We start from the raw sequence: 576,716 nt of genomic DNA, 5'->3' as shown, positions 1-576,716 counted from the left end.
CACACACACACACACACACACACACACACACACACACACACACACACACACACAAATTACACAAAAGGAAGCCCATCTAAGGACCCTTCAGATGTTTTGCATTCTGACAATATTTCCATGACAATAAACACATTTTCCTCCAGAATCCTCATTACTGTGATACATAGTGTTTTTATAGTTCTCAGCTATTTTAATTAGATCCTTGTTACTGTAAAAAGATCTTTAATATAATGATATTTTAAATTTAACATGTGATTCATGAATGCTTTATAAAGGTTGGCCTCTTTTTTAGGGAAGTGAAAGCACTTAAAAAATGAAAGTGGAAAAAAGTTATGGAAGTTTACTTTACTGTTTTGAGTTTTTAATTTTGAGTGTTTATGCTTTTATATGATTACTAATTTAAGATGATTACTAAAAGTGCAATAAATAAAGCGTGCAAAAATGACACTGAAGTTAACAGGCTATATCGCATTTTCAATTTTACACTTTTTTTCTGTTATTTCCAGTGGCGCTGAGTATCATGATGGTTCTTTGCATCGTTCTGTTTGTTGCCTCATAATGCAGTTTCAGCACTCGGCTAGACACTTTATATCTCTTTCTGTGTGTGTGTGTGTGTGTGTGTGTAGGCTGTACTCTCTGCCCTGTCTGCAGCATCTGGACGTGTCCTATAATCTCCTCAGATCCCTCAGCAGTGACGTCAGACACCTCAGGTCAACCTTCATTATTAACAATCACGTAATACTAAAAAATAACCAATAAATACTACTATAATGATAACGAACAATAACTATAATGATAACGATAGCAATAACTGTAGCAGTATCTGTGGTGATAACTATAATAAATGTAACAATAACTATAGCAATAAATGTAATTAATAAAAAAATATAGCTATGATGATAACCATAACTATAAATGTAACAATAACTATAGCGATAACTATAATGAAAACTATAGCTATAACTATAGCAATAGCTATAGCAATAACTATAACGATAACTAACAAAAACTATAGCTACCACTACAACGATAACTATAATGATAAATGTAACAATAACTGTAGCGAAAACTATAGCGATAACTATAGTGATAACTGTAATGATAAATATAACAATAACTATAGCAATAACTAACGAAAACAATAGCTATAACTATAGCATTAACTATAGCGATGACTATAATGATAACTAACGAAAATGATAGCTGTAACTTTAGCAATAACTACAACGATAAGTAACAAAAATTATAGCTATAACTATAGTGTTAACTATAACAATAACTAACGAAAACTATCGCTATAACTATAGCTATAACTAACGAAAACAATAGCTATAACTATAGCTATAACTAACGAAAACAATAGCTATAACTATAGCATTAACTATAGCGATGACTATAATGATAACTAACGAAAATTATAGCTGTAACTTTAGCAATAACTACAACGATAAGTAACAAAAATTATAGCTATAACTATAGTGTTAACTATAACAATAACTAACGAAAACTATCGCTATAACTATAGCTATAACTAACGAAAACAATAGCTATAACTATAGCTATAACTAACGAAAACAATAGCTATAACTATAGTGTTAACTATAACAATAACTAACGAAAACTATCGCTATAACTATAGCTATAACTAATGAAAACTATCGCCATAACTATAGCTATAACTAACGAAAACAATAGCTATAACTATAGTGTTAACTATAACAATAACTAACGAAAACAATCACTATAGCTATAACTATAGTGTTAACTATAACAATAACTAACGAAAACTATCGCTATAACTATAGCTATAACTAATGAAAACAATAGCTATAACTATAGTGTTAACTATAACAATAACTAATGAAAACTATCGCCATAACTATAGCTATAACTAATGAAAACAATAGCTATAACTATAGTGTTAACTATAACAATAACTAACGAAAACTATCGCTATAACTATAGCTATAACTAATGAAAACAATAGCTATAACTATAGCTATAACTAATGAAAACAATAGCTATAACTATAGTGTTAACTATAACAATAACTAATGAAAACTATCGCTATAACTATAGCTATAACTAATGAAAACAATAGCTATAACTAGTGTTAACTATAACAATAACTAACAAAAACTATCGCTATAACTATAGCTATAACTAATGAAAACAATAGCTATAACTATAGTGTTAACTATAACAATAACTAATGAAAACTATCGCTATAACTATAGCTATAACTAACGAAAACAATAGCTATAACTATAGCTATAACTAACGAAAACAATAGCTATAACTATAGCTATAACTAACGAAAACAATAGCTATAACTATAGTGTTAACTATAACAATAACTAACGAAAACTATCGCTGTAACTATAGCTATAACTAATGAAAACTATCGCCATAACTATAGCTATAACTAACGAAAACAATAGCTATAACTATAGTGTTAACTATAACAATAACTAACGAAAACAATCACTATAGCTATAACTATAGTGTTAACTATAACAATAACTAACGAAAACTATCGCTATAACTATAGCTATAACTAACGAAAACAATAGCTATAACTATAGTGTTAACTATAACAATAACTAACGAAAACTATCACTATAACTATAGCTATAACTAACAAAAACAATAGCTATAACTATAGCTATAACTAACGAAAACAATAGCTATAACTATAGCTATAACTAACGAAAACAATAGCTATAACTATAGTGTTAACTATAACAATAACTAACGAAAACTATCGCTATAACTATAGCTATAACTAATGAAAACTATCGGCATAACTATAGCTATAACTAACGAAAACAATAGCTATAACTATAGTGTTAACTATAACAATAACTAACGAAAACAATCACTATAGCTATAACTATAGTGTTAACTATAACAATAACTAACGAAAACTATCGCTATAACTATAGCTATAACTAACGAAAACAATAGCTATAACTATAGTGTTAACTATAACAATAACTAACGAAAACAATCGTTATAACTATAGCTATAACTAATGAAAACAATAGCTATAACTATAGTGTTAACTATAACAATAACTAACGAAAACTATCGCTATAACTATAGCTATAACTAATGAAAACTATCACCATAACTATAGCTATAACTAACTAAAACAATAGCTATAACTATAGTGTTAACTATAACAATAACTAACGAAAACAAACGCTATAGCTATAACTATAGTGTTAACTATAACAATAACTAACGAAAACTATCGCTATAACTATAGCTATAACTAACGAAAACAATAGCTATAACTATAGCTATAACTAACGAAAACAATAGCTATAACTATAGTGTTAACTATAACAATAACTAACGAAAACAATCGCTATAACTATAGCTATAACTAACGAAAACAATAGCTATAACTATAGCTATAACTAACGAAAACAATAGCTATAACTATAGCTATAACTAACGAAAACAATAGCTATAACTATAGTGTTAACTATAACAATAACTAACGAAAACTATCGCTATAACTATAGTTATAACTAATGAAAACAATAGCTATAACTATAGTGTTAACTATAACAATAACTAATGAAAACTATCGCTATAACTATAGCTATAACTAATGAAAACAATAGCTATAACTATAGCTATAACTAACGAAAACAATAGCTATAACTATAGCTATAACTAATGAAAACAATAGCTATAACTATAGTGTTAACTATAACAATAACTAACAAAAACTATCGCTATAACTATAGCTATAACTAATGAAAACAATAGCTATAACTATAGCTATAACTAATGAAAACAATAGCTATAACTATAGTGTTAACTATAACAATAACTAACAAAAACTATCGCTATAACTATAGCTATAACTAATGAAAACAATAGCTATAACTATAGTGTTAACTATAACAATAACTAACAAAAACTATCGCTATAACTATAGCTATAACTAACGAAAACAATAGCTATAACTATAGTGTTAACTATAACAATAACTAATGAAAACTATCGCTATAACTATAGCTATAACTAACGAAAACAATAGCTATAACTATAGCTATAACTAACGAAAACAATAGCTATAACTATAGTGTTAACTATAACAATAACTAACGAAAACAGTCGCTATAACTATAGCTATAACTAACGAAAACAATCGCTATAGCTATAACTATAGCAATAACTAACGAAAACTATCGCTATAACTATAGCTATAACTAACGAAAACAATAGCTATAACTATAGTGTTAACTATAACAATAACTAACGAAAACAGTCGCTATAACTATAGCTATAACTAACGAAAACAGTCGCTATAACTATAGCTATAACTAATGAAAACAATCGATATAGCTATAACTATAGCTATAACTAATGAAAACTATCACTATAACTATAGCTATAACTAACGAAAACAATAGCTATAACTATAGTGTTTACTATAACAATAACTAACGAAAACTATCGCTATAACTATAGCTATAACTAACGAAAACAATAGCTATAACTATAGTGTTAACTATAACAATAACTAACGAAAACAGTCGCTATAACTATAGCTATAACTAATGAAAACAATAGCTATAACTATAGCTATAACTAACGAAAACAATAGCTATAACTATAGCTATAACTAACGAAAACAGTCGCTATAACTATAGCTATAACTAATGAAAACAATCGCTATAGCTATAACTATAGCAATAACTAATGAAAACTATCACTATAACTATAGCTATAACTAACGAAAACAATAGCTATAACTATAGTGTTAACTATAACAATAACTAACGAAAACAATAGCTATAACTATAGCTATAACTAACGAAAACAATAGCTATAACTATAGTGTTAACTATAACAATAACTAACGAAAACAATAGCTATAGCTATAACTATAGCAATAACTACCAAAAATAGCGATAACTATAGTGACAAATTTAACTATAGCAATAAGTATTATGGTAACTATAACGACACCAGCGGACAATATTGTTGTTTATTTTAAGCGCGCTGCAGTTTTGTCTGTCTATTTAAACACTCAAGCTCTTTAAGCAGGATGGATTCTGATTGGCTGTCAATGTTTTTATCGTTCATCAGCTGGAAAAAATCGTTCTGAAAGTGATTCCAACAATATTGTTCCTCCGTGTCATTATCATTATAGTTGTGGTGTGAACTCTGCTACTCTCATAGCATTACAACGATTATTAAAGTGTTATCGTTATAGTTATCATCCTCGATGTGAACAGACCTTATTAATAGAATTCACTCAGTATTCTATAAAAGTGCAGTTTGTGGTTGTGTTCATTCAGTGTGTGTGTGTGTGTGTGTGTGTGTGTGTTCAGGTCTCTGAGGTCTCTGAACGTTGAAGGGAATCAGTTAGCGGCTCTTCCCGCCGGTCTGCTGCGTGTGTCCGTGTCGGAGCTCCGGCTGTCTGGGAATTACACACACGCATTACTGTGGAGCGAGAACAGCTGTAACTCTCCTCAGACGCTGCTGCACACGGCCGCACACACACTCGCACACACACTCACCTGCACACACCTGCCGCCCGCCGCACAACTCGTCCTGCGCAGGTAATCTTTTTTTTATTACTTGATAGGATAACTATTTTAAGCCTGTTGAACTGCAGATATTGAGCAGCACAAGAACCTGCTTCATACTTGTGTAAAGTTTGTGATCTAGTCTGACTTGTTGGAAGAAGGTACTATATAATGCTTGTGTGTGTGTTCTCAGAGCTGGTGTGTGTGACGCTTGTTCGGGACCCATGTTCGGCCCGGGTCTCAAGCTCATCCGTCCCGTTCACGGTGCGTTTGGCCTTCAGTTCGTCCCCGTCATGTTCCTGTGCTGTTCTCCTGCGTGTCTCCACAGCTTCAGGAATCACATCAACGAACAACCAGCGAGTGTGTGATCGGACAAGAATGAATTTCTTCTTCTGTTGATGCTGATGGAGCTGCTGCAGCTTCACACTTCTCTAAAACACTTTCAAAAACATGTTTCGCTAACACTTTCTATGAAGACCATGCTTATAATGATTTATAGCCACATTTATACTTATTTATAAGTATTACTATTCTATAAAGACTCATTAAGACCTATACTGCATTATAAGAGCAGTTATAGATACATTTATATTATAAGCCATGCGTTTGCTTTTTCAGTGTGCATGATCATAATTCATTATACACTGATTTATAAATGATCACAAAATAGTTCCAGAGACACTTGTTTGCTGTTTCAGCTAGTCATTATGTCTTTAATGATTAAAGTTTGCATTAGAGGTCATGAATGGTCATTTTGATTTGTTAAACTCAATATCTCCTCAGCCATTTGCATGGTATTGTTTATAGCAGTTTGGAATTATACTTTAAAAATATTGTTGCAGTGTTTTGCTAGTATGTAACATTAAAAAAATATACTTTTTTCAACTGTTTGTATAAACGATTTCCGTTTTTTTTATTTCATTACAGAAATTGTTGTTCATTAGTTACATTTACAAGTAAGCTTAAAATGTACACTGAGCACATATTTGTGATTTCTTAACATTTGATTTAGGAAATCCTGTGTTTTCACTTTACTCAATGTATTTATAGAGATTAGTAACTATTATTACTCACAATAAGTATTTATAAGAACACAAAATGGCTATTAATAACAATATATTCACTAATTTGACAAATAAATCTCAATAAAAGTCATTTTAACTATAATGTAACATTATAGCAATGCAAGCTGCATCTTTATAAATACATTCATGGAACCATATGACGGACTAATTAATACTTATAAATCAGTGTATAATGAATTATGAACATGCATTGAAAAGGAAAATGCATGACTTATAAGTAATTATAAAAATAATATAAATGTATCTTTAACTGTTCTTATAATGCAATATAGGTCTTAATAATTCTTTATAAATATGTTTATAAAATAGTAATGAATAAGTATAAATGGAGCTATAATTCATTATAAGCATGCTCTTCATAGAAAGTGTTACCATACTTTCATTTTGATTGTTTTGAACTTCTTGAGGCCAAATACTGTATACTTTAATATTCGTCAATGTATTAATCTAGTGTTTATAGAATACATTATTGCACAGCAACTTTACAGTGACTGACTCATATGACACTCCCTCTGACTGGAGAAAAATATCCTTTAATTATATGCTTTCTGTTTACTGTAAGCTAGATTCAAAATGTTTTATGTAAGAAGTAAAATACAGTAAAAAATATCTAGTTTGAATAATCAAGCACTCATGATTTCTTCACTAAATGAACACATGAATCATATTTAGTCATTTTCATTTATATTCACCAATATAACACAGTCATGAACAGCAGTTTCAATTTCAGTGAACATTTATGAGTGATGATGTGAATGAACATGTTCATGAATCAATTTCAGTGAATCAAACCCACTTCAGTAGTTTTTTCCTTCTGAAGTTTAAATGAGAAACATCTGTCTGAACAACACAAATCTGAAGCAGCACAACATTTCAACATTGATAATAATCATAAATGTTTCTTGAGCAGCAAATCATCATATCAGAATGATTTCTGAAGGATCATGTGACACTGAAGACTGGAGTAATGATGCTGAAAATTCAGCTTTGATCACAGGAATAAATTACACTTTACTAGATATTCACATAGAAAACAGCTATTTTACATTGTATGCTATACTAAATACTCATAATGACTAAGTAAGCCATAATTATGATATTATGATATGCCATAATTATGATTGTCATAATTTGGACGTTTTATATCATAATTATGACATTAGAGTCAAAATTATGACATACAAAATTGAAATTGTGACATAAAAGGCTGAAATCGTGACTTAAAAAGTCAAAATTATGACAGAAATACTTTTTAATCCCATAATGATTAAGTATGCCATAATTATGACTGTCATTATTTCAATTTTTTTGTCATAATTGACATAAAAAGTCAAAATTATGACTTAGTATGTGATACTTTGAATTTTGTGGCATAATTTTGATTTTTATCTCATAATTGGCATTACAGTTTTTTGTAATAATTTTGACTTTTATCTCACAATTGATCAAATGTCAAAATTATGACTTATCTAATATTTTGGTTTTATGTCATAATTTGGACTTTTATCACATAAACACAACTTTTTAATCCCATAAGGACTAAGTATGCCATAATTCTGTCATAATTTTCAGTCAAAATGTCATATTTTATAATCTATGTAATATTTTGACTTTTATGTCATAATTTTCGACTTTCATGACATTTTCAACATTGCTAATAATCAGAAATGTTTCTTGAGCAGCAAATCATCATATCAGAATGATTTCTGAAGGATCATGTGACACTGAAGACATAAAAAGGCTTTTTAAATCTCATAATTATGACATTACGATTTTTTGTAATAATTTTGGCTTTTATTTCATAACTGACCAAATGTCAAAATTATGACTATGTAATATTTTGACTTTTATCTCATAAATGACTTTTTAATCTCATAAATGACTAAGTATGCCATAATTATGATTGTCATAATTTTGACTTTTTGTCATAATTTACATAAAAAGTCAAAATTATGACTTAGTATGTGATACTTTGAATTTTGTGGCATAATTTTGATTTTTATCTCATAATTGGCATTACGATTTTTTTGTAATCATTTTGACTTTTATCTCACAATTGATCAAATGTCAAAATTATGACTTATCTAATATTTTGGTTTTATGTCATAATTTGGACATTTATCACATAAACACAACTTTTTAATCCCATAAGGACTAAGTATGCCATAATTCTGTCATAATTTTCAGTCAAAATGTCATATTTTATAATATCTATGATGTAATATTTTGACTTTTATGTCATAATTTTGACTTTCATGACATTTTCAACATTGATAATAATCATAAATGTTTCTTGAGCATCAAATCATCATATGAGAATGATTTCTGAAGGATCATGTGACACTGAAGACTGGAGTAATGATGCTGAAAATTCAGCTTTGATCACAGGATATAAATTACACTTTACTGTATATTCACATAGAAAACAGCTGTTTTAAATGGTAATAATATTTCATGATTTTTGCTGTTTTTACTGTATTTGTGCTCAAATAAATGCAGCCTAGGTGAGCAGAAAAAGCAATAAAATAATTTGATTATTCCAGACTTTTGAGCGGTAGTGTGTGAATATAAAAACATTCAAGAGGCACTGCTGTTAAAAGCTAAACTGTTAAAAGCTTGCTCTCACTTAGACACACATGAATGAGGAACAAAAGAAGAAAAGAAAATCCCTTCATTCTGCTGTGTTTTTCTGGTGATCATCATGTGCAGTAAAAGGCAGTTGAAACACACTCTCGTCAGTCACTTCCTCCCGTGTTTCCTGTGTCGGTCCATCCGCACGCGTCGGCTCGTCCTCCTGTGTGATGATGAGGAGGTTCCTCATGGAGTCGGACACCTCCTCTCTCAGCTCGTCCTCCGACTCCTCAAAGTTCCTGATGGGAAGCAGACGTCAGTCACGGCGTCTCAAACGTCTCGGCTCTCTGCGTGTCTCACTTACGTGTCCTCGTCATCTGATCGAGGCTCCAGACGCTCTTCGTCACACTCGTCTTCTTCACGCTCTTCCTCTGCCAGGCGCTTCTCATCTGATGACATCAGCGTCTCTGAGTGATCAACACACACACATTTCAGCCTCAGAGATTCCTGTTGGTTCTTCATGTGATAATATCAGTGATAATATCAGCTGTCCTCATCCAATGGTTTATAATTAAGAAATAAATTAAAAATGTTAATGTCACATTAGGTGACATTAGAAAAGTCATATGATGCATGTACTTTGTACTTTTAAGAGTACATCAAATTCCAATGAGTAAAAACTATTATTTTTAAAATAATAAATGCACAGGTTTCTCAGTATCAGCAGAACTCAAGTAAAGTCCAGATTCCTCAAATGAACACTGGAGTACGGTAGTGACGTAGAGTCACCTGTGCTGCAGTCGGTGAGCTGTGCTTGAGCCAGAGCGTTCAGGAGCGTCTCCGGCAGACGCTTCGTCCAGTGTTTTCTGTTTCCTTCCTCCGGCTCCTCTGAAACTACAGCAACATCAAACCATCACCATCAGATCATGATCAGCATTCAGCTGGATGTGTAACAACATGATGGTTTTTGGCTAAATCAGCAAGCTGAAAAAGCTTTAAATCTGTACAAATCAAAAGAAACAGACTATTTGAGTTCATTCAACACAAATCCAATAGGATTTTTCCGTTGGCTTTAGGATTAAGCCACAGTTTGACCACAGTAACTTTAGTGAATGGAGATGTTTTTATTTTCTGCTCTTCAGCTGCTGATGGAAGAAACAATGGTGGACACTGATATATTTTACAGTATGTTATAATCTAAATATATTAATAAAAAGTTTGTTTAAAAAACATTTGTACATTCTGTATACATTATATATATAAATGTATATTTTAATATATGTAAAACATCAATTTTTATTAATATATTTATGTTATAATATATACTTTTTAAAATATTTATTATTTTAATATATTTAAATTATTATTTTAATATATTTATATTAATATTCTTTATTATATATTATATTTTAATATATTAAAAAATAACATATTTTATTAATATATTTATGTTAATATTTTTTTAATTATATATTATTCTATATATCCTAATTATTGTTAATGTAATTCATTTTTCCAGGAGCTCATTGCTTCTACCTTCAGTTAATCTGCTAACAGTGATTGTAAATTAATTGCCTAAATTATTACATTATTTGCTAACTGCATTCTTTAAATTTTTATGTTGACATGCATTCTCTGTAAAGCTGCTTTGAAATATGTATCATGAAAAGCGCTATACAAATAAATGTGAATTGAATTGAATTATTTTAATATATGTAAAAAATAAAAACATCTGTTTTTATTAATATATTTGTTAATATATATATTTTAAATTATATATTATATTTTCAATATATTTTAAAAATAAAAACATCTATTTTTATTAATATACTTAAAAAATATATTATATTTTAATATATGTAAAAAATAAAAACATCTGTTTTTATTAATATATTTGTTAATATATATATTTTAAATTATATATTATATTTTTAATATATTTTAAAAATAAAAACATCTATTTTATTAATGTATTTAAAAAATAAAAACATCTGTTTTTATTAATATATTTATGTTAATATTTTTGTTATTTATATATTATATTTTAATATTTGTAAAAATAAAAACATAAATTTGTATTAATATATTTATGTTAACATTTCTTTTAATTATATATTATATTTTAATATATGTAAAAAATAAAAACATCTATTTTTAATATATTTATGTTAATATATATTTAACAAAATATATATTGTATTTTAATATATGTAAAAAATAAAAACATCTATTTTTATTAATATATTTATGTTAATATATATTTAAAAAATATATATATTGTATTTTAATATATTTAAAAAATAAAAACATCTATTTTATTAATATATTTATGTTAATATTTTTTAAAATTATATATTAATAAAAATAGATGTTTTACATATTAAATATAACTACATTATTATTTTATATATTAACATAAATACATTAATATTTTTTAAAATCATATTGCATAAAATAAACTCTGTGACCAACAAAAGATTATGATTCTTGCGAGTTTTATCCTTCATGATAATCTGAAGGGAGAAGTAAAAAGCTAAAAGCTGTGTGTGTGTGTGTGTGTGTGTGTGTGTGTGTGTATGTGTGTGTGTGTGTGTGTGTGTGTGTGTGTGTGTGTGTGTGTGTGTGTGTGTGTGTGTGTGTGTGTGTGTGTGTGTGTGTGTGTGTGTGTGTGTGTGTGTGTGTGTGTGTCACCCGTCTGAGCGTCAGCGATGCTCTCCGTCGTCACATCCATGTGCTCCAGAGCGTTCAGTAAGGTCTCTCCAGCGTCTCGACACCATTCGCCTCTCTTCACCCGATCCTCTTCCTCTGAGCCGTGTGGACGCTTGCGGAGGTTTTCTCCTTGTGCAAACGTCAGTGTGTCGTTCAGGGGATCGTCCTGTCACACACACACACACACACACACACACACACACACACACAGACCAATCCTCAGCCAGGTGTGGAAAAGTAACACAAAAGTAAGTTTCCCTAACATTTCCTGATCACTTCACCTCTGACTCCTCGTCTTCCTCATCAGTCTTCATCTCTTTATCACTCAGCTTGATCTCGAACATGATTCCTCTCTGTAAACACATGCGGCCATGTGTCGGATCAGTCAAACGTGAGTGTGTGTCAGGTCATCATGTCTTTGTGTGTGTGTGTTTGTACCTGCTGCTCTTTTCCACGTGTGTGTGTGTGTCTGTTCTTCTTCAGTAAGTCTGCTCCTCTGTCCTGAGAACATCATCACACTCATCAGGTCATCTTCACACATGAGGATGTCACGGCCTCTCAGCATCTCCAGCTGGGATTTTATTATCGCATGCATCTCAAATGTTCATGTTTTTTTGGTAATTTAATTTCTGTATAAATAATCCCTGATTTTATGAACTGGTTTGAAAGTGGCTTTGTGGAAATCTAAATTGTTGTTGAGTGGCTGTAAAAAACTACTTTTGTGCTTAAAAAACTCATTTAAACACAGACAACAGCAGCTGATCACATGAGGGGTTTTGTCATTTTTGACCACAGTAACTTTAGTGAATGGAGATGTTTGAGACATTTGCTCTTCAGCTGCTGATGGGAGAAACAACGGTGGACACTGATATATTTTACAGTATGTTATAATCTAAATATATTCATGAAAATACGTTTTTTTAAATCATTTATACATTCTGTATAAATCTATATATTTATATTTGAATATATGTAAAAAATAAAAACACTTATTTTTATTAATATATTTATGTTAATATATTTTTTAAAAATATATACATTTTAATATATTTTAAAAATAAAAGCATTTATTTTATTAATATATTTGTTTGTTAATATATTTTTTTAATTATATATTATATTTTAATATATGTAAAAAATAAAAACATCTATTTTTATTAATATATTTATGTTAATATATATATTTTTTAAATTATATGTTATATTTTAATATATATATATATATATTTTTAATCTATTTTATTAATATATTTATGATAATATATTTTTTAAATTATATATTATATTTTAATATATGTAAAAAATAAAAACATTTATTTTTATTAATATATTTATGTTAATATATATATTTTTTAAATTATATGTTATATTTTAATATATATATATATTTTTTTTAAATCTATTTTATAAATATATTTATGCTAATATATTTTTTAAATTATATATTATATTTTAATATATGTAAAAAATAAAAATCTATTTTTATGAATAGATTTATGTTAATATATATATATATTTTAAATTATATATTATATTGTATATATATTTAAAAAATAAAAACATATTTTATTAATATTTTTGTTATTTGTTTTTGAATTATATCTTAATAAAAATAGATGTTTTATATATTAAATATAAATACATTCATATTTTATATATTAACAAATACATTAATATATTTTTAAATCATATATACATTTATACATTTTATTTCTATATTATATATACACACACAGACACAAATATATATATATATATACTGTGTATATATATATATATATATATATATATATATATATATATATATATATATATATATATATATTAAGAAAAATTGTTTTTTTTTAAATCATGCATAAATTTATATAATCTGTGTGTGTGTGTGTGTGTGTGTGTGTATATATATATATATATATATATATATTTTTTTTTTTTTTACACAAAAATATATTAATAAAAACAGAAGGTAATTTTAAATCATATATATATTTATACATTTTGTATATATTTCAGATATATTAAAATATAAATATATTATTTTTTATATATTAACAAATATATTAATAAAAATAATTTTTAATTAATAAAAATATCATATATATATTTATACGTTCTGAAGTAGGTGATCATCAGTCACCTCCCATTAACCGTTCCATTTATTTCCATTAATAACATCCAGTCTGAACTCTAAATATGTTTCAGTTCATCAATAACTGCACACTGTTCTTAATGGGCGTCTGACATCATCAGCCACTAACGTTTATTCCAGCTGTACAGCACTAGATAGTGCACACTCACTCGTGTCTGATTCACAGTGAACAGAAGCTCACATCAACATCCAGAACCAAAGACACGTACCTCGACCTCTGCTCTCATTCTCATCTCTCTGACATCATGATGATACTGCTCTCTGATTCGCTGGAGCTGCTTCAGATACTCCTGCAACACACACACACACACCTTCAGCTCAATGAGGTGTCGTTATCTAACGATCACGAAACGGAGTGTGATGACAGTCACCTCCTGTCCCTGTAGTTTCCCTCTCTGAGACGGTCTGCTCCCATGATGCTCTTGTGCGTTGGCCGGCTGACAGCCTTCAGCATCTGCTGTGGACGGTCTGATACCCTGAACACCAGAAATGATCAATGATTTCACACAGTCTGCGCTGTAGATTAACACACACCGCTTCAGCTCAGAGTACAGCAGATATATTCAATATCATTAAATCACTCATTTAGAGCAAATACATAAATATGAGATAAATACACCTGTAAATAACAATATATGTGCACAGGGCTTCACACTAATACACAGTCACTCCTACTAGCCACATAATATATAAATGTTTCAATTGTAGTCTTTTAAAAAGGCATCTGAAATAATAAACTAGGTGCAAAAATATCAAATTTTTGATACTGTTTTTAGGAGGAAAATGTTCTATAAATGGGGCGACTGATACAGTGCACAGCATAAATGAGTAAACCCCCTCTGAACAAATACAAAATATGTATTTTCTTTATGATCACAATGGAAAGATGGCAAAACTGAAATATATTAAACATATACATAATAAAAACAGAGAAATATATGTCATTAATAGCCAATTTTGTTTAAATTAAGGATTGCAGAAATGAGTACACCCTAGATTTAATTAAACAAATGTATAATATTCTATTTCTTAGTATTTCCTCCATCATTTTGAATATACTGCTCTGACCCTTCTTGGCACAGAGTGAACAAGTTCATGACAAATCGTCACATCTGTCCTGTTTAACTCCTGGATGATGAGCTCCTGAAATGCCCTGATCTTTAATGGGGAGTGTTGCTCAACTCGTCTCTACAGAATCCCTCACAGGCGCTCAAGAGTGTTAAGATAGGATGCAATACGTGTCCACAGAAGGTTTTTCACCTTGGGTGAATGCATATCCTCTTTGTCATGTTGAAAAAATGCCAACAATGCAGGGAATGAGGAAAGGGTAACATCTTCTGTTTCAAGTTTGTGGATTAAATCACACAGTGGGAATTCATGACAGCATTGATAAAGCACACACCTTCAGCACTCATACATCCCTATATAAGAGCTTTACTACCTCTGAACTTTACTGTGGGAACCAGGCACTTCTCACTGTACTCCAGAACATTCTGGATGCTGTTAGATCCAAAATGATTGATTTGGTCTCATGAGACCAGAGTATTGATATATTTTTGTAAATATGGGCTCTGCATCTTACTCTGTGAGATAAACAGTCACTCTTTCACAGCTTTTGCTGGCTCTGAGACACTCGCTTGGTATTTATCCTGCTCTTTTATAGCAAAAAAATCCCTAATCCCTAAACGAAAGCTTAAAAATGAAGGTCTGGTTATTGTCACAATTCCATTGTTTTTGAATTTCTGTGTTACTTTTGCTATATTTTCACACTTAAAACAATGATTTGGTAATCCTCTTGTCCTCTTTTGTGCCTGATGATTCTCTCCCAATTGTTGTCAGTATTACGTCTGAGAATGATTCAGTGGGCTATATAACACTTTTAATTGTCAAGAAATTACTTCTCTTTAAATATTTTGGTTCAACATACATACCTGTTGATCAAACATCGCCTTAAACCTACACCAGAAAATTTTTATTTCATTTTATTTAGTAACTTTTAGGAGGGTGTACTCATTTTTGCTACACAATATTTTATCACCTTGATAAGAAAATCTTATTTTCCTGAATAATTTTGACATGCTTCTTTGGTAATTGATTAAGAAGAACATTATATCTCTAAAGATGCTGTCCACTGTATATGAACAAACCTTCAGAATATAGAAATGAATAAGTTTGGTGAATGTAAAGCTGCTAAAGTAGAGATTTCTGACTCAAACCTACAGATGCAAATAGATAAAGTTCAATGAAATAAAGACTTGAAAGTGTATCTTGGATGCTTTCTTTCCGCTAGTCTGACATGTTATGGAAGCAAAATAGACCAAAACTGACCAGCGCATTAAAAATCAATGGTTTTGTGTTCAGTGACACTCACCAGCTGTTTCTGAGCTCTGAGTTTGTACTGATGGGCTTCACGTCTCCTCTGCAGATACTCGTCTCTCGCTGCTGCGACACTGAACACACACACACACACATCTGATCAATATTAGCCTACATTCATACATAAGCATCCAGCTCTCCATCCTGTGATATAAGTGTGTGGGACTCCAGGAATCAAATGATTTCAGCAGTTAATCAGATGTTTCTTAGATGAATAAGAGGGATTGATGGACATTGTTTCAGAGAATATAAAGACATGTTTCTTTTCTTTAGAGTAAGGCCACTGATGGATTGACATGAGCAGGAACACGAGCTCAAGTAAAAGGTTTTGTGTGTCTCACAGTTTGTAGGGCTCCAAGCGCAGCGGGTCTGTGTGCGTCATGATCCGCAGGTTCGTTCGGCTCGGCCGGACCGTTCCACCGCCGCTCATGATCAACACGTGGTTTGAGTGAATCGGGTTTTCAAGCACAGCAGGAAAATGAGGCTTTATTTGCTGAGAGAGGGAGGAGAAAGACAAAAACAGTCACATTTGTGGCAATTATTTTCATCTAATCTAATATCATTTATCTTAAAGCTCAAAGATCAGACAATGAAGACTCACTTGTGCGTTTGCTCTTGTGCGTCTCTGCTCGGGTCTCTGTGGCGGTTTGTTGACAGGAGGCCTCAGGACGGGTTTGTATCCCACTGGATCTTTGGATCTTTAGAAATGCCGAAGAAATCCAGATAAACAAGGTAACTTTCACACGATACACGTCAGGAGGCCAGATAACATCATTTACTGTATGCCGTAGTCCACACACACACTTCACACACACACTCACACTCACCTGTGTTGTTTGTGGCTTTAGGTGCCGCTGGTGTGTGTCCGTGAAGAACTGTGTGACTGAACTCATCCTCTAGCAACTGAGAGAAAATGGAAAAGAAAGTTGAAGTTTTATATCATTTTTCATATTTTAGTAAATATCTATAGATCAGTATTGCAGTTCATGTATTGTAATATTGGTGCATATGAATGAAAATGATTAAATATGAAATATTGGGGCATATAAATTAATATGATTAAACAAATATTTAATGATGAATAAAAACAATAAATGAAATATGACACAACGGACATATTTAATGATTAATTAAAGAAATTAAATCATTAATTAAAATGATTAATAAAAACATTATCAAATTTGACATTGGTGCATATACATGAAAATTATTAAAAATGAAATATTTAATGAGTAATTTAAATTATTAATGAAAAAAACATTAAATATTGATGCATATAAATGAAAATGATTAAATATAATTATTTAATGATGAATTGAAACAATAAATGAACAAATTAATTAATATGAAATATTGGTGCATATGAATGAAAATGATTAAATATGAAATATTGGGGCATATAAATTAATATGATTAAATATTAATATTTAATGATGAATAAAAACAATACATGAAATATGACACAACGGACATATTTAATGATTAATTAAACAAATTAAATCATTAATTAAAATGATTAATAAAAACATGATCAAATTTGACATTGGTGCATATACATGAAAATTATTAAAAATGAAATATTTAATAAGTAATTTAAATTATTAATGAAAAAAGCATTAAATATTGGTGCATTGGTGCATATGAATGAAAATGATTAAATATGAAGTATTTAAATTATTAATGAAAAAAGCATTAAATATTGGTGCATATAAATGAAAGTGATTAAATATGAAATATTGGGGCATATATATTAATATGATTAAATATAAATATTTAATGATGAATAAAAACAATACATGAAATATGACACAACGGACATATTTAATGATTAATTAAACAAATTAAATCATTAATTAAAATGATTAATAAAAACATGATCAAATTTGACATTGGTGAATATACATGAAAATTATTAAAAATGAAGTATTTAATGAGTAATTTAAATTATTAATGAAAAAAACATTAAATATTGATGCATATAAATGAAAATGATTAAATATAATATTTAATGATGAATTGAAACAATAAATGAACAAATTAATTAATATGAAATATTGGTGCATATGAATGAAAATGATTAAATATGAAGTATTTAATGATTATTTTAACCCTTTACTTGCCCTCAAGCAATGGAAAGTTTTCTTAAGCCCTGTGTTTAATAAATTTTTCTATACATAATTACAACCAATTATAAAGGTTGAGAAAGTACCAAAGGACAGTCCAGTAAGGTGTGGGAGTCACTATCAAGCACCATTAAGAGGTGGGACGTCCTGTTCTGACACATGGTCACAGGAGCACATGGTGTGAGGAGAAGGCAAGATTATTTGCTTTAGTTATCTTAATTTAAACAACATGAACTGTACATAAAAAAAAATGTGTCTGTGTATGAAGGTGTAGAGAAGCCTTTTGTCAGGTTTTATGAAGTTTTTTTTATTTTGCATGTTCAGAAATTCTGGGGGGTTTTTTGTCGTTGGCAACGTTGTGCGATAAGGGGAACTTTTCGGGGATTTTTGGACAATACCTCACATTGGCAATAATGTGTTATGAGAAGGGAAGATGCAGGGTTCCTGTGTGCGCAGAGACACCCAAAGTGATGTGCAAAAGTGTAAGTGTAACAGAGAAGAACTGCTTTTTTAAGTTTCATATGGAGTGAAATCTGGAGGTCATATGACATGACACACTACATGATACAAAACCGTGCATGTATCAAATTCAATACATCAATGTGTTTCAAGTGTTTTTCCCTTTTTACTCAATGATTTCTTTACATTTCTTTTTAAAACAAAAAAGTGATTTTGATGATAATTTTCTCTATGATTCTGTACCACTGTCGCACAACGTTGCTGAGGCAACGGAAAAAAATATTTTGGGACATTCCAAAAAAATTTGTATCAATAAAATGTTCCCAAATGAACCAAAAAATTATGTGGATTTTTTTTTTTTTCATGTGCCATCAACGTGTGCAGTAGAGGGTTAAATGATTAATGAAAATATGATTAAATATGAAATATTGGTGTATATAAATGATAAAGATTAAAATAAATATTTAATGATGAATTGAAACAATAAATGAAAAATTTAATAAATATGAAATATTGGTGAATGATTAAATATGAAATATTTAATGATTAATTTAAATGATTAATGAAAATATGATTAAATATGAAATACTGGTGTATATAAATGATAATGATTAAAATAAATATTTAATGATGAATTGAAACAATAAATGAAAAAATTATTAAATATGAAATATTGGTGAATGATTAAATATGAAATATTTAATGATTAATTTAAATGATTAATGAAAATATGATTAAATTTAAATACTGGTGAATATAAATTAAAACGATTAAATATACATATTTAAGGATGAATTGAAACAATAAATAAAAACTTTAAATTTAACTTTGAATTATTGGTGCATATAAATGAGAATGATTAAATATAATTTAATGATTAATGAAAATATGATTAAATATGAAACATTGGTGCATATAAATAAAAATGATTAAATGTGATTCTTCCTTGTGTTCATTTAGTGAAAAACATTGTGAAATTGATTATTTGAACAAGATTTTACTGTATTTTACTGATTGATGCTTCCTCTCATATATTGAATGTTGTCATAAGGAAGACAAATACTGAGATGTTTATATCTGTATCTTTTTATATCAAGTCTTTTTGGCTTTAAGTGATCTAGCAGGTGACGTCCTACCTGTGTGTCCAGATGTCTGCTGATCAGAGGCTGTAGTAAAGGTCGTTTGAGCAGCGAGTTAGCCGACGGCCGGTCACGTGGACTGACCTTGAACAGCTGGTTGAGCAGCAGTCGTAGTTCATTACTGTAGCGCTGAGACACTGGACTGTAGCGCCCCCTACAGATCTTCAGCACCAGCTGCTTTAAATTACTGCTTTCAAACTGTGCCACACAAACACACTCATCAACTCAAAACATCTTTTTTCATCAATATAGTTTTTTGTGCATTTTTATTTTAATTTGTTTGTTTTGTTTTTATTTTGACATTTTCTTTTAATCTAGGAAATTTTTCATCGACTTCAGCTCCTTTATCATGTGGGGTCCCTCAGGGCTCAGTTTTAGGAACCATAGTATTTTCCGTGTATATGCTTCTTCTGGGCTTAATCTTCAGAGATATGGCTTGTGGAACAGCAGAAATGCAGCGGTTACCCCGGAAACCCCATTAACAAAGCAGCTTCAAACAACCATTCATATATTTTTTTATATGAATATGCTGTTCTTATCATTGTTATGTTATAGTAGACTAGGCATGTGACGGTATCAAATTTTCATGTTGCGATAATTGCTGAAGCGTTTATCACGGTATACGGTATTATCATGATATTGAAATAAGTTGCAAAAAAAGTGTTGTCAGTATAACAGGTTTAAGAACTCTTTTTCTTATAACAAAAAAACCTGAACATTTAAATGCAATAACGCAGTACACAAATTATAAAGTAAAATGTTTCAAACAGATTAACGTGCAAAAGAATTATAACAGGTAACACTTTATAATAATGTCTCATTATTTAACGTTAGTTAATGCATTAACTAAGATTAAGAATGAGCAATAGCTACATTTGTTACAGAAGGTATTATTTTTTGTTAATATCAGTTAAAAAATACAACTGATCATTGTTAGTTTTAGGTCCATTAAATAATAATTACGACTTTTGACTTTAGTAATGTTAATAAACATTAACTAGAAATTAACATGAATAAATGCTATTTTAAATGCTAATAAATGCTATAAAAGTATATATTTTTCAGTTTGTTAATAATGAATTAACATGTCAACTAATGAAGCCTTAGGTCATCAAGTTTTACTGAACAATAACAAATAATCACAACATTTTCAATCATTATAGGGCATGTTGTAGTCCATATTAAATTATAAAAATGTTTAAGTTTGAAAATAATTAGCCTATTAAGTCTTTAAGTATTAAGTATTTGGTGCTGTGATGAACAACATTGCGAATAAAAAAAAAAAAGAATGGCTGTTCGAAGCATTTTAAATACTGTTCAGTAGTGCAACTGCTTTGTTAATGGGGTTTCCGGGGTAACCGCTGCATTTCGGCTGTTCCATCAGCGCCCTCTGCTGTCAGAGAGTGAATGTGCACTTTCATTCAGCGCGTCTCTTTCACTTGTTCTGCCGTGTGCTTCTCGTGCACGTTGGGTTTGTTTACATGGTGTGCGTGCCTCTGACGCTGAATACAACGAATACGACTCCAAAACTAAATTAGGAACCTTTAACATAGCATAATAATGTTTGTGTGAGAGCTCAGAGTCCATGAGAGATGTGTGCTGAAGTACTCACCGGATGTCTCAGTGTGCAGAGCTCGTACAGGACACAGCCCAGAGACCAGATGTCCCTACAGGACACATGAGTTCAGAATGACGACACACGGCAGTCAGACGAGCAGCTGAAGACACAGACGCTCTACGTACGTTTTGTTGTTGTAAGGCCTGTTCTCGCAGATCTCCGGAGACAGATAGTACGGCGTCCCAACGCAGGTTCTGGCGAGCTCCATGGTGCTGCCCGACACAAACAACCAGACGAACATCATAGCAGGAGAAGAATTACACAAAATATCAAAGACATAAACACATTCAGACTCACTTGTTCAACATTCTTGCGATGCCAAAATCTCCCAGTTTGACTTTCAGTCCTCCTTGAGTGAGAAAGATGTTCTGGAGCACAGAATCAAACACATGAGGCGCGAGATACCGGATTCACATCAGATGGTCACGTGCGTCTAACCGTACCTGAGATTTAATGTCTCTGTGCAGGACCTTCCTGTCATGAATGTGCTTCAGCCCGAGACAGATCTGAACGAACCAGTCGACAATCTGAAACACCGACACACTAACGCTCAAATGAAATTTCCTATTGTAACATATCCGAGTGAAATTATAATACGAATATTTATTTTAAATGATTTATCCATTTAAATTCATGTTCCTCATAATCTTGAATCAGAATATCTTCTCCTCCCTCTTACAGCATCTCTTCTCTTCTCTGATGACGAGGGCGGGGCAACCTGTCACTCACATGAGATCCACCAATAGCAATCCACAACCATCCAATCAATTCCTCTCAGACAAAAACAAGCCCCGCCCTACATTTGTTCTTGTTTGCAAAGCATTTCTCTCAGACATACGGCAAAATAGGGAATAAAAGACGAATGTAACTTCCGTTTCATGCCAACTTTAAATAATCTCTGTCTGAACACTCTCATGCACACAAAACACGAGATCATGAAACTCGCCTCATTTATTTTCTCTCACTGGTAAATAAACCCATGTCTCTTTGTGTGGTTCACCTGCTGCTCTGTGAAGGGTTTTCCTCTTTGCATCTTGATTCTGTTCATCAGATCACCGGCGTCACAGTATTCCATCAGGATGTAGAGGTTATTCCTGTCTGGATAGTGCGCACACATATCACAGCACATTAGTGTGTGTTCAAATCCTACAGGAATTTAAATTGTAATATCCCAGCTAAAAAAATATGTTTTGTTAACATTCCCGAAAAATGATTTCTGAATGTTCAAAACATCCAGTTTTTTAATGTTTTAAAGGATTAGTTCACTTTAGAATTAAAATTTCTTGATAATTTACTCACCCCCATGTCATCCAAGATGTTCATGTCTTTCTTTCTTCAGTCGAAAAGAAATGAAGGAAAACATTCCAGGATTTTTCTCCATATAGTGGACTTCACTGGGGTTCAACGGGTTGAAGGTCCAAAGTCAGTTTCAGTGCAGCTTCAAAGAGCTCTACATGATCCCAGACGAGGAATAAGAGTCTAATCTAGAGAAACCATTGGTCATTTTCTAAAAAAAATAAACATTATATACTTTTAACCACAAATGCTCATCTTGCACTGCTCTGCGATGCTCCACACATGACGTAATCATGTTGGAAAGGTCATGCGTGATATTCACGGAAGTACCGATCCAGTGTTTACAAAGCGAACGTCAAAGACTAAGTCAAACGGCCTTTACAAAAAAAGGTAAAACAACGATGTCGGACGATTTTGAAGTTGGAGGAGAAAATAAGTTTTTCACCCTATCGCGGTACTTCCACCTACGTCACGTGACCTTTCAAACGTGATTACGTAATGCGTGGCGCATCACAAAGCAGTGCAAGACGAGCATTTGTGGTTAAAAGGTAGGGCTGGGTATTCACAATTTTCACACTTCGATTCGATTACTATTCACATGCTTGTGATTCGATTTGATTACGATTTTGATTTGATTCGATATTGATTATTTTGGATGTAGTATTTCAGTTACAGTACATGGCAAATTTTCTAGAGGAAAAAATCTAACGCTGTAAACTACACTTGTCAGTTGGTACTACTATAATAAAGGTTAAATTAACTTATTTACATACAAACACTTAAATTACACTCAATGATGTTTTTATTATAAATAAAGTTTAGAATTACATAATCATATTTCTACTCCAATTCAGGTTTTTTTTAAATATAAACAGTTAAATTGCGGCTGTCATAACTGATTTATTCAAACATGCATTAAATATTGAAGAACATTAAAAAATTATAATGAACATGTAATGGTGCATAGCTATATTTATCAGAATGCTGCTTTCTAGAGTTCACTTTTCTAGCTGACTAATGAGTGACACTGAAGCTGTTTTATTGATGTCTTTCCGAGGTTGAAGCGATTACACGAGACATGATAGGGATTTCAGTAAGTTGTACTGTATATTTTAACATACCTTCAGATGTTCATGTTTATTTCGCGCTGTAACTGGAATTAAAGCAGAGGGGAGGATGTTCACATGCTTCTCTTTAACTGAGCTGCTAAAGCGATCTGTCACGCCACATTAAACAGCGCCAAAACGGTATTTATTTTTTGAATCTCATAATAAGATGGACGTCATTTGAAATGTGAGACTTTGCTTCATATCAAAAGTAACAAAGCACAAAGATTATTGCGATTTATTGGATGGGAGGCGCTACGAATTCTGCTCATTCATCAACTGAAAACAGACTAATCGATTCTTGGGATTTAAGAATCGATATCGGTTCATAAAAATGAGAATCGATTAAAATCGAGGAATCAATATTTTTTTTATTTAAAAGTATATATTTTTATTTATTTTTTTAGAAAATGGCTGATGGTTTCTCTAGATAAGACTCTTATTCCTCGTCTGGGATCATGTAGAGCTCTTTGAAGCTGCACTGAAACTGACATTTGGACCTTCAACCCGTTGAACCCCAGTGAAGTCCACTATATGGAGAAAAATCCTGGAATGTTTTCCTCAAAAACCTTCATTTCTTTTCAACTGAAGAAAGAAAGACATGAACGGATGCTACAGGTTCATAACTTTGAGAGAAAATGTTCATTCCCTGTTAGCTATTTTTATATACTATCTTAAACGAATCTATATCACACACAACACAAAATCAGGTGCAGCACACTGACCGTAAAATGATTTATAAAATGCCACAATGTTTGGATGTCTCATTTTGGACAGCAGAGTCACTTCCTTCCTGGAGGCGTCCTTATCCCGAGCGGACAACTGTGACGGAGACAGACAGACAGTTTCTCTTGTTCTCTATTCCTAGATCCCATATCCTATAAATCCAATGCTCATCCCACATGAATGGATCAGAGACGCCACGACTGCAGCAGCACATCAGATAGCAGGATGATTTTAAAACAGTCATTCTAGTTTCAAAAGATACATTATAACAGCTTTAAAGTGTTAGTTCACCCAAAAATTAAATTTCCCTTTAAAAATTAAAAACCCTTTAAATGTTTTGTTTGTTCCAGCTGTCATTGCCAAACTGAATATTTGAACATTTTAATTCAGAATCAGTCTATTTATTTTATAGCCTGTTAACTGTGAGCGGGACTCTTGGCGTATTTTTATTTATTGCCTTTTTCACCATCACATATTTTAGTAATAATCATAAACTAGGCATCATTCAAACTCTTAAACACTCAAAAATCATCCTGTTTTGAAATGAAAACTTTCATTTTCTGAAATGCTTTCATCAATAATCTGTCTTCTTTCAAAAGAAACTAACCTTAGGTCCAAAACATTCATGAATTACAACCATTTCAGTTCAGATTTATGCTCAAAAAGGGGTTAATGGTTAACAGGTTAATTCAAACTCAATTGACAGCTATAGCTGACTTCTTGCATCACCTCAATTTTTTTCTCCTGATCATAAATGACAAAAAAAACTTAATCTCAGCACTTTTGATGAATGGCTATGCTGTGTTTAATTGTGTCGTTTCACCCGAATATCAACGTTTGTGAGATTTAGACAGCAGAAAAGTTTTGTGTCTCTGGAAAATAGTGATCTATTACACGGGATTATGTTGAATATCAACGTTTTTTGTGTGTCAGTTTGTTAATGGGACACATTTCATATTTGTGGAGTAAAAAAAATTAGACCCTTGGGGTATGATGGGCCACCCAGAACTGGCACAGAACGAGTAAAGTCAAAGACTACAGAATAACACAAGACGTGTCACTCGTATTGTTTTGAATGGGAGATGCGCAATATGGCGGAATAAGTCCCGCCTTCTAAATAAGAGCCAATCGCCGACTGGTAAAGTCATCGCGTCACTTCAGTGGCCGTTAGAATCACCGGTTTTTTTAGAAACAGTCAGACGCGCGCCTCAGAAGAGACGCGCATTTAGGTGTGCGCATGCGCATTAGCTTGATCCAGCCTGAAAAATACAGTTTTTTTGTCATGATTCGAGCGTTTAGAAACTAAATTTATGAGCCGGTTGTTGTTAGATTTCATTGGTGATTTCAAATATGAAATTTAATCGTAAGGTTGGCGAACAGTTTTGGAGAATTTGATGTTTCCCCATTCAAAGAGATAGGAGCTGCATGATGCCCTGGATGCCCGAGAGGCGTTTCAAAGATGGCCGCCGAGTGAAATGACTTGTCTTAAAGGGACTTTGGTAAAGTGTGTCACCGTTGGTTGCAGCAAAGGATTAGAAAGGATCTAAAAGCAGCCGTACTTTTATTTTAACAAAATCCAAAACAGAAACTACAGGAGCAGAACACAGCGATCTATAACACAACGACGAACTGACAGGGAACAGAAGGAAACACAGGGTTTACACAGTGAACTGAAGATCTAACGAGACTAAATAACAAGACACAGGTGAACTCAAACACTAATCAAATCAGTAACCAAGGATGCAAACAAGTGGCGGGAAACTGAGAACAAAGGAGAACATGTGACTAATGAAAAACAAACTCTAAACATGAACTACTAAACAGAAATCAACATGTGACAAAGTGTTGTTTATTGTAAATTTAATAATTAATGGGGTTATTATTCAGTATTTCCATGAATTCGATGTACATTTCAAGACAGGTTATTTGAGTGAAATCATTAAATTTGCATTCATAGTGTTGCTATTATGACATATCTTCAATTAAAATATAGGTAATTAAATATGCAAATATTCATATACCTGTATAAAAGTCGTAGAATAATTTTACCTTTCAGATTAATCTTTTACATCGGTTATTCAATTATTATCAACTAAATTGCCAAAACGGAATTTTAAATAGCTGATTTAGTATTTTACATTAATGACACTTTAAAAATATATGTAAATATTAATAAGAATTATATCAAACGTCATTCAGTAAAAGTTTATCCATGTGGGGGGCTTCTTAAACCTCTTTTAATATTTGATATTTTGTGCTGTAACAACTAAAATACCAAATGCTTCTATTTATTTCCTATATTAATAACACATGATGCATCATCATCATCATACTGCACATGCTAAACTTATATCTAAATATGTTAATGTTATAAGTAAATCCACATTGTTTGCTCTTAAGGGGGGCATCTTCTCCCACCCTACCCTACTTATGCATTTAGCAAAGCAAACTTTTTTTTTTCCAAAATATGAAAAATACCACATGGATGATGAACAGGGTCATAATCGGATTCACTTAGAGTGTATTTTTATCTACAGCGCTTTTCACTATACATATCGTTTATATAAAATCCCCAGCACACACAGTAATGAACAAATGATGAAATGACATTTTTATTATGTCTCTCTCACCCGTCTCAGGTTGATCTCTTTGATGACGTAGAGCAGCGGATCGTCCCCGTGTCGGTGTTTGACCAGAAGCGCGCTCCCGAACGCGCCCTGCCCGACCCGCCGGATCACCTCATAATGATCCATAAACCCTGAGGATGAGGAGGAGGATGATGATGATGATCTTCGGCAGGTTCAGCAGACTTCTGAACATGAGCGGCGCGTCACCATGGCAACACGTCAACAACAGCGTCACTCAATCCGTGTGGAAATATTCCCACCAAACATAAATGAAGAACAGCAAAAGTTTGCTCGACTCTTGTGTGAGGAGGAACACTTCATACAAATGGATTTCGTTACAAAAATTAAACAATTGCAAGGACAGGCTCGCGACCAAGTGAAGCATTCTGGGATTTCTGGCGCCATCGAATATTTATTCGCCTTTTCTCACTGTGGAATTTTCTCACGAACTGTGAGATATAAACATTGATCTATACTGCATTTATATATATTTATATATGTAAATCTCAATTGTGAGGAAAAAGTCAGAATTGTGATATTATATTATATTATTTTATATTCCGTGGCGTAAAAGTCTTTCCAAGTTGTACACATTGTATTTTCCTAGCTTTATGTGGGTCAAATAAAGGTTTATGTTTTGAAATATGAACGATCACGTCGTATTAACATTTGTGGAACTTCATTTATGACCATTGTACGTTTTTCTTAATTAAAAAAAGAAAATCTTAAAAATAAGCTTACCAGGGTTGCCATGTCCACGGTTTTCCAGCGGAATTGACCCTTCGCCTGGAGTTTGACTGACAAGCGATCTAACCAATCATAACTCCGAATCCGCCATTTTGTCCAACAAAGCAGTCAGGAGTTAGAAGATTCAACTTGGAATTGAAAAATGGTGTGTATTGACGTCTTTCCGCATTTGAAACAACATTCCTTCTGATGTTCATTCATGTTTATTTGATGCTATAAATGAACTAGTTGGAAGAGATGATCGGTTCACGAGCCGCTTGAGCTGAGGAGCTACAGCGATCTGTCACGACACATTAAAGAGCCACAAAACGACTTTTTATTGTTCGAATTTCTTAAAAAAATTACACAATTTGAAAGCTGGGACTTTGGTTAATATCATAAGTAACCTGCTCTGTCTTGTCTGTCGACGTGTTGTCAGTGTCCTCTTTGCTCCGCGATGTATTTTTCACTCTGTGTGGCGTGACAGCGCCATGGCTTGTCGGACATAGCAACAGTAACTAAGGGGGGCGGGTCTTTGCGAAGGGTCAATTAAGCTATTTTAAACAGTCCCTCCAGGATTTCGTGGGACTTTTTTCTGATTTCTGCAGCCTAAAATGCCTAATTTTGCAGCGGCTTTTCTCAAAATTTGCGGCAATATTTGCGATATAGCAATATAGTTTTTCAATAAAAATACACTAGAGTGTAGGCTATACTAGTGTATACTTTTATGAGTTCAAGAACCACTGGGCTTTGTAATTTTTAAAAGGAGAACACTGGTAATAACTTAAAATATATTTGAAACATTTCATTTCATATGTAGCACCAAATAAAACAATTTATATATATATATATATATATATATATATATATATATATATATATATATATATATTGTTTTATTTGGTGCTACATATGAAATGAAATGTGGGAAACACGATTTTGTGAAAGGGTTGTCAGGTACTCTAGGTAGGGGGGTCTGGGGATATATGCTTCCCCTTTAGAAAGGTTTGTATATTTTATCAATCAATTTTGTATATTTTATGTATCAAATATGATACAACAGGCTTTCACATTTATTTGTTCATCTCTCAATCATCATTGTATGCCTATTGCATTGCATTGTGTTTTGCCCCCCACAATAAAAATTAAAGCTTTCATCATAAAACTAAGCATATCTTCTTACCAAGACATTTTATTAGGAGATATAGAGTGACAAATTATATTTATATGCATTTTATGTAAGTAGTCTGCTGTACTGTTATAAAGATCTCATTGATTTACATTATTGGTCATATAAATAACAACTGCAGAAAACTGCAAGTTTTGACCTCTGAATAAAATTAAGCTGTTTTTTCCCCTCCATATTGTAAATCCTGGTGTATCAAATATATGACAAAACATAAAACGCATGCAAACTTTTTCTTTTATATTTTGTCTAAAGGTAAAATTTAAATATTTTCATTTTGTATAACAGTTACTTTGTTAAATATGAAGGCTATTTTAGGTTTGAACTAAATCATCTTTGAACTTGAATACTGACACTGATGTCTGTTTAGAGCAGCAGAATTTAAATTAGTTTGCATCGTTGATTCTGTTATTTTCCTGTTTACTGCGCAGCTGCTTTGAAAATCATTGAATAGCATTACATTTAGAACAGTGAAATATTAAGAAAAAACAGAAAAAGACCAAACTGCATGGAGCCTCAAATTTCCCACTTTTCTTTACCAATCTACTGTTTGTTGTTCTCAGTCACTATGAAATTAGAACTGACAATTCTTATTTATCATGGAATATTGCAATATTTCATATAAATGGAAATAAAATTTGATTTCATGGTGACTTCATTTGTACAATCCAGTTGTGTGAAGGAGTTCGACCACTATTCTGTCATTCCTGATGACAACACTAGATGGCGCTGCACACCAACACTTATCCACTCAGTCGTGTCCTGATGAGACCTGGGCTGTATCCGAATTCACCCCTCATTCACTATTCCCTACATTAATACTATATAGTCAACTGAATGGGTGGATGAAAACTATCAAATATCATCCTTATATTGTAATCATTACATTATACTGAGGTGCATTATGGTATTGAATGAGTGCACTTGATAATGTCCACTATGGTTTTGGACACCAAATGGCTGTCCTCAATAGTGCGCTACACAAGAGTATAGGAGGTGATTTCGGAAACAGTCCTGAACAACCACAAAGAGTCCAGGTGTGAACCATTCTCACCTCCTCCTGAGACAGATGTTCTTACCAACACATTACCTTCTATATGTCCCAGCTGGTGATCATAACATCATTAATCTGTTTTTATGTTGCTCTTACAAGCTTAAATGCAGGGCTGCGAATAACATTCTCTATTTAAACAAGACAAAAACAAAGGTTGTTGTTTTCAGGACCTCTAGTTCTATTTACTGGAATTTCAAATGACTTTTCCTTTGATTTATCCCGTGTCCTTGAAAGCACATTCGGCCTGTTTACACTGGATGACCCTGGACAGACATTAACACCAGATCACAAGTCAGTAATCAGCTGATTGAAACACTGGAAAAGCACGAACATGTACAGACTTCACCTTCAGTTTACAGAGGAGGATCAGTCACTTTTGGATAAAAGCATCTGCTAAATGAATGAATCTGAAGCACATCTGCTGACTGAAATCTTTTAATATTCAGCTCTAAACACACTTGTGGTGAGATTAAAACTCAGTTCTATCATGACAACTCTCTGAAGATTTTAGCATGGTAATGGATACGACAATGTTAATGTATTTGGTTTTGGCGGAATAGATGTGCTACGCTGCTGCTGATTATTGCTGTTGTTTTAGATTATTGCTGCTGATTTTTGTTGTAGATTATTGCTGCTGCTGATTATTTTTGCTGCTGCTGTTGATTATTGCTGTTATAGATTGCTTCTGATTATTGCTGCTGTACTTATTGCTGCTGCTGATTATTATTGTTGATGCTGCTGATTATTTACATTTACATTTACATTTATGCATTTGGCAGACGCTTTTATCCAAAGCGACTTACATTGCATTATACTATACATTTGTATCCGAGTATGTGCAATCCCTGGGATCAAACCCATGACCGTGGCATTGCTAGTGCCATGCTCTAACCACTGAAAAGCTGTAGCTGTTGCTGTTGATTATTGCTGTTGGAGATTATTGCTGCTGCTGATGATTATTATTGCTGCTGCTGATGATTATTGCGGTTGTAATTATTGCTGCTGCTATTTATTATTGTTGGAGATTATTGCTGTTGTAGATTACTGCTATATCTGATTATTGCTGTTATTATAGATTATTGCTGCTGATTTTTATTATTGCTACTGCAGATTATTGCTGCTGCTGATTGCTGTTGTTGTAATTATTGCTGCTGCTGATTATTGCTACTGTTGTAATTATTATTGCTGCTGCTGCCATTTATTATTGTTGTAGATTACCGCTGCTGATTGTTGTTGTTATTAGATTATTCCTGCTGATTTTTATTATTGCTACTGCAGATTATTGCTGCTGCTGATTGCTGCAGTTGTTGTAATTATTACTGCTGCTGATTATTGCTGTTGTAGATTATGGTTGCTGATGATTATTACTGTTTTAGATTATTGCTGCTGTTGATTATTGTTGCTGCTGATTATTATTGTTGCTGTTGTAGATTATTGCTGCTGATTATTTTTGCTGCTGCTGTTGATTATTGCTGTTATAGATTGCTTCTGATTATTGCTACTGCAGATTATTGCTGCTGCTGATTGCTGTTGTAATTATTGCTGCTGCTGATTATAATTGTTGATGCTGCTGATTATTTACATTTACATTTATGCACGCTTTTATCCAAAGCGACTTACATTGCATTATACTATACATTTGTATCTGAGTATGTGCAATCCCTGGGATCAAACCCATGACCGTGTTATAGCATTGCTAGTGCCATGCTGATTTTTATTAACCTACTGAAAAGCTGTAGCTGTTGCTGTTGATTATTGCTGTTGGTAGATTATTGCTGCTGCTGATTATTATTGTTGTAGATTATTGCTGCTGATTATTGTTGTAGATTACTGCTGCTGCTGATTATTACTGTTATTATAGATTATTGCTGCTGCTGCTGATTATTATTGCTGATGCTGTTGATTATTGCAGTTGTAGATTATTGCTGCTGATTATGCTGATTATTGCTGTTATTATAGATTATTGCTGCTGATTGCTGTTGATGTAGATTATTGCTGCTGCTGATTATTGCTGTTATTATAGATTATTGCTGCTGATTTTTATTATTGCTACTGCAGATTATTGCTGCTGTTGATTATTGCTGTTGTAGATTATTGCTGCTGATTATTTTTGCTGCTGCTGCTGTTTATTATTGTTGTAGATTATTGCTGCTGCTGATTATTGTTGTAGATTATGCTGCTGCTGCTGTTGATTATTGCTGTTGGAGATTATTGCTGCTGCTGCTGATTATTATTGCTGATGCTGTTGATTATTGCAGTTGTAGATTATTGCTGCTGCTGATTATTGCTGTTATTAAATTATTGCAGCTGATCTTTATTATTGCTACTGCAGATTATTGCTGCTGTTGATTATCGCGGCTGTTGTAGATTATTGCTGCTGATTATTTTTGCTGCTGCTGCTGTTTATTATTGTTGTAGATTATTGCTGCTGCTGATTGCTGTTATTGTAATTATTGCTGCTGCTGCTGTTGATTATTGCTGTTGGGAGATTATTGCTGCTACAGAGCAAGTACAGGAACTTGCTATTGCCAATATATATGCTGCACAAATAGCATACATATAAATTACTCATAGCAAATCTATACAGGTGAAGCTGGAGGGTTTCACAGGAACTCTGAAAACACCCTGCAAACTATAGTGAATGTTAACCAGCCATTTAAATGTTGAACAGCAAGCTCATTGGCTGCAGATGCACCATCCAATCAACCAATCAACTTGTGCCAAGTAGTTAACACAGAGAATATCATCAGTTTGCATTAAGAACCCATCACCCTGCGCCATCTAGAGTTTCATGACAGAACCTGGCATGCATGTTTTAACGTGCAGCGAGTTCCACAATACCTGGAGTTTTCTATACGTTAACTGATCTGCCTTTCAAGAATTATCTGTCTGGACAAACAACTATGAAATATTAGTGATTTAAATGTTGCTTGGAAGTATTTTGTTTTTAGGCACGCATCATGTCTGCAGATAAAACATTAGATCCTAACAAATTTCTAATTCATCCTCAGACTCATTGGTCTTTGATTTCATGTAATTCCAGTTTTGCGTATCATGACCGTTTTCACATTTCTGACACTCTCAGAAGTAGTCATAGTTGGGTAAACTTCTTTAGTGTTGAAAGCGTTTCTATGACTTTCTAAAGAGGAAGAAATATTAAGAGATTGATTTTGTTGGTCTGAAGAAAAATGTCAAATTTGCCATCACTCCCTCAGCTGTTGTATTAGAAACACAGCAGCGTGACCTAGTTCTTATTAATTCAATGCAAGTTAATGTAAGAAAGTATAGTTTAAAAATACACGTTAATCATTCCAGTATGTAAAAAGGGTCCATTATCTGGTCAGTTGTTTTCAGTGTCCTTTAGCCATGTATTTATGAAGCACAATATTACACTGACTTCAATGTTTTTATATAAAAATACTGCATTGCACACTTTCCCAGCAGAGGAATGGAAGAGGACCGGATGGTGGAACATTCCATCATGCCACGAGGAAACTGGAGGCTTTCTGATAAAAACATCAATTACTGCTGAATAAACAGAAGCTCAAAGCCGAGAGAGATTGTGCCTTTATGAGGAAGCCTCGTCCTCAGCGCCTCTCACACGGCTGAGCTCTCCAGATGTTGATTTAATTACACGTTAATAATCTCGCCGGCACAGAGCCAATTGGCACACCCTTACCGGACAGAAAAGAGGGTTGTTCATATGAAGGCAGCGCAGAAGATAAAGCCATCCATTATGGATTCCAGCTCCTCCAACTCCCTCAGGCTCAATAAGAACACCGGCAGGTGGGGGATTTTTCTTTTGCCAAATTACTTTGACGTTATTGGAGGAGGAAAATACAGAGAAAGGTCTAGATGAACTGTGGGGCGGTTGAACAGATGAGGTGAGCGGCAGGTTAATGTAGCAGACAAATGACCCAATAAAAGCAGAATTGAGATGAACGACACCGTCCATCGGCTGAGATGCCTCAACCCATCGGCTCCTTACTGAAAAATAAATCGTGATAAATGACAAAGAGCCAACGCCAGAGCATCGATACATATATAAAAACGACAAACTGATTCATGGCAAAGGACGTCAGTGTTTGATAAAGTAGATCATTTGGTGTAAACATTTATTGGTTCTCAAAACTGAAATAAAAATGGACTTGCACCAGTAAACATTAAACAGCCTTTCAGACTTCCACACGTATTTTCATAAGAAAAAAATAGATTTTTCTGTATATATATTGAGTTTGTATAAATGTGCAACTTTTTGTCGTTTTTCTCTTTTTATTTTTCCCCGGTAAGAATATATTAAAAGACGCGTGTGAAAACAAGAAACACAACCGTTCAACTTATTAAAAATGATCTGCTGAGATGCCGTATGATTGGTTTTAAATGTCTTAAATTAAAAAACAAGGGAAATAAACAACAACAACAACAACATAAAAAATGCTGCTGTCGCTCTTACTGGCGTCTATTCCCACAATTCAGAGGAAACTGAATTATACAGCTACGTCATAAATTATTTACACAAAAGCAGGGTGTTTGACATGAGACGTCTTTGTTCGTCTGACCGAAGGCACACCACGACACCCGCGTGCGAACGCGTCACACTGAGAGCCGATGGCTGGTGAAGAAATACAAATGCGAACGACTGGAAACCAAACCAAAAAAAGTCCATCTGACGTGTTTTAATACTAGAATATTCAAATAAAAAACAAACAAACCAATAAATGCAGATAAAAAAATAAAGAACAACACAGTTCCGGCTGCATTTTGATATGTTCCAGTCAACTGTCCAATGAGAGAGCAGAACACTTTCAGTTCGGATTGTTTTCTAGAGCTCAAACTCCCGCCGGCTGTCTGTTTGTCAGTCAGTCAGAGCGCCCTCGTGTGGAAGGGTGACGGCGTCGTTGGGAGTCTGAAGCGGGCGAGCTGTAGGTCCTGTGCGGCGTGTGCGAGCAGGACGGTTTAGAGGCCGCGGGGTCAGCGCTGGAGGAGGGAGATTTGGCGAGAGAAATCCTGAAGCTCCTGTCCTGCACAGGCCTCCGTACGACTGATGCCCGCGGCGCACGGACGATCACTGGAGGAGACACAGACCGTCACAAAACACACTGACTCTCATAACAAACTCAGTACACATACTGTCAAAAATACACAGTCCTGCTGTGCAAGACAGATTCAGATTCAGTATTTTTGTGACACACACACACACACGACTCGTGTGCACAGAAAGACGTGCTGCAGAATCGAGTTTAAGTATCGAGATCAGTCTAAAATTAGTTAAATAACATCTTTAAATGAACTTAAAGAGTTCAATGAGATGAGAAAACGTCATGTTCGGCAGCTCTTAAAGTGACAGCAGCCTAATAAACCAGTTGCTGCAATGTTTGTCAAAGAACAAAGGGAACAGAGAAAATTGTAGCTTTAATAAGAATTAATCTATATTTAATTTATAATTCATGCAATTTCTCTATATTTCCTACCTGTTAGACAGGTAAATGACATTTATTATAATGGGTTCATCTGAAGATTGTTTTAAAGCCTAACAAATGTTGAAATTGATAGCTTCTAGTTATACTATAATGTTGAATGTCTATAATTAATGTTAAAAAAAATCTATTTAATAGGTTCATCAGTAGCAGTATTAGCATCAGTGATACTGGCCTTCATTCATAAAAAGATGACATTAAACAAATATTTATAATATACTGTCTTTAAGTTGTTTCTACATTAATTTGGAGAGTAACTGTGAAATTGTTACAATATAAAAATATTAAACTCCAATGTTTTTAATCGCGATTACAGAAAAAATTTGCGCTTAATTACTTTACTTTATGCTGATACTTTACTTTATGCACTTTAATTACTAAAGTGATAACGTGTGCTTACATGATAAAAAGAAACCTAAAACGCTTTATAACTTAGGCTGAAAAAATAGTTTTTGCCCTCCAAAAAATATTTTTGTTATCGAATAGTTGTGTAATCTCATACAACCTATTTTTTTAGGGCCTGCAATACTGCGGTTTGACCAGTGGGGGCGCTGTAGCGAAACTGTAATATAATAATCGACCAAACATACTGATTAATCAGTGAAATTATCGGCGATTAGTTGATTAATCAGTCTACTAATGGTCAGATTATCAAAATAATCATTTGTTGCAGCCCTATTTACACCTCTGACATCAATTTGACACCGTAATGTGTTGCTGGTTTTTGATTGATTTCATTCAGTCATGTTTGACAATCACTAAACGATCACTAAACTTTTGCCATGAAATCACTCTGATTGTATGATAGATTTATTTTATTTTTTTTAAAATGCAGTTTATCGCGTTTTGGAACCAAACTCTTATTTATTTATATATATTTTCTCATATTTTGATGGATTAATCGAACTTGTAGGGTCACCTACACTGAGATCTGTAGAAAGCGCTTTCCTGTGTGGCTTCCTGCCTCGACCAGCGTGTCGAATCCCTACAGAAGCCTAAACAGAAAATGAACAAAAATTAATTTTGACAAAAGTGGCTAATCAGGATTCACTGTAAAGCTTGTTAAGTACATGTTAATGTGATCTGAAATGTGATTGGTGGGCTGACCTGACTGGACATCATGGGCGGGGCCTGAAGTAAGGGAGGGCGAATCTGAGGGCTGTACTGGAGCGTCTGGCCCAGCAGAGGATAGCGAACGTCACCTGACACAACAACACACCTGATGATCCTCACAACAACTTCAGCGCTTTAATAAACACCATACAGAACAAGAGGACTCACCTTGTCCGGAAACGAAGGATCTAGAGAAGTGAGGCATGATGGGAACAGTGTTGAGGCTGGGACGGATGTTCTTTACAGTAGTGAGGTGTGCAGGTGTGGGCGACTGGGCCGGCGAGATGGACGGGCTGCCGATCTGTGGACTGCTCTGCGCAAAGAAAGTTAAACATCTAAATGATGCTGCATTCATCACATGGCAGAATCACGTCTAACATCAACAAAGATGTGTTTTACAAGCTCCCACTAAACAACTACATTTTATGAACTCATTAACAGTTAAACTTTACACAAGAGCATATTGATGTGCATAAAAGTGAGTTTGTTGTGGTCAAATCTGCACATGGATCCATTTTGAACACAAAATAAACAAATGTCATGTGTTTATTTCTGTCAGAGATCTGAAGTGATGACTTACTCGTGACGTGTCCAGACAGCAGATCTCGCTGGGCTTCTGTGTGCGCGTGTGCTCAGAGCTGTAGTATTTGTTGGGTTTCCACTGCGGGGGTGAATGCGACTGAAGCTGCTGCGACGCAGGTAACGCCAGGTGCATCATCACCATACCACCTGATGGGGGCGGAGCACCTGTCAATACACACACATTGGATTTTAACTGTATATTCTTATCCTCTAACCATAAACCTACCCATCACAGAAAACTTTCTGTATTTTTACATTTTTAAAAAACATCACTTAGTGTGATTTATAAGCTGTTTTCCTCATGGAGACCAAAAAATGCCAAGGATTTCAGATATTTGTGAGGACAATTTGTCCCCATAACGTAGGTTTTTTTTTTTGCTATTGGAGTACATGGTTGTAGTTTCCGTTCACCACTTTAACAGTTTAAAGTGTGGTCACACTGCACTTTTCATGCCATTGACTTCCATTCATACGCATGTGAATGGGTCAGACCTGAAACGCAAGCTCAAACAAAAAGTTTTGCATTTCGCTGCGTTCCAAAGTTCAAGTTTGTTGAACTCTGACCTGCGAATTTGCATCACGTGAAGACATGCGACCAGTAGAAGATCGATTCAGTGCGGCATGGCTTCTTGGCTGAATTAAAATAATTATATTTTTGCATTTTGAATGTATTACTAAAAGTTATATATTGAATTCACTTCATAAAAAAAGATGCTGTAGTCTGTGACATCAAATCACAACCATTGCAGCATCTGATGAAACTTCGCATGTTCAAAGTTCAAAGTTTGATAGTGGCTTTACCAAACTATAGCCAAGTTTCCATTACAGAGTTACAGTGTTTCCGTTAACTCATGTTATACAACTAAAACGTAATTTTGTCCATCAGCTAAATTCACTGTTAGATTAGATCAATTACACTAGCTATTCACTCGAAAGAAGCATACTTACAACTTACGAAGAAAATGTAACGCCTCTCACAGTTCAACACACTTACGTTACGTCCTACGCCTTCCGTATTCAACTTACGAAAGAGTAACGCCTCTCACAGTTCAAAACAATTACGTTACGTCCTACGCCTTCCGTATTCAACTTACGAAGAAAATGTAAAACTCGCAGTTCAAAACGCTTGTTACGTCCTACGCCTTCCGTATTCAGCTGAAGAAAATGTAACGCCTCTCACAGTTCAAAACGCTTACGTTACATCCTACTCCTTCCGAATTCAACTTACGAAGAAAATGTAAAACTCACAGTTCAAACTGCTTACATTACGTCCTACGCCTTCTGTATTCAACATACGAAGAAAGTGTAACGTCTCTCACAGTTCAAAACGCTAACGCTATGTCCCACGCCTTCCGTATTCAACTTACGAAGAAAATGTAACGCCTCTCACAGTTCAAAGCACTTACGTTACATCCTACGCCTTCCGTATTCAACGTACGAAGAAAATGTAAAACTCGCAGTTCAAAACGCTTGTTACGTCCTACGCCTTCCGTATTCAGCTGAAGAAAATGTAACGTCTCTCACAGTTCAAAACGATAACGCTATGTCCCACGCCTTCCGTATTCAACTTACGAAGAAAGTGTAACGCCTCTCGCAGTTCAAAGCACTTACGTTACGTCCTACGCCTTCTGTATTCAACTTACAAAGAAAGTTTAATGCCTCTCGCAGTTCAAAATGCTTACGTTACATCCTACGCCTTCTGTATTCAACTTACGAAGAAAATGTAAAACTCTCGCAGTTCAAAACACTTACGTTACGTCCTACGCCTTCTGTATTCAACTTACGAAGAAAGTGTAACGCCTCTCACAGTTCAAAGTGCTTACGTTACATCCTACGCCTTCTGTATTCAACTTACGAAGAAAATGTAAAACTCTCGCAGTTCAAAATGCTTACGTTACGTCCTACGCCTTCTGTATTCAACTTACGAAGAAAGTGTAACGCCTCTCACAGTTCAAAGTGCTTACGTTACGTCCTACGCCTTCTGTATTCAACTTACGAAGAAAGTGTAACGCCTCTCACAGTTCAAAGTGCTTACGTTACGTCCTACGCCTTCTGTATTCAACTTACGAAGAAAATGTAAAACTCTCGCAGTTCAAAACACTTACGTTACGTCCTACGCCTTCTGTATTCAACTTACGAAGAAAATGTAAAACTCTCGCAGTTCAAAACACTTACGTTACGTCCTACGCCTTCTGTATTCAACTTACAAAGAAAGTTTAATGCCTCTCGCAGTTCAAAATGCTTACGTTACATCCTACGCCTTCTGTATTCAACTTACGAAGAAAATGTAAAACTCTCGCAGTTCAAAACACTTACGTTACGTCCTACGCCTTCTGTATTCAACTTACGAAGAAAGTGTAACGCCTCTCACAGTTCAAAGTGCTTACGTTACATCCTACGCCTTCTGTATTCAACTTACGAAGAAAATGTAAAACTCTCGCAGTTCAAAATGCTTACGTTACGTCCTACGCCTTCTGTATTCAACTTACGAAGAAAGTGTAACGCCTCTCACAGTTCAAAGTGCTTACGTTACATCCTACGCCTTCTGTATTCAACTTACGAAGAAAATGTAAAACTCTCGCAGTTCAAAATGCTTACGTTACGTCCTAAGCCTTCCGTATTCAACTTACGAAGAAAGTGTAACGCCTCTCACAGTTCAAAGTGCTTACGTTACATCCTACGCCTTCTGTATTCAACTTACGAAGAAAATGTAAAACTCTCGCAGTTCAAAACACTTACGTTACGTCCTACGCCTTCCGTATTCAACTTACGAAGAAAGTGTAACGCCTCTCACAGTTCAAAATGCTTACGTTACGTCCTAAGCCTTCCGTATTCAACTTACGAAGAAAGTGTAACGCCTCTCACAGTTCAAAAGGCTTACGTTACGTCCTACGCCTTCCGTATTCAACTTACGAAGAAAGTGTAACGCCTCTCACAGTTCAAAGTGCTTACGTTACATCCTACGCCTTCCGTATTCAACTTACGAAGAAAGTGTAACGCCTCTCACAGTTCAAAGTGCTTACGTTACATCCTACGCCTTCCGTATTCAACTTACGAAGAAAATGTAACGCCTCTCACAGTTCAAAAGGCTTACGTTACGTCCTACGCCTTCCGTATTCAACTTACGAAGAAAGTGTAACGCCTCTCACAGTTCAAAAGGCTTACGTTACGTCCTACGCCTTCCGTATTCAACTTACGAAGAAAGTGTAACGCCTCTCACAGTTCAAAGTGCTTACGTTACATCCTACGCCTTCCGTATTCAACTTACGAAGAAAGTGTAACGCCTCTCACAGTTCAAAACGCTTACGTTACGTCCTACGCCTTCCGTATTCAACTTACGAAGAAAGTGTAACGCCTCTCACAGTTCAAAGTGCTTACGTTACATCCTACGCCTTCCGTATTCAACTTACGAAGAAAGTGTAACGCCTCTCACAGTTCAAAACACTTACGTTACATCCTACGCCTTCCGTATTCAACTTACGAAGAAAGTGTAACGCCTCTCACAGTTCAAAGTGCTTACGTTACATCCTACGCCTTCCGTATTCAACTTACGAAGAAAATGTAACGCCTCTCACAGTTCAAAAGGCTTACGTTACGTCCTACGCCTTCCGTATTCAACTTACGAAGAAAGTGTAACGCCTCTCACAGTTCAAAAGGCTTACGTTACGTCCTACGCCTTCCGTATTCAACTTACGAAGAAAGTGTAACGCCTCTCACAGTTCAAAGTGCTTACGTTACATCCTACGCCTTCCGTATTCAACTTACGAAGAAAGTGTAACGCCTCTCACAGTTCAAAACGCTTATGTTACGTCCTACGCCTTCCGTATTCAACTTTTTTGCAGTTTTGCAAAATATTCCTTTTTCGAATTGCCTGAAAATCCACCTCATGTGAGCATAAAAACATACATGTGTGCAATCTATATGGGAGTTTTTGCGAAATTGACATGTTTCCATTGGGCATATTTGCAATTTGAAGGACAATGGAAACGCAGCTTATGGCTTGGAAAGAACCCTTGAAATGTGAAAAGTAGGCGATATATGCAATGTAATTTCACTAAGTAACTTCTGATTAAATGGTTACAACAGCGGCACAATAAGTCAAAATACTCCATTGGAAAAGAAATGGATATCCAGAGGTCTCATTGTGTCAACACTGAATCAAGAGCCATTCAACACACTGCAGAAGAGCCACAACAGGTTTAAAAGGACGTTCTTTCTTTTACTGCTTAATCAAATTAAACCACAAGACGCTTGTGAAGGGGAAGAGAATCTAATTTGAGCATTTGAGGAGCCCTTCTTGCCTCCTCTTTTAATTAGTTATTAAAGACGAGCGATGGAGAGACGCCACAGAGCGATCAGAGTGGCTCGCCGCGAGAAGCCATTCACATTAATGGAGGACACATCAACTGGAAATGAGAATTATAGCAGCCGTGAAGGCCTTCTTTAAGATAGCCATAACCGTGAACAAAGCAGCACAGGAATTACTTTTTAATTACCAGCCCATATCTGTTCAATAATGGGATTGTTGGGAGCAGAGAGTGTCATTTCAATTAGCACCTTTATGCCTCGCAGGAAACGACACGAGGCTGAAGGTCACGACAATGAGCTGCATATGGGCGTCTCTGAATTATAAGCCGTTCTGCTCGCTCGTGTTCTCCACACATCCTTTGTGGAGACACACAATCTAATTCCAGGGTCTGAAGAAAGGACGAGTCTGACTGTATTGTGCTGCGATCAGTGCTGAGAATCAAGGAGGCCAAAAGACAAAGAGGAATAATGTGGATCTGAGAAACTAATGTCAGAATTAATGGCAGCATAAAGCATAAACGCTTTGTTTTAAAGGAGTGGGTGATTATGATTTCAGCATAGAGCATAAACAACATCTGCAAAGTTACGACTTGACATTAACATGACGGCACACGCTAGTCGATGAGTTAAATCAACTCCACAGTGCTTCTTAATATTTTTATTTTTTTATATAACCTGTGATATTTTTTCAGGATTCTTTGATAAATAAAAAGTTAAAAAAGAACAGCATTTATTTAAAATAGAAATCTTTTGTAACAATATACACTACCGTTTAAAAGTTTGGGGTCTGTAATTTTTTTTTTTTTTTTTTTGAAAGAAAATAATACTTTTATTCAGCAAGGATGTGTTAAATTGATAAAAACTGATAGTAAAGACTTTTATTTTGAATAAATGCTGTTCTTTTTAACTTTTTATTAATCAATAAATCCTGTAAAATCATCACAGGTCCAAAAAAAACACAACTGTTTCCTACATTGATATTAAATCATCATATTAGAATGATTTCTGAAGGATCATGTGACACTGAAGAGTGGAATAATGATGCTGAAAATCCAGCTTTGCATCACAGAAATAAATTATAATTTAAAAGTATATTAAAATGGAAAGCCATTATTTTCAATTGTAATAATATTTCTGTATTTTTGATCAAATAAATGCCACCTTGATGAGACTTCTTTCAAATACATTAAAAATAGTAATGTGTTCAAACTTTTGACCAGTACTGTACATGAAAAATGAAATACTGCTTTCTTATAGTTATTTTGCAATAAATGTTATTTTGTAATAACTTGAGAAATATACTTAGTTTTAACGTTAACGTAAAAAACATACAAAAGAGAATTCTGTTGTTTGTTGTTTCCTTGATAGTGTAAATAATGTTTTTGTTAACACTTTACAATAATGTGCCATCAGTTAACGTTAGTTAACGCATTAAAAAACAATAAGCAATACAAAAATGTATTAGTAAATTTTAAAATTAACATGAGCTAAGATTAATAAATTAATTTTCTTCATTGTTAGTTGTCATGCTAACTAATGAAGCTTTTTGTTGTAAAGTGTTACCAAAAACATCTAGTTTTTCTTGTGTTTTGTTGAAATCCTTCTATAAATCACACAAGAACCATTTAAGGTTGTTTCCAAATTATGATAAAAATCCTATCTCTGTGTCTGATAAATATTTAAATGGATTTTAGTGAAAAATAATGAACAAATGAGCAAGTTAATCAATAAATAATTGACTTTGTATCACTGCTATCCAAGTGTAGCTGGAACATGAAATCAGCAGAAAACAAACCAGCTGATGCATTATTTGATTTTATGGTAATATAATGCATTATGCATCTTTGCATAAATAATTATAACAAATGTTAAAATGCAGTATAATATTTGCAGATTCCTTGTTGCATCTGAAATTGGCTGTTTGTCACATGTTTTGATGCTATACACTTCCTAACAATGAATAGATCAGTATTATAACTGTGGTTTCGAAGAGGTAGTGCAAAGAGGAAGAGGACGAACAGCCTTATGGGTCACCGCGGGGTCCGTACCTGAGCACTGCTGGGCGGGAATCTGTTGCGAGCTGCAGGGAGGCGAGGTGCGGTGGAACGGCATCTGCTCTGCTCCTGGAGGAGGCAAGAACCCCACGGAGGAGCTGCGGAGACAAACACAAGCAAACACGTTCGCTTACGATGCCAAAACCACGTCACCCACATTCGGCTCTGATCAGTGTGACACCTGATCAACGTACAGGTGTAGGAGAGAAGAGCGCCAGCTCAACATAGCCAATGAGCAGATCATCAGTATTCGCAGCGCTGGATCGTCTCGAGCGGTTTAATAAGGACATGAGCCATGTGACGCAGCTGCGAGGAGCCGTTCGCCCATCTGTGAGCCGCTTCACATGAAGGATGTGCTGCAGCGAGATCGCTCTCCTCACGGGACACGCCGCGTTATATTAAGACCAGCTGCATTTCTGGACTTATAAATCATCTTGAACGTGGCCTACTAAAGTCAAGGTCCCAAGAGACGACAAAAGCGAGCGAGCGACCTCTTCCTTACAGCTCTGCACACCCATTTTACACCAGACTGAAAGCCTTTTCATTTCTGGTTTCATCTCTGTTTGTAGCAGATTAAATGAGCCTGAATATATTATTCTGAAGAAAATTCATCAACGGACATTTAAAATCGTTACTGAATTCACCAGATTTTTACAACAGCTGTCTGTTCATCATAAGTTTTCTGTGCTTTTATTGTAATTATGACACACTCCAGATCTTGTTTCTGATTAGCACACATAAATGTTTAATTTTTTTTTACTCTCCAGCCCTGAACGTCACTGAAACGCTCACAGCTATTATTAACATTGACATTTAAGCATTGAACAGATGCTTTTATCCAAAGCCACTTAGTGCACATTTTATCAGTCCACACATTCCCTGCGAATCAAACCCGTGACCTTGGTGTTGCAAGCGCCATGATCTACTGTTTGAGCAACAGGGATGCAGACAATTGGCTAATTTTGCTAGTGGGACTGACTGTCTATAATCCTACAAAATTTGTTTGAAGAAAAGGTATAATGTTTTATTTAGCAAGCCTGTAACCTTCTCAATCACAGATGGAAAATACCATTTACAGCCAATATAGGCAATTTAATATAGGAAATATATGGTTTATAAAACTTTTTAACAGTTATAAAGGTTGAGCCAAAAACCTAGGACTAGTTCGCCAAAGTTGGTTTTTGAAATAATCTCCAATATTTAACGAACGATTCAAGAAGCAAAGTTGCTCAGAATGAGGAGTTCTACCATGTGGTATGAATGTCGTGGGCGTGTGCGAAAAATTGCGCTACACACAATCCTTTAAGAACGTGAAAAACATGAAGGCGCCGATTTATTTTTAATTTCTCACATGCCTCTAGGGTAGTGAGTCAAACAGGCCCAGCGAGATTCGTTCCTCGTTCCGATTCGCTGCTCAAAATTCATTGGCCGATGGCAGACATGTTTTTTGACATACGTCAATGTCCTCACAAACAGTCGTGGCCCCTCGGATGAAGACACTGCATGCCAATTTCCAAGTCATTTGGCCTAACGGTGAAGTAGTTATAGCTGTTTTCAGGGGTTTTTTTTATGTTATAGCACCACCAAGTGGCCAGTTGCAGCGTCCTTTTTCACTCGGACCACAGAATTCGTTTTTACATAGATGTGCCAATTTTGGTGAAAATATCTCATTCCGTTCACAAGTTATAGCCATTTTAGTAAAAGTGGCTCCGCCCACTTTGAATGTTTTGGCGGCCCTTAGAGACCGCGAATCGAAATTTCTTCTTTTTTTCTTTGATAATTACTAACAATCCGACTCTGGAGAATCTCACTGCACTGGTTTGTTTCCCATCAGGCCAAAAACCTATGACTAGTTTGCAAAAGTACGTTTTTCAAAAAAATCCATATTTTTCACTGCTGTAGCGCCCCCGTCAGGCCAATCGGGGCGAGCCTTGGTGAGCCTCGTCAATTAGCCTTGGCTAATTGACGTTGTAGACGGTTTGAGTACCACTAGCTCTCAACATAGCAGACGTAGAAGATATTTTTTTTGCACCTATGTGCACTGTAGCATATTATAAAATATTAATTCAGTGTATATTTATTTAAAATTAACGCCTCTCCGAGCATGCGATGGGAAAAGAAAGAAGAAAGAGGAAGATTCAAACTCGGTCGTGTCAAAAGCTAACATAACAGACCTTACTCTCCACGCCACTGCATCAGTTACTAGCAAGATTTCTTTTGTAATTTTGTCTGGTTTAATTAGTCAATAGTGGGCGGAGTTAGTGTAAATAGCCTCTGCCAACAAGGCAGGATATTTGCACTTGGTGATTTGATAATGCACTAAGCCATATCGCGTTTATTTCGATTAATCATACAAAGAGATCTGAATGCATCAATGCTTTTGGAAAACAAATAAATTCATTTTGCAAATTGAATACAGCTGTCAGTGTAATCCGTACCTGACGGCGTTCTGTTGGTGAGGAGGTACGATGCTGTAGTAGACCTGAATGCTGGACCCAGGCACGGGCGCATGGCTGACGACGGGCTGCTGATACGTCTGCTGCGGCACAGCCGGGGCTCCTTGAGGCACAGACACCTGACACAGAAGATGCCTTTACTGTACGTTCTCATCAACACATTTCACTGACAGAAATTAAACCGCTCATGCGACAGCTCTATGATCACTACTGTGTTATAATGAACAGCTCTGTGATGGAGTCCATTACATGTTCCCAGAATGCAGCATTCACCTGATAAGATGGCATTGACAGATACTGGACCATCATGCCTTGCATCTGACTTCCCATATTGCTGTGTTGGCTGCTGACCAGCGTCTGATTCTGTGGCGGCTGGATGACGTTCTGGTAGTTCTGCTGCTGATTTGGCATCACAGTTTGGTAACCTGAAGGAACGTACAGAAACGATTGAAACAATGCAAGCGCTTCAACAGCATATAAACGTGTAGTGAAACTGAACAAAAGTGGCAGAAATAACCATTTACTGTCCACTTGCAAAACAAAATCACCCTTTCAATGAACAATAAACAGTCTCTGTTTATTCAAATTATTATTTATTTATGTGTATAGCACTTTTCATACATAAAATGCAGCTCGATGTTCTTCGCAAGGTAAAATACAAACATAAATTTTATTACGAACTATGAACATATTTTGACCAGTGCCAAGTTATGCAGTACTTTATAAATAATTTGTTGAACTGGAAACCAGTATAGATCCATTAAAACTGCTGTAATAGACCATTTGGGTCTTTTTGGGTCATTTCGAGTTACATTGCAAAATTGTTTTAAAGTGTTGTCTTGAAGTGTGTATGCTGCCTTCAATTTTTAAGTTTAGTCAACTCGAATATCCAAGTTGTAATTTAGTACAACATCAAATTTTAAGTTGTTGAAACAATTACGTGTTTATATCTCTCAATTCTGAGAGGTAAAATCAGAATTGTAAGACTTAAATTTGATATTTTGCCTTTTTTTCCTCAGAATTGTGAGTTTATATCCAAATCCAAAGATATATGACGTCCAAATTGAGAGATATAAACTCGCAATTGCAAGAAAAAAAGTCACAATTGTGAGATAAACTATTATAGGTTTAAATGTTATCTATGTAAGATGTAACAGGTTTAAATATTTCAAGCTGTAACTATAAGACTTACATTATGCTCCCTATGAACTGCATATGAATATTATCTATCGTTTACATCAAATGCATGCTTTAATAACAGACTAATCATTCTGATTCTGACATCTAGCACAAGGCGACATTTCCTCCTCTTATTCCATGGATCTTGCCTGTTCTCCTCCACTTGTTACCACTGTTTTTCTGCCAACACAATGTGCACGCAAATGCACATTCGTAACTGTGACGTCTGCTTCCTAAATGGTATATACGCTCTCTATTTTATTAGCACTCTGGCTGCTGCGTTTTGTATCAACAGGGTTCGTACAGACACTGTAATATGACTTTTCAAGCACTACTTTTTTGGTTTTCAAGGACTACAATAAGAGATACTATGAAAAAGAGATCGCTTTCCTTATACAAACTGATTTTTACCTCATGAATATATGATTTATCTGAAAAATGAAAGCTGTATCATAAACTTGGATATTTATATAAGCAATATCACACATATAGCCATGCGAAATGGCTCTATATCTATTTAAGATGAGCTGCAGTATTGATTTTGTGTGAAAAGATTGTTTTATTAATCAAATTAAACACTAATTTCATATATATTGTCTTTCAATAATTCAAGCACTTTTCAAGTACCTTTTCATAAAAATGTCTGTTTTCAGGACTTAAAATTTCAAAAGGTACTTCAAAGCACTTTAAGCTCCTTGTACGAACCCTGAGCTTAGATAAACAATCGAAATGAGAAAAGATAAAAGCATTAATTATTTAATTTATCATCCAAAGCTAAAAGGACGAATCCCGGCAATATTTCCTAGTCACTATTTATATGAGACTTAAAGGATTAGTTCACTTCAGAATTAAAATTTCCTGATATTTTACTCACCCCCATGTCATCCAAGATGCTCATGTCTTTCTTTCTTCAGTCGAAAAGGAATTTCGTGACCTTTCCAACATGATTACGTAATGCGTGGCTCATCTCAGAGCAGTGCAAGATGAGCATTTGTGGTTAAAAAGTATATCGTTTTTATTTATTTTAGAAAGTGAGCGATGGTTTCTCTAGATAAGACTCTTATTCCTCGTCTGGGATCATGTAGAGCTCTTTGAAGCTGCACTGAAACTGACCTTCAACCCGTTGAACCCCAGTGAAGTCCACTATATGGAGAAAAATCCTGGAATGTTTTCATCAAAAACCTTCATTTCTTTTCGACTGAAGAAAGAAAGACATAAACATCTTGGATGACATGGAGGAGAGTAAATGATCAAGAAATTTCAATTCTGAAGTGAACTAATCCTTTAAAACTCAAAACAACACCCAGGTTCTTCACTTCGTTCTTAAATATTTAGTAAGAAAAGAACACAAGGGTCTGTAGATGCCAACGAGGATGATAATCATCAGAGCTAGACGCGCCATCAGCTCTCAAACTCACATAATGCATGTTTGTTTCACTGCAGTATTGAGCTCAAATCTCTGAATTCAGATTCATGTCGTCATAAAGCTTGTCAATTAAAGCAGAGCAAGCTAATGATACCCTTACTATCTAAACGCTTTAAATCACTGATGATCTCGCCAAACCGGCGGCATTAAATTGCCTCTTATTATCCGCGCGCGCACGCACTCCCAAAATGACAATAGCTTACATAATAGCTGCCCACGTTATGCCTTTAAAAGCTTCAACGTGTAAGATGGTAATTTACACGTACGGCGAGCAGAAAACGGCCCATTATGAGGCAGGATAATTTGCATTGGTGTCAAGGTTATTGGGGGGAGCGTGTAACTCCGTGACGCTATCAAACACGCTCTCCCTGCGGGAGGAGGGCGTTTTCAATTTCTGCTGGCTTTTGGCCAAAGGGACGGCAATCAATTTAGCCCAGAAGTGGGACAAAAGAAACGGACGGCCCGCGGCGAGGAGATGGTGAACGTGAGCTATTTTTAGCTCTATTCTCTCACCTCCACTTAGAAGCAGGGCATGATGGGAATATAATATTAAACACTCTGGGTTCTGGCTGAGCGAGCAGGTACAGAAGAGGAGAAAATGTTTTTCATGCAATTCTGCCGCACGCGGCGGTTTTCAGTCTCAGATCTCAGCGCTGCAGCGTCAGGAACATCTGAAGGGTTTGATTTCTAATCATTTTCATCTCAACCTCTTCACACAGGATTCAGACATTATTCCTTTCTGATGCAAATTAAATGTTCAACTAGAAATACACAGAGATGAGCTGCAAATGTTAGGAAATCTCCTGACTTTAAACCCAACAGGATTCAGAATTCATCTGATGTGTGTAAATCAGCTTCACATGTGTCTCATCCAATCAGAATCAGAGTCTGAACTCTGGTTTCATGAAGCCGTTTTTACACGGATTCATGCATTTGATACAAAACGTTTGATTTAATAAACACATATAGAAAATCTAAATGAAGCAGCTATAAAAACAGACATTATGACATGACCACTGAAACATTTTATCATTTAATTTCCTGAAAAAACAAAAAAAACAACAAATATAATGTGATTTCACATGATCCTTCAGAAATTACTCTAATATGCAGATTTGCTGCTCAAGAAACAGTTATGCTGCTTCATATTTTTGTGGAAACTACCATTCAAAAGTTTACAAAATTTAAGATTAAAAGAAAAAAATGAAATTAATACATTTATTCAGCAATGATGCATTAAATTGATCAAAAGTGAGTTCTTTTGAACTTTCTATTAATCAAAGAATCCTGAAAAATAAAGATGCACAAAAATACGAGGCTAAACAACAGTTGTCAACATTGATAATAATGAGGAATGATTTCTGAAGGATCATGCGACACTGATGCTGAAAGTTCAGCTTTGATCACAGGAATAAATTACATTTTACAATATATTCACATAGAAAACAGCTGTTTGAAACTGAAATAATATTTCACAATTTTACTGTATTTTTGAACAAATTAATGCAGACTTGGTAAGCAGTAGAGACTTCTTTCAAAATGGTTCAAAATGTTTGATTGATCATTAATTACCAGCAACTGACCCAAAATAGGAAACATGTTCAACATTTTATGCAAACAACACCGGATTTGAAGGCTGTGACAGTCAACCCGATCACATGACCTTGCAGACGGAAGATTAAAGCGACTCAAACGCAGCTTGATCCGATGTTCGAGGAGGAGTGAGGGGCTGGAAAAGAGACCGGTTCACTGTGAGAATCGTAGGGCGTCTCAGACAGTGCCTCGGCCCCGCATTCAGCCGCTCCGACAGAACTCGCCGATGACACGAAAACACTGCAAAGCTCCAGAACGTACCGCCGAGTTCCTCTCACGGTTCTCAAAGGATCCGTTTTCAGACATTCAAAGCATGAGGGATGTTTTGTTTTAAGCGGGAAGCTTTTCCAATTCATCCAGTAAAACATCTGTCACCACACACAGGACGCAGAATAGCGCTGAAGTGAACAATACGATGAAATCAAAACTCTTTGTGTCTGTTCAAAGGGCCAAATGCCAACAATCTTTGTGTGTGTGAAACACAGAGAGACAGAGAGAGTGTAGATAAAGAACAAGTGCAACGAGCCGCCCAGTTATTAACACAAACTAAAATCAACATGAGCTCAAAGAAATGGAAGGAAAACAGCCTCCTGTGAACTGATGCAGTGACGGATGAGAGCGAGTGTTATTGTGCTGATAACAGTAAACACACACGATCCTGAGCTAAAGTCACATTAGATGCTTGGCAGAAACAACTTTTTTAAAATGACTGTTTCTGACTTTTGCTTGAAGCCCCCGATATACTCACGGCAAAGATCATCGTTCTTCGCTTAGTGGCAAAAAGATACTGTTAATAGGGGTGTAACGATATATCGCAGTACGATATTTGCGATGCAAAAATGTTACGATATGTATCAAAGAGTGATGTCGATACTTTTACGATATGACGGCAGTCTAATCTTATTGGTTGAGCTGCCGACGTGAACTACTCTGCAACATGGAGGCGGCAGTGAGAGAAGCCGGGTTGTCACCGCATATTAAGGGTGTGTCTCAATCAGCTCTCTAGTTCAGTAAGTGTTTCGCGCACACATCGAATCTTGCAAGCAGGTTTAAACGTTACTCGTGTCAGTCTCGTGCTTGGTCACGTGAGAAAAGTCGCGGCTTTCTTTCACCGCAGTGCCACAGCAACAGCTGTGCTCACAAAAGATGCTAGCGATGCTTTGCTTTAAGAAGTTAGGGGACGTTCACATATTGCGTCTTTTCCGAGTGCAAGTCAGTTATTTCAAATGTAGTCATGCGGCAGGCGCGCTCATAATGGAAGCAACGCAGTTGCGACGTGCATGCGGTGCGTTTTCCAGGCGCATCGAGATGAAAAAATTTTCAACTTTTCAGAATGCCGCAAGCGCACCGCAGGACATGTGACAAGAACCAACTGATCAGCTTCGGCCTTTTCGTGACAAAACATCAAAACCTCAGCTGAACAGCTGATCATAGCTGGACAGGGTGGTTTTTATATCTATCTCCATAAATATATCTAGTAGTATAGCTAATGCAAGGGCTAGAAATCAATTTATCCTTTGCTGAAACTTCCTCTTGGCAAACGCAGTTCATGGTTGCATAGCAACAACAGACACCACGAGAGCGCAAGCGCTTTGGAAAGGAGAAGCGGTGCAGCCACACCTTCCACGCGTTTTTAGACGCGATATGAGAACGGTCCCTTAGGATTCTTAATTCTAAGTTCTTGTTAAATTTAACGTTTTTTCAGTGACAGACAGACCTATTCAGCTGTTAATTTGAATACAGAAGGTTTTTATTAAACCTGAAATGTGATCTTGTTTATACAACAAGGAAAAGTATTGAAATTTGTTAATGTTTTTAAAATAAATGAAAAATTAAAATAAGATTTTGTTCAAAATATCGTGATGCGTATCGTATCGTGACCTGAGCGTATCGTTACACCCCTAACTGTTAACGAACATCCTTACGCCGTTCACGCTGCTGAGAGCGACATTTAGATAAATATGTAAGTATGTGCTGCACGCTTTCCTTTCAATAACAAAATAAACAACAAAAATGACAGAGGTGAGAAAACAGCCGTTCAGAAAGCATCTGATCATTGTGATGTGGATATCACCAGCTAGTAAAGTCACGTTTATTTAGAACACTTTATGCAATAGCTTTACAGTATTAAAAACAGTGTCAGTGTCTCTTTCAATGAGAATTACAAGTTCAGTTTCTACTATAAAGCGGCTCTCTAATGTGCTCATGTTTTTACTCACATCTGACCTTGACGGACTAAACAGAAGAAAAAAAAAAAGAAGGTGGGGCCTCAGAGCCACACCTACCTATCACATCACCACCACAGACCAGCCGGAGCGAACTTTTCTGGAAAAGTCGTTACAGACTCCTGAATTGAATTTCGTTTTGGCCTGATTTTGTTTGAATTGATGTCATATCAGTTTGTTCTTCGATTTTGCTCAAAGTATATCAGTGTGGCAATAGGAGATATCAGTTCTAGATTTCCAAATCCAGTGAGATTTTTTGATGAACCAGGAGAAACAGAGATCACCATCATTGAGTTCATCTGGGATCACATAAAGAAACTACTGAGATTAAACCCTAAATACATAGAAGAACTGTGGAAACATCTCAAAGATGCTTGGAGAAACTGACCTGCAAAATTACACCTAAATATTGTTGACGAAATCGAGAATCCATGTGATCAGGAGTTTCACATGATTTCGCTCATGTTCAAGTCGGTCACGTGAATTCGCTGCGTTCAGCAACGGAAATCTGCTTGGTTTGGCTTCTGTGTGAGCTGTGCTTCATGTATCGTCACTACTGACAATGGAAAAGCACTTGTGAAACTTATAATGAATCGAATTTATCAATAAACTTATTTTAACTGAATCAAATCAATATCTGATTTGACAACTCTTTGCATTTAAACTGCTTTTGTACAAGTTTTTAAGTTGCTTTTTGGAGTAATCGCATTTTACCAGTATTGACAATAACCATGATATACTACACATATGATAACATCGCAAATAATGGTTGACACTCCAACTTAGTAGGCAACGATTTTGCACCTCAATGCTAGTTGAAATGCTAAGTGCGATCCTTTTATGTTGTTATATTGAACTACTTCAGCCACAATAATCGAGTAGTGAACGTCTGATATCATGACAGCCCTTTGCAGGTAGCGTTTGGTTGGTGGAAATAGTTTAAATTAACTAAAAGGACGGTAATATATAGTGTGTTGGCTGCTAAAGCTCTTGCAAGCGTGTAGTTACCTGTCGGCTGCGCGGGTGCAGGGGGCATCTGACTCGGAGGGCCGCTGTACGGCACCGAGCCCATAGGCCGGTACGGCTGTCCAGACACGGGGTACTGGCTGGGTGAACAGTAACACGGCGGCATCTGTGATAAGAATGACATGAACTTCAGTGACGTATCTGCTGCGTCACACAAAACGCATGAAATGACCGTGAGACACTTAGCGTGTCTTCATGCACACTTGGGCTGAATACAGTAAATACGGCATGTAAGACAAGTGGTCGAATGCAAAGACCTCAAGTGTGTGTATTGGGACAGAACTCATGTGTTGACATTTGTTGATGCTGGTGAGCGTTCAGCTCTGATTCAGGCAGATTGTGTCTCACACCTGCTGCTGGATGAAGCTCTGCTGCTGCTGCTGCTGCTGGTTGATGGTGGCCGTGTGCGGCGCAGGGAATGCAGGTGTGGGCATATTCTGTCCTGGCGAGGGCATCATGTATCCGGCCTGATGCGGCGGGGGAGGCGCAGGGGTCTGGAGCGACACAGGCGACGGGTAAATGGCTGTGTGAGTGTCACGGGCGTCTGCCGAGGCCTGCCGGACCATCATCATGTGACTGAACTGGGCGCTCAGATTATCCTGCTGACAGAAGATTTTGTATCATAATTAATGAATTTTTGCTACATTGACAGTTTTTGAATTGAACAGAATCAACATTGAACTGAATTATAATGAATGAAGCCCCGCAAATGACGTAGGAAAAAAATTGTCTAATTCATTCCCTTGGTTTAATAAATTGTTTGCACAATTTAATTAGTTCCCTCAGTTTAATAAATCATGCGCGCGATTTACTAATTTGTTTCCTGGATTTAGAAATCGTGCATGTGATTTAATAAATCGTTCCCTCGACTCACTGAAGCGTGCGCGATTTACTAATTAGTTTCCTCGATTTAGAAATCGTGCATGTGATTTACTAATTTGTTCCCTCGACTCACTAAAGCGTGCGCGATTTACTAATTCATTTCCTCAATTTGCTAAAACGTACATGTGATTTGCTAATTCATTTCCTCGATTTGCTAAAGCGTGCACATGATTTACTAATTCATTTCCTCAATTTGCTAAAACGTACATGTGATTTGCTAATTCATTTCCTCGATTTGCTAAAGCGTGCGCGATTTACTAATTCATTTCCTCAATTTGCTAAAACGTACATGTGATTTACTAATTCATTTCCTTGATTTGCTAAAGCGTGCATGTGATTTACTAATTTGTTCCCTCGATTTAAAAATTGTCCATGTGATTTACTAATTCATTGCCTCGACTTGCTAAAGCATGCGCAATTTACTAATTTGTTTCCTTGATTTGCTTAAGCGTGAGCAAGATTTACTATTTCATTCCCTTGATTTGCTAAAACGTGCGCAAGATTTACTAATTAGTTTCCTCGATTTAGAAATTGTCCACGTGATTTACTAATTAATTTCCTCGATTTGCTAAAGCGTGCGCAAGATTTACTAATTTGTTTCCTGGATTTAGAAATCGTGCATGTGATTTACTAATTCGTTCCCTTGATTTGCTAAAACGTGCACATGATTTACTAATTAATTTCCTCGATTTGCTAAAACGTGCGCAAGATTTACTAATTAGTTTCCTCGATTTAGAAATTGTCCACGTGATTTACTAATTAATTTCCTCGATTTGCTAAAACGTGCGCAAGATTTACTAATTAGTTTCCTCGATTTAGAAATTGTCCACGTGATTTACTAATTAATTTCCTCGATTTGCTAAAGCGTGCGCAAGATTTACTAATTTGTTTCCTGGATTTAGAAATCGTGCATGTGATTTACTAATTCGTTCCCTCGATTTGCTAAAACGTGCACATGATTTACTAATTAATTTCCTCGATTTAGAAATTGTCCACGTGATTTACTAATTAATTTCCTCGATTTGCTAAAACGTGCGCGATTACTAATTCGTTCCCTCGATTTGCTAAAGCGTGCGCAAGATTTACTAATTAGTTTCCTCGATTTAGAAATTGTCCACGTGATTTACTAATTAATTTCCTTGATTTGCTAAAACGTGCGCGATTACTAATTCGTTCCCTCGATTTGCTAAAGCGTGCGCAAGATTTACTAATTAGTTTCCTCGATTTAGAAATTGTCCACGTGATTTACTAATTAATTTCCTCGATTTGCTAAAACGTGCGCGATTACTAATTCGTTCCCTCGATTTGCTAAAGCGTGCGCAAGATTTACTAATTGTTTCCTCGATTTAGAAATTGTCCACGTGATTTACTAATTAATTTCCTCGATTTGCTAAAACGTGCGCGATTACTAATTCGTTCCCTCGATTTGCTAAAGCGTGCGCAAGATTTACTAATTGTTTCCTCGATTTAGAAATTGTCCACGTGATTTACTAATTAATTTCCTCGATTTGCTAAAACGTGCGCGATTACTAATTCGTTCCCTCGATTTGCTAAAGCGTGCGCAAGATTTACTAATTGTTTCCTCGATTTAGAAATTGTCCACGTGATTTACTAATTAATTTCCTCGATTTGCTAAAACGTGCGCGATTACTAATTCGTTCCCTCGATTTGCTAAAGCGTGCGCAAGATTTACTAATTGTTTCCTCGATTTAGAAATTGTCCACGTGATTTACTAATTAATTTCCTCGATTTGCTAAAACGTGCGCGATTACTAATTCGTTCCCTCGATTTGCTAAAGCGTGCGCAAGATTTACTAATTGTTTCCTCGATTTAGAAATTGTCCACGTGATTTACTAATTCATTTCCTCGATTTGCTAAAGTGTGCACAATTTACTAATTCATACCCTCAATTTGCTAAAGCGTGCGCACAATTTAATAATTTGTTTCCCCGATTTGCTAAAGCGTGCGCGACATTTACTAATTTGTTTCCTGGATTTAGAAATTGTGCACGTGATTTACAAATTCGTTCCCTCGATTTGCTAAAGCGTGCGTGAGATTTACTAATTCCTTTCCTCAATCGTGCAAATCGATCGATTTAGCAAATAGAGGGAACGAAATAGTAAATCTTGTGCACAATTTACTTTTTTTTTTTTTGCATGCCATGTGCAGGGCTCCGTAATAATGATACTTTAGATGCCCTATTTATTGCGATTAAAACCAGCAAATACCACACTTTACTACGATTATGGCTGCTACGATCATGAGCTTAATTGCATCAAAGATTAAACGCAATATTGCCTAACTATAATTGCATTATGAGGGTGCATGTAAACAGTCATTGATTCGGCTGTTTTCCTGTTTATTACTGTGAAGCTGCTTTAAACAAGTATGCTAGTTAGTTCAACTGTTGACATGTTACTAGCTAGACGGCCAAAGCACAGATGACATGCTCTTACTGTAACTATCAGCCTGTGTGAATTTGCTTTTTGTGCCCCATTAGAAATGGGAAGAGACGAGACGCTTTTCTATTCATAGAATATTAATTCCAGCATCTGCTCCTCCATTAATTATTCAAAGCATCTCCCACTCTTTTAATTAGTCATTAAGGGATGTTTACTGGCTGAGGGAGGTCAAGAAAAAGAGGTTATCGTGCGTGTCCGAGTGAGTTTGAACACGTTCCTTAAAATACTGAATCCTGCAGCTTTATTATGTGCTACTGATGACAGACTGTTTATTATAACAGGGGATTGTGGGATTAACAGCAGTAAAGAGTGAAAGATGACGGAGTCAAGTTGAGAAATGCACGACTATGGAAATGAGATGCACAAAGCGGTCATGAGTGGATCTCTTCAACATCAGCAGACACAGCGCAAACATAACGAATGGCAGAGAGAGGAAGTTAAAAGAGAGCGAGAGAGCTGTAGGTACCACAGTGAGCTGCTGGTTAGGAGACATTGTGAGGATCGGTGGGTAAGACACCGTGGAGTGCTGGACGGGCAGAGCGGACGGCTGGACAGACCAGAGAGGCTGAAGACACCAAACAGGAAGAGGAAATATACACACAGAGGAAGGAAATGGATTTAGTTCCAGCTGTACAGGATGGAAAAAGTCACAGCATCAAGAAAGAGCATGCTCATTCAGTGTTAGTTTACAGCACAAATAACGTACATCGATAAACTCTACAAGTGAAGATGGTTTATAAAGTCAGTCAATGACACTGATAAACAGATTCATTTTCCAACCCTTAAAAATAAACTCATTGATTCTCTGAAGAACCTTTAACATCCACAGAACTTTTCCACTCCACAAAATGTTCTTTATAGTGGAAAAAAGTTCTTTACTTTAGGGTTTTCAGACCACAGACCCCCATGTGAAGAACCCAATCCTAAGGCATCTATAAATGATTATGTATAAAGATCTAATTTATACTGTAAAAAATAAATATGTCGAAAATATTATTTGGAAAATATTTAGCTTAACGTTTTTTCACAAATGTACTGTACTGTGTATGATTTGTTTATTTTAATCTAATTTGTATGTTTTATTTTAACCTATTTTTAATTTAAATTCTATAACAATTTTATAATATATTTTGAATTATTGTATTAATTTATTAATATTAAACTATTTATATTAAATTTGTATTGTAATCTATTTTATTCATTTTAATCTTTTTATTATTTATTTATTTATTTCAATGCATTTATTTATTTTAATCCTATTATTTACTTTTTTTTTACACTGTTTAACAACTTATTTTTAACTTTTATAACAGTTTTATAATTATTTAATCATTTGAGTATTTTTTTATTATTTATTTAATGTATTTATTTATTTTAATGTATTTATTTATTTTTTACTTTAAAAAAAAAAAATATATATATATATATATATATATATATATATATATATATATATATATATATATATATATATATATATATATATATATATATATATATAAATATATATATAAAATATATATAGACATTAAAATTTTACTAATTCAATAAAAAAATAAAATCCATAAAATTTCAACAGAAAGTAAACAGAAACTAAAACGTATTTCATAGGGCCCTAAAAATGTAAACTGATGTTTTCTGATTTATTAATTTTGTATTAAATTATAAATAAATTTATTTTAATCTTATTATTTATTTATCACTTCCTTGTGGCCCTCTGAAAACTTGCTTTATATTATTAAAATGTTCTTCACACTAAGAAAATAAATTATCCTTTTAATAACTGATCACTGAAAGGTCCTTTGGGGAACCATAAATGGTTCTCTTACGGCATCACTGCGATAAACCCTCTCTGGAACCTTTATTTTTTAAGAACATTAATATGGCTTCGAGAAAATCTCTCTAAAAAAATGAATAAAATTAATCATTCATATCAGGACAAGCATCAAATACATCCCATAATCCATCACATCTAACCTAAAGACTGCTTCTAAACACCAATCAAACCACTGGATTAATTTGTAAACATCAGCAATACTAAACTCACCTGTGACATGACGTGATTGGTGGGCTGGTGCTGCTGGTGAGCGGCTGGAGGCGGAGCTACAGATGATTGACATCTGGAGGCCTGTGAGGTCACACTGGGGTTGTAGACTACAGCACTGCTGTCAGGGTTCAGGAAAGGCTGACCTGTGATCAGTCAAGAGGATTGCAGATTGTATTAATTTGTTTCTTTGTTTGAATAATTATTTTAAGCATCAACACTGAACTGAATTGCTTTACAAATAAATTAACTTGACTTAAAGCTAATGTCCAGTAGTGGCTCATTTGTTCACACAGCACTAGATTACGAACAACGGTGCAAATGAGCTAAAGTTTGAATATAAACCTGTAAATGATGACAAATGTGGCACATAAGAAGGCAGTGAGCTCCAGAACACAACCACACATCCCAGAGGCCTCGACAGAAGTAAGAAATTTCCCATTTCCAAACTCCTTAAAAGAGGTCAATAAGCAATTACACACCGGTGCTGCCTGGTGTAAATGCATTAGCGCTGGCGATATAACGTGTCCTAGCAGCCGCATGCATATTTTAAGGTCTCCGACGAGACACAATGTTTTACACGTCCGTCTGGCCCCGGACACATCACAAATTGCTTCATTAGAAGTTTCCCAGCAGGACACTTTGGATGTATTTGCTGAATGAAGTTGAAAGTGGCGTTTATAACACAGTTTCTTCACGATCACTATGAAGAGGAGACTTTAGGGCCCTATTATTTCCGTATTTTATGATTTAATAATTGTGCATTAAATCATAAATCCAGAAATAATAAATACACAATTTCAGAATTTTCTGAAAATAAATAAATAAATAAATCATAGGGCCCTATAATTGTTAGTAAAAATTAGGTTGTTAAAGTTTTATGAATTCAATTGATTAGACGTGCTTTTTAATTATTAAAATGTAATTAAAAATTAAAATAAAACTATTTCTGGATTTTCTGAAAAAAAAATTATATACATATAATAATATATACATATTAATATATATACATACACACACATATAAAAAAGGTAGTTACAATTTTATGAATTCAACTGATTACACATGCTTTTTGATTACTAAAATTGAATTAAACAATTAAAATAAAATCCATAAAAATGAAACGGAAAGTAAATGGAAACTAAAATGTATTTCATAGGGCCCTAAAAATGTAAACTGATGTTTTCTGATTTAATAATTTTGTATTAAATCATAAATTCTGAAACATTTAAAAAAAAAATCAGAATTTTTCTGAAAATAAATAAATAAATAAATAAAAATCACAGGGCTCTATTATTGTAAAAAAAAAATAAAATATAAAAAAAAAAAAAAATAATAATAATAATAATAATATTAATAAATTAATTAATTAATAAAATAAGGTAGTTAAAATATTATGAATTCAATTGATTACACATGCTATTTGATTATTAAAATTTAATTAAACAATTAAAATAAAATCCATAAAAATTAAACGGAAGGTAAATGGAAACTAAAACGTATTTTATAGGGCCCTAAAAATGTAAACTGATATTTTCTGATTTAATAATTTTGTATTAAATCATAAATCCTGGATTTTTTTTTTTTTTTTAAATCTGAATTTTTCTGAAAATAAATAAATAAATAAAAATCACAGGGCTCTATTTTTGTAAAAAAAAAAAAAAAAAAAAAAAAAAATAATAATAATAATAATAATAATATATTAATTAAGAAATAAGGTAGTTAAAATATTATGAATTCAATTGATTACACATGCTATTTGATTATTAAAATTTAATTAAACAATTAAAATAAAATCCATAAAAATTAAACGGAAGGTAAATGGAAACTAAAACGTATTTTATAGGGCCCTAAAAATGTAAACTGATATTTTCTGATTTAATAATTTTGTATTAAATCATAAATCTGGATTTTTTTTTTTTTTTTAAATCTGAATTTTTCTGAAAATAAATAAATAAATAAATAAAAATCACAGGGCTCTATTTTTGTAAAAAAAAAAAAAATAAATAATAATAATAACAATAATAATAATAATAATAATAAATTAATTAAGAAAATAAGGTAGTTAAAATATTATTGAATTCAATTGATTACACATGCTATTTGATTATTAAAATTTAATTAAACAATTAAAATAAAATCCATAAAAATTAAACGGAAGGTAAATGGAAACTAAAACGTATTTCATAGGGCCCTAAAAATGTAAACTGATATTTTATGATTTAATAATTTTGTATTAAATCATAAATCCATAAATCATTCACACAATTTCTGAATTTCTAAAAACAAAACAAAAAATTATAGGGCCCTACTATTGTTGGGGGGAAAAAGTTGCTAAAGTTTTATTAATTCAATTGATTAGACGTGCTTTTTGATTAAATTTAAAATTTAATTAAAAAATTAAAATAAAATTCAGAAAAATTACAAAGGAAAGCTTGGGATTTGTGAAGAAAAAAAAAGAATTTAAGACAAAATAACATGTATTTCACGGGGCCCTAAAAATTAATTTTTGTTAAACTTTTAAAATAATATCATTAAATTGCCCAAGGTCCATGATTTCAATTAATTACACATGCTTTCTGAATACTAAAATTTATTTTAACCTTTAAAACAGATTTCATGAATGGAAAAAACTGAATTCAGGAAAAAATAAATAAAAGGACCCTAAGACTTACAGAGCATCTATTTAAGACTTTGACCTTTCAGAAGAAAATAAAATCCTCATTATAGGTCTGAACAGTAATGTACCGTAAAACCCCACCATCAGTGTTTATGAAACGACAGTCTGAGACACACAGTTAAGATCAGGGTTAGTGGAGGATGTAAAGACATGCATATCGAGAGAAGTCAGCTGCACAGCGTTTACCAACCTGTATGCGGGTTGACCAGGACACTTCCGGCCGGTATCCCCGCAGCTTCCAGGGGAAGCAAATAGTAGCTAGGGCTAGCCGTAGACGCCGGCGGCTCATAGGAAACGCCGCTGCTAGCGCTGACAGCAGGGTAGGCCATCGACTGCGATAGAGCCGCGGCGGCAGAGGGAGGCTGGGATCGAGAGAGCGAACCGGTGGACGAACCTACGCTACTACAAGAGTCAGAACCTAGAGAGGGAGCAACGACATGAGCCTTAAGATAGCAGCGATGAGAGCGTGAATTCACTGGGGATCGTGAAACATATCAGCAAAGGTGACCGACGGAGCGCTGCAGCTATTAAAACACTCCAGAATACGGAAGTATAGAAAGCAAGGTCAGACAGATTTCAACAAGATGCTCAATTCAATTTCATTTCTAATTACCTCGGGGACCGAAGCAATGGAAGAAGAGAATAATTGTATTAGCTTAGAATGACATGTTAATTAATTTCTGATTAATGTCTCGGCTCATTTAGCAATTTACATGTTTCTTGTCTCTTCTCTCAAATATTTAAGGTTTTTTTTGTATTTGAAATGAAAAGCACTGTCAAAGGTCAAACAGGACGGTAATTTACATGAGTGCTACATACACTAACGTTCAACAGTTTGGTTATGTTTCTGAAAGAAGTCTCACCAAGGCTGGATTTATTTGATCAAAAATACAGTAAAAATTGTGAAATATTATTACAATTTAAAATCATTGATTTTTATTTGAATATATTTTAAAATGTAATTTATTCCCGTGATCAAAAGCTGAATTTTCAGCATCGTTACTCCAGTTTTCAGCGTCATATGATCCTTCAGAAATCATTTTAATGTGTTAATAAATTAATTAATATTAATAAAGCACGGTGTCAAATGTATTGTTCATTATTAATGCATTCACGACTGGGACCTTATTGTAAAGTGTCATTGAAAAAAAAAAAAAAAAAAAAATTTCCCAACCCCAAACTTTTAAAGGGTAAAGCATAAACGATCACCAATGAATTCAGAGGATTTGAACAAATAGTGTTAATAGAAGTGAATTTCATGCAGTCGGAATAAAGCATGCTGTTACAAGCAAGAATGGAGACTGAGAAGAAAAGAGCATGAAATCAGCAGAGGAAGAGGAAGAGTGTCAACAATCTCAGGGCTCAACGCTAAGGTCAGGCCAGAGGTTCACATTTTCACTGGCCCCACCACAAAAAAGTAATAAATAAATAAAATACCTTCCCTTTTCGATACCACAGCAAAAACTACTAGTCTAACTAATTTCAAAAATTATTGAAAGACAAGTAAACAGTAAGTAATAAAATAAGAACAAATAACCAAATTACAAGCAATGGCACAGATAGAACAATAATACAAATGAAATAAACGGTGCTTTTCAGGTAGGTCTAACTGTAGTTTTCAGGTACAGAAAAAGTAATCAAAATACTGCAAAAAAATAGATTAATTATTAAAGCTAAGAAAGTTATTCAGACAAAAGTCTTTTATTGTTTGATTAACATTAATGACAGACAGCAGACGGTTTATTAGGCTGCTGTCACTTTAATACAGATGCTGATAGTGTTTTCTTTCTCTGTTTACATGCACTTAAGACATAACCGACTGTTTACTTGGATACTCGCCAAGATGGGTATTTTGACACAATTTTGTGTGTATTTATCCGTTCAAGCGCAAGACGACGTGAGAGAGAACTCAATTTCAGTATTCACGCACTGTCTGAGACGCTTTCAAAGCGCGCGAGCACCAAATTAAGTTCTTTCGTGTCCTCTTCTGCTTGAATGTTTAAATTTGGATTAGTTCACTTCAGAATTAAAATTTCCTGATAATTTAATCACCTTCATGTCATCCAAGATGTTCATGTCTTTCTTTCTTCAGTGGAAAAGAAATTAAGAGGAAAACATTCCAGGATTTTTCTCCATATAGTGGACTTCACTGGGGTTCAACGGGTTGAAGGTCCAAATGTCAGTTTCAGTGCAGCTTCAAAGAGCTCTACATGATCCCAGACGAGGAATAAGAGTCTTATCTAGAGAAACCATCGGCCATCTTCTAAAAAAAACTAAAAAATTTTATACTTTTTAACCATAAATGCTCATCTTGCACTGCTCTGATGAGCCACGCATTACGTAATCATGTTGGAAAGGTCACATGTGATGTAGACGGAAGTACCGAGCAAGTGTTTACAAAGTGAACGTGCAAAGACTAAGTCAAACGGCCTTTACAAATAAAAGATAAAACAACGATGGAGCTTTTTGCCCTACCGCGGTTCTTCCGTCTACGTCACGCATGACCTTTCCAACATAATTACGTAATGTGTGGCACATCAGAGCAGTGCAAGACGAGCATTTGTGGTTAAAAAGTATATAATTTTTTATTTTTTTAGAAAATGGCCAATGGTTTCTCTAGATTAGACTCTTATTCCTCGTCTGGGATCATGTAGAGCTCTTTGAAGCTGCACTGAAACTGACATTTGGACCTTCAAACCGTTGAACCCCAGTGAAGTCCAGTGCATAAACATCTTGGATGACATGGGATGACAAGGGGGAAGTGAACAAATTCTTTAAAACAGGTCCAAATCAACAAATAAACCTAATATTCTCCTGCTTTCTTGTGGTGTCACTCACCTGTCTTTGAGAGCCGGCCCACACTCTTACTGCTGCTGGAGCTGTCGCCGCGGATCAGAACCGGGATACCGCTGAAGCTGCTGGCTTTGGTCATGGCAGGCTTCAGGTTGCGGTTGGAACTGTCCGAATCCGTGCTGCTCCACGGACGCGGCTCTGAATACTTGGCCTCGTTCTCAGAGCTGCTTTGTCGGCTGTTTGCCGACCGGCCGTCTTTCAGTCTGCGTGAGGACATCAGACCGCTTTACAGATGAACAGCTTCATTTCACTCGCAGGTCATAAGAACATGATGAATATTACCTGAAGATCTGCCGTCTCTGCTGTATGTTGTTACACATCTCGTCCTCTTGAATCCTGGAAAACATGTCGCTTATTACTTAAGTCAGCTTTATTTCTATAGCGCTTTATACAATACAGATTGTCTTAAAGCAGTAATAAACAGGAAAATAACAGAATCAACGATGCAAACGTCATCAAATATGAGACAAATTCAGCTATAAGCAAAAGACAAAAGTGTCATTATTCAGTTCAATTTAGTTCAATGTTGATTCAATGTCAGTGTTATAAAGCTTAGCAGTTATGAAATTAATTCAATTCAGCTGTAAAGCAGCTCTACAGAGAACAGTCAATTCAGTTCAAGTTTTGTTCTCATCTATAAATAAAATAAAAAAATAAAAAATAATTGCGACTTTTCTCTCACATTTTTTAATTTTTTCTCGCAATTGAGAGTTTTTATCATGCAATTCTAACTTTATACCACGCAATTCTGACTTTATAACTCATAATTGTGGGTTTATATTTCGCAATTCTGAGAAAAAAAAAGTACCTTTTTTATTTTTTATATCATGGCGGAAACAAGCTTCCACAGTTAAATCAATAATATTACTTAATATTAAGTGTAATATTAAGTTTACAGTCACATCAAACACTGTCTGGCACTTATTTACTGCCATAATGCGAGAATAATATGCATGATATTTAATAAGAACAAAAACTCTGGGGGCGGGACTTGATTTTCCCCATGTTTTCTATTTCTCCTAATCTAGTCATCTAATAAACCTGGCATTGTGTATCACAAATGCTGTTGGCTCATTAACAAATTGCTTTTGTTCCTGTTTTGTAAGTCGCTTACTAAATGAATAAATGTAGGGATGCACCGATTTTTGGCCGATACCGATAACCGATAACCGATAATTATTTATATTTGAAAGCTGATAACCGATATATTGGCCGATAAATCTAAATCCAAATTTTTATATCATTTTTGAGAGCCCGATTACAAAGACAATAGTTTCACCATTAAAAGCCATGTCCCAAACACACGTTTATAATGTACTTATTATAATATTATTTAGCCTATATGACAGACTTGCGCTGTGCATGTTGAACTTTGATATATCGGCCAAATTTTCTTATCGGGCCGATAACGATAACATTAAAAATGAACAATGCCAATATATCATGCATCCCTACATAAATGTAAATATTTAGTTAAGTGCATGAAACGCCCATCATTTGGCATTTATGCATTTGGCAGAAGCTTTAATCCAAAGAGACTAACTTACACTTCAGTTCACAAATTCCCTGGGAATCGAACCCATGACCTAGCGTCATGCTCTACATGTGTTTCCCTCTAGTATTCAACACTGCCGGTCTGTCTTACATGTCTCAAATACATCATTCAGATGTATTTCATCTTACACTTACCTTTGATCCAACGGGAAGGTGTCTAAACCCTGCAAAAGAGATTCAAGGCTGTTAAAGTTGCATTTCAAAAGACCCATAAGCACGTGATAATGTAGCAGTTAATGTATCTCACATCAGCAAAGATCCTTTCTCGCACTTTCTGATATTCCTCCTCACGCTCCTCGATTGACTTGCTTCTCCTGTCGTCTTTTAGTTTCATTCGCATCTGAAACATAAAACGCTCTTTGAACTTTCCCTGCTGTATATGAAGTATTTCATTACATTATGCCACCAATATGCGAGTTAATAGCCTGTTTGATGTTGGCTTCATTAGCAGCTCTCCACCTACCATGTTGTCGTCTTTGTCAACGCTGGAGTTGTCCCGTTTTAAGATGTAGCGCTTCTGGAAATCATCCGTCTTGTCGTCTTTGATGTGTTCGGAAAACTTCTGATCTGGTCTGCACACGTCGAGAAACGGAGAGAGAGATCCAAATGAGACACGTTCCAGGAAAAGCGCTGCGTTTATGGCCGCTTTATTCCGTCACATAGACAATCCTATCTTAAATCCCTCATAATTACGTTTCTACTCTACGGGATCAAATGCATAAGACGTCGCAGTTGTTCTGCACTCAAGGAACAGAGCGAGGTCACTCACATTCGTGTATTGCTGGTTTTGTTGATGATGACACATTTCCCGGTTTGGTCGACGTTGTGGTCTAAGCCAAAGTAAGCAGCGACTCGGTGCAGGAGCATTCGGTGATAGGAGGTCATGGGCGGAAACCTTCTCCTCTGACTCCTGGAACAAACAGCAACTACATCAATAACTTGTCATTTAATCATTCTAATAAATCATTAAATTGTTAAAGAATGAATTCAATTATTCATTTTTTGATTATTAAAATTTAATAACCATTAAAACTGAATATAAATATATTAAAATGGATTTTTGAATTTTGGAAAATGGAATTTGTGAAAAAATTAATGGATTTCATAGGGCCCTAAAACTGTTGTTAAATTGTATTAATTTCATTATTTCAATTTATTTGACATGCTTTTTGATTTCTAACAATTTAACACACACACAAAAAAAAAAAAAAAAAAAAAAAAATTCTCCCCCATAGAAAACCGCTATAAAGAAAACACTTAAAATAGACTAAGACAGTGATATTCAAAGACCAAATTCAGTACACACCTTATTAATAAAGCATACTATGTACAGACAAGCTGAAGAGCCCAGAATATAAATGCAAAGTTTCACATTATGCGTTTTTCTCCCATTAATTCATAATTAATCTGTGTTAAAGCTACAAAAGTGATTTTTCTCTGTCTTTTGTTGTTTGATTAACATTCATGACACAGAAAGCAGCAGGAATATTAGGCTGCTGTCACTTTAAGACTGAATGCGCAGATCCTAAATACTGTTACACATCCATTTTCTTCTCTCAATTGTTTAACTTCATTTAAGCCATAAGCAAATGTGTTTACGATACTTGCAGAGACGTGCATTTTGACAATTTTTGTGTGCATGTTTCCATTCAGGCGCAAATAGATGCTGAAGAATTGGGTGTTCACGTGCATCTGCACAGATGTGTGTGTGTGTGTGTGTGTGTAACGACCCCTATACTAGACATCGCACGTCCTGCAATGTGACTATCACAGATGCACACATCGCGATATCGATGCTAAACCGATATATCGTACAGCCTTAAAGTGTTTTCCTCCCATTGAAAACTATTATAAAGAAAACACTTAATGCATTAAGACAGTAGCGTAATATATTCAAAGATCAAATTCACTACACGTTTCACGTTATGCGTTTTCATCCCATAATTCATAAAGATGACATACAGCTGCAATGAAGGACTTGCACAGTATTACCAATAAAAAAGTCAGTTTTGTAGGGCTGCCCCCTAATAGTTGACTAACTAACATGTTACTGCATGACAGCTAACATGGCACTTAAACTACTCCGTAATTTTTGGCCATACAGATAAGAGTAATACATCTTTTAAATCTGTGAAGAGTCAACTTTTATTTGTGTGCACTCACAATAACAACAAAACATAATGAAAGCAAACTTGTTGCACTTTCTGTGAACTTGAGTGCACCAAAAAGAACCGAAACTCCATATAAACTTGCCTCACAGACATGAAAAATATATCGATAGAAAGCGAAATGTTTACTTCTAAATTAACCAATTCAAATGGAAAACAAATATTCCGATTATGTAATCCATATGAAATGTATACGCGCGCCCACTACTGCAGAGATGACGATCGTCAACTTCATCACTGCAGTCGAAAAATACAACAAACACTAGTTTATCAATTAAAATGTTAACGCAATGTTTTTCCACAACGTATTCATAAACATTACTTCTGCCGGTGCACTGTGGCAAGCTTTATGTGAGCGCTTGAACGCTGATTATGTAGGCATTAAAGGCTCATTATTATGACTTATACGGTTTATTAATAAAAGTGTGATTAATCGACTAATCACTTAAAATTTGAACGACTACTAGTCGACCAGAAAAGTCGAGGGCAGCTTTAAAGGGTTAGTTCACCCAAAAATGAAAATAATGTCATTTATTACTCACGCTCATGTCGTTCCACACCCGTAAGACCTTCGTTCATCTTCGGAACACAAATTAAGATATTTTTGATGAAATCCGATGGCTCAGTGAGGCCTGCATAGCCAGCAATGACATTTCCTCTCTCAAGATCCATTAATGTACTAAAAACATATTTAAATCAGTTCATGTGAGTACAGTGGTTCAATATTAATATTATAAAGCCACGAGAATATTTTTGGTGCACCAAAAAACCCCAAAATAACGACTTATTTAGTGATGGCCGATTTCAAAACACTGCTTCAGGAAGCTTCGGAGCATAATGAATCAGCGTGTCGAATCAGCTGCTCGGAGCGCCAAAGTCACGTGATTTCAGCAGTTTGGCAGTTTGACGTGATCCGAATCATGATTCGATACGCTGATTCATTTGTGCTCCGAAGCTTCCTGAAGCAGTGTTTTGAAATCGACCATCACTATATTTAGTCGATATTTTGTTTTTTTGGCGCACCAAAAATATTCTCATTGCTTTATAATATTAATATTGAACCACTGTACTCACATGAACTGATTTAAATATGTTTTTAGTACATTAATGGATCTTGAGAGAGGAAATGTCATTGCTGGCTATGCAGGCCTCACTGAGCCATCGGATTTCATCAAAAATATCTTAATTTGTGTTCTGAAGATGAACGAAGGTCTTACGGGATGTGGAACGGACATGAGGGTGAGTAATTAATGACAGAATTTTCATTTTTGGGTGAACTAAATTTTTGTTAAACTTTTAATAAGTTTACTTATTTCAATTGATTAGACATGCTTTTTGATTATTAAAATTTAATTTAACAATGGAATCAAATCAAATGGAAAAAATAAAACAGATTTTATAGGATAACATACAGCTGTAATAAAGGACTTACTCATTATTACTGATGAAGTCGAGGATGTCCTGTTCCAGCTTCAGCAGCATCATTCGGTCCCTGTCGATGAACGTCTACATTTAGCCATTCAATACATAATGACTCAAAGCAGGAATAAATAATAGTAATATAACCAATGACCACCTCTGGAGGTCAAATGAAATATGCATCATTGGTTGTGGACAGTGACTCCAGTGTGCTCACAGAGGTCAAAGGTGTCTAACCTGGGGTTGTTCTTCAGTGTGTTCACCAAGAACTCGTGCAGGTCGATGCCAGTGGAGTCCGTGTATTCCTGACTGGAATCTTCACAGAAATGCGAACATGTTAATGGCGTGCATTGTTTTCCGTTAAAATCTCATCACACAACACAACGCACCTCTGGACAGCATCTTGTGTGGCATTTTCTCCAGTTTCTCAAGCTTGTTGGCACTTTTGTCTTTATCATCCTCGTTGGCAGTAAGAGGCAATTCATCTTTGTCAAACGTCTGGGGGAGTTTAATATGATCTCCATCCTGTGGGGTGAAGATAAACACAACGCTAATGGAACAGAACAACAACACTACACCAATATCTCAATGAAAATAAAGACTTGCATTTTAAAATCACAGTTCTGGCTAATCATATTTTTAATTAAACCACCCATAATGCAACTGAGATAAAAGGAATTGATGACTTGCATCAATTAAAGATAAGCAATGTCTGTTACGCCATAAATAATAATAATAAAATGGCAATATTGACAAGAAATTACATTAATATTTAACTTTTCAAAGAGATAAATTAGTTAGCTATATCATAATAAGTATTTGATCGACTGAACTCCATGAAACGTTTTCTTTCGGGAACAAACACGTCACAATATTCCTCATTTAAATAATTTCATATGCAGAATAAAGGGGCGGGGCCTGGTTGAGTTAGTTAGTAGTGTGTTGAAACTGGCGGTTATGGTAAGGGGCGGGACATTTCCCAAACACCAATCACAATACACTGCTCCAGCCGACCAATCAGAGCACATTGTGCTTTTCAGAAGGAGGGGCTTCATAGAGACAGGAACTAAACAGAGCGTTACTGACAGACTGGGAAGAGAGGAGCTGCAACAATGGAGAATATGAGGAGAATAATCAACATTCAAGCAGGAAAACCTGCTCTAGTAGAGCCAAAAAACAAAATAAAGACTTCGTAAATAGACTTCGGGATAAAAATAAATAATAAAGGTCCCCTTTAAGTCCAAAAACACCCAAACTTCCACACTGAAAGCTAAAATGCTGTGACAAATCACAACCTATCAGAACATACAACAATCAAACGACTGAATCACTTAGTGCTTGTTTTGGTTAATCTATCGCTATGATGAGGCTGTTTGAGTGCGCTTTTCACACCAATGGATTTATTATGCAGTTCAATTGACCCAAGTACTTAATATTTTACCATAAATATAAAATGATATATCGGCCGATGCCGATATGGTGGCCGATATATTGTTATATATTTGCACTGAACTGAATGTTTACATTTATGTATGGATGCACGATATATCGGTCACCTTATCGGTATCAGCCGATATATGTTAATTTTTAAAGTTATCATTAACGGCACAATAAGAAAATGTGGCCGATATATTAAAGCCGATAAAATAATGGATTATTTCCTTAAGCTGAGACACTTCAGATGCACAATGTTCACCATGATGGTTTTGAATTGCTTGAAAAATGATTAAATCACTTCAAAAAGGAAAATATAGTTAAGTGTAACGTGCAACGCAAGTCTGTCATATAAAATTTGGCTTTAGATTTATCAGCCAATATATCGGTTATCGGCTTTCAAATATAAAGAATTATTGGTCAAAATTTTAATATCGGTGCACCCCTAAAATAAATAAGATATTAGTATCATGAATTATTATTATTATAATCACATGATGAAACATGATAAACAATCCTGTAATAAACATCAACTGAATCATCACTTCTTTGTTAAAAAGAGGACGAAAGTGTGTTGAGTAGCACATCATGAGCTGGACAGCAGTGACCCTAGCGGATGTTTACCTGGTGGTCTTGAGGAAGTTGTGTGGTAATTGTGGAAGGAGAAGGTTCTTCACAAATGGCCAGGCTCCGAACTAACTTTAACTTTGTGTTAGACTGGAGAAGAGTATGGGTGAAGGTTACACAGAGTCATTGATTTTCACAAGCAGAAGTGCATGAACGCATGGCAAAACGAACCCCTGATAACAGGGATCAAATATATGTATATATAAAACAAAAATCCCATGCAAACATAACAAACATGGGTCATAGGTGATGAAACGGCCTCATCAAACTGAACGTCAGCAGATCGTACAGATGTGTGATCCTCGTGAGAATCGTGCAGAGAACTGAACAAAATCATGACGGCGGAACATGGTGACGACACGGAACTATTCAGAACACACAAGCCGGCCATTCCAAAGAACACTGGGACTGAACAAACACACGGTGACCGACAGCAAACACTGAACCGTCTGATGGATGGAAGCAGCAAACACACGTGCTCATGCCTCTGGACACGGTACCTTGGATCTTTTAGTGCCTTGTCCGGGTATTTGCCGCTGTATGGTGGGCAATGAGACAAAATGAAGCATGTGAATCTCACCGACATTAATGTTTCTAAATCACAAACTACAAAAAGCTCAAATCGGCACGAGATGCTACAGGGAAACGGACAAAAGGCCACATTCATCCGATCACAATTTTCCTGTATCATGTGCAGGTGAACAAATGCATCACTTCCTAATGATTAAACATCACATGAGTGAACCAGCAAATGCTTTTCTTTTCTTCATGGATTGTGTTTCACTAAGAAAAATTAGACTTTGTTTCTGAAATCAACCACGGGAATATTATTCCTCTGGAACAAAAAATAAATAAAATAAATATATATTCAACACTAAACCAGTCCTGCGATTTTATGAAATCCTTTCATTCCAATATCTCGGACACCGATTAGATTAATAAAGGCAGGAGTGTCAATCAAAAGCCATCATTAGATTTGCTGCCATCTTCCCTTATTGGACACGAGAACAAAGAGTGCCACGCTCTTGAAATGTTCTTTCAGGATACCTTTGAGGTTTCTTGCTAATATAATATAATGGAAATATGATCCCTCAGGATGAAAACCCATTACAGAATCACTCTCAATACACTGAAAAAAAAAGTATATATATAATAAAATAAATATATAAAAAATTATATGGTAACACTTTAGACTAGGGAACACATATTCACTATTATCTAGTTGCTTATTAGCATGCATATTACTAGGATTTGCTGTTTATTAGTACTTATAAAGCAGATTTTAATGCGTTATTCTGCATGATCCCTTAATCCTACCAATACCTAAACTTAACTACCTTACTAACTATTAATAAACATTAATTAGGAGTTTATTGAGGGAAAACTCCTAGTTAACAGTGAATATGTTGTTCCGTAATCTAAAGTGTTGCCAATTATACATTTTTTTTTTTACATTATGTAATAGACAGAATGGCCAATTGCTAAAATATCTAATATCTAATATCTAATACATATCTAATACAAACACACACTCACATGCATTTTATATATACTTGATATATTTTTGTAATTTTGTAAATAACAGCTAAAATGCTTTATTGTAAATAAGCTAAAATATCGATAATTTAAATACAAATATTATAGTTTTTAATATTATGCATATAATATAAAAATTTAAAAATATCTATAATTTAAATATAAATATTATTTTATATATTTTATATTTTTTTTTATTTTGTAAATAACAGCTAAAATGCTTTATTTTAAATAAGCTAATATATCTTTAATTTAAATATAAATATTATAATTTTTAATATTATACATAAAATATAAAAAAATTAAAATATCTATAATATAAATATAAATATTTTATATATTTATTTTAATTTTTTTTATTTTGTAAATAACAGCTAAAATGCTGCGAGATATAACACACACACAATATTATAAATATCTATAATTTAAAAATAAATATTGAATATTAAAAAAATAAATATTATACATAAAAATTAAGAATATATAATGTAAATATAAATATTATATATTTTTTATATATATTAAATAATTATATTTAAATTATAATTAGTATATACAATTTAAATATATTATATATTTATTTATTATATTAAATAAATAATTATATTTAAATTATATATACTTTTAATTTTATTATCTCTCTCTCTCTCTCTCTGTGTAGTTACATATACTATTATTTATACACACACACACACACACACACACACACACACACACACACACACAGTGATCCACCGCATCATTTGTTCACGTGTCTTTTGTCCCGGTTGTTCTCTCAGCCTCAACAGACAGAAGTGGCCGATTGTTAATAAGCACAGGGTGTCTTTACTGAATAATGACGGATGGTTATTCAGCTTTAATTGGCTATTGAACATAATGTATTCCCCAAGAGGCTGAATCTGGCATAAGGCCACACAGAGCCTCAATGACAACTGATGCTGGAAGGATCCGTATAACGTGGCCGTCTGCGCTCACTGTAAAACACACAGGTAGCGCTGCATTGTGAGCAGGAGCTGCCAAGATCGGCAAAAGAGCCAGATGGCCATAAAGACCCTCGCTGTGTCCCTTCGGGCAACATGCGGGACGTTCACGGCTGTTGACTCGGTCATCCGCTTTCTTTTTCACAAGCGTTTTCCAAGGATGGGAAAGGGAATTTATGAAATTAAATGAAAAAAAAGAGGAAAATGTCACCGTATCAGAGAGAAACACTTCTGTCAAATAAAGACGCACTGCCGCAACCTTCCGCATCTGAAGACGGCTGAGAGTTTGTCCATGTCTGCCGCTTCTCATAACACAATTACCCGGCGATTGATCGCTCGACTCCTGTGGGCTTCTGTGGCCGCGCGAAACAGAACAATCGCTTCAGTCGTTTGTTTTGCTGACCCTTGTTCTCCGTATAAACAAAGGCACAATCAGTTTCTAAAGCACACAGCTAACTATAATGATCAATATGTGCAAAGAACAATGCCTGCATTTCCAGAGTGCAGGTCATCGCACCAAACGGCCTGTAGGGGGTTAACGATCAATTAAAAACCAATCAATAAGGCAATCACTTTGTCTCATTTTTGATTATGCAGAGGAGTGCGTGACCGTGTAAAATGGTAATAATATTGTTTTATTATTAGCCTTCATCTCATTTGAGTGTTCACAAACACTTTTTGATGAAAAATAAATGACTTTATCTGTTTCTTTTGTGATTGTTGTTCTTTAGGCTAGGAAAATTTTCAACTGAAATGAAAAGCTCTGAAGGAGAGCGAGTCGCTTTTGTCCTGACATCACATTACCTGCGTCTCTCTGTCGTCGCTGCAGTTTTCATGGTGGTGTTGGTTTTGCGGCCGGCTCTGTGACGTGTTGAGGTCGTGGTCGGCTGCGCTCGAGGTGTTCTCGTCCAGAGCTCTCATAGTCTCACTGACAGTATCAGACATCCTCATCAGACACGGCTACTTGGAGCGTCTACCAAGAGCCTGGAACCTGAAACACATGCTTGAATTATTTTTTCATACACATCAAAATTAAACCATCATGTTTCAGTGCATACAGTCAGATGACGAATACAGTCGGTCACACTCCAATCCAGAAGGGGGCGCACACGGTAATGCAACACTGTAGCGCAAAGACGACTTGTAGACTTGTTTAATTGAAATCTCTCAACCAGTGTTTAAACCGCAAAAAGACATCAATAAAACAGCTTGACAAATAATATCTCACGTAGCATTACATTTACCTCAGGCAAGTCATTCAGTGTCGCTCATGTGACGGTATCAAATTTTCATGTTGCGATAATTGCTGAAGCTTTTATCACGATGTACGGTATTATCACGATATTTAAATAAGTTGCAAAAAAAAAAGTGTTATACTATAACAGGTTTAAGAACTCTTTTTGTTATATAAAAAAAAAACTCTGAATGTTTAAATATAATAACGCAGTACACAAAATATAAAGTAAAATTTTTCAAAAAGATTAACGTGTAAAAGAATTACAGGTAACACTTTACAATAAGGTCTCGTTATTTAACGTTAGTTAATGCATTAACTAAGATTAAGAATGAGCAATAGCTACATTTGTTACAAAAGATATTTTTGGTTAATGTTAGTTAAGAAATACAACTGATCATTGTTAGTTTTAGCTCAGGTCCATTAAATAAGTTACAACTTTTGATTTTAGTAATTAGTATTATACAGTAAGAAAATAACATTAAGATTAATAAATGCTTTATAAGTATTTTTCATTGTCAGTTTGGTAATAATGAATTAACATGTTAACTAATAGAAGCTATGTCACTTAGTGTTACTGAACAATAACAAATAATCAGAACATTTTCAATCATTAGGGCATGTTGTATCCAGATTAAATTATAAAAATGTTTAAGTTTGAAAATAATTAGCCTATTAAGTCTTTAAGTATTACGTATTTGGTGCTGTGATGAACAACATTGCGAATACAAAAAAACTGAATGGTTGTTTGAAGCTTTTTAAATACTGTTCAGTAGCGCAGCTGCTTTGTTTATGGGGTTTCCGGGGTAACCGCTGCATTTCTGCTGTTTCATCAGCACCTTCTGCTGTCAGAGAGTGAACGCGCACTTTCATTCAATGCATATTCTTCACTCGTTCCGCCACGTGCTTCTCGTACATCAGTGCGCGTGTCCCTTTGACGCAGCATACAGCGGTGTTGTGCTTTTTATACGGTTGATGGGGAAAGTATTCTTAAAATGCATTATAAAAATTAATAATTCGTAATAAATAATTATTCACTGTATTTTGACGTGACCGCGATAACAATATTGTGCATATTCATTATCGTGATATAAAGTATTACAGAATATCGACACATCTCTATTGTCCACTAGAGGGCAGCATTTAACTAAATATATGCACTATATTGGCTTATAAATTTATTATATTTACTTTACCTGTTAGTAAAGTCTTAATTATTTAATATATGTTTAAATAAATTTGTCATGAAAACAAGTTATGACAGTAACTGCGTAAATGATTATATTTCAAAAATGAACTGGAGTACTAATAAAGAAGTTAATGTAAAACTTGCCTTATGTGCAATTTACATTTTTTTTATTTGGTTGTTGATTATTATATCTAAAAATAAATAGCAACTCTGTTGTTAATTGTAACCTTTAATATTATTGTAATGTTTAAGGGCTCCCTGTATACTTTACAGCATTAGTGGAGATAGAGTTTTTTTTTTTATTCTTAAAAAAATGTTAATTATAATTGAATTCATTTAAAGAGAGAGACAAAAGAGAAGAAAAAAAGTTATTTTATGTTTAGTTTTCTCCCCCCTGCTGTACAGAACACTGACTTCAATACCGTCATGTTTGTGTACCATTACACCACTAATCAAAATATTTACAAATGCTTTTCTTAAAAAAACAACCTCTAATATCATCTGTAGCTGATTTGGTTGCTTCTAAAGTGCATCAAACACATATAAATCTCAAACTTTTGTGCTTTTTCACGATATAACTACAAACACGGCAGGTATTTGCGGCCAATCTGTCCTTAAAAAGCATTAATTTATATAAAACATGCAGGACGTCTTCAATGACGTAGCTGAGTTCTCTAGGGAGACGGTATGCATGAGCGCTGTTACCCAAACCAATTAACCTCCAACAATTATGAGCCGAGTGTCTTGCACAAGAATCTGAAGAGCAAAATGAGTTAATGAGAATTACACCAATCTAAGACTTTCATTAACACGTTAGCGCAGAGTGAGATTTCTAACACGCGTGACGGTCCAGATCCCCACCGAGAAGCGGGGAGAGACGACACCTCATCCAGATGGTTGTGAAACCTGTGAATGCAGTCAGCGCTAGCGTCAAACTGCACTCGAAACCATCTACCTAAAGAGTGCTTGAATCAAAATGACTTTTAATAAAATACTTATTAAATTTTCATGATTTGTTTTCAAGACATTTGTGGTTCAGATAACATAATATTTTGAGTTTCTGTTGATTAAACCAATCGCCAAATTGTATTAACTCAAATTTTTAATTTCAATCAACTCAAAATTAAGGCAACCAGGTAACTTACTTCTTTAAGTTAAACCAACAATTCTTTTTTACATTGTACTTATTACTTTTTAATAAAAAATGACAGCAGAAAGCCATTTCTCTTCGTCACACTACATCCTGGCATTTTAAAACACACAATTTTGCCCTCAGAAAAGCTTCTTTTAAGTAAGAAAATGTCATTAAATATAAAATTTCATTAAGTATGAATTATTTGTATGTTTTGAGGAATTGCTTAAATATGCATGTTGCCTAAAAGCAACACTGTGCACCAGTGGAATAATATTTTTTCTTTTCTATAATCCATTACTACAGTATTTTTAGTACTTATCAAACAAGTAAAATTCAAAGACACATTAAGGATTCATTTCACGTCTGTCATGCAGTTAGTTTTTTCATTGTCACACAAGGACCAGCTCAAATATTAGTGTTTGATTGCAGTAATGAAACTTCGTTTGAAGGAAAACTGGTGTTTTTTTTTCAGCTTCTGTGTCCATTTTCATGGCAAGGAAACTATATCAGGTTTTTAAAATCAATTTTTGCTGAAAGCTCACAAAGAATATCTGGTTTAACTTCAATAAAAGTTTCTTTCAAAGAATAAAAATGGGGTTAAACCCAGAACAATATGCTTTAGGTGTTGGTGGATCAGTTCTTAACACTAAAAACTTGTGCTTTTTCGTCAAGGTTACCCGATGGCGGCCTGTTGACGTCGCCCTGGCGTGAAGACCGAACCCTCGTCCGTTTCAGTGGCGCTGTGGAGCGTGTTGTGGCATGAGTTGAGACGGCGGCCCATGTCCCCTTCACCAGCACCGCAGCCAGATCACAACAGCTCTGGCCGCCAACAAGGCGCTCATGTCCTTCAGGAACCTGCAAACACAGAAAAAAAACGATGAACGCAGGAAAAAAACCCTCAAGTTTGAGGCTTTAATGATTGCAAACTTGAATCAAAACTTGCCCCGTTGAGTGATTTCTGAACGAGCACTAATGCAGAACGGATCATTGAACAAGGGCTTTGAATATTTCACCGCGATGCACTTTGACCTTTGACGCTGCGGAGGCCAGAGATGAAAGCGACGTGTGTGGAACGGAGGATGCAGCACCGAGTGCCGACAACGAAACGCATTTATCAGCCTAATGCGAGCGTGGCGGCCGCTGCTGCATTATTTAAGAGGCTGATGGCCGCGGCTGATTGATATTCATGAGATCTGTAGCCTCAGGGTGTGCGTGTGTGTGTGTGTGTGTTGTCATCGCACTCACACACACACACACTGACAATCAGGTTGCACAAGGTAGCTGTCAAATCACTGCAGCCGCATGTGGGAGTGACGGCGCGCAAACATCCTTCAAAATGAATTCTGCAAACTCCCATATTCCCTCTAATCGCAGCACTCGAACAGCGTTTGGGCCGCGAAGCAGAGAGAAACAGCTTGCTCTCTTATCCGCACCGGACGCCAGCCTCGACAGGGGACAAAGAGGAGTGCCAGGATCTGGTGACACCATACGCTCGCACGGACACATACGACGGCACCTTCAAACGAGGACAGAGAGCACAAACACGGCATGAAATTGAGCAACAGAATTTGTCACACTGAATGTAAAATGCACAAAAACAGTGTTAAAAAACATGACTGCGTGTTTGTGATTTTCCATAAAACGGCATTTTTCCTCGAGCATCCGAAGATGGAGTTCACATTCGGCGCTAATAGGCCCGTGTGTAGCAGACAGAAACGATGTTTGAATGAGACGTCTCGAGCATCACGGCCGAGTGCGCCGGGAACTGCTGACAGGAGGATTGGGGAAAATGAAACAGGAAAGAGAAATACACAGTTTGATGGCACCATCAATCCACGCACGTCTAAATGAGACATAGGTGTTGCTGTCAGACGAGCGCCACGCATGTATTGATTTTGTCAGCGTAGACAAATAAGCTGTTTGTTCTGCATGCCGTTTGTGAAATGAGACGAGCGCTGCTGTTGGTTACGCCAGTCTGTTCGACATAGACGGGTGCCAATATAAGCCTCAAACCCTGAAAAACTGAGGAAAAAATTCATTCTAAAAACACAAAATGAACAGTAAATAACCACAGCAGTGCATTTATATACATTTTTGCAGATTAGAGCTAGAAAATTCACAATTTGATTCGGTTTCTATTCACAAGCTTGCAATTCGATTAGATTTCAGATTCAATATCGATTATTTTGTAAGATACATGGCAAATTTTCTCAAGGAAAAAAGTCATTTATAATTTATTAGCCTATAAAATTGAAGGCTAAAATGAACTGATTTGTATAGAAACATTTACATTATACACAAAAAGTTACAATACTATCTTTACATAACTATGTTTTATGTAAACATTTAAACAATGCCTATTTATTCAAACATACATTAAATATTGAAGAACAATAAACATTACAATGAATGTGTGATATGGTGCATACATTTAACAAAATTCTCCTCTCCAGAGTTCATTTTTCTTGCTTACTAATGAGTTTATGCTCACTGATTATGGTTTTTCTGAGGTAAATGTGACAAGCTGTTTTCGATGTCTTCGAAACGCGGTTGAAGCACTGATTAAGCGATAACATGAGACAGTAAATTGTCCTGCATCTATTTACATACATTTTTGTATTCATTCACGTTTATTTCGCACTGTAGCCCGTAACTGGTATTGAAGATCGACGAAGAGATGATCCGTTCACGTGCGCTGCGTGATCTGTCAGCAGATAAAAGAGCGCCAAAACGCTATTTCTTGTTTGAATTTCATAATAAGAAGGACAGAATTTTAAATCTAAGACTTTGTCGCTTATTAAAAGTAACGAAGAACAAAGCTTATTGCGATTTAATGGATGAGAGGTGAGCTAAAATGTTTTATGATGTTTTGGGATATACGAATCGATATCGGTTTGTAAAAATGAGAATCGATTAAAATCGCGACATCGATATTTGCTTTCAGACATGTTATCAGGCGTAATCTATGCTCTTAATTAATGATTGCATATAATAAATATAACAGGTTTCCTTCATAAACGCGATTAATACGAGCCCCATCTGCTTTATTTTAGTCAATTATGTTCAGATGATTGACAGCTGCCTAAAAAAACACTTTATTACTAAACAAAGAGACAAATTTAAGAGGGAGTCAAAGTGAGTTTAATTCTAATTCGAAGTCTAAGTCATCTCTTTATACAATACAGATCGTTTCAAAGAAGCTTCACAGGAAAATAACAGAATCAATGATGCAAACTTCATCAATGAAGAGACAAATTCAGCCCTAAAAAGACTAAATATCACCATTATTCCACTCAGTGTTGATGCAGTTCAAATTTTCAGGTAAAAAAAAAACTGAAAGTAGCAATTGCACAAACTAAATGCATTTATAAATCTGATTTCACAAACGCCAACGCTGAGAGAACGAGGACACTCGGATACGGTTCATAAGACGCTTGTGTGATCAAACGCCTTCATCTGCTCAATGAAACACACTGAACAAAACCAAAATCTCCTCAGACAGAGGAAATCACACACAAAAGCCAAACTTCATATTGAAACACAACAAGTCAGCATGAATGATCAACTGTTACAGTAAACGGCAGCGCTCATACATTAATAAATCGCACCAGCGCACGAATGTCCTCACCTCACCCGACACACAACCAGCTCAGCACTACCACAACGGATTAGAGAACGTCTCCATCTCAATGCATCGAGCTCGGATGAAACGTTTCAGAGACTGTCGAGATCTCAGCAGCACATTCACCTCCTCTGAAACGGCACGAGCCCCACGACGGCACATTTACAGTCACGAAAAAGAGGACCAACATTCACCCCGAAACAAACTGTTTGCAATGCCCTGCCTTGAGCAAAGTTCTGACAACTCATTTCTAAAGTCCCTCTGCATCAAACACTCACCTGACACATGTTCGCGGTCATTATTTCCATCGGTCAGAGGGTTAGTTTCCATAGTACCAGAGGCTGCATCGGCTCCCCAAAGCGCCTCCTCCTCCTCCTCATCCACCTCCTCCTCCTCTCTGTGGCTCAGTCTGCAGCGAGAGCTCCTCCGTCTGCGTCTAACTGCCGGAGCCCATGGCTGAGACTCTCGCCCGAAGCCTCAGAGACAGCGGCAAATCAACGGCTGGCCAACGTGATGTCAGCAGCGCTCAGCCAGTCAGAGCGCGCGGCTGCGCTCGCGGCACGTCACTGGCTAAATTGAGCTCTTCATTAGCCAAACAGCCAAGCCCGAGGTGTCAGGGGGGAGACGTGGGTGGTTTACCTTCACCCCCAACCCCAAAAATACACCGGGAGCGCGTTGTTGGGAGGGTTAGTGGTCTACAGAGGCTGGGTCACATGCCAGCTCGATTTCAAGAGGGTTTAATCAATAATTGTAGGGCGCTTTTCAATTGCCGCTTGCATATGGAGTCATTACGATTAACGGCGTTCAATGAAATGGGCCACAAATGCCACCAAATATTACAAATGTACAAATGAGTGTTGAATTGAATGTCAAGCCGTTTTCAGATAAAACACTCCCAACAACCAACAAGTCAACTCACCTTTATTTCTATAGTGCGTTATACAATACATAGTGTTTCAGAGCAGCTATAAACAGGAAAATAACAAATTTAATGATGCAAACTTCATCAAATATGAGACGAATTCAAATTCTACAATTCTGCAGATTATAGTGTCATTATTCAGATCAATTCAGTTCAAGTTTTGTTCTTCTCTGATAGTGTCAATGCAGTCAAAGATATTACTGAATATTAATTGCTTTTTAATCAATTATTAATTCCACAAACTAAAACAAAACAGTGGCAGCAGACAGCTGTTAATATAACATAAAGACATGTATTCTAACAGAGAGTTTGCTGTTAATTTGATTTTAGACCTAACTACACTAAAAAAAATGCTGGGTTAAAAATAACCCAAGTTGGGTTGAAAATGGACAAACCCAGCGATTGTGTTGTTTTAACCCAACGGTTGGATTGCTTTTACCCAGCGATTGGGTTGCTTTTACCCAGCGATTGGGTTGCTTTTACCCAGCGGTTGGGTTGCTTTAACCCAGCGGTTGGGTTGCTTTTACCCAGCGATTGGATTGTTTTTACCCAGCGATTGGATTGTTTTTACCCAGCGGTTGGGTTGCTTTTATCCAGCGATTGGGTTGCTTTTACCCAGCGATTGGGTTGTTTTAACCCTGCGGTTGGGTTGTTTTAACCCAATGGTTGGATTGCTTTTACCCAGCGATTGGGTTGCTTTTACCCAGCGATTGGGTTGCTTTTACCCAGCGATTGGATTGTTTTTACCCAGCGATTGGATTGCTTTTACCCAGCGATTGGATTGTTTTTACACAGCGATTGGGTTGCTTTTACCCAGCGGTTGGGTTGCTTTTACCCAGCGATTGGATTGTTTTTACCCAGCGGTTGGATTGTTTTAACCCAGCGGTTGGGTTGCTTTTATCCAGCGATTGGGTTGCTTTTACCCAGCGATTGGGTTGTTTTAACCCTGCGGTTGGGTTGTTTTAACCCAACGGTTGGATTGCTTTTACCCAGCGATTGGGTTGCTTTTACTCAGCGGTTGGGTTGCTTTTACCCAGCGGTTGGATTGCTTTAACCCAGCGGTTGGGTTGTTTTAACCCTGCGATTGGGTTGCTTTTACCCAGCGATTGGGTTGCTTTTACTCAGCGGTTGGGTTGCTTTTACCCAGCGGTTGGGTTGCTTTTACCCAGCGGTTGGGTTGCTTTAACCCAGCGGTTGGGTTGTTTTAACCCAGCGGTTGGGTTGTTTTAACCCAGCGATTGGGTTGCTTTTACCCAGCGATTGGGTTGTTTTAACCCTGCGGTTGGGTTGTTTTAACCCAACGGTTGGATTGCTTTTACCCAGCGGTTGGGTTGCTTTTACCCAGCGGTTGGGTTGCTTTAACCCAGCGATTGGGTTGCTTTTACCCAGCGATTGGGTTGCTTTAACCCAGCGATTGGGTTGTTTTAACCCTGCGGTTGGGTTGTTTTAACCCATCGGTTGGATTGCTTTTACCCAGCGACTGGGTTGCTTTTACCCAGCGGTTGGGTTGCTTTTACCCAGCGATTGGGTTGCTTTTACCCAGCGGTTGGGTTGCTTTTACCCAGCGGTTGGGTTGCTTTTACACAGCAATTGGATTGTTTTAACCCAGCGATTGGATTGTTTTAACCCAGCGGTTGGGTTGCTTTTACCCAGCGGCTGGGTTGCTTTTACCCAGCGGTTGGGTTGTTTTAACCCTGTGATTGGGTTGGTTTTACCCAGCGATTGGATTGCTTTTACCCAGCGATTGGGTTAAATGTTTGACCCAACCTGCTGAGTAGTTTTATTTAACTCAACTATTGTTACTATAAAAAATTATTATACTGCTCACTTAAAATGAACCAAAACTAGGTTGGAAATTGACATTAATATATTTAATAAATGAACATTTATTAATAAGTTTAATGAATAATAATTAAATAATAAACATTTACTAAATTGCTTATTAATAAATGTTCACCTTTTGATTATTACTGTTGCCTCTAGTAATCATGTGTCTGATTTTTAATTTCCAACCTATTTTGGGTTCATTTTAAGCCAGTCATTTTTAATCAATAGTTGAGTTTAATAAAACTGCCCAGCAGGTTGGGTCAAACATTTAACCCAATTGCTGGTTTTGCCCATATTTAACTCAACTTGTTTTTTACCCTGCATTTTTAAGAGTGTACTAAGGCAATTTAAATATAACTGATGAATATGCATCATGCAACTTTTTAAAGAAGGTAATAACACCTCTAAAAATGGGTCCAACACCACCCTGGTTCTATCATCTGAAGAAAACTCACAGTAATTTACATACAATTAAACCGAAATTCTCATTTAGTTGGGCTCACATCTTTACACGTCCACTGCTCGGAAATAATTGCACCGCTGATAAACTGCACGCAGGAATCTCACCCCATAATCAATTTATTTCAATTGTGTGTGTGTGAACTATTACTCAAGGAGAGGAGATGAAGGTTTGCTCCCGAACGGACACACGCGTGTCTCTCAGACAATTACTGCAGCTGCAGCATCACATGGATGCACTAATATCTATTTGCAATGAAGCACCACAGAGCTGCGATGCAGGAAAGCGTGCGTTCACCGAATGCTGTTACATTAGTCCTCAGAAAACTAGGGACTGCGATGAGTAATAATGCAGTAGCACATAATATCCTAATAATGAGAAGATGATGAGAAACATTATGCGAGCTGTATTTGTGCTCCGTTTTATTGACAAACGTGAGCAAATAGCCGCAAGTCTCGCATTAAAATCGTCTGTGACGTGTTAATATTTGATGATTTCTCCCGAAAGCGCACACGCTCCATCTTCGTGTATCTGTAATTGCTCAAAGGAACAATGAGGTGCTGAAAACACGACCCAAACTGACACGCGTGTCATTGAGCTGCCGCGCAAGTTTATTACCCGTGTTCAGGTGGTGAAGTCAGATTGACAGGCGGAGGTGCGAGCGATGCACGAGTGGGCGAGAAGCGTCAACACATCAGGGCGCACGGGTGGAGCTGCTGCCAACAACTGTGGTGTGACCTTCCCAAAAAACCCTGAGCCAACATCACAGCATGACGAGCACGCCGCTCTCTCTTCGCTTTAACACGTGAGCGCCAGTGACTTCAAGACTGACGAGGGCTCATGTCACTAAACAGGACGTTTCTCAACACATTAGCCTACAAGATTGGGCAGTTAAAAAGGAGGAACGTCACCACGTGCTGGTGAGATTCACAGCAACGCTACACCGAGAGGATAATGGGAAACACACACTCGATGGCACTGCACCTGCAGCAGCCTCACTGCAACACCTGTGCGCAGTCAGAGAGCAGACCATCATCATGCGGCGATGGGAAACGATTCCCCTTAATTGCCCTTGACTGCTGCCTACAGAAGTGATCACTTCACAAAGAAAGAACACAGCACAGCTGATCGTTAGTCGAAGGTGTTCAATGCAGATATCAAGAGAGAAGGGCAATCAATGGCCTGTATGTAGGTCAATACGGACGCTTTTCACATTTCTGAGATTCTCAGAAGTCATCATAGTTGGGTAAACTTCTATAAGTGTTAGGCCGCATGCCCACCAAAGCATTTTTAGCCAGCTGAAAACACTAGCTGTGAGCGCTTGAGAGCGCTTTGGCAGCGCAGCGTTTGTTTCGGTTGAGACGCTATGATACAGAATATCCGCGGAAGTGTTATTAGTATCTCACTTCATTGTTTGTTTCTGTACTGTTTCTATATAAAAATGTCGACACAATATAAAGTATTTGCTCTGGCTCATTTGGAATGATTTTGTGCCGTTATTATTAGTGGTTCACAAAAAAAATAATAATTAGGGGTTGGGGGATAACTTAACTTTGCATTTATTACTTAGCCCACTTTAACAACTCTGATACCACAGCAGAAACTACTAGCCTAACTAATACATTATTAAAGGCAAGTGAACAGACTGTAAAAAGAACAAATACTGTACACCAATTACAAGCATAGATAAATGCAACAAAGTTACAAATAAAGGTCTAACTGTAGTATTAATTTTCATGTACAGAAATGTAATAATTAAATATAAAATGAAACTGTTCACTGTGTAAATGTAATATAGATTAATCTTTGTTAAAGCTGTTGTTTGATTTACATGACAGACAACAGCAGGTATTTATAGGTTGCTGTCACTTTAAGAGTAATCCTCATGCACGCGATACACATCCGAATTCTCACCTCGTTCACTTAAAGGATTAGTCCACTTTTAAATAAACTTTTCCTGATAATTTACTCACCCCCATGTCATCCAAGATGTTCATGTCTTTCTTTCTTCAGTCAAAAAGAAATTAAAGTTTTTGATGAAAACATTCCAGGATTTTTCTCCATATAGTGGACTTCAATGGGCACCAAACAGTTGAAGGTCATAATTAGTTTCACTGCAGCTTCAAATTGTTCAACATGATCCCAGATGAGAGATAAGGGTCTTATCTAGTGAAACCATCGCTCATTTTCTGAAAAAATTGAAAATTATATAAGTTTTAACCATAAATGCTCATCTTGAACTAGCTCTCTTCTTCTTCTCTATTAGAATTCCAGCAGTGTAGATGCTGCTAAGTGTATTACTGCCCTCCACAGGCCAAAGTTTGAACTAATTGTTATATACTTGCACTAGCATATTGCATATAAAAATGAGTTCAAACTTTGACTAGATAAGACCCTTATCTCTCATCTGGGATCGTGTTGAACAATTTGAAGCTGCAGTGAAACTAATTTTGACCTTCAACTGTTTGGTGCCCATTGAAGTCCACTATTTGGAGAAAAATCCTGGAATGTTTTCATAAAAAAAAAACTTTAATTTCTTTTCAACTGAAGAAAGAAAGACATGGACATCTTGGATGACATGGGGGTGAGTAAATTATCAGGAAAAGTTTATTTAAAAGTGAACTAATCCTTTAAGACATAACCCAATGTGTTTACGAGAATACTTGCCGAGAGGGGTATTTTGACTGACATAATGCGTGTATGTGTCCATCCAAGTGCATTGAGGACGCGAAAGAGAAATCAATTTAGAGTTTGCGAGCTATCTGGAACGCGCTCTCTCTCTCTCTGTGCGCACCGGTAACAGCGCTGCGTTAGGGCTGGGCGATATATCGTATGCAATTGTCACGCGCATTTCGTCAGTAAAGCCGGTTCCCTGATTACCACTAAATTGCCATCACCTGCTTTCAAATGGAGCGGCATTTAATAGACAGAACCGTAGATCACTGACAAGCTACGCAATATCGCGTTCATTATCGAAGGCGATTCATCTGCGATAATCAGGGAACCGGCTTTACTGACGAAATGCGCGTGAAAATCACATGCGATATATCGCCCAGCCCTACGCTGCGTTCGATACCGAACTAAATCCTCTTTTGCCTCTTCTAGCGCTGTAATGGTTTTATATCTATTTAATGTGTAAACTAGCAAGACAAAACGCGTTCAAATGATAACCTGTTCACTCTATTGCGGTGAAACTTGCAAATGATCCGTGAATCACATGCGTCCCGAAACGTGGGGCTTGATCCGAATGGATCAACAACGATCCGTTTAACCACTAGTTATTATGCTTGTTGTCATCTGTTGACATTGTACAAGCAGAATGTGCAGGTTGGTCAGTGTTGTATTTGTCCTGCCCCTCCTCCACTGATTGGATGGCTGGGTACAAAGTGACAGTGATGAGCACTGCGTTTTACCCAAAGTTGAACATTCTTCAAATGAAGCCGACCGGTAAAAAAAAAAACGGAGAGCTTGGCGCTTCAGCGTGAAATAGAAGCTCAAGCGCCTCGTTACGCTCATGACGTTTTAAAAACGTGGCGCTCCCATTAAAAACAACTGGAAAAATACGCTAGCCTTGGAAAAAACGCTTTGGTGGACACAGGACCTTAGCGCTGTGACAGTCAATTTGACAACTGCCCCACCGCGGTGGTAGAGCGCCACCAGTGGTGGTCCTCCAAAACACATTAGTTGCGTCCGAAATCGAATACTTCTTTACTATATAGTATGCGAAAAACAGTATGCGAAAAGAGTAGTATGTCCAAATTCAAAGTATTCGAAAAACAGTAGGCGAAAAGAGTAGTATGTCCAAATTCATAGTATTCGAAAAACAGTAGGCGAAAAGAGTAGTATGTCCAAATTCATAGTATTCGAAAAACAGTAGGCGAAAAGAGTAGTATGTCCAAATTCATAGTATTCGAAAAACAGTAGGCGAAAAGAGTAGTATGTCCAAATTCATAGTATTCGAAAAACAGTAGGCGAAAAGAGTAGTATGTCCAAATTCATAGTATTCGAAAAACAGTAGGCGAAAAGAGTAGTATGTCCAAATTCAAAGTATTCGAAAAACAGTAGGCGAAAAGAGTAGTATGTCCAAATTCATAGTATTCGAAAAACAGTAGGCGAAAAGTACCTGGATGACTTACTACTTCCGAAGAGATTCTGAAGTCCGCATTCGATGGACACTTTACTATCCCATGAGGCCACGGGAGAGGATTTGTGAATGGAGTTGAAAGGACAACATGGTGGATGTAGTATGTCCAAATTCATAGTATTCGAAAAACAGTAGGCGAAAAGAGTAGTATGTCCAAATTCATAGTATTCGAAAAACAGTAGGCGAAAAGAGTAGTATGTCCAAATTCAAAGTATTCGAAAAACAGTAGGCGAAAAGAGTAGTATGTCCAAATTCATAGTATTCGAAAAACAGTAGGCGAAAAGTACCTGGATGACTTACTACTTCCGAAGAGATTCTGAAGTCCGCATTCGATGGACACTTTACTATCCCATGAGGCCACGGGAGAGGATTTGTGAATGGAGTTGAAAGGACAACATGGTGGATGTAGTATGTCCGAATTTATTCATACTACACGCATTTGTACTATATAGAACATACTTTTTTAACGGTCGTGAAGTAAATTTAAAGTCAAATGTAGTACCTATTCAACAGTACGCGATTTCGGACGCAGCTACTTTTTTTTTGTATGTGAATGATGTTTTACGTGAATATTACGACACAAGTGAAGCACAAAGCTTTGTTTACAAAATAAATAATAGGTTAGCAATTAAATGTTACATTGCAACCATGGAAACATTTGTATTTGTGCCGAATAAGAGAGGTAGCCTACATGAGCCCATAATTTTACGCCATTTATTGGCTTTATATTCTGTTTTGCGATCTGGTCATCAGATTTTCCAAGAATTTAACAATATTCCACAAGTTATTGCACTGAACATTGTATTCTCATGCCTCATCAATTTTCACAGGGGATTATTTACGTTTCTTTCTTTCGTTCACTTTTAATTACTAGCCTATATTCACATCCTTTCCTGTGGTTAAGTAAAAAAAACGCTGTTTACTTGCATATTAAATTTTATTTAACACAGTTTGTGCTTGTTGGACTTGGAAAGGAACATTGTTTATTTGTACTGTGCATTTCACACACGCCGGTAATTTAGTTTTGCTTTCTCTGGCAGTGCAACATCAAATATGACCTAAATATCTTGAACATAAAATTTTCTCTTCCGACCTTTTACAACAATTGCTTTTGAACATCAGGAGAAGACATGAAGATATTAGCCAAGAGATGGTCTCGTGTCCGACATCCCTCTCAAAGCACAGAGCGGTACCTATATATCATGATGCATTTATCGTTGAGGAAATATAATCAAACTTGGCTTAGTTCCAAAATTTGTGGTAAAAAACTGTGATCGTCACAATGGTGAACGGAAACTACTACAAATATAATTTCTGCGTTACCATTTGCTCCAAAAGCAAAAGAAAAAAAATGCATGTTGGCATTTCCGACTTTCCAAATGAGGAAAAAACCATTGCAATATTTATTAAGTTGGTCAGAAGAGAGAAAGATGTCAAATTTGTCATCACTCCATTAGACGTTTAAATTAGAAACACTCACACTGCAGCGTTAACTAGTTTACTGTAATTTAATGCCAAGGTGATATAACACAAAGTATAGTGTTATAGATGTATTCATTTTAAAAAAAGTGGAAAGAAAAACCTTTGCTAGATTTACGATGCAATAACTGTGGAAATGCAATATTGCAGTCTGTGAAAGGAGTAAATTAAATAAAAGGAACTTATTTTACACAATATTTACTCTCATATTTTTCCAAAACATACTTGAAAATATAGTAGTCAACATATGCAGTAGATCAAAACCTTTCATCAAAGTTGTCCTAAAACCTTCTTCTTAGGACAACTTTGATGAACTTTTTTTGATCCACTTCAAATGTTGACTACTGTAGTTTTGTCAAAAGATTTTGGAAGTGACAGGAGGAGGAACTTCTGTTCTTCATATATACCAATTTAATGGTCAAATATCAGCCAAAGTCTTGCGGAAAAGTGGATCTATGAAGTGGAAACTGAAGGGTTCATATCTTAAACACGAACAAATGATTTAATCTCATATTGTTTATCAGCATTTCAATACTGAAAACAATGACACGACGGACAGGTGACGCTGAATCTGATCGGGTGACACAACTCAAGATTCAAGCCAGATTTACAGGACAAAGAGAGAGACGGCAAAAGTTCCTCCGAAATAAATCAACTCAAGCCCAGGATGGACCGCGGCCTCGTCCTCCTCAGTCACTGTCAATTTCCAAGTCATAATCCTTCCCAGATCTCCCTCATCATCATCCCTCGCTCGTGCTGCCGGTGAGGACGGTGGGAGCAGGTGGGCAAGATTAACATTCCACATTTCCTCTCATAAAACCTGCCGCTAAGGGGGAAGACTTATAGATTTTCAATATTAATCAAGCGCTAACCCCTCGGGAGACGCACCCACCCCGTTCCAGGCATTACTGTTCAAACTCCTGGATTTCCAGGAATCAAGTTCTCGGGAAGAGGAGAGACGAGAGAATAAGAGAATCCCGACGCTTGACAGCCACCACATTCGGAAAATCATCAACCCCTTTCTGAGCCTCGGCCGCAACAAAGGAAATCAAAGTAGCGTCGTCACTCACAGCGCTAAAGCTGCGGATCGGAGGGGAGGGGAAAAAAAATCATCTGTCAAATAATTATAGCTCGTCCTACGATTTCACAGTACAGTTGTCTTTTTCTTTAGCGCGAGGATGAAAAAAGCACCGCCAGCATTCAGCCAGAAAACACCTGGCACAAAGCTTGCGAGACAACAGTTCCAAGTGCTCGGCCGCTTCATTTACATTATAAAGAACGCATAATGGCAGTGCTTACTAATTAAGCCTCGCAATGCAATTTCTCTTCCTGGAAAAAGCAAAATAGGAGGGAGCTAAGTGACAAACGCGTTTATTTACATTTTTCCCTAAGGACGATGTGATTCCTGCACGGAGACGGTGGGAAAAAAAGCCTAATGAGGTCCCCGGAGGCCGAGCAGGAGAGGAGCCTTCATCGGTACGTGACAGCGCTCGGCGGACACTGTTCCATCCTCATTAGAGCAGGGGAAAGATGCCGCTCTGGTTTAGGATGTGTCAGCGAGCAGCGACAGTGTTCCTCTTCACCGTGACATCCTGCTTCTGTGGCACAGGACAGGTGGGGACAGGAAACGGCTGGCGATGTGACGCTTAATGCGCACTTACTGCCATGCACCCGCTCGCCGCTCCTTCCCGCATCTGTCCTCGGGTCACGCGACAATTACAGCCCGAGAAGTTTCCGATTGCATGAAGCCGAGGGCGGCCTTCGGCACTTACTCTATCCAGGCTAATTCTGCTTCATTTGATGCAACTGATTCACATTAGCTCAGAAGCTCAAGCTCATGTACGCGACCAAACGTTGTGAATTGAACTTGTTGAAAATACTGCTGTCTCATGAACAGGTCCAGATGCAAACTATGGACTTTTTTTTGCATCTTCTGCAAATGTGTGTGGAATGGATTTAAAGGGTTAGTTCAACCAAAAATGAATCATTTACTTATCCTCAATGTCATTCCAAACCCATAACACTTTCATTCATCTTCAAAACTAGGGCTGCCCCTCTAATAGTTGCCCAAACGTTATTCAACTAGAAGCATGGCCGTAACCACCATAGGCATTGAGGGGGACAAATCCCCCCAATAATTAGAAATGGCCAAATTGCAGTTTTGCATTTTGCAGTGAAAGAGTGCATGTGGGGTAAATAGCTAAACATTCGACAACTGTTTTACGATGTCTAACGACCCACAGTAACATATAGTGATGCAAACTACTCAGCTTTTTTTATGGAATTTTTCCATTTTGAATTGAAAACATGCTATCATTGAAATTATGCAGTGCTTCCCACACATAGACTTTACTTGGGCGGGCCGCCCACGTATAATAACGGCCGCCCAAGTATATTTGGAGACACATTTTTGCTTTTATTATTTTTATGCTCTTATACTTTCATATCCGCGCAAGATAATGAAACCATCCGCGATCGATAAACTAGTCGTTTCATACCTGCTCGTTACATGTGCGTCAGAACTGTTTACTCCCGCTAACATTCCCACAGGCGCTGCATTTTGCGAAGTCACAAGGCGGCGCTGTTGCGCGTTCTACAAGCTCACGCGACAGCGCTTCAGTCTGCTTCAAAGTGATTCTCAATCAATGAAAAGCACAGAATTACGCCAAGCGATTGATAATGAACTCAAGTTGATGAATTATTACAATGTCTACTTTATGGCCTTTATATAAAATGTTTTAGACGATTGTAAGAATCTGAAGGATCAGCCTGCAATAGTACAGACATTTCAAAATAAGAGTACCTGTGTATTTTGGGCTTGTTTATAATTAAAAGTCACACGCTAAGTTTTTTTCTTTTTCTTTTGGGCATTATTGGTATTTTGGTTACACAATAAATTGTATTTAATTTGATTTCCATTTAATTCATAGTAAATTATTGTAGTCTCCCCCACAGGAAGAAAAGACTAAGAACATTATTTGACACATAATTATTCATTTTATAAATTTTACTAGTAAAATCTGTGTCCCATTCACTGAGAGAGACACTATATGACAGCAAGGAGAACATAGGAAAAGGTGAACCATTTAAATGCTGTAATTTTGCATAACTTACAATGCATAATCATGCATAATATTAGTATGTAATTAAACGTAATATGCTATGTAATTAAAATTAATTTCAATAAATAAAAATACTGTTAAAAATCACACATTATTTGTTTGTCACATGTAGTAGACCATTTTTGTGCCGTGGGTAATAGGAGGATTTTTTTCGCCCGGCTACCACCGCAAGTATATTTCAAACCTGTGGGAAGCACTGTTATGTCATCCATAACGAATGTGACGAGACTTTTGTCCATGACGGACAGATAGTATCACGGCTAGTCTATGTGGTATGTCGGGCAGGAAATCCAAACGTTCACCTATCATTCATCGGCTTAACTATGACTTATTTGACACATGCAAGTAGTAGCCTAACTAGTAGTAGCCTAACCTACACAGATACACATGGGAGCATTTGAAAGCAGGCGTCTATCAGCGGATCCGTGTATCGGCGGATATAGTAGGGATTCGCTGACCGATGCATGCTTTTAAATGCTCTCATGTGTATCTGTGTAAGTGCTTGGTGAAGAGCGTCAAAGATGTCCATTTATAACATGTTTTTGTAGCGTTGATCATTGTATTTACACTAGACTTTGAACGTGCAAAATTTCTTCGGATGCTGTAACGATCGTGATATGACGTAACGGTCATGAATTCAACACATAACTTAAAGTAATACATTCAAAATTTAAAAATATAGAACCTACTCGACTTTACTGCAAAAATATCATTCTTTTAATTCAGCCAAGAGGTCATTCTAAAATTAACCTGGATAAATGTGCGCCATTATCGCAACATATCCAAGTGTTCCCGGAGGTGCCGACGTGATCATTTTTTTTCTGATAACAGTGGAAAGAACTTCAAATTCTTGCAAAATGCAAGACAACATTCGAAACTGTAAAGGGTCTACTTTGTGTACACTCACAATAACAACAAAACGTTGTGCTTTTGTAAAATAAAGAAAACAAACAGGGTGCACTTTCTGCCGTCCTGGTCACAGTGTACTGTAGCGCGTCACAAAAATTAACCGAAACTCAGCGTATACTTGCCTCACAGACATTATTGAAAAGTATACTTGTAAATGAACCAATTAAAATCGAAAACATTCGATTTTAATCTGTATGAAATGCCCATTTCTCACAATAGGCACGTCCACTATACTGAGGAGATCTTTGCAGCCGACACTGACTCAGAAATCACTAGTTTATTAATAAACTATTAAAAAGTTCAGACAGTCTCCTTTCAGTTTTTTCTTTCTTGACGCATTCATAATCATTACTTTTGCCAGTGTGCTTCCGCAAGCATTATGCGCACCCTTGAGCACTTAATTTATATTTTAAAGGCTCAATATTATGGTTTGCTATTTCTCTGTCATATAGAACAATGTTAGAAATGTTACATATAATATTCCTTCTCATCCCTGAAACTCAAACCATTTTCCGATGCCACCCCCCAGTAGGGCTGCACGATTATGTCAAAAATCATAATTGTCGATTATTCTCTTGAAATTGTAATTGTGAATATTAATTACGATTATCAGAATTACATTTAATGATGTTTTGAATACCTTTATATCATTGTTTGAAGCAACTGCATGCCATATATTTATGCAAAATAAAAAAACAAGCTGAAAACACTCTTCCTGAATTTTTTTTATTGCTTTTCTATTGCATTAAGCCTCAAACGTCAACTATACATTGGTTTGGTTTCTTCTTTAAATAAGATAAAAGTAAACATATGCATGTAATAATAATAGGGGCTTTTGCACCATGTTGTTCTAGGAAATAGCCACCAGGGTGATTCCCAGAGAACTAATATTCCACTATGGTCATTTTCACCACCAGTAGGAACTTTAAACTGTGCACGGCTTTTTAAAAATGGCAGATGCTGGTGTTTCGCGTTCGTTCGACCAGTCAGTGTACACTTGTGTCAATGGTAGTTCCTTTTATGCTGGGTTAGACCTTTTACACTCTGAAGTAGTCGTGATTTGCCTCTCACAATTGAACATGCCTCTTAAGCACGCAGAATAATGTAAGTGGATTTTTTTAACGTAATTGCACCTTTGCACGGTTACGAAATCGTGGCATCCGAAATTGTTATCGCGATTAGAAATTCAATTAATTGTGCAGCCCTACCCCCCAGTATTTAAGTAGGGTTGCAAAGGGGCGAAACTTTCCGGAAACTTTCCACAGCAACTTAACCTGGGGAATTTTGGAAATATTCCAATTTGGAAACTTAACAGGAATTTATGGGAATTTACGGGAATTTATGGGAAATTTATACAGATTTATATAAAATGTATCATATAAAACAAATATAAACATTTTGTTTGGTCATAACATGAAATAAGTTATTTATTTGTTGCATTCAATTAATTCTAATTTAGTAAATATGTAAATTAAATATATTTTTATTGCAGCAATTGTTATGTGTTATTTATTTCAGTGTCACATGATCCTTCAGAAATCAGTCTAGATTTGCTGATTTGATACTTATTTGTTATTATCATTGTTGGAAAAAGGTGTGTTAGCATGTAAGAATGATATCTGAAGGATCATGTGACTGAAATAATGCTGAAAATTCAGCTTTGATCACAGAAATAAATGATATGTAAATGTATATCAATTATTATACCATTATTTTAAATTGTAGTATTGTTTCACAATATTACAGTTTTTTCTGTATTTTTGATCAAATGTGGATGTTATAGACTGGGGGAATGCACAGTGCATGCAAGGGGTGTGGCCTCAATAGCCCTGCAGTAAGTAGTGTGCTGTGTGAGGAATGTGCAGGGTAAAAATTAAACTAAAATTGCATTAAATATGTTTTTTTTTAACCAAAATTATGTTGCAAGATGTTTTTTTCAACTACATTTAAGTACCATGTCATAGGCTAACCTGCAATTTTGCAAATTCCCTGTTTATTCCCATTAATTCCCATATATTCCCATTAATTCCCATGGAAAGTTTCCAGCTTTGAAAATTCCCAGAACTTTGCAACCCTATATTTAAGTAATTAAATATCATAAATGTGCGATTAGTTGACTATTGGCTTAAATGAATGACTAGAAAAAAACTTTAGTTAGGGGCAGCCCTTTTCGAAACACATTTTTAATGAAATCTGAGAGTCCATGCAACTTTGACAACCCAAAAAGGTCATAAAAGCAGTATAAAATGAATATGAATCGAGTGGTTTAAACCAACTCTTTTGAAGAGAAGTAATCACTTTATATGATGAACAGACACACATAGAGCACATGCAATATGGGAAAGACGGAAGCTCAAACGTGCATTTGTTACTCTAGAACAAACATCATTGGTTCTCAAGCATCACAAGCACGATTGAGCTCAGGTTTCATTAAAAACATCTCATTTTGTGTTTCAGAGATGAATGAACGTCTTATGGGTTTAGAACAACATGAGGGTGACTAAATGACATTTCATTTTTGTGTGAACCAACCCTTTAAATGGAGCTAAAAGGACTGATGAAATATTAGTACCTGCAAAGCATGATGATATAAGACAAATTATTTAAGAAACAGAGAGGTGTAGAACTTTGTGAATGAAGGTTCAAGTTCAAGGTCAATTTTATTTGTATAGCACATTTCCAACAGGATTGCAAGCTTAACGATTAATTGTGCAGCTCTTCTTGAAAGTGTCCCATCATGATCTGAGGGGGTAAAAATAATAAAGATCATTTGAATAAAACAAGCACATGGGTCATTCCCTCTTAAGTGCTCCACTATTTACAATTTTTGGAGATGGAATGACCCATATAGAACAAAAATATTCTCAACGTCATTGACCTTTGCTAGGAAAACTCAATGCAAAACTCAAAACAGGAAGATCTGACAGTGTTGCATCATTTAACCTCTTACACACCAGCTCTCATTCAACTGCAAATGCAAATATCTACAGAAAGCGACCCTAAGAGAGAAAGAAATGTCACTTCAATCACTTGAGAGACACCCGCAGCAATTAAAGAAAGAGAATCAACTCTTAAGCTGCAGAGATTGTGAGCGGTACAATCCACACTAACACATGGCGATGAAGGGCACCGCTGCACCACGGGACGGGATCCAGCGTTCTGCAGGCACACACTCTAATTAGGTCAACCGTGCGCTACACGTCGACCTCTACCTGGATCTGAGGGAACCTGGACAATCACATGGGATATGCTTCCCTCTCATGGGAACATCCTGACTGCGGTTATTCGGTTAGAGCGCGCCGTCGCTCCTCAGAGCTCGTGCCAATTTCACAAATCTGAAACCGGCAGGTTTTTCGTTTGTGCAACAGCAGAATATTACAGACCTCCAACTTTGTTGGAGAACTGAGCCGGTGAACCGCACAAGACGCCTTTCTCTGCGAAGTGCAGAGGCGAAACTGTAATGTTGTGGAAACTTAATTGACTCGATGACCCGCTGCATTGATGGATGGCGCTAGATACCCAGAGCATTCAAAAGACAAGAAAGACTGATGGGTGAGCCGGTAATGGCGTTAAACCTGCACAGAGGTGGATGGAAACGGCCACCCGCTGTGTCAAAGCAAGAGCTCAACAAATGTCTGGTGTCAGACGCTTCATATAGAGACGGGAAATGAATGTCTCTAATGGGTGATGGAGGAAAAGATGCAGAAAAAGCACGGATCCAGTTCCTTTAACACGGAAAATCCGTCAGGAACATTTCCATAGCAAAAGGCCAGAAGAGAGGGGCACAAAAATTGATAATAAAATGCTAAAAGGTTATAAGAGCGAGCGTGGAGGGCTTTTACGTGCAACACCGGAGGGACGGGCTCTCTGCAGCGCGACACATGATGATACAGTCAAGAGAGATGCAGCGTATGCAGCGACAGGCACATCAACACTCTAATGGAGGCTGCGTCTATTATGCTTTGTAAGAAAGCTGCGAGTTGCCATTCATGGACCTGTGCTCGATTCAGGTCAGGCAATTACCGCACACGCTCTGAGAGCACGGCTTAATGTCTCAAACTGCACAACTGCTCTTAACGCAACACCAGTGAAAGACGACACTCTGAACCGGGGTGGAGGAGTTCAAAGCCGCTCTATACTGCCATCGATTGAATAACATGCTAAATGTTCTTTAAAGCAACAGATCTTGTCTGATATATCGCAGATGAAGTTAAAACCGATGTAGCGTCACACTGGAGGGATGGACATTACGGTACACTGTAAAAAATGCTGGGTTAAAAACAACCCAGGTTGGGATGAAAATGGACAAACCCAGAAATTGGGTTGTTTTGACCCAGCAAATGGGTTGTTTTAGCCCAACGAATGGGCTGTTTTGACCCAGCGGTTGGGTTAAATGCTCAACATGCTGGGCAGTTTTATTTAACTCAGTTATTGTTTAAAAATGACTATATGGCTTGCTTAAAATGAACCCAAAATATGTTGGAAATTAAAAATCAGACACATAATTACTAGAGGCAACAATAATAATCAAAAGGTGAACATTTATTAATGAGCAATTTAATAAATGTTCATCATTTAATTACACTCTAAAAAATGCTGGGTTAAAAACAACCCAAGTTGGGTTGAAAATGGACAAACCCAGCGGTTGGGTTAAATGTTTGCCCAACCTGCTGGGTAGTTTTATTTAAACCAACTATTGTTTAAAAATTGCTATATGGCTAGCTTAAAATGAACCCAACATAGTTGGGAAATTAAAAACCAGATGCAATTAGAGGCAACAATAATAGACAAAAGGTGAATGTTTATTAATAAGCTTTAATATTTTATTAATATAAATTTAATAGTTTAATAGTTTATTAATATAAATTTATTAATAAGCAATTTAATAAATGTTTATTGTTTAATAATTATTCATTGAACATTAATACATGTTCATTTCCAACATACTTTGGGTTAATTTTAATTAAGCAATACAGTCATTTTTAAACAATAGTTGAGTTAAATAAAACTACCCAGCAGGTTGGGCAAACATTTAACCCAACTGCTGGGTTAAAACAACCCAATTGCTGGGTTTGTCCATTATCAACCCAACTTGGGTTGTTTTTAACCCAGCATTTTTTAGAGTGTATTATTAATTAAACTTAATAAATGTTAATTTATTAAACATATTAATACATTTTTCATTTCCAACATATTTTGGGTTCATTTTAAGCAAGCAATACAGATTTTTTTTTTTTTTTTTTAAATAGTTGAGTTAAAGGGGTACTTCACCCCTGGAAAGATGAATGTGTATTTAAAATTGGTCATTTATGTAGTAGAAATGTGAAATTATTTTTGAATTTGGAGCTTTCTAGACTGAGAAAAGGCAGAAAATGCATTTTTCACTAATGTGGATGAAAGACAACAACTCCCAGAATGCACTTGTTTTGCTGCCCTTGCGAGGCCACGCCCAAACCACGCCTATCGGTTCCAGGCGGCATTACCAGGAAAATTCAAACAACTAGGCTTGCTTTGTTACATATTAATTCTATAAATCATGAGTTAGTTCATACATTTACAGCGAAATGGTGCTAAATTGCTTTGTACCTGGATGTACACCCAAAACCAGGAAAGGACAAGTAAGTTTCCATCATTTTCCGATTAAGTTAAAGATTTGGAGCGATGTAAACAGAGGCTGCGGGCCATCAAACACCCGAAGTTTGGAGATGACACCGTTATAGAAAACCTAAAAAACCCAGAATATGTAGTCTCCATTTCAAGCACGAGGACTACGAACCAAATATCCTTGCAATGAAGAGAACCATTCTGAAGGACACCGCGATACCATCGATATTCACTTTCCCAGAGGACGAACAGCCTGGGCCATCTGGTACTAAGCGTATTCGCCTAGAGGTAAGACTCGCTGATACTAGACTGATAACACAGTAGCCTATATGTAGTGTTGTAGGTAGCAGTAAAACTGCAAACTTAGCAAAGTAACGTTAGATAGACAATTACATATAAGTTGCATATAAAAGTTGACTGTTATCAAAGTAAAGCCACTGTTCTGTAAAACTGAGTTAGTCTATTTATCTATTTATGCTAACGTTACCACAAAAGCCTGTTGCTGTATTGGTTGAGATGACTGCAGAGACCGATAAATTAGCGAGATGAACCACTGATGTAGTGCAGACTATAACAAAATAATGTTAATTACTGTAAGCTTAAAAATATAATTGACACCCACTTTTGATAAAATCTTTGATCTATGTCCGTGAGTAACCTCAAACGCGCATATGTATGGGCGTGGTGAAAAAAACGCGGAACTACCTGCTATTACTGGCTGTAGTTTTAAGCCTCTGGCCAAAAAAGCCTCCGATGACGCAAAATGACGATTTTTGCATCATCGGAGGCTTTTTTACAGAATAAAAAGCATAAATCTCTCATCTCGGGCTGATATGAAGGGGGAAAGCACGGTAATTCGAAAATACTAGTGGTATTCTACTAATACAAAGCTTAATGCTAAATCCTGAAGTAACCCTTTAAATAAAACTAACCCGGCAGGTTGGATTAAACTCAATCGCCTGGTTTGTCCATTTTCAACCCAACTTGGGTTGTTTTAGACGCCTAAAGATGCCTACTCAGTTACAACAGGGTCTTTGTAAAATCGACTATTAAACTGCTCATAGTTAAGGCTTAAACTAAGGCTGCAACTAACAATTATTTTGATAATCGAGTAATCTGATGATTATGTCTTAGATTAAACCAAATTTTATTTAAAAAATAAAATAATTAATTACATCCTGCTCAATGTTGACCTCCAAATAGTGTGCAAACATGAATAATGTGTCAACTGGGAGTGCAACAGCTCACAAAACCCATGTTTCAGATCATATTACAGTCACTGATTGGATCATTCTTTTGGGATGTTGAAACAAATTTAACTTTGCTTTCCATTTCCGCATTTATAGGCATTTATAGGCTGCTGTCACTAAGAGCTAATGCACGGATCCAATATTGACACACATCAGTTTGCATTCACTTAGGATGCGTTTATGAGAACACCTGCTGAGACTGGCATTTAGAGATAGCTCTGTGTGTATGTGTCTGTTCAAGCGCAACGAAGCGCGAAAGAGGACTCAATTCTATGTTCGCGTGCGAGTATCAAATTAAGTTCTCTTTCACCGTTTCCTGTGCTTGAATAGTTTAAAACTGCTTTAATGTTTCAATTGACAAGACTTAGAAACACATGCAAATCACATGCCATGTATTACCGTGTGGCGTGGTCCGTACAGATGATGGACGATCCGTTACACACCTAGTATATAAACTATATGCTGCTATACAAAAAAAGTTAAAGGAAAGCCCAGATTGAACCTACACATTCACTTATATAGTAAGTATATTATATTTATACCTCATTACAAGGCCTTTACATTTACTGCTCTCATAAAAATAATATGTAGCAGCATTTTAGACATACATTTAACGTCCAACAAAATGCATATTTTTTTGCGCTCCTATTGTAATCTGTTTGATGCACAGCCAGCGCACCCATGTGTTACAGATAAGGATGCAAGTTACAAATGAATGCAAGTTATGCACATTAATGCTTTAAACAGCACACGCATCTGCCAGGGCACCTGACAGTAGTACACTACAGTACACACATCTTTATGCATATGAGTTTGTTTGAAGTGCCGAATATAAAGCACTCTCATGTTTAGGATAACCTAAAGCAGTTCATTCGTGCTATATTTCAGAATTAATTTGTCCATAGAAATGTGTTATTCACTCCTGTAAATTGACAGGATGAGCAGATGTTTTCCATGCACAGCATGCAGGCATTATTAATCATTAATCAAATTCAATTATCGATTAATTGTTGCAGCCCTAGTTTAATTAAATCCTTAACACCATGTATGAAACTTCCCAGTTGAACTCTGACCCAGAACTGCTCGACTATATATAATATGAGGGAAATTTTGCACGGCCAAGCCACATTTTCTTCTGTAAATGTAAAATCAAATTGTAATATCATTCCATCACACCTCCTGAACGTTGTGGCACCAGAAACACATTTCATTATTATGCAAACATGAAAGTAATATCCCCATGCAGCACTGCAAAAGCAACACTAATTCTGCTGATTACAGATGAGAAGCAATATCAGTACTCTCCACAACCACTGAAAAACTCCTCTATCACCCTGTTTAATTGATAAACTGTTTTTAATGGTTTTGAATTAAAGGTTTGGCATTAATGCCATTTTTATTTGACTTATTTGAGAGGCACCAGAACTGTGAATGTTACTGTGACAAAAGGCATCCAGATTGCTACTTATTTTGAGACGGACTTACTGCATCACATCACAGCAGTAAATCTCAGGCTATGTCCACATTCGTCCAGATGCAACTGAAAAAGCATCCTTTCCCTCTATATTTTGACCTTTCGTCCATGCTTTTTGAAGACACTTTCTCAAGTGGAAGAATTTGAAAACGCAGTTATGTTGTAGTTTGGACTGTGCAAATGGAGGTATTCGAAATTATGACACATTTAGCTATGTAACGCATATTGTATCCATATACATCTATGGATGCACTGGCGTTGTTGTGCCGGCCTCATTTTCACAAAATTTACTCTCAATTGCTGCGGCAAAACAAATGCAGTGATGTTTTAGACCCAGTTACGACAAGTCCGTGGTTTTCCCATGGAAATGGGCTACTTTAACACTTGTCACAGGTTGTTTGTCATGTCCGTGGGTTGAAGCGACCCCAAATAAAATGCTATTTAGTCCCTGGAATGCGAATTTTACCAGGGAAACCCTACCAAAAATGCGGATTTTAGCCCCGGAACGCAATTTTTACCAGGGGACCCACCCTGAAACGCAATTAGACTGGTTTTGAACTAGATTTGATTAGGCGGGTTTTGTTGTTTTGTCCAAACATAGAATGGCAAATGAGTGTGACCTGGATGCACCAGTAAGTGGTGAGATATTTTGCTAATAAAATGATCATGCCATAAGAATAGCTTGAGGATTTTATTATATCTGGTCTCAGGCTGTGTCCGAAATCGCCCCCTACACCCTTAAATAGGGCACTATTTGAGGACACAGCCATGTGTAGTGGTGTCCAAAACCATATTTTGGGGGGGGGGGGGGGGGGAGATGCTATTTCATGCATTCATACTTATTTACACTGTTGAAGGGTTAAATTTGCATTCTCATGCTAAACATGGCCAAAGTTTTAAAACACGAGTTGGACGTATGACGGAGTATTTCTGTGCCAAATCCACTACTTCCGGTTTCGGTACAGGTTTCAGAGAGTTTTTTTTCAAGTGTGTCCTGTATGACGTCAAAAGAGAGCGGAATTCCTTGTATAGGCACTAGGGCTGCACGATTTATCTCAATATTATCGCACACGATTTGGCAAAGGCTGTGATTATTTTATGCGCAGCTTGTCAGAGCTGTACGGCTCTGTGAGCAGCAGTAAATGTTTCTTTATCTGAAAGCCAGAGGGCGCTCTTGTGCAGAAACTGCAAATATGCCCTGCTCCCGAAGTAGAACACGCGTCATTCCAGGAAATCCCATACTATCACTGTAGCTGAATAAACAGAAGATTGAAACGTTTTGATTAATTAAACATGACTGAAACGTTTTGATAATAAACACACGACTGCCTTACTCTGTGTAAGAAGCCACATCATCTCACAGAAGGACGCTCAACTGTCATTATGAAGTGAGTTTGGAGTAAAAACATGTTATTAAATGTTGTCTTTTGTTGGACAAGATGTTAATAAATGCTTCTCATGTCTGGAAAGATGTTTTGACACATTGGTTTTTTTTTGTCAAACACATTATAAGCGATTCAAACTCTCAGTGCTTTCAAATGGTTTAGCATTTGGAGCCATAGTTCATTGATAAACCGTGCATAAATAAAATAATAAATAATAATAATAAAAAATAATAAATCGCTGCTTTACGATTTCATAATCGCACAAAGCCAAATCGTTTAAGTGCGATTTTAATGTTTTTTTTCTAATCGTCCAATTAATCGTGCAGCCCTAATTGGCACTTCTCCCTGATAATCGTACACACACACACACATCACCCAAAGCAAGAGCAAGATCACGCCCATCAACGCACTTCGTTCGGAATACGGAAGCCGAGAGATTTTTCAACAATGGCTGTGTCCCAATTCAGGGGCTGCACCCTTTGAAGGCTGCGTACATCATCGGTCTCATTTAAGAAAAATGACAGTATTTTACACCTCACAATGAATATCAGTCAACTTTATTATGGTTACTTTTCTTAAATATGACATCCTTGATGACGTATGCAGCCTTCAAATGCGACCCCCGGAGGACGCAGCCTCCGAAATGAGATGCAGCTCCTGTAAACAAAGAAATGCGTTTTAGTTGTGAGGGAAAGATTACCCTTTTAAGCTTCCCAAAGAACCCAGCGTTAAGGGATGAGGATGGAGGATGGAGGATGAAGTCTGTTTTTCCGGGGCAGCAACGGAGTTGTGCATGTATGTTTGTTCCCGGGAATTCGGTGATGAATACTTTGTAAACAAGTCCCAGTTCAGCGATGGATTTGCAGATCTCGTCTTTTTTCGGAAAGACTCGGTTTAGTGTATCCATCTTTTAGAAATATGACAAAACTAAAAACTTTTCGGAGATATGAAGGATGCATTGTTACTCGATATGTACTCAAGATTAACAACTGTGTGTGATACCACCCCTTTAAGTGCACTCATTCAATCCCACAATGCACCACAAAAACAGGTGTACAACTCATGTATGCTCAACGGTTAGAGAATACCCATAATGCACTATGAGAGTTGTGCCGAATGAATTCCCAGATGGCGCCCGCAGCTGAATCATCTACCCATCCATTTTCCAAACAGCGCTGGTCCAATGTGGGTACAGCATAATGTCAAACAGGTATAAATTCATTTTTAATTGATTATTAAGTTGTTTCATTAAGGTTTATACATAGTTTCCATGACAGAGTTCAATATAAATATTTTCATCTTACTAATGGAGTTACCAGTTTGCTAAGTTTCAAATAACTATTAAACAGCAAACACAAACTATGCAAAAACGTCGCATTCAGTGTCCAAAGTCACTCACTCGTTTTCATTCACTCCCTCAAGTGAACTATATAACTAATGTAGAGAATAGCGAACGAGGGTATAAGGGTCAATTTCAGACACAGCCGCAGTGCGTTTCAGTGTGAACGAGAAACTTTTGGAAGACGCTAGTGTGGACGTAACCTCAAATCACAGCGTTTGCTGCATGTGACGATAGATACGAACCTGCTGATTAAAACAGTTCAGGCTCGGGATTTTTCTGAACGGATTCAGGAAGGCCGCTCACGGCTCTCAGGTGAGTTGGTCCCGTGGGGTGAATGATGTGCACTACAGTACATGTGTTCAGTAGAGCTCATATATCACCAGCACACTATTAATATCAGCTGCTGACAGATACAGGCCATAGAGGAACACCGCCGAACAATACTGCTGATAAGAGCACTTATAATGTGATAAGACGCCGCAGCAACATCACACACATGCATCGGGACTAAAAACTACCAAATGATAAATATATTTTCAACCAAAATGTCACCACCACTTGTTTCAACACCTTGTGATTGAAGGCAGATTTGCAAATCGGCTTTCAGTCGATGTGTGTCCTGATGCATTAGCATACAACACTGTGCTATGTCACTGCTAAGTGCACTTGACAGCTACATCCTTGATGCATCCCTTATTTAACACACCTAGTTCAACTCATCCGCTCATTACAAAACAAGCACACAGTGCATCTTCAGTCGCAGCAATGAAAGTCAATGCAATAAAGCCAACGCTATCATATTGGATGCATGCATTTCTAAGGCTTCTAAAAAGTCAACATGATCAAAACTTTGCTGAACACAAAATCTATTACATGCCTTCTGTCGTCTGATTGATTGTTAATACTTTTTAGCAGGTAAAAGGCTTTTAGTATCGCTGTAAAAAGTCCAATTTCAGGTCATAGTTCATGTGTCTTTTTGCTGTTTTATAAAGTTAACAGAAGAATAACTTATAATATTGCAAGAGAAGCATACTGACTGAAGCAACTTGGGTTTACTTAAAGGTGCAATATGTAGGATTTATGTCCGCTAGAGGTCTATTCAAAACAAAGGCGTAGCTTGATGGCGGCAAGTTTGAACGCGGAATCTTGGGACATGTGGTCTTCACATCATCACAGCCAGTGGAAACAATCGGGATCGGACTCGGGAAGAAATCATGTTCATGGATGCGATTATTAACGTTACTGTAGTATGAAGCAGAGAAGGAGCGAGTGTTGTGGAGCTGAACGAGGAGCTGGAGCGATTGATCAACACACGCCTCACGAGCAGCGGGACTTTTATTATGACACAGTCGCCGGCGCCGCTTCCGCTTTTCCGGTCATGAGTATGAGGTAACGCAGCTCTGTTTATCATATTAGATACATTTGAGTGTGTTGAAAATGATGTTATAATGTTACTCTGTGCATTCGCTCGGCGGCTGCTGTGAGACACTGTTACACACTGCAGTAAGATAGATCGATTTTACAATATCATATTAAATGCTGGATGGCTTGTGTTGATAAATGACATGCAATTAATTCTTTAAAAAAAAAAAAGAGAAAAGTCTGTATTACTGTTACTAAAAATAAAGCTGCATCTGATTATGCTATGTTAGCTACTTCACAAAATAGTGTTTTTCTCTGAGGCATGGTAAAGCATGAGACTCACAAAAAATCAAGAAAATTAGATTTAAACAATAAGAAAAGCGTTGAGCTATATAACAATAATTAGTTTTCTGTCTATAAATATATCAAAACAGTTGTTCCCTTGTCTATTAAAACATGTAAATATTAAAGAGTCTTTGGTGTTTCCATGGTTTTCTACTAAATAAAACTGGAAACCGAGGGTATGACGCGATTGACAGGCGACTCCATCACACGTCCCGGAGCCTTGGTTAAAATTGCAAATTTCTTACGATTTACAAATAGCTGCAAACATTTGGGATATTGTAAGTACTCAAGTGAACAAAATATATAACACTGGCCTAGTGGTTTTTGGATATTTTACTGCAAAAAAAATCTTACATATTGCACCTTTAATTATCCATACATAATTTTTTGACCACATAAAAGCACTCAAACTCACTTATTAGCTGTTTGATATAAATCTCATCTCAAATCATCTCATAAACATGACTGATTTAGTGTCATAATTATTATATTTACCAAAGCACAATTTTTTTCTTTTATGCAAGAAATGGGCTTCCATAGTATAAGGCCAATCAGATGCAGAATAAACAATTGTGACTATACAGAGATCATATTTAACCATATCTAAGTACATACTGCATTGCTAACATCTTCTGATAGCCGTGTCATTCAATCTGACTGAATCTCTCATTGACAACAGTTAGCATATTAGCTCTGCTGCTAAAAGACAGTCAATAATAAGATACACATTTGGCAGCAAATTGACATTTATGAGACATTCATGTAATCTCAAAGTAAAATCTATTAATGAAGATCAGTTGATATTAAAAGTGAATGTATTCGTGTGACATGTCAATCACTTAAAATCACAGGCCTGTAGAGTTCAGTCACAGCAACCGGCGCCTGTTTCAATGAAACACATGGCGCACTTATTTACAGTGGCAGTGAAACCACAACATGAACTAACCGAGCTCTTCAGACGACATACAGAACAACTATAGTCAGGTTATTTTTTAAATCGAGCTGTTTTAACTAACCAGCTAATGCAGATACCGCGTTAGCAGACTCGCTAATCAGCCGCTCGTGCAGCCGTTAGGCATATTCTCAACATCAATAAACAAGTATAAACATATTCTTACCGGTTCCGTTAAAGTGTGTCGTTTATGGACGGTAATGATAATATTTTGGAAGCGTTTGTTGTTATTTAATGTGGAAAAATAAGTAAGCGACCGCTGAAGAGAGCGGCGTGGAACACGTTGACGGACAGCTCGTTCGATCCAATCAGAGTAGTCTATTTGCGATCGAGAGCCAATCACTTCACAGTGTTGAGCTGAGAGGCGGGTGTAAGCGCAAGGGCTCTATAAATATCAGCAGTCGCACATGAGTGAGTGGAGATTGAGCGAGTGTTGGACGTATTCATGTTTATAATAATATTTGTGATTTTTCCTGTGGGTAATTTTGAGGTAGATGACTACAGCACTCTTGTTGTAATCCTTATTTGTCAAGTTAAACTCTCTACACAATACAGATTGTTTCAAAGCAGCTTCACACAAATAAACAGGAAAATAAAAGAATCAATGATGCATATATTTAATCAAATATAAGCAGTAAAGCAGCCCTAAAAAGACATTAAAGGGTTAGTTCAACCAAAAATTAAAATTACTCACCCTCATGCCGTTTTACAACCGTAAGACCTTCGGAACACAAATTAAGATATTTTTGATGAAATCCGATGGCTCAGTGAGGCCTGCATAGCCAGCAATGACATTTCCTCTCTCAAGATCCATTAATGTACTAAAAACATATTTAAATCAGTTCATGTGAGTACAGTGGTTCAATATTAATAAAGCGACGAGAATATTTTTGGTGCACAAAAAAACAAAATAATGACTTATATAGTGATGGCCGATTTCATGAAGCCTCGGAGCGTTATGAATCAGTGTATCGAATCAGCGGTTCGGAGTGCCAAAGTCACGTGATTTCAGCAGTTTGACACGCGATCCGAATCATGATTCGACACAAAAGATTCATAACGCTCCGAAGCTTCCTGAAGCAGTGTTTTGAAATCGGCCATCACTAAATAAGTCGTTAATTTGTTTTTTTGGTGCACCAAAAATATTCTTGTCGCTTTATAATATTAATATTGAACCACTGTACTCACATGAACTGATTTAAATATGTTTTTCGTACATTAATGGATCTTGAGAGAGGAAATGTCATTGCTGGCTATGCAGGCCTCACTGAGCCATCGGATTTCATCAAAAATATCTTAATTTGTGTTCTGAAGATGAACGAAGGTCTTACGGGTGTGGAACGGCATGAGGGTGAGTAATAAATGACAGAATTTTCATTTTTGGGTGAACTAACCCTTTAATGTCATTATAAAGCTCAAAATTCAGTTCAGTGTTGATTCAGATCAGTTCAATAACTGTGTAAAGTTCATCAGTTATGAAACAAGTTCAAGTCATTATTCAGCTCAATTCAGTTCAAGTTTTGTTCTCATCTGATAGTGTTAGTGCAAATAAATGTAGTATTTTCACTTTTAAATGCAAATTTTGTATTGTAACATTGCACTCAAAAGTTAAAACTCTAAATTCATTCACCTTTTTCTTGTTTGATAAGATTGCATTTACATTTATGCATTTGGCTGACGCTTTTATCCAAAGTGCATTGCATTCAATGCATGAATTTACATTTTATCAGTTCTTGCTTTTTCCTGGGAATCAAACCCAGCCGAGTCGCACCCTCTGAAAAATATATTTTGGCATTTTAGTTACATTAATGCATTTGGCAGACACTTTTATCCAAAGCGACTTACATTGCATTGAAGGTACACGTTTTATCAGTTCATGCATTCCCTAGGAATTGAACCCATGACCTTGGTGTTGCAAACGCCATGCTCTACACTCTTGAAAATAAAGGTTCTTTACTGGCATCACTGGTTCCATGAAGAACCTTTAACATTTTTTAAATGTTCTTCACACTTATAAGAAAACATGGTTCTTTTAAGAAGGTTCTTTGGGGAACCAAATATGGTTCTTCTATTGCATCGCTGCAAAAACCCTCTTCTGGAACCTTTATTAGTCATTTCAGTCAAAAATACGAAATCGCTTATCCTCAAAACAGACAAACTGGATGCCTTGGAATCGCTCATCGATCTGGCGAAATTTTCAGGTATTTTGGATTTTTTGAAAAACCTACTTTTGCGAACTAGTCCAAGGTTTTTGACACGATCTGAACCAAACCCTTGCAGCGAGATTCTCCGGAGTTTGATTGTCAATAATTATCAAAAAAAGTTGAAATTCCAATTGACGGTCCGTCAAAATGTTCGAAGTGGGCGGAGCCACTTTTACTAAAATGGCTATAACTCGTGAACGGAATGAGATATCTTCACCAAACTTGGCACACCTATGTAAGAGCTCGTTCTGTGGTTGCTTGAAAAAGGACGGAGCAACTGACCACTTGGTGGCACTATAACATGAAAAAAATCATGAAAATGGCTATAACTACTTCACCGTTAGTCTAATCGGCTTGAAACTTAGCATGCAGTGTCTTTGTCCAAGGTGCCATGATTGTCTATGAGGACGTTGACGCATCTCAAGAAACATGTCTGCCATCAAACACTGAAATTTGAGCAGCTATCAGACAAGGTAAACCAAGGCCGATTGGAACGAAACTCACTGGGGTTGTTTGACTCAAGGCCCTGAAGGCCTGTGAGAAAATCAAAAGAAATCAGCCACCGGGGGGCACCTTCGCAGAATCGTGTATAGCACGATTTTTCAACACACGCCTACGACATCTAAACCACATGGTAAGACCGCGACTGTACATTGAATCGTTCATTAAAAATATTGAAGATTATTTCAAAAACCAACTTTGATGAACTCGTCCTAGATTTTTGGTTCAACCTTGACAACTGTTAAAAAGCTTTAAAAAACATTTCCTATGGTCTGTATTGGCTGTAAATGGTCTTTTCCATCAATGATCGAGATGGTTGCAGACTTGCTAAATAAAACAAAAAAGTCTTTTTACACATGTGCTTAAAGGCCTTAAAGCGCATGAACCCCGATAATTGCTGCTCGCAGCTATATTTTTTAAGAGTGTCTGTTTGGCTACAAGTAGGCTCTAAATCATTGTTTGTTTTTGCCCTCCCTCCATTTACAGGAGGATCTTCAGATCCGACAGTCTAACCCTAACTGCACAAAATAGCCTTGATCTGTGGAAACGCTTTCAGAGCCTCTTTCCCCTGTCGAGTTGCACCAAATCCATTTGCTTTTCACTGTTTAACATGGTCCGAAGCCGACCATCAGCACGACTGTAGCAAAGAGCACTTCCAGACGATCCCGCGCCCTCATATAGGCACCGCAAAAGAAAGGCGTAATTCAGCAAGGGCAGCCTCTGCTTCCCGGCCTTCTCTCTAAATTGATTGATACCTTTGAGAAGTCACTTGCTGACGTTCATACTCCTGTGAAGAGACGCTGTTAGTTTTATATAACGCTGTGTGGGAGGCCGGTGACGATCGCAGCCCATCCAGTGCATACGGCTCTGCTGGGTGATGTGTGGGCAGCCGCTTTTAACAAATGGATACTGGCTCACACTCAGGTTATGGGGGAGTACAGGAATAAAATTATGTAAATACCCTCCAAAGTAGTGACACACACACACACACACACACACGCTCAAACGGAGCTTGAAATATCTATTGATTTGTGTATTTGCTGAATATTGTGTGTGTGTGTGTGTGGGTCTGCTCTTAATTTGGAATGGCAAATCCAGAAAATGAAGCTGAATTTAAACTCGAGATCAAATAAGAGTCGCTTCCACTTGAATATTTAGTTCAGACAGCAGCATTTCATTGGTTTCCAGAGTATTGGCTACTAAAGACAACAGTAGTTCAAAAGCTGATCATACAGACACAAGTATTGGCTGAGGGAATCTGCTGTGGTTCATCGCCTATAAATCTGACCAAATCAATCACCTGCTACACTTTACTTTACCTGCCTATTTATACCTTTTGGTACTATTTATTGTCCGTATTTACTGTTGTCTGCGACATGTGTCACTGCTGTTTCCTGGAGGAACCGTATAACTGAATTGAGCTGAATAATATTGTTTTTTTAGAGCTGATTTAAAGTTGAATCAAATTTGGTTCATATCTGATGAATTTTGCAACATCGAAACTGAAATGAACTGAATAATCACACTATTGTTTTCTGTAGAGCAGCTGCTTTGTATCTGAAATTGAATTTGTTTCTTAATTGATTAACTTTACACAAAAAACATGATGGAAACATGTTATCTCTACTGATTGAATGAAGTTATTTGGACATGTCTAGGGATGGTTGAGTTCAAACAGTTAAGTTTAGTTCATTCTACATGTTTCCATCATGTGCATGATTGAATAAATTTCAGATAAAGAGATAAAAATGGCTTTTTTAATGTTATTTTATACATGTTAAGTTTTGGCAACCAGAAGATGGTACTGGTTACATCCATGACAGTTGCTTTTTTTTTTAATTAAATGGTAACTTCCCAACAAAGTCTCTCCATTTTCTCATCTTTCCAAAAATGCACTAAATAACACTTTATTTCAACATTTACTCTCCCTATCAAGCCCCATGCAAACTTGAAAATCCTATTTTCTATATATACTTGATTCAAACATGTTCTTTCAACATGAAAACATTGAGTTAAGCCAAAGAGTAATCGTTTCAAGTCAGTGTAACATGATGCAATCGTGTTTAAATGAGAAACACAATGATAAAGCAAAATGAATTATTTAAATTATGTATGATTGTGTACAAAAACACACAAAAATATAGCTGCGAGCAGCAATTTACGGGGTCTTTAAGCACATGTATATAAAGGTTTTAATTAGCAAGCCTGTAACCATCTCAATCATAGATGGAAAAGACCATTTACAGACAATTCAAGCATTTTTCCAAAAGAAATATATGGTTTTTAAAGCTTTTTAACAGTTATCAAGGTTGAGCCAAAAGCCTAGGTCTAGTTCGCCAAAGTTAATTTTGAAATAACCTCCAATATTTAACGAATGATTTGATGTACAGTGGTGGTACTAGAGGCAAAGTTGCTCAGAATGAGGAGTTCTACCATGTGGTATGAATGTCGTAGGCATGTGTGAAAAATCAACACTTGATGGAGGGCGTGTCTGAAGCTTGTGTTGACGCGACCATTATAAGGATAACAGCCAATTACATTACTTTCCAGTGTTGCATGAATGCAATTGGCTAGCGATTGCTCTAGAGTGTTTGCATAAGGCAAACCGATTGGCTGATGCCTGCGTTGGCGCTTGAAAAGTTGAGAAATCTTCAACTTCTGCCGCAAACAATGCAAGCGAAGTGATGCGACGGAACCCACAATTCAGTTCAGCAACACATGATGTCACCCATTCAAAGTAAATGAGAAGCATTAAAGGGTTAGTTCACCCAAAAATGAAAATTCTGTCATTTATTACTTACCCTCATGCCGTTCCACACCCGTAAGACCTTTGTTAATCTTCAGAACACAAATTAAGATATTTTTGTTGAAATCCGATGGCTCCGTGAGGCCTGCATAGCCAGCAATGACATTTCCTCTCTCAAGATCTATTAATGTACTAAAAACATGTTTAAATCAGTTCATGTGAGTACAGTGGTTCAATATTAATATTGTAAAGCGACAAGAATATTTTTGGTGTGCCAAAAAAACTAAATAACGGCTTATATAGTGATGGCCGATTTCAAAACACTGCTTCAGGAAGCTTCGGAGCACAAATGAATCAGTGTGTCGAATCAGCGGTTCGGAGCGCCAAAGTCACGTGATTTCAGCAGTTTGGCAGTTTGACACGCGATCCAAATCATGATTCGATACACTGATTCATAACGCTCTGAAGCTTCCTGAAGCAGTGTTTTGAAATCGGCCATCACTATATAAGCCGTTATTTTGTTTTTTTTGCTGGCTATGGAGGCCTCACTGAGCCATCGGATTTCATCAAAAATATCTTAATTTGTGTTCCGAAGATTAACGAAGGTCTTACGGGTGTGGAACGGCATGAGGGTGAGTAATAAATGACACTATTTTAATTTTTGGGTGAACATACCCTTTAACGCCGACGCCCTGTGTGAATGCAGCATTAACTTAATGCTTTAAGAGTTATAAGCCATTTTGTACTTGTAGCGCCCCCGTCAGGCCAATTGGGGCAAGCCTTGGTGGCGTTGTAGATGGTGTGAGTACTACCAGCCTTCAAAGTTTCAAGTCTCTATGATTTACAGTTTGGTCTGCCCATCACTTTTAGGGGAGAATGCTGATCCTTGGAAATTTGACAATTACAATAGAGTTTCAGCGCTACGCACTTGAACTCCTAATAACACTCAATTTCAACATTCATTCTCCTTATGCAATCTGATGCATGAGAACTAGAACTGCTGCACTCATTCATCTTAAGTTCAGCTTAATATAATCAGTTTTTGAGTTCACTTTTAACTTTTTCTATGAAGTACAATGAACTTTCAGTAATATTTGAGTGAAATAAGCTCAATTTTACTGTTTGTTTTACAGTCACATTTTAACCACTCTTCTCATGTTTCAACATTTTTTAAAGGCAAAAAAAAAATGCATGGTGGGGTGATGAAATGAAATCACCTGTGCATGGTGTTTCTTTAGTCAAACAGTCTGTACATTTAAAAGCTGTGCTCTCAGACGAAATGATTCACTGCCAGTAAACACCATGAGAGGATTTCTGGATATGTGTAATGTGGCTTGATCCTCTACAGAGAGCATCAGCTTCAGAATTATAATCAGGTATTCTCTTGCATTCAGCCGCTTGAACTGCAGCCATTCAAGAAAGCAGAACAATACAGCCATCAGCACGACGTGACAGCGCTTGGCTTATCTGTCCGAACCACGCAGGTCAGCCAGCCAGCTTTACGACCCCGTCCAGACCGTGAGTGCACGTACGCGCCACTATTTCCCCTGATCCTCCAATGACAGCGCAAATCCTCATAGTGTTTCATGATCCCAGGACTTTCCGTTCTGATATATGATCAGCTCTGGAGGCTCGACTGTGCGTGTGTGAAGATACACAACATACTGCGGACAGACAGTCCCCCTCCAGACAGGTTATTTATCTGTAAATTGATCGGCAGGACTTCAAGGGAGGAGGCCGCCACTTGTCTCCTGGTGAAATTGGGAGGGCAGCTTGCGCTCGCACATTCAGCACAGCTTTAGCGCTTCATAATGGAGCAATCTAGCTCCCCTCACATTCCCCAGATGGCTTTTTCCCTGTATTATTCATCCCGCAAAATGTTTTCCAAGTTTATTGGTCCCCTGCAGCCATATTTTACTGGCCAGTTGACCTACGTCATTCATATTCATTTGCCCGTCCTAGTGAATATCGTCACCTCAGGGGGTTTGTCTTCACACTGACCCGAGCGCTTGTGTTGGATTTCCGAGCCGTTTCATTTAGGAGTGATTGAAGCGCGCGCTTGCAAGAGCTCAGTGGAAACGAATGGAAGGATTTGTGGATTCTACGGCACACTTTACAAATGTAATCGTCACGGCCAATCTGCAGGATAGATCTAATCACATTGTGGCCGAGTATAACAGATTTCATAGATGTGGACGTATGCAAAGAACCAGAAAGAGTGCTATAATGTGCAGAAGCTACTCAAAACTATACATTCATTCATCTGCCCTTTAGAAAAGCAGAAAGCAAAATGCATGCTAGCTATAAATGTTCAATACCGGTGCACAAGGTGCAATACTTCTAAAGCATTAGTTAATCTCAACATTTACAACTATGATGTAACAAGATGTAATATAAGTCTCTGGTGTCTCCAGAATGTGTCTGTGAAGTTTCAGCTCAAAATCCCCCACAGATCATTTATTAAAGCTTGTCAAATTTGCCCCTATTTGTGTGTGAGCAAAAACACGCCGTTTGTGTGTGTGTCCCTTTAAATGTAAATGAGCTCCGCTTTCCAGAAGAGGGCGGAGCTTTAACAGCTCAACAACAAAGCTGGAGAATCTCACGCAGCCAAAATGACGAAAGTGTTCAGCCTTACATTGTTCAAACCGGAGTCGACACTGATGGAGAGACTCAGGAAGAAGTTACAACTTTTAGACGTTTCTGAATGATTAGTGGATAAATTGATGTAGTTGCTGTGGAGTTGATTCAACTCATCCACTAGCATGTGCCGTCATGTTCATCTTTTGTGTTGAATTGACCCTCATTTATGAAGCAGTCCGGCGTAAAATGACGGCATGACAACAACACTCTACTACAACAACTCTTCCTCTTCTCTAAAGCAGCCCAACATGGCCACACCCCCCTTTGTTGTGTGTTCTCGGGGGCGGGGTTTATGTAAATGTCAGGGTTAGTGATGTCACCAACCCGGGAAGAAGCTTGTTGTAGTCCCTACCAGCCATAGTCCTTAAAAAGCGATTTCTGTAAAAGAAAATATCTCCTTTGCATTGAACTTTGAGCGTCGTAACTTTGCAGATGTTGTTTGTGATCAAACAGCAACATTACACACTAACTAAAGTTAAAAAAGTGAAATCATGATCAACCACCCCTTTAAATGAGAAAAATGTTTTTGAACCAGCTCATTTAAATGGACTGTACAAACCAACAGTTTCACTAAAATGAATCATGCCATTTCAGAGAAAATTCCTAGTGGAGCGTTAGATTTGTGTTTCAGCTCTTCACTGCAAGGCCGTGTGCAAAATATAATGAGACATAAAACCAGCTATGTAATCTTTGTAATGCTACTAGAGAAACTAGCTTGTTGCTTGAAAAGTAACACTATTACTGACATGCTACTGGAAAAGATTTAAATTAGCAGTATTTCTACTTTTAGAGAGTCACTCTCCAACACTGTAGCAGAACGACAGCATTACTGTCATTAATGAACTGTATTGCCATCTGCCTTTAGGCTTCTTTCTATAGAATGTGAGAGTGCTGCGGGCGAGAGAGAGAGAGAGAGACTCACGATGACCCGGATCCACCCATGACCCACTCTGTATTCTCTCTGTACAACAACTATCGACTCATTTGGGTCTATTTGTATTTCTCTCAAGGAATTGGTTGTCAGAATAATTCTGTAAAAATGCAATAAAAATTTAAAAATATTTATACAGAACAACCTGTACATTTTACAATTTAAAACTAATTTACAAAAATTAAACTACATTTTACACTGGTAAATCCAAGAGTCTGTTGCAAGGCAATGCTGCTATTAAAACCCATTTTGATCCTTTCACATTTACTGACATCCAAATAACACTGCTGAGAAAGAGAAAGACATATACATTCATCACAAGATTGAGGTAAATACTAATATATAGATTGGAAGATGCACAGTGTCATGCACACAAATACAAAACATCATCATACTGTAGTAACACACAACACTAAAACAATGCAATAAAGAAGAAGAAACATACTTATTAAAATGAAAAAACATAAAACGTGAGCTGTTATAAAGGGAATTCTAGGAATGGATTTTCAGCTATTTTCAGATATTGTAACTATTCATTAGGATGAATAGGGGGTGGGGTTAAATAAGTTCGTCTTCTTCCCACTCCTTTTCGAGCTATATTATATATAAACTGTGAACATCTCTGAAATATATTATAGATACTATTATTTCAATTATTTTCTTTTGTTGTTGTTGTTTTTTTTTTTCCTTTACCCAATGTGGGTATAATGTATAATACTGTACAATATATTCATCTTTCTGTGTACAATATTTTTATTTCTATGGCTCGAAATAAAGTAATCAATCAATCAATGGATTTTCACTGTAAATTATAAGGGGATTTGTACTTTTTTATTTCCAAAAATGGTACATTTAACAGCATTAAAGTGAACCTATTAAGTCTTGATTTTGTTTTCAGGCTCTGCTAGAACAGGTTTTCATGCTTGAATGTTTAAAAACACATTATTTTCCCCATATTCTCCATTGTTTCAGCTCCTCTCATCCCAGTCTGGGGTGTGTTTCTCAAAAGCATCCGATAGCTAACTACCAAAGACTTTATATAGAGAAAGAGGGCGCACTTGGCGGAATAAGTCCCGCCTTCTAAATAAGAGCCAATCGCCGATTGGTAAAGTCATGGCATCACTGCAGCGGCCGTTAGAAGCTCCGGTTCCTATAGAAACAGTCAGACCCGCGCTTCTGATTGAAACACGCATTTAGGACTGCGCATTAGCTTGATCCAGCCTGAAAAATTCCGTTTTGTGTCATGATTTGAGCGTTTAGAAACAAAATTTATGAGACAGTTGTTGTCGGATTTCATAGGTGACTACAAATATGAAATTTAATCGAAAGCTTGGCAAACAGCTTTGGAGAATTTGATGTTTCCCCATTCAAAGAGATATGAGCTGCACTTGCATCCCCGAGAGACGTTTCAAAGATGAGTGAAATGACTTGTCTTAAAGGGACTTTGCTAACTATGGTCATTATCAGCATAGTTTAATGAGTCAGTACTTCTCGAAACCAACGTTCCAACAAACATTCGCTAATGCATCACAAACTTGTGTGGTTGGAACAACAGCTCTCGACTTGTGGTTAGAAGCAGAGTTTCTTGTTTGCATGACGTGGGCTTGATAAATCCTTATCTTGAGCAAAATAAGCAAGCTGACATTTCGTATAATCTCTTTTAGTTTCGAATATATACAAATGTCATTACGTCTTTTAGATTGTCAAGAGATTTAAAGCACCGTTTTTGAAGAGTGCGTATATGTGCTCTAGTATGTCAGACTGAATCTGAAAATAAAGCAAAATAACTGAGAATTAGTCCTCAGATGCCATGTCTGTAATTTATAGCAAAAAATCTAGCATTAATTCAATCTCAAACGGATTCATTACTCCACCACCTGCGTGACGTCATTCACCAACGTTGTTGAACGACAGGTTTGCGAAAATATGGTTTCGGGAAACAGTCGTGACTAGCTAGTTGATTTCTTCAACGATGCATCGTACTATGGTAGTGAAGCAGCGAGTTATGTCGTTGTACGGAAATGCACCACTGTTTAGTTCCTGTTTCTATGAAGCCCCTCCTTCTGAAAAGCACAATGTGCTCTGATTGGTCGACTGGAGCAGTGTGTTGTGATTGGTCAAGCGCTTTGAGTGTGTTTGGGAAATGTCCCGCCCCTTATCATAACCGCCAGTTTCAACACACTACTAACTAACTCAACCAGGCCCCGCCCCTTTATTATGCGAATGAATTATTTAAATGAGGAATACTGTGACGTGTTCGTTCCCGGAAGAAAACTCAAGACTATAGACCTTCCCTGCGTTCCAATGTCCATACTATCCATCCTAAATAGTATGTGAGATTAAAATAAGTGTGTCCCAAAGCATAGTATGTTGAAAAGAGTATGCCAAAAGTCCCCGGATGGTCTACTATTTCCTGTAGATTTTCAAAGTGTGGATCCGTGCACACTATAAAGGCTAATATTGCCCACAACCCACTGCGCATTGGACGAGGATTCAGCTCAGAACTACAAACACGAGTAAAAAGTGTTAAAAAACTACAAAACATGGCGGATACGCGCGATCGACGCTGAGAGGTTTGAGTGACTAATAATCAGTTTAACCTGATAGAAAATATATATTTAATGTTATCCGTGTTATTTTTCATCTGCAAATACCAATGTGGACTTTTATAAAGATCCGATTGGCCATTAACTTTTAAATGTATCATTATGCATTAATATGAGGAGAGTTCTCAACATGAAAGACCCGCGACTGCAGATCAACGTGCTGCATTTCTCTCCGATACGGTATGAAATGAACTAAATGAAATCTGGAGGATGTAAGATGATTGACAGGCCAGTTTACGGTGACAGGATGCGACAGAGAGAAAAGACGCGATTGTATGACGTGTTAGTATGTCCCAAAGCTTGTCTACTCTTTTGCTACACACTCAAAAGTAAGTACTTTTGGTTCACAGAAAGAGTACATACTTTTAGGGCGTAGTATAAGTAGGCGAATTGGAACGCAGCTCTTATTTTCCAGAAAAACATGCGCGCCGCCATCTTTAGAATATTGTCTTTGAACTTCCGTTTTCGCGGTAGCCCTGTATATTTCTATGGCATCGCTGTTGAAGAATAATTAGCTGGTGAAGTGGATTTACGTGATGTAGAGTTAACAAAAGTTATCATGAGCATTAATGTTTAAAGCGGGTGTCTTAACAAATGCCAGTAGAACGGGAAGATTTTAAAATGAGCAGTTCATTCATAAATACATACGATCGCTGTGGAAATACAAGCCGGAAGTCAAAAGACAACGAGCGCAGCGCTGAAAAGGGGCGGGGCTACATAAGGTCTATAATGGAGGCGTTTCAGAGAGTTCAGAAACACTGACACTGATATATAGAGAAGAACTGGAACTTTACAGAAATGTTTCATGCTCAAACAGCAACATTACACACTAAAGAAAGATGAACATGAATAAAAGTATAGGCTACATCTTCAAGTGAAACGTCAGTTTCTGTTGATATATAAAGTACGATTTCAAGAAATGCTTTGGAATGGATTAGATGAAGACAGATTAAAATGCTTCACTGAGGAAAAGCAAAAAATAAATGGCTAATAATATTCTGTTCAGAAACGGATGAATAGCAAACACGGCCACACGGCTCAGCCTCTCCACGGGTTCAATGCTACTGAACTGATGATAACGTAGAATAATGAGAACGGGAGCGCGCACACAGCTGCGTTCTGAGCGCGCCTGCGAAGGCCAGAAAGACCCACAGAGCAATAATTATGAATCAAGCACAAACTCTAAATGCATCAGCAGGTGAATATCAATAGAGTCTGGATGTGTGCTGACACGATCCTGCGGGTCTGCGTCAAAAGCACGAATCCGCGGGGTCGCCGACAATTAAGAGAGATAATTGTCCTGTGTCGCTAGCGTGGCATCGCTGGCCGTCTTTGTCACGGGGCTAATGAATTGTCACAGCTCACGTTAAGATGTCAGAACGAGTTCATAATGCTATCTGACAGAAATCATCCTGTGTCAAATTGTTTGTTTATCTCGTCTGCGTGAGGTTTAGAGAGTCAAAAGATTTCTCACCTGATGCATGTTGAATGTCGGCCTTCACATCTTACTACAGGACGGGACTAGAACAAAACTTGAACTGAACTGAGCTGAATAATGACACTATTGTCTTCTGTTGAGCTGCTGATTTGAACTTGTTTCGTAATTTGTGAACTTTACACAGTTATTGAACTGATCTGAATCAACATTGAAATGAACAATGATGATTTGCATCATTGATTCTGCTTTGAAACGATCTGTATTTTAGAGTTTAAATTTTTCCAGACATATTTCAATTGAACATTTTTGTGTTTTTCCCCCAGAAAAAAATGACAAATGAAATGTCCTCTGAGAAATCAAATCCCATCCAGACAGATTGTGAATATTCCCATTTCTCCTCATTTATTCCGAGCTTCATTGAATACTTTAACTAAAGTCCACATTGTGCTGCCGAATACACCTTCATTATGGATTTTTGCCAACTTTCTGGGTAAAATAACAGTTGGTGGACAGCCAGCTATCATCATTCCCTTAATTAATTCACCAATAATAAATGTGCACACATCCAGAGAACAGGACCTCCTGTAACACCCACATCCAGAGATCTCCATCAATACGCTAATAACTGTATTTTCATTTAGAGAAGCAATTCTGGCCAATCAGTGCTTAAAAATAAAGGTTCTTTATTCGCATCTATGATTTTAAAGAGGTCATAAACTGAGAAATCTAATTTTCCTTGAGCTTTTGACATGTAAGAGGTCATCGTACTATAAGAATATCCTGTAAACGTCCTTATTAGTCCAAAAACAGCTTTTATTGTAACCAAGCCCAGATAACGTCTTTATTACATAATAGTGTGACAAAACCCCGCCTCCGCAGAAGAAATCAACACCTACTTCATTATTGCTACGTTAGCCCCGCCCACTGGTGTGTTAGTGAGATGAGGAGGAGAGAAGAGCGATACAGGACTAAAATAACATTACCTTTCAAAGGATCCTAATGCTAGGAATATTGTCAACAATGTGAATGTCTCAGTTGAGCTTTATTTATTTGTGTTCGGTACATTTCACTGAGGATTCGTTGGCAAATCAATCGCATTTCGGCGCAGGTTTTGCAAACAGACTTTTACGATATGGACTCGACAGTAATGCAACAACATGTCAGTAACTGTGTTCATTCTAATGCCTGATCTGATATTAATGATTCATGTACAGTCAGATGATCTTTGTCTGTGTGTCAGTAAATCAAACCAGTGACTAAACGCTCAAATTCACGTTGTTTCTCTTAGTAGGATGAAAATAATCTGTTATTTAAAATATACTGTAAAGCAATCAAAGAACGCTCCCTTTACAATCGCAGGAGCTGTCAATCAAAGAGCGCGAGTTTATCAGTGACTGAGTTCTGGAAAAAGTCCTGTTATAAACAAATCTCTTATTTAGAAAAATTCTCATTGTCAGAGCACTGTTAGTTATGATGAAAACATTCGCTAGTGTGCAGAAATTGAGTTGCAATGACGAGATCACTGCTTTCATGAGCTCAACAAGTCAACCTTTCATGCCACGATCTAAATATAAATGCCATAGATCTAAATGTAATGCTATAATCAACACTTTTCACAAATCTTGAGAGCTGTAAAAAACGTGCTAAAAGTTTTTGAGAGAGTAATACTTATTTCATATGCAAAGATGTCAGCCAATCACAGCAGTGGGCGTTTACACTGAAGTCTCACAGCAGACACGCCCCTTAAAACAGAGCGTTCAAATCAGAGGATAAAATCAGGGTAGGAAAAATGCCTTTTATTTCTAAATTATGACAGTTTTTGATAAGTGCACTGCAGGAAACATTATAAAACAATAAAATGCAGTCCATGACCCCTTTAAAATATGTTCTAAGAATGTTTTGCTAATGTTCCCATTAAGTTAGGAAAATGTTATTTCTGAATGTTCTCAGAACATTCAAAACGTCCATTTTTTTTTTTTTTTTAAATTGATGTTCTTCTTGGTTATACAAATGTTAAGGAAACATTCCATTTAATCATTTTGCACACGTTAATGGAATGTTACTTTTGAATGTTTTCTGAACATTCCGTAGTAGTTACATTTAAAAAATGTTAGACAAACAAAACATTTCAGAAAATAAGTTCACTGAACGACGTATATGTTTTTGTGTTTAATAATGTTTGAGAACATTATTAAAGACCAGATAACTCTGAATGAACGTTCTATTAACATTACTGGAAGAACATTTGGTTATAACTTTGAGAGAACCTTGCCAGAATGTTCCCTGGAAGCTGAATTAACATCCACGGAATCTTTCCATTGCACAAAATGTTCTTTATTGTGATGCAAAATGTTCTTCACACTAAAAAATATTTAAGAAATGTTCAACCAAAAATGGTTCTCGCTGTGAAAACCCCATTTCGCAGCTTATAGATCACAGTGTTTCTGTACTGCAAACATACAGTATGAAAGGCTTGTGCTGAATCAATAGGCAAATTACAAGTGAGTTATAATTTGCTCCTCGCTGGGGTGCAGAGATTATGGGGTCGAGCTGGAGAGGTTGGTGTCAGCAGAAGGGATTCTCTGCTGTCAGGTGGCCGGTGTGTTGGTGAGATAACATTTGGATGTCCTGCGCTCTGTTGTCAAGCAACCGACCCCAGATACGTCTGTCTGCAAGGCTCCCGCAGACAGACATGATTAATGCACGGCGAGGCTGCCCGACATCGGTCTGAGACTCTATTGTGTGCGCCGGGTCCGGCGGGGGGAAGGAATCGGAGCAATTAAAAAGGGAACACCGCTGGCGAGCATCACATTACTCAAACGCCTTCAGCGCAGAGCCGAAGAGGGCTGTTTATATCACGCTGATCCTGAGCCGTCGTAAAGGCACAAACACGGCCAGTCTCAACGATCAGAATGAAAACGGCCAATGAGAGCCAATAAAACCTTCAGCTTTGATTTGCAGCTTCCAGTCAGAATGAGAAACGGGCTGACGGACGTTCATGTCCGCTGCTGTCAAAAACACTGTCAGTTGACCGTAGAAAAAACATGGATGTTTAGATTAGTCTTGAGGGAAGTTATTTCTGCTAAATACGACCCAGTGACTGTTTAGGAGTGTTTCTAGCCTTTTTTAAAAACATTTTGGGGTTTAAAAGACACTTAATATTCAGTTATTGATTTGACTGCTCTAAACAACTGATAGAAACATGCATGACCTGATTGATGAAATATTATCAGGGGAAATGATTATCAGTAATATTCCACTGGTAAAAGTAAAGGCCTAGTAAAAATGGCCTTGACCATAAAAACATGAGATTTTAATGTGAAACACACAATGGCATCAATGTTGCTGTTCTAGATGAGATAAAAGTTGAAATTATGACATACTAAATCATAATTATGAAAAAAAAAAATTTTTAATTAAAGTAAAAAATTATGATAAAAAATTAAGACATACTAAGTCATAATCATAAGATAAAAGTTGAAATTACAACATAAAAAGTCATAATTATGACTGTCATAATAATGAGATTTTAAAAAAATCAAAATGGACATATACAAAATCATAATCATGAGAAAAAATGTTGAAATTATGAGATAAAAAGTCAAAATTATGATACACCAAGTTATAATTATGACATACTAAGTCATCATTGAGATAAAAGTTGAAATTATGACATACTAAGTCATAATTATCAGATACAAAAAAATAGTAATTGACATACTAAATCATAATGAGAAAAAAATGTTTCAATTATGATTTAAAATGCCGAAAATTATGATATAAAAAGTAAAATGATGGCATACTAAGTCATAATTATGAGATAAAAGTTTAAATTATGACATATTAAGTCATAATTATCAGATAAATAATCAAAATTGACAATCAATTATGAGAAAAAAATGTTTAAATTATGACAAAGTTGAACATTATGAGATAAAAAGTAAAAATTATGACATACTGTCATAATTATGAGATAAAAGTTGAAATTATGACATAAGTCATAATTATCAGATTTAAGAATCAAAATTGACACACTAAATCATAATTAAAAAAAAATCAAAATTATGACATACCAAGTTATAATTATGACTTTCTAAGTCATAATTGAGATAAAAGTTGAAATTATGACATACTAATTCATAACTGTGAGCTAAATAATCAAAATTGACATACTAAATCAATTATGAGAAAAAAATGTTTAAATTATGACAAAGTCGAACATTATGAGATAAAAAGTAAAAAGTTATGACATACTGTCATAATTATGAGATAAAAGTTGAAATTATGACATATGACATATTAAGTCATAATTATCAGATTTAAAAATCAAAATTGACATACTAAATCATAATTATGAGAAAAAAATTAAATTATGAGATAAAAAGTAAAAATTATGACATACTAAGTCAATTATGAGATAAAAGTTGAAATTATGACATACAAGGTTGTAATTATGACTGTCACAATCATGAGATTTAAAAAAAAAAATCTAAATGGACATACGAAATCATGAGAAAAAATGCTGAAATTATGACTAGAGTCAAAAATTATCAGATAAAAAAAAAATCAAAATTATGACATACCAAGTTATAATTATGACTTTCTAAGTCATAATTGAGATAAAAGTTGAAATTATGACATACTAAGTCATAATTATCAGATTTAAAAAGAGCGAAATTTACATACCTAAATCATGATGAGAAAAAATTATGAGATAAGTAAAAATTACGACATACTAAGTCATAATTATGAGATAAATAATCAAAATTGACATTCTAAATCATAATTATGTGGAAAAATGTTTAAATTATGATTTAAAAGTCAAAAATGATGAGATAAAAGGTAAAAATGATGACATACTAAACATGAGACTTGAATGTGAAGCACAATGACATCAGTGTTGCTGTTCTAGGTGGTTCTTGCTGTCACCAGAGTCTGAATAATAAAAATACTCTCATGCACACACAGCAAACTGAATTCATGTCATTGTTTGTGAGAAAGCCAGAGCTGACTGTCAATCATCTGTCAGTCTTTTGTCCTGCTGTTGTTTATGTTGCAGTAATCGTGGGGGTGTTTGGAGAAGGTCTTGTGTCCGTTAAACGACACTTGCTAATGCAGACTTGTGAAATCTGTTCGCCGTCCAAACCGATTAATGGCAGCGCACTAGATGTGTGGCTTCTCTTCCCTCCGGCGATGATGTTAAATCATTCATAACACTCACTCCCCGTCATAATTCATCTGCCGTTCAGAACCTTCTACTTTGATTAGTGTACACGATCACGGCCAGTGCGGTTTAATAACACCAACAATAACGTCCTGCACACGCTGGTGTGTTTTATATGGAGCAGAAACACAGAGATTAATGAGCAAACAAAAAAGGATCATTTTGTTCTTTTCTATGACTTGATTCTGAGAGGATACAATATGAAACCCATTTACACCACACAGTCATTTATGAGATGAAAAGTCGAAATTATGACAGTCATAATTATGAGATAACAGTTGAAATGATGACATACCAAGTCATAATTATGGCTGTCATAATTATGAGATAAAAAAAAAAATCGAAATTAACACTAAATCATAATTGAGAAAAAAGTCAAAGTTATGACATTCATAAAAAGTTTATAATTAAAAAGTTATAATTAGAACTTAAATGACTTGTTATAATCATAACATAAAAAATCAAACATCAAAATCATGATTTAAAAAGTCAATTATGACATACTAAGTTATAATTATTATATTTAAAAATATCAAAATTGACTAAATCATAATTATGTGAAAAAAGTTGAAATTATGATTTTAAAAGTCATAATTATGAGATATAATTTGAAATGACATACTGGAATAATTATGACTGAATCATAATTATGATCGAAAAATCGAAATTGACTACATCATAGAGAAAAAAGTCAAATCTGAAATACTAAGTAAAAATTATGACATAAGTCGACATTAAAAGTCATAATTATGACATAAGTTAAAATTATGACATACTTAGACATAATTATGAGTAGGTATGTGACGGTATCAAATTTTCATGTTGCGATACTTGCTTAAACTTTTATCACGGTATACGGTATTATCATGATATTGAAATAAGTTGCAAAAAAAGTGTTGTCAGTATAACAGGTTTAAGAACTCTTTTTCTTATAACAAAAAGAACTCTAAACATTTAAATACAATAACGCAGTACACAAATTATAAAGTAAAATGTTTCAAACAGATTAAAGTGCAAAAGAATTATAAAGAACAACGAACAGGTATAACTTTACAATAAGGTCTCATTATTTAACGTTAGTTAATGCATTAACTAAGATTAAGATTGAGCAATAGCTACATTTGTTACAGAAGGTATTATTTTTGTTAATGTTAGTTAAAAAATACAATTGATCATTGTTAGTTTTAGGTCCATTAAATAATAATTACAACTTTTTATTTTGGTTATGTTAATAAACATTAACTAAAAAATTAACATGTTAACTAATGAAGCCTTAGGGCACTAAGTGTTACTGAACAATAACAAATAGCCTAATCAGAACATTTTCTCATTATAGGGCATGTTGTAGTCCATATTAAAATCTAAAAATGTTTAAGTTTGAAAATAAATAGCCTATTAAGTCTTTAAGTATTAAGTATTTGGTGCTGTGATGAACAACATTGTGAATACAAAAAACTGAATGGCTGTTTGAAGCATTTTAATTACTGTTCAGTAATGCAGCTGCTTTGTTAATGGGGTTTCCGGGGTAACCGCTGCATTTCTGCTGTTCCATCAGCGCCCTCTGCTGTCAGAGAGTGAATGTGCACTTTCATTCAGCGCGTCTCTTTCACTCGTTCTGCCGTGTGCTTCTCGTGCACGTTGGGTTTGTTTACATGGTGTGCGTGCCTCTTTGACGCCGCATACAGCGGTGTCGTGGATTTTATACGGTTGATGGGTAAAAGTATTCCTAAATTGGAATATAAAAATTGGAATAATTCGTAATAAATAATTATTCACAGTATTTTGAAGTGCCCACTGTAACAATATCGTGCATGTTCATTATCGTGATATATCGTATTACCGAATATCGGCACATGTCTAATTATAAGATTAAAAATTGAAATTATGAGACACTAAATCATAATTATGAGAAAAAAATGTCAAAATTATGATTTAAAGTTAATGAGATAAAAGTTAAATTATGCCATACTAAGTCATAATTATGAGATAAAAACTGAAATGATGACATATTAAGTCATAATTATGAGATAAAAGTTGAAATTATGACATTGGCATAATTATGAGATAAAAGTTGAAATTATGACATTGGCATAATTATGAGATAAAAGTTGAAATTATGACATTGGCATAATTATGAGATAAAAGTTGAAATTATGACATTGGCATAATTATGAGATAAAAGTTGAAATTATGACATTGGCATAATTATGAGATAAAACTTGAAATTATGACATTGGCATAATTATGAGATAAAAGTTGAAATTATGACATACTAAGTCAATTATGAGATACAAAATGGAAATGATGACATATAAAGTCATAATTATGAGATAAAAGTTGAAATTATGACATACTAAGTCATAATTATGAGATACAAAATGGAAATGATGACATTAAGTCATAATTATGAGATACAAAATGGAAATGATGACATTAAGTCATAATTATGAGATAAAAGTTGAAATTATGACTGTCATAATTATGAGATAAAAGTTGAAATTATGACATTAATTCATAATTATGAGATAAAAGTTGAAATTATGACATATAAAGTCATAATTATTAGATTAAAAATCGAAATTATGAGATCATAATTATGAGATAAATTAAAATTATGAACAGTCGTAATTATTAGATTAAAAATTATGAGACACTAAATCATAATTATAAGAAAAAATGTCAAAATTATTATTTAAAATCATAATTATGAGATAAAAGATGAAATTGACATACTAAGTCTTAATTATGAGATAAATTGAAATTATGACATACCAAGTCATGAGTATTAGATTAAAAATCAAAATTATGCTACACTAAATCATAATTATGAGATAAAAGATGAAATTGTGACACTAAATCATAATTATGAGATTAAAAAATTTAAATTGACATACTAAATCATAATTATGATGAGAAAGAAATGTTGAAATTATGACACGTCAAAAAAGATGAGATAAAAAGTCAAAATGATGACATACAAAGTCATAATTATGAGATAACAAAAAAATCTAAATTATGACACTAAATCATAATTATGGGGAAAAAAAATGAAATTATGGCAGTTATAAAATGTCAAAATTATGACAAAAAGTTGAAATTATGATTTAAAAAGTCATAATTATGATTTAAAAAACTTAAAAGTCATAATCTTGACTTTTTAATAGCTTTTTCTTATGTGGTGGAAACAGGTTTCCATATCAAAGCGTCTGTATTCTACTGTGAGTGTTAAAGTGTGTTTGACCCTTATTGTAGCAGATAAACAAGAGCTCCAGGCCTCAGAGATCTGCTGAATGCAGCTCATATCCTCTAGCTGGCAATATCTGCCCTGAAATATCACACACACAACATCATATTCAGCGGCTGCTGTGATTAAACACACTTTCCGGCTTAACTTTGTGTGTTTGCTTTAAGCAGAGCTTGAGGAAGGAGTGATTTTCATTAATGAGTGTGTGAAGTATTGCGGTGACATTTATTCTGTGACTGCGGTTTTGATCACCGAGACATGCGGCCGTTCTTGACACAGACTTTCTCTCGCTGTCATTTAATTAACCCGCCGCCGATTAAAATGTTATCCACCTTTATCTCAGACCGGCTTTTTGATTGTTGAGATATATGGAAGTAAACTATTCAGCGTTTGTTATTGCGTTGTTAAGACTATGCAATATTTACAGGAGTCGCTCTAAACCTTTCTTTCTTCAGTAAATGAAGATATTTTGAAGAAAACTGTGAACCAAACAACACTGGACCCCATTGACTTTCATTATAATGGGACATTTCTCAAAATATCTTCTTTTATGTTCAACAGAAGAAAGAAAGTCAAACAGGTTTGGAGCGACATGAGGGAGAGAAAATGATGACAGAATGATGCATTTACTTAAGAAGAAACTTTTCTGAGATATTAAGTCTTGTTTTCTGAAAAATTAATTAAAATGAGTCATCAAAGTGATCAATGCTTAAATCAAAGTGAGTTTATGCTTAAAGCAAGAAAAACATATCTGCCAATGGGGTCAGAAAATTCAACTATTTTTTTGTTTTTTTTTACTTCACTGGCAGATATTTTTTTCTTGTTTTAAGCACAAACTCACTTAATTTTCATACTTTTTCAGAAAACAAGACTTAATATCTTCAGTCATTTTGCTTCTCCAGTAAATGTATCTTGATTTAAGAATGTTTAGATATATATGTACAAAATATATTTGACAAAAATACTGAGGAAGAACATCATTTTTTGAAGGTATACTATTAATTAATTTCTTGTAAATTTTAAATTTCACATTAATATTTGTTGTGTCTAGAATCTTTATATTTTTACTGCCCTCCACAGGTCAAAGTTTGAAGTAAGTTATCAAATACAATATGCTAGTGCAAGTATATAACAATTAGTTCAAACGTTGACCTGTAGAGGGCAGTAATACACTTAGCAGCGTCTACACTGCCGGAATTCTAATAGAGAAGAAGAAGAGAGGTAGTTCAAGATGAGCATTTATGTTTAAAATGTATATAATTTTAAATTTTTTTTAAAAAAATGAGCGATGGTTTCTCTAGATAAGACCCTTATTCCTCGTCTGGGATCATGTAGAGCTCTTTGGAGCTGCACTGAAACTGACATTTGGACCTTCAACCGTTTGGAGGCCATTGAAGTTTTGAGGAGAAAATGTGGCTGTCAGTCAACACACCAGTGGATACTGTACTTCTGAATCACATGATGTAGTCTTGGAAGTATGACCAAAATAAGAATTTTCACCGGAAAATGTCATCTGAACAACATCTGACCAACGGAAGCATTGCAATAAATTGCGCTGCCAATGGTAATTAAATCTAACGATCGCTTATATCACATCAAACCATGCAAAAAATTATTATTATTGTTATACTTTGTTCTCAAATTGTTAATGTTAACAACATCAGCATTGCATAACTATGTGTATTTAGTGTGTATTAGTGTTAGCTCCTGTAGATTTCAATTTCTGTACAGTCTAATCTCTAATTTACGGAAGAGGATTAGAAAAATAAAACCATCTCAAGATTAAAGTTGTTAAATTTTAAGAAAAAATTTGTTAAATTTCGAGAAAAAAGTCAAAATAAAATGTTGAGAATAAACTCATTAAATTACAAGAAAAAACTCGTTAAATTTCAAGAAAAAAGTTGAGATAAAATGTTGAGAATACAGTCATTAAATTACGAGAAAAAAGTCGTTAAATTACGAGAACAAATTTGTTATATTATGAGAAAAATGTTGTTAAATTTCGAGAAAAAAAGTCGAGATAAAATGTTGAGAATAAAGTCATTAAATTATGAGGATAAAGTCATTAAATTACAAGAAAAAAGTCATTAAATTACGAGAACAAATTTGTTAAATTATGAGAAAAATGTTGTTAAATTTCGAGAAAAAAGTCAAAATAAAATGTTGAGAATAAACTCATTAAATTACAAGAAAAAACTCGTTAAATTTCAAGAAAAAAGTCGAGATAAAATGTTGAGAATAAACTCGTTAAATTACGAGTAAAAAAAGTAGTTAAATTTCGAGAACAAATTTGTTAAATTATGAGAAAAATTTTGTTAAATTTCGAGAAAAAAAGTTGAGATAAAATGTTGAGCATAAACTCGTTAAATTAAGAGAAAAAAGTCGTTAAATTTCGAGAACAAATTTGTTAAATTATGAGAAAAAATTTGTTAAATTATGTTGAAAAATTTCGAGAAAATTTCGAGATAAAATGTTGAGAATAAAGTCATTAAATTACGAGAAAAAACTCGTTAAATTACGAGAACAAAGTCATTAAATTACGAGAACAAATTTGTTAAATTATGAGAAAAATTTTGTTAAATTTCGAGAAAAAAAGTCGAGATAAAATGTTGAGAATAAAGTCATTAAATTATGAGGATAAAGTCATTAAATTACGAGAAAAAACTCGTTAAATTACGAGAACAAAGTCATTAAATTACGAGAACAAATTTGTTAAATTATGAGAAAAATTTTGTTAAATTTAGAGAAAAAAAGTTCGAGATAAAATGTTGAGAATAAAGTCATTAAATTACGAGAAAAAACTCGTTAAATTACGAGAACAAAGTCATTAAATTACGAGAACAAATTTGTTAAATTATGAGAAAAATTTTGTTAAATTTAGAGAAAAAAAGTCGAGATAAAATGTTGAGAATAAAGTCATTAAATTATGAGGATAAAGTCATTAAATTACGAGAAAAAACTCGTTAAATTACGAGAACAAAGTCATTAAATTACGAGAACAAATTTGTTAAATTATGAGAAAAATTTTGTTAAATTTAGAGAAAAAAAGTTGAGATAAAATGTTGAGAATAAAGTCATTAAATTATGAGGATAAAGTCATTCAATTACGAGGATAAAGTCATTAAATTACGAGAAAAAAGTTGTTAAATTATGGGAACAAATTCGTAATTTAACGAGTTTATTCTCAACATTTTATCTCGACTTTTTTCGCGAAATTTAACACGTTTTTTCTTGAAATTTAACAACTTTAATCTCGAGATGGTTTTATTTTTTTATTATTGTTTGGCCCTAATCCTCTTCCGTACTAATTCGTCATACAATCCACCATCAAAATGATAAGTTTAATTGTTCCAACTGCTGTTAGAAAAGACTATAAATGATCCGCCATCCTCACATATTATATCCTACTAGCTGGGATTCGTTCTTTATGTAAACAGACGTGACGTAGACGAACAGCGACATGCTCGAATTTCCCGCGCAAACCCACCAGTACCATTGAATTTGAAAACATTACAACAAGCTTACCGTTGTGAATCGGGATAAGGTAAAGAGATAGTTTTGAACACTGGCTGGTTATGTACTTGCTCAAAAATTGATTTTGGATCATTTTTAACCAAAAAAAGTTACGGACTGCAGCTTTAAAAAATTAATCTTGGTTAATGTGGATTTATAAATAAAAAATAATTATTTTTTTCACACTGAAAATAATTATTTTCTGTCTAACAAGACAAAAATACTAAACATTCTTAAATCAAGATACATTTACTTGAGAAGCAAATGGTTAAATATGGTTAAAATAAGAAAAAAATATCTGTCAATGGAGCATATATATATATATGAGCATAAACATTCATTTTGATCTTCAGTCATTTCAACCCGACCTCATGGCAATGTGTACGTATTTTACGAAGTGGCTAATTCGACCTCACTCATACAAATTTGTATATTTTTTGCTAAATCGTATGTATTTAATGCATTGCGAAATCCGTATGAATTCGTACGAATGACCAACCTCTAACCCCGCCCCTAAACCTACCCGTCACTGGGGTTTAGACAAATCAAAGTTGTACGAGGGAGATCATACAAATTCGAACAAATTAGCCACCTCGTAAAATCCGTGCAAATTGGTCGTGAGATAGCGCTGGATATTTCGCTTCTCCAGTAAATGCATCTTGACTTAAGAACGTTTAGCTATTTGTACTGGAAAACGACAAAAATACTAATTTTTTTGCAGCGTATTCACACCGTCTGGTCTACAATCACAGTGACTTACACATGATTATGTAACAGCCACACAGAATAATGCTGAACACATTCTTACAGCAACTTCATAAGCTCATCGCACAACTTTTGTTATTTCTCAGGTGGTTATTTCTTTTCCTTTGCCCTTTTTTTTTTTTTGCTTATGCCCAACATTCTCTATTATTAAGCAGAAGTCTTGGGTGAATTGTCTTTAGCAGCATCTGCTGACCACGGTCTCGGGGAGGATGTGCTCACCTGGAGGCGCTGCATACAGACGGCCAGATGCTGCGTAAGCGAGAACGGGACATCTATCATCTGTGGCTTTCAGAGGAGCGCGCGGCATCTGGGGCCGGAGCGCAGCAGCGGCAGACGGACGCCATCACACACCTAGGAAGATGTGGTCACCTCTGACCCCCAAGAGTCACAGTTACCCTTAATATCACACACGTCACATATGCAAACTTTGTTCAGTTTTGAAAGTACTTGTCCAACGTTAGTTTTAGTCATATCAGTGGTTTATGATATTAGATTAATGTGGTGAAATCTCACATGTGCATTTCTTTAAACTGCAAAAAAGATTGTTCTTCTGACCCCACTGGCAGATATTTGTTCTTGTTTTAAGCATAAACTCGCTTCATTTTGATACATATTTCATTAAATAAGACTTAATATCTTCAGTCATTTTGCATCTCCAGTAAAAATATCTTGATTTAAGAATGTTTAGAAATCCGATCAAGGTTATTATAAATAAAAACTAATACCATAAAAGAGTTATGTTTTGTACTTGAAATAAAATAAACATTAACTGACTTTCAAAACGTTTTATTTCAGCAGATGCCCACTGTGTAACTTGACGTACTAAAATTACAAACTAAATTAATAAAACTATAAAGTCGGCATAAAATGGAAGTTGCGATCGTCTTTTTTCCCATGTTGTGACGTATATATCCGAGTGAAATGGTGTCGTGACAAATCAGGTCCCCCCAAACTGTCAGTTAATGATTATCCTAAGTATATACAAATGATATTAATTCAAAAATACCCATATAACTTACTATATAATGCATAAGAAAACAAATTAGTGCATAATAAATATATTATGTTAAATAATATTAAATAATAATTATATTAGCCTATTAAGTGAATAATTGAATATCATTAATTTGTGAAATATTTGGACATTTAACACTTAATTTAACAATTACATTAAAGATGTAAGTGCAAATGCATGTATAAACTAAGCTATCAGGCTAATCGGGTATCTGTATGCTATGCTAGTACATAAGCTAACTAATACAGACATAAATGGTCATTGTAACGTAGATGAAACGGCATTTATCATAACATTTTTTTTGTAGGAATTGCAAACAGGCGCTAAAGAGAGTACCTATTAAAAGCAATTTGAACCAATTGGATCGCGTAATCTCCTACCTGATTTCGAGAGGGCGGACCCAATTTGTCACTACAATGGCTTCTCAAACAAGAACAAATGTAGGGCGGGGCTTGATTTTGTCTGTGGGGAATTGATTGGATGGTTGTGGATTGCTATTGGTGGATCTCATGTGAGTGACAGGTTGCCCCGCCCTCGTCATCAGAGAAGAGAAGAGATGCTGCAAGAGGGAGGAGAAGATATTCTGATTCAAGATTATGATGAACATGAAATTAAATGGATTTATAATAAACAATGCTATATTACATTAAAAAAAAAAAAAAAAAACAAGAATTGCCCATTTTGATGCCATGGTGACGTTAACTAAAATTAAAACAGAAAAAAATAAAATAAAAAAATAGTACTAAAGTAACACATATTCTGATTTATCACATCATGACATACTGCTGTGTGACACCATACTGACAATCAAAAGGACAGGCAGCTCGACACATGAGCTTCACACACAACATACACCTGAAAAGAAAGCAGAGATCTCAGCCTCTCATGTACCTCATCATTCCCTGGCCGCCCGTCCTCCTCCGCACCCATGATGCCAATAATCTGCCACAAAACCAGTGTCTGAAAACTGCTGACAGGCCACATATGACAGACTGATGCGCTCGGCCTCGTCTCGCTGTGTTTGTGCTGTGAGACTGTGAGCGTCGCAGGTACATACGGCTGCTGACCAGCTCAATATAAAAACAATATAACATATATTATATACAAAATAACACCAGGATTCCTGTGAACAAAGTGTAAATTAATGAATGAATCTGTAAATCTTAAAACTCACCGCACATCTACAGAGTGCTTTCTGGGCGGTTGCAAGGATGTTGCTATGCAGCAGGGTTATTAGGGACTTTAAGCAACAGCTACTGATGGAACGGCAACAGCGACCAGAAGTAAACTGTTAACTGCTGTGGCCAAAGATCGCAAAAATCACTAAGCAACAATACAGAGGTTGGCGTAATGCAAAGTACAAAAAATGTATTTTAAAGGGGACCTATAATGCCCCTTTTCACAAGATGTAATATCAGTCTCTGGTGTCTCCAGAATGTGTCTGTGAAGTTTCAGCTCAAAATACCCCACAGATCATTTATTATAGCTTGTCAAATTTGCCCATATTTGGGTGTGAAGCTGTTTTTGTGTGTGTCCCTTTAAATGCAAATGAGCTGCTGCTCCCGGCCCCCTTTCCAGAAGAGGGCGGAGCTTTAACAGCTCAACAACAACAAAGCTGGAGAATCTCACGCAGCCAAAATGACGACGGTGTTCAGCCTTACATTGTTCAAACCGGAGTCGACACTGATGGAGAGACTCAGGAAGAAGTTACAACTTTTAGGACGTTTCTGAATGGTTAGTGGATAAATTGATGTAGTTGCTGTGGAGTTGATTCAACTCATCCACTAGCATGTGCCGTCATGTTCATCTTTTGTGTTGAATTGAGCCTCGTTTGTGAAGCAGTCCAGCGTAAAATGACGGCATGGCAACAACACTCGACTACAACAACTCTTCCTCTTCTCTAAAGCAGCCCAACATGGCCCCGCCCCCTTTGTTGTGTGTTCTCGGGGGCGGGGTTTATGTAAATTTTAGGGTTAGTGATGTCACCAACCCGGGAAGAAGCTCATTGTAGTTCCTACCAGCCGTTTGTTGTAGTCCTTAAAAAAGCAATTGCTGTAAAAGAAAATATCTCCCTTTGCACTGAACTTTGAGTAACTTCACAGATGTTGTTTATGATCAAACAGCAACATTACACATTAACTAAAGTTAAAAAAAAGTGAAATCATAATCAACAACCCCTTTAAACAAAAAGCAAGAGAAGGTAATGCTTTTGGTTAAAGGTGCCGTAGAACGTGTTTTCACAAGATGTAATATAAGTCTAAGGTGTCCCCTGAATGTGTCTGTGAAGTTTCAGCTCAAAATACCCCATAGATTTTTTTTAATTCATTTTTTTAACTGCCTATTTTGGGGAATCATTAAATATGCGCCGATTCAGCGCGCGGCCCCTTTAAATTCTCGTGCTCCCCGCCCCCGAGATCGCGACTGCCTTAAACAACATAAACAAAGTTCACACAGCTAATATAACCCTCAAAATGGATCTTTACAAAGTGTTCGTCATGCAGCATGTCTAATCGCGTAAGTACAGTATTTATTTGGATGTTTACATTTGATTCTGAATGAATTTGAGGCTGTGCTCCGTGGCTAAAGCTAACAATACACACTGTTGGAGAGATTTATAAAGAATGAAGTTGTGTTTATGAATTATACAGACTGCAAGTGTTTAAAAATGAAAATAACGACAGTCTTGTCTCGGTGAATACAGTAAGAAACGATGGTAACTTTAACCACAATTAACAGTACATTAGCAACATGCTAACGAAACATTTAGAAAGACAATTTACAAATATCACTAAAAATATCATGATATCATGGATCATGTCAGTTATTATTGCTCCATCTGCCATTTTTCGCTATTGTTCTTGCTTGCTTACCTAGTCTGATGATTCAGCTGTGCACAGATCCAGATGTTAATACTGGCTGCCCTTGTGTAATGCCTTGAACATGAGCTGGCATATGCAAATATTGAGGGCGTACATATTAATGATCCCGACTGTTACGTAACAGTTGGTGTTATGTTGAGATTCGCCTGTTTTTCGGAGGTCTTTTAAACAAATTAGATTTATATAAGAAGTTTGAGACTCACTGTATGTCATTTCCATGTACTGAACTCTTGTTATTCAACTATGCCGAGGTAAATAAAATTTTTAATTCTAGTGCACCTTTAATGCTTTTGGCATTAAATGATAAACAGATATAATTAAATGCCACATAACCATAAAATATAACATTTACTTTTCTAATCTGTCACGTATTAACAACTAGGGCAAAATGGCTATTCTCCAGTATGAGACGGTTACAGTAGAATGTCACAAAGTCGTGCATGAGCAATAGTACGCCGTTACCGCTCCATCAGCAGCTGTTGCTTGAAGTCTTTATGAGTGTTGGGGAAAAAGTTACTTTTAAATGTAATGTGTTACAATAGTGTGTTATTTCCTATAAAAGTAACTAATTGTGTTACTAAGTTTCTTTTTATGGAAAGTAATGCATTGTTACTTTTGCGTTACTTTTTCTCACCTGGGCTGGACTTGCTTGTTTGTTTTTTAATCACAACAAAAAAGTTCTATTTTTGGCAAATGTTAAAACCCTTTCACACCAAAAGTGCATATTTACACCTGTACAGTAGAGGGCGCAGCTCAAACAAACCGTTTTGTTGTAAATTTAAAAGTAATGTGTTACTTTACTAGTTACTTTACTAAAAGGTAATCTGATTATGTAACTCGCATTACTTGTAATGCGTTATCTCCAAAACTGGTTATTATCGTTAACTAAAACTATTTAAAGCATTTCTTGTAATTGAAATAAAGTTGAAATAAAATATAAATATTAGTTGAAAAACTTAAAATGTTGCAATGGCAATAAACTGAATTTTAAGGTGAAGCAACGCTATTTCATGACCAATTCGTACGTATTTTACAAGGTGGCTAATTCGTAAAAATTAGTACGATTTGGTAGATTTAGGGGCAGATAATTTGTACGAATTCATACGAATTGGGCAACTCATAAAATACGTATGATTTAGCAAAAATCGTACAAATTTGTGAGATCGGGTTGGTTGAAGCACTAAAATTAATAATTGGAAATAAAAAAAAAAAAAAAAAATTTAATTAAACCTAAATCGCAATATGAACTGAATCAACACTGAACTGAACTGACCTGAATAATGACACTATTGTCTTTTTAGAGCTGCTTTACAGCTGAAATGTGCTTGTTGATTCTGTTATTTTCCTGTTTATTACTGTGAAGCTATTTCGAAACAATTTATATTGTATAAAGCGCTATAGAAATAAAGCACACTGACCTTTCATTTAAGTTATATATGTTATCAGTTTATGCATTCCCTGGGAAAACCACTTAGTAAAGCTGGATGTGTTTTGTTTCATATATACTGTACAGCTGCTCATTTCTGGATATATATCTCTGAATAAACGAGCCTCGCTGCAAATTAAGAAGCACAGTGTTATTCAATGAAAACCATTATTCACAGATGTAAAATTAGTCCAAATGAAACAGAGAAAGTTTGTTAATGAAACACATTGTACTTCTTGAAACAGGCATGTCTAAAGAAGGAATCAAACTAGTCCTTCTTGTTATTGTCGAGTTCCTCCCCGAGTATTTCAGCGAGGCAGAGATGACCCGTCTGTCGCTGCCATGGTAACGTCAGAATAAATCCTGCATGTTGCTCGCCAAGCACTGATATTTATAACCATCCTGAGCTTCATGTTAGATTGTTAACCTCTCACCACAACAGGATGTTATTAAATTCATGTAAAATTCCAGAGCCTCTCATTTCCGAGCACGTTACGGACGTTTATTCAAGGGTAAATCTGTTCCCTACAGGAACACGCACATCAGATTGTTCATGTCAAAGCCGGTGTGTGAAGTGTGTTCATACACACACGCTGCTTCATGACAACATGACAGCTGACAGCACGACAGAAGCTCATCGAGTTGATTCAAGTTTGATTAAAAACATCTACAATCTGATTAAACTGCTGAGAAAACTTGCATGTTTATGAGGCCAGTGAGGAACTTTATTTTCCTTCTGGATTTCTTATAGTTATGTTCTATTTTAGCACAGGTAGCCAGGTAGATTTTTCTACCTTAATTGAAATTGATACGACTGTAACGAGTTTAGCAAATTAATAATCAAGAACATCATAATTGGAAGATAAAACGCTTTGGGTTTAGCAAACATCACCATACTTGTTACTGAAAAAAACCATTTGAAACATGCAAACAAGGGAATGTTCTCAGAACGTTGTGTCAAGGTTCTCTCAAAGTCATGAACAAACATTTTCCATGGAAAGTGGACATTAATAGAATGCAGTAACATTAATAGAATGTTCGTTTAAAAGTTATCTGGTCTTTATTAATGTTCTCAAAATGTTATTATACATCATTCATGGAATTTTTCTTTCTGAAATGTTTTAGTTTGACGTACGTTTATAAAACAAACGTGTTTCAGAGTGTTCAGAGAACAGTCAAAAGTAACATTCCCATAATGTTTGCAAAATGATAAAATAGAATGTTCCCATAATTTTTTCTGGACATTTTAAACATTCAGAACTTAAAGTGCCTCTATTATGCTTTTTCAAATATTACCCCTCATGCAATGTGTAATGTAGCTGTCTATGAATGTAAACAATCTGCAAAGTTGTAAAGCTGAAAGTGCATGATAAATAAAGTTATTGTCTCTCGAAAGAAAGAATTGACTCTGAAGAGCCTAAACGAGTCATTAGGAATTCAAATCCCATTTCTGTGACAGCTACATGTCACAAAGTAACACATTTGCCCAATGCCCGCCCAGAGCTGGGTAGTAACGGATTACATGTAATCTGGATTATGTAATCAGATTCCAAAAATCAAGTACAAACCTGATTCCAAAACAGTTGGGACACTGTACAAATTGTGAATAAAAAAGGAATGCAATAATTTACAAATCTCATAAACTTATATTTTATTCACAATAGGATATAGATAACATATCAAATGTTGAAAGTGAGACATTTTGAAATGTCATGCCAAATATTGGCTCATTTTGGATTTCATGAGAGCTACACATTTCAAAAAAGTTGGTAGCAATAAGAGGCCGGAAAAGTTAAATGTACATATAAGGAACAGCTGGAGGACCAATTTGCAACTTATTAGGTCAATTGGCAATATGATTGGGTATAAAAAGAGCCTCTCAGAGTGGCAGTGTCTCTCAGAAGTCAAGATGGGCAGAGGATCACCAATTCCCCCAATGCTGCGGCGAAAAATAGTGGAGCAATATCAGAAAGGAGTTTCTCAGAGAAAAATTGTAAAGAGTTTGAAGTTATCATCATCTACAGTGCATAACATCATCCAAAGATTCAGAGAATCTGGAACAATCTCTGTGCGTAAGGGTCAAGGCCGGAAAACCATACTGGATGCCCGTGATCTTCGGGCCCTTAGACGGCACTGCATCACATACAGGAATGCTACTGTAATGGAAATCACAACATGAGCTCAGGAATACTTCCAGAAAACAATGTCGGTGAACACAATCCACCGTGCCGTTCGCCGTTGCCATATAAGCCATATCTAAACATGATCCAGAAGCGCAGGCATTTTCTCTGGGCCAAGGCTCATTTAAAATAGACTGTGGCAAAGTGGAAAACTGTTCTGTGGTCAGACGAATCAAAATTTGAAGTTCTTTTTGGAAAACTGGGACGCCATGTCATCCAGACTAAAGAGGACAAGGACAACCCAAGTTGTTATCAGCGCTCAGTTCAGAAGCCTGCATCTCTGATGGTATGGGGTTGCGTGAGTGCGTGTGGCATGGGCAGCTTACACATCTGGAAAGGCACCATCAATGCTGAAAGGTATATCCAAGTTCTAGAACAACATATGCTCCCATCCAGACGTCGTCTCTTTCAGGGAAGACCTTGCATTTTCCAACATGACAATGCCAGACCACATACTGCATCAATTACAACATCATGGCTGCGTAGAAGAAGGATCCGGGTACTGAAATGGCCAGCCTGCAGTCCAGATCTTTCACCCATAGAAAACATTTGGCGCATCATAAAGAGGAAGATGCGACAAAGAAGACCTAAGACAGTTGAGCAACTAGAAGCCTGTATTAGACAAGAATGGGACAACATTCCTATTCCTAAACTTGAGCAGCTTGTCTCCTCAGTCTCCAGACGTTTGCAGACTGTTATAAAAAGAAGAGGGGATGCCACACAGTGGTAAACATGGCCTTGTCCCAACTTTTTTGAGATGTGTTGATGCCATGAAATTTAAAATCAACTTATTTTTCCCTTAAAATGATACATTTTCTCAGTTTAAACATTTGATATGTCGTCTATGTTGTATTCTGAATAAAATATTGAAATTTGAAACTTCCACATCATTGCATTCTGTTTTTCTTCACAATTTGTACAGTGTCCCAACTTTTTTGGAATCAGGTTTGTAAATGTATATGCTTTAAATAAACAAATGATCACCTTGCACGTGTTTCCGCCAAAACCGCACTTGCGTATTCTTCAAAAAGCTTACGCTGAATGTCCTACGCCTTCCCTATTCTACTTACAGAAAAAATGGAACTGGCGCCGCGTTCGTTCCATAAGTAGAGAGGGGTTTAGAGAGACTAAAGCATCAGACGAGTCGTTTGAGAATCACTGAAGAATGTGGTGATGTGCAATGTATATTATGAGAAAAAGAAAGCGTTTTTTGATCTTTGATGCATGTAAACATTGTAGGAGACCTCCTAAACAGAATTAAGAACCTTTAAAATAGCATAGTAGGGGCACTTTAAATGAGCCAATGTAGAATTCAGAAACTTTTGTTATTAGCGACACCGGTGGTCATTAAGTGAACTGCAGCCAGAAACTTTTTGCTTGTGCAAGAGACAGAACATGATTTATACTCACATCGAAGTTCTTTTTTGTTCTTCTCTTGGAAGTAAATGTTGGAAATACTATTGCAGTGATATACTGTTAACGAACATCCCAACGCCGTCCTGAGAGCGACGTTTAGATGAATATGTAAATGTGCTGCGTGCTTTCCTCTCAGTGACAAAATAAACACACAACAAAAATGCAAAAACAGCTGTTAAAGCACCTGATCATAGTGATATGGATATGTCTGCAGCAGCTCTGACAGATGAGGTAAATAAATTACACATGATAGTTTGATAATAAAGTATATTTAAGACTATATAGATCTATGTGAGAATATAGTTTGAATGAAACCCTATTCTTTGCATGACACACTGACAGTACAGTACAGAACGGCTCTTTCTGCATTATCCTGAACATTGAGTGCACATAACTGTCACATCATCATGATTTTCTCTGCAAAACTTCCCACGTGCTTCATGTAAAAATCAGTCTACTGGCTTTCTTAGACAACCTAGGAAGGCTTCGTTTGTTACGTTTCATATATATATATATATATATATATGCATGCATTTTTAATCATTTTGTTATTAAATAATGAGTCAGAGAAAGATTTGACAAATTTCAGGTTCACGCTAGAAATAAAATGTCAAATTGAGTGCATTGCATTACGGGATACAATACTCAGTGCAGTGTTGAACATGTTGGCAAATGTAATGTAAGGTCATGCAAACAGAGACTGTTCATTCTGTGCTGGAATACATGCTGGAGACACATAGGAAGAGCATGTTCACAATGGCATGGAAGCTTGTTTGTGCCACGGAATAAAAAAATATAAAAAATAATAGTGACATTTTATCTCACAATTCTGAGATTTTTTCTCGCAAATTCAGACTTGTGCATTTATATTTGACAATTCTGAGAAATAAAGTCAGAATTGCAAGATGCAAACTTGCAATTGTGAAAAAGAGTCAGAATTGTGAGTCATTTTTATTTTTTATTCCACGGCGAAACAAGCTTCCATACAATGGCTTTTGTTCAAAGCAGCTTCACAGAGAACAATCACAGTAAAAATCTCTCAAATGCTGTAATGTCCTCATTTAGCAGTTCAATTAAAATAAAAAATGCCTTAATAGCTGTGTCTATAGTAAGAGTATGGTAGTAAGGTATTCTTTAATTAAATCATTTTGAAGTCACGACTTGATTTCTTCCACTGTTTTTCTCTTTCATTATAAATTGCCTTTTTTCCTCATTAACAAACACATTCGCTCATTAACAGTGAATGTGCAGCTCCGTTAATTACACCGGAACTCTTTAAGAGCACAAACTTAATACTTTGACGCGAGGAACAAAAGATTTCATGAATCAAATGATAATGCTGAAGTCAAACATCTCTGTGACTTCAGCTCAGCCTCCTGAAATATAATCTACACATCAGCAGCAGATGCATTAATGCGTTTGATCTTTCCTAATGCCTCCGTCTTACAGTGGATCTCAATGGAGCAGGACGTCACGCTGCTACAGAAAACAGCAGCCTCTCTCAGATGTGTCCCTCTAAATTGTTTGCCGTGACATTTGGGGCCAAAGCAATCCATGCCTCATTTTCTCAGCCTCAAAGACCAGCAGTCCATTAGATCGATAGCGCAGAGATTTCCTGTCCCCGCGCGAGCGTAAATATCACGCGCGCGCGCGCCGCTCTTGGCAAGAACGAGACACGCTGTCAGTTTGCTGCGCGTCACCGGGAGATTTGATGAGAGCAATCGGGCCTTTCCGTAATGCACGTGGGCAGCACAAAAGAAGCTTTACTGTAATTGTGAGTTATTAAAACCGGTAATCACCCCCCGAGCGCAATGAGGTGTAATGAACTTCACTGCTGGAACATCGTACAGATAAGAAGTTCTCACAGAGGCAGAAACTGATACGGCTCGTGTTTGTTGCGGCACTCGTGAGAGAAAGTCATCAGCTGTAACCCCAGAAGTGCGTTTTCCCCGATCGGCACTCAAAGGGAATCAAAACAGCATCGAGTTGAAAAGCTCATGCGCTGCCGCCCACCCCCGCGCACCCACGCGCGTCCACCCACGAAGCCTCTCAAACCCCACAATGCAATGTTTCCAGCAGTGGAGCGCGCAGGGACTGTGCTGAAGTGCTCGAACGGAAAAACAGCGGGTCATCACTATATGGAAGCTTATTTCCGACACATTTCCGATTATATATCACAATTCCTGGTTATACACTACCGGTCAAAAGTTTGGAAACATTAGCATTTTTAATGTTTTTGAAGGAAGTCTCTAATGCTCATTAAGGCTGCATTTATTTCATAATATTGTGAAATATTTTTTACAATTTAAAATTATGGTTTTCTATTTTAATATACTTTAAAATATAATTTATTTCTCTGATCAAAGCTGGATTTTCAGCATCATTACTCCAGTCTTCAGTGTCACATGATCCTTCAGAAATCATTCTGATATGATGATTTATTTTCAGTGTTGTGCTGCTTAATATTATTTTATAACCTGTGATACTTTTTCAGGATTCTTTGATGAATAAAAAGTTTAAAAAAAAAATATCAGCATTTATTTCAAATAGAAATCTTCTGTAACAATATACACTACCGTTCAAAAGTTTGGGGTCAGTAATTTTTTTTCTTTCTTTTTTTGAAAGAAATTAATGCTTTTATTCAGCACGGATGTGTTAAATTGATAAAAAGTGATAGTAAAGATTTATATTGTTAGAAAAGATTTATATTTTGAATAAATGCTGTTCTTTTTAACTTTTTATTCATCAATGAATCCTGGAAATAATATTAAGCAACACAACTGTTTCCAACATTGATAATAAATCATCGTATTAGAATGATTTCTGAAGGATCATGTGACACTGAAGACTGGAGTAATGATGCTGAAAATTCAGCTTTGCATCACAGAAATAAATTATATTTTAAAGTATATTAAAATAGAAAACATAATTTTAAATTGTAATAATATTTCACAATATTATTGTTTTTTCTGTATTTTTTATGAAATAAATGCAGCCTTAATGAGCATCAGAGACTTAATTCAAAAACATAAAAAATAGTAATGTTTCCAAACTTTTGACCGGTAGCGTAAACTAGTAAACATATCGCAATTCTGAATTTTTTTCTCAGAATTCTGAGTTGCAGTCTTGCGATTTGTTTCTGCACTACGGAATGCAAAAAAAATGATTGCAACTTTTTATCTGACAATTCTGACTTCTTTTTCTTGCAATTGCGCAATTCTCACAAATTCGGAATTTTGACATTTTTCAAAAATTTTCGAGCTGATGAACGATAAAAACATTGACAGCCAATCAGAATCCATCCTGCTTGAGCATTTAAAGCAACAGACAACAAAACCGCAGCGTCCTTATAAGTGGAGCAAAGAAGAAACTGACAACACGTCGACAGATAAGACAGAGCAGGTTACTTATGATATTAAACAAAGTCCCAGCTTTCAAACTGTGTAATATTTTAAGAAATTCAAACAATAAAAACCATTTTGTGGCTCTTTAATGTGTCGTGACAGATCGCTGTAGCTCCTCAGCTCAAGCGGCTCGTGAACTGATCATCTCTTCCAACTAGTTCATTTATAGCATCAAATAAACATGAATGAACATCAGAAGGAATGTTGTTTCAAACGCGGAAAGATGTCGGTACACACTATTTTTCAAGTTCAAGTCCACCGAGGTTAATCTTCAAACTCCTGACTGCTTTGTCGGACAAAATGGCGGATTCGTCGTTATGATTGGTTAGATCGCTTGTCAATCAAACTCCCGGTGAAGGGTCAATTATGGCCTGTTCACACAGAGGATGATAGCTATAACAATAATGATAAAGATCGTGAGTCCCAAAAACAACTATAACGATAACGACACAAATCGGAATCACTTTCAGAATGTTTTTTTTTTTTTCAAGCTGAAGAACAATAAAATCATTGACAGCCAACCAGAATCCATCGTTCTCTAAAGAGCATTTAAAGCAACAGACGACAAAACTAGCATGCGCTTATAACAAACAGAACAATATTGTCTGGTGTGGATGCTGATAGAGTTATCGTTCTTGGTGTGAACAGGCCTTTAGCTTTATTTTTTATTTTGTGGCAGAAACATGCTTCCACAGATCATCGAGGGGGCAGAGGTCAATAATCAAAGGTGCTCACACGGCCGCCAGCTCACTATTAATGAACGTGATTCGTCATTTATGATTTAATTGGGACCATCTTTATTCATCAGCAAATTTCTGCTGGAGTATTAGAGGGCTCGAGAGGGATTGAGCCGTTTTAATTGCGAGTGAGCTGGCAACACAACACGAAACCATGCGGCGTGGGGGAAATGCAGCCAATATTTCATACATGCATCAGCATTTTACACTATTTCTATGTATTGATAATTAAAAAAGCTGATGACACCAAAACTTGTTTGGTACAATATTAGCATATATTTAATATGTTCCCACATTGCATGATAGCTATTCTCACTATGGTCCTTCATGCAAATTAATGCATTAATTAATTCATTGATTAAAAAGTCACATTTATTTATTTCTATTGCGCTTTACACAATACAGATTGTTTCAAACACAGTAATAAACGGAAATAACAGAATCATTCATGCAAACTTCATCAAATATGAAACAAATTCAGCTGTAAATCAGCTCTAAAAAGACAAAAGCGTCATTATTCAGATCGATTCAGTTCAGTGTGAACTGAAACACACTATTACAAAAACAAAAGATGTCTGCACTCTAAACAAGTAATACATTTCAGCTGAAAGCCTTCTTCAGTGTGATTATGAAACATCAACATCTTATTGAAATAGTTGCTGATGTCAACACACACCAGCAGAGCACGAACGCAGAGAAACCGCTTTTGAAATGTTAATGCGCACTGGAACAGAATGGAAATGATACGCGCTCTGTTTTGAACAGAAGCTGTAAGGAGTCTTTTTTTCCCGAACGGATCTCTGAATGGCGTCACTGGGGAGCGTTTGAAAAGCTATACACCTGTATTCATTGACAGGCAATTTGCACGAGCTTGAGGCGCGTTCAGATTTACAACGGGTCACGCGTCCCGTGTGAATAAGCGTCGTGGGATCTTATATTTTAGTGGTCGGTTTGTTCAACTCGTATCCATTAGGAGTTTTCTGACCATTAGCTTCCTGTGCTCACTCTCTCTCTCTTTCTTTGTGGAAGAAAAATAGGCGGCAGGGGTTGGAAAGACAGAGGCGCCAAAAATAGAAGCCATTACTCCATTATTACAGCCTATCGTCTGTTGCTAGGCAATGGTATCAGATTAACACTAATTATCATTTTATCACACTTTCTTCTCTCCGACGTTCCCTCTTTCCTTGGCTCTCCGCTTCATTCCTCTGCAGAGCCGAATCGCAAATAGGATCCTATGCATTGAAGTGCTGTCGAAAACCTCTGAATCCATTAATCAACATATCTCGGTTCCGAGGCTTTTCATTCGCTGCCGTTATTACATGAGACTTAATGAATATTGGAGAAGTCAAACCCCGGCTAACAGGGAACGTTCTCAGAATGTTCTGGCAAGGTTCTTTCAAAGTTATGAACAAATGCTACACACTCTTAAAAAATGCTGGGTTAAAAACAACCCAAGTTGGGTTAAATATGGACAAACATATTGATAAATGTTAATTTCCAACCTATTTTAAGTGAGCAATATAGTAATTTTGAAACAATAGTTGGGTTAAATGAAACTGCCCAGCAGGTTGGGTCAAACATTTAACCCAACCGCTGGGTTAAAACAACCCAATTGCTGGGTTTGTCCATTTTTAACCCAACTTGGGTCATTTTTAACCCAGCATTTTTAGAGTGCATGTTGGGGTCAAATACAAACCCAATTTAATTTTTTCAGCTGTTGGGTTTCAATTTTTAATTTACATTTTTAAACCCAACAGCTGGGTTTGTCCATATTTGACCCATTTCGTAGAGTGTACCAGTAACGTTAATAGAATGTTCGTTCAAAGTCTTTAATAATGTTCTCAAAACATTAGCACAAAAATGTTATTTATGCTTTGGTCATGAAATGTTTTAGTTGGACGTTCATCTAACGTTTTGTAAATGTTACAACTTACTACACTCTATGAAATGCTGGGTTAAAAACAACCCAAGTTTTGTTGAAAATGGACAATCCCAGTGATTGGGTTGTTTTACCCCAGGGAATGGGTTGTTTTAACCCAAGAAATGGGTTGTTTTAACCCAGCGACTGGGTTGTTTGGGTTGAATGGGTTAAATGTTTGCCCAACCTGCTGGGTAGTTTTATTTAACTCAACTATTGTTTAAAAATTACTGTACTGCTTGCTTAAAATGAACCCAAAGTATGTTGGAAATTAACATTTATTATTGTTTAATAAATGAACATTTATTAACAAGTTTAATGATAAATAATTAAACAACATTTATTAAATTGCTTATTAATAAATGTTCACCTTTTGATTATTATTGTTGCCTCCAGTAATTATGTGTCTGATTTTTAATTTCCAACCTATTTTGGGTTCAATTTAAACAAGCCATACAGTCATTTTTCAACAATAGTTGAGTTAAATAAAACTGCCCAGCAGGTTGGGTCAATCATTTAACCCAACTGCTGGGTTAAAACAACCCAATTGCTGGGTTTGTCCATTTTTAACCTAACTTGGGTTCTTTTTAACCCAGCATTTTTAGAGTGCATGTTGGGATCAAATATAAACCCAACCATTGGTTTCAATTTTTTAATTAAATTTTTAAACCCAACAGCTGGGTTTGTCCATATTTGACCCATTTCGTAGAGTGTACCAGTAACGTTAATAGAATGTTCGTTCAAAGTCTTTAATAATGTTCTCAAAACGTTAGCACAAACATGTTATTTATGCATTGGTCATGAAATGTTTTAGTTGGACGTTCATCTAACGTTTTGTAAACGTTAATACTTACTACACTTACTTGAAAATGGACAAACCCAGGGAATGGGTTGTTTTACCCCAGGGAATGGGGTTAACCCAAGAAATGGGTTCTTTTAACCCAGGAAATGGGTTCTTTTAACCCAGCGATTGGGTTGTTTGGGTTGAATGGGTTAAATGTTTGCCCAACCTGCTGGGTAGTTTTATTTAACTCAACTATTGTTTAAAAATTACTGTATTGCTTGCTTAAAATGAGCCCAAAATATGTTGGAAATTAACATTTATTATTGTTTAATAAATGAACATTTATTAACAAGGTTAATGATTAATAATTAAACAACATTTATTAAATTGCTCATTAATAAATGTTCACCTTTTGATTATTATTGTTGCCTCCAGTAATTATGTGTCTGATTTTTCATTTCCAACCTATTGTAGATTCAATTTAAACAAGCCATACAGTAATTTTTAAACAATAGTTGGGTTAAATAAAACTGCCCGGCAAACATTTAACCCAAATGCTGGGTCAAAACAAACAATTGCTGCGTTTGTCCATTTTCAACCCAACTTGGGTTGTTTTTAACCCAGCATTTTTTAGAGTGTTGGGTCAACCACAACCGTTAAAATAGTAAAAACCCAATGGTTGGCTTTGTCTATATTTGACCCAAACTTGGGTTGAAACAACCCAGCATTTTATAGGGTGTACTTGTTTCAAAACATTCAACATGCAAAACTACACTCTAAAAAATGCTGGGTTAAAAACAACCCAAGTTGGCTTGAAAATGGACAAACCCAGCAATTGGGTTGTTTTAACCCAGCGGTAGGGTTAAATGTTTGCCCAACCTGCTGGGTAGTTTTATTTAACCCAACTATTGTTTAAAAATTACTGTATTGCTTAATTAAAATTAACCCAAAGTATGTTGGAAATGAACATTTATTAATGTTCAATGAATAATTCTTAAACAATAAACATTTATTAAATTGCTTATTAATACATTTATATTAATAAACTATTAAACTATTAAATTTATATTAATAAAATATTAAAGCTTATTAATAAACATTCACCTTTTGTCTATTATTGTTGCCTCTAATTGCATCTGGTTTTTAATTTCCCAACTATTTTGGGTTCATTTTAAGCTAGCCATATAGCCAGGGGCGTAGTTTGTGGGGGGGATGGGGGGGAGGTAACCCCCCCAATATTCAAATCCATCAGTTACAACCCCCCCCAATACAATACAACCATACCAACGTGCAACCCCCCAAAAGTTGAAACCAAATCTACGCCCTTGCATATAGCAATTTTTAAACAATAGTTGGTTTAAATAAAACTACCCAGCAGGTTGGGCAAACATTTAACCCAACCGCTGGGTTAAAACAACCCAATCGCTGGGTTTGTCCATTTTCAACCCAACTTGGGTTGTTTTTAACCCAGCATTTTTTAGAGTGTAACGTTCCAATAATGCTTGTAAAATTATAAAATGGAATGTTTCTTTTGGAACATTCCCATAAATTTGGAACATTCTCATAGATTTTAAAACATTTAAAAAACATTCTGAGAACATTCAGAAATAACGTGTCCATAACTTCATGGGAATTTTATCAAAATGTTCTTAGAACATATTTAGTTAGCTGGGCCGGCCGAACGCACCTTTATGTTCTCGAACTTGGAACGCAGACGGAAACGCACCATCTGGAAAAGGAAAGTTATAAAAACACAGCCAAATCCAACAATCCTGTACGCACATATGAAGACTTCCAGCTTTTTTTAATCAGACTTGTGCACATGACTGACAATCACTTTCTTCGTCTCTTGGCAAAAGTACAGCGAACGCCGTTTTGTTCTTTGAGAACAGATTTCGCTGCTAATTAACAGACACATGGAGGTGGTGTTTAGGAAGCGCCCTACATTGAGCCGGTGACGGCGTCTGAAAACACCTTCCTCTCAGTTTCTGCTGTGATTTATTCCTGTGGATCTCTGGCGCTCGTGTAGGCCGCAGCTCGAGGGCACGAGCGCATTGTTCCAAACCTGCCCATTGTTTCTGAGCTCAGGGCCAGTAATGAGGGACCGTGGAGGAGCCGAGCGCTGCGCTGCTGTCAGAGTGAAGAATGCAGCCGCGCAGCACACACACACACACACATATAAATGAGAGCATATATGTCTGTTTAATTAGAGGTACTGACCCAGTGTTGCTTTAATACACGTCCTCCATTAGTCAGAGTAAATTATTCATACTATTGAACATTAAACCGGTTTAACCTGTGATACATAGCAGGGTTTCTCTTTCTCACAGCAAAACATTGTTCATCTTTCATAGTTCTTTGTCTTGTTCATTTGGGGTTTAAAAGATATAGATATATATGTATTTATAAATATATACACAGTACAGGTAAAAGTTTGGACATTACTATTTTTAATGTTTTTGAAAGAAGTCTCTTCTGCTCATTAAGGCTGCATTTATATGATAAAAAAAACAGTAATATTGTGAAATATTATTACAATTTAAAATAATGGCTTTCCATTTTAATATACTTTAAAATGTAATTTATTCCTGTGATCAAAGCTGAATTTTCAGCATCATTATTACTCCAGTCTTCAGTGTCACATGATCCTTCACAAATCATTCTAATATTCCCAATTATTATTGGCGCTCTATTATTAATAATGGTTCATTGGGTTCTTTCATTAGTTCAAAAGTTCTTTGTAACATTATAAGTCTTTACTGTCACTTTTGATCAATTTAAAGCATTATTACTAAATAAAAGTATTAATTTAAATAATTAAATTAAAGTTTGAATCCATTTTCAACAGTTATAATAATCAGAAATGTTTCAAATCAGTATGTCACAGTTCGTTCATCCTCATTTTCAAAGCTCTGCTTATCACAATTTTGCATTTACACATCTGAAACAACGTGCAGGTGTGTTTTGATTACTGAAAGATGAGCCGCATTTATGTTTCCAGTATGATTCCTGCACTAAGCGCCTGTGCTCCAGTTCCCACAAATTCCTGACTCTTCAACTTCCTCAACATCTCACCTTGAAAATGAGCCATCCCGCTTTGATTTATAGCATCGGAGGGAAGAGTTTCCATCTTCACCCCCCGAGTTGTCACAGCCATTCTATAATTGGATGAGCCGCGTGACCGACCTAGCCGGCGCTTTTCGGGAGGCCATCTTTGGGAATTTTCCTACGTATTGCACTGAATCGGAGGCAAAAAGTAGGACGTCGTTCATGTTGTCATTAATTGTGCTTCCGTATCTGGAAAAAAAAGCCACTTCATTGTCCTCTAAGAGTAAAAGCAGAGAGGGAGAATCTTTCCTCAACAACCATCACTGACCTCAAAGTGTCACCTGACCACATGACTCGTTTCATCCTCGCTGCCTCATTGTGTCATCGCTCTGTTCCAGCAACCGTCCTTCCCATCCAGCATGTGAGAATCGACCTCAGGACACCAGGATCCAGTCGAGGATGGATTCGTGACCTTCTGTAACTCTTACACGGATCTAAAGGTGTTCCTGAAGTCATCAGAGTATCGACGTTACGCACGTACAGCCGGTTTCAGAGCTGTTCAATCTGCTTTGGGTCACTGCAGAACATCTCTCCTGAGGATAGAAATCCAATTAGCTGCTGAAAAAACATCATGTATTTCACGCTAATTACTCTTGCTGTGTGTGATACACTATTTCTGAGACTTCACTTCTTTACAGAAGCATATTTGTTTTTTTAGGTCTGTATCATGTTCACTGCATGAGAACCACTAGAGTCACTTTTCAGCTCTAATAAGCGCGTGTTTACAGTGATTTTGTTCACAGATGATCATCGACATGACGTGGAGTGCCTAAAACCCACAGTAACGCAGCCTCTCATACATTGTTGCTGTTAAAAATCATATTCAAAATAATAGTTCTGTATATTCCAGCTAACACACATGCACACACACACTTGTGGGTATATATATATATATATATATATATATATATACAGTGCTTAGCGTAAATGAGTACACCCCCTTACAATATCTCAAAGAACACAAAAACAATTTACAAAATGTTGACAAGACTAAGTTTAATATAACATCTGTTTAAATTATAACATGAAAGTAAGGTTAATAACATAACTAGAAAAATTTTTTTTCAGTTTTACTCAAATTAGGGTGATGCAAAAATGAGTACACCCCACTGAAAGTCTCTGGAGCAAAGCTACATTTTAGACTACAAATGTCTAATTTAACAAGAATTCAACCACAGGAGAGACTAATAATTCATTACACAGGTGTCCAGCAGATAGATGACTATAAAAGGGTGTTAAAACCCCATTTCTTACTGTCAGCAATGGCACCACTGGAAGAGAAATGTCACAAGACCTGAGAAAGAAAATGATTTCTTTACACCAGAAAGGTGAAGAAGATCAGCAAAGCTTTACTTATCAGTCAGAATACTGTAGCAAAGGTGGTACAAAAATTAAAAAAATATGGAACTGCAACCATCTCACAGAGACGTCCAGGTCGTCCACGGAAGTTAACACCTCGACAGGAGCGTCTTCTGATGAGAAGGGTTGAAGAAAATCGGCATGCAAGTTCACTGCAGTTATCTAAAGAAGTAGAAAGCCAAACTATGGTGACCATTTCCCGTGACACAATACGGCGTACACTGCAGAGGAATGGCATGCATGGGTGCCGTCCACGAAAGAAGCCTCTCCTAAAGCCCAGGCACAAAAAAGCCCACCTAGAGTTTGCAAGGGTCCATGCTGACAAAGATGAAGACTACTGGGACTCTCTACTCTGGAGTGATGAGACCAAGATAAATGTTTTTGAACTGATGGCTTCAAAACTGTATGGCGTCGCAAAGGTGAGGAATTCAAAGAAAAATGCATGGTGCCTACAGTGAGACATGGTGGTGTCAGTGTGCTTATGTGGGGCTGCAGGAGTGCTGCTGGTGTCGAGCTGCAGTTCATTGATGCATCATGAATTCACAGATGTACTGCTGTATACTGAAAGAGAAGATGACACCATCACTCCGTGCCCTTTTCCAACATGACGATGATCCTAAACACACATCGAAGGCCACTGTTGGATTTCTGAAGAAGAACAGGGTGAAAGTGATTCAGTGGCTCCTGATCTGAACCCAATTGAACACCAATGGGGAATTCTGAAGAAACAAGTTGAGCATCACTCTCCATCCAGCATCCAGTCTCTAAAAGAGCTCATTCTTGAAGAATGGAAAAAGATAGATGTTGCAAAGTGTCGCCAACTTGTTCATTCCTTGGTGCTGTCATTAAAAATCATGGAGGCCATACAAAGATGTAGTAGTTTTTGTTGTGGGGTGTACTCATTTTTGCATCACCCTAATTTGAGTAAAACTGAAAATGTGTAATCTAAGTTATATTATTAACCTTATTTTCATGTTATAAGTTAAACAGATGTTATATTAAACTTTGTCTTGTCAACATTTTGGAAATTGTTTTTGTGTTCATTGAGATATTGTTTAAAATGTTACTTTTCAAAGGGGGTGTACTCATTTACGCTGAGCACTGTATACTGTATATATATATATATATATATATATATATATATATATATATATATATACACAAAGTATATACTGTATATACACATGTATACATACATTATATATATACGTATACGTGTGTGTACATGGTATGCATGTATGCATGTATATACACACACACTTGTATGTATATATATATATATATATATATATATATATATATATATGTGTGTGTGTATAATATATATATACATTTTCCCATCTACTGACAGGCCTAGTCTTTATGACTTGTTTCATACATCCTACAGCTGCTGAACTCTTGTTATGTGAATCTGCTCACCTGCCCTCTGAACACTTTAATTCAAAACGCTTCTTGTTCAACCTTTTCTTCTGCATCTCACTGAGCCTCTGCATCTCTCTCTCTCTCTCTCTCTCTCTCGGAAACAGTTGTCATGGCAACCCGCAGAGAAGAACTTTCTTCACTATGCCACTTTTAGAAACAAAGTTAGCAGAATTCCTCCAGGGTTCAGAGGAAGAGGAGAGAAGATGGATCTACAGGTACCGCAAAATCACGCTCAACGACCTCAAACGAGGCCTAATGGAGAAAACGCAGTGAATTAACCATGTTTTACCTGCATCCTGGGATGATGTGCAATGCAAGACAAACCTGACAAACCACCAAAGTCTGGTTTAAGTTAGTCCCCATTCACTTTCTTCATCAAGCGCAGGCGCAAATCACATCTCACGCTCAAGCAGATGCACACAGCGTCAAATTGTCTCCCTCGTCGGCTGTCAGCGCGAGCGATCGTGTCAAGACACACATGTAATTTTACCTCAGCAACAGCTGCCTGTAATTACTCCCCGCATGCGCCGCTCTTGAAAACAGCTTGATTTTTGGTTGAAGCGGTTCGGCGCTCAAAAGGTTCTGCGAATACACATAAAGGCTGCAGAGCTCGTGCTTGTAAACAGTGATGCACAATCAGAAATGTCATCATGTGGGTGAATACTGAAATAATACTCAAATGAACGAGGAAATCAAATATGTGATTACAGCAACAGGCTTTCCTAGACATCCACACTGACTAAATGTTTTAGTCAATATTATAGTCAGTTATGTCCCATTCACACTGCAGTTAAATTCAGTGTCACTCCTAATCTAAGGGTTTTCTTCTGGTTTTGAAAAATCAATGAATCAACCATCTATCTATCTATCTATCTATCTATCTATCCGGCAAGCAGATGAATCCATATAGTTTTTCCATACAAAACCATTATAAAGAAAACGCTTAACCATTTAGCGCATTTTGTTCATATTCTAGGCTCATCAATAAGGTGTATATGGAATATGATCTTTTAATACCACCGTTTTAGTACATTAATGCACTTTAAGGGCATTTTCAGACCTGTGGATTTTTTACTTTCTTCTGAAACAGGGGCTTAATTTGTTACAATATAGCATTTTCTCCTTGGTTCGGTTCGCTTTCACAAGGAAACATTTCAAAGCGTACCAAAATGTGTTTATGTAAGTCACATGTGAGTAAAGCTGTCCTCTTATTGGTCAAAGTTTTCTCTCCGTCATCCATCAAGATGGCTGAACAGGTTCACTCCGGCAGCTTATTGTGGCTTTATTTCTCTCCCTTTCATCTGTCTGACAGCAAGTTGACACACAAACCCACGTGAGATTACAAGTATTGTGCATAATTTTACTCACACCCAAAGTGCACACAGATAAAGCCACCTTTCAGTACTAAATTGAATTGTTTTTCACTGCTTATTGCGCTTAAACAGTCAAATACACACAAAATAATGTCAAAATGCCGGTCTTGGTGAGTATTAACATAAACACAGTCAGTTATGTTTTAAGCGAACGTAAACAGTTGAGAAAGAAAACACATGTGTAACAGTATACTGGATCCGTGCATCGGGTCTTAAAGTGACAGCAGCCTAATATACCTGTTGCCAAATTATGAGATAATATTAAAAATATCTATATGGCAGTTTTCCCCCATGGTATCAATGTCAAAATTGTGGCCAGTGAAAATGCTGAGTGGTTAGTAACTTTGGAAAACCACTAGCCATAGTGGCTGATGAGCAAAAAAGTTAATATCAAGTCCTGGTGATAATTAATGTACTCACTCACAGAATCAGACACTGCTTCTTTTTATATAAGACTTATTAAAAGAATTATAATAGAGCTTGGTTTGTTGGGTCGGATTGCTTTCTCATTTTTATGAAGTATTGCAATTGTGGTATTTATTTTGAATGATTTCAATTGGAATTGTCCATTTTGATTTCATGGTGACTTTAACTCGTCCGCTGCAGCACGTGACGCTTTGGCTTTCAAGCGCCTCAGAGGAGTGCAGATATACCAGGCTTCAAACTCCTGTGTGAGCCGCTGACAAGAGAACGACCACAGATGGCATCATCGCTTTTCATTAATTTACACCTTTTGAGGCAGATGCACGGTTATTTTTATAAAGGTGTAAGTCTGGGCGCCATCTCTCGCTCATGCCGCTACAGCGAGTTCAACGTCAGACATGATTGTGTGATATTTATACAATCACAGTCTGCATCAGAAAGAAAGTCAAAGTAATTTTTGAGAACTTTAGAGCAAATTAGAAAGAGTTTCAGTGTTTTTACCCAGCTGAAAAAAAGCTGGTCTACAGCTGGTTTAAACTAGTCTCCCAGCTTGACCAGCCAAGATCAGCCTGGCCAGCTAAAAAAAGTGTCCAAAACCCCTCTAAAACAGCCTGGGAGAACTGGTTGGCTGGTTTTACAAATATCTAAACGTTCTTAAATCAAGATATATTTGCTGGGGAGGCAAAATGACTGAGGGTATTAAGAAAAATAATCAAAGTGAAGTAAGTTTATGCTAACAACAAGTATCTGCCAGTTAAGCCAGAAAAAATAAACTAAATTCATAGTGGCAAACAAGGTTTTCTTACCACAATGGCAGGTATTTTTACTGTACTTGTTTTAAGCATAAACTCACTTTCATTTGATTATTTTTCAGAAAACAAGACTGCGATCAGCAGTTATCGAGGTTCAAGACCTTTAAGGCCTTTAAGCACATGCGTAAAAAGATATGTTTTAACTAGCAAGCCCCATAGATTTTTACAGCCAATTTACTGTAGGAAATATATGGTTTATAAAGCTTTTTAACAGTTATTGAGGTTGAGCCAAAAACCTAGGACTAGTTTGCCAGAGTGTTTTTTGAAATAATCATAACGAATGAATTTGATGGACAGCGTCAGTCCTAGAGGCAAAGTTGCTCAGAATGAGGAGTTTTACCATGTGGTATGAATGTGTGCGAAAAATCGCGCAATACAGGATCCTTTATGCACATTAAAAACGCGAAGGTGCCCCCTGATGGCTGACTTCTTTTGAATTTCTCACAGGCCTCTAGGGCCATGAGTCAAACAGGCCCACCGAGTTTCATTCTGATTGGCCTCCATTAACCTTGTCTAATAGCAGCTCAAATTTCATTGGCTGATGGCGGCCTTGTTTTTTGAGATGCGTTTGTGTCCTCACTGACAATCATGGCTCGCTGGACAAACACACGACATGCCAGTTTTCAAGTCAACTGGACTAACAGTGAAGTAGTTATAGCGGTTTTCATGTTTTGTTTTTTTTCTGTTATAGCGCCACCAAGTGGCCAGTCGCTGCGTCCTTCTTCATGCGACCACACCATTTTATTTAAAAGTGGCTCTGCCCACTTAAAACATTTTGGCACATCAAGCTTAAGGACCGTGAATTGAAATTTCAACTTTTTTTGTTAATTATGTTAATCAGACTCCACAGAATCTTGCTACACTAGTTTGGTTCCGATCTGGTCAAAAGCCTAGGACTAGTTTGCAAAATGTGTTTTTAAAAAAATCCAAAAAACCCGAAAATTTTGTGTGAGTACTACCAGCCCTCAAAGTTTCAAGTCTCTGTGACTTACGGTTTGGTCTGCCTGATCACTTTTATGGGAGAATGCTGATCCCTGGAATATTTAACAATTATAATAGGGATTCAGAGCTACACCCTTCAGTTATTTTGCTTCTCCAGTAAATGTATCTTGATGTAAGAATGTTTCGATATTTGTACTGGAAAACAAGACAGAAACACTGAGGAAGAACATCATTTTCTGCAGTGCAAGCTGGGTGAAGACCAGCAAACCACTGAGGCTGCTTTGATGTTTTTTCAACTCAATAAGAATCACACAACAATTCAAAGTGTTCAAATCAAATGTGTGAACGTTTCCACTGCTCCGTGATTAATATTAAAGTGGCAGTTGAGAAGAAAAAGTAAAATGACACTTTTACTTTTACTGATGCTTGAACAAAAGTTGGAAGGCAGTCACACGCATTTAACGAAGCAGAGGAAAAACTGCGTTCACAATACACAAAAACAAAGGGAAAAATAATTATTAGAAAATCAGTGCATGCAAAGAGAGACAGGCAAACTCCACCCACAAGCCTTCAGAGATCACAGCTACATGTGTGGAAACTTGCATGAAACGGTAAATTCACAGATCAAATGCGTTATGCATGACCTGTAGAAACACTTCTGGGAGGTGAGCGGACCTCTACCTGCCGCTGCGGCCGCCTGCAGCAATCACCGCCGTCTGCAATTACTGCCACCCGCAATTACTGCCACCTTGCCGGTGTCACGGACTCTCCGGCTCGCTGATTAACTGCGCCCGGGGCGGAGGGTTCTGCCTCGCTTGGCCAATGCTTGTCAAGTATGTCTAAACCCTCTTCAGCTCTCAATAAAGTCAGCCAGCAATTGCAACTTAGTTGAAGACGGCGAGAGCAGGACCAGCGTGAAGCTCTCGCTTTAAATAACAAGCTCTCACACAGAGACTGACTGTCCTTTATTTAAACACAACACAAAAGCCATTAAAACCAGGAGGAGCTCATGTCTCAATCACACTACAGTCAAAATCAAATTAAAAATGTGCTCTTGGACACACTATTCCACACTGATGCCGTTGACCACAAATGAGATCAGTGAAAATGAGTGAATAACGGCTTCAATTTCAGTCTGTTTGCATAAAAAACATCATATGACTTACATGACAGTAGCAGCGGCCTAGGAAAATTGACATCTTCACCCTTTATTGAGATATTATTCAAAGGCTATGGCAAAGGCTGCGGGCAAATCAGATATTTTCTCAAATCAGATCTTTTCATGCACACTATTAATTGCAAGTTAGATTTATGTGTCCAGACTTAACCTGACTGCATGGTTTGCTTTGATAACGACGTTGGCGTACCCACATAACGAGGGTTTCAAAACAGATGCAGGAAAAATGGATGTGCATCATCTCACTCTTCACACAGGAAAATGCAGATATTTTTCGGACATACCATTTGAACACTGTATGAATACTTCTGGCATTTCAATCAACAGTTATGACCTTATCTTTGTGTGGTACATTAAGACCGATGCAAAAGACATTAGATTTGAGCATCCAGTGTCCAGACTGAGACCAGGGTTGTCAGGTTTTCAAAACAAAACCCGCCCAATTGCTACTCAAAACTAGCCCAAGTTTTTTTTTTTTTTTTTTTTTTTTTACCAGGAGAACCCCACCAAAAGCATGGATTTTACCCCTCGGAACGATTTCCCCAGTAAAAAACGCGTTCCGAAGGGGTAAAATCCAAATTTTTGGTGGGCTTTTCCTGGTAAAATTCGCTTTATTGGGGCTAAATGTCATGGTTTTTTTTGGGGTTGCTTCAAACCCGGACATTATTGAAACAACCCGCGACAAGTGTTAAAGTAGCCCAATTCCGCGGGAGAACACTGACTGAGACGCATCTGTAAAAATCTGATTGGAGTCGCATTTCAAACCACCTTTATTTGTGATTTGAATCAGACTTGGAAAAAAAAAAGATTTCATGTGGGGGTTTTTTTTGCTGTCCAGACTTTCAAAAACCCATCTGGATAAAATCTGGATATGCAAAAAGTCTGTCGCAACTAAATAAAATTAAAAAGGTAACTGTGACTTTTTATCTCACATTTGTTAGTTTATATCTTGCAATTCTGACTTTATAAACACACAATTGCAGGTAAAGTCAGAATTGAGAGATATAAACTCGCAATTTTGAGAAAAAAGTAATTCTTTTTTTACTCAGAATTAGACTTTATAACTCAATTACGAGTTTATAACTCACAATTCTTATATCTCGAAATTCCGAGAAAAGAAGTCAGAATTACGAATTGTATTTACGAAGTCAGAATTGTGAGATAAAAAGTCGAAATTACCTTTTTTATTTTTTAATTAGTGACGGAAACAAGCTTCCACAGATTTTTGCTGGCAGTCTAAACATTGCCAAAATGGTGTGAAATATTTTGTAGTCATATTGCGTATTTGTGTGGGGAGGTTGATTGTTTTATTTGTGATGATAATGCACTGAAACATGCCAAGTTGTGCCAACATCATTTTTATCCAGGCCTACAAAGAAATTATGAACACATGCAAAAACAAGAGAGAACCAAAGAAATATCAATAACTGATTATGTTGTAGTCGTTGTATGCTTTATTTTTCTATGCATTTTTTGCATAGTAAAATAAAACCTATAAAATAATGTCAGATATATACCTTCAATACATATAAAAATGGTTTCTAGTTTACAAAAAAAAAAAAATTAATAACATTCATACTAAACAGACATAATAAAGCTGTTCTCCGCTATGTTTCTGATATTTAAAATATAATTTTTATAACAAAATATCAATGTTTAAAGTTCTCTAAAATGCAAGTCAAATGCAAATGCAAAAGAATTACAAATAGTATGCAAATGGTATTTGTTTCAAGTAATCATTGCTGTAAAACATTCTTAGCTTGACAGCAAAATTCAAAAGACTAAATATCAAAAGCCATTTTGCTTCTCAGGTAAATGTATCTTGATTTAAGGATGTTTAGATATTTCCACTGACAAACAAGACAAACATACCAAGTAAGAACTCGTGTGTTTGTCAATCTTTTCCTTAAATCAGCACACTCGGGGCTTCAAACAGAAGGAAACGAGGTTTGTTGTAACGTGCGCGAGCATCCCTCCACGCGACCGCTTTCCTCAACTCAGGAAACTAATCTCCTCGGCACGCCGTTAATGGCATGCCAGGAAGGTGTAAAAAAAAAGAGGGAAGAGAAAAGAGTGTCTGCAATCTCACCTCCCCTCACGAACATTGTCACACACTTGCATTCCTCACCTCCAATTAGCAAGAAGAGGGCCTAAATATAGCAGCCATCACACTCCAATCAGATCACGGCGAGAGACTCTGGAGAACTTGATTATCTGATGATGCGTGTGTGGAACAATGGAGGAAAGGTTGGAGAGTTAGTTGGCCGGATCGTCTCATCGGTGGCCTGTCCGATCGATCACTTCCTAAGATGGCATTGCGGATGAATCGATGGAGGTAAATTGTCACTGTGATTATCAATTGTGTCATTGATCGAGTCTGAAAGCCTGCGCTTTTGACTGACACCCACTGTTCGTCTTCAAGTGAGGCCTAATGTGAGCATCACTTAATACGAACATCTAAAGCACCGGTGAGAAAATCATACACTCCAGATGACAGCAGAGCTGCCAGCCAACGATTCAGAAGAACTGCAAAAAAATTCTTTCTTAGATATCTGTAGGTTACTGGGAAAAGAGGACAAAATACATAAGTTATTCGTCCTTGTAAAGGACATTAAAATCACCATGAAATCAAAATGGACGATAACCTGTTTGCACATGACGTCACGTCACTGCGTTAACGTGGCGCGAAATGCAGATGGAGGGCAGGAAGTGATTTTTTACATAGAAACTCATGGTGTGTCCAAGTCATGTCGGAAATATCGTGTTTACGAGCTGAACGCACATGAACGCCACCACAATGTCGTAAATAGCAGTGGGGAGCTGGGGATTTTCTTTAAGCCCCGATCTGAACGAGTTGGGGGTGTGTCAGTGAGAAATATGGCGAAATACCACAATACTTAGGTAATACAATAAGTATTTAGCAGTGAAATTGTCAGGCTTTTCTATTTACACCAAAGTAAACTGATTCCCAACAAAAAATACGATAGCATCATAATATAACAATATAATATGTAACGATAAAGTTTACAATGGCTTCATAAAAAAGCAACATACAACCAATGCACATTCTTTGGTCTACATTTTCTAGAAGTAGAAGTTTTATTATTTTGTGTAATTAATTTAGAGAAGGCACACCGTCATCATACTCCGACGAAAGTGACTTGAAATCACCTACTGTTGTAAACACGACTTCCCACCTCATAAATTCAAACTTCCCAAGAGGACTTGAACGCACCATCAAAATGCCTATGTTTTGCGTCATTTATGGTTGCTCAACTCGATCAACCCAAGAAACCACAAGGATCTTTTTCCCAAAAGTTGTTGTTCATAAGGAGGAAAAATGCAAGAAATTGAATGAAAAACGGAGGAAAAAGTGGTTTCAAATAGAGATCACAATTCTTCCACGATTCTGAATATACACCATGTAATTTAAAATAACATGTAATTTACTAGAGGTTTTGATAAAATATTAATTGCTGGAAAAATGTTTAATTAATTTGAATGGATTATTATTATCTTTTTTAAATGGTTTTGAATGAATAACTCATTAATAAATACTTGTTTCATTACTGGACAAGTCTGTGTTTTTCAACTAATCTTTTGAATTAATGATTTAATGACAAATATATATTTTAACAGTCACTTGTCGCCGATATGTTGTATTGATACAACCGTTATTTGAAGCACCAAGTTAGTTTTTACGGAGCCCCGGACATGACATGCAGGCAAAAAATAGTAGGCTAAATCGTGCGCACGATTTATTAATTCCCTCGATATACTAAAATGTGCAAACAATTTACTATTTTGTTCCCTCGATTTATAAATCAAGCATATGAATTAATAAATCGAGGGAACAAAATAATAAATCATGCGCATGATTAAGTGAAATCGAGGGAATGAATTAATAAGTCATGCATTATTTAATTATTTTTCTTGCATGTCATGTGCGGAGCTCCGTAAGTTTTAAAAGGTGGTTTGCGCTATTTTGATCGCTATCGTGTTTATATCCTAACTTTAAACATTTATCTCTGATAATTGAATCATTTGTAACACAGAAATAACTACTGTGTGGTTCAAAACTGCTCTCTCTGGCTCAGCACAGCAGCACAAACACAGATGTTTTCGGTATGATTTTGTCAAAGGTAGACAATGGCGAATCATTGTCATTAATAAAATAAGATCGCGTGGGTGTTTGAATCAAGATCTCAATCTTTTTACAGTTAGTTGTGCAGATCTACTCATAATCTTTAATCAAAATAACTTCCCCTCCCTCTTGCAGCGTCATCTCTTCTCTGATGATGAGTTTAGTGGCGCGAGGGCGGGGCAACCAGTCAATCACATCAGATCCACCAACAGCAAACCACAACCATCTAACTAACATATCCAAAACCCACTAAAGCACACTCACAAATTTCAGAAGCATTTGATTCTGGAACCAGGCCTGATTTCAAACCACCTCTCACTGCAACTGAACCACTTCATCAGTCAAAGTCTCAACGGCAGATTGCTCAAAGTCTCAGTGCTTCAACTTGCACTATTTCTGAACACTTCTAACTGTGTTCTTTGCATGTGCACAGAGGTAATTAAAAGGTGGGCAATGTCCCAAACCCCCAGAAGCTCATATGCGGCTTGTCAATGGTGTTTGGTGAGACGCAGAGCTAGTGGACCCTGAAGGTGCAAACGCCCTTACCGTTCACACTCAGTCAGTGCGGGACTCTCAAGGAGACATATGTAGGTTTGTCCTCAGTGGTCCTGACATCACATGAAGCCTTTGGAGGTTGTTGAGGAGACGCATAATGAAACAAATGAGCTAAATTCGAACAAACGGCTAAATTCTTCTGGTAAAAGAGCTGAAAAGCCCTTTCTGGCATTTCTCTGAGTCTTTCTGTGCTTCATTCACTGATATCAAACAGGATCTGAGGGGCATTTGCTCAGCTTGAGCCTTTCAAACCTGTGAAGCTTCATTATCTTCCAACTCTATATTATGCCTACTTTCTAAAGAGCTAGTGTCTTAAAATGATCATTTACAGGTCATCAGTTATTCATGTTGTTCCAAACTGTATGACTTTATTTCTACTGTGGAACAAAAATGAAGATATTTCGAAGAACATTGGACTTTTATGGACAAAAACGCTGAGAGATTTCTCAAAATGTCTTCTAAAGCTGTGCTCAGAGTTGTAGTCCGATTTATACCCATTTTACCCCTCTGGACAATCTGAGAAAAAATCTTGAACTGGGGTGCATTTCCCAAAGCCGTATGGTCGCAAGTTCTGTCGTTACCAATAGAGTTCAATGGTAAGTTGATGAAATAACTGCATATTTTTGACATTTTGACACCTTAGCTGACCTATCATGAATCTACTTAGTAGTTAATAGTGGTATTTTATATTATTCAGCAGCTTTGCTGTACATTAAACTGTTTTATTGCACACCTTCCAGCCATTAAGAATCGAGTATTCAAACAGGTATAAACATATATATATCAAAAACTAATAAAAATTATAAAAACACACAACAAAATTACAAAAAGTTTAACTAAAATCAAAGTATAAAGGATACTGCGAGCAGCAATTATCGGGGTTCAAGTGCTTTAAGGCCTTTAAGCATTAAAAGGTATTATGTTTTAGTTAGCAAGCCTGTAACCATCTCGATCATAGATGGAAAAGACGGATGGAAATGTTTGTTTTTTAAAGCTTTTTAACAGTTATCGAGGTGGAGCCCAAAACCTAGGACTAGTTTGCAAAAGTTGTTTTTTGAAATAATCACCAATATTTAACAAATGATTCGATGGACAGTGGAGGTCCTAGAGGCAAAGTTGCTCAGAATGAGGAGTTCTACCATGTGGTATGAATGTCGTAGGCGTGTGTGCGAAAAATTGCACGATACACAATTCTTTGGACACTTACACGAAGGCGCCCCCCCCGATGTCCATTAAAGTTTCCACGCTTCTTCCGAATCACGTGACAGATGTGCACACCCAATTTCAAGAAGTTCTACACTAATCAGGCAGGAAGAGGACCACTTGCAGCCATTTTATGGGATTTGGCATAGAAATACATTGTTTTTACACCTTTTTAAAAGTTATAGCCCCACCTATGGGTCGATCTCCATAAAAGTATGCATGCTTCTTTAGAATCATGTGTCACATGTGCTCACGTAATGATGCGAAGTTCTGAGTTTTCGTTTAGGAATGATTGGCATTTTTTTGATAACTATTGACCTAGAGAGTCCAGAGAATTGTGCCCCAGTGGTTTTATCGAGATTGAGCCAGGACTAGTTCACCAAAATTGTTTTTTGAAATAATCTCCAATATTTAACAAACAATTTGATTGACAGCGACGGTCCCAGAGGCAAAGTTGATCAGAATGAGGAGTTTTACCATGTACAAATGTTGTGGGTGTGTGCAAGTGAAAAATGTGAATTTCTCACATGCCTCTAGGGCCGTGAGTCAAACAGGCCCAGCAAGTTTCATTCCGATCGGCCTCCGTTAACCTTGTCTGATAGCTTCTCAGATTTCATTGGCTGATGGCGGACATGTTTTTTGAGATGCGTCAACGTCCTCATAGACAATCATGGCTCGTTGGACGAAGACACTGCATGCCAATTTTCAAGTCAATCAGACTAACGGTGAAGTAGTTATAGCCATTTTCATGTCTTCCTGTTCTGTTTCCTGTTATAGCGCCACCAAGTGACCAGTCGCCATGTCCTTTTTCACATAGCCACAGAATGAGCTCTTACACACGTGTTCCAAGTTTGGTGAAAATATCTCATTCCGTTCACGGGTTACAGACATTTTTGTAAAAGTGGCTCCGCCCACTTTGAACATTTTGGCGGCCCTTAGGAACCGTGAATTGAAATTTCAACTTTTTTTGATAATTATTGACAATCAGACTCCAGAGAATCTTGCTGCACTGGTTTGCTTCCAATTGGACCAAAAACCTAGGAATATTTCGCAAAAGTAGGTTTTTCAAAAAATCTAAAATACCCAAAAATTTCGCAACGCACTTGAACCCCTAAAAATGAAATCCAATTCAATATCCCAACCCATACTAATATGACACTAGTAGAAGATGCGAGTGAACAAAAAAAGATGATCTTGGCTTCTCTGTTTGTGTTCATCATGACGTCACTGTAACAAACCCAACAGACACGAACACTTTCAAGTACAAGTGGAAACATCCTGAGTGTCAGAGAGGGAGGACGTACCGCATATGTCCTCGTCCGCCGTGTCTGCCAGTGTCCCGTGGTAAAGGGTCATTCTGTCGCCCGTCCTGCCATGGCGAGGGGACATCTGTTAGCATCGGCGGTCGTCAGGCTGTGTGCCAGCGGCTGCCATGATGACCAGACCATGACCCTGAACACACACACACACACACACACACACCTGCTCCTCAAACATACAGCAGGAGAGTCGCTTTCATTATTCACATTCTCTGTGGGCAAAGATTCATCTCACAGTCTCTGATGTGAATGTTCATTAGAGCAGGTCAGCAGGATGAACTACCCGGATTTAAAACACATTTCCATTATGCATCTCCAGATCTTTCTTTGTGACGTTCTGAGGATCAAAATATCTGAATAAAGAATCTGGTGTTTTCAAACTGGGCTTCAGGGATGCAAAGCATCATAAATATAAGAAGATTAAACTAACTTTTGAAATGAATTACATCTTTACACTGCAAAAAAAAATTATGTTTTTCCTCAGTGTTTCTGTCTTGTTTTCCAGTACAAATATCTAAACATGCTTAAATCAAGATACATTTACTGGAGAAGAGAAATGACTGAAGATATAAAGTCTTGTTTACTGAAAAAATCTTTAAAATTAAGTGAGTTTATGCTTAAAACAAGAAGAAAAAAAGGCCAATGGAGTCAGAAAAATAATCTTGTTTTCCTTTTGAATTAAGTTTATTTTTCTGACCCCATTGGCAGATTTTCTTGTTTTAAGCATAAACTCACTTAATTTTGATTCATTTTTCATTATCTTCAGCCATTTTGCTGCTCCAGTAAATGTATGTTGATTTAAAATGACGAAAATAACATCAGTGTAACTAAGCTTAAATGCTGCAGAAGTATTGTTCATTTTTAGTTCATGCTAATAAAATGTACTACTACATTTTTTTTTTTAAATCAAAAGTGATGCAGAAACAATTTTCACTCAAAAACTTCATGTTTAGTTCAATGTTTTACTTGCCGTTTCTTTGCAATTATTAGTGGAATTTACTCACAATTTCTAAGTAGAAAGACTGAAATAGTATTTTCTTGAAAATCATACTCCAATAATCTTTGTTTTATTTACAGATTAGAAAAATATTGTTTTACAGTGTGAATGAACAATTGCATTAATAAACAAAGATTAAGAAACATATGTTAGCTAATGCATTAAAGATCTAATATCTGAGTTTCAGAAGGACAGATCGACGGTCAGCACCTTGGCGAATGACAATCACACCTTATTTATAATCCCAGCAGCTGATTAATTATGCGCTGCAGCTCATTAATTACTGTCAGCACGAGTCTCCAGTCAAAATGGCATGTTCAAATCGGTGTGTCGTATTTATCTTTAAAAGCAGCTGCACACATTCAGGCTTTAGTTTGAACACTTAAAGGAATGGTAAACACTGACTGGGGTTTTAAAGATGCTTAATATTCAGTAATATTATCGATTCGACTGATCTGAATAACGACACTGTTGTCTTCTGTAGAGCTGCTTATAGCTGAACTGAACTCGTTTCATAATTGATGAACTTTACGCAGTTATTGAACTGAACTGAATCAATGAATAATGATACTTGATATTTGAATTAGTGTCATATTTGATGAAGTTTGCATCATTGATTCTGTTATTTTCCTGCGAAGCTGCTTTGAAACAATCTGTATTGTATAAAGCGCTATAGAGGTATAAAGGTGATGGTTTAATTTTAAACAATAAAATCATCATTACAAGGAACAAGACAGAAACTTGAGTGCGACACACATGTACCTCATTAACCCTGTCATACATTAAATGATGATCTATAGAGCCGGTGGAGATCACCTAGCAACAGCAAGCATCCGTCACGAGGAATTCAGTGCTTCCATTTGACGAGTGCATTGGTTTTAATTGGCACTAGTTGCTGCGATTTCATCTTTTTCGGGCGTCTCTATGATAAAGACATTGGGACAAATGACGGTGGTGTGGCTACAGCGATCATCAGTGCAGGGAAACAGCTTCTCTTGTGCCATTAGAGGTCTGCTGATTTCCCATCGGAGGAGTCGCCGCACCAGTTATAGTACCATAAAAATGCAGATTGTGACATTCTCCTGCGTCGGAGGTTGCGGCGCCCCAGTTCTCTGCTCAGAGTAATTAACGCTGGACTGCAGCTGCTGCTTTGTCCTTAATACAAATCAAGCTTTATATTTCAGGAATTGCTCACCAAAACAAATTATATCATCAGTTACTCACAAAAGAAGATTCTTCAGCTACTGTAGCTCAAATTGCTCAAGAAGTTAATGCTGGTTCTGATAGAAAGGTGTCAGAATACACAGTGCATCACAGTTTGTTGCGTATGGGGATGCATAGCTGCAGACCCATGCTGACCTCTGTCCACCGCCGAAAGAGCCAACAGTGGGCGTGTGAACATCAGAACTGGACCACGGAGCAATGGGTCGCTTACCTGGGGCACCAGGATGCACTATGGGAAGAAAGCAAGCTGGTGGAGGCAGTATGATGCATTGGGCAAACCTTGGGTCCTGCCATCCATGTGGATGTTACTTTGACACGTACCACCTACCTAAGCATTGTTGCCGACCATGTACACCCTTTCATGGAAACGGTATTCCCTGGTGGCTGTGCACAAATGCTCCTGACACAAAGCAGAAATGGTTCAGGAATGGTTTTAGGAGCACAACAATGAGTTTGAGGTGTTGACTTGACCTCCAGATTCCCCAGATCTCAATCCAATCGAGCATCTGTGGGATGTGCCGAACAAACAAGTCCAATCCATGGAGGCTCCACCTCACAACTTATGATATAAACTTGCGGTTATAAAGTCAGAATTGTGAGATATAAACTCAGTCAGCCCTTTTTTCCTCCAAATTTGACTTTATAACTCGCAATTGCAAGTTTATACCTCACAATTCAGATAAAAGATGTCAGAGTTTAGAGATATAAACTCACAATTGCGAGAAAAAAACTCAAAATTGCGAGTTTATATCTCGTAATCCTGACTTTATTTCTCTTAATTGTGTTCATATCTTGCAATTCTGACTTTATTTCTCGCAATTATGAGTTTATATCACGCAATTCTGACTTTATTTCTCGCAATTTTGAGTTTATATCTCACAATTCTGATATTCTAACTTGCAATTTGCGAGTTTATATTCCGCAATTCTGACATAACTTGGAATTCTGACTTTATTTCTCACAATTTTGAGTTTATATCTTGCAATTCTGATATTATAACTTGCAATTTTAAGTTTATATCTCGCAATTCTGATATTATAACTTGCAATTGTGAGTTAATATGTCGCAATTCTGATATTATAACTTGCAATTCTAACTTTATTTCTCGCAATTATGAGTTTATATCACGCAATTCTGACTTTATTTCTCGCAATTTTGAGTTTATATCTCACAATTCTGATATTCTAACTTGCAATTTGCTAGTTTATATTCCACAATTCTGACATAACTTGGAATTCTGACTTTATTTCTCACAATTTTGAGTTTATATCTTGCAATTCTGATATTATAACTTGCAATTTTAAGTTTATATCTCGCAATTCTGATATTATAACTTGCAATTGTGAGTTAATATGTCGCAATTCTGATATTATAACTTGCAATTCTAACTTTATTTCTCGCAATTATGAGTTTATATCACGCAATTCTGACTTTATTTCTCGCAATTTTGAGTTTATATCTCACAATTCTGATATTCTAACTTGCAATTTGCTAGTTTATATTCCACAATTCTGACATAACTTGGAATTCTGACTTTATTTCTCACAATTTTAAGTTTATATCTCGCAATTCTGATATTATAACTTGCAATTGTGAGTTAATATGTCGCAATTCTGAGAAAAGAAGTCTGAATTGTAAAATAAAAAGTCGCAATTACCTTTATTTTTTATTTAGTGGTGTAAACAAGCTTCCATAGTAACATTACCATAATGTTAACATTTTTAAAACATTTAAAAACTGGAAGTTTTGATCATCCAGAGAACGTTCAGAAATAACTTTGACATAACTTAATGGGAACTTTAGCAAAATGTCCTTAAAACATATTTTTGTTAGCTGGGATGGAAATGGTCTTTACTATTTAAAGGAATTAAATAAAATATTTAAATGCATTTCATCTTCCAGAAAGAAAATATCTAGAAAATATAAGCGAGTTTCTTTATTAGCCATTTTGGAGAGAAACACCATGGAAGCCCATTTTCACCACATAAGTTTAAATTATGATTTAAAAGTTGAAATTATGACATAATTACAATTTAATTAGTATGACATAATGTTGACTTTTTGTCATAATTATGATTTTCGTGATATACCATAATTATATATAAAGTCGAAATTATGATATACTTAGTCTTATTTATGAGATTAAAAGTCAAAATTATGATGTAAAAATTGAAATTATGACATAATTACAATTTAATTATGTCATAATTATGACATAGTATGACATAATGTTGACTTTTTGTCATAATTATGATTTTTATGATATACCATAATTATATATAAAGTCGAAATTATGAGATACTAAATCATATTTATGAGATTATGAGACATAATGTTGACTTTTTGTCATAATTACGATTTTTATGTCATAATTGTGACTTTTTGTGTCACAATTATGATATAAATTCTGACTTAATTATGATTTACCAAAGCATTTTAATTTGTTATATGGCATAAATAGGCTTCCATAATTTTTGGAGTGAAATCATTATAAATGTTCACAGGTCAGACTGGTTTACAGACGAATGACAGGCTGACAGGTAGTACTATATCAGACTCCCAACCTCCGTCTCACCAGAGACAAGGATGAAATAAAAAGCTGTTTCCTTTACAAACAGAGCGCATTCATCTTTCAAGGCTACTCTCGATGTTGTTTTCCCATTTAGACGTGACCGTGCGGCCTCTTGTTTGGGTCGGCCGTCTGTATGGCATAATGCAGCACATCGAGGCGTCTTCAAACCCACGTCCACATATTAAAGACCTTCCACCCGAGCTCAGAATAGCGTTTTATCTCATGCATGCCGCGTGATGAAGTTTGACTTCTGAGAGCCCAACGTTCAGAAGTATTATAGCGGGAGCAACATTTATTCACAGATGCCAAAGTTGAGCATCTGAAAGGAAGTGCTGACCTTTAGCCTCAGATAAATGAATCTGAAAGCACAGAGCAGCTCAATACGGATCCCATTTCTGCTTGATAATAGCGCCGCTGTGCAGATGTTTCGTGAGAAGGTTTTTATCAATCTAGCCTTGAACAACACAGATGCATCTGTATACTGGAGATAAAACGCTCAACATGTGACATGTCGGTCCGCTTCAGAAGAGCTGCAGGGGTTTATGGAGGACAAGCTCTTAAAAATAAAGGAAAACATTGATGGAACCACTAAAGGTTCTTTATAGTGGAAAATATAGTTATTATTAAAGGGGCTATATGTAACAATTTTCATGTATTGATCACGTTTTTATTGGCAGTGTAAGCAGTTTGTAAGGAAACTTAAGAAACAAGACCTTTCCCGACCTCCTACACTGTAAAAAACGCTGGGTTAAAAACGACCCAAGTTGGGTTGAAAATGGGCAAACCCAGTGGTGTTGTTGTTTTAACACAGCGATTGGGTTGTTTTAACACAACAATTGGGTTGTTTTAACCCAGCGTTTGGGCTGTTTTCACCCAGCGATTGGGTTGTTTTAACCCAGCAGTTGGGTTGTTTTAAGACAATGGTTGGGCTGTTTTTACCTAGCGAATGGTTTGTTTTAACCTAGTGGTTGGTTTGTTTTAACTCAGCGTTTGGGTTGTTTTAACCCAGCGATTGGGCTGTTTTAGCTTAGTGGTTGGGTTGTTTTAACCCAGCGAAAGCGTTGTTTTAACTCTTAACCCAGAGATTGGGTTGTTTTAACCCAGCGGATGGGTTGTTTTAACCCAGCAATTGGGCTGCTTTCACCCAGAGATTGGGTTGTTTTAACCCAGCAGTTGGGTTGTTTTCACTCAGCGAATGGTTTGTTTTAACCCAGCGGTTGGTTTGTTTTAACCCTTAACCCAGCGAAAGCGTTGTTTTAACTCTTAACCCAGAAGATGGGTTGTTTTAACCCAGTGGTTGGGCTGATTTCACCCAGCGAATGCATTGTTTTAACCCAGTGGTTGGTTTGTTTTAACCCAGCGTTTGGGTTGTTTTAACCCAGTGGTTGGTTTGTTTTAACCCAGTGGTTGGTTTGTTTTAACCCAGCGAATGCATTATTTTAACCCAGTGGTTGGTTTGTTTTAACCCTTAACCCAGCGGATGGGCTGTTGTAACCCAGTGGTTGGTTTGTTTTAACCCTTAACCCAGAGATTGGGATGTTTTAACCCAGCAGTTGGGTTGTTTTCACTCAGCGAATGGTTTGTTTTAACCCAGCGGTTGGTTTGTTTTAACTCTTAACCCAGAAGATGGGTTGTTTTAAGTAGTGATCGACCGATATTGATTTTTTATAACCGATACCGATAATTTGCATGTTTATGTACCCGATAACCGATATGCAGAACCGATATTTATTTACTGTTATACTTCTGTTTTTGACAATTATTACAACACAAATGAGCTGAACTGTTACGTGAAATAAGGATAGATGCAATCGCAAGTCAGAAAATCTCATTTATTGAGCTTCACACCAGGTAAACAAAAGCAACAGGTAACCAGCAGCAGTGAGACGGCGACACAGGGACTTTGATGGGCCAGAAGTGAAGATGGAAGAGCCAGAAAGTCCAAGTGCTAGATGATCGTGCTGGGGTCCGTGGTAGTGAGTGAAGACGTGAAGAATCCAACGAAGAACAACAACTGGAACATGAACACGAAGACTCTTAATCCAACGGAAGCACACACGAAGAAACAGCAGGACATAAACCGGAGACTCCAAGCAATGATCTGACAAACATGGAACGAAAGACAAGGCGTTATATAGGCTGACAGAGATAGGAAACAGCTGCCGCTGATCACACAATCAGCGGCGACGCCCACATGAAACAATTAACGTAACAGCACAACGTAAACACAGATGACAGAATGAGACTGCGGATCTACAACCGTGACAGTACCCCCCCTCCCAGGAGCACCTACCTGTCGATTGTAATCATCGATAAGGGAGTGATCCAGGATGTCCCTAGCAGGAACCCAACTTCTCTCCTCCGGACCGTAACCTTCCCAGTCCACCAAGTACTGAAATCCGCGTCCCCTCCTTCTCGAGTCCAGAATACGATTCACCGAATAAGTGGGTTCCCCGTCTACGAGACGCGGCGGTGGAGGAACCGGGGTAGGCGGGTTAATGTATGAATGAAACACAGGTTTGATTTTAGACACATGGAAGGCGGGATGAATTCTCCTGTACGCCGGAGGAAGTTTGAGTCGGACTGCCACCGGACTAATGATCTTGGTGACAGGAAACGGGCCAATGAATTTGGGAGCAAGCTTATTAGAGACGGAGCGGAGAGGAATGTTCTTGGTAGAAAGCCACACTTTTTGACCCACGACGTATACGGGAGGCTTCGACCGGTGGCGATCAGTCTTAGCCTTGGTGCGCGCCCCCACTTGGAGAAGAGTCTCGCGGGCTCTAGTCCAAGTGCGGTGACATCTCTGGACAAAGGCGTGAGCGGAGGGGACCGCAACTACGGATTCCAGACTGGGAAAAATAGGTGGCTGGTAACCTAACTACATTCGAACGGTGAGAGGCCCGTAGAAGACACTGGTAATGAGTTATGAGCGTACTCAATCATAGAGAGTTGCTGACTCCAGGAGGAAGGATTCTTGGAGACCAAACATCGCAACATTCTCTCTAAATCTTGGTTGGCTCTCTCGGTTTGACCATTGGTCTGGGGATGGAACCCAGATGAAAGACTAACGGTCGCCCCCAGCAACTTACAAAACTCTTGCCAAAATTTGGACACAAATTGGGGCCCCCTGTCGGAGACCACATCTATCGGGAGGCCATGTAACCGAAAGACGTGATCTACGACAGTTACCGCTGTCTTCTTAGCAGAGGGTAATTTAGGCAAAGGGATGAAATGAGCCGCCTTCGAGAACCGGTCCACTACGGTCAAAACAACCGTGTTCCCCTGGGAGGGTGGGAGGGCGGTGACAAAATCTAGCGCAATGTGGGACCAGGGTCTCGAAGGGACAGACAGCGGTTGGAGCAACCCATCTGGGTGACGATTGGAAGTCTTACCAGTGGCACAAATCGCGCAAGCCAAAACAAAACTGCAAATGTCACGAGCCATAGCAGGCCACCAGAATCGTTGCTTGACCAAAAAACTGGTGCGATTAACCCCTGGGTGACAGGCTACATTGGAACAATGCCCCCATTTGATAACACTGGACCTTAACCTCTCCGGCACAAATAAACGATCCGGTGGGCATCCGGGCGGAGGCGTTACCCCTTCTAAGGCCGACTTGACCTTCGATTCGACCTCCCATGTCAGAGTGGAGACCACTAATGTCTCAGGAAGAATACACTCGGGAGTAGACGGGCGTTCAGAAGGATCAAAAATACGAGAAAGAGAATCGGGTTTGATGTTTTTAGAACCCGGGCGGTACGAGAAAGAAAAATCAAAACGTCCGAAAAAAAAGTGCCCACCGAGCCTGCCTGGAGTTTAGTCTTTTAGCCGTTCTGATATACTCTAAGTTCTTATGATCAGTCCAAACGATGAAAGGTACCCCCGAACCCTCCAACCAATGACGCCATTCTTCCAACGCTAACTTGACTGCCAGCAACTCTCTGTTACCAATGTCATAATTGCGTTCGGCCGGAGATAAACGATGAGAAAAAAAAACGCGCAGGGATGGATCTTATCATCTGAGGGAGAACGCTGGGACAGAACTGCACCTACCCCCACCTCTGACGCGTCGACCTCCACCACGAACTGACGTGAAGGATCAGGGGCTATGAGGATAGGAGCCGAGACGAAGCGACTTTTAAGTTTGGCGAATGCAGCCTCAGCTGCATCGGACCACCTGAACGCCGTTCTGGGGGAGGTCAAGGCGGTCAGAGGCGCGGCTAGTTGGCTGAAGTTGCGAATGAACCGCCGGTAAAAATTGGCGAAGCCCAGAAACCTCTGTAGGGCCTTACGGGAATCTGGGTTTGGCCAATCCACCACAGCCTTAACTTTGTCAGGATCCATGCGAATTCCCTCAGATGAGACGATGTACCCTAGGAAGGAAACAGACTGTGCATGAAAATCGCATTTCTCCGCCTTGACAAAAAGCCCATTCTCTAGCAGCCGCTGAAGCACTCGCCTGACGTGTTGAACATGTTCCTGGAGAGACGAGGAGAAAATCAATATGTCGTCCAGGTAGACATATATGAACTGGTCTACCATGTCTCTCAACACATCATTGACGAGTGCCTGGAAGACCGCCGGGGAGTTGGAAAGCCCGAAGGGCATGACCAAGTATTCAAAGTGCCCCCTAGGGGTGTTAAAGGCGGTCTTCCATTCATCCCCCACCCTGATGCGGACCAAATGATAAGCGTTCCTTAAATCCAACTTTGTGAAAAAGGATGCTCCCTGCAACCTCTCGAAAGCTGAAGACATCAACGGTAAAGGATAGGTATTCTTCACCGTGATGTTATTCAACCCTCGGTAATCAATGCAAGGTCGCAGGGACCCATCCTTCTTTCCAACAAAAAAGAACCCCGCCCCCGCTGGAGAAGAGGAAGGGTGAATGAACTTAGCTGCTAGAGAATCAGAAATGTATTTCTCCATGGCCTCCCTCTCGGGAACAGACAGAGAGTAAAGTTTGCCTTTAGGCGGAGACTTACCGGGAACTAAATCTATGGCACAGTCATAGGGACGATGCGGAGGAAGAGAAGCAGCTCGGGACTTACTGAACACCTCCTTCAGGTCCAGATACTCCGCGGGCACGTTTGACAGATCCGCTGCCTTTTCCTGTAATACAGAGACAGACACAGAAGAACAAGCAGACACAAGACAAGACTCATGACACTGAGTGCTCCATCCCAACACGGAGTGCTGCCGCCAATCCACCCGAGGGTTGTGTTGAGTGAGCCAGGGATGTCCAAGTACAATGGGGGCCAGAGGGGAGTCCATGAGGAGAAATGAAATGGATTCTGTGTGATTACCGGAGGTGATAAGAGTAACAGAGTCGGTGGTGAAGGAAATGTTGGGAAGGTCTTGTCCATTGAGTGCGTTGACGGAAATCTGCCGGGTGAGAGGGATGATGGGTAGATGAAACCTTTGCGCGAACTGTGTGTCAATGAAATTGCCCTCTGCTCCGGAATCCAGTAAAGCTTGACAGTCCAGTGAGTGAGTGGCCCATCTCAGTCTTACCGGAAGGAGAGTGGATGGTGAGGACTTTTCGGCGGAGACCCCACCCGATAGTAGCCTCAGTTTTACTATCGGGCTCGATCTTTTACTGGACACGAGTTCAGGAAATGTCCAGCCCCTCCGCAGTAAATACAAAGTCCTTGGGATCTCCGCCTCTCTCTCTCCTCCCGGGAAAGCCGAGCCCTCCCTACCTGCATGGGTTCTGGATCGTAGGTGGGACCGACCGTGTCACCTGCGTGGATTCCTCATGCTTCTGCACCCCGAAGTCCGAGGTCAGGACGAGGAAGATTCTCCAATCGATTGAGGCGGGTATCCACCCGTAGGACCAGATCAATCAGACCATTAAGACTCTGAGGTAAATCCAAGACGTAAATCTCTCGTTGGACACGGTCGGCCAACCCATGCAGGAAGACGTCCCACTGCGCCTCCTCGTTCCATTTGCACTCAGCCGCCAGCGTCCGAAACTCTATGGAGTAATCTGCCACCGTGCGGTTTCCTTGTCTCAGTCCCGTGAGACGTCGGGCTGCATCTCTCAAACACCCGCTTCATCTCGGCGGCGAGTGCTTGGAACGAGGCACAGCATGGGTCCTGGTTCTCCCACACCGCCGTTCCCCACAGTGCAGCCTGCCCGGTGAGCATCGTGAGAATGAACGCCACCTTAGACTCCTCCCTCTCGAAGGTGCGTGGCTGAAGGGAAAAATACAATGAACATTTGTTCAGGAACGCTCTGCAAAAGTTAGGCTCACCAGCATAGGTCTGCGGCGTGGGAACGCGTGGCTCCGGCTGATCTCCTTGCGCCGGTGATGGAGGAGGAACAGGCGGTGTGGGTGGCGCAGCGGGACTGCGGAGTTGTTGCAGCTATTGGGAGAGCTCAGACACCTGTGTCACCAACGCCTGTACGGCACGTCCGGTGGAAGAAATGCTCTCCTGCTGCTGGTCCATGCGAGCAATACTATGGTTGATGAACTCCGTCAAAGCCGCTGTACTTGCTGCATCCATGTTGATGGTCAGATCGTTCTGTTACGTGAAATAAGGATAGATGCAATCGCAAGTCAGAAAATCTCATTTATTGAGCTTCACACCAGGTAAACAAAAGCAACAGGTAACCAGCAGCAGGGAGACGGCGACACAGGGACTTTGATGGGCCAGAAGTGAAGATGGAAGTGCCAGAAAGTCCAAGTGCTAGATGATCGTGCTGGGGTCCGTGGTAGTGAGTGAAGACGTGAAGAATCCAACGAAGAACAACAACTGGAACATGAACACGAAGACTCTTAATCCAACGGAAGCACACACGAAGAAACAGCAGGACATAAACCGGAGACTCCAAGCAACGATCTGACAAACATGGAACGAAAGACAAGGCGTTATATAGGCTGACAGAGATAGGAAACAGCTGCCGCTGATCACACAATCAGCGGCGACGCCCACATGAAACAATTAACGTGACAGCACAACGTAAACACAGACGACAGAATGAAACTGCGGATCTACAACCGTGACATGAACAAACCATTTTATTTATAACAATCACTCCCTCCTTGCATACAAAAAAAAAAAAAACTTTACTGAATAATATTAGCTGGAATATATAACATTGTCAGGAAATTAACAAACAAAACAGCATACATCATTGCATTTTCCAACCAGTGTTATTAATTATTGTTTTGTCGGTCTAGATCATGAAATGCTTTCTGACAAAGTGCTGTAACTTATCTATGCATTTACACAAAACTATAAATTGGGCTACTCAACCGCGATCGCGTGTGGAGATACTAAATAATTTCCACAGAGCTGCATTTATTTAGATTTGTATTAACTAAATAATGGTTATGTAGTAAATCAAATGATTATATAATCTAATAAAGTTAAACAGCACTTGTCAGTTGGCATTTTATGATCTAAATTTCAGAGATGTATAGTAACGAAGTAGAACTACTTCACTACTGTACTTAAGTACTAAAAGGCGGTATCTGTACTTTACTAGAGTATTATTTTTTTCTCCTACTTCCACTTTTACTTCAGTACATATTTTCGATGAGTTTAATATTTTACTCCGATATTTTTTTATGTGCTGCATCGTTACTCGTTACAATTATAAAAATGTTGATGAAGCTGACGCATCAATGAGCGAATCAAGTGATTAAGAAGCTGCGCGTGCTCCCGTTCTGCCTTTTGATCAGCTAAAAAGATCAACCAAAGACGAACCAAAAACACTACCTTCCACCCCTTCAACTTCAAGTGATCGTGGCTGTGAGAGTGAGGAAGGAGCGAGCGAGTCCCGGCCGCGCGCGCGCGCGCATTCACCGTCTTAAAACAACACGAGCGCTGTCTTGCTCTCAAATTGCTCTCTATTTGTTTACATAGTTAATGTGCACTGTGAAGTAACATATACAAACAATGAACAGCTGTATTTTTATTAACTAAGATTAACAAAGATTAATAAATACAGTAACAAATGTATTGATCATGGTTAGTTCATGTTGGTTATTAGTCTAATACATTAACTAATGTAATGTTAACAAATCAAACCATATTATAAAGTGTTACAAACAAATCATTTACTCAGAACACCTCTTGAAATGAGAATATAAGTGTGCTTACCCCATTTTTTTTTTTTAGTAAGAGTGGTAGTTTAGCCTAGTTTAGACTGGAGTGAGGTGAAAACAGAAATCATCATCTCAACTTGTCTGCATCTCAAGTGGTCTTCACGCACTCAATACTTGTACTTTTACTTTCAGTACTTGAGTAGTACATTTTAAAATAAACTACTTGCAATACTTAAGTACAAAAAATTTTGAATACTTTAGTACTTCTACTTAAGTGTGGTGCTTAAAGAGCACTTCAACTTTTACTCAAGTCACTTTTTTGATAGAGCACTTGTACTTTTACTCAAGTCTGGGTCTCTAGTACTTTATACATCTCTGCTAAATTTAATCTAACGTTAAATCATGAAATGCCAACTGACAAAGTGCTGTTTGACTATAACTTAATCAACCGCGATCGCGCATGGAGATAATAAATAATTAACCCAGCGGTTGGTTTGTTTTAACTCAGCGAATGCATTATTTTAACCCAGTGGTTGGTTTGTTTTAACCCTTAACCCAGCGGATGAGCTGTTTTAACCCAGTGGTTGGTTTGTTTTAACCCAGCGAATGCATTATTTTAACCCAGTGGTTGGTTTGTTTTAACCCTTAACCCAGCGGATGGGTTGTTTTAACTGAGTGGTTGGTTTGTTTTAACCCTTAACCCAGAGATTGGGATGTTTTAACCCAGCAGTTGGGTTGTTTTCACTCAGCGAATGGTTTGTTTTAACCCAGCGGTTTTTTTGTTTTAACTCTTAACCCAGAAGATGGTTTGTTTTAACCCAGTGGTTGGGCTGATTTCACCCAGCGAATGCATTGTTTTAACCCAGTGGTTGGTTTGTTTTAACCCAGCGTTTGGGTTGTTTTAACCCAGCGTTTGGGTTATTTTAACCCAGTGGTTGGTTTGTTTTAACCCTTAACCCAGCGGATGGGCTGTTTTAAGCCAGTGGTTGGTTTGTTTTAACCCAGCGAATGCATTATTTTAACCCAGTGGTTGGTTTGTTTTAACCCTTAACCCAGCGGATGGGTTGTTTTAACCCTTAACCCAGCGGATGGGCTGTTTTAAGCCAGTGGTTGGTTTGTTTTAACCCAGCGAATGCATTATTTTAACCCAGTGGTTTTTTTTTTTTAACCCTTAACCCAGCGGATGGGTTGTTTTAACCCAGTGGTTGGTTTGTTTTAACCCTTAACCCAGCAGATGGGTTGTTTTAACCCAGCATTTGGGTTGTTTTAACCCAGTGGTTGGTTTGTTTTAACCCTTAACCTAGCGGTTGGGTTAAATGTTTGCCCAACCTGCTGGGTAGTTTTATTGAACTCAACTATTGTTTAAAAATGACTGTATTGCTTGCTTAAAATGAGCCCAAAATATGTTTTGAAATGAACATTTATAAATAAGTTCAATGAATAATGATAAAACAATAAACATTTATTAAATTGCTTATTAATAAATGTTCACCTTTTGATTATTATTGTTGCCTCTAGTAATTATGTGTCTGATTTTTAACTTCCAACCTATTTTCCAACCTAAGACACTTATTCCTCATCTGGGATCATGTAGAGCTCTTTGAAGCTGCACTGAAACTGACATTTGGACCTTCAACCCGTTGAACCCCAGTGAAGTCCACTATATGGAGAAAAATCCTGGAATGTTTTCCTCAAAAACCTTCATTTCTTTTTGACTGAAGAAAGAAAGAAACATCTTGGATGACATGGGGGTGAGTAAATTATCAGGAAATTTTAATTCTGAAGTGAGCTAATCCTTTAAGAACTCTTTGCTGAAAGGCTCTTCTATGGCTTAGCTATGAAAAACTCCCTTTTTGTACCTTTATTTTTAAGAGCAATATGGACCGAACACACAGCTGTCCACGTGCTATTGAGTAGAACATTTAGGGAAAGTGTCATGAAAACTTTCCTGCTACCATTACAGCCCACCGTGACACGACACGAGTCTGAGAGAAATAGAGAAACGCAAGAAGAAGCGTGACTTTCACAGTCCGTCCGGCTGATGTGCCAATGGCAGCAAAAATGCACAGCGAACTCGAAGTCTTTCGCATGTTCTTTAACAACCTGGCAGCTGCGAGACACATGATTGGACGGCCCTTATCGCCGTGGCGACACTGCCGCTGCATTATATTTTTAACCTGCGCAGAGACAATGGAGCCGGGTTTGGTGTCAATCACAAAGTTGGATTTGCGGCGGCTGATGAGGCCTCAGAGTTGTGTGTGAATGTGTGTTGTCAGCCCTCGCGGTGACACGGATCCTGCTGAGATTCTCCTCAGATGACCGACAAAAGCAAAGTTTCTGCGGGAGATGAGCTTCTGGAACTTCTACACTGACACTAAAAAAGCCAGACAAGAGCAAAAACCTCATTAAACACCAAGCTTTATATATCTTTATATCACATCAATCAGTGATCAAACCTTACTGATCTGCTCTTCATACACGTTTGATCTTATTGAAGCTCCACTTCAAAAAACGAAACATTCTTAAATCAAGATGCATTTATTAGAGAAGAAAAATTATTCAAACAATAAAAATTATCTGCTGGTGGGATAAGAAAAATAAACTTGTTTTCTGACCCCATTGGCATTTCATTTTACAATACTTAATATCTTCAGTCATTTTGCTTCTCAAGTATATATTTTTATTTTAGAATGTTTAGATATTTGTACAGGAAAACAACAAAAATACTGAGGAAGAAAATAGCCTAATTGTTTGCAGTGTATAAACACACAATTAGAGGAATCATTCACACATTATAAAAATATGTTTGACCCTTTTCACATTTCCATGTTTCTTAGAAGTGGAAGTCGTCATAGTTGGGCAAACTTTTATAGCGTGAATGAGAGACATTAAATATATTTTTTGTTTCCATTTGCGCAAATAGCAAAAGAAAAGCTCCACAATAGTGTTTTCACAACTTTCAAAAAGAGGGAAAAATAGAGAGCGATTGATAACGGCAGTCAGAAGAGAGAAAGATGTCATTTTTACCGTCACTCCCATAGGCGACACCCTCACAGTAGCGTTAACTAGCCTAGTTTTTTTTTTTTTTTTTTTTTTTTGTAATTTGATGCAAACGTAATATAACACTAAACATAGTGTTATAAATGTACATACATTTAAAAAAAAAATGAAAATATAAAAAACGTTGCAGGATTTACGATACTGATGACCGTTAAAACGCGTCATCACAGTCTGTGAAAAGGGCGCCAGAGCAATAACAGTAATATATGTAAACCGTATGTGGTTTTCTGTTAAAGCTTCATAATCATACGTTTTTACTGTTTTATAAAGCGCGCCTCCGATGAATCTTGCGAGTCGTCTCTGTCCATTGAATTGAACAGATAATGGCCTGTTTGGCGGCGGTCGTCAGATAAACAAGGTGAGCTGTAATCGCTCGGCTGTCGGTGGATTTGTAGCTTGGCTTCAGGAGCCCAAACTAAGATGACATTTGAGAAAATCCATAGGCGTCACTGGCCTTTGGAGAGACAAACTCATGGGATGGAAAAGACAATTAGCAGCATTTCTGCAGTGCGATGGCGGGGGTTTTGCTTTTGTCTCCCTCAAACCTCTCGACGCGTCCACGGCCACCTGAGAGACACAGAAAACAGTCAAAGCGTCATTACACAGAAAATGGCCCAAAGAGCAGCGCCACGATCTGTTTCTGCACTGATATGAACGACTGGGACTCATTTGACCCACAATAACTCCACAGATACACATAGAGCTCATTTAAAGGAACAGAACAGCGGAAAATGAACATTCACACGGCCAATCAGTCATATTATTCAGCAGAATGTCCAGTACAAGTATCTAAATAAATGAATTACGAATTAATACAATGATTTTCTTTGCACTAGAAAACAATACTTTAAATCAAGTTCTTAAAACCATATTCTTAGTTAGTAACATGCACTGTAAAAGATTATTTTATGGTGAAGTAAATACTACAGAAAAAACAAATGTAATTTTTACATTAAAAAGTTAGTTCAGGCAAGAATTAAAAAAGCTAAGTAAATTATATATTAGTACTCAATTTAAGCTTGTGGAAATTAAAGTGTAAATATCAAGATTATAAAATTAAGTAAAACTACTCAACTTTTCTGATACTGGTGTTCCCATCATGCACTGGGCCTTGAATAATTAATGAGGTCGATTTGTTTTCCAGCTGTTTTTACACTGTTTTATCATTGCTTTTGTGGTTATGTTTAGTAACTTGCCATTTTGTGGCATTTGGACTTCATTTTCTACTCAAAATGCCACATTCACACTCAAAAATGATCCATCGAATGTTACCGTGATTGTGTACCAAGTATTGAAGTCTCTGTGTTCAGGTGCCGCGCTACTTCTAATATGTAGATATGGTGTCTAAACATGGTGTCTAAGTAAAGCATGCACTTTAAAAGCATGGTTTAATTCATTGTTATATTGTTTGAGTAAAATATATTGCAAAAGAAACTTCAATTAAGTAGAAATTACTCAACCGTTTACTGGCCAAGTTAAAATTACTTATTTTCTTTGTTAATTTTACTTAACTTGGTTAAGTAGAGTTACTTAATTCCATATATGAAATTTACTTAAAAACATGCGTGCAAAGACTTGTGAAAGAAAAATTAAGTACATTTTACTTATTGTTTTTTACAGTGTGGGTTAAAGTCACCATGAAATCAAAATCGTAATCTTGTAGTATTATAAATGGTTTATCGGTGCACATAATTTTACATTCATCTGTCTCATAATCTTGAATCAGAATAACTTCCCCTCCCTCTTGCAGCGACATTTCTCCTCTGATGAGGAGGGCGGGGCTACCTGTCACTCACATGAGATCCACCAATAGCAAACCACAACCATCCAATCAGTTCCCCATGAATAAAATCAAGCCCCGCCCTACATTTGTTCTTGTGAGAAATTAAGTCCCCCTAGTCTCCTTTAGGACCCCAAATGATCCCATTGGTTCAACGGACTTTTAATGATAGTGTTTTTAGCACCTGATTACAATTCTTGCAAAATCACATTATGATTTATATAGTTTACAATGTTATAATGACCATTAATGTCTTTTAAATAGCATGGTTCATATACTAGTATGTAACTGAAGCTATAGGTTGTGAAATCAATCATTTCTCGTTCTTACTGTTTTTTAGTTAGCATAGCATGTACTAGCATAGCATAATCTACCCGAATAGCCTGCTATCTTAGCTTATATTAGTTTTTTAATGTTTTTTGCTTCCAATGTATTTCCTATTTACGTTTCAAATTAATGATGTTTGTGTGTACTTAGCATGACAATTCATTTATTATAGTATAATTATATACTATACCACATTGCTATTATTGTGTAAAATTAATATAAATAATAAATAATAAATAAAAAAAAACATTGTTAGGCATGGTTTTGTTTCCAGTTTAGGCATTCGTTTTATATTTCAAGCATGTTGTTTGTGCACTTAAAGCAGCAATATGTAATATTTTTGCAGTAAAATATCCAAAAACCACTAGGCCAGTGTTCTATATTTTGGTCACATGAGTAGTTACAATATCCCAAATGTTTCCAACTATTTGTAAATCGTGAGAAAATTGCAATTTTAACCAAGGCTCCGGGACGTGTGAGGAGTCGCCTGTCAATTGCGTCATACCCGCGTTACCCACGGTTTTATTTTGTAGAAACCATGGAAACACCAAAAACGCTTTAATATTTACATGTTTTAATAGACAAGGGAGCAGCTGTTTTGATGTATTTATAGACAGAAAACTAATTATTGTTATATAGCTCAACACGTTTAGTCTTATTGTTTAAATCTAATTTTCTTGATTTTTTTGTGAGTACCATGCTTTACCATGCCTCAGAGAAAAACACTATTTTGAGAAGTAGCTAACATAGCATAATCAGATGCAGCTTTATTTTTAATAACAGTAATACAGACTTTTCTCCATCATACAATATATTTTAAAATTAATTGCATGCCATTTATCACAGCAGCCGCAGAGCGAACGCACAGAGTAACATTATAACATCATTTTCAACACTCTCAAATGTATCTAATATGATAAACAGAGCTGCGTTACCTCATACTCATGACCGGAAAAGCGGAAGCGGCGCCGGCGACTGTGTCATAATAAAAGTCCCGCTGCTCGTGAGGCGTGTGTTGATCAATCGCTCCAGCTCCTCTTTCAGCTCCACAACACTCGCTCCTGCTCTGCTTCATACTACAGTAATGTTAATAATCACATCAATGAACATGATTTCTTCCCGACTCCAGTCCCTGTTCTTTTGCACCGTCCGTTGAGATGAAGACCACATGACCCAAGATTCCACGCTCAAATTTGGCGTCATCAAGCAACGCCTTTGTTTTAAATAGGCTTCTAGCGACCTCTAGCAGACAAAATTATTACATATTGTACCTTTAATGTAATGAACATGATACAATAGTTAAATAGGTTATAATTAGTCAAGACTTTGCGATAACAACTTTTGGGTCCTAAAGGAGACCTGATTCACCTGAATATACGTCACAATAAGGAATAAAAGACTAGCACAACTTCCGTTTCATGCCGACTTTATAATAATTAATATATTTTAAAATTAAAAAACAATCCAAACAAAAACACTGTTAATATAACTATTTACTTCCATCAGAGAACCGTGAACATGCGAATGCGCCATTAAATTATTGAAATTATTAAAATATCAGTTTAAGGAGTTCAGCTGACAAAAAGGGCATTTTTAATGCCGTTTTTCTCCCTCATGTCATTCCAAACCCCTATGATTTTCTTCCTTCTGTGGAACACAGCAGACGTCACACTTCTGTACATTCATCACTGACAGTGACGCATCTTCACATGGCATGTGAATATACCTGACAACAATACGCCTCAAATGAGATTCACAGGCTGCAGGAGAACATTTTCACAGAATAACGCCTTAAATGAGTGTCTGTTTCTCACACAAAGCATCACTTCTGCACCTGAAGATCAACATGACCGCGTCACCGACTATATGGAGGCCCTAAAGGAACATAGTGATGGAAAAAAATGTCAATGCTTTTGTGTTGTCTCGCAAATGTTTGCAAAACTTTGCGTTCGCTCACAAAGAACTCAAAAGATTTGCAAAGTTTCTCAGGGTAACGTAAATATTTTGCAAGCGAACGCAAAACCATTGTCACATCATTACTCTTCCATCGCCATGTCCCTTCAGGGGCTCCGTAGACTACACCTTCTCAAGATGTCAAAGAGAAACACAAGATTTACCACGTGCAACATCTCACATTCGCTCACAAGTTTGATTTGACCTCTTGAGCTTCAGACTGCCATCGGTGGTGTTTTGCATCAGTATCGTCTATAATAAGCAGCATGTTGTGTATTAGTTTCTATGACGGAGCGTGTTAGTGCCCACGCTTCGTTTGAGACACAGATGGCGCAGTATTTTAGTGGCTGTTGCGTTCGGTGTGTAGGTGTTGATGTTGTACTACATGTACAGAATAAGCCCTCCGCAGTCTTGGGTTATGTAAAGTTTAACTGCATCTCTGCTTCCAAAAGTTTCACCAGCCGTCCGCCCATCCAACCAACCAGACTAACGCTGATGTGTTTAGATTAGAAGATAACTGTGAACTACCAGCTGAACTAGGAGATGTGGTTGTGCATTAATGACTGTTGTGCTAGAAATACATCAAATACTTTGGAATTAAACCTCCTGCACACACACACACACACACACACACACACACACACACACACACACACACACACACACACACACACAGAACATTAATAGTGTTTTTACCTGCACTCTCAATCTGTGGTCTGTTCTTTATATGTTGCCAGAGAAACACCAGATCTGGCATATTCGGTTCTTAAATCGCACACGCAGATTAATTTAGCAGATCTGAATTGAACTCTTTGACGTATGAATTAATAAAAATCATCATCAAACCCTTGATATTTTGATAGTTAGTGAGAGAAGTCCCATGATTGTGCACAATAAATGATACTGATATTGAAAAATATCAATATTCAATACCACATATATTGTCATATAGACATTTTTATTATCTCATAATTTTTTGATAATTTAGGTAATTTTGTTGCAGGGAGACTTTATTTGAAACTTTGAATTAACAAATAAGGCAATTAACAGTAAACAATAAAATAAGAAAAAATAAGCAAATTGCAAACAATAGCACAAATAAAAACAATAGAATAAATAGACCAATTAAATAAACTCCGCTTTAAGTTTTTCAGGTGGGTCTAACAGTAGTATTCGGGTAAGAAATACTACAGAAATTAAATAAAATAGGCTAATCAAATGTAAAATAATACTGGATAGTCTTCATTGTAAAAAAATAAAATAAATACAGATGCTTACAATTAAAGTCACGAGCAAAGAATGACTTTCTCTTTGTCTTCAGGATTATTAGGCTGCTGTCACTTTAAGAGCTTATCCAATATACTGTTATGCTGTGTTCACACCAAACGCGAATAGAGCGTCTGGCGTGAATGATTTCAATGTTAAGTCTATGTAAAGACGCGTTTACGCGCGTCTGGAGGTCTCGCGGCGCGAATGACACGAATTCGCCTCATTCGCGCGTCTAGTTCGCGCGAATGACGCGAATTGAGCGTTTCGCGCGAATGGTGTTTTTTGTGCATTTACGCGTTTGACGCGAATTCGCGTCTGACGCCCAAGTTGAAAAATTTGAACTTTGGCGTAAATTCGCGCCGCGTTAACCAATCAGGAGCCTGCTTGCTGCTGTGGCGGCAGGCCCGCCCGGAGTCACTCATTCAAAATGGAGGAACGACTGATATTATCAGTGAGCAGTCACCCAGAGATTTATGACACAAGTTCATACTTCTGTGGAGACAGGAATAAAAAGGACCTCGCTTGGAAGAGTGTCAGTGAGGAGATTGGGCAACCTGGTAAGTTGTAAATACACATTTCACTTTTGAGTCATGTACACGTTTATCGACCTGCGAATACAAAGCGGTAGCTCTCTCGATGAACGCACGATCAACATCAGCCATCTTGCAAACAGACAACAGCCTAGCACTTGACCCTCCCACAAGAAGCGGATTTCGCCTCGGACGCGCGTCAATTTCGCTTCAAACGCTTGTTTTTTACGCGCGTCTATTTCGCTCTAGACGCGCGAATGCATTCAAAATGTTCAAGCTGCAAACTAGACGCGGTAGACGTGAATTTGACGCTCTATTCGCGTTTGGTGTGAACGCAGCATTATACAACATGCATTTTCTTTCTCAACTATTTACATTCCAAAACTGACTGTCTTTACCAAGATGGGCATTTGGACATCATTTTATGGAAAAAGAACTAAATTTGGTACTCACAAGCTGTTTGAGAGGCAGCTTTATAAATCAGTGGTGCATGCGCTTTTGGTGTGAGTGCGAAACCTGTGGGAATGAGTAAAATTATGCGCAATACCCACAACCATGCACTGAAATTCAGGACCTTTTTTGACAACACAAGATCAAACTCACTAAACAAGTAGTCATTTTATAAAGTTACAAAGAATCATCCAAATATAAACTGAATGAGTCAGAAGAAAGACATGATTTTCTTCCTCAGTATTTTTGTCTTGTTTTCCAGTTCAAATATATCTAAACAAATATCTGCCAGTGGGATCAGAAAAATAAACTTAGCCTAATTCAAAGTGAAAACAAGAGTAGCCTATTTTTTCTGACCCCATTGGCAGATATTTTTTCTTCTTTTTAAGCATAAACTCATTTCATTTTGATACATTTTTCAGATAAGATTTAATATCTTAAGGGTTTTTTTTTTGCATCAAAAGTATCTTGATTCAAGAATGTTTAGATATTTTTACTGGAAAACAAGACAAAACTACTGATCTGGCGGTGTAGATCTGATGGTGTTGGGAGAGATGTGAGATGTTCTGATGAATTATTAACATGTTTAGGCGAAACAGCCCTCCTGGGCTCATTTGGCCACTGCATTTGATGTCAGCGCTTTTAAAATCTGCACCTGCATCACCTTCAGACACTCAAGAAGAGAACGGGAGCACATGTTAAAGGATTAGTTCACTTTCAAATAAAATTTTCCTGATAATTTACTCACCCCCATGTCATCCAAGAAGGAAGGCATAGGACAAACAGCGTAAGCTTTTTGAAGAATATGGGAAGCGGAAGCACGTGCAATGCGATCATTTGTGTTTATAAAGCATATACAGTTGCATTTTTTTCGAAAATGACCAATCGTATTGCTAGATAAGACCCTTATTTCTCGTTTGGTATCATTTAAAGCCCTTTGAAGCTGACCTTCAACAGTTTGGTGCCCATTGAAGTCCACTATAAGGAGAATAATCCTGGAATGTTTTCATCAAAAACCTTCATTTCTTTTCGACTGAAGAAAGAAAGAAAGACATGAACATCTTGGATGACATGGGGGTGAGTAAATTATCAGGAAATTTTAATTTGAAAGTGAACTAATCCTTTAACCAACCTGCGTTAGCATGCTGGTGTCATGAAAAATCGAGTCCCCCTCAGGAACCGGGTCTCCTATATATATAAATCATTGCAGGAATTATAATCAAGCGGTAAAAATATTACCCATTAAAAGTCCGTTGAACCAATGGGATCACTCGGGGTCCTAAAGGAGACCCGATTCCTGGGCGGGACTCGATTTTGTCACCACACTGGTCATGGAAGGTTGTGCCGCAAGAACAAGAGCATGATGGGAAGAGAGCAAGAGAGTATTTATTCTTGTTTTAAGCATACTTAATTTTGAACCATCATGTTTGGCAGTGAATGACGTCACATACTATCAGCAACACTCCAATTAACACCCTCAAGAGCAGCTGCGTGACCCAGTGCTGCAGAATATTATCTTCTCGCTTACCTGACGCCTACCTAGTGCTCTCACCGGGCAGCAGCATTCAGGAAGCAGCTCTTAAAGGCCCGTCAGAAACGCTGCCACTTAACCTCCTCCACCCGTCTTACACATTTACATCCATTTCAGTGCTTCACTTCCATTGCTGTGGCTTCATCCACGAATCAGTGCCGTGATGAAAGTCTCTGGTGATCAGATGTCAAAAGCTTCACCGTGACAGAGCGCTAGCCATCTTTAAGACGTGCTATAGTTTAATAATGTTCATTATGAGCACTAGTACTAGAAATGATTTGGTGAAACTATTTTGCTTAATATCCAGATAATTGTTACAATTCTGCTCCACAAGTTCCATTTTTAATCCATCACATATGACACTAGAAGCTATGCTCAATATGAATCAATAAGTCGCAGCTAATCATCTGTCCGACCCACCAATAACGAAGCAGTTCTGCTCCAAAATAATGCACGCGGCGGTCACTTCCTGCTCATTCTTCACTGTGATGCTCAGAGACATTAATTATGGATGCATATGTGCCTCTCCAGCAAACACACACACGCTGGAAAACTTTCATTATGCTCCAGTCGTTCAGACCCGGAGCTCGTGTTACAAACCAAACTGCAGCTATTGGACATTTCTGACATCGAGGTTTGACTTAATGACCAGGAGACGGACATATAGGAAGACACAAAGGCGTGATGTGCCGTCGAATCCCACATTAATGAATAGCGCAGCGTTCCTGTTCTGCTGATGCCACGTGGCTCTTATCAACACTGAGATGCTGACAAGATCCGTCCCTCCATCCCAAAAACCCAGTGCCATAAAAATCGCTGTGTCGCAGCACCTGCCTTTTTTGTCTATTCATGCTGTCCTTGCCACATCTCAAGAGCTGCAGCAGCGAGGAGCTTCTCAACTTGTCGTGAAACTTTCTGAGATGGATCTGCAGCACAGTTATGAAAAGATACTGAGTCGATGAAACTTTTGAACGTGTAGATGGCGCTTTATACGACACGTGAGCAACGTTTTCACAAATGCACAACTATAGAGTTCATCAGTGTTGGTCCCGGAAGTATTTTTTCCTTCATTTTTCCAATAGAAATGAAAGGGGACATATGAAAATCAGACTTTCTCCGTGTTTAAGTGCTATAATCGGGTCCCTAGTGCATTTAAAAACCCAGAAAACCCTGAAAAAGAACAACCCAGTAACTTTGTTTTGGCAAGCCTTTCTCTGCAAACGTGAAAAAATGAGCCGCTCAGATTTCACTCCCCTAGTGATGTAGGAAGGGGATCTTATTATAATATTACCGCCCCTTAATCTGCATGTTTCCACCCACAGCGCCACCATTTTGTTTTCGCAAGCGACAACGGTGTACCTGTTCTAACGCCATGGCAAAAGTTCAAGCAAAGCATGCTAACTGTTCACAGACGAGCACTGACACTATTTAGAGTCTCGTTAGCTTGGATAGCCTGCAAGTTGACCCTGGCAAGATTGATTGCTAAAAAAGGAGCGATATTTTGGAAAAAATATTAGACCATTCCCAACATTTGATAGCAATCATATACGTTAGCCTGGTGTGTATGGCTCTGTTCGGCAACTAGGTGCACTATATAGTGGCTGTCCATACCGGTTTTGCACAAAAGATGAACGTGACGGCACATGCTAGTGGATGAGTTGAATCAACTCCACAGCAATTACATAAATTTATCCACTAACCATTCAGAAACGTCTAAAAGTTGTAACTTCTTCCTGAGTCTCTCCATCAGTGTCGACTCCGGTTTGAACAATGTAAGGCTGAACACTTTTGTCATTTTGGCTGCGTGAGATTCTCCAGCTTTGTTGTTGTTGAGCTGTTAAAGCTCCGCCCTCTTCTGGAAAGGGGGCGGGAGCAGCAGCTCATTTGCATTTAAAGGGACACATACAAAAAAGGCGTGTTTTTGCTCACACACAAATAGGGGCATGTTGTTGGAGTTTAAGGCAAAATATGCACATATATATATTATATATACATTTTGAAAGCATAGGTAGACTCGATTACAGTGCTTCATGGGAGTGGGCGGAGCTAAAGAGCTCCGAAATCGCCCCCTATACCCTTAAATATTGCACTATATGTAGTGGTGTCCGAAACCATAGTGGATGTTATCGAGCGCACTCATTCAATCCCACAATGCGCCACAATAAAGAGTGTACAACCGATGTACGCTCAACGGCTAGAAAAACACATAATGCACTGTGAGAGTACTTTGATGACACTCTGTATGCTTTCAAAATGTTCTTGCATACTTTGATATCATACACCAATCGGTCTCCGCAGCACCGCATAAAGTCGAACACACTTCTTTTGTTGCAATTAGCTAACCGCGACTCTCTGATTGGTGGAAATATCTGCACAGCATCATGGGTAATGTAGTTTTCCGCGACAAGTTTTGCTTCAACGGATGCATATCCCATTGATTAACAACATCTGAACTCACAACAGGTTTATAAGTTATTGTGTAAAAATCACTTTTCCTTTTGGAGAAAATGAATGGAGGTTTTACTTCCGGAGCCCAACTGTTGCGCTCTATTCAAAAGCAGGTCACCTTACACTGAGAAACACCTCCTAACTAGAGCCCTCAATAGATGTCGGCCTTATCTGCAGCCGCAGCACAAGAGATGGAACGCTGCCCTCCAATGAAGCTCTCGTCCGGATTACGCTAATCCAATAGTCATTCTCCATGCCGCCTTCCTCTTCTCTGGCATCGGAGCCTTTCAAAAGGGAGCCATTCACATCCCTAATGAGATTACGAGTGGAAACCAACATTTCCAGGGATTGTTTTTGGAAGGGAACGAGCGAGTTATCGGTGTCTGTCGCTGCCGTTCTAACACCTGTCATTGGAATCGATCCGCCGGACCCGAGCTCACTTAATCTCAGAGGGCAGAGAGTCGGTGACCAGCATCGATCGGCCATTTGTATGCATGGGAACGTGCGAGGGCTGTTCTTTTAGTGAGGGTAAAATTGGTTTTGGACGTGCGTGGGCGTCGCTGTGTCATTAGGGGCTTCGCTGCTGACTCTCCTGCCCACTCGCTGAGATCTCGTCCTGTGAAGAATGGCATAATCCTCCTGGGCCGAGTCAAAAACGGATGGATGGTGGGTGGATGGAGTAGTGAAATCCGTGGAGGAGGATACAGAGCCGTACGGTTTGATGCACAACTAGAACTTAGGGCCATCAAAGTGGTTGGTAATGGGTGAAGGAGGACCAGGATGTTCACGTCTGTGCCGATCCTTGGACGGAAATAGAAAACACGGTTACGTGTGGCGTCAGGGGTCGTAGAAAAAATCAGCATGTTAACATCGACACAGCAACACTCACAGACTGACTGCAAATATTCAGTAATATTACTGATTTGGCTGCACTGACACTATCAGATGAGAACAAATCTTGTTGTTGTGAACAGGCCTTTCGCGTGACACCCGTCCGCCTGGAAAACATAATAGTGTTGAGCATTAAACATGGCTATAAATACATGCAGCTCTTCATTGACGGCCAATTACTTGGTGAGATTCCCAAAGAGCAGCTGAAGTCACCGATGAGACCATCAGACATCCCTGTTCAGCACAAATCAATTTACACATCGGCCTTTCCATGCCCATCACTCACACACCCTGAGCGCAGGTCTTTCAGGAAGAGCCTTCATCCTTTCATGCGGCTCTTTTCATCTCTTTGAAGAACGAACCTCCTCCTTTCATGAGCAGCTGGAAAAAAACACACAAACAGTCAGACCGGCTTTCATGTGTTTGCTGTGGCCTCCATCTCCACCTCACTATATATATATATATATATAAAATAACATTCAAATTAATTAATCTCAAAAAAAAAATTTCAACACCTATTAATATACAAATTATAAGACTTTCTGTCTTTGTTTGACCTGCTTTTGCCCTACCCTCCATATATAAAAAAAAAAATAAAAAAAATAAAAATAAATATATATATATAATTAATAAAGTATTAAAATATAATTATATAAAATGTAATATTAATAATACAATATATTAAAATATTTATAAAACATATTAAATTATTATTATTTTATTTATTATTGTAATTATTCTATTATTATGTTATTAATTATTATATATATATATATATATATATATACTTTATTTTTATGTATATATAAATAATATAATATGAAATAAATATATTAAAAAATATGTCAATATATTATCATATAATTGTAAATGAGGAGGTTTATATATATATATATATATATATATATATATATATATATATATATATAAAATTAATAACATAATAATATAAAATATATTATTAACATTAAATATATTCAAAAGTTATATATTAATACAAAATTATAAACCATGAGATTATATGGTTTTATATATATGAAAAATATATAAAATAAATAATATAATATAAAAATATCAAATAAAATATATATTGAAAAATATAACTGTACATGAGTATAACTCTATATGGTATTTTATATATATATATATATATATATATATATATATGAAAAAAATAATAATAAATAATAACATTAATCAAATATAATATAAAATATATCAACATTAAATATATAAAAAAAATTATATATTATATTGATACAAAATTATAAACCATGAGATTATATGGTTTTATATATATATAACAAATATATAAAATAAATAATATAATACAAAAAATTATTTTATTTTTTAAGATTATATGGTTTATATATGTGATATCATATATATATATATATATATATATATATATATATATATATATATATATATATATATATATATGATTTATGTACTAAAATAGAAAATGCAATAATTAAAAAATAATAAACCATGTAAATCATTTGACCTGCTTTACCAGAATCACCTTACTATATATATATATGTTATTATTATAATTTTTTATTATAAATGTACTTTGAATCTGTCCTTGAAGAAATAAAAGCTGCAGTCATATTGAAGGCTTAATGTCCCTTTTCAAATAAAAGCCGTGGCTTTGACGTTCACGGCTCTATAACTTAAGTTCAAACTTTTGAAGAGATCACGGAGGTCAGGCGGCATCATAACGGTGGATATCAGAGCTGAGATAAAGCTGATCTCTGCAGACAGCGGCGCAGCACGGACTCATGGGTAATGACCCTCTCAATATGCTCTCGACACGTATGTGCAGACTGTTACACTGCAATAACAAGCGTGAAACGCTCTTCAATATTCAGCTGTTTGCAGAAGCATTCTCATCTTGAGCTGTAGAGTCCTAACTATAACTGACAGAGAGGAGGGAGGGGAAAAGAAAGAAAGTAAATCACACATTGCCCTCAGACTGTTTGCTTTTCCAAGCCGTTGGTGTGAAAAAAAAAAAGCTCCTGAAAGTGGTGAACGCTGCTCTGCGGGAGGATGAGGACTTAATCCAGTGCCTGAAAGGTAAGCAAGGGCTTCACTGGTGTGAGGATGTTGCTGTGGGAACCATGATGAGAAATGAACGCGTCTAGTGGAAGAGAACTTGAACTCTTCCCTGCAAAACAGGTCAACAGGCTCTCACTAGTGCAGCATGGGAAATGTGTAGAGCTGCTCCATGGTGACACACATTTCAGTGGTGACTTTTGGACCTTGTGTAGTTTCAAGGAGGTTGGAGAGCCCAGAGATGAATCAGAATATCTAATATTTGGGTGGTCGCATATAAAACATCTGAACATCTGCATCATATCGTCACGGTTTTGAGTTTGACACTCCTGGTGCACTAGATTGACGTGTTTGCATAACAAAAAATGGTCTAGTTTTCCAGAACAAATATCTAAACGTTCTTAAATCAAGCAAGCAAAATGAATCAAAATGAAGTGAATTTATGCTTTAAAACCAGAAAAAATAAACTTAATTAAAAAGGAAAGCAAGTTTATTTTTCTGACCCCATTAGCAGATATGTATGGAAGCTTGTTTCTGTTACTGAATAAAAAAATAAAAACTTTTTTTCTCAGAATTGCATGAGAAAAGTCAGACTTGTCCCTCAGAATTGGACTTTATAACTCGTTCGCAAAGAGCCGCTCACTTTAGTTACCGTTGCTATGTCCGACAAGCTATGTTGCTCTCACGCCACACATCATGATCTCACGCAGTGAAAAGTAGATCATGGAGCAAAGAGGACACTGACAACACGTCGACAGACAAGACAGAACAGGTTACTTTTGATATGAAACAAAGTCTCAAATTTTGTAATTTTTAAAGAAATTTAAACCATAAATACCATTTTGTGGCTCTTTAATGTGTCGTGACAGATCGCTGTAGAGCCTCAGTTCAAGTGAATCGTGAACCGATCATCTCTTCCAACTAGTTAGGCTAATTTATAGCATCAAATAAACATGAATGAACATCAGAATGAATGTTGTTTCAACCACGGAAAGACGTCTGTAGGCTACACACCATTTTTCAAGTTCAAGTCCACACTAAATCCCCTGACTGCTTTGTCGGACATAACGACGGATTCGCCGTTATGACTGGTTAAATTGCCTGTCAATCAAAACTCAAAATTCTGAGAAAAGAAGTCAGAAGTGTGAGATAAAAAGTCGCAATTTCTTTTCTTTTTTTAATTCCTTGGCGGAAACAAGCTTCCATAGATAGGCTATATATGGAAGCTCACAATTCTGACTTTATATCTCGCAATTCTGACTTTATAACTCGCAATTCTGACTTTATAACTCGCAATTCTGACTTTATATATCGCAATTCTGACTTTATATCTCGCAATTCTGACTTTATATCTCGTAATTCTGACTTCATAACTCACAATTCCGACTTTATAACTCGCAATTCTGACTTTATATCTCGCAATTCTGACTTTATAACTCGCAATTCTGACTTTATAACTCGCAATTCTGACTTTATATCTCGTAATTCTGACTTCATAACTCACAATTCCGACTTTATAACTCGCAATTCTGACTTTATATCTCGCAATTCTGACTTTATAACTCGCAATTCTGACTTTATAACTCGCAATTGTGACTTTATAACTCGCAATTCTGACTTTAAATCTCGCAATTCTGACTTTAAATCTCGCAATTTTGACTTTATAACTCGCAATTATGACTTTATGTCTCACAATTCCGACTTTATAACTCGCAATTGTGACTTTATATCTCACAATTCCGACTTTATATCTCACAATTCCGACTTTAAATCTCGCAATTCCGACTTTATAACTCGCAATTGTGACTTTATATCTCACAATTCCGACTTTATATCTCACAATTCCGACTTTATATCTCACAATTCCGACTTTATAACTCGCAATTGTGACTTTATATCTCACAATTCCGACTTTACATCTCACAATTCCGACTTTAAATCTCGCAATTCCGACTTTATAACTCGCAATTGTGACTTTATATCTCACAATTCCGACTTTAAATCTCGCAATTCCGACTTTATAACTCACAATTCCGACTTTATATCTCGCAATTCCGACTTTATATCTCGCAATTCCGGCTTTATATCTCACAATTCTGACTTTATATCTCGTAATTCTGACTCACAATTGCGAGTTTAAATCTCGCAATTCTAAGAAAAAAGAATTGTGAGATATAAATAAAGTCGCAATTACCTTTTTTATTTCGTGGCAGAAACAAACGTCCATAGATATGTTTTCTTGTTTTAAGCATAAACTCACTTCATTTTTATATATATATATTTTTAAAGAAAACAAGACTTAATATCCTATCATTACGCTTCTACAGTAAATGCATCTTGATTTCAGAATGTTTAGATATTTGCACTGGAAAACAAGACAAAAACACTGAGGAAGAGCATCATTGTTTGCAGTGTATGTCTATAAATTCACCTTCTGTTCAATTCAATTCAATGCATTTAACCTGAAAACATGTCACGCCTTAACATGCATGAAAAAACACAACCTGTTCCTGCTTCTCCCTCAAAAACAGTTACGAGAAAATTAATAAGACGGCTCGCTGAGAACAACGAAATGCGCGTGAATCGCAGGTGACGAACGTACGCATCTGACACTCCTTGTCAACTACAAAAAGCCGCGTGTTCAAATGGCCCGGATCTCAGCGAGCGCAGCTGATGCAGAAAGCGAGAGGCCGCTCAAACGCTGACAAACGGAGGCAGGAGGAGGGCGTGCAAAGAAACACCAACACACAGTCTCTCTCTCCTGCTATCTGCTGCTTTGTGCTGAGAGAAGATAAACGATTTGGAGCTGTGTGGGATGTTTTCCCCCAGGAAGCCGGTAACAATGCCAAGATGCCGGTGGAGGAGTGAGGGGAGAGCGGCGTAGGAGGGATGGATGCTGTATGTGTGGGGTGGGATACGGAAAAGCGACTAAGAAAGACATGATTTAATGGGATATGGGCCTCAAAGCGGTTTAGAGGGTCGTCTGATCGAGCGCTGAAGGCCGCACGCCTTGCTACTTTTGCCATTTAGCTGCAGATCTCCCTACAGACGACCTCTCAGAAATCAATGGCTGGAATAAATGCTATCGTATGGGGCATGACGGGACTGGAGATTCCGGGCTGACCCGAGCAAGTGTGCGTGTTTGGGGCGAAAAATCGTTCCCGCTCTTTGGTGGCTTCCCTGTGTTTCTCAGAAAAATCCCAACTAATTACTGGCTCTCCCTGCAAAAGGAGGATCGATAGCAGCGGCTGCGGCTGTGTCTTACCGGCCCACCGGTTCATGACTCCCATTTGAAAATGCCAACATTTGCACTCCATGATTGTCTGAATTCTCGAGACACCACATCCTTGTTTTCCTGCTACAGATGTGGGAAATCATAAACTGGATTTCTTCAATATCACATGAAATGATCAAACAACATACCAGGTTGGAGGGATGATGTGCTGGAGAACAGGGTCACTTCTGGACATAGGACAGTATTTTTTTCCAGTTTTCTAGTACAACTATCAAAACATTCTTAAACCAAGATACATTTACTGGAGAAGCAAAATGAATGAGTTTTTGTTTAAAGTCCCCCTATTGTTAATCATTTGTATCACTTAAAACTCATCTTTAATCACACAAATTTCATATTTAAACGTTTTTTTCCTGTGGAAAAAAAAAATCATGTCTTAAAATAGCTTGAATGTAACCCGACACCCTTGCTTCATTTAGTATAAAGGGTATGCATGCGACGTCACCGCGTCGACCGTTATGACTGCGGTCACGCCCGCTAAGTGGCAAAAGACTGAGAGTGAATGCCGCGAAAAACACACAAAACACATCCAAAACGGGAAAGAGCTTTGTGACTGACTGTACAAATAGCTTTGACACAAAACCTGAGGTATATATTTAAAAACTGCAAAAAGCAACAGGAAAAAACAAACAAACAAATGGATCACTGCAATTCAGAAACAGCTGGATTTGCTGTTATCATTTTGTGTCAAATTATTGGATTTTGAGGTAAAATCATACCGTATATACTGTATTTTTATATATTATTTCGACAAATCATCAATTAAATATTTCCTACTAATATTCTGCATAATTGGGTGTTTTTCAATAAACAACACTGACAAAAACTATACTATAAAACTATATGTTTTAGGGCTGGACAATATGACGATATAACATTTATAATAAGTGATTACGCGGACCTATATTATAGTTATAAAATATTCACAGGCCGATTTGCTTTATGTATTTCCCCGCCGTCGAAATCAGGCACATATAAATGTAAGGAAACACTACTCGTGGCTGCATGTCAATATCAATGGATTAGGTTTATTTGACAAGTTGTAAGGAACACATTCAATTCCAAACTTTAGTGTAATTCGTTAGTTTTACTCGCGTTTTCGCAGTTTCCCCTGTTAAATCCAGTCACGCAGCAGGTTCTTTTGCCACTCAGTCCAGCTGAGGGAGCGCGTTTTCGGCGGGAAAGTGACGTCGACGCATACCCTCTATCCGCTTGTTAAGTCGTGACGTAAGGAACGCCGTTTCCGGGTCCAAGCCCCAACTCGTTTCACTTGAGAATGCTATCGACGGCCATTTATGAGCGCTATTTATTCATATTAAACATCAATCATTTAAAAAAGTTAAACATTTTAAATACTTACAGTCTACACAACAGTCTCCGTGCTCACAGCGTCACAGACATTCATTTTAACGATTTATAAAAGATGAATCATTGTCTGGCCATCTGGAATTTTGGTATGGAGATAAAGGTTATGATTATAATTTTTTTTTGTAGTATTACACCACATTGTGTGTGTATATTAGCACCATTTGTTGTTTTCTTGTGGTATGAGATGCGCTGGAAGCGCTGCCGCGTGACGTCAGACTTAACAACCGAATACGCAAAACCATGAATATGCTAATGAGCCCCGCCTCCACTCACTCGCACAAACTCAGAGATCCACTCGGTCAACTTTACTGTAGTAAACGCTGCACAATAGCAAGTGGAAATACTAGTTTAATTCAACCATATATGTTTGAAACAGAAACTGATTCAGAAGAAGAAGAGGAAGAGTGAATTATATAGGCTCTCCTACAAGTCGATGTATCAGAACCCAGCAAACATTTGGACGTTTATTGACCATTGAAAAGACGTCACTCCGACACGTCCCGTCATGGCTGAAAAATAGTTCCATGGTGTAAACTGTCTACATTGAAGGCGACAACCATTGCAAAGCACTTGGATTAGCAATATCACTGATTATAATGGGTTCTATATCAATATCGATATCACTGTTCTATAATGGGTTGTCTTTTGACGCGTCACTTGCGTCTGGTGTAGACGCGGTGTTAGAAACGCTTTGAACAACTTCAGTGGAGAAAGGCATATAATTCATCATAACATCGTGATATACATCATATACATAATTCACCCGCTAAATTGCTAAATGTACACAATTTTTCATATCAACAGAAAAATATACCAGGATAACCTGCACAGCAAACATTTGGACGTTCAATGACTGTTGAAAAGACCTCCCTCCGACACGTCACGTGAAAAACTTTGACGTTAACTTATTAATTATAAATTTATATGGAACTACATGTAGCTAAAAATCAAAGTAACATTTATACATGCAACTCCACAGAAGGTAGACATACAAACGTATCTGTATGCACTTGTTCTGTTACATATTTTTACCAATTTATGCCATCCTACCGCGACTATTTTTTGGCCAGGGACACGACGTTGCCATCGGACCAATTTTTGCTGGGTGTCTCCCTTGCTTCAGATTGGTCATAGTTAATAATATGCTAAAGCCAGCCGGCATGTTGACGTGATTGGTTGTGACGTCAGAAACACCAATGATTTCAAACCGCGTTTTTGAGACTGTCTTTGGTTCACTGCAGTTTTAAGGAGAAAATACTGGTTGTGTTGACTTATGAATTTGCACATGGTTTGTCTTAAAGCATATTAAAACCACCACAGAGACATATAAACAACATTACAAACTCCATACAACTTTAAACAAGATCTGCCAGTGGGGTCAGAAAAATACATTTAAATCAAAGGGAAAACAAGTTGAATTTTATGACCCTATTTGCAGATATTTGTTCTTGTTTAAAGCAAAAACACATTTTTTTTCACTTAATATCTTCAGTCATTTTGCTCCTCAAGTAAATGCATGCGGATTTAAGAATTTTAGATATTTGTACTTGAAAACAAGAGAAAAATACTAAGTAAAAACATATTTTTTTGCAGTGTAAAAGTCTTGCATATGAGAATAGAGGCAGCTGAGGTATTATGGTTGCCATTGAGTTGTTTCAGGAGATCAGCGAGGGTCCATTAGCTCTCTTCATCAATGATCAGCCCACGCTCGCTCTTAATTCTGCTTTCTGGAACTGCTAAGAATCGTCTTCAGGACGGCTTGTACATCAGCAAACCTGCACATCACACAGACACATAAAACACAGCCTGTCATGGGACAGGATCGGCTGTGTAATGGTATTTAGCCCTTTCTCTGGTATAATGGGGAATATAAGCCGTACGCAACATGAGGCCTGTGATTGGCTTGAGGTGTTGAAGCCAAACCAGTGAAGCACGAACCACCTACGTAGTCCTATCTGCTCCTATTTAGCAATCAGTTAATCCTGACACTAATCTGCACGTCTGGCTCTCACAGAAAGAGGCCAGTGCAAATTCATTTAGGAGTCAAAGCCACCAGTACAGGCCTCATGATCTTAAAATTAGGTCTAAAATGATGTTTGTTGCCGAGCAGAGTTGAAACAATCAGATGCTCATAAATGTTAAAATGTCTAGTTGAAGCACTACCACGTAAGCTGATGGTTCATGAAGACTTTGCGGTTTTCACTTTAAAGAGATCTTGACACAGAAGCTTATGCAACCTATTGCATGTGGGAGTTGGTATTTGAGGCACAAAACCAGATTTAGATAATCTTATATAGCACTTCCTACACACACAAACCATTTTTTGTGGCCAGTGCTGACCTAACACTCGCTGTACAAACACATCGTGTTTTTATTATTATGTGCCGCCTGTTAATTTCAATAAGAGTACACGAATATACAAAAAAATGGATCGTTCACCCAAAAATTATTATTCACTCGCCCTCATGTTGTTCAAACCTGTTTGACTTTCTTCTGTAAATGAAGATATTATGAAGAACGTTGGGAACCAAACAACTTTGGACCCATTGACTTTCATTATACGGACAAAAACACAGTTGACCAGACTCATCTTATTTGAATGGTTATTGGTGTCTAGGATGGTGTGAGGATTTAAAAGCTTAGAACAAAGTGTTAACCGTCAGCAGGACACTTGGCGTGCTTTTTTTATATAATAATAATCATCATCATAAATTAGGTATCATTCAAAAGCTTAAACACTCAAAGTTCATGCTGTAAAATTTTTTGATTTCAATGGCATGATGAGTGCTGAAATATCTGGAAAGTGTTTTACTGGGAGTCTGAGCAGGGATGTATAAGTGGGAATCAATAACAGGGCAGTTGTGGCCTAATGATTAGAGAGTTGGACTTGCAACTGGAAGGTTGCGGGTTCGAGTCTCAGTAGCGGCAGGAAATGTAGGTGGGAAAAGTGAATGAACAGCGCTCTCATTACCCACATGAGTAAAGCACCTAACCGGAAATGTACAGTAACTATCAGCCAGTCTCTAAACTGCCTTTCATCACTAGGCTTTTAGAGATTCTTTTAATATTTTGGATATGTTCCAATCTGGTTTTAGATCATTACATAGCACTGAGTCAGCTCTGTTGAGGGTTACATGATATCTTGCTTGCTCTGGATTCTGGCTCTTGCGTTGGTTTTGTAGGACCTGAGCGCAGCATTTGATGCCGTTGACCATAATATTCTTCTTGAACGACTAGTTTATGGCAGGTATCAAAGGCACTGCATTACAATGGTTTGCTTCTTACATCGAGAATATGACTTTCTCTGTAAATATAGGACATTTTCCTCATCATCTGCGCTTGTCTTGGGTGGTGTGCCCCAGGGATCTATTTTGGGACCTTTATTGTTTTCCCTTTATATGCTTCCCTGGCCCACATTTTTCAGAAATACATTTCATATCACTGTTATGCAGACGATTCTCAGTTCTACCTTCCAGTAAGGCTTGATCTTCCAATCGTTTGCTCTTAACTGTGCCACGGTGTCGCTACAAATCAAAGGATGATCGAGCCTTTTCTGTGGCTGGGACCAAGCTGATCATGTGATCATTTTTAAATCTACTCTTAAATTGTGTTTTTATTCTTTAGCCTTTGGAAACCTGACCTTTAGACCTGCTTTGGATCACTCTATTTTGTATTTAAATGTGCTCTATAAATAAATGTTGTTGTTGTTCTTGGTGTGTGCACTTGGATGGGTAAAATGCAGAACACAAATTCTGAGTATGGGATACCATACTTGGCTACACGTCAAACGTTCACACTTTTACAGGCAATACTTAGTGTTGTTTGTTGTTCAAATGAAAGAAATCACAAGTGTGACAGCATCTGAAAGAAAGCTTCATCAGTGATGGGATTAAAATTGGCATGAAACAGAAGTTGCAAGAGTTTTTTCTTCCCTATTGTTATGTATGTGTAATGGCTTCTGGACAAAGAAGCGGATGCAATGAGACCAGTTTTCCAGTTTGGTCATGTGTCGTTCGACATATACCCTATTGACGAGTCGTTCCAAACTGAAGTGCTCAAAACTGGCCACTTCACAGGGCCCTTCAGAATGAAGGATTTCGAAGGGTACAACTGATGGACACTTCAGGCCCCCATGATCCTTTGCACAGGGAAGTTGTTTGGCGTTACAGAATGGGTACAGGAGGCGATTTTACCAATAAATATATGTATATTATTTTTCTATACTACTGTAATATTTATACAAGTTAGACTTGGTACATTATTATGGTCAAAAAGACATTATACTTCAACAAAAATACTTTACAGCTCCATTCATCAGTCCATTCAAATGTTTTGAATACATAGACACAATATATGGTGCAATAAACCAAAAATAAATAAATAAACTAATGTTAAACAAAAGGCACAGCTTGCACACTCTACTCATCGCTCAGAGCGTGTTTTTTGGGGGTCAACCAGCATGCAAAATGAGTTTTTTTTTATCTCTACACCCTTCATCCCTTCAAAGCTCTCACTCTGGAGGGATTAGGGTATAGGGATGAGCCACCCCAAGTCCCTAGTTCCTGGAGAAAGTTCCTGCGTTGGAAACGCGGCTTCTGATGACGCCAAGTTTGAGCGCGGAATCTTGGGACATGTGGTCTTCATCTCAACGGACGGAGAAAAAGAATCGGGATAGGACTTGGGAAGAAATCATGTGCATGGATGCGATTATTAACGTTACTGTAGTATGAAGCAGAGCAGGAGCGAGTGTTGTGGAGCTGAACGAGGAGCTGGAGCGATTGATCAACACACGCCTCACGAGCAGCGGGACTTTTATTATGTCACAGTCGCCACAGGCGCCGCTTCCGCTTTTCCGGTCATGAGTATGAGGTAACGCAGCTCTGTTTATCATATTAGATACATTTGAGTGTGTTGAAAATTATGTTATAACGTTACTCTGTGCGTTCGCTCGGCGGCTGCTGTGAGACACTGTTACACACTGCAGTAAGATTTTACAATATCATATTAAATGCTTGGATGATTGTGTTGATAAATGGCATGCAATTAATTTTAAAACTTATGATGGAGAAAATGCTGTATTACTGTTACTAAAAATAAAGCTGCATCTGATTATGCTATGTTAGCTACTTCACAAAATAGTGTTTTTCTCTGAGGCATGGTAAAGCATGATACTCGCAAAAAGTCGCAAAAAGCGTTTTTTTTAAATTTAAACGTGTTGAGCTATATAACAACAATTCGTTTTCTGTCTATAAATATGTCAAAACAGTTGTTCCCTTGTCTATTAAAACATGTACATTTTAAAGCGTCTGCTTTTTCTACTAAATAAAACCGGAAACCGAGGGTAACGCGGGTATGACGCAATTGACAGGCGACTCCTCACACGTCCCGGAGCCTTGATTAAAATTGCAATTTTCACGATTTACAAATAGTTGCAAACATTTTGAATGTTGTAAGTACTCAAATGAACACAATATATAGTGGTTTTTGGATATTTTACTTCAAAAATCTCACATATTGCACTTTTAAAGGTTTATAAGATACCATTAAAAACCAATTTCCCTATGGAGAAAATAAATGTTTTTTTACTTTCAGAACCAGACCCTTGCACTCTATTGGTGGATCTCATGTGAGTGACAGGTTGCCCTGGCAGTAAACATGTCATCAGAGAAGCTGCAAGTTATTTTGAATCAATAATAAACACTGCAATATTCTATATATATATATATATATATATATATATAAAAAATGAGAATCGTTCATTTTGATTTCACTTAAAAAAAAAAAAACATCAGACAGTGTCAGTAGGTTTATTCAGCTTTTGACAAAAAGGGCAAAGAAATGTATTTGACATCAACTGTAGTAACCCGTCCGAGTAACAGACAGTCGGCGCGGTGCTCAATCACCACATCCAGCTCGTAATCCGCCGTTATCCGGGCCGCATCTGTCTTCTCCAACAGCGCAGTGCCAGCCGTGATTTATGACAACAAGCCCGTGCTGCTCGGAGGGGGTTTAGCGCAAGGAAAAATAGGGAGACGACACTGAGCGGGAATACAGTTTGAAAGTAGAGCAAAAACTTTGTGAAAATGGGTTTGCAAATATTTTTTTTTCCCTCTGCTCTAAAGTTATTGTAACATGTTTGGCTAGGACGCGGTGTTGAGAAGAGCTTTCAAACTGGAACAAAGGCAGAAGTTCTGAACCTCCTTTTGTTGTCGCCGCCGCCGCCTCGATTTTACGCACCGCATCAACTTTGTGTTTTCCGCGCGTTTGATTTTGGACAAGGTTTGGCCTTCGAAAAGGGAATTCAAAATAACAAGGCCTCCATCCTCCACAGACATGTGTGTGAAAATCTGTCCGTCGTCCCGAAGAGACCGGCGGGGGTGTGCGTACGCTCCGCCGCCCACGCGCTCCTCGACGCGCTCTCCTCACGCGTGTGCGTGCCAACACCAAACGGAAAAAAGAGGGGAGTCGGAGAGGTTGGAGACGGGGGAAGTGCTGAACGTCACCATGGCAACAAGAGCTGTGGAGTGATAAGCGGCGCTCCGAGTGTTAAAGCGTTTCACAGCCATATCTCTGTTTATGGAAACGCTACGGGACCAGCCAGCAGACAGCGATCAAGCTGTGAAGCGCTCTCCCACGGCACCGATCGCACGGTGCCAAGCCAACGATATCTCAAGCTGTCTCCCTCTCGCAACCGCAGAGTAAAACAGAGCGCGATCGGCGCAAGATAAAGTGCTGAAAAGAAAGTTTTCCTGTAGCTCAAGGAGAAGAGCGTGAAACTAACAACACCATGGGTTCGATTCCCAGGTAATGCACGAATAAGAAGAAATGCATAGCTTTAAATAAATGCATAAAGGCCTGTTCACACCAAGGACGATAACTAGAACCAGGCCCGCATATAGCAAACCCTTCATAGCTGCCAATCATGGTGCCACAACATTTTCTGCCACAGGAATAATTTTAGAAAATCATATCTTTAACACACAGAGATATAAAATATACAAATATTCCAGGCTACAACATATTAAACAGTTTATAGATTTAAATATGGAGATTTTTTTTTATTATGAAAAACCATGTTTTTTTGCGTACAGATGACAATGTTCACATGAATCTGCAAAAAAGATTAAAAACGCAGTATTATTCATTCCAGGCCAGTAAATGGCGATGTCTCTTTGTAAAGAAACACTACGTGCCTATTGACTGAACATGTAATATGCATGTGCATGACGTCATTGTTTTTGTAGTTTACACAGAGACGATAACGATAATGTTTTCAAAAACTTGTGCTTTGAAACCCGTTTGCATTTTCAGAACCCCAAAACGCCATTATTGGCCAAAATACATAAAAAGTTTTTCCGTTTTTAGTTGAAAATGGTGTCGATTTTTTTTCCATCTGATGAACGATAAAACATAGACAGCCAATCAGAATCAATCCTGCTTTAAAGAGCTTGAGTATTTAAAAGTGAAAGACGACAAAACAGCACGCTTATAATTATTGTTATAGTTATCTTTCTTGGTGAACCCGTCAAAATCGTTTTAAATGTAAAAGAATAGCACAACTATAACAAATCATGTCGTTGGAATCACTTTCAGAACTTTATGAACGATAAAAACATTGACAACCAATCAGAATCCATCCTGCTTTAAACTGCAGCATGCATTTAGAATAAACATTATCGTCCGCTAGTGTTGTCATTGTATTGTTATCGTTATAGTTATCGTTCTTGGTGTGAAAGTTTCGGGGGTCGTAAGACGTCATAGAGAGTTATTTATCAGCTGAAACAGAATCTGGAGCAGAAGTTACTCAAACTAACGTCCCGTATTAACGATCTAACGTCAGAATTCATTTAAAGCCCTTAATGGGTATGACGTAGCGTTAGCAAAGGTGAGAACTGACGAACGCGGAAACACAGAGGATGGAGCAAAACAAAACTTTTAGATATAAGAGAAGAGGAGCTACATCATACATCGGGTCAGATGTCACCCTTCCACAAGAACTCGACTCTCTCGTGAATCTGCGTACGGCTATTGCCAGAAGTCAGTGATTATAGTTTATAAAGTTTATAGTTTTAAATATGGATATTTTTCTTACAAAAACCCATTGTTTTTTGCATACAGACGATAAAGTTCACACAGATCCACGAAAACGATTAAAAAAACGCTGTATTCTGCTGCCAGGCCAGTAGATGGCGATGTCACTTTGTAAAGAAACTCCATGCGCCTATTTTGTGCATTTTTGTAGTTTACATGGAGATGATAACGGTTTTGTTTTCAAAAGCGTGCACTTTGAAACCCGTTTTTAAAAGTTTGCATTTTCAGGACCCCAACGCCATTGTCGGCCAAAATACATAAAAAGTTTTTCCGTTTTTAGTTGAAAATGGTGTCGATTTTTTTTCCATCTGATGAACGATAAAACATTGACAGCCAACCAGAATCAATCCTGCTTTAAAGAGCTTGAGTATTTAAAAGTGAAAGACGACAAAACAGCACGCTTATAATTATCGTTATAGTTATCTTTCTTGGTGAACCCGTCAAAATCGTTCTAAATGTAAAAGAATAGCACAACTATAACAAATCATGTCGTTGGAATCACTTTCAGAACAATAAAAACATTGACAACCAATCAGAATCCATTCCATCCTGCTTTTAACTGCAGCATGCATTTAGAATAAACATTATCGTCCGCTAGTGTTGTCATTGTATTGTTATCGTTATAGTTATCGTTCTTGGTGTGAAAGTTTTGGGGGTCGTAAGACGTCATAGAGAGTTATTTATCAGCTGAAACAGAATCTGGAGCAGAAGTTACTCAAACTAACGTCCCGTATTAACGATCTAACGTCAGAATTCATTTAAAGCCCTTAATGGGTATGACGTAGCGTTAGCAAAGGTGAGAACTGACGAACGCGGAAACACAGAGGATGGAGCAAAACAAAACTTTTAGATATAAGAGAAGAGGAGCTACATCATACATCGGGTCAGTAAAGACAACAACATTCATGTGAATCCGCGACAATGATTAAAAACACTGTATTATTCATGCCAGTCCAGTAGATGGCGATGTCACTTTGTAAAGAAAAACCATGTGCCTTTAGACTGAACACGTAATACGCATGTACATGACGTCACCATTTTCACAAATTCGCATTTTTGTAGTTTACATGGAGATGATAACAGTATCGTTTTCAAAAACTTGCACTTTGAAGCCTGTTTTCAAACGTTTGCATTTTCAGGCCCCCAAAATGCCGCTGTTGTGTAAATGAACGGCCAGAAGTTTTCCGTTTTTAGTTGTAAATGGTGTCGTGTAAACGGCCCCTCAGAGCGATTTTTGTTCCAATCAGAATCAATCCTGCTTTAAAGTTCTCCAGCATTTAAAGTGACAGACGACAAAAACAGCAGAACGCTTATAATAATTACTGTTATAGTTATCTTAAAAATCGTTCTAAATATAAAAGAATAGCACAACTATATATAACGAATATCACTGGAATAACTTTTTTTTTTTTCGCAGATGATGAACAATAAAAACATTGACAGCCAATCAGACTCCATCCTACTTTAAACTGCAGCGTGCAAACATTATCATCTGCTGGTGTGCACGTGATCCACGAAAACGATTAAAAAAACGCTGTATTCTGCTGCCAGGCCAGTAGATGGCGATGTCACTTTGTAAAGAAACTCCATGTGCCTATTTTGTGCGTTTTTGTTGTTTACATGGAGACGATAACGGTTTTGTTTTCAAAAGCGTGCACTTTGAAATCCGTTTTCAAAAGTTTGCATTTTCAGGACCCCAACGCCATTGTCGGACAAAATACATAAATAGTTTTTCAATTTTTAGTTGAAAATGGTTTTGTGTAAACACAGCGATTTTTTTTCCATCTGATGAACAATAAAACATTGACAGCCAATCAGAATCTATCCTGCTTTAAAGAGCTTGAGCATTTAAAGCGACAGATGACAAAACTGCAGCGCGTTTATAATAATTATTGATATAGTTATCTTTCTTGGTGTGAATGGGCCTTTAAAAATCTAAATGTAAAAGAATAGCACAACTATAACGAATGATATCATTGGAATCACTTTCAGAACTTTTTTTCCCAGATGATGAACTCAACTCTCTCGTGGGTACGACCATTGCCGGAAGCCAGTGATTATAGTTTATAAAGTTTATAGTTTTAAATATGGATATTCTTCTTACAAACCCATTGTTTTTTGCATACAGACGATAAAGTTCACAGAGATCCACGAAAACGATAAAAAAAACGCTGTATTCTGCTGCCAGGCCAGTAGATGGCGATGTCACTTTGTAAAGAAACTCCATGCGCCTATTTTGTGCGTTTTTGTTGTTTACATGGAGACGATAACGGTTTTGTTTTCAAAAGCGTGCACTTTGAAACCCGTTTTCAAAAGTTTGCATTTTCAGGACCCCAACGCCATTGTCGGACAAAATACATAAAAAGTTTTTCCATTTTTAGTTTTCCATTTTTAGTCGATTTTTTTCCCCATCTGATGAGCATTTGAGCATTTAAAGCGACAGATGACAAAACTGCAGCGCGCTTATAATAATTATTGTTATAGTTATCTTTCTTGGTGTGAATGGGCCTTTAAAAATCTAAATGTAAAAGAATAGCTCAACTATAACGAATGATATCATTGGAATCACTTTCAGAACTTTTTTTTCCCAGATGATGAACGATAAAAACATTGACAGCCAATCAGAATCCATCCTGCTTTAAACTGCAGTGTACGCTTAGAATAAACGTTATCATCCACACTCATATAGTTGTCATTATATCGTTATCGCTATAGTTATTTTTGGTGTGAAAGTTTCGGGGGTCGTAAGACGTCATAGAGAGTTATTTATCAGCTGAAACAGAATCTGGAGCAGAAGTTACTCAAACTAACGTCCCGTATTAACGATCTAACGTCAGCATTCATTTAAAGCCCTTAATGCAATTAAAGCACCGCGAGCGGCACAAAGCGCTAATGAGGCAATGATCATGAAACGAGAACAACGACAATAACAAGTTTGGCTGGAAAGCCTAATTATGTTCAGACATTTTATTATTTTCATCAAGTCACTGCGACTGAATTAGGAAATTCTTACAATGCAGACGATCATATTGGTTTGACATTTAGATCTGGTCAAATGCACGAGACTGACCCTGCCGACTAATAGCACAGACTGACAATACATCATCAGACAGACTTCTACATTAATGACATTAGCAGAAAGCGACTGACGTTCTGGCGAAGCAGCACAAGAGCGATATATAAACGTCTGAACGCACTCGACGTGATCTCACCTCTGATCTGAAACAGAAACCGATACAATGCTACATGATCTCAGCTTTATACATTTACTACTACTAGTCAATGAGTAACATCTGTGTGTGTGTGTGTGTGTGTTCTGATAATGTTTCCTAAGGCGAAATGTTGAGAAGTCAATCTAAAGCTGCTCTCATCAAACACACAGTAGGGGAACTGATATTATTAGCATGTGTGAAAACCCAACAGATATAAAACCATTTTAACATCCGAGCAGAGGTGATGAGACCCCCAGAAGGGCCGTTGCCTCGAGGGCCGATCCAGAAACAGCCGTTTCACGTGATTACATGTGAAACGTTTTAACTCTATAAGAACAGCAGGAGACACCATTGCCGTTCGCTTGTTTCTCTAAAACTGCGTCCCATTTAACCAACCCGTCCTGCGTTCAGAAGAAAGAGGTGTCGGAGGAAAAGGCCCCGGCGAGCCTGAACTCGTCCCGCATGAGCACGCAGAAGAGGCGCTGCGGCAGGGCTTTGGAGTACGGCGCGGGGCGCGGCACACAGGTCCGCAGGAGAATCTCCCGTCCAGCAGGGGGCGGAAAATCCGGAACTGCTTTCTTGTCATCCGTCCCTCCCAAACGGCCAGTTTCTTCCTCCATAGGAGCCAACAAGGCGGCCTGAACACATCAGCACACAAAACACATCAGGCATCACACTTTTCATAAAGGTTTTTCTGAAAACATCTGTAGAGCTGCTTTATAACTGAGTTGTTTCAGATTGTGGCACTAGGGCAGCGACAATAAATCGATGCTTGTCAAGATTTCTGAATGCATCGCGATTCTCTCTCAAATCGATTCTGAGCATAGTTTTTTTTTAACAGCAGATGGCGCTCTAGGCTAGTTTTTAACCGCACGCTCAAATGCTCATGAAGAAGAGCGCTGAAGAGTCTGAGAATGTATTCGCACCTCAGAATGCTTTTATGATGCAAGATTAATGTAAATAGCCCACTGCGAACATCACTTCAATCTTTTCGAACTTTATGAATGATTATTTTATAGAAGGTTCTATAGAAGGTTATAGAAGCATGCAGTGCCAAAACTAAGCTCAGAATCAATCAGAGAGAGAATCGCCATGCATTCTGAAAATCAATCCAGAATCATTTCTCGATTCGCGATGCATCGATTTATTTTCCCAGCCCTAATCGACACAGTTATTGAACTGAACTGAATCAACATTGAACTGAATAATGACGCAATTATCTTCTGTAGAGCTGCTTTACAGCAGAATGTCTCATATTTGATCAAGTTTGCATCAATTATTTTGTTATTTTCCAGTTTATAACTGTGAAGCTGCTTTGAAACAATGGCCATGTACACACTACAGTTAAATTCAGTTGTCTGTTCACCTTTTAGTGATTAATTATGAACACATACAATTCAGTAATTTTCAGGATTAAAAACCACATTCTACTTATTAACTCCTGGAAAATATAAGTAGTGACAATGCAAAGGGAGATATTTTATTTACAGAAATCATTGTTTAAGGACTACAACAAACGGCTGGTAGGGACTACAAGGGTTAGTAGGGTTAGTGACATCACAAACCCTAAAATTTACATAAACTCCGCCCCCAGGACACACAACAAAGGGGGTGAGGTCATGATGGGCTGCTTTAGAGAAGAGAAAGAGTTGTTGTACGCCAAATATATGTCATTTTACACACAAACGAGGGTCAATTCAATGCTGGATTTGCACAAAAGATTAAAAGATCAACTCCACAGCAACTACATAAATTTATCCACTAACCATTCAGAAACGTCCAGTTTCATTCTAAAAGTTGTAACTTCTTCCTGAGTCTCTCCATCAGTGCCGACTCCGGTTTGAACAATGTAAGGCTGAACACCGTTACTGACAATCCTCATTTTGGCTGCGTGAGATTCTCCAGCTTTGTTGTTGTTGAGCTGTTAAAGCTCCGCCCTCTTCTGGAAAGGGGGCGGGAGCAGCAGCTCATTTGCATTTAAAGGGACACACACAAAAACGGTGTGTTTTTGCTCACACCCAAATTTGACAAGCTATAATAAATGATCTGTGGGGCATTTTGAGCTGAAACTTCACACACACATTCTGGAGACACCAGAGACTTATATTACATCTTGTTAAAGGGGCATTATAGGTCCCTTTTAAAACAAGACCAAAATATCACACCGTTCTATTTTATTTACTCCATTAAACTGATAGCTTTATGAGATCAAACAAGCCCCAAAAACGCTTAAAAAAAAGTGCACATGGCATCACTTCTGAGAAGCAGAAACAACACACAACACCTCTGTAGACGGTGATTTAGGTACAACTGCAGAACATAACGAGTCTGTAATATTAATTTGGTCAAAAATAGGATACCAAACACGCAAGATGTCAGAGCGTTCATGTGATTACCACTCTGTCAATCATCAGGAGCGATGAGTCCATACACACCAGGGCATTCACTCCCAAATTTAAATTCAGTGTCACTCCTGTAACTTTAGTGTGTACATGGCCAATCTGTACTGTATAAAGTGCTATATGAATAAAGATGTCTTGACTTGAAAATGTGTTATTGTAATAATAAGCTGAATACATAAACCTAATTGTCTTTTGCCAGAGAGCAACAAAGCAAAGACGCTTCTCAACAAATGCTCTTAGTGAGACTTAAATGAGTGTGTTGAGACTGCAGGAGTGAAGCAAATTGACACAGTCTATTTTTTTCCCCGTACAGGAACAAATTCCACTAATTGCAAAGCTGATTGCAAATTAGCAAATGTCTGCTCACATCTCAGAGACTGAACGTGGTGAAAGAAAATGTATATTCTTGATTCAGATCGACCTACTGCATCACTTTGACTCGTCACTTGGACGGTAGCACACTTTGGCGGGTTTATTACAGAGATGTTTTTGTTCTATCACACAACGAGGCATGAGCTGAAACATGTGTCCTCAAATGACTGCTCTACACACGGAGAACATCACTCACTATCTCTACGGCACTGAGACGCATCTAAAAACAAACCTCCACGTCCATCAGGAAGCCCTGGAATGTGAACGAATCAACGTGAGGATGAAAATCAAAAAGCAGCGATTAGTGACAGACATTCAGATGATAATCCAGATTGTGATCCTCATTGACATCAGCATCTGTCTGAAACACTGCAATAAAATGTTTCTTACTTGGTATTTCTGTCTCGTTTTCCAGTACAAATATCTAAACACTCTTAAATCAAGATTCATTTACTGGAGAAGCAAAATTAATTTGGGGTCGGAAAAATAATCTTGTTTTCCCTTTAAATTAAGATTATTTTTTGGACCCCGATTGCTTTCAGCAAAAACTCAGTTCCTTTTGCTTCTCCAGTAAATGTATGTTGATTTAAGAATGTTTAAATATTTGCACTGGAAAACAAGTCAGAAATACTGAGGAAAAACATCTTTGCAGTGAATGATGGGGTATCGTATATATCGTGTCAGATGTTGCTGATTTTACCTCATCGTTGGAGTCGGCCAACTTGACAAGAGTGACAGACAAGCGGTGTTAGGAGAGAACAAACAAACAAACAAAAAGATGAAGAAAAAGAACAACACAAAATACAAGGCCAAATAAGAACATTTTTAAAAGTTCAGTCCATGCCACATGCTGTAACGTGCAACGGTGAATCTCACCACACCACTCGACACGTGCAGGTCATATTTCAAGCAAAGATCAAAAAGAGAAAAATGCATAAAAAAAAAAAAAACAAGGTCGATTTTTAAAACCATTACAATATTATAATGAAAATTAAGCACAATTAAATGTGCAAAAACAAGTTAAATTATACAGTATTTATACATCACAGTGACTGCAGTTGTACTGCCTTTAATTGATAAATGATTGTATTACAGTAATGAGAATCATCATTAAGAATAATGTGAGTGGGGGCAATGTGGTTAGTTGTCATGACAATACATGTTACAAAAATCTTAAAGGATTAGTTCACTTCAGAATTAAAATTTCCTGATAATTTACTCACCCGCATGTCATCCAAGATGTTCGTGTCTTTCTTTCTTCAGTCGAAAAGAAATTAAGGTTTTTGAGGAAAACATTCCAGGATTTTTCTCTATATAGTGGACTTCACTGGGGTTCAACGGGTTGAAGGTCCAAATGTCAGTTTCAGTGCAGCTTCAAAGAGCTCTACATGATCCCAGACGAGGAATAAGAGTCTTATCTAGAGAAATGATCGGTCATTTCCTTAAAAAACAAAAAACAAATATACACTTTTTAACCACAAATGCTCGTCTTGCATTGCTCTGCGATGCGCCACGCATTACGTAATCATGTTGGAAAGGTCATGCGTGCCGTAGGTGGAAGTGTTTACAAAGTCAACGTGCAAAGACTAAGTCAAACGGCCTTTACAAAAAAAAAAGGTAAACAATGATGTCAAACGATTTTGAAGTTGGATGAGAAAATGAGATTCTTCTACCGGTTCTTCCGCCTACGTCACGCGTGACCTTTTCAACATGATTACGTAATGTGTGGAGCATCGCAGAGCAGTGCAAGATGAGCATTTGTGGTTAAAAAGTATATAAATTTTATTTTTTTTTAGAAAATGAGCAATGGTTTCTCTAGATAAGACTCTTATTCCTCGTCTGGGATCATGTAGAGCTCTTTGAAGCTGCACTGAAACTGACATTTGGACCTTCAACCCGTTGAACCCCAGTGAAGTCCACTATATGGAGAAAAATCCTGGAATGTTTTCCTCAAAAACCTTCATTTCTTTTTGACTGAACAAAGAAAGACAACAATCTTGGATGACATGGGGGTGAGTAAATTATCAGGAAATTTTAATTTGAAACTGAACTAATCCTTTAAAGTATATAAGTATATATAAATATTAGTTTTGATTTTTGGGTTGAAATCCGAGGGCGAGAAGAGGAAAGAGCACAAAATGTGCTAAACATGAGATTCTTTAATATAATGTTCCTTCTGAATGTTATTCCTATAAAAAGCAATTTGTTAAAGAAACCGAAAATTAATAAAGAATCTGGTCATTGGTGCAATAATGCTTTGGATGAGTCCGGGTCACGGCACCACATGATCTGTTCATCTGAAAACATCCAAAACATGACCAATCAGAGCATTTCAGTGCATGCACATATCCATAAACACATGCAACAAAACCCAGCCGCTGTCTCTCCTCCTCTGTGAGGTCCGTCTCTCTTTCTCTTTCTTCCAGGAAATCTCACCTCATTTGAATCCCTGATTTCACATGATTTACATGGGGATGCTTGGGATAATTATTGCCTTTCTATTTGCAGCCTGGCAACACACAGGCTATAATTTAGTCCTCACACACACACACTGCAGACGGAGGAGGGGGGGCTAATTGAACGAGAGTTTCAGGCAAACAAACTAAATTTCAAACAGTTCTCACTTAAAGAAAACTTGTGAGACGTCTGAAGCTCATCTCAAGAACCACAGCGGCTGACATTTCAATGCCCATATCGCATTTTCGGCCTGTTTAACTTTAAGTAGCTGAGAATTACAATTTATACTGGGACCATTAAGCACAAGTGCATCCTGGGAATGACGATGACACAAATAGAAGTGTCTGATATTAAGAACTAACGGGGGAAATTAATGTCCTTCCCTCAGGTTTCAGGTGAATCTCAATGGAAGCACCTCAAAATTGAAAGAAATGCATTATAATCTTGCGTAAATAAAAAATTCTCAAATAAATGCTGCTTTAATTGATTTCCAGGTCAAATCAATCAATTGAAATCAACCAATTTCTGACCTGGAAACCTCTTTGTGAGATTGACCAGGCAATAGTTAATGCGAGGACGACATTTAGAGTCGTTCATCAAACACGCTGTTTAACCGGCACACTCCACGAAAATCTTTTTTTAAACAAATCACTCGCCCGGCGTGTTTAATTACCTCTGTGTCACATTAAAGCTCTAAATGAAACTAAGACATCTGCTGCATTTCATTAATTTAGCTAATTATGACAAACAGAAAAACAGCTTGAGCAGATTTTTAAATGTATTTTTTAAACCCTTGGCTCTTCCCGCTGTTAAAGTCGCTTTGAGACGTTATGATGCGAACGAGTCCGGCACCGTCTCACAGATATGAAGCGTTCATATGGTTATTGACAGGCGACCGTCCTGTTGATTTTACATGTCTCTGTAACACTTTACTATAAGGTTACATTATTTTACATTTAAAATTGATTTACTAATCTTACATTTACTAATACATCAGTAAAATCAAATGTTGTATCTGTTAATATTATTTAATGAGAATTTAAAACTAAAAATGAATAAACACTGTCACTAAAGGGACCTTATTGTAAAGTGTTTTTACTTCACTAACATTAGTAACCTCAAGAACAGAATCATACATTCACATTTATGCATTTGGCAGATGCTTTTATCAAAAGCAAGCACGGATGCACATTGCACAATATTATATATACAGTATTTTCCAACTCATTTTGGACGATTTTGTCTCTATGAGAAGAGAGAATCCTGTCCATAATTATGATAAGACATATCGATCGGATGCAGATCTGTGTGTGTGTGTTTTTACCCGCTGAGAACTGACGAACAGTTTATGTATGATGCTTCCAGCAGGACCTCGACCTGAACCGACCACAGACACCTCAGGCTCCTCCAGCAGACAGCTCACAAACCTGAGAGACAGACAGGAATAACGCTATTATGTGAGACAGTGACTGTACAGTACACTGTTTAGATAAAGGAAGAGGAATATTTATCATGTTCATATTCGTCTGAGAAATACTGCCGTAATACAGAGAAAAACAACTGCGCCTGTGCGTGTGTGTGCGTGTGTGTGAATTCAGCCTGTTCAACACAATCACACACACACACACCTGCAATGAACTGTCTGTGTTCCTGCGGGCAGCTCCAGGTCTCGTCTTAATGAGGCCGGTGTGTCTGTCTTGACCAGCCTGCTGTGGCCCCAAGCGGCCCCTGGGAACTAACGAGTACCGGGAGACTCTGCTGACATGCCCTTCCTGCCCCTGTCAGACTGACAGCACATGCTCCGCCCCTCCTGCTCGATACAACACCGTTCCCTTCCTGCTCGATATGGCTCCGCCCTCTTCTGCATGACATTACTCCGCACCTTCTGCTCAAAACGACTCCACTCTAGTGCTCGATATAGTTCCACCCCTCCCCCTCCACACATCTTCGCCCCTCCTGCACAACATGACTCCACCCTTTTGCTTGGTATAACTCGCCCCTCCCACTCAACACAACTCCGCCCTCCTGCTTGACATAGCTCCGCCCCTCCCCCTTGATATGGCTTCGCCCCCCCTGCTCAACATGACTCCATCCTCCTGCTTGATAAAGCTCCGCCCCTCCTACTCAACATGACTCTACTCTCCTGATTGACACAGCTCCGCCCCTCCTACTCAACATGACTCTACCCTCCTGATTGACACAGCTCCGCCCCTCCTACTCAACATGACTCTACCCTCCTGATTGATATAGCTCCGCCCCTCCTCCACCACATGACTCCACCCTCCTGCTTGATATAGCTCTGCCTTGAAACGGCTCTGCCCGTTCTGCTCAACAAGACTCCACCCTCCTGCTTGATATAGCTACGCCCACTCAACATGACTCCACCCTCCTGCTTGATATAGCTCCACCTGTCCCCCTTGATATGGCTTCGCCCCCCTGCTCAAAATGACTCCGCCCTCCTGCTTGATATAGCTCCGCCTCGAAACGGCTCTGCCCGTTCTGCTCAACAAGACTCCACCCTCCTGCTTGATATAGCTACGCCCACTCAACACGACTCCACCCTCCTGCTTGATATAGCTACGCCCACTCAACATGACTCCACCCTCCTGCTTGATATAGCTCCACCCTTCCCCCTTGATATGGTTTCGCCCCCCTGCTCAACATGACTCCACCCTCCTGCTTGATGAAGCTATGCCCCTCCAACTCAACATGACTCTACCCTCCTGATTGACACAGCTCCGCCCCTCCTACTCAACATGACTCCACCCTCCTGCTTGATATATCCCCACCCACTCAAAACAACTCCACACTCCTGATTGATACAGCTCCTCCTGCTCAACACGACCCCACCCTCCTGCTTGATATAGCTCTGCCCCTACTCCTCTACATGACTCCACCCTCCTGCTTGATATATCCCCACCCACTCAACACAACTCCACACTCCTGATTGATAAAGCTCCGCCTGCTCAACACGACTCCACCCTCCTGCTTGATAAAGCTCCGCCCCTCCTACTCAACATGACTCTACCCTCCTGCTTGATATAGCTCCGCCCCTCCTCCACTATATGACTCCAACCTCATGCTTGAAATAGCTCCGCCTTGAAACGGCTCTGCCCGTTCTGCTCAACACGACTCCACCCTCCAGCTCGATACAGCTCCGCCCCTCCTGCTCAACACGACTCCACCCTCCAGCTCGATACAGCTCCGCCCCTCCTGCTCAACACGACTCCCCCTCCAGCTCGATACAGCTCCGCCCCTCCTGCTCAACACGACTCCACCCTCCAGCTCGATACAGCTCCGCCCCTACTACTCAACATGACTCCACCCTCCAGCTCGATACAGCTCCACCCCTACTGCTCAACACGACTCCACCCTCCAGCTCGATACAGCTCCGCCCCTCCTGCTCAACACGACTCCACCCTCAGCTCGATAAAGCTCCGCCCCTACTGCTTAACACGACTCCACCCTCCAGCTCGATACAGCTCCACCCCTCCTGCTCAACACGACTCCACCCTCAGCTCGATACAGCTCCGCCCCTACTGCTTAACACGACTCCACCCTCCAGCTCGATACAGCTCCACCCCTCCTGCTCAACACGACTCCACCCTCAGCTCGATAAAGCTCCGCCCCTACTGCTTAACACGACTCCACCCTCCAGCTCGATACAGCTCCACCCCTCCTGCTCAACACGACTCCACCCTCAGCTCGATACAGCTCCGCCCCTACTGCTTAACACGACTCCACCCTCCAGCTCGATACAGCTCCGCCCCTACTGCTCAACACGACTCCACCCTCCAGCTCGATACAGCTCCACCCCTCCTGCTCAACACGACTCCACCCTCAGCTCGATACAGCTCCACCCCTCCTGCTCAACACGACTCCACCCTCAGCTCGATACAGCTCCGCCCCTACTGCTTAACACGACTCCACCCTCCAGCTCGATACAGCTCCGCCCCTACTGCTCAACACGACTCCACCCTCCAGCTCGATACAGCTCCACCCCTCCTGCTCAACACGACTCCACCCTCCTGCTTGATAAAGCTCCGCCCCTCCTACTCAACATGACTCTACCCTCCTGCTTGATATAGCTCCGCCCCTCCTCCACTATATGACTCCAACCTCATGCTTGAAATAGCTCCGCCTTGAAACGGCTCTGCCCGTTCTGCTCAACACGACTCCACCCTCCAGCTCGATACAGCTCCGCCCCTCCTGCTCAACACGACTCCACCCTCCAGCTCGATACAGCTCCGCCCCTCCTGCTCAACACGACTCCCCCTCCAGCTCGATACAGCTCCGCCCCTCCTGCTCAACACGACTCCACCCTCCAGCTCGATACAGCTCCGCCCCTACTGCTCAACACGACTCCACCCTCCAGCTCGATACAGCTCCACCCCTCCTGCTCAACACGACTCCACCCTCAGCTCGATACAGCTCCACCCCTCCTGCTCAACACGACTCCACCCTCAGCTCGATACAGCTCCGCCCCTACTGCTCAACACGACTCCACCCTCCAGCTCGATACAGCTCCACCCCTCCTGCTCAACACGACTCCACCCTCAGCTCGATACAGCTCCGCCCCTCCCACTCAACACAGCTCCAGCCCTCCTACTCAACGTGGCTCTGCCCTCTGCTCGATACAGCTCCACCCCTCCTGCTTGACATGGCTTATTCAATATGATTTTCTTTCTTTTACTGAACATAAAAGAAGATATTTCGAAGAATGTTGGAAACCAAACAACACTGGACCCCCTTGACTTTCACTGTATGGACAAAAAAACCCCAACAGATTTCTCAAAATATCTTCTTAGAGAAGATAGAAAGTCATACAGCTTTGGAGTAGCACAAGTAAATGATTGTGAGAGATTGAGAGATTGTGACATGATCCTGAAAAACTAACTTTACTAACATTCACTAACATTGGTAACCTCAGGAACAGAATCAAAACTTTTACCAAAAGCAAGCAGGGATGCACAATATTGTATTTGTGCCGATATTCAATATTTTTCTACACATTTTGACCGAAATTGATGCACATTTACCTTTCTGTGAAAAAAGCACAAAGTCTCTCCTGTAGCAGAATGAACCCTGTGCTCTTATTGTAAAAATCTACTTGTTGCATATGAAGACAGAAATATCTTTCAATATGAAATAACTTTCGTATTTGCTGAACTCAAGAAAGGAATTGAGTTCAACTTGGCAAGATCTGAGACGTGACATTTTTTATGTTGCTTTCAAACGACACAAAACACATTCTGCTCAAGAGCACTTAGCAACGGCAGCTTTTTTAAACTTCGGCAAAAACATTTATTTAGAGAACAATGAACAAGGCTGAAAAAACAATGAATGGATCACCAACAGCACACTTTAATTTTAACCTAAGAATATTCAATGAATTAATTCCAAAATAGCAGCAAACTGTGGCTACTTTAAACTGTGAAAATGAAACTAATGAATGTTAAAAATACTGACAATTAAGAACTGTACTTGTTTTATTTCAGCTAGTTTCCAAAGCAACATCCCATTTTTGTTGAGTTTAAGTTGAAACACTAAAATAACTAAAACTCCATCAATGTGTTTCCTTTTTTCCATCTGCAAGGCATATTGGCAAAAATCACTTTTAAGCCATTTTTAGCTGATTCCAATGAAATGTTGATAATATTGTGTACAAGTGACTTGCATTGTCTGAGCATCAGGTCAAACTAAACAGAGGTTACCTCTCCAGATCATCACCATCTTCCTCCCGCTCTCCTTTAGTGATGCCAAACTTGGCCTTGAGCGAACGTGCGCGTGCAACGACGGCCTCCACCGCGCTCATCTGATTAATAACATCCTGACAACACAGAACAGACACATGTTCACAATGCGAGCCCAGCAGCGGTCTGAGAGAGTGGCGTGACCCTCACCTCCATTTTCTTGAAGTCGGGGCTGGGGTGACGCAGCAGTTTACTGGCATGAGATGTGAGCTGCTGGAGAGCCTTACGCACGGACGGGATGTCTTCAGTCGACTCTGGAAGAATATTCACGTCATGTTTAGAGCGGCAGGGACATCAGAAACACTGTAGTGGTGTAGCGGTTCCACACAAACCTTCCTCCTTGATTTTGAGAAGAGCAGCATGTAGGACGCAGGGCAGCAGATGCCTCGTCAGATCAGATGCTTTCTGCACCGACAGGTAGTGCAGCACCTACACAAGCACACATTTATATAAAATCAGTCTGTTTATGCCAATATTTTCTCATTCAGATGGCCAATTATAAAGTCCAGTACCAATTATAACTAACACATACCATAACATACCATATTTATGAATCATTTTTTTTAAGGCAAGGATGCTCCCAAATGTCCCCAAAAGGAGGTTCTGTCAGATTTAGTTCACCTTCTGAAGATATATCTGTGTGCAGACTAAAGCTAACAAACACATCTACCTCTCCCATTGATTTCTGTTGTTCTTAATTGAATGACAATGACAAACCCGACATTCACACATCTTAGTGTTTTCAGATTGGTCATTAACCAGCAAACAAAAACATGTTCTTAGAATGTTTTGTTAACATTCCTAATTTATGAAAATGTTATTAGGGGCCAAGCACCGAAGGTTTGTATCCGTTGGCGTTCTTCTTATTATTTTTTCTTCTTCTTCCGCTCTGGAAGTCTATGGCAGCCCATAGAACTGGTTGTGGGAAAGTTATGAAATTTGGCACACTGATAGAGGACAGTCTGAACTGTGTCAGTAGCAAATTTAGAGTCTCTAACTCAATCCCTCTAGTGCCACAAGCTGTCCAAACTTGCACTTATATTTTTGCTAATAACTTTTGAAACGTAATCAAAGACTATTCGAAAATTTTCCACCATTTTGAATTTTCACTTTTTTCGAACTCCTCCAAGGCCATCGCTCCGATTTTGATGAAAATTGGACCAGATCCTCATTAGTCCATGCCGACAAAAAACAGTGGAATTCAAGTTGATTTGTCAAACCATTTTCGAAAAAACGTACAAACAAATTTTAACACTCTGAGGTCTGAGGTATCGCCGACACAGTATCCAGCGCTCATAGTGATGACACTAAATATTTAATAAATATTACTCCTCTGTATCCAAACTTGACATAAACATATGAGAATCCATCAATATTTCTCCAAATGTGCATGCTTTTAAGCTAAAAGCCTATATGAAATGCCATAGAGGTAACATAATTGTTCAGACACTTTGCATCACAGAAACACATTATATTTTAAAGAATATAATAGAATACCATTATTTTAAATTGTAATAATATTTCACAGTATTGCTGTTTTTCTGTATGTTTGATATACACCATGATGAGCTTGAGACATGATCACAGAGGGTTTTTTCACAGCCTACCTGACTGAAAGGCCTCATTATTTATGCAGGTCATTACAGCTCATTATGCGATTCTTTTGTCTTCTCAGGTGTAAATGACCCATTATTCATGATGATTCACGCCTCCACGCATACTGTGTTTCTTGACCAAATATGTTTTAGAAAATGTAAATTTCTCTATTGTTTTATATGAACAAGCAGGCAGCATAATTATTGCATCATTCTGAAGCAAAAACTCTAGTCTACAACCTCCAATACCCAGAAGTCTTGTGAACACATATATAATATTATTTTTTTGGCCTTATTTCAGTGACTTAAGTTTTTTGTTTTTTCAATAACCACGCATAAACGTTATTCCTTCAAAAATACAAACATGTACATACATGTTCCTCACATATTATGGTAGCATAGTTTGTGCTGAATACAGTGTAATGGCACTTTTTCCATTAATATGTTTATGAACAACTGAAAAAAGCAAAAATGTCAGGGCATGTCAAAACTTCTCCAGGGCCCCAAAAATCCTCAGACCCCAGAGGGTTAAGTAGCACTTGCAAAAATGGCCTTATGGTTAGTGCAACATTAGATTAAAGTTTAAACAACATTCGCGAACATCTTAGAAACCGTCAGTCTGATCGAGATGTATCGTAGGAAAATCACCGTAAGAAAATAGGAAACATAGGTAATTTGACACATATAAAAAGCGGGACTCTAATTGAACAAAACATGAAATTGCCTCTAACTACAGTACTGTTGGTCTGATTGACTTCAAAATTGACATGAAGTGTCTTTGTCTCAGTTGCTATCAAAGTCCATTATGACATTGTTGGTCTGCTGCTAGCTTCCCTGTGTGCTTCTGTTGTGCTTGGCCCCTTAATTGCTGCTTGCAGCTATATTTTCTGAATGTTCTTGGGTTATATGAAAATTAAGGGAACATTCCATTTTATAATTTTGCAAATCCTAATCTAATCCCCAGGTTGATCATAACTGTTGTTGGTAACTCTTTAGTTTATGGTCCAATTCTCACTATGCATGCATGTACATGCATGTTGCTAATAAGCGACTAGTTAATAGTGAGAATTGGACCCTAAACTAAAGCTTTTTAATTGCTGAATTATTTGAAAATCGTTTGTGATTTAAATGTAATTTTAAGCGAATTATTTGTTATATTTTTTTTAACACCGCATTTGATTTTAAGCATCACTGATGCAATGGACTGTTGGGAAGGTTCAGTGTGTGTGTGGTTTAGCGCTGCACCGCTGCCCTCGTGAGACGCCTGCCTTCAGGCCGTCCTACCACACCGCAGAATACATGCACGACTGTCATTGGCCAGGACACTTTACTGGAGCAAAACACAGTAGAGGAAATTAAATCAGCAAATGAATTCAGAGTAAATCCTGCAGCTTCCCCACAAGGGCTCGACAGACGGTTGAAGGACAGAAAGAGACGCGACCTTCACGGACGCCAGCGTTCTCCTGAACTCCCTTTCAACTTGCCAAGCCGAGTCCCATGGTAACACCTTGCATTTTAACCCACTTCCAGCAGACCTGCCTTCTGATTGGCTGGTTTGAAGAATGCATGGGACACACTGAGTTTTTATAGTGCATAAGGGTGAGATAGTGACAGAAAGATCATGATCACGCCACAAAAGGCTTGAAATGAACATGTTATATTAATCCAACACACGCAACAAAAGATCAGGCTCATAAGTTCCTGTGAACCTGGACTCGGGGTTCTGACCTTCTCAGCCTCTTTGGTGTCATCAAACAGCCTCTTCTGTCGGCGAGCTGGTGTGGCTTTGGCCGTTTCCCAGGCCTCAACCCACATGTTGCCCGGGATCTTCATGCGGGCGCTCAGTTCACCCCGAACGACCGTCTGGCCTGCCTCATCGCTCACTTCCTCCTCCACATAATCTCTCGGGGAATACCAGCGCACAAAATCCTCCAGGGAACAGCCTGGATTTGCTGCCTGTGGAAACACACATACACACACACACACCTTGTGTTTAATGTCATACCTGAACTTAAGAAATGTTCGGGTCATATTTCATCCAAACAAGGTTGTTGCTGAGCTGTTTTGTGTGGTTTAATCATATTTGTTCCTATAAAAAATAAAATGTTACAGAAAATGAAGCCTGTTTTTAGCACCATTACAATTGTTTGTATCGTCTGATTCATGACCATAATGATACTACATACACATTCAAATACATACATATATGTATAGATAAAAAACGAGCAGAAATGCTCATTGATTGTGTATTCATTGGTGCAGTCCTGCAGCACCGGGCTGCGACTACAGCGATTCATCACACGTTTCTATTGTAAATGAGCTGGAGACAAATTCCAGCCGCAAACTTTCTCAGGATGACCTTTCCGTCAGTCGCTGAAGTCCTGCACGCTTTCATACTCCATAATTACTGAGACACAAAAACAAGACATAATGATGCTGCAAGTTTCAGCGAGGCTTTGAGACTTGCAGACAGATACACGTTTAATTCCAAGCGCACTTCATGTCAGACCTCGAACTGTGTGCTGCTTCTTGTGGAAGAAAACGACAGCAGTTTTAACTAAAGCACAGTCGACGGAGGCGTCGTGTTTGGAAAGGCTTTTTCACAGCAGTGTTGCCATGTCCACTTATTATAAGCATTTTTTTGGGCTTGATGTTTATGTTGGCTCATAAAGCGAACAAGTTTACGGAGTTATTAAAGAGAGCAGGTGCTATTTTGGTCTTATTTTTAGCATATGATTTATTTTGGTTTATTGTGAGCTTGTTCTTATTTACTGCTTTTCTAGCAAGATCTGGCAACATGAATGAGTCAAGGCTCATACCGCTTTCTCTGTGAGTTCTTGCACAGCACATAAAGAGACGAGAGATCTTCTGATGCACATTAAAATACGTATTTTAGTGTGCATCAGAGATGCATCTCTCATATCTCTCGTTGTACGTCATCAAAGGATTAGTTCACTTCAGAATTAAAATTTCCTGATAATTTACTCACCCCCATGTCATTCAAGATGTTTATGTCTTTCTTTCTTCAGTCGAATTCAGGATTTTTCTCCATATAGTGGACTTCACTGGGGATCAACGGGTTGAAGGTCCAAATGTCAGTTTCAGTGCAGCTTCAAAGAGCTCTACATGATCCCAGACGAGGAATAAGAGTCTTAACTAATGAAACGATTGGTCATTTTCTAAAAAAAAAAAAAAAATTATATACTTTTTAACCACAAATGCTTGTCTTGCACTGCTCTGCGATGCTCCACGAATTACTTAATCACGTTGGAAAGGTCACGTGTGATGTAGGCAGAAGTTTTACCTTTTTTTGTAAAGGGCGTTTGACTTGGTCTTTGCACATTCACTTTGTAAACACTTGCTCGGTACTTCTGCCTACATCACATGTGACCTTTCCAACGTGATTACGTAATGCGTGGAGCATCACAGAGCAGTGCAAGACGAGCATTTGTGGTTAAAAAGTATATAATTTTTTATTTTTTTAGAAAATGACCAATGGTTTCTCCAGATTAGACTCTTATTCCTCATCTGGGATCATGTAGAGCTCTTTGAAGCTGCACTGAAACTGACATTTGGACCTTCAACCCGTTGAACCCCAGTGAAGTCCACTATATGGAGAAAAATCCTGAATTCGACTGAAGAAAGAAAGACATAAACATCTTGGATGACATAGGGGTGATTAAATTTAAATTCTGGAGTAAAGTTGTATCAAAGCTGTATGAATTTCTTTCTTCTTCTGAACACAAAAGACATTTTGAAGAATATGGTTAACCAAACAGTTGTTTGGTCCCCATTGTCTTTTTCTATACTATGGAAGACAATGTGGCCCATCAACTATTATATTCTTCAGTATATATTTTGTGTTCAGGGTCTATTAGTGATTAGAGTCCAGTTCTCACTATTAACTATGACTTTCACCTCAATAAACTCCTGATTATCATCATTAATAGTTGTTAAGTTGTTGTTAGTTTAGGTATTGGGTGGTATTAAGGGATGTAGAATATGATCATGCAGAATAAGGCATTAATATATGCTTAATAAGTACAGCCAATATCCTAGTAATAAGCATACTAATAAGCAACGAGTTAATAGTGAGAATTGGACCCTAAACTAAAGTGTTACAGAAGAAAGAAATTCATACAAGTTTGGAACAACTTGATGGTGAATAAATGATGACAGAATTTTCATTTTTGGGTGAACTATCCCTTTAAGAGCAAGTTGTTCAGTTAGTTCAATAGTTAATTTAATTGTAGAATGCGGTTTAAATTAGTGAACTGTGTGTACAGAACAGGATTAAGCACTAAAAGCTGAACTGACAAACCGAATTTAGCAAAGTCTTAAACACAGGGAAAGCTGTCAGGCCGAATCTGGCATTGTGCTGGAGAGTTTTTCCAAAGGCACAACTCACATTTGATAACAAAGGTGAAGATATAGTTTGTAATGAGTTACTGCTGTTCATCCTTACAGTCATTCGTTACTGGTTCAGCGCTGACGGCACACTGATCACCTCTTACAGTGGATGAACCAGCTGACGTCTGTCTGTGGAGCGGTGCAGCGGTATGATGGTGTGCGAGCGTGCCGTCACACTTTTAAGACGCCCCATTCATCATATTCGGGTCTCTCTGCTCTCCACCCGGAGGGAGATGGTAATTAAAGCCAAAATGCCAAATTATGCTTGGCTAAGCACAATTACAGACAGCACTGCTGCTAAATTTAGAGGCCATCTTCAGCTAAAGGGGCCATTTATTGCAATCGCTGTGCTCACAGCAGTCCACCACTGCAATAAGACGAGCTGGTGTGTCTGCTCAGGAAATTAGAGCATTTTGTAGGGCAGTTGAACAGGCTATAGAGAGGCAAAATAGACACAAAATGTCACCTTTCCACATCGGTCTCGCCCCCCGGTGTTCAAAAACGAGCATTCTCGCTTCATAGCGCACTAGAAGAAGTTGGAAATGAGGCTGCGCTCGCTGTGCTTACGGAACGCTCCATTCCCACACATATCCCTTGTTCCTTAATCTCTCGGGTTTGTCCATGGCATAACGCTGCGGGATAATTTGCCGTTATCCGACAGAGAAAGATGGAAGGGTGGCGCTTATGAAAATGAATGATGCTTCTCCCTCTGGCTTCTGCCAAGCAGCGTTTTTAAAAGGTGAAACCTATGAAAGATTCAGTGAATTGTGCACAGATGAAGATGGGAGGCATTGTCTGGGCTGAGAAAGATGTGAGCGGATATAATCTGGTTGTTGTCTCATTCTGCATTGCCATGTGAAATCTGTCATTCAGCCCAAACGTCCAAAACAAGCCGCTCGCACTGCAAAAAATGAGGTTCTTCCACAGTATCTTTGTCTCGTTTTGCAGTCCAAATATCTAAACATTCTTAAATCAAGATGCATTTACTGGAGACGCAAAATGACTGAAGATATTAAGTCTTGCTTTCTGAAAAATGAATCAAAATTAAGTGAGTTTATGCTTAAAACAAGAAAAAACATCTGAGAAGAATAAATGTTTTCTCTTTGAATTATGTTGATAGTTTATCTTGTTTTAACATACAATTAAAAATACTATCATGATATTGTGATTTCGATTTTAAAGGGGTGTTTAACTTTAACTTTAGTTAGTGTGTAATGTTGCTGTTTGAGCATAAACAACATCTGCAAAGTTACGACGCTCAAAGTTCAATGAAAAAGGGAGATATTTTCTCTTTTTAAGGACTACAACAAACGGCTGGTAGGAACTACAACGAGCTTCTTCCTGAGTTGGTGACATCACAAACCCTAACATTTACATAAACTCCGCCCCCGAGAACACACAACAAAGGGGGGCGGGGCCATGTTGGGCTGCTTTAAAGAAGAGGAAGAGTTGTTGTAGTAGAGTGTTGTTGTCATGCCGTCATTTTACACCGGACTGCTTCACAAAGAGGGTCAATTCAACACAAAAGATGAACATGACGGCACATGCTAGTGGATGAGTTGAATCAACTCCACAGCAACTACATAAATTTATCCACTAACCATTCAGAAACGTCTAAAGGTTGTAACTTCTTCCTGAGTCTCTCCATCAGTGTCGACTCCGGTTTGAACAATGTAAGGCTGAACACCGTTACTGACAATCCTCATTTTGGCTGCGTGAGATTCTCCAGCTTTGTTGTTGTTGAGCTGTTAAAGATCCGCCCTCTTCTGGAAAGCGGAGCTCATTTGCATTTAAAGGGACACACACAAAAACGGTGTGTTTTTGCTCACACCCAAATAGGGGAAAATTTGACAAGCTATAATAAATGATCTGTGGGGTATTTTGAGCTGAAACTTCACAGACACATTCTGGAGATCTTATATTACATCTTGTGAAAGTGACATAATAGATCCCCTTTAATCACAACTTTGAAACAATATTTCCTTACACACACAAACATACATGTCTGTATCATATTTTAGAAGTCGGTTTTATTGACAATATTTGCAGCCACTACATCTTTGCATAAATGATACGTGATGTGTCGGTTACATTTCTTCATGCCTTTCTGAACTCTTTTCATATGGTGCACAGTTCACAAATGCCTGTATTAACGATTGTTTTCACCTGGTTCAGAATGTCCCATTGATTTTCTGTGTAAATGTACTAGATGGATGTGTTTGACCGCTGCGCTCACGTCTTTTAAGATAAAAGTTCAACTTAAAAACACGTCTCTATACCTGCGTCTCACATTTTTTCCGCAAAAACACTATTCTGTTTTGTCGCAACGATAACAAATTACCTCTGTGAATAGTGCTTTATGTGGTTTATAAATCGTAATTCTATTTTCCCTAATGTGGACATCATCAGGCTGGACGGCCCTGGAGATGTTCTTCCAGTTGACAGTGGCCAGAATACTTTTACACAGAAGGGACTGTTGGAGATGTGATAATGAATTGCAGGTGACAAGACTGACAAAAATCTGCTGCCAGGACACACAAATGAAATGACTCCAGAATGCAGTGTAATCCTCTCATTGTGTCTCAAACAAATAACATTCTGTCACATGAACACAGAGCAGCAGCCTCACCTTAAATGACTCCATGTCTGAGAGCAGGCAGGCGCTCTGCATGCGGGCACGGAGATGGGCACCTTCAGCGGACGTGCCCAGTTTGGCCAGCACCTCCGACTGCTCCTCCAGCAGGTCTTCAGTCATGGGCGCCGGCTCCTGCGACACACAAACAACAGTTTATATAACAACAGGGTCACACTTTAGTTTATGGTCCAACTCTCAAGATAACAAGACTGCGTTTATTGTGTTATGTCTGCGCGCTCTGAGGCACCAGTTTATCAGGAAGTAATGTTTTTTTCTCTTCGAAACGGTGCTTTATTTGCAAATGTTTTATGCAATATTCCAATTTTGTGCATAAGTTAATTTTGCAGCTTTGGATGGAAACATAGCTACTGATGCTTTCTTTATATAGCAATTTCATGTGTCTTTGTGGTCTTCCTATAATTTTACTTTCCATATTCACTGGCTCCTATATCTTTACTCACACAAAAGTAATGATGTATAATCAAGATATATAATATCTGCATAGACTTCTTAAAGATACAGTCCATATTTAGAGTAAAGTTGTGATGGTTTCAGCAGTTCAGTGGAGGTTTGCAGCTCATTCCACCAGAGAGGAGCAGAGAGAGTGAAGGTTCTGGAAAGTGTCTTTGTGCCTCATTGAGAAGGAATGAAAAAGTGTTGCTCAACAATTTCTCATGCAAAAACAATAACTAAAAGAACTAGTAATCTTAGGTCACAAACTATTGAAATGTGCTGACTAGGACTGTCACGATCATGAATTTTGTGTTAAATTAAACGATTAATTATATAAATAACTGAGAATAAAGATTTAATTCTGTTTTGTTCATGTCATTAACAGTATAAGCTTAATATGTTTTTTTTTTTGGAATTTGTTTATAATATAATATAATATAATATAATATAATATAATATAATATAATATAATATAATATAATATAATATAATATAATATAATATAATAATGGCATTTCTTTAAGCGCTTAAATTTACCTTTTTAAGATGGCAAGATGTAACTTAAATTTAAACCAGATAATTATTGTGGTCATCTCAAATAATTGCAATTAGATAGAATAACCACGATCAGACAATTAATCAATAATAATGACAGGCCTAGTGCTGACAGTAAAAAATGAACAGATGATTGTACTAAATTTCTGCAGGCCGCTGTCAATCATACACAGATGTGTGCAGCTTTGTGACCTTCATGCTTCAAACAGGCAGCGAGTCATTTTTGAAAACAAAACACACTGCTGATGTAGAGTAAGTACACACACAAACACATAAATGTCATGCTTGACCTAAAGAAAATCAAAACCGACATATTACGCCCTTTTTCAAAGTCTTGATGTTGTTTTTAGGCTCTACTAGAACAGGTTTTCATGCTTGAATGTTCATTATTTTCCTCATATTCTCCATTGTTGCAGCTCCTCACTTCCCAGTCTGTCAGTAACGCTCTGTTTAGTTCCTGTCTCTATGAAGCCCCTCCTTCTGAAAAGCACAATGTGCTCTGATTGGTCAGCTGGAGCAGTGTGTTGTGATTGGTGTTTGGGAAAAGTCCCACCCCTTACCATAACCGCCAGTTTCAACACACTACTAACTAACTCAACCAGGCCCCGCCCCTTTATTCTGCATATTAAATATTTAAATGAGGAAATTTGTGACGTGTTCGTTCCCGGAAGAAAACGCAAGACTACAATGGAGGCGTTTCAGGGAGTTCAGAAACAGTGTCACTGATATAGAGAATAACTCCTGAAGGGACTTTTGCAGAGCTTTTTCATGCTCAAACAGCAACATCACACACTAAAGATAGATGAAAGCACAATAGGACCCACTTTAAATAAACGACTGCGGATGAGTTTGAAATGTTTGTGTGATTCTCAGAGCATCTGGTGTCACATCCCATATAACATCACTGAAGTTACTAACACTGTTTTCAAACAACATTTTTTATCTTTCCCTGCACTCAAACAAACCTCTCTCTCTCTTGTTTTCCAGAGAAATCTTAACAACATATCTCGTCTTGCTCCACTGCAGCGATTATGGCAGCAAACCCCCGTGAGACCGGCTCTTACACATCAACACATCAGAACACAAACTGGATCTAGTGGCTGCGGATCTCACTGTTCACGAGCAGATGGGTCACTGATGCATGCTGGGAATAATGGCCAGTTCAGAGAAGGTTTTAATAGAATTAGAGAAAGCGTGAGCTGGGGGCTTCACAAGGGCTGTTAGCATTTAGAGAGTATAAATAGTAGTGATGCACAAAAATTAATATTTTACTGAAACCGAAATTTTTCATTTAGCTGAAAAGGGAAAATAAAGTTAATAAACATTTACATTGCACATACATTGTATATATATATATATATACACATACAGTACATACTTATACAACAGTTCTTTCTGGTTCTCGAATCTGATTGGTTGAGAGCCGTGTGATATTCTAGTGATAACAGCACTACCTTTTCACTGTTTGTATCACTCCGCTTGAAGCGACTGTCATGGCGGCCGAGCAAATCCACTGTATTTATTTTACAAATACTCCACCTGTTGTACCACGAACTGTAGTTTTAAGTATTTTTAGGCGAGAATGTAGTTGTTTAGAGCTGAAATATGTGACTCATATTTAATCATTGCACCTATTTTACAATTTGTTTAGACGTTTTCGTAGATGCGAGCTCCAGGCCGTCAGCGGTCGCTCAGTGCTCGAGTACCCGCTGAGAACAGCTTCATCTCGGCCAGTGCTTTGGGATTTGCTGCTGTCTCTTATAGTGTTTAAGCATGAGATATAATTCATTTTGGGAACAATCTTTCGTCTTATTAATCTATTACTTGTTCCTGAGCAAATCAAACTGAGCTATGTTAAATTTAATTTATATTTAACTTACATCCTGTAGAGCACTGCTTTTGTATGTTTGACATTTGACTTTTCCTACTGTCATTTATAATGGCTATTGTTAATTTAAATATTGTTGTTCAATAAATATTATTTATATAAACAATATGTTGTATTTGGTATTGAGAAAGGGTCCATTAGTGTGTAATATGCCATTAGATGGCGGCAAACTTTATGAGTGAATGATTGAGACTTTTAAATTAAAAGGGACTTTTGTAAACAAAGGACGTTGTTTTAGTTCTGTTATGGAAAAATCCCTTAACTGTAAAAAGAACATATTTATTTTGTGGAGAAAATGTATTTTTTACTTCCAGAACACGACTGTTGTACTCTATTAAACAGCAATAAATCTCATTTTATAATGGTAAAAATAAGATTGAAGTTGAAAAACAAACCAATAACTAACTTTCAAAGCATGTCAAAATCATAAAAGCAGCAAATCAAGAGTAAGAACAATCTGAGTGATGCTTAACCAGTGTCGCGCTGACCTGTGTGACGGGGATATAGAGCGGCTCCTGTGAGTTCAGCAGTGTGAGTTTGCCGTGCGGCTGAAGTCGACCTTCTGGTTTGCTCTTATTGGCTGTTTTTTTCTCGCTGTCTGTCTCCGCCTCCTTCATCTCCTCCGTGTCACTCAGACACTCAAAGAACTCCTCTTCACTGTCGCTCCACGAGTCCCACGACTTCCCAGGAGAAACCTCAGCAGGTCCGGTAGCCGGTCCCGTGCTCTCCGGCCCCAGACGGTTTTTATCTCGGCTTGCATCTGATGTGGTGTTCTTCCTTCCATCATCCCTTGCTCTCTTGCGCTCAATGCAGCAGTTCAGCATCTGGGGGTGATGCAGAGCAAAATTAAAACATGTGAAAAATCAGTATCGTTTAAGATTCTGTGTCACATGATCCTTCAGAAATCATTCTAATATGCTGATTTGCTGCTCAAGAAACATTTCTGATTATTATCAATGTTGAAAACAGTTGTGCTGCTTCATATTTTTGTGATAATTTATATTTTTTCTCCCAGGATTCTTTTATGAATAGAAAGTTATAAAGAACAGCATTTATTTGAAATAGAATCTTTTGTAACATTCTAAATTTCTTTACTGTCACTTTTTATCAATTTAATGCATCCTTGATGAATATAAGGATTAATTAAAAAAAAAAAAAAAAAATCTTTTGAACAAAAGTGCATACAGGTCATTGATAAAGTTTTTAAAAGTCTAAAAAAAACATAATAGAGATATAATAAATTTTGAAGTTTTATTAAGTGTTAACAATGAGATGATGTGGTTTTAATAATCAATTAACACTGCTTTTGTCCTTTTTTACAAAACTGACAAAATTCAGTTTTACCGAATGACACTTTTGGTTATACCGAATGACGATATTTTCAAACAATGCTAACAGGCTGATATCTAGCAAAAGGACAATCAAACATTTTAGGTTTAGTACAATTTTTTAAATATTACAACATTTTCCATGTTTTATAGCGGTTGTACCGAATGACCTGATGTTTCGGGACATGCGTATGAACAAGTGAAAACATGAATTTTTCAAATAGTTAAAAGAGAGTTAGTTACTTTGCTTCATGACCATGTGGTCCTTTGCAGGTCTCTGAATGATGTCACTTCCTGTTATATGATATTGACAACATGACTTGATCCAAAATGGTCCCTTTATATCTGTTACTCCGAATGACATCAATAAAATTTTTCCAGACATTTTTCTCATAATAAAGCAACGACTTCTACACATAATTTTAATACCATTTTGCACTATGTTGATATATGATGTTATAAAATTGCCATATTGGCCTTTGGACAGTTAAACCGAATGACCTTCTGACACTTCAAAATCTTTAAAATATCTTTATATGTAGCAAAATATAATTCAAACCTTTTGGATTCAATAAAAGAGATCTAGTTGTACTACCTTACACACTTTGGACATCATATCTTTGTTTTATATTATTATTAATGCAAAAAAATGGACAAAAAAATGACCAGTCACGTCATTGACCCATTAACAGTGTTTAAAGTGATAGTTTACAATCACTAAATGTATCATTTTCTTTTTTTGGTCCAGACCAAAAGAACCAAACTACAAGTGTGAACACATGAAGACTCACCTGCAGTTTCTGATGAAGAAGACAACACCTGAGATCGGGAGGGCCACTCGCCAGTCTGAAACACACAACACAGAGGCGTTCATCACACAATCAATGCAGCCTCCCATCAGGCCTCGGCACAACAGCCGTGAGGTGAACAGAGGCGCCAGTGTATTCAAAGACGCAAAAGGCTTCACTCATTTGCACACAATGACATGACAAGATGGAGGACACCAGAGGAACTGCGTTATTGTTTCTCCGCCAATGTTATCAATGATCCGGGCACCTGCAGCTCTTTCCCAAGAGAGAGACGGAGTACAACAGCATTACAGCACAGCCACAATTCATCATCTCCACTGAAATGATTCCTAGGCTTTTTGCATTCATTCAGAGGACAGTGGCATGCAGTACAGCAACAAGTCCTTGTGAAATATGCGTGCATAGACCACCGAGTCACGAATCTGAGCGCTCATCTTGATTTCACATTCATTCAACTATTTTCACTGCAAAAAATGAGTGCATTTTGCAAATACCTAATTGATAATATACACTAATATAGTTATCGTTCTTGATGTGAATGGGATTCTGCACCTCATGTGTGTTTATGACTACTCTTACCCGTAGATCAGGCAGTTGTTTTCCCAGCGGTAGCGCATCTCCAACACGAACTCCTGCCACAGGTGAGCGACAGCGCGCACTCCTCCGTGATGGAAGTTCACCATACAGATGCACAAGGCCAGACGGTACGTCAGACTGTCGCACGGAGCCGATTTCAGCTGATTATAGAGATGCTGTTCACAGGGAAACACGGTCAGGCGCTGAGCGCTTCTGTGCATTGAGCACAACAGTCTGTGATGGCAACACAGCAGGACCACAAACCACCAGCGCTGCATGATTAATCGTTAAAAGATTGCCATAACGATTCAAACACCCACGTGATCTTATTCCTAAATGACAACTATTTGTCTCCGTCTATTAAAGCTTTGACAAGTACGATCAAAGTGAACATTCAGATCTGCGTTCTGATCCAGAGAGAGTTGTCATGTATAGATATGAAACAGCTTCACAAACACTCTTTTCAACCACACAGTATCATTATTTCTGTCTTGCAATAATTCGTGTTATCACAGAAGTACTAGGATAAAAGTTTATAGTTCAGATATAAACACTGATGTCTACGGTAGCGATCAAAATAGAGTAAATCAACTTTTGAAAGTAACATGAGCTTCAAATAAAGATCGTTACACCAGTAGGTGGCGACACGAGATGAAAAAATGAGTGAGTCATTGAATCATTCAAAAACTCTGCTTCATCCAGTATGAAAGTATTTCATTCATTCATTCAAAAACATTTTTTAATTCGGATTACTTAAATATTTTTAAACAGACAGCAGCAATTAACATTTTGTCAGAACTTCTAGTAAATTACATTATTTTGTTTAGTTGTCGATTCAGAATAGTGGTAAAATTGTGAGCTCTATTTTAAACACATTAAAAAACGTGATTCTCAGTTGATCTGAATCAATTCATAGCGAGATAATGTGTTCAATGATTCTATGTTCAGACTCACGTAATCCTCTGATTCTTTGTCCGGTTCAGTCTTTCCTCCTGGACTGTGCTGTGTGGATTTAACATCATTACAGTCTGTTTTATCCAAAGCTGCATCTGGGAAAAGATACTGATGGACAAAGTGATAAACACAAAAAAGATCATTAGCACAACTGTTTTCAACATTGATAATAATAAAAAAAAAATGTTTCTTGAGCAGCAAATCAACATATTAGAATGATTTCTGAAGGATCATGTGACACTGAAGACTGGAGTAATGATGCTGAAAATTCAGCTTTGATCACAGGAATAAATTACAGTTTAAAATATATTCACATAGAAAACAGTTGTTTGAAATTGTAATATTTCACAATTTCACAATTTCTATATACAGAAAATATATATATATACACACACATGAGCTGACAGTGACGTTACAGTCAGAAGTGATTTAAAGGTGCCCTAGAATCAAAAATTGAATTTACCTCGGCATAGTTGAATAACAAGAGTTCAGTACATGGGAAAGACATACATTGAGTTTCAAACACCATTGTTTCCTCCTTCTTGTGTAAATCTAATTTGTTTAAAAGACCTCCGAAGAACAGGCGAATCTCAACATAACAGCAACTACGTAACAGTCGGGATCATTAATATGTACGCCCCCAATATTTGCATATGCCAGCCCATGTTCAAGGCATTAAACAAGGCAGTATTAACGTCTGGAGCAGCATAGCTGAATCATCAGACTTTACGCAGGTAAGCAAGCAAGAACAACAGCGAAAAATGGCAGATGGAGCGATAATAACTGACATGATTACATGATATTTTTAGTGATATTTGTAAATTGTCTTTCTAAATGTTTCATTAGCATGTTGCTAATGTACTGTTAAATGTGGTTAAAGTTACCATCGTTTCTTACTTTATTCACGGAGACAAGAGAGTCGTCGCTATTTTCATTTTTAAACACTTGCAGTCTGTATAATTCATAAACACAACTTCATTCTTTCTAAATTTCTCCAACAGTGTGTAATGTTAGCTTTAGCCACCATCAAACTCATTCAGAATTAAATGTAAACATCCAAATAAATACTATACTCACATGATCCGACGCATGCATGCAGTATGCATGATGAACATTTTGTAAAGATCCATTTGAGGGTTATATTAGCTGTGTGAACTTTGTTTATGGTGTTTAAGGCAAGCGCGAGCTCTGGGGGAGGGGAGCGCGAGATTTAAAGGGGCCGCAGCCTGAATCGGCGCATAGTTAATGATGCCCCAAAATAGGCAGTTAAAAAAATGAATTAAAAAAAATCTATGGGGTATTTTGAGCTGAAACTTCACAGACACATTCAGGGGACACCTTAGACTTATATTACATCTTGTGAAAACACGTTCTACGGCACCTTTAAAAATAACTAATCATATCAATCAATTGATGAGAGTAATTTAGTTTGGTCCGGTGCAGACATCGCAAATAGCTAAATATGCAAATAACCTGCACAAATCATCTGGCATGTTTTAAAGCGAATCAAACAGCCAATGTGACTCCTGAATTAAACATCAGACTCATTTAGGCTAATTAAACAGGAATGTGCCACATCAGCGTTTACAGATGCCACCTGCAATTCCTGCTTCCCAAAAGTTGTGCCAACTTACAAATGTAATAAACTATACAAGCTGAAGCCCACAGTAAAGAAGAGTGAGAGAAAATAAACTGTTTATTATTACACAATGGCCAGCTTCTGGTGCATCACATGACCAATACAACATCATCCACTTCCTTACACTAATCATGCTGCTGATCAGGCCAGCATGCTCTCTGTTTTAACAGCTCCTCACCAGCAGGATGGAGTTCAGCACGTCGTTGTTAAGAGGCGACTCCTCGACTCGTCTGTGTCGCCGTATGCGCTTGCGTGCGCTGTGAACCATGTTGGAGACGGACAGCTTGTGGATGGGCACAGCAGTCGGCTCCGTCAGTTTGGACAAGGCTTGAGTGATGTCACTGTTCTCTATGGAAACAGCACAGAGGTGGGCAGAGTCAGTCAATCAAACAATACACAAAAAACACATAATGTGAGAGAGTTGAGCAGCTGCTAGTGGAAACTGATGAAATGATGGTGCACTGCAAAAAATTATGTCTTTGCCATTCAGATAAAAAAAAAAAAAAAACAACTAAAACCAGTGAAATGTGTCAAGAAGATGCTTAATGAGAATTTCAACTAGTTTAGACATATGTGGTTAATTAATATCAAGAAAGAAATGTTCAGGATGACCTTTCCCTTCCTCTTCAACAGAGTTCCTCCCCAGAATCTCCTCCGTGGTTTCCTTCCGACAGCAAAGTTTGAAGAACTCCATGAGAAACTCACCTGAGGATCAAGAAAACACATCAGGCTCAACTGCGCTCATCTAACGCTCCTAGTGTCTATGTGTTAGCGGCCACACTTACCCAGCAAACACTGCGGGTTGTCTGCTTTCCGCACTCGAACGGACCAGTGAGGAGCTTGAAGTGGATCCAGATCGCTGTGAGAGCAGAAAAAACAGATTCATACCTTGAGGAACTTTCACTAAAACAGATCTCATCGGGCCGAACAACTTTTGCACTCAAGTCATACGCCAGCCCAACAGGAAGTTGGTTATTTAGGGTTGTTTTAAAAAAATGCATGTTCTGGAATTGGATATACTTCTCCTAGGGGATTCATCCGATTACATACCAGACTCTGTCAGTATGAAGACAAGACATTGCGGATGCGAAATTGTGAGCGAATTTTTGATATCTCAAACGTTTTGGCTGTAGCGTTGAAACAAATTTATGGCGAGAAAAGAGAAACAAGGAAGTGTTACAACTTCTGCATACATTAACTGATTTTGATGAAAGCTGTGCGTTTGTTGTAGGAGTCCAATCACATGGATGTGATTATTGTGAGTCAGAGTCATAGTGCCACCAACTGGCAGCAGGAAGTGTGTCACTATCAAAATGCTTTGAAATCGCCCTCTTATTTTCACCCGATTTGCTTCAGTCTTTATCAGAATAATGTCAAGACACCACACACCTGTGAAAGGATTCTTGATATCTTGAATTCTGTTGTCATGGCAACGCATTAAACTTTAATGTTTTTTATGTGAGTCACTGAGGCACTTAGCACGCTTCAAATTGCATGAAACTCGACACATACGTCAAAGTTGTCGGTCAAAGCCTTAGAAATGGGCGTGGAGGAGGAGCTCTATAGCGCCACCTTTTGACAAATGTTGGGAGGTTAGTCTTACCTACAGTCACCAAACTCGGAACATATATTGATCTCATCGAGCCGGACAACTTTCTAATTTACAGTCATTAGCTCTGACCAACAAGATGTCAGATATTTTGGTTTGAATGTGGATTTTTTTGAATAATCAGGCTCTGACTTTTTATGTACTCCTCGTAGGAGATTCACGCAATCCCCACGAAACTCGGTCAACGTAAAAAAAATAAAAAAAAGACACAGAAGATGCTAAATTGACTAAATCTGCTGTAATTATTTTGATTATTTAAATTCCTTTTTATGTAAAGCACTTTGAATTACCATTGTGTATGAAATAAGCTGTATAAATAAAGCTTAGATATTTTAGTTATTACTTTGACAGTCAAAATAACTTAAGTCTTATAAGTCTTATTCGAACTAGATTGTTAAGTCTTGTTTAGATATTAAGATATTAAGTCTTGTTTTCTGAAAATGTGTAAAAAAAAAAAAAAAAAACGAAGCGAGTTTTCACTAAAAACAAGAACAAATATCTGCCAATGGGGTCAGAAAAATAAACAATTCTAAGGGAAAACAAGATAATTTTTCTGACCCAATTGGCAGATATTTGTTCTTGTTTTAAGCATAAAGTCACTTATGTATAGATATTTATATTGGAAAACAAGACAAAAATACGGAGGAACAAAATTATTTTTTTTGCAGTGTGTCTATATAAATGTGAACACTACACTGCTGTTCTTATTATATTTCTCTTGTTTTCCAGTACAAATATATAAACATTCTTAAATCAAGAGACATCTACTGGAGAAGCAAAATGACTTTTGATGCAAAATGATTCTCTTTTTCTGAAAAATTGCTCAAAATTAAGTGAGTTTTTGCTTAAAACAACTACAACAACAACAAAAAATATCTGCCATTGGGGTCAGAAAAATAATCTTGTTTTGCCATTAAATTAAGTTTATTTTTCTGACCCCATTGGCAGTTATTTGTTCTTGTTTTAAACACTTAACTTTGATGATTTTTTCAAAAAGCAAGTCATTCTTCAGTCATTTTGCTAATCAAGTAAATGTATCTTGCTTTAAGAATGTTTAGATATTTGTACTGGATGTAAAACAAGACAAAAATACAGAGGAAGAACATAATTTTTTGCAGTGCATGTCCTTCACATCGAGAAGCGTTGAGTGCTGATGCCATCGTAACCAATAACTAAATGAACAATGACATTACCGACGCTGAAAAATCTGTTGAAAAGTCACGCAATTATCGCGTTTTCACGATCAATCGCGTGTGCTTGTGTGAGAGCATGTGAAATGAGAGTGCTTGCTGATGGCTCGAGCACACTTCATTGTGTGAATTTTTGTTCAAAATCATTTAAAAAAACTCTTTCAGTACTTCAGAAATAAGAGTTCATCAGCACATGCCCACACACACCGAATGAGACTTGAGAAAACAACACAAAGTGTTAATGTGATGCTACGGCTCACCGAGCAGCACTTCATCACTAAACTAAAAGGCGTAAAATAATGCGGCGCGAATCAATTTTGGCTCCGACGCCGTTCGGCGGTGTTTTTAAGGCGGTGCACGCTTCCCCCCCTTTTCTCTTGAGCTGTGAAAAATTATTATGGGTAACAGGTTTTTTACAAGGTGACGAAACATGGATCTGGCACTGACATCAGCTGGAGTTGTTTTCGTGCATCATGCATATTCATGAATTACTCAGTCCTATAAAAAACGATTACATCGCTGTTCTATTTTCATCATTCACGGTGCACAAGATGTCAGATTTATAAAAGCACTGTGGAAACTTGGAAAATACTCACGAATAAACATCATTATCCACAACGATTCCCTCCGTCAGGTTCGGCCACGTTGTTGCAAGGTGCAGCTCACTGAAAAAGTGTGATTTGATTTACACATTCAGCTTTTACTAATCATATTTTTTGCTTATAACATTTGACCTGAATGACCCAGGGACATTGTTTTACTCTAGTTTCAGTATCACTATCCTTCTTTAACATTTGGATTTCTGTCAAAAACAAACTTCAAACTCCTCATGCAGCTTTCACTGAGTCTCCACTAAATTTGGGTCAAGTGATTGGTTAAGAGTTATTGAAAGTATTTTGATACTATGTGTGCTTAATTGCATCTTAATATCTGTTTGACTTGAGGCAACGTCTTGGCAATGCTTTGTCGTTCTGAATGGAAGTGATGTAATTGTCATTGACGGTCCATGAGGAGTTTGGGGTCAGTGCCACCTACTGGACAAAACACTGCAAACATGTCTATATGGGAGAAAGACTCGTGTCACATTTCACCCTAAAATAAAAACATTTAAATGCTCAGTCTCTTACTGTAACTAATGTACCTTTACTGTAATGCTAAAACAAATCAATCTGTCAAAGTATATTTGTAGAGTACAATAGTAAATACACATCATGAGGTTATTTGGTGAATTATAATTTATGACTTTTATGCTGATTGAGAAAAGATTTGCTGAAACAGAATATAATTTTTTGAAAATATTACTGTTTTTAATGTATTTTAGAATAACTAAAAGTTTGGGGTCAGTAAGATTTTTAAATATTTTTGAAAGAAGCCTTTCTGCTCACCAAAGCTGCATTTATTTGTTTAAAAATATGGTGAAAACAGTAATATTGTGAAATATTTTTACAATTTAAAATAACTGTTTTCCTTTTGAATATATTTCAAAATGTAATTTATTCCTGTGATCAAAGCTGAATTTTCAGTATCATTACTCCAGTCTTCAGTGTCACATGATCCTTCAGAAATCATTTTAATATGCTGATTTGATGTCATTTTTTCAGGATTCTCTGATGAACAGAAAGTTCAAAATAAGCATTTATATGAAATTTGTCTTTACTGTCACTTTTGATCAATTTAATGCATCCTTGGTCAATAACATTTTTTCAATTTATTCCATTTAAATTTTAACAATTAAATAATCTGATTTTAAACATTTAAAAATATCTTACACGGTATCACAGTTTCCAAATATTAAATCAACACATACAACAAATATTGAATCAGCAAAAACTTTGAATCATAAATGTTTCTTTAGCAGCAAATCAGCATATTAGAATGATTTCTGTTAAAACAGGCTAGCTTCATGCTAAAACAAGCTAGCTTAATGTAAAAACATGTTTAAACTTGTTAGCGTCATGCTAAACATGCTAGCTTCATGCTAAACCTTGCTAGCTTCATGTTAAATCTTGTTAGCTTCATGCAAAAACATATTAAAACATGCTAGCTTCAAATTAAAACATACTTAAACTGGCTAGCTTCATGTTAAATCATGATAGCTTAATGTTAAAACTTAGTTGCGTCCCAAATGACGCATTATACACTATGCGCTTATGCACTATGCGCTTATGCACTATGCACTTATGCACTATGCAATATGTACTTATGCACTATGTACTTATGCACAATGCTCTTATGCACTATGCGCTTATGCACTATGCTCTTATGCACTATGCGCTTATGCACTATGCACTTATGCACTATGCGCTTATGCACTATGCGCTTATGCACTATGCGCTTATGCACTATGCAATATGTACTTATGCACTATGTACTTATGCACTATGCTCTTATGCACTATGCGCTTATGCACTATGCGCTTATGCACTATGCTCTTATGCACTATGCACTATGCGCTTATGCACTATGCACTTATGCACTATGCAATATGTACTTATGCACTATGTACTTATGCACTATGCGCTTATGCACTATGCTCTTATGCACTATGTACTTATGCACTATGCAATATGTACTTATGACTATGTACTTATGCACAATGCTCTTATGCACTATGCGCTTATGCACTATGCTCTTATGCACTATGCAATATGTACTTATGCACTATGTACTTATGCACTATGTACTTATGCACTATGCTCTTATGCACTATGCGCTTATGCACTATGCGCTTATGCACTATGTACTTATGCACAATGCTCTTATGCACTATGTGCTTATGCATTATACAATATGTACTTATGCACTATGTACTTATGCGCAATGCATTTATTCACTATGCACTATGTACTTATGCACTATGCTCTTATGCACTATGTGCTTATGCACTATGCGCTTATGCACTATGCAATATGTACTTATGCACTATGTGCTTATGCACTATGCAATATGTACTTATGCACTATGTACTTATGCACTATGCGCTTATGCACTATGCTCTTATGCACTATGCAATATGTACTTATGACTATGTACTTATGCACAATGCTCTTATGCACTATGCGCTTATGCACTATGCTCTTATGCACTATGCAATATGTACTTATGCACTATGTACTTATGCACTATGCTCTTATGCACTATGCGCTTATGCACTATGCGCTTATGCACTATGCGCTTATGCACTATGTACTTATGCACAATGCTCTTATGCACTATGTGCTTATGCATTATACAATATGTACTTATGCAATATGTACTTATGCACTATGTACTTATGCGCAATGCATTTATTCACTATGCACTATGTACTTATGCACTATGTGCTTATGCACTATGCGCTTATGCACTATGCAATATGTACTTATGCACTATGTGCTTATGCACTATGCAATATGTACTTATGCACTATGTACTTATGCACTATGCGCTTATGCACTATGCTCTTATGCACTATGTACTTATGCACTATGCAATATGTACTTATGACTATGTACTTATGCACAATGCTCTTATGCACTATGCGCTTATGCACTATGCTCTTATGCACTATGCAATATGTACTTATGCACTATGTACTTATGCACTATGCTCTTATGCACTATGCGCTTATGCACTATGCGCTTATGCACTATGTACTTATGCACAATGCTCTTATGCACTATGTGCTTATGCATTATACAATATGTACTTATGCACTATGTACTTATGCGCAATGCATTTATTCACTATGCACTATGTACTTATGCACTATGCTCTTATGCACTATGTGCTTATGCACTATGCGCTTATGCACTATGCAATATGTACTTATGCACTATGTGCTTATGCACTATGCAATATGTACTTATGCACTATGTACTTATGCACTATGCGCTTATGCACTATGCTCTTATGCACTATGCGATATGTACTTATGCACTATGTACTTATGCACAATGCTCTTATGCACTATGTGCTTATGCACTATGCAATATGTACTTATGCACTATGTACTTATGCACTATGCACTTATTCACTATGCACTATGTACTTATGCACTATGCACTATGCACTTGTGCACTATGCGCTTATGCTCTATGCGCTTATGCACTTATGCACTATGTACTTATGCACTATGTACTTATGCACTATGCACTTATGCACTATGCACTTATTCACTATGCACTATGTACTTATGCACTATGCAATATGTACTTATGACTATGTACTTATGCACAATGCTCTTATGCACTATGTGCTTATGCATTATACAATATGTACTTATGCACTATGTACTTATGCACAATGCATTTATTCACTATGCACTATGTACTTATGCACTATGCACTTATGCTCTATGCTCTTATACACTATGCGCTTATGCACTTATACACTATGTACTTATGCACTATGCTCTTATGCACTATGCGCTTATGCACTATGCAATATGTACTTATGCACTATGTACTTATGCACAATGCTCTTATGCACTATGTGCTTATGCACTATGCAATATGTACTTATGCACTATGCACTTATGCACTATGCGCTTATGCACTATGCTCTTATGCACGCTCTTATGCACTATGCGCTTATGCACTATGCAATATGTACTTATGCACTATGTACTTATGCACAATGCTCTTATGCACTATGTGCTTATGCACTATGCAATATGTACTTATGCACTATGTACTTATGCACTATGCACTTATTCACTATGCACTTATGCACTATGTACTTATGCACTATGCACTTATTCACTATGCACTATGCGCTTGTGCACTATGCGCTTATGCTCTATGCGCTTATGCACTATGTACTTATGCACTATGCACTTATGCACTATGCACTTATTCACTATGCACTATGTACTTATGCACAATGCTCTTATACACTATGCACTTATGCACTATGTACTTATGCACTATGCACTTATGCACTATGTACTTATGCACTATGCACTTATTCACTATGCAATATGCACTTATGCACTATGTACTTATTCACTATGCACTATGCACTATGTACTTATGCACTATGCACTTATTCACTATGCAATATGCACTTATGCACTATGTACTTATGCACTATGCACTTATTCACTATGCACTATGTACTTATTCACTATGCAATATGTACTTATGCACTATGTACTTATGCACAATGCTCTTATACACTATGCGCTTATGCACTTATGCACTATGCACTTATGCACTATGTACTTATGCACTATGCACTTATTCACTATGCACTTATGCTCTATGCTCTTATACACTATGCGCTTATGCACTTATGCACTATGTACTTATGCACTATGCTCTTATGCACTATGCACTGATGCACTATGCACCAATTAATGCTAACCACAAGCAAAATCATGACTGTAACAATTTTTTACTTTATTTGAGTAAAACCTTCAAACATCAAGCTGTTCAAAGTTATTTTGAACCATCAGATTTGGCTTTGTCAAGCCAACATCAAAGTTTGTCTACAAATTTTACAATCTAGTTCGAAGTTGTAATAATATTTCACAATATTACTGTTTTTACTGCATTTTTGTTAGGTGAGCAGAAGAGACTTCTCTCAAAAAATTATATATATATATTGTATGTATATGTGTATTACATATATGTTTTGTTTTTTGCATTACAGTAGTGAGAATTTGGGCAAAATGTGCTTAATTGTCATGAAAATAATCTCACATTGCCAATAAACCCTGTCAAAAATCTGTCACTGGCACTGCTGCATTAAGATGGATTATGATCAATTTCTTCAGATTTCCTTTTAATGCAGTTTGGTGTAAAGAAAAGCAGCTCTGAACATTAACTACCACCGTGACCTTTGAACACAAACGCACCTGATGGGATCTTCACACGCTCCAAAAGGAAGTTTGCCAAACTCCACGCCGCCCACCTCTCCAGTGAGAAGTGCATCAAAGTCTAAAAACAACACACACACACACACCTTTTCATTTCATATTAACTTTGACTTTCATTTTAGCTTATGATCAAAGTAATATGGTGCAGTGAAATTAATCAACTCAGGATATACGTAGAATATCATCATCTGCCTGTGTAAACATCTTCCGCACTGCTTAATACAGAGGTAAACACTCATAGCGCACCGAATCCACTGAGTAAATGTAATATTGACAGAGATGTTCTGATCGCCACACATGCGAGTCCATGGCAACAGCGAAAGCTTCTCCAATGTATCAAATGAAAATTTCCACACTCCCCAGGAAACAGTCTGCTGCGCCTACAGTGCAAAAAATGATGTTGTTTTTCAGTATTTCTGTCTTGTTTTCCAGCACAAACATCTAAACATTCTTAAATCAAGATACATTTACTGGAGAAGAGAAATGACAGAAAAATATTCTTGTTTCCCCTTTGAATTTTGTACTGGAAAACAAGACAAAATTATTGAGGAAGGATTTTTTGCAGAACTTTTTATGCAATAATAATGCAACGAACAGAAAATAAAGGGCATCATTACAAGGAAAAAGAGGCATCAGATTTTAGTGCCTATCAAAGCTTGAACTGAATTGAGCTGAATAATAACACTATTGTCTGTAGAACTGCTTATAGCTGAAATGAACTAGTTGCATGATTGATTAACTTTACACAGTTATTGAACTGAACGTAGGGGTTGCAAGTCGACATTAATGTGATTAAAGGTGCCCTAGAACACTATTTCACAAGATGTAATATAAGTCTCTGGTGTCCCCAAAATGTGTCTGAAGTTTCAGCTCAAAATACCTCATAGATTTTTTATTTTATTCATGTTCAGCTGTGCTGCTCCAGACATTAATACTGCCCTTGTCTAATGCCTTGAACATGAGCTGGCATATGCAAATATTGGGGGCGTGCATATTAATGATCCCGACTGTTGCGTCACAGTCGGTGTTATGTTGAGATTTGCCTGTTCTTCCGTGGTGTTTTTCACGCACAAGATTTACATAAGAAGGAGGAAACAATGGTGTTTGAGACTCACTGTATGTCATTTCCATGTAAAGAACTCTTATTATTCAACTATGCCGAGGTAAATTCAATTTTAAATTCTAGGGCACCTTTAAAGTCAAGTCGACTAGTCGCTGATGACGTCATTAATGAATACGCCTGAACCTCGAGCTGAGACTCGAACGCGGGTCGCTTTGTGCACAGCTATGGCATATGACCCAGTGCTACCCACAAGGCTATTGCTCCTACAAAACAGCTTATTTTTACTAATTCTTTTGTCTTTGGGTCGTTATATTTCTCACAGATTTCTGCTCGTTCTAAATCAGATACTATGGAAGCTTGTTTCTGCCATGAAATAAAAAATAAAAAAGGTAATTGCAACTTTTTTTATCTCACAATTCTAACTTTTTTTCTCAGAATTGTGAGATATAAACTCACAATTGCATGATATAAAGTCAGAATTGTGAGATAAAATTGTGAATTCAGACTTGTGAGATTCTGTTAGTTTCCTGTGAAGCTGTTTGAAAACAGTTTCTACTGTATAAAGCGCTATAGAAATAAATGTGACTTGACTCAATTGTTCGGACTACAGCTAACCTGATTTCTCACTGCCGTTTCAATGACCTCTCAGCTGTTCTGAAAGCCTTTTTAGTTAAGAGTTTCAGAAGTGAATAACAACAGAAAACACAAGTCTTCAGTGCAGACATTACGTCCGTGAAGCCATCAAACCCTCCTTCACAAGGCTCCCATGAGAGCAACACGCTAAAACGCTGTAGACGTCGCAGCTGATCTCAGATCAGACACACACCTGGCGGCTGCTGAGGCCACGAGCACTGCTGCCAGTCCTGAAGGACGTACGTGAAGCGAATGGCGATGTTGATGGGCGGCAGTGGCGTCAATGGGCAGCCCTGCGGACAGACACGGATGCACAAAACATCAAGAGAATGAAGGAGACAGACTGGAAATATGACAAACAAAAAAGAAGAATATAATTAATTGTACAATTATTATATTTTAACTAAAAACTGCACATATACCTATCAAATGCTATGATTGTTTCTGAAGGTAAAAGCTATGCAAAGTTTCAAAGATCAAACTGCAGATAAATGGAGTTATTGTCTCCTAAAAGAAAGAAACGATTTTGAAATGCCTGCTTAATATTCAGATGTAGTAATGAGCGTTTGGTTTCAGAAACATGCTGTAAAGCCCGAAACACACCAAGCCGATGCTGATGAAATAGTGGCGACGAAAGCAGACTGCGGGGTTGGCTCACGCCGACAGCGTCTGGGTCCAAAGTTGCCCTGACACACCAAACCCAAAAATGAAAATTCCGTCATTAATTACTCACCCTCATGTCGTTCCACACCCGTTAGACCTTCGTTCATCTTCAGAACACAAATTAAGATATTTTTGATAAAATCCGATGGCTCAGTGAGGCCTGCATTGACAGCAAGATAACACTTTCAATGCCCAGAAAGATACTAAAGACATATTAAATCAGTTCATGTGACTACAGTGGTTCAACCTTAATGTTATGAAGCGACGAGAATACTTTTTGTGCGCCAAAAAAACAAATATCGACTTTATTGAACAATGTCTAGTGATGGGCAATTTCAAAACACTGCTTCATGAAGCTTTACGAATCTTTTGTTTCGAATCAGTGGTTCGGAGCGTGTATCAAACTGCCAAAGTCACGCCAAAGACTATAAAATAACACAAGACGCGTCACTTGTATTGTTTTGAATGGGCGAAAATGCAATGCGCCATATGGTGGAATAAGTCCCGCCTTCTAAATAAGAGTCAATCGCCGATTGGTAAAGTCATCGTGTCACTGCAGCGGCCGTTAGAAGCTCCGGTTCCTATAGAAACAGTCAGACGCGCGCCTCCGAAATGAGACACGAGAGACGCGCATTTAGCTTGATCCAGCCTGAAGAATACAGTTTTTTGTCATGATTTGAGTGTTTAGAAACAACATATATGAGACATATATCATTGGTGATTTCAAATATAAAATTTAATCGAAAAATTGGCGCACAACTTTGCAGAATTTGATGTTTCCCCATTCAAAGAGATATGAGCTGCACTTGAAAGTCTGAGAGGCGTTTCAAAGATGGCCGCTGAGTGAAATGACTTGTCTTAACGGGACTTTGATCACGCCCCCTAGTGGTGAACAACTGAAATTTTGAAACACTTATGACGTAACGAAGCCTCGTTTACTGAAATCATGTGACTTTGGCAGTTTGATACATGATCCGAACCACTGATTCGAAACAAAAGATTCGTAAAGCTTCATGAAGCAGTGTTTTGAAATCGCCCATCACTAGATATTGTTGAATAAAGTCGTTATTTAGTTTTTTTGGCACACAAAACGTATTCTCCTCACTTCATAACATTAAGGTTGAAAGTGTTATCTTGCTGTCAATGCAGGCCTCACTGAGCCATTGGATTTTATCAAAAATATCTTAATTTGTGTTCTGAAGATGAACGAAGGTCTTACGGGTGAGGAACGACATGAGGGTGAGTAATTAATGACAGAATTTTCATTTTTGGGTGAACTAACCCTTTAAAAGCACTTTGAACTAACATGAAACAATGAACAATTGTATTTTTATTAACTAATATTAACAATGGTTAATAAATTTGACAGGTCAAATATCATTAAAGCTGTAATACAGCAATGTATACCTTGATTGCAATGTACTGTGAGTTGCTTTGGGTAAAAGCGTCTGCCAAATGCATAATTGTTTACTATAAATGCAATGCTGCAGGAGCAACATCATCAAACTCATAAATCATCAACCTTCCTACTTCATATGGCACGTGTTTTTTACAGTTAAACGTCCACAGAAATCACACCTGATCAGCATGTTATCTGTGTGTTAAACCTAAGTCCGATCTCTCATCATCTGAACTCACAATCTTGTTCTTGAAGATGTCGAGCAGGCCGGACAGGTGGTTGTACTGGCTGGGCGCTTTGCGCAGATGCACCATCTCAAAGTCGGAGCGGACGCCGGGCCCCTGACACTCGCCCGTGTACATCCTCCTCCATTTCTGCTGGATCTGTACAAACAGCGGCACGTGGCTGAAAAACACAGAGAAGAGGAAGTGTGTGGATATAACGTGAGGGCTTCCTATCATGATCTGTGGGCATTTTAACACAGTGAGAAATAAAGCAATGGTGTAGAGTTACATTTAAGCTATTTTAAGGCATGAATAAATTATAATATAACATTTAAATATGTCATTATTAAAGATGAGTTTTAAGAGAGACAACTTTAACACATAAAGGTGGTCTGTAGTTCCTGTGCTCTGGTGTCTGCTGCTCATCTAGCAGGTGAACACACACGTTAACAACAGCTCAACAGCGCCACCTGATGTCAAAATCGCAGCAGTGCGGCTCTAAGTATACTGCAGCAATATGACAGATGCAATTGCATTCATAAAGAAAATATTTGTTTTCAATTAATCACAAAGAGCATCTCTCAACACCCATCATTCATATCATCGTATGAACAATTACAGTGAATATATTAGGCATCCACTGCAGAACAGTAATAACAAAACACATCACAATAACTTAATACACAGCATGTCCACATAAAGCATTTAAAAAGAGACTGACAGATTATTGAAACAACCATCTATCCCATAACGCCCCATGCGATAATCCTCCTCTAGCGTTTCCATATAGCGATGCATGTGTTGCAGCGCAGAGATGTTTATAACATGTCAATCTAACTTCATAAATGATCATTAATGTGTTAAAACATATTTCACACTGACAAAGAGACAGATGTTTTCCAATATGACACATGTCAATACAGACTTCATTAAGATACTCAGCTTTTTAGGAGGTGTATTAAAATAGAGTGAGATTAGAGGTTTATAATAATAGGGCATAACACATAAACATAATAAACTATTATTAATAACTATACATGGAACCCTTTCATTAAGTACATTACTAAAATATTAGACTTTAAAATTAACAATAGAGCCTAAACTATGATATTCAACTATTTATTTTCAGATATAATAATTACACTCAAATGTAAACTGTTTATATACAACTCAGCTGCACATAAGGTAGTTTTCATAAACACTTGTCTTTATGATAAATTTATTCATGCATGCATTTATAATTAACAGTAATAAGCTCCTCCTCGTGTTTTTTATAGCTAACTAACGAACTGTGAACATTGTATAACTTTCCTGAGGTAAATGCAACGTTAGTATTCTAGACAAGCTGTCTTTCCACTGATTTGAGTGATTACATGAGGCATGATTCATTTCAGTAAGTTGTCTGTATCTTTCAACATACCTTTTGATGTTCATGCATGTTTTTCGTGGTATAACTAGTATTAAAGTGGAAAAAAGAAATTGAACTGAGGTGCTACAGCGATCACGTCACATGTAAGAGTGTCAAAAAGCCATTTACTGTTTGAATTTTGTGATAAAACAGGCAGAATTTAAAAGCTGAGCCTTTGTTTCTTATCAGAAGTCACAATATTGGATGGGAGGCGTTACAAATAATGTTTGGTGTAGGGAAAACTGCGGATCTGGCAACTCTAGGCTTGAACTACAGGTGATTTTTTTTACATTTGGTGTGTTATTGTCATGTTAACTTTGACAGCCCTAAATTCAACACAATAGACATTTTCATTACACAGTAGGAGTTGCAGTGTGACACGTTTTTTCCGTCCTCTTTTGATTGACAGGATATAAACTGCCCTGATCATCTGCTGTTTTTAAACAATCAATAACTATAAAAATTGTAATGATAATATTAATAAACCATAACAATAAAGTATTATTAAGGATGATGGGTTTGCACTGTGACTGTAACACCAGATGCTTTCAATCTGAACCAGTGAATCGTTTGACTAATGTGACTAAAAGGGCCATTTCGTATGGAAGCTGGTTTCCGCCGCTAAACAAAAGATAAAAAGGTAATTGCCACTTTTTATCTCACAATTCTGACTTTTTTCTCACAATTGAGATATAAACTCGCAATGGCAAGTTATGAAATCCAATATTGAGGAAAAAAAGACTGACTTTTGCAATTCTGACTTCACAACTCACAATTCTGAATTTATAACTTGCAACTGTGAAGTTATATCGCGCAATTCTAACTTTACAAGACGCAAATGTGAGTTAAAAGTCAGAATTGCTAGATATAAAGTCAGAATTGCGAGATATAAAGTCAGAATTGTGAGATATAAAGTCAGAGTTGCGAGATATAAAGTCAGAATTGCGAGATATAAAGTCAGAGTTGCGAGATATAAACAAAATTGCGAGATATAAAGTCAGAATTGCGAGATATAAAGTCAGAATTGCGAGTTATAAAGTCAGAATTGCGAGATATAAACAAAATTGCGAGATATAAAGTCAGAATTGCGAGATATAAACAAAATTGCGAGATATAAAGTCAGAATTGCGAGATATAAACAAAATTGCGAGATATAAAGTCAGAATTGCGAGATATAAACAAAATTGCGAGATATAAAGTCAGAATTGCGAGATATAAAGTCAGAATTGCGAGTTATAAAGTCAGAATTGCGAGATATAAAGTCAGAGTTGCGAGATATAAAGTCAGAATTGCGAGATATAAAGTCAGAATTGCGAGATATAAAGTCAGAGTTGCGAGATATAAAGTCAGAATTGCGAGATATAAAGTCAGAGTTGCGAGATATAAACAAAATTGCGAGATATAAAGTCAGAATTGCGAGATATAAAGTCAGAATTGCGAGTTATAAAGTCAGAATTGCGAGATATAAAGTCAGAATTGCGAGTTATAAAGTCAGAATTGCAAGTTATAAGTCAGAATTCAGAATAAACAAAACTGCGAGATATAAATCAAATTGCGAGATATAAAGTCAAATTGCGAGATATAAAGCGATTGCGAGTTATAAAGTCAGATTGCGAGTTATAAAGTCAGAATTGCAAGTTATAAAGTCAGAGTTGCGAGATATAAACAAAATTGCGAGATATAAAGTCAGAATTGCGAGTTATAAAGTCAGAATTGCGAGATATAAAGTCAGAATTGCGAGTTATAAAGTCAGAATTGCAAGTTATAAAGTCAGAATTGCGAGATATAAAGTCAGAATTGCGAGTTATAAAGTCAGAATTGCAAGTTATAAAGTCAGAATTGCGAGATATAAACAAAATTGCGAGATATAAAGTCAGAATTGCGAGTTATAAAGTCAGAATTGCGAGTTATAAAGTCAGAATTGCGAGATATAAACACAATTGCGAGTTATAAAGTCAGAATTGCGAGATATAAAGTCAGAATTGCGAGTTATAAAGTCAGAATTGCGAGATATAAACAAAATTGCGAGATATAAAGTCAGAATTGCGAGATATAAAGTCAGAATTGCGAGTTATAAAGTCAGAATTCCGAGATATAAACACAATTGCGAGATATAAAGTCAGAATTGCGAGTTATAAAGTCAGAGTTGCGTGATATAAACAAAATTGCGAGATATAAAGTCAGAATTGCAAGTTATAAAGTCAGAATTGCGAGATATAGTCAGAATTGCGAGTTATAAAGTCAGAATAGCGAGATATAAAGTCAGAATTGCGAGATATAAAGTCAGAATTGCGAGTTATAAAGTCAGAATTGCGAGATATAAACAAAATTGCGAGATATAAAGTCAGAATTGTGAGATATAAAGTCAGAATTGCGAGTTATAAAGTCAGAATTGCGAGATATAAACACAATTGTGAGATATAAAGTCAGAATTGCAAGTTATAAAGTCAGAATTGCGAGATATAAAGTCAGAATTGCGAGATATAAACAAAATTTATAAAGTCAGAATTGCGAGTTATAAAGTCAGAATTGCGAGATATAAACGAGATATAAAAAATTGCGAGATATAACACAATTGTGAGATATAAAGTCAGAATTGCGAGATATAAAGTCAGAATTGCGAGATATAAAGTCAGAATTGCGAGATATAAACACAATTGTGAGATATAAAGTCAGAATTGCGAGATATAAACACAATTGCGAGTTATAAAGTCAGAATTGCGAGATATAAAGTCAGAATTGCGAGTTATAAAGTCAGAATTGCGAGATATAAACACAATTGTGAGATATAAAGTCAGAATTGTGAGATATAAACACAATTGTGAGATATAAAGTCAGAATTGCGAGTTATAAACAAAATTGCGAGATATAAGTCAGTCAGATATAAACAAAATTGCGAGATATAAACGAGTTATAAAAAATTGCGAGATATAAAGTCAGAATTGCGAGATATAAAGTCAGAATTGCGAGATATAAACACAATTGCGAGATATAAGTCAGAATTGCAGATATAAACACAATTGTGAGATATAAAGTCAGATTGCGATATAAAGTCAGAATTGCGAGATATAAAGTCAGAAGAATTGCAGAATTGCAAGTTATAAAGTCAGAATTGCGAGTTATAAAGTCAGAATTGTGAGATATAAAGTCACAATTGTGAGATATAAAGTCAGAATTGCGAGTTATAAAGTCAGAATTGCGAGATATAAACACAATTGTGAGATATAAAGACAGAATTGCAAGTTATAAAGTCAGAATTGCGAGATATAAAGTAAAAATTGCGCGATATAAAGTCAGAATTGCGAGTTATAAAGTCAGAATTGCGAGATATAAAGTCAAAATTGCGAGTTATAAAGTCAGAATTGCGAGATATAAACACAATTGCGAGTTATAAAGTCAGAATTGCGAGATATAAAGTCAGAATTGCGAGTTATAAAGTCAGAATTGCGAGATATAAACACAATTGCGAGATATAAAGTCAGAATTGCGAGATATAAAGTCAAAATTGCGAGTTATAAAGTCAGAATTGCGAGATATAAACACAATTGTGAGTTGTGAAGTGAAGTTGTGAAGTCTTACAATTCTGGGAAAAAAAGTCAGAACTATGACATAAAAAGTCGCAATTATACCTTTTTTATATTTATTTAGTTGCGGAAACAAGCTTCAATAATTTTACCCTCAAAAAATGCAGAATTTACAGGCAAATGAAGCAACGATAGTAATGATGTGAGGATCACAGGTGTGGAAGGAAACACATGTTCATCAGAGATACAGGAGCATGCTGGGACTCACTCACCAGCCTGTGTTGGCCAGAGCGATGGACACGGAGCTCAGCAGCAGGTTACACTTGGACTCACTGACGATGGCTTCACAGTTTGCTCCAGGAGAAATCACCACAAACTCACGCATACCATACCTACAACACAACAGAGACGCGCATCAGGCTCCGACGGAAGGGTTTCTGGTCCATTCAGACAGACGGCATTATATGCACAAGCTCAGGTGAACCTGGAAAATCATCTTTCTGAGCAATACTAAACATCAAACTGCATCATATTTGAATATGGATTACTTTGCAAAATCTGACGCAGTCTTACAGAGCTTCTTACCATCTGACCAGACAGTGCGCTCGAGGAGGAAAGTCATTGTTCATGCAGAGCAGGTCCTGCATGGCCAGCGGATACGCATCTGAAAGCAGAAGACAGTTCAACACACGCAGAAGAGGTCAAAGTTCAGCTGACGAGGTCAAAAGCCAAGCGTACCTTCCTCTGGTTCATCCCTGCCTTCACTATCTGCTGAGTCCTGTTTCAGACAGTGATGTGTGATGGAGAACTTGAAATCAGCGAAGTTAATTTCCTGACACGTCTCTTCCCAGCTGCTGCTGGTGTATTCGCCCTGTTAACATCAACACTGTTCACTTCTGCGTACATCATTTCATTTACATCATTCGTGTAACTGTAATCATGGGTAATGACCTTCTCTGGTGGTTTCCCGGCACGACAACCAATCAGCTTCCAGTCATTGAGCACCTCCTCAACCCTGGATATGAATCTACAGAGATGCACAAGTACAAAACTTCAGTGTCAAAATCTAATGCAAAAATTGAGAAAATTAGCAGATGCATAACAGAATGAATGCTGAATGCATAGATGAATATTGTGTGCATGATAGTTACTGTGCCGTCTTATAAATACCAATCAATAATATAGATGTAATGACCAAACACACAAAAAGCTTCCTGTTGATTTCATTTGATGTCAATGAATCGATCTTAATTCAATGAAGGGTTCAGATTTAAACTGAACAGGTGTTTTAAGACTTTTATAATAAATAAATAATGGTACATTTGCATTTTTCACATGAGTCTACCATCATCTGCTTGAACACACAGTTGAGTTTTCTTTGATCAATACATATGCTCATTATTCAGGTTGTTCATATCCATGTTGCTGAATATAACTGCAGACCATCAGATCTTTGTCATCATCATCTGTGGTCTGAGTTCATGTTGTTGTTCCTTTAAAAACCAAAGCAAACAGTTGCTTGTTTCTAGCAGCACAAATAAAGTGATTCTGAACATCTGTAGTGATTCTAGATGAAATGACGGCACAGTCATCAAAGCTGCTACGTATGGAAGCCCATTACCGCCACATTAGAAAAAAAAACATGCTTTGGTAAATCATAAAAGTAAAAATTATGACATACTACGTTTTTTATGAGATGAAGCGTAGAAATTATGACATACTGATATTTAAGTGAAAAGTTGGAACTATGTCATACCGAGTCATTTATGTATGACACGAAAAGTAGAAATTATGACATATTAAGTCATATTTATGATGTGAAAAGTTGAAACTATGACATACTGGGTGATTTATGACATGAAAAGTCGAAATTATGACATACTAACATACTAAGTCATATTTATGATGTGAAAACTTTAAATTATGACATACTGATACATTTTTTTACATGAAGGCAAAATTATAAGTCATATTCATGACGTGAAAACTTTAAATTATGACATACTGATATTTTTTATGTGAAATGTTAAAATTATGACATACCGAGTCATAATAATGAGATGAAACGTCAAAATTATGACATACTAAGTCATATTCATGACGTGAAAACTTGAAATAATGACAGTCATATTTATGATGTGAAAAGTTGAAATTATGACAGTCATATTTGTGATTTGAAAAGTTGAAATTATGACATACTAAGCCATATTTATGACATGAAAAGTTGAAATAATGACATACTAAGCCATATTTATGACATGAAAAGCTTAAATTATGACATACTAAGCCATATTTATGACATGAAAAGTTGAAATTATGACATACTAAGCCATATTTATGACATGAAAAGTTGAAATAATGACATACTAAGCCATATTTATGACATAAAAAGTTGAAATTATGACATACTAAATCATTTATGATATGAAAGGTCAAAACTATGACATACTGAGTCATATTTACGTGAAAAGTTGAAATTATGACATACTAAGTCATATTCATGACGTGAAAACTTGAAATAATGACAGTCATATTTGTGATTTGAAAAGTTGACATTATGACATACTAAGCCATATTTATGACATGAAAAGTTGAAATTATGACATACTAAATCATTTATGATATGAAAGGTCAAAACTATGACATACTGAGTCATATTTACGTGAAAAGTTGAAATTATGACATACTAAGCCATATTTATGACATGAAAAGTTGAAATTATGACATACTAAATCATTTATGATATGAAAGGTCAAAACTATGACATACTGAGTCATATTTACGTGAAAAGTTGAAATTATGACATACTAAGTCATATTTATGATGTGAAAACTTTAAATTATGACATACTGATACATTTTTTTACATGAAGTCACAATTATGTCATATTCATGACATTAAAACTTTAAATTATGACATACTGATATTTTTGATGTGAAATGTTAAAATTATGACATACCGAGTCATAATAATGAGATGAAACGTCATAATTATGACATACTAAGTCATATTTATGATGTGAAAACTTTAAATTATGACATACTGATACATTTTTTTACATGAAGTCACAATTATGTCATATTCATGACATTAAAACTTTAAATTATGACATACTGATATTTTTGATGTGAAATGTTAAAATTATGACATACCGAGTCATAATAATGAGATGAAACGTCATAATTATGACATACTAAGTCATATTCATGATGTGAAAACTTGAAATAATGATAAACAGTCATATTTGTGATTTGAAAAGTTGACATTATGACATACTAAGCCATATTTATGACATGAAAAGTTGAAATAATGAGTCATATTTATGATGTGAAAAGTTAAAATTATGACAAAGTCATATTTATGACATGAAAAGTTGAAATTATGACATTCTGAGTCATTTATGACGTGAAATGTTGAAATTATGACATACTGTACTAAGCCATATTTATGACATGAAAAGTTGAAATTATGACATACTAAGTCATTTATGATATGAAAGGTCAAAATTATGACATACTGAGTCATATTTATGACATGAAGTCGAAACTATGGCATACTAAGTCATATTCATGACGTGAAAACTTTAAATTATGACATACTGATATTTTTGACGTGAAATGTTAAAATTATGACATACCGAGTCATAATAATGAGATGAAACGTCAAAATCATGACATCCTAAGTCATATTCATGACGTAAAAAACTGAAATAATGACAGTCATATTTATGATGTGAAAAATTACAATTATGACAAACAAAGTCATATTTGTGATTTGAAAAGTTGACATTTTTTCATTTAATTTCTTTATTTAACCAGGTGACATACTAAGCCATATTTATGACATGAAATGTTGAAATTATGGCATATTGAGTTATATTTATGACATGAGATTTTAAAATTATGACATACTAAGTCATTTATGATATGAAAGGTCAAAATGATGACATACCTGAGTCATATTTACGTGAAAAGTCGAAATTATGACATACTAAGTCATATTTATGATGTGAAAACTTTAAATTATTACATATTGATACATTTTTTTTACATGAAGTCAAAATTATAAGTCATATTCATGACGTGAAAACTTTAAATTATGACATATTGATATTTTTGATGTGAAATGTTAAAATTATGACATATCGAGTCATAATAATGAGATGAAACGTCAAAATTATGACATACTAAGTCATATTCATGATGTGAAAACTTGAAATAATGACAGTCATATTTGTGATTTGAAAAGTTGACATTATGACATACTAAGCCATATTTATGACATGAAAAGTTGAAATAATGAAAGTCATATTTATGATGTGAAAAGTTAAAATTATGACATTCTGAGTCATATTTATGATGTGAAAAGTTGAAATTATGACATTCTGAGTCATATTTATGACATGAAATGTCAAAATTATGGCATACCAAGTTATTTATGATGTGAAAACTTGGAATTATGACAGTCAAATTTATGATGTGAAAAGTTAAAATTATGACAAAGTCATATTTATGATGTGAAAAAGTTGGCATTATGACACACTGAGCCATATTTATGACATGAAAAGTTGAAATTATGACATTCTGAGTCATTTATGAAGTGAAAAGTTGAAATTATGACATTCTGAGTGATTTATGAAGCGAAAAGTTGAAATTATGACATTCTGAGTGATTTATGAAGCGAAAAGTTGAAATTATGGACATACTAAGTCATTTATGACGTGAAAAGTTGCAATTATGACACTGGGTCATAATACATTTGAATGAGCTTCTAAGTCAACAATAACCATTTATCTCATCATTTTTACTTTTTTTAAAATCTCATAGCGGCTTAAAATGTCATAATTTCGACTTTGCATCTCATAATTATGGTTTAGTATGTCATAATTTCGACTTAAACAATTATGTTTTACCTAGTCATGATGTTTTACTCTTATGTGGCGACAACAGGATTCGTCTCCACTCAACAGCACAAACACAAGATGACTTTAGTGCACACACTAACTAATAAACCCGAACCTAAAGCCACAGAAACATGATTACAGAGGAAATGTGTGTTAAATGTTTACTTCAGTACCTCTCCCACTCCGACGCGGTAGTAAAATCAGTGATTTCAAACACTTCAGACTCGGGCTGAAACAGAAACCCGTGACAGTTAAAGAAGCGAATAAAGCAGAAACATGTCAAATAACTGCGTGCGTTCATATGACACATGACACTGACATGATGCAGATAATAATGATGACAGACAAACAAACTCACATCACTGTCGGCCGCCATCTTTGGCTCTCTGTTTATCCTTGTCAGGTGATGAATGACGTACCACCCTCATATGATGACCTCATACACTTTACGCTATTTACGCTCATTTACTTCATTTAACAAAATTTGCGGTGTGTGATTTGATTAATTTTTCTACCCCTAAATATGCGAATATTAGAACGCATATATCGACAAAGTGCGCTTAAAACTACATTTCCCAGAGTTCCTCGGATCGAACTGCTTCCGTGTTCCGAGCGCAGCTTCCGGCAGCTGTGAGTTGTCGAATCTTTTGGAGCCCGCAGAGCCACTTAGCAGCAGCAGTGATCTTCATCATCGTCATCTTCATCATGCGCTGGTTTGACGGCTCGATCCCAGCGGCCATCGCCACAGCTAAACGGCGCAAATGTGTGTTTGTGGTGGTGATCACAGGTACATGACTATCATCGCCATCTTCGTCACACATTCACCGTGTTTTACAGCATTACTCGATGACAGTTGGTGAGGGAATCCGGTTAATGTGTCAGATATGCGCTTATAATCACACAATCTGTCCATATCAGCTGTGTCATTATAATATTTTACCATAGTAACGGCTTTTGTGTTCGTATCCAAGGTAGAGTGAGTGATTTGTCCAGTCAGAACCGCATAATGTCATTAAACTGAGACGATCATGTGATTTTAGGAGTCTATCTATCTATCTATCTATCTATCTATCTATCTATCTATCTATCTATATGTTTGTCTGTCTGTCTGTCATCTATCTATCTATCTATCTATCTATTTGTCTATCTATCTATCTATCTATCTATTTGTATATCTATCTATCTATCTATCTATCTATCTATCTATCTATCCATCTGTCATTAATCCCTCTATCAATCTGTCTAGGGAATGACGATCAGTCCTCTCAGCTGATGTCCAGTTGGAGGACGGACATTGTGTCGAATGCAGCGAGGAACTCCTGTGTTGCGATTCAAGTGGACGCTCAGAGGTGAGACTGACACACATCAGATCAATGTCGTCTCAGTGATGTCCTCCAGTCACTCAAGTCTCTCTCTGTCTCTCTTGTTCTTTCAGTGAAACATGTGTCCAGTTCTCACAGATCTGTATCCTTTGCTGTGCTTCTGAGGACGGATTGTGGGATTTTCTGTTATGTCCCTTTTGCATGATGTAATATAAGTCTCTGGTGTCTCCAGAATGTGTCTGTGAAGTTTCAGCTCAAAATCCCCCACAGATCATTTATTATAGCTTGTCAAATTTGCCCCTATTTGGGTGAGAGCAAAAACACGCTGTTTTTGTGTGTGTCCCTTTAAATGCAAATGAGCTGCTGCTTCTGGAAAGGGGGTGGAGCTTTAACAGCTCAACAACAACAAAACTGGAGAATCTCACGCAGCCAAAATGAGGATTGTCAGTAACGGTGTTCAGCCTTACATTGTTCAAACCGGAGTCGACACTGATGGAGAGACTCAGGAAGAAGTTACAACTTTTAGACGTTTCTGAATGGTTAGTGGATAAATTGATGTAGTTGCTGTGGAGTTGGTTCAACTCATCCACTAGCATGTGCCGTCATGTTCATCTCTTGTGTTGAATTGACCCTCGTTTGTGAAGCAGTCTGGCGTAAAATGACGGCATGACAACAACACACTACTAAAAAAGTTTCACTTACACTTACTGCAAGCAGGATTTATATGTGAACAGGGCACTCTGTGCTTAAAAAAGAAACAAAACAAGAAACTCATGACCAATTAGACACGAGCTTTTGAGTCAGGCGTTCCTGTGGCAATCTAAAATGGACGTGTTTATTACATTCACGCTGGTTAATTCTACTAACAGCAAACCTACAGAGAGTCTAATCTGATTTATCAGATGAGTTTATTATAGGTCCATTTGTCTCGTGTCCTGACGGACTTTAACTCTGAGCTCGCACAGATCCGGTCGTGTGCATCCCGTCCTGCTTCTTCATAGGAGAAAACGGCATTCCTCTGGAGGTCATCGCAGGCAGCGTCACGGCGGACGAGCTGAAACGGAGGCTCGACAAAGTCACCGAGGTGAATAAACTGCAAATATTGTCATGTACAAACATCAAGATTAAAGTCGGGTCTTGTGCCGTATATCCTAGTGAAATGCTTCTGGAACAAGAACAAATGTAAGTTGTGGATGGTTGTGGTTTGCTATTGGTGGATCTCATGTGAGTGACAGGTTGCCCCTCCCTCATTATCAGAGAAGAGATGCTGCAAGAGGGAGGGGAAGTTATTCTGATTCAAGATTATGAAGAACATGAGTTTAAACATATAATGATGTGCCTCAGATTTCTGTCAGGTTAGACACACACATGCAGCACACTAACAAACCCTTCTGTACAGATGCACAAGCAGCAGATTGAAGGCGCAGAGATGGACACAAATCAGACGCCCGCACCGCCCGTCTGTGAGCCACAGGATGCTGTGAACGTCGCTTCCTCCACATCTAAAGGTGACGCTCACAAGAAAGCTGCTCTGATTTTCTTGATGATGGTTTTCTCACATCTGCTTTCGCTGGAAAGATTGATTTGCGTCTAGTGTTGGTTCAGCTGTGTTTCACGAGATTTGCATGTTTCTATTCAGGGTTTCGATTTCATTGCTGTTTTGGTGAAGCATGTTTCGTTGAGCACTGGACTGATCCTTCTGTTTCCCCAGAATCCCTGTCTGTGCCAATGGAGGAAGACGGAGCGTCAGGTCATGCGACTCCAGGTGATGATAAAAGCCTGCCGTCAGAAGATGCGTCCCTGCCAGATGAGCCCTTAGATGCCAGAGTGGAGAGGTGAGTGGAGCGTCAGTCAGAGAAACGCATGAATGCAGCTTATTCTGGACTGCCAAGATAGACAGCGAGAGTCTGTCTGATGTACATGTGAAGCGGCCAGTCACAGTTCAGTGTTTTACATGGCATTGTAGGAGGGTTTGTCTGAAATAGATTGTGTTCTGATCATTTTGACCTAGAAAGGATTTTCTTTTTATTGAAAATGCTAGTTAATGTTAACGCATTGGACTAAAACTTACTGACTTTGCTTGCACAGGGTACAACAACTTTCGAAGTGTAACCACCTCTTTACACTTGTGTTGTCCTAGTCAAAAATGACCAGCCACACAAAAAAAAAACAGCTTCGCATTATGCTTTTTATTGCCAAATATTTGAATCAGTACTTCCTTTTTTTTTAATAATTTTGTATTCTTTCAATTAGAACAGGTTTTACATTTCATTTTGGAACTGATTGATTTATAGGCCTCACTGATCTGAGCTTATTTTGCACATCAGCTTTTTTTATTTTGAGGTGAATAAGCTTGAGTGATCATTTTTGCATAAGCTCAGATCAATTCATATTTTTCAGTCATGTGACTGGTGTGGAGACCTTGAGGACAAAACGTCCATAAAACTGTAGAACAGGCCTGTCAATTTTGCATCTCAAAAGAAGAAAAACAAAAATATGTGAACAAAATATGTTTTGGGCATCCATATACAGCACCAGCTGCGGTATTTCAGTCACTAAAAACAGCGGGACATTTTAAAATGCAAAACACTAAAGTGCCTTAATGTACTAAAACTCTGATATTAAATGATCAAATTCAGTATACAGCTTATTGCTGATGCCTACTGGATACAGGTGAACAGATGAGCCCAAAATATGAACGCAATGCACTAATGGGTGAAGCGTTTTCCTTATGATGGTTTTCAATGGAAAAACGCTTAATAAACTGCTCATTGCATTTATATTCTGGGTTCATCTGTATTCTTGTACATAGTATGCGTCATTAATAAGTTGTATACTGAATTTGGTCTTCTAATATTACTGTCTTACTACATTAGTACTTACTACAAGCCTAGTAAAAATAACTGCCGGTCAGTAGAGTAAAGCCTGGTTTTGCTCTCCAGGTCACCTGAAAACTATGAATTTGAAAATGAAAGTCTATTAAAATGAAGGCCTAAGATCAGTGAGTTCCTAAAGTCTTAAATGGTAGAAGAAAAGTCAAAACGCGGCGCTGTTGCACATTCTGCAGGCTCGTGGTTTCAGAGCAGTTTGCATCCATGAATAGCCCACATTTGTGCTATGTGATTGCTTATGATCTACCGTTGATGAATTATGACAATATTTATCTTATGGTGTTTATTTCATACCTGCAAACGTAAAAAAAGATACTCTAAAAAGCACAGCTGCATTGTATTATACAGCAGAAATATAGAGGTGACCCTGGTAAAATGTGGATTACCAGGGTCACGGCTATATTTCTGCTGTACCAGGGTCACCGCTATATTTTTTGCTGTGCCAGGATCATGGCTATATTTTTGTTGTACCAGGGTCACCGCTATATTTCTGCTGTACCAGGGTCATGGCTATATTTCTGCTGTACCAGTGTCACGGCTATATCTTTGCTGTGCCAGGGTCACCGCTATATTTCTGCTGTACCAGGGTCACGGCTATATTTCTGCTGTACCAGGGTCACCGCTATATTTTTTGCTGTGCCAGGATCATGGCTATATTTTTGTTGTACCAGGGTCACCGCTATATTTTTGCTGTGCCAGGATCATGGCTATATTTCTGCTGTACCAGGGTCACCGCTATATTTTTGCTGTGCCAGGATCATGGCTATATTTCTGCTGTACCAGGGTCACGGCTATATTTCTGCTGTACCAGGGTCACGGCTATATTTCTGCTGTACCAGTGTCACGGCTATATCTTTGCTGTGCCAGGGTCACCGCTATATTTCTGCTGTACCAGGGTCATGGCTATATTTTTGCTGTGCCAGGGTCACTGCTATATTTCTGCTGTACCAGGGTCACGGCTATATTTCTGCTGTACCAGGGTCATGGCTATATCTTTGCTGTGCCAGGGTCACTGCTATATTTTTGCTGTACCAGGGTCACTGCTATATTTTTGCTGTACCAGGGTCACCGCTATATTTTTGCTGTGCCAGGGTCGAGGCTATATTTCTGCTGTACCAGGGTCACTGCTATATTTCTGCTGTACCAGGGTCACTGCTATATTTTTGCTGTACCAGGGTCACCGCTATATTTTTGCTGTGCCAGGGTCACCGCTATATTTCTGCTGTACCAGGGTCACTGCTATATTTCTGCTGTACCAGGGTCATAGCTATATTTCTGCTGTACCAGGGTCATGGCTATATCTTTGCTGTGCCAGGATCATGGCTATATTTCTGCTGTACCAGGGTCATCTTTGCTGTGCCGGCTATATTTTTGCTGTACCAGGGTCACTGCTATATTTTTGCTGTACCAGGGTCAAGACTATATTTCTGCTGTACCAGGGTCACTGCTATATTTCTGCTGTACCAGGGTCACTGCTATATTTTTGCTGTACCAGGGTCACCGCTATATTTTTGCTGTGCCAGGGTCACCGCTATAATTCTGCTGTACCAGGGTCACCGCTATAATTCTGCTGTACCAGGGTCATAGCTATATTTCTGCTGTACCAGGGTCATGGCTATATCTTTGCTGTGCCAGGATCATGGCTATATTTCTGCTGTACCAGGGTCACGGCTATATTTTTGCTGTGCCAGGGTCATGGCTATATTTTTGCTGTACCAGGGTCACTGCTATATTTCTGCTGTACCAGGGTCACCGCTATATTTCTGCTGTACCAGGGTCACCGCTATATTTCTGCTGTACCAGGGTCACCGCTATAATTCTGCTGTACCAGGGTCACCGCTATAATTCTGCTGTACCAGGGTCATGGTTATATTTCTGCTGTGCCAGGGTCATGGCTATATTTCTGCTGTGCCAGGGTCACCGCTATATTTCTGCTGTACCAGGGTCACCGCTATAATTCTGCTGTACCAGGGTCATGGTTATATTTCTGCTGTGCCAGGGTCATGGCTATATTTCTGCTGTACCAGGGTCACCGCTATATTTTTGCTGTGCCAGGGACACCGCTATATTTCTGCTGTACCAGGGTCACCGCTATATTTCTGCTGTACCAGGGTCATGGCTATATTTTTGCTATGCCAGGGTCACCGCTATATTTCTGCTGTACCAGGTCACGGCTATATTTCTGCTGTACCAGGGTCACCGCTATATTTCTGCTGTACCAGGGTCATGGCTATATTTTTGCTATGCCAGGGTCACCGCTATATTTCTGCTGTACCAGGGTCACGGCTATATTTCTGCTGTACCAGGGTCACCGCTATATTTCTGCTGTACCAGGGTCATGGCTATATTTCTGCTGTACCAGGGTCACCGCTATATTTCTGCTGTACCAGGGTCACGGCTATATTTCTGCTGTACCAGGGTCACGGGGGGGGGTCATAGAGGGTCACCGCTATATTTCTGCTGTACCAGGGTCACGGCTATATTTCTGCTGTACCAGGGTCACGGGGGGGGGTCATAGAGGGTCACCGCTATATTTCTGCTGTACCAGGGTCACGGGGGGGGTCATAGAGGGTCACCGCTATATTTTTGCTGTGCCAGGGTCACCGCTATATTTCTGCTGTACCAGGGTCACCGCTATATTTCTGCTGTACCAGGGTCATGGCTACATTTTTGCTATGCCATAAGTATACACACACACAAACACACACACACACACACTCTGTATTTTAAATATAATAATTTTAATTTTGAAATTGTTTTAGGATGGTACTTTGTTGCTCTACTTTGCCCATATAGTGTTTATTTTATTTGAGCAGGTCTTGTTAAAGGCCTTAAATGTGATTTTAAAAACCCTGCAGATCCTGGACTTAAAGGTTTTAATCTGTTTTCATTCATTTTCTTATGAAGGTTAACAAAGAAGCTGGAGGAAAGACGTGAGCAGAAAAAGAAAGAAGAAGAAGAGGTAATTCTCTTTTAACTCATGCACTGAACTCTCATTTACATTGAAGGATGAAAGTTTAACACTGGTGCGACGTGAATGACACCACGTCTGTGTATTTTTCTCTCACTTGGGCAGAATGAGCTCAAGAAGGAGGTGGAGAGGCGTAAGATGGGGAAGGAGATACTGGACTACAAAAAGAAGCAGGAGGAGGAGAAAACCAAACGCCTGCTAGAGGAGAGGAATCGAGAGAAGGCGGAGGAGAAGGCCGCCAGAGAACGAGTCAAGCAGCAGATCGCTCTGGTATCACATCAGATCAGTGATGATGCTTCACACGCAGATCCTGATGCTGTTTCTCACATGATTTCATAATGAAGCAGTGCGCCACGAGAGCTTGTGTTGTACAGTAGGGCTGGGCATGGACTCAAATTACACCATTACACCACAGTTTTGTTCATGCATCACCTGAAAACAGCACAGACTAAAAGATCCATTCTTGGGATTTTAAGAATCTGTTCATCAAAATTAGTATTTTTACCCCACTGTATTATACAGAGATGTCTGAAGGGTGAAAAATGATTCATTGTACAATACGGCCTCAAGTGTCTCACTGCTTTTAAACAAACATTCTAAGGTCGCACGTGTTCATGATCACAGTAGGAGATCTAGTTCCTACACGAGTTGTGCTGTTGATCGCCCTGTTCTACATGCACACATCATCACACACGCTTGATGCTGGTTTCATCCACAGGACCGTGCGGACAGAGCAGCCCGTTACGCTCAGAACCAGCAGGACGCAGAGGCGGCCAGACTAGCAGCGCTGCAAGCCAGAGCCGCTGAACACGAAGCCAAGAAAGACACCGCACAGCGAGAGAGAAGGTGACATCACTCATTAAAGATTAGATTTCAAAAGCAAGCCTGTTTTTAGAACCGTGAGAATTTTTTAGGACATTTATGACAGATGACATTGTTTCTTCTCCATAATTCTCATTACCGTAATGCCAAATAATCCTCTTCTCATCGCTGTAATGCATGACAGAAGCTGTTAAAAGAGTTTCTGCCATTTTTCTCTGCCACAGCAAAAAAATGATGTTCTTCCTCAGTGTAACTGTCTTATTTTCCAGTACAAACATCTAAACATTCTTAAATCAGATAATTTACCTTAGCAACCGCAGATCAATCTATCAAAACTACTAATCTAAAAGTGAAAACTTTTCAAACTGCTTCAAACTTTCTGGACCGTCTTTTTCAAGCCAACTACCCAGAGCAACCGCATAGCAACACCTTAGCAACCACCCTGAGTACCCTAGCAACTGCATAGCAACACCTTAGCAACCACCCCAAGTACCATAGCAACACCTTAGCAACCACCCCGAGTACCCTAGCAACTGCATAGCAAGACCCTAGCAACCATCCAGAATACCTTAGCGACCACATAGCAACACCTTAGCAACTACCCTGAGTACCCTAGCAACCGCATAGCAACACCTTAGCAACCACCCCGAGTACCCTAACAACCGCATAGCAACATCCTAGCAACCACCCAGAATACCTTAGCAACCGCAGATCAATCTCTCAAAACTACTAATCTAAAACTGAAAACTTTTCAAACTGCTTCAAACTTTCTGGACCGTCTTTTTCAAGCCAACTTAAAGTTCTCAACAAACTTTTTTCATCTAGTTTTAAGTAGAATTGTAAAATCTAATTGAAATGAGTGAAATATGAGCTAAACACTGAATCGAGCTGAATAATGACACTGTTGTCTTCTATAGAGCTGCTTATAGCTGAATTAAACTCATTTCATAATTAATGAACTTTACACAGATTTGTTTTTGCTTCAAACATAAACTCATTTAATTTTGATCAGTCTTTCAGAAAACAAGACTTAATCTTGTTTAATCTCCAGTCATTTTGTTTCTCCAATAAGAATATTTTAGAAACTGATTTTGGCAGTGTAACAGGATGTCAGTGTTGGTGTTAGAGGATTGTAGAGCTGATGTTTTTCTCTCTGTCACAGTGCGGTCGCCAGGATTCAGTTCCGTCTGCCCGACGGCTCATCCTTCACTAACCAGTTTCCTTCAGAGACGCGTCTGCAGGAGGCCAGACAGTTTGCTGTTCAGGTCGGTCTGTATGATGATGACCTGACTGAAATCTAGTGTTACGTGTGGTCATCTCTCTCTGTTCTGTTGTTCACTATTGATGATTGTGTTGGCAGGGTTTGAAGTGCTCTGAGTTTTCGCTCTTTTACATTCTGTGCTGCTGATTCATTAGCAAAAACCTCAATAGAGCTTCTCTTCTTTTCATTTCCTTCCGGAAGTATTTTCATTTACATTACATTTATTTATGTAACAGACTCTTTTATCCGAAGCGAGTATTTTTCCTCCATTGAGATGTTTTTTACAACTTTACAACATTACAAATGATTAGATCTTAAAAATTACAGTGTAAACTTTTACTAATGAGTGGGATATTTACTCTGAAGCTGTTGTATTAAGATAATGTTAGTTGATTCTGGAAGTGTCGGAGGTTCAGCAGCAGCTGCTGACGGACGTGTATGTTTGCCACTGCAGGTGTTGAACTCTATGCAGATGTTCATAACAGAATCATGAATCTTGTGTCTTCCTGCAGGAGGTTGGGAACAGATACGGTCAGTTCTCACTGGCCACCATGTTTCCCAGAAGAGAGTTCACAACTGAAGATCTGGAGAAATCTCTGCTGGAGCTGGAACTAGCGCCCAGCGCCTCCATCGTCCTGCTGCCTGTGAGCTATACACACACACACACACACACACACACACACTCTGATTCACAGGGTCAACATGCTAAACAGTTGTGTTTTCTCCAACATTTGTAATTTTTTATGCCATTTAGAAACCCTCAGGGGTTTTATTTTGTGAATTAAAGGTGCAATATGTAATATTTTTGCAGTAAAATATCCAAAACACACTAGGCCAGTGTTATATATTTTGTTCACTTGAGTACTTACAATATCCCAAAATGTTTCCAACTATTTGTAAATTGTGAGAAAATTGCAGTTTTAACCAAGACTCCGGGACGTGTGAGGAGTCGCCTGTCGATCGCGTCATACCCGTGTTACCCTCGGTTTCCGCTTTTATTTTGTAGAAACCATGGAAACACCAAAGACGCTTTAATATTTACATGTTTTAATAGACAAGGGAACAACTGTTTTGATATATTTATAGACAGAAAACTAATTATTGTTATATAGCTCAACACGTTTAGTCTTTAGATTGTTTAAATCTAATTTTCTTGATTTTTTGCGAGTCTCATGCTCAAACTTGCCATCATCAAGCTACACCTTTGTTGTGAATAGGCCTCTAGAGGACAGAAATCTTACATATTGCACCTTTTAAATGTTCACAGTCTTAAAGCACAGTCTTGCAGCTCAAATATCTGATGTGTAGTCACATGACATGAATGCTCTCCCTGTGGTTGGTCCCAGCAGCAGTCCAGCCGGCCGTCCAACACTGTGGTGAGCTCGTCTGCAGAAGGAGGCGTTTGGGCCATGCTGGGCTCGCTGCTCTACCCGCTGCTGGCCGTCTGGAGGTTCATCAGCGGATTCCTGTTCAGCTCCACACCGCCACCCACAGCCGCCCAGAACCAGCACACGGCCAACGCACAGGGCTCCGGCTCCGGCTCCGGATCCGGATCCGGATCCAGCGCAGAACCAAAGAGGTGCGTCACTGTCACACATGTTCGCTAGCTATGTTTCTATCCAAAGTTGCGAATTTAAAGAGGCCCTTTTTTCCATGTTCATCATTCTTTAGTGTTGCTGTTTGAGCATGAAAAAGCTCTGCAAATTTACAAAGCACAAAGTTTTATTTATTTTCTATACAAGTGTCACTGTTTCTGAACTCTCTGAAACGCCTCCATTGTAGTTTTGAGTTTTCTTCCGGGAAAAAAACATCACAATATTCCTCATTTAAATAATTCATACGCAGAACAAAGGGGCGGGGCCTGGTTGAGTTAGTTAGTAGTGTGTTGAAACTGGCGGTTATGGTAAGGGGCGGGACATTTCCCAAACACGCTCGAAGTGCTTGACCAATCACAACACTCTGCTCAAGCTGACCAATCAGAGCACATTGTGCTTTTCAGAAGGAGGGGCTTCATAGAGATAGGAACTAAACAGAGCGTTACTGACAGACTGGGAAGAGAGGAGCTGAACAATGGAGAATATGAGTAACATAATGAACATTCAAGCATGAAAACCTGCTCTAGTAGAGCCCAAAAAACAACATCAAGACTTTGAAAAAGGGCATAAAACGTCCCTTTTAACTTGTGCACAAAATTGGAATATCGTATAAAATATTAGTGAATAAATCCCAGTCAATACCTGAGAAATTATTGCAAAATATCTATTAAAAATGGAAGTTGCTGCAGTAGGAGAAGCCACTGTGGCTCTTTTTCCTCCATCTTAAAAGCCTCAAAGCGTGCAGATGACATGCAATAAATGCTGTCATGTTATCTTGCATTCAGATATACCAAAATTTGCATAAAAACAGCTATTGTAGAGACCATGATGTCATTGGATCTCAATTCGCAACAAATTTTCAACTCTAGATCTATTGATTCAGCATTTGAATCCTTTTTGTCAACTGTTTTGCCTATAAAGTGTCTTGGTTAGAGGAATTTCTACTCAAATCTACTCGTTCTGCTGTTTTCCGCTCCAGAGATACAGTTCGTAAGAGGGTTCTTGAGAAGAGGCCTGAGGACTTCAAGAAAGATGGGAAAATATACCGATTACGGACTCAAGAAGACAGCGAGGACGACAACAACACCTGGAACGGCAACTCCACGCAGCAGATGTAGCGCAGCGAGTCGCATCGGTCCGAAGCGGTTTGATTTGAGAGTGTTTCAGTCTTAACGGTGGGTTTTATCATTTAGGGCTGTGGTTTCCATTTCCCCGTCCCTTCCGCTCCATCCCGCATGGGTATATCAAATCAGGATAGCCTAATTCGCTTCTGCGTGCCGACTACTTTAACCAGGAACGACTCTAGGCTTGACAAACATACTGGTTCAAAGACGATGCGTTAGCTGCAGCGAGCATCTGTTATTGCCAGGATTGATTTAATACAGTAACCAGCGCTGTTGTGAATATCCGAGGGCTTTGTGGCGTTTTATATGGCGGTTTTGACCCCCACAGCATCATAAAATGCCTCGGCAATAGAATGTCTTTCTACTAGTTCAGCACAGATGCTACTTGATCCTTTAACCATAGAATAAAAGATGTTTTTCAATGAAATGAAACACTTGGACTGAAGTCATTCTTCTCTTTTTGATTTTGTTGTGGTTTAATCCTCTCGAACTGTCTTAAGAAATTCATTAAGTGTAAAAAAAAAAAAAAAAAAGTCAAATTGATTCATTACGTGACACAATCATTTGCAAACATACATCCAGTTACTATTACCTGCTGTACTCAGTGTGATCATGTTTTGTAATTCATATTAAAGGTAACATATTTTGGATGCTCATTGCTTTCACTTCTTTTACTGTATCATCAGTTTCTGTGTTTCTTCAGTTATGACACTCATCTCACAGAGATCAGAATGCCAATCAAAGCAGGCAATGAAAATCACAAAAATGTTTATTTTTGTTCAAAAGTTTCAGAAACAGACTAAATCAATCCTTCATACATTCAGAATGATTAAAACACTGCAGATTGAAACTGTTGATTTAAAGTCCCCCTGCGGTGAAAATCAAGTTTTTAATGTGCTTTAAGACAAACCATGTGCAAATTCATAAGTCGACACCATTGCTGAGTATTTTCTTCTTAAAACTGCAGTGATCTAAAGACAGTATCAAAAACGCAGCTTGAAATTGCTGGTGTTTCTTACGTCACAAACTACCTTGTAACCAATCACGTCAGTGTGTGATCATCAACGAGTGGATCTTTGAGCTGGTGTGAGTGAGTGGAGGCGGGGCTAATTTGCATATTCATAGAACCTTGTATACTAAATGAGGCAAGGGTGTTGAGTTACAGTCAAGATATTTTAGGAATGAAGAATTTTTTTCAAGGAAAATTTAATTTTGGTGATCAAATATGAGTTTTAAGGGATAATATTATTGACTACAGGTGGTCTTTAATGTGTTACCTTAGAATGATTCATTATTAAAATAATGTGACAAAGGGATAATCATAATAAATAGTCTTAAAAATGTCTGTGTGAACAGATCACAGAGTTCAGTGTTCATCTGAGGGGCAATTATGATGAATATATTCACCATAACACTAACACTTTACAAAATTGTTAACAGGAAACTAACAATGAAAAATATTTCTAAAACATTTAATGTTAATCTCAACATTTACTAATACATTTTAAGATCAAAAGTTATCTGTTAATATTTAATAAGCTTGAACTAACAATGAACAATACTTCTACTGGATTTATTAATCTTAAAAATGTATTTGTAAATGTTAAGATTAAGATCAAAAGTTGTATTTGTTGACATCAGTTAATGCACTTTGAACTAACATGAACATTAACAAAGGTTAATAAATGCTGTCTCATCTCCCATGATATCAGTCTGCAGAGGTGGGACAAAGTCATTGTTATGCAAGTCACAAGTAAGTCTCAAGTCTTTGCCCTCGAGTCCCGAGTCAAGTCGAGTCAAAGATGAGGCAAGTCCCGAGTCGAGTCAAAAGTCAAAGCCAACAAGTCTCAAGTCGAGTCCAAAGTCCTACCATTTTAGTTTCGAGTCATTTCAAGTCCTCTTACCACAGAAATAAAATTTATACAAATCATGTATGTCTGTAAGATTTGTATTTATTTAAACCTCTTTTCATACAATGACATTAATCAAATACAGTAAAAAAACAGAAAATTTAAATTTTCACAAAAAATGCTTGTATTTCAACAGCATATTGCACTAGAACAATGCATAGCAGCTTCAGTCCTGTATTGTATTGACCTCATATTGCAAAACAGTTTAACTTTCAAATAGACATGGGTCCTTTTAGCCTAAACTTAGGGCTAACTTAAACATGTCATCAATAAAATAAGGTGACCAGATTTCTGAAATGGAAACTGGGGACATTTTCTATTTGAGTGGTCAAAATATCACCAAAATCTCATTTGTTAATAACTATTAATAAAAAACGGGGACAATACATTTTGGAAGGTTTTTGTTTTTTAATTGTTCACTGTAAACCCTAATAAGTTGAGACTACTCAAATGATTTGAGGAAAGTGATTCCCTCAGTTCAATTGAGTAATGGGGTAATGTGGCCTTTTTACTGAATTAACTTAAATAGTTAAGTACAGATAACTTGAAAGGTAAATATGGGTTCCCTATATCATTACATTAATAATAATTATGAATTAATTTTATTATTAGGATTTTTGGTCTGGTTTTAATACAATTCACCAAAAAACTGTTACACTACTAACCAGGCCTAACTAAAAAAAAGTATTACACTATTTTGAAAAATCACATTACAAAATTAAAACAACATAAATATGAGATAAGATAAATAAAATGGCATTTAACAAATATTTTTAACATTTATTATTGAATGTAATATTTTCATTTTCATGAGCTGTACAGAAATTACAACTTTTTAAACGTTTAACTATTATTTTGCATTTTAGACTCATTTTAAACACTAAGTAAGTTGCAAGTGTATTATTATTTTATTATAATTGTTTTATTTATTCATATCTGAGTGTACCTTCACCTCGTGATACAGTTAAGACGTGTGTGAAAATTGCTGCTTTGTGACTGAGGATGTTTAAATTGTCCAAAACAATCCAGCACCCTGTTGAAGCCCTTTTATAAAACACAAAACCGTATTACTTTAATTTAACATGAATAGTTAGTATGTTACTACCTTAAAAGTTGAAACCAATAACGATGTTTCTTTTGATAATTGATGATAATGGCGCTCTGCTCTGGTCCAGGTTACGTTCTTCATGAAGTAGCGGCGCGCACGCGCGACCAAGTGTAGCAGTGACAGTGTAGCTGCACGGCCCCCTCTGTTGGTGAATATAATTACTACACGATTGCTCCGATAACCAACAGGCTGCTGTGTGTTGGTCGGGCTTTTTTGCAATGTATTTGCGGATTATTTTGAACGAGCTATAAAACGGGGACATTTCCGGGGTCTGCTCAATGTGCCTGCTTAGATGCTGTCGAATCAAACCAACGTGGGACTACAGTGATTGGATGTGGTGCAGGCAGCGCACGTGCTCTCTGCATGCATACAGGTGGTGCACATTTTTTTCACAGATGCAGATACACTGAGAGCGGCGCGGCCGTGTGAACATTTTTTTCCACAGGTTTTCATGGGAAGTAGCAAGTCTTCTCGAGTCAAAAGGTGCAAGTCCAAGTGAAGTCACGAGTCATTGATGTTAAAGTCCAAGTCGAGTTGCAAGTCTTTGTACATTTTGTCGAGTCGAGTCGAGTCTGAAGTCATCAAATTCATGACTCGAGTCTGACTCGAGTCCAAGTCACATGACTCGAGTCCACACCTCTGTCAGTCTGTCAACAGAGTTTGTAAACTTGATCATGTCTTTGTCAGATAGAGATCTGAGTGTATTCATTAGACTATATAGATTTGAAGGTGATGAGGTACTCTGGATACGCTCCTGCGTCACAGAACACCACAAAGATGAACGGGTCTTGTAGGTTGTCCACAGCGCAGTCGTGCAGACCGGCCCGCGGGTCAGCAGGGTTGATGGGATCCGGCTCCTTCATTCCTCGTCTGCTCTTACACATGGACCCCGTCACCACTCGCGCTAGGTAGATGTACTTCAGCCCTTTGTCGTCTGGGTTGGAATACTGATCCTGGCAAGAGTACCAGGACTCCTTAGCGAAGTATGTGCCGTCTCCGTGAACGACCGCTTGAAACAAACCACCTCAGAGGTCAGTATTGTGAAGAAACAGGGAGTTGTGTATGGAAGCTCGTTTCCACCACAAAAAAGGTCGCTGTTACTTTTAAATTAAGTCAGAATTGTGAGATGCACTGCAAAAATTATTTTCTTCCTTAGTATTATTGTCAAACAAATATCTGCCAGTGGGGTCAGAAGTTTTCCCTTTGAATTAAGTTTATTTGTCTGACTCCACTGGCAGATATTTGCTATTGTTTTAAGCAAAAGCTCAATTAATTTTGAAGACTTTTCAAAAAATGAAAATCTTAAGTCACTTTGCGCCTCCAGTAAATGTATCTTGATTTAAGAATGTTTAGATATTTGTTCTGGAAAACAAGACAGAAATACTGAGGAAGAACATATTTTTGCAATGTAAAAAGTCACAATTGTATATATTTTTTTATTCTATGGTGGAAACAAACTTCCATAATTATGAAAAAAGGAGAGTCAGATGTTTTTAGTCAATCTTATGTTTTCGGCAAAATATTTTATCCAAAAGTGTAAATTTAGTAAGATTAATTTTTTCTTGAGACTTAACTTTATCTGACTTGTGATTCTTCAAAAAAAAAAAAAAAAAAAAAAGCTGTGCAAATTGTTTCAAAAGGTGTATTTTCTTGCTCCCTGTCTCATAATATAACATACTGTCGTTTTGAATTTCTTTATGTTCTCTAATTAATAAAAGAAAAAACAGGCAATTATGGGTGAGCAAACGAAGACCTGAGACGTACCGTTTCTCCCACAGAAGCTTCGGTTGAAGCCGTTCTTGTTGATTTTTTGGCATATGTCTTTGGTTGTTCCGTGATAAAGCTTGTGCTCGTTTGTCTGTTTGGGATATTTCTTATCCACGCCCTGTTTCAGCACACAGTATCTCTGCCACAGGGACTGACTCTGAATCCTGTCAATCTGAAAAAACATTTCAGACATTAATAATAAACACAGGCCTATAAACATGCAATCAGTCACAATGCAAAACATTTTCCCTTTCGATATGGTTCACTCATATTGCATCAAAGACACTATAGGGAAAACTCATTTTTCTCTGATTTTGAAGCTTATGTAAAATTTAACAACACAGTGCAAATGCACAAGCCAGAAGCAGAGCAGGGCTCTGCACGAGCTGATTGGATGGTGAGTTGGAACTGCATGAGCCTATGGCGATGCAGTGTAAGTGCACAAACCAATATAAGCGCCTCGCTTCGCCATAGGAATCAGATTTTATCTCCTTCAGCGACGATCTTCAGACTAAGCTTGACACTCCTCAAAGAAGCTTCTCACCATCGAACGAGCCCTGCAGCAGAACGGGCGGTTTTGCTTTTCCCAGCGGCCATCCAGCACTAGTAAAAGGGCAAATTTTGAGCCAATTTCTGTGGCATTGATACAAATGCCGTGCCACAAGTGTGGTACATGCAGAGCCCCTCTGCATCCGTCTGACGAGCACGATGAGAGCGTGGCCTTGTCTGGGCAAAGCCCATGCAGAATTCGCACTCACTGATCGATTATTTTTCAGAGAGTGAATCCGCCCCTCCTGCTCTCTTGTCTCTTCTCTCCCAGGAGCCTCCGAGGAAGAAACACCGGAGTCAGAGGGCTGAGCGGCCGGAGTCGAGTGAGCTCACATCGGCTCAGATCCTGCATGCCTCACTCTCTCCACACAGAGAGATCTCGCCAGTTCTTTTCACCCACGCAGACTAGCGCTCCTCGTGAAGCGAGCGGCCTCATCTCATTCTGTGGCTCTGAAGAGGACCGTCACGATGACAGCATGTCATTGGTGGCTTCTGATGTGGAGGATTGGTCGGGCTTAGCGGATGACCCAGCCCCCCGCTGTTCAAAGGTAAGAGCAACCGAGCAGGGCTAGACAGCGTATTATTCCGCGTTCTCTCAAAGGCCATCGAAGAGCTGGGACTCGAATGGTCCCTGCCTGAAAAGCCTACACGAAACTGCCTAAATGAGTGGTTCCTGCCAGGGTGCCAGCAGGCCACTCGTCAGCATGTAGCCCCATTTTCCCGGAACTTCATGATGAACTCACCCAGCCAGTCTACTCAGCCAGCCTGAAAACTTCTGCCTCAAGTGCCCTCACCACCACTGATGGCGCAGAGGAAAAAGTTTATGAAAAGCTGCCCCTCCTCAACCAAGTCATGGCTGCACATCTCTGCCCGCCCGCCGCTTTCAGATGAAGAGCCAAGGTAGACCACCCATCCAAGCCCTGCAGGACCACCTCAGCCCCGACTGGCCGTGCCTACGCATCCGCTGGCCAAGCTGGTTCTGCCCTTCACACAATGGTGGTCCTCCAGGTGTTTCAGGCTAAGCTCCTCCATGCTATGGACGAGTCTGGACCGGACTCAGCTGTCACTAAGTGCGTGGATGCAGCCCTCTCCCCCCTGACACAGGCGGGAATGCACATCCTGAACTACCTTGACGGCTGGCTAGTATTGGCCCAGTTAATTGCTCACAGAACTGTGCTCCTCAGTCATTTGCAATGCCTGGGACTCAGAATCAACCCCGCAAGAGCTCACTGTCCCCCAGGAGGCGAATCACCTTCTTGGGAGCAGTGTTCAACTCAGTCCAGATGAGGGCCTGGCTCTCACGAGAGCGTGCCCTGTCCATTCAACAGTTTGCAATGTCATTCAGAGTAGGGACCTCTCCCACTCTCCAAACATTTCAGAGGATGCTGGGCCTGATGGCCTTCACATCAGTAGTGTTTCAGCAGGGCCTTTAATGCCCAATCGGTGTGAGAGCCCACTCCACCAGAGGCATGGCTTCTTCCTGGGCGTGGTCCAGTGGTGTGTCTATCGGCGACATTTGTGCTGCAGCAGGCTGGTCCTCTCAGTCCACCTTCACCAATTCTACAGCCTGGACATCCCTGTGCTACAGGCACAGATACTCTCTGTTTAGTAGGCATTGACCACTGTGTGCTCGTCCCACTGTTATTCCCCCACGGCCTGTGTCCTGTTTTTTTTCTACCCTCAATGCTCTCATGGCCCTTAACGAAGTGTCTTAAGCTGGGGTCGATTTGCCTTAGCATGACGTTGTTGGACTAGTTCTACATAGCGTCTTTGACGCAATACAAATGAACCGCATCAAAAGGCAACGAAACTCGGTTACTAACGTAACTTCGGTTCCCTGAGATAACGGAAAAGAGTATTGCGAAGACAGCCATGCTAGCAGGATCCACAACTGGGCGATCGTCACTTCAGTTGATTAAACCTGCTGCTTATATAGGCTGATGGCTATATAAGGGGTGCTCAAGTGCACCCATTGGTTTGTGCACTTATGCTGCATCACCATAGGCTCGTGCAGTTCCAACTCACCAGCCAATCAGTTTGCGTAGAGCTGTGCTCGGCTTTTGGCTTGTGCAGTTGCATTGCGTTGTTTAATTTTTAATTAACCTTCAAAATCTGAGAAAAAGTTTTCACCATAGCGTCTTCGACCCAATACTCGTTCCCATTATCTCAGGGAACCGAGGTTACGTTAGTAACCGAGTATTGTTTTTCTTCTTCAGTATTTCTGTCTTGTTTTACAGTACAAATATATAAACATTCTTAAAGCAAGAAACATTTACTTGAGAAGATCGACTGATAATCTTGTTTTACCGATATTTAAGCAATTTTTTCCATAATCGGGTTTTGGGTTTGTTGACAAGAATTGTTAAATTTCAATAGTATCAAAAATGAGTAATACCAGATTTGCCGATAAATGGCGGCATTTTGTGGGCGTTTTGAGAAGTGTATGTCAGACCGCCTTAAAGCATTGTGTATAAAGCCCCGGATACACTGCACAATTTTAGCAATACTATAAGATCCTTGTTACGACCTGGATTCTTGTATTTGGTATGTGTCTGTTTTCTTTTCTCTTTTGTTCTGTCAGTGTTCTAATAGGTTGTTTAATAATGATTTCCACTCTCTCTATTGGCGGTTCAGAAGAGGCGTGGTCTTTATAAGGACGCTGCCGGCGTTCAACGTGGAGCTAATTTTTGGTTCGGCCGTGTTTGGGTTGGGAGCTCCTGGATCCCTCCTCAGGCCAATGATCAAACTTGCTACCTTCTAGTGAAAGTGTGCCTTTTGAACAACCTGTTGACCATGTTCTATAGTTCCTAAAGTTACCCTTCAAGAACATGGAGCGTAGGGGTGTCCTGCCTATTTATTTTGATATCTTGGTTTGTACTTTGTTTTTCGTTAGGGAGTTAGGGAAGGTAAATGTATTTTATTTTTATGTTCACTTAGGTTATTTAATCCCTTCCTCCTTTTCTTTCTAGAGTTGTTTTGTTTGTTATTTTGGCCTTTGGACACCCCAAAGAGATGCTCCCTTTCACCCGTTATATTTATCCTTAATAAATTTACACTGCGTTCCAAATTATTATGCAAGTGACATATCAGTAAGATTTCAGTACAATAAACATTCAGATTTTAGTTTTTCTAAGAAAATGTTTGTTTGTTTATTTATTCATGTCTTTTTAGATAACTGGTATCAATCTCAGACAAAATAATTTGCCAGATCTATGGAAACCCTACTTAGAGGTTGTTCCACATTATTAAACAAGTCACAGTTCTCATGCAATATGGGAGGAAGAAAGATCTTTCTGAAGATGAAAAGCATGAAATGGTGCAATGTTGTGCAAAAGGCATGAAAACAACTAATATTGTGTGAAAACTGAATGGAGATTATCAAATTATCATAAGATTTGTGAGTGATTTAGAGCACAGCAGAACTCGGTCAGATAAAGGCTTATTAAGGAAAGTTCCACGTGCTACACAAAACATGACAATACAAGAGCGCCTGGCCAATAAGAACCGACCAGGCGCTTCACAAAACACAAGACAAGAACGCACGGCAAGTGAAAGTACACTCAACCGTGCGATCACGATAAAGATAGGACTGGGAGTGCAAGTGTCCGAATCCCGACACGAAACCGAAACCAAACTAGACATGAGTGCCGGGATCTGAACGCCACGCTCCTAACATGAAACAAGGCACGCAGACAAGAGAGCGCACGGCCCGAGAACACTCGAGACCGTATGCTCACACAAAGACAGGACAAAAACAGGAGTGTCAGAGCAAAACCAAGAAATAAACTAGACAGAAGTGACATAACCCTGACAGGAATATTGGGAAGTGAGATGGAAGGTCCCTATAGGGTCTCTGAGGGTATTAAAATGACTTTTGCAAGATATGTGGAGTTCATAACTGGCCATTTTCAGCTACGGTATAAAAAGGCGGATAGTGCATAGTACAATGCACTATTGTACAATGCACTATGCACTTTCCCATGCTGCAAAAAACACCACGGCAATAAAACTGTTTGAAAATGTATTTCTACACCCACTGTTAATGTTTCTCTTTGTGAGGTTTGCTTAGTGGTGGCTAAAATGCATCTTTACGCACAACTGCCAGCCTGCATGGAGAGCTTCTTGAGACTCCAGAGACACCAGCAGCTTGTACTGAAACTGTATTGTATTGTATTGTACTGAAATCTTACTATGTCATTTGCATAATAATTTGGAATGCAGTGTAATCATATTCCTTAATTAGTTTTGTGCATTTGTTTGATTATCGACTGGAATGATTTGAAACTGGGATTCCACTACCACAGCTCTGTTTCTTTATTATGCCCGCTTGGAGTTTTCGATTTCCCCTAAACGTGGGGCATAATAATCCTATAAGACCATTATGAATCACACTATGGCAGTTGTAGTTTTTATGTGTGCTAAAAAAAAGGAAGCGGTGAAAGAAGAAGAGAAAAGAGCTTGAGGTAATCAGTTTTAAGTTGCATGTCGTGTTGATTTCATGTTGCATTTTTATTGGCTGGTCAGTATTTATTGGCTATCTTTGGTCGCAAGACTGGGAAAACGTCCGGCCATCTTTGAACCTTTCTCATGCACTGTACGACATAGGACCACCGATAAAGAGCCATGATCACAGAAATCGCCACGATTGTTTCACAATGTCAATCTTTCGTCTGGGACAGCCAAAAAACGTGCAGTGTATCCTGGGCTTAAGGGGAGAGGAGTCAACAACGGTGTTCAAAGGTAACATAACATGCCTCCCTTGATTAATAAACTTTATTTAATTAAAGCTGCTGTCCGCGATTTTTGGCCCTCTAGCGGTTAATAGACAGAACTGCACGCGTCTTGCGGAGGAACATTCTAGCCGGAGCTACTTTTCTCTGTGTATGTCTATGGCGAGTCACGCAGTTACTGTGATACTCTGCGGCGGGTCCTACCAGTCTGGTCTGAAATAGTCCGAATATAAACACTTATTATAAGTGTACCATAAGGATTTGGGATAAGACAAAAACACGGTTTGGGAAATGGATTCATGTTGTATATTCTCATTATATAATTTTTGTAAATTTTTAACACAAAAAAAGTTGCGGACTGCAGCTTTAAAATAACAACCATTAATTCACATATGATGTTACATAAATGCTTGATATGTGGTGCTAAAAAATAGAGACTAAAACTCAGAGTCACTTAATCCATCAAGTCATGTCCCAATAAAGACTTTACATGAATTAAATGACCCAATTGGCAGATTTTTTTTCTTGTTTGAAGCAAAAATATTTTTAGAAAACAGGACTTAATATCTGAAGTCATTTTTACATTTCAAGTAAATGTATATTGGTTTAAGAAAGTTTAGATATTTTTACTGGAAAACAAGACAAAATTACTGAGGAAGATAATTTTCAAATGTAATTTTATTTTACCTGTTCAACCTGTACGGGTTTCACATCAGGGTGTTCACTGGAGTTTAGAAAGTCTGTTTCTATCTTCTTGTACTCCTCTGAATCTGATTGTAAGGTGATTATTTCTAAATCCTGTCCATCCATTTTGGTCCATGTTGGAGGAGGATGAATGATTGCTGGGTGACAAAAAGTGAAGTTACAGAAAGAACAGTTTCCATCATAAATCTGACTCAGCTTCAGACGACACTCATTTCCCATGGTTACAAGATACAACTGGAAATCAAACTGCACTGCAAAAAAAAAAATGTTCTTCCTTAGTATTTTGTCTTCTTTTCCAGTACAAATATCTAAACATTCTTAAATCAAGATCCATTTACTAGAGAAGTTAAATGACGTAAGATGTCTAGTAGAAGTCTTGTATGCTGAAAAATTCACCAAAATTAAGTGACTCGATTTGTTCTTGTTTTCAGCAAAAACTCACTTCATTTTGACACATTTTTCAGAGAACAAGACTTAATAGTTTAGGTAATTTTGCTTCTCAAGTAAATGGAGAATTTTTTTCCAGTACAACTAAGGAAGAAAATCATTTTTTGCAGTGATGTACAGACTAATGCTTCTGATTCTCTTGAAAAACCTCATACCCGTATCCGAATCTCCCATCAGAGTCCTCTTGATCCTGCAGGACTCCTGCTTGCTGTTTGTGAGCTTCATCTCGCTGAAGTCCACCGTGTAGCTCTCGCCGTTCTCCTGGAACTGAAAGCTCTTCTGCTTGTCGTGGAAGGCGAGCTCAATGTCGTAGCTGACGGCGGGATCCAGCGGCTCCCAGAGCTCTCCTCCGGCCCGCTCCCAACACAGCGTCTCCCGCATACGCTTCACCTCACCTGCTCGCATCTCTCGGTCTCGCGCTGCTTGGATGAAGCCGTTTATCTTCAGCATGGCATCCAAGACATCGTCTTTTTTCCCTGATACTGTTAACTTATCCAGACTGGTCACCAGAACGCTGACCTGATTGGTTCGGCTGAGGCTCACGATGGCCTTCTTGTCAGTTTCAGGAAGGTCGGCAATGTGTCTCGACTCTACGTCTTTACTGATGCACTCATCAGAGATCAGTTCATCCAGGTGTCTCTTGACCTCGGCCAGGTTTGTTTTGGACGACCCGTAAACGTCAACGGACATAACGGGGAACGACACAGCAGCCGTTTCTTTGGCTAGACAAAAAAGTTGAGTAGTTGAGGTAGGTAGTTGAGTCCGGCTCACCTGCTGACATACTGTTAAAAACACACAAGTTAAAGTAACCAGGTTAGTTCCAGCTTGTGCTTCACACTGTATATTAATGCACTGAAACATAACTACACTGCAAAAAATTACTTTCTTTCTTAGATATTTGTACTGGAAAACAAGACAAAAATACTAAATATTCTTAAATCAAGATAGCAAGAAACAAGATACAAAATTAATATTGTTTTCTTTTTTTGCTGAAAACGTGAAAAAATATCTGCCACTGGAGTCAGAAAAATAATCTTAATTTATAGGTAAGTAATACAGTAAGTAAACGTGTCCCTGTGAACCGGTCCTCAAAAATGTTGGTACTCAAAAGTGCTTCCCTCCATGTTTTCTGGTACGCAGCGTTTATTTTTACCGTGCATGCGTACCTGCGTACCACTTATGTGCACCCCTGTACATGAAGCATATTTTCCTGTTAACGCTTTATATAAATACAATATAGGTAGGTCTAAATCCGGGTGATCACTTTATGCAGAATATAAAATGGTAAATATTTAATTGATGAGCTGTCAATATAATATATGACAATACATATATATATATATATATATATATATATATATATATGTATACAAGATATGATTTTACCCTGAAATTAAACATATTGACAAAATGATAATTGCAAATCTACGTTTCGCTGCATGGAGTCTAGTTGTTCCTGTGAATTGCAGTGATCCATTTTCTTTTCTGTAGCTTTCTGCAGCCTGTAAAAATATACCTCAGATTTCTAGTTAAGTCTATTTGTACAGTCGAACGCACAGCTCTTTCCCGTTTTAGATGTTTTGTGTGTTTTTCACGGCATTCATGCTGAAAACCAATGCTGCCACTCAGTCTTTATACCACCCAGTGGGTGTAACCGCAGTCACTCGGCTGACGGTGATGTCACGTGCATACCCTCTATAAGCAAACAAGACACCTGGGAATGATCACAAAACGAATCAACTAGAAACACTACAAAGGACTACAAAAATGGGCCACAGGGCAAGAACCAGGAACAGAAACAGGGTAAAATGGAAACTAAAAGTCCAACAAACAAAACACACAAAGCCAGGTAATGCGTAACAACTATATAAAACATACTTTTTAGCAGTCGAAAAGTAAATACTTGTTCAAAATAAATTCCTACTTTTTCTCCTAAAGAGATTTTGATCTGAAACTATTCCTGTAATATATTTTGACTTTTTTTTGCTTATTGGATAATTAGTTTGCCAACTACCCATGATTCTTTCTCAGGTGTGAGTGTTTACTATGTGAATATAAAATCCTTTTGTTGATATTTGTTGCTCTTATTGCCTGACTGCAATATATTAACATTTTACACTGAAAAAAAAAAAAAAAATTTTTTTTCTTCAGTATTTTTGTTTTCCAGTAAAAATATCTAAACATTTTTAAATGACTTAATATCTTAAGTCTTGTTTTTTTGTTTTTGTATTAAAATTAAGTGAGATTTAAGAATGTTTAGATATTTGTACTGGAAAACAAGACAAAAATACTAAGGAATAATGTTTTTTTTGCAGTGTATAGGAGCAGATAAATCAGTGTGTGTGTGTTTTTCATTTCTTTAATTTTGACTTTTTTTGACTGTGCACCAGCCCAAGTTTGTATGTGTGCACAGCATTTTATGCACTGAAACCTACCAGAAGCATTCCTAGAAATCTTCTTGACAGCTTTCTGAAAGTCAGGCAGCAGTTTCGCTTGGAAGATCACAATGTGGACGCTCTTCAGATGTTTCGGCGAGTCCTTTACGAATTTCATCAGAGCTTCAGTCATTGCATTGGCGACTCCTGCTGCTGGCAAGTTTCCAGCTCCTAAAGGACATTAGACATTTTGTTTTCATCCAGAACTCTTGGTTTGTCTTTGCTTTGCTCATCCGTATTCCTCAATGCATGAACTTACCCGTTCCAAGAGCTGGGAATGAAACCGACTGAATGTGATTTTCTTCACACAACCTCAGGACTTTATACATGGAGCTGCTGATGCTTTTCTCATCGGTCTGCCCAACCATATGAACGATGTGTTTGATATTTGAGAGATTTCCAGCTTTGGTCAAGATCACGCCGTCGGCAGGCTGAGGCACTTTATTCAGGAGAGAATGAATGAACAATTATTCTGTTTAGAGGTTGTAATGGGCAGAAATGCCCAAATTTATGAAGGTTGTACCTTTTGTTTTGCACTCGTTCACCACTGTTGGTCCTGACGCTTTGAGAATGGCTCCTGATACACCTGTGCGTAAAGACATACATTGCTCACCTTTATTTCTAAACCGGTTTATACAACAGATTGTTTCAAAGCAGCTTCACAGTAATAAACAAGAAAATAACAGAATCAATGATGAAAACAATCAAATATGAAAGAAATTCAAATTCTGCAATTCTAAAAAGACAGTAGTGTCATCATTCAGTTTTGTGTTGATTCAGTTCAGTTCAATAATCACGTTAATTGAAAACAAACTCACCTGAGTTCAGATCGAGGCTTGTGTTGGTGCTGTTAACAATGGCCTCAACGGTCTCTTTGGTGATGTCTCCACTGCACACCTTGACTCTAATTGGGCTCAATATCACCTCCATTGGGTTTGCTGGTGAAGTGTAAATATTTTAAGCAAATATGAAACATCTATAGCAACACATTTACAAAAGGTTGCGTCATTAAAATTCACATTACCGCTTGCATCAGCTTCTTGGTCAGATGACAAGCTTTCTTCTATTGAGCTATAATCCTGCCACTCATCATCACCATCACCATTTTCTTCATCATCATCTTCATCATCACCATTTTCTTCATCATTATCATCATCATCATTTTCATCATCTTCTTCATCATCATTTTCATAATTTTCATCATCTTCTTCATCATCATCATTTTCATCATCTTCATCATCATTTTCATCATCTTCATCATCATCATTTTCATCATCTTCATCATCATCCACCTCATCTTCATCATCATCACCATCACCATTTTCATCATCATCATCATTTTCATCATCTTCTTCATCATCATTTTCATCATCATTTTCATCATCTTCATCATCATTTTCATCATCTTCATCATCATTTTCATCATCATTTTCATCATCTTCATCATCATCATTTTCATCATCTTCATCATCATCCACCTCATCTTCATCATCATCATCATCCTCCTCACTTTCCTAGTTGTGTGTTGATGTTAATTAAATGTGCACAAAATCATTTACACTAAACTGCAAAAATTATGTTGTTCCTCAGTGTTTTTGTCTTGTTTTCCAGTACAAATATCTAAACATTCTTAAATCAAGATACATTTACTGGAGAAGAAAAATGACTTGATATAAAGTCTTGTATTCTGAAACATCAATCAAAATTAAGCAAGTTTATGCTTAAAACAAGAACCAATATCTGCCAGTGGATTCAGAAAAATAATCTTGTTTCCCCTTTGAATTAAGTTGATTTTTCTGTCCCCATTGGCAGATTTTTTCTTGTTTTTAAGTAAAAACTCATTTAATTTTGAAATTGTTCAGAAAATGAGACTTAATATCTTAAAGGTTTAGTTCAAAAATGAAAATTTTTCCATAATTTACTCACCATCCTAGGTGTATATGACTTTCTTCTTTTAGCCAAAACCAATCAGAAAAATATTCCAGCTCTTCCAAGCTTTATAATGGGAGTGAATAGTAACTGAGATTTTGAAGCCTAAAAAAGTGCATCCATCTATCTTAAAAGTAATCCATATGACTCCAGGGGTTAATAGAGGCCTTCTGAAGCGAAGGGATACATTTTTGTCCAAAAATATCCATAATTATAACTTTATAAACTGTAATCTCTATCTTCCGGTAACGTCCGTCCGCACATTCACGAGAGAGTCGAGTTCAGGTGTATGAGTAGTGTAAGCTTAGGTGAAATTAGACGCCTCTCGCGGTTCAAATAAATAGGGCTGGGCAACAAACTCAAGCTCCTCCGACATTTCTTTTTACAAATTCTCATTTTAGACTTCTAATTTGTGACTAGTGTTTTGTTTTGCTCTATCCTCTGCTCTTCCACGTTCATCAATGCGTCATGCGTCAGGTAAAAGTTCACTCCGTCGGAATTAGACTCACAGACGGAACCCAATGATTCCCATTATAAATATGGATATTTTTCTTACAAAAATGCATCGCTTCGCTTCAGAAGGTATTTATGAACCCCCTGCGGTCATATATGGATTATTTTTATGATGGATGGATGTGTTTTTTGGACTTCAAAATCTCAGTTACTGTTCACTCCCATTATAAAGCTTGGAAGAGCTGGAATATTATAATATAACTCTATGGAATATTTTTCTGATTGTGTTTGGCTGAAAGAAGAAAGTCATATACATCTAGGATGGCTTGAAGGTGAGTAAATTATGGGATAATTTTCATTTTTTGGTGAACTATCCCTTTAAGTCATTTTGCTTCGCAATCTTGATTTAAGAATTTTAATATATTTGTACTGGAAAACAAAAAAATGCTGAGAAAAAAAAACATTTTGCAGTGAACGATCCTTCATTTTTTAATAATCATCTTGGTTATGGTTATGTTATGGTTGACATCGCTACCTGTATATTTGCAGTCCATGTCTTGAGACCTTTCTGAAACTCTTGTAGGACCTCGTCCTGGTTAATCACAATGTAGATGAGCTTGATCACAGTTGAGACGTTTGGAGTCAGATGATCTTCAAAGGCCTGCAGCATGGCAGCGATGGCATCCACAGCCTGAACTCCTCCTCCACCTTTAATAACGGCCAGCAGATGGAGTGAGATTTCATTCACATGCAGCATTTAAAACCTGTTTAACAGCCGTCATCCATACCAGTGCCGACGGCAGGGAAGGAGACCGTGGTGATCTGCTTCTCCTCGCAGCGCTCCAGAACATTCTTCACACGTGATCTGACCTCTGCGGCCGAGTGCGGGCCGACCATGTGAATGATGACGTCACAGTGCAGGTTCCCACCGCTGGTCACGGCTGCGACGTCATTCTGCAGCGGACCTTCATTGATGGAGAAACCAGTATGTCATATGCTTGTTCAAGTCAGATCATTTTTATTTCTATAGCGCTTTATGCAATACAAATTGTATCAAAGCAGCTTCATAGTAATAAACAGGAAAATAATAGAATCAATGATGCAAACTTCATCAAATATGAGACAAATTCAAATTCAGCTGTAAAACAGCTCTAAAAAGATCAAATTATTCAGTTTAATTTAGTTAAATAACTAAAAACCAAAATTTTAGATACCAGTGAAAATTCACAGTACTCTATTCCAATTTCTATTCCAATTTCTGTGTGCTGTGTGAAGATTGCAGTGTGTTTCAAGGAAGAGAAGGTAAGAGTCTAGAGTTATGGAGAGCAGACACTTTAAATGCAGCAGAACGCTGATGACCTGGATCAAGGGTAGGGTTTATTCCCTGAGACAGTCTCTGAACTGCATATGATGCCACAGATTTCATCACAGATTCATGTATTTCCTTCATGTATTTTACTACACTTCAGTATGCAATTCTTATTAAGTGGGTGTCATTTTTTAGGATTCTTTACCTAATCTAAGTCTCTGAGATCCTGACACCTTGTACTTCTGGAGACTCCAGGTAGGTTGCAGTTCTGGAAAATGGTGACGCTGGAGACTAAAGGGTTCCTGATGGTTTCACACCTAATTCTTCACCTTAATTCTTTTGCAGTTAACGTGTCTTTTCTTCACCACCTGTTTTTGTTTGACACTGCTGACCCAATGAGCATTTTGCTGTCCAATGGTCATGTCTTTGAACTGCATTTTCTAGTATTGCATTAGTATTGCACCCTTCTCATGGGCATTTAGTAATTTTTGACTTTACAGTCTGAGTTAAATCTCTTTTTTGGATCATTTTATCTGTAAAAGAAAACCTGCAAAATAATTCTGCACACCTGAATATAAGGTTGACATCTCCAGTTGACATTTGCTTCTCACGACCTCTGGTTTAATTTCTCACAGCTCATTGGAATCTTCTGGACGTTCACATTTGTCTTCAGGAGGACATATCGCTCAGATCAGCCTACGTCGGACGTGATCGTCTCACTCTCTATTACAGCTGTGTCATTCTGGTGGCCGCTACTCAAAGTGTGGATTTTGACAGGGGAAACGGTAACAATGTCGCACACCCAGGGGACTCCTGGGAAGTGCCAGCTTTGGATTGGACTGACCAAGACAAATCCGCTTTCCTTGAGGACATCTTAACAGGTGAACCCTCATTTGTAAATTAGCCGCCCGACTCCATGGACGAGGACGACACAGGCCTTCTCGAATGCTCGGAAGATGAGGAGCTGCTCTACCCCAATCCATACTCACTGAATATTGTGACCGAGCGGCCACTCGCCTCAATATCAAATGGCCGGCATTACAAAGTGCCACCGACCAGGAGAGGGAAATCAATGATGGAAAACTCCTGGGACCACCTCCAGGCCCAACAAAGTAGCTTCCCCCTGTCCTTCCCACTTCCCCACCAAGTACATGAAGCACAGTTGGGGATACCTGCTCGACTTCAAACACAGTCTCACGTGTCTTGAGGTGAAAGACATGACGAGGCATTTAAGTTATATCTGAGGACAAGGCATTTAAGATGTGTCTGCCCCAGTGCCGCACCAGGTTCCCCCTCCATGGCCATCTAACCTGCCCGCAGCAGGTCATAATTTCCAGGGTCCAGTCAGAGCCAAACCTCGTGGGAACCTGCCAGCACAGCACGGTATTCCCCCGCCTGCAAAACCATGGGGGAAAACATCCTTTGCCACGGCCGTGGCTAAGAAGCCCCCTAACTCCACTACCTCTGATCACAAACACAAGCAGCCGGCCTGATGTATGGTCACAGGGGGCTTTGAGTCCGTGTTCGCGGACAGACACCTATTCTGCCTTTCATATTCCCCCATTAAAGAAACGGAAGGTCTCTGTTGGCGAGGTCACTCTTACACACTTACTAATGTGTTCAGAGTTGTTTCACAGTTCCTAGTGTTGCCCAGTGTTGCCCTAGTGTCCTAGTGTTTCCCTAGTGTTGCCCAATGTTGCCCTAGTGTCGCCCAGTGTGCCCCCCCCCCATCCATCACACGTTGGGGGATTTTCCTGTTCAAAAAGGAAAAACGTTGAGAAAGTGTGCACAAACAGTGTCATCACACAGCTCCCCCTACACTTACATCTCACAAGTTCAATAAAAGCTTCGGCCCCAGTGTTCCCCAACACACAAAACATAAAAACTTCAAAATATGTAACAAATCATATGAATTCGTTAATAAGAGAGAAGCTCTCCCTGCAGAGAGAGGAAATCTCTATGAACTCCTGCATGTCGCCCCTAGTCACAAATGAGCCAGCTGGGCACACACAAAGACATCAGCTCCTCACCGGCTCGGCTGCATAAAACGGAACGACTGGTTCACATTGGTCGATCTGAAAGATGCTTTTTTCCACATAAGCATCTATCCGCCACACAAGAACTTTCTTTGTTTCGCCTATCAAGGCACATGTTACGAATTCACAGTTCTACCATTCGGGCTCGCCTTAAGCCCATGGACCTTCTGTCTGTGTGCGGAGGTGGGTTTAGCTCCCCTGAGATTGTCAGATCTATGGATTTTGACATACATAGACGATTAGCTCATAATAGCCGAATCGAAGGAGTAAGTGCTGCAGGACACCTGCTGTGTGCTCACACACATCACATCTCTCAAGTTCAGGGTGAATGTAAACAAAAGCAATTTTACACCCAGTCAGAGTGTGATTTTTCTGGGCTTGGAGCTGAACTCAGTATGCATGCAAGCAAGAGCGCATTCTCTCTCTAATTAACTGTGAGCGAAAGTGCAATATCGCACGTCTCAGACTGGAGGGTCTTATGGCTTCATCTGTCTAGGTTTTGCCTCTGGGACTTCTGAGTAGTGTTGTAACGATATACCGGTATGACGTACAATTATCATATCGTGTACATTTGCTTACTTACGGTATGGTAAAAAAAAAAAAAAAAAAAAAAAAAAAAAATCAAGACGTAGAATTTCACTTGCGCATAGACAACAACTTTCCACTTCACTAAACTTACTCCACACCCACACATACAGCAGACAATGTCAGAGACAGAAGTTGCTATCTCTATTCTCTGTGCCCCGTTGAAAAATAAGTTACAATTTGCAGTATGGGAATACTTTAGATATAGAAAAACAAACGTGGGGCTGTCCTAGAGTGTAGATATCCAAAAACAATGCGGGCGCAAAGTAGGCCTACCTGCAAAAGGAGGAAACACATCAAACATGTTGACCTATATTCGAGAACACCATCCGTGTAGATGCAGGTATGTTCTGTTTATAACTTAGGTCGTATGATATGCGTGATGGAGAGGGAATCCCGGAATCCAGTCATGAAAATGGAATGTACAGTATAACGCAGCGATGTCAGGTAAAAACGCGCGATTTGTTGGACTGATGAATAAAACAAAAGCAGAGCTGTACAATAAATCAAATTGCGACATGGTCTAGGCGGGGTCTTTGAATATTAAACGCAAACAGACTGCTGTATAAATATATCTGTCTGTTTAACGTGTCTGCCTGTGTGAATGAGCTGTGCTGTTTCGTGCACTACATACTTAAGTATGCGCGGCGCTCTTATTGTTTTTTAAAGCCTCGTTTACACTGCACGCGTGTGCGGCGCGTTACGGCTGCGACGCGGCTACCGGAGCTGATATGCGGCCACTCTAGTCAATGCTCGTGTTTACACCAGCCGCGCCGTGGTGCGTTTGAGAAGCGTCCCAGAAGCGGCTTGCCGCGCCACTTCGCTAAAGTTAGGCGCCTCGCCTATTTTTGACGGACGCCGCGTCCAAGACACGCAGCTCAAATACAAAATAAAGTCAAAATAATCACCCTGAGTAAACTCCCGCTCATATTTCACATCACTAGGAGGCCAGAAACTGAAGACAAGAGATTCGAAGTTGAAAAACGTACTCGGTTACTAACGTAACCTCGGTTCCCTGAGATACGGAACGAGTACTGCGTATGGGGGGAAAAGTCTCCCTTTTTCCCCGCTACTGAAGCCTTTTCAATAACGCAGTGTAACTGCACCATCATTGGTTCACTCATAGACAAGTTGTTGAACCAATGACGGCGTGGCATAGCTGCGCGGCCTATGGCGACAAAGCGCGCAAACTTTCCCGCCGAAGGGGGCGGGGTTAAGCCCTGTGTAAGTGAGCATTTCGCCATAGGCCATCAGGCCATATCGACTGAAGCGACGACACTGAAGCCGCAGCCTCGTGGCACGGCAAGTAACGCAGTACTCGTTCCGTATCTCAGGGAACCGAGGTTACGTTAGTAACTGAGTACGTTCCCTTTCGATACTTCACTCGTACTGCGTATGGGGGAACGAATTCAACCACGCCGTGCCACGGCTGGGAACGACTGGACTTTGTCCGGGCGCCATAAGGGGCCCAGAGGACAAGTAAGAAGGCCGGAGCCGCCGAACCCCGTTACACTACAAGTGGAGAAAACTCCTGATTGTGCGAGAAGCAGAGCTCTATGGAGGCCGCAAGTCACGCCGAAAGGACCCGAGCTTGCAAGGTCGGAACGTCCAATTGATAAAACCTGACAAAAGTGGACGGCGAGGACCAGCCGGCCGCCTCACAGATGTCTTTAATCGAAACCCCACTGGACCAGGCCCAAGATGAAGCCATTCCTCTAGTGGAGTGGGCCTGCAAGTCGCCAACACGCTTGACCGATGCTAACGCAAGTAGCAGAGCGGTTTTGAGCGTCAGGGGCCTGAGATCCGCTAAGCGCAGTGGCTCAAAGGGAGGTCCTTTGAGGGCTCTGAGGACCAGTGAGAGGTCCCAGGTGGGAACGGTGAGGGGACGAGGTGGATTCAATCGCCTAGAATCCCTCAGAAAACGCACTATAAGGCTGTTTCATCCCACTGACTGGCCAGCGATAGGAGAATGAAACGCTGTGATGGCTGCTATGTAGACTTTAAGCGTGGAAGGGGCTCGACCCGAATCCAGATGCTCCTGGAGGAAAGACAGTATCGGAGACACGTCACACTCCACCGGGTCTATGTTACGTGTAGAACACCAGTCAACAAAGACCGACCACTTCTGAGCGTAGAGGCGTCTCGTGGACGGAGCTCTTGCTTGAAAAATGGTATCTAGCACGTCCCTGGAAAGGTCAACTGGCTCCCATCGAGGGACCACAGGTGCAGAGCCCAAAGCTCTGGCTGTGGGTGCCAGATTGTCCTGTTCGCCTGAGACAAGAGGTCCCGTCTCAGGGGAATGGGCCACGGAGCTTTCGTGGAAAGCCTGAACAGCTCTGAGGTCCAAACTTGTCTCCTCCAGAGCGGGGCCACTACGAGGACTCTGTGTCTGTCTTCCCTGATTCGTCTGATGACCTGCAGGATCAGAGCGATCGGGGGAAAAGCGTAAAGGAGGGTGTTGGGCCAAACGTGGGCCAACGCATCGTCCTCCTTTGAAAAATAAGTTGGGCAATGAGAGTTGTCTTCTGAGGCAAAGAGGTCTACCTCCGCCTTCCCGAAGGACTCCCATATCGTGAGAACTGTCTGAGGGTGGAGCATCCACCCGTCCGAGGGGACATTGCTCCGAGATAGCATATCTGCTCCCAGATTGCTCTTCCCAGGTATATGCGTCGCCCTGAGCGACTGAACCCTTGGTAATGCCCATTCCAGGAGACGCTTCGCCAGAGCGCATAAGCGGCTGGACGAAAGACCTCCCTGGAGATTTATGTACGACACCACTGTCATACTGTCCGATAGGACTAAGACCTGGCGTCCCGTCAGATGAGCCTGAAACGAGTGAAGGGCTCGCATCACTGCCAGCATCTCGAGGCAGTTGATGTGTAGATGGCTTTCCTCGTGGGACCACGAGCCGAAGCATCTGTCGAAAGCACCTTCCTCCGTGAAACCGCCTGTAGGGGTCCCCCAAGACTGAACCAAGCAGGGTTCGTCCAAGGTTTCAGGGCTGAAAGGCAAGCCTGATTGACCTTGAGACGCAGGCGGCCACGCCGCCAAGCGTAAGGAGGGACCCGAAACTTCAGCCAGTACTGCAGAGGCCGCATGCGAAGAAGGCCGAGCTGAAGAACTGGGGAGGCGGAAGCCATCAGCCCTAGCAACCTCTGGAAAAGCTTCAGAGGGAGATAGGCTTTGTTCCTGACAGAAGCCGCAAGCTGCTGAATGGCCAGAACGCGCTTTGGCGATACTACTGCCGTCATACGGACCGAGTCGAAGACTGCACCCAGGAACGAGATACGCTGAGTGGGAAGCAGTGAGCTCTTGGCTAGGTTGACCCTGAGACCTAGGCACTCTAGGTGGCTGAGGAGCACGGATCTGTGGTGTTCCAGCTCTGCTCGCAAACTGGCCAGAATGAGCCAGTCGTCGAGATAATTCAGAACCTGGATTCCCATCTGTCTCAGAGGGAAAAGCGCCACGTTCATGCACTTAGTAAAAGTGCGAGGAGCCAGAGACAGCCCGAAGGGAAGGACTGTATATTGGTACGCCACACCCTCGAATGCGAATCTCAAGAATCGCCTGTGATGGGGGGCTATGTGGATGTGAAAGTATGCGTCTTTCAGATCCAGTGAGCAAAACCAGTCCTCGTGACATATCTGTGCGAGGATCTGCTTCAGCGTTAGCATCTTGAACTTCCGTTTCATGAGGGAACGGTTCAAGAGCCTGAGGTCCAGGATGGGTCTGAGACCGCCATCTTTCTTGGGGACCAGGAAGTAGCGGCTGTAAAAGCCTGACTCGCTCTCCGGGGAGGGAACTATTTCTATAGCCCCTTTCCCCAACAAAGTCGAAGCGCGGGGGCCTTCGGTCAAACTAGAGCGAGTAGCCCTGACTTATGGTCCCTAGAATCCAACTTGACACCCCGGGGATGGCCTGCCAAGCCTCGGCCCGAGTGGCAAGGGGTAGAATGATGTCGGATGATGGGCCGCCGGGAAGGGAGCCGTACACCGAGTTGAGTGGAAGAGGAAATTTGCTCTTTTTGTAGTAAGTAAAAAATTGGTCGCCGTGAAAACGGTTTGAGAGGACGCAACATTTGCGGGCCCAGCTACAACACATTGCATTTCTCCCGCACCCGGAATTGAACGAGGCAGAGGGGAGACTGCACGAGGGAGCTTTTGGGGTGGTCCGGCCACAGCGAGACATTAATATGGATCAGATTCGGACAGGCAACCGCAGATCTATTCGCCTCGCGTGAAAACAGCCATTGTTCTATGTTCTTCTCCCTAAAGGACGTGGACGCGCCCCTCGGGGTAGATGCACTGGCCTACCCATGGCCCAAAGTGCTGCTGTATGCTTTTCCTCCACTGTGCCTGATAATTCCCACATTGGCCAGGGTGAGAGAGAAGGGCCTGTCTCTCATTCTGATAGCACCCAGGTGGCCCAAAGCACCATGGCTGGCAGAGATAATCCCTCCGTTATATGGCGCGTTCCCCTCTGCACAGACCTATCGTCTCAAGCGAACGGGGAGATTTATCACCCACACCCAGACAGGGTGGCTCTCTGGGCCTAGCCTGTGAGAGGACAAACTTAAATGCACTAGGACTTTCCCCGTGTGTCGTTGCTACTATACAGAATGCAAGGGCCGTATCTCCACAGTCATTGTATGGTTGTAAGTGGCAAGTGTTTGAAGAGTGGTGTGATGTGGTCTCTCCACTCTATGTTTCAGAAAACCAGGGTTACGACAGTAACCTATTGTTTTTCATTTCTAGCCTTCATAAACGATTGTATATCACTTATAAATTATTAAATACAAAATGATTAGTAGTTTGATGTGGTTTGGAATAGGTAAAATGTGCATGGAAAAAAATGTGATCAGAAAATCAACTTGCATAATAATTATGCACACAGTGTAAATGAAACATAGATTAATACTTATTAAAGTACAAAAGCTATTCAGTCTTTGTTCTTTGCTGTTTGATTAACATTAAAAACACAGACAACAGCAAAAATATTAAGCTGCAGAACATCTCTTGCTCATGTGATTGATTATTATCAAGGTTTGATTATGTGGTGTGCAACATTCTCACCATGTTTTTTACACTCCTGCTTCACAGACGCTCCCGCTGTTTTAAATATGGCACCCGATACACCTGAAGAACAAGGAGATTTTGAGCTTGTTAAGGTGAGACACACTGAACATATTTTAAAGCATAATTTTTCGTTGTAGGGAGCTTGCATAGACTTGTCAGTTGGTCGACTACTTGAACCACTAGTCGACACTGTCGGAAACCATCGAGTATCTACTCGAGCATTAGGACTGCATGATAATCCAGCGTTAGCGTCAGTTCTGGCAGGTCACGTCAGTCAAGCTCACATCAGCTGACTCCCAGGTGACTTACATCTATAGGAATACGACGCCTATCACAGCATCCATATATAAGCTCCTCAGTATGATCAGCAGCAATTGCATTTCTTAGGAGCTAATTTAATGGCGAATTCGACAGGCAAAGGCCAGTTCCATTTTTTCTGTAAGTAGAATAGGGAAGGCGTAGGACATACAGCGTAAGCTTTTTGAAGAATCCGAAAGTGCGGTTTTGGCAGAACCACTTGGAAGGCGATCATTTGTTTATATAAAGCATATACATTTACATTTTTTCCCCAATCGTTTCACTAGATAAGACCCTTATTCCTCGTCTGGTATCGTTTAAAGCCCTTTTGAAGCTGCACTGAAACTATAATTTTGACCTTCAACAGTGGAGGCCATTGAAGTCCACTATAAGGAGAAAAATCCTGGAATGTTATGTTTATTTGAAAGTGAACTAATCCTTTAAGATATACCATTAGAGTCTTCATAGCGCGCTAAGAGACAACGTTATCGGGAAATCCAGACTTGTTCATATAAAAGTGTTGTGTATTTTGAGTTATATTTGATCATACAGACCTCCTCTCAGGCTCATGTCTCTGTTGGTGGTGTTCACAATTCCTCGGACAGTTTCATTAGTGATGTCACCTTTCTTTACCTCAATTCTGACGCTTCCGATTTTGACTATAGAGGACAAGAAAGATTTTTAAAAAAATACTTAAATAGCAGAACTATTACATGGAAACAGACTTAGGTAAACAAACTAAAGCGTATTTATTTGCGAATAAGCATGAAGAAGTGGTCAAAACCTTGATTTTCTGACATCTTGCCACATGCAGGCTGAAAAAACAAATTTAAAACGATGAAAAAGAAATCTGGATACTATTGTTTTTTTGTTTTGTTTTTTTGTTTGTTTGTTTGTTATTTCATCAGTATTAACCTTGTTCCACACTCTAAAGTATTCACGAAAGGCATCAAAGGTCTTCTGTTCGAATGCCACTATATTGATTCTCCTGATGCAGGATAAGTTTGGGTCCATCAAATGTTTCTCAATTGCTGTGAGAATGGCTTTGATGGATTCTTTTGGTTCAAAGCCACCTCCTCCTGCGGAAAACAAGATAATTGCTTAGGACTTTATATTTATTATGGAAGCCCATTTCCGCCACATAAGAAATAATATCATTATTATGACATTAAAAAAATCATAATTATAACATAAAAAGTCAAAATTATGACATACTAAGTTATTATAAGACAGTCATAATTATGAGAAAAAAGTTAAAATCATGTACTGTCATTTTGATAATTTTAATAAAAGGTCATTTTGACTTCATCTTATAATTGACTGCCAATTTTGACTTTTTATCTCATAATTGATTATATCATAATGACTTAGTACATCATAATTATGTCTCAGTATGTCATCATTTTGACTTTTTATCTCATAATTATGTCATAAAAAGTCAAAATTATGACAAAGTCAAAATTGACGGTCAATTATGAAATTAAGTAAAAATTTATCTCATTAATTATGACATAAAAAGTCACTTATGACAGTCATAATTATGAGATACAGTCAAAAGTAGATCATAATTGACTTAATATGTAGTAATTTTGACTTTCTCATAATTATGACATAAAAAGTCATAATTATGGCTTAGAATTACTTTTTGTCATAATTATGAGATAAAAAGTCAATTTTGATTGTCTCATAATTATGACAAAGTCATTCTAGCGATAATTATAACTTTTTATGTCATAATTATGAGATAGTAAAAAAAAACATTATCTCATAATTAATAAGACTAAGAATGTCATAATTATGACTTTATGTCTCATACTTTGTCATAATTTTCACTTTTTATGTAAATTCTGACTTTTTATCTCATAATGATGACTGGTATGTTATATTTATGTCTTTATGTCTCATACTTTGTCCTAATTTTGACTTTTTATGTCAATTCTGACTTTTTATCTCATAATTTGACTTTTTGTGACATCATAATATGACTTTTTAAGTCATAAGATTTACCAAAGCATTTTTTTCACTATATATGGCAGAAATGGGCTTCCATAATTACTCTGAGAAAAAATTTTGTAAATAACAAATATCATGTTTGCTGTCGTGCCTGTTCCAATGGCAGGAATGGCCAGAGTTGTGGCCATTTTGCCCTCACAGAGGTTCAAAACCTTCCCCAGAGAGGCTGTGATGTCTGCAACGTTCCCCGGCCCGACCATCTGAGCGATATTCTTACACTGAAGCGCTCCAGCGCCCGTCATCACTGCTGCACCTGCTTTCAGAGGAGCTACAAACACAAGTCTGAATGAAATCACTCAGCACTACCGTTATAATACAAGTATTACTCAATATTCAGAGCCATTATGATGATACCTTGCTTTTTGCATTCGTCAACAACAGATTGTCCGGCAGCTTTTAAGATGGCACCAGAAACGCCTGTAAAATGATGATGATTAGATGGAAACAAGATTGTGAATAAAGATGTCATATAAATTAATAAATATAATAACTCAAATCTAGTAGTCTCAGGCTAATCTATGTTACCGGTGTTAAGATCTAAACTTGTGTTGGTTGAATTCACAATGACGTCCACCGTTTCTGTGATGATGTCACCCTTCTTGAGGCATATCGGCACACCATTGATCAGCACTGATTGAATTCCCAGTCATGTCAAAAGAAAAGTACATAAGCAACTTCTAATCCTTCAGATGGAGTTTAGGAAACATGATGACCACCAGTAGTGAAATTACATTTACATTTATGCATTTGGCAGGCGCTTTTATCCAAAGGTATATATTATATCAGTTCATGCAATCGAACCCATGGCCTTGACGTTGCTAGTGCTGTGCTCTACAATTTGAGCTGCAGGAAGACATGAAAAAAATTACAAAAATATATCGTACCTCTTTTGTCTGATCCTTGTTTAAGCTGCCAAGATTTTGTTGACATGTCAGAAAATCCCTGTTAATAATAAAATATAGATGATCAATGATAATAGATGTACTACAAAAAACATTTTTTCTACCTCAGTATTTTTGTCTTGTTTTCCAGCATTAAACGCACACTGAGTTTGTACATTTCCAAAAAGTGGCAGATGGAATGGGATGAATGTATCTATAACAAATTATTTGAAGTGAATCCAGTTATAAATAAAAGTCCTAATTGTTTTCATTTTTAAAATATAAATTACCAGACTGTACATTCGAACTGGTCACACAAGAATTACATGTATATTTATTGAAAACCTTTATATGATTTTTTTAAGTCTTCCTTGCATATTTTTTTGGAATGTCCTGCTTTAAATTATATTTATATTCATTATTCTGTATAATGAGTGCATTGTAGGTCTGTGATTCATTTGTTGGTCTCTCCCCTTTTCCCCCCCTCTACACTCCCACTTTTCCAGAGCTTTACACGCCCATTTTCACAGACTTTTTCAGCTTTGAGGTGTGAACGACCAGGCTAAAACAAGGGGGGTGGACAGAAATAGACAGAAATACTGAGGAAGAACGTCGTTTTTTGCTGTTTTGTGTTGGTAAACATTTGAAGCCTGTGAAATAGGAAGAATCTTACTAGTTCCTGGATCAGAGCATTGTACTCCTCAATGATCTTCTCATCTGAATCCACTACACTGATATTGCTAATATTTGTAGGTGAATTCTGATGGTTGGTGCAGAACTGCAGTACAGCTGCTTGAAGCGCCATGCAACTTTCTTTAACGGAGAATCCAGACATTTCACATCCGATTGCTGGAAATGCAATGGAGACGCATCCTTTTCCCTCAGCTCTTAGGAGACTGTTATGCACGGCCATTTGAAGGTAGTGCAAGTCCATCGTCTGACCTTTCTGCTGCAGCACGGCATAAATGAGCGTCCCGGCACTGAGTTTTCCAGCATCGCTGAGCAGCACATCTCCAGGCAGAAGAGACTGCTTTTCTTTCTGGGGAGTTTTACACACTTCTGTAATCTTGTCACCTCCAAACTGGAGAAAGCGCTGAGCCACGGGGTTATTGAAATCAAGATTGGCATTCATCGGACAGGTCAAAGCGTCGGCTGTAAAATGGTGCAGTTCTCCCTCTATGATGCTCAGAGTCATCAAATTGCCTATTTTGTGTGTGAAGCTCTTCGGAGGACCGGACATAACCATTTGCTCTTGTGATAAATACAGGCTGCACTGCTTCTCTCTGGCTTTTGTCTTCACATTGGCTTCGTGCTTCTCCAGAACCTTCGCTTCTCCTGCTTTGCAATACTTATGCTTCTCCACAACAATTGATGACAGCTGCTTCTGTACAACACCCACGGCATCTTTGATGTTGTCTTTAGCTGCCGTGACCTTTAGACAAGGAGAATTTGATGCTTTGTAAGCAAGTACCGTTGCGCCAAGCCGCTTGAGTTCAGGGAGTTCGGACAGATTCAGGCAGGAGTCGACAAATTCGACCTCTCGCACAGATTTGAGAGGGACATTCTCAGTCGTTGGTTCCTTGTTCTCCAGATATAGCCTCACTTTCCCTGAAACATCTGCAACTGCATTAGAAAACCCACATATAGTAACCTGCGTGTTTGATTGTGTGATCCTGATGTCATTGGCTTTCTGAAATGACTCTATTTCATCTTGAAGATTCATGAGAAAGTGTGTCCAGGCTTCACCGGTTTGACTGGGAGAAAGTTGTATAACCTCCTCTTTGAGAATCTCACCGATTTTGTCTTCAGCTCTCTTCAGGTTTTCTTTCTCAACCAAGATCCCAAAAAAATCTTTTCGGTTTAGAAGTCTAGCGGGAATCTGGTTGTCTTGCTCAAATTTCTGAAGATCCAGTGACTTTAGAAAGTGAATCAGATTAGAAGATAGCTTCAGCTGGTGTGTGATTATGTTCTTCTGTGCGAATTTGATGAACATCTCCACTGAATTGACTTTGTCCTTCAGACCTCTGAGAGATAATATGTGCTTATTCTCATCATGGGATAAACTCACCTCCCCTAACTTGGACTTTAGATGCTCTTTTATTAGATCAAATGTCTCTTTGCAGTCTAGTTGGATTGTTGCCTCGATTGTGTTTCTTTCCACTTCCACCTCAACAGTAGCATTCTTCAGGAGTGTCCTGATCTTGCCCGAAAGGATCCTGACCTGCTCTTTCACTCCAGCAATTACAACTTTAGAGTTGCACTCCTTGTAGAAGAGCGCTGTATCAACCGTGAGGAGACTGTCACAGTCATTTTCAACTCTCTTCCAGACGTCCTCGTCCACTGGCAGCTCTTCTGTGGCATATCTGCTCAAAAAGGATTGAACTTCCCTCATTGTTTTGGACTCCCAAGTGGGTGCGATTAGCAGTGCAGCCAGAGACTCTTTGTTGAGGTCCATCTCCAGTATTATTTCCCTTGCTGCTGCAGTGCTGTCAATAAGAACTTTGGCATGAAAAAGTTTGGCATCACTCTCCAGTTGTTTTCTACAACCCTCATTGGTTTCAAAGAAACTAAGTAGATCTTCACTGACAGAAATGTTGACTTTAGTGATGGTATCAGTCAGGGTTGGTTTTTCTCCAGTTAAAGCCTTTTGCAAACTTGAGTAAAACAGCGAAGTGTGAACATCTATGCCGCAAACGTTGTGTTTTTGTTCCACCACTGCATGTGCATCTATTAAAATAGACAAGACATTAAAATTACTCCATTTAGGCATCAAGTCAAGTTATCTTTATTTCTATAGGGCTTTATACAATACAAATTGTTTCAAAGCAGCTTCACATTAATAAACAGGAAATTATGAATAATAATTATTAAAATTATTAATATTGCTGTAATTTATAGTAATATCTTCAGTATTACTAAATATAATTTGATTGAGTATTTTAAATATAATTTGTTCGAAGTAATGGTGCTTTATGTAGCATTATGTAGTGTAAGTGATGTATACACGTACTGTATACAGGCCACCAGGACACCATACAGACTTTATCAAAGAATTTGCTGATTTCCTATTGGAGTTAGTACTGGCTGCGGATAAAGTGCTAATTGTTGGTGGTTTTAATATCCATGTAGATAATGAAAAAGACGCTTTAAGATTGGCATTTACAGACATTCTAAATTCTATTGGAGTTAGACAACACGTGTCAGGACCCACTCATTGTCGTAATCATACTTTAGATCTAATATTGTCACATGGAATCGATATTGATGCCGTTGAAATTCTGCAGCAGAGCGATGACATCTCAGATCATCTCATCTCAGATCTCATTTAGCCAAGGCTGCAAAACCACTTCCCTGCCACAAATATGGTAGAACTATCACTTCTACCACTAAAGATTGCTTTATAAATAATCTTCCTGATCAGTTTTATCTCTTCAGCATATCAGATAGCTTAGAAGAACTCAATGTTGCAACAGAAACTATTGACTCTGTCTTTTCCAGCACATTAGACTCAGTTGCTTGTTTGTGCTTAAAGAAGATTAAGGAAAATAGTCCAATGCTGTGGTACAACAAGCACACTCAGGCCCTTAAGAGAGCAGCCAGAAAAATGGAGCTCAGCTGAAAGAAAACAAAACAAGAGGTTTTTCACCTTTTGTGGAAGGAAAGCATTTTTGAATACAGAAAGACCATAAAAAATGCAAGATCTACTTATTTTTCAAATCTCTTAGAAGAAAACAAACACAACAGTAGGTATTTATTTGATTCAGTGGCTAAATTAACGAGAAATACAACTTCAACTTCTGATGTTTCCAAACAGCACAGCAGTAATGACTTTATGAACTTTACTGGCAAGATTCATTATATGAGAGAAAATGATAACCATGCAACCGTCTACTACAGTATCATTGCTATAGGAGAGGAAGAACTGTCTAAACTTGTTAAATCATCAAAGTAAAAAAAAAAGTCAAAAACTTTTAAGCTGGCCATTATTAAACCTCTTATTAAAAAACACAACTTGATCCTAGAGAATTGCATTGGTATGGTTCAAATCATACTTATGTGACCATTATCAGTTTGTAGCAGTAAACAAAGGGATGTCATATCGATCACAAATTCAGTATGGAGTACCGCAAGGCTAAGTACTAGGACCGTTGCTTTTCACTCTGTACATACTATTCTTTTCTGAATGTTCAGGTTCTTCTTCTCAGTCTTTTTTCACCTTTTTTCCATGGTTTCTCAACAGAAATTCATAAAAGTTGATTATGCCAGTTGTATCTTAACTGTATATAATAGCATAGTTCTAATAGCGGGGCACATTGTAACACAGTGTTACAACAAACCCTATCTGTACAACTGAAATTTAAACCTGGTTAGTGTCTTCTTCTGGTTAGTGAAGCATTAAAGAATTACCCAGACTGCTAAACAACAGATTGGAGATTTAAATAATATCAGATTTGTCTAATTTTAAATAAATACAAAAAATATAGATGAAAAATTAGCTTAAGTAAGAAGTTTACTTTTGCTACTGTTAAATAAATGTTCAGTGATTTCTTCCAAAGATTTTTGAATTTTGCCGCAATTTTTTTCTCTATTTATTGTCGATATGGCAACTAATAAATATGCTAAGTTTCTTCATGTTAGCATGTGTGCGTGGAAAGGCATGGGGGAAAAAAACGCAGTCTACGGAGCCTTGAAAGGGACATGGTTAACGTTAGTCATTTGCTCGCAGGAGCTAGCAATGCATCCCTGAAGTGTCAGCAGAGATTGTATCAACTACACCATCCCCTGTGAAGGCCTAATTGACACGACAGCCAATGGCACATATCCGCAATAAAACCATTTCCATACCGGTGTGATGATTCTGATCTTCAAATAGAGAATACGAACCGACGTCATGCCGTGTTGCATGCCGGGGCGGCGCCGCCATTTTGACAGGATCGCCCCCTACTACTTGGACTGAAATGAATACAGATACTTGCTTACCTTTTGTTTTGTTTCTGCCATTAAGTGGAACATTCACATTTTTAAGGGTATCGTTTACAAGGAACAGAAGCTATTTTATAGCATCGCATGATAATTTTATTTATTTTTTATTTTTTCACTGAAGTTTTGTAGAATTTCGTTTACAATGTTCATCTGTTTACCGTGTCGCACACTGGACGCTCGCTGCTGCTTCAGCCATCATATGAATATCCAAATAAAAGTATGTGTTCAATACACTGAGAAAAATCGATTCATTTTTTTGTTGGAAACGTTTAAATGATGCTTAAACGAGCATATTGAGTAGGCCTACAACTGTTGTCATTGTAAATATTCCTTTCCACGATCCCAGAGAATCAGAGATTATGGGTCAGTCAGCGGACAGACGGACACGAACACACTGTATTTTTATATTTATTTCAACAGATGACAAACAAAATCAAAACCCTAGGAGCTTGTCAACAGTTTAGTAGTGAGTCCTTGCAAGGGCACCTTTTAAAAACGCTGGCTTAGTGTATTATGATGACATTGTATTAAAAGATGTGCAGACGAGCCCTGAATATGAACGCAACGCGTTCTCCACACAGTATGCTTTAACAGATATGTACAGAATCTTGTGTTTGTCTCGGTGCAATGTCCCCGTTCAAGTTCTACTAATTCACGAGCGGAGTGAGAGTCAGACTCGCAAAAGGTAAAGTTAATTATTAAAACAAAAATTCCAAAAAACCTCAGCAATGTGATTATTTTATTGAGTGATATGCAGTGGGTTTAATCAGTGCCATTACTAAAAGATTTGCCATCCGGCGTCTTCTCGTCATCTCCTTGACCTGCTTCCCTTGCTGTTTTTACATGTAGAAAAGGCAAAAAACGTTGCTCGTTGTCCAGTTCTCTCTCAGAACGATTATCAGAGTTACTATCGCCATTATCGATGCAGCATTAATGACATACAATGGTGAAATTTTTCACAATCATGACAGAAAACAAATTACTGAACTAAACTCAATGACGGAAAGGCTGCGCGATCCTGTCAAGATGGCGTATAAACAAAGAAGTTACCCAGAACTCAACGTGGCGTGACATCAGAATCGTATTCTCTATAGATGGAATATTTAAATATTTATTTAAATATTTTGACTGTTCTGATCCCAAACGGACTTATGACATGTAACACTGCCTGAACTATAATCATGCACTTTTTGCTGTTGGCCATAGGAGAACTGGCCCTCCAAATGAGGCTGGTTTCTCCCAAGGTTTTATTTTTTTCTCCATTTTGTCGCCTGATGGAGTTTGGGTTCCTTGCCGCGGTCGCCTCTGGCTTGCTTAGTTGGGGACACTGTTATTCAACATATGTGTGATATTCATCAATTTTTTTGATCTGCCTGCATTGACACCATTGTATGCAAACTGAACTGAGCTGGGCTGCATTTGACAAGGCAAGGAAATTTTTAGACCCTTGCCTGTTATTGACTACGATTGTCGATTAACCTTCAAATAAAACAACACTGCATCTGGATCCTCAATCTTTGTGCCTTGGAGCATTGCGTAACAGAAGATCTAGCTACACCAAGGATCCAGCAGCTTTTCTGAGGAACACTGGCCAGGTATGGACACAGCAAGAATTTTGTTAGCCCTTAGACAAGGCCCACGATCACTGGAGAACTATGTTCACAAATTTTTAGCCATTGTGAACTTTTCTGATCTACCGGACTGTCTCTTGATAGACTTTTTTTGTGATGGCATTAACCAACCTCTACAGTCCAAGCTTAGACGAGAGAGTCTGCGTTCATCATTGAGTTGTCTTTTGGATTTTGCTTTATTGACTGTTGGCTCTCTATTTACTGTGGGTGTCGCGGAGGAATGCGACACCTCGTCTGCTCGTGTAATGGCTGCCGCGCTAGAGCGCGTTCACAAAATGGCGGCCACAACAACACCCCATCAAGTCCCAGTTGATCTTCGTGAGCCAAGTCAAATCCCAGTTGAACTTCGTGAGCCAAGTCAAGTCCCAGTTGATCTTCCAGAGCCTCGTCACGTCTCAGCCAGTCTTCCAGAGCCCTGTCACGTCTTAGCCGGTCTTCCAGAGCCCTGTCACTTCTCAGCAGGTCTTCCAGAGCCCTGTCACGTCTCAGCAGGTCTTCCAGAGCCCTGTCACGTCTCAGCAGGTCTTCCAGAGCCCTGGCACGTCTCAGCCAAGATGGCTGCCACACCTGAGCCCTCAGCCAAGATGGCTGCCACGCCTGAGCCCACAGCCAAGATGGCTACCACGCATGAGCCCTCAGCCAAGATGGCTGCCAGGCCTGAGCCCTCAGCCAAGGTGGCTGCCAGACCTGAGCCCTCAGCCAAGATGGCTGCCAGGCCTGAGCCCTCAGAGATTGTAGCGCTGGCCATTATGGCCACAGCCATTTGGTGTATGTGGGCTGCACACACATCAGTTTCAGTCCATGAATCCACACAAGAGCCCGCTACAGTCCATGAATCCATTCCAGAGCCCACTCCAGTCCTTGAATCCACTCCAGAGCCCACTCAAGTCCTTGAATCTGCTACAGAGCCCAGTCCAGTCCACAAATTCACTCTCAAATCCACCTCAGTCCATGAGTCCACTCTAGAGCTTGCTTCTGTTCTAGAGCCCAGCCTTGTGACTGAACTTCCTGTCTGTCTTGATACAACCACAGAGTTGGTTCCTGCGGTTCCTGTCTGCCTCGATGTTACTGCAGAGGTCATTCCTGAACTGTCAGTGTGCCTTAACACAACCAGAGAAGACATGTTGCTCAAAGCCTTGGAGGGCATTTCTGAGCTCCCTGCCTGCCCTGTTGCAGCCCTAGTGGCCATAACTAACTTCTCTGTGTTTCATGTTGCAGTTTCACCTGATCGGCCTTGGAGGTTCCCGGTGTTGCCAAATCTGCTGTGGGGGTCGTCTGCTCCGCCGTGGTGATCCTCAAGCCCATCTTCACTGCTGTGGTGGTCATCTGCTCCGCCGTGGAGGTCTTCAAGCCCATCTGAGCTGCAGTGGTGGTCATCTGCTCCACCGTAGGGGTCTTCAAACCTGTCTACCTGGCCGTCTGTCCAGCCTCCTTCGCCTGTTCCACTCTGGCCATCTGCCCAGCTTCCAGGCCTCCTTCCTCTCCATGGACCTGGCCCTCCATCCCGCCCTCTGGTCCGCCTCCATTCTGCCTCCCTCCTGGACTTCTATGACTATGTTAGGAGCGTCTGGAAGCCGCTCCGTAGGAGGGGGGCTATGTCATGATAACCTGTGAGTACCCATGGTCTTTTAAAACCCAAATTAGCAAACCAAAGGCGACAGTGGTAAGGAACCCAAAATCCATCAGGTGACAGAATTATTATTTTTTTTTTTTTTTACAATTTTAAATTACTGTTGCACAATATTAATAGTAATCCATGTCTTTCATTCAGAATTCACATGACAGATTTTTAGATTTAACCTCAAAACTGCAAAAATAATGTTCTTCCTCAGTATTTTTGTCTTGTTGTCCAGTACAAATATCTAAACATTCTTACATCAAGATACATTTACTGGAGAAGCAAAATGAGTGAAGATATTAAGTCTTGTTTTATTGAAAATTTTTGTATCAAAATTGAGTTATTTTTAATTTTTTTTAAAAAATCAAATCCAATCATTGCAACTAATCTGAAAACCTACCATCACATTTTCCAAAGGTGATGACCGCGCTTGTTCCTCTGTTGATCCATATGAAGTTCTCAATATCTCCTCCTCTGCTCCTCTTATTGCTGAAGTAAAGGGTGAGAATATCTTCACTAATCTTTTCTAAATCTCCCTGGACCAGGATCGAATCCGTACGCACCAAACACGTCACTCCGATGTCTTGACCCAGCAGTTGCTTTGAAGTGCATTTTTTTATAAATGACTTCACATCTGTTGATCAAATGAAAAAGGAAGAAAAATGATCTATGCATGTTCTTTTTGAAATGTTCACAGAATTGAGTATGAGTTATTTGAATGTTGACCACAGCCAGAAGTCATTAATGTTCACATTAATTTTCTCCAGTTAAAGATTTTTGCAAACTTAAGTACACTCTTAAAAATTAAGGTTAGATAAGGTGCTATTTTTTTCTCTTTTTTTGGGGGGCACCAATGCATTCCATAGAAGAGCCATTTTTGGCTCCCCAAAGAATCTTTCGGTGATCAGTTCTTAAAAGAACAATTATTTTCTTAGCGGGAAGAAAGAACATTTTAATCATCTAAAGAACATTTTTCCACTGTAAATCCAATCCAGATTTCCAATCAAATCAAATCAGCTTTTACTGGCCAAGTATGCATAACATTATAACAAGGAATTTTTCACCGGTATCAGTCGTCCCACATGTATATGCACTGTATTGTAATACTTGCAGATACCAATATACAATGCTTTACAAAAAACAATGGAACAACACAAAAATAATTAAATCAAATATTGCCCTTAATTACGATATTAGCAGATGACCAGATGGCAGTGTGTTTTGGTAACCGGACCAAGATCTCTACCTCATGCAAAACACCACAGAGAGTGACGATAACACAGACACCCCGAGGGAAAGTGCTGTGGCTTCCAAACCTACCAATATCTTGTTTGAAGGTGACAACAATCCTCTCTTCATCAAGTGTCTCCCAATTGTGTTCTGTCGTCTTGCTACAGCTGCCAATGAACAATGAGATCATCTTGCAGTCTGTGTCTCCATCAAACCCAGTCAAGATGAAGCGACGGGGGTCTGACTTCTCTCCCAGACTTCCATCTTTATACACTTGTAAAGATACCCCAAAATCATGTTCTTCCTTGCCAAGAATCTTCTTGAAATCTGAGGAAAGATTCAACATTATGTTAATTTTGATCTTTCTGATTTCAAAGATGATTTTATTTCATGCTTTGCTAGGCGCCTAATGATAGTTTTTTTTAAACAGAATTAGGCCTACATCATGAGTAAGTGATACACCAAACATAGAGTTGCAAAACCAGTTTGTTTCATGTTACATTGAGACACTTTTGAATGGATAATAAACACACTCCCAATGCAACTTTGGTCTTAAATCATACCTGACTGGCTGTAGAGCTTCAGAATCCAGCTGTTATTTCCATGCTTTGCTAGCTCAAATTGCTCTGTAAACTGCTCAAAATACATCTGAAGTGTGTCCTTATCAACTGAATTAGGGGTGGTAATTAGAAGATCTGGTATTTCTGAATCCTCCTCATTTTCTGTATGATGAACAAATATATACATGTGATCAAAGTGTCATTGGTAATGTTTTGAAATCTGTGAATTTTAAACACTAAGATTTAATGCATTATTGTCCAATACTTATTACCTTTAATTTCTGTTGCAGGCAGTTTTAATGCAGAGACCTTTGAACAATAAGTTTGTGAGTACATTAACATTCATCTGACCTCATTTAAAATTACAGTAATGTATTACTCCTTTTCTCAGTTACACATCAATATTTCTCTTATGTTTCTTTGACATTTAAGGACCCATATTAAGCTGGAGTGTTGCATAAATATCCCGTTGCTTCCTTGTCTTTCAAAAGTGGCATGAATCAGGATATTTTGAAACTTGTAGTCTAATATTATCAATAATAATTCATAAATAATTACAGAGAATGACCTGGCTTGCAGGAGTGGCCTGTGTCTTGAGGAGAGTGCTCTTCTCCAGCTTGGACATTGGCAGAACTGATGGTCTGATCTTTTTGTCTTCTGGTAGTTTCACTGTCAATTCAACTGCTCCATGATGTTTGAAATCAACTTTATGGATTCTTTCGTCAAGCACCTTCTTCAGATCTGGAAAACAGGAGAATTCTCTGTAAAACTCTTCCATTTCCCAAACTATTTCAGTTATACATAACGTTGTTGAAAAATATTTTAGAATTCTAAATTTATATCTCAGAATTCTTTGAAATATCATCACTCAATGTTAATAAACTTTTTTTGATTAAGGAAACATATGTTAAATAATACAGACAAATTACTACAGTGATTTAACCCATCCGTAATATTGCAGAAATAATCAATCTTTTGGGGTTATTCATGGTCTTTTGTAGTTGTTTCTTAATGCTTTTACACTTTTTAAATTTCCTTTTAATGTCGATGGCTGAATGGTGAGTAGAATAATGTCATCTCATTGTACCGTTTTTGAAAATACTTATTAGGCTACGGAGTGAACCTCTTGCTTACTCCCATAATTTGCGCAAAGGGTTATGGGGCGAAAGAGGTGGATAACATTAGGCTTGTTTGAGATGAGCAAAATCTGTGCAGAACCGATCACCGGTGATCACCGCAAGATGCATACAGGTTAGGATTCCCACAAAATAGAAATATCTAAACATAAAATATCTAAACTAATAAATTGTTATTCATGTATTGCAAAAAGGCAACAAGAACAACTAATATAAAATAAAAATAATTTACAGTCGCAAGCATATGCGAGATTCTATTTATAACACGTGTTAGCAGTGTTGAGCAATGTATCCAATCACAGACATATCTGTTGATTTCTGAGACAAAATGGAGACACATGTTAGAAGCCTCTCACCACTCAAAACGCCGGCATTTTTATGCAGTGCTGAAATCTGCGCACTCACAAATCCTATTATTATTATAACACACGAAGTGTAAACATTATGAAAGATTCATTGTTCAAATATTCATTGTGTTATAACAGAGCTCAGTGAGATTGCGATGAACTGAGATGTCAGCTTTTTAGTCATAAAGGAAGCGCTCTTTGTGCGCATTCTGACATACCAATGCATGCAGCAGCTTGCTTTTCAGTTAAAACTAACTGTGGCTTGTGAATGTTGATGCTTTAACAAATATTTTATCGGAAGCATTTATGCTGAGATGTTGGGGCGACGCATAGCTTAATATTTCATGGATGTATGGACAAAAATCTATATAAGCTACTTTTATGCGGGATTTTGGGAGCGGGGCAAAACATGAATGTTGCAGGCGGGAGCGGGACAATATAACATTTTTTTGCAGGAGCGAGACAGAATCCTGCGGGAGCGGGCAGGCGCAGGACTGAAAAATCCCTCCCACACAGGTCTCTACAATGAACTTTCACAACCGTTCTTTTTACCCTAGTGGCTGATTAGAGAACTGATTTTGCTCTCAGAGTGACTAAAGTCACAGCACAGGCTCTCGATCAGACGATGTCTACTATGGTGGTCCAGAAACACCATCTCTGCCAGTATGACGTTGCAGGAACGTGCGGCTTCCCACCTGTCTCGGGCCAGTTGTAGTCAGTTTACAAAACAGCGGTTCCACTGAAATATTTTCAGAGGCATCTGTGGTATATGGCATCATTTGCAGCAGTAACACTGCTAGGACTGATGCATATGAGACCTCTTCAGCACTGGCTTCATTCATGAGTCCCGAGCCTGGCGTGGTGGCGAGGCACACATCACGTGAACATCACACAGATCTGTCGCCATACATTCAGTCTTCGGTCAGACTTCGAGGTGGATTATGCTCACATCACATATTGTAACTTGCCTGCCATCTCCTCCTGTGGAGTCAGTAGTGATTAAAGTCACTGCGAGCCACTCACATTCCAGGAGAGCTCATAAGCAGCAGACATCCTGTCAAGACAGGTGTTGCTCTGAGGAGGGTGGAGACTCTACTCTCAGATGGTCCAGCTGATTTGAAGCTGCTTTGGCAAAGCACAGGTCGATCTGTTTGCTTCCTAAGAATCCTCCCATTGCCAGTTGTGGTATGCCCTGACCGATGCCCCTGTATGCATTTCCCCCCATAAGCCTACTAGCACAGACATTGTGCAAAGTCAGGAAGGATCAAGAACAGGTCCTGTGGACCTCTTTCACAAACTCTCTTTTTACCCTTGTGGCTGATTAGAGAACTGCATGTTGAAAATTTAACTTTCTTTTTGTAATAGCTTTTTCCAGCAGGAAGATGTGTGCTTTGGGAACCTGGTCATCAGAACCTGGCTCCTGATGATAGCCCATCCCAGGTGGATTCCCCAAAGGAAGGACCTTTTTACTCAGGGACAGGGCACAATATGGCACCCATGCCCAGATCTCTAGAGCCTCCATGTCTGGCCCCTGGACGGAATGTGAAAGACTTAAGTGGACTACCATCAGCGGTAATCATACTATCACTCAGGCTAAAGCCCTCTGTATGAGGCGTGCCTGTGCCTTGATGTGGAGTCTCTTCACTAATTGGTGTACTTCCCGAGGGGAACACCCGCAGAGATGCACAGTCAGATCAGTGATCTCCTTCCTGCAAGAGAAAGGGGAGGGTTGGCTGTCCCCTTTCACTCTAAAGTAGCTGCTATTGTAAGTTTTTTGTAAAGCACAATCTGATCATTAGGGTCCTGAGAGGGGCTAGGAGGTTGAATTCTCCTAGGTCACGCCTTATTCCCACATGGGATGCATTTGTAGTCTTGTTGGGCCTACAGAGAGCCCCGTTTGAGCCACTTGAGTCACCTGAGCTGGATTCCCTCTCCTTGAAGACTGTGCTCCTGACCACGCTCACCTCCATCAAGAGGGTAGGTACCTGCAGGCATTCCCTGTCAGCGAAGCTTGTCTTAAGTTCACTCCGGCATACTTTCATGTAATCCTGAGACCCTGACCAGGCTATGTGCCCAAAATTTCCACTACCCCTTTTAGGGACCAAGTGGTGAACTTGCAAGTGCTGCCTTGAGATGAGGCAGAACCAGCCTTATTATTGCTGTGTCCAGTATGAGCCCTGCACATTTATTTGGACCACATGCAGAGCTTTAGAAAATCTGAGAATCTGTTTCGGAAGACAGCAGAAGGGAAAGCCTGTCTCCAAACAGAGGTTGGCCCACTGGATAGTGGATGTCATAGACTTGGCATATGAGGCACATGTGTGCCCTATGAGTCTTGGGCTTTAATGGCTTCAATGGCACCTCTTTAAGAGATATCTGAACACCTGCAGGCTGGGTGACACCTTATACATTTGCGAAGTTCTATAATATCGGGGTTGAGCCAGTTTGGTCCCATTTGTTGGCAGGTATGAACAGGTAAAACTGCGGACAAATGGCCAGGTGTACCACTTACACAAAGCATCTTTCCCCTCCCTGGCATGCGTTTTTCCATCTAGATGAGTTCTCTATCAGTGAACCATGGATGTATATTAACAAACACCCTATGGCAGTCGTATTCGGCAGAAGAATTCGATGCCAGGCTCAGTATTCACGATGCATGCCCTGCAGGTCAGCCCGTATAATGAGCTAGGTAGTGATTCCCTGTTGTTAATCCCATATGATGTATTGTCCACAGTACGGTTTCCCTAATGGTAAACTTGTGTCTTCCCCTGGGCAGAGTGTATCTGCCACCAGCCACTGCATTTGTAGTAGTTGCACCCTCCTCAGGTTGGACCTACCACAGTGACTTCTTCCCACATGTTGGTACTTCCTGAGAGGTAAGTCCATGTGATGTGTTTCCACATATTTACCTCCCCACAAGTAGGATGTGGCCTGTATAGTGTTCTTCCACTTGGGAGAGAGAGTGCTTCCTCAGCACTCTGGTCTGCACAACTATAGATTTTTCCCTAAAACAGAAAAGGTCAAAATAAAATCCAGCTGAAGCGACCTTTTCCTATTGTATTACTTCTTTGTCACTATGTGATATGTTATATTCCTCTAGAGCTACATTGTGTGAGGCGAGGGTTACGTTGTCACAAATGCACCCGGCACACATTGCTGACATCTGCATCACCAGGACCTTGTAACAAAGTTAAGCGTTGTGGCATTTTCCATAGAAACCCCTAGTGTCAGCATTCGACACCACATCAAAGTAATTGACAGGGAATGTCTCGGTTACATGTGTAACCTCCGTTCCCTGATGGAGGGAATGAGATGAGGTGTCCCTCCTGCCATAATGCTGGACTGACATTCCTCAGCACTAACCTAAATGAGCAATGCCATGCTGGCCTCTTTTATACCCGCTTGCCACTTTCATTGGCCTTTTCTGTAACATGTTTGGGGCTCCCAAGAGTGACCCCTAGTGTCAGTGTTCAACGTCTTGTTCCCTCCTTCAGGGAAGATAGATAAGACACAAAACTGAGATGTTTCATGTCTCTTATCTTACTGATGAAAAAGTTATTACAAAAAGAAAGTTCACTTTGAACATTTAGTTCTATATCCAGCTAGTAGAGATAAAAACGAGAGGTTGTGAAAGATGTCCACTGTCCCCCTCTACTGAATGACACTGGTTTCATGTCTCTGTCTCCCTGACAGAAAAACTATTACAAAAAAGATAATTTTGCACAAGCAGTTTCCTAATCAGTCATGAGTGTAAAAAGAGAGATTGTGAAAGATGTCCACTGCCCCCCTCTACTGAATGGCATTGGTCATGTTTCAATCTTCCTGCTGAAGAAAGTTTTTGTGTGTGTAGTGTGGACATGCAGTTCCATAGTCAGCCACTAAGGAAAAATGGATGTTGTGAAAGTTGTCCACTGTCCCCCTCTACTGAAAGACGGTTTCATGTCACTGTCTCCCCGATGGACAAATCTATTATGAAAAGAAAGGTTAATTTTGGACATGCAATTCCATATTCCACCAGAAGGGGTAACATGAGAGGCTGTGAATGATGTCCACTGTCCTCCTCTACTGAAAGACACTGGTTTCATGTGTTTCTCTTCCTGCTGGAGAGGGCTATTACAAAAAGAAAGTTAAGTTTGTTCGTGCAATTCCCTTTTTCACCAGTAGAGGTAAAAAGAGAGGTTGTGAAAGATGTCCACTGTCCCCCTCTACTGAAAGACACTGGTTTCATGTCTCTGTTTCACAGATGGACAAAGCTATTACAAAAAGAATGTTAATTTTGGCATGCAATTCCCTTTTCCACCAGCAGGGGTAGAAAGACCCTTATTCATCGTCTGGGATCAAACACTTTGAAGCTGCACTGAAACTGTGATTTTGACCTTCATACGTTTGGGGCTATTGAAGTCCACTATAAGGAGAATAATCCTGGAATGTTTTAATTTGAAAGTGAACTAATCCTTTAATAACAAATAAATAAATAAATAAATAAATATATATATATATATATATATATATATAGAATGGAATGGGATTTATTTTTTGGGTGAACTACTCCGTTCACACAAGTATTATCCGACTTGGCGACACCTGACCACAGACGCAGGTCGAGTGGAAAGCTACATTTTCCTGCATTTTTCGGTCAATTTCTTGCATTTTCTCCCTGATGAACACCAACTTTTGGTACACAAAAAAAGCTCCTTGTGTTTTCTCGGTTTGATTTCAGCAAGCATAAAAGATGGCATTTGATTGATAGTGCTTCCTATGTAAAAAAAATCACTTCCTGCCCTGCATCTGCATTTTGCGCCAAAACAATGCAGCAATGTGACGTGCAAATAACCTATATAAAATAAATAATAAAATACAATAAAAAATGTAATGAAATGAAAACATAAAATTAATGCATGAATAAACCATTAAATATATATCTACTTATCTATCTATATCTACTTTTCAAAATTCTGACTTTTTTCCTGAGAATTGTGATTTAATTCTTTGTATCTCGCAATTCTGATATTTCTCAGAAAAGCAAGGGGGAAAAGTCAGAATTGTCAGATAAAGGTGTCAGTTACCTTTATTTTTTTATTTGAAAATATATTTTTTAAATTTATTTTATGGAAATAAGCTTCCATAAGTATCAGTAGCCTAGTTTGTATCTAATAGGTTTTTAGCAATTAGGATGTTGAAGATAGACTCACCTTCTTCGTTCATATAAATAAGAAGTGCTTTTCGTTTGTCCTCTTGATGTTCTTGAATCTGCACGATCTCTCCTCCTGATCGTCTTTTATTTTTAAAATAAAGCTCAACCTTTGATTTCACACGGTCAAAATCATCCGGCAAACCCTCAAGAATCAGAAAATGTTCCATGTTTGCAAAAGTAACTTTCTCCCAAAGTCACAAAACTATGACAAAACGCTCATAAGTAACTGTCAGCTTGCAGAGCCCTGACGAGACATATTTCCACACAGAGATACTCTGATTACAAATGAATGAATTAAAAGCGCACTGATTCGAATAAGTCTGTACTTTCACTTTTACTTTAGGGTCGTCGCTCACGTGACTTCTGATAAATACAAGGCAAATTCAGAGGGTATTCCAGAAAGCAAGGATAACTAACCGTCACATATACCCCGAACTCTATGCTGACTCCAAAAACGCGTCCGGGAGTAAGTTCAGCCTGAGCCAACCCAGAGTAACGGTTAACACACAAGACTCAACAGCTACAAAAAATAGAGGGTATGCACGTGACGTCACCGTCGACCGTTAGGACTGCGGCCACGCCCACTGAGTGGCACAAAGACTGAGCGGCAGCATTGATTTTCAGCGTGAATGTCGCGAAAAACACACAAAACACTTCCAAAACGGGAAAGAGCTTTGTGATTGACTGTACAAATAGATTTGATACAAACCCTGAGGTATATATTTAAAAACTGCAGAAAGCAACAGGAAAAAAAGCCAATGGATCACTGCAGTTCACAGAAACTCGACTCCAGCAGAGAAACATGGATTTGCAGTTATAATTTTGTGTCAAATTGTTAGATTTTGAGGTAAAATCATAACGTATATATTGTATTGTTATATATTATGTTGACAACTCATCAATTAAATATTTTCCATCTTATATTCTGCATAATTGGGTGTTTTTCAATAAACAGCACTGACAAAAACTATACTATAAAACAATATAAAATAAAATACAAGTTTTAGGGCTGGACAATATGACGATATATATGTAACGGAGTTTAAAAATAATGTTAGTTAAATTCAGCATAAATTGGGAAACTCGCCATTGGCTGTGACGTCACTTGCGTTAGTGCACATGATATTGCGGGGCGGAGCTCTATAATCAGAATCTCATAGCTCGTCCTGCTGGTAAGTCGCATAAATGTTTGCTCTGTCTTAATAATTACATTTGGATCATTTTCAGGCCCAAGTTTGAATTATAAACCTCACAAAAGGTTACTCATTTTGTCTGTCAACTCCTGGTTGTGTAATCGAGTCAAATATGTATTATTTGTGACTATACGATGAACAGTGTGTTAACTGGCCTGATTGTAATCTTCAAACTACTGTTTATTTCATTTAAGACGTTGTATGCGACATCGATGTGCTATATGCTGTATGCTGATAAGCCATTTGGTCCTGTTTTCCCAGGTATGTGTTTTATTCGAGTTATTGTCATGTTCTATGTTAAAACATTAGCCTCAGCTGAATGTTAGCTTTTAGCACATGTGCTGTATCGTCTCGCACGTGCTCTCTGCTGTGTAACTGCGCCATCTAAGGGCTGCGTTATTCTCTCTCCATTTCATTTATATAAAATATGTAAAATGATGGTTACTTGAGTTTATATTTTCACTGTATTAATGTTAATTGTCTGTATTAGTGTTTTATATTTTATTTTCATGGATGTATGCTTTAAGAATTTTTCCACTATATGTTCACGCTCAATTTGAGAAAATGTATATAATCAGAGTCTCATAGCTCGTCCTGCTGACGTTAAATGCGACATCGATGTGCTATATGCTGTATGCTGATAAGCCATTTGGTCCTGTTTTCCCAGTCGTCTTGTCACAGATACAGTAAAGCAACCCTGAGTGACCATCCACCTGATCTCCATGTGAATTTATTCCATCTACACACACACACACAGTCACATATATAACATTGATATAAGTGATTACTCCGATTTAAACTTGCCTATATTGTAGTTATATAAAATATTCACAGGCAGATTTGCTTTATGTATCTCCCCGCCGTCGAAATCAGGCACATATAGATATCAGGAAACATGACTCCTGGCTGCATGTCAATATCCATGGATTTAGGTTTATTTGACACGTTGTAAGGAACACATTCAATTCCAACCTTTAGTGTAATCATTTGTTTTACTCGCGTTTTCGCAGTTTCCCCTGTTAAATCCAGTCACGCAGCAGGTTCTTTTGCCACTCAGTCCAGCTGAGGGAGCGCGCTTTCGGCGGGAAAGTGACGTCGATGCATACCCTCTATAGAAGAGTCACCATGGAAACGGACGCTAAAAAAAGTGCTCCATACTAGGCTACTTCTCTTTTTCTTTTGTTTAATGGCTATTTACATATTTATATCGCAACTATCTTGTGGTTGTGCAATCATTTTTTTCAATCTTTCGTTTAATATTTAAAGGCAGGGTAGGTAAGAAATTTTGTTCCAAATTTGTTTAAACTTTCTATATATATACATGCATAATTAAAATGTAAGAACTCTGATAAAAAGAGTATAAAAATCGAGTGACTCTAGACCGTTTAATCTGTATTAAACACAGCTCATTATTTCCATCCGGGACGAAACATAGGATTGGCTTAGGCGGCTGTCACTCTCTCGCAACCATGGCAACCACCCTTTTGCCACACATGACCTGCCCACTTGCGCGCACACGTTTGATTTGGGGAATCCAAGAGGCATGGATCCTAGGAATACCAAAACAATGGCAGAGAAACAGCAAGCTAAATTCACAGTACCGGCCTATGCAGTTAGTGAAGGCAAACCAGGCAAAAAAAGGAAGACAGTAACAGTACAAGAAAAGGCAATGAACAAAAAGTCTTTGGATAAACAAAGAAATAAAACGCGAGTTAATATCGGCGTGGCTTTCCAGCGATGGCGAGAACTGAGGGAACTCAAGGGGCTGAAAAGTGACTCCTTGATGGCTTTATTTCTGCTGGACAGGTAAATCTTTCTTTTTGTATTTTGATCATACATATTTTTTTGTTTATTTTTTCATGAAGCATGTGTCATTAGCACACGTAGCTGCGTAATATAGCTAACATAACATTACTTAGCGAGCCGTAGTAGAGACGATAAATAATGATAGCTATAGTGTTGAATTGTGCATAATTTTACCCTCTGTCTAAGTCTTTTACCATGTTCACCTGTAAGTTTACCTGCACGTTTTTTTCGCCTTTGTTTTGTTTTTATATTCTCTACCTATGTTTACTGATGTCTTTATCTTGTATCTGTGTGTGTCGTACACACTTTGTTGTATGTGTGTGTTATTATTTTGTGTCTGCAATGCAGTTGTGAGTTGATATTTGAGTGTATGTTACTCTGTTGATCTGTAGAACAACGTATATGTTATGAATCTTACACGAAATTCATCTTCATCACAGTGTAAATGATGGTAATGGAAAAACGTGTATCATGCAACCTGTTTTTAGCTTTGCCTTATAGATAACTAGCTCGTTAGCGATTCAAAAAATATATATTTTAAACTTTACCAATATCAATATGCTAGCTTGATAGTGAGTACTAAAATACATCTTGTTTATCTTCATAATTATAAAGTTATTTTTATTACATGTGATTCTGACATGATGTCACTACATGCACTGTGCTCCTTCCTCTCCGCTCGTCTCAGGTAAATAATGCGTCTTCCAGCTCAGTGGTCGGAGTCACACGTTCATGCGTTTTGGGGGCGTGGCTTTGGAAGGAGCCCAGAAGGGAGGGGGTGGAGTGAATGGAAATAATGAGCTGTCTTTAAAACAGTCGTGAGAGGTCTACAGACACTCGATTTTTATACTTTCTTTTTCAGAGTACTTACATTTTAATTATGTATTGATATATAAATAAAGTTTAAACAAATTTTGAAAAAAAGTTTTTTATACATTTTTTTGCCTACCCTGCCTTTAACCTTAAATCACTGAGAATAAGAATTATATTATTTGTTTGATAAATATATTAGAATTAGCCTAAATAAACATTTAAACATTAGTTGAGTCCTAAATGACGCACTATATACACTATGCACCAGCGGCAAGGCCACATAAGGGCCAGGCTGGCCCACCCAATCAAAGGGGACAGAATATTTCGTTTTATTTCAAGCAGGGCCCGTGGCATATATGGCATAGGCAGTTGCCTAGGGCGCAGAATCAGAAATTGTATATAATAGGGAGATAAGAGGGTTTGTATCTCTTACCATTGGAGAAAGCATAACGGTTAACTTAATCACGTGTGGCACCTCTCAGCCTATCATGTTATGGCAGTGACTAGTCCCTAGTCTGCCTTCTCTTGGAAAAAATAGCTAAAATCTACATATAGTTCCCAAAGAAAGTAGGCTATTGTTTAGTGTAAAAGATGCTGAAGATTATCAAACAGGCTGTTGATTATGATTAGCTATTTCCTCACAAAAGCTGTTTAATCAGCATAGTGAAGCCTCTCATTCATTGACATCCATTCAAAAAAACGTACCGCCAGAGGTACTTTTTTGGCTAAAGGTTGCAGGCTTGCCTTCCAGTGGCTTTGGCAGAATGACTGGTCAAATTCGATATTTACAAGGTTATAGTAAAAGCCTTGTGGGGAGACTGACTTACTGAATATGAGCTTCTGCCAGTATCTCGTTTGTACAGTATATGATTATTTTTTGAAGAAAAAAAATAATGTAATTCACCTAAAGGTGAATTTTTCATGTCCCAAAGGTTGTGGTAGGCCTACGTCAGTGACCAGACTGACGTACTACAGGTGAAATTTTGCCAATACCTACCTTAAGATTACTGCACTCTTTTAGCCGACAAACGGATCTACAGTCACAACAAATGTAGCTGCTAACTGACCTAAAGCATGTATAGATAAATCTACTCTGAAGAGTATATAATCAGCAGAATGTATATTACCATTTTAAACAGTGTCAGCCAATGGTGGCATAGAGACCGCCTTCTGATGTTTGATTGACACACTCTCATTAGTATATTGCACCAAGGAAAAATAAAAAATTTTATTTCGTTAATTATTTATTTCCTTGCACATTTAATTATTTATATATTTATTATGCTACTCAGGGGTCCAACACTGTGGTGAGCTCGTCTGCAGAAGGACGCGTTTGGGCCATGTGTAAAAAAAGTCAAATTGATTCATTTACGTGAATCATTTGCAAACATACATCCAGTTACTATTACCTGCTGTACTCAGTGTGATTATGTTTTGTAATTCATATTAAAGGTAACATATTTTGGATGCTCTTTGCTTTCACTTCTTTTACTGTATCATCAGTGTCTGTGTTTCTTCAGTTATGACACTCATCTCACAGAGATCAGAATGCCAATCAAAGCAGGCAATGAAAATCACAAAAATGTTTATTTTTGTTCAAAAGTTTCAGAAACAGACTAAATCAATCCTTCATACATTCAGAATGATTAAAACACTGCAGATTGAAACTGTTGATTTAAAGTCCCCCTGCGGTGAAAATCAAGTTTTTAATGTGCTTTAAGACAAACCATGTGCAAATTCATAAGTCGACACCATTGCTGAGTATTTTCTTCTTAAAACTGCAGTGATCTAAAGTCTCAAAAACGCAGTTTGAAATTGCTGGTGTTTCTGACGTCACAAACTACCTTGTAACCAATCACGTCAGTGTGTGATCATCAACGAGTGGATCTTTGAGCTGGTGTGAGTGAGTGGAGGCGGGGCTAATTTGCATATTCATAGAACCTTGTATACTAAATGAGGCAAGGGTGTCGAGTTACATTCAAGATATTTTAGGAATGAAGAATTTTTTTCAAGGAAAATGTAATTTTGGTGATCAAATATGAGTTTTAAGGGATAATATTATTGACTACAGGTGGTCTTTAATGTGTTACCTTAGAATGATTCATTATTAAAATAATGTGACAAAGGGATAATCATAATAACAAGTCTTAAACAATGTGTCGTGTGTGAACGGATCACAGAGTTCAGTGATCATCTGATGGGCAATTATGATGAATATATTCACCATAACACTACAAAATAGTTAACAGGAAACTAACAATGAAAAATATTTCTAAAGCATTTAATGTTAATCAACATTTACTAATACATTTTAAGATCAAAAGTTAATATTTAATAAGCTTGAACTAACAATGAACAATACTTGTACTGGATTTATTAATCTTAAAAATGTATTTGTAAATGTTAAGATTAAGATCAAAAGTTGTATTTGTTGACATCAGTTAATGCACTTTGAACTAACATGAACATTAACATAGGTTAATAAATGCTGTAAAAATATATTGCTTATTGTTAGTTCATGTTAGTTAATGCATTAATTAGTTAACAAATATGACCTTAGTGTAAGTTGTTACCAATTAATTTAGTGATTGTTGTTTTTTTGTTTTGGTGATAGACAGCGCTACTGATAAAAGTTGCATCTGAAAACATTTCTTCATGTGTTTATCGTGGTGATATATTTGTGACAAGGTCAAAGTCATCTAGAGTCTCCCATGATATCAATCTGTCTGTCAACAGAGTTTGTAAACTTGATCATGTGCTTGTCAGATAGAGATCTGAGTGCATTCAGAATTTAGATTTGAAGGTGATGAGGTACTCTGGATACGCTCCTGCATCACAGAACACCACAAAGATGAACGGGTCTTGTAGGTTGTCCACAGCGCAGTCGTGCAGACCGGCCCGCGGGTCAGCAGGGTTGATGGGATCCGGCTCCTTCATTCCTTGTCTGCTCTTACACATGGACCCCGTCACCACTCGCGCTAGGTAGATGTACTTCAGCCCTTTGTCGTCTGGGTTGGAATACTGATCCTGGCAAGAGTACCAGGCCTCCTTAGCGAAGTATGTGCCGTCTCCGTGAACGACCGCTTGAAACAAACCACGTCAGAGGTCAGTATTGTGAAGAAACAGGGAGTTGTGTATGGAAGCTCGTTTCCACCACAGAATAAAAACTGGCAGATATTTGTTCTTGTTTTAAGCTTAAGCTCAGTTAATTTTGATGATTTTTAAAAAAAAAACAAGACTTAATATCTCGTCATTTTGCACTTCCAGTAAATGATTTATCTTGATTTAAGAATGTTTAGATATTTGTACTGGAAAACAAGACAAAAATACTGAGGGAAAAAAAAAACATTTTACAGTGTAAATCACAATTCTCTATATTTTTTTTATTCCATGGTGGAAACAACCTTCCATAATTATGAAAGAGAAGAGTCTGATGTTTTTATTTAATCAAACTTGTTTTTTGCTATATACTTTATCCACAAGTGTAAATTTAGTCATACTAAGACCTACGGAGACATGAGACGTACCGTTTCTCCCACAGAAGCTTCGGTTGAAGCCATTCTTGTTGATTTTTTGGCATATGTCTTTAGTTGTTCCATGATAAAGCTTGCGCTCGTTTGTCTGTTTGGGATATTTCTTATCCACGCCCTGTTTCAGCACACAGTATCTCTGCCACAGGGACTGACTCTGAATCCTGTCAATCTGAAAAAACATTTCAGACATTTATAATAAACACAGGCCTATAAACATTAAATTAAAGTCACACAATATAAAAAATGTTCCCTTTCGATGCAGTTCACTATATACAGTCAAAGATGCTATGGGGAAAATCCCTTTTTCACAGATTTTGAAGAATTTAACAACTCAGTGCAACTGCACAAGCCAAAAGCCAAACAGCTGATTGGCTGGTGAGTTGGAACTGCACAAGCCTATGGGTGCACTTCCCGCCATGACGGGTATGGTGCCCGCCAGAATGGGCAGGGCATCTGCCTATATAAGCTGCTCACTTCGCCATAGGAATCAGATTTTATCTCCTTTAGCGACAATCTTCGGACTTTGCTTGAGACTCCTCGAAGAAGCTTCTTGCCTTCGAACAAGCCCTGCAGTGGAACAAGCAATTCCCACGAGCAAGCAGACCGGCTTCAGCTGCAGTGCTGATCGGCACTCCCCAGTGAGCTGTCCCAAGTGTGGCACGTGCAGAGCCCCTTTGCATCCATCTGACGAGCACAATAAGTGCATTGCCTGTCTGGGCAAAGCCCACGCAGAATCCGTGCTCACTAATGCGGTCTGCTCTCACTGCGAGAGTATGTCTCTTTCCTCTCTGCTCTCGCAGATCACTTTCTTTTCGCAAAATGCATGGATGCGGCCCTCTCCCCCCTGAGACAGGCGGGAGTGCGCATCCTGAACTTCCTCGATGACTGAATAGTATTGGCCCATTCTGAAGCCAAGTTAATCACTCACAGAACTTTTCTCTTCGGCCATTTGCAATGCCTGGGACTCAGAATCAACGCTGCCAAGAGCTCACTGTCCCACAGCAGGTGAATCGCCTTCCTGGGAGCAGTGTTCGACTCAGTCCAGATGAGGGCCTTGCTCTCACCAGAGGGTGCCCTGTCCATTCAACAGTTTGATATGTCGTTCAGAGTAGGGATTTTCCCCACTCTCCGAACATTTCAGAGGATGCTGGGCCTGATGGCCTCCATCGGCAGTGCTGCACATGCACCCCCTGCATTACTGGCTGAAACCCAGAGTTCCAGTGTGCGCTTGGCGCTCAGGTCTCCTTCGTGTCAAGGTGGACCACGGCTGCATCAAAGCCCTGGCCCCTTGGAAGGACCCCGGCTGGTACCAGACCAGTGTGGACATGGGGTTAGTCTCAAGGTGGAAGGTGGTCACAACAGATGCCTCCAACTGGGGTTGGGGATCTCTGTGCAAGGGCAGGTCGGCCTCCGGCTCTTTGTCAAGCACAGAGCCCTAAACACCTTCCTTCCAGGCCTGACCGGACACCATGTTTTAGTCCGATCGGACAACATGGTGGTGGTGTCCTACTTGAACTACCAGGGTGGTCTCAGGTCGAGGCCTCTGGTCGACCTCTTCACCGCAGAAGACAACTCTCACTGCCAAATATTCTTTTCGAAGGACAGGGATATGCTGGCCCATGATTGGCCCAGCCGCCCCCCTGCTTTTCCCCCATTCACGCTACTTCCTTCAGCTCATCAAGCGAATCAGGGTGGACAGGCGCACGGTCCTTTTGGTGTTCTCCTCTCTGGCGGACCCAAATCTGGTTCCCTGAGTTGACGCAAATTCTTTCAGCAGCCCCATGGCCGATTCCTGTGAGGAAAGACCTCCTTTCCCAGGCGAAGGGGACAATTTGGCACCCCAGCCCGAATGGTGGGCCCTCTATTTATGGCCCCTTGAAGGGAGCCTGTGAAACTCCCATCTAGAGTCCTGAAAACCATTTCTGAGGCTAGAGCCCCGTCCACCAGATGCCTCTATGCCCTCAAATGGTCTGTCTTCCGCAGCTGGTGTGCTACCAGGGGAGAAGACCCTATTTCATGTGACATACCGTTGGTGCTGTCTTTTCTGCTGGAGCTTTTGGATGCGGGCCGCTCCCCATCCATGCTCAAAGTCTACGTGGCAGCCATAGCAGCTTAACACGCTCCTGTGGCCTCACAGTCCCTGGGCAGAAACACTTTGGTTGTTCGCTTTCTAAGGGGGGCTAGGAGGCTTAACCCGCCTCGTCCCCATACTGTCCCCACGTGGGACCTGTCTACGGTTCTTAGGGCCCTCAGGGGACCTCCCTTCGAACCACTGCAGTCGGCCTGGGTTGTGCCCTCTCTCACTTAAGATGGCCCTCCTGCTAGCCCTAGCATCGGTCAAGCGAGTTGGCAACTTGCAATCACTTGCTGCAAGTGCATCCTCCCTTGAGTTTGGGCTTAACGACTGTAAGGTCGTCCTAAAGCCAAGGCTTGGCTGTGTGCCCAAGGTGCTGTCCACTCCAGCATGGGTCATATCGCTCTCAGCTCTTCCCACTTCCTGGGCGTGGTCCAGTGGTGTGTCTATCTGTGACATTTGAGCGGCGGCAGGCTGGTCCTCTCCATCCACCTTCGCCAAATTCTACAACCTGGACATCCCTGCGCTACAGGCGCAGATACTCTCTGTTTAGTAGGTGTCGACCTTGATGGGTGCTCAACCCACTGTTATTCCCCGATGGCACTGGCCCATGGCCCCTTTTTCTACTCTCTATGCTCTCAGAGCCCTTAACGAAGTGTCTTAAGCTGTTGTTGGACTAGTTCCCCATAGCGTCTTCAACGTAATATGAGTGAACCATATCGAAAGGGAACGATACTCTGTTACTAAATTAACCTTGGTTCCCTGAGATAAGGGGAAAGAGTATAGACCTCTTTGGAGCAGACGTCACAATTACGTCACTTGCAGCTGCGCGCGCATAGTGGTTGCAGAAAAATAGCGGTAGCAATTGGAGGAAAATGTGTAAAATCCACAGAATAAGAGAAAAACGTTTTGTTGTGCCTCTGGATGTTGGAATCGGAATGCAAAAAATATAGTCTTCATTTTTTAAAGAAAACCATCATTGAAAACGTCCTTTGAAGCTAAACTGAGACGTTTCACAGACTGGACTGACGACACCTGCAAGGATTAGTCTACTATTAAAGCAGGAATTTGATGTAAACAGTAAGTCTACATAATATTCACATATGCAGTTCAGAGGACATACATACATAGCAGTTACAGCATGAAATAATATTTAAACCTATAACATTTTACATAGATAACTTTTAAACATAGTCTATAAAATTTTTATTTCACAATTCTGACTTTTTTTCTTGCATTTGCGTGTTTATGACTCCCAGTTCGGCCATTATAACTCGCAATTGTGAGTTTATTTTACAATTCTGAGGGGAAAAAAGTCAGAATTGCGGGATAAATTGCAATTCAGAAAAGACAGGATAACGAGTAGGCTATATATCACAATTCTGTTTTTCTTTGTAAGAAATGTGAGATATAAACTCAGGTTTGCGAGAAATAAAAGTCAGAATTCTGAGACATAAACTCGAAATTAACTTTTTTTTATTCTTTTATTTCGTGGCTTCCATAGACTGCTACTGCTCAACTGTCATTTTCTGCAACCAGGTAGGCTCCGCCCATAAAAAACGCCATCGCTGTTTGCAAACACCAAATTGGTCTATTGCATAGACGGCCATGCTAGCAGGCTCCACAACTGGGCAATCATCGCTTCAGTCAATTAAACCCGATTCCTATGGCGAAGCAAGCCGCTCATATAGGCAAATGCCCCGCCCATTCTGGCGGGCACCGCCATTGGTTCGTGCACTTACACTGCATCGCCATAGACTCGTGCAGTTCACCAGCAAATCAGCTCACACAGAGCCCTGCTCGGCTTCTGGGTTGTGCAGTTGCACTGAGTTGTTAAATTTTACATATGCTTCAAAATCGGAGAAAAAGGAGTTTTCCCCATAGCATCTTCGATGCAATACTCATTCCCATTATCTCAGGGAACCGAGGTTACGTTAGTAACCGAGTATCATTTTCTTTCCTCAGTATTTCTGTCTTGTTTTCCAGTAAAAATATCTAAACATTCTTAAAGCAGAGACATTTACTTGAGAAGATTGACTAATAATTTGTTTTATCGATATTTAAGTGATTTTTTTTTTCCATAATCGGGTATCGGGTTTGTAATATCAGATTTGTCGATAAATGGCTCCATTTTGTGGGCATTTTGAGAAGTGCGCGCAAGACCGCCAGTAGAGCACTGCGTCTAAGGGGAGAGGAGTCAACTACGGTGTTTACAGGTAACGGTAACTTGCCTCCTTTAATTTATAAACTTTAATTAATTAAAATAATAGCCATTAATTCACTAATGATGTTACATAAATGCTTGATATATGGCGCTAAAAAATTAGTGACTAAAACTCACATCATGTAAGACACATCATGTAAAACTCATAATCATGTAAGTCATGTAATCCGTTAAGTCATGTCCCAATAAAGACATAACTTTACATGAATTAAATGACCCAACTGGCAGATTTTTTTCTTGTTTGAAGCAAAAACTTTTTCAGAAAACAGGACTTAATTATCTGAAGTCATTTTTTCTTCTCAAGTAAATGTATCTTGATTTGAGAAAGTTTATATATTTTATTGGAAAACAAGATTAAAATATTGAGGAAGATCATTTTCCGTCATCATTTTACCTGTTCAACCTGTACGGGTGACACATTAGGGTGGATACTGGAGCTCAGAAAGTCTGTTTTTATCTTCTTGTACTCATTTGAATCTGATTGTAAGGTGATTATTTCTAAATCCTGTCCATCCATTTTGGTCCATGTTGGAGGAGGATGAATGATCGCTGAGAAACAAACAAGTGAAGTTACAGAAAGAACAGTTTCTGCCATCGTAAATCTGATTCAGCTTCAGACGACACTCAGATGCTTAACTGTAAATCAAACTGCACTGCAAACAAATGATGTTCATCCTCAGTATCTTTGTCTTCTTTTCCAGTACAAATATCTGATAATTTACTCACCCCCATGTCATCCAAGATTATAATGTCTTTCTTTCTTCAGTTGAAAACAAATGAAGGTTTTTGAGGAAAACATTCCAGGATTTTTCTCCATATAGTGGACTTCACTGGGGTTCAACGGGTTGAAGGTCCAAATGTCAGTTTCAGTGCAGCTTTAAAGAGCTCTACATGATCCCAGACGAGGAATAAATGTCTTATCTAGAGAAACCATTGGTCATTTTCTAAAAAATAAATAAATAAAAATTATATAAGTTTTAACCATAAATGCTCCTCTTGAACTAGCTCTCTTCTTCTTCTTCTTCTCTATTAGAATTCCAGCAGTGTAGACATTGCTAAGTGTATTACTGCCCTCCACAGGTCAAAGTTTGAACTAATAGTTATATACTTGCACTAGCATATTGTATATGACAATTTAGACAAACTTTGACCTGTGGAGGGCAGTAATACACTTAGCAGTGTCTACACTGCCGGAATTCTAATAGAGAAGAAGAGAGCTAGTTCAAGATGAGCATTTATTGTTAAAACGTAAAAAAAAAAAAAAATTAATAAATTTTAGAAAATGAGCGATGGTTTCTCTAGATAAGACCCTTTTTTTCTCGTCTGGGATCACTGTAAACTGTCATTTGTGTCATTTGTGTCATTTCCTGTCAGGAACACTGGGCTCCAGTGAAGTCCACTATATGGAGAAAAATCCTGGAATGTTTTCATTAAAAACCTTAATTTCTTTTTTGACTGAAGAAAGAAAGACATGAACATCTTGGATGACACGGGGGTAAATAAATTATCAGGAAATTTTAATTTGAAAGTGAACTAATCCTTTAAGATATTAAGTTTTGTATGCTGAAAAATTAAGTGACTTCATGCTTAAAACAAGAAAAAATATTTGCCAGTGGAGTAAGAATAATAAGCTTGTTTTCCCTTTGAATTAAGTTTATTTTTCTGATCCCACTGACAGATATTTCTTCATTTTGACACATTTTTCAGAAAACAAGACTTAAAAATATTTTAGGTAATTTTGCTTCTCAAGTAAATGTAGAATTAAGAATTGTTAGTATTTTTTTTCTTGTTTTCCAAGTACAAATATCTAAGGAAGAAAATCATTTTTTGCAGTGACGTACAGACTAATGCTTCTGATTCTCATGAAAAACCTCATACCCGTATCCGAATCTCCCATCAGAGTCCTCTTGATCCTGCAGGACTCCTGCTTGCTGTTTGTGAGCTTCATCTCGCTGAAGTCCACCGTGTAGCTCTCGCCGTTCTCCTGGAACTGAAAGCTCTTCTGCTTGTCGTGGAAGGCGAGCTCGATGTCGTAGCTGACGGCAGGATCCAGCGGCTCCCAGAGCTCTCCTCCGGCCCGCTCCCAACACAGCGTCTCCCGCATACGCTTCACCTCACCTGCTCGCATCTCTTGGTCTCGTGCTGCTTGGATGAAGCCGTTTATCTTCAGCATGGCATCCAAGACGTCGTCTTTTTTCCCTGATACTGTTAACTTATCCAGACTGGTCACCAGAACGCTGACCTGATTGGTTCGGCTGAGGCTCACGATGGCCTTCTTGTCGGTTTCAGGAAGGTCGGCGATGTGTCTCGACTGGACATCTTTACTGATGCACTCATCAGAGATCAGTTCATCCAGGTGTCTCTTGACCTCGGCCAGGTTTGTTTTGGATGTCCCGTAAACGTCAACGGACATAACGGGAAACAACACAGCAGCCGTTTCTTTGGCTAGACAAAAAAGTTGAGTAGTTGAGGTAGGTAGTTGAGTCCGGCTCACCGGTGGCTGCTGACGTACTGCTAAAAACAAAGTTAAAGTAACCAGGTTAGGTAGTGTAGGAGCAGATGCAGCAGTGTGTGTGTTTTCCATTTCTTTAAAGGGGTGATGAACTGAGAAATCAAAGTTTCCTTGAGCTTTTGACATATATTTTAGAGCTGAAAACTTCCTTGTTAGTCTAGTAAAAGCTTTTATTGGCCCCAGACCCAGAAAACGACAGGATTTTCAAAGTGGGAGATGTATGACGTTAAAGGGCAGCAAGCACCGCCACCGCTGAAGAAGATCGACGCCTACTTCATCCCTGCCTGTTTAGCCCCGCCCACCGATTCGCGCATGACATGCAATAGAATTGGTAGCTTAAGTAACATAGGCCTACGTGATGCTAAACCAGATCAAGCTACCAAGCAATAAACATGCTGTTGAGGATTACAAAATATTGTGCAGTGCCTGGACTCGACAGTAATGCAACAACATGTAAGTAACTGCTAATTCTAATGCCTGATCTGATATTAATGATTCATGTACAGTCAGATGATCTTTGTCTGTGTGTCAGTCAACTTCACCTTGTTTCTCTTAGTAGGATGAAAATAATCTGTTATTTAAACATGATTAAATTATATATAGAAAGCGATCCAAGAATGCTCTCTTTATAATCGCTGGAGCTGTCAATCAAACAGCACGAGTTTATCAGTGACTGACGTGCAAAACTCCCGTTTTATTCAACAAATCTCTTAGTTATATCACATTTGCACTGTTAGTGAAGATGAAAGCATTTGTTAGTGTGCAGAAATTGAGTTTCAATGATGAGATCACTGCTTTCATGAGCTCAACAACATGTCTGTGATCGACTACAATGTTCATCACTGCAACACTGCAACACATCTAAATATAATGATACAGATCTAAATGTAATGCAACACGATTAGTTAACCTTGAGAGCTGTAATAGTAAAAATGCGCTAAAAGAGAGAGTAATACTTGGCTATTTCAAATGGAAAGATGTCAGCCAATCACAGCAGTGGACGTTTACACTGAAGTCTCACAGAGACACGCCCCTTAAAACAGAGCGTTCAAATCAGAAGGCTAAAATCAGGGTAGGAAAAATGCCTTTTATTTATAAATTATGACCATTTTGGATGTAAAAAGCATACTAACATTATAAGTGCACCGCAGGAAACATTATAAAACAATGCAGTTCATGACCCATTTAATTTTGACTTTTTTTGACCATGCACCTGCCCAAGTTTGTATGTGAGCACAATATTTCATGCACTGAAACCTACCAGAAGCATTCCGAGAAATTTTCTTGCACTTCTTGACAGCTTCCTGAAAGTCAGGCAGCAGTTTCGCTTGGAAGATCACAATGTGGACGCGCTTCAGATGTTTTGGTGAGTCCTTTACAAATTTCATCAGAGCTTCAGTCATTGCATTGGCGACTCCTGCTGCCGGCAAGTTTCCAGCTCCTAAAGGACATTAGACATTTTGTTTTCATCCAGAACTCTTGTTTGTCTTTGCTCATCCGTATTCCTCAATGCATGAACTTACCCGTTCCAAGAGCTGGGAATGAAACCGACTGAATGTGATTTTCTTCACACAACCTCAGGACTTTATACATGGAGCTGCTGATGTTTTTCTCAGTGGTCTGCCCAACCATATGAACGATGTGTTTGATATTTGAGAGATTTCCAGCTTTGGTCAAGATCACGCCGTCGGCAGGCTGAGGCACTTTATTCAGGAGAGAATGAATGAACAATTATTCTGTTTAGAGATTGTAATGGGCAGAAATGCCCAAATATATGAATGCTGTACCTTTTGTTTTGCACTCGTTCACCACTGTTGGTCCTGACGCTTTGAGAATGGCTCCAGATACACCTGTGCGTAAAGACATACATTGGTCACCTTTATTTCTAAATAAGCAATACGAGAGGCTGTGCTGTATCGTGAATAAGTCACGGCTGAAGGGCGTTGTTAGGCACGACGTGAAGCGGAGTGTGACTTATTCACGATACAGCACTAGCCTTGAGTACCTTATTGCTTTTATAAAACGGTTACCACACAATACAAATATTAAAGCCAAAAATATGCATCAATGCAACTTTCATGAAGTAAACTTTCACTAAAAGCCTTCCTTCCGCCGGAAAAAGTAGTCCCTGACCGTGAACAGCAACAGAAGTTACATTATTACGCCATTAGATGGCGGCAAAGACTGTCTTTATGAGTGTGTCAGTCAGTAGCGAAGACTTTTACATTGAAAAGACTGAATTGTTTTGAAAACAGAGCAAGACGCAACTGACAAATGCTTTGACTAGCGCTGTCAGTCATGGGAAAACCCCTTAAATGTTAAAAGGACAAGTTATCGCAGCAGACATTTAAACAGATTTTTTATTATGAACATAGGACTGACCTGAAGGAAAATGCTAAATCTGAATGCAGGTAATAAACGCGCTCACTCAACCTCTTTCTCACTATACTCTTCTACAGTAAGTAAGTAAGTTTCAATGAACAATATCAATTGAGAACATACAGTTTACGTTGCTAAGAGTGGTTGCTAAGTAGGGTTGCAAAATTCCGGGAATTTTCAAAACTGGAAACTTTCCATGGGAATTAACGGGAATAATGGGATTAAACTGGGAATTTGCAAAATTGCAGGTTAGCCTATAACAGGGTACTTAAATGTAGTTGAAAAAAACATCTTGCAGCATAATTTGGTTAAAACAACCAGATTTAATGCAATTTCAGTTTAATTTTTACACTGGGGGTTTTTTTTGTTTGTTTTTTTGTGTTGTTTTGTTTTTTTATTCATCAATGAATCCTGAAAAAAGTATTACAGGTTCCAAAAAAATATTTAAAACTGTTTCCAACATTGATAATAACTGAGCATCAAATCAGCATATTAGAATGATTTCTGAAGGATCATGTGACACTGAAATAAATAACACATAACAATTGCTGCAATAAAAAATATATTTATATATATATTTTTACATATTTACTGAATTAGAATGAATTAAATGTGAAAAAGAAATAACTTATTTCATGTTATGACCAAACAAAATGTTTATATTTATGTTTGTATATGATACATTTTATATAATATCTTATTAAATCTATACAAAACAATTAATTCCCATAAATTCCTGTAAAGTTTCCAAATTGGAATATTTCCAAAATTCCCCAGGTTAAGTTTCCATGGAAAGTTTCCGCACCTTTGCAACCCTATTGCTAAGGGTGTTGTGTAGTGATACACAGAATCATTGGGTGAAGCGGTCAAAGCTGTGTTTTATCGTGAATAAAACACAGCTATCAAGGACAGGAACTAACCGTTTTAGAAAACCGCTTTATACAACACAGATTGTTTCAAACCAGGAAAATAATAGAATAAATGATGCAAACTTCTTCAAATATGAGCCAAATTCAAATTATTCTGCAACTCAATTATGTCATTATTCAGTTTTGTGTTGATTCAGTTCAGTTCAATAATCACGTTAATTAAAAACAAACTCACCTGAGTTCAGATCGAGGCTTGTGTTGGTGCTGTTAACAATGGCCTCAACGGTCTCTTTGGTGATGTCTCCACTGCACACCTTGACTCTAATTGGGCTCAATATCACCTCCATTGGGTTTGCTGGTGAAGTGTAAATATTTTAAGCAAATATGAAACATCTATAGTAACACATTTACAAAAGGTTGCGTTATTAAAATCCGCATTACCGCTTGCATCAGCTTCTTGGTCAGATGACGAGCTTTGTTCTATTGAGCTATAATCATCCCACTCATCATCACCATCTTCACCATCATCATCATCATCATCCTCCTCCTCACTTTCCTAGTTGTGTGTTAATGTTAATTAAATGTGCACAAAATCATTTACACTAAACTGCAAAAAACTATGTTGTTCCTCAGTGTTTTTGGCTTGTTTTCCAGTGCAAATATCTAAACATTCTTAAATCAAGATACATTTAATTGAGGAGCAAAATGACTGAACAATGATTTTCTGAACAATGTATCAAAATTAAGTACGTTTTTGCCAATGGGCTCAACAGCGTAGGAGACTGACAGGGAAGAGAAATTGTTGAATAAAGTTGTTATTTTTGTTTTGTTTTTGCGCACTAAGCATTTCATAACATTAAGGTTGAACCACTGTAGTCACGTTGACTCATTTAACAATGTTTTTACTACTTTTCTGGACCTTGAATGTGGTAATTATGTCTCTTGAGGATCAGAAACCTCTCGAATTTCATCAAAAATATCTTAATTTGTGTTTCCAAGATGAACGAAGGTCTTACAAGTGTGGAACGACATGAGGGTGAGTAATAAATGACAGAAAACTAACCCTTTTAAGCCTTGTTTTCTGAACAATGTATGAAATTTTTTTTTCCTAAAACAAGAACAAATATCTGCCAATGGGGTCAGAAAAATGTTTTTTCCCTTTGAATTCTCCATTGCCAGATATTTGTTCTTGTTTTAAGCAAAAACTTGATTAATTTTGACATGTTGTTCAGAAAACAAGACTTAATATCTTAAGTAATTTTGTTTCTCACATAAATGTATCTTGATTTAAAGGGTTAGTGCACCCAAACATGAAATTTCTGTCATTAATTACTCACCTTACATTTTTACTACTTTTCTGGACCCTGAATAGTAATTACATTGCTTTTTCTTGGGGATCAGAAACCTCTCGGATTTCATCAAAAATATCTCAATTATGAAGATGAAGATGAAGGACTTACAGGTGTGGAATGACATGAGGGTGAGTAATAAATGACAGAAATTTAATTTTTGAGTGAACTAACCATTTAATAATGTTTAGATGTTTGTACTGGAAAACAACACAAAAATGAGTGAACAATCATCTTGCTTATGGTTATGGTTGGCATCTCTACCTGTATATTTGCAGTCCATGTCTTGAGACCTTTCTGAAACTCTTGTAGGACATCATCCTGGTTAATCACAATGTAGATGAGCTTGATCACAGTTGAGACGTTTGGAGTCAGATGATCTTCAAAGGCCTGCAGCATGGCAGCGATGGCATCCGCAGCCTGAACTCCTCCTCCACCTTTAATAACGGCCAGCAGATGGAGTGAGACGTCATTCACATGCAGCATTTAAAACCTGTTTAACAGCCGTCATCCATACCAGTGCCGACGGCAGGGAAGGAGACTGTGGTGATCTGCTTCTCCTCGCAGCGCTCCAGAACATTCTTCACACGTGATTTGACCTCTGCGGCCGAGTGCGGGCCGACCATGTGAATGATGACGTCACAGTGCAGGTTCCCACCGCTGGTCACTGCTGCGACGTCATTCTGCAGTGGACCTTCATTGATGGAGAAACCAGTAGGTCAGATGATTGTTCAAGTCAAGTCAGCTTTATTTCTACAGCGCTTCATGCAATATAGACTGTATCAAAGCAGTTTAAAGCAGCTTTATTATCTGTATTGTATAAAGCGAAATAGAAATAAAGCTGACATGACTTTTTTTCGGTGTCACTGTATGTATGTTTATGTGTGTCTATCATTTAGTCCCACCAGACTTATAGACACATAATGATTTAATTAGTTTCTGACTTTAATTTGTTTAACATTACAAGTCCCTGTCATTCAATATCAGCGCGGCCCAATCACAGCTGATATCCAGAACATTTCTTGCTCATGTGATTGATTATTATCAAGGTTTGATTATGTGGTGTGTAACGCTCTCACCGTGTTTTTTACACTCCTGCTCCACAGACGCTCCCGCTGCTTTAAATATGGCACCTGATACACCTGAAGAACAAGGAGATTTTGAGCTTGTCAAGGTGAGACACACTGAATGTTTCGGTGTAGGGGGTTGCATAGACTTGTCAGGTAGTCGACTTTACTGCATTTTTCCTAACGCAAACCATCGAGCAGGAGACGATGAGAGAGAACTACATGATTTATTTCTTATTCTATTATGAACTATTTTTGAACCGTTTGAGTGAAGATTTAAAGGGGTCATGACATGAGAGATTAAATTCTTTTGACATATCTTCTTTGTACCTTTAAAACATCCTGCAAGTTTCATAGCTTAAAACATCCTCCTCATTAAACAAAGCATTTATTTAATCAAGCTTTAAAAACAGCTCGTTTTGATATTGGGTGATCTGGATGTCATGGGCAAACATATTTGCATATGACTGCCTCCAGAGCAAGACATCATCATCGCACCATAGGCCCCGCCCACTGGCGATTAGTCGCTTAACAGTGTCGAAAATAACCATTTTTTCACATATATATGGGTCAGTGACGTGACGGATCATTTTTTTTTGTCCAAAGGCATTAATAATAATAAAAAACAAAGATATGACATCTAAAGTATGTAAGGTAGTACAACTAGATCTCTTTTATTGAATCCAAAAGGTTTTAATTATATTTTGCTACATATAAAGATATTTTAAAGATTTTGAAGTGTCAAACCATCGGTTTAACCATCCAATACAGCCATTTCATTTGTGATTAAAATATCTTAAAATGTAATAAATGTATATATTTTTATTCTGGCATGATTTTAGAACATCATATATCAACATAGTGCAAAATGACATTAAAATTATATGTAGAAGTCGTTGCTTTGATATGAGAAAGAATGTCCAGAAAAATGAATTTCATTGATGTCATTCGGAGTAACCAATATAAAGGGACCATTTTGGATCAAGTCATGCGGTCAGTATCATGTGAAATTCATGTTTTCACTTGTTCATACACATGTCCCAAAACATCAGGTCATTTGGTACAACCACTATAAAACATGGAAAATGTTGTAATATTTTAAAAACTTGTACTAAATATAAAACTAAATATAAAAGCTAGATATCAACCTGTTAGCATTGTTTGAAAATATCGTCATTCGGTATAACCAAAAGTGTCATTCGGTAAAACCGAAATTTTGGTTAAACCGAATGACTTTTTTGGTGACAAATTTTGTCCATCTTGTAAAAAATTACAAAAGCAGTGTTAATTGATTATAAAAACCACATAATCTCATTGTTAACACTGAATAAATCTTCAAAATTAATTATATCTCCATTATGTTTTTTTTACACTATGATTATAATTGCGTGTTACTTTGCACGTTAAATAAAAAATTAAAACCCATTATTTTAAAGCTGCAGTCCGCAACTTTTTTTGTGTTAAAAATTTACGAAAATTATATAATGAGAATGTACAACATGAATCCATTTTCCAAGCTGTGTTTTTGTCTTATCCTGAATCATTATGGTACACTTATAATAAGTGTTTATATTCGGACTATTTCAGACCGGACTGGTAGGACCCGCCGCAGAGTATCACAGTAACTGCGTGACTCGCCATAGACATACACAGAGAAAAGTAGCTCCGGCTAGAATGTTCCTCCGCAAGACGCGTGCAGTTCTGTTTATTAACCGCTAGAGGGCCAAAAATCGTGGACAGCGGCTTTAATGTTTTTACTCTACATGTAAGAGATGTACAGACATTGGGCTGTCAATTGATGATTGAGACAAATGATTATTTTTATCTCTCTTTTTAAAAAAAAAATGGTAACTCAGGTATTGTTTAGGAGAAATCAGTAGTTGTGCAACCCCCTAGTAGATCTATGGCTTACTTTAAAGTAAATGATGTGTTCAAATAAAAGTGTTGTGTATTTTGAGGTATATTTGATCATACAGACCTCCTCTCAGGCTCATGTCTCTGTTGGTGGTGTTTACAATCCCTCGGACAGTTTCATTAGTGATGTCACCTTTCTTTACCTCAATTCTGACGCTTCCGATTTTGACTATAGAGGACAAGAAAGATTTAAAATAAATAAATACTTAAATATTCACTCCTAGATATAGCAGAACTATTACATGGAAACAGGCTTATTATGCATCTAAAAAACTAGAGCATATTTATTTGTGAATAAGCATGAAGGAGTTGTCAAAACCTTGATTTTCGGGCATCTTGCCGCATGCAGGCTGGGGAAAAACAAATTTAACAAAAAATTTTAAATGGTGAAAAAGAAATCTGGACACTATTGGGGGTTTGTGTTTGTTTGTTTGTTATTTCATCAGTATTAACCTTGTTCCACACTTTAAAGTATTCACGAAAAGCATCAAAGGTCTTCTGTTCGAATGCCACTATAGTGATGCTCCTGAAGCAGGATGAGTTCGGCTCCTTCAAATGTTTCTCGATTGCTGTGAGAATGGCTTTGATGGATTCTTTGGGATCGAAGCCACCTCGTCCTGCGGAAAACAAGATTATTGCTTAGTACTTGATACTTCTTATGGATGCCCATTTCCGCCACATAACAATAAATATGCTTTTGTATAGCATTATTATGACATTTATAAAAATAATAATAATTATAAGATAAAAAGTCAAAATTATGATAATTATAAGAAAAAAGTTGAAATTATGACTTAGTATGTCAGAATTTTGAGGTAGTGTGTCATAATTTTTACTTTTTATCTCAATTATGACTTAGTAAATCAGAATTATCACTTAATATGTCATAATTTTGACTTCATCGTATAATTGATTTTTAATTTTGACTTTTTATCTCATAATTATGACTTTATATCTCATAATGACTTAGTACGTAATACTTTTGACTTGGTATGCCATAATTTTGACGTTTTATCTCATAATTATGACTTTATATCTCATAATGACTTAGTACGTAATACTTTTGACTTGGTATGTCATAATTTTGACTTTTTATCTCATAATTATGATTGTCATAATTTAGACTTTTTATCTCATAATGACTATGTATGTCATAATTATGACTTTTATGTCATAATAATGAGACAAACAGTCAAAATTATGACTTAAGGTAATAATTTTGACTTTATCATAATTATGACACTAAGTCATTATGAGATAAAAAGTCCAATTTCAACTTATTAATTTTGTTATTAATTTCAACTTAATAATTTTGACTTTTTTATCTATATAATTATGACTTAGGATGTCATAATTATGACTTTATGTCTCATAAAGACTTTTGTGTGTCATAATTTCAACTTTTTATCTAATTTTTGTAACAGTATGTCATAATTATACATTTTTGTCATAATTATGAGATAAAAAGTTGAAATTGAAAAAATGTAAAAAAATAATTATGACTTTTTTTCTCTTAATTTTGACTTTCATATTTTTGACTTTTTATCTCATAATTAAGACTTAGTATATCATACTTTCAATTTTTATTGTCAATTCTGACTTTTTACCTCATAATTTTGACTTTTTGTCAATTCCAACTTTTTAGCTCTTAATTTTGACTTTTTATCTTATAATTAAGACTTAGTATATCATACTTTCGAAATTTTTATTCTCAATTCCGACTTTTTATCTCATAATTATGACAATGTTTACATATCAGGAAATCTCTCTTAATAATAAAATATTTGTGATCAATGATAAAAGATGCACTGCAAAAAAAAATGATTTTCTTCCTCAGTATTTTTGTCATAATTATGACTTTTTGTCAATTATGAGATAAAAAGTCAAAATTATAACTTAGTACATCATGTCACTTATTACCCTTAATATGTAATAATTATGACATTTAATGTTATAATTTTAACTTTGTATGACATAATAATATGACTTTTTATGTCATAAATAAGATTTACCAATGCATTTTTTTCCTATATGGCAGAAATGGGCTTCCATAATTACTCTGAGAAAAAATATTTGTAAATAACAAATATCATGTTTGCTGTCGTGCCTGTTCCAATGGCAGGAATGGCCAGAGTTGTGGCCATTTTGCCCTCACAGAGGTTCAAAACCTTCCCCAGAGAGGCTGTGATGTCTGCGACGTTCCCCGGCCCGACCATCTGAGCGATATTCTTACACTGAAGCGCTCCAGCGCCCGTCATCACTGCTGCACCTGCTTTCAGAGGAGCTACAAACACAAGTCTGAATGAAATCACTACCGTTATAATACAAGTATTACTCAATATTCAGAGCCATTATGATGATACCTTGCTTTTTGCATTCGTCAACAACAGATTGTCCAGCAGCTTTTAAGATGGCACCAGAAACACCTGTAAAAGGATGATGATTAGTTGGAGACAAGACTGGACAATACTGTACATTACTGAATTAATTTATTATATGCATTAATAAATATAAAAACCCAAATCTCTGCAGTAGTCTCAGGTAAAAGTGTGATGATGTAGGTCTGATCTTAACACTTACCGGTGTTAAGATCTAAACTTGTGTTGGATGAATTCACGATGACATCCACCGTCTCTTTGGTGATGTCACCCTTCTTGAGGCATATCGGCACACCATTGATCAGCACTGATTGAATTCCCAGTCATGTCAAAAGAAAAGTATATGAGTAACTTCTAATCCGTCTAGGAAACATGATGTTCAACAGTAGTGAAATTACATTTACATTTCTGCATTTGTCCACAGCTTTAAAGGTGTACATCAAATAAGTTCATGCATTTCACTGGGAATTGAACCCATTGACCTACAGGAAGGCACAAAAAAATATGGTACCTCTTTTGTCTGATCCGTGTTTAAGCTTGCAGGATTTTGGGGGGATTTTTGTTGACATGTCAGGAAATCCCTGTTAATAATAAAATATAGGTGATCAATGAAAACATGCACTGCAAAAAATGATTGTCTTGTTTTCCAGCATTAAACGCACACTGAGTTTGTACATTTCCAAAAAGTGGCAGATGGAATGGGATGAATGTGTCCAAAACAAATTATTTGAAGTGAATCCAGTTATAAAGGAAAGTCCAAATTGTTTTCATTTTGAAAATAGAAATGCCCAGACTGTATATTTGAGATGTCGAATTGGTCACACAAGAATTACCCATGTATATTTATTGAAAGCCTTTATAAGTCTTCCTTGACTGTAAAGCACATTTTATTGACATGTCCCACTTTAAATGATATTAGGCAACATTTTTATTTTCATAAAGTACATTAATGAGCATTTTTAAAAAGGATTCTCCTGGGAAAATATTAGCATTTTTACTGAATATCAAATTGAAATATTATTATTAATAGTAGTAGTAGTAGTATTGTTGTTTTTAATTCATTTTATATTTTAGTTTTATTTGTTTGTAGAGATAATATTGTTAAACAACTGTATAAAATTAAAATATTATTGCTATAATGAGTATTTTAAACTTTGAGTTTGCCTTGAATATAGCCTTTGATGCTGATATTACATTAAATGATCAATAAATGAATGTTGTTTTCCAGTACAAATATCTAAACATTCTTAAATCAAGATACATTTACTTGAGGAGCAAAATGACTATTGAGTCTTGTTTACTGAAAAAAATCAAAATCACGCAACGTCTGCTCTCGCTTCAACACAACACGCATGCATGCTGCTGCTCTCGTGAATGTGTTGGAGATTATTTTGTAAATAAATTGGTAAATTATGTTTTTTGCGCAAACAAAGCCCTCGTGTCACTTCATAAAATTGATGTTAAACCACTGGAGTCACATGGAGTACTTTAAAGGATTAGTCCACTTTTAAATAAACTTTTCCTGATAATTTACTCACCCCCATGTCATCCAAGATGTCCAGGTTTTCCTTCTTCAGTCAAAAAGAAATGAAGGTTTTTGATGAAAACATTCCAGGATTATTCTCCTTATAGTGGACTTCAATGGGCACCAAACGGTTGAAGGTCAAAATTACAGTTTCAGTGCAGCTTCAAAGAGCTTTAAACAATACCAGACGAGGAATAAGGGTCTTATCTAGCGAAATGATCGGTCATTTTCAAAAAAAAATACAACTATATATGCTTTATAAAAACAAAATATTTCGGAAACCGTAAGTACGTTCAAGGCATTCTTCAAAACGCTTACGCTGAATGTCCTACGCCTTTCCTATTCTACTTACGGAACAAACGCGGCGCCAGTTTTGTTTTTTCCATAAAGCATAAACAGTTGTATTTTTTTTTTCGAAAATGAGCGATAGTTTTGCTAGATAATTTGACGCCCCAGACGTGTCTAGTTGGACGCTTGAACATTTTGAAGTCAGACGCGCGTCAAATTCTCTCTATTCACGCGTCTAAACAAAGTGTGTTCAGATGCGAATTTGTGTCATGGGAGGGGCTTCCATCTCTTTCTGCACAGATCCTCTGAATAAACACATCATCTCGTCAGTTGGAAACCAGTAGCGTCAATTTAATAACTCGGTTATGCCGGCCGGCTTTTGCTAGCTAGCAGGTGGGCTATATCAATGGCTAAAATCATGCAAAGCATTTTACAACTAACCAGATTGTCCAATTTCTTCGCTTATCCTCTTCCTCTTTGTTCTGGTCTCCACCGCTGATCATGTCATAAACACGTTACTACCAAAGCAGAGTCCCTGATTGGTTAACGTGCCGCAAATTTTCGCCACAGTTCAGATTTTCAACTCGGGCGTCTAGGGCGTCAGACGCTCAATTCGCGCATCAGGCGCGTGAGCGCTCAATTCGCGCCGCGCTAGAAAAGTGGCAGACAAAAAGCACCATGGAGAAACTCAACAGCAGTGCAAATTATGAAAAGACAATGCAGAAAAGCTGAGCGCATGTGGCGAAAGACAAAACTTGAAATCCATTATAACATCTATAAAGATATTCTTCATGCTTTCAATGTGGAATTAGGAAAAGCTAGACAGACCTTCTTCTCAAATATTATAAACAAAAACTTAAACAACACCCGCAATCTTTTTGCTACTGTAGAGAGACTAACAAACCCCCCAAGTCAGATTCCCAGTGAAATGCTCTCAGACAGCAAATGCTGTGAGTTTGCTTCCTTCTTCTCTGAGAAAATTAATAATATCAGAAAGGCGATCAGCACATCCTTGAGCTGCACTGGGGTAAAACAGATCAGATCACAACATCAGAAAGCAGCTATTATGTCTGTTTTCGAAGCAATTGATGGTAAAATTTTGGAAGAAACAGTACAGCACCTTAAAACATCAACCTGCGCCCTTGACACACTTCCCACATCTTTTTTCAAAAGTGTTTAGAAGCAGATCTCCTAGAAGTGGTAAATGCCTCACTTCTCTCTGGGACTTTTCCAAAATTCCTGAAAACTGCAGTTGTTAAGCCCCTCCCGAAAAAGAGCAATCTGGATAACACCATATTGAGCAACTACAGGCCAATCTCAAATCTTCCTTTCACAGGCAAGATCATTGAAAAAGTTGTTTTCAATCAGCTGAACAAGTTCTTAAGCTTGAATGGATACTTTGACAACTTTCAATCTGGTTTCCGAACGCATCACAGCACAGAGATAGCACTCATAAAGATAATAAATGATATTCGCCTTAACACAGATACAGGTAAATTATCAGTGCTGGTTCTACTCGACCTCAGTGCTGCGTTTGACACTGTCGATCACAACATTCTTCTTGACAGGCTGGAAAACTGGGTTGGGCTTTCTGGGATGGTCCTTAAATGTTTCAGTTCATACTTAGAAGGGAGAGGTTATTATGTGAGTATCGGTGACCATAAGTCTGAGTGGACATTCATGACATGCGGAGTCACTCAAGGTTCAATACTCGCACCCCTCCTGTTCAACCTATATATGCTGCCACTGAGCCAAATAATGAGAAAGAACCAAATTGCATATCACAGCTATGCAGATGACACCCAGATTTACCTAGCCCTATCACCTAACGACTACTGCCCCATTGACTCTCTGTGCCAATGCATTGATGAAATTAAAAATTGGATGTGTCTAAACTTCCTTCAGTTAAACAAAGACAAAACTGAAATCATTGCATTTGGAAACAAAGATGAAGTTCTCAAAGTGAACATGTATCTTCATTCTAGGGGTCAAACAACTAAAAATCAAGTCAGGAATCTTGGTGTGATTTTGGAGTAAGACCTGAGTTTCAGTAGCCATGTAAAGACAATAACTAAATCAGCATATTATCATCTCAAAAATATTGCTAGAATTAGATGCTTTGTCTCCAGTCAAGACTTAGAGAAACTTGTTCATGCTTTCATCACCAGCCGGGTGGATTATTGTAATGGGCTCCTCACTGGTCTTCCCAAAAAGACCATAAGACAGCTGCAGCTTGTACAGAACGCTGCTGCCAGGATTCTGAGTAGAACCCGAAAACATGAACACATCACACCAGTCCTCAGGTCCTTGCACTGGCTCCCAGTTGCATTCAGAATTGATTTTAAAGTACTGTTACTTGTTTATAAATCACTCAATGGTCTAGGACCTCAATACAGATATGCTCATAGAATATAAACCTAACAGATCACTCAGATCATCAGGATCAAGCCATTTAGAAATACCAAGGGTTCACTCAAAGCAAGGAGAGTCTGCTTTTAGCTGTTACGCCAGTCGCAGCTGGAACCAGCTTCCAGAAGAGATCAGGTGTGCTCCAACAGTAGCCACATTCAAATCCAGACTCAAAACACATCTTTTTATCTATGCATTTGCTGATTGAGCACTGTGCTATGTCCAAACTGTTTGCACTTTATTTTATACATATTATCTTTTTATTCTTTTAATTCCTTTTCCTGTTTTTATTTCATTTTAATGTATTTTATATCTTTTATGTATCATCTTGTTATTCTGACTTTTAATGCATTTTAAATATTGCTGTCTGGTTGAAAGAGCTGGGAGAATTAGGAAGAAAGTGATTAGGTTAAAATTTGGTAAATTTGGATAAGGGGACAAACCATGGGGAAATTTAAGCTGTAGTGCATGGTTAAGATATCTCTGGATTACAGTCAGGACACTTTCCAAAGGGGGAAATTTCCAAAGGGGAATTTTGAACTACGTTGCATAGATAAGATATCTCCGGAAGAGGGATTAGGGCTGTGTGGTGCAGTTTGAGGTGTCTTGGCAAAAGGGGAGATTGAAACTGTGTTTATCAGTTTGAAGTGCCTTAACAGGTAGCAGTCCTGTCGTGTGAGGAAGATCCATTCTGATGGACAACAACAACAACAACAACAACAACAACAACAACAAACTCCCTAAGACTTCCTAGCTCTTCCATCCAGATAGCAAAATTCTCTGTTTTTACTGTTATTTCTATTCCTTATGTTCTATTTTTATTATTCTTTTTTATGTAAAGCACTTTGAATTACCATTGTGTATGAAATGTGCTATACAAATAAAATTGCCTTGCCTTGCCTTGCTAAACGCTTGATTCGCGCCACAGGATGACTAGACGCGCGTTTACATTACCTTAACATGTAAATCAGACACCCCAGACGCCCCAAACGCGTTCGGTGTGAACGCAGCATTATTCCTTGTCTGGTATCGTTTAAAGCCCTTTGAAGCTGCACTGAAACTGTCATTTTGACCTTCAACCGTTTGGTGCCCATTGAAGTCCACTATATGGAGAAATATCCTGGAATGTTTTCATCAAAAACCTTCATTTCTTTTCGACTGAAGAAAGAAAGACATGAACATCTTGGATGACATGGGGGTGAGTAAATTATCAGGAAAAGTTTATTTAAAAGTGGACTAATCCTTTAATGATATCTTTACCACCTTTCTGGGGCTTGAAAGTGTTAGTTGCGTAGGGTGTCAATAGAGGGACAGAAAGCTCTCAGAATTAATCAAAAAGATCTTCATTCGTGTTGGGAAGATGAGCAAACATCTTGCGGGTGTGGAACGACATGAGGGTGAGTAATTAATGACAGAATTTTTGGGTGAACTATCCCTTTAATGTCTTAAGTAATTTTGCTTCTTCAGTAAATGTATCTTGATTTGAGAATGTGGAAAACAAGACAGAAATACTGAGGAAGAACATCATTTTTTTGCAGTGTTGGTAAACATTTGAGGTCTTTGAAATAGGAAGGATCTTACTAGTTCTTGGATCAGAGCATTGTACTCCTCAATGATCTTCTCATCTGAATCCACTACACTGATATTGCTAATATTCGTAGGTGAATTCTGATGGTCAGTGCAGAACTGCAGTACAGCTGCTCGGAGCGCCATGCAACTTTCTTTAATGGAGAATCCAAAAGTTTCACATCCGATTGCTGGCATTGCAATGGAGACGCATCCTTTCCCCTCAGCTCTCAGGAGACTGTTATGCACGGCCAACTGAAGGTAGTGCGAGTCCAGCGTCTGACCTTTCTGCGGGAGCACTGCATAAATGAGCGTCCCGGCGCTGAGTTTTCCAGCATCGCTGAGCAGCACATCTCCAGGCAGAAGAGACTGCTTTTCTTTCTGGGGAATTTTACACACTTCTGTAATCTTGTCACCTCCAAACTGGAGAAAGCGCTGAGCCACAGGGTTATTGAAACTGAGATTGGCATTCATCGGACAGGTCAAAGCGTCGGCTGTAAAATGGTGCAGTTCTCCCTCTATGATGCTCAGAGTCATCAAATTACCTATTTTGTGTGTGAAGCTCTTCGGAGGACCGGACATAACCATTTGCTCTTGTGATAAATACAGGCTGCACTGCTTCTCTCTGGCTTTTGTCTTCACATTGGCTTCATGCTTCTCTAGAACCTTCGCTTCTCCTGCTTTGCAATACTTATGCTTCTCCACGACAATTGATGACAGCTGCTTCTGTACAACACCCACGGCATCTTTGATGTTGTCTTTAGCTGCCGTGACCTTCAGACAAGGAGAATTTGATGCTTTGTAAGCAAGTACTGTTGCGCCAAGCCGCTTGAGTTCAGGGAGTTCGGACAGATTCAGGCAGGAGTCGACAAATTCGACCTCTCGCTCAGATTTGAGAGGGACATTCTCAGTCGTTGGTTCCTTGTTCTCCAGATATAGCCTCACTTTTCCTGAAACATCTGCAACTGCATAGAAAACCCACATATTGTAACTTGCGTGTTTGATTGTGTGATCCTGATGTCGTTGGCTTTCTGAAATGACTCTATTTCATCTTGAAGATTCTTGAGAAAGTGTGTCCAGGCTTCACCAGTTTGACTGGGAGAAAGTTGTATAACCTCCTCTTTGAGAATCTCACCGATTTTGTCTTCAGCTCTCTTAAGGTTTTCTTTCTCAACCAAGATCCCAAAAAAATCTTTTCGGTTTAGAAGTCTAGCGGGAATCTGGTTGTCTTGCTCAAATTTCTGAAGATCCAGTGACTTTAGAAAGTGAATCAGATTAGAAGATAGCTTCAGCTGGTGCGTGATTATGTTCTTCTGTGCGTCTTTGATGAACATCTCCACTGAATTGACTTTGTCCTTCAGACCTCTGAGAGATATTATGTGCTTATTCTCATCATGGGATAAACTCACCTCCCCTAATTTGGACTTTAGACGCTCTTTTATTAGATCAAATGTATCTTTGCAGTCTAGTTGGATTGTTGCCTCGATCGTGTTTCTTTCCACTTCCACCTCAACAGTAGCGTTCTTCAGGAGTGTCCTGATCTTGTCCGAAAGGATCCTGACCTGCTCTTTCACTCCAGCAATTACAACTTTAGAGTTGCACTCCTTGTAAAAGAGCGCTGTATCAACCGTGAGGAGACTGTCACAGTCATTTTCAACTCTCTTCCAGACGTCCTCGTCCACTGGCAGCTCTTCTGTGGCATATCTGCTCAAAAAGGATTGAACTTCCCTCATTGTTTTGGACTCCCAAGTGGGTGCGATTAGCAGTGCAGCCAGAGACTCTTTGTTGACGTCCATCTCCAGTATTATTTCCCTTGCTGCTGCAGTGCTGTCAATAAGAACTTTGGCATGAAAAAGTTTGGCATCACTCTCCAGTTGTTTTCTACATCCCTCATTGGTTTCAAAGAAACAGTGTAGATCTTCACTGACAGAAATGTTGACTTTTGTGATGGTATCAGTCAGGGTTGGTTTTTCTCCAGTTAAAGCCTTTTGCAAACTTGAGTAAAACAGCGAAGCTTGAACATCTGTGCCACAAACGTTGTGTTTTTGTTCCACCACTGCATGTGCATCTATTAAAATAGAAGAGACAGTATAATTACTCTTAGTAGGCATGTTCTTAACCAAGTCAAGTCAGCTTTATTTCTATAGTGCCTTACACAATACAGATTATTTTAAAACAGCTTCAATGTAATACACAGAAAAATACCAATCAATGATGCAAACAGGGGCATCAATTGGGAATGGCAGGGTTTGACGATTGCTATTCCTTGGCTGTCAGATCAATGCAAAGTATAGCAATACGTGTATCATATATTTTCTAAAAGTTTAATAGAACAGAAAAGCAAGTAAACTTAAACGATTTGGTTGTTATATTCATGTCACGTCAGTTCAGTGGTGCTGCAAATGTGTGTATTTACAATATGATTTTGCAGCGTTGAGTATTGAGACCAATCACAGGCATTTCTGTTGAAAATAATGACCAGGGGTGTTTAAGTTACTAGTAGTAAGAATCCACTCTGTATCTCTCAAAATGCTGAATGAGTTTGTTTAGCATGAGTTTACTAAGTTCTACACGTACACAAATCCTCTCATTATAACACACAAAGCAGAGACACAATGTAAATAAAATATTCATTGTGAAGTTTAGTCAGATTTATTGATTAAAATGGGAGTTTTCGCACTAAATGGATTTGCGTTGAACTGACAGCTTCAGTGATTATAAAGGAAGTGCTTTCTGTATAATGTCATTTGCAATTTGAAGAAATTTGTTTTTCATGAGACTGTCTTTTCCTACAATTATATACTTCATACTTCAGTATAAAGTGACATAGCCTAAATAGACAAATGAGTGATTTCATGTCTAAAAATAAATTTAAAAGCAGGGGGGGGGGACTATATTAGGGAGTGGAAATGAGCCAATAAGTGTTTCTCTGCCATCTACTGGTTATATTTAATGACTTTTTATATTTGAAAATAAAAGTGTTTGTTTTTCACCAAGTGTTATTTTTTCTACATCTACAAGTCTTTGAAGGATGAACAGAAAATATTTTTGGTCATCACATTAAAAATAACATTTAAAATGGATAATATTCAGATTTTTGAGCTTTGAAGTGATGGAAAAATTGCTCTTGAAAGTCCTTGAAAAGTCTTGTAACAGTGGTCTATAACATGTCTAAAAACCATATGTGACACTTGTCTTATTGTCAACAGTATTTTTGTTGTTTTCTCTTTGTTATCACTATACCTTTGCATGAATTTCAATTTCATGTATTTAAATTTATCAAAATAAGGCTTCAGTATGTGATTGTTGTGATATTTGAGGATGGCTGCAGCAGCAGCATGTATAGGATCAGGAATTAAAGAAAATATCTTGGACAGTGACATAGAGGGAGTAAAATTTGATGGCGTCGTCAGATTTTGCCATACAACACATTTTTTCAGTGTACTGTGCTGTAAATCTAAACAAATGTTTCTTCACTGCAAGTAATCTGAAAACCTACCATCACAGTTTCCAAAGGTGATGACTGCGCTCGATCGTCTGTTGATCCAAATGAATTTCTCGATCTCTCCTCCTCTGCTCTTCTTCTTATTGCTGAAGTAAAGGGTGAGAATTTCTTCACTGATCTTCTCCAAATCTCCCTGGACCAGGATCGAATCTGTCCGCTCCAAACGCGTCACTCCGATGTCTCGACCCTGTAGTGGCTTTGAAGTGCATTTTTTTATAAATGACTTCACATCTGTTGATAAAATGAAAAAAGAAGAAAATTATCAATACAGTTTCTTTTAATATCTTCACAGAATTGACTCTTAGGGCCCTATTTTAACAATCTAAGCACATGGTCTGAAGCGTATGGCGCAGGTGCTGAATACTCTTTTGTTGGTTTAATGATGGAAAAATGGTCTGCGTGCCAGGCGCATGGTCATGGGTGTGTTTTGGGCGTAACATGCAATAAACCAATCAGAGTCTCATCTCCCATTCCCTTTAAAAGCCAGTTGCACTCGCACCATTGCGGATTCGCCATTTACATGGTGGAATTTGCAAGTGAACAAACTGAACACTTTTCCAGAGTGGAATCCTTATATTTTTAATATATAAAAATGTTTGTGTGCTGCTGCACATCCCTGTGTGTGTAACAAGCAGAATGTACGCGCATTGCATACCGGCCTGTAGGCGCATATTGCTAACGCGCCCTTTAAATAACAAAAATAAATAAATACTGCGGCATTGACTTTAGAGCAGGTTTCAGTTGGTCAATGGCGCAGTCGTTTTCAGTTGTCTCAAAATAGCAACACGCTAACAATGCACCTGAACACACCTCGTTTTCAGACCAGCACACCCATGGGCACGAGTGCATTTGTAAAACTTTATTGCCCCCCTTAGGGGCAATTTGTTCTGCAGCATGATAGCACACTTACAAGACAGACAAATACACCACATTAATAGCACATTAAAAACTACCGTTTCTTATTTGAATTAAGCAGATTGACAGCATATGGAACAAATGATAATTTGAATCTGTTTGTCTTAGGTAGAGGGACCCATACAAAGATCCTGAGGGGAGTGTCTGAAATGATTCATAAAGAGGGTGAGATGTGTCAGATATGATGTGCTGCGCTTTCTTTATCACCTGAGTATCAAACAAATCTGACAACCCGGGCAATTTCACACCCAATACTTTACTGCAATTATTTACGACCTTTGATAGAGAATTCTTCTGTTTGACCTTTAAAGAGGCAAACCAACAAATCAATGAAAAGGTTAAAATCGATTCAATATATGCCTTATAAAATGTCCTATCAATATTAAATTAAAATAAAGTCTTTGTTGGCTCATCATACACAATCTATCTGTATTCTCTGAAAAATTTAGTTTATTATCGATAATAGTACCTAGGTACTTATAACTTTCAACCAGTTCAATCAATTGATTATCGACAATAGTACATGGAGCTGCTGTCTGATTTCGCCTCAAGTCAATACACATGTCCTTGGTTTTCACAGCATTCAGAAATAGACCCGTCTCTCGACACCAATTTGCAAAATACTATTTAAAAATACTATTTATTTTGCTATTTAAACAATGTGGCGCTGGATGTGAAAATAAGTGCGTCGGGCTGAAACTAGCAAAAAACACTTTGCGTCGTGCCTGGCGTTGCATTGCGATGTATGATATTGTATGATACGGCCCCTAGTCTTAGTTCTTATTTGAATGTTGACCACAGTCAGCAGTCAATAATGTTCACATTAAGTTTCTCCAGTTAAACTTGAGTACACGCTTAAAAATAAAGCTTCCAAAATGTTGTTCTTTTCCCCACAGTGATGCCATAGAAGAACTATTTTTGGAACACTTTTTGTCTTAGTTTGAAGTGAAGGGGATGGATTCTGGAATTCTTGTCAATCAACATTTATTGTTCTAAATATTAAATTATTTGAATGACTTCTTTACCTTATGTTAAAGCATTCATTTTCCTTTTCATCTTCAAGCACTAGAGAATAATGATGAATACTGTCTACCTCTCACTGAAAGAAAAGTACAACTTATCAGTATGTTTTGGGCATCTTTTCTGTTTATAGTTAAAGCTCGGGCCAAATTCAACCTTGAAGAAGCTGTGAATCCTGTGTATGTGTGCTAGTGTTCTGTGTGCAGGTCCTGTACTAGTATTGGTGGACAACTGGCATTCTACTTGGGACCTGCCAGCGCCTTTTCATGACCTAAAAGGTTACCATGTACCTAAATCCAGGGTCCGAGCGTCAGAATCAGTCAGATACGCTTCCGTCTATCAGTCCATGCATGGAAAATTACTATTTTTATTAGTCAATCAGAATCATTCAACCTGAATGACGTAGTTAGTGGACTCTGTTAGAGTATAATTGTTGTGGAAATGTGAATGTACGCAGAGCGGCCTACAAACCTACCAATATCTTGTTTGAAGGTGACAACAATCCTTTCTTCATCAAGCGTCTCCCAAGTGTGTTCTGTCGTCTTGCTACAGCTGCCAATGAACACTGAGATTATCTTGCAGTCTGTGTCTCCATCAAACCCCGTCAAGATGAAGCGACGGGGGTCTGACTTCTCTCCCAGACTTCCATCTTTATACACTTTTAAAGATACACCAAAACCATGTTCTTCCTTGCCAAGAATCTCCTTAAAATCTGAGAAAAGGGTCAACATTATGTTAATTGTGATCTCAAAGATGATTCCATCACAATATTTTAGGTAAGCTCTGACTGTAAGCTAGTGCTAGTCGTTTCTTTGAAACAGAATTAGGCCTACATCATGAGTAAGTGATGCACCAAAAATAGAGTTGCAAAACCAGTTTGTTTCATGTTACATTGAGACACTTTTGAATGGATAGTAAACACATTCCCAATGCAACTTTGGTCTTGAATCATACCTGACTGGCTGTAGAGCTTCAGAATCCAGCTGTTATTTCCATGCTTTGCTAGCTCAAATTGCTCTGAAAACTGCTCAAAATACATCTGAAGTGTGTCCTTATCAACTGAATTAGGGGTGGTAATTAGAAGATCTGGTATTTCTGAATCCTCCTCATTGTCTGTATGATGAACAAATATATACATGTGACCAAAGTGTCATTTTGAAATCAGTGAATAATTTGAAACACCAAGATTAAAAGCATTATAGTCCAATCTTTATTACCTTTAATTTCTGTTGCAGGCTGTCTTACTGCAGAGACCTTTGTACAATAAGGAGGAAGTGTGTGAGTATATGAACATTCATCTGACCTCATTTAAAATTACAGTCATTACAGTCATGTACTTAATTACAGATCTGTATTTCTGTTTCTTTGAGATTTAAGGACCCATATTAAGCTGGAGTGTTGCATAAATGTCTTGTTGCTTCCTTGTCTTTCAAAAGAAGTATAAATCAGGATACTTGTAGTCTAATTATATTAATAATTCATAAATAATTACAGAGAATGACCTGGCTCGCAGGAGTGGCCTGTGACTTGAGGAGAGTGCTCTTCTCCAGCTTGGGCTTTGGCAGAACTGGTGGTCTGATCTTTTTGCTTTTCGTGTCTTCTGGTAGTTTCACTGTCACTTCAACTGCTCCATGACGTTTGAAATCAACTTTATGGATTCTTTTGTCAAGCACCTTCTTCAGATCTGGAAAACAGGAGAATTCTCTCTAAAACTCTTCCATTTCTATTTTTCTAAATCATGTAAGTTAAACATAACGTTGTGGAAGCTTGTTTTCGCCACAGAATAAAAAAGGTAATTTCGAGCTTTTATCTCGCAATTCTGAATTTTGCCTATAGGAATTCTGACAATTCCTCAGAATTGTGAGTTTATTTCTTAGAATTCTAAATTTATGTCTCAGAATTTTATTTTTCCTCAGAATTGTGTTTATTTCTTAGAATTCTAAATATCTCACAATTCTGAAGTTTCCTCAGAATTGCGAGTTTATGTCTCAGAATTCTATTTGTCCTCAGAATTGCGAGTTTATATCTCACAATTCTAAATGTATATCTTACAACTGTAATATTTTTACTTAGAATTCCAAGTTTATATTTTAGAATTTTAAATGTATATCTCAGAATTCTGATATTTTTCCTCAGAATTGCAAGTTTATATCTTAGAATTCTAAATGTATTTCTCAGAATTCTATTTTTCCTCACACCGTAAAAAAGGATTGTTGGTTTAACTTAAAAAAAAGTAAGTTGCCGGTTGCCTTAAAATTTTGAGTTCATTGAAATTAAAAATTTGAGTTAATACAATGAAGGCGATTGGTTTAATCAACAGAAACTCAAAATATTATGTTGTCTGAACCACAACATTTGTTTATTTGACAAAAGAAAAAATGTTTTGTTAACAAATCGTGAAAATTTACAGTGCAGAATTGCGAGTTTATATCTCACAATTCTAAATTTATGTCTCAGAATTCTATTTGTCCTCAGAATTGCGAGTGTATATATCACAATTCTAAATGTATATCTCACAATTCAGATATTTTTCCTCAAAATTGCGAGTTTATATCTCACAATTCTTTTTCTTAATACTTTATTTGTTGGCATTTATAACAAATATAGAGAAAATCCACTATGTAAAAAAAAAAAGAAAAGAAAAAAAGAAGGAACATTCTTAACCCAGTCCCACAATAGGCTATTTCCCTTTCCCCTTATTGGCACAATAAAAACAAAAAATAGACCACAGTCACCAACAATCTATCTTCAAGGCAACCGACACATAGCAGCACTAAAACCATTGTTTATATGCGAGAAGATATCCACCTTTTTCCTAACGAGCCTACTGTGTTTCGGATTATGTGAGAGACTTCCGGTTTGAGGAAATTCTATTCAAAAAGACTGAAACAAATTGTTTCAAATCATAAGGCTGCACAACAAATAATCCTTATCTGTCAGTTTGAATGAATGAACATTAAAATTTATTTCATTATATAATAACTTAACACTTGGTATTTTAACATGACATACCAAGAATATCTGGCAAGAAATGTTTTCAGTCACTGCATTCTTTTCCACACGATCATTCTTTTTTCCTTCCTCATTCTGTTAGTGTGAAAAAATACAAAATATTCTGTGCATTTGAGGCCCAATTTAATTTACGATATATGCAATGAATAATTCACTGGAATGCACTCAGAATCACTCGTTTTTATCCTCAAATCCTCACTGCCTCTTTCCAGGTTTGTTTTTACACGGATGCTTTAAAATGTAATTGTCTCCCCTTTTCACTTCTAATCCCTATTAGCAGTGTTTACTGTAAAGTTTCTAAAGCAGGTAAATACAATATTTATTGTCTGTCAAAATGACCTTGGAATATTATCATTCAGTGTTAATAAACTTTTTTGATTAAGGCAACGTACACTCTTAAAAATAAAGGTTCTTTATTGGCATAATGGTTCCATGAAGAACCTTTAACATCCATGGATATTTTCATTGCCCAAATGGTTCATCACTGCGAAAACCCCCTTCATGAACCTTTATTTTAATCAGGGCCATAACCACCATAGACACTGAGGGGGACAAGTCTCCCCCAATAATTAGAAATGGCCACATTCATGGTCTGGTGTAGTGGTTTGTTGTGCTTTTACACTTTTGAAATGTACTTTTAATGTTCGACGGTTGAAGGGTGAGTAGAATAATGTCATCTCATTGTACCCAGTTTGTGAAAATGCTTATTAGTAGTGTTCATAGACTGAAACTTTCACTGATTGTTTACAGTTTAAAGGGTTAGTTCATCCAAAAATGAAAATAATGTCATTTATTACTCACCCTCATGCCGTCCCACAACCTTCATTCATCTTCAGAACACAAATTAAGATATTTTTGTTGAAATCCGATGATTCAGTGAGGCCTGCAATGACATTTCCTCTCTCAAGATCCATTAATGTACTAAAAACATATTTAAATCAGTTCATGTGAGTACAGGGGTTCAATATTAATATTATAAAGCCACGAGAATATTTTTGGTGCACCAAAAAAACAAAATAACGACTTATTTAGTGATGACTGATTTCAAAACACTGCTTCAGGAAGATTCGGAGCGTTATGAATCAGTGTATCGAATCAGCGGTTCGGAGCGCCAAAGTCACGTGATTTCAGCCGTTGGCGGTTTGGCACGCGATCCGAATCATGATTCGACACAAAAGATTCATAACGCTCCGAAGCTTCCTGAAGCAGTGTTTTGAAATTGGCCATCACTAAATAAGTCGTTATTTTGTTTTTTTGGTGCACCAAAAATATTCTTGTCGCTTTATAATATTAATATTGAACCACTGTACTCACATGAACTGATTTAAATATGTTTTTAGTACATTAATGGATCTTGAGAGAGGAAATGTCATTGCTGGCTGTGCAGGCCTCATGGGGCCATCAGATTTCATCAAAAATATCTTAATTTGTGTTCTGAAGATGAACAAAGGTCTCACGGGTGTAGCACGGCATGAGGGTGAGTAATACATGACATTATTTTCATTTTTGGGTGAACTAACCCTTTAAAAGAAGTTAGGCCTAGGCCTACTCCCATAATTCGCCCAAAGTGTTGTGGGGCGAAAAAGGTGGAAAGGTAAAAGATCTATAAAAATAACAATAGGCCTAAAACAATAAAAATTAGCAAATATAATGAAAACATAAAATAAATACATGAATAAACCATTAAATAAGAGAAAAGCAAAACTTTTCTACTAAATGCATATCAAAATTCGACATTTTTCCTTATAATTGCGAATTTAGGGTACAACAGGGCTAAAGGCGCCTTTGATTTTATTTTCCTCTAAACCAGTACATTGCACAAAAACTTGCCGCAGAACTTTCCTAAACATCTGCTTTCCAAAATGCAAGTGCAAATTTGTCTGATCCTTGACGCGATCGCGAGCAGCAACACAAAGTTGATTCTGAGGTAGTTAGATCTAATGTCTGATGTTTTTTCAAATGTTGTTGATTCAAGTAGCAAATGAGAATCTATTAAATTAATGTTTGTATTTTCAGACAAAGGTCTTCTTAATGATTTTCAGTTTTGTTCAAGGTAATTCAAGCAACAGTTTTTCAATATCTGAAGAATATGTGAAAGTGGGGTATTTGGGATAAAAAAGCGCCGCTGATGTTGGGGCAAAAAGCACAATAATTAACATGATAATGTATAGCAGACTGACTTTTCCATTTGTTGACATGACATGGTTAGATTCACATAGCAAATATCATATATCAAACTGGGAGATAATACCCATGTTTACAATGAAACAATCATATTTAAAAAAAAAAAAAATATATATATATATATATATATATATATAATATATATATTATAATTTCATAATAAAATATTTATTTTTACTACTGTAAATCTGTATTAAATATTATGGGATCTTCTTCAGTGATTTCAGAATCATTACTATTTAGAGTAATTTTGTTTCTGTATTTTTAAAATATATTTTTATATTAACATAGGCCTGTTTTAATGACAGTATATTTATTGAACACAAATTAATTCTTTTATTTATCAAAATAAACAGAAAATTGTACAAATGTTGCTAAAGTGATTCTTTTGAACAAGTATTAATCTAGACATTGTTAAAAACATATTATTTTAGCAAGTATTTGTATGAATACTGTTTGCCTTTTACCCCCTTTTTGCTCCTCTCACCACCTCATGGCCTACATTTATAAGCTTTTATACAATATTAATCACTTTTAATGATTTATTTTCACACAAAATCTGCCGCTCCATCAATGTTCAGTACAAACATATATATTTTCCCTGCAATCATACACTTTGAGAGTCGTGAAAAGCACATATTTTCTTAAGGTGTGCCTTTAGCCCCTGATATCTCACATATTTCAGACTTTAGCCTATACCTCGCAGTTCTGACATTTCTCAGAATAGTGAGGAGGAAAACGTCAGAATTATGAAATAAACAGTGGCAATTACTTTCATTTTTTTATTGCGTGGCGGAAATAAGCTTCCATAAGTATCGTATTAGTTGTCAATCTATTAGGATGTTGAAGATAGACTCACCTTCTTCGTTCATATAAATAAGAAGTGCTTTTCGTTTGTCCTCTTGATGTTCTTGAATCTGCACGATCTCTCCTCCTGATCGTCTTTTATTTTTAAAATAAAGCTCAACTTTTGATTTCACACGGTCAAAATCATCCGGCAAACCCTCGAGAATCAGACAATGCTCCATGTTTGCGCTCCAAAGAGTTGGAAAGTAACTTTTTCATAAAGTCAGTGACTGTCCACCTGTAGAGCCCTGACGAGACATATTCCACACTGAGAAATTCGGATCACAACACGGAATTAAAGTCGCACCGATTCGATTTCAGTCTGTACTTTCACTTTTACTTCAGGATCCGCTCATGTGACTTCTGATCAATACGAGGCGAGTTCAGGATAAGGAAGTTGGGAGGTAAATAATAAGTGGTGACTAGGCTCATTTTCACTGAAAATATCTGAACATTTAGTCATTCGACAAGTATTTGGTGGTTTGATTCGTCTTTATTTTACCTCAGATACTTTCGATTTCGCTTGAGACATGTCTGACAACGCTGGAGACCGAGTAAACGGAGAGGTACGTGCTTTAAAACGTCCATTTCAGGTTTCTAGAAGAATTCAGTTCGACATGCTTTGGTGAAAATCTTGTTAACTTGTCAAAAAATCATGTTCAAAACGAACAGATTCAAAGCTTTGACGACGAGATGAGCGCAGCGGCGGCGGAGCTACAGAAATACAAGGTAAACACACATACACACACGAACAAACTACACGAACAATTCATCATAAATCATCTATAGCAAACATTTGCATTATTAATGATGTCCATACAGGATCTCATGGAGTCTGCTGATACTGAAAGATCCAGATTGCTGCTGGAAAAAGCAGAAGCAGACGATGAAAAGAGAAAAGCCGAGGCAGAACTCAAGACATTCATGGATAATGAAGAAAAACTGACTGACAAATTTAATATAGATTTAAAAGAAGTACAGGTACACGAGTCGTGATCAGATAATACTTTCTCAGAACTTACTTGCCAATGTTCTCTCAAAGTTATGAACTTAAAGGATTAGTTCACTTTCAAATTAAAATGTCCTGATAATTTACTCACCCGCATGTCATCCAAGATGTTCATGTCTTTCTTTCTTCGGTCGAAAAGAAATTAAGGTTTTTGATGAAAACATTCCAGGATTTTTCTCCATATAGTGGACTTCAATGGACTCCAAATGATTGAAGGTCAAAATTACAGTTTCAGTGCAGCTTCAAAGAGCTCTACATGATCCCAGACGAGGAATAAGAGTCTTATCTAGAGAAACCATTGCTCATTTTCTAAAAAAAAAAACAAAACAAAAAAAACATTTTATATGCTTTAGCCATAAATGCTCATCTTGAACTAGCTCTCTTCTTCTTCTCTATTTGAATTCCAGCAGTGTAGACACTGCTAAGTGTATTACTGCCCTCCTCAGGTCAAAGTTTGAACTAATAGTTATATACTTGCACTAGCATATTGTATATGACAACTTAGTTCAAACTTTGACCACTGCTGGAATTCAAATAAAGAAGAAGAGCACTAGGTCAAGATGAGCATTTATGGTTAAAATGTATAAAATGTTAATTTCTTTTTAGAAAATGAGTGATGGTTTCTCTAGATAAGACTCTTATTCCTCGTCTGGGATCGTGTAGAAAATTACAGTTTCATACACTGAAACTGTAATTTTGACCTTCAACCGTTTGGAGTCCATTGATGTCCACTATATGGAGAAAAATCCTGGAATGTTTTCATCAAAAAACTTTATTTCTTTTCAACTGAAGAAAGAAAGACATCTTGGATGACATGGGGGTGAGTAAATTATCAGGAAATTTTAATTTGAAAGTGAACTAATCCTTTAATAGAACATTCGTTCAGAGTAATAACGTTAGCACAAAAACATTATTTATAGAGGGTATGCACGTAACATCACCTTGGTTTTCAGCGCGAATGCCGTGAAAAACACACAAAACACATTCAAAACGGTATTGCGATTGACTGTACAAATAGATTTGACAAGAAATCTGAGGTATATTTGTACAGACTGCCGAAAGCTCAGATAAATGAATCACTGCAATTCACAGGAACAACTGGACTCCAGGCAGCGAAACGTGGTTTTGCGGTTATCATTTTGTCAATATGTTGGGTTTTGGGGTAAAATCATACTCTATATATTGTATTGTTATATTGACAACTCAACAATTAAATATTTACCATCTTATATTCTGCATAATTTGATGTTTTTAAATAAACACTGACAAAAAATATACAAGTTTTAGGACTGGATTATATATATATATATATATATATATATATATATATATATATATATATATATATATATATATATATATATAACATTGATATAAGTGATCACCCGGTTAGACCTGTATTTATATAAATCGTTAACAGGCAAATTTGCTTTATGTGTTTCCCCGGCGCCGAAATCAGGCACATAAATGTCTAGAAACACGATTCATGGCTGCATGTAAATATCCATGGCTTACTGGATCTTTGGAAAGTTGTAACAGGAAACAACGAAACAACGTTACTGCTTGTTTCATAATTTTGAGAGAACCATTCAAAAGTAACATTCCCATGATGTGTGCAAAATTCTAAAATGGAATGTTTCTTTTAACATTTGTTTAACCAAGAAAAACTTTTTTAAAACTGGATGTTTAGAATGTTTTCATTCATTCAGAAATAAGTTTTCATAGCTTTAAAGGAAACTTTTTAGCAAAACATTTTTTGTTAGTTGGGTAACCACTCTAACTGAAAGCAGCTGATGAGGATTTGTGTTTATCCTTGATCATTTCAGGAGGAGATGAAGAGTCTTGAGCGAGTCAATCAGGATCTGAAGAGAGAACTTGATGATCTTCGAAAGAAGCTTCATTTCAAGAGGGCCGAAAGTGACTCTCTGCAGCGGAAATTCAAGGTTGACCTGTGTTTTATTACTGCACTGTGCACATTTAAATTTACTGTTGCCCAAGATGGATTATTCAATAATTGATTACAGTCTAAAGTTGTACTTGCATTGATCAAAGTTGCTGAATCATATAACAAGTGTTTCATGATAATATAAAGCACAAGGGGGTGATAGAAGATGATGTCAAGTCAAATGTAGGTCACTTTTCTTCCTAATAAGCAAGAACAGAACAATTTTTTCTAAATTATAAACTCTAAAAAAATAAAAGTTCCAAAAATGGGCGTTTCACAGTGATGCCATAGAAGAACCATATTTTTCTTAGTCTGAAGAACATTTGAATAATCTAAACAACCTTTAGTGGTTCCAGGGATGTTAAAGGCTCTTTATAGAGCCATAAATGCCAATAAAGAACCTGTATTTTAATGATAAATGTAGTGCTTTTGTTCCTCAATGCCATGCGATCCTTCTTTAATACATTTTTAAAAATCTCCCTACTAGCCTAAGATTCAGATATGGTCCTTTCCCAAAATCTAAGGTGATGTATACGAATACATGTCTGTAACTGACCAATTCTTTCTGAATGCAGATACAAGCCAAAATCCCAGTGAAACCAGTGAAGTTTACTCGTGGTCTTGAGACGGATGAGGGAGAGGAGAGAGATGATCTCGTGGCATCTGTATTCACAGTCACACAAAGACCATCGTTCCTCTTGAAGGGCGGCCAGGCTCTCATCACGTTTGAGGAGGAGAAGGGTATGGACAAGATCAAATTCTTCATGATCTGTATAATTTTTCTGATTTTATTTGCATGCATCCATTATGGAAGAGAGGTCCTGGTGTTCTGCTGGATATTTATTTATCCTTTCTTTTACCAGGAAGGTCCCATTGAAATATAAAAACTCTTCCAGGGAGTCCTGGTCAAGATAGCTACACATAGTTTCACATAAAACACGAATACACAATTTAAACAACAAAAAACCTAGTGTTTTGTTCTTCCCTCATATTTAAAAAATATCATTTTCCTCATAATTTGATGGTTTCATTGAACTTGTAGGGTCATTAAAAACAAATAACCCCTCTGGACATCACTACTGTATATATGTTTCTCATAATGTGTCGCTGTTTTGTGTCTTTCAGTGGCGGAGCAGATCCTCAGACTGGCGAAGTGCTCGGTGACCTGTGACAAAGCCAAGATGGATATAAAGCCATACTCTTTAACTCTGGATCCTTCTGTGAAGTTTGAGGTAGAGCGATTTCCATCAGAGCTTGCTTCTGTGTCCAGAATCATGTGTTCTTTGTTGAAGTGAACTGCTGTTACTTCTGTCCATGCAGATTCATGTCAAGGTATCCAAGAAGACCATCAAGTTCCGCAACGCCCCGCCCACTTTACCTGAGGAGCGAATGAGAGACCGGCTGGAGCTGTCCTTCTCTAGAGCCAGTCGAGGTGGAGGTGAAGTGGAAAAACTGGAGTACGACAAGAATAACGGCACAGGCCGCGTTACCTTCGTCAACACCGGAGGTGTGTCTTTGTCCATACGTGATGTTGTTATATTGTTATGTGAAAGATTTTGTTGATCATAGAAGTTCACTATGCTTCATACGCTACATACTTCCCCATATTTAGTCTGTTGTGTTTGTGGACGGATGTCTCAGCTCAGTTATCAGATATCATTTCTGTCAGATTCATAGTTCTTCATGACAGCCTTTCTGGTTTCACTTTCAGTTGCAGAGAATCTGGTTCTCAGAGGGAAGTTTTGTGTTGACACCGGCAGCGACATGGTGGTTGACGTGTTTCCTCTGTATGACTACCAGCTCAAGAAATTTCAAGTACGTTTCCAACAACACACCCTCATGTTCATTTTCTACATCAGAAATATGTGTTAAGTGAATGTGATCTACGTGCATTTGTTTTATGGTGTTTGTTGTCATATTGTAGACGTACTCGGGGGCCCCGAATCGCACCGTGCTGCTGGGGGGAATTCAGGGGCTGATGGATGAAGAAGATCTTCAGGACCATCTAGAAATCCACTTCCAGAAGCCTAGTAACTATGGAGGAGAGGTTGAGAACATACAATATGTTCCTGATGGAAAGGAGCTGACGGCGTTCTTCAGCGAGGACGACAACAAAAAGGACAACTGAGGGCCAAATGTTGTTTTCAGTACTCTAATAATCTTCTTCCTCAGTGTTTCTGTCTTGTTTTCCAGTACAAATATTTAAACATTCTTACATCAAGATACATTTATTGAAGAAGCAAAATGACTCGAGTTTTCTAAAATACAATTATGACTGGAACAGAAAAAGTTTATTAAGTAGGTTAAGAGTCTATAAATTACATAATGCATTGTAAGAGCATTGTATTTGAACTATATTGAAATAAAGTTTATTATATCTACATGGGCTGCAGCGTTAATGTTTAACCACTACTAGATGTTTTGGCACTTTTTATTTTGAATGATCAAACAATGAAGGAATCCATATGAAATGAGCCATATTTAAAGCCTATAATAATTTATATCCTTTAATCACAGCTATCTTTGGTAAGATAATTGAACAGATTGATAGCTGTAAATCAGGCAGGTGCACGGCACAAGCTTATCTAGTGTTCTTTTGGTTAAAGTTTTTTAGTTGTCATTTTTATTGTTGTTTTTGCTTTTTTAAATTGTCTGTATAGTTTTTATTAAGTTTTAGTTTTTAGTTTCAGTTAATGATAATAACCCTGGTATAGATAGATACACTGAAAAAAAAAAACATTGGTGTAGGATTTACTATGAAACCATTTTCACTTGGAAATTGCTTGTAAATTTCACATATAAAAAGAAAGACAAGTAACACAAGGAATTAAATATGTTTTTTAAGTAGAAAGACTGAAATAGTGTTTTCTCGTAAAAACTCCAATAATCTTTCTTTACAATCATTTCTTACAGCTAAAAAACAGATAGATAGATAGATAGATAGATAGATAGATAGATAGATAGATAGATAGATAGATAGATAGATAGATAGATAGATAGATAGATAGATAGATGGTGAAGGTTTGAGATGAATGGTAATGAAAACACTTATAGAGACGACTTGACTTTGTTTAAAAAATCTTTGTTTCCTGAAAGATTATTAAACAGGTTTTATGTGGCTTTATTGTAATTCTGAGCTTTTCTTGGTTTCATTAGGGTAGTTTCTTGGCCTCTCACTCTTATTTCACATTTGACCCATGTGCTGCTTTTTGTCCTGCATCGTGATTAAAGCTTGCAAACTCCGGCATCTGGTCTATGGTGGCCTTCAGTGGTCTGCAGTTTTCTACACTGTTCTACAGTGGTCTTCAGCATTCCACAGCATGTTCTAAAGCGCTTTTCAGTGGTCTATACAGTGTTCTACAGTGGTCTGAAGTGGTCTACAAAATGTTCTAAATTGGTCTGAAGTGTTCTACAGTGGTCTACCATGTTCTACAGTGGTCTGCAGTGGTCTACGGTGATCTACAGTGTTCCAAAGTGGTCCAAAGTGGTCTACGGTGATCTACAGTGGTCCAAAGTGGTCCAAAGTGGTCTACAGTGATCTACAGTGGTCAACAGTGGTCTGCGGTGGTCTACTGTGGTCTGAAGTGGTCTATAGTGGTCTACAGTGATCTACAGTGGTCTACAGTGATCTACAGTGGTCTGAAGTGGTCTATAGTGGTCTACAGTGATCTACAGTGTTCTATACTGTTCTACAGTGATCTGAAGTGGTCTACAGTGGTCAACAGTGGTCTGCAGTGATCTACAGTGCTCAACAGTGGTCAGCAGTGGTCTACTGTGGTCTACAGTGGTCCGAAGTGGTCTGCAGTAGTGATCTACAGTGGTCTGAAGTGGTCTATCATGTTCTACAGTGATCTACAGTGGTCTGAAGTGGTCTATAGTGGTCTACAGTGATCTACAGTGGTCTACAGTGATCTACAGTGATCTACAGTGGTCTGAAGTGGTCTACAGTGGTCTACAGTGATCTACAGTGTTCTATACTGTTCTACAGTGATCTGAAGTGGTCTATAGTGGTCTGCAGTGTTCTACAGTGATCTACAGTGGTCTACCATGTTCTACAGTGTTCTATACTGTTCTACAGTGATCTACAGTGATCTGAAGTGGTCTATAGTGGTCTGCAGTGTTCTATAGTGGTCTGCAGTGGTCTACAGTGATCTACAGTGGTCAGCAGTGGTCTGCAGTGGTCCGAAGTGGTCTGCAGTAGTGATCTACAGTGGTCTGAAGTGGTCTACCATGTTCTACAGTGATCTACAGTGGTCTGAAGTGGTCTATAGTGGTCTACAGTGATCTACAGTGGTCTACAGTGATCTACAGTGGTCTGAAGTGGTCTATAGTGGTCTACAGTGGTCTACAGTGACCTACAGTGTTCTATACTGTTCTACAGTGATCTACAGTGATCTGAAGTGGTCTATAGTGGTCTGCAGTGTTCTACAGTGGTCAGCAGTGGTCTACTGTGGTCTACAGTGGTCCGAAGTGGTCTGCAGTAGTGATCTACAGTGGTCTGAAGTGGTCTACCATGCTCTGCAGTGGTATACAGTGATCTACAGTGGTCTACAGTGGTATACAGTGATCTACAGTGGTCTACAGTGGTCTACAGTGATCTACAGTGGTCTACATTGATCTACAGTGATCTACAGTGTTCTACAGTGATCTACAGTGATCTACATTGGTCTGAAGTGGTCTATAGTGGTCTACAGTGATCTACAGTGGTCTACAGTGATCTACAGTGGTCTGAAGTGGTCTATAGTGGTCTACAGTGGTCTACAGTGACCTACAGTGTTCTATACTGTTCTACAGTGATCTACAGTGATCTGAAGTGGTCTATAGTGGTCTATAGTGGTCTACAGTGATCTACAGTGGTCTACAGTGATCTACAGTGGTCTGAAGTGGTCTATAGTGGTCTACAGTGACCTACAGTGTTCTATACTGTTCTACAGTGATCTACAGTGATCTGAAGTGGTCTATAGTGGTCTGCAGTGTTCTACAGTGGTCAGCAGTGGTCTGCAGTGGTCTACTGTGGTCAACAGTGGTCCAAAGTGGTCTGCAGTAGTGATCTACATAGGTCTGAAGTGGTCTACAGTGGTCAACAGTGGCTTGCAGTGATCTACATTGGTCTGAAGTGGTCTACAGTGTTCTACAAAATGTTCTACAGCAGTCTGAAGTGGTCTGCTGTGATATACACTGGTCTACAGTGGCCAACAGTGGTCTACAGTGGTCTGAAGTGGTCTGCAGTATTCTACAATGTTCAACAGTGGCTTGCAGTGATCTACAGTGGTCTACAGCAGTCTTCAGTGTTCTACTGTGGTCTACAGTTAGTTATAGTTAGTTTGTTCATCAGTTAGTATTAGGTAGTGTGCTGTCTTGATTTCTCTCCTCCTCCTGTGGTTCAGAGGTCAGCGCATCTGCGCTCGGTGGCCGGTCTGTGGGGTTTGGAGTACTTTGTCTCTCTTCTGACAATGGAGGCGTCGATCTGTCACTGGTGGCTGTCCTTATGCGGTTTAGAGATCGCCGCAGCAGGGGGCGTAATGTGTGCCTGGAGCTCTTTGAGGCTAGACTGCTTTCCAGTGTTCTTCTGTTGACATGCACAAGAGACAGACGGCACAGGAGCGTCTGCCAGAAAGCAGAGCGGAACTGGCGCGAGGAGAGGTTATACAGCAGCGGATTCAGCACCGAGCTCAGATAGAAGAAGCTGTCGGCCACCAGATGCAGCTTCACGTAGCTCCTCAGGTAGCTTGCGGTCCACGATGACTTGGGCAACGCTGCTGTCATTAGCCTGCGAATCTGGTTTGGCATCCAGCACACGAACAGAGCGCAGACGATCAGCACTAATGGAAACAGACAGACATGGAGGAGAGAGAACAGAATGATTTGTGAGAAGAGAATCAAGTGCAATAAGAATCTTGTGTCAGTATCCACTAGGGCCCTGTTTAGACCTGGTATTAAGATGCATTTTGGTCAGTCGGATCACAAGTGGACGACAATAAATACAGGTGTAAACGGGGTCTAAAACATTCTGAGCTTGTCCACTTTTTACCACTTCAAGAGGTAGTCGAAAACACATTCCACTTTCCGTGGAAATGCTCATGTTGTCGAATGCGTTCAAGCTGCCACAAAACACCACCTTCTCTTCGCCTACTGACCTAATGTGTAAACATTATGGGAAGTGCGCTAGCCAGACGGGATTTAAACTTTCTCGGCTGAAGACCCAAGTTTGGTTTGAAGACGAAAAACGTACTAAGCGCAATATTCTCTCACAATGTTCGTCGTGGTCTTGCAGCTTTCAGAGTAGAAACGAAAGCTGCTGCTCGCTGTGTGTTGTTCTGTCATCTTCAGCGCATTCATATATAAATTGCGTGAGCTTATTTAGTCCATTAGATCGAAAGCATAGGTTTTACCTACCCATAGACCCTCCCCTCGAAGAAATCAGGACAGAAGTGATCGAAAGTGGACAAAAGAGACAGATTAAAACACACGGTGGAAACAATAATGTGTCTCCCTCGTCTAAAAGCTAAAAGCTCAAAGCGTTTTAGACCCCGATCGACCAGAACGCATCTTAATACCAGGTGTAAACAGGGTCTAGAAGAGGTACAATACAGATGTAGAATTACAAATAAACTGTTTGCAAGAAAGTTACTCAAAGAAAAGTATCCTATGCAACGTTTTACAGTGTTTTTCAGTCCCTTTTCCTCAGCTGCAGAGCACTCGAGAATGTCTGATAATTTGAAAGCAAGGCCTGATTTAAATGAAGAGCCGATTGGGAGTGAAAGAGCTGGTTCTTATTGCTGAACTGAGCCAAATGATCAGTCTTACCAGTGTTGCCAAGTCCATGGTTTTCTACTTTAACACTGTTGCTTTGGGTTGATTTTCATGTCCACGGGTTGAAGCAACCCCAAATAACATGATATTTAGCCCCTGGAATGCAAAATTTACCAGGGGAACCCCCCCAAAACCCTGGATTTTATCCCCGGGGATGCAATTTTTACCGGGGGACCCTGCTGAAATGTGATTAGGCTAGTTTTGGGCTAGTTTTGAGTACCAATTGGGCGGGTTTTGTTTTGAAAACCTGGCAACCGTGTGTATCACTAAAATGAGTCAGAATTCCTGTCACGATTTCCAAAGTATCTCAGTGGACTTCACTGATAGATAGACTGTGTTCAGTGGATGTTTGTGTTAGGTTGGGTCAGGTTAAAGGTAAACCTTTTCTGTTTCAACAGGAATTGTTTTGTCTTGTAAATCAGAATCACTGCTGTCTCATGCTTGTCTTTTCAGCTGCATTTGTCTCATATTTGATAAAGTTTGCATCATTGATTCTGTTATTTTCCTGTTTATGAATCTGTATGGTATAAATAAAGCTGACTTGACTTGTCTTATTGGCCGAGACCTGATAGAAGACAAACATGCAATATAACAAATGTATTAATGAAGAGAGCAGACGGTGTCCTACCCAGGAAGAGGATGGTCTGTTTACGGGATGCTTTCACACGGGCGCTCTCGTGTTTGGGAGCATCCCGTCCAGCTCCATTTGCGCCGGCTTCATTAGGCCCCATTGGGGCCCGAAGAACTACAATCATGGCTCTGCACATTAAGGCCACACCGACCAGGACGAGAAGATAAAGCACGAACGCCGTGAAGATGCTGGTGCGATACATGACCCAGTGCTGGCTCAGGTTGGTGCAGAAGGTCAGGTTCTGCACTGGCATCTGGCGGCCTTTGGGTACATACCCTTCGGTTCCTGTGGTGATGAGCAATGGCAGAGCGATGAGGGCCGAGCAGAGCCACGCGGACAACAGGAGCTTCGTCGTACGGCTGCCGCCCAAGGCTTTATACCGGAATGGATGGCAAATGGCCATGTAACGTTCAAAACTCAACGTAGCCACATTCAGGATGGTGGCATAGCTGCACGCCTCGAATAGGAAGTTGTAGATCCTGCAGGAGGCGTCACCAGACGAGGACGTGAACGGGAACCAGATGGCGCTGTAGAGCTCGACCGGCATCCCGATCAACAGCACCAGCAGATCAGAGCAGGCCAGACTCACCATGTGATCCGTCACGTTCTTCTGCAGGTAGCCGTTCCGCTGCAGCACCTGCGCCACATGAATGGTGACACTGTTTCCCACAATGCCAAGGCTGAGAATGAGACTGTACAGCACTGTGAGGAAGACCTTCACCTCGTGAGTCGGCTCCAGCTCTTTCCAGTCTCTCTGCTCTTCCTCATTCTGATCCATGATGTCAGTCGTCTGTTTGACATTCACTCTTGGACTTGTTGACTTTAGTCCTGCTTATCTGCGCCGTTATCGCCACAATTAATCATCAATCTCACGAAGCACAAATGCTGTTGGATCTCAAAATCACAGCTCTGGGTGTGAAACAGAAAGTCCATGAATCCTTCATGATGAAGATCACAGCGTCTCACCTCAGTCGTGTGCGATGCTTTAGACTCGACTTCTTCCTCCGGTTTGAAATGTTTGAAAGCTCCAGCTCTTGTGTGAGTTAATGATTAGAGTTTGAGAAATGAACACAGAGGCGGTGCAAGTTAATGCCGTGAGCTGAGCTGAGAGTCGCTATTTGAGGTGGAACTATTAGTCATGTGATGCTTTTACAATACAAAGGTGTGTCCTGATCGGCCCTCCTCAAAACTGTGTGTGTGTGTGTGTGACAAAATGTCGGATAGTAACACCAGAAATTTTTGATCTTGTGGGGACATTTTTTGGTCTCCATGAGGAATATATATATATATATATATATATATATATATATATATATATATATATATATATATATATATATATATATAAGTATGATTTATAAGCTGTTTTCCTCATATTATATGTATGTGTGTGTATATATATATATATATATATATATATATATATATATATACACATACATATATACACATATCCATATATATATACACATAAAAGCCTGAAAAGTATGAAAAATACAGAATGTTTGACTTTGTTTTTGACTTTGACTTTTATATGAGACTAAATGTTGACTCAATTTACTATCGTCCTTCCTTATATATATAAGAAACTTAAGACACATTTTTAAAATGTTTTAACATTCTTGTGTGTCTGTACCTACTTAACCATATTTTGGGGACAAAATTGTACCCAGAAGTGCAGCTAAACCTGACAAAACCTCCTTTTGGGAACGTCCTCATTTGTAAAAATGGTGTAAAAATAAACTAAATACAGTAAAAATTGTAAAAATGCAGTTTTCAAATAAAATGCAGAAAAAAAGTTTTCTAACACTAAAACTTTATGCATTTTTTTTTACAATTTTTACTGTATTTAGTTTATTTAGTAAAGTTTTCTGTTAGGGTTAGGTTTTAGTATTTATAACTATTGCATATATTAAAACAATAGAAGTCTATGCAATGTCCCCATTTAGATAACTATGTAAACATGTAAACGTGTGTCGGTGTGTGTGTGTGCGTGTGCGTGTTTTAGTGACATATCAGGACACAAGTGTGTATAATGACATGGGTATGACATAGGTATTACAAGGAGAGGGTGACTTATGAGGACATTACCCCATGTCCCCATTTTTCAAAAGGCTTATAAATCAAACAGAATGAGTTTTTGTGAGAAAGTAAAAATGTGCAGTTTCCTGTGATGGGTAGGTTTAGGGGTAGTGTTGGTGTAGGGCGATAGAAAATACAGTATAAAAACCATTACGTCCTATGGAATGTCCCCACAATTCACAAAAACAAACCTGTGTGTGTGTTTACACAAGATACAGCTAGGGGTGGGCAATGCTGCAAAATTTGGTATTGATCCAATACCAAGTAAATACAGGGCCAGTTTCGCTAATACCGATACCGAAACACTTTACTTTTAAAAGCAGGCCCTTTCCTTTAGGAGAAAGCAATGTGTTATTATATATGAGGTGAATGCATCATTAATATGTTAAATCTGAACACATTTTCATGACCACTTGTGCTCTCGATGTGCCTGTAATCAGTCGCATGTAAGGTTACTGTAGTAAAACCATTAAGAGGCTGTTGTACCCCAAACAGTAAAACTTTTGCATATTTTTGTGCAAACAACAATTACAGAACATAACACAATCCATTTGAACTTTTAAAAAAAAACCCAGGTGAAAAAAGTACACTTCTATAATGTACTTAAAATGCTCTATTTTTGTGCACTAATTTTGTACTTAATATACTAAAAATTCTTCTTTAGTACTTATTAAGATAATCTTAAGAACATCTAAGTGGAATCAACTGTGCTATTTTGAGACAGCATGAAATATGATCTTAAATGTGCTTTTAATATACTATCTCTGTATTTAAAAAATGTATTTAGATCACTTATAGTACATTTGAACCCATAGTGTACTACAAGTGGTAACTAAATATATTTTTTAAATACAGAGATAGTATATTAAAAGCACATTTAAGATCATATTTCATGCTGTCTCAAAATAGCACAGTTGATTCCACTTAGATGTTCTTAAGATTATTTTAATAAGTACTAAAGAAGAATTTTTAGTATATTAAGTACAAAATTAGTGCGTGAAAAGTGTACTTTTTTCACCTGGGAATCAATTTAAAACTGTCTGTTACCTTTTTTGGTTAAAATTGATCCAAAATCCATTTTTGAGCAAGTACATCACCATCCAGTGTTCAAAACTATCTCCTTACCTTTGCTCGATTCACAACGTTAAGCTTGTAATAATGTTTTCTAATCCCGATGGTACTGGTAGGTTTCCGCGGGAAATTCAAGCACGCCGCCGTTCGTCTTTGCGTCATTACGTCACGTCTGTTTACATAAATAACGAATCCCAGCTAGTAGCTATCATGCGAGGATGGCGGATCATTTATAGTCTTTTCTCACAGCAGCTGGAACAATTAAACATCATTTTGATGGCGGATTGTATGGTATGACAAATTAGACTGTACAGAAACTGAAATCTACAGGTAACGCTAATACACACAGTCATGCAATGCTGATGTTGTTAACATTAACAATTTGAGAACAAAGCATAACAATAATAATAATTTGCATGGTTTGACCTAATCCGAGCTAAGCGATCGTTAGATTTAATCACCATTGTTAGTGCGATTTATTGTATTGCTTTTTTTCAGTTGGTCTGAACAAAAGTGGCAAACATGTTACTTACTTGTTAAGATGATATTTTCTGGTGAAAATTCTTCCATAAAATCTGTGATTCTGAAGTACAGTGTCCACACCGATGTGGTGACTGACAGCAAACATATTCATTCGCGCTGAGGAGCCGTGCCGATGCACAACCCACGTAAGGATGATAATTACACAATTAACTGCAATTGCAGATTTCAAACAGAGATGGCGACAAAGAGGCAAAACTTACAGACTAATTAATTGCACAAACTAGCCTAATTATAATAAATGTAATATGTCGCTAAAAGTTATGTTATGTTCAAAAGTTATGAGTCGGTAAGATTTTTTGTGTTTTTGAAAGAAGTATCTTCTGCTCACAAACGCTGCATTTATTTGATCAAAAATACAGTAAAAACAGTAATATTGTGAATTATTATTACAATTAAATTAAATTTAAATTTTAAAATGTAATTTATTCCTGTGATCAAAGCTGTGATCTGTCCAGCCACAGTAAATGTGTCTTAAAGCAATAGTTCACCCATAAACGATCATTCTGTCATCATTCCACTCCAAACCTGTAACATAAAATAAGTTGTTTTGAAGAACATTGGTGTTCAAAACAGAAAAAATCATTGTATGGAAAAAAATATCTTCTTTTTGCTCTACGGAAGCAGCGTAATTTAGGTTTGAAAGGACATGAGGGCGAGTAAATGATGACAGAATTATATTTTTTTGGGTAGATAAAGCAGAAGTTGTGATTTTGAAAGATGAACTAGATTACACCACAAACAAACAAAAAAAAAGATTTCCTTGCTAAGTCTAGTTCTCCAGTTCAAATAGCTAAACATTCTTAAATCAAAAGCACACAAGCCAAATTGATCTCTGAAAAAATGTATCACGGGTTTTCGTGAAGCTGCTTTGAAACAAAGGTTTTTGGAAACTGGTAAAGCTACATTAATCATCAAGTTGCTCACTGATGCAAACAGCAGTTAAAGTGAGTTAACAGACTGCATAATTGCTTTATGCCTGTTATTGTAGGTCTCAGTTCAGCACAAATGCAGATAAACACAAGAGCTGTAAAACAGAGATAAGCGGTCAGGTGACCACTAACTGTGATGTGATGACTATATATCAGTCTTACATTCCCAGTGTTTTGAAGGCTGTAGACTGCCACAAACTCACGGTGGATGCTTGTATGTAAGAAGTGTTTGGGTAAGAAGGTCACCTACTGTACAACTAGAAGAAAACCAAATGATGTATTAGCAACCATAGACCATAGAGGTCCACTTAGGGCCCTTCGGTCAAAATGGACACACACCTAATAAGGAATTAAGCATGTGGTTTTGTATAAATAGAGGATCTCTGTAAACTTTAACAAACAGCCCATGTAAGGCATGTGAAGAACCTCATTTGTCCACATGTATGTCTGACCTTCTGCTGAAGGAACAGATAGAGCCCGTTTCCCTAAAGTTAAACTGCATACATCTGATAAAAGGACATATTCAGTGTTAGATTCACAGTTTGTGATGTTGCAGTTACAAGATATAGTTTTGTATTTTACTCCCTTGTAGAAATGGTCTGAGTCGGCGACCAGAAGGGGTCCTGAAGCCTCATAAGACCAAAATCCGTCCTTTGGTTGTTGGTTTTTAATCATTAGTTGCAGTGCCAAAAAAAAGACCTTATCAAATAGATTGCGTGCTCTTGTGGCATATTCTCTCACGCGCAGGTCACTGTAGTGTCCAGCAGATGGCGCGCTTCACCCTCATTCACTTTGTCTCAATCAAAATTAAATTTGCCATGGTTGCTTTGCCTTCAAATTTGCCAATGTGTCAACACACACAAATTGACAGTGACAGAACAGAACAGTACTGACTTTCAAAATATTTTTACAAATTTAACACGTTACCGGGCCCATACTTGAGCTCTTGGCCACTTGAAAGTGTGTACAAGATAGGAATAAGTGCTCTTAAAAATTCACACTATCCACTCTTGTGTGAAGTGCACTATAGGCTGATTTCTGTAGGGTATTTTGCACATCTGTAGTATGTAGTATGCTAGGCTGATGTCTGTAGGGTGTAGTGTACATCTGTAGTGTGCTAGGCTGATGTCTGTAGGGTGTAGTGTACATCTGTAGTGTGCTAGGCTTACATCTGTAGGGTTTAGTGTGCATCTGTAGTGTGCTAGGCAGATATCTGTAGGGTGTAGTGTGCATCTGTAATGTGCTAGGCAGATGTCTGTAGGGTGTAGTGTACATCTGTAGTGTGCTAGGCTGATGTCTGTAGGGTTTAGTGTACATCTGTAGTGTGCTAGGCTGATGTCTGTAGGGTGTAGGCTGATGTCTGTAGGGTGCAGTGTACATCTGTAGTGTGCTAGGCTGATGTCTGTAGGGTGTAGTGTACATCTGTAGTGTGCTATGCTGATGTCTAGGGTTTAGTGTACATCTGTATTGTGCTAGGCAGATATCTGTAGGGTGTAGTGTACATCTGTATTGTGCTAGGCTGATGTCTGTAGGGTGTAGTGTCCATCTGTAGTGTGCTAGGCTGATGTCTGTAGGGTGTAGTGTCCATCTGTAGTGTGCTAGGCTGATGTCATGTCTGTAGGGTTTAATGTACATCTGTAGTGTGCTAGGCTGACATCTGTAGGGTGTAGTATACATCTGTAGTGTGCTGGGCTGATGTCTGTAGGGTGTAGTACGCATCTGTAGTTGCTGGGCTGACGTCTGTAGGGTGTAGTTTACATCTGTAATGTTCTAGGCTGGTGTCTGTAGGGTGTAATGTACATCTGTAGTGTGCTAGGCTGACGTCTGTAGGGTGTAGTGCACATCTGTAGTGTGCTGGGCTGACATCTGTAGGGTTTAGTGTGCATCTGTAGTGTGCTAGGCAGATATCTGTAGGGTGTAGTGTACATCTGTATTGTGCTAGGCTGATGTCTGTAGGGTGTAGTGTCCATCTGTAGTGTGCTAGGCTGATGTCATGTCTGTAGGGTTTAATGTACATCTGTAGTGTGCTAGGCTGACATCTGTAGGGTGTAGTATACATCTGTAGTGTGCTGGGCTGATGTCTGTAGGGTGTAGTACGCATCTGTAGTTGCTGGGCTGACGTCTGTAGGGTGTAGTTTACATCTGTAATGTTCTAGGCTGGTGTCTGTAGGGTGTAGTGTACATCTGTAGTGTGCTAGGCTGACGTCTGTAGGGTGTAGTGCACATCTGTAGTGTGCTGGGCTGATGTCTGTAGGGTGTAGTGTACATCTGTAGTGTGCTAGGCTGACGTCTGTAGGGTTTAGTGTACATCTGTAGTGTGCTAGGCTGACATCTGTAGGGTGTAGTGTGCATCTGTAGTATGCTAGGCAAATATCTGTAGGGTGTAGTGTGCATCTGTAGTGTGCTAGGCAGATGTCTGTAGGGTGTAGTGTACATCTGTAGTGTGGTAGGCTGATGTCTGTAGGGTTTAGTGTACATCTGTAGTGTGCTAGGCTGATGTCTAGGGTTTAGTGTACATCCGTAGGGTGCTAGGCTGATATCTAGGGCTTAGTGTACATCCGTAGTGTGCTAGGCTGATACCTGTAGGGTGTAATGCACGCCTAGTGCACTAGGTAGGCAGATGTTTGTAGGGTATAATGCACATCCGTAGTGTGCTAGGCTGATGTCTAGGGTTTAGTGTACATCTGTAGTGTGTTAGGCTGATATCTAGGGTTTAGTGTACATCCATAGTGTGCTAGGCTGATACCTGTAGGGTGTAATGCACGCCTAGTGCACTAGGTAGGCAGATGTCTTTAGGGTGTAATGCACGCCTGTAGTGTGCTAGGCAGATGTCTGTAGCGTGTAATGCACGCCTAGTGCACTAGGTAGGCAGATGTCTGTAGGGTGTACTGACAGGATACAGGAATTAGTGCCCTTAAAAATCCACACCATCTCTTATACACACACACTTACACACACACATGCACACTTGAACAGTTGGCTCAAATACAGGAAATGTAGGCAGACAAGTGGTCAAATGCAAAGACTGCAAAGTGTGTGTTTTGGGACAGACCCACAAAATTACTGACACATCAACATTCAACATTGAATTTTATTGGATATTGCTATTATTGCTTTTTTCCCCTGAGATTCACAGTCGTGCGTCGAGTGTGTGCTCGTGCTTTGACAGTATTAGGCAAAACAAACAATCTCTCCAATAATGCACTTTGAAAAAAAAAAAAAAAAAAAAAAAAAACAGCGTTCTTCTGGCATTTTAACAGCCACGTGTTTGATCCGCTCTGCCCCGCCCATGTCATCACCGTGTGACGCTCGCGGCCGCTCTAGGGTGCGCGCTTTCCTCTGTGATTGAATGCGGAAGTGGAAAAACGCTTCCCTTCGCGTTTCCGGGTTCCGCCTCGCGCACAAACGGAGCGACTGATCACTCGTACCGGGAGCTCACCGGCGCTTTAACCACTCGAGATGGCCGCTCGGTTACCGGCATGCGTTGTGGATTGTGGCACAGGGTGAGTAAATCAAGCAATCTGTGCGCGGCTGACGAAAACCGGCGCGAGCCGCGCGCGCACTGGCGCTCCTGCACGGATAACATTCTCCTGCTGAATGCTTGTTTTCCCTTTATCAGCTGCTGTTTGGATTTTGCGATATTGGATTTTTCCAGCTCAGAGATGCGCGAGAACTGTCATGAAATCAGTAATTTGAGCATTAAATGTTATTCGAGCTGATTGTGTGATGCTGAGCTTACAGGCGCGCGGAGCGGCGAAACGCGCCGCTTTAACGCTCACATAACATGTTATTTTGCGGAGCAGACCGCCTAATATGATTATATCAGTGATAAAAAATTAAAACTAAAAGAGTTTGAAAAGCAGGGAAATTATTGAATCTGTTGTGTTTACTTGTGCGCATGCGCACAGCTGCTTCCTCTTCCTCTACTTCCGTATTCTTGCTGCGGCCTTATATGGGCAAACACAGAAAAACACGAAATCCTTTAATATGCGTGACTTGTATTAAAATATAATGCTGGACATTCACGAATGTTTAAATAATTATAACCGCAGTTTTGTGTTTGTTTTGATTCTGTGATGTTTTAATTGATCAGAACAGATCGACAGAGTTAAGATGGTTTGACATGTTGAGACATGAAACACTCTCCGAATTATGTGTGATTAATTGATTTATTAATAAATATTTTATTCTTAAATGCAAAACTTGGTTCATGGCAGTGTAATTATGTTGACATCCTTCAGGAAACGAAAGCGGTTTTGATTTTAAAGGAAATGTATTTTTGGCTTATGAACTCATTCTGAATAAAGTGCTCATCATAAAGAGATGTGAATTGTTCATTTATAGATATAAATTTGGCCAGTGGTGTTTGTTCAGTGTTTGATTTAGTTTGATTTGCAGCACTAAAACCTGCTGCTGCAAAATGAAAGCTGAATGAATGTGAGCAGTAATGTGTGTGTTTCTGTTTCAGGTACACTAAACTGGGATATGCAGGAAACACGGAACCACAGTTCATCATTCCGTCATGTGAGTGTCTGTTTTTCTGTGCTGACGTCTGTAGTGTGGAGTGCACATCTGTTTTTCACATCTGTAGTGTACTAGATTGATGACTGTTGTGTACTAGGCAGGCAGATGTCTGTAGTGTGTAGTGTACATCTATAGTGTGCTAGGTTGATGTCTGTAGGGTGTAGTGTACATCTGTAGTGTGCTAGGCAGATGTCTGTAGGGTGTAGTGTACATCTGTAGTGTGGTAGGTTGATGTCTGTAGGGTGTAGTGTACATCTGTAGTGTGCTAGGTTGTCTGTAGGGTGTAGTGTACATCTGTAGTGCACATCTGTAGTGTGCTAGGCTGATGTCAGTTGTGTACTATGCAGGCAGATGTCTGTAGTGTGTAGTGCACTTCTGTAGTGTACATCTGTAGTGTGCTAGGCTGATGTTGGTAGTGTACTAGGCAGGCAGATGTCTGTAGGGTGTAGTGCACATCTGTAGTGTACATCTGTATTGTGCTAGGCTGATGTCTGTAGGGTGTAGTGCACATCTGTAGTGATCTAGGCAGATGCCTATATGGTGTAGTGCACGTCTACTGTACTAGGCAGGCTGTGTACTAGGCTAGGCTGATGTCTGTAGGGTGTTTTGCACTTCTGACATCTGTAGTGTACATCTGTAGTGTGCTAGGCTGATGCCTGTAGGGTGTAGTGCACGTCTAGTGTACTAGGCAGGCAGATGTTTGTAGGGTGTAGTGCACTAGGCAGGCAGATGTCTGTAGGGTGTAGGGCATTTTTGTAGTGTGCTAGGCTGATGTTTGTAGGGTGGTGTGCATGTCTAGTGTACTAGTCAGGCAGATGTCTGTAGGGTGTAGTGCACATCTGTAGTGTACATCTATAGTGTGCTAGGCTGATGTCTGTAGGGTGTAGGGCATTTTTGTAGTGTGCTAGGCTGATGTTTGTGGGGTTGTGTGCATGTCTAGTGTACTAGTCAGGCAGATGTCTGTAGGGTGTAGTGCACATCTGTAGTGTACATCTATAGTGTGCTAGGCTGATGTCTGTAGGGCGTAGTGCATGTTGGTAGTGTACTAATCAGGCAGATGTCTAGGGTGTAGTGCACATCTGTAGTGTACATCTGTTGTGTGCTAGGCTGATGTCTGTAGGGTGTGTAGGTATGTTTGTAGTGTGCTAGGCAGATGCCTGTAGGGTGTAGTGCACGTCTAGTGTATTAGGCAGGCAGATGTCGGTAGGGTGAAGTGTACATCTGTAGTGTGGTAGGCTGATGTATGTAGGGTGTAGTGTACGAGCTTCTGACGGCTGTAGAGATGCTTTAGGAAGCTTTAAGTTTGAGTTCGTTCTCGGATAGAGCTCATTGGTCGAAAGATGTAAAATCATCTCACAATCTTCAACACATGCTCAAAATAATCCTGTACTCACGTCAGCGCTCAGTTCTCTCTTTACTTCCTCTTCATGTTTGACTGAAATATGATTATCTCATGCTTCCCATCATCCTTTTCTTCTGTCAGGCATCGCCATTAAGGAGTCAGCGAAGGTGGGCGACCAGGCTCAGCGGAGGATGATGAAGGGTGTAGATGACCTCGACTTCTTCATCGGAGACGAAGCCATCGATAAACCCAATTACGCCACCAAAGTGAGTAAACAGTCATGGGAAAAAAGTGTTTTTTTTAGGTACTCTACCGTTAAAAAGTTTGGGGTCAGTAAGATTTTTTTATTTTTATTTTTTTTTTTTAAACGTTTTAGAAAAAGGTCTCACCAAAACTGCATTCATTTTTATTTAAAAAATACATTAAAAAATTCTGAAATATTATTAAAATTTCAAATAGCTGTTTTATATGTAAATATATAGTAAAGTGTAATTTATTCCTGTGATCAAAGCTGAATTTTCAGCATCATTACTCCAGTTTTCAGAAAGGCACAATATGTAACTTTTCTCCACTAGAGGTCACCTATTCAAAACAAAGGTGTAGCTTGATGACGCTGAGAATAAAAATGAATTTGTCAGACATTCGGCATTATGGGTATTCTCTAGCCGTTGAGCATCGGTTGTACACTCGTTATCCCATTGTGGGATTGAATGAGTGCACTCGATAATGTCCACTATGGTTTCGGACACCACTACAAATGGCCGTCCCCTCAAATGGTGCCCTATTTAAAGGGTTAGTTCACCCAAAAATGAAAATTCTGTCATTAACAGAATCAACATCTGTCATTAATTACTCACCCTCATGTCGTTCCACACCCGTAAGACCTTCGTTCATCTTCGGAACACAAATTAAGATATTTTTGATGAAATCCGATGGCTCCAGTGAGGCCTGCATAGCCAGCAATGACATTTCCTCTCTCAAGATCCATTAATGTACTAAAAACATATTTAAATCAGTTCATGTGAGTACAGTGGTTCAATATTAATATTATAAAGCCACGAGAATATTTTTGGTGCACCAAAAAAAACAAAATAACGACTTATAAAGTGATGGCCGATTTCAAAACACTGCTTCATGAAGCTTCGGAGCGTTATGAATCAGCGTGTTGAATCAGCGGTTTTATTTTATTTATACATCTCCTGTGTAATTTGTAACTGCTCATGCTATGAAAATAGCTTTTAGTTGATCACAACTGTAATGACGAAGCTCTGAGAATCCGTTAGAAAGCGTACATGATCTCTGAGCGTGTGTCTGTCTCCTCAGTGGCCCATACGGCACGGGATCGTGGAGGACTGGGATCTGATGGAGAGGTTTATGGAGCAGGTGATCTTCAAGTACCTGAGGGCCGAACCCGAGGACCATTACTTCCTACTGGTGAGTAAACCTCAACTTAAACGCTGCTGCTCATGTGATGATCTTGTCCTTCATGACATATGATGCAAGGAATCTTTTCCATGTTAATCAGAGTATTTGTCCTAACCAGCCTCGACTACGATACGTGATGATTCTATTTTAGAAATGTTTTTTATTCCTGCAGCGTAGTGGCTGGAAAAACATGCACTGACATGATAATCTCAGATAATGTTTGTTAAAAGCATCTAATGTGAGCTTGAATATAATTTTGCGTGACCTTTTATAGCCACAATGGATAATTCACCTCAGATCTTGTAAATTAATTACAGAAGCAAGAACATTCAAACTGTTAAAAACAAGTCTGTTCTATGACAAAGAAAGACTCCGCTCACACGCTCTTCTGATTGGCTGTAATTTCTCAAAACAAGTCTTGTAATTGAAGAAATGAAGACCATTTCAAATAGAATCGCATTGTGGCTGGTTAGGACAAAACCTCTGATTAACATGGAAAAGACAGCTTTTATCATGTGAAGTGTCTGATTAGAACAAGGTGTAACTCTACTAGAGCAACTAAGACGTTCATTCAGACCACTGCATCACTTCCTGCTGTTGGTTTCTCTGTTGCAGACTGAACCACCTTTAAACACTCCAGAAAACCGCGAGTACACGGCCGAGATCATGTTTGAGTCCTTTAATGTGCCGGGGCTGTACATCGCTGTGCAGGTATACACACACACACACACACACACACACACACACACACACACTTGAGCTGCACGATTCTGGATAAATCGAGAATCACAATTTTTTTGTTTCAATAGAAATCACAATTCTCCCACGATTCTGAATAGACAACAAAACAAGATAATTTACTAGAGGTTCTGACAAAATGTTAATTGCTGCAGTCTATTTAAAATGTCAAAAATCTGAGTGAATGATTCAATGACTCACATATGAAGACTTCACTTGTTTCATTACTGGATGAATCCATTTTTTTAACAGTCACTTGTCGCCACCTACTGGCATAACAATGTAATTGACAATCTTTATTTGAAGAGTCAAGATACTTTCAAAAGTTGATTTACTCTATTTTGATCACTACTGTAGACATCAGTGTTTATCCGAACTATAAACTTTTATCCAGTACTTCTGTGATAATTTTAATTATTGCAAGACAGAAATAATGATACTGTGTGGTTGAAAAGTGTTTGTGAAGCTGTTTCATATCTATACATGACAACGGCTCTCTCTGGATCAGAACGCAGATCTGAATGTTCGCTGTGATCGTACTTGTCAAAGCTTAAATAGACAGAGCTGAATCACTGTCATTTAGGAATAAGATCACAAGTTCAAGTTTGTTTTATTTCTAGAGCACGTTTAAAAACGGCCACAGGCCAACCAAAGTGCTATACAACAATAAAAAATAAGAATACATATAAATTAAAACTGTTCAACAACAATAGAAAAGGGAAGAAAGTTGAATAAAGGACAAAATGACATACTAAAAGCCAAAGAGAAAAGATGAGTTTTAAGGCACGATTTGAACTCAGATAAAGTGGAAGTCATTCTAATAAAATTAGGAAGATTGTTCCAAAGTGAAGTATGTTTGTCAGATAAGAAGTTGCTAGATAATTTAAAGATTTATACACAAGTAGTAAGATTTTATACTCAATTCTGTAACGGGTAGGCAACCAATGTAGGGATCTCAGAAATCTAGCTGCAGCAATTTGGACTACTTGTAGTCGAGAAGCTTGGGTCTTTGAGATGCCATAATAGAGGAAGTTGCAATAGTCCAGCTGAGATGTAATGAAGACATGGATTGCAACCTCTGAAAGGAAAGATTTGATTTTAGAAAAAGAACGAAGACAGAAAAAACTTGAACTTACATCAGAAGAGCACAGTTTGTTTTTCAGATTTGCATATTATCGACGTAACGATGCTTCTTAAAAACTGAACCCAAAGGAAGTAGATATCGAGAGAAAAGAGTGGGTGCTAAAATAGAACCCTGAGGTACACCACAAATTAGATTGCCTTAAAGAGGAAGTGTTTGAATTGAGAGCATGCTCTTTTAACAATTAATCATGCAGCTCTAACACACACACACACACACACACACACATGTCAGTGTTTATGGTGTTTGGCTGATCTTGTGTGTGTTTGTCAGGCTGTTTTGGCTCTAGCAGCATCATGGACATCTCGGCAGGTGGGTGAGCGAACACTGACAGGAACCGTCATCGACAGCGGAGACGGAGTCACTCACGTCATTCCAGTGGTACGTCTCGCACACACACATTACAGAACAACCATTCTCTCATTTTAACCCTGAATGATTCTGTCCACTTCAACAACGTTTGACTCGTGTCAGTCCTGAGAGCTGGAATATCATGTGTGCCGGTATTCTGTAATATGATATCATGGTAATGAACATGCACAATATTGTTATCATGGACTAATTCTAGAATCTTTATTACAATTTTGTTTCCATTTTTAGAATGCTTTTTCCCTCTAAGCATTCTAAAAATGGAAAGATGATTGATAAACAAACAAACAAGTATTTGGTGTTTATCAAACAACACCAAATACTTAAAAATTTTAAATTTATTTTCAAACATTTGTTTACATTGAAACTTTTACATTTGTAATCTGAACTAAAACATGCCAGAAATTCTTTATTGTTCTTTATATTTAATCGGTTTAAAATATTTGTTTACTTGATACATTTTTATTGTGTATTGTTTTACTGCATTTAAATCTTTAACATTCATTTTATTTTATATGAAAAAAAAATGAAACTTGTTCTTAAAAGGACAACACTTTTAAAAGTTTTTAAAAGTTTTAGCAATTATAATGACAAACTGCAAAAAAATTGTTCTTCCTCAGTATTTTTGTCTTGTTTTCCAGTACAAATATCTAAACATTCTTAAATCAAGATACATTTACTGGAGAAGCAAAATGACTGAAGATATGTCTTGTTCAATGAAAAATGTATCAAAATTGAGTTTTTGCTTAAAACATTGTAAGCCCGAATAAGTTGGCAAAACTTAAAAATTTGAGGCAATCACTTAATTTGAGCATTTACTCTTCCTTTCAAGTGCCATGGGCAATGCATGTTGGGAAATCCCAGCCCTTTTTCATCAGTTAAACTTAAGTTCATCTAAATTAAAATAAATAAGTTCATAAAACTCAAAACAATGAAACAGTTCAGTTTACTTAAAATATATCAGTTCTGTGAACTTGAAAGAAAAAGAACATACTCATAAAAGTTAATTATTAATTAATTAAGTTTATAATTGATGTTTGTCCTACTCAAACCAATTATTTTGAATGTTAGGGTTTACAATGAAGAACAAATATCTTTCAGTAGAGTAAGAAAAATAATTTTATTTTCCCTTTGAATTGTTTATTATTCTGACCTTGTTGACAAATATTTTTACTTCTTTTTTAGCATAAACTCACTTTATTTTGATGTATTTTTCAGAAAACAAGGCTTAATATCTTCAGTAATTTTGCTTCTCCAGTAAATGTATCTTGATTAGGGCTGTCAAACAATGAATCGTATACAAAATAAAAGTTTGAGTTTGCATAATATATGTGGGTGTACTGTGTGTAATTGTTATGTATCAATAAATACACACAAATTAATGTATATATTTAAGAGAAATATGTTATTTATGTACAAAATATTTTTATTTATATATAATATAAATTATAAATTATATAAAAATATAAATAAATACATAGACTTGTAAATATTTCTCAAATATATACATGAATGTGTTTGTATTTATATATACATAATAATTATACACAGTACACCCACATATATTAGGCAAACTCAACTTTTATTTTGTATGTGATTAATCGTTTGACAGCCCTAATCTTGATTTAAGAATGTTTAGATATTTGTACTGAAAAACAAGACAAAAATATAGCTGCGAGCAGCGATGGCGGGCCCAAGCCCGGTGGCACCGCCACCCCGGTGGCTTCAGGGCAACTGTGCACAGCGGGCAATAGGCACTTAAAACGGTTAAACATCAAAGGACTATGTCAAATTCACTCCACATTTACTGCACTACAAGGTGCCACTATAGAGCCCCTCCTCCCTGCCCATTTTCAAAGGATTACATGTGCCAAGTTTTAACATTATTCTGATGAATTTTGAAGCAAATCAGGTAAAAATAAGAGGGTGATCTCAATGTATGCTGAAAGTGACACATTTTCTGCTTCCAGTTGGTGGCGCTATTACTTTGAATCACAATAGTCACATCCATGTGATCAGCCTTGTACAACGAAGACTAAGCCGAAGTTTCATCAAAATCAATTAATGTATGCAGAAGTTATAACACTTTGTTTCCCTTTTCTTGCCATAAATTCGTTGCCTCGCCACGGCCAAACCGTTTGAGATATCCAAAATCCGTTTGCAATTAAACAACTTCAATGTGTTAGCAACAAGTTAAAAAAAGTTTGGTGTAAATTGGATAAACCCTGTAGGAGCAGTAGTATAAATTCATAGCCTGTTTTTTCAAAAATTAACATTCAAACCAAAATAGCTGACTTCCTGTTGGTCGGAGCTAATGAATGTAAATTAGAAAATTGTCCGGCTTGATGAGAACAATATGTGTACCGAGTTTGGTGATTGTAGGAAAAACTAACCCCCCACTTTTGTCAAAAGGTGGCGCTACTGAGCCCCTCCACCACGCCCATTTCTATGGCTTTGTCCATGTCTACTGGTTGACAATATTGATGTGTGTGTCGAGTTTCATGCAATTTGAAGCATGTTAAGAGCCTCAAAAACACTCAAGAATATTATTACAGTTTGACCTGTTGCCATGGCAACAATATTTCAAATATCAAAAATCCTGTCATAGGTCTACATCTGCTGTGTATTGACATTACACTGATGAAGTATGAAGCAAATCAGGTAAAATAAGAGGGTGATCTCAAAACATTTCAAAAAGTGATACACTTCCTGCTGCCAGTTGGTGGCGCTATAACTTTGACTCACAATAGTCACATCCATGTGATCAGACTCCTATAACGAACACACTCGTGAAGTTTCATAAAGATCAATATATGTATGCAGACGTTATAACACATTTCCTGTTTCCTTTTTCTCGCCATAAATTCGTTGCCTCGCCACGGCCAAACCGTTCGAGATATCAAAAATCCCCTGGCAATTTTTAATCATCAGTGTCTTGACTTCATGCTGACCGAGTTTGGTGGCGATCGGATTAATCGTCTAGGAGGAGTATATCAAATTCCAGAGCATGCGTTTTTCAAACAACCCTTAATAGCTGACTTCCTGTTGGCGTGGTGTTTAACTTAGAGCACGAAAGTTGTTCGGCCCGATGAGGTCTATATGTGTACTGAGTTTCATACTAATACGTGCAAGCGTGTTTAATATATGGACCAAATTTTCAGACTTTTTTCAAGGGGGCGCTGTCGAGCCCCCTGCCACGCCCGGGTACCAGCCTCTCCGGCGTCCTAATGGCCGCGGATTCCAATGTGTGTGCCAATTTTCAAGAGTTTTTGAGCATGTTAAGGCCCCAAAAAGCCCCGGAAGACGGAAAAAAAAAAAAAAAAAAAAAAAAAAAAATAATAATAATCCTTAGAAGAACAAGAGGGCCCTGCGCGAATTTTCGCTTGGGCCCTAAATACTGAGGAAGAACGTCACTTTTTGCAGTGAATGAAAATTTGATACCATCACATGACTTTTGTGTGGTTACTGCCGCCAAAATGCATTCAGCCGTGTTATTTTGATGTGTATCTGTCTGAGCAGCGGTTTGTTTCCTACTGTGTTTTGATCCTGTTGAAGTCGATCTACAGAATACAACAGAGCAAGAAAGTTTAAAAAGTCTCTGCTTTGATTGGATTGACAGGCGGAGGGCTACGTGATCGGCAGCTGCATCAAACACATTCCCATCGCGGGCCGGGACATCACGTATTTCACGCAGCAGTTACTGAGGGAGAGAGAGGTGGGAATCCCGCCGGAGCAGTCGCTGGAGACCGCCAAAGCTGTCAAGGTGAGCGTGAACATGTTTATGATGATCACACGAGCGTCTCGTCCTCCAGACTCTGAACGTGTCTGTCTGCCGTGCAGGAGCGCTTCAGTTACGTCTGTCCCGACCTGGTGAAGGAGTTCAACAAGTACGACACAGACGGGTCCAAATGGATCAAGCAGTACACCGGCATCAACGCCATCAGCAAGAAAGAGTTCACCATCGACGTGGGATACGAGCGCTTCCTGGGACCCGAGATCTTCTTTCATCCTGAGGTTTGCACATGCGCACAGACACGTTTGTAATTTTGCTTTTAAAGACTAAGAACACTATAGGTTTGTGCACTAATATCTAGGGATGCGCGATATATCGGCCACAATATCGGTTTATCGGCCGATATATGTTCAATGTTATCATTATCGGCCCGATAAGAAAATTTGGCCGATATATTAAAGTTGAAAAATAATGGATTATTTCCTTCAGATGAGACACTTCAGATGCACAATGTTCACTATGATGGTTTTGAATTGCTTGAAATATGATTGAAATCACTTCAAAAAGAAAAATACAGTTAAGTGCAACATGTGCAGCGCAAATCTGTCATAAAAGATACATAATTTTATAATCGTGTGTTTGGGACATGGCTTTTAATAATGAGACTTTTGTTTTTGTAATCAGGCTCTCAAAAATGATATAAAAATTTTGATTTATCGGCCAATATATCGGTTATCGGCTTTCAAATATGAAGAATTATCGTATCGGCCACAAATTTTCATATCAGTGCATCCCTGAATTAATGAATTTTGTCAATTTCAGTCATACGGTAGTGGCCAAAAGTGATGTCCGGCCTTGGAAAATTGACATCTTCACTCTTTATTTAAATATTATTCAAAATATGTTAAAGATTTTCTAAGCATATTACATGGAGTCGATTGTTTTATTTGTGGTGATAACGCAATGAAACATGACAAATTTTGTTGACATCATTTTTATCCAGGCTGTCATCCAAAGGAATTATGAACACAAGGGACAACCAATGAAATATTAATAACTGATTATGTTGTAGTCAATGTTTGCTTTTTTTCAGTGAGTATTTTGCTTTTTTATGCATTTTTTGCACAGTAAAATAAAACCTGTGGCTGTAGTTTTGCCTTTTTTTGCAAAATAATTTTGTCAAATAAATACCTTAACCAAGTTTAGTGTTTTGTTCTTCCCTCATATTTAAAATATTATAAAAAATATAGAACATTTTCCTCATATTTTGATGGTTTAATTGAACTTGTAGGGTCATTATAAACAAATATCTCCTCTGAACATCACTTTTGGCCACTACTGTAGGTACATATTGAATAAAACATGGCTTGAGCATATTAAACATGTTTGATGATAAGCAGTATTAAGTCCTCGTTTAATTAAGTAAAATAATCAGATCAATTATTAAATTTTTTTTTATTTTATTTTTTTTATTGTTCTGTGGGGACATACAGTATTAATTTTATTTGTGCAGTTCTTAAAAAATGTCTTAAATTTGATATTAAAAATAGCAGCGTCACACACTCTGTTTCCTCTTTCAGTTCGCTAATCCAGACTTCACTCAGCCCATCTCTGAGGTTGTCGATGAGGTCATTCAGAACTGTCCAATCGACGTGCGCCGTCCGCTCTATAAGGTCAGTAATGTTTCTCTGTGCTGATTGTGTAGGTCTTAAAAAGTCTTAATTCACCCTTCCACAAATAAAGGCCTTAAAAAGGTCTTAAATCAGAGCAGAAAGTCTTACATTTTTGGTATTACACTGTAAAAAATATATCAAATATCTAAACATTCTTAAATCAAGATACATTTACTGGAGAAGCAAAATGACTGAAGATATTAAGTCTTGTTGTCTGAGAAATTGAACAAAATTAAGAGAGTTTACACCGATATCTGTCAACTGGGTATGATTTCCTTTTAAATTGATTTTTTTCTGACCCCACTTGCAGATATTTGTTCTTGTTTTAATTATAAACTTGCTTCATTTAGAAAACAAGACTTAATATGTTGAGTAAGACTTGAATGTTTAGATATTCCTACTGGAAAACAAGACAATACTGAGGAAGAACATAATTTTTTGCATTATGATCAGAAGATACAGTAAAAGTTTCTGTATATTGCCTTAGAGCAGAAGTATTTTCAACCTGTAAGGTGTTGCTGTTACAATATAATGTCATGTGTTTCTCCCTAAACTTTTACATTTAGAGAACAATTTGATTTATTCCCTTCAATTTATTCCCTAAAATTTATTTTATTGGACTTTATAAAGTCTATCACTATAAAACGTGCAGAAACCCTGATATTGACATGTTCCCTTCACTTTATTCCTTAAGTTTTCATTACTTGGTCTTAAAAAGGTATTTATAATGTATTAAGTCTGTCATTAAACTGCAAAAAATGATATTTTTCCTTCAGTATTTTTGTCTTGTTTTCCAGTAAAAATATCTAAACATTCTTAAATCAAGATACAGTTACTTGAGAAGCAAAATGACTTAAAATATTAAGTTTTTTTTTCTGAAAAATGTATTAAAATGGAATGAGTTTGTTTAAAACAAGAACAAATATCTGCCAATTGGGCCAGAAAAATAATAATATTTTCCCTTTGAATTAAGTGTATTTTTCTGACCCCACTGGCAGATATTTGATCTTGTTTTAAACACTTAATCGCTCAATTTTGACACTTTTTATAAAACAAGACGTAATATTTTAAAGGGATAGTTCACCCAAAAATGGAAATTCAATCATTTACTCACCCGTAAGTTGTTCCAAACCTGAATACATTTCTTTGTTCTGCTGAACACAAAGGAAGATATTTTGAATTATCCCTCTAAGTCATTTAGCTTCTCCAGTAAATGTATCTTGATTTAAGAATGTTTAGATATTTGTACTGGAAAACAAGCCGAAAATACTGAAGAAAAACACATTTGAACGCGTGTCCTCTTTTGCAGAACATCGTTCTGTCGGGCGGCTCCACCATGTTCCGTGACTTCGGCCGCCGTCTGCAAAGAGACCTGAAGAGAACGGTCGACGCTCGTCTGAAGCTCAGCGAGGAGCTCAGCGGAGGAAAACTCAAGGTCCCGTTTAAAGATCAACATCAGCGTCAGTGCGTTTACAATGAGAAATGACCCAAACTCAATATCTCCTCTGCATCTCTTCTGCTCTCACAGCCTAAACCCATCGACGTTCAGGTCATCACCCATCACATGCAGCGATACGCCGTGTGGTTTGGAGGATCCATGCTGGCGTCGACTGTAAGTCACACAGACACACACGCACTATTTTTGGTTAAAATATAGATATATTGAAAAATAAAATATTGACACTTTACTCAGCCATTGTGTATAATGCATTATAAAGGTATTCATAATGTACACTTTAATGCATTGTCTTTTGATAAATAATTTTAACCAAAGTTAATGCATTATAATATTTGCAGATTCCTTGTTACATCTGAAATTGGTTGTCACGTTACGCCTTTAAAAAGTATAATGCATTAAAACACAAGTATTATAACTGTGGTTAGAATTATTCAAGACCATACAAGGCATTATATGGTGCATTACATGGCATAATTAATGCATTAAAAATACTTTTATAATGCATTTTCTAAAGACTTAAAGTGATTCTGCCAAGATGAAAGAACAAGTTCAAACTAGATGAACATTTAAGGGATAAAGTACAGTCATGCTGCTTATTATTAATAATTATGAGGACGAGAGGTATTGATTTGAGATGAAACTGTTCTGAAATCTTCCCTGTTTATTAGCCTAATAATCTAATACAGTGTAAAACAATTGTTGGGGAAATAAGATAAACACAGCAACAATATTACTATTAATACTGAAGTCCGCTGGTTTCATTTTCAAGTAGGGTTGCAAAATTCCGGGAATTTTCAAAGCTGGAAACTTTCCATGAGAATTAACGGGAATATATGGGAGTTAACGGGAATTAATGGAAATAAACAGGGGATTTGCAAAATTTACAGGTTAGCCTATAACAGGATACTTAAATGTAGTTGAAAAGAACATCTTGCAGCATAATTTTAGTTAAAACAACCATATTTAATGCAATTTTAGTTGATTTTTTACCCTGACATTCACATAGCACACTACTTACTGCAGGGCTATTGAGGCCACACCCCCTGCATGCACTGTGCATTCCCCCAGTCCTTAACATGCACATTTGATCAAAAATACAGAAAAAATTGTAATATTGTGAAACATAACTACAATTTAAAATAATGGCTTTCTATTTTAATATACATAAAAATATAATTTATTCCTGTGATCAAAGCTGAATTTTCAGCATCATTACTCCAGTCTTCAGTGTCACATGATCCTTCAGAAATCATTCTAACATGCTGATTTGATGTTCCGTTATCAATGTTGGAAACAGTTGTGCTGCTTAATTCTTTTATAACCTGTGATACTTTTTTTAGGATTCTTTGATGAATAAAAATGTAAAGAACAGCATAGATTTAAAATATAAATCTTTTGTAACAATATACACTACCGTTCAAAATTTGGGGGTCAGTAATTTTTTTTCTTTTTCTGAAAGAAATGAACACTTTTATTCAGCAAGGATGTGTGAAATTGTTAAATAAAAGTGATATTATAGTGATATTGTTAGAAAAGACTTCTATTTTGAATAAATTCTATTCCTTTTAACTTTTTATCAATAAGTGAATCCTGAAAATAGTATCACAGGTTCCAAAAAATATTCAGCAGCACAACTATTTCCAACAATGATAATAACTGATATCAAATCAGCATATTAGAATGATTTCTGAAGGATCATGTGACACTGAAATAAATAACACATAACAATTGTTGCAATAAAAATATATTTATTTTACTAAATTAGAATTAATTGAATGTGAAAAATAAATAACTGTTATTTTATGTTATGACCAAACAAAATGATTATATTTGTTTTTATATGATACTTTTTATGTAAATATTATACATTTATATAAATTTCCAATTAATTCTCATAAATTCCCGTAAATTCCCATAAATTCCTGTTAAGTTTACAAATTGGAATATTTCCAAAATTCCCCAGGTTAAGTTGCCGTGGAAAGTTTCCGGAAATTTACCAGAAACTTTCCACCCCTTTGCAACCCTATTTTCAATACAATCGATAAATATAACAGAGATGCAAAATGGCAGCAGCTGCCTTTTGGGCGAGTCCGTGGTGAGACCTGAAAGATGTGCAGATACCCGGATGGGCGGTATATTATTCAGCGTTTCTATTGATGATGGTTGTTAATAATATATGGCATTACACAAATATTACAATGCATTTAACTTTGGTTACTATTATTTATTAAAAGATATAATGCATTAAAACATACATTATGAATACCTTTTATAATGCATTATACATAATGGCTAAGTAAAGTGTTACCAATATTTCAACAAAAATAGTATAAGTAAACATGTAATAAGGTGGGCGTTATGTTATTTAGCATTGCTATAGACGACTGTTGTAATTAGGGAATAACACATCTCGGAATGTCGCGACTGACCAATCAGAATTCAGAGAGGTATTCCTGAGAGCCTTATTTATAATAAAAGGAAAATTAGATAGGGCCAATAACAGAACCCTGAGGAACCTCACAAGTGACAGGCACTGTTGCTGAAACAAAGTAACCATTCTTCACTGAGAATGCTCTATTTGTAAGATAAGATGCATTTGCATATCCAGTCATTCCCGGTTCAAGGATGAGCATATAAAAAAATATCTTTTACTCGCAATTTCTGCCCAGTAAAATAATAATAAAATAAAAATATGTATTTGTTTATAAAAAAATTTTTTTTTTTGAAAAATTGAATTTCCAAAGCTTTTCCAGAAATCAGACTTTTGAAGTGAGGTTGCTCATATATCCAAGTTTCCCTGGAACTTCAGAGACAAAAAACACAAACTATTGCCTTTTTCCCCCTCTCACATATTTTAGTAATCATCACAAATTAACACTGAAAGCTTAAATGCTCAAAATTCATCCTGTGAAAACCGTTTTGAAATTGTTACAATGGAAACGATACTTTCAAAACATTTTAGAGGCTTAATTTCAAATTTTGGAACACACCTTTTTTTAGACGTGGCTTTGATTTTCTAGCAATTTTGTATAAAATAAAAAATGTTTAGTTCAGTACTTTTTTACACTTGAAATTTCAGCCATATCCTGCTTTTAAAAAATTCCAAAGCATTCATGAATTCTAGGCATTTCAGTTCAGATCTAAGCTCTGCTGGTTTTAACAGGTTAATGCTTGTTTTGTCTGACTTGAAATCACGTCATCTAGTGAGTGACCATCTGAGTGCGTCTGCTTTCAAGGGCTCGGAATCAGACTTTCCTTGATCATCGAGGTTACAGTTCATTGTGCTGTGGAACATGTTACACATTCACATATAGAGACATTTGTATGAATAACAGCCTCTTTTATTGCACAAGTCAGAGAGAAACCGAGCCGCTGTCTGCTGGCCTTATAATACTTAATCAATTAAAACGTCCTGTCTGTGAATCACTGTTCACTGGAGCGTCTCTGTGAGAACTCAATTACACTGATGTTTAATAATGACCCTCATTACATTCGCATTGCGGGATGTTAAATCAGGTGGTCCTTAAAGTCTTCATTTCAGTTTGATCAAATTCAATGGCCATAAAAAGCCATTTCAAGAGGCCTTAAATTTGGGGATGGAAAAACAGGAATCGTAATGTGGCTTAATGTGATTTTGATTTTTAAACTGCAAAATGTGATTTAATTAAATGTGTGCACAGCATGTTTGAAAATTAAGTTTAATTCGGCCAGTGGGTCAAAAGAAGCTAACGTGCATTCTTAAAATCGAAACAATTAGGAAATATATGTGACATTTTGTATGTCTGTTTCTTTTCAGCCGGAGTTCTACCAGGTGTGTCACACCAAGAAGGACTACGAAGAGATCGGCCCGAGCATCTGCCGCCACAACCCTGTGTTCGGCGTCATGTCCTAAACTATCACACACACGCACACATACACACTTATGGGATGGTAGGGTACAGAAATGAGAAATACTTTTTCTATTGTTGGTCCCCTCAGAGTAGACATGTGTCCGACGGTGAAAAGACCCGACTGCTGGAAACATACGAACATAAGTTTTTGTTGATTTTTATCCCATTGTAAGCAGCTTCAGTCTTCAGTGAATGTGTGACGGCATGTAACTGAACTCAGATTGATGATGATAACTGGACCGACATCATTATTGTCTTTGAGGTGTAAAGAATCACATGTTGAACTGTGTGTACGGCTCCATCCTGTCCATTATTTTAATGTTTTATGACCCCTACCACATTAAAGCAAAGTGTTTCCTGCTCTACTTTGATACTTGCTTTCAATCGCTCACATTTGTGACTAAAAGAAAACTTAAAAAAAAAATCCCATATACTGGATTTTCTTTGTCTCTCTCTTTCTTTCTTCATGGCATTTTAGATACTCAACTGCTTTTACCTTCAGATGTCATTTATTCATGATTGCAGACCAGTCATCTGAACATGTGCTTGAGTGGAATGATGATTGTGCCAGTATTAGCTTGTTTTGATAAAGGCAGATGACACATGGGTGGGATTTGTAAGTGTAATGGTGAAACATTCCAATAAAAGCTCATGGTTTCTAATGAATAGGCTCACAGGTGTGTTTGTGATGTTCATCAGTGTGTTTTCAGGTGAGTAAATGATGACAGTTCAACTATCCCTTTAATAATGTCTCAAAATGTAACCAAAAAACTTTATTCATGGGATTTGTTTCTGAAATGTTTTTGGTGGATGTTCATCTAACATTTTTAAAATGTTAAACGAATAGTTCGCCCACAAAAGGAAAATTCTGTCATTAATTATCCTCATTAACTATCCACAAATGAAGATCTTTTTAATGAAATCGGAGAGATTTCTGTACTCTCCATTGACAGGTTCGCAACTACCAGTTCATAAGGAGATCAAACTAATCCATAATTATTGTGCAGTTTAGTCCAAATTTTATAAAGGGACATGATCGCTTTATACAGTGTGATAAACAGATTTAATTTAAGCTTTTACATATTGAGAATTTAAATTTTTATGTGAACTATCATTTTAAGTGTGTTGCAATAGACCTTTTTCACATTTCCGTGTTTCTCAGAAGCGGAAATCGTCATAGTTGGGTAAACTTTTATAGCAGTGAATTAGAAACTACATTAAATATATTTTTTGTTTCCATTTGTGCCAATAGCAAAAGAAAAGCTCCACAATAGTGTTTTCACAACTTTCAAAAAGAGGGTAAAAAATAGAGAGCGATTGATAACAGCAGTCAGAAGAGAGAAAGATTTATTTTTTACCGTCACTCCGATAGCCAAATTAGAAACATATGGAAGCCAGTTTCCGCCACTAAATAAAAAAAATAAAAACAGTAATTGCGACTTTTTATCTCAGAATTCTTTTTTTTCTCGCAATTGTGTGATATAGTCACGATTCTGAGATATAAACACAATTGCGTGATATAAAGTCACAATTCTGACTTTTTCTCGCAATTGCGAGTTTATATCTCAGAATTGTGACTTTATATCACACAATTGCAAGAAACAAATCAGAATTGTGTGATATAAAGTCACAATTCTGAGATATAAACACAATTGTGTGATATAAAGTGACAATTCAGATTTTTTTTCTCGCAATTGCATGATATAAAGTCACAATTCTAAGATATAAACTCACAATTGCGTGATATAAAGTCACAATTCTGACTTTTCTGGCAATTTTGACTTTTCTCGCAATTGCGAGTTTATATCTCAGAATTGTGACTATATCATGCAATTGCGAGAAAAAAGTCAGAATTGTGAGAAAAAAATCAGAATTGTGAGGAAAAAGTCACAATTCTGATATAAACTCACAATTGCGTGATATAAAGTCACAATTCTGACTTTTCCTCACAATTCTGAATTTTTTCTCGAAATTGCATGACATAAAGTCACAATTCTGACTTTTTCCTCGCAATTCTGACTTTAAGAAAACGCAGTTCTGACAATTCTGACTCGCAATTGCGAGTTTATATCAGAATTGTGACTTAATATTGCGCAATTGCGAGAAAAAAGTCAGAATTGTGAGAAAAAAATCAGAATTGGGAGGAAAAAAGTCACAATTCTGATATAAACTCACAATTGCGTGATATAAAGTCAATTCTGACTTTTCCTCACAACAATTCTGATTTTTTTTTTCTCACAATTGCGTGATATAAAGTCACAATTCTGACTTTTTCTCGCAATTCTGACTTTATGAAAACGCAATTCTGACAATTCTGACTTATATCTCAGAATTGTGACTTAATATTGCGCAATTGCGAGATACAAAGTCAGAATTCTGAGATATTTTTTTTATTTAGTGGCGGAAACGGGCTTCCATAGAAACATCCTCAAAGCAGCGTTAACTTAGTTTTTTTTTTTTTTTTTTTTTTTTTTTATTTATTTAGTACATAGGGCAGGATTTACGATATTGATGACCGTTAAAACCGTCATCAACTGTTATTTCTAGATAGCACACGTGACGTCCTCGGTGCTGGTCACAGAGCACATTAAAAGAAACGCTTTTCCATTTTAAATACATATTCTATGTGATCATATTTAAATATTTTCAGCTGTTTATTAGGCGTCTATATTCGTCATATTAAATGATCTTAGTAAATCGGGCTGAATCTGACTCTCGCGAGAGGTTAATTTGATTCTGCCACATGTTTTCACGCGATCGACCGTTGGCATCAGGTTCGCGCGCGTTCGCGGATTTCTGAATTTGTACTAGTATTATAATCAGCCTTGTACATAAGCTAACTACATTAACTATTTATTTATTTATTTATTTATTTATTTATTATTTATTAATATAACAAAAACTTTAAAACACCCGCTGATGTTGATTAAAGCACAAGGATTTCGGATGCGGTTGGTTAGAGATGAACTGTATGAAAGCAGATCTTCAGTGAGTTACAATGACTCCAATACTGCATTACACACACACACACACACACACACACACACACACACACACACTGAGAGAGAGAGAGAGAGAGAGAGAGAGAGAGAGAGAGAGAGAGAGAGAGAGAACGAGGCGAGCATTGCTCAATTCATTTGCTTTCATGATGATCGAGGAGCTTCTGTCAGATAAACCATCACAGATTCAGTTAATCGATCGCACCTTTGGATCTTCATCGCTTTTCCTCGATGAATCAAACAGCCAGCGTCTCTCATCATCAGGTCAAATGTCAGTCATCAGCCAAGAACATCACAGTAAGTGTTTTTGTATTTTTTCCTCCCAATGCAGTGGCGTCACACAACTAATCACACACAGATGATCAATAATAATTAAGCAGATGGGATTGTCATGTAACAGTGATGTTTTGTTTTACTTTTTTTACATTCATGACGCACAAAAAGTAGCACAAATGCAGATGAAATCAGATTAATCATAACGAATGTATGGATTCAGTTTCGTCAGCTGTACATGATAATCCAGGAATGCAGTTGTCCAATGCATTAATATTTACAAAGTGAGTTTAGTGGTTGTTGTCATCATAAAAGTCTATGCATGACAGACACCCCACCCTGCAAAGTTCACCCTTTTTATTGTGAAAGAATATAGTATATTAGATAGATAGATATGCTTTAATGCTTTAAAAGTATTGTTCAGTTTAGTTCATGTTAACTTAAACTTTGGAGTGTTACTGATAAGTTTATTCATGGATAGACTACCATAGAATATCATGAACTTTCCCAATCCTAAACTAAGTTTTCTAAAACTGTCCTCTTTGTTCCCCAAAAATGAAAATTCTGTCATTTATTACTCACCCTCATGTCATTCCAAACCCATAAGACTTTCGTTCATCTTCGGAACACAAATGAAGATATTTTTGATGAAATCTGAGAGCTTTTATTTTTTCGACGCTTCATAAAGTTCATAAAGAAATTATAAACCTAATGAATTGAGCGGTTTAGTACAAAATTTCTGAAAAGATTGATTGCTTTATACAGTATGATGAACAGATTGAATTTAGGTTTTTATTCACATAAAAACATTCATCGATTCGATTCACACATCAGTTATGGTAAACGGAAGCTCAGGTATGCTTGCTTGATGTGCGAGAACCAATGAGGTTCATTCTCGTGTTACGCAGCACGTTTGAGCTTCTGCAAGAACCAATGAGGTTTGTTCTCGTGTTACGCAGCACGTTTGAGCTTCAGAAAGAACCAATGATGTTCATTCTTGTGTTACGCAGCACGTTTGAGCTTCCTCAAGAACCAGTGAGGTTCATTCTCGTGTTACGCAGCACGTTTGAGCTTCCGCAAGAACCAATAAGGTTCGTTCTCGTGTTACGCAGCACGTTTGAGCTTCCTCAAGAACCAATGAGGTTCATTCTCGTGTTACGCAGCACGTTTGAGCTTCCGCAAGAACCAATGAGGTTCGTTCTCGTGTTACGCAGCACGTTTGAGCTTCCTCAAGAACCAATGAGGTTCATTCTCATGTTACGCAGCACATTTGAGCTTCAACAAGAACCAGTGAGGTTCATTCTTGTGTTACGCAGCACGTTTGAGCTTCAGCAAGAACCAATGAGGTTCATTCTCGTGTTACGCAACACGTTTGAGCTTCTGGAAGAACCAATGAGGTTCATTCTTGTGTTACGCAGCAGGTTTGAGCTTCAGCAAGAGCCAATGAGGTCCATTCTTGTGTTACGCAGCACGTTTGAGCTTCCGCAAGAACCAATAAGGTTCGTTCTCGTGTTACGCAGCACGTTTGAGCTTCCTCAAGAACCAATGAGGTTCATTCTCGTGTTACGCAGCACGTTTGAGCTTCAGCAAGAACCAATGAGGTTCATTCTCGTGTTACGCAACACGTTTGAGCTTCTGAAGAACCAATGAGGTTCATTCTTGTGTTACGCAGCAGGTTTGAGCTTCAGCAAGAACCAATGAGGTCCATTCTTGTGTTACGCAGCACGTTTGAGCTTTCGCAAGAACCAATGAGGTTCATTCTCGTGTTACGCAACACGTTTGAGCTTCTGGAAGAACCAATGAGGTTCATTCTTGTGTTACGCAGCAGGTTTGAGCTTCAGCAAGAGCCAATGAGGTCCATTCTTGTGTTACGCAGCACGTTTGAGCTTCCTCAAGAACCAGTGAGGTTCATTCTCGTGTTACGCATCACGTTTGAGCTTCAGCAAGAACCAATGAGGTTCATTCTCGTGTTACGCAGCACGTTTGAGCTTCCTCAAGAACCAGTGAGGTTCATTCTTGTGTTACGCAGCACGTTTGAGCTTCAGCAAGAACCAATGAGGTTCATTCTTGTGTTACGCAGCAGGTTTGAGCTTCAGCAAGAGCCAATGAGGTCCATTCTTGTGTTACGCAGCACGTTTGAGCTTCCTCAAGAACCAGTGAGGTTCATTCTCGTGTTACGCATCACGTTTGAGCTTCAGCAAGAACCAGTGAGGTTCATTCTTGTGTTACGCAGCATGTTTGAGCTTCAACAAGAACCAGTGAGGTTCATTCTTGTGTTACGCAGCACGTTTGAGCTTCCGCAAGAACCAGTGAGGTTCATTCTCGTGTTACGCATAACGTTTGAGCTTCCTCAAGAACCAGTGAGGTTCATTCTCGTGTTACACAGCACGTTTGAGCTTCCTCAAGAACCAGTGAGGTTCATTCTCGTGTTACGCAGCACGTTTGAGCTTCAACAAGAACCAGTGAGGTTCATTCTTGTGTTACGCAGCACGTTTGAGGTTCAGCAAGAACCAATGAGGTTCATTCTCGTGTTACGCATCACATTTGAGCTTCAGCAAGAACCAATGAGGTTTGTTCTCGTGTTACGCAGCACGTTTGAGCTTCAGCAAGAACCAGTGAGGTTCATTCTCGTGTTACGCAGCACGTTTGAGCTTCCTCAAGAACCAGTGAGGTTCATTCTCGTGTTACGCAGCACGTTTGAGCTTCCTCAAGAACCAGTGAGGTTCATTCTCGTGTTACGCAGCAGGTTTGAGCTTCCGCAAGAACCAGTGAGGTTCATTCTCGTGTTACGCAGCACGTTTGAGCTTCCTCAAGAACCAATGAGGTTCATTCTCATGTTACGCAGCACATTTGAGCTTCAACAAGAACCAGTGAGGTTCATTCTTGTGTTACGCAGCACGTTTGAGCTTCAGCAAGAACCAGTGAGGTTCATTCTCATGGTACGCAGCACGTTTGAGCTTCAGCAAGAACCAGTGAGGTTCATTCTTGTGTTCTTGTGTTACGCAGCCGTTTGAGTTTGAGCTTACGCAGCCGTTTGAGCTTCCTCAAGAACCAATGAGGTTCATTCTCATGTTACGCAGCACGTTTGAGCTTCAGCAAGAACCAGTGAGGTTCATTCTCGTGTTACGCAGCACGTTTGAGCTTCAGCAAGAACCAATGAGGTTCATTCTCGTGTTACGCAACACGTTTGAGCTTCTGGAAGAACCAATGAGGTTCATTCTTGTGTTACGCAGCAGGTTTGAGCTTCAGCAAGAACCAATGAGGTCCATTCTTGTGTTACGCAGCACGTTTGAGCTTTCGCAAGAACCAATGAGGTTCATTCTCATGTTACGCAGCACATTTGAGCTTCAACAAGAACCAGTGAGGTTCATTCTTGTGTTACGCAGCACGTTTGAGCTTCCTCAAGAACCAATGAGGTTCATTCTCATGTTACGCAGCACATTTGAGCTTCAACAAGAACCAGTGAGGTTCATTCTCGTGTTACGCAGCACGTTTGAGCTTCAGCAAGAACCAATGAGGTTCATTCTCGTGTTACGCAGCACGTTTGAGCTTCAGCAAGAACCAATGAGGTTCATTCTCGTGTTACGCAACACGTTTGAGCTTCTGGAAGAACCAATGAGGTTCATTCTTGTGTTACGCAGCAGGTTTGAGCTTCCGCAAGAACCAATGAGGTCCATTCTTGTGTTACGCAGCACGTTTGAGCTTCCGCAAGAACCAATGAGGTTTGTTCTCATGTTACGCAGCATGTTTGAGCTTCTGGAAGAACCAATGAGGTTCATTCTTGTGTTACGCAGCACGTTTGAGCTTCTGGAAGAACCAATGAGGTTCATTTTCGTGTTACGCAGCACGTTTGAGCTTCTGGAAGAACCAATGATGTTCATTCTTGTGTTACGCAGCAGGTTTGAGCTTCAGCAAGAACCAGTGAGGTTCATTCTTGTGTTACGCAGCACGTTTGAGCTTCAACAAGAACCAAGGAGGTTAATTTTCGTGTTACGCAGCACGTTTGAGCTCATTTAATGAACTTCCTTGGTTCTTGCTGAAGCCCAAACATGCTGCGTAAGTGTGTGTGTTTGTGTGAGTTTGTTTGTGAATGAGTCACTATGATCAGTTCCTCTCACAGCAGTGCTGGGCATGAGAGCTCGACCATTAACAAACATCCCTCATCACTCTGTCCATCATCTCAAATGCACATTACACACACAATGCAGTTAGTATGACAGTAGTGTGTGTTTGTGTGCTCATATTACTTCAGAGAGGCTATCAGATATGCTTATAACAGAGACTCAGGTTACACACACACAGAGTCATAGAAAGCATCGCAGCACTTTCCAAAATTACACTGAAACGTGTATCTGCTGTGACAAACACAAGTGTAATTAGCTGAGAGAGCGAGAGCATCTTCTAATTGAATGAGAGTCTCGTCTGCTGGCTCAAGAATATCTGATATCGGCCGGACACTCAGACAGATAAGATGAAGAGAAGGAACGTGACATTAGAGGAACTGAAATGACAAAAGAAACATGGTTGTTTTTTGGCGATTAAAGAGATGATGTTCAGAACACATATATTAGCTGCTTCTACTCTGAGCTCAGATACATGTGTGTGACATATTTCTCAAAATTTAGCATTGAATCTGATGCAAGATAGCATCACCAAAATTTCTGTCCCAAATACTCCCAATGAGAACTTAGACAGTGATTCAAAAGAGTGACAGTCATATGAAGTGTCAGAAATTGAGTATTTTTATTTAGTAAATGTAGTATTTTTAGAGTACAGAGATAATTTCGATTTTATAAAACTGTGCACACTTTATTCACCCAGTATGTATTCATATATGTTAGACCATGTCCATCACAGCCTGGCTTCATTCCAAAGTACCTATAAATGATTCATAGCCTTTACCTTTCTGGCCTTTACAGCCACTGGAGTGTAGAGGTGATTGTCAATTTTGCTTTGCAAATACTGTAATGATAGTTTCCTGTTATTGGTTTTATGTCAAAGAGGAATTAAAGATGGTTGCTTGTAGATGATGATGGTTGTTGGTGGGCGGCAGCTTGCTAATGTGCCGCATAACTCCTCACGCTCCCACGCAACAGATGCAGAAACATGCAAACACCAGAGCGTTTGTGTATTCCAATGTAAATTCTTCTTTCATTTGATGTTTACATGGTGTCCAGGTTGAAGCTGTTTATCCTATGACCAGTAAACCAGCACCACAGCCTAGTATTTTGCATGTTTATTGTTTATTTAAACATTTATTAAAACCAAATTGCATTGAAGTCTCCACTCTCCATCAGGTTTGTGTATTTTCAAAGGGGACCTATTATGCCCTTTTACAGTGTCTTGATTTTGTTTTTGGGTTCTACTACAAGTTATTCAGTCAAGATCAGTGATTTTTTCTTTTTTCTTTTTTCTTTTGTTATTTGATTAACCTTGGCTGCCTGATCAGATCAATGCAAGTAATATATTTTTTATTGCAGGATTAATAGAGTTATATTACTACGAGTAACATATCATTTGTATTGTTAAATAAAACAGAAAAGTAAGTGAATTAAAGCTATCTGGTTGTTATATTCGTGTCATTTGAATTCAGCGGCACTGCCAATGTTCTTATTTACAGTTATTCAACGTGATTTTGCAGCATTGAGTATTGTAGCCACAGGGATTTCTGTTGAAAATAATGACCAATTAGAGGTGTTTAAGTTACTGGTAGTGAGAATCTGCTCAGTATCTCTCAAAATGCATGCAGTTTACTAAGTTCTGCATGCACAAAAATCCTCTCGTTATAATAAAGTGGAGACACAATGTAAATAAAAGTTTCATTGTGCAGTTTTGACAGATTCATTGATTAAAACGGTTTTCACACTAGATCAGTTACCCTGAACTGACAGCTTCAGTAACAGTAATTAGGAAGTGCTCTTTACTCGCTGTTTGATTTCATTTGCAATTTGAAGAAAGGTTTTTTTTTTCTTCATGAGACTTTGTGACTTTTCCTACATCAGAACAAAAAAAAAAGACAATAATAGAGTTATAATAATAGAGTTATAGAGTTAATAACTGTTATAATAGTGATTGCCGGTGATAGCTGTAATTTAATGTCTTTTTGGATTTTAAAATAAAAGATTTTACTTTTATCAAGTGTTAGTTTTCCTATATCATTAAACTTTTCAGATTTTGAGCCTTACACCGTGTCTACACTGGACGCGAGTGGCGCAACGCAACGCGTCAAAAGACAATAGAACGCGTCAATAGACAATAGATACCCAGGATGCAGTGCAACGCGACAAATTCCCGACAGTAAACGGATTCCCTGTAGTCCAAGTGCTTTACAACGGTCGTCTTGTCGCGTTCAGTGTAGACAGCTTTTAGCTGTTGCAGCGTGATGCAATGCGATAAAAGTCGCGTCTGGTGTAGACACGGCAGAGATGGGAACTCGAGTTAGAGACTCGGACTCGAGTCGCATTTTTACAGACTTCAGACTCGGACTCGGACTCGACCTGAAATGACTTCAGACTTGACTCGACTCGGCACAAAAGACTCTTTAAAAAGAATATTTTAAAAACGACTCAAGTCTTTTACCGTTAACTACTGATATAATAAATAAAGAATTTGTGTTGTGTTTAAATAGTTTTATAATATCTGCGTCACATATAGGCTATTTCCTTAAGTGTTACCGTGCGTTCACACCGCCACCTGCGAGAGCGTCAACATTCGCCTTGGTCGCCGTGCCAACAACGCTGTACTGTTCGTTCAAACCACCGCCGGCAGGAGGGTCAAAATAAATGACAAGTTGTGGCAACCAATCGGAATCCTCTCAAGCGAGGATCTCTACTTTCCGATTGGTTGCAGCCGAACGGCGTCTTAGCTCATTACCATAAAGTTGACTTCAACTCTCCTCGACGCTCTCGCCGGAGCTTGCCGCCGGCTCTCATTGAAAATGAATGACTTCCTGTCACTTTGACGCTCTCGCCGCCGGCGGTGTGAACACACAGTTATGGTAGATCGGACTCTTGTCATAGAATTTGATTACGAGATTAAAATCTAGACTTTAAGTCTAGCACTACGTTTTATCAATCTTTCGTATTATGTGCAGCTTTTCTCTTTCTTAATGTGTGTCTATAAGAGAGAGAGATAGAAAGAGATGTTAATCAATTTATTACTTAAAGCTCATATTTTAATGTATCACAGTCAGCATGTGTAGAGTTTTCAATTGACATTCTTAAACTTTCCGAGGTTTGATATTTTCTGATAATGACTGTCGTCACTAACAACGAAGCTGTATAACAATCTGCTGTATAACAAACCGTGACTCACTGGCGCCATCTTGCGTCCACTTAGAGACTGTATTGAAAATGACTACTCGTGTTGCCAGGACGACTGTTTTGTACATTGTAATGGATTATAAAGTAACAAGCTGGATGTACATTATCCCTTATGTCATAAGACCTTAATTTCAAATAAAACAGGTGATAGAAAGATCATATTAGGATAAAAAATAGGATTTGATTATGAGAATTTTTTTTTTTTTTTAATGACTCGAGACTCAACTCAGACTCATGACAAAAGACTCCAGACTTGACTCAAACTCCAGATAAAAGACTTCAGACTTGACTTGGACTCCAGATAAAAGACTAGTGAACATCTCTGAGACACGGTGTTAAGGTGCTGGAAAAGGTTATGTGAAGTAGGCTACTTGGACTGTTGCGTCGAGGGAATAAGATTGGATGACGCCATCAGACTCTGCCATACCTTGACTTTTGGTGAAATGACGCCACTGATTAACTTTAAAGGTGCCCTCAAATGAAAAATTGAATTTATCTTGGCATTGTTAAATAACAAGAGTTCAGTACATGGAAATGACATACAGTGAGTCTCAAACTCCATTGTTTCCTCCTTCTTATGTAAATCTCATTTGTTTAAAATACCTCCGAAGAACAGGCGAATCTCAACATAACACCGACTGTTACGTAACAGTCGGGGTGTACGCCCCCAATATTTGCATATGCCAGCCCAAGTTTCCAACATTATAAAAGGCATTAGACAAGGGCAGCCAGTATTAACGTCTGGATGTGCACAACCAAATCATCAGACTAGGTAAGCAAGCAAGAACAATAGTGAAAAATGGCAGATGGAGCAATAATAACTGACATGATCCATGATAACATGATATTTTTAGTGATATTTGTAAACTGTCTTTCTAAATGTTTCGTTAGCATGTTGCTAATGTACTGTTAAATGTGGTTAAAGTTACCATTGTTTATTACTGTATTCACGGAGACAAGAGAGGCGTCGCTATTTTCATTTTTAAACACTTGCAGTCTGTATAATGCATAAACACAACTTCATTCTTTATAAATCTCTCCAACAGAGTAGTATTAGCCGTTAGCCACGGAGCACTATCAAACTCATTCAAAATCAGAAGTAAACAATATAACAGTATACAATACTCACATAATCCGACGCATGCATGCCGCATGCATGACGAACACTTTGTAAAGATCCATTTTGAGGGTTATATTAGCTGTGTAAACTTTGTTAAGGCACTGTTCAAGGCAAGTGCGAGCTCTGTGGGCGTGGACCACGGGATTTAAAGGGGCCGCAGCATAAAATCGGCGCGTTTATAATGATGCCTCAAAATAGGGAGTTAAAAAAATTAATAAAAAAAATCTATGGGGTATTTTGATCTGAAACTTCACAGACACATTCAGGGGACACCTTAGACTTATATTACATCTTTTAAAAACATAATCTAGGGCACCTTTAATGACACAGACGGCAGCATGTAGACTATTTTAGGCTGCTGTCACTTTAAGACCAAATGCAATATATTACATCCAGTATAATGGCACACATCCGACTTCTTTCTCAACTGTTTACATTTGGTTAAGACATAACCGACTGTGTTTACCATGATTTGCCTTTTTGCCATACTTTTATGTGTATTTGTCCATTCAAGAGCAAGAGTATTCGTGTGCGCTCTGTGTGGATGAAGCGCCATATGCCTCACACCAGACACATCACATTCTCAAGTTTAAAGGGAACCCTTGGTATTTAGACTAGAAAACTTCCTAAAGAACCACATCTTTGCTCTCTCCAATTTAGCCCTGATGCCTTTGATACTTTTGATTATGTTTTGGTGCAACGGTAATCTAGTAACACATACAAGTCTTAATATCCACGGGGTTCCCTTTAAAACATGATCAGCTTTTTCAATTTGAGCCAGAGCGCAAAATGAGTGAGAATTAAAACATCGAAGCCGTGCAATATCTCTGTGGCTATTCGAACTACTGTTGTATGATTGACTTGTAAAAATCATCTGATATGTCACCTGAATGCATTACACACAGTTAAACATGTTGAGAAGATCCTGAGCATCACAGCTCACACGAGCTTTGAGGTCTGTCTCAATCGAGGGCTTATTATCGTCAGTCTCCACAACAGGCGCGGCATTTGGTTTAAAGCATACACTTATATCCATTGTCAACTGTAAGCTCTTTCAGCTGTGGTCAACTAAAAGCCTCAAAGGCATCAGATCTGAAGTGAAGAGAAAAAAGATGCGGACCTTTAGGAAGTTTTATTCGTCATTCGTCTTTTCTCCTCTTACCGCTAGTAAAGCAGTGAAGACTTGCATCGGTTCTCTTGTTGTCCATCGACTGAAAATTACAACCAAAAGCTGCACAATGTGGCATAGTATATTATATTCTGACTGAGTTGTGTTTCTGTAAAAATAACAATAGGACAGTGTCCGTAGCTCACTGTGTGCAACCATTTGACAATGATAACATAAATCTTTCATGGGTTTTCTACTTCACATTTCAATAAGAGACATAATTTATGTTATATTAAGCCATACAAGTCTTAATACCAAGGGTTCCCTTTAAGAAGGCAATGCGAAACAGTAAATCTAATCACCATAGAGACAAAAAGTTCACTTCAAGAATGAAAAATGGTGATGATGTTGTTGGTGTTGATTAGTTTTGTTGTGAAAACTGTGCAAACAGAAACATAAAGGACTATATCATATCTGTCCATAAGCATATACTAAATACACAGAAAGAAAAAGATTGAAAAATGTCTATACACACTCTTCCAGCCTAGGTTGAAGAAGTCATTATGTAGATACATTAACAACAATTTAGACAAATTATGTAATTTAATGGAAAACTGTGTAAGTGGGACATTCAGTAGTACATACTGAATGTAGGCTCAAAGATGCACTAGTCCTCAACACCTCAGAGACATGCCAGTGAAAAACAAGAAACAGTTGATTTGTGAGGAGAGCAATTACATGTTTATTTTCTAAAATCAAAATAAAACTGAACACCTCAAAATTGCAATAAATCAAGATCAACACAACAGTCTCGTCTCAGTTAAGCTTAAGTGCTCAAAAATGGCTTAAGAAAACCAGTATCATTCAATAAAAGGTCTCTTCAATATGACTAATACGTAAAATATTAAGTAAAAATAAATAGTCAAAGCCTACTTGCACTGGGTGAGCTGGTTTCGGTCTCATCTCATATATGAAACACATGCGATTCACAACTACCTGCTAATGCACTTGCATTTTTGTAAAGTAGCCTTGTTGACAAGTTTGGGTGAGTAAAGGCAAAAGGCTCAAGATATAGTACCTTCAATGCCCTGTAGATGGCGATATCACTTCTTTTGTAGCAGAAATAAACAGCTGCAGAAAAAGTTAGGTGCCATGAAAAATGTAACAAGTAATTGCATTACTCAGCACTAATGTTTTTGGACTAAAGAATACATATACTTCTTCAAAAATGTTGTCAAGCAGAGCGTAAAAGTTGCTAATATCTTTGATACTAAGTAAAAGTAGCCAAAAAGATACTTAAAGGGGACCTATTATGCCCCTTTTCACAAGATGTCTCTGGTGAATGTGTCTGTGAAGTTTCAGCTCAAAACACCCCACAGATCAAGTCACCTTTATTTATATAGCGCTTTTTACAATGCAGATTGTGTCAAAGCAGCTTTACATTGATAGCTGGTACATAATTTGGCTGCACAGCAGCTCTTAAATAATAGTGTCAATGCAGGCAGATCAGAAGCACTGTTGAATAAATGTCAAGAATACTATTGAATATCAAATGTCAAGTGTCCCCAACTAAGCAAGCCAAAGGCGACAGCGGCAAGGAACCCAAACTCCATCAGGTGACATCAGGTGGCAAACAAGTGGCAAATAGGTGTTAAAATGGAGAAAAAAAAAACCTTGGGAGAAACCAGGCTTAGTCGGGGGGCCAGTTCTCCTCTGGCGAACAGTGCTTTGTTACAATCAGGTTGCTATCATAAATCTGATAGGATCGCAACAATTAAAGTATTTATTTCAGTTCCATCCAGTTGAGGATCGTATTCATCACGCCGGTATGGACGGTCTGTTGAGGAACTGTGCTACTGGCTGTCGTGTCGATGAGGCCTTCACAATGGATGATCCAGTTGACTCGATCTCTGCTGATACTTCAGGGCTGCGTTGTGGGTCAGATCATTATTATAGCTTGTCAAATTTGCCCCTATTTGGGTGTGAGTAAAAACACACCGTTTTTGTGTGTGTCCCTTTAAATGCAAATGAGCTGCTGCTCCCGCCCCCTTTCCAGAAGAGGGCGAAGCTTTAACAGCTCACGCTTCGGTTCAGTGTTGCCAAGTCCGTGGTTTTCCAGCAGAATTGGGCTACTTTAACACTGTTGCCGCAGGTTGTTTTTCATGTCTGCGGGTTGAATCGACCCCAAAAAACGTGATATTTAACCCCTGGAATGCGAATTATACCAGGGGAGACCTGCCAAAAACACTGATTTTACCCCCCAGAATGCGATTTTTACCGTGGGACCCCCCCTGAAATGCGATTGGGCTAGTTTTGAGGAGCAATTGGGCGGTTTTGTTGAGAAAACCTGGCAACCTTGCTTCGGTTGCTCAACAACAACAAAGCTGGAGAATCTCACGCAGCCAAAATGAGGATTGTCAGTAACGGTGTTCAGCCTTACATTGTTCAAACCGGAGTCGACACTGATGGAGAGACTCAGGAAGAAGTTACAACTTTTAGTATGAAACTGGACGTTTCTGAATGGTTAGTGGATAAAGTTATCATGTTAAAGTTAGCATGTTCTGTCATGTTAATCTTTTGTGGAAAACCTGTATGGACGCCCACTATACCTGTTTGCCAAACAGAGCCATACACACCAGGATAACGTTTATGACTGCTATCAAATGCTGGGAATGGTCTAATATTTTTTTTCAAAATATCACTTGGACAGAAACACTCCTTTTTTATCAATCGATCTTGCCAGAGTCAACTTGCAGGCTATCCAAGCTAACGCGACTCTAAATAGTGTTCAGTGCTCATCTGTGAACAGTTAGCATGCTTTGCTCAAACTTTTGCCATGGCATTAGAACTTGCTTTGCGAAAACAAAATGGTGGCGCCGTAGGTGGAAACGTGTAGATTAAGGGGCGGTAATATTATAATAAGATCCCCTTCCTACGTCACAAGGGGAGAGAAATCTGAGCGGCTCATTTTTTCACATGCATGCAGAGAAAGGCTTGCCAAAACAAAGTTACTGGGTTGTCCTTTTTCACATTTCCTGGATTGGTAGATGCACCGGGGACACAATAATAGCACTTAAACATAGAAAAAGTCAGATTTTCCTGATATGTCCCCTTTAAGTACAATAACAAATTACATTTACTCAAATACTTTACACTACTGGAGAATAACTCCCTTTGGAGGGACTGTGCTTTGTAACTTTGCAGAGCTTTTTCATGCTCAAACAGCAAAATTACACACTGAAGACAGTTGAACATGGAAAAATGCATAACAGGAGCTCTTTAACAACCCATAGCCTATTTTTGTACTGTTGATTATTTCTTCATCTTCATGTTATGCTTCCTTGGAAGAAACATCTGGTGTTTCTTAGCAGCAGTGACAGAGTTTAGTGAGCACTTTCTTCCCACGCATTTTTCCACAGTTGTAATGGATCTAATCATGTTCGTGTTGCACGCTGATGCATAATTGGTCGCCATCTAGTGGCCCATTGCAGAATCTGTTCCTGATTTAGAAGATCTTGATTTGCTCGAGTGCGTTTGATTCTCAGGTGTTAGTGGATGTTAAAGCCTTGTCCTGATTTAAAATGTGAGAGAATCTCTTTTATTTGTTAGTTTATCGTGTGAGGTACCAGAATTAATTAGTAATGATATCAATTTGACTGCACTGACACTATCAGATGAGAATTGAGCTGAAAGATGACACTGTTGTCTTCTGTAGAGCCCATTATAGATGAACTGAACTTGTTTCATAATTAATGATCTTTACACAGTTACTGAACTGAACTGAATTGAGCTGAATAATGACATTATTGTCTTTTTAGAGCTGCTTTATAGGCAGAATTTGAATTTGTCTCATATTTGATGAAGTTGCTGCTTTGAAACAACCTGTATTGTATAAAGCACTATAGAAATAAAGGTGAGTTGACTGACTTTTATTGCCACATGTTGGCAATGTTGGGTGTAATGCATTATTAAGTAATTAATTACTGTAATTTAAGTACCCTTGTAAAGTAAAGTAAGGGATTACTCTTAATTTTTTTAGTTACTTCTGATGTAATTGAATTAAATACTTTAGAACAATTCTAACACAATAGTGGATTTGACACATTAAAATTTAACATCTAATGTTAATATATGGTTTAAATGTAACCTTATCCCTTTAAATACTTTAGTCAGTTCAAGAATAATTTATGCAATTTTATATCATTGAAAGAATTAGCATGTCTATCCTTGTATTGTTCAACTGCGTGAGATTGATATGGGATTTAGTAGTAATGCAATACTTTTTAGCGAGAGTGATTAGTATAGTAATAGTTTAGTATCCAAAGGGGATATTTGTTTTTAATGACCCTACAAGTTTGATAAATATTTTATATTTTTTAATTTTTTCAAATATGAGGGAAGAACAAAACATTAAACTTAAGGTATTTATCTGACAAAATTATTTGGCATAAAAAGGGAAACTACAGCTACAGTTTTTATTTTACTATGCAAAAAAAAAAAAGAAAATGCATTGAAAAAAGCATACACTGATACAGCATAATCAGTTATTAATATTTGGTTGACTCTCTCTTGTTTATGCATGTGTTCATAATTTCTTTGTATGACAACCTGGACAAAAATAATGTTGGCATGTTTCATTGTGTTATCACAAATAAAACAATTGACTCAACTGCGCAATATGACTACAAAATCTTTAATAATATTTGAATAAAGGGAAAGATGTCAATTTTCCTAGGCTGAACATCACTTTTGCACACTACTGCACCCTATACATTTATCAAATTGATGTGATTAAGTTCATAATCGCAACCATAATAGTAGTCAAATATGTGATTTCAAGTCTTTCCATCACTTTTGATGTACTGACTGCCTGTACTGCTCAGTCGTGACCACTAGAGAGCGTCTGTGGTTCATACAGCAGCCCTCAGTGCAACTATCAGTTCAACATGGCAGCTTGCATGAACTTTACTGAATCAGTTCCTAAAAATAAAGAAAGCACTGAAGTCAGTCGTGTTGATTGATGCGTTTATTTTGAGATGATTCTAAGTTTCTCTGTGGTGCTGTTGAGTTTATGGGTCATTCCTGCTCTTCGGTACTTTTCCCCCATGATAATATACATAAAATATATTAAACAGTAAAATTTTAAAGATGTGAATCATATTAGTTTGTTGTTATTTAATCACAGTGAATTTTAAAGCCCTTAATTCTGATTGTCCTTAGAAAAATGTACCACACCTTATACATGCCAAAAACCTTTATTTTATTTTATAAGTAAGATGTTTACATGACACAAGCAAACCTCTTCACTCCTGTTTACACACAATTTTTATTATTTTGTTTATTCGCTAAGAATTGTTTATTTTTACCGCCATTCACATATGCACAGCAGGAATGAACTCACATACACATGCACTACTGGACACTGTTTTAATCTACTTGATATGCAATACATTTCTATGGACGTATTGGTTTTTTTTGGTGACGTGTCGAAAATATCTTTATTTCTATGTTTTTGACCATCAATACACTACATTATATTCATGATAATTCATCATGCGATTCAAAGCCAAAGTGCTGTTTCCTCCCACTTTTGGTCTTTCTCACGTGTATCAGAACAGCAGTGTTGAGAAGCTGTAGTCACATTAGTGCAACCTAATTAAACTTAGTCACACTCGCCGTAAAAATGCTCTGATATTGTTGATCAGATTGTGTGTCAATTTTAAAGCTGTGATCCTCAATTAAGAGAGTGTCAGTAAAGGTCGCTGGGGTCAGAGGACAGAAGATTTAAAGAACTTTATTAATAGTGCTGAATCCAGCACGTACTTGTGCAATTATCACTCTGACCCAGAATAATTAGCATACACTCCCGAGAGACAGAGAGAACGCCGTCTCACCTTAATGAGTGTAAAGCCACCGGCACACACACCAGATGAATCCAGGACACACAGCTGAGCTCCATCCTGGTTCTTTTTGACAGATGTTCAGCGTTTGTTCTGGCTAGTCGACTAGTTGGTCAGACGAGTCATTGACTAGTCCATCCGTTTTAAAAAAATATGTGGTTTCCTCACTGTCAGCAGATTCATCATTCATTTACCTTGACTTGAAGGATAGTGAGCTATTCCTGGAGAACACAGACCAATAGCTGCTGGACATCAGCAGGAGTGATACTTTAAAACAGCCCAGATTTTGTCTCACTTTGAATTAGGGTTGCAAAATTCTGGGAATTTTCAAAGTTGGAAACTTTCCATGGGAATTAAACTGGAAATTTGCTAAATTGTATGTTAGCCTATAACAGGGAACTGAATTAGGGTTGCAAAATTCCAGGAATTTTCAAAGTCGGAAACTTTCCATGGGAATTAATGGGAATTAAACTGGAAATTTGCCAAATTGCAGGTTAGCCTATGACAGGGAACTGAATTAGGGTTGCAAAATTCTAGGAATTTTCAAAGTTGGAAACTTTCCATGGGAATTTGCAAAATTGTATGTTAGCATATAACAGGGAACTGAAATAGGGTTGCAAAATTCCAGAAATTTTCAAAGTCGGAAACTTTCCATGGGAATTAAACTGGAAATTTGCCAAATTGCAGGTTAGCCTACAACAGGGAACTGAATTAGGGTTGCAAAATTCCAGGAATTTTCAAAGTTGGAAACTTTCCATGGGAATTTGCAAAATTGTATGTTAGCATATAACAGGGAACTGAAATAGGGTTGCAAAATTCCAGAAATTTTCAAAGTCGGAAACTTTCCATGGGAATTAAACTGGAAATTTGCCAAATTGCAGGTTAGCCTACAACAGGGAACTGAATTAGGGTTGCAAAATTCCAGGAATTTTCAAAGTCGGAAACTTTCCATGGGAATTAATGTTAATAAACTGGAAATTTGCCAAATTGCAGGTTAGCCTACAACAGGGAACTGAATTAGGGTTGCAAAATTCCAGGAATTTTCAAAGTTGGAAACTTTCCATGGGAATTTGCATAATTGTATGTTAGTATATAACAGGGAACTGAATTAGGGTTGCAAAATTCCAGGAATTTTCAAAGTTGGAAACTTTCCATGGGAATTTGCATAATTGTATGTTAGTATATAACAGGGAACTGAAATAGGGTTGCAAAATTCCAGGAAATTTCAAAGTTGGAAACTTTCCATGGGAATTAAACTGGAAATTTGCCAAATTGCAGGTTAGCCTACAACAGGGAACTAAATTAGGGTTGCAAAATTCCAGGAATTTTCAAAGTCGGAAACTTTCCATGGGAATTAATGTGAATAAACTGGAAATTTGCCAAATTGCAGGTTAGCCTATAACAGGGAACTGAATTAGGGTTGCAAAATTCCAGGAATTTTCAAAGTTGGAAACTTTTCATGGGAATTTGCATAATTGTATGTTAGTATATAACAGGGAACTGAAATAGGGTTGCAAAATTCCAGGAAATTTCAAAGTTGGAAACTTTCCATGGGAATTAAACTGGAAATTTGCCAAATTGCAGGTTAGCCTATAACAGGGAACTGAATTAGGGTTGCAAAATTCCAGGAATTTTCAAAGTTGGAAACTTTCCATGGGAATTTGCATAATTGTATGTTAGTATATAACAGGGAACTGAAATAGGGTTGCAAAATTCCAGGAATTTTCAAAGTCGGAAACTTTCCATGGGAATTAATGGGAATAAACTGGAAATTTGCCAAATTGCAGGTTAGCCTATGACAGGGAACTGAATTAGGGTTGCAAAATTCCAGGAATTTTCAAAGTTGGAAACTTTCCATGGGAATTTGCAAAATTGTATGTTAGCATATAACAGGGAACTGAAATAGGGTTGCAAAATTCCAGAAATTTTCAAAGTTTGAAACTTTCCATAGGAATTAACGGAAATATATGGGAATTTATGGGAAATAAACCGTAAATTTGCAAATTCGCAGGAATTTTCAAAGTCGGAAACTTTCCGTGAGAATTAATGGGAATAAACCGTAAATTTGCAAATTCGCAGAATTTCCATGGGAATTAATGGGAATAAAATGGAAATTTGATAAATTGCAGATTAGCCTATAACAGGGAACTTAAATGTAGTTTGAGGAAAAACATCTTGCAGCATAACCTTGGTTAAAACAACCAGATTTAGCCTAATGCAAATTCAGTCGAATTTCAACCCTACACATTCCTCAATCACATGCATACAGCACACTACTTACTGCAGGGCTATTGAGGATTGAGAGGAAAAATGCAGAAACCATAGGCTTGAGAGAAAATGCTTGTATTTCACAATTTAATGGGACTTTTTTGTTTATTTTATTCCCATCATAGGGAATATGTTATTTTATTCAACATGCATGCTTTTTTAATGAAAGAACTGATTAAAGATCTACTCGCAAATTAAAGTCAAAAATGTCATTTTTAAAATTTGTATTAGTTTGCATGCATGTCTGCTTATGACTAAACAAAACGTTTATATATGATACAGTTTGTATAAATTACCCCAAATTTCCAATGAATTCCTATAAATTCTCCAACTTGTCATATTTCCAAAATTCCACAGTTTAGCTTCCCATGGACATTTTCTGGAACGTTTCCACCCTTTTGCCAACCCTACTTACATTGTACATACTACTTACAACCCTACCTACATTGGCTTCCTGTTAAATATCGGGTCGAGTACAAGATTCTCCTTCTCACTTTTAAAGCTCTTCACGATCTTGCACCCTCTATCTCTCCGAATTACGTCATATCTACACCCTAAAGCGTACTCTTCGATCTTCTTCATCTGTTTCTCTTGTTGTTCGTTCAGTCACTATGGGGTCCAGGGCGTTCATCTGTGCTGCTCCTCGTCTCTGGAATTCTCTTCCACAATCTTTATGAGAAAGTGATTCTCTGATTCTCTCATTTTAAATTATCTAATGTTAAATAGCTATTGTTTGTTGTATTGCTGTCTTGATTTGTTTTTATGACTGTCACTCAACTGTATGGTGTCCTTGAGTGTTTTGAAAGGTGCCTTTAAATAAAATGTATTATTATTATTGTCTCGTTTATAAGAATTGATGTGATTTGGGCTACGAATGTTGATCAATTAAAATGATTGGTGTTGTTTAAAGGAAGAGGTCAGTCTTCTGGACAAAGAAGGCGAGAGGTTTAAGTGTGAACATAATGGCAACATGAGTAAAATATGCTGTACCACAAACACCAAGATGTAGACTGAATGTACAATATGTCCATATTATATCCACACACACACACACACACACACACAGACGCCGGTGAAATCAGGTCAGAAAGATGTTTCTCTCTCTCATTCTTGAACACCTCGCACAAGGTTGTCATCACCTTGACTAAATCTGGAGCTCATGAATAAAGAGGCGATAGATCAGAGAGATCAGCTGTGTCTTCTGTGTGAAATAATAAAGCAGCAAGGCCTTTGTATTATCAGGATGTTTGGAGCATCTGAAAACCCTTTGAAATGACACACAAAAATACTGCAACATTGAGTTTAACTGACAGATAACATGATGTGCTGTGAGTGAGACATGATTACACCTGATTATTTGCCTTAGAATTAATGGTGTCCTACGGCTGTTACGCTTCTGAACTCCCTGAAACGCCTCCATTGTAGTCTTGAGTTTTCTTCCAGGAACAAATGCGTCACAATATTTATTATTTAAATATTTAATATGCAGAACAAAGGGGCGGGGCCTGGTTGAGTTAGTTAGTAGTGTGTTGAAACTGGCGGTTATGGTAAGGGGCGGGACATTTCCCAAACACCAATCACAATACACTGCTCCAGCTGACCAATCAGAGCACATTGTGCTTTTCAGAAGGAGGGGCTTCATAGAGACAGGAACTAAACAGAGCATTACCAAAGAGGCAACACTCTGATACTTTTTGGGTAACAGCCACTAGATGGCACTCTGGTAGCACGGCCGCCATTATATGGGGTGAAAATACTAACTGGACCATTGAATCCTTCATATCTTACGCACCCAAAATCTGCGAATTTCACTGCCAAATCAGAAGCACAATAGAACAGTTTTTTAAATTAAGTCACCAGTAAATTGTATGGCTCCTACAGTAAATGTTGTATTGTCTTACATATGTTTTATTTTACCAGTTGTGGAATCCAACCATTCGTCCATCTGAGGTAACGTAGTTAGCCTACTTTATTGAGTATTTCCATTTTATGCAACTTTACACATTTATTAATAGTAAATTAATCATTAATAAATTTAAGATCATCATGTTTGCAGTGAACAATATTTCAGACCTAGTGGAGTAATCAGAGGTGTAAATTATTTGAGTAAATGTAATTAGTTACTGTACTCAAGTATCTTTTTGGCTACTTTGAGTATCAAAGATATTGGCAACTTTTACTCTCTACTTGACTACATTTTTGAGCAAGTAAATGTAATTTTCACTCCACTACATTTGTGATGAGTAATGCAATTACACATTACATTTTTCATGACACCTAACTTTTTCTGCAGCAGTTTATTTCTGCTATAAAGAAGTGATATCGCCATCTAAAAGCATTGAAGGTATTATATCTTGTGCATTTTGCCTTTACTCACCCAAACTTGTCAACAAGGATACTTTACGTGAACGTGAGTGCATTAACAGGTAGTTGCTGATCGCTGGTGTTTGATTTATTAGATGAGGAAATGACTGCAGCTGGTGATGAGGCTCAAACCAGCACATACAGTAGACTTTGACTATTTAATTTTACTTAAAGGTGCCGTAGAACGTCTTTTTAAAAGATGTAATATAAGTCTAAGGTGTCCCCTGAATGTGTCTGTGAAATTTCAGCTCAAAATACTCCATAGATTTTTTTTTATTCATTTTTTTAATTGCCTATTTTGGGGCATCATTAAATATGCACCGATTCAGGCTGCGGCCCCTTTAAATCTCATGCTCCCCGCCCCCGGAGCTCACGCTTGGCTTAACCAGCATAAACAAAGTTCACACAGCTAATATAACCCTCAAAATGGATCTTTACAAAGTATTCGCCATGCAGCATGTCTAATCGTGTAAGTATGGTATTTATTTGGATGTTTACATTTGATTCTGAATGAGTTTGATAATGCTCCGTGGCTAAAGCTAACATTACACACTGTTGGAGAGATTTATAAAGAATGAAGTTGTGTTTATGAATTATACAGACTGCAAGTGTTTAAAAAATGAAAATAACGACAGTCTTGTCTCCGTGAATACAGTAAGAAACGATGGTAACTTTAACCACATTTAACAATACATTAGCAACATGCTAACGAAACATTTAGAAAGACAATTTACAAATATCACTAAAAATATCATTATATCATGGATCATGTCAGTTATTATCGCTCCATCTGCCATTTTTCGCTATTGTCCTTGCTTGCTTACCTAGTCTGATGATTCAGCTGTGCACAGATCCAGATGTTAATACTGGCTGCCCTTGTGTAATGCCTTGAACATGAGCTGGCATATGCAAATATTGGGGGCGTACATATTAATGATCCCGACTGTTACGTAACAGTCGGTTTTGAGATTCGCCTGTTCTTCAGAGGTCTTTTAAACAAATGAGATTTATATAAGAAGGAGGAAACAATGGAGTTTGAAACTCACTGTATGTCATTTCCATGTACTGAACTCTTGTTATTCAACTATGCCGAGGTAAATTCAATTTTTAATTCTAGGGCACCTTTAACGTTATTTTATATGTCTTCTCTATTGACAAGACCGTTTTGAAGGATATTGGTTTACTTATGACCTTTCTGTGCACTAACTGAGAATTGAGAGTTTGTAGATGTTTAAAAGGTTGTTGTGTCGACCTTGATTTATTGCAACATTGAGGTGTTCAGTTTTATTTTGATTTTAGAAAATAAACTTGATTTCTCATCTTACAAATCAATTGTTTCTTATTTTCACTGGTATGTCTCTAAGGACTAGTGCATCTCTGAGCCTACATTCAGCATGAGTAAAATACTTAAAGGTGCTAAAGAGGATGTTTTGTTTTATACATTTTTGCAATATTACTTCAAACTGTCTTTACTAACTGATAAAAGACTATTGTAACACGGTTCATAGATGTGGGAAGAAGGAGGCGGGAACCGGCGAACGTTCAAACAAAACTTTAATATATAAATAAACAAATACAAAACGAAAGTAATGCCGGCAGACCCTCACGGACGTCTGCCGGCCACACAAACATAATAAAACATAAAATAAAGTCCAGGCCTGGTCCTCTCTCGTCCTTCACTGATGTCGCTCCTCCTTTTATGCCTCCGGAGCTCCTCCGTGAGAGACTCGAGGCCGGCACGCCTCGCAGGTGACGCTCATTATCACTCGCGTCACCGGCCTCGCGCCGTTCCCTCACGGCTCTCGCCCGCCCTGCTCGTCACAACTATTTATTAGGTGCACTGAAAGGAATAATATTAATATACATCATCTGTGCACGAGGTAGGGCCTTAAAAACATCAGCCAATCGTTTACGCGATCATCGCGTAAACGATTGGCCCTCTGGCTTGTCAATCACTGCCATGACGTTCCTTGTGAGAGACGAGCGTGGCTGCGCGCTCCAGTAACTTTCCACACTCCACAGGCGCCGCATGCAATGTTTTTGTCCGGAGACAGGAGTAACAACTGCAGATTATGAGTTACCTGCGGTGAGTCTGACATAATGAATCCACTAACACCACACAGCGAATGCCGGTGGTAAACGTGCACGAGTTTTGGGAGGCGTTCCCTCGAAAGGAGGGGGGGTTGTTCTTACGCATGCGCTCATTTCAAAAACTCAGTAACCGTCTTCAGTCGACAAAAAGATCCTCTTTATCACCTTTAAGTACTGTTAAAATCAGATTCTTTAAGACTTTTACTCAAGTCGTATTGGAATTGGTTACTTGTAACTTATAGTGGAGTCATTTTCGATGTAAGGTATCTGTACTTTTACTCAAGTATGGTTTTCAGGTGTTACACCTCTGGGAGTAATAGTAATAATATCTAGGTCTGAATTGAAATAGGCTATATTGTATGTTTTAATGGATCACGCTACAAACATAATGATCTTATAATACATGATGCATTGCTGTGTCCGTTATCACATATTTCCCACTTTTGGACACTTTTGCTTTAACGGACATTAGACAACACTGCAAAATAAAGCTGTTATATTCATATATTTATTGTCCAACATTCCCAATTTTTCTGATGCATGTCCTTAATTTAATTTCATATGTTGGTATTAATTCAGTGTTTATAATGCTAATACTAGAACTTCAAAGAATTTTAATCCAAACTGACTGGGTTTCTAGAGATCAAAGGTTTTGTGAAAAAAGTGGAAGACTTAAACACAAAGTGTGTAAAATAAAAGGTTTTGATGATCACTAGTGATAGTATTTTATTCTGTGTTGTCATCATTCAGGTTGGATTTCAGCTTTAATGTACGTTTTTTTAACAAAGCAGCTGATATTGCCATAGAAACTAGTGGACTGCCGAGTCGCTTTCACCCCAAAATGGCAGAAACGCAGGGCGGCTGAACGTTGCAATGGAACGTTCTGAGTGTCGCTTCTTGTTAGTGTATATTCTTTGGCATTACTGACAGACTGGGAAGAGAGGAGCTGCAACAATGGAGAATATGAGGAAAATAATCAACATTCAAGCATGAAAACCTGTTCTAGTAGAGCCCAAAAACAACATCAAGACTTTGAAAAAGCGCATAATACATCTAAATATAAATAATAAATCGATCAGAAAATCGGCTTGTATAACAAGAATGTAAAGTGGATTTGTGTTGAATAAAGCTAACAGCATAACTGTAGAGGACTTGAATAACAACTGCAAATAAACAACTTTCATACTGTATTGAGAGTATAAATCTAACACTTAAGTATTGCACTATACATTACAACGCTTTAAACCCTGCAACAATCAGATCCACCCACAGACATCCACTGTGTGTAAATGTTTCTTCTGCTTATTTGTTCATCTCAACAAACAGGAATGAATCTGAGTTCTGTTCTTTGGGAACCAACAACATGTCAATCAAATTATTTCTATAGCGCTTTATATAGAATACAGATTGTTTCAAAGCTGCTTCACAGTGATAAACAGGAAAATAAAAATGATCAATGATGCAAACTTCAATTGTTCAATGTTGATTTGATTCAGTTTGTTTCAACAACTGTAATGCATGTCACAGATGCCTGTAATCCTTCATTAAAGCCATCATTTGTGAGTTTTTAGTCATATTTAATCAATGATGTGATCGCAACTGTTGTTTCCATTTTATGAAAGTCAATTTGCAGTTGATTTTTTTTTAAATAATGAACATTTTGTAGCACTTTCTGCTCCTGTTGTAATTCTGCTTGTGCTCCAGCATGTTAATCCTCAAACACTGCTGTTGTCAGGCTCGTATTAAAGGATTAGTTCACTTCAGAATTAAAATTTCCTGATAATTTACTCACCTCCATGTCATCCAAGATGTTCATGTCATTCTTTCTTCAGTCAAAAAGAAAGGTTTTTGAGGAAAACATTCCAGGATTTTTCTCCATATAGTGGACTTCACTGGGGTTCAACGGGTTGAAGGTCCAAATGTCAGTTTCAGTGCAGCTTCAAAGAGCTCTACATGATCCCAGACGAGGAATAAGAGTCTTATCTAGAGAAACCATCGGCCGTTTTCTAAAAAAAATACAAAAGTTAAATACTTTTTAACCACAAATGCTCGTCTTGCACTGCTCTGCGATGCGCCACGCATTACGTAATCATGTTGAAAAGGTCACATGTGACGTAGGCAGAAGTACCACAAAATTGTCCGACATCATTGTTTTACCTTTTTTTTTTCTTGTAAAGGCCGTTTGACTTAGTCTTTGCACATTTGTTTTTTTTAAACACTTGCTCGGTACTTCTGCCTACGTCACGTGTGACCTTTCCAACATGATTACGTAATGAGTGGCACATCGCAGAGCAATGCAAGACGAGCATTTGTGGTTAAAACGTATATAAATTATTTTTTTTTAGAAAATGGCCAATGGTTTCTCTAGATAAGACTCTTATTCCTCGTCTGGGATCATGTAGAGCTCTTTGAAGCTGCACTGAAACTGGCATTTGGACCTTCAACCCGTTGAACCCCAGTGAAGTCCACTATATGGAGAAAAATCCTGGAATGTTTTCATCAAAAACCTTCATTTCTATTTGATTAAAGAAAGAAAGACATGAACATCTTGGATGACATGGGGGTGAGTAAATTATCAGGAAATTTGAATTCTGAAGTGAACTAATCCTTTACTTGGTCTGTTTGGCATCTGACCTGCTGCAGAACAGTTCCACAGAAATGCCAACCATACTATGGAAAATTCACAAAAGAAAAAAACATTTAAAATTTACTTTACATCTGTTAAACTGTAATGGATGCAAACATTTCATAGCTCTAAAAGAGCTAGAAACTAGAATGATGAATGATGTATTCAGATTTTATGGCAAATGCATTGACACTTACTGAATTTTTTTTGGTCAGGAATATATTTGGATGTAGAACCTTTCAATTGCAAAGATGTCACCACTTTTTCAATTGAAGTGTTGCATGGTTTTATTTATATTAAATGGCATTCACAAATAAATGAATGATGAGCATCCTCTGTTACATAATTCGATGTCGGATGTCATTCTTAAGTCTCGAGGTCACGCTTTTGCTTGACCCTTATTAACGTGAAAACAAGTTGACATTGATGTTCATCAGGATTTGACTGCAGGTGATGCTGGAATTGATGTTTCAGACAGAATGCATTAATGCAGTTGCCTTGAAGAATGCGATATCCTTGAGCTCTCGTGCTGTTCAAGGTGCCGTCTGTCGGGCTCGCGCGTCATCAACGCGAATCCTCCCGCCCCTCGAGCGCAGCATCAGTGCGCGCGCTGCTCTTGCCCGCCGGATTTGCATCCGTCAGTTTAAATTCGACAGAGATCAGAATCGGAACACCATCGTTTGCAACGATCGATCACGCTTCGCTTTGACTGTCCGCGCGCTGCTGCGGTGGAATGCCAAAAACGCCGCGCGCGCTCCTCCACGGACGAGTTCACGATTCTGCAGTCCTGGAAACGGCGTTAGAATCGCCAGTTCGGGTATTTTTGGCATCTCTCAGCGGCATCTGAAAAGGGATTCAAACCATGACGGCCACCAAAGAGCAGCAAAGCCAGAGACCGAATCAGCAGGATGAGGTAACGAACGGCGTTACACCAAAAAAGACGCGCGCCCGCGTTTTCACTGATTTGTAACATCTTTTCTTCCCAAATCCGGAGAGTATCAGGTAATAGATCGCGCGCTCGCGCGCATCCAACGCCCGTTCCCGTTCGGTCTGTCACATTACATTCATGACATCAGCGGTAGCATTCGGTTAAAATGAAAAATAAAACAATTCCTCTGTCGTGTTTCTTTCATCGACATTAAATTATCATTCGCATCTCATCGCGAGCATCAGTTTCTGCTGTCCTCTCATGCGCGCACCCGTGTCTAAACAGTATCTAAAGTCAAATAAAATCACGAGAGGACACCGAATGGATAACAAAGGTGCTTCGTGTCTTTATAGCTCGGTTTGGGCCCGCGCGTCACCTGTCCGTGCCGCGAACCCTCGCGCGTTAAACACGGTGCGACAGTCCGTCTGTGAATAATTGATCGCGGCTTTCTCTGACATAAGAGCGAATAGCTGCTGAATTTTTCATCAAAGCTGCTTTGAGACACTGACGGAAAAACGTGCTTAAACTGAGCTGGACTGGAACAGAAGGTTTTAGTTTGAAACCTCATTTCCACGATATCATGGTTACATTAGGAAATATTTGTAACCCCAAATAAGGAGCTGAAATCCACTGTTGACATGAGGAGAGAGTTTCAGCTGTGATATGAGGCAGTCATGCAGAAGCGTTTGCTGCAGGTTGTTTGTGTTTGACACCTGTGCTGTGAGAGTCCACCAGAAGCATCTTCAGAGCGGTCGCTGGTGTCTCTGTAGCCTCTCTTGCAAGTTCATGCAACGTTTTGAAACAGAAAGAGATCATCTGAGTAGTTTGATGTAGCTCACAGTACCTGCAATTCAACTTTATCAAATGCTAAATCAAATGCTTTCTAGAATCTTAAGTATAGATGCTGAAGCACTTTTTTCTACATGGTGAATGGCACATAGTGCACTATATAGGGGACAGGGAACGATTAAAGGTGCAATATGTAAGAATTTTTCCAAAAACCACTAGGCCAGTGTTATATATTTTGTTCACTTGAGTACTTACAATATCCCAAATGTTTGCAACTATTGTGAGAAAATTGCAATTTTAACCAAGGCTCTGGGACGTGTGAGGAGTCGCCTGTCAATTGCGTCATACTCGTGTTACCCTCGTTACTTATTTTGTAGAAACCATGGAAACACCAAAGACACTTTAATATTTACATGTTTTAATAGACAAGGGAACAACTGTTTTGATATATTTATAGACAGAAAACTAATTATTGTTATATAGCTCAACACGTTTCTTATTGTTTAAATCTAATTTTCTTGATTTTTTGCGAGTCTCATGCTTTACCATGCCTCATAGAAAAACACTATTTTGTGAAGTAGCTAACATAGCATAATCAGATGCAGCTTTATTTTTAGTAACAGTAATACCGCATTTTCTCCATCGTACAATACGTTTTAAAATTAATTGCATGTCATTTATCAACACAAGCCATCCAGCATTAAATATGATATTGTAAAATCGATCTATCTTACTGCAGTGTGTAACAGTGTCTCACAGCAGCCGCTGAGCGAACGCACAGAGTAACGTTATAACATCATTTTCAGCACTCTCAAATGTATCTAATATGATAAACAGAGCTGCGTTACCTCATACTCATGACCGGAAAATCGGAAGCGGCGCCGGCGACTGTGGCATAATAAAAGTCCCGCTGCTCGTGAGGCGTGTGTTGATCAATACCACAACACAACACTCGCTCCTGCTCTGCTTCATACTACAGTAACGTTAATAATCGCATCCATGAACATGATTTCTTCCTGAGTCCTATCCTGATTCTTTTCCACCGGCTGTGAGGTGGAGATCACATGTCCCAAGATTCCACGCTCAAGCTTGGCGTCATCAAGCTACGCCTTTGTTTTGAATAGGCTTCTAGCGGACAGAAAATATTACATATTGCACCTTTAATACAATGTAAATATGCTGTGATGTAAACAAAACGCTATTGGCTATTTTTAAAAAGGAGAGGAGCTGTTCGATATGTCCTGCCCTGTCTTCCTGTTTCAGTGGAAATTACGTCAACACATTGAATAACGCTGCTCGTTCCAAGGCACTTCAGTGGGCCTTTAATCATTGCACCATAATCGGGTGTCAATATCGGATTCACCATTAATGGCGCCATATTGTGGGCGTTTTGAGAATCGCACGCAAGACCACCATTAAAGTATTGTGTCTGAAGGGAGAGGAGTCAACAACGCTGTCAAAGGTAAAATAGCTTGCCTCCCTTCATTAATAAATTTTATTTAACATAACAATCTAGACTGACAAAAACATTATTAATAATTCAGATAACTTGCCAGATGATGTATTCGCGGTTTTGTTTATTTTTTCTGTGTATTCCAGCAAATGTATTGCAGTGAATATTCCAGCTGTTCCATTCCCTTCACTCCTAATATATCAACCAACACATAAAACTGTAGTTTAAAACGAATGCTTATATTCATGTTTATATTTGGGGAGTTGATAGACTCCCCTGTCATTTCTTTACGTTCTAATTTGAAAACATTAGACTTTGTAAATTAATTTTGCCTCTTGTTAATATGCTATTGTTATAAATGAAAAGATGCAACTGGGATTATTAAACCACTAAAGTAATAATGCATTTATATTAAGGCAGTTTAGAATGTTTTATGCTTTTTGTATTTGTTAGAATTATTTTTACATGCTATATGCATTACCTGTTTGTTTACCTTGATCAAAGATTTTATTTTAAAAAAGACACTTTAAAGTGAGAGTGCACTATGTTTTTTATTTTTTACACTCTTTCAGAAGTGTTTTGTATGCAAGGAGTGAAATTGCAGGAATTACAGTATTTAAAAAGTGTTAAAACCGTTCATTCAGTTCAGTGCTGATGTTATAATTGTAAAAAACTATTAAAAAAATATTAAATGCTTTTTAGCCTTGATTTTCACAGCTGGCCTTCAGATGCACATCTCAATTAATGGTTGCTTTTATTATATGGTTTTTAATCTAGAGAATGTGGCATTTATTAGAATTGATTGATTGGTAGAGGCAACTGTAAAGGCTCTGAACACGAATGTTCAGAGCAAACGAGATTTTGAATAGAAATAATGCATTCTTATGGTGCTTTTCACACCGGTGACGAACATTCACCCTTTAGCCAATGATGAGCATGTCCTGATTATTATGATTTGAGCTTTTGGTCACGTGTCTCAAGCCACAGTGGGAAAAATCTGCATGAAAATGGTTCCTCTATACTGGCACAAAGCCTAGTCTCACAAGTACACACTTAGACTTAACCAGTCTATTTCTCTTAAATCCAAAGTAATATTTCACCACCCTCTAAATGAAGTTTTAATGGAGCAAGTGTCACATATCTGTTAGGGTAAACGCCCATTTGCACTAAGAACCATAAATATAATGATAAATATTAGTGTCCAGCAGGCAATATTGCACTGCTGTTTTGGCGTCTGTCTCTTTAAATGCTCGAGCTCTTTAAAGCAGGATGGATTCTGATTGGCTGTCAATGTTTTTATCAGTCATCATTTGAAAAAAAATAATCTCTATATCAATATCATTCCTCACTGTCATTTTTGTTGTAGTTGTGATGTGAACTTATTTTTATTAAATTAGTTTGATTATTAAAACTTTGTAGTTATTGTTATCTTCCATGGTGTGAAAGGGCCTTAAAGGGATAGTTCACCCAAAAATGAAAATGATCCCATGATTTACTCACCCTCAAACCATCCTAGATGTATATGACTATCCTCTTTCAGATGAACACAATCAGAGATATATTTAAAGGGATAGTTCACCCAAAAATGAAAATGTGATGTTTATCTGTTTACCCCCAGCGCATCCAAGATGTAGGTGACTTTGTTTCTTCAGTAGAACACAAATGATGATTTTTAACTCCAACCGTTGCCGTCTGTCAGTCGTATAATGCATGTCAATGGGAACTCCATCTGTAAGAGTAAAAAAAACATGCACAGACAAATCTAAATTAAACCCTGCGGCTCGTGACGACACATTGATGTCCTAAGACATGAAACGATCAGTTTAATTTGGATTTGTCTGTGCATGTTTTTTTGACTCTTATAGACGAAGTTCCCATTGACACGCATTATACGACTGACAGACCGCAACAGAGTTAAAAATCATCATTTGTGTTCTACTGAAGAAACAAAGTCATCTACATCTTGGATGTCCTGGGTATAAGCAGATAAACATGAACTATCCCTTTAAAAATATTCTGGCTCTTCCAAGCTTTATAATGGGAGTGAATGGGGGGCGAGATTTTGAAGCCCAAAAAACTGCATCCATCCATCATAAAAATAATCCATACGGCTCCAGGGGGTTAATAAAGGCCTTCTGAAGCAAAGCGAATGGTGTTTTTTTAAATCGCAAGAAACGTCTAAGCTTACGCTACTCCTACATCCTGTGTCATACATCGTGTCAGGGGTTACTTTTATGGTATGAGTATGAGTACGGTCGTCTGCCGGAAACGTGTTATTTTAGTTTATAAAGTTTTAAGTATGGATATTTTTCTTATAAAAACCCAATAACTTAGCTTTAGAAGGCCTTTATTAACCCCCTGGAGCCGTATGGATTATTTTTATGATGGATGAATGCACTTTTTTGGGCTTCAAAATCTCGCCCCCCATTCACTACCATTATAAATCTTGGAAATGCCAGGATATTTTTTAATATATCTCCGATTGTGTTTGTCTGAAAGAACACCTAGGACTTAAACCCCTGGAGTTGTATGGAGCACTTTCTCTGTTTATGTCGTTTTTGGAGTTTTATGCACAAAAAACAGATGAAACGTTCTTAGAATATCCAGTTATGCGATCCACAGAAGAAAGAAAATCATACGAGTTTAAAATAACACGAGGGAGAGTAAATAATGGCAAAATGTTATTTTTTAAGTGAATTATTCCCTGTAAGGCAGGTGTGTCCTCACTTTTCATGGATAAGGTTATGTGTGTGTTTTTTGCTTTCTTCTATACCAGCTTAAACTGCAGAGATGACTAGACACGGCTCATAAAAACACGATGAATATGCCATTTGTTGACAATAGCGTATTATTAATATTGCAACATTTGTAAATATCAGATGATATTTAGTGCCGCCAGACAGATCTGTTTCTTTATCCCTTACACTGATGCAGTTCGACCTCTCAGCCTTCAGCTGAATGTATTTGACATTATGATGCCTTCACAAACATGACTATCACATTTACGGTGCAATGTTATTAGATTCATTATAAATAATTGTTTGTGTATTAGTTTCTCTATTCTCTATATTGAAAATGAATGCACATAATGACATTGCGATATCAGATGCAGGGAACCATAAAAATGCACTCTAAAAACAGCACTGCGCTTGGAGAAATGTCACTGTAGTTCAGTGTCTGTGTGCCGGTATATGATATAATGATGTAGTTCATTACTGGGTTATGGCTGTGCAATCATTACTGTAGAAATCTGAAGCATAGTCATGTTTATGGTTTGATATATGTATACATATACAGTACACTACCGTTCAAAGGTTTGGGGTCAGTAAGATCTTTTTTTCTTTTTAAATTGATCAAAAGTGACAGTACTTCTATTCTTTTCATTATTATACTTTCTATTCATTAAAGAACCCTACAAAAAGTTGCTGCAGGGGTCTGAAAAGTCGCTAATCTAATGACAAAATCGTTAAGTTGGCAACACTGCATGTGACCCTAAGATCAAATCTTATTGGTTTGATGGATAGATGAAGAAAAAATCAACACACTCAAAAAAACTGATGTGAACAAACTATATAAATGCATTGTTTCCATTCAAAATCGTGTGTGTGTGTGTGTGTATATAAGCCATTAACCATTAGCTTTCATCAGAAGCTATTAGCTTTCATCAGTGAGAGAAAATGTTCCAGTACAGTGTTTCTGGTGCTTCATATAAGCAGCAAAGTGAACTAATTTCAGTATAAGTGCACGCTGTCTGAGAGACGGTTTCTGACTGCACACACATAAAGCCGCTGCTCATACAGAGTTCATTTTGGCGCCATGTTGGGCTTTAAAATGGTAAACGGTCAAATATACACACTTATGTGTCAAAATGCAGACTGTTTTCATGTCTTCAATAAGCTTGAGAGTTTTATTTACTTATGTTAGTTAGACTATCATTAGTTTTTTTTTTTTTTTTTGTGATATTTAAATTGGTGACAAGAATTATGAAGTTTCAATGGTATCAAAAATGTTGATATAACTTTAAAGGATTAGTTCACTTCAGAATTAAAATTTCCTGATAATTTACTCAGCCCCATGTCATCTAAGATGTTCATGTCTTTCTTTCTTCAGTTGAAAAGAAATGAAGGTTTTTGAGGAAAACATTCCAGGATTTTTCTCCATATAGTGGACTTCACTGGGGTTCAACGGGTTGAAGGTCCAAATGTCAGTTTCAGTGCAGCTTCAAAGAGCTCTACATGATCCCAGACGAGGAATAAGAGTCATATCTAGTTTATCTATATTGGCATTAGTGGAATTGCTTTGGCATGGTTTAAATCGTACTTATCTGACCGTTATCAGTCTGTAGTAGTTAATGAAGAGATGTCGTATCGATCACAGGTTCAATATGGAGTACCACAAGGCTCAGTACTAGGACCGTTGCTTTTCACTCTGTACATGCTGCCCTTAGGAGAGATAATTAGGAAGCATGGGGTTAGTTTTCACTGCTACGCTGACGATACTCAGCTCTATATTTCCTCGCGCCCTGACGAAACCTACAAATTCACAAAACTAACAGAATGCATAGCTGACATTAAAAACTGGATGACAAGAAATTTCTTATTATTAAATTCAGAAAAAACTGATATCCTAATCTTTGGACCAAAAACTTCCTCACGAAAAAACCTTGAATACTCTCCAACACTTGACGGGTGCTCCATTAAACCTTCGTCCTCAGTTAGGAACTTGGGTGTGCTCTTCGATACCAATCTTTCATTTGAAAGTCATGTTTCTAGTATCTGTAAAACCGCCTTCTTCCATCTAAAAAATATATCTAAATTACGACATATGCTCTCAATGACAAATGCGGAACAGTTGGTTCATGCATTCATGACCTCAAGGCTAGATTACTGTAACGCTCTACTGGGTGGTTGTTCTGCTCGGCTTTTAAACAGACTACAGTTGGTCCAAAATGCGGCAGCTAGAGTTCTTACTAGAACCAGAAAGTATGACCATATTAGCCCAGTTCTGTCAACATTACATTGGCTCCCTATTAAACATCGTATAGACTTTAAAATCTTGCTACATATATTATATATATCTTCCAAGGGGTTTTTTCCCTCCTAGGACTTTTTTCCCAGTGTTAGCACGCTGGGTTTTTCTCCTAGGGGGTTTTTTCCACCCCTGGGAGTCAGCCGACATTGGCTTAATGTAGCACCATCATGTATATGTTACATATTACCACGCTTGTTTGTACAGCTTATTTTTAACCACTTCCCTTTTTTCTGTGCTTCTAATATGTAAAGATGCTTTGAAACAATTACCAATTGTAAAAGCGCTATATAAATAAATTTGACTTGACTTGACTTATCTAGTGAAACGATTGGTCATTTTCTAAAAAAAATAAAAATTATATACTTTTTAACCACAAATGCTCGTCTTGCACTGCTCTGCGATGCTCCATGCATTGTGTAATCATGTTGGAAAGATCACGCGTGACGTAGGCGGAAATACCGCGGTAGGGAGAAAAACTCTATCTCATTTTCTTCCAGAAAAAAACATAATTTCTTTTCGACTGAAGAAATAAAGACATAAACATCTTAGATGATGTGGGGGTGAGTAAATTATCAGGAAATTTGAATTCTGAAGTGAACTAATCCTTTAAAGTAAAAGTAACTAAATCATGATATATGTCGTTACCGTAGGGCTGTGCAATTAATTGTATTTTCGATTTCAATTTCGATTTCGGCTTCCAACGATTATGAAAATAAGATAATCGAGGTAAAAAAATTACTGTACCGCTGCTGTATTCCGTTCAGCACACCTTCCTTTCCTTCACAGTGGTGAATAAAAATTCCTCTCTAACCCAAACTTAACATCCAAATCAGCCAAATAAGAAAGGGATGTAAAATGCAGTCTACTGTTGCTAAACTTCGTGACGTGCTAAACCGTGCAATTAAAAGCCACAAAACGGACGCTGTTCCCTAGGCAGCCACCTGTGCGCCCGCTCCGAGATAGATAAGGGCTTCAGAAACAGTCAAATAGCCAACAAATGCCATTTTGGCAAGTATCCTCGTAAATGCAGTCGGTTATTTCTTAAGTGTACACTGAGAAAGTGCGCGTGATTACGAGCTCATCGCATTCATGTTGCGAAATGAAAGGGTGTTCAGGTGCAATTTTTACCTAGGAAACTCGTATTTACCATAATTCTGAGACCTCGTGAAGACAGCATAACAGTAAGCCTACGTTGGGTCCATTCAGCTCTTAAAGGGACAGCAGCCAACACTGATGATTGCTAAAGTCATTGTTAATCTAACAAGAAAAGACAAAGATAAAATCACTCACTGCTCTTGAACTTTTTTAGTTTTAAATAAGAGTTAGTCTATATTTAATGTATGCAGCATTTATTTTACATTTGAATACTTTATTCAATTTCTGTTTGGTATTACTTATCTAAATACCACAGTTAGTACATCTATCTGAAAACCTAAAGCACTGTTTATTTAATTTGTATTTTTTTGTCTGCTTTGTTTGTAATTAGTTTCTTTGTTCTTATGTAATTGTTGGCTGTTTATTGTCTTCTGTAGCTGTTTTGAGGACCTTTTACTTACATTAATTTACCTAGTAATAGTTTTTGCTGAAGTATTGATAATTGTGAAATTTCACTGACATTTAAAATTACTCATATCATGAAATAAGACTTTGATCATATCACCCACCAATAATTGTGTTAAATAATCGTGATTTCAGTATTGACCAAAATAATCGTGATTATGAGCAGCCCTACGTTACGTGAAATAAAATTACTCCTATCGTGATATAAAATTCTGGTCATATCGCCCACCTCTAGTTGGAATAGATTCTAGAGGTTTTCAGAGGCCAGATGTTGTTTTGTCCGTTTTATAATTCTGACATTGTCCAGACCTTTCAGTTATACGTGCATGCTAAAAATATTTTGCACAATGACATTGCTGACATTTGCTTACATGAACTTGCAGTTTATTGCATTTATGGATTTTGAGTGTTCACACGTGTTTTCTGTCTTCTGCTGCATTAGTAAACACTATCGATTATAGTGTTTCATGGCGTGTGAGGGAATGCAAGTGACATCAAGCGTACGAACCTGTGGGCCGCCGCTTATTTGAAAGATGAATGATGATTGGGTGAATCAGTTCGTCCCTGTGACCGTCCTAAATGTGCCCTCAGCGAGGTCAAAGCAAGCAGCCATTACACGTGTCGCCTCGCCAAAAATAGCGCCGCACGCTCACGTGTCTTTATACACGTGTACAGACGCTCACACCTTAGGTTTAATGAGTTCTTCATTTTATTTTTGTATTATTGCCATCAACTGAAATCTTTTCTAGATTCAATCACCGAGAGTGGCTTTGCAGAGAGTGAGAGTTATAATGTTGAAGTCGTTGCATGTATATGAGAACACAAGTCTTTTGACATTGACATTTGCAGTGTTTATATGATTTATGATAGTCTGAAAGGAAAGCCATTGTCTGTGACTGAAGACATAATGTACAAGATCTGATACACTTAGTAATCAGTAATGCACTTTTTTATTGCCTTTTTTCCCTACCACATAATTTAGCAATCATCATAAATTAGGTAGCCTATCAGTCGAAAGCTTTAACACTTTTCATACTGATGAAAACTGTTGTGTTACTATGAAAACAGTATTTTAAAATCTTTTACCTGCTCAGTTTCTGATATCAACTTCTTTTAAAACTTTTAAAACACAACTTGGTTAGACATGGTTTTGATTTTCTAGCAATTTTACAGGCCAAATTATTTCGTAAAATATATGTTTTGTATAAAATATTTGTTTTTAGTTTAGTACATTTGTTTCGTGCTGTGTTGAAAACCCTGTAACACCTTTTATGTTCCCAGTCAAAAATGGCCAGACTTTTAAAAAAAAATTAAAATATGCTGTATTATCACCAAGTATTGGATTCAATCTTTTTGTCAACTTATTTTCTTTTAATTAGGACAGGTTTTGCATTTCTTTTTTGGAACTGATTGATTGTAGGCCTCATTGATCTGAGCTTATGCACATCCATTTTTGAGTGAAAAAGGCATTATTTGTGGATCAATTTGTCAATATTCAACAAAATATGGGAAAGATTTGCACTGTTTATCACATTAGTGTGCTTTAATATTTAACCAGGAAGTTTGTTTTGAAATGCTTTTATTTTGTAAAAAATGGCAAGTTGACAAAAAAAAAAGATTGAATCTAATATTTGAGGATAATATAGCATAACGAGAGATTTATAAGCTATATTTTGTAGGCCGGTCATTTTTGACTGGTAACACCACAAGTATGACTTTTATGCCATTTTGTACAACATTCTAAAAACTAATTTACCTTTAGTCATTACTTAAATATATATATTGTTGTGAAATAAAAAATCAAGTTCTGAAATGCTGTTAGACTTTTTACTTGTAATTGTTATTTTATTGATATACTATCATGACTTGTCATAGTTTAACATTTTCAGTTAATCAAAAATGTATTTAATTTTAAGTTCTGTTAATGTAAAATACAATCTGATGACGTGTAAACGTGTTTCATTGTTTTGAGTAACTTAAGTTAAGTGAAACTGGGCTGTGATTTATATTTCCCATCATGCTTTACCCATGGCACAAAGGGAGAGTAAATGCTAAAATTAAGTGTTATATAATGTTTTTTGCACAAGATTAATGGTAAGGGAGAATTAGCAGTAATTAGTGTTTTGTTATGCTAATTTAGAAGAATTTCTGTTAATGTGGGTTTTTGGAGATTTACCATCATGGTGACAAGCGGTGCTTGGTAAGTTCATGTTACTTAGAAATGCGTTTTATTATGTCCAAAAAGCGTCTTCACCTTACTTAAAACATTATGTTGGATCAACTTAAATAGTTGCATTCATGTTGACAATTTTTAAGTTCATGTTACTTAGAAATGCGTTTTATTGTGTCCAAAAAGCGTCTTCACCTTACTTAAAATGTTATGTTGGATCAACTTAAATAGTTGCATTCATGTTGACAATTTTTAAGTTCATGTTACTTAGAAATGCGTTTTATTGTGGCAAAAAAACATCTTCACCTTACTTAAAACATTATGTTGGATCAACTTAAATAGTTGCATTCATGTTGACAATTTTTAAGTTCATGTTACTTAGAAATGCGTTTTATTGTGGCAAAAAAACATCTTCACCTTACTTAAAACGTTATGTTGGATCAACTTAAATAGTTGCATTCATGTTGACAATTTTTAAGTTCATGTTACTTAGAAATGCGTTTTATTGTGGCAAAAAAACATCTTCACCTTACTTAAAACGTTATGTTGGATCAACTTAAATAGTTGCATTCATGTTGACAATTTTTAAGTTCATGTTACTTAGAAATGCGTTTTATTGTGGCAAAAAAACGTCTTCACCTTACTTAAAACATTATGTTGGATCAACTTAAATAGTTGCATTCATGTTGACAATTTTTAAGTTCATGTTACTTAGAAATGCGTTTTATTGTGTCCAAAAAGCAACTTCATCTTACTTAAAACATTATGTTGGATCAACTTAAATAGTTGCATTCATGTTGACAATTTTTAAGTTCGTTACTTAGAAATGCGTTTTATTGTGTCCAAAAAGCGTCTTCACCTTACTTAAAACATTATGTTGGATCAGCTTAAATAGTTGCATTCATGTTGACAATTTTTAAGTTCATGTTACTTAGAAATGCGTTTTATTGTGTCCAAAAAGCGTCTTCACCTTACTTAAAACATTATGTTGGATCAACTTATATAGTTGCATTCATGTTGACAATTTTTAAGTTCGTTACTTAGAAATGCGTTTTATTGTGTCCAAAAAGCGTCTTCACCTTACTTAAAACATTATGTTGGATCAACTTATATAGTTGCATTCATGTTGACAATTTTTAAGTTCGTTACTTAGAAATGCGTTTTATTGTGTCCAAAAAGCGTCTTCACCTTACTTAAAACATTATGTTGGATCAGCTTAAATAGTTGCATTCATGTTGACAATTTTTAAGTTCATGTTACTTAGAAATGCGTTTTATTGTGGCAAAAAACCGTCTTCACCTTACTTAAAACATTGTTGGATCAACTTAAATAGTTGCATTCATGTTGACAATTTTTAAGTTCATGTTACTTAGAAATGCGTTTTATTGTGTCCAAAAACCGTCTTCACCTTACTTAAAACGTTATGTTGGATCAACTTAAATAGTTGCATTCATGTTGACAATTTTTAAGTTCATGTTACTTAGAAATGTGTTTTTATTGTGGCAAAAAAAGCGTCTTCACCTTACTTAAAACATTATGTTGGATCAGCTTAAATAGTTGCATTCATGTTGACAATTTTTAAGTTCATGTTACTTAGAAATGCGTTTTATTGTGGCAAAAAAACGTCTTCACCTTACTTAAAACATTGTTGGATCAACTTAAATAGTTGCATTCATGTTGACAATTTTTAAGTTCATGTTACTTAGAAATGCGTTTTATTGTGGCAAAAAACCGTCTTCACCTTACTTAAAACATTGTTGGATCAACTTAAATAGTTGCATTCATGTTGACAATTTTTAAGTTCATGTTACTTAGAAATGCGTTTTATTGTGTCCAAAAACCGTCTTCACCTTACTTAAAACGTTATGTTGGATCAACTTAAATAGTTGCATTCATGTTGACAATTTTTAAGTTCATGTTACTTAGAAATGTGTTTTTATTGTGGCAAAAAAAACGTCTTCACCTTACTTAAAACATTTGGATCAACTCAAAATATTGCTTTGAATTAATATAATTCTCCCAATTGGCTTAAGTTAAAAATTCTAGTGGAAAACGTTAACATATATATATATATATTTTTTTTTGTTGAACCAATGTTTTATTTTTTAGAGTGAAAATAAAAGCATTTCAAAACAAACTTCTTGGTTAAACATTAAAGCACACTAGTGTGATAAATTGTACAGAATACTTTTTAATTTTATTTAATATTTCCAAAATAACCCATACATTTATTGGGCTTATTTTGGTCAAAAATTGTTCTAATTGAAAGAAAACAAGTTGACAAAAAGATTTAATCCGATATTTGGTGATAATATAGAGTAATGAGAGATTTATAAGCAGTTTTTTTGTAGGCTGTGCATGTGACCGGAAGTGTAAAAAGATGTGTGTGTATGGGGGTGGGGGTTACAAAAAAATCTCAAAAAAATCTGGGTACGTACTGATACCCTGGGTGAGTAAAGTCAGTAAGTTTAAGTCCATTGCAATTTAACGTTAACTAGCATTTTTGGGAAAAAGAAAATCCTCTCTAGGTCGAAATGACCCCAAAACAACATGAGGGTTAAACTTCTGTAACTTCTTTTACAATTTCATTTTGTGAAGATGCTTTCACTTTGCAATAATCAGCTAAGAGTCTTCTTTAAAAAGAGATGAACCTTACGTCTGTATTCCAAAGCATTCATGATTTATAACCATTTAAGTTCAGATCTGTGCTCAAAAGGGGGTTCATGGTTAACAGGTTAAATCAGGTTAATCATTTAGCTCTTCTAAACTAGACCATGAGCTTTAGTTTAGTCACGCTGATGTCCAGGTCCAGGTCCACAAGTTTGTTAGTATGAACTGACGTTCATGTGGAGAATTGACGAGTTCTCTGACTGCTCACTTCAGCCTGAAAGCGCTATTAGCTTTCATCAGTGAGCGGTACCTGTACAGCCAGCGTTTCTAGACCTTTGTGAAGGTAAAGGTTTGAAGTAACTTGTTGACAGAACACAGCAGGAGAGAAGATGAATGATGTCTCCACAGCTGCTTTTCAGAACAAGCACTAAAACATTGGAGCAAAAGGCCTTGATCAACTAGTTTAAAGTGGACCCATAATGCCATTTTACAAGAAATCTCTGGTGTCTCCAGAATGTGTCTGTGAAGTTTCAGCTCAAAATCCCCCACAGATCATTTATTATAGCTTGTCAAATTTGCCCTATTTGGGTGTGAGCAAAAACACACCGTTTTTGTGTGCGTCCCTTTAAATGCAAATGAGCTGCTGCTCCCGCCCCCTTTCCAGAAGAGGGCGGAGCTTTAACAGCTCAACAACAAAGCTGGAGAATCTCACGCAGCCAAAATGAGGATTGTCAGTAACGGTGTTCAGCCTTACATTGTTCAAACCGGAAAGTATAGCATTACTAAACGTTAAACCCTCAACATTATTTTTGCTATGATTTATGTAGCAGCTGAAGAAATAACGTGTCTGTTTCTCTTTCCTAAAGGATCTGGGTGGCATGAGTCCTCCTCAGAGGAACTGGAAGGGGATTGCGATCGCTCTGTTGGTCATTCTGGTGGTCTGTTCTCTCATCACCATGTCTGTGATCCTCCTCACTCCAGGTACAGCAAACCCATAATGATGAATTTCATCATCATTATCATTCATTGGAGTGCTCCAGTTCCACCTGGAAACTTGCTATCTTTTGGTAACACTTCATTTTAATAGTCTACTTTAGACATTCTACTAACTATAAGTAACTTTGCAAGTGCATGCCAACTTATTCTAACCCGAACCCTAACCTAACAGTCTACTAATACTCTAATGAGAGTTTGTTGACATCTACAGTAGTGGCCAAAGGTGATGTTCAGAGGGAATGACCCTACAAGTTTGATTAAACCATCAAAATATGATATTTTTTAAATATTTTAAATGTGAGGCAAAAACTACAGGCTTTATTTTACTATGCAAAAACATGCATAGGAAAACAAAAAGTTTAAAGGAACATAATCAGTTATTAATATTTGGTTGGTTGGCTTGGATAAAAATAAAAATAAAAATTTGTCATGTTTCATCGCGTTATCACAAATAAAACAATCGACTCCAAGCACAACTACGCAGTATGACTACAAAATATATAACAAATACGGCTGTCAAGCGATTAACCTTTTTAATCTAATTAATTACACGATGTAGCGATTAATTAATCTAATTCATTACAAATTAATCTCACATCAAATTTGACTGAGAAATTATCCCCAAAGATCATTTAAAGTCATTATTGTGTTAAATAAGAAAAGCATCAAAGAGACATTACAAAAAGTAGCTTTAGAAAAGTTGTATTTGATTCAACATAGCATTTATTATTACACAAACTTTTAGGCTACAATGACCATGAGGCCATGAGGGTGAGTAAATGATGACAGAATTTTAATTTTTGGGCGAACTATACCTTTAATGGGTTTTTATTAATACGAAAATGTTTTTAAAGGTGCCCAAGAACTAGGGCTGTAACGATATGCGATATGAAACCGAAATCGCGATACGCAGGTCCACGAACCTGTATCGCGATGTGAGAAGGCAGAATCGCGACACACCCCTTCCAACTCCCAGAGTTATCCTTCCTGTCCAGATCCAATGCTACCACATTTTTAAATTACTATAAGTATTAGGGGTGTAACGATTTATCGTAGATGGTGTGTCTCAATCAGCTCTCTAGTTCAGTAAGTGTTTCGGGCACACATTGAATCTTGCAAGCAGGTTTAAACGTTTCTCATGTCAGTCTCTTGCATGGTCGCGTGAGAAAAGTCGTGGCTTTCTTTCACCGCAGTGCACAGGAACAGCTGTGCTCACAGAAAAGCAAAAGACGCTTGCGATGCTTTGCTTTAAGAAGTTCTGTGGGGCCGTTCACATATTGCGTCTTTTCCGCGTGCAAGTCAGTTATTATTTTCAAATGTAGCCGCGCGGCAAGCGCGCTCATAATGGGATCAACGCGGTCGCGACGCGCATGCAATTCTCAACTTCTCAGAATGCCGCAAGCGCACCGCAGGTCGTGTGACAAGAATCAACCGATCAGCTATGGCCTTTCCGTAACAAAACATCAAAAGCTCAGCCGAACAGCTGATCATAGCTGTACATGGTGGTTTTTATATCTTATCTCCATCAATATATCTCGTAGTAAAACTAATGCAAGGGCTAGAAATCATTTATCCTTAGCAGAAACATCCTGATCCTCTTGGAGAGCTCAGTTCATGGTTGCATAGCAACGACCGACGCCACGGGAGCGCAAGCGCTTTGGAAAGAAGAAGCGGTGCGGCCGCGCCTTCCACGCGTTTTTAGACGCGATATGTGAACGGCCCCTATTCATAATTCTAAGTTCATGTTAAATTTAACATTTTTTTTCAGTGACAGACAGCCCTATTCAACTGTTAATTTGAATACAGAAGGTTTTTATTAAAATTTTATATTTATTTATTTTATTGAAATGTGATCTTGTATGTACAACAAGGAAAATTATTGAAATTTGTTCATGTTTTTTTAATAAATCTTGTTTGAATTTCAGTTTCATTTTGTTCAAAATATCGTGATACGTATCGTATCGTGAACTCCGTATCGAGATACGTATCGTATCGTGACCTGAGCGTATCGTTACACCCCTACCAAGAACATGTTTTCAAAAGATGTAATATAAGTCTAAGGTGTCCCCTGAATGTGTCTGTGAAGTTTCAGCTTAAAATACCCCATAGTTTTTTTTTAATTAATTTTTTTAACTGCCTATTTTGGGCCATCATTATAAATGCGCCGATTTATGCAGCACGGCCCCTTTAAATCTCGTGCTTCCCGCCCCCGGAGCTCGCGCTTGCCTTAAACAGCATAAACAAAGTTCACACAGCTAATATAACCCTCAAAATGGATCTTTACAAAGTGTTCGTCATGCAGCATGTCTAATCGCGTAAGTAGAGTATTTAATTGGATGTTTACATTTGATTCTGCTTGAGTTTGATAGTGCTCCGTGGCTAACGGCTAATGCTACACTGTTGGAGAGATTTATAAAGAATGAAGTTGTGTTTATGAATTATACAGACTGCAAGTGTTTAAAAAATGAAAATAACGACAGTCTTGTCTCCGTGAATACAGTAAGAAACGATGGTAACTTTAACCACATTTAACGGTACATTAGCAACATGCTAACGAAACATTTAGAAAGACAATTTACAAATATCACTAAAAATATCATGATATCATGGATCATGTCAGTTATTATTGCTCCATCTGCCATTTTTCGCTATTGTCCTTGCTTGCTTACCTAGTCTGATGATTCAGCTGTGCAGATCCAGACGTTTATACTGGCTGCCCTTGTGTAATGCCTTGAACATGGGCTGGCATATGCAGTCGGTGTTATGTTGAGATTCGCCTGTTCTTCAGAGGTCTTTTAAACAAATGAGATGTATATAAGAAGGAGGAAACAAAGGAGTTTGAGACTCACTGTATGTCATTTCCATGTACTGAACTCTTGTTATTCAGCTATGCCGAGGTAAATTCAATTTTTGAATCTAGGGCACCTTTAATAATACTCTAAATAACAAACTAAAACTGCCAGTAGGTGGTGGTAAATGTCTAAATGAGTAAGTCCTTGAGTCATTCATTCATTCGATTCATTCAAACAGCTGATTCATTCAGGAATGAAGTAAATGGCTCTCTTTATGAATGAGTCATTGAATCATTGATTCACCCAACTGATTCACTCAAAACGCGGATTCATTCAGAAAAAAGGTTGTGTGTTGCTCAGAGACGCACAACAATTCTGCTCTGGCTTTATAGGTAATACTTTCATTGGCAAATTTGAGCAAAAACAGACAATATTGTGTCTAAAATAACACAATATTAACTTTGTTGAACTGTTGTTTAAAATCAGTATCACATTTGCACTTGTGCTACTCAGGACAAAAACAGGGCTTGTGTGATATTGCTTAACTATATCACATGATATAAATATGAGACGACAACTCATACAGCGGCATTTTTGCCTTGATATCTTGAATTTTAGGGTAATTCTAACTGGATTCTATAGGCTTCAACATGCTGTGAGTTGTTGATCTGCTTAGTTGCTTATAGTCAGTAGAATGTCTAAAGTGGACTATTGAAATAAAGTGTTACCAAACGTTTGCATTGCTAAAGTCTTGATTCTGAGTGTTAGTGAATCTGCTGTTTGTTACTTAATGTGTGACACCCGTGGCCTTCAGCGGCTCCATTACTGATCGTGACACTCTTGTCTGTCTGTTTGTGTGTGACAGTGGATACGCTACCAGGTAGTGACACCAAGTTGACGGTGGAGGATCTCTTCAGTACAGATTTCTATGTGCACGACCCTGAAGCTCTTTGGATCAACGGTAAGACAATATGACCCTAAATCCACACGCCTCATTAATTCCTAATGGTTCTCATTCATTAATCATCTGTACACCATCATGTGCTCTTAAGAACGACTGATCACAGATGATGATTGATCATTACCACAGATAAACATTATAAAACCACCAGCTTGAGTAAGAGGAAAACATCTGACTGACACGTAAAGCTTCACTGCAAAAAATTGATTTTCTTTCTTAGATGTTTGTACTGGAAAACAAGACAAAAATACTAAACAAACATTCTAAACAACATATTTACTTGAGAGGCAAAATGACTTAAGATATTAAGTCTTGTTTTCTCAAATATGTGTCAAAATATTTATGCTTAAAACAAGAAATATCTGCCAAGGGAAAACAAGTATATTTTTCTGACCCCATTGGCAGATATTTGTACTTGTTTTAAGCATAAACTCACTTCATTTTAACACATTTTTCAGAAAACAAGACTTAATATCTTGTCATTTTGTCTCTCAAGTGTGTCTTGATTTAAAGTGGACCTATAATGCCCCTTTTCACAAGATGTAATATAAGTCTCTGGTGTCTCCAGAATGTGTGTGTGAAGTTTCAGCTCAAAATCCCCCACAGATCATTTATTATAGCCTATTTGGGCGTGAGCAAAAACACGCCGTTTTTGTGTGTGTCTCTTTAAATGCAAATGAGCTGCTGCTCCCGCCCCCTTTCCAGGAGAGGGCGGAGCTTTAACAGCTCAACAACAACAAAGCTGGAGAATCTCACGCAGCCAAAATGACGAAAGTGTTCAGCCTTACATTGTTCAAACCGGAGTCGACACTGATGGAGAGACTCAGGAAGAAGTTACAACTTTTAGACGTTTCTGAACGGTTAGTGGATACATTTATGTAGTTGCTGTAGAGTTGATTCAACTCATCCACTAGCATGTGCCGTCATGTTCATCTTTTGTGCAAATCCTGTATGGACGCCCACTATACATAGCGTACCTGTTTGCCAAACAGAGTCATACACACCAGGCTAACGTTTATGATTGCTATCAAATGCTGTGAATGATCTAATATTTTTTCCAAAATATCGCTCCTTTTTTAGCAATCGAGCTTGTCAGGGTCAACTTGCAGGCTATCCAAACTAACGAGACTCTAAATAGTGTTCAGTGCTCGTCTGTGAACAGTTAGCATGCTTTGCTTGAACTTTTGCCATGGCGTTAGAACTGGCACACTGTCGTCACCTGCGAAAACCAAATGGCAGCGCCGTGGGTGGGAACATGCAGATTAAGGGGCGGTAATATTATAATAAGATCCTCTTCCTACGTCACTAGGGGAGCAAAATCTGAGCAGCTCATTTTTTCACATGTGTGCAGACAAAAAGTTGCCAAAACAAAGTTACTGGGTTGTCCTTTTCACGTTTTCTGGGTTGGTAGATGCACCGGGGACCTGATTATAGCACTTGAACATGGAAAAGGTCTGATTTTCATAATATTATGTCCCCTTTAAGAATGTTTAGTATTTTTGTCTTGTTTTCCAGTACAAATATCTTAGAAAAAAAATCAAATGCAGTGGCAAATGAAAGCACTTGCATCAACCTGAACAACCACACTGCAAAAAATGAATTTTTTTTCTCAGTATTTCTGTCCTGTACACATATCTAAGAAAGAAAATCATTTTTTGCAGTACAATTGAATTGTGAATGCCAATTTCAGCTGCTCTGACCCTTTTTATGTGCAGTTCAGATTGTGCCGTCAGTTGAACTGATTGTGGGAATATTAATATGTCATGTTAATATCATGTTTAGTGTTTGACAGAAAGCAAACACAAAACATTTTTAAATTTTCCTTATTTATCACAGCACAGTGAGGTTGTTAGGGCTGGGCGGTAGGGATGCACCGATATGAAAATTTTGTCTAATACCGATAACCGATAATTCTTTATATTTGAAAGCCGATAACCGATATATTGGCCGATAAATCTAAATCCAAATTTTATGTAATTTTTGAGAGCCTGATTACAAAAACAAAAGTCTCACCATTAAAAGCCATGTCCCTATATGGCCTATATGACAGACTTGTTGCACTTAACTGTATTTTCCTTTTTGGAGTGATTTCAATCATATTTCAAGCAATTTAAAACTATAATTGTGAAAAGTGGACATCTGAAGTATCTCAGCTGAAGGAAATAATCCATTATTTATCTTCTTTTATATATTTATCGGCCAAATTTTCTTATCGGGGTTGCTAACGATAACATTAAAAATGAACATATATCGGCTGATACCGATATGGTGGCCGATATATCATGCATCAATACTAGGCGGTATATCGAGTTTGTACAATATCGCTATATTTTTATAAACCATATAAGATGGGGCAGTACCGTTCATATCAGTATACACTAGCTTGATATTACGAGCACATCTGAAAAATTGCGGAGGACACAGAGTGAGCTGCTGTGAGGGAAGTGCATAATCCAATTTGTCCTAAACATGAGACACTCTTTATATTAAGGGCTTCAAAATAACTGGTAAGATATAGTTAATGTGCACAGTTTAACGCGGTTTGCCCTGTCAGATGCTCTGAGAGATAGATGTGGTTTTCCTCAGTGCATAACATACATTTCACAGGTATATTCTCCATCTGTAAATGATAAAAAGTCATGCAAATATTTACATTTTGCTGTCAGGAGCCTTATGTAAGCGAGCCTCTGCTAAACTTCACAGTCTATTGTAATGGGGCGATCAAATGTAGGCTAATATAGAAGCTGTAAGTGGAGAGTGTGTCAGTTTAATGTCATGCATCTTCCTGTTAGAGCTCATTTCTGATCAAAGAGACAAATACTATTTCCTGCATCATAAGAATCAGTGAGACGAGGACTAGTTTGGTCAGTCTGTAGGAAATGAATATACAGTTGCACATGATGTGAGAGCTTGACCTTTCAGATCCTTGAATACCATCTATGACTGTTTTTGCCCAAATATTTTTGTCATATCGGGCATCACAGGCATTGGCGTTGTGTGTGTGTGGATGTGTCTGAGCAGTAGATGTGGTAGTTGCTATGGTAACAGGAAGAGGGAAGGAGCACTCGGGTCTTACACTGGCAGCAGCAGCAGCATGAATATTTCAGTGTGTGTTTGTTTGTGTGTGTGTGATGCAGTGAATCCTTCACTGAAAAGCTTGACAGACCCATGCTTATCAGAGTCCTGCAGTCACTCCAGACAAACGCTGCTCTTCAGTTTGTCTCAGACACGGACGCGATGCAGCTGAATCTGATGTAACCCTGAGAGCCAAGCCGAGCATCTATGTGTAGATCGTCCTCTAGCGAGCGCTTGTATGTACGTACAGCGCATGACCCACAGGATCACATCTGCAGAGTACAAGAGAATGAATATTTCATTGCAGCATTTCTCTGAACGTTTTCCAGTCGAAAGCAGTGATTGATTTTACACTTTCTCAGCTTTACTGCTTTTTGATTAGTACTGATAACATCATATACAGCGGGAGATCTAATAGCAGGGCTAGTTGTGGACTAACTGTTAGTAGATGAGAAGAGACTTAGTCGACCAAAACTGGTATTAGGCGGATAGTCGAAGAAGAAAACTCCACAGGAAGTTGCGAAATCATGGCAGGAATCATTAACGGCAGGAAATCCAAACATTTGTCTATCATTCATCATTCATCGACCTCAAATATGGCTTATCACATGAACATTTAAAGGGTTAGTTCACCCAAAAATGAAAATAATGTCATTTATTACTCACCCTCATGTCGTTCCACACCCGTAAGGCCTTCATTCATCTTCGGAACGCAAATTGAGATATTTTTGATGAAATCCGATGGCTCCAGCGATGACATTTCCTCTCTCAAGATCCATAAAGCTACTAAAAACATATTTAAATCAGTTCATGTGAATTCAGTGGTTCTACCTTAATATTTAAAGCGACGAAAAAACTTTTTGTGCGCCAAAAATAAACTAAATAAAGACTTTTCAACAATATAGTGATGGGCTGATTTCAAAACACTGCTTAGGAGCTTTACGAATCGAATCAGTGACTCGGATCTCCTATCAAATGGCTAAACTGCTGAAATCACGTGATTTTGGCACTCCGAACCGCTGATTCGATTCATAAATTTTGAAATCGGCCCATCATTTACAATTCTTTGCAGCCTTTATTGACTGCCTATAATGTGCTGGATCCTTCACTGGAAACCAAAAATAATTCACTCCCACTAAACATTTGAATGCTTGCTCTTGGAAACAATACAAGTCGACGCCATTGTGACTAAAAGTTTGCTAAGAAGTATTTCCTACTAAAGCAAGGCAGTATTTGACTCTGGTCAAGTGTATCCATAGCAGACTGGGTCTGCATTATGGGTGTTGAAGCTTTCCAACCTATTTGGCAAATGGGAAGACAACAGCCTTTTTTTCTCTGTTTTCTCTAGTCAGGTAGGGCCCTATGTTTCCACGATGCAGAATACGCGGACGGAATCGCGGAATCCATTCATAAAAACGGAATTTACTATATAACGCGGAATGTCACGGAATTTGTCAGTTTTTTGATTAATGAATTAAAAGCAGGTCAGTACACTTAAATTAAATCGCGATTTAGACCAGTGTGTGAATATTAAACCGCAAAAAGACTATTTAAATATGAATCCTGCATGTCTGTGTGTCTGAAATGAATGCCGCAGAAGCGCGGTTTCATTTACCACGCACACACACACACACACACACACACACACACACACCCGTGTTACGCTCGCGGTGTTTTCATCCAGTGTCGCGACACTATATGAGGACATGAACACACAAAACTCATCTCCAGAGCTGCTCTGAGTCACTTCATCAGCATTTAACCTCTTTAGGAAAATCTATCATCATAAACGCACAGAAACTCAAAGCTCTTGGCCGCGCGTCAAAATAAAAGTTTGATTTAACTTGATAGAAACATATTACTGTTGTACAGTAGAATTTAGATACGTTTCAATGTAATAATATTAACACTAACAGACTTAGAAATAATAATAATAAATGATTAAAACTATATTTTTAAAGGGTTAGTTCACCCAAAAATGAAAATTCTGTCATTTATTACTCACCCTCATGCCGTTCCACACCCGTAAGACCTTCGTTCATCTTCAGAACACAAATTAAGATATTTTAGTTGAAATCCAATAGCTCAGTGAGGCCTGCATAGCCAGCAATGACATTTCCTCTCTCAAGATCCATTAATGTACTAAAAACATATTTAAATCAGTTCATGTGAGTACAGTGGTTCAATATTAATATTATAAAGTGACGAGAATATTTTTGGTGTGCCAAAAAAACAAAATAACGAATTATTTAGTGATGTCCGATTTCAAAACACTGCTTCAGGAAGCTTCGGAGCGTTATGAATCAGCGTGTCGAATCAGCGGTTCGGAGCGCCAAAGTCACGTGATTTCAGCCGTTGGCAGTTTGACACGCGATCCGAATCATGATCCGATACACTGATTCATTTGTGCTCAGAAGCTTCCTGAAGCAGTGTTTTGAAATCGGCCATCACTATATAAGTCGTTAAGTCGCTCCAAAAATATTCTTGTCGCTTTATATTATTAATATTGAACCACTGTACTCACATGAACTGATTTAAATATGTTTTTAGTACATTAATGGATCTTGAGAGAGGAAATGTCATTGCTGGCTATGCAGGCCTCACTGAGCTATTGGATTTCAACTAAAATATCTTAATTTGTGTTCTGAAGATGAACGAAGGTCTTACGGGTGTGGAACGGCATGAGGGTGAGTAATAAATGACATTATTTTCATTTTTGGGTGAACTAACACTTTAAGTAACAATCTCAGTTTTTCTTCCATGTTTTAATTTTAACAGTAATACAGCACTTTGTTTGATAAAAAAAAAAAAGTTTAATTTCATGATTAAAAGATTAATTAAATGAATGTTATCCGTTCATTTAATTGCCAGAAAAATTAAAATATGCAACAGAATTTCTGAAAAAACAAAAAAATTCATAAAAATATTTTTTTTAATGAATACATTTGTTGTTTTTAAGAATTCAATTAATTAGACATTCTTTTTGATTGTTAAAATTTAATTTAACCATTAAAATCGAGTATCGAAAAAACGGAATCCAGAAAAATTAAAATGGAAAAAACGGAATTTGGGAAAAAATAAAACAGATTTCATAGGGCCCTAATAAATAGGCAGCAAAGCTTTATTGAAAGCTGGACAAACTTTTTCTAGAGTTCACCTTTTACACATGTACGTTGTACTAATAATGTAAAATCTGCTGCTGTTTGAATTTATTTCAAGTGCACAATGCCATAGCCGGAAAATGAGCCTTTTAAACAGATGTTTATGCATAATTTAGCAGTGCTTTATGGGCCTTTAGCAGCCCTACATCCAGGCTTAAGATGGACTATAGCTTGCTCGACAAATCAGAAACCTTCTGATAGCAATAGACCTTTTAAAGATGTCACGTTTTAAACATTTAAGGTGCAAGGTGTTTTTTGAACATTCAAGCACGAGCCCAAAAACAAAATCAGGACTTTGAATAGGTCACCGTTCTCCAGATCCTCTCTGCTTTCAACAGTCAGTGTTTTTGTTCTGGTTTTTGTGTTTGTCTATTATGTTTCACGTGTGTCGTCTGCTTTTCCTCACTGCAGCTCTGCAAGAGTCTCAGACCGGAAATTTACCTTTACAACCGTCAAGCAGCTCATAAATGTGAATGACTGAACGTGAAACAGATGAGCAGTCCTGCTTTACTTTCAGCCTGTTTATCTGTCCGGACTGGACACAGTTTGAAGTATAAGATAGATCAGGACACAAGCTAGAGCACAGGTGAAAAGCAGAAAAGAAGAGAGAGAGAATATCTGCCAATGGGGTCAGAAAAATAATCTTGTTTTCCCTTTGAATTAAGTTGATTTTTTTCAACCCCAATGGCAGATATTGTTCTTTATCACAGATAGGAGATATTAACTAACTCCTTTTTTTACTTTTTGTCAGAATCTGAGGTTATCTACAGAAACCACAATGGACATGTGATCAGGTTCAACATCCTCACGAACGAGACTGAGATTGTGCTGAAGAATGTCACATTTGTGAGTGAATCTTTATTTATATAGTAGTGGGCAAAAGTGATGTCCGGCCTAGGAAAATAGACAACGTCACCCTTTATTCAAAATAGATTTTGTAGTCATATTGTGTAGTTGTGCTTGCAGTCGATTGTTTTATTTGTGATGATAACACAATGAAACATGCAATTTTTAACCAAGCTGTCATACAAAGAAATTATGAACACATGCAAAAACAAGAGAAAATCAGCAGAATATTAATAATAATGATTATGTGAGCTTTTGTTTGTTTGTTTGTTTTTCCCAGGACACTTTTAAAGCCACCAGATACTCTTTAAGCCCAGACATGAAGTATGTGCTTTTCGCCTACAATGTCAAACAGGTATGTGATGCTTTCTGGAATTTAACAGACGTGTGCTTTGCTTTTTTAAGGGCTCTTATTATGCTTTTTTTCATGTTCATCTTTCTTTAGTATGTTAATGTTGCTGTTTGAGCATGAAAAAGCTCTTTAAAGGCTGAATTATTCTCTATATCAGTGTCACTGTTTCTGAACTCCCTGAAACGCCTCCATTGTAGTCTTGAGTTTTCTTCTGGGAACAAACATGTCACAATATTCCTCATTTAAATAATTCATATGCAGAATAAAGGGGCGGGGCCTGGTTGAGTTAGTTAGCAGTGTGTTGAAACTGGCGGTTATGGTAAGGGGCGGGTAAGTGCTTGACTAATCACAACACACTGCTCCAGTCGACCAATCAGAGCACACTGTGCTTTTCAGAAGGAGGGGCTTCATAGAGACAGGAACTAAACAGAGCGTTACTGACAGACTGGGAAAAGAGTAAAAAAATATTTTTTGCAGTGCACAAACTTTCATTCTAGTAATATGGCTTATTTATTGTGTTTTAAAATCAGATTTTGTTTTCATTAGCGAACTGTAAATTAAGACAATAAAGTAATTTGGTGATTTTAAGGTAGTTTCGTTTAATATTTGTTGTTGTTTTGTTTTCTGACTGCAGGTTTACCGGCACTCATTCATGGCGTCCTACATCATATACAGCATTCACACCAGGTGGAGATTGATCTCACTGTATCTCACAGATGTTCAGAGAATATAGTCTATATAATTTATTATTTAAATGTGCATGTACTGTGCAAGGTGTTCTAGGGTAAACAATGTGAACTGAGCTGAAAAGTATGCAATTAAATAAGTCCTAATTGGAGAAGAGGAGCAGCAGATATGACAGACACTTTGAACATGCTGCTGTGATGTTAAAAGGCTCAATGTTGATACAGTTCAGTTCAATAACTGTGTAAAGTTCATCAGTTACTGCATCTATAAGCAGACATAGAAGTCAATAGTCTCATTATTCAGCTCAATTCAGTATGAATTTTGTTCTCATCCAATAGGGCTGTAACTTATTTTAAAAACAAGGCCCAATGTTTTCCCCGAAACAATTTGCAATATTAAGGCTATGAAAACAAATATAGTCGATGTATCTATGTAAGATATACATTATGTGCAATAAAGGGTTAAATTGATGTGTGCATTTATGTCACAAGCTTAAAATCGGATTTGATCTTTAGACATGCGCACACTGCACGAATATATAGTTTACCACTGTTGGCACATACTAGCCATCATCCTGCCACTGCTTCTTTGTTGTAAAAAGTAGACTTAAAGGTGCAATATGTAAGATTTTTGCAGTAAAATATCCAAAAACCACTAGGCCGGTGTTATATATTTTGTTCACTTGAGTACTTACAATATCCCAAATGTTTGCAACTATTTGTAAATCGTGAGAAAATTGCAATTTTAACCAAGGCTCCGGGACGTGTGAGGAGTCGCCTGTCAATGGCGTCATACCCTCGGTTTCCGGTTTTATTTAGTAGAAACCATGGAAACACCAAAGACGCTTTAATATTTACATGTTTTAATAGGCAAGGGAACAACTGTTTGATGTATATAGCTCAACACGTTTACTCTTATTGTTTTAAATCTAATTTTCTTGATTTTTTGCGAGTACCATGCTTTACCATGCCTCAGAGAAAAACACTATTTTGTGAAGTAGCTAACATAGCATAATCAGATGCAGCCTTATTTTTAGTAACAGTAATACAGCATTTTCTCCATCATACAATATGTTTTTAAATGAATTGCATGCCATTTATCAACACAAGCCATCCAGCATTCAATATGATATTGTAAAATCGATCTATCTTACTGCAGTGTGTAACAATGTCTCACAGCAGCCGCCGAGCGAACGCACAGAGTAACGTTATAACATCATTTTCAACACTCTCAAATGTATCTAATATGATAAACAGAGCTGCGTTACCTCATACTCCGGCGACTGTGTCATAATAAAAGTCCCGCTGCTCGTGAGGCGTGTGTTGATCAATCTCTCCAGCTCCTCGTTCAGCTCCACAACAATCACTCCTGCTCTGCTTCATACTACAGTAATGTTAATAATCACATCCATTAACATGATTTCTTCCCGAGTCCTATCCCAGTTCTTTTCCACCAGCCGTTGAGGTGGAGATCACATGTCCCAAGATTTCGCTCTCAAGCTACACTTTTGTTTTGAATAGCGACCTCTAGATTACAGAAAATATTACATATTGCACCTTTAACAACAATTTTATGAAGCGACTCGAGTGCTTTGTTTGCGCAATAAAAACACAATCTACCACTTTATTTACAAAATATTTTTCTCCAACAAGGCGATGCATGCGTGTTGTGTTGATGCAAGAGCAGACATTGTTGCATGACCGCATGTTGCAACAATCATGTACTGCAGCAGGAGTGTAAAAGCTGTTATGTGTGTGTAGGGAGGTTTTGCAGCTGGACCCTCCAGAGGTGTTAAACTCTAAACTGCAGCATGCGGCGTGGGGCGTTCAGGGCCAGCAGCTGGTAAGCTCGACTTTTACTATCAGGCCATAACTATGGCTGCGTCCAAAAACGCATATTCTTTGAGTAGGTACTTATTTTGAATGAGTACTTGCTTTGCAAATGCTAAAAAAGTATGTTCTATATATTATGAATGTAATCCGGATCAAGAGTCCTGCACGGGTCCTGTTTGATAAACCTGCACCTGCAGTAATTAACAGAACACCTGACCCGATATCTGACAGAAACACTAATTATAGTCCGTACACGACCCGACCCATTTGACATAAAAAACATGACCTGAACCGCACCCGCATTAAATCTCCTACATGAGGTAGATAAAAGTCATTTTCTCATGTAGTCTAACACAAGCAATAAATCCAGCATTAGCAATCTAATTCGATGCAATTAATTAAACATTGCATTAAAAATCACATATAAAATAACAGAACGCAGAATGTTTTAGTAGGCCTATTTAACTCTTAGCTTAAAGCTAGTAAATATTTTAGCAGATTCACTCGGCATTTGAACGCGGTTGTCTCTTCTGAAACTCGGTAGTGTTTACTTAGCCGCTGGTCCTCTTTGTAGCAGCACAAAAAATAGGCTAAAACTTTTATTCAAATTGTGAATATAGTGCACTTCCTTTAATATAATCACTATAGCTGTCAATCAGAAGCAGTGTGATTGGCTACAATGCTCAGCGCTGCAAATCGTGCTGTAATTAGAACCCTTTAACGGTCTGAGAGCATGAACACAAAAATAAGCATGGGACCAATTGAAAGCAGCTATCAAATGCACCGAATTGAGTTGAAATAGCAGGTCTCTGATCCGGATGTACTATATGTGCCAAGTTACTTTCAAAAGTAATGCGTTATGGTTACAATATTGCATTGCTCCCTGTGTTTGTGTATGTGTAGGTGTACATATTTGAGAATAATATTTACTATCAGTCGGACATCAGGAGTAATTCGCTGAGATTGACCTCATCTGGGAAGGAGGGCATCATCTATAATGGCATTTCTGATTGGCTCTATGAAGGTGAGACCTTGCTCTGTTATATGATTGTATATGAGATGATTTCAGGAGTATATGACATGATGATGATTAGAGCTGCACCATTTTTGATAAATTTAGAATCACAATTTTTTTTTGTTTAAAATAGAGGTCACGATTCTGAATAGACAACTAAACAAAATAAGATGTAATTTACTAGAGGTTCATATGGAAGCTTGTTTCCACCACTGAATAAAAAATAAATTAGGTAGGACTTTTTATCTCACAATTCTGAGAAAAAAAGTCAGAATTGTGAGATAAAAAGTCCTACCTAAGTTTACTTCTCACAATTCTGACTTTATAACTCACAATTCTGACTTTTTCTCACAATTCTGACTTTATATCTCGCAATTCTGACTTTATATCTCGCAATTCTGACTTTATAACTTACAATTCTGACTTTATCTCACAATTCTTACTTTATAACTCACAATTCTGACTATATCTCACAATTCTGACTTTATATCTCGCAATTCTGACTTTATATCTCACAATTCTGACTTTATAACTCACAATTCTGACTTTATCTCACAATTCTGACTTTATATCTCGCAATTCTGACTTTATAACTCGCAATTCTGACTTTATATCTCACAATTCTGACTTTATAACTCGCAATTCTGACTTTATATCTCACAATTCTGACTTTATATCTCGCAATTCTGACTTTATAACTCGCAATTCTGACTTTATATCTCGCAATTCTGACTTTATAACTCGCAATTCTGACTTTATATCTCGCAATTCCGACTTTATTACCTTCAATTCTGACTTTATAACTCGCAATTCTGACTATTTCTCGCAATTTTGAGTTTATATCTTGCAATTCTGACATTATAACTCACAATTCTCACTTTATTTCTCGCAGTTGTGTTAATATCTCGCAAATATTGACATTATAACACAATTGCGAGCTTATATTTCACAATTCTGAGAAGAAGTCAGAATTGCGATATGCAAACTGAGATAAAATTGTGCAATTATCTTTATTTTTTATTCAGTAGCTTCCATATGTTCAAAATGATACTAGAGGTGACAAAAGTAATTAATTTGATTATATATTTTTAAATTTGGTTTTAATGAATGATTCAATGACTCATAAAGGCTTGTTTCATTACTGGAGTTTTTGAACAAATCTCTTGAATGAACGATTCAATTACAAACACATTTAACAGTCACTTGACGCCACCTACTGGTGTAACGATGTAATAGATACAATCTTTATTTCAAGAGTCAAGTTACTTTCAAATTGTGATTTACTCTATTTTGATCGCTTCTGTAGACATTAGTGTTTACATCTAAACTATAAACTTTTATCTCAGTACTTCTGTGACAATATTAATTATTGTAACAGAAATAATGACACTGTGTGGTTGAAAAGACGTTTGTGAAGCTGTTTCATATCTATACATGACAACTGCTCCCTCTGGATCAGAACGCAGATCTAAATGTTCGCTTTGATCGTACTTGTCAAAGGTTTAATAGACAGAGCTGAATCATTGTCATTTAGGAATAAGATCAAGTGGGGTTTTTTTGCAACCTTTTAACGATTAACCGTGCAGCTCTAATGATGATGCATGTTTCCTCTGGTGCGACATGATGAGTGACGTGATGCTCAGGTGTTTGTGTTTGACTCCAGTGTGAGATCTCATACATAACAGATAACTGAACCTATTGTAAAAGACCAAATTACCAATTACCATTACAACAAACTCAGAGGAGATCCTGCACACGCATGTGGCACACTGGTGGTCACCTGACGGCGAGCGCTTGGCATTTCTGGTCCTGAATGACAGTCTGGTGCCAAACATGGTGTTGCCCACTTTCACCGGTTCCGCATACCCGAAAGGCAAACAGTACCCGTATCCCAAGGTAAGTGGCTAAGCTTGACCTTTACATCCTCATGCTCAGATATATTAGACACAGACACAGTATTATTTGATGTAAAATAGAGCATTAAGTATGAAAATAATATGGCTTTTCACACTGCGCTGAACCCTGTTTTTAACTCTGGGTAGAGGAACATTAATTATTTCTGTTGTTGATGTTATTGTAAGTGTAAGTGTTGACGCGTGTTGTGTTTGCAGGCTGGGCAGCCCAATCCACTGGTCAAACTATTTGTAGTCAATCTGTATGGACCGACGCACACGCTAGAGCTCACACCACCAGATGAACTCAAGCTCAGGTATAGTGTTAGTGTGTTTGTATCTGTGATTGAGGTTGGAGCACGTGACTGACACTCTCTGTGTCTGTAGGGAACACTATGTGGTGATGGTGAAGTGGATCAGTAAGACCAAGACAGCAGTGCGCTGGTTAAATCGAGCACAGAACGTCTCAATTCTGACTGTCTGTGACTCTACCACTGGAGCCTGCATCAAGGTACACGTACACTCACACACGTACTCACAAGAACACACTCACATGCACAAGTGCTCACAAGAACACACTCACATGCACAAGTGCTCACAAGAGCACACTCACATGCACAAGCGCTCACAAGAGCACACTCACATGCACAAGCGCTCACAAGAACACACACACATGCACAAGCGCTCACAAGAACACACACACATGCACAAGCGCTCACAAGAACACATGCACAAGCTTTCACAAAAACACACTCACATGCACAAGCGCTCACAAGAACACATGCACAAGCGTTCACAAGAACACACTCACATGCACAAGCGCTCACAAGAACACACTCAAATGCACAAGTGCACACAAGAGCACACTCACATGCACAAGCACTCACAAGAACACATGCACAAGCTTTCACAAAAACACACTCACATGCACAAGCGCTCACAAGAACACATGCACAAGCGTTCACAAGAACACACTCACATGCACAAGCGCTCAAAAGAACACATGCACAAGCGCTCACAAGAGCACACTCACATGCACAAGCGCTCAAAAGAACACATGCACAAGCGCTCACAAGAGCACACTCACATGCACAAGCGCTCACAAGAGCACACTCACATGCACAAGCGCTCACAAGAGCACACTCACATGCACAAGCGCTCACAAGAACACACACACACATGCACAAGAGCTCACAAGAACACACACATGCACAAGCGCTCACAAGAACACACTCACATGCACAAGCGCTCACAAGAACACACTCACATGCACAAACGCTCACAAGAACACACTCACATTCACAAACGCTCACAAGAACACACATGCACAAGCGCTCACAAGAACACACTCACATGCACAAGCGCTCACAAGAACACACTCACATGCACAAGCACTCACAAGAACACATGCACAAGCGTTCACAAGAACACACTCACATGCACAAGCGCTCAAAAGAGCACACTCACATGCACAAGTGCTCACAAGAACACACACACATGCACAAGAGCTCACAAGAACACACTCACATGCACAAGCGCTTACAAGAACACATGCACAAGCGCTCACAAGAACACACTCACATGCACAAGAGCTCACAAGAACACACTCACATGCACAAGCGCTCAAAAGAACACACTCACATGCACAAGTGCTCACAAGAACACACACACATGCACAAGAGCTCACAAGAACACACTCACATGCACAAGCGCTTACAAGAACACATGCACAAGCGCTCACAAGAACACACTCACATGCACAAGAGCTCACAAGAACACACTCACATGCACAAGCGCTCAAAGAACACACTCACATGCACAAGTGCTCACAAGAACACACACACATGCACAAGAGCTCACAAGAACACACTCACATGCACAAGCGCTCACAAGAACACACACATGCACAAGCGCTCACAAGAACACACACACATGCACAAGCGCTCACAAGAACACACTCACATGCACAAGCGCTCACAAGAACACACACACATGCACAAGCGCTCACAAGAACACACACACATGCACAAGCGCTAACAAGAACACACTCACATGCACAAGCGCTCACAAGAACACACACACATGCACAAGCGCTCACAAGAACACACACACATGCACAAGCGCTCACAAGAACACACACACATGCACAAGCGCTCACAAGAACACACTCAAATGCACAAGTGCACACAAGAGCACACTCACATGCACAAGCACTCACAAGAACACATGCACAAGCTTTCACAAGAACACACTCACATGCACAAGCGTTCACAAGAACACATGCACAAGCGCTCACAAGAACACACTCACATGCACAAGCGTTCACAAGAACACACTCACATGCACAAGCGCTCAAAAGAACACATGCACAAGCGCTCACAAGAACACACTCACATGCACAAGCGCTCAAAAGAACACATGCACAAGCGCTCACAAGAGCACACTCACATGCACAAGCGCTCACAAGAACACACTCACATGCACAAGCGCTCACAAGAACACACTCACATGCACAAGCGCTCACAAGAACACACACACATGCACAAGAGCTCACAAGTACACACACATGCACAAGCGCTCACAAGAACACACTCACATGCACAAGCGCTCACAAGAACACACTCACATGCACAAAACGCTCACAAGAACACACATGCACAAGCGCTCACAAGAACACACTCACATGCACAAGCGCTCACAAGAACACACTCACATGCACAAGCGCTCACAAGAACACACTCAAATGCACAAGTGCTCACAAGAGCACACTCACATGCACAAGCACTCACAAGAACACATGCACAAGCGCTCACAAGAGCACACTCACATGCACAAGCGCTCACAAGAGCACACTCACATGCACAAGAGCTCACAAGAACACACACATGCACAAGCGCTCACAAGAACACATGCACAAGCGCTCACAAGAACACACTCACATGCACAAGTGCTCACAAGAACACACTCACATGCACAAGTGCTCACAAGAACACACTCACATGCACAAGCGCTCACAAGAACACACTCACATGCACAAGTGCTCACAAGAACACACTCACATGCACAAACGCTCACAAGAACACACATGCACAAGCGCTCACAAGAACACACTCACATGCACAAGCGCTCACAAGAACACACACACATGCACAAGCGCTCACAAGAACATGCACAAGCGCTCACAAGAACACACTCACATGCACAAGGACTCACACATGCACAAGCATTTGCACAGCAGTGTTAATTTCGTTGCATTTTTTTCATGGACGAAAACGAGACTAAAATCTACTCTAATTTTCGTCAACGAATAAAAACGAGACGAAAATGATAGAGCTGGACAATTTGGGAAAATATCCAGTCAGGACTGCTGTAACATAAACATAAACAATTTGGGGAATATCAGATGCACCTATATTAGTGTATTGGATCTGTGTATTGTTAGAGAAATGATTACTTGATGCATTACAATTTAACTAAATTAGATTTTAGTCCACTAAAACTAGACTAAAACTAAAACAATTTCCAATGACTAAAATATGACTAAAACTAAATGGCATATTAGTCAAAAAAGACTATGATTAAAACTAAATCAAAATTTGCTGTCAGAATTAATACTGTCACTCACATACGCACTCACACGCTCAGACTAACACACACTCACACGCTGATGATAATGATGGTCATGTTTCTTTTCAGAGACATGAAGAAACATCAGAAGTTTGGCTCTCAAAGCAGGTGAATCTCCACTAGATGTTTGCATAATGATCTTCAGTCACATGAGTATAATGCATCTCGTGTTCAACGGCTGGTTCTCTGCTTCAGAACCAGGAACCATTCTTCTCACGAGACGCCAGCCGCTTCTTCCTGACGGTCCCGGTGAAGCAGGGAGGACGTGGAGACTTTCACCACATCGCCATGTTCACCTCTCAGGTACAGATACGCCAGGAGTGATGCCAATATGTGCAAATCTGTTTGTGCGATTGATAGCATCAGTCCAGTGTTGATGATGTCATGTGGTTATTTAGGGGCGGGCAGATCAGAATGAGGTGCGTCATCTAACGTCAGGTAACTGGGAGGTGACACAGATTCTGGCTTACGACGAGAGCGCACAGAGCATGTGAGTAAAACACGGCCGAGAACTCACTCTGACATACAAAACAGGATCTCTATGACTTGCATACTTGTGTAACATACATACTATATATACGATTTTCTGCATTTCCATTGGAGATAATGAAGCAACTGACAAACACACTGCAAAAATGATGTCCTTCCTCAATATTTTTGTCTTGTTTTCCAATACAGATATCTAAAAATTCTTATAATCAAAATTATACTTAAGACAAGAACTAATATCTACCAATGGGGTCAGAAAAATAATTTTGCTTTCCATTTGTTTTAAGCAAAACCTCACTTAATTTTGATACATGTTTTTCAGAAAACAAGACTCAATGTCCTTTGTCATTTTGCTTCTCAAGTAAATGAATCTTGATTTAAGAATGTTTAGATATTTGTACTGGAAAACAAAACAGAAATACTAATATATATATATATATATATATATATTATGTGTGTATATGTATGTGTGTGTGTGTGTTTGTTTGTTTGTTTGTAAGACAAAAAAACTAAGAAATACTATTTTTTTTTTATATACATATTAGTATTTACATTGCAAAATTGTCTACCAATGAGGTCAGAAAAATAATCTTAATTAAAAAAGAAACAAACACCCCCCCACACAAAAAAAAAAACAAGCTGTAATATGCCATTTTATTTAATTCATTTAATCTAATGCCATTTTACTCATCTAGTAAATGCATGTTGATTTAAGAATTTTTAAATATTTGGACTGGAGACGAGACAAAAATACTTTTGAAAAATACTAATTTTTTTTTTTTTGCTGTGTGTAACACACATGATCACAGTGTTTTAAAAACACTATAAATCAATGTCTGTTCTAATGCAGATATTTCCTGAGCACCGAGGGCTCCCCGACACACCGGCATCTCTTCAGGTGAGATTCGTGTCCGTTCATGTTTGTTTGTCAATAGAAGCGTGTGTTCAGATGAGCGTAGAGAGGCCTCTGATTAAGGTTATTATTGTTAACGAAAGCTGCCGTGAAAATTTCAGAGAATCATAGATGCAAACTCCTCACCTTTCAGTGACAACTCTCCTTTTTGAGATCAAAACAGGTCACCGATTTGCATGAGATCAATGAGTGCTTGTGAACTTACAGGGTAAATAAAGAACTGGTTGTTTCAGAAAGTACTGTACAGTGCTTCCTTTACTCTTTGTCTATGTCTATAAAGGGTAATATTTGTATGTGAGATCTGAGGTATGGGAACGGTGAAGAGAGAGAGGGCAAACAGTTTGCAATTCAGCTTAGTATTGCCATCTAATCAGCCAATATTGTCTTAAATAACATGCCACGCATTGTTCTCACCTTTTTTCCCCTTGCCTGTTTGCATCCCTGGAGAATAAAACGTATGTTCTCGTACATGGTTCGACTGAAAACAGAGGTTGAAAGGAGTGGATCCATCAATGTTGCTGAATCATAAATGACCAGTAGATGGCAGAGTAATGTCACATGTATTTGAACTCAGAGCAGCAGCAGGCCACTAATGGAGAAAATAATCTGTAGGAAATGACAGAGCTCAGTTTGGGATTTTTTTTTATGATTCTGCTTCTGATAAAAGCAAATGCATGATAATCAGCAGCGATGGAAACATTTGTGGTGCTTTAATAAAGGTTAAGAGTCCAACCGATTTGAAAGTGCATTGAAGCAAATGCATCTTTTACTAATTCTGTCTGCTGACCTGGTTATGATGCAGAAGTATTACTTCTGATAATAATATATATGCAAAGTGAAATCTTTTAAATATGTGTGACGAGTAAAAACAAGCTGTAAAGCTGTTTTTTGTAAGGTTGTAATATATTGGAAGTATGATTAATAGTATTTTTGTGCTGTAATAAATGGCAAAACATTTTTGTAGCTTGTTAGATACTCGTCTTTTGATCATTTACTCCACCTTAGTCAAATACACATTTACAAATATCAAAGTTTTTACCATGATATTAAAAATTAAAACAATACTAAAACTAAATACTAACTAAAGGTAATGATTTTTGAAAGATAAAAATTAAATCAAAACTATTTATGCCCCCATTAAAACTAACTGAAATTAAAAAGCAAAATGAAAACTAGTAACATTTTAAAACTATAATAATAACCCGGCCTCTTTTGTGCTCAGTGTGTCCACAGTGGGCTTGTTTTCACGCCGATGTCTGACCTGTGAGCTGAGTAAAGCTCACTGCTCGTTCTTCAGTGCCATTTTTAGCCCCACCAACCAACACGTCCTTCTGCACTGCAAAGGTACGAAGACCACGAATTTATACTTTACTCTCACGTAACAGTACACAGTCCTGATGAGTGAACTTTCACCCCTCTGTGAACATAAGCACAGCTGCAGACTGCAAAAAAATTATGTTCTTCCTCAGTATTTTTGTCTTGTTTCCAGCACAAATATCTAAACATTCTTAAATCAAGATACATTTACTGAAGAAGCAAAATGACTGAAGTCTTGTTTTCTGAAATATGCATCAAAAATAAGTGATTAAATGTTTAAAACAAGAAAAAATATCTGCCAGAGGGGTCAGAAAAGTCTTAACTTTGGTCTTCCTGCAGGTCCGGGAGCACCGACTGTGATCATACACACTCTGAACACTGCCAGTGAGTTTTCACGTATTCATTTATCCATCTGGTTCTGCTTTAATAACTCTGTGTTGATTCACGTCTTGTGCTGTTGATCTCTTGTCAGATTATTACATCCTGGAGAATAACTCTGCGCTCAAAGCTGCTCTCGGATACAAACGAATCCAGCTGCTGGAGTACAAAAGCATCCAGACCGACCACTTCGGTAACGTACCGCTCAGCTTTACCTGATAAACACACAGAGCAGCTTCAGCACACAGTGTGAAAGAATAATGTGTTGGTTTGGTATTGCCAGAGTTCAATATCTTGCTAGATACAGTAGTGGCCAAAAGTGATGTCTGGAGGGGATGTTTGTTTTTAATGACCCTACAAGTTCGATTAAACCATCAAAATATGAGGAAAATATTGAACAAAACAGTAAACTTGGTTAAGGTATTTTTATATAAAAAAAAATATTTGGCAAAAAAAGACAAACTACAGATACAGGTTTTATTTTGCTATGCAAAAATGCATTGAAAAATAAAAAGCTGACAGGAAAAAGCATACATTGACTACAACATAATCCGATATCAATATTTCATTGGCAGGATTGGGGAGTAACGGAATACATGTAACGGCGTTACGTAATCAGGATACAAAAGTCCAGTAATTGTAATTTGTTACAGTTTACGTCAAAAAACGTAAGTACTATCAGGATTACAATTGTTTCATTTAAAACTAAATAAAATATTTCCTGGTTCTGTTGCCAGTGATGACTCATGTGAGCCACCCGCTGGTGCATGCGCAAATAACACCCGTCTGCAATCTCCTCAGAGCAGATTGAATCACTGCTGCTAGTTGAAACGATGCTGCCCGCGGGGAAAAACGCTTTCAATTCATGGAAATTTCGCTGCTGTTTTGTTTTCAAAGAAGAAAATGCAAACAACATGGTTGTACAGTGCAAACTCTGCCTTCCAGCTACGAAAACACTTTCTTTATCAAAGGACTAAAAAATAATCTGTAATACCATACTGTAGCCACTAGATGTCATATAGCCCTTTACATATATATATATATATATATATATATATATATATATATATATATATATATATATTCGGGGCTGTGTATTCCCAAGTTGTCGAAATGAGACATGATTGCTTAGTTTTAATGTTTTAAAAGTAACCAAAATGCTAAACATTAAAATTAAAGGTCCCGTTCTTCGTGATCCCATGTTTCAAACTTTAGTTAGTGTGTAATGTTGTTGTTAGAGTATAAATAAAATCTGTAAAATTTTAAAGCTCAAAGTTCAATGCCAAGCGAGATATTTTATTTAACAGAAGTCGCCTACATCGAACGGCCAGTTTGGACTACATCCCTCTACTTCCTTCTTTAATGACGTCACTAAAACAGTTTTTTGACTAACCTCCGCCCACAGGAATACACAAGAGTTGCGTTTGTAGAGTGTGTTTGTCGCCATGTCGTCGAAACGCTGTTATTTTCATCCCGCAGTCCAATCACCGGGTCTGATTCCGGCTCAAATTGATAGGGTAAAATTAAAGACATGTTTACAATAACACTGAGCGCGTGCATCTCCACGTTATGGTAAGAGGCGTGACCTTTCCGGGCAAGATGCGCTAAACTGCTGTCGAACCACAACACAGGAACCGCTGGCACAATCAGAACTCGTTACGTATTTCTGAAGGAGGGACTTCATAGAACAAGGAAGTCATCAGCCCGTTTTTATGACAGTGGAAACAGCGGTATACAGATAAGTAAATTATGTGAAAAATACTGGTTTTTTTTACACGCGAAACATGAACACATGTTATATTGCACACTATAAACACAATCAAAGCTTCAAAAAACCACGAAAAACGGGACCTTTAAAGCAGAACAAACATAAACAGAGATGTTTGATCAGAGCTTGTTAAGTTTGTTTATGATCTGATGTCACTTTTATATTTTTAAGCTCTAAACAACAACAACGATAATATTGCAATAGATAATTTATCAGATTTGGCAAATATTTTATTGTTGAGACCCATTTAAATGTATGGAACCTCTAACATTTAAAAACTTGCAGAAATTGAGAAGAAATAATTAAAATGAAACTTAAAAATGCAATTTATTTATAGTAAAGTTGATCCCCCCCAAATTTCTTTCGTTCTTTCTTTCTATATGTGACCTTGAAGTAATCCAAAAGTAATTACATTACTTTCATATTGTGGTACTTGGTTTATGTTACTGAATCATTTTTTTATGAAGTATTTTGTAACTGTAACGGAACACATTTTTAAAGTAACGCTCCCAAGCCTGTTCACTGGTTCTCTCTTGTCTTTGAATGTGTTCAGAATTTCTTTGTACGAAAAACTGTATCTGCTTAAAGGCACAATATTTACGATTTTTGGATTAAAATATCCAAAAATCACTAGAAACAGTGTTATATATTTTGTTGACATTATCCCAAATGTTTCCAAGAATGTTTTAATCCAGAGAAATTCGTGTGTCGCCTATCAATGGCGTCATATCCGCGTTACCCTCGATTTCTCCTTTTATTTTCTAGACACCATGGAAACACCAAAAATGCTTTAATATATTATGTGTTTTATTAGACAAGGGAACAACAGTTTGGATACATTCATCAACAGAAAACTAATCATGTTATATAGCTCAACACAGTAATACTTATTGTTTAAATTTCGTTTTTTTTTTGCAACAAGTGTCTCATAGCAAGCGCCCAGCGAACGCTCTATAACGTTATAACATCTTTCAACACTCAAATGTGTCTAATATGATAAACAGCGCTGCGTTACCCTACATACGCTTGACCAGAAGAAGCAGAAGCAGCGACAGCGGCATAATAAAAGCCCCACTGCTCTTGAGCCATGTGTCGCGCTCGTCTCTCATTAGCAATCGCTCCAGCGGCTTTCAGTCACACGCTGCTTCATACTACTGTAATGTTAATACATTTTTAATGCATTAGCTCATCCATTAATATGATTTCTGCCTGAATCCCATCGGATTCTTTTCCAACGGCTGTAGATGTGAAGACAACACCTCCCATGTTTCCACAAAATCAAGACGTCATCAAGCTATGCCTTTGTTTTGAATAAACGACCTCTAGTGGTGAAAACTTACATATTATGCCTTTAATCTGGCATGTTTCATTGCATTAACATAAATAAAACAATCGATTCCAAGCACACACTTCACTTTTGGCCACTGCCGAACTTGATAGATCGTCATACGCAGCACTGAACTGTTTCTTGTGTGTTTTTGCAGAGTTGCCGCTGAAGATCGCCTTTCCACCCGATTTCTCTGAGTCCCGCACTTACGCCCTTCTGCTGATCATGTAAGCAGATTTGTGTTCAAATCTGTCCTAATTGACCCTTCACAAAGACCCGCCCCCCTTAGTTACTGTTGCTTTGTCCGACAAGCCGTGGCGCTGTCACGCCACACAGAGTGAAAAACACATTGCGGAGCAAAGAGGACACTGACAACACGTCGACAGACAAGACAGAGCAGGTTACTTATGGTATTAAACAAAGTCCCAGCTTTCAAATTGTGTTTTTCGAACAATAAAAACCATTTTGTGGCTCTTTAATGTGTCGTGACAGATCGCTGTAGCGCCTCAGCTCAAGCGGCTCGTGAACCGATCATCTCTTCCTACTAGTTCATTTAGAGCATCAAATAAACATGAATGAACATCAGAAGGAATGTTGTTTCACATGCAGAAAGACGTCAATACACACCATTTTTCAATTTCAAGTCCGCTGAGGTTAATTTTCTAACTCCTGACTGCTTTGTCGGACAAAATGGCAGATTCGGCGTTATGATTGGTTAGATCGCTTGTCAATCAAACTCCTGGTGAAGGGTCAATTAAAAGAAAACAAGCTGACAAAAAGATTGCATCCAATATTTGGTGATAAGGTAGCATAACGAGAGATTTATAAGCAATTTTTTGCAGACCGGTCATTTTTGACCTGGAACACCATGAGTGTTATAGGGTTTTCAACAAAGCACAAGGGTTAAAGATAGTTACAATGGATCTGGCGTATAAAGTAGAGGCATATGTTACAATTAGTTCTGCTGTTCCCCTGGGTTTATGGAGGTGTTTGAAGTGAGTAGTTGTGTCACTACCTTTACTAGTCTCCTAAAACCCTTGTGATGTGAAGTTCAAGCAGCTCTGAGGTGAAATAAACAACTTTTTGTGAGTAGAAAGGGTGCCATTCACATTTCTCAGCTGTGAAAACATTATATTCCATTGAATTTCAAAGGCGCTGTAAACACACATGACCAGAAGCAGGAGAGGCACGTGATTTCAGATTGAAATGCATCATGTTTTTTATTTGTGCATCAGTGATGCTGCCCCCGGTGGTCAGCAGGTGAATGAGCAGTACGCAGTGGACTGGGACTCTGTGCTGGTCAGTTCGGACAATGTCATCGTAGCTCGTCTGGATGGCAGGGGAAGCGGTTTCCAGGGTCAGAAGGTGTTACAGGACGTGCACAAGCGCCTGGGAGCCGTGGAACTGCAGGATCAGCTGGCCGCTGTTGAGTAAGAACGTTTACCTGCAAAAAATGACATTTCTGTCCTCATTTACTCTCCCTCATGCTCTGTTTATGCACACACTGCTGTGAAACATGCTAACGAAATCATGCTGTTGTTCCAGGTACCTGCTGAAATCTCCATACATCGATCGAACCAGAATCGGTGTGTTTGGTCGGGTAAGTCACGGTTTAAGTATTGCACACAGCTGCTGTAATGATAGAAACACTGTTCCTTCATCACACTTCTACATTCGTCTTTTTGCAGGATTATGGAGGATATATCGCACTTCTTCTGATTAAATCCACCGAGAACTTGTTTAAATGTGCAGCGGCCATGTCGCCGGTGACAGATTGGAATTTGTACGGTAAGTTATAGTGATGTGAATGTGCTTTTTTACTTTTTTTAGTGTGTAATGTTGCTGTTTTGAGCATGAAAAAGCTCTCCAAACCACAAAGAGATATTCTCTATATCAGTGTCAGTGTTTCTGAACTCTCTGAAACGCCTCCATTGTAGTCTTGAGTTTTCTTCCAGAAACGAACACGTCACAGTATTCCTCATTTAAATAATTCATATGCAGAATAAAGGGGCGGGGCCTGGTTGAGTTAGTTAGTAGTGTGTTGAAACTGGCGGTTATGGTAAGGGGCGGGGCATTCCCCAAACAAGCTCGAAGCGCTTGACCAATCACAACAAACTGCTCCAGTCGACCAATCAGAGCACACTGTGCTTTTCAGAAGGAGGGGCTTCATAGAGACAGGAACTAAACAAAAAATCCTCAGAGAACATTATAAAATTTAAAAGGAGTTTCAGACCAGAGATCATCATTGTTTTCTGTTCTGTGAGTGAAACTGATCTCTCTCTCTCTTAGCCTCGGCCTTTTCTGAACGCTATCTGGGATTTCCTCTTCAGGACGACAGCAGATATCAGGTAAGTGCTGGTTAGATGTTGGTGAACTCAGACTCTGCTTGAATGTAGTGACGGACTGTTTGTTTTCTAGTTCTCCAGTGTGCTGCAGAATCCACAGGGTTTCAGAGACCAAACGCTCATGCTGCTGCACGCGACTGCAGACGGTCAGTGTGTGTTACAGTTTCCGATGTACACTATTCGCACAATGTGCATGACGTACAATACGTAATACAATGCAATTCACATGCATGCTCTATAAATAAATTAATAAACACTGGTCTGAATGATTCCATACAGATATTCACTTTGTACAGTAGTGGCCAAAAGTGATGTCTGGAGGGGATTTTTGTTTTTAATAACCTTACAAGTTCAAAATAACAGGATTTTTTTATTTATTTATTTTTTTGCCAAAAATGATGTTGGCACAATTTGGAATGTTTCATTGCATTATCACAAATAAAATAATCGACTCCAAGCACAACTGCTTTTTATGGAAGTTTGTTTCCGCCACTGTATAAAAAGGGTAATTGCGGCTTTTTATCTCACAATTCTAACTTTTTTTTAATTTCATTGCGTGATATAAACTCTCAATTGCGAGTTATAAATATATATAATATTTTTCTCACAGTTGCAAGTTTATATCTCGCAGTTCTGAGAAAATTCAGAATAGCTAGATAAAAACTTACAATTCTGACTTTATTTCTCACAAGAGTTAATATTTCGCAATTCTAACATTATGACTCGCAATTCTAAAAAAAGTCAGAATTATGAAATATAAACTCGCAATTGCAAAAAAAAAGTCTGAATTGCGAAATATAAACTCGCAATTTCAAAAAAAGTCTGAATTGCGAAATATAAACTCGCAATTGATGTTATAAAGTCAGAATTGCGAAATATAAACTTGCAATTGATGTTAAAAAGTCTGAATTGCGAAATATAAACTCGCAATTGATGTTATAAACTCAGAATTGCAAAATATAAACTCGCAATTGATGTTATAAACTCAGAATTGTGAAATATAAACTCCCAATTGATGTTATAAGAAGGAATTGCGAAATATAAACTCGCAATTGATGTTATAAAGTCCGAATTGCGGAATATAAACTCGCAATTGATGTTATAAAGTCAGAATTGCGGAATATAAACTCGCAATTGATGTTATAAAGTCAGAATTGCGAAATATAAACTCGCAATTGATGTTATAAAGTCAGAATTGCGAAATATAAACTCGCAATTGATGTTATAAACTCAGAATTGCAAAATATAAACTCGCAATTGATGTTAAAAGAAGGAATTGCGAAATATAAACTCGCAATTGATGTTATAAAGTCAGAATTGCGAAATACAAACTCGCAATTGATGTTAAAAAGTCCGAATTGCGAAATATAAACTCCCAATTGATGTTAGAAAGTCAGAATTGAGAAATATAAACTCCCAATTGATGTTATAAGAAGGAATTGCAAAATATAAACTCGCAATTGATGTTAGAATGTCAGAATTGAGAAATATAAACTCCCAATTGATGTTATAAGAAGAAATTGCGAAATATAAACTCGCAATTGATGTTAAAAAGTCCGAATTGCGAAATATAAACTCGCAATTGATGTTATAAACTCAGAATTGCAAAATATAAACTCGCAATTGATGTTATAAAGTCAGAATTGAGAAATATAAACTCGCAATTGATGTTATAAGAAGGAATTGCGAAATATAAACTCGCAATTGATGTTATAAGAAGGAATTGCAAAATATAAACTCGCAATTGATGTTATAAAGTCAGAATTGCGAAATATTAACTCGCAATTGATGTTATAAAGTCAGAATTGCGAAATATAAACTCGCAATTGATGTTATAAAGTCCGAACTGCAAAATATTAACTCGCAATTGATGTTATAAAGTCAGAATTGCAAAATATAAACTCGCAATTTATGTTATAAGAAGGAATTGCAAATTGTAAACTCTCATTTGATGTTATAAAGTCCGAATTGTGAAATATAAACTCGCAATTGATGTTATAAATTCAGAATTGCGAAATATAAACTCGCAATTGCGAGAAAAAAAGTCGGAATTACGAATCTAGAATTGTGAATATAAGAATTAGAAGAATAGAATTGTGGGATATAAGCTCGCAATTGCGAGTTATAGTGTGAGAATAGCGGAATATTAACTCATAATTCGAACTTTTTTCTCCTAATTCTGAATTCTTTTCTCAGAATTGTGAGATTTAAACTCACAATTCCATCACATAAAGTCAGAATTGCAAGGTATATATTCACAGTTCTGAGAAAAAAGTTATATATATATTTATACCTTGCAATTCAGACTATATAACATTCAATTGCAATTATCACGCAATTCTGAGAAAAAAAGTTATCTTTTAAATTGTTTTATTCTGTGGTGGAAACAAGCTTTCATAGCTTACAACATCTTTAACAACTTTTGATTACTATTTGCATAAAAGGCGAAGATCTAAATCTTATATTCCACTATTATATTCGTGATCATAGCATATCATTTGATTGCATTATTCTGCCATTGCCATTCTTGAAAATTATGTTTGTTTTTCCTCCAGCGAACATTCATTTCCAGCACACGGCCGAGCTCATTAAGAACCTGGTGAAGGTGGGAGCGAATTACACGCTGCAGGTACTGAAAACCATGTGACTGGCGTTGTGTTTTCCAACATCGTGTCGATTGATTGTCATCTAGATTCTTGATCGTTTTCTGGATGTTTCTTCTTCAGATTTATCCAGATGAAGGTCATTTTCTGTCGAAGAGCAGCGGGCGACATATGGCCGCGACACTGAGCAGCTACTTCAGATCCTGCCTGCAGGAGGAAGGGCTTCCCATCAGTGAGGAGGAGGAGGAAGAGGAAGAATAGAGCGAAGACGACACGCAGCACACAAACACACATGCAGCACACACCACAATACACACACGGGACAGTGAAACACACTGGACGTTGAGACAAACATCCAGAGCAGAACGCTCAAATAAACAGCGAGAGCCGGGAGTGTGTGTGTGTGTGTGTGTGTGTTTGAACATGTATATATGCATGTGTGTAACCGTTTGGATGATGTATGTATTAGAGCCGTGTGTGTGTGTGTATATGAGAGAGAGAGAGAAAGAGTTTCTATGTACCTGGCCTATGGATCATTATCACTGGAAATGGATTAGAAAGTTTCACATATCATGAATCACTATGATCTCCGATTGGCTGATGCATTGGCCAATCACAGCACAGACTGTCCAGGTGGGACGGCTCAAGTCAGCCATTGCATGGTTCTTTTGCTTTGCTTCACTTCTTTTGCCACTTTTCTGTCAGTATGTTTTCACCTTCCGGAGGAGCTGCATTCGATTCTGTTTATCACAAGCACTTGCTGGGAAGAACTGTAAATCCATCCGTCAAAAGCTTGAGGATCTGCGTGAAGGTCAGCACAAGTGTATAACACTCTCTGTATGTGCATTCTGGGATGGATGCAGCTGTGTGTTGTACAGAAAAGGGCGTTCAAATGTATTTTTGACATGCATCAGATGGCAGAACGGACTGTCTTGGATCAGATTATTTGTCTCTGGAGGGCTTTTGTATCGCTGATTGTTTAGTTTTACTGTCGGTGGTGGTGGGGAGGGGGGTGAGGGGTCGGGTTGATTGTTATTGTTCTCTAGTTATGACAGTCAAGTCTATAAATAAACAACTAGTCCAAATCCAACATTATTCAATGTACTATAATTTACCATCAGAGTCTCTGGTTCAGCTGATCAACCTACAGGAACGTGAAGAAATGTCATAATGCCAACAGTACAATTATGAGAAAATGGGCTGGAATTAATTAATTCCACATCCAGTAATGGGCAAAATGTTATGTTTGGAGGTGATATTTGTTTTTAATGACCCTACAATTTCAATTAAACCATCAAAATATCAGAAAAATATTTGGGTTTTTTTATATTTTAAAGGTGATTATCTTTTTGTTACACTGGTTGAAAGTCTCCTCAAATCCTGATAGCAATCACTATGTTAAACAGTCTTAATGTATTTTTACAAATATGCATATTGTCTGTAGAAAGCGGAAGACCATAAAATGTTCATCCAATCGTTATATTTGGTCCGAATGATATAATACGATACCTGCCTGTCAGTGTATGATTTTACATACCTATTTTCACGCAGACATCATAATGTAAGTACGTTTCATGCTATGCAGTTTGTCAAAGACTTTATATTAGAAAGACCGTGCACTCGTATTATTATGAAAGTGCAATGCGCAAAATGGCGCAATAAGTCCCGCCTTCTAAATAGTTATAGAGGGTATGCATCGACGTCACTTTCCCGCCGAAAACGCGCTCCCTCAGCTGGACTGAGTGGCAAAAGAACCTGCTGCGTAACTGGATTAATAGGAGAAACGGCGAAAACGCGAGTAAAACTAACGAATTACCCTAAAGGTTGGACTCGAAAGTGTTTCTTACAACTTGTCAAATAAACCTAATCCATGGATATTGACATGCAGCCAGGAGTCGTGTTTCCTGACATTTATATGTGCCTGATTTGAAAAAAAAAAATATTTCAAACTACATAGCCTAATAAAAACACAAAAATACATAAAGCAAATCTGGCTGTGAATATTTTATATAACTACATTATCGGTAGGTTTAAATCTGCTTAATCACTGATATCAATGTTATATCGTCATATTGTCCAGCCCTAAAACATATATAGTTTTATAGTATAGTTTTTGACAGTGTTGTTTATTTAAAAACACCCAATTATGCATAATATAAGATGGAAAATATTTAATTGATGAGTCGTCAACATAATATATATCAATACAATATATAAGGTATGATTTTACCTCAAAATCCAATAATTCGACACAAAATGATAACTGCAAATCCATGTTCCTTTGTCCAGCTGTTTCTGTGACTTGCAGTGATCCATTTGCTTCTTTTTCTGTTGCTTTCTCTAGTTTTTAAATATATACCTCAGGGTTTGTGTCAAATCTATTTGTACAGTCAGCCGCAAAGCTCTTTCCCGTTTTGAATGTGTTTTGTGTGTTTTTCGCGACATTTACGCTGAAAACCAATGCTGCTGCTCAGTCTTTTGCCACTCAGCGTGCGTAACCGCAGTCCTAACGGTCGACGGTGACGTCACGTGCATACCCTCTATATCATTTCACTGCGGCGGCAGTTAGAAACTCCGGTTCCTATAGGTTCCGCGCGTTTTTTGCTGTTTTTTGTCAAGTGTTTAGAATCAAAATTTATGAGACAGTTGTTGTCAGATTTCATTGGTGATTTCAAATATGAAATGTAATCGTAAGCTTGGTGAACAGCTTTGGAGAATTTAATGTTTCCCCAGTCAAAGAGATATGAGCTGCACTTGCATCCCCGAGAAACGTTTCAAAGATGGCCGCCGATTGAAATGGACTTTGAGTTTACAGACAAACCTCGGTCAGGAGCACCACAAACTAATAGCAGCGACCTTTTACAGTTGCTACCGAATCAAAACAATGAGCTTATGCTGTGTTCATGCCATAACTACCGCGATTAAGAGATGGCAACCCGTGACATTCAAACTGGAGCTGTTCACGTCCTCAGAATCGGAATTATGTGCATGTCAAGAGTATCAACACCGAAATGAATCTGCAGCAGTCAGGTACAAGCTCTCTAAAGTTGTTTACCTTTATTATTATTGTAATGTTATGTGCTTTGAGACATGATGTAGCATCTCTTGTGACACTTTGCCAAGAAGATGGGGATGTTATGAATTGAAAGCTAGCTCCTATTACACCTTAAAATTTGATGGAAGAACAAAACACTAAACTTGGTTAAAGTATTTATCTGAGAAAATTATTTGGCAAAAAAGGCCTTTTAGTCTACAAAAAGCTCACAGGAAAGCAAACATTGACTAAACATAATCGGTTATGAATATTCATTTATGAATTCATCTGTTCATGATTTCTTTGTATGACAGCCTGGATAAAAATTATGTCGGCACAATTTGTTATGTTTCATTGCATTATCACAAATAAAACAATCAACTATGCAATATGCTTAGAAAATCTTTAACAAATTTTGAATAATAATATCTGAATAAAGGGTGAAGATGTCAATTTTCCTAGGCTGTACATCACTTTTGGCCACAAAAAAGGTGATATGATCTTCTGTATATGATCTTCGGATGTTTTTAACATAGTTCACAGGATATTGTTGGATCAGGAACCCAGTCCTGCATCACCAGCTCCAAGTGTCAGATGTCTGTCCCTTACCAGCAGACACAGTTAAAGATAGTGCTATTGAGCGTCACTGAAATTTGTAGATTAATTTTGCTCGCCAAGTAGTTTATTTCATATGACAAGATCGCTGAATTTACATATGATGATGAATTTCCATTTGGAGCCAGTGGCTGTGGGAATCAAAGTTTACAAATGGTAAATGAAGTATAGGTCTACTTGTATTTATGATGTAATCAATTTCAACTTTTTGTAAATAATATTTTTAAATATGCACATATTTGCACATATACTCTTATTCGTAGCCTATGTCTAATATGTTGAAAATGCAAACCTTGCATCATGTCTCGACACATTCAGTAATGAATTGAATGAATCATGTAAATGATAGCATATATTCAATTCAAAATGGCTAAATTTCAAGTTGAGTAGATCATGTGATGTCAGAGAATGTGTTAATGCGGATATAACAATGGCTATGATTCACTGTGGCATTAGGATTTTTTTCTGCATTATTTTTGTTTAATAATTACTATTTTATTTAAACAATGATTATTATAAATGTTCCTATATATCATAATGAATTTATACAATCATTCTTCATTCTTTCAAGTTATAGTTCAGTGGCATCCAACTGCAGATCGAGAGAAGAAGGGATGGTCATTTGCAGTGCTTTTTGGGTTTCTAAAAACAAATGAATGACCAGCAGATCTGGACCACCGCAATGTGACATGTCAGCCTAGAACTATACTTTATCTGAGCCACATAACAAATCTATTATATATAATGTATCTATTATACACTATATTGCTAAAAGTTTTGGGACGCCTGCCTTTACGTGCACATGAACTTTAATGACATCCCATTCTTAATCTGTAGGGTTTAATATGGAGTTGACCCAGCCTTTGCAGCTATAACAGCTTCAACTCTTCTGGGAAGGCTTTCTGCAAGGTTTAGGAGTGTGTTTATAGGAATTTTTAACCATTCTTCTAGAAGCTCATTTGTGAGGTCAGGCAGTGATGTTGGTGAGAAGGCCTGGCTCACAGTCTCCGCTCTAATTCATCCCAAAGGTGTTCTATTGGGTTGAGGTCAGGACTCTGTGCAGGCCAGTCAAGTTCCTCCACACCAAACTCGCTCATCCATGTCTTTATGAACATTGCTTTGTGCACTGGTCACCATCCCCAAACTGTTCCCTCAAAGTTGGGAGCATGAAATTGTTCAAAATGTCTTGATGAAGCATTAAGAGTTCCTTTCACTGGAACTAAGGGTTCAAGCCCAACCCCTGAAAAACAACCCCACACCATAATCCCCCCTCCACCAAACTTTACACTTGGCACAATGCAGTCAGGCAAGTACCGTTCTCCTGGCAACCGCCAAACCCAGACTCATCCATCGGATTGCTAGACAGAGAAGTGTGATTCGTCACTCCAGAGAACACGTCTCCACTGCTCTAGAGTCCAGTGGCGGTGTGCTTTACACCACTGCATCCGACACTTTGCATTGCACTTGGTGATGTAAGGCTTGGATGTAGCTGCTCGGCCTTGGAAACCCATTCCATGAAGCTCTCTACACACTGTTCTTGAGCTAATCTGAAGGCCACATGAAGTCTGGAGGTCTGTAGCTATTGACTCTGCAGAAAGTTGGCGACTTCTGCGCACTGTGCGCCTCAGCATGTGCTGACCCCGCTCTGTGATTTTACGTGGCCTACCACTTCATGGCTGAGTTACTGTTGTTCCCAATTGCTTCTACTTTGTTATGATACCACTAACAGTTGATCGTGGAATATTTAGTAGTGAGGAAATTTCACGAATGGACTTATTGCACAGGTAGCAACCTATCACGGTACCATGCTTGAATTCACTGAGCTCCTAAGAGCGACCCATTCTTTCACAAATGTTTGTAGAAGCAGTCTGCATGCCTAGGTGCTTGATTTTATACACCTGTGGCCATGGAAGTGATTGGAACACCTGAATTCAATGATTTGGAGGGGTGTCCCAATACTTTTGGCAATATAGTGTATATACCAATTGACTCTATTTCATATATCATATATCTCCAAAAGTTCTTATTGAGAATTCACAGAGGTTTAGATGTTTTATCGAGTTTCGTTTAATGTCGCTATCATGGTGATCAGTGTTTGCTTCAGTTAGGATCTCTAAAACCTTGACTTTTTACGTTAGTTTTTCTTGGTTGCTACAACTGTGTTTATAAGGCACATTTGTCATGGCAAGAAAAACAAAGAGAAAATCTGATCAGGTGTTGATGGTTATCTATTGATGATGACATTATCATGATGTAGTGGTCTAACTAACTCTGTGTTCCCAACCCTGCTCCTGGAAGCACACCAACACTGCACCTTTTGGATATCTTCCTTATCTGACCCATATTTCTGGTCTTGGAGTCTCTACCAGCGAGCTGATGAGTTGAGTCAGGTGTGTTTGATTAGTAAGAGTTTGAAAAATGTGTAATGTTGGTGTTCCTCCAGGAACAGGATTGGGAAGCACTGGTCTACCCAACTCATCTCATTCAAAGTCTGTATCTCTGATAAAATGGTTGATGTTTTTTATGGTATTGTTTATAGTGATTTTTATCTGTGATTTTTTTTTTATTTAAACATAGAGAAAGATAATATTTTCCATTCTTTGTTATCAACAACATGAAATGCATTAAACATTACATTATGCCAGAGTTAATTAATGAGAAATCTGCAGGGGGGTTGTGAGTTGATGAAAAGCTAATGATTAATTAAATCATAAAAATGTAAAATTAAAATGAATAGATTATTTGAAAATGAAAATAAAAAGATTGGACACTAAAAAAAATGTATATTTTATTTGTTTACTTGCATGTCAATGTGACAATTATCAAACATCAGAGGACTGAGAACATGCAAATGCTATTAAATTATTGAAAAGTAAATATTTTAGATCAAAGAAGTTTGTCTGAAAAACGTTTGGGAATCCCTGCATTACATGAACAAATAATAATAAACATGAAAACAGCAATGACATTACACATTCAAATTTTGCTAGGTTTGAAATATTTTTGTCTGTCCAAATCAATAATTAATGAAGGTCACTGGATATGATGAAGACATGGTGTTTCACAGCTATATATCAAAAGTGTTTAGTAACTCTTACATGGTGTAGTTGAGAGGCACTTTTGTCCCCAGATCTTTTGTAGGTTTTTAATCCATAAAAAGTAACTACTGTAGTGGATAGACGCTGCTGCTGAGGTGAACTTCAGCAAAACTGATTTACTTCCCAGGATCGATCTCCCTGGGTTGTGTTTCCCAAAAGCATTGTTTGTTAACTATGATCGCAAGTTCTGTTGTTATCAGCACAGTTAAACAAGTCGGTGTTTCCCAAAACCATAGTTCCAACAAACATTCAACTCGACCGACTACAGAACTGGGTCAGTTTATCAGGTCCTACCTTAGACTGGTTCAGATCCTACTTAAGTAGCAGGGAAAACACTGGGTACTTACACCTCCAGGCGTTACATCATATCCTCTGGTGTTCCTTAAGGCTCAATTTTGGGTCCTCTATTATTTAATGTATACATGCTTCCTTTAGCTGGTGTAATTAATCAGTACAATATTTCCTATGCAGATGACACACAACTCTGTCACTTGCACCAGATTCCCACAATTCAATTTCCACCCTGCTGGACTGCATAGAGAGCATAAAACTGTGGATGTCCCAGAACTTTCTACAGCTAAACAAAGATAAGACAGAGGTTCTTGTTATTGGTAATGACGCACGGAGAACATCTGTTGCTCCATATCTCGACTCTCTATCACTAAAAGCCAGTAATCAGGCAAAGAACTTAGGAATCATGTTTGACAGTGACCAAAGTACTGATATTATTTATTATTTATATAATTTGTATAAAATCTTAGAAAAAGCAGAAAATTCATGTTTCACGTTTCAGTGAATGCAGATAACATGCGCAGTATGATCTGATGTTCACATCATTATTCTTCTGGAGATGATAGGATGGATGATGAAACAGGATTAGGCCTTCAGAAAGAGCCCAGAAAACCAGAGGATCAATGACTCAACGGGAGCCCAGAGTGGTCAGTCATGCTCCTTTTGAAAGGAAAAACACACACTGAACTACAAACAGATGTTAGATTTTATATTGTGCACTTCTCTGAAAGTAATATATACACCAGTACAGGCCATAATAACCCTTGATCAGCCCAGTGATTTAATTGAGACAGAACAATGTTTCATTGAGCCTGTTAAGAGTGACAGCACTCAACATCAGTCACGCTGCTGCTAAATACAGATGTAATGCTATAGTGTGGACAAATGATGAAAAATAACAAACTTGAACAAGTAGTTTGAGTGTGTCCTCTGACTCAGCATCTCTCTGTCTCTGCCTTCAGGTCAGATTGTCTTAAAGGATGGGAGAGCTGGTTGCCAAGATGATTATTCCTGGTGCAACCGATGCTAGTCGTCGTCGTCGTCACTGGTTTCTGTGGGAACAGGTATGTTGTCATAGAAGCACTCTCTGAAGAAGGACAAGCGTGAGTTCAGCATGTAGCGTCTGCTGATGACATCATGACCCTCATCAGGGAAGATCTGCACAGAGGCGAGAGAGGTCAAAGGGACGAGCGTACAAAGTCAAAAGCTGCTTCCCAATTCAGACGCTGCATCCTTCGAAGGCCGAATGCTTCACAGCGGCGCGACAAAGGCTGTCCCAAGTGCGTGAGGTCAGAGGGTCGAGCGTGTGAGGTCAAAGGGTCGAGAGCATGAGGTTAAAGGGTCGAGCGTGTGAGGTCAGATGGTGAAAAGCGTGAGTTCAGAGGGTCGAGAGCATGAGGTAAAAGGGCGTCAGTTCAGAGGTTCGAGTGTGTGAGGTCAGAGGGTTGAGCGCATGAGGTCAAAGGGTCGAAAGGGTGAGTTCAGAGGGTCGAGTGCGTGAGGTCAAAGGGTCAAGCACGTGAGGTCAAAGGATCGAAAGAGTGAGTTCAGAGAGTCAAGTGCGTGAGGTCAAAGGGTTAAAAGCTTGAGTTTAGAGGGTCAAGCGCATGAAGTTAAAGGGTTGAAAGCGTGAGGTAAAAGGGATGAGTGTGTGAGGTCAAAAGGTCGAACGTGCGAGGTAAAAGGGTTGAAAGCGTGAGTTCAGAGGGTCGAGAGTGTGAGGTAAAAGGTTTGAGTGCGTGAGGTCAAAGGGTCGAATGCGTGAGGTAAAAGGGCGTCAGTTCAGAGGGTCGAGCGTGTGAGGTAAAAGGTTTGAGTGCGTGAGGTCAAAGGGTCGAATGCGTGAGGTAAAAGGGCGTCAGTTCAGAGGGTCGAGCGTGTGAGGTCAGATGGTTGAGCGCATGAGGTCAAAGGGTCGAAAGGGTGAGTTCAGAGGGTCGAGCGCGTGAGGTCAAAGGGTCAAGCACGTGAGGTCAAAGGATCGAAAGAGTGAGTTCAGAGAGTCAAGTGCGTGAGGTCAAAGGGTCAAAAGCTTGAGTTTAGAGGGTCAAGTGGGTGAGGTCAAAGGGTTAAAAGCTTGAGTTTAGAGGGTCAAGTGCATGAAGTAAAAGGGTTGAAAGCGTGAGGTAAAAGGGATGAGTGTGTGAGGTCAAAAGGTCGAACGTGCGAGGTAAAAGGGTTGAAAGCGTGAGTTCAGAGGGTCGAGAGTGTGAGGTAAAAGGTTTGAGTGCGTGAGGTCAAAGGGTCGAATGCGTGAGGTAAAAGGGCGTCAGTTCAGAGGGTCGAGCGTGTGAGGTCAGATGGTTGAGTGCATGAGGTCAAAGGGTCGAAAGGGTGAGTTCAGAGGGTCGAGCGCGTGAGGTCAAAGGGTCAAGCACGTGATGTCAAAGGATCGAAAGAGTGAGTTCAGAGAGTCAAGTGCGTGAGGTCAAAGGGTCAAAAGCTTGAGTTTAGAGGGTCAAGCGCATGAAGTAAAAGGGTTGAAAGCGTGAGGTAAAAGGGTTGAGTGTGTGAGGTCAAAAGGTCGAACGTGCGACCTCACACACTCAAGCGTGAGTTCAGAGGGTCGAGAGTGTGAGGTAAAAGGTTTGAGTGTGTGAGGTCAAAGGGTCGAACGCGTGAGGTAAAAGGGCATCAGTTCAGAGGGTCGAGCGTGTGAGGTCAGAGGGTTGAGTGCATGAGGTCAAAGGGTCGAAAGGGTGAGTTCAGAGGGTCGAGCGTGTGAGGTCAAAGGGTCAAGCACGTGAGGTCAAACGATCGAAAGAGTGAGTTCAGAGAGTCAAGTGCGTGAGGTCAAAGGGTCAAAAGCTTGAGTTTAGAGGGTCAAGCACATGAAGTAAAAGGGTTGAAAGCGTGAGGTAAAAGGGTTGAGTGTGTGAGGTCAAAAGGTAGAACGTGCGAGGTAAAAGGGTTGAAAGCGTGAGTTCAGAGGGTCGAGAGTGTGAGGTAAAAGGTTTGAGTGCGTGAGGTCAAAGGGTCGAACGCATGAGGTAAAAGGGCGTCAGTTCAGAGGGTCGAGCGTGTGAGGTCAGAGGTTTGAGCGCATGAGGTCAAAGGGTCAAAAGGGTGAGTTCAGAGGGTCGAGCGCGTGAGGTCAAAGGGTCAAGCACGTGAGGTCAAACGATCGAAAGAGTGAGTTCAGAGAGTCAAGTGCGTGAGGTCAAAGGGTCAAAAGCTTGAGTTTAGAGGGTCAAGCGCATGAAGTTAAAGGGTTGAAAGCGTGAGGTAAAAGGGTTGAGTGTGTGAGGTCAAAAGGTCGAACGTGCGAGGTAAAAGGGTCGAAAGCGTGAGTTCAGAGGGTCGAGAGGGTGAGGTCAAAGGGTCGAGAGCGTAAGTTCAGAGGGTCGAGCGCATGAGGTCAGATGGTTGAGTGCGTGAAGTCAGAGGGTCAAGTTTTTGAGGTCAAAGGGTCGAGAGTGTGAGGTTAAAGGGTCGATCACATGAGTTCAGAGGGTTGAGTGCATGAGGTCAGAGGGTCAAGCGCATGAGGTAAAAGGGTCAGGAGTGTGAGGTCAAAAGTTCAAGCCCGTTAGGTCAAAGGGTCGAGCACGTGAGGTAAAAGGGTCGAAAGAGTGAGTTCAGAGAGTCAAGTGCATGAGGTCAAAGGGTCAAAAGCTTGAGTTTAGAGGGTCGAGCGCATGAGGTCAGAGGGTCGAGAGCGTGAGGTAAAAGGGTTGAATGTGTGAGTTCAGAGGGTCGAGTTTTTGAGGTCAAAGGGTTGAGCGCGTGAGGACAAAGAGTCGAGAATGTGAGGTTAAAGGGTCGAGCACATGAGTTCAGAGGGTTAAGTGGATGAGGTCAGAGGGTCGAGCATGTGAGTTCAGAGGGTTGAGTGCATAAGGTAAAAGGGTCAGGAGTGAGGTCAAAGGGTTGAGTATGAAGGGTTGAGAGAGCGTGAGGTAAAAGCATTGAGTGTGTAAGGTCAAGGGGTCGAACATGTGAGTTCAGAGGGTCGAGCGCATGAGGTCGGAGGGTCGAGCATGTGAGGTAAAAGAGTCGAGAGCTTGAGGCTAAAAGGGTCGAAGGCATGAGTTTAGAAGGTCGAGCATGTGAGGTCAAAGGGTCGAAAGAGTGAGTTCAGAAAGTCAAGCGCATGAGGTCAAATGGTTGGGAGCGTGAGGTAAAAGGGTTGAGTGTGTGAGTTCAGAGGGTCGAGCACATGAGGTCAGATGGTTGAGTGTGTGAGTTCAGAGGGTCGAGTTTTTGAGGTCAAAGGGTTGAGCGTGTGAGGTCAAAGGGTCGAGAGTGAGAGGTTAAAGGGTTGAGCACATGAGTTCAGAGGGTTGAGTGCATGAGGTAAAAGGGTCAGGAGTGAGGTCAAAGGGTTGAGAGCATGAGTTCAGAGGGTCGAGAGTGTGAGGTAAAAGCATTGAGTGTGTGAGGTCAAGGGGTCAAACGTGAGTTCAGAGGGTCGAGCATGTGAGGCTAAAAGGGTCGAAGGCATGAGTTTAGAAGGTTGAGTGCGTGAGGTCAAAGGGTCGAAAGAGTGAGTTCAAAGGGTCAAGAGCGTGAGGTCAAAGGGTCAAGAGCGTGAGGTTCAAAGGGTTGAGAGCATGAGTTCAGAGGGTCGAGAGTGTGAGGTAAAAGCATTGAGTGTGTGAGGTCAAGGGGTCAAACATGTGAGTTCAGAGGGTCGAGCATGTGAGGCTAAAAGGGTCGAAGGCATGAGTTTAGAAGGTTGAGTGCGTGAGGTCAAAGGGTCGAAAGAGTGAGTTCAAAGGGTCAAGAGCGTGAGGTCAAAGGGTCGAGAGCCTGAGGTCAAAGGGTCAAGAGCGTGAGGTCAAAAGGTTCAGATGCTTGTCAGTGTGAAGGACTCACCTGTAACCTGTAGTTTACATTAATCACAGACAGCAGCTTCACTAGTTCTGCAGTGTGTTGAAAATGAACGTTCGCTAATAGAGAAAGAGAAAGAAGTCATGTGATGATGCAGCCCTTTTGTAGGTAATTGCAAATTTGCCTTTGTATTATGGGTTTCCTTTTTAATAGGCTCACCATCCGCTGTTCCGTGTTGAATCAGGAACCATAACATCTCAGAGCGCGTGTTGTTCAGCAGGAGGCTGGAGATCTGAAGGACACACAGTAAAAGTCTTCTGTGACTGTGATATCGAGCTGTTCACACCGCATGCCTTTGTGTTACTGCAGAGAGTTGAGCCTCTAGTTCACACTGCACCACATTCACTGATGCCATTCAAATCAACTTTCAACATGCAAAACAAATACAATAAATAACTGGTGCAGGATATACAGTTCCTGCAGTAATTTGATTACAAAAACATTTCTCCCGACTGATTCTGCTCCATCTTTCCCACACTCCACTACAGTATCTGACAGGAGAATGCAAACTGTGAACATGCATTCATTCATCTCACCTCATCAACACATTCAGTATTCCTCAAAATGAATAAAAACAGTGAAATGCAAACTCAGAATATTACACAAACCTGCAGTAAATAAGTATGCTAAATAATGCAAATACACTTTATGCATTTAATATCACTTTATTAACCAATATTTTTGCTGCTGACATTTAATGATCCAGTTAAACCATATGAATAAGCAAAAATTGACTTTAGTTAAACATCACATTTGTGGTTCATTTTTTAATTTTTATTTCTAAAATAAGAGTGTTGAACTTTCTTCTCCTGAGTCCTATTCTTCTGTGATGCAGAATGGCAGCACAGCTGAAAGGCTTGTTTGAGCTGCGCCCTCTACTGTACAGATGTGAATTTAAATTTCCTTCATCCTGAGGCTTATTCATTCCACTTTTGGTGTGAAAGAGCCTTTAAGTTTGCCAAAAATAGATTTTTTTTTAATTAAAAACAAAAAAGCAAGCCCAGCCCAGGTAAGAAAAAGTAACACAAAAGTAACAATGCATTACTTTCTATAAAAAGTAACTAAGTAACGCAATTAGTTACTTTTTAGGGAGTAATGCAGTATTGTAATGAATTACTTTTAAAATTAACTTTCCCCAACACTGAATGTCACACGTTTATGTCTCAAACTATACAGTAGCAACAACATCTTACCTTGTATTTTAGCTCATTTTGTATGGGGAAGCCAAAGTATCTCTCTGTAAAGGCAGAAGCTGTGTAGAAACACAGAATGGTCACACTACTGAATGTGTGTGTGTGTGTCCGTTCTAAGTTTGTGTGACAAGTACCATAGAGTTGCCAGTCAAATACGGGTGTCATGGCCGCGCCGCAGCGGAGTGCAGAACTGTGAGAGAGCAGCAGAAGTGAGCTCAGAAATCCGCCGTAGACCTGCACAGAACCGCATTATGAACATCTGACGTCTAAGATCAATTCACAAACTTTCAAATGGACAAAAATACTAGGTTTTGATCTTGAAGAGCCTGTTTCTAATTCTGTAGTAGACGGAAACTTTAATTATAGTCTGTACTGGTATTTTTATCTCCATTTCTCTGATAGAGATGCTATTTATTTAAAGCACCTGATTTGTGTAAATGTCTAGGTGCTTTTTTGGCCAGTTTATTCAGGCCTGCAGTGTAAAGTTGCAGCATACACATGAAAGGATAATTCACACATAAATTATAATTCTGTCATCATTTACTCTCCAGCAAAAGAACAAAGTTTTACAGGCTTGAATGGCATGAGGATGAGTAAATGATCATTTTTGTGTGAACTAACCCTTTACTGATTCTGGTGAGACTCACCTTGCCAAAAACCCCGACTCTGCCTCCATCAATGTACGGCTGCTTCACCAGATACCTGCCGGAGACAAATAAATAAATGAGCGCAAGGTGTAATGCTAATATGAGGGAAAATACTCATGCAGTCTCATTTAAGATCACTGTTTTTCCACAGTAGAAGAGATGATGAATCATCAGTCACCTGAACAAAAACAATTGTATTCTATGACACAGATTGTTTTTTAATAATGTTTAAATCGTGTAATTTTTGATTATGTACTTGTCCATTTTGTTGCAAGTGCACTACGCTTGCAGAGAGATTCCGCCCACACGCTCTTCTGATTGGCTGTTATTTGCGCTTGATTTGGTTGCGAGTGCAGTGCGCTTGCAGAGAGACTCCACCCACACGCTCTTCTGATTGGCTGTGATTTGCGATTGATTTGGTTGCGAGTGCAGTGCGCTTGCAGAGAGACTCCACCCACACGCTCTTCTGATTGGCTGTGATTTGCGATTGATTTGGTTGCGAGTGCAGTGCGCTTGCAGAGAGACTCCACCCACACGCTCTTCTGATTGGCTGTGATTTGCGATTTATTTGGTTGCGAGTGCAGTGCGCTTGCAGAGAGACTCCACCCACACGCTCTTCTGATTGGCTGTGATTTGTGATTGATTTGGTTGCGAGTGCAGTGCGCTTGCAGAGAGACTCCACCCACACGCTCTTCTGATTGGCTGTGATTTGCGCTTGATTTGGTTGCAAGTGCAGTGCGCTTGCAGAGAGACTCCACCCACATGCTCTTCTGATTGGCTGTGATTTCTGATTGATTTGATTGCAAGTGCAGTGCGCTTGCAGAGAGACTCCACCCACATGCTCTTCTGATTGGCTGTGAATTGATTTGGTTGCGAGTGCAGTGCGCTTGCAGAGAGACTCCGCCCACACGCTCTTCTGATTGGCTGTGATTTGCGCTTGATTTGGTTGCAAGTGCAGTGCGCTTGCAGAGAGACTCCACCCACATGCTCTTCTGATTGGCTGTGATTTCTGATTGATTTGATTGCAAGTGCAGTGCGCTTGCAGAGAGACTCCACCCACATGCTCTTCTGATTGGCTGTGAATTGATTTGGTTGCGAGTGCAGTGTGCTTGCAGAGAGACTCCACCCACATGCTCTTCTGATTGGCTGTGAATTGATTTGGTTGCGAGTGCATTGCGCTTGCAGAGAGACTCCACCCACACGCTCTTCTGATTGGCTGTGATTTGTGATTGATTTGGTTGCGAGTGCAGTGCGCTTGCAGAGAGACTCCGCCCACACGCTCTTCTGATTGGCTGTGAATTGATTTGGTTGTGAGTGCAGTGCGCTTGCAGAGAGACTCCGCCCACATGCTCTTCTGATTGGCTGTGATTTGCGATTGATTTGGTTGCAAGTGCAGTGCGCTTGCAGAGAGACTCCGCCCACACGCTCTTCTGATTGGCTGTGAATTGATTTGGTTGCGAGTGCAGTGCGCTTGCAGAGAGACTCCGCCCACACGCTCTTCTGATTGGCTGTGATTTGCGATTGATTTGGTTGCGAGTGCAGTGCGCTTGCAGAGAGACTCCGCCCACACGCTCTTCTGATTGGCTGTGATTTGCGATTGATTTGGTTGCGAGTGCAGTGCGCTTGCAGACAGACTCCGCCCACATGCTCTTCTGATTGGCTGTGATTTGCGATTGATTTGGTTGCGAGTGCAGTGCGCTTGCAGATAGACTCCGCCCACACGCTCTTCTGATTGGCTGTGAATTCTGATTGATTTTGTTGTGTCTCATTGTCATTTCACATCTGGGCTGCGTCTGAAATCGCATACTCTCTTGAGTTGGACACTTATTTTAAATAAGAAAATTACTTCACGACCGCTAAAAAAGTATGTTCTTTTTATTTTTTTATTAATCAGTCAGCAAGTACAGATAGAATATAACAGAGTGCCATGTTGTCATTATCATGTGACCTACCAGCATCAGTTGCATCGCTTCACTGCCATTCACAAATCCTCTCCCGTGGCCTCATGGGATAGTAAAGTGTCCATCAAATGCACACTTCAGAATCTCACCGGAAGTAGTAGGTCATCCGTGTACTTTTTGCCTAATCTTTTATGAGTACTGTAAATTCAGACATACCATTTTTGTCGCATACTGTTTTTCGCCTACTATAATATAGTAGGGAAGTATGCGATTTCAGATGCAGCCCTGGTGTGGACAGACAAATTGCATGTCGCTGGAATTCTTATTGCATCACATTCGGTTAGGACACAGTGTAAGACTTTTGCACAGTAGATGGAGATTTAAGGTTCGAGGTTAGGCACACTTACTCTAAAGCAGAGAGTTGATCTTCTGCGTCCACGAGTCCCAAACGCTTGTAAACATCCTGGAGAATCTGCTGGCCCTGAAAGCCGCTCCCTCTGCCGTCGACCCGGGCCACAATGACATCATCACAGCTCACCAGCACATCGGCCCATTCCAGACGAAAGCGATCGTTCACTTGCTGGCAGCCAGGATCACACTCACTATCTCACACACACACACACACACACACACACACAGGTCAGACAGATCCAGACAGATGTGGCATGATCAGTGTTACTCTGATGATATTTAATTTGTACAGTATAAAAATCATGTCTAAGGAAACATGGAAAACCAATGTGTGTGTGTGTGTGTGTGTGTGTGATCGTACAGCAGCAGCAGGAGAGGGTACCGCTTACTCTCTTCAAACTGTGGAGGGAGGCTGAGCTCAAGTCTCAGTGCTGTAAACACACAGTAAACACACATCTGTCACTTACAGCAAAAAACTGAATCAGTACAAATCATCTGAGGCTACATTCAGACTGAAGCCAAAAGTGGCCCAAATCAGATTTCTTTTAATCATGGTTTGTGATGCAGTTGCTGTCAGATACAATACAGTTCGCTGCTTCATCTTTCAACAACTTTCTTTGCGAACTCTCCATTACACTGTGTCTCGTTTACAAAACTAAATGCTCCGAACAAACATATAATCCTCCGACACGATCCAGGATGCCAGTAAAAAAAACATCCACTTGTTCCTGACGCTGAGATCCTTCTGAAGTCTATACAGAGACATAAACCAGCTTCCACATTTCCATTTGTCCTCTTGTCGACAGACTTAAGGGTGCCCTAGAATCAAAAATTGAATTTACCTGGGCATAGTTGAATAACAAGAGTTCAGTACATGGAAATGACATACAGTGAGTCTCAAACTCCATTGTTTCCTCCTTCTTATATAAATCTCATTTGTTTAAAAGACCTCCGAAAAACAGGCAAATCTCAACATAACACCGACTGTTACATAACAGTCTGGATCATTAATATGTACGCCCCCAATATTTGCATATGCCAGCCCATGTTCAAGGCATTAGACAAGGGCAGCCAGTATTAACGTCTGGATCTGTGCACAGCTGAATCATCAGACTAGGTAAGCAAGCAAGAACAATAGCGAAAAATGGCAGATGGAGCAATAATAACTGACATGATCCATGATATCATGATATTTTTAGTGATATTTGTAAATTGTCTTTCTAAATGTTTCGTTAGCATGTTGCTAATGTACTGTTAAATGTGGTTAAAGTTACCATCGTTTCTTACTGTATTCACGGAGACAAGAGAGCCGTCGCTATTTTCATTTTTAAACACTTGCAGTCTGTATGATGCATAAACACAACTTCATTCTTTATAAATCTCTCCAACAGTGTGTAATGTTAGCTTTAGCCATGGAGCACAGCCTCAAACTCATTCAGAATCAAATGAAAACATCCAAATAAATACTTTACTCACATGATCCGACGCATGCATGCAGTATGCATGACGAACATCTTGTAAAGATCCATTTGAGGGTTATATTAGCTGTGTGAACTTTATAAATGCACTGTATTATAGTCGAGAGCTCGGGGGGCGGGGAGCGCGCGATTTAAAGGGGCCGCAGCCTGAATCAGTGCATAGTTAATGATGCCCCAAAATAGGCAGTTAAAAAAATTTATTTAAAAAAATCTATGGGGTATTTTGAGCTGAAACTTCACAGACACATTCAGGGGACACCTTAGACTTATATTACATCTTGTAAAAACTGGTTCTAGGGCACCTTTAAGTGCGTGGAGTGCTTCAGAAACTGAACGCACATCTGTATGTATATGTATCAGTGTAGACAGCATCAGTGATTATAATGGATTTTACTTGCTTTTGATGTGACGCTCACATCCAGTCAGATGTTAAGCGGCTGAATGCCAGTGGGCAGCGCCTATGGTGTGATGATGTAAAACTATTCGTCAATGTATTGCTCTGGAGGCGGTCATATGCAAATATATTTGATGTCACAGATCCTACAATATCAAAATGAGCAGTTTTTGAAACGTGATTACATAAATGCTTTGTTTAATGAGGAGGATGTTTTAAGCTATGAAACTTGCAGGATGTTTTAATGGTACAAAGACCTCTTATATGTCAAAAGATCATGGCAAATTTGATTTCTCATGTCATGAGTCACTCTAGATCGACTTTCGTCACAGTTCTGTGCAGACGTGAGTCGCTGCATAGACTTTACACAAAAAAAATTTTTCCTCAGTATTTTTCTTTCGTTTTCCAATACAAATATCTAAACATTCTTAAATCAAGATACATTTACTTGAGAGGGAAAATGACTTAGATATTAAGAATGTTTAGATATTTGTAATGAAATCCAAGACAAAGAGACAAACAAAATTTGAGGATGTGAGCGCTAAGGCTTGCGGTGTGAATGTAGCCTCCACACACGCCTACAACTAAAACCTCCTGAACCTTCAGTCACAGTGACAGAGACAAAACACATCTTTGACCAGTGAAGTGACTAACACTAACCCTACTGACAGTGACGACCATGATGAAGATGACTGTGATGATAATGATGATTCATACCCTGGTTGTTAATCTGTAAAGTTGAGATTTGTCTAACTGGAATTTGTTTCTTTCTGAGAAATTCTCTGATCTCCAGACGAGCATCTATAATCACATGATCTACAGAGAGGAAGAGAAAGAAAACAAGACAGCTGAAGGTTTTTGATGTATCCTGGCAAAACTAAATATATTATTTGTCAGAAGAACAGCAGTATATTTCAGCATATACAGCATCATTTTATTTTAGGGCCATTGCCTTTATCGACACGACAGCATAGAGTAGATGGAAAAGTAGGGGAGAGTGGGATTGTTAGGGCACTATGAAATCCAAAATCTGGTGTTTTGGGACATGAGCGAGGTCCCTGTGAACAGTGGCTCTTATATGTCATGATCGCTTTGCACATGCACAAAAGCTCTGATGAAGAACAAGCATTTGTGTGTGTGAATCAGTGTTTTGTGTTTGGACTCACCGCTGATGTTGCTGAGAAGGTGCACAGTGGTTTGAGGGATTCCTGGACCTGAACATAAAATACAGATTGTTTACAGAAATTTTCAGACATTTTTGTAAACCAGAATGAGGCTGATATAGAAAAAAATCCAATGTGATGGTGTGAACTAGAGCTGCATGATATCAATTTAAACACAGACACAAACTTATTCCTAAATAACAATGATTTGTCTATGTCTATGATCATAGTGAACATTTAAATCTGTTTTAATGCTGATCCAGAGAGAGCAGTTGTCATGAATAGATATGAAACAGCTTCACAAACACTCTTTTCAACCATACAGTATCTTACAATCATTAAAATTATTACAGAAGTACTGAGATAAAAGTTTATAATTCGGATATAAACACTGATGTCTTCAGTATAGAGTAGAATTACCTTTTGAAAGTAAGTTGATGCTTCAAATAATGATTGTATCAATTACATTATTACACCAGTAGGTGGTGACAAGTGACAGTTAAATAATTTATTTGTCATTTAATCATTCATTCAAGAGATTTATTCAAAAATGCTGATTCATCCAGTAATGAAACAAGTGAAGTCTTTGAGAGTCATTGAATTATTCACACAACCGATTTAAAAAAAAAAAATCTAATTAATTCTAGTAAACTTTATAAAATAATTGTCTATTCAGAATCATGGGAGAATCGTGACCTGTATTTTAAACAAGAAATCGCGATGTGTGTGTGTGTGCGCCAAGTCATTTACCCCTGCAGTTCAGCAGTACAGCTCGTCCGTATGGACTCATAGAGGCTTCATATAATGAACAGTGAGGTTCGAACAAAGAACAGCTCAAGCACTCACGATGGAACGGATCCACCGTGCTCACCCTGGAGGTCAAAGGTCACACTGCTGTAATGTGAGGCATTCAGGAAGAATAAAAACTAAAGAAGTCTGTGCAGAATCAGTGTGTCTGACCTGTACAGGTGCCTTTGACTGAATCCGGCCTCATTACTGAGAAAATATCTGCATGAAAACACACAACATGTCAGACATCTAGTAGGCTCTTGCGCGCACGCATTTGTGTGTGTGTGTGAACAAGTGACTCACACTGTGTCCCACTTTTCATCGTAGTTCAGGATCTCTGTGACCTCCCAGGTGCCTGAGGTCAGGTGACGCATGCTGACCTCTTCACCTTCAGGCTGAAAGCAGAAGAGGTAAAAGGGAACGTATTACGCCCTTTTTCAAAGTCTTGATGTTGTTTTTGGGCTCTACTAGAGCAGGTTTTCATGCTTGAATGTTCATTATTTTCCTCATATTCTCCATTGTTGCAGCTCCTCTCTTCCCAGTCTGTCAGTAACACTCTGTTTAGTTCCTGTCTCTATGAAGCCCCTCCTTCTGAAAAGCACAATGTGCTCTGATTGGTCGGCTGGAGCAGTGTGTTTTGATTGGCCAGGTGCTTCGAGTGTGTTTGGGAAATGTTCTGCCCCTTACCATAACTGCCAGTTTCAACACACTACTAACTAACTCAACCAGGCCCCGCCCCTTTATTCTGCACATGCCTTGGGCAGGAATTATTTAAATGAGGAGTATTGTGCTTTGACTTTGTAACTTTGCGGAGTTTTTTCATGCTCAAACAGCAACATTAAACACCACAGAAAGATGAACATAGAAAAAAGCATAATAGGAGCCCTTCAAAGTCAGATCATGGTTGTGCAATTTTATACCTGCTCTGACATCATGGTGAGGTGTCTAAAAGATCCTCGATCTCCACTTCCGAGGGGTGATGTCACGAAAAATGTTGCTCCATCTTTAGAAAAAAATGTTTTTTCATTCTGCACCAATGAGATGAGAGCATCAGTTTACTTTATCTCAATGTCTTGTTTGAGGTAAATAAATATAGCAGAGTCTAAAGTGACAATCTTACCTGTCTGTCAATCCATTTGTCTGATGTCACAACATGCTTCTGCAATGAGAGACCAAACCAAGCATGTATATGTGTGCATACATTATACAAACGTATATGTATATTGTGTGTGTGTGTGTGTGTGTGTGTGTGTGTGTGTGTCAGGGTTGTGTGTTATTCAGAAGTGAATTGAGATGCCTTTTAAATTCCAATTCAGTTCCTGAATTTGAATTGAGGTAGCAACCAGCATGAAGAATTGCAATTCAAATTTGAATGCAAGGAAGTAGAATTAAAATGATTTGAAATAGAGTTTAGAGGCTTTCAAGACAGACAGAAAGACTGTAAATATTCCAAATGGTTCACTCATATTACAGTGAATGGTAGAGACTGCAAAATTCAATATGGCTGGAAAAAAGTTCCGCCTTTTAAATAAAAGATCCAATCACAAACTATAAAGTCAACACATCACTGCAGCTGCCAAGTAGGATTAAAGGTGAGATGGCGAGCAGTTTTTGAACAGTTGGTCACCAATGTGGCCGCTGAGTGAACTGACTTTCCTTGAAAGGGACTTTGACAGACAAATAGATAGGATGGAAGTGCACTTCATTTCCCAGAATGCACCTGTGTATAATTTCTTTGAGCTGCAATTCAGTAAATTCCTCTTCCAGTTCAACTTGTTGTGGCCAATTCAATTTAAATGAATGGTGTTTTTGTAAGCTCACCATCACACATTTTCCTGTGTGTGTGTAGCAGAGTGTGAGTATGGAGGCGTTCTGAGGACGGTTTAACCAGCGTACAGCGAGACACTCGTCTGTTACCCACTGCACCATGCTGATATAGAGCTCACTGCACAAACACACACACACACACAGCAGGCTGTCAGCTCAAACATTATGAACATCAGAAGGTTTAGAAATGGAGCAGTCTTATTAAAGATGACCTATTATGCCTTTTTTCAAAGTTTTGTTTTTGTTTTTGGGCTCTACTAGAGCTAGAGCAGGTTTTCATGCTTGAATGTTCATTATTTTCCTCATATTCTCCATTGTTGCAGCTCCTCTCTTCCTAGTCTGTCAGTAACGCTCGGTTTAGTTCCTGTCTCTATGAAGCCCCTCCTTTTGAAAAGCACAATGTGCTCTAATTGGTCGGCTGGACCAGTGTGTTGTGATTGGTCAAGCGCTTCGAGTGTGTTTGGGAAATGTCCCGCCCCTTACCATAACCATGAGTTTTTAACACACTCACTGCGTCCAAAATCATGTACACTGAGTAGGTACTACCAGTGTTGCCAAGTCTGTGGTTTTCCTGCGGAATTGGGCTACTTTTCATGTCCGTGGGTTGAAGCGATCCCAAATAACATGATATTTAGCCCTTGAAATGGGAATTTTACCGGGGGACCCCCCCTGAAACGTGACTGGGCTAGTTTTGGGCTGGTTTTGAGTAGCAATTGGGTGGGTTTTGTTGTGAAAACCTGGCAACCCTGGTTACTACATTTGAATTTCAACTTCATGACCATTAAAGTATGTATGAATATGGGTAGTATGAATGCAATTCGGGCATACAGTAGTTTTATAAATTCGTAGACATTTTTAATGACACATTTGTTTAATAAAAAGGAAGAGTTTTAGTCAATGGTTAAAAAACAAGCCCTACAATTAAATTAAATAACACATATTATACAGACACTTCATATTTAATGGTGTTAGATGATTTGTTATTTGCATTTAATAGATTACACTTTCAATAAAAAATTTGAAATTGGTTCGCAAAAGGTGTTTTATGCACGTTTTGAGTTTTCATTGCATTTACACTGTTTTGACCAGCAGGCGTCACCAGAGTTTGGCGTTTCCAGTGCTTTAAAATACTGAATCATTTTGCAAAGCAGTTGGTTTATTTGATTGGTTTATTTCTCCCATCACTTAATTTTTTTATTGTAAAAATGCAGAAAATTTTCTGTTTGGGTGAGGTTATAGTATTTATAACTAGCTGCATAAAACACCAGGGGTCTCATTTATAAAACTGTGCGTAGGATCCCTACTAAAAGTGTACGTACGCGCAAAAGCTAGATTCTGCGTACGCACAAAAAAAATCAGATTTATAAAACCATGCGTATGCCAGAACCTGCGCACAAATCCCTTTATAAATCCCAGTCAGCGGAAGATTGTGCGTACGTGCATCTCCACCCTGTCTCCTCCCCGAAATCACCATATATGGAGCTTACGACGCCTAGTTTTACTATGCATAACCTCATCTGCATATCATTTCCATACACGTTCCCAACCACGTGACACCATGGTTAACACCGTCAAAGGTACAAGACATTGGAAAATATTAGATATGGACTATAAATGCCATTTGTGCCACACATTATATTGATAAAGATCATCCAGTATCCTCTTTATGTTTTAGAATAAATATATCAAAATATCCATAAAAACAAAATTTTATAAAATACTTCAGATAAAGGTTTTAGAATAGAGTTGATTCATTCATTTCCACTGGCCAAATAGTATTTGAATAGTTTTAAACAATTCAAATCAAATTTATGCAGTTTTGCTGATGAGGTGAACATATCTTTTAGGAAGTTTATAGGCTATTTTTAGTGGAAACAGATTGGCCTACTTATTTATTGCAGTGTAAATACAATTGTCTGACTCGGCGCGTCACTGACAAAGGATTTTAAAAAGAAAACATGCAAATCTTACCGTTTTCCTCAAATTATATCCTTCAAATGGTAATTGTTTGAAGATCCTACACGACATCAACACCTCCTGCAGCTGTGGTTGTACAACGGACCGTTCGACCACCGAATCCAGCATTGTCTTCCATAATATCGAAGTTAAGTGTGCATCACTGATCGTCATTCTCAAAAAAATATTTTGTCATAACATCTGCAGTTTAGTTTAAAGAGGAATTATTATGCTCCCAGCGCTCCTCGCTGTCATAAAAACAGCGTGTCACTGGAAAAGTGATCGAAAGTAGCACATCTACTATCTAAATTCATATCACTTTTGTCTCCAGAATGTGCGTACGCACGGCTCAAAGTTTGCTTAAAGGTGCGCACATTCTCCCGTCAAGTTTGTTTTTATAGATCACAACCTTTGCGTGGGAACTGGCGTACGCACGCTTCCAGCCCCGTTTTGTGCGTACGCACGCTTTATAAATGAGACCCCAGAAGTCTATGCAATGTCCCCATTTAAACAGCTAAGTAAACGTGTGTGTGTGTATGCGGTACCTTCTCTGTAAGCTGTCAGGATGCAGGATTTGTGTAGTGTGCGTGGATCCGTTCAAACTGACCACATACAGTGTCACTTCAGGATTCACCTGTCCAGCCTGTTGCACACACAGTGAAATGAAGTGAAATCCAGTGTTCTGTTGTTCACCGTCCCAGCCGTAACTAACTCAACTCTAAACACACATGCCAGAGCCAGTGAGTTGATTTTGAGAAGGGATCTTTACACTGGTGACTAAGAACAAACAGAGGCCAGTTAAAACCAGTACAGCTTCATGAGTTTGTCATTACAGTTGAGTATGAGAAACATTAGAGGAGGGAGAAAGTCAGTTCATCATGAGCTGTTAATCTTTTGTAAGATACACATTCGATAGCAGGTTGAGGCAGACAGATGTCCAGGAATTACTGCCGGCGTTGTGCCTAATTTCGACCCCCTGCCAGATTATTACCCCCCTATTATTGGTGGGTTTATGAGTAGGTGTAGGGGAGAGATTAGGAGTAGGGGTGGGGTTAAGATTAGACAATCAGGTAGCGAATTCAATGAGGGGGGTAATAATTTGGCAGGGGGTCAAAAACACTTGCTTACCTTCGGGTATGGATACTGTTGTCCACGAGGGTAAAGCGTCCCTGTAAAACGGGGCAGCTGCTCTTTGGGTACAAGTGTGTCATTGATGGTTAGAAATGCCAGACTGGAGCCTGATGGAGACCACCAGTGAGCAACTGAAGAATGCAAGACCTCCTCTAATAGCCAATCAGAAAAACAGCAAAGGTTAGGGTCACCAATAAGAGAGACATGGCTTGTGTTGTTCAAAACAATATGATGATGGTGTGTTACCCTCATAAAGCCAGTCAGTTATTCCATTAAATACGAGGCCATCTTGCCCTGATGACGTCAGTCTTAGAGAACTGTTCTTCACTTCCGGCTGATAGTAGATGTTATTCTCAAATATGTATACCTGAGAGAGAGAGAGAACGAGCTGAGAGGACGCCACGCTCATGGAAGAGAAAGAAACAAAGCTTGGGTCCACAGCTGTCAATCACTAAAGAAGACCTATTATGCCCTTGATTTTGTTTTTGGGCTCTACTAGAACAGGTATTAATGCTTGAATGTTCAAAAAACACATTATGTTTCCCATATTCTCCATTGTTGCAGCTCCTCTCTTCCCAGTCGGTCAGTAACGGCAAAGAGTATAGAACTCAAGAGGCGAAACTCTTATCCTTTTTGGGTAACAGCCACTAGATGGCGTTCTGGTAGTGCGGCCGCCATTATGGGGTGAAAATGCCAACTGGACCATAGTATCCTTCACATCTTACACAACCAAAATCGGCGAATTTCACTGCCAAATCAGAAGCGCAATAGAACATTTTTCAAATTAAGTCATCAGTAAATTGTATGGCTCCTACAGTAAATGTTGTATTGTCTTATATATGTCGGAATTGACGTAAGTAGAAAATGAAAATGAAAAGATAAAGTGCGTCAAAAGAGAATATAAATACAGGGGCCTTTATAGCTCTCTGTGTAGTTGGAGTAGTAGTAGTAGTTGTGTAGTTTTTGCTGAAGAAAGAAAGAGCATACAAGCAAGCAGCAAGCGGAAGCCAATGCCAGACCACAGCCCTAAGAAGATCAAAGAAGACACCTGATTTTCTTAGAGAAGAACATATACTGAATAGAGAAGAGGGTAAGCTTTAAAAATGGAACTTCCAGCTTATGCATAGAGTGGTGTATTTAGCTTTTGCCTTTGCAAGAAATAATAAAATGAGAATGGGGACTGCCCTCAAACTCTGATAGTATTGTCTCAGTCTGTTTATTGTTGTAGAGTGAGAATCCATTTGGGGTATCAGAAGTTGACTGTCTGAAAAAGATACATTTTTATGAAGATATCCCGACGGACTTTACAAAGTCAGTCAAGGTTGCCAACCAGTCGCAACAGAGTGGGCCGTGGGAGTGCATTAGCAGGCATAGCTGTCCTCTGAGGGCGAAGAGCCAGCTGTGGTGCACTGAACGGAAGGCTAACCCACCCCACCCAGGTAGGCTTGGTTGATATCTGAACCGTAGGCCTAGGAGGTACGGTAGTGATCAGAAGTAGACCCTGAGATAATGTAATCTAAGAAGAAAATATTATATGCCTACCTGACTCCTTCTGAATCTATAAAGGACCTTTTACAGGAGTTGAGTAATATGAATAGAGGAAGTGGCTCGTGACCAAGATAGTGTTACGTGGTCGCGGCAGAAACCACCCAAGGGGGTGACGCGGCACAATGTTTTATTTTACCAGTTGTGGAATCCAACCATTCATCCATCTGAGGTAACGTAGTTAGCCTACTTTATTGAGTATTTCCATTTTATGCAACTTTACACATTTATTAATAGTAAATTAACAATTAATAAATTTAAGATCATCATGTTTGCAGCGAACAATATATTTCAGACCTAATGGAATAATAATAGCATTACTCCACTATCTGAAATGAAATAGTGTACGTTTTAATGGATCACGCTACAAACATAACGATCTTATAATACATGATGCATTGCTGTGTCCGTTATCAAGTCAAGTCAAATCACCTTTTCTATAGCACTTTTACAATGCAGATTGTGTCAAAGCAGCTTTACAGTGATAACTGGTATATAATTTTGGCTGCACAGTAATGTCCGATGTAAGAAACAATAGTTATTAATTTAGTTAATTTATCTATATCAGCACTGGAGTAAAGAGTGATGTCATTATCCAGCTCAGTTCAGTTCGCATACAATAATGTCAATGCAGGCAGATCAAAACACTGTTGAATATCAAATATCAAGTGTCCCCAACTAAGCAAGCCAAAGGCGTTATCACATAATTCCCACTTTTGGACACTTTTGCTTTAACATACAACACTGCAAAAGCAAGCTGTTATTTTCTGTTATATATTTATTGTCCAACATTCCCAATTTTTCTGATGGATGTCCTTCATTTAATTTCATATGTTGGTAATAATTCAGTGTTTATAAGCCTTTTAAAGAATTTTAACCCAAACTGACTGGGTTTCTAGAGAGCAAAGGTTTTGTGAAAAAAGTGGAAGACTTAAACACAAAGTGTGTTAAATAAACTGTTAAAAGGATTTGATGATCACTAGTGATAGTATTTTATTCTGTGTTGTCATCATTCAGGTTGGATTTCAGCTTTAATGTAAGTTTTTTTTTTAACAAAGCAGCTGATATTGCCATAGGAACTAGTGGACTGCCGAGTCGCCTTCACCCCAAAATGGCGGAAACGCAGAGCTGCTGCTGGGCGCCGGTGTTGCAATGGATCATTCTATTGAGTGTCGCTTCTTGTTAGTGTATATTCTTTGGTAACGCTCTGTTTAGTTCCTGTCTCTATGAAGCCCCTCCTTCTGAAAAGCACAATGCGCTTTGATTGGTCGGCTGGACCAGTGTGTTGTGATTGGTGTTTGGGAAATGTCCCGCCCCTTACCATAACCGTCAGTTTCAACACACTGCTAACTAACTCAACCAGGCCCCGCCCCTTTATTCTGCATATGAATTATTTAAATAAGGAATATTGTGACGTGTTCGTTCCTGGAAGAAAACTCAAGACTTTTTATTTTCGAAGTTTTCCCGCGGAATTGGGCTATTTTTGCACTGTTGCCGCGGGTTATTTTTCACGTCCGTGGGTTGAAGCGACTCCAAATAACATGATATTTAGCCCCTGGAATGTGATTTTTACCAGGTGAACTCCCCTGAAATGCGATTGGGCTAGTTTTGAGTAGCAATTGGGCAGGTTTTTTTGTGAAAACCACGCAACCATGACTATAGGTTGCAAAATATAAACTCTAAATTGTTCAATGTTATGTTAACGTTTGTTTATAAATGGTTCTGTTTTGTCTACCTCTTGCATATGACCAATGAACCAGATATTAATATTATACTTGACTAGATGAAGTTTTAAGGGTTTATGAAACCCAATTTTCAAAGCATTGTGTGTTTCAAGGCTTTACACATTTTTATCCAGCAGATGTCCTCAGTGTAGTGTTTTGTGAGTCATTTTACATAGTATTTGGCTCAATCGATTTCCTCGATTTCCTCCATTACTTTCGATTTCCAGCACCTCAGAATTGAATCATTGACTCCCAGCTTTAGTTTTCATTTCTTATTGCACTCTGACTGCATTTTAGCTGAAATAGTCAGTGACTTTAATGTCTGATGTAAATACATATTCCAGCAGCACTTTACTGTTATTTCTTAGAAGACTGCAGCTACTTTTGACATGATATTTTCAATTTTTTATATCTTTTTTGTACATATAAAATTTTCATGTGTACTTGGCACACTGCACTATATATGGACGATGAAGCTTTTCTGGCTCTTTCAGTTTGATCTGTTTCACATCAGCTTATGATTTTTTAATCCTGGTTAGTGCTTGTTTGGTGATGGTCTAGTCAGCGGACCATCATAGCTAACTCTAACTCTTTCTGATGAAGCTGCTTGACCGTGGGTTTCTTGCTGGTTAAGCTAGGAGGCAACCAGCACTTTTCAACAGGGTTGTAGTGTAACGCAGATACACAAATGCTTGTGAATAATGGTTTTGCTGCTGTTTATATTCCAGTTGCTGATTACCTAGTGAAGTCATAAACCACACTGCTAGGATAAAGATTGCTTGAAGACTTGTGAAGTTATGTAGGGTGCATCTCAATCAGTTCATAATTAGGCATTTAAGTGCATAGAGCTGAAACTCTGTTGTAATTGTTAGAATCAGCATTCTGCCCTAAAAGTGATCAGGCAGACCAAACCATAAGTCGTAGAGACTTGAAACTTTGAGGGACCCACCCTGTCTACAACGCCGCCATTTTTTAAAAATCCTACTTTTGCAAACTAGTCTTAGTTTTTTTGCCCCAACAGAACCAAATCAGTGCAGAAAGATTCTCTGGAGTCTGATTGTCAATAATTATCGAAAAAAAGTCAAAATTTCGATTCATTCAAAACATTCAAAGTGGCCACTTTTACTAAAACGGCTCTCAATCTTGAATGAAATTAGATAATTTTCCCAAACTTGGTACACCTATGTACGGGCTCAGTCTATGGTTGCATGAAAAAGGACGTGGCGACTGGCCACTTGGTGGCGCTATAAAATGAAAAACAAATCAAAACACAAAAACATCTATAATTATGCAACAGTCAGTCTGATTTACTTGAAAATTGGCATGCAGTGTCTGTGGTGCCATGATTGTCTATGAGGACACTGCCGTATCTCAAAAAACATGGCCAGCATCGGCCAATGAAATTTGAGCTACTATCAGACAAGGTTAATGGAGGCCGATTGGAACGAAACTTGGTGGGACTGTTTGACTCGCGGCCCTAGTGGCCTGTGAGAAATTCGAAAGAAATCGCCCACCGGGGGGCACTATCATGTTTTTCAGGTGTGTAAATGATTGTATATTACACAATTTTTCACGCATTCACATGATATTCAAACCATATGATAGATCTCCTCCTTCTGATCAACTTTGCCTCTAGGACCACCACTGTCAGTTGAATCGTTCGTTAAATATTGGAGATTATTTGAAAAAACTACTTTTGCAAACTAGTCCTATTTTATTGATGAGACCACTGCAATTCTCTGGACTCTCTCGGTCAATAATTATTAAAAAAAAGGCGTGGCAAAAGCCTATAAATCCTAAACGAAAACTCAAAACTTTACGAAATCTGGCAAGCATATGCAACATATGACTCTAAACAAGCATGAAAACTTTTCTGGAGATCAGACCATAGGTGTAACTGTTAAAAATCTATAACTGTTAAAAATCTTTAAAAAAACATATATTTCCATAGTAAATTGCCTGTGTTGACTTATTTTTGTAATGCACATCAGTAATGCACATCATCAAACAATGGACCTTTTTTGCCCACAGAATTTCGCTAATGTGACCGCATCTCTTTGTGTTGTAGTGCTGTGGTGTGATGTTGTGCGTCTGTGTGTTTTACTCACCAGCTGTTGACCATGAATCCCCCACGATGCAAACTGTAGAACACAATCAGAGACCTCCGGAGGATTCAGTTCATGCACTTCCCTGCACACACACACACAAACTAAACATCACGTAACTTTCACACAAATAACAGTTCTCTTATGCTCATGTCTGTATAGTCAAGTCAAGTCAGCTTTATTTTTATAGCGTTTTATACAATAGAAATTTATAATACCGTGTTTGTAAGTTGAAGATCAAGTAAGACGCCAGGTAGGAGTATCGATATACCTAAAAAAAACACAAGACAAAACAACATATATATATATATATATATATATATATATATATATATATATATATATATATATTTTTTTTTTTTTTTTTTTTTTTTTTTTTTTTTGCTGTTCTTACTTAGAATTTTTGTCTTGTTTCCAATCCAAATATCTAAAAATTCTTAGATCAAGAAGCATTTTCTTGACAAGTAAAAAATTATTTTCTTGTTTTCAGAAAAAATAAGTCAAAATTAAGTGAGTTTTTCCTTAAAACAAGCTAAATAATCTGCCAGCGGGGTAAGCAAAATAATCTTATATCAAACCAAAAATAAGATATATAATATTGTTTTCAGTTTGGATTAAGATTATTTTGCTTGTTTTAAGGAAAAACTCACTTAATTTTGACTTATTTTTTCTGAAAAACAAGAAAATAATTTTTACTTGTCAAGAAGATGCTTCTTGATTTAAGAACTTTAAGATATTTTTACTAGAAACAAGACAAAAACTAAGTAAGAACAACATTTTTTGCAGCGCATAAACAAAAGCTCCTGAGAATCATTGTGACCTCTGACCTTTCTGACATCATACGCCAGTAACACGTAGTTGAGGTCTGGTGACACGGCAAACTTGGAGGCCTTGAAAACTGCCTGTGTGAAAAACAGTCTCATTAGAATTGATCATTGAATAATTCATTACAGTGATGCTGCAGGCAACCAATCAAATGTTAGAAGGTAATCCTTCAACAATCAATATTATGATGCTGTAGTGTGAGTTTAGCAATTAATTGTTAGATAATTGCATATAGTGAATAGTTGTTTTAGAAACTAAGAACACTAAGACAATATACACTACTATTCAAAAGTTTGGGGTCAGTAATATTTTTGAAAGAAGTCTCTTCTGCTCACCAAGGCTGCATTTATTTGCTCAAAAATACAGTAAAAATTGTGAAATATTATTCCAATATAAAACAGCTGTTTTCTATGTGAATATATAGTAAAATGTAATTTATTCCAGTGATCAAAGCTGAATTTTCAGCATCATTACTCCAGTCTTCAGTGTCCCACTATGTGTTTTAATGTAAATGCTTCACATTTTATTATAAACACTTCAACTGTGATTGACATGACTCACAAATGTGCTGTTTTTCATTAAAACCTCCGTCTGATTGGTCTCCATGTTCAGCATCTTTAGATCTCCGTCTCTGTCCCTGTAGACGAGCCGATGAGCTGAAGGAGAAACATATTGACATACAGCACATACTGTAAACAGCAGCGTGACACCATTATTCAGATTCAAGGGTTGATTCTTTTAAAGGATCCTAATATGCTTTTCTACATGTTCATCTGTCTTGAGTGTGTTTAATGTTGCTGTTTGAGCATGAAAAAGAAGTTATTCTCTATATCAGTGTCACTGTTTCTGAATTCCCTGAAACGGTAAGGGGCGGGACATTTCCAAAACACCAATCACAACACACTGCTCCAGCCGACCAATCAGAGCACATTGTGCTTTCCAGAAGGAGGGGCTTCATAGAGATAGGAACTAAACAGAGCGTTACTGACAGACTGGGAAGTGAGGAGCTGCAACAATGGAGAATATGAGGAAAATAATCAACATTCAAGCATGAAAACCTGCTCTAGTAGAGCCCAAAAACAACATCAAAGGCATAATTGGTCTTCTTTAAAGAGCCTACATATGTGTTTACAGCCTTGTGTGTCTATTTGACAGGTCTTGTTTAGTCCAACACATACACAGAATGTACTGAGATTGAGACAGAGATTGTAAATGTGATCTTTCTCACCGGTAACCCACTGAGTTTCGAGATCGTGATCCTGCAGTTCACTGGAGAAAAGGTCATCCAGGGTCAGACAGGATCCCAGAGTGTGGTGAGCATCACCTGAGACCATTAACACAAATACACACACACTTACATGAGCATGTTCAAGATAGTGGTAAGTTACAAATGCCACATGAGGAATTTAAACATGTTTCTCGTGTCTTGACCTGGTCTGTGCCTGACTGATACTGTCATATCATGACTTTTTCCATGTTTAAGTGCTATAATCGGGTCCTCGGTGCATCTACCAACCCAGAAAACGTGAAAAAGGACAACCCAGTAACTTTGTTTTGGTAAACCATTCTCTGCAAGTGTGAAAAAACAAGCTGCTCAGATTTCACTCCCCTAGTGTTGAATCAACTCCACAGCAACTACATCAATTTATCCACTAACCATTCAGAAACGTCTAAAAGTTGTAACTTCTTCCTGAGTCTCTCCATCAGTGTCGACTCCGGTTTGAACAATGTAAGGCTGAACACCGTTACTGACAATCCTCATTTTGGCTGCGTGAGATTCTCCAGCTTTGTTGTTGTTGAGCTGTTAAAGCTCCGCCCTCTTCTGGAGCAGCAGCTCATTTGCATTTAAAGGAACACACAAAAACAGCGTGTTTTTGCTCACACCCAAATAAGGGCAAATTTGACAAGCTTAATAAATGATCTGTGGGGGATTTTGAGCTGAATCTTCACACACACATTTCTCATTGTCAGAAGGGGAAAGAATGTCACATACTTTGGAGATGTTTCTCAATTGACCATATGCCATTTTAGTAATAATGCTAATATGTTTTTTTAAAACTGAGGTCACTGTCAAACATGACTATGTTCTTTATCTGATTACTGGCTTTTAGTGATAGAGAGTCAGGATGTGGAGCAACAGATGCTCTCCGTGTGTCATTTCCGATAACAAACCTCTGTTTTATCTTTGTGTGTGTGTGTGTGTGTGTGTACAAATATCTTAATATTCTTAAATTAAGATACATTAACTTGAAAAACAAAATATCTGCCGGTGGAATAAGAAAAATTATCTTGTTTTTCCTTTGAATTAAGTTTATTTTTCTGACCCACCTGGCAGATATTTTTTAAACTCAATTAATTTTGATTTATTTTTCAGAAAAGAACATGTAAGACATTTTGCTTCTCCAGTAAATGTATCTTGATGTAAGAATGTTTAGATATTTGTACTGGAAAACAAGACAGAAACACTGAGGAAGAACATCATTTTTAACAGTGCAAAGTCAATTTGTCAGACATTTTTCAGGTTTTTGTCCTAAAAAATGCTGTTCTGCTGTTCTACTAATTTCTTAAAACTTAAAAAAGGGAACTGTTTGTCATTATTGTACACTTTGTTCTGCTTGGTCAGTGTCTTTGTGCGTTTTTGGTTCTATGGGTACCCATTGTTAAATACCTGAAATAATTTGACAAACAATGAAACTGTCAAAACTTGCCTGGAACTACTTTAGCTGTGCGTTTACTGGAAATTAATTACACACCTAAGACTGTTTGTCAACCAATCAGAATCAAGCATTCACCAGCAAACCAAACATTTGGTACTTCAACTCTATGTGAATGAATGTTTATTGACACTGGAAACACACAGACCTTTAGACAGCAGAAAGATGGACAGACCGATCAACGACAGCACAAACGCTATGACCAGAAGTGAGATTCCCACACCCTTCCAGTTCATTTCCGAGGAAATACTTCCCACATCCTACAGATGACAAAGAGAGAGAGAGAGAGAGAGAGAGAGAGAAAGGAGGATGATTATATTTCAACCTTATTAATCTATTTGATGAGTTTAGATAATACATTCATCTTTAATCAGAACATCTGGGTGACTGTTTTTGAGTCACTGACCCTGTTTACTTGCACAAGGATATTTAAAAATGCAACGCAAGTTGGGTTAAATATGGACAAACCCAGCGATTGGGTCATTTGACCCAGCAGTTGGGTTAAATGTTTGATCAACGTGCTGGGTAGTTTTATTTAACCCGACTATTGATTAAAAATTACTATATGGCTGGATTAAAATGAACCCAAATCAGACACATAATTACTAGAGGAAACTGTAATAATCAAAAGGTGAACATTTATTAATAAGCAATTTAATAAATGTTTATTTTTTAATTATTATTCATTAAACGTATAAACTAAATAAAACTACCCAGCAGGTTGGGTCAAACATTTAACCCAACCATTGTGTCAAAACAACCCAATCACTGGGTTTGTCTATTTTTAACCCAACTTGGGTTATTTTTAACCCAACATTTTTTAGAGTGCAATATTAAACTAGAATGTACATTTCCTGAAGAAAATGTGAATGGTGCGTGCAGTGGCAAAACTCAGCACTCTTGATTAGCATGATGCTAACATAATTACTGTCTTGCTAACATGATTAGCCTGTTGCTAACATGATGGTAACATGATTACCATGCTGCTAACATGTTATTAGCATGTTTTGCTAACATGATTAGCATGTTTTGCTAACATCATGCTAGCATTATTACCATGTTGCTAGCATGTTTTTAACAAAATGCTAACATGATTAGCATGTTTGCTAGCATTATGCTAACATGATTAGCATGCTACTAGCGTGATGCTAACACGATAAACATGCTAATAGCATGATGCTAACACATTTTTACTTGTTTGTGTTTAAACCCTAAGCTAATCACTATTAGCATGTAGCTATTCACGACTAGCATGTGTAGCATGTTGCAAGTCCAGTTTAGATATTTAATTAAACATTAAATTAGAAGAATCACCAAAATGCCACATAACGATTGACAAAATAGCAGGAAAGGAATGTGAACGCCTTGGTCTATTTGAATTACACCGGTTATACATACATTAGGGGTCAAAAGTGATCTTGAAAGCGCCACTGTTCCACTGAAGTGTGTGTTTGTATTTAGACTGAATCTGGTTGACTTTGTTCTATTTTTAAGTGCATACTGAACACTATTTATCAAAATGACAACCCTGTTTCGTCTCTGTCTTGGATTCTGTCAGAATGAGTCAAACATTGAATTAACGCATCTGATAAACTAACACAATTTGAATTTTATCTAGAAGCAGACATACTCATACTGTAAATCAAAGCCAAAATCGGTTGTAGGATTTAGGGCATTGGGAACATGTTAAGACATATGAGTATGAGTGCTGGGTATTATGCCATCATTTGTTTTCTTATATAACTTCAAAACTCTGTGAAATAAAGCCACCCATTCATTTGGGCAGACAAGTAAAAGTCAGTGCTTTGCATTCGATTAGGACAGACACTGAGTTTAAATACAGTATGAACAGTAGTGGCCTAAAAAATGCTGGGTTGTTTCAACTCAAATTTGGGTCATATATGAACAAACCCAACCGTTAAAGGATTAGTTCACTTTCAAATAAAAATTTCCTGATAATTTACTCACCCCCATGTCATCCAAGATGTTCATGTCTTTCTTTTATCAGTCGAAAAGAAATAAAGGTTTTTGATGAAAACATTCCAGGATTTTTCTCCATATAGTGGACTTCAATGGGCACCAAACGGTTGAAGGTCAAAATTACAGTTTCAGTGCAGCTTCAAAGGGATTGAAATGATACCAGATGAGGAATAAGGGTCTTATCATTTTTGAAAAAAATATAAATGTATATGCTTTATGTAAACAAATGATTGCCTTCCAAGTGCTTCCGCCAAAATCGCATTTTTGTATTCTTCAAAAAGCTTACGCTGTACTTCCTGCGCCTTCCTATTCTACTTACGGAAAAAATGGAACTGGTGCCGCGTTCGTTCCGTAAGTAGAATAGTGAAGGCGCAGAACATACAGAGTAAGCTTTTTGAAGAATGCGGAAAGCGGAAGCACTTGGAAGGCGATCATTTGTTTATATAAAGCATATACAATTGTATTTTTTCGAAAATGAGCGATGGTTTCTCTAGATAAGATCCTTATTTCTCGTCTGGGATCATGTAGAGCTCTTTGAAGCTGCACTGAAACTGTAATTTTGACCTTCAACCGTTTGGAGGCCAGTGAAGTCCACTATATGGAGAAAAATCCTGGAATGTTTTCATCAAAAACCTTAATTTCTTTTCGACTCAAGAAAGAAAGACATCTTGGATGACACGGGGGTGAGTAAATTATCAGGAAATTTTTATTTGAAAGTGAACTAATCCTTTAAGCAGCCATTAAGGGGCCAAGCACAAAGAAGCAAGCAAGAAGTAAAATCATCAGTAAAATATAACATTTTATTTCAATACTTTATTGTAGTTAGTAGCAATTTAATATTTTGTTCAGTTATAGCGCCACCAACAGGCGCAATCCCACCACTTTTTTTATGTGTCCTCAGAGTGTGCCCATAAATAAGTGTGTCAAATTTGGTGAAAATTTTGGTATTTTGGCATTAAAGTGTAGCCAACGACATATGTTTCCGAATTTCCTACGGTGGTTTCGTCTCGATCATACAGTTTCGAAGATATTCGCAAACGTTGTTTCAACGCTATATCGCAGCGTTGCACAAACCATAAGGCGAAACCTAGCATGTTAGGTATCGTTGGACTCGGCAAGGATTTGGGAATGTAAGGAGATGACTCCCTTGAAAATAAGTCAACCACATCAAAAGTTATAAGCATATGAAATATCTCTAAACTTCTCAGGCTTCTTCAGGGCATTGTGCTGATTACCCATATCAAGTTTCGCAATGATACGCTCATGCTTTCAAAAAATATAGCATTTTGCGACAAAATACAAAATGGCTGATATGGTAAAATTGGATATCATTCAACTCAGCATGCTGCCCTGAATCTAACAAGCCGTTTTTGCAATTTAGAAGCAAAAATAGCCATTTTTTCTATCTCCGGACCAGTAGGTGGCGCTGTGCCAAAACGCAGCATGTAACCTAAGGTCATGCTTGTGATGACATGTACCAAGTTTGGTAAGAAAATGTTGCTTTTTCCTCTGGCCTTTTTGTTTTTCTATGCATTTTTTTGCATAGTAAAATAAAACCTGTAGCTGTAACTTGCCTTTTTTGCCAAATAATTTTGTCAGAGTTTTGTTCTTGCCATATTTAAAATATTTAAAAAAAAAAAAAAAAAAAAAAAAATATATATATATATATATATATATATATATATATATATATATATATATATATATTTTACTCATAATTTGATGGTTTTATCAAACTTGTAGGGTCATTAAAAACAAGTATCTCCTTTTGGCCACGACTATATTCCTTCAACACAATCTCAGCACAAAAAAAAATACAAACAGATTTATGTTGTTTTTCTTATTTTTTCATTTTGTCTTTTGTTTCAGTCTCCACTGGCATTAAGGCTTAAAGTGCTGTTAGAGATCAGCAGGAGATTAAATAGTGAATTTAACTTTAATCTCAAGCAACTCAGACGTTATACAGACAGATACTTTCTTCAAAAATTAAATAACAGGAGTTTTTAATCACATGATCTGTATGATCTGTTCTTCTTAATGCAGATGGGGAAGAGTTGAAACACTTCAGATTTCAGAGCAACACCAGTGGCACAATACATCTCTCTCACACCACTGGAAGACAGTTATGAATGTGTATTTTTCATTACAAACAGCATTAAGAAATGCATGTATAAACACACACACATCCATGCAGGTTCCCTCATGCTCTACATTTAGATGCACTTAGTATAAGTTTGAGTGAGTCTCATGAATCATTGAATGAAAGTCCTCTGACGTCTCCCTCGAGATCTCTCTGACCTTCATCCGGTTAAACCTTTAATCTGCAGAGCGCTTTAACCTAACATGAGCTATTTTATTTTGTGCTGATCTTAAAACTAACCATGGTAGAGGAAAAACTAACCCCATGCAGAGATAGTGATCATACACTACCACTCAGAAGTTTGGGGTCAGAAAGATTTTATAATATTTTGAAAGAAGTCTCTTCTGCTCACCAAGGCTGCATTTATTGATCGAAAGAACAGTAAACATCGTGAAATATTATTATAATTTAAAAGAAGTGTTTTCTAAGTGAATATATTTTAAAATGTAATTTATTCCTGTGATCAAAAATGAATTTTCAGCATCAGTACTCCAGTCGTCAGTGTCACATGATCCTTCAGAAATCATTCTAATATGACGATTTGCTGCTTAATTTTATATATACTATATAACTTTTTATTAATGAAATAATCTGATTTGGTGCACATATATATATATATATATATATATATATATATATATATATATATATATATATATATATATAATTGTGCACCAAATCAGATTATTTCATTAATAAAAAGTTGAAAAGAACAGCATTTATTTGAAATAGAATCTTTTGTTACATTATAAATGTCTTTGCTGTCAATTTTGATCAATTCAAAGTGTCCATGCTGAATAAAAGTATTAATTTAAATGATTAAATGTAAGTATTTAGCTCTTATAAATTACAGAATGAGTTCAAGGTTAGCTCTCTAGTTTATAAAACTGACATTATGCAGTATATCTGTCTATAATCTATTTAAAGAGAAAACATCTATTTATATAATTCAGGACAGTTTTTGCCAAACCCCTTTCAAAAAGTTTCAAATCTACATTAAACTTGGAGCAGTAGTTGCACGCAGTCAGAATCACAAAACCAGAAACAGCCTTGATTGTTTCTTTTTCACATAATGATGAGCAGAAGTCTTCCTCACCTTCACATCGATAGATGAGCGCCTGTGGCAGTGGTTGGACACTCCAGCCGTCTGATTCATGTCTTCTTCTTTTTTTCCAGCGGTGAATGGCAGTGAAGCGGATCCTGCTGCAGATGCTCCGAGTGTGTTATCCAAGTGCTCCGTCGCTGCAGCGCTCCATCAGAATCCAGCTGCACGTCACTGATGCACCAGATGCAGAACCATCTGTCTGTTGGAGCGCAAAATCACCATAAACATCAGTCTACTGGATTATGACAATGCGCTCAATGATTTACACAAGTAGGACATGGGCCAACAAACAATCACTAACTGTAAAAAATTATTTTTGATGCTTTTTAAAATTTACTAAGGCCTAATTAAAATTAGTTAAAGCAACACATTTTGTTTCTACTTAATTTAATTGCATGATTAAATACAGTAATGACCAGAAGTGATGTCCAGAGGGGATATTTGTTTTTAATGACCCTACAAGTTCAATTGAACCATCAAAATATATCATATTATATGTATGTGTATATATATATATATATATATATATATATATATATATACAGTATATATATATATATATATATATATATATATATATATATAAATATATATACGCTATCGTTCAAAAGTTTGGGATCGGTAAGATTTTTAATGTTTTTAAAAGAAGGTTCATCTGCTCACCAAGGCTGCATTTATTTAATTTAAATTTAAAATAACTTTTCTATTTGAAAATATTTTAAAATGTAATTTATTCTTGAGCATGACCTGTGCTCTGAACGCAGTAGAGAGTACTTTAGGGACGTAGCCATGTCTAGGTTTCAGAACGACTTTGGAGTCGTTGGGCCTGATTTCAAGGCATGCAGGGCTCACAGAGAGGGCCTGCAGGTCGCCAAAGCGCTTCACTGATGCTAGTGCTAGTAGCAGAGCGGTTTTAAGCGTCAAGGGCCAGAGGTCAGCTGACCGCAGAGGTTCAAAGGGAGGACCTCTGAGGGCTGCCAGGACCATAGAGAGGTCCCAGGTGGGAACGGTGAGTGGTCGAAGGGGATTCATCCGCCTAGCACCACTTAGGAAACGCACAATAAGGCTGTTTCTTCCCACTGGCTGGCCAGCAATGGGAGCGTGAAACGCTCCGATGGCTGCTACGTACACCTTGAACGTGGAGGGCGTGAGGCCTCTGTCCAGCCGCTCCTGGAGGAAAGACAGTATCTGAGATCCGTCACTCTCCACAGGGTCAACATTGCGTGCTGAGAACCAGTAAATGAAGACAAACCACTTCTGGGCATAGAGGCGCCTTGTAGACGGAGCTCTAGCCTGAGAAATGGTGTGTAGTATGTTCCTGGGGAGGTCTATCGGCTCCCGTCGAGGAACCAGAGGTGCAGAGCCCACAGTTCTGGCTGGGGGTGCCAGATTGTCCTGTTCGCCTGAGAGAGGAAGTCCCGTCTCAGGGTGATTGGCCATGGGGCTTTCGTGGAAAGCCTGAACAGCTCCAAGGACCAAACTTGGGTTCTCCAGAGGGGGCCACCAGGAGGACTCTGTGTCTGTCTTCCCTGACTCGCCTGACGACGTGAGGGATCAGCGCGATCGGGGGAAAGGCGTAAAAGAGGAGGCTGGGCCAGTCGTGGGCCAGCGCATCCATCTCCTTTGAGAAGTAAGTTGGGCAGTGAGAGTTGTCCTCTGAGGCGAAGAGGTCGACCTCTGCCTTCCCGAAGATCTCCCAGATCCTTTGAACTGTTTGGGGATGGAGCATCCACTCGTTCGAGGGGACATTGCTCCGAGATAGCATGTCTGCTTCCAGATTCGATTTTCCAGGTATGTGCATCGCTCTTAGCGACTGCAGCCTGGGTGCTGCCCACTCGAGGAGGCGCTTCGCCAGGGCACATAAGCGGTTGGACGACAGGCTTCCTTGACGATTTATGTAAGACAAAGATTTATCTAAGACTAAGACGTGGCGTCCTTCCAGGAATGTCTGGAACGAGAGAAGGGCTCGTTCCACTGCCAGCATCTCGAGGCAGTTGATATGCAGATGGCTCTCCTTGTGAGACCACGAGCTGAAGGCCGGTCTGCCCTCGAATACAGCCCCCCAACCCAGGTTGGAGGCGTCTGTTGAGAGCACCGTCCTTCTGGACACCGCCTGTAAGGGAACTCCAGTCTGAACCAACTGGGGTTCATCCAAGGTTTCAGGGCCACGATACAGGCCTGATTGACCTTGACTAGAAAGCGGCCGCGCCCGCCAAGTGTGGGGTGGAGCCCTGGGTTTCAACCAGTATTGCAGAGGCTGCATCCGAAGAAGGCAGAGCAGCACCGGGGAGGCGGAAGCCATCAACCCTAACATCCTCTGGAAAAACTTCAGAGGGTAACGGGCTTTGTTCCTGGCAGATGCCGTGAGCTTCTGAATCGTCAGAGCACGCTCTGGTGAGACTACAGCCCTCATGTGGACTGAGTCGAAAACTGCACCCAGGAACGTGATGCGTTGGCTGGGGAGCAGTGAGCTCTTGGCAAAATTGACCCTGAGTCCTAGGCACTGAAGGTGGCTGAGGAGCACGGATCTGTGATGTTCTAGCTCGGTATGAGATTGGGCCAGTATGAGCCAATCGTCGAGATAATGGACCCTTCGCTAAGCCCCGCCCTCCTTAGTTACTGTTGCTACGTCTGTCAAGCTTTCGCATCTGGCAAGTCATTTACAGTATGTATGCACCGGTGTCAGACATTTTCAAGGAGATAATTAGTCATTTTTGGCGAACAGGTAAAATATCTGAGAGAGCAAGACAAAAGGGACTGCAGTATGCATTCAAGGAATATATCCACGACATAATATGCAACCGATTAGAAAATAATTTGATCAAAATTGAAGCTAAAGCTCCCAACGTGAGCAGCAGCCGTCTCATATGCTGACCATTCAAATGGGAAACACACAATTTATTGAGGAAAAGCTTTGTTCATCCACAGCAAGTTAAGTGAAATTTGTGAAAATAACCTAATAATTATAAATCAAACAGCTTATCTATAAGTCTTGTGGAATAAACACAAGACGTTAGCCTGACCACTTTTCAGTGATAACATTCTCCCGCTTTATATGTTTATTCTCCGTCTTGCCTTTACTCATTTAATTTCACGTTCAAATATATGCATTATGAACAAAGAATCGTCATTATTTCCAAGCAATGATGTGCTGAGTTAGCTAGCTAGCTAACCGACCCGTCATATTGTCCTACCTGGGCTTACGCCATATGCATACATCAATATTACATCATTGTTGTCATGATAAATAACACAAAATTACTGTATATGCATTATTATAAGGGTAGGTTCAGGGTTGGGGTAGGTGTAGATGTAGATGTTAATAAAGCCATAGACCACGTTAATATCACACTGGAAGCACAATCTGATAGGTAACATTAGCATTTTTCAGATTTTGTCAGATTTTGCTAACATTACCTACTGTTTCAATGGGAGGTAGCAAAATCTGACAGGGTAGCACAAATTGTCAGAACATCGGCATTTCTCCACTTGGGTTTTAGGTGTTGCGAAGGGAAAAAAATTCCACCACCCCGTCCAAACTTTTAGGATACCGGGTATCAGATTACCACAATCCATACGCACAATGCTTCGGCATGTTCCCTTGCTCGAAAGCTTGACAGACCTCCCGCGCCTAGTAACGGTTGCTAAACCGCGATTGGCCTGTGGCAGTTTTCGGGCGTGGCTTAGCGAAGGGTCAATTTAGAACTCGGATTCCCATCTGTCTCAGAGGGGAAAGCATCGTGTTCATGCGCTTCGTAAAAGTGCGGGGAGCTAGTAACAGCCCGAAGGGAAGGACCGTGTATTGATAAGCCACACCACACACACTCTGCAGGGGGAACAATTTCTATGGCTCCCTTCTTTAACAGAGACATCACTTCTGCACGGAGGGCATGAGCGTCGTCCAGTTTGACTGAAGTGGGAACCACGCCGCTGAAGCGCGGGGGTCTTCGGGCGAACTGCAGTGAGTAGCCGTGATTTATAATCCCCATGACCCACTTTGACACACCGGGGATGGCTTGCCAGGCCTCGGCCCGTGTGGCAAGGGGCTGGATAGCGTCTGGTGATGGACCGCTGCACAGGGGTCGTTGCACTGACATTAATGGAAGAGAAATTTTGCTCTCTTTTTGACAATGTAAAATATTTTTTTGTGTTCGCCATGAGAACGCCGTTTTGCGTGGGCGCAGCCACTGTGGACCCAGCCACTGTGGACCCAGGACGCATAACAACACTTTTGTCCCCAACACCTGGAACTGAACGAGGTGGCGGGGGAACTGTGCGAGAGAGCTTTTGGGGTGGTCCGGCCACGGCGAGACTTTGCCCCATCCTCTTTCTTCTCCTTAGATCAGGAAGACGCCGGAGGCGTCGGGTCCAGCACTATTCTGGGCCGGGGACCCTGGCGTCTCGGGAGCGTGGAGTGTTTAGTGGGCCGGGCTCGCTGTTGCTGCTCCTTAGGTGGCGCTGCTTGCAACGCAGAAGGGGCAGGTTTGCTCTGGTGCTGGTTCGACGCAGGCTTGGATCGACTTGCAGCAGAAGAAGAGCTGGAGCGCTTAGGCAAGAAATGTTGCATAGCTTGGGACGATTTCTGCGCGGCGGTGAAGCGCTCGGTGAACCCCTCCACAGCTGGCCCAAAGAGACAGAAGGAGAGACCGGGGCGTCCAGGAAGGCCATCTTGTCTACCTCCTTAATCTCTGTTAGGTTGAGCCAGAGATGGTGCTCTAACACAACTAGGTTGTCCATAGATCTCCGATGGCTTGAGCTGTGGCTTTCGTGGCGCGCAGGGCCAGGTCGGTGGCGCTGCGGAGGTCGCGGAAAGCTGGTGCATCTATCCCAGACTCATCCAGGAAGTGGAGGAGTTTGGCCTGGAACACCTGGAGAATGGCCATGGTGTGGAGCGCCGATGCAGCTTGCCCAGCTGAAGAGTACACTCGGCCGGCGATGGCGGAGGTCGTACGACAGGGCTTGGAAGGAAGGGCCCTCTTGCTTTTCTAGCCGCGGGAGGACAGAGGTGAGCGGCCACGGCTTCATCCATCGGCGGCATCTGCTCGTAACCCTTCTCACGTGAGCCGTCAACCGAGGTGAGAGCCGCAGGTGAAGAAGTTCGCAGGCGGGCTGAGTATGGAGCACGCCATGAATTTGTGAGCTCAACGTGGACCTTGGGAAAGAAGGGGGCAGATCGCTGGCGGGGGGTCTGGCGGTGTCCCGGCAGATACCACTCTTCCAGCCTGCTGCAAATCGGCTCTTCAGGTGGGGCCCATTCTAAGTCGAGCTCCTCGACAGCCTTTGAGAGGACGCAGAATAATTCGGCGTCCATCCCAGGCCTGGACTCAATGGGCTCCAATGACGGCAGGTGGGTGGGGTCCTTGTCGCCGACCTATTCCTCCCTCTCAGATGCCGCGAGAGACATGGAGTCATCAAGCTGCTCGTCCTCTGATCCACCAAACGAGACAAGGTCGCTCACTTCCGCTGAGGGACGCTGCTCTGGGTGCGAGAAGAGGACGGGGGACGGCTCTCTCATAGGAGAGGGAGAGGCAGGCGGGCACTGGGCCGGCGTGAGCTCTCCCAAGTCCGGGCGCTGAGCTCCTCTGCCCCACTGTCTCTTCCTAGCTGGCTCGCGGGAGGAAGCAGATGGGAGGGCGCGAGGGGCGGGACCGCTTTCATTGAAGAAAGCGATCCGCGAGCACAGAGAGGCGAGACTCATACACTCGCAGTGCAGGCATGAAATCTCGGTGAGCGCGGCTTCTGCGTGGGGCTTGCCCAGACATCCGACGCACTCACCGTGGCAGTCGTTATCCTGCAGAGGGGCTCTGCAGGTGCCACAGCTGTGGCGCGGCATTTTGAACAATGTCGCCGCCGTGAAAGCAGGTGATGACGATTTAGCGGTAATCAGGGAACCAACTTTACTGACAAAATGCGTGTGACAATCGCATGCGATATATTAGTCAGCCCTATTTTATATTTTTAAACATTTTAAATATGAGGGAAGAACAAAACACTAAACTTGGTTAAGGTATTTATCTGACAAAATTATTTGGCATAAAAAAGGCAAACTACATTTACAGGTTTTATTTTACTATGCAAAAAAACAAATGTATAGAAAAACAAAAGCATTTGACAGTTTTTAATATTTCATTGGCTCTCTCTCTGTGAGTTCATCATTTCTTTTTTTTCTTTTGACAGCCTATATAGGAAAAAAATGATGTTTCATAATTTATGTTTTATTGCCTTATCACAAATAAAACAATTGACTCCAAGCACAACTATGCAATATGTTACAAAATCTTTAACATATTTATGGAAACAAATCGGTAACACTTTAGTTTGTATCTCACAATTAACAAGTTGCTTATTACATTGCATATTACAAGGATATTTGCTGTTTATTTGTATTTATTTATTTATTTATTGTGGGGATTGTTGAACTTGAAGCCTTGAGTGCAATGTTACTTATGGATAAAAGCATCTGCCACATGCATAAATGTTTAAGTAATAAAAAGTATTTGTTGATCTTGCTCCTGAATATAAAACCGTTTAATGTTTTATGAACTTTAAAACTGTTAAAACTTGCTTAATCCCTTTAATCTCTTCTTATGATATCCTGTTTTCAAAAGTGTAATGTCAAGAAAGAGAGATAAAGTGAAGATTAAATGATAGAAGACTTGGGTAAATTACATCCTATAGCAAATAAATACCTTCAGCCATCAGATTCGCTAGAACTTATTTCATTATTACGCACTGGAACCGATTACACATCCTGAAATAAAGGTTATCAGTATATGGTGTTGCATTATAGTAAAGATATGAACTGAAATTTTAGCCTTTGAGATTATTTGCTTTATATGTGATCTGAATCATGATTCGATACACTGATTCATTATGCTCCGAAGCTTCATGAAGCAGTGTTTTGAAATCGGCCATCACTAAATATACTAAATATACTGAATATAAATCTATTTAATGTTTTATGAACATTAAAACTGTTAAAACTTGCTTAATCCCTTTAATCTCTTCTTATGATATCCTGTTAAAAGTGTGTAGTGAGGTAAAGATGTGACTTTTATGAGAAAGTGCTATGGCCCCTTTAAGAGCAGGTCTCCGTAAGTGGACGTGTGCATGGTAATAGATTTCCACATGCTTTATAAGATCGAGAGGAGTAGTGGTTTGTGTGCGCCACAAGCTTTGCGCTCTGTTGAGGCCTTTGAGATTATTTGCTTTACAGGGATGATGATGATGATGAGGATGTTACAGATGATTTTGCTCCTGACTGAATCTGTCCTGATCTGGTCATATCAGTCGAACTCCACAGGTAACTTCATATTAGAAAATTTGTTTAAAAATTGGTATTTGGGTTGTTGACAAAACGACAGATTTTGGGTTAAATAGAGATACTGAGATGCTTTTGATTTTGTCAGAAAAAAACCCCCAAAAAAACATTCATTCATTCTTTTATGTTTTTATTTATTAGATAGATCTTTTTTAATATTAGATATTAAATAGATGGGTAGTTGACAGATTTTGTCATTTATTTATTTATTTATTTGCACATTTCTTTGAAAATGGATATTTGAGTTATTGACAAGTGAACAGATTTTAAGTTTATTTATTTATTATTTATTTGCATATTTCTTTAAAAATAAATATTTGGGTTGTTGACAAGTGAACAGATTTTAAGTTAAATTTTTTAAATTTTTTTTATTTGCACATTTCTTTCAAAAATAGATATTTGAGTTGTTGTTCAGTTGAGTTCAGTTATTTATTTACTTTAATTTATTTATTTATTTGCACATTTGTTAAAAAAGTTATATGGGTTGACAAATGGACAGATTTTGGAATAAAAGGAGAAGATGAGATGCAAAGAGAAAAGTTTTTGTCAACTGGTTGACCTATTTATTTATTTGTTTATTTGTTTGAAGGGATTATTTAACTGAATATTCATATGCATACAGATAATTTTGCTCCTGACTGGGTTAAAAGAAGATGCTTTAAACACATTTAAACGTGTCTTTTTTTATTAGTTCAGTGTGAAAGACCCTATAAAAAGACAACCGTGAAAGTGCTAGCTGGAGAATCCCTGTATTTACCCTGCCCGACAGTGAGTGCCATATTGAGACTAAAAACACCTCGTATGAATGGTTCAAATACATCGAAAGAACAGAGCAGGTTGAGCAAATCGGGACGGAGGAGAGCGAACGCATCCATTACCACCTTTCTGAATTGTACATCCTTTGGTTAACCCTGAACGACACAGGACGCTACATCACACGCTGGTGATCGCACACACTTCCATTCACTGTCAATGCACCTGCAAACTTTATTCACGTTTCATCCCAGAATCTTCCTCTAACAGCGGTGTGTGTCATCCTGTAGGTGGTATGAGGAGGACAAATGTGATGAATATGAAACTGACGTTGTGGTTTATGAGGAGTTCAACACAGATCTCTTGAACGATACTCCGGAAGAAGAAAAGCCGTCAAAAATCTACTGTCCAGTGTGTGAATATCAGCAGGCCACGTTCATCTGGTATAAGGTACTGTTTGATGTTTGTGGTAAATTTGACAGCATGTTTGCAATGTATGAGTCAAAACTAAACTGATCATTCATCATTTGATCTGATCAAGGTTTAGACATGACAAATATCCTGTGTTTGACTTGAAAATGATTCATACAATGTCATGTTGGCTAGTGCAAAGGGAATTCAGCTCGTATTGTTAATAATTTACTAAATTATAACACTGAATGAAAATAAAGACAATAATACGAAACTCATTAATTTCACTATAGGCTGTTTTTCATCTGTTCTTATACTTAAACAGGTCATGAATTTCATTTTTCATTTTATAATGTTCCCTAAGGTCCAGTTATAGTAAGATTTATACATGAAAAGTAGTCATAATTAAGAAATAAATGACCATTTTCTACTGCTAAAAACTTTGTTTAAAGGTCCTTTAAGACTTCAACTTGACATTATTGCATATGAAATGAGAACTATATATACAGTGGACAGCATAAATGAGTACACCCCCTTGAAAAACTTTGAAAAGTCAGCAATTACTCAATTACTTAGAAGGCATGTTAGGGTTCTTTAGAGAGATAATGTTCTGCTTAATCAATTACCAAAGAAGCATGTCAAAATTATTCAGGAAAATAAGATTTTATTATCAAGGTGATAAAATATTGTGTAGCAAAAATGAGTACACCCTCCTAAAAGTTATTAAATAAAACTAAATAAAAATTTTCTGGTGTAAACTTAAGGCAATGTTTGATCAACAGGTATGTAATGATGGGTCAACACGCTGTTGACCCATCATTACATACCTGTTGATTAAACATTGCCTTAAATTTACACCAGAAAATTTTTATTTTCCATTTGCAGCGTCTTTATTAAGACAACACAGCACAGTACAAACAGGGACAAGGCAGTATCATGCACAGGGACAGGCTTGGGTCGAGACAGGCGGCTGGAATCAAGGTATTATAACAGGCAGAGGTCGTGGCTGGCGGCAAACAAACACAGTCCAGAAAGCAGGCAAGGATCAGGGTCGGCGGCAAAGGTTCACAGAGATAAGGCAGTCCAATCGGTAACAGTCCACAGGAAAACACACAGAAATGATCACCTAGGCAAATTAAGACTTCACGGTGTATGAATGCGTGTGTGAGTGTTTTATGGTGTGTGTGTGATGCAGTGCAGGTGTGTGCGCAATCACTCCCAGGAATGAGGGCCTATGGGTAGTGTAGTCCAGATGGGAACATGTCAATATTCGGGTGACGGCTCCCTCCGGCGGCCAGGAGGAAGAGCCGCGGGAGCCGTATTCATGACAAGGTAAGTATGTTGAACCAAAACATTTAAAGAGAAGTAATTTCTTGACAATTAAAAGTATTATAGCCCACTGAATCATTCTTTGACTGAATGCTTACAACAATGGAAGCACTTGGGAGAGAATCATCAGGAGACTTATTTATGAACACAAAAGAGAACAAGAGGATTACCAAATCATTATTTTAAGTGTGAAAACATAGCAAAAGTAACACAGAAATTCAAAAACAATGGACTTGTGACAAGGCCCCTGAAATAATCAGGCCTTCATTTTAAGGTTTCATTTAGGGATGATGGATTTTTTTTTTTTTGCTAGACAAAGAGCAGGATAAATACCAAGCGAGTGTCTCAGAGCCAGCAAAAGCTATGAAAAGAGTGAGTGTTTATCTCACAGAGTAAGATGCAGCCTGCAGAAATGACATGCATGGTTGTTGTTCTCACTGTAGCCAAAGCACAATAGAGTCAGTTAGACATTTCCAAAGCCCATATTTACAAAAATATAGAATCTGGGAATCAATACTCTGGTCTCATGAGACCAAATCAATTATTTTGGATCTAACTGCATCCAGAATGTTCTGGAGATGTTAGAGGAGGAGTACAGTGAGAAGAGCCTGATTCCCACAGTAAAGTTCAGTGGTAGTAAAGCTCTTATATAGGGATGTATGAGTGCTGAAGGTGTGTGCTTTATCAATGCTGTCATGAATTCCCACTGTGTGATTTAATCCACAAACTTGAAACAGAAGATGTTACCCTTTCCTCATTCCCTGCATTGTTGGGCACTTTTGTCAACATGACAAAGAGGATATGCATTCACCCAAGGTGAAAAACCTTCTGTGGACACGTATTGCATCCTATCTTAACACTCTTGAGCGCCTGTGAGGGATTCTGTAGAGACGAGTTGAGCAACACTCCCCATTAAAGATCAGGGCATTTCAGGAGCTCATCATCCAGGAGTTAAACAGGACAGATGTGACGATTTGTCAGGAGTTAAACAGGACAGATGTGACGATTTGTCATGAACTTGTTCACTTTGTGCCAAGAAGGGTCAGAGCAGTATATTCAAAATGATGGAGGAAATACTAAGTGCTAGAATATTATACATTTGTTTAATTAAATCTAGGGTGTACTCATTTCTGCAATCCTTAATTTAAACAAAATTGGCTACTTTATTTATTATATGGCTATTAATGACATATTTCTCAGTTTTTATTATGTATATGTTTAATACACTTTAGTTTTGCCATCTTTCCATGAGTTGTATTAGTGATTATTAAGAAAATACATATTTTGTATTTGTTCAGAGGGGGTTTACTCATTTATGCTGTGCACTGTAGATATATATGAAAACGGTCTGTCAAGACAAACCTTAAGTTGGCTTGAGAAAGCTGGACCAGAAAGTTTGAATAAGTTTAAAAATCTTAAAGTTTGAAGGGTTTCAGTTTGAAGTATGAAGTTTAAAGTAGTTTGATTGTTTTGAAGGCAATACAGTCTATCAGAAAAACAGATAGATAGAAATATGATAGATGGATGGATGGATGGATGGATGGAAAGATAGTTGGAAAGATAGATAGATGGATAGACAGACAACTTAAGATAGATATTTCTCAAGCCAACTTAATTATACATGAGGAACTGTAGAATCAGTTGAAATTATAATTACAGTTACAGTTGATTATGGAAAGTGTGAATTACACTATTATGCTTAAATCTACTCCATCAAAGTTTCCTTCTAACTGTGTGCATGAATGCAACATCATTGTCCCAATATTTTCTCTTTCGCAGAATTTCTCTCTTATTCCAAACCAAGAGTCTGCACAGTATTTACTTCTCCGTAACTCTTCAGAAGAAAGCGAGGGTATTTACACCTGCGTTTGCACCTGGGAGCACAACGGGATAAAACACAACCGCTCTGGATTTCGCGAACTGATCATCAGAGGTATATATTCCTCATCCAGCCAAGTCCGGTCATATAAACTCTGTGCTAGAAGTTAGTTTCTAACACCGTCTTCCTCTTGTTCATAGATATGTCCAGCAGTACTCCTACATTTCAACTTCCCATCAATAACTCCATTGTGATCACTGATGTGGGTAAGGAATGGGTTAAAATCTCTTACCATCATTAGTTGATGTTAATTTCTACATTTACTAATACATTTTTTAAATTAAAAGTAGTATTTGTTAACATTGGTTAATGCACTGTGAGTGTGAACTAACATGAACGAATAAACAACTATTTTTTAGCTAACATTGATAATGATTTTTAAATGTTGTAAACATTATTGCTCACTGTTCGTTTGTTAGTTAATACGTTAACTAATTTTAACAAATGTATGTAAGCTTGTTTCCGCCACTAAATAAAATAATAAAAAAGGTAATTGCGACATTTTATCTCACAATTGTGATTATCAAGTCAGAATTGCGAGATATAAACTAACAATTCTGAGAAAAAACGTCAATCTTTTTTCCCTCACATTTGGACATTGTAACTCACAATTCTGACTTTATAACTCACAATTGCGAGAAAAAAGTCAGAATTGTGAGATAAAAAGTTGCAATTACCTATTTTATTTATTATTTCATGGTGGAAACAAGCTTCCATACCTTATTCTAAAGTGTTATCAAAAAGGTAAACATGTCAACATATTTTTTTTAAACTTTTTTAAACATTTGTTTTTCTCAAAATGTGAATATTATAAATGGTATTTTAAATATTTAAATATTAAACCCTCAGAGGGTAGCAGTGCTATTTTATTTTTTTTATTTTTGTTTTATTCTTTTTCATTTTGAATTAGCTTTTATTTTTATAGTTTTCATGTTAATTTTACTTTAATTTTTGTTCATTTCTGTTTTGGTTTTAGTTTTATAAATGTTTATATTTTATTTTATATAAGCTTTATTTTTTGCATTTCTTACTTTTACTTTCAATTAACAGAAATGTTTTTAATAGTTTAAGACTACAATAATGATCCTGGAGGGTAGTTGAGAATCTGACAAAACGAAATACATATTTTATCAAATTAACCCGGCAAACATTTTATAATGTTGGTGTTTTTTATGCACCAAAAGTTACAGCATGTTTTCATAGTACAGTGAACTCTGGAAAGATTTAAAGGTGCCGTAGAACGTCTTTTTAAAAGCTGTAATATAAGTCTAAGGTGTCCCCTGAATGTGTCTGTGAAGTTTCAGCTCAAAATACCCCATAGATTTTTTTTTTTTATTAATTTTTTTAACTGCCTATTTTGGGGCTTCATTAAATATGCGCCGATTCAGGCTGCGTGGCCCCTTTAAACGGCGATTAAATATGTTCAGTCCGGTGAAAACCGACTCAGACCAACGCCAACAGGGGTATCACACCGATCCGATCAAACTCCAACAGACGAGTTTGTTGGCGTTTGTCGGTGCGGTGTGAATTGGCCTTTACATTGAATGTTTGCTGCTTCAATCCAGACGAGTAGGCTATTGTAAATTTTGTATAGGGTGTGAAAATTGTACAGCTGTGGTATTTGTATAGGGTGTGAATTCTGTATAGAAGATGTGTAGATTTTTGGTAGATTTTTTGGCAATTTTGTGAAGGTGTCACACACACACTAAAAAAATTGAAAAGCTGTATTTAAAGTTTTTTTTTTTTTGTTATTTGTCATGTTCTTTTCTCAGATTGAGCTCCCTGACAATCTGACAGAAATGTCTTGTTGTGGCTCAAAAATGGGTTGAATAGGCTACATGCGGTTCATGTATGTCTTCTTTAGTCTGTTGGCCCTTTAGGTTTTTTACTGGCACACGTCACTTACACATTTTGCACTTACTGCGGAGTGTTGAGACTGTTTACATATTTGTGCCCATATGTACATTTTATGTACTGGTTTTATTTATGAATGAATGTTTTCTAAAATTGTATGATGTTTTTGTTGAGTTATTATTACACAATACTTTTTCTGACCTTTTTGAATCTTGCCCCTGACATATAACCCAAATTACAAAAAAAGACTAAAACTAACACTAAAACTAATACAAAACTAAAATAAAACTAAGCATTTTCAAAAAATAAAAACTAAACTAAACTAGCAAACCCACTTTAAAAATGAATTAAAACTAAACTGAATTTGAAAACAAAAAGTCAAAACGAAATAAAAATAAAAACTAATGAAAAATGCAAAACTATAATAACCTTGGTAAGTATGGTATTTATTTGGATGTTTACATTTGATTCTGAATGAGTTTAAGGCTGTGCTCCATGGCTAAAGCTAACATTACACACTGTTGGAGAGATTTATTAAGAATGAAGTTGTGTTTATGAATTATACAGACTGCATGTGTTTAAAAATGAAAATAACGACGGCTCTCTTGTCTCCATGAATACAGTAAGAAACGATGGTAACTTTAACCACAATTAACAGTACATTAGCAACATGCTAACGAAACATTTAGAAAGACAATTTACAAATCATTAAAAATATCATGTAATCATGGATCATGTCAGTTATTATTGCTCCATCTGCCATTTTTCGCTGTTGTTCTTGCTTGCTTACCTAGTCTGATGATTCAGCTGTGCACAGATCCAGACGTTAATACTGGCTGCCCTTGTGTAATGCCTTAAACATGAGCTGGCATATGCAAATATTGGGGGCGTACATATTAATGATCCCGACTGTTACGTAACAGTCAGTGTTATGTTGAGATTCGCCTGTTCTTCGGAGGTCTTTTAAACAAATGAGATTTATATAAGAAGGAGGAAACAATGGTGTTTGAGACTCACTGTATGTCATTTCCATATACTGAACTCTTGTTATTTAACTATGCCGAGGTAAATTCAATTTTTGATTCTAGGGCACCTTTAATGTCAATGTCAAATATGAAAGCCTTGATTGCTCTTGTTTCTCAGGTACAGAACTGATCCTCCATTGTTCTGTCTTCTTTGGATACACTGTGTGTGATGAGTGCTCTGTTCAGTAGGAAAGGAATAAAACCAGGATAGATGCGGTGAATGGATATAAGCAGGAAACGAGGTGGATATATCCTTCAATGAACTCGCTCTAAACTACCTATAATTAAAGGATTTTTTTAATATGTGCTTTGAGCGTGTTTTCTTCCCCCAAACCAGTTCAGCGGAAATCCCACCCTGAAGCCAATAAACATTTCATTGGTCATGTCAATCACAATAACGATTGAGATGTTTTAAGCTATGAAACTTGTTTTAAAATGTTTTAGATGATGATAGATGATAGATGATAGACCTTTATTGTCCCCCAAGTTAAATTTTCTTTCACAGACTCTGACAATAACAACAATAGACAAAAAGACAGCGCATGCGAGATCCATACAAGTTACAGATTGTTTAAGGCAGCAATGGCAGAAGGGACAAAGCTTTTACTAAAGCGTGCTCTCCTCCACCGTAAAGTTCTGTATCTGCGGCCTGAGGGCAACAGAGAAAAGTAAATGTGGAGAGGGTGGTCCAAATCTCTGCTGACTGTCCGAGCCATGCGTGTGACAGCTTTGCTGTTAAGAAGAGAGAGATCCGTAATGGGTAAACTGATAATTTTGGATGCTATACAAGTGACCTTAATAAGCTTATTTCTATTGGTGATGTAGAGCATATTAAAATACCAAGGCGAACAGTAGAGGAGGATGGGTTGGATAATGCTAGTGTACAACAGTAGTAAAAGATATGGGGTGACAGAAAGGACATGGAGCTTGCGAATAATATGAAGTCTTTGTTGGGAACGTTTAATAGTACACTGACGTCTTATGTCAAAAGATCAAATGCAAATTCATTTTTGACCATTACTAAAGTTTCTGAGCTGGACCTCCATTCTGAGTATCGCTGCAAAGCTGAAGACTCTTATGAATTTTTTTATGTATCAGTCATTTTGAAGCGTAAAGGTAAGATCCTCTGATCCTATCTAAGATGAATATAGTTCAACCTAAACAAAAATGCATTATTTAACCCAATATTTGTGTGCTGCATATATTGTGAGTAATGCTTCTTGCTTGACTTACAATATAGAGCAAAGTTAATACTTGAATAAAATATTGCTAAGATTTCTATTTTAGTATTAATGTTTATTAGCATTAATACTTTATATTTATTACATTTTATATTAGGGGTTCAAGCACATAGAGCTGAAACCCTATTGTAATTGTAAGGATTTGTATTATTTTTCTTCCACCGTAAAACTGATCGTGCAGCCCCAACCGTAAGGCCTAGAGACTTGAAACTTGTGCAGATGATAGGTCTCAATTTGGGGAGAGGTTGACAGAGTATGACCCAGATTGGCCCATAGGTGGCGCTACAGCAATCAAAAATGCAAAACTGCTCATAACTCCTAGACCGTTTGTCATGTGTCCTATATCATTGTAATCATTGGCTCAAGACAAACAAAACGTATATAGAGCGTACGTTCGATTTCATTTCCACCTGGAAAAGTTTTCAGACATTTTGAATTTTCTCCAAAACCTATTTTTGCGAACTAGTCCTAGGTTTTTCACCCAAATCAGAACCAAACCAGTGCAAAAATGTTCTGTGGAGTCTTGTTTCATATTCTGCCTATCGGGATCAAAATCCTGATAGCCCAAATCCGATTATGGTGTGCTCTGCTGACAGACCTTTACGCAGACCGACTGAACTTAGAATTGATATGAGTGCTTTGATTCAACAAGAAATCCAAAGACAACAGGCCAAACTCTACAAGAAATTGGAGAAGACGCAAACGGAGAGCCCTTGGACAACCATGTCTCAATTCTGCAGCCAAGGAAATGATTCGGATGCTTAGACACCAACAGAGAATTAATGTGAAATTGATTTTGTTGATTAAAAAGTCTTTTACTTTGAATACTTTTCATGATGATTTAGTTCAGCTCACAGGAGAAATTTGCTATGCTATGCAATGCACCTGTTGCAACCAATATGTATTCCATGCTTTGAAGATTGAGAAGGTGTTATCTATTTTCCTTTCACAATGTATGTTTTCTTTTCTTATACCAAATAAGGGGTCGATTAAGGTCCTCCTCTTTATGATGATTATAAAGTGTGAAACCTGTATCAGAAGTGTGCCGTTTAGGAAGACTCAACTCTGTTTATGTTAAGATTTTCTTTGTCATTAAGGGCTGTTTATTGATCAGCTTTTAATTGGGATATGTTATTACATAGTTGGTTATTAATTGAAGGAAGTAAAAAATACAACAACGCTTGGGGCTCGAATATAAGGAATGAGTATTCAGGGGTAATAGAATGAGGAGTGCGTAATGCCCACATACCACAGCCAAATAAGACAGTTCACTGCACAGGGAAGAGGTGAAAGTGACCACCTCAGCAGTGGAACTGGGAAAAAGACAGTTCAGAGGAACTGCAGAAGGGTTTAAGGGTTCAGAGGAACCACAAACCACAGACACCAGCTCAGAGGAGCGGTGTGTAAGCACACGCAGGCCCGAGTGAAGACCTGTAAAAAAGAGAGACAATAGCTCAGAGACTCTCGAGGAGAGTGAGTTGTGTCATGACAGAAACCGTTTTTTGATTGTGAATTAAGAAAAGGGTAATATGGGGCGCTCGTGCGCAGTGATGGAGTAGACATGTTTCCGAAGGGTTCCGTGACTTCTCCCTAATTTTACCTTAATATCATTGCACTTTAACATTATTTTATGCTGGTTTTCCCTTAAAACTGTGCTGTACCCTGTTGGAAGTGGGTTTGTCAACATGCCTAAGAAAGACGATAGTCAGAGGGATAGTTCATCGTCCGCTAGCAACGAGGCTATTTTAGCTGGTATTGCTAACCACGGGGCTGAGCTTGCGAAAATCACCTCTCTCGTAGATGGCTTAAAGAAATCTATGGAGGACCGCCTCGACACAATTGAAGTAACGCTATCATCGCTTCAGAAAAAAAAACATGAAACTGAGCGCCGCCTCGATGATTTCGACGAAGCCATGTCAGCTAGTGACAGCCGCATAACAGCTCTGGAAGTTACGTGCAACAAGCTACAGGTGGCTAACGGTCTCCTCAAGGCTAAAGTGAACAACTTGGAGGGCCGCTCCCGCAGACTCAATGTCAGGATCATGGGCATTAAAGAAGGGGAAGAGAAAGGCAGCCCTACTGACTTTGTTTCTAAGCTGATCCCAGAACTACTCGGCCAAGACAACTTTAGCAGACCCTTAAAAATAGACCGGGCCCACCGTAGCCTGAGACCGAAGCCTCAGCCTAATGAGCGGCCACGGATCATCATTGCCAAGGTCCACAACGATCGGGACGTGATTGACATACTGCGACTCAGCCGTCAACAAGCACCGTTGCAATATCACGGTGAGAGAGTCTCCATTTTCCCCGACTACACGGTGGAGGTCTCAGCACAGCGGCAAGCCTATACAAACATGAGGAAGCGGCTAACCGAAGCTGGTGCTAAATGTTCCTTGCGTTTTCCAGCCAACAACACATCTAAGATGTTTGTGTCCAGGGCTTGACATTAACACCCGCCAACCCACCAAATGCGGGTAGATTTCAGCTGTAGCGGGTAAGACAGCCACTCCCACTAGCCACTTTGGCGGGTTGAATATAATTTCAGTTTACAGCCAAATGATCGTCGTAGCACAAAATTACAATCCAATCACACAATTCATTATTTAGGCTACGTGCAGTTAGTGAATGAGGGATAGGCGGAATTGCGCTGAATGACACACAACAGAAGCGCTCTGTCGCGCGCGCGATCAGTTCTCGCGCCTAAATAGTTAAACAGTGCACACAGATGTCTAAATGTCCATCGTGTGGAGTATCTCGCGTGAATACAGTCGGTTATGGCTTAAGTGGACGTAAACAGGTGGGTAATAACTGGATATGCGTCAGTTACGTTCATGCATTCAGCAGCCCAATTAAATACCTGTGTAACAAAGTTCGTAGATGTTAGGAAGGAAGACGACAAGGGTCGGCTGTGACTACTGGCTGCTTTATTTGAAAAATCAACAAAAAGGTGTGCAAACAGGCACAAAACAATCGCCAACATAAACACGGGGAATTCACTCCGTCAGTTCCAGTCAGTCTGTGGGAGTGTGGCAGCCAGCAGTCCTTCTCTCTCTCACTCACTCCTGTTTCTCCTGGCGTTAAGTACTCTCTCCACGCCAATTACTGTAACAAGAGACAGGTGTTTGTTATTTGCGCTTAACCCGCTCATCCACTGCGCGTCTCCTGACGCTCTCCCCCGCTGCAGCGTTCGCTGAACCACGCCCCCTTGCCACATACCCCCACCGCCCGACTCAGGCCGGGGAGCCATCCGGCCTGCAGCCCACCCCCCCCCCCCCCCCCCCCCATTTCTGGAGAGGAAATCGGCCACAGCCATCTGAACACCCGGCCTGTGGACCACCTTGAACTTAAAAGGCTGTAAAGCTAGATACCAACGAGTGATCTGCGCGTTGGTATCCTTCATGCGGTGGAACCAAAACTATCGGGCTCACCCAGTTACTGTTGGATTCTTCTATTACTCCCATCTCAAGCATCGCACCTAATTCTTCCTGAACTACTTTTTTCTTGTGTTCAGGCAAGCGATACGGCCGGCTGCGAACCACCACGCCCGGCTCTGTCTCGATATGGTGCTGAATGAGGTTTGTACGGCCAGGTAGGGGAGAAAACACGTCAGCAAACTCTGCCTGTAATTTGGTTAGATCAATGAGCTGGGAGGGCGAGAGGTGATCTCCCCTTGGGGCCAGTGCGAGAGATTGTTTTTTTATATTCGCCTCTGGCCCGAGATCATCCTCCCCGCTAATCACCGTCGCCAGCATCACTGATTCCCCCTCTGAATCAGTGAACTGAACTGGGACCCTGACTTTTTCTGTAAAATATTCAACTTTGTCACAGAATACAATGATTACAGCATAATTATCAGTGGCGACTTTAATTGTTATTTTGATCTGGTATTAGACAGGTCCTCCTCGTCCGTGGCCCCAGCATTAAAATCTGTCTCGGTTCTCAATGACCTTGCCAAATCTCTGGATTTGGTTGACATATGGAGGCACCAGCACCCCTTAGAAAGGAAATTTTCTTTTTTCTCCCCGTGCATGGTAGTTTCACAAGAATTGACTATATGTTGGTTGACTCTAGACTTATGTTGAATGTAATAAGCTCAACTTACCATAGTATCTTAATTTCCGACCATGCACCCCTCTCACTGGTGATTGACTTCAAGCTCTATATCCCTCAATATAGCTGGATATTTAACCCCTCTCTATATTTAGATGACACGTTTAGTGGCTATATATCGACCAAGATTGCTGATTTTATGCTCATTAATGATAATGGGGCTGTCTCAGACTCCACTTTGTGGGAGTCGTTTAAAGCTGTGATAAGAGGGCACATCATCTCGTATCAGTCGTCTCGCAAAAGGGCCAGGCTCAGGCGTCGCACTGATATTGAGGCTGAGTTAGCAGAACTTGAGGAGGACTATCGAAACAGGTTCTGAAGATACACTTAGCTCTATTTTGAAAGTGAAATATGAATACAACCATATTCTAGGCGAGCAGGTAGGGAACTATATTCGTAAACTAAAGCAGAAGTACTTTGAGCTGGGTGACAAGGCCGATAAATTGCTCTCTAGGCAACTGAAGGGCATCATATCTGACAGGGCAATACATAAAATTTCTTCCTCCACCGGTCAGCTATTAACTGATCACAAGCAGATTAACGACAGATTTTTTTGTTTTTTCTCCAGATCTACTGCCACAGATACAGACATTGACAATTTTCTCCATACTTTAGACATTCCAGTCCTTTCTGAATCCGCAAGACTAGAATTGGACTCTGATATTACTCTGGAGGAGATCAGAAATGCCATTCGTTCTTTCCCTGGTGGCAAAGCATGCGGTCCAGATGGATTTGGGATAGAATTTTATAAGACACACATTGACGTTATCGCCCCACTTCTGCTTCGGATGGTAAAATGTTCACTGAAAAAGGGCACTTTCCCTCATACTCTTTACGACGCACATATCTGTCTCCTCTTAAAAAAGGACAGAGACGGAACCAATGTCTCTTCGTATCGGCCTCTATCTCTGCTCAACTCGGACCAAAAAATTACAGCAAAAGTCCTGACCATCCGGTTAAACAAATATATTGGCACTTTAATTCATCCTGATCAATCAGGTTTCATCCCTGATAGATTTTCCTTCTCAAATACGAGGTGTTTGCTTAATTTAATATATTCCACTAAATTGCCCCACTCTGCTGTAATTTCATTAGATGCCCAGCAGGCCTTTGACCAGGTGGAGTGGAGATACATGTTTGCTGCTCTTGACAAATTTGGTTTTGGGTCGAAATTTATGAATATATTAAAAATGCTGTATGCCGCTCCCCAATCTTCTGTTCTAACCAACCACGAAAGATCCCCCCTCGTTCCCGTTGCACCGCGGCACCAGGCAAGGCTGCTGTCTCTCTCCAATGCTTTTTGCTTTAGCTCTTGTGCCGCTGGCCATAGCCGTTAGAGCCAGCCCCCAAATCTCCGGTATCAAGTGCGACACATCCGAGTGCACCATCGGCCTGTACGCAGATGATGTAATTCTGACCCTTTCAGATGTAAAATCATCTCTCTCACCCCTTCTTAATTTGATAGATGGCTTTGGGTGATTCTCTGGGTTTACTATAAACTGGCAGAAATCTGTTTTTATGCCTCTGTCTAATAATCTTGACTCCAGTTTTCTTCTCAATCTGCCCTTCCGAGTCTCCCATGACCACTTTTCCTATCTGTGGGTCAAAATCCCCAGAAATCCAAAACTTCTCTTTAAACTTAATTATATGGATCTGATTAACAGGCTTAAGTGTATGATAGATAAATGGAAACTTCTCCCCCTCTCAGTGATTGGCCATGTCAACATTGTTAAAATGGTCGTGCTCCCTAAATTTACTTACTTATTTCAGAATGTGCCAATTTTCCTCACTTCTTCCTTTTTCAAGATGCTAGACTCTATTATCATGCCCTTTGTCTGGGCCTTCAAGCCCCCCCGTATTTCAAAGGCCCACTTGCAGAAGCCCACTGCAGAGGGGGGTTTAGGCCTGCCTGTCTTTCGACACTACTACTGGGACTGTAATGCCAGAGCATGGGTTTTCTGGAAAAGGTGCAGGGCTGGGAGTGCAGAGATGGACGGACCCAGCCCTAGATGGCCTGAGATTGAGCTTACTAAAGCTGTATCACTTACTGGTGCCTCTTTGCCTGCCATTCTATTCTCAAATCCTAATATTAAAATTAAATCGCTACGCAATAATTTCTTGCTCTGCAATTTTTAAGAAAATCAAGGTAATTTTGAACCTCCCAGAAAACTCAATTCATGCCCCTACATGTCAGAACCCCTGTTTCAAGCCTGGCTTGATGGATGCTGTCTTTATGCAATGGTCAGATAAAGGGTTATCTATTATTAGGGATCTCTACATTGACAATAATTTTGCATCTTTTGCCCAGCTCCAGGCTAAGTTCAAACTCCCTACAAATCAATTTTTTCGTTATCTACAAATTAGGAATTTTGTCAAGCATACTTTTTCTCGCCTAGATGCGACCCCCATGCAACATGACTTTTTTGATATTATGACCAGCCCTCCCACCTCCAAACATTTGATTTCTCGGTTTGTAAACCTCTTCGCAGTTGCAACCCCCTCTCTCCATATTAAAGAGGTGTGGATCAAGGACATTGGCGAAGTTATATCTGATGAACTATGGGCAAAAGGGTTAAACAGGATAAAAGCATGCTCCATTAATGCTCGACTTCAGCTCATTCAGTTTAAAGTAGTTAATAGGCTGCACTATTCCAAGACTAGACTGAACAAATTTTTTGCAGCGGTCTCCCCCATATGTGATAAATGTAAATCAGCTAATGGAACTCTTGGGCATCTTTTCTGGTCCTGTCCTAAGCTCACAAGATTTTGGATTGACATTTTCAGTTTGTACACTGCTGTCTATAAGAGACAACTGGCCCCGGACTGTCTTTTGGCAATACTGGGCTACTCCAACGGTTCTTTGGCTCTTCCATCCGCTTTACAACAAGCCCTCATGTTCGGTATGACCATTGCAAAACAGGTTATTCTAAAGGAATGGAAGTCAGCTTCCCCTCCTTGCTTCAAAAGATGGCTTAATGATATGGTTTCTTGTTTACACCTTGAAGAAGTGCGGTTTTCTATGTCTAACTCTCAAGATAAGTTTACGAAGATCTGGGGCCCTTTCATAGAACACATCAGGAAGGATAGACCACAAACTGGGTCCTAAAGGCAATGTACTGGTTTTGTTTTTTTGTTTCTGTTTTTTTTGTGCCTTAATTGTCTGATTCACTGCCTTTTTAGTCTGTACTATATGCACTTGTGTATACAAAAAAACCTGCTTAAAATTTACAAGAAAAGAAAAGAAAAGAAAAGAAAAGGGTATTATCCCAAAGTTGAGGCTGGGAGAGAGTTAAGAGTCCTTTAGGATAGGACAGGGATCCTATTGGCCCACTCATGCAAAGAGTAGAAAAAAGGAAACTCTTTTAGTCAAGGAAGATTTGTGGGATGAGCAGTATGTGCCAGGAATAACATGTGGCCAGGTATGGAGTCTGCTAAATGGTGCGAATGCTGTAGAAATACTTGCTAATACCACGTTGACGCAGAGGGAAAAAAGGGCAATATTAGCACAGAAAGGGATGACTAATAGGGCAGCCCTAGAAATAATTATTAGAGATGCTGTTGAGAATGAGAGATATGATGATTATTATTCAGACGCAGCAGCTGAAAGTAACGGCACAACTAGTGACTCAAGTAGTGAGGATCAGACAGATTCAGAGGAAGAACTAGTATTAGTGAGGAGAGAAAATGCCCTGACTCCAGTTAGAAGACCCGCGACTCCAAGAAGGCTGAGATTTAGGGAAAGAACGGTTGAGTGAACAACTTGACTCTGATGTAGACCCGCCAGCTGGAGTCAGTGAGCTGAATCAACACTCAGAGGCCCTGCACCTGGGAACACCAGGTCAGAGGCCCAAAACGCCAAATAATAATCAGCGACGCCCCCAACTAGCAGTTGAGGTCAGTGCAGTTAGACCTAAAGCAACTCTTGAAGAGTTAATGCAACGAGATCAAGAAATGAAAATACTTAAGAAGGCCAAGGTAAAAAATACCACTGTAAAGGGAAAAGTCAGAGAGGAAGAGAGGAGAGGAGCTTTAGTAGGAGCTAGGGAATTTCTTTTGTATGGTCCCGAAATGGCTCCAGAAGAGTTAGAACGAGCTCTGATCCGATATGATCGGAAGACAGAATTAATTCAGGCAGACAGAGAAAATGCCCACAACAAGCCAGCAAAGTCAAAAGATCAAAATAGAAGATCAGGCCATGACAGGAAGCCATATAACTGCCACAAGACAGAGAGTAAACCCTCGTCACACCCTGAGCGCAGAGTAAACCACAAGGGGAAACCAGGGGAAGATCGAGGGAGAAGAATGAGTCCTAAAAACCAAATTCATGAAAGCAATCGGTATAGAGAACATTCCAGGCCCAGAATGAATAAGGGTGAAAATAAAGAGAAGGGTACATATATAAGCCCAGAAAAATGGGCCAAAATGAGCCAGGAAGAGAGAGCACAGGTGGTAGCAGAAAGAGGGAAAAGCAAACCCAGCGCAAAAATTGGCATGAATAAGATAGTAGAGACACGATTAGAAGCTGAAGAAGTGAAACCTAAAAAAGTAAAAAGGAAAAGGAAGAAAACAGAAGAAGAAGCCGAAACGGTCAATTCGGCTCCCCTGAAAACTGCACTTTTAAACACCATTGAGATTAAAGTGCAGGATTTTGATGGAAATGTCAGGAAGAAAGATGTATGGGAAAAAGAGAAAATTAAAGTAGTCATAGGAAATGAAAATCTACTCAGCCCCGGAGATCTGTTAACAATAAGAAAATTAGGAGTTGTTGACAGAGACAGTGAAATAAAAAGAATTGTGAATGAGTCCGAATTAAGTAAAAAGGGGGAGCTGGAAATAATGTTAAGAAAATATATGGGCAGTTATTTGAGAAGTAAAAATGATTGTGGTAAAGTCGAAATTTGAACATGTAATTCAAGGGGGAATTCCGCCCCCACAGCGGCAATATAAAATTAATAGCAAAGCAGAGAAAGAGATAGGCACAACTATCAAAGAATTGACTGAACAAGGGATTATTAGAAAATTGAATAAAAATGAATCAGCAGTCACTAATGCCCCGATACAGGCCGTGGCCAAACTGACGGGAGATTTTCGATTAGTGACCAATTACAAAGCTTTTGAGAAAGTAACCGTACCTGACACCAGGTATCTAATTAACTGTAGTGAAGCGAGTGCTGACGTCGGAAAAGAGAAGAAATATCTTTCTAAGATTGATCTCGCAAATGGTTTCTGGATCATTCCATTGGCCAAAGAGAGCCAGGGAAAGACAGCTTTTACGTATCAAGGTGATCGATACGTGTATACGAGATTACCACAGGGCTACAAACCCTAGCTCGGTTACCAATCACAGTTTACATGATGATATTTTGATAGCAACAGAAACCGAAGAGGAGCACATGAAAGTGCTAGATCAGATGCTGGACAGAACAACAAAAGCAGGTCTTATACCTAGTCTGAAGAAAATGGAGATAGGGAAAAGTGAAGTAGATTTCTTAGGATTTAAACTAGGAAAGGACACAAAAGCCCTAACAACCAGTACGAGACAGAAGCTAGAAGAAATGGAGAGGTCAGGCCCTCCTAAATCTAGAAAGCAGTTACAGTCTCTGCTAGGAACCCTAAATTTTATCAGAGAACTGATCCCCTGATATTCAAGGGAAGCTAAAGTGTTGTATCAGGGAACTAGAGAGGGAAAGTGGTAGTGGACAGAAGCGATGGAGACAGCTAGACTGAAATTGATCAGGATGGCTTTAGAGAGCGGAGAGCTCGAACGGCGGGACGAGAAAGTACCGCTAGAAGTTAATGTACATGAGGACTTAGACGAAGTGACCCTAACACTTTTTAATAGGGATGGAATTGGGTCACAAGGAAGTAGTTTTGACAGTGACTCAGAATATGTGGTAGGAGGTATCAAGGAGGAGCTAGCGACATGGCAAGCTAATTGCTTCCACACTGCAAAAAACAAGCCCATGGCTCACAGAGAACAGTGGCAAAGAATAGCTTAATTGCTACAAGAAGTGACGTGTCATTGTTATCACCAGGTAAGCCACACCTCCCAGGAAACTGAATCAGCAGTAGGAAACAGAGAGATAGACCGCCTTATAGGGAGAGTACAATTACAAGGCATAACTGAATTGTTTGAAAAACTTCATGATGAATTAAATCACCCAAGCTATAACATGATTCAATTGGAACTTAGGTTGAGAAACTTAAGTATCCCCAATTGGAGGATGAGATATAGAGAAGTCAAACAAGAGTGCAGAGTATGCAGGAAGTTCATGACCACAAACGGCGCCCCAGACAGTGAGTTAGCACATGATTACAGGGTGCAGCAGGTGAGTTTAGTTTTCGCTGGTCCTTTATATCCAAAGACTAAGCTAGGAAATTTATATTTTCTTTTAGCTATTGATAACCTTACGAAAAAAAGATGATATGGGCCATGCCCACGGCAATTGAAGCAAATGTAATTAAGTGCTTAAAGGAATGGATCAGATATGAAGGGAAAATGGAGAGTATTAGGGTGGACGGAGCTCGGAACATTAGTGGGAAGCTAGCAGAAGACTTTTGTAAGGAAAACAAAATAATTCTTACTAAATCCATAGCTTATCATCTGGAAACTAACTCGATTGCAGAACGCGCCATCCGAGAGGTGAAGGAATGGTTTTGTAAAAATAAGGAATTGGGAGAATGGGATACTCTTATTGATAAGTGTCTCTCGAATCTCAACAGGTGCATTAAGATGAAATCGAAAAAGAGGGAAGTAAAGGAGAATTCGAGGTTCAGACCAGGAGACACTGTAATTTTAACGAGACAAAAGAAGGTAGGCCGGTTTACTGAAAGTTTAGGTACAGTGGATACTGTCAAAACCATTACCGGATCGAACACGGTAGAATTACAAAATAACAGTCGGCAATCGAATAAAGACCTAGTCAAAAAATACTGAAAAGATGGATGAGATAATCCAAATCAGTAATGCTAGGGGGCTGATAAGGGTTGAACACAGAAAGCATGGATCAAGAGCAATGTTGTGGGTAGGACCAGAGCTAGAGAGGGTTGAGGGTCTGTCTGGAGACCCAGTCACACCCACAGAAATGATAGTTCGTCCATACCTATGTGTGATCTGTGAAAGTCCATGTGCCTTGCCTAACATTTCCTCCGTAGAGAAAAAGGAAATGGGCAAGGAGTGGACCGTACAGATACAGTCGCCGACGGAAATAGGAGGCGTGCTCCTTTGTTCCGGTTGTCGGACATCACACCCAAAAATAAGGATTGATTCGTACAGAGTCTTCGGAAATGGTGGGGAAAAGTGTACTTGTACCTGGGATGGTATTAGACTACGGCTATGTGGTTTATGTGTGGCAAGGGACAGGAAGCTGGAGTCTTCCAGGTCCGTGTGGGAAACCCTGAGGGTTACGAAACCCCTAGGACTTTTCCGAGAAGGAATAGTGACCAGATTCTCTCGACATCCTTATATAGGGATGAGAGATTCTGAGAAAAGGGCATTCTTACAGACTAGTGTTACGTTCCATGATTGTGTCATTGGTGGTGTGTATATTCTGTTCTGTGTGCTGGTTTTTTTTCCCTTTTCTCTGTGTGTCTCTCTCTGCTGCTCTACCAGGTGCTGGAGAGAGAGATGATTGTTCACACCTGATGCTCATTGTGGCTGCACACTGAAAAGAAGCTCCCAGAGTCATTCAAACTGAAGCCTGTCTTCCAGAGTGTTGTATCCCTCACCTGCTCTGTTTGTTGCTCTGTTGAGTTGTGTGAATAATTGTGTGAGATGGTGTACCTTTTCTACCAAGCTAATAGGCTTATTGTAGCCTAATGAGTTTTGTCATCTACTCATTGTTGCTATCATCTACATGCTCAAACGTGTAGGAAGCTGTAGGGAGGTGGGTGCCTATTTGATTTTTGTATTAACTTTTCTTCTGTTTTTGGCTAGTTAGGGAGTTAGTGTACATTTCTGTTGCTTATTTGTTTTCTTTTGGTAGTCTAAATAGTTTTACTCCTTAACTAGTCAGAGGGTATTTTTGTTTGTTATTTTGGCATTACTCCCTCCTGAAGTCTGTTTTGCTTCCTTTTTATTTACTTTGTCTAAAATATCTTGTTAATAAACCTTTTTTTTGAGCTTCAACTTGTGTCTGTCGTGCAGGGCAGGGGACGGGCACAACATCCCATTTATTTTCTTTTCACTGTTACTCCCTTTCCCCTAGACAAACCTTAAGCCTGGGACGTAACACTAGATACCCGATTTTTTCCTAATGACAGGAAAGAGACCAAAGACTGAGTTCAAAGAGAACGTGAGGAATCGGTTAAGGAAGTTTTAAGGAAAGATAATGATAATGATCTAACCTTAGCTGAGAGTGAATCCATGAGATGGAACCTCACTCTGTGGATGGAACCCCTACACAAATGTTTTCCAGTGGTAAACGTGAGGTCGGGGTCCAGAGGAAAATTAGTGTGGACCTATGTGAAAAGGGGTCTGCAGTGGCAGGTAAGGAGCTGGGGCTCGCTAGTCACAGAAATAGCTCAGGAAGGAGGTTGGGTCGATAGCCCAGACTATAACAAAGATTATAGAGGAAGCCAGATTAAATCCAATGTCACAAAAGAAAAGCACACAGCAAAAAGGAAGGAGAAATTTGAGGAGGTGGAAGTAGCTCCGGTTAAAAATATAGAAGAACACAGAGTGTGGGGTCTTGGTGAAGATGTTTACACTGTCGGTATGCCATACTGTGATGGACAGTTGACTGAAGAACCACAGGAAAAATTCAGAATTGTAATGCATCTGAAAATTAATGTGTTGGTGTGTGCGCACCCAGATTTTGATTGGATTGGAGGGCTAGAAGTTGAATTACATAAAATAGCCCCTGACATTGTCATGATGAAGCAAGGCTCTATTTTTAAAAGGAGCCACAGGCTCGTTGAGGAGCCTAAGAACTAACCTCTATTTACAGAAATATGAAGAGGACTGTGTCTGTGGAAAGTCTAACGGGAGAGCTTGACGTGACAAAAGAGAACATCAGGAGACTTAAGAACCAGAGACGATGCTGGAAGTGGATAAGTATAGTTTTGTGGTATTTGGTATTAATTGGATTATTTTTCTTAGGATTAATAAGACTAAGCTATTTAATAGAACTAGAACTAATTACAGGACGGATAATAATAGCACAAGTACAAGTTGAACGGACAAATGCATCTGGATATGATTTAACCGTACATGTGACTAGTGAAAAAGATAGAACCAAAATTGAAAATGAAACTATAGGTTTCTGGAAGTGGTTAGATAATAATAAAACTGAGAATGACAGCATACTATATTATATGGTCAAGCTGCCTAAAACGAAAATTAAAAGTACAGTGAAAATAAAACACTGGTATGACGAGGAAATCAAAATATTTGAAACGAATAGTTTTATTGAACTATTACAAGGAAATTAAACTGTTAACTATTTTATCGGATCTACTACTAGAATTAGCAGTAATGATGAATGTATTTGTTGCTGGATATTTAGAATATGGAATGATTTTGACCCATGGAACATAGACCAATGTAGTTGTAAAGAGCCGGTCATAAGAACTAAAAGTATTTGTTGCTGGATATTTAGAATATGGAATGATTTTGACCCATGGAACATAGACCAATGTAGTTGTAAAGAGCCGGTCGTAAAAAATAAAAGAAATAGGTTAATAAATATAAGACGACGGGAAGATAGTTTAAGCAACACTGTAAATTATTGGATTAAAGCCAGTAAAATTTTAAATCCCAAAGGTGAATTTATTTTACTGACCACCATTAAAGATCGTAGACATGGAAGTCAAGAATATATCGAGAAAGAAAACAACTATATTTCAGTTGTTCTACTAAGGCCTCTTGTAGCTCTTTCACTTTCGCCCCTCTCGCTTTACCTGCAACATACACCACACATACTGTCACACAACCATTTAACAGTCATTTAAAGATTATACTCTATTCAGTTACTGTGTAGTTCTATGGAAATATAACTTCATAATATATAAAGTACATTTTACTATGATAGAGCAAATATAATCATTAGACATTTAACTGAATAGCACAATGTAAAGTAACTGTGGTACCACATCATGTTACGGCTCAGTAACAGGGTAATACTATGGTAATATCTACTGTACTTTATTACTTAGAAAATTACATGGAAATAATGGAAATTGCATGTAATTTCCTAGGTAATAATGTAGAAATTACCATGGTATCACCGTGTTATTACCATACTGTAATATGAAGTGAAATATCATTAATATACAAAGTGCAACCTCAAAAGCAGTGCTACATAGGCCTAGGTAAAAGAGGGACAAAATTCAAAACATTTATCGATGAGCATAAAAACTATTTCTGTTTCTATTTCTCTATGTCTATTTATTCAAATAATGTATTACTATGGCATTCATTAAATACATATTATATACAATAAAGGTAATAAAAAAGAACAATGCTATTCATTTGTAAGGCCATGTCACAGGAACTGGACTGATGTGACTGGGCCTGATGGTCGGCCAATGTAAACTGCCATTACTCAGGCTGCTAGCATAAAAAACGTCTCAGTTACAAAGGTAACCCTCATTCCCTGAAGGAGGGAACGGAGACGTACGTCGGACAGACCGACGAATAGGAATCTCGCTAGAGAGGAACCAACCATATGGGATCCCCGTAGGGTCACACATATGGAACCCAGCCTAAATCCGGTTCTCAAGGATGCAGCGGAGTATAGGCCTGGCACCAGACGCTCTGCCACGTCGGCTGCTGAAGGGTGATCGGAGGACTCAACAGGGTCTGCCTTGTAGGGACTCTCTGGAGAAGAAGCGCATGTAGCTTATATTTGTCACGGTTCATGGGTTCACTTACTCGCCCTCGTGTGGTTGTGGTGTGTGTTGCCTGTGGTTACTGATTGTGTGGGCATCAAGCTGCCTAAAACGAAAATTAAAAGTACAGTGAAAATAAAACACTGGTATGACGAGGAAATCAAAATATTTGAAACGAATAGTTTTATTGAACTATTACAAGGAAATTAAACTGTTAACTATTTTATCGGATCTACTACTAGAATTAGCAGTAATGATGAATGTATTTGTTGCTGGATATTTAGAATATGGAATGATTTTGACCCATGGAACATAGACCAATGTAGTTGTAAAGAGCCGGTCATAAGAACTAAAAGTATTTGTTGCTGGATATTTAGAATATGGAATGATTTTGACCCATGGAACATAGACCAATGTAGTTGTAAAGAGCCGGTCGTAAAAAATAAAAGAAATAGGTTAATAAATATAAGACGACGGGAAGATAGTTTAAGCAACACTGTAAATTATTGGATTAAAGCCTGGCACCAGACGCTCTGCCACGTCGGCTGCTGAAGGGTGATCGGAGGACTCAACAGGGTCTGCCTTGTAGGGACTCTCTGGAGAAGAAGCGCATGTAGCTTATATTTGTCACGGTTCATGGGTTCACTTACTCGCCCTCGTGTGGTTGTGGTGTGTGTTGCCTGTGGTTACTGATTGTGTGGGCATCACCCACCTGTTTGATTGTGATGTGCTGCCAGCCGTGTCTTGTTCTGTGTTTGCTATATCTCGTGCGTGTCTACATGATTTCTTTGTCAGTTCGTTGCAGGCTGTCCCGGTGTCGTGTTTCTGTGTTCACTTCCTGATTTCCTGGAGTTCTGGACTTTCGTCTTGTGCCCGCGTCTCGGTTGGATTATTCCTTGGTTTCTGATACCCGTTGCAGCCCTGCGCCACCCTGTTCATCTGCCTTTGTACGCCATAGCTTCAGCACGTCTCTGTCACTGCAACGACTGCCCATTTGGTGTGAAGTTATTGTACAGCGTATTCTGTCAATAAATATTGTTTTACTTGCACTTGGATCCTCTCTCTGTGTTCATTTCCTGACAATATTATTATTATTGCCTACCACATTAATCTGACGTCGCTAGCTTGTAATCTTTGAATCTAAATCGCTGTTACAACACGTTTGTATCTCGCTAGCTTGTTAACTTGTCATCAGTCTCGCGCGCTCCTTTTTCAACACATTCATCAAACAGCTGTGGTAACTCGGATCAGTCTACAAACATGGTGAGTCATGTCATCCTCTCCCAGTGTTATTTCATGTTCAGTTTGTCACATGTTCAGCATACCTCTCTCTGTTAACGACGAGGGATTTACATGTCATAAATGTAGCGAAATAGTCAGGCTGACAGAGAGAATCTCAGAATTAGAGACACGCATCCAAACTTTAATCAAGGATTGTAAGAATGCAGGGGCATCATATACTGTTTTGGATGCAACTAGCTTAGTGAACTCTGTACATTGTTCGGTTCCGGCTGTAGAGCCTGCGCAGCAGGGCACTTGGGTAACGGTGAGGCGGCCTAGCCACGGAAAACACCACTCTTCCATTCCAATAAGAACTTCAAACAGGTTCTCCCCACTCAGTGATGCACCCACTGAGAATCCTGTTGAAAGTGCCCTAGTTATTGGCGATTCCATTACACAGAATGTGAAAATAGAGACACCAGCCACCATAGTCACGTTTGCCGGGAGCCAGAGCACCTGACATCAAAGCAAATTTAAAAGTGCTGGCTAATGCTAATCGTAAATACTCTAAAATTATTATTCACGTCGGCACAAATGATGTTCGACTTCACCAGTCGGAGATCACTAAAATTAACATTAAAGAGGTGTGTGAACTCGCAAGTACAATGTCAGGAGAAGTAATTTGCTCTGGTCCCCTTCCTGTTCGTCGGAGTGATAAGATAGTTAGCAGATTATCATCACTCAATGGCTGGCTGTCTAAGTGGTGTCCGCAGAATAATATAGGTTTCATAGACAATTGGAAAAGTTTTTGGGGCAGACCTGACTTGTTGAAAAGAGATGGTATTCATTCGTCCTGGGATGGTGCTGCTCTTCTCTCTAGTAATATGGCACATAGTCTTAGAGCTGAAACATGACAAACTGGGGCGCAGGACAGGAAAAAGCAGTAGACAGACTGGCTAAACCGACCGTCTGCTAGCTGCCTCACATTACAGAAGTCAGATAAATCCCAACACATAGAAACTCTTACACCTAGATATTATCACATAGAGACTGTGTCTGTACCTCAAATAGTAAAAACAAAAAACTTCCAAACCCATTTAATGGTAAAAATTTAATTGATGTTCAACAAATAAAAAATAGAGATAATAATGGTAAACAAATGATAAAGCTTGGGTTGTTAAATATTAGATGACTTTCTTCAAAATCACTTATTGTAAACGATATTATCACAGACAATAATCTAGATGTGCTGTGTTTGACAGAAACCTGGCTAAAACCAGACGATTACATTACTTTAAATGAGTCTAGCCCTCAAGGTTATGATTATCGACACAATCCTCGACAGAAAGGCAAAGGGGGAGGTGTTGCTGTAATTTATAGTAATATTTACAGTATCAGCCAGAAGTCTTTCAAATATAATTCCTTCGAAGTGGTGCTGCTTTACGTAACATTATGTAAGTTGACATTTGTGCTGGCTACTGTATACAGGCCACCAGGACACCATACAGACTTTATCAAAGAAATTGCCGATTTTCTATCAGAATTAGTACTAGCTGCAGATAAAGTCCTTGTTGTTGGTGATTTTAATATCCATGTATATAATAAAAAAGACTCATTGTGATTGGCATTTACAGACATTCTAAACTCTATTGGTGTTAGACAACACGTGTCAGGACCCACTCATTGTCGTAATCATACTTTAGATCTAATATTGTCACATGGAATCGATATTGATGCCGTTGAAATTCTGCAGCAGAGTGATGACATCTCAGATCATTATCTAGTCTTGTGTATACTACATTTAGTCAAAGCGGCTAAACTGCCTCCCTGCCATAAATATGGTAGAACCATCACTTCTACCACTAAAGTTCCTGTTCACTCCGGACTCCATTTCCCATAATCCTCCCTTGCCTATCACATGCACTCACTCCACCAATCACCTATTGCCACATACTCCTGAAGCTCTTTACCTGGACTATTTAAGACTCACTCACACACCACCTCATTGCGAGGTCTTGATTCACCCTGTGACAATTCTGAGCCTTTGTATCCTGTCTGTCTGCCTGTCTGTTATTAATCCTGCCTGTTTCCGGTTTATGATTCTCTGACTTCTGCCTTTGGACTGGTTATTGTTATCTGGACTGTGAACAATATCTGCCTGCCCTGATCTACTGCCTGTATCCTGACCACGATTCTGCTGGTCCCTTGCTGTCCCTGCTTGCCCCTGCTTTGACCCTGCCTGTACGACCACGCTTACTTTTGTAATAAAGCTTGCAAATGGATCTCTGCCTCATTACAGCCTTAGCATACCAGACAGCTTAGAAGACCTCGATGTTGCAACAGAAACTATTGCCTCTGTCTTTTCCAGTACATTAGACTCAGTTGCTCCTTTGCATTTAAAAAAGATTAAGGAAATGAATCCAACGCCATGGTACAATGAGCACACTCGGGCCCTAAAAACAGCAGCCAGAAAAATGGAGCACAGCTGGAAGAAAACAAAACTAGAAGTATTTCGCATTTCGTGGAGAGAGAAAATGATTGAGTACAGAAAGGCCTTAACTTGCTAGATCTGCCTATTTTTCAAATCTTTTAGAAGAAAATAAACACAACTCTAGGTATTTACTTGATACAGTGGCTAAATTAACAAGAAATAAAGCTTCAACTTCTGATGTTTCCAAAGAGCACAGCAGTAATGACTTTATGAACTTCTTTACTTGCAAGATTGATAATATTGGAGAAAAAAATAATAACCATGCAACCGTCTACTACAGTATTGTGTCAGACAGTGTCCCTCAGGAAAAATTCAATTCATTTACTGCTTTAGGAGAAGAAGAATTGTCTAAACTTGTTAAATCATCAAAATCAACCACATGTATGTTAGACCCTATACCGACTAAGCTATTGAAAGAGATGCTTCCAGAAGTCATAGATCCTCTTCTTAATATTGTTAATTCATCTTTATCACTAGGATACGTACCAAAAACTTTTAATCTGGCTATTATTAAACCTCTTATTAAAAAACCACATCTTGATCCTAGAGAATTAGTCAATTACAGGCCGATTTCAAATCTCACTTTTCTGTCAAAAATACTAGAAAAGGCAGTTTCATCACAACTATGTTCCTTTTCAGAAAGAAATAGTATCTGTGAGGATTTCCAGTCAGGATTTAGACCGTACCATAGTACTGAGACTGCTCTCATTAGAGTTACTAATGATTTGCTCTTATCATCAGATCATGGTTGTATCTCTCTATTAGTGTTACTGGATCTTAGTGCTGCATTTAACACTATTGATCACAATATTCTTCTAAATAGACTCGAAAACTATGTTGGCATTAGTGGAATTGCATTGGCATGGTTCAAATCATACTTATCTGACCGTTATCAGTTTGTAGTAGTAAACGAAGAGATGTCATATCAATCACAAGTTCAATATGGAGTACCGCAAGGCTCAGTACTAGGACCATTGCTTTTCGCTCTGTACATGATACCCTTGGGAGATATCATTAGGAAGCATGGCGTTAGTTTTCATTGTTACGCTGATGATACTCAGCACTATATTTCTTCGCTCCCTGACGAAACTTACCAATTCACTAAATTAACAGAATGTATAGCTGATATAAAAAACTGGATGACCAGTAATTTCCTACTACTAAATTAAGAAAAAACAGAGATTCTAATTTTTGGACCGAAAACTTCTTCACACAATAACCTAGAATACTGTCTAACACTTGATGGCTGCTCTGTTAAGTCTTCGTCATCAGCTAGGAACCTGGGTGTGCTCTTTGATACCAATCTTTCATTTGAAGGCCATGTTTCTAGCATCTGTAAAACCGCATTCTTCCATCTTAAAAATATATCTAAACTATGACATATGCTCTCAATGAAAAATGCAGAACAGTTAGTTCATGCGTTCATGACCTCAAGGCTAGATTACTGTAACGCTCTACTGGGTGGTTGTTCCTCCCGCTTGTTAAATAAACTACAGCTCGTACAAAATGCAGCAGCTAGAGTTCTTACTAGAACTAGGAAGTATGACCATATTAGCCCAGTTCTGTCATCACTGCATTGGCTTCCTGTTAAACATCGTATAGATTTTAAAATCTTGCTAATTACTTACAAAGCACTAAATGGTTTAGCTCCCCAGTACCTAAGCGAGCTCTTAATGCATTATAGTCCTTCACGTTTATTGCGATCTCAGAATTCAGGCCAGCTGATAATACCTAGAATATCAAAATCAACCGCAGGCGGTAGATCCTTCTCCTATTTGGCACCTAAACTCTGGAACAATCTTCCTAGCATTGTTCGGGATGTAGACACACTCTGTCAGTTTAAATCTAGACTAAAAACGCATCTCTTTAACCTGGCATACACATAACACATTATCAATTTGTGGAGATCGAGTCGACTAGATCATCCATTGTGAAGACATCATCAACACGACAGCCAGTGCCACAGTTCCTCAACAAACCGTCCATACTGGCGTGATGAATACGATCCTCAACTGGACACGACCACAACGCAGCCCTGAAGTATCAGCAGAGATCGAGTCAAACTAGATCATCCATTGTGAAGGCCTCATCGACACGACAGCCAGTAGCACAGTTCCTCAACAAACCGTCCATACCGGCGTGATGAATGAGGAGGAATGGGCCAGGGAGGGGCTGTCGCGAGGAGTGAGAGTTCTGGGAACCAGGTCCAGTTGGGCCAATAGTTCGCAACTAAGAGGACCTGCTCCTCGTCATCCCTGACCAAAGGAGGAGATGGCGGGCGAGTTGCGACATGCGATGGGAGCGTAGAACACCTTGACGGTTGATGTACACAATGGTCGCAGTGTTGTCCGTATGGTCCAGTACATGCTTGCTCCGTAGCGGCCCTTTGAGGCGGCTCAGAGCAAGGCGTACTGCTAGCAACTCAAGGCAGCTGATGTGCCAATGCAAATGGGGGCCCGTCCAAACCCCTGACACTGTATGCCCGTTGTACGTGGCACCCCAGCCGGTGGCAGAGGCATCTGTGTACCAAAAAATACCACAGCATGCCGGAACACTTGCTCTAGGGGCACTCCTGCCCGGAGAAACAAAGGGTCCGACCACGGGCTGAAGGCTTGGCGGCACTCTTGAGTGATTGCCACCCGGCAATCTGAACTTGGGGGGACGCCGGGCGAACTGAATCGCATAGCTGAGCCTGATGGTCCGAATGAGCCAGCGAGACGGACTGGGGAGAGCTAACCAGGCTCTCAGAGACCGTACAAGCGGGACCAGAGGGACCGCAGGTGTACCCGCAGTGGGGCGGGCCGGGGGGCTCACTTTACGAGGCGGCCCGAAGCGGCGTCACAGTGTGATGTGCAACACTTACCTGGTTCCACGGATGGACAGAGGGAGCAGTCGAGGCTTTGGTTGCCCGCTGCTGTCCACTGGCAACAGAAGAGGGGGATGAGAGTGGTGAGGTTCTTGCCCTCCCACTGCTCTCCGAGCCCTCTTCGGACCCGGAGATGAAGGAAACTGCTCTTTTATTGAAAATTTGGGCGGAACACAAAGAAAAGGGGAACAAAAGATTCTCCACCCGGCCTTCCTCTCCCGAAGAGCAGTCCCATCCATCTCTGGGTCGCCCGTCCTAGGGCCTCTTGGACTTGGCCTTCCCACCCTTTTTCTGGAGGGGCTGGGCACTCCGACCGCGACCGGCTCCATGGTGCCGCTTAGCTGAAGGCTGCTGGGGCACGGGAGCGGTGACGAGCAGGCTGAGCAGTGATGAGCAGCCCCTCGGCAACGTGCAGGCTGAGGCACTGCGGGCGGTGGAGGTGCAGCAGCTGACCGCTTTGGCAGGATGTGGCTGATGGCCTCAGACTGCTTCTGTATGGCCTAGAACTGCTGGGCGAAGAAGTCGCTGAAGAGGCCGGTCTGGGACATGGGGGAATTAAGGAACCTGACTTTGTCGGTATCCCTCATGTCTGCGAGACACAGCCAGAGAAGGCGTTCCTGGACCACTAGTGTGGACATTGCACGACCCACTGACCGCGCCGTGACCTTCGTCGCACGAAGCACGAGGTCCGTCGCAGCACGAAGTTCTTGAACTTGTGGGTCATGATCACCCTTGTGCAGGTCCTTCAGTGCCTTGGCCTGATGGATCTGCAACAACGCCATGGCGTGCAGGGCAGAGGCAACTTCCCCACAGGCCTGATAAGCCTTGCCGGCTTCCCCACAGGCCTGATAAGCCTTGCCGGTAAGATCCGACTCGTACATACAGGCCCGGGAAGGGAGAGACGGCTCCCCCCGCCAGGTGGAGTTAGGGCACAGTTGCATAGCAATGGGTCGTTCCACAGGGGGGTATGCGAGTATAACCCTTAGCCGCCCCGCCATCAAGGGTGGTGAGGAAGGAGGACCCACCAACACGATTTCGGCCCGTGAAGGGGCCGTCCACGTGCCAGTGAGCTCTTCATGCACCTCCAGGAAGAAAGGAACCAGGGTGGGGCCACCCCGAGAAACCAATCGTCCAACCTCGAGGGTTCGGGACACGGTGGAGGATTCCACACGAGCCACACCTTGTTGGCGGCCCGGGAAAGCATAGCCATCATTTCCGGGTCCGAATCGGGCACAGTTGTCACCCCCGAAGGAGGCAGCTGCGCCGAATCATTATCCCCTGAAGTGTCAGGCTCACCCTACGATGCAGCGATCGACATCCTATCATCTTGGGGAGCTCCGAAGGATACGGATGGTACACACCTCTGGGGTGGTCCACCGCGCTCCCCCGGCAGCTCTACTGGCTGCAGAGTGCAGGAGGGATGAGGGTTCCTAGGGGATTGGTTCCCCGAAGGAACCACACTCACTGTGATCCTCAGATCACCAGCACCACTGCCCGAAGCAACCCTCTGAGGAGGATTGGAACGAGGCACCGGGACTCCGCCCTTTTGCAGGAACTGGAATCTAGATCGCAACTCCGAGACGGTCATCTTCCCACAATGGGTACATGACTCGTCCACAAACGCCGCCTCAGCATGCTTTAAGCCCAGGCACGCGATACAGCGTTGGTGACCATCCCGCGTTGACAGTTAACAACCGCATCCAGAAACACACAAGTAGAACGACATCTTTAAAAAGATGCGAATCTACTTGTGCAAGCTCTTTTAGGGACTGAACTCTTTTAAGTGCCGAAGCACGCAGGGGAATGGCTGCTGCAGCACAGACAGGGAAAAGTGCAGCCTGTCGTGTGCACTCTCTCTTTGAAGCCGCTCTCTTACCAGCTGTCAAAACAGCTTTTCAGTGCTCAACAGCGCACCGTTTACCAGCCGTGAGAACGCCTTTTCCAGCTGGAAGCTCTCACGTGCTTGCTCAATGAAAGGCAAAACAAAGAAAAAACAGAAAGTAAAAGAGAGAGATTGACCCCGCTGCAGTGCTGTCCGCCTGCACCAAACAAAGAGCAGTTTCCAAAAAAAGCTGACTCGTTTGTTGTCACACACTCGCTCGTAGACACCATGTAGGTTCGGCTCCGAAGCGAAAAGCTGAAGATGCAACGCACCTGCTGCTCATTATATACCCGCGCTGCGAGGCGAGCAGCTGATGCATATGATTGCATGCCAATGTGTATTGGCTCGTTGTAGTTACACTCGAAGTAGATTGGCCTCTCTAGCGAGATTCCTATTCGTCGGTCTGTCCGACATACATCGAACTTGACCGACTTAATGGGAACTGTTAACATGCAAGCAAGGAATTTCAGTAACCAGTAATCAGTAAAGTAGACATGTTTTGGATTTAAAACATTTTTATTATTTTCTGGGATGTTTTACAGTGACAGGGCCTGACCCTTTAGCTCGTCCTCCTCAAAAAAAAAAAAAAAACAAAGCTTAAAATCATAAAATTCGATGATAGAACTCACCCTCGATCAGTGTCAGCGATCAGTGTCAGCTTCACCTCAGTCAAATGATGTCACTTTCTCTGAGTCATACCCTTAAAGGCCTATTGCAAACATTTATGTAGAGTTTTATGTGAACGTGAAAGGGCTGACTGAAAACATGGGGACAGTTGTAAAATTTATTTGTAGAATTTATGTATAATTTCATGTTTTTAATCAATTCATATGAATGATAACAGCTTAAACTTATTGATGGAGTTTTTTTTTTTTTTTTTATAAATAACAGTTTTTAGTATAACAAAACTTTGAAAGCTGTAGCTCCAATTTGGCTGAGGACAAGGACAAAAACAGGATTTGTGATTTTAAGTGTTTTTAATAAAGAAAAAAATATCTGAGAACCTAATGAATGACATATTCATTTCCAGAACAACTCACAGAAATTAATCATCAGTAAGTTTTAGACATTTTTTGGATGAAATACTTTTTAGTCACTGTAACAATTCAGGGACAGATAATGTACGTTACTAGTAGAATGTCCCTTAGACACTGGAATGCGAATTTTACCAGGGGAGCCCCATTTTTGCTGTACTTGTTGCATTTAAATGGCTTTAACCAGCAGATGTCCTTAGCATGCTATGCTCAGCTTATAGCTGTGGTGTAGACAGCGCTATTCTTTTATATATATATTTATATTTTTAGAACTATCTTTATCATTATCTTTATAGTTCTTGGTGTGAACGGGCCGTACCATACCATTTTATTGTGGTGTGACCATATATTTTAAAACCACACATTGTTTCTGCCAGACTGTGTAAAGGAGAAGCACATGGGAGGAGTGGAAGTCACTTTACTTTAAAAACTGTTTTTGGCTTGTCTAAGTAAAATTTTAACATAACTTATGTAACGGTTGTTTCATCAAAGCAAATCTGTCCAGGTCTAAAAATATTTATGATGAATATTGGTGATTTAGCAACGTATAAAACCATGCAAGTCATTTAGCTAAATATTATTCTGAATTGGTAAACTAGATTGTTTTTCCTAAAATGGCAGCTATGGGGCAAAGTGAGCCAAATGCTGTGGGGTAAATTGAGCCAGCGTTGTAACTTACCCCACCATAAGGCAATGAATTTAAGTTAAATCTGAAGTATAAACTGATGTAATTTCAATGTAATATTTAGTTTATCTTAATTTTTTAGTTTACTTGATAGGAACAGAGTACAAGTGCACCAAATCCTTGTTTAATCGTATATATCTTTCCACCTGTAGTCTCTAATGGCCTAACATAGTCGACATTGCAGAAAAACTACCATGTCAAGAACCTTTTGACTAAAATGTTTATTAGTTTCAGTGACATTTATTCACTCTTATTTAGTTTTTATTTAATTTTACTCAACAAACTCTCTGTTTAGTCTGTTTATGGGAAGGTTACAACTTTGGTGTTAAACATATTGTTTCAGAAATGCAAACAATTAAACATACTGAAATTTCAACTTCATTTGGTTGGTTTTATGCTGTTTAAGTTAGCTTTAAAAAATAAATATTTGTAAAAAATTTTAAAGAATATTTGTAAAAGGAAATTTGATTATTAAATTAGTTTTAAAATAGGTACTGTTAAAAAGGCCATTATATTCATAAGAATAATATGCCTTGTAATATAAATCTCTCTCTCTCTCTCTGTTTGCCGAGATTGAATGATTGACACACAGCATCCAGCACAGCAGCCAATCAGCACTCACGGATTGACGTGCAGGCGATCATCCCGCCCATAGCGCTTAGTGCAAAGTTGAAAGCGAGTCCGGCGGAGCGCTGACGCAGATGCTGAACTTTTCTGTTTTATATATATTATATAGTTTTATTCATTGTTCGGGTGTTGTGCGTCTATTGAAAGTAAGTGTATTATATGTGATCTTTGTAGGATCGCTTGGGTGTTATGTTATGCTGTTCCGTTTGCCTTTATAAAGTGCGTCACTATGGCTAATGATAAGAGATTATTGTCTTTAGCACAATGTTACACTGTATATATGTTACCTTTATTTACACTTGCTTATACTGATGTTGTGTTTGTATATTTTGTTTGTATTTCGGTGCAGTTTACTCGTGCCCGTTTTCGAGAGATTCTAAGTCGTAAACAACTTAATGCGCATGTGCGCAGAACATGTCCAGACCAAGCACCGCTATAGAACAGATTAAGCTGTTTTATTGTTTAACTTAACGTGCATGACATACCTAATTTGTTTTCTTGCAACTATTAATCCTTTTAATTCTGTATTTTGCTAAATATACATTGTTTACTTGTTTAGAACAGTCAATGTTAATATTACGTATATTTATTTTACTCTGTATTTTCTGTTTTATAGAAAAACCACACACACACAAATACTGAAAACACCCAACTAAGACAACTCTTCAACTTTCTACTAATAACTGAGTTGTTGTGGTGACAAATAAACGGGTTACTCCCATATTTCAACCATTTTGCCTATGTCTCTTACCGGACACCCTGTGGTGGGTTTCAAACCTAACCAGCAATATACTCCAATGAGAATGTGCTACCAACAGCTAACTCATTTTTTCATGGTCCTTCGAGCCGGAGTGAGACTTGCTGCAGGCTTTTAAGATGTCAACATATGCAGAAGATGAGCCAACTGGGCGTGTCAGAAGGAAGACTGCCCTTCCCGCCCGATATGAGGATTATGATCTCACTGGCTTTGCCCTGCCTACGTCGTATCCAGAACCCGTGTCACCACACACTCAGATAACCTCCAACCTGTCAGAAGGTGAAGACCAAGAGGAGGGCGCAACAGCATTCAGTCTTCCGCCGGTTCCAGGTGATGACCCTCACAGTTCAGAAGAGTGGTCCGACACAGACCCAGGCAGGTCTGAGAATGCTATACTTAAGCAACGAAACAGAAATCTTCGCCATGCAAATGAGAACATGCGTCACACTGTACAGATGATGCAACAGGAAAAGGATGCATTGCAGCAGACAAATCAGCAGTTTGCTCAAGAGCTCTCACAGCTTAAGCGGCAGATGCAGCAGCTACAAATTCAGGTTGATCAACGACAACCTCAGCCCCATTCATCTGCCATTCCTGCCCAACAACCTCATCCTAGCAAACCTATTCCTGCACCACGCCATGTTAAGCACGTGCAGCCTGCGGCCAGAAGCTTCAGGCCAGTACCAGCACCACGCTTCCGGCGAGACAGTTATTCAAGTCAAGAACAATCTCCAGCTTTGGTGGCTGCTCCCAGAGACAAAATGTACTCTCCCTATGACATTCCAAGTGCCCAGCCAACCAGTTGGGGGGCGCCAAAGGAAGAGGAACGCTACCACCATGACCGTGATTATTATCCCTCATACCAGCGGGAGTATGAAACCTCCTCACCTTATGATTCTGCCTGGCGCCACAAAATGCCCCATAGTTCTCCAAGTCAAGTGCCTCAGTTTGAGCCAGAGTCAATGTACAGAGGCCCTACTCCCACCATACCAGACTTTGTACATCCAAACCCGAGAGAGTTTTCACGGTTGAAGATCGCCTTAGAGAACACACTTCCTGCTAGTGCCACGGAGAGGTATAAATTTCAGATTCTTACAGACCATCTCAAGCTAGAAGAAGCGTTACTCATCGCTGATTCGTACAGCCATTCTCAATACCCCTTTACAAGAACGATGGCCGCGCTTGACCAGCAGTATGGTCAGCCACACCAGCTTGCATTACAACGAATAGCAGAACTTATGGATGGCCCAAATATCAGCAGTGGGGACATAAAAGCATTCAGACTGTTTGCACTTAAAGTTCGGTCGCTCGTTGGCATGCTGGGGCAACTTGGAAAGAAGGGCATCTTTGAATTACAGTGTGGCTCCCATGTCTCCAGATTATTGGGAAAATTACCACATGATCTCAGGTCAAGTTTTCGCCGATTTGCACATCCACACCGTGTTCCAATTCCAACACTTTCTGAATGGTTGGAGTACGAAATCCAAGTACAGGAGGACACGTCAAGATTTGCAACTAGCCAACGTAGAGGGCTCACTGCACGGACCAGAGAGGTAATCAAAGAACACAAGCCCTTTAACAAGAATGCAAACATTTTGCTGAACACTGAGAAAGCCCTGCTTGACACAAATACCTCAGCTCCTACTGTGAAAACTGTTCCAAAACCTTACTGCCCCTACTGCGATTAAACTAAGCACTCCTTGAATAACTGCTCAAATTTCAAGCAGCTCACTACAGATCAGAAGCGTAACTGGGTCAAGGAGAACAGTCGGTGTTGGCGTTGTGGCAGGAGCCATCAAGCAACGGAGTGCAGTCTGAAAATGCGCTGTAAGCAGTGTAACGGTCGACATCTGCTTGTTCTTCACGACATTACAGTGAAAAGTGCTAAGAGCTCACAGACTGTGCCAATTGAAGCTGCTTCCACTCCTGCAACCAACTCCTGTCTTCTTAATACCATGAACGAGATTCTTCTCATTCGAAAGCCTCCTGCCAGCCGAAAAGTCCTGCTGAAGATAAGTAAAGTAATACTCAGGAATGGAAAACACCACATGACTGCCTATGCCATCCAGGATGACGGGTCAGAAAGAACCATCCTTCTTCACAGTGCTGCTCAACAGCTTGGCCTCAAAGGTAAACCAGAAGACCTACCGCTCCGCACAGTCAGGCAAGAGCTCCAAGTCCTCAGTGGTGCAATGGTGTCATTCTCTATCTCTCCTCTCTCACAGCCCAAGAAGGTGTTCCACATTAAAGGTGCATTTACAGCCCAGCAGCTTAGCCTGGCTGAACATACACATCCAGTCAAAGCTTTAAGGGAGAAATATCACCACCTGAGGGGTCTTCCACTAAGACATCTAGAGACTGTGCGTCCTGTGCTGCTCATCGGGTCTGACTACCCCCATCTGATTACTCCAGTCGAGCCGGTCCGCCTTGGACCACCAGGGGGGCCTGCTGCTGTTAAGACGCGGCTTAGATGGACATTGAAGGGGCCCGTGCAGCATCTCCAGTGGGAAACTAATGAACAACACTGTTTCTTTACCTCAACTTCATCTCCTGAGACAGATCTCTTTAAGCATGTTGAAAGACTGTGGCAGATGGATGCGCTACCCTGGCGCAATGAGAAGACCAGCACCAGATCCAAACAAGACCATGAGGCAATCGAGCTCCCTAATGCTAAGACGGTCAGGGTTGAAGTAGATGGAGTAAAGAGATATGCCACTCCTCTATTGCGGGTCAAAAACATGCCACAGCTGAAAGCTCCCAAGGAGGCAGTGATCTCACAGCTGAGAGCTACAGAGAAGCGACTGGTTAAAAATCCAGAACAAGCAGCTGCTTACTCAGCAGAAATCCACAAACTGGAACAAGCAGGCTATGCTGTTAAGCTGGATCAGCATGCTGAATAGGACTCTGCCTACTCATGGTATATCCCACACCATATTGTCCACCACAATGGGAAAAACAGAGTAGTTTTTAATTGCTCCTTCAGTTATCAGGGCCAAAACCTGAACGAGCTGTTGCTCCCAGGGCCAGTACTGGGACCGTCTCTACTTGCTGTTCTGCTCCGATTCCGGGAACACTCCATTGCAGTCAGCAGTGACATACGTGGGATGTTCCACCAGGTCAGGTTGCTCCCAGAGGACAGACCACTGCTGCGTTTTCTCTGGCGAGATCTCAAGGTACAGGAACAACCTAATGTTTTTGAGTGGCAGGTCCTTCCCTTTGGGACCACCTGCAGTCCCTCTTGTGCAGTGTACGCCCTTCAAAAGCATGTCCTTGATCACAGCAGACCTGAAGAAGACGTCAGACATTCAGTCTTGAAGTCCTTTTACGTCGACAATTGCCTGCAAAGCTTCACTACGACAGAAGAAGCTAAAAGCTTTGTCGACAAACTCAGGACCTTACTGGCAGATGGTGGTTTTGAATTGAGACGGTGGTCTAGTAATCAGCCATCAACCATAAAACACCTGCCCTCAGAGTTGAAATCGGCCAGTGCTGAGCTCTGGATTTCTCATGGCAAGACAGATACGCAAGAATCTGCTCTGGGACTGCTTTGGAACCATCAAACAGACACCATTTCCTATAGGTTTCGTCCCACAGAGAGTACTGAGATCACTATGCGTAACATCTACAGAACACTGGCCAGTCAATATGATCCCCTGGGCTACCTCATTCCATACACCACCAGGGCAAAGCTCATAGTCCAACGCTTGTGGGACAAAAAAAGGGACTGGGATGATCCAAACCTTCCCCCTGATCTATTGCACACTTGGACAGAGTGGGAGGCAGAATTACCATCTCTTCCGCACATTGCCTTCCCAAGATCCTACACTGGTCCGGCCAAAGACAAAGAAACAAGTCGGCGAGACATCCACATCTTTTGTGATGCCTCTGAACGGGCATATGGTTCAGTTGCTTATTTAAGGACAGAAGACCAGCAGGGGGATGTGGAGGTCTCTTTCCTAACAGCTAGATCAAAAGTAGCGCCCAAAAAACAGCAGTCCATACCCCGCCTAGAACTCTGCGCTGCGCTAACTGGTGCTCAACTGGCCAAAGTTGTAAGTTCTGAGTTAACCTTGCCCATTCATCACATCACTTTATGGACTGACTCAACCACCGTCCTTACCTGGCTCAAGTCTGAGTCTTGTAGATTTAAGGTCTTTGTCGGCACCCGAGTGGCAGAGATCCAAGATCTCACGGATCAGCACACATGGAGATTTGTGCCATCATCCAGTAACCCAGCTGATGACATCACGCGGGGACGAACATTGAATGAGCTTGGTCCAGACAGCCACTGGTATCAGGGACCATCATTCTTAAAAGGCTCTCCAAGTTTGTGGCCTGAAACGCCACCTCCTGTGGAGGTAAATGGAGATGAGCTGCGCAAGACTGGTTTGTGCACACTTTCATGCTTCACGACCAGCACATCAGTCCCGAACCCCGACAAAGACCTGCCAGCAGCCATATCACCCTGTAGCCCAAGACTGGTTGCCCACTAAAGCTAAGCAGGGCTGAGCCTGGTTAGTACCTGGATGGGAGACCTCCTGGGAAAACCAGGTAGCTGCTGGAAGAGGTGTTAGTGAGGCCAGCAGGGGGTGCTCACCCTGTGGTCTGTGTGGGTCCTAACACCCCAGTACAGTGACGGGGACACTGTACTGTAACAAGCACCGTCTTTCGGATGAGACGTTAAACCGAGGTCCTGACTCTCTGTGGTAACAGAGAGTCTTCTCGTAAAGTGTAGGGGTGTAACCCCGGTGTCCTGGCCAAATTCCCTCCATAGGCCCTTACCAATCACGGCCTCCTAATAATCCCTATCCATTGAATTGGCTCTTTCACTCTCTCTCCTCTCCACCTACAGCTGGTGTGTGGTGAGCGCACTGGCGCCGTTGTACTGTGGCTGCCGTCGCATCATCCAAGTGGATGCTGCACACTGGTGGTGGATGAGGAGAGACCCCTGATATGATTGTAAAGCGCTTTGGGGTGTACAGTTGTACATATGAAAGCGCTATATAAATGCCTCATTCATTCATCATCAAAAGACTTTCCAAGAGTTGATAGAGTCCACGGCTTCTCACGGGGCAGCCACCAGCAGCCTGACAGCCAGTGCCTACAGAGATGCTGAAGTCACTCTTCTACAACAATCCCAACAAGAGTCTTTCCCCTTAGACCTTGAATAGTTAAGGGCTGGTAAACCTCCCTCTCATAACAGTCGCTTAAAAGCGTTGGCACCTGAACTTGACAGTGAGACCCAGCTAATTCGAGTTGGAGGTTGCTTACGTCACAGTCCCTACCTTGAGCGAGACACTGTACACCCCATTGTTCTTGATCCAAAGCACCCAATCACACAGCTCATCATACAAAGTTATGATGCCAAACTCCACCACCCAGGATATGAGAGAGTATTTGCTGAACTTCGACGCAAGTACTGGATTCTCCGTGGTAGGGAAGCTGTTAAGCGGTTTCAACGGAGCTGTGTAGAGTGCCAGAAATGGAGGAAGAATCCAGAGATCCCCAAAATGGCAGACCTGCCTCCAGCCAGAGTACGCTTATTCCGGCCTGCATTCTATTCTACAGGTATGGACTGTTTCGGCCCTTATGCTGTCAAGGTTGGTAGGAGGACTGAAAAGAAATGGGGTATCATTTTTAAGTGCTTAACCACTCGAGCAGTGTACATTGATGTCCTACATAACCTTGATACTGACTCTTTCCTCATGGCCCTCCGACGTTTCACTGCCAGGCGCGGAACCCCCTTTGAACTCATATCAGATCAGGGTACCAATTTTAAGGGAGGAGAAAGGGAACTCAGAGAAGCCTTTGCAGCTCTTGCCCCTGAACTTCAAGTACAGCTAGCCAGACAACAGATCGAATTCCATTTCAACCCCCCAAATGCTCCTCACTTCGGAGGTTGCTGGGAGCGAGAAATACGTTCTCTCAAGCAAGCACTAACAGCCACCATCGGAGCTCAGTCAGTAACCTTTGAAGTGCTGCAAACGGTGTTAGTGGAGATCGAGGGAATTCTAAACTCAAAACCCTTGGGTTATACTTCCTCTGACATTGCGGACCCAGACCCCATTACTCCAAACTCTCTCTTGATGGGGCGGCCGGATTCCACTCTACCTCCAGTGGTATACCCAGAGTCTGAGCTTATAAGCAGGCGGCGATGGCGCCACAGCCAAGTTCTTGCAGACCACTTCTGGAGACACTTCCTGAGGTTTTACCTTCCTGGTCTGCAAACCCGTCAGAAGTGGCAAGAGGACATATCTGACATTCAAGTTGGCACCACAGTGATGATCGTTGACCCACAGTTGCCTCGAGCACTTTGGCCAGTGGGACGAGTGTCAGAAGTCTTCCCTGGGGCTGATGGCAGAGTGAGGACAGTCAATGTTAAGGTGGGCGAAAAGACATACACACGCCCAATAGCACGTATTATACAGTTACCTAGCATTTCTGAGTAATGTAAGATTGTACACCAATATGTTACTTAGAGGCCTTTTTCGTAATTGTACAGATTCTGTCCCCAGAATCTGGGGGCGGCTGTTAAAAAGGCCATTATATTCATAAGAATAATATGCCTTGTGATATAAATCTCTCTCTCTCTCTCTCTGTTTGCCGAGATTGAATGATTGACACACAGCATCCAGCACAGCAGCCAATCAGCACTCACGGATTGACGTGCAGGCGATCATCCCGCCCATAGCGCTTAGTGCAAAGTTGAAAGCGAGTCCGGCGGAGCGCTGACGCAGATGCTGAACTTTTCTGTTTTATATATATTATATAGTTTTATTCATTGTTCGGGTGTTGTGCGTCTATTGAAAGTAAGTGTATTATATGTGATCTTTGTAGGATCGCTTGGGTGTTATGTTATGCTGTTCCGTTTGCCTTTATAAAGTGCGTCACTATGGCTAATGATAAGAGATTATTGTCTTTAGCACAATGTTACACTGTATATATGTTACCTTTATTTACACTTGCTTATACTGATGTTGTGTTTGTATATTTTGTTTGTATTTCGGTGCAGTTTACTCGTGCCCGTTTTCGAGAGATTCTAAGTCGTAAACAACTTAATGCGCATGTGCGCAGAACATGTCCAGACCAAGCACCGCTATAGAACAGATTAAGCTGTTTTATTGTTTAACTTAACGTGCATGACATACCTAATTTGTTTTCTTGCAACTATTAATCCTTTTAATTCTGTATTTTGCTAAATATACATTGTTTACTTGTTTAGAACAGTCAATGTTAATATTACGTATATTTATTTTACTCTGTATTTTCTGTTTTATAGAAAAACCACACACACACAAATACTGAAAACACCCAACTAAGACAACTCTTCAACTTTCTACTAATAACTGAGTTGTTGTGGTGACAAATAAACGGGTTACTCCCATATTTCAACCATTTTGCCTATGTCTCTTACCGGACACCCTGTGGTGGGTTTCAAACCTAACCAGCAATATACTCCAATGAGAATGTGCTACCAACAGCTAACTCATTTTTTCAGGTACATTATCTTTAAAATTTCATATGGGTTTGATTCAGATTCAGTTAGATGGTCAGTTTACACCCACCTACTGACTCGGCTCAACTTACCCCAAACCTGGGGTAAATTGAGCCAGAGGAACACTTTTTTTTTTATATAAGAAGCCATATTTTTAGAACCCTTTGATTGTCATAGATGTATTCTGATCATTTAAAATGATAGGAAACATCCTGAAATTACGTTTAATACTTTAATTGTACGTCTGCCTCATTTTCCCTGATCTTGAGGACCATATAAGTAAACAATGGCTCATCTTACCCCACTCTCCCCTACTTGCAAAAATTATGTGCAACGTTTCGGTCCCATGACACATGTATGCCTGATCAAGGTCATGGAAACGAAAGAACATAAAATAGTTCAAATGAAATACACCGTCGAGTAGGGGAAGGAGCCCGCTAAAATGTTTTAAAGTACCGTTTCCATGGTAACGCAATGTCCGATTTTAAAGCGGGTTTCACTTGATGAATTTTGAGTTTTTAAGCTTTCGAATGATAACTAATTTATGATGATTACAAAAATATGTGATAGAGAAAAAGGCAACAGAAGAGAGTGAATAGAGTGACTTTCATCCTCTCCTATTTATGCTATGTTATGTTATGTTATGCTATGCTATGCTATGCTATGCTATGCTGTTATGTTATGTTATGTTGTTATGCTATGCTATGCTATGCTATGCTATGTTATGTCATGTTATGTTATGCTATGCTATGCTATTTTATGCTGTTATTTTATGTTATGTTATGTTATGTTGTGCTGTGCTGTGTTGTGTTGTGCTGTGCTGCGCTATGCTATGCTATGCTATGCTATGCTTATGTTATGCTATGCTATGCTATGCTAATGTTGTGCTGTGTTGTGTTGTGTTGTGCTGTGATGTGCTGTGATGTGCTGTGTTGTGTGTTGTGCTGTGATGTGATGTGATGTGCTGTGTTGTGTTGTGTTGTGTTGTGCTGTGCTGTGTTGTGTGCTGTGCTGTGTTGTGTTGTGTTGTGCTGTGCTGTGTGTTGTGCTGTGATGTGATGTGCTGTGCTGTGTTGTGCTGTGCTGTGCTGTGCTGTGTTGTGCTGTGTTGTGTGTTGTGCTGTGCTGTGTTGTGCTGTGTTGTGTTGTGTTGTGTTGTGATGTGCTGTGTTGTGCTGTGTTGTGTTGTGCTGTGCTGTGATGTGCTGTGCTATGATGTGCTGTGCTGTGCTGTGTTGTGCTGTGCTGTGCTGTGTTGTGCTGTGCTGTGATGTGTTGTGCTGTGCTGTGTTGTGCTGTGCTGTGTTGTGCTGTGATGTGCTGTGTTGTGTTGTGCTGTGTTGTGTTGTGCTGTGCTGTGATGTGATGTGCTATGATGTGCTGTGCTGTGCTGTGTTGTGTGTTGTGCTGTGATATGCTGTGTTGTGTTGTGTTGTGCTGTGCTGTGCTGTGTTGTGTGTTGTGTTGTGCTGTGCTGTGTTGTGTTGTGCTGTGCTGTGTTGTGCTGTGATGTGATGTGCTGTGCTGTGTTGTGTTGTGTTGTGCTGTGCTGTGCTGTGATGTGTTGTGTTGTGTTGTGCTGTGTTGTGTGTTGTGCTGTGCTGTGTTGTGCTGTGCTGTGTTGTGTGTTGTGCTGTGATGTGATGTGATGTGCTGTGTTGTGTTGTGTTGTGCTGTGCTGTGCTGTGTTGTGTGTTGTGTTGTGATGTGCTGTGCTGTGCTGTGTTGTGCTGTGTTGTGTGTTGTGCTGTGATGTGCTGTGTTGTGTTGTGCTGTGTTGTGCTGTGTTGTGCTGTGTTGTGCTGTGCTGTGCTGTGATGTGCTGTGCTGTGTTGTGTTGTGCTGTGTTGTGTGTTGTGCTGTGATGTGCTGTGCTGTGTTGTGTTGTGCTGTGATGTGCTGTGTTGTGTTGTGCTGTGTGTTGTGCTGTGTGTTGTGCTGTGCTGTGTTGTGTGTTGTGCTGTGCTGTGATGTGCTGTGCTGTGTTGTGCTGTGTTGTGCTGTGTTGTGTTGTGTTGTGTGTTGTGCTGTGATGTGCTGTGTTGTTGTGTTGTGTTGTGTTGTGCTGTGCTGTGTTGTGTGTTGTGCTGTGCTGTGATGTGCTGTGCTGTGCTGTGTTGTGTTGTGCTGTGTTGTGCTGTGATGTGCTGTGCTGTGTTGTGTTGTGCTGTGTGTTGTGCTGTGTGTTGTGCTGTGCTGTGCTGTGTTGTGTGTTGTGCTGTGCTGTGATGTGATTTGCTGTGCTGTGTTGTGTTGTGCTGTGCTGTGCTGTGTTGTGTTGTGCTGTGTTGTGTGTTGTGCTGTGATGTGCTGTGTTGTGTTGTGTTGTGCTGTGTTGTGTGTTGTGCTGTGCTGTGATGTGATGTGCTGTGTTGTGTTGTGTTGTGTTGTGCTGTGCTGTGTTGTGTGTTGTGCTGTGATGTGCTGTGCTGTGTTGTGTGTTGTGCTGTGATGTGATGTGCTGTGCTGTGCTGTGTTGTGCTGTGTTGTGTTGTGTGTTGTGCTGTGATGTGCTGTGTTGTGTTGTGTTGTGCTGTGCTGTGTTGTGTGTTGTGTTGTGTTGTGTTGTGCTGTGTTGTGTGTTGTGCTGTGCTGTGATGTGCTGTGCTGTGCTGTGCTGTGCTGTGCTGTGTTGTGTTGTGTTGTGCTGTGTTGTGTGTTGTGCTGTGATGTGATGTGCTGTTGTGCTGTGCTGTGTTGTGTTGTGCTGTGTGTTGTGCTGTGATGTGCTGTGCTGTGCTGTGTTGTGTGTTGTGCTGTGCTGTGCTGTGTTGTGTTGTGTTGTGTTGTGTGGTGATGTGCTGTGTTGTGTTGTGTTGTGCTGTGTTGTGTTGTGTTGTGTGTTGTGATGTGCTGTGTTGTGTTTTGTTGTGTGTTGTGCTGTGCTGTGCTGTGTTGTGTGTTGTGATGTGTTGTGTTGTGTTGTGCTGTGCTGTGCTGTGCTGTGCTGTGCTGTGCTGTGTTGTGCTGTGCTGTGCTGCGCTGTGCTATGCTTATGTTATGCTTATGTTATGCTTATGTTATGTTATGTTATGCTATGCTATGTTATGCTATGCTAATGTTGTGTTGTGCTGTGCTTGTTATGTTATGTTATGCTATACTATGCTATGTTATGTTATGTTATGCTATGCTATGTTATGCTATGCTATGCTAATGTTGTGCTGTGTTGTGTTGTGTTGTGCTATGCTTATGTTATGTTATGTTATGTTGTGCTATGCCTTGTTATGTTATTTTATGTTATGCTATGTTATGTTATGTTATGTTATGTTATGTTATGTTATGTTATGTTATGTTATGTTATGTTATGTTATGTTATGTTATGTTAAGGTACTGTAATGATGATTTGGCCCTTCAGCATCTGAGTTAGGCAACTGCAAGTTACTGTTAGAAGAAATGTTTTTTGATAATCATCAGTTGGGTTTTGGTTCAGCTCTTCAGTGCAGATAAATTCAAGGATCAATACATTAATAATACATGGCATTATTGTATTTTATGAAAGCCATAAGCATTGTAGTGATTCACATCACGGTTCAGGGGGTTTTCCAGCACAACAGCCTAACCAGATGAGCACTGTCTGTCACTGTAACTCAAAGGCCTCTCGTGTGTTTTGCACTTATCTCATTTTAGGAGATAACCTTTCTTTGCTCTTAAAAGAAAACAGGAAGTTCTTGCTCTGCTTGTGGCTTCTTTGTCCGTGGGGTTTCGTCTTGCTTAATTTCCACCAAAATTCATACGCAGCAGCTCTGAACATGTCATCATATACTTCAATGAATGCAATAATACAGTAGTGCCAAAAGTGATGTCCGGAGGGGATATTTGTTTTAAATGACACTATAAGTTGGATTAAACCATCAACATATGGGGAAAATATTTTATATTTTTAAACATTTTAAATATGAGGGAAGAACAAAACACTAAACTTGGTTAAGGTATTTATCTGACAAAATTATTTGGCATAAAAAAAGGCAAATTACATTTACAGGTTTTATTTTACTATGCAAAAAAACAAATGTATAGAAAAACAAAAGCATTTGACAGTTTTTAATATTTCATTGGCTCTCTCTTGCTTTTGCATGAGTTCATCATTTCTTTTTTTTTTGACAGGACAAAATGACGTTGCACAATTTATGTTTCATTGCGTTATAACAAATAAAACAATTGACTCCAAGCACAACTACGCAAGATATGCTTACAAAATCTTTAACAGATTTATGGAAAAAAATCGGTAACACTTTAGTTTGGATCTCACAATTAACTAGTTGCTTATTAGCTTGCATATTACTAGGATATTTGCTGTTTATTAGTATTTATTTATTTGAGGGGATTGTTGAACTTGAATATGGATAAAAGCATCTGCCACATGCATAAATGTTAACGTAATAAAAAGTATTTGTTGATCTTGCTCCTGACTATAAAAACGTTTAATGTTTTATGAACTTTAAAACTGTTAAAACTTGCTTAATCCCTTTAATCTCTTCTTATGATATCCTGTTTTCAAAAGTGTAACACCAAGAAAGAGAGATAAAGTGAAGATTAAATGATAGAAGAGTTGGGTAAATTACATCCTCTTTCATCTACCACAGACTGTTGCAAATAAATCAGCCATCAGATTCACTAGAACCTATTTCATTATTACGCACTGGAACCAATTACTGGAACCGATTGCACATCCTGACATAAAGGTACCGCACTTTTATTTTTCATTCATTTTTAGAGTTATCAGTATATGGTGTTGCATTATAGTAAAGTAGTTATGAACTGAAATTTTAGCCTTTGAGATTATTTGCTTTACAGGGATGATGATGATGATGATGATGATGTTACAGATGATTTTGCTCCTGACTGAATCTGTCCTGATCTCGTCATATCAGTCGAACTCCACAGGTAACTTCATATTAGAAAATTTGTTTATAAATTGATATTTGGGTTGTTGACAAAAGGACAGATTTTGGGTTAAATAGAGATGCTGAGATGCTTTTGATTTTGTAAAAAAAAAAAAAAAAAACATTCATTCATTCTTTTATGTTTTCATTTATTAGCACTTTTAAAAAAAATTAGATGGGTAGTTGACAGATTTTAAGTCATTTATATATATATATATATATATATATATATATATATATATATATATATATATATATATATATTGATTTGCACATTTCTTTAAAAATAGATATTTGAGTTGTTGACAAGTGAACAGATTTTAAGTTATTTATTTATTTTTATTTTTGCACATTTCTTTAAAAATAGATATTTGAGTTGTTGACAAGTGAACAGATTTTAAGTTATTTATTTATTTTTATTTTTGCACATTTCTTTAAAAATAGATATTTGAGTTGTTGACAAGTGAACATATTTTAAGTTAGTTATTTATTTTTAGTTATTTATTTGCACATTTCTTAAAAAAATAAATATTTGGGTTGTTGACAAGTGAACAGATTTTAAGTTAGTTATTTATTTATTTATTTTTATTTGCACCTTTCTTAAAAAAAATAGATATTTGAGTTGTTGACAAGTGAACAGATTTTAAGTTATTTATTTAATTTTTTATTTGCACATTTCTTTAAAAAAAATAGATATTTGAGTTATTGACAAGTGAACAGATTTTAAGTTATTTGTTTATTTATTTATTTTTATTTGCACATTTCTTTAAAAATAGATATTTGAGTTGTTGACAAGTGAACAGATTTTAAGTTAGTAATTTATTTTTATTTATTTGCACATTTCTTAAAAAAATAAATATTTGGGTTGTTGGCAAGTGAACATATTTTCAGTTATTTATTTACTTTTATTTATTTATTTGCACATTCGTTAAAAACAGTTATATGGGTTGACAAATGGACAGATTTTGGAATAAAAGGAGAAGCTGAGATGCTTTTTTGGCAAAGAAAAAAGTTTTTGTCAAAAAATAAACTGGTTGACCTATTTATTTATTTGTTTATTTGTTTGAAGGGATTATTTAACTGAATATTCATATGCATTCAGATAATTTTGCTCCTGACTTGGTTAAAAGAAGATGCTTTAAACACATTTAAACGTGTCTTTTTTTTATTAGTTGAGTGTGAAAGACCTGATAAAAAAAAATCTGTGAAAGTGCTAGCTGGAGAATCCCTGTATTTACCCTGCCCCAACGATGACTGCCATATTGAGACTGAAAACACCTCGTATGAATGGTTCAAATACATCGAAAGAACAGAGCAGGTTGAGCAAATCGGGACGGAGGAGAGCGAACGCATCCATTACCACCTTTCTGAATTGTACATCCTTTGGTTAACCCTGAACGACACAGGACGCTACATCACACGCTGGTGATCGCACACACTTCCATTCACTGTCAATGCACCTGCAAACTTTATTCACGTTTCATCCCAGAATCTTCCTCTAACAGCGGTGTGTGTCATCCTGTAGGTGGTATGAGGAGGACAAATGTGATGAATATGAAACTGACGTTGTGGTTTATGAGGAGTTCAACACAGATCTCTTGAACGATACTCCGGAAGAAGAAAAGCCGTCAAAAATCTACTGTCCAGTGTGTGAAAATCAGCAGGCCACGTTCATCTGGTATAAGGTACTGTATGATCAGTTTCATGTTTGTGGTAAATTTTACAGCATGTTTGCAATGTATGAGTCAAAACTAAACTGATCATTCATCATTTGATCTGATCAAGGTTTAGACATGACAAATATCCTGTGTTTGACTTGAAAATGATTCATACAATGTCATGTTGGCTAGTGCAAAGGGGAATTCAGCTCGTATTGTTAATAATTTACTAAATTATAACACTGAATGAAAATAAAGACAATAATACGAAACTCATTAATTTCACTATAGTCTGTTTTTCATCTGTTCATATACTTAAAGAGGTCATGAATTTAATTTTTCATTTTATAATGTTCCCTAAGGTCCAGTTATAGTAAGATCTGTGCATGAAAAGCAGTCATAATTTAGAAATAAATGGCCATTTTCTACTGTTAAAAACTTTGTTTAAAGGTCCTTTAAGACTTCAACTTGACATTATTGCATATGAAATGAGAACTATATATACAGTGGACAGCATAAATGAGTACACCCCCTCGAAAAACTTTGAAAAGTCAGCAATTACTCAATTACTTAGAAGGCATGTTAGGGTTCTTTAGAGATATAATGTTCTGCTTAATCAATTACCAAAGAAGCATGTCAAAATTATTCAGGAAATTAAGATTTTCTTATCAAGTTCTTTTCTTATCATAAAATATTGTGTAGCAAAAATGAGTACACCCTCCTAAAAGTTACTAAATAATACAAAATAAAATTTTCTGGTGTAGGTTTAAGGCGATGTTTGATCAACAGGTAAGTATGTTGAATCAAAACATTTAAAGAGAAGTAATTTCTTGACAATTAAAAGTGTTATATAGCCCACTGAATCATCCTCAGACGTAATACTGACAACAATTGGGAGAGAATCATCAGGAGACTTATTTCTTAGCACAAAAGAGGACAAGAGGATTACCAAATCATTGTTTTAAGTGTGAAAACATAGCAAAAGTAACACAGAAATTCAAAAACAATGGACTTGTGACAAGGCCCCTGAAATAATCAGGCTTTCATTTAGGGATGAGGGATTTTTTTGCTAGACAAAGAGCAGGAGAAATACCAAGCGAGTGTCTCAGAGCCAGCAAAAACTATGAAAAGAGTGACTGTTTATCTCACAGAGTAAGATGCAGAGCCCATATTTACAAAAATATATCAATACTCTGGTCTCATGAGACCAAATCAATCATTTTGGATCTAACAGCATCAGAAATGTTCTGGAGATGTTAGAGGAGGAGTACAGTGAGAAGTACCTGGTTCCCACAGTAAAGTTCAGTGGTAGTAAAGCTCTTATATAGGGACAACTTAAGATAGATATTTCTCAAGCCAACTTAATTATACATGAGGAACTGTAGAATCAGTTGAAATTATAATTACAGTTACAGTTGATTATGGAAAGTGTGAATTACACTCTTATGTTTAAATCAAAGTTTCTTTTTAACTGTGTGCATGAATGCAACATCATTGTCCCGATCTTTTCTCTTTGGCAGAATTTCTCTCTTATTCCAAACCAAGAGTCTGCACAGTATTTACATCTCCGTAACTCTTCAGAAGAAAGCGAGGGTATTTACACCTGCGTTTGCACCTGGGAGCACAACGGGATAAAACACAACCGCTCTGGATTTCGCGAACTGATCATCAGAGGTATATATTCCTCATCCAGCCAAGTCCGGTCCTATAAACTCTGTGCTAGAAGTTAGTTTCTAACACCGTCTTCCTCTTGTTCATAGATATGTCCAGCAGTACTCCTACATTTCAACTTCCCATCAATAACTCCATTGTGATCACTGATGTGGGTAAGGAATGGGTTAAAATCTCTTACCATCATTAGTTGATGTTAATTTCTACATTTACTAATACATTTTTTTAATTAAAAGTAGTATTTGTTAACATTGGTTAATGCACTGTTAGTGTGAACTAACATGAACGAATAAACAACTATTTTTTAGCTAACATTGATAATGATTTTTAAATGTTGTAAACATTATTGCTCACTGTTCGTTTGTTAGTTAATACGTTAACTAATTTTAACAAATGTATGTAAGCTTGTTTCTGCCACTAAATAAAATAATAAAAAAGGTAATTGCAACATTTTATCTCACAATTGTGATTATCAAGTCAGAATTGCGAGATATAAACTAACAATTCTGAGGAAAACCGGCAATATTTTTTCCCTCACATTTGGACATTATATCTCGCAATTCTGACTTTATATCACACAATTCTGACTTTATATAACACAATTCTGACTTTATATCTCGCAATTCTGACTTTATATCTCGCAATTCTGACTTTATATCTCACAATTGCGAGAAAAAAGTCAGAATTGTCAGATAAAAAGTTGCAATTACCTATTTTATTTATTATTTCATGGTGGAAACAAGCTTCCATACCTTATTCTAAAGTGTTATCAAAAAGGTAAACATGTCAACATATTTTTTTAAACTTTTTTTAAACACTTGTTTTTCTCAAAATGTGAATATTATAAATGGTATTTTAAATATTTAAATATAAACCCTCAGAGGGTAGCATTTCATTTTAGTTTTTATTTTTGTTTTATTCTTATTCATTTTGAATTAGCTTTTATTTTTATATTTTTCATGTTAACATTTTTATAGTTTTCATTTAATTTTACTTTAATTTTTGTTCATTTTTAATAATTAGTTGTTGTTTTTTAAATATTGCTATTAAGGTTTGCTTAGTTTCTATTTTGGTTTTAGTTTTATAAATGTTTATATTTTATTTTATATAAGCTTTATTTTTTGCATTTCTTACTTTTACTTTCAATTAACAGAAATGTTTTTAATAGTTTAAGACTACAATAATGATCCTGGAGGGTAGTTGAGAATCTGACAAAACGAAATACATATTTTATCAAATTGACCTGCCAAACACTAAAAATGCAATAGAAATTCCGTTTGCACGTTCCACAACATCTCAGTTTCGAAACCCTGCATGCATGTTTATGACCCTAACTGAGAAATAGTCTCAAAATTTTAATCAGTTTTTCTGACAACTCAGATATGTGTTGCTGGTTAAGGAGTCAAATCATTTATTATTATTTAATTTCCCACCTTAAGGTCGTTTTATAATGTTGGTGTTTTTTATGCACCAAAAGTTACAGCATGTTTTCATAGTACAGTGAACTCTGGAAAGATTTAGGGCCCTATTTTAACGATCTAAATGCAAAGTGTAAAGCGCACGGCGCAGGTGCACTCAGGGCGTGTCCAAATCCACTTTTGCTATTTTAACGACGGAAAAACGGTCCGTGCGCCGGGGCGCATTTTTGAAATGGGTTGTCCCTATTCTCTTAATGAGTAATGGTCGTTCAATACGTTCAATAAAATTACCTGTTAAGTGGCCAGTCGATCTTTCAGTCGTCTGCGTTGGATGCAGGCTTTAAAATAGCTCCGCGCGATGAGTCAGTTAATATATATATATATATATATATATGTGTGTGTGTATTGGCACGATTGTTCAATTAATTAGCCAATTTCGTTCATCATTATAAGTAGTAATAGGCTCAATTGAAAATAGGTAGCCTAATTCTAATACACGCAATGACTATTCATCATTACATTTTTATATTTATGTAGCCTACACAATAAAATTCTTTTACACTGTAATCCTTTTGTTTTTAATATTTGGCATGTTTGTGTGATGGGCATCCCGGTGTGTAATAAGCAAAGTCAACGCGCACTGTGGACGCGCCCAGAGGCGCAGTTTCTACCAACGCGCTCTAACAAAAAAATATTGCGCCATTGACTTTAGACTTTAGACCAGGTTTGAGTTGGTCTATGGCGCAGTGTATTTTCAGCTCCTTAAAATAGCAATGCGCCTGAACACACCTCTTTTTTAGACCAGCACGCCCATGGGCGCACTAACTGGCGCAAATGCATTTACTAATTTAAGGACGTGGCGCTGAACGGGAAAACGCGAACGGCGCCGGACGCAAACTAGCACACTTGCGCTGCACCTTGCGTCGCATTGCGCCGGGTGTATTATAGGGCCCTTAATGTCAATGTCAATGTCAAATCTGAAAGCCTTGATTGCTCTTGTTTCTCAGGTACAGAACTGATCCTCCATTGTTCTGTCTTCTTTGGACGCACTGTGTGTGATGAGTGCTCTGTTCAGTGGGAAAGGAATAAAACCAGGATAGATGCGGTGAATGGATATAAGCAGGAAACAAGGTGGATATCTCCTTCAATTAACTCGCTGTAAACTACTGATAATTAAAGGATTTTTTTAATATGTGCCTTGAGCGTGTTTTTCCCCCCAAACTAGTTCAGTGGAAATCCCACCCTGAAGCCGATTCTAAACATTTCATTGGTCATGTCAATCACAGTAACGATTAGGATGTTTTAAGCTATGAAACTTGCAAAATGTTTTAACAGTACACTGACGTCTTATATGTCAAAAGATCAAATGCAAATTTGATTTCTCATGTCACGACCCCTTTAAAAGTAGTTAAACTACAGTTGAACTACATTTTCAGAAACGTACTGGCTCAAAATAAGTATACATATATTTAAACTAAACAACTGATATCCCGCTCTTCTCTAGTTCTTGTTACTCTAAACAGATCTCTGATATGAACAGCACATTTTCTGATGAAGAAATGGGTAATTAAATATGTCTGCTGTTTTTCTCCAGAAAGCAAGATGGCATCATGGAGTCATTTTTGACCATTACTAAAGTTTCTGAGCTGGACCTCCGTTCTGAGTATCGCTGCAGAGCTGAGGACTCTTATGAATATTTTTATGTATCAATCATTTTGAAGCGTAAAGGTAAGATCCTCTGATCCTATCTATGATGAATATAGTTCAACCTAAATAAAAATGCATTATTTAACCCAATATTTGTGTGCTGCGTCCATTGTGAGTAGTGTCTCTTGCTTGACTTACAATATAGAGCAAAGTTAATACTTGAATAAAATTTCTATTTTAGTATTAATGTTTATTAGCATTAATACTTTATATTTATTACATTTTATCATTATTAGGGGTTCAAGCACATAGAGCTGAAACCCTATTGTAATTGAAAGGATTTTTATTATTTTTCTTCCGCCGTAAAACTAGGCCTAGAGACTTGAAACTTGTCCACATGATAGGTCTCAATTTGGGGAGAGGTTGACAGAGTATGACCCAGATTGGCCCATAGGTGGCGCTACAGCAATCAAAAATGCAAAACTGCTCATAACTCCTAGACCGTTTGTTGTGTGTCTTATATCATTGTAATCATTGGCTCAAGACAAACAAAACATATATAGAGCGTACGTTTGATTTCATTTCCGCCTGGAAAAGTTTTCAGACATTTTGAATTTTCTTCAAAACCTATTTTTGCGAACCAGTCCTAGGTTTTTCGCCCAATCAGAACCAAACCAGTGCAGAAATGTTCTGTGGAGTCTGAATATCAAAAGTTATCCAAAAAAAAGTTGAAATTTCGATTTACAGACGCTAAGGGGTGCCAAAATGTTTGAAATGCACTTTTACTAAAATGGCTATAAATCTTGAACAGATTGAGATATTTTCACCAAACCTGGCACACGTGTAGGGGCTCAATCTTTGGTGAAAGTAAAAAAAACGCATCGATTGGACACTTGGTGGCACTATAACTTGGAAAAAAACATGAAAAAAGCTGTAACTATGCAACCGTTAGTCTGATCAACTTGAAATTTGGCATGCAGTGTTTTGGTCCAAGGGGGCATGATAGTCTATGAGATTGGCGTATCTCGAAAAACATGGCCGCCATTGACCAATGAACTTTGAGAACCTATTAGACAAGGTTAACGGAGGCCAAACGGAACGAAACTCAGTGTGCATATTCAATTCATGGGCGTAGAGGTATTTAAGAATTTTAAAAGAAATCGGCCATTAGTTGGCGCAAACGAGTTTTACGCATCTGTAATCACGTGGTGTTTCACAGATCCACACAATATGCATATCATATGATAGATCTCCTCATTCTGAACAACTTTGCCTCAAGAACCAATGCTGTCAATCAAATTGTTCATTAAATATTCACAGTTATGTAAAAAAAAAAACTACTTTTGCGAACTAGTGCTAGGTTTTTTGCCTGATCAGAACCAAACCAGTGCAGTACAATTCTCTGGACTCTCTAGAATAATAATTATCAAAATTTGGGTCATTTAGTAAATAGGCGTGGCAAAATATACTCAAAAGCCAATAAATTCTAAACGAAAACTCAGAACTTCACGAAATTAAGTGAGCACATGCAGCATATGACTCTAAAGAAGCATGCCAACTTTTATGGAGATCGGACCATAGGCGGCGCTATAACTGTTAAAAAGCTTTAAAAAACCATATCGTTTTTAATGGTAAATTGCCTGTTTTGGCTGAAAATGGTCAGTTCCTTCTATGATTTAAGTGGTTACATGCTTGCTAAATAAAACTTAACATCCTTTTACGCATATGTGCCTTTTAAGGCCTTAAATGCTTGAACCCTGATAAATGCTGCTTGCAGCTTTATTACTATTTTTATTATTACAATATTTTGAATGCATGAATGTTAATACTGTATTAAAATATTTGCTAAAATATTTAAATATATATTCAAAATGATTTATTCAGCAAAAGTCATAACAAAGCCTGTGCATTTATTCGCGTTTTACTTTAGAATCAATGATCCCTGTGATTCTGGCATGCGTTTGCACATTTCTTCTTGTCCTGGTGCTCAGTGGAATAGTGAAGTGGTTTTCATTGGATCTGGTGCTGTTCTTAAGGGAAATTATCGCCAAGCTCAACAGGACAGAGGGTAAAGAATAATATTTTATAATATTTACTAGATTAAAGATTTATTTACTCAGTGTCTTTGTCTTGTTTTTCAGTAAAATAAGTGAGTTTACGCCTAGAACAAGAATAAATATCTGCTGGTAATAATGCAAAATACTGTCATTTACACTTATGATTACAATGCAATGCAAATTCTTCTTTTGACAGATGGGAAACTGTATGACGCTTATGTGATTTACCAGAGAAACTTGGAAGAGAAGACAGACAAAACTGTAAGTGACTTTGTCAATGGATCTCTTCTAACAGTGCTGGAGAGCTACTGTGGCTTTAAACTTTTTATTCACGGCAGAGATGACCTACCTGGTGAAGGTACGCTTCAAATAAACATCTTTCAGTGATCTATTTTTGATACATTGCATGATGAACATTGTCATCTATGTGCTTGCTTTCACTGTGCACTGCAAAAAGTGAAGTTTTTCCTCAGTATTTCTGTCTTGTTTTCCAGTACAAATATCTAAAATTCTTAAATCAAGATATATTTACTGAAGAACCAAAATGACTTAAGTCTTGATTTCTTAAAAATGCATCAAAATTATTTGAGTTTATGCTTTAAACAAGAACAAATATCTGCCAGCAGTAACAACAAAAGATTTTTTTTTATCTTGTTTTGCGCATAAACTCACTTATATTGCTTATCAAGTATCTTGATTTAAGAATGTTTAGATATTTGTAAAGGAAAAATGCTTTTTGATGCATGTTCCTCAAATATTCCATTCCTGTGTCTCCGCCAGACTGCATGGACCTGACTGAATCTAAGATACAGCTTAGTCGGAGACTTATCATCATTTTAACCCCTGAAACAAGTACTACTACTTCTGCAGCTTATGATCTGGAATTGGGCCTCCATCAGGCTCTGGTACAAGGAGAAACTGGTGTGATTCTCATCCAGCTGGGAAAGATGCAAGACTACACACATCTGCCTCTCGGACTGCAGCATCTCCTCTGTAAGAATTCTCCTTTACTGTGGAGAGACGGCGAAACCTCACCAAACTCGAGGTTCTGGAAAAGAGTGCGATATAGGATGCCTGTTGCGTCATCCCATCGGAGGAGTAGTTTGAGAAATATATCACTAGAATGTCAACCTTTAACAGTTTAAAGGTGCTAAAGAGGATGTTTTGCTTTATACATTTTTGCAATATTACTTGAAACTGTCTTTACTAACTGATAAAAGACTATTTATTAGGTGCACTGAAAGGAATAATATTAATATACATCATCTGTGCACGAGGTAGGGCCTTAAAAACATCAGCCAATCATTTACGCGATCATTGCGTAAACGATTGGCCCTCTGGTTTGTCAATCACTGCCATGACGTTCCAATTGTGAGAGACGTGCGCGGCTGCGCGCTCCAGTAACTTTCCACACTCCACAGGCGCCGCATGCAATGTTTTTGTCCGGAGACAGGAGTAACAACTGCAGATTATGAGTTACCTGCGGTGAGTCCGACATAATGAATTCACTAACACGACACAGCGAATGCCGGTGGTAAACACTCGTGTTCCAATACTCGTGCACGAGTTTTGGGAGGCGTTCCTTCGAAATTCTTACGCATGCGCTCATTTCAAAAACTCAGTAACAGTCTTTGGTTTCTCAGTCGACGAAAAGATCCTCTTTAGCACCTTTAATGCAAGAGATTCATTTTAGGTTCAGGTGCCGGATTCACAAACAGTTTCTTAAGAAAGAATTTAAAAAATGTCTTGAGATGAGTTCTAAGAAGTCTGTCTTGAAATATATTTTCTTAGGAATATCTTATTTTTTTTGTTTTGTTTTTATAAAGGAAATAACAGGCTTTGGCATTATTTGGCGAGGTCCCATATATTTTTTATTTATTTTGTTTTGTTTTTTTGTGTAGAGACAAAAAGTCATGTCAGACATAATCATGACCAACCATTGTTTACATTATTGATCATTGGTGGCACTCCAAAGAACTTGTGCACATTAATAGTAATATGTAAACGGGGGTCAGTATGATATTTTAATGTTTTTGAAAGAAGTCTCTTCTGCTCACTAAGGTTGCATTATTAGGTTGCATTAATTTGTTCAAAAATGCAATAAATTATTTCAATTTCAAATAACTTTTCTTTATGAATATATAGTAAAATGTAATTTATTCCTGTGATCAAAGCTGAATTTTCAACATCATTACTCCAGTCTTCAGTGTCACATGATCCTTCAGAAATCATTCTGATATGATGATTTGATGCTCAAGAAACATTTCTGATTATTATTATCAGTGTTGAAAACAGTTGTGCTGCTTCATATTTTTGTGGAAACCATGATACATTCAGAAAGGTCAAAAGAAAAAAAAAAATAGAAATCTGTTGTAACATTATAAATGTCTTTACTGTCACTATTGATCCATTTAATTGTTCCTTGCTTAATAAAAGTATTACAATAATAGTGTTGTGTTGTGTGATGCTTAATAAGAACAAAGAAACAACCCAATAAATTCATAAAACATCTTACCTTTGGGCATTTAAAGGATTAGTTCTGCTAAGTGTATTACTGCCCTCCACAGGTCAAAGTTTGAACTAAATTGTCACATGCAATATGCTAGTGCAAGTATATAACAATTAGTTCAAACTTTGACCTGTGGAGGGCAGTAATACACTTAGCAGCGTCTACACTGCTGGAATTCTAATAGAGAAGAAGAGAGCTAGTTCAAGATGAGTGTTTATGGTTAAAACATATTTTATAAATTTTATAAAATCATATACATTTTTTTTAGAAAATGAGCGATGGTTTCTCTAGATAAGACCCTTATTTCTCGTCTGGGATCACTGTAAACTGTAATTTTGGGCTCCAGTGAAGTCCACTATATGGAGAAAAATCCTGTAATGTTTTCATTAAAAACCTTAAT

General features: G+C 38.3%; 14 protein-coding genes, 1 long non-coding RNA gene and 1 pseudogene across 41 annotated transcripts in view; 9 read left to right on the top strand and 7 right to left on the bottom strand.

Annotated features, from left to right (window-relative positions):
* Nucleotides 1-7,267, top strand: part of LOC125270807 (leucine-rich repeat-containing protein 63) — a 14,196-nt gene extending 6,929 nt beyond the window's left edge. For both annotated transcript variants that reach the window (XM_048194781.1, XM_048194780.1), the window contains exons 8-10: nucleotides 627-710; nucleotides 5,358-5,588; nucleotides 5,749-7,267. In XM_048194781.1, the coding sequence (XP_048050738.1) occupies nucleotides 627-710; nucleotides 5,358-5,588; nucleotides 5,749-5,923 (490 nt within the window). In that variant the 3' untranslated portion in view covers nucleotides 5,924-7,267. The remainder of the gene's footprint in view (nucleotides 1-626; nucleotides 711-5,357; nucleotides 5,589-5,748) is intronic.
* A 1,823-nt stretch (nucleotides 7,268-9,090) lies between these two features.
* Nucleotides 9,091-28,352, bottom strand: LOC125269628 (serine/threonine-protein kinase Nek5). Its single transcript, XM_048192559.1, has 20 exons — nucleotides 27,543-28,352; nucleotides 24,912-25,008; nucleotides 22,785-22,882; nucleotides 22,228-22,311; nucleotides 22,082-22,152; nucleotides 21,910-21,996; nucleotides 21,779-21,833; nucleotides 20,164-20,364; nucleotides 17,273-17,348; nucleotides 17,047-17,135; nucleotides 16,787-16,938; nucleotides 16,441-16,519; nucleotides 14,441-14,545; nucleotides 14,279-14,359; nucleotides 12,359-12,421; nucleotides 12,202-12,273; nucleotides 11,903-12,086; nucleotides 10,001-10,105; nucleotides 9,576-9,678; nucleotides 9,091-9,510 (listed from the first exon to the last, which is right to left on the bottom strand). The coding sequence occupies exons 1-20, from the start codon at nucleotides 27,663-27,665 to the stop codon at nucleotides 9,312-9,314; spliced, it is 2,124 nt and encodes a 707-aa protein (XP_048048516.1). The 5' UTR covers nucleotides 27,666-28,352; the 3' UTR covers nucleotides 9,091-9,311.
* Nucleotides 28,353-34,589: 6,237 nt separating this feature from the next.
* On the bottom strand, nucleotides 34,590-108,695 carry LOC125270804 (R3H domain-containing protein 1-like). 11 transcript variants are annotated; one of them, XM_048194770.1, is made up of 27 exons: nucleotides 108,507-108,695; nucleotides 78,819-78,996; nucleotides 75,388-75,574; nucleotides 72,568-72,603; nucleotides 72,065-72,157; nucleotides 70,396-70,531; nucleotides 70,244-70,322; nucleotides 70,020-70,079; nucleotides 67,189-67,329; nucleotides 66,883-66,991; nucleotides 66,667-66,759; nucleotides 66,555-66,583; nucleotides 65,148-65,201; nucleotides 64,851-65,068; nucleotides 62,203-62,430; nucleotides 59,336-59,478; nucleotides 57,755-57,916; nucleotides 54,295-54,546; nucleotides 53,927-54,050; nucleotides 46,769-46,920; nucleotides 46,478-46,614; nucleotides 44,034-44,137; nucleotides 37,676-37,824; nucleotides 37,264-37,408; nucleotides 37,090-37,184; nucleotides 36,906-36,977; nucleotides 34,590-35,573 (listed from the first exon to the last, which is right to left on the bottom strand). In XM_048194770.1, exons 3-27 carry the CDS (start codon nucleotides 75,532-75,534, stop codon nucleotides 35,571-35,573), a joined length of 2,961 nt encoding a protein of 986 aa, XP_048050727.1. In that variant the 5' UTR covers nucleotides 75,535-75,574; nucleotides 78,819-78,996; nucleotides 108,507-108,695; the 3' UTR covers nucleotides 34,590-35,570. The 11 variants fall into 11 exon arrangements, with proteins under 11 accessions (XP_048050727.1, XP_048050726.1, XP_048050724.1 ...); XM_048194769.1 differs by having other exon boundaries at nucleotides 37,676-37,842; nucleotides 54,295-54,543; XM_048194767.1 differs by having other exon boundaries at nucleotides 37,676-37,842; nucleotides 108,507-108,694.
* Nucleotides 108,696-212,601: 103,906 nt separating this feature from the next.
* rab3gap1 (RAB3 GTPase activating protein subunit 1) lies at nucleotides 212,602-263,616 on the bottom strand. Of its 4 annotated transcripts, none has more exons than XM_048194758.1 (25): nucleotides 263,522-263,616; nucleotides 263,337-263,392; nucleotides 259,212-259,287; nucleotides 258,999-259,131; nucleotides 258,846-258,924; nucleotides 258,533-258,652; nucleotides 253,344-253,509; nucleotides 251,236-251,335; nucleotides 249,326-249,407; nucleotides 244,083-244,151; nucleotides 241,473-241,546; nucleotides 241,300-241,392; nucleotides 240,866-241,035; nucleotides 239,049-239,156; nucleotides 238,098-238,270; nucleotides 237,501-237,555; nucleotides 235,870-236,205; nucleotides 232,480-232,617; nucleotides 227,169-227,396; nucleotides 224,178-224,274; nucleotides 223,996-224,099; nucleotides 223,807-223,922; nucleotides 219,417-219,519; nucleotides 216,336-216,356; nucleotides 212,602-213,499 (listed from the first exon to the last, which is right to left on the bottom strand). In XM_048194758.1, the coding sequence occupies exons 1-25, from the start codon at nucleotides 263,537-263,539 to the stop codon at nucleotides 213,269-213,271; spliced, it is 2,946 nt and encodes a 981-aa protein (XP_048050715.1). In that variant the 5' UTR covers nucleotides 263,540-263,616; the 3' UTR covers nucleotides 212,602-213,268. The 4 variants fall into 4 exon arrangements, with proteins under 4 accessions (XP_048050715.1, XP_048050716.1, XP_048050717.1 ...); XM_048194760.1 differs by lacking the exon at nucleotides 212,602-213,499 and adding an exon at nucleotides 214,904-216,004; XM_048194761.1 differs by lacking the exon at nucleotides 212,602-213,499 and adding an exon at nucleotides 214,905-215,888.
* A 138-nt stretch (nucleotides 263,617-263,754) lies between these two features.
* On the top strand, nucleotides 263,755-275,805 carry ubxn4 (UBX domain protein 4). The gene is made up of 13 exons (XM_048194762.1): nucleotides 263,755-263,950; nucleotides 264,410-264,512; nucleotides 264,599-264,627; nucleotides 265,451-265,569; nucleotides 265,885-265,993; nucleotides 266,197-266,320; nucleotides 270,284-270,338; nucleotides 270,453-270,617; nucleotides 271,066-271,193; nucleotides 272,332-272,434; nucleotides 272,943-273,074; nucleotides 273,780-274,009; nucleotides 275,005-275,805. Exons 1-13 carry the CDS (start codon nucleotides 263,869-263,871, stop codon nucleotides 275,141-275,143), a joined length of 1,518 nt encoding a protein of 505 aa, XP_048050719.1. The 5' UTR covers nucleotides 263,755-263,868; the 3' UTR covers nucleotides 275,144-275,805.
* Nucleotides 275,806-275,904: 99 nt separating this feature from the next.
* On the bottom strand, nucleotides 275,905-320,576 carry LOC125270803. Its single transcript, XM_048194766.1, has 26 exons — nucleotides 320,076-320,576; nucleotides 313,969-314,141; nucleotides 313,673-313,709; nucleotides 313,404-313,562; nucleotides 312,931-313,167; nucleotides 312,011-312,244; nucleotides 304,052-306,105; nucleotides 303,382-303,439; nucleotides 303,023-303,127; nucleotides 302,852-302,914; nucleotides 302,589-302,765; nucleotides 301,400-301,563; nucleotides 301,269-301,299; nucleotides 301,039-301,143; nucleotides 300,185-300,247; nucleotides 291,971-292,147; nucleotides 291,718-291,890; nucleotides 290,206-290,278; nucleotides 289,619-289,732; nucleotides 289,324-289,386; nucleotides 289,060-289,239; nucleotides 288,801-288,971; nucleotides 286,521-287,147; nucleotides 285,901-286,055; nucleotides 279,932-280,106; nucleotides 275,905-279,176 (listed from the first exon to the last, which is right to left on the bottom strand). The coding sequence occupies exons 1-26, from the start codon at nucleotides 320,242-320,244 to the stop codon at nucleotides 278,881-278,883; spliced, it is 6,033 nt and encodes a 2,010-aa protein (XP_048050723.1). The 5' UTR covers nucleotides 320,245-320,576; the 3' UTR covers nucleotides 275,905-278,880.
* Nucleotides 320,577-325,461: 4,885 nt separating this feature from the next.
* On the bottom strand, nucleotides 325,462-361,640 carry LOC125270798. The gene is given in 27 exon segments (XM_048194757.1): nucleotides 325,462-326,972; nucleotides 327,417-327,591; nucleotides 332,115-332,269; nucleotides 333,599-334,234; nucleotides 335,494-335,673; nucleotides 335,756-335,935; nucleotides 336,020-336,082; nucleotides 337,716-337,835; nucleotides 337,922-338,036; nucleotides 339,094-339,266; nucleotides 339,347-339,523; nucleotides 339,909-339,971; nucleotides 341,875-341,979; nucleotides 342,130-342,160; nucleotides 342,264-342,427; nucleotides 343,918-344,094; nucleotides 344,174-344,236; nucleotides 344,391-344,495; nucleotides 344,700-344,769; nucleotides 349,992-350,947; nucleotides 350,950-352,044; nucleotides 353,476-353,712; nucleotides 355,892-356,128; nucleotides 356,371-356,529; nucleotides 356,634-356,670; nucleotides 356,919-357,100; nucleotides 361,472-361,640. Coding segments are annotated over 27 exon segments (6,123 nt in total). The 3' UTR covers nucleotides 325,462-326,673.
* Nucleotides 361,641-361,779: 139 nt separating this feature from the next.
* nmi (N-myc (and STAT) interactor) lies at nucleotides 361,780-366,793 on the top strand. 2 transcript variants are annotated; one of them, XM_048194765.1, is made up of 10 exons: nucleotides 361,780-361,862; nucleotides 361,966-362,024; nucleotides 362,131-362,187; nucleotides 362,281-362,439; nucleotides 364,294-364,410; nucleotides 364,988-365,153; nucleotides 365,538-365,644; nucleotides 365,733-365,919; nucleotides 366,124-366,227; nucleotides 366,337-366,793. In XM_048194765.1, the coding sequence occupies exons 2-10, from the start codon at nucleotides 361,989-361,991 to the stop codon at nucleotides 366,538-366,540; spliced, it is 1,137 nt and encodes a 378-aa protein (XP_048050722.1). In that variant the 5' UTR covers nucleotides 361,780-361,862; nucleotides 361,966-361,988; the 3' UTR covers nucleotides 366,541-366,793. The 2 variants fall into 2 exon arrangements, with proteins under 2 accessions (XP_048050722.1, XP_048050721.1); XM_048194764.1 differs by having other exon boundaries at nucleotides 361,849-362,024.
* A 680-nt stretch (nucleotides 366,794-367,473) lies between these two features.
* Nucleotides 367,474-372,984, bottom strand: gpr39 (G protein-coupled receptor 39). The gene is made up of 2 exons (XM_048194763.1): nucleotides 371,854-372,984; nucleotides 367,474-370,234 (listed from the first exon to the last, which is right to left on the bottom strand). The coding sequence occupies exons 1-2, from the start codon at nucleotides 372,632-372,634 to the stop codon at nucleotides 369,744-369,746; spliced, it is 1,272 nt and encodes a 423-aa protein (XP_048050720.1). The 5' UTR covers nucleotides 372,635-372,984; the 3' UTR covers nucleotides 367,474-369,743.
* A 6,832-nt stretch (nucleotides 372,985-379,816) lies between these two features.
* Nucleotides 379,817-397,441, top strand: actr3 (actin related protein 3). Its single transcript, XM_048194756.1, has 12 exons — nucleotides 379,817-379,984; nucleotides 380,950-381,005; nucleotides 382,489-382,613; nucleotides 383,671-383,781; nucleotides 384,388-384,483; nucleotides 385,925-386,032; nucleotides 389,640-389,783; nucleotides 389,861-390,034; nucleotides 391,334-391,426; nucleotides 392,736-392,861; nucleotides 392,955-393,038; nucleotides 396,682-397,441. Exons 1-12 carry the CDS (start codon nucleotides 379,941-379,943, stop codon nucleotides 396,775-396,777), a joined length of 1,257 nt encoding a protein of 418 aa, XP_048050713.1. The 5' UTR covers nucleotides 379,817-379,940; the 3' UTR covers nucleotides 396,778-397,441.
* A 2,425-nt stretch (nucleotides 397,442-399,866) lies between these two features.
* On the top strand, nucleotides 399,867-472,156 carry LOC125270795 (inactive dipeptidyl peptidase 10-like). 3 transcript variants are annotated; one of them, XM_048194753.1, is made up of 26 exons: nucleotides 399,867-400,071; nucleotides 440,254-440,368; nucleotides 444,041-444,136; nucleotides 451,124-451,218; nucleotides 451,499-451,573; nucleotides 452,205-452,257; nucleotides 454,018-454,099; nucleotides 454,993-455,113; nucleotides 456,846-457,000; nucleotides 457,216-457,313; nucleotides 457,384-457,507; nucleotides 460,693-460,731; nucleotides 460,819-460,926; nucleotides 461,022-461,113; nucleotides 461,963-462,010; nucleotides 463,248-463,369; nucleotides 463,682-463,726; nucleotides 463,815-463,913; nucleotides 466,973-467,042; nucleotides 468,051-468,245; nucleotides 468,361-468,415; nucleotides 468,504-468,603; nucleotides 469,105-469,163; nucleotides 469,234-469,306; nucleotides 471,716-471,789; nucleotides 471,887-472,156. In XM_048194753.1, the coding sequence occupies exons 1-26, from the start codon at nucleotides 400,006-400,008 to the stop codon at nucleotides 472,022-472,024; spliced, it is 2,397 nt and encodes a 798-aa protein (XP_048050710.1). In that variant the 5' UTR covers nucleotides 399,867-400,005; the 3' UTR covers nucleotides 472,025-472,156. The 3 variants fall into 3 exon arrangements, with proteins under 3 accessions (XP_048050710.1, XP_048050711.1, XP_048050712.1); XM_048194754.1 differs by lacking the exon at nucleotides 399,867-400,071 and adding an exon at nucleotides 425,124-425,759; XM_048194755.1 differs by lacking the exon at nucleotides 399,867-400,071 and adding an exon at nucleotides 450,784-450,958 and having other exon boundaries at nucleotides 440,353-440,368.
* Nucleotides 472,157-479,159: 7,003 nt separating this feature from the next.
* LOC125270794 lies at nucleotides 479,160-510,857 on the top strand. Its single transcript, XR_007185472.1, has 3 exons — nucleotides 479,160-479,448; nucleotides 479,764-479,865; nucleotides 510,734-510,857. It is a non-coding gene; the product is annotated as an uncharacterized LOC125270794 (long non-coding RNA).
* Nucleotides 479,325-510,785, bottom strand: LOC125270793 (inactive dipeptidyl peptidase 10-like). Of its 8 annotated transcripts, XM_048194749.1 has the most exons (27): nucleotides 510,654-510,785; nucleotides 505,586-505,697; nucleotides 503,952-504,047; nucleotides 503,285-503,379; nucleotides 502,726-502,800; nucleotides 502,117-502,169; nucleotides 501,902-501,983; nucleotides 496,771-496,891; nucleotides 496,522-496,676; nucleotides 495,939-496,036; nucleotides 493,432-493,555; nucleotides 492,731-492,769; nucleotides 492,531-492,638; nucleotides 491,914-492,005; nucleotides 491,782-491,829; nucleotides 491,572-491,693; nucleotides 490,825-490,872; nucleotides 490,376-490,474; nucleotides 488,148-488,217; nucleotides 487,783-487,977; nucleotides 485,475-485,529; nucleotides 484,962-485,061; nucleotides 484,828-484,886; nucleotides 483,794-483,866; nucleotides 483,620-483,693; nucleotides 479,706-479,853; nucleotides 479,325-479,461 (listed from the first exon to the last, which is right to left on the bottom strand). In XM_048194749.1, exons 1-26 carry the CDS (start codon nucleotides 510,711-510,713, stop codon nucleotides 479,737-479,739), a joined length of 2,370 nt encoding a protein of 789 aa, XP_048050706.1. In that variant the 5' UTR covers nucleotides 510,714-510,785; the 3' UTR covers nucleotides 479,325-479,461; nucleotides 479,706-479,736. The 8 variants fall into 8 exon arrangements, 6 of the variants coding, with proteins under 6 accessions (XP_048050706.1, XP_048050704.1, XP_048050705.1 ...); XM_048194747.1 differs by lacking the exon at nucleotides 479,325-479,461 and having other exon boundaries at nucleotides 479,490-479,959; XM_048194748.1 differs by lacking the exon at nucleotides 479,325-479,461 and having other exon boundaries at nucleotides 479,490-479,853.
* Nucleotides 510,858-517,772: 6,915 nt separating the features above from the next.
* On the top strand, nucleotides 517,773-526,280 carry LOC125269626. Its single transcript, XM_048192558.1, has 6 exons — nucleotides 517,773-517,965; nucleotides 518,701-518,926; nucleotides 519,027-519,186; nucleotides 522,256-522,409; nucleotides 522,496-522,561; nucleotides 525,353-526,280. The coding sequence occupies exons 1-6, from the start codon at nucleotides 517,773-517,775 to the stop codon at nucleotides 525,421-525,423; spliced, it is 870 nt and encodes a 289-aa protein (XP_048048515.1). The 3' UTR covers nucleotides 525,424-526,280.
* A 31,145-nt stretch (nucleotides 526,281-557,425) lies between these two features.
* Nucleotides 557,426-557,542, top strand: LOC125270899 (annotated as a pseudogene).
* A 1,917-nt stretch (nucleotides 557,543-559,459) lies between these two features.
* il1rl1 (interleukin 1 receptor-like 1) lies at nucleotides 559,460-575,063 on the top strand. 3 transcript variants are annotated; one of them, XM_048194744.1, is made up of 13 exons: nucleotides 559,460-559,787; nucleotides 560,258-560,476; nucleotides 565,057-565,155; nucleotides 565,268-565,357; nucleotides 566,529-566,781; nucleotides 566,882-567,041; nucleotides 568,535-568,688; nucleotides 568,775-568,840; nucleotides 571,111-571,234; nucleotides 571,698-571,831; nucleotides 573,681-573,818; nucleotides 574,004-574,165; nucleotides 574,588-575,063. In XM_048194744.1, exons 4-13 carry the CDS (start codon nucleotides 565,270-565,272, stop codon nucleotides 574,950-574,952), a joined length of 1,644 nt encoding a protein of 547 aa, XP_048050701.1. In that variant the 5' UTR covers nucleotides 559,460-559,787; nucleotides 560,258-560,476; nucleotides 565,057-565,155; nucleotides 565,268-565,269; the 3' UTR covers nucleotides 574,953-575,063. The 3 variants fall into 3 exon arrangements, with proteins under 3 accessions (XP_048050701.1, XP_048050702.1, XP_048050703.1); XM_048194745.1 differs by lacking the exons at nucleotides 559,460-559,787; nucleotides 560,258-560,476 and having other exon boundaries at nucleotides 564,799-565,155; XM_048194746.1 differs by lacking the exons at nucleotides 559,460-559,787; nucleotides 560,258-560,476; nucleotides 565,057-565,155 and having other exon boundaries at nucleotides 565,202-565,357.
* Nucleotides 575,064-576,716: the final 1,653 nt, after the last annotated feature.

Source organism: Megalobrama amblycephala, linkage group LG6, assembly GCF_018812025.1.
Source record: "Megalobrama amblycephala isolate DHTTF-2021 linkage group LG6, ASM1881202v1, whole genome shotgun sequence".
NCBI lineage: Eukaryota > Metazoa > Chordata > Actinopteri > Cypriniformes > Xenocyprididae > Megalobrama > Megalobrama amblycephala.
This window is presented reverse-complemented; position numbering and strand designations above follow the sequence as displayed.

Coding starts and splice junctions, on each gene's coding strand:
- LOC125269628 (XM_048192559.1), bottom strand. CDS start 27,665: ATGGATCATTATGAGGTGATCCGGCGGGTCGGGCAGGGCGCGTTCGGG. Junction 12,274..12,358: donor CACGTGGAAAAGAGCAGCAG/GTACAAACACAC, acceptor ATGTGTTTACAG/AGAGGAATCATGTTCGAGAT. Junction 12,087..12,201: donor AGGAAGACGAGGAGTCAGAG/GTGAAGTGATCA, acceptor TGTGTGTGACAG/GACGATCCCCTGAACGACAC.
- LOC125270804 (XM_048194767.1), bottom strand. CDS start 75,534: ATGAGGATGTCTGATACTGTCAGTGAGACTATGAGAGCTCTGGACGAG. Junction 72,604..75,387: donor GCGACGACAGAGAGACGCAG/GTAATGTGATGT, acceptor CCCACCATACAG/CGGCAAATACCCGGACAAGG. Junction 72,158..72,567: donor AAGGCACTAAAAGATCCAAG/GTACCGTGTCCA, acceptor ACTCTTCTCCAG/TCTAACACAAAGTTAAAGTT.
- rab3gap1 (XM_048194758.1), bottom strand. Junction 219,520..223,806: donor GATGGTGATGATCTGGAGAG/GTAACCTCTGTT, acceptor TCTGTCTCTCAG/GTTTGTGAGCTGTCTGCTGG. Junction 216,357..219,416: donor TGTTCGTCAGTTCTCAGCGG/GTAAAAACACAC, acceptor ACTCTTGTCAAG/TTGGCCGACTCCAACGATGA.
- ubxn4 (XM_048194762.1), top strand. CDS start 263,869: ATGCGCTGGTTTGACGGCTCGATCCCAGCGGCCATCGCCACAGCTAAA. Junction 263,951..264,409: donor GTTTGTGGTGGTGATCACAG/GTACATGACTAT, acceptor CAATCTGTCTAG/GGAATGACGATCAGTCCTCT. Junction 272,435..272,942: donor CCAGACAGTTTGCTGTTCAG/GTCGGTCTGTAT, acceptor GTCTTCCTGCAG/GAGGTTGGGAACAGATACGG.
- LOC125270803 (XM_048194766.1), bottom strand. CDS start 320,244: ATGGAACATTTTCTGATTCTTGAGGGTTTGCCGGATGATTTTGACCGT. Junction 313,563..313,672: donor GCCTGCAACAGAAATTAAAG/GTAATAAGTATT, acceptor TTCATCATACAG/AAAATGAGGAGGATTCAGAA. Junction 290,279..291,717: donor CATGGACTGCAAATATACAG/GTAGCGATGTCA, acceptor GATGAAGATGAG/GTGGATGATGATGAAGATGA.
- nmi (XM_048194765.1), top strand. CDS start 361,989: ATGTCTGACAACGCTGGAGACCGAGTAAACGGAGAG. Junction 362,025..362,130: donor GAGACCGAGTAAACGGAGAG/GTACGTGCTTTA, acceptor CAAAACGAACAG/ATTCAAAGCTTTGACGACGA. Junction 362,188..362,280: donor CGGAGCTACAGAAATACAAG/GTAAACACACAT, acceptor ATGTCCATACAG/GATCTCATGGAGTCTGCTGA.
- gpr39 (XM_048194763.1), bottom strand. CDS start 372,634: ATGGATCAGAATGAGGAAGAGCAGAGAGACTGGAAAGAGCTGGAGCCG. Junction 370,235..371,853: donor ACAGACCATCCTCTTCCTGG/GTAGGACACCGT, acceptor TGTTTCCATTAG/TGCTGATCGTCTGCGCTCTG.
- actr3 (XM_048194756.1), top strand. CDS start 379,941: ATGGCCGCTCGGTTACCGGCATGCGTTGTGGATTGTGGCACAGG. Junction 381,006..382,488: donor ACAGTTCATCATTCCGTCAT/GTGAGTGTCTGT, acceptor TTCTTCTGTCAG/GCATCGCCATTAAGGAGTCA. Junction 384,484..385,924: donor GGCTGTACATCGCTGTGCAG/GTATACACACAC, acceptor TGTGTTTGTCAG/GCTGTTTTGGCTCTAGCAGC.
- LOC125270795 (XM_048194753.1), top strand. CDS start 400,006: ATGAATCAAACAGCCAGCGTCTCTCATCATCAGGTCAAATGTCAGTCA. Junction 467,043..468,050: donor TACGCCCTTCTGCTGATCAT/GTAAGCAGATTT, acceptor TTTGTGCATCAG/TGATGCTGCCCCCGGTGGTC. Junction 468,416..468,503: donor GAATCGGTGTGTTTGGTCGG/GTAAGTCACGGT, acceptor GTCTTTTTGCAG/GATTATGGAGGATATATCGC.
- LOC125270793 (XM_048194747.1), bottom strand. CDS start 510,713: ATGAATCAGACGGCTGGAGTGTCCAACCACTGCCACAGGCGCTCATCT. Junction 503,380..503,951: donor CGAAACTCAGTGGGTTACCG/GTGAGAAAGATC, acceptor TTTCTCCTTCAG/CTCATCGGCTCGTCTACAGG. Junction 496,037..496,521: donor AACAGTATCCATACCCGAAG/GTAAGCAAGTGT, acceptor TGTGTGCAACAG/GCTGGACAGGTGAATCCTGA.
- LOC125269626 (XM_048192558.1), top strand. CDS start 517,773: ATGGTAATAGATTTCCACATGCTTTATAAGATCGAGAGGAGTAGTGGT. Junction 522,410..522,495: donor TCGCGAACTGATCATCAGAG/GTATATATTCCT, acceptor TCTTGTTCATAG/ATATGTCCAGCAGTACTCCT. Junction 522,562..525,352: donor CATTGTGATCACTGATGTGG/GTAAGGAATGGG, acceptor CTTGTTTCTCAG/GTACAGAACTGATCCTCCAT.
- il1rl1 (XM_048194744.1), top strand. CDS start 565,270: ATGATGATGATGATGATGATGATGTTACAGATGATTTTGCTCCTGACT. Junction 567,042..568,534: donor CCACGTTCATCTGGTATAAG/GTACTGTATGAT, acceptor TCTCTTTGGCAG/AATTTCTCTCTTATTCCAAA. Junction 573,819..574,003: donor CAAGCTCAACAGGACAGAGG/GTAAAGAATAAT, acceptor TTCTTTTGACAG/ATGGGAAACTGTATGACGCT.